Consider the following 508397-nt stretch of genomic DNA (forward strand, 5'->3'; position numbering starts at 1 on the left):
CACGTGTGGTTTCAGGGCTAACATTGTGTTGCTGGAACCCTTTGAAGTACGCTGTTAGTTCACTGTTTCCCCACTGGAGGGCAAACTTTTCCAGTTTTATTTACTTTTCTGATTTCTTCAGAATTACAAGAACCAGCGTAGAAGGGCCTGGGTTGTTTTCTATGTTTTCATTGTTTCAGGGAAATTAGATGGTTTCCATGCATGAGAAGTTGTGTAATATATACATTTCTAGTTCCATATATCCTGATAGCTGCCCTCTGTAGACCCTGCAAATTCCAGATGCAGCCTTTGTTACGTGGAGAGCGCCTCCCGCCCCGTGGTTTGCAGGTGTGGTGGAGTTTTGTGCGGCAAGAGGGTCCTGGTCTGAGTGGAGGAACCCGCTCTCAGGCAGGCCCCACCCGCCCTTCTTCTTTGCAGTGAGGAGAGTTATCAAGGCGATGGGAACTGCATGGTTCAGTGTTCTCAAGCTGGACTCCCTCAGAGTCATGGATTGTGCCAGACCCATGTTGGTGACCTCACAGGCACCTCCCCTGGCCCAGAGGGAGTCCCCTGGAGCCCAGGGGAAGTTATGCTCGGCAGCCTTCTAATTAGAGGGTAGAAGTAGCCACGGTTCTGTGCACCATTTAGTGAACTTGGCCCTCTTCCTGGGCTCAAAAGTCTAGACAATGAGAGTTTTGAATGTGGGACAAAAGTGAACCAAGCCCTTTTCTTAAAAAAATATTTATTTACTTATTTATTTTAGAGAGAGCTGTGAGTGGGGGTGGGGAGCAGAGGGAGAGGGAGAATCCACAAGCAGACTGGTCCCGGGACCCTGAGATCATGACCTGAGCTGAAACCAAGAGTCAGCCGCTTAACCGATGGAGCCACCCAGGCGCCCAAAAGTGAACCAAGCCTTTTCGTGCACCCGTCCAACTTGTTCCACATATAAGATTAACATGTCAGCTTATATATGCAAATGTAGCTGCCTGCTGTCATGCACAGGATGATTCTAGGTTGCCCCCGTGCACCCACAGGTCTGCCTTTAAGCTTCACTGCAAAGCCTCTGTCTGCAGACTCGGAGGCATGTGTCACAGCATAGCTCCACGTGTTCTCCCGTGGTCCCCAGGGCATCGGAGAGTCCTGTGCACCGAACGCAGCCTCTTCCAAGCGACATGCCCATCAGCCGCTTTCACCAGGGGGATGGAGTCACTTGTATTCCCTGGGTTCTGAGACGCCCTCCTCTTGTCTTTGTCTGTCTTTGTGGTGGGAAAGAAGGTAAGTCAGCAGCACGGGGCACTAATCAGTGGAGGTTCTCAGCTCAGTTTGGGAGGGGCACCCGGGGTCAGAATACTTGAGAGCCTTGTAATAATCTCATCTATTTAATCCCACACTAAACAGAAGGAATCTCCGTCTTAATAACGGTCTTACCCATATAACATTAAATGGCAACCACTGATAACCAACAGAGAAAACAAGTGGGAGAACGGAGGATTGACTGTGACTTTCATGAATATTCATTTGTTACATATTCTTCTTTATTTCTTCTCACTTATGAGGACTTACACGTTCTCGGGCATCAAAGCTTTAGGACAATTTGTGACGGAGAAACTTGAAATGGAAAAAAACACCATTAGCTGCTTAATTTTCTCACCAATGGTCTGAGGCTGCCATTATTCCAACTTCGTGGCAAAACACTCGTATGGAGCTGAAGATGTGTCCAGACCACCGAGAAGCAGAGTTTGAGGACCACTAAGCTTTGAAGGCTCTGCTGCGGTGCCCCCACCTCGCTGAATGCTTCCCCGATTTATTCTGATGAAGTTCATCTACCCCCAATACACGTCGAGCCCCCTTACAGCACCTATCATGCCACATTTATCATGCTTTATATCTTGGTGGGGCCTTATTTGGACGCATGGCTCCTCACCACTACTGGACTGTAACTGAGCTGATCCCAGGGATGAGCGTCACTGTCTGGGTTCGAGTCCCGACTCTGCCACTCAGCAGCGGTATGATTTTTGGCAAGTTCGTTAACCTTTCTATGACTTCGTTTTCTCATCTATAAAATGGGTCAACAGCACCTTCTTCATAGGGCTGCAGTGAGGATGAAGCCCTATCAGTATGTGCTATTTAGACCACTATCTTTGTATCTCCCATGGCACCTTGCCAGGGCTTCCCACCAGGACCTGGGCTCCTGATGGATTTTGCAAAGTAAGATGGCTTTCCACCGTGCCTTGAGGAATTTATTTTTAGACAATAGGAACTTCTGACCAGTGCCTCACTCCTCCTGGGACCGCTGAGGCCTCCTGTGTTCTATTACCCTGAAGGAAACGGAATGCTACATTCAGGAGCTCCCCACCAGGCAGCCCATGGCCATCCTCTGGGGAACTTTAGAAATCCATCCAGGGCTCCTCACAGGGAGTCTTTTTTCTTAATTATCAGTGTATAATAATGGTCTAATATATCCCACAAGTCAACTCATGCAAACAGATTTACAAAGTATGGCAATTCTAACAATCCCCTACATTAAACTGTAGAGTGACCTTGTCTAAAAAACCACACTCAGAGATTCAGATTGACTGGCCTGGGCCGGAAGCTGGGAAATACTTCTTTTAAGAACCTGTGCATTCTGGGCAGAGAACTACCATGTTTGGCTCTGGGACAACCCTCGGCTGCTCATCACCAAGAGCTTATAAAACACACTTGGGACCCTCCCTCCAGATATTTCAATTCCATTGATTTGGGTAGGGCCTGAGCACTGGCACTTTTTAAAAGCTCCCTTTAGAAAAAAGCAACCTAATTTTGATGTTGAGTTCCTCTGCTTTGGACAATGGTGGGATAGGAGATGATCAGCCTGCTGGAGGGAAGTAGCAAGAGGATCTGGGGAGACCATTCGCTGCCTTATATGAGAGCAACATCTTCCTGGTTCTTCACAAACCCCTTCCTAGCACATGATCTGAGACTAGTGCATTGAGGAAAGGACCCAGCTTTTGGAGTAAGACAGGCATGGTGATACACCCAAAGATGGGTGACTTGGGGTAAGTCATTTGTCCACTGTATCTCATCAGTGCTGCGGTGGGGGCCTGATGTGATTGGAACTTGCCAGGCAGCACTCTACAAATGAGAGCTGTTATCTTTAGTCTAGTAAATGTTTGAGTCTCCTCTTTTTGTTTGTCTGCAAGGTGGCTTCTGAGTCCAAAGAGGCAATTGCTTCTTCAAAGCCCTTTGCATGTGAGGGAGGGTCGCAATCCTCCCATACCCACAAGTGCCAGGGTCAAGACTGTCCCTGATACAGTGACCGTGTGTCCTGAACCAAAGAGCCACACTAAACCTTATAAACTGTATTAGAAGTTGTGAAAGTTTATATGAAGAAGACTCTAAGAGGATAAAAATTCAACATCTTTAGGTAATATTTCGTATTTTTTAAATGCAAGTATGTACAGATTTCTGGTTTTTATACACTATGTGATTCTTTAAAATTGGAGCCAGTCTGGAAAATTCAAGTCGTGGGTTCTAACTTTGCATCCTTATTTTTCTCACAGCATCTGGGTGCTCAGAAAATGAAGAAAGAAATCAAATTCAGAGATGTATGGAGACAGGTAAAGATCTCAAGGCTCTCAGTTTCTGGTTTGTTGTTCTCTTATCCATGGTTACTGTTGTTTGAAATATAAATGTCTATTGCTAATAATTATTTTTTCACTTCCAATTTCCTCCTGGTCTTTAGAGTTGCCACTGACATGGCCCAAAGCATATTATGAAATACTCAAGACTAGCTTGTGAGGATCCTAATTAACAACGGGACCCATGACAAGTGCTGTTCTGAAGGTTATAGGCTGGCCTGAGGGCACGGTGCTTTTCTTCTCATCAATATCGCATGTGTGTGTGTGAGAGAGAGAGGAACAGATGTTGGGTTGTGTTTCTGGCTTGTCATCTCCAAGATGGACAGAACTTGGCTTACTCTTTTTCAGTACAGGGATGCCCTCCCACCAGCTATTTTTACTCTTGTGTAAAATGATCTGGTGACATAAAGGCCCATGAATCCCACTCCCAGGAATGTATCATGAATAACTAATCAGAAACAAAGAGAGCTGTTTAAACTTATTTTTGTAAAACTGAAAAAGAGAAGCAGTCTAAATATTGGTCAATAAGGAATTGGTAGGGTAACTGTGGTCAGAGCAGTGGAACATTATGCAGCCATTAAAAATGACAGGGACAATTATACCAATGAGAAAGGAGTTCCACCGCATATTGTTGAAGGAAATAAGCCACTTACGTAACAGCATAGATAACAATCCTCTTATATCATATTGTGTATATTTGGACACCTCTAAGTGTGTGCATGCACATGTCTATGTATGTTAGCACGGGGTCAGGTTGACTTTCTTTGTATTTTTCCAGATTGTTTTATTTACAGTGAACATGGATTATTATTATTATAAAATAGTTATTTTATAAAAACTGCATTCATAAAGATATTTACTATAACATTCTCAATAATAGAAAATATTTATAGAGCACTGTATTAGTCAGGGTTCCCCAGAGAGATAGAAATAATAGGATAGATAGATAGATAGATAGATAGATAGATAGATAGATAGACAGACAATCAGAGGATAGAAGAGGAGATTTATTCTAGGAACTGGCTCGCCCGGCTATGGAAGCTGAGCAATCCCCCAGAGCGCTGTCTGCACGCTGAACGAGGGAAGTCGGTGGTGTAATTCAGGGTGAGGCTGAAGGCCTGGGACCCCGAGGGCCGCTGGTGTCAGTCCTGGAGTTCAAAAGTCCAGGTGCCAGGAGCTCAGATGTCTGGGAGCAGGAGAAGACATATACCCCAGTTCAAGAAGAAAAGGAGAGAATTCCTCCCTCCTTTGCCTTTTTGTTCTAGTTGGGCCTTCAGTGGATTGGGAGATGCCCATCCACATTGGTGAGGGCAGATCTCTTCACTTAGACTACTGAATCAAATGTTAATCTCTTACCCAGAAATAAGCTACAATTTTAGCTGACACCTAAAATTAACTCTCACAAGGATTATATGCCAGGCACGATGCTAAATGTTTTTCATACATTATCTCTAGAATTAGCCAAAGCAACAACAAAACCAAACACCGAACCTGAAGACAATCTAAAATATTTGACAGTAGAAAAATTGTTTAAAAAGTAGAATTGTAGGCCCTCATTAAAATTCCAATTATGAAGGCTGTATTGAATCATTGGAACACACTTAGCATAATGTTCAAAAGGCAAAGATGCTGATTGCTGCCAGGTAAATTATGTCTACCTCAGGTTGAAGTCTGGAAGGTGTCAGCAGAAAGCAGTGGGATTATGATGGGTGTCTTTTTTTTTCCTTTAAAAAACCTGCCATGTTGTTATATCATCTTACCATTTAGAACATCAATTTATTCTTGCAAACTTATAAAACCCAAACAATTCAGCCTGATTTCCACATTCTTCCTGAACCTTCCACATTCTACCCCACCCCTCCCTGCTCCACTTTCTGGTTCTCTGCTCTAAGGTGTTACAGATAAAATGATCTCTTAACTCATTGCTTCGAACAGAGAATGTACTAGAGTAATCAGTTTATTAATTTTCTTTGGCTAAGAAGAGAGGATAAAGTTTTAAGGGTCTTCTGTTGAACAAAATAATTTGGACTTGAAATACTTTAGGAATAACAAATGACTCTTAAATACATTTTTAATACAATTTGGTATATCCACCTTCGTGGTAGTCAGGTAATTTAAAAATTATTGTGGAAATTTTCAGGGGTGCTTGGTTCAGGGTGCCTGGTTAAACATCTGACTCTTGGTTTCGGCTCAGGTCATGATCTCAGGGTCGTGAGATTGAGCCCTGCATGGGGCTCCCAGCTCAGCAGGGGGTCTGCTTGAAGATTCTCTCTCCCTCTGCCCATCCCCCCCACTCAGGCGTGTGCACACTCTCTTTCTCTCTCTAAAATAAACAAATCTTAATAAGATTATTATGGAAATTTTCAAATACACCCACAAGTAGAGAGAACAGGATAACAACTCTCATGTACCGATTGCCCAGCTTTGACTGAGAGAAAAGAATTAAGAAATGGGGTCCACATACATCGGACGTGGCACCAGCAGCTGTTGATCTGATTTTACCTGTTCCCGTATCTCCCCCGCGACCCCCCTTTTTTCCTGGAACGTGTAAAGGAAAGTCCAGACCTCCTGTCCTTTCACCTGGCTTTCTCCCCCTCTCTAAACACCATACCATGGCCACCCCGCATGTAATGTTTTGGGATTAAAGTTTACCCAGCACAGAAGAGAGCGGCAAACTTTAAAAGGCCACCCGCTGCCAAGGGGACTTGTCACAGGCAATCCTGTACGGATCCCTTCGTGGACAGGTGCGAGTGTACATTCTCAGGGAAGCCACTGCAGAAGGACAAGCTGGTAGGAGTTTTTCTCCTGAATATTTTCGGCCCCCAGATTTGTGTAGTCAGTTTTAAACGGCTCTGATTAGCATTTGTCTATTCCCTGTAGCTCCACCAACTGCTTCTCTGGTCTGTCAGTAGCTTTCTTAATTCACAAAGGCCAACCCGGACACCCTGTAGGCTGAGGGCTACGGTCAGGATTCCACCTGCCAACCGGAATCCGAAATGCAGGACCCGAAGGCAGACAAAGGAATTAACTGGTTTTGTTTTTGAAAGAAAACACCAAGTTTATAATGTTCTGCTTCCGTTCTGCCTTCTCCCTCCTCGTGCCCACCCTCCGTCCCTCCACGAACCTTGGTGCTCCAGCCGCCCCCCGCCGCCCCCCGCCGCCCCCCATCCCTCATCTGCTCCCTTTCCTCCATTAGCGCACCAGCCACTCTGTCTCCCTCCTTCCCCTGAACTCAGACCCGATGTCCCATCTTGGGGCGTCTCCTGTGCTGGTAGGATGGGCAGTTCGTCTCCCGACCTGGGCAGAGAGGTTCTCGCTTGGGGTTCCCGCATCCCCTCAGCATCTGGAGCCCGCAGTGCCTGGCTGTCTCAGAGGGGCTCAGCGGCGCTTCAGGGCATGAATCAGCTTGTGGCTTTTCAGAGGCTGGCTATTCTTCCTTGGGACTTCCCAGCCCCGCCTCCCCTCGCCACCTTAGGATGGTCGTTGCCTCTCATTTCTGCTGCCAGAGGCTGGGAAGAGGCAGAGAATGCAGCACACCCCAGCAGCCGCTACTGTCATTGGGGAAGTTGAACTTGGGCAAGTGTGTTTGGATTCTCCGTGCTGTTAGCTTTTTTCCCCCTGTCATTCATTAAACCGAATTCCCCGAATCTTACGATGACCTTGAGAGGGGGGTCGTCAGAGGTTGTGTCTTCAAGAATGGATTGGATTCAGACTCAGCTGGGAAAATTCACTCAGGCCAGTCTGCCAGAGCAGAAGTGACGCGACCCAAGGCAGGTCCGTGGGAGCGATCCCCACACTGTGGGCAATGGAGTCACCGAGTTTGGGGGTGGCTCCTCTTCCAGGGGATTCTAGCCACATTTTGGGACACACTGCTTGGGTACTGGGTTCTCTGTGTTTCTGGAAGTGGCAAGAATGCCAAGAGGGCGCTCACTTTTCTGTGTGCCTAGCCTGTGTTGGACTGCCTTCCACATACCATAGTATCGAATCCTCATACCAGCCCTTAGGAAGAGATTATCTACAGTTTAGCAACAGAGTATGACAGGCTGAGTAACTTGCTGAGATTCAGGAATAAGTGAGGAGCCTGGGCTCAAATCCCAGCTCTCTCCCCAACACACGTTCTTTCCATTCCTGTAGATGCTAGTGATACAGAGAAGCGCTTCCCACCGGGTGGGATCCAAGCTGGGGGGCCTCAGGAATATCCATTCACCTATTCATTCACAGGCAGGCCCTAATTCACCCCAAATCACTCAGTGAGACAAGTATTTCCTTTTAAAAAAAAAATACATTTTTTTTATTATGTTAGTCACCATACAGTACATCATTAGTTTTTTTTCCAGTTTGTTTCTCTTTTTTATTTTTTAATTTATTTTTTAAATTTAATTTTATTATGTTATGTTAGTCACCATACATTATACCATTAGTTTTTGATGTAGTGATCCACGCTTCATTGTTTTTGTATAACACCCAGTGCTCCATGCAGTACGTGCCCTCCTTAATACCCATCACCGGGCTAACCCATCCCCCCACCCCCCTCCCCTCTGACACCCTCAGTTTGTTTCTCAGAGTCCATAGTCTCTCATGGTTCATCTCCTCCTCCGATTTCTCCCTCTTCATTTTTCCCTTACTTCTCCTAATGTCCTCCATGCTATTCCTTATGTTCCACAAATAAGTGAAACCATATGATAATTGACTTTCTCTGCTTGACTTATTTCACTTAGCATAATCTCCTCCAGTCCTATCCATGTTGATGTAAAAGTTGGGTATTCATCCTCTCTGATGACTGAGTAATATTCCATTGTACATATGGACCACATCTTCTTTATCCATTCGTCCGTTGAAGGGCATCTTGACTCTTTCCACAGTTTGGCTATTGTGGACATTGCTGCTATGAACATTGGGGTGCATGTGGCCCTTCTTTTCACTACATCTGTGTCTTTGGGGTAAATACCCAGTGGTGCAATTGCTGGGTCATAGGGTAGCTCTATTTTTAATTTTTTGAGGCATCTCCACACTGTTTTCCAAAGTGGCTGTACCAACTTGCATTCCCACCCACAGTGTAAGAGGGTTCCCCTTTCTCCACAACCTCTCCAACATTTGTTGTTTCTTGCCTTGTCAATTTTTGCCATTCTAACTGGTGTTAAAAAATTTTTTTTAAAGATTTTATTTATCTATTTGAGAGAGAGAGCATGAGAGTGAGAGAGCACAAGCAGTGGGGAGGGGCCAGGGGAGAGAGAGAAGCAGACTCCCCACTAAACAGGGAATCCCACGAGGGGCTTGATCCCAGGACCCTGAGATCATGACCTGAGCTGAAAGCTTAATTGAATGAGCCACCAGATGCCCCAAGTGTTTCCTTTTTAATTCCTTTCATTAGTCTTTCTTACAGGGAATATCTCAGTTTGGCGTTAGAGTATCTCTACTACTTCCCTAACACTTGCTAACCACCCCCCCTTTTCATGAGAAAGGAGAGCTTCAGTAGTCATCTGGATCTCTAAAATTTTATAGGGTTTTCAAAATTTTTTATTATTTTTTTCTTAGTATTTTTGTACGTTTGTTTTCTGAGTATTTATACTTATGTTCTTCTCTTTTTATGACAAATTATAATTGCTTTTCACTTACAGTAGTGCTATAGCATGTTCTTTTAAAATAATTTGTTTACATAAAAAGATTAGTTGATTTAAGGCAAAATTAAGTAAATAAATGTGTAAGTTCAGCTTTGGGTTGACCAGACAGCCACATGCAAAAGAATGAAGTTGGATCTCTTCCTTACACCACATGCAAAAATTAAAATTAACTCAAAATGAGATACAGATATATGAGCTAAAACTATAAAACTCTTGGAAGAAAACATTAAAGTAGATTTGAGACCTTGAGTTAGGCAGTCGCTTCTTAGATATGAAGCCAAGAGAATAAGCAACAAAGGGGAAAATGAATAAATGGGATTTCATCAAAAGTAAAAACTTCTGTGCTACAAGTGATACCATCAAGAAAATGAAAAAATAACCCACAGAATGGGAAAACATATTTGCAAATTATCTATCAGATATAGGACCTGTGTTCTTTTTTTTTTTTTTAAAGATTTTATTTATTTATTTGACAGAGAGAGATAGCGAGAGCAGGAACACAAGCAGAGGGAGGGGGAGAGGGAGAAGCAGGCTTCCCGCTGAGCAGGGAGCCCGATGTGGGGCTTGATCCCAGGACCCCGGGATCATGACCCGAGCCGAAGGCAGACACTTAACGACTGAGCCACCCAGGCACCCTAGGACCTGTATTCTGAATCTATAAAGAACTCTTACAACTTAATAATAAAAAGAGGAATAAGCCGATTAACAAATGGGCAAAGAATCTGAATAGTTGTTTCTCCTAAGAAGATACGCAAAAGGCCAATCAATAAATATATGAAAAGAGACTTGATATCATCAGTCATGAGGGAAATGGAAATGAGATACCACTTCACACCTATTAGGATCGTTATAATAAAAAAGATAATAACAAGTATTAGCAAACTTATGGAGAAATTGGAACTCTCATACATTGCTGGTGGGGATGTAAAATGGTGCAACTATTTTGGGAAACAGTTTGTCAGTTCCTCAAAATGTTAAGCATGGAGTTGCCACTTAACCCGGCGATTTCATTGCTAGATAAATGAAAACATATGTCCACACAAACATTTGTACATGACAAAAAGTGGAAACAAAACAAACTTCCCATCACCTGGTGCATACATAAATAAAACGTGGTTACGATGGTTAATTTGATATATCAACATGGCTGGGATATGGTGCCCAGATATTTGGTCAAACATTATTATGGATGTTTCTGTGTAGGTTTTGGGAAGCGATTAACATTTATTTTTTATTTCTTTTTTTTTAATTTTAAAAGATTTTATTTATTTATTTATTTATTTATTTATTTATTTATTTATTTATTTTAGGGAGACAGAGAAAGCAAGGGGAGGATCAGAGGAAAGGGACAAGCAGACTCTGTGCTTAGCCTGGAGCTTGATGCAGGGCTTGATCCCGGGACCCCGAGATGACCTGAGCTGAAACCAAGAGTCAGGCACTCAACTGACTGAGCCGCCCAGGTGCCCCTGGATGCAATTAACATTTAAATTGGTGGGGACACCTGGGTGACTCAGTTGGTGGTTGCACGTCTGCCTTAGGCTCAGGTCATGATTCCAGGGTCCTAGGATCGAGTCCCGCGTGGGGCTCCTGCTTGCTCTCTCTCTCTCTCTCTGACAAATAAATAAATAAAATCTTAAAAAAAAATAAATTGGTGGATTCTGAGTAAAGCAGTTTACCCCCCAAAATGTAGGTGGGCCTCATCCAATCAGTTGAAAGCCTAAATAAGACAAATGATTGACTTACCCTGAGTAAGAAGGAATGCTGCCAGCAGACTGCCTTTGGATTCAAACTCCAACTCTTCCCTGGATCTCTAGACTGTCAGCCTACTCCATCAGATTTTGGACTCACCAAGCCTCCACGAACATGAGCCAATCCCTTAGAAATAAATCTTGCTCTCTCTCTCTCTCTCTCTATATATATATACGTATTCTGTCGGTTCTATTTCTCTGGGGAACTCTGACTAATACAGTGGTATATATATTTAATGAAATATTATTTGACCATAAAAAGGACTGAAGTACTAATTCATGCTACAGCATGGATGAACCTTGAAAACAGCCAGTCACAAATTTTATGATTTCATTTATATGAAAAGTCAGAATAGGCAAATCCATAGAGGCATAAAGTAGATTAATGGTTCTTTAGGGCTGGGGAGTAGGTGTGTGGGTTGACTGGGATGGGGTGACATTAGCTACTGCTAATGGATATGGGCTTTCTTCTGTGGGGAATGAAAATGTTCTAAAATTAGATTATGGTGATGGTTGCACAACTCTGTGCATATACTAAAAATATGGAATTGTACACTTTAAATAGGTGGATTATATCTCAATACAGTTTTTTTTTTTTTTTTAAGCGCAGGTAGTAAGTGGATATAACAAAATTCATGAAGAGAGTACAAAAATGTCTGAAATTCTGGGAAACACTGAAATGGAGCCCAATGTGCCTCAGAGAATCTTGTGAACCTCTCCGGAGACACACTGTCTGTACATGTTTCCTTTTTATCCCCTGTTGTGTTATTCATAGTCACAGCAAATCAATCCAATTTTGTCCTAGACTGGTAGCTGCATTACTCAACCTGATTAAAAATATAAGAGCAAAATATAGGTTGGCTTATGAAATAAGAGGTAGAGACGCTGACAGATGCTCAAGAAGGAATCTAAAATACACATTGGACCACTGCCTGGAAGAAGGATGGAAATTTATTACATGAGGGAGGTTTATGTGATACTTCATGTTCTGAGTGTTTCCCTCTGTGAACAAAGAGCTGACCTGCTTCTCAACCTAAGTGGAGACGGAGGTGGTGGGGGCTCGCTGCACATCCAGCGTTCTTGATTGTCTCTGACAATCAGTGTGCCTCAGAGATTTTTTTCAGAGGGTTGGTGCCAATATATTTCTGAGTGGCCGCAGTCCATTCCTTCAAAAAAAAAAAAAATTTTTTTTTTTTTTAAAGAATGGATTAAGCAGAAAAATCAGTTCACTAGGGTTCTATGTATAAAAAAACACTTTCATATTGAATAAAAACCTTCCTTAGGTAGTCAAACTTTTTTAACGTACCACCCGCTTCTCTGATTTCATTCATCAATAGATCACGTACTTCCCAACCCCTTGTGGCCCCTGCTGAGTGCACAGCAAGGGTTGTGACCCCACCTCACTGGCCACAGTGGATTCCACCAGGGGGAGATATCTGACCCACACGGGGCCATCAGACCCTCTTTCCTGGAAGTGTGGGATTTGGATATAGAGGTTAGTTCATATGCTTCCTAAAAGAATTTTAGAGTGACTTACGAAAGTTTTCATTGTACATGTATGGAATTGCAAAGGATGTTTTTTCCTGGGTTTTACAAATTCTTACAATTTAAAATAAAACAACCATATCACTCTTTACCCTTATCCAGTGAAATCTAAATTCAACCATTAGGGACACCTGGGTGGCTCAGTCAGTTAAGCATCTTTGCCTTTGGTTCGGGTCATGATCCCAGGGTCCTGGGATCGAGCCTCGCATTGGGCTCCCTGCTCAGCGGGGAGCCTGCTTCTCCCTCTGCCTGCCGCTCCCCCTGCTTGTGCTTGCTTTCTCTCTCTCTGACAAATGAATAAATAAAATCTTAAAAAAAATAAAATAAAAATATCTCTTTAAAACTAAATAAAAATAAATTCAACCATTAAGAAAAAAAAGAACAAGTACTTTATTAACAGCAGGACCTTATACATCATTCTTTTTTTTCTCTTTAAACCTATGTTTACATTGCAAATTCTCCATTTTGTGTTGATCACAATATCTTATTTTCCAGAACAAAAATACTTACATAAATTGAAGTTAGAAATTTAAAAATCTGCAGTGCCCATAAGGCTCTGTGTTAAAAACAAGTAAATATGCTACATATTTTCTTTTTTTTTTTTAAGATTTTTTATTTATTTGACAGAGAGAGACACAGCGAGAGAGGGAACACAAGCAGGGGGAGTGGGAGAGGGAGAAGCAGGCTCCCCGCAGAGCAGGGAGCCCGATGCAGGACTCGATCCCAGGACCCTGGGATCATGACCTGAGCTGAAGGCAGTCGCTTAACCAACTGAGCCACCCAGGCGCCCAATATGCTACATATTTTCAAAAGTATCCAATGTAAAGTAAAATATTATTGGCCTTTTAAATTCTTGGTTCATGTATTCGGTGATAAATACTTCATACTGATGACTATCCCATATTCCTACTTATCCCCATTTAAAAAATCATATCTTTAATTATATGTATCTTTAATTGATATATATAATGATTTTGTCCAAATAAATGTGCAAAGGAGACTGGAAGTAATTTGCATGCTAATGTGTCACTCCGTTCTTTGACATTCTTCTCAGCTTTCTGCCGCAAATCCCTTAGTGATCTTCCATCAAATATTATTTTAATGATCTATCAGTGGACAACTCTAGTAGCTCCTTCTTCAGTCGTGATACAAGCAATAAAGTGGAAACTTCCTGACTTGCCTAGTGGCAGATACTATCAATGCCCCACCCACTCCTGGGAGGCACTAGCATTTTGGGCAAGTTGGTGTCCTATTACAGATATATATGACTGTCTCCAAGAGCTTTCCCTTTGCCTGAGTGTGAGGGAGACAAGTGTCAGGGAGTTAATGTCCCTGGGGACAGCCTTCAGTCAATGACAGGAGATTCTGAGCATCTCTGCTTTGGAGGTGGGATAGTGCTGAGGTGTGTTCTATGCCATCGCCCCAAGGTTCCCTATGGAAGTGAGTGCTACTAGTTTCCCAGGAGTAACTTGCAAATAGGGCATTCTATATTGGCTTCCTTCTCTTCCCTGTCACTTCCCACTCTCCTGTTGGTGCTTCCTGGGGTCACTTCCCTCATATTGCATTTGCTTCTGGGGTAACCCAGCTGCAGTGGGTTGAATTGTGACCCCCAGAAAGGTATGGCCACGTCCCAACCCCCAGAACCTGTGAATATGACCTATTTGGAGAAAGAGTCTGTGCAAAAGTAATTAAGTTAAAAATCTCAAAATGAGATCATCCTGGATTACCCACAGAAGGGTCTCTAAATCCAAAGACCAATGTCCTTATCAGAGAAACAAAAGAAGGCCCAGAGTCAGAGAAGGTCGTGGGAAGACAGAGGCAGAGATAGGAACGATAAAGCCAGGAGCCTGTGAATGCCTGGGGCCACCAAAAGCTGGATAGAGGCAAGGAAGGATTTTCCCCTACAGTCTTTGGAGGGAGCATGTCCTGCTGACACCTTGATTTTGGACTCCTGGCCCCTAGAACTGTGAGCAAATAAATTTCTGTGGCTTGGAAGCCACCAGATTTGTGGTAATATTTGTTATGGGGGTCACGGGAAACCAAGTTCTGGGGATGGAGGGTTGCGCAGCAACGTGAATGTACTTAAAGCCACTGGACTGGATGCTTGAAAATGGCTAAGCTGGTAAATTTCATGTTATGTGTATCTTACTGCCCCCCCCACCACAACAAAAAAAGAAATAAAGACAAAATAATGGAAGCTAGAGATTAATAACAGTATTAGATTTAGTTAGTGCTCAAGGGATCCCATGGATTGGGAGGGAGCACAGGAGACCTTCTGTCATGTGATATGGGGTGGGGGTTGGGGTCCAGAGGGGTTGGATTTTTTGTCTTATCTCACATTCCCCAGCTGTATCCCTCAGTGGACTTGGAAGAACAAACCAGAAGGCATCCTCCCATACAAAAACCAACCAAACAAACAAACATGGCATGACTTTATCTGGAATATAGCAAGCTTTTGCATCCTCTAGATGTGGAAAGCTCTAGCAGAGCTCTTTCTCGCCTGACTCCATGTCTCCAGATGTGATGACTGCTATCAGTGAAACTAGGCTGAGATTGCTAGGCACAGCCTTTACACCAGTGAGGGTTCTTGAATATTCTTGGTTTGGGATTCCTTTGAGCATCTTTGATACTCAAAGCAATACTTTGATGACAGGTATGAACTTTTTCACCTGAAAAATCTGCATATACCCATCCTCTCATGGATCCTCCTAGGAGTTTGTGGATGTAGGGTTACATGCACCTGTTCTAGAGGCCGAGCACTTTCATGTAGGCATTGTGCATGCTATGTGAGCAGGGTCAACGTTGGTATCAATTAGGCCTTACTCATAGTTGCTCCTAGAAGCTCCCAATCTCACAGAGGACACATACAGGACACACACAAAATCAAGGTGTTAGCTGGGACTTGCCCAGGCTTAAGTGATAAGTAAACTCATCTAACAAGCTTAAGTTAAAAGTCAATACATTTGGTTCTTTTAATTGGGAATTTCAGGGATGCAGGTTTCAGGCACCTCTGGATTCAGACTTCAAGTGTATCATCAGGATTGAGTTTTTTCATCCCACAGCTCTGCTCTCCAATGGGTTCTTGGATTCTCCTATGGAACCAAAGTTCTAGGTGTCTGTGGTATTAGTACTAGTAATTTGAGGGGGAGAGACAAATTCTTTCTCTTCCAGGGTCCAAATCAAGCCTCCAAAGAGAGCCCTGCTTGGGTCACAGATCTACCCTGGCTGCGTGGTCAGCTTCATCTGGTGCCTCGCCTGTGTGTGGGAGAGGTGGGGGTCGTGTAATTGACAGCCCTAAAAAGTGGAGAAAGGAGTTTTTGAGAAGAAAAGATCCAGGCCAGAACAAAGGTAACAGATGTCTGCTGCAAGTCAGCATGAGGGATACGCTAAAGGAAACACGACAAGGTCCGTTGGGGACATCGAAGGGGTTATCAACTCCACTGGATGTGTTCCAGGTAACGCCAAATAAAGCCTCATCGACGATACCAGGCATGATGCATTTTTAAAAAATTGAAATAGAAATATATTGATTATATTCAACACTGTTTCTCTACAGCTCCATGGCTATTGTCTTCCTTGTTCATTTTTTATTCCTGGATCCAAGCACAGTCCTTGCATATTTTAGCGACTCAACAAATATTTGTTGAATTGGAGTTCTAGAACAGCAGTAAGATAACCTCCTGTTGAGAGGAAAATTTAAAGAAGTTGAAGCACAAAAAGATCATGCTGAAATTTACATCCCACTTTTTGGGACTCTTCTAGTTAACTTTTATCCAGAGACTCCTCAGAAGTCAGTTTTATCTTTCATGTTATTTTTTGTCACAAACATCTGACAGCCTTGATTTTGTAAGTTCTCAGGCTTCTTGCCCCATGATCAAATGAAGCATTATATGAGAACACTATGCAGACTGTAAAATCATGGGAAAACGTAAGCCGCTTTTATGATTTAAAGTTTGGAAACTCTATCTTTAACATATTCTTGTGATCTAGTGGCAGTCCATAAAGAATCTGGAGTGTTCTTAGTCAGCTTGCTTCTCTTTCTATCCAGCCCCTCCTTAGAGAAATGATTTATAGATTTTTTTTTTCACTCTGATCCAAACAGGCCCGAAAACACATAGAATTAAGGCAGACTGCGTATTTATTAACTAGCAGCTAATCAGGATCCGGTGAAAAAGTTACTAGGGTGAGGAATTTTGATTTATTCATACCTGTTACTTATCCTCAATAGCTTTTGATCTTTGTTTTTAAGCACTGTCACTTCACACCTTAGGCCAGCTCATTTCGCAAAGGGTCTGTACGAATTTTCTCCCCCAACTGTATTTTCAATGGATCTCAGGCATTGAACTCATGCCCTTGGTTTACCTCCCACTCATCTCTGGTCCATGTGTGGCTCTCTTTTATTTTATCTACTTGGATGTTTATTTTTTATTTATTTTTTTAATTTTTTTTATTCTTATGTTAATCCCCATACATTACATCATTAGTTTTAGATGAAGTGTTCCATGATTCATTGTTTGTGCATAACACCCAGTGCTCCATGCAGAATGTGCCCTCCTCAATACCCACCACCAGGCTAACCCATCCTCCCACCCCCCTCCCCTCTAGAACCCTCAGTTTGTTTTTCAGAGTCCATCATCTCTCATGGTTCGTCTACCCTCCGATCTCCCCCGCTTCATTCTTCCCCTCCCGCTACCTTCTTCTTCTTCTTTTTTTTTCTTAACATATATTGCGTTATTTGTTTCAGAGGTACAGATCTGAGATTCTGGATGTTTATTTGTTAATATCGGAGGATATCGGAGGGGTAGACAAACCATGAGAGACGATGGACTCTGAAAAACAAACAGGGTTCTAGAGGGGAGGGGGTGGGGGGATGGGTTAGCCTGGTGATGGGTATTGAGGAGGGCACATTCTGCATGGAGCACTGGGTGTTATGCACAAACAATGAATCATGGAACACTTCATCTAAAACTAATGATGTAATGTATGGGGATTAACATAAGAATAAAAAAAATAATAATATAATGAACACCCATGAACTCACTATCTAATTAAAGAAGGAACACACTGACCATAATCTTCCAACTTCCAAGTGCTCCTGCCCTCACCCAATTACCACTCCCACTCCCAGGACGCCTCCCACTAGATGTAACCACAATTCAAAATTTTGTATTTTTATTCATTCTTTTTTTTTTTTTTAAGATTTTATTTATTTATTTATTTGAGACAGAATGAGAGAGAGAGAGAGAGAGTGAGCACATGAGAGGGGGGAGCGTCAGAGGAAGAAGCAAGCTCGCTGCCGAGCAGGGAGCCCGATGCGGGACTCGATCCAGGGACTCCAGGATCATGACCTGAGCCGAAGGCAGTCGCTTAACCAACTGAGCCCCCAAGCGCCCCTTTTTATTCATTCTTGATCTAAATTTTTTTTTTTATCACACATACATGCGTGCAACCATATAATGATTAGTTTTAATTGCTTATGACTTTTTTGGAGAAGATATTATGCCCTATATAATCTTCTGGGACACCGTTCTCATTTAGTTTTCTATTACCAAGATCATTACCAATCATTCATATTGTTGTAGCTGCTCTGAGTCATTCATCTTCGCTGCTATGTAGTATTTCATTGGGTGAACACACCAGCATTTATTTATCTGGCCTCCTGGACACTGGAGTTTAGGCTTTCACATTTCTTGCTGTGATAAAGAGAGCTGCAGTGGAGATTTTCACACATGGTTCTCTCTCCTGGTGCATACCTGGAGCTGTCTTCGGTTTATACCCAGGAATGGAATGTGGGTTGGTGGTAGGGTGTGGGAATGTTCAACGTTGCAAGACAATGCCAGACTATTCTCCAAAGCAGTTGTAACAACTTATGCTCTCACCAGCAACATGTTAAGGCATGGTATTGATCTGTCCTCTTCAGAACTTGGTGTCACCAGATGTCTTAATTTTTGCCCATCGAATGGATGTAAATTGGTATCTTTTGATGGTCTTCATTTGCACTTCCTAGATTATTTATGAGGGATTCAATAAATGGGACAGGAAAAAATGATTATCCATATGAAAAGTAAATCAGGTTCCTATCTCACATCAGACATGCAAATCAACTCCAGATGGATTAAGGATTCAAATGTCAAAAGCAAAACTTAAAAATTTTTAGAAGAAAACATGGGAAAATATATTTAGGTCCTGAGGGTAGGGGAGGATTTCTTAAACATTAGACACAAAAAAGCTCACTATAAAATGGAAATTGATGAATTTGACTATAATGAAATTAAAAACCTGTATTCATCAAAAGACATGTTAAAGAAGATGGAAAGATGAGCTGCAAACCAAGAGAAGATGTGTCACATACAATGAAGAATCTGTATCAAAAATATTTTAAGAATTCCTACAAATCAGGGAGGCCTGGGTGGCTCAGTCGTTAAGCGTCTGCCTTCGGCGCAGGTCATGATCCTGGGATCGAGCCCCATATCAGGCTCGCTGCTCCGCGGGAAGCCTGCTTCTCCCTCTCCCACTCCCCTTGCTTGTGTTCCCTCTCTCGCTGTCTCTCTCTCTGTCAAATAAATAAATAAAATCTTAAAAAAAAAAGAATTCCTACAAATTAGTAAGGAAAGGACAACAACTCAATAGAAAAACAGGCAAAAGAGGAAACGTATGAAGCTGATATGCATAAGGCAAACTCAATTTCCTTAATTTTGAGAAGCATCTTTTGACTAAAAACAGGAGAGTTTAAAAGCTACTATGGTCTTCGTCCAGGCTAAGAAAAAAATAAACATCTAGAAAAACACAATGTGCAAAGGGTCTGTACGACTAAACATTCCTCAAATAGTCCAGGAAAAGCAATTAAAACTAAAGGAAAGTAGAATATTTACTAATGTATTCTAAGTTTACTCTGATTTTGTTATTCCTGTTGCCTTACACATTGTTGGCACTCAACAATGGTTAATTAATTGATTGATTCACTGTGCCTGATTCTGTGTAAGCCTAACTTTGATTTCTTTCAGACTTGGAACAGATGGGCACATAGTTTTAAGACATTAATAAACATTATAAAACATGATCTTCTTTCTCTGAACTCTGTGCCTTGTTCGCTATAAGAATAAAGTATCCACTTGAAGGAAGAAATCAGATTTAATCTAAAAGGCATGGTATAGCTGTGCAAAGCCCAGACCCTGTGGTTGAAAACAAAGTGCTTAGTCGGCATTGCTAGGGAGAATCAGAGCACAAAAGAAGAGAATACCCCCAGGCCCCCTGCACAGCCGGACCTTGAAATCAAACAAATGTGCTTTTATAAAACAGGCACATTGTAAGGTGCCGTCAGAGAGCACTAGTTTGATAAAGGTGACATTTCCAGAAAGTAGGTACTTCTTTTGTATCAGATTGTTAACATGTGAGCTCATCATATTTTATTTACAATTTTTTATTTAGGAAAACAGCTCAGAATGGTCACACTTCTGAAGACTGGTCAGTAGGAGAGTATCTAAAGAAAATTGATTGATTTGCTAATACTGCCTGGTATTTTCTGCAGAAGCTATGCCCTAATTAGTATAATCTTTGTGTTGGTTGGTTGGTTAGAAATTACATACTAAAAGACTTAGAATTTTATATTTTCTTTGACCCAGCAATTTATGAATTTATTCTAAGGAAACAATCATGAATAAGCCTAAATATATAGTTACTAAAATATTGATCAAAGTATCATCTCTAAAAGTGAAAAAATGAAAACAATCTAAATGTGGAAAGTGGGGAATTGATTAAATTGTAATCTATGCACATAGCCATTAAAGTGATGACAAACAATATTCAAAGATATGGAAATTGATCTTATGGTCACAGGTTATCGAGCTGTATATAAGGTATGATCCTATTTAAAGCATATACACCAATGTGTGCCTAAAGAAAACAGACTAGAGAAATACACACCAAGCAGAAGAAGAGAAAAGGCAGCACAAATGAATAGAGGGCCACAGGACAGCCACAGAGCACAGACAGATTGGCAGAGATAGAAAGATTAGGAGTGAAAACACAAACACAGAAACAAACAAAAAAACTTAGGAAAATATTGGTTTGAAGGAATTAAAAAAAAAACATATGCTTGAATCAACTCTTAAGATAAGAAAACCAGTGAAGCTTGTGCGTAGTTGGTGCTATAACAGATTACCACAAACTTAACTGCTTAAGACCACAGAAATTTATTCTCTGACAGGTTTGTGTGTTAGAAGTCCAATAAGTGGGGGCGCCTGGGTGGCTCAGTCGTTAAGCGTCTGCCTTCGGCTCAGGTCATGATCTCAGGGTCCTGGGATCGAGCCCCGCATCAGGCTCCCTGCTCCGAGGGAAGCCTGCTTCTCCCTCTCCCACTCCCTCTGCTTGTGTTCCCTCTCTCACTATGTCTCTGTCTGTCAAATAAATAAATAAAATCCTTAAAAAAAAAAAAAAAAAAAAAGAAGTCCAATAAGTGTTCTCAGCAGGTCAAAGTCAAGGTCAAGTTGGCAGAGCTGTGTTCCTTCATGGAGTCTCTAGGGAAGAGTCTCTTTCCTTGCCTTTTTCAGCCTCTAACGACCACCCATGTTCCTTGGCTTGTTGTCCCTTCCTCCATCTTCAAAGTCAGCAATGCTCTATCATCAACCATTCATCCTTTGTCACATCTCCCTCTGACCACAGCCAGGAAAGCTTCCCTGCTATTAAGGACTTGAGTGATTCCGAGTTATCTCCCCATCTCAAGGTCTTCAACCTTCATCACATAATGGTCATTTGGCCACGTGATTATGGGGATTTGGACCTGGATATATTTGAGGGGCTGTTATTCTGCCAACTGCAGGACCCTTGTAAGCATAATATTTCTAAGATTCCTCCATGTTGTTGTGTGTGTCAGTAGTTTGTTCTTTCTATTGCTGAGCAGTATTCTGTTGTATGAACACATCACAGTTGTACATCTATTCTGTTGATGGATGTTTGGGTTATTACCAATGTTTGGCTACTATGAATAAAAATGCATTTTTAGGTTGTTTTCTATTTCTCTTGGGTAAAGATGTAAGAGAACTGCTAGAATGCAGGGTAATCCCATGTTTGACTTTTCACGTGTTAATCAGTCATTCATAGATCTTTTGTCAGGTGTGTGTTCAAGTATTTTGCCCATGTTTTGCTTTTACTAGGCTGCTTGCCTTTTTATTATTAGTTTGTGGATGGTTTTTCTATGTTCTAAAAACAAATCCTTTGTCAGATACATGTATTGCAATATTGTCTTTCAGTCTGTGGCTTGTCTTTTTCTTTTTGTAATGGTGTCTCTGATGAACAAAAGTTTTAAATTTTGATGAAGTCTGATTTCTCAAAAGAAGGTCAAGGAGAGACCTGGAGGTCAGAGTTTAATTTCACAGAGGAGGATTCCACAGGACTCTGAGGAGAAATGGTGAGGTGGTTAGGTGGATATTCAGGACAAGTTGTAAGGAGAGAGTGGTCAATGGTGTGAATGCGGAAGAGATGCCAATTAAGACAAAGAACTAGTGTTAAAAATGTAAGAAGTTGTCCTGTTTCAAAATCATAAGCTGCCTCAAGTCTTTTTCTGGAAGGAGACCTGTGGGACCAAATGACCTTTTGGAACCAGAAATGTGTGTAAATCCCAGCGTGAGGCTGTATGGTTAATTTAGGTTCAGGGCTGGTGAAATACAAGGCTCCCCACCCCTCCTCAGGAAGGAACAAGGTCACACTTGAACTGTGAGGTCACTTATCATCTTTGTCAGTATGGCCATATGGCCGGGACCATAGGAGCCCCTGGAGTAGGAAACGGAACAAGTCAAAAGGCTCAATGGACTACAGGTTTAACCTTTGCCTTTTGTCTGGTTCTACAGCAGGAGGAACACAGCAGTGGACTCATGTAAGCAATACGAGATAGGTAGGAGCATGTTAACTGAAGCATTGTCTGCGACAGAGAAAGACTGGAAACAAGCCAAATGTCCATCAACTGGAGAGTGGATAAATAAACCCTTCTGTAGTCACTTAGTGGAATTCGATTTGGCAGATTCAGTGAATAAACTCGATCTGTGTGTATCAACATATGTAAAGACAATGTTGAGTGAAAACAAAGCATGTTGCAGCACTAAAGTAGTTATGTAAATTTTAAAACCACATAAAGCATTACTATACATTTTTTTACATAAACATATAAACATAATTTCAGTACAAAAACATAGACTAGGAGGGTACTTACCAAATTCCTGGTACTGGTTGTCTCTGGGGAAGGAGGGGGCGAGGGCTGGAAAGGACAACCAAGGGGATATTGACCTTGTCTGTATTGTTCTATTTCTCTTATTAAAAGAAGCACAGGAAAAGGTGGTCAATTTAATTACTTATTAGGAAAATGTAAATGAAAGCCACAGGAAGAAGAAGGAGGAGAAGGAGAGGGAGGAGGAGGGAGTGGGGAAGGAGAGGGGTAAAGAGAAGAAGAATTGCAGTCAGGTACCAGACACAGTCACCAGAATGGCTAAAATTAACAAGTCTAACAATATCATATGTTGACACAAATACGGAGCAACTGGAATGCTCATACATTGCTGGGAGTGTAGATTCATTCGACCACTGTTGGTTTGAAAACCGTTTGTCAGTATCTTTGAAAGCTAAGCATATGCCTATCCCGTGATTCTGAAATGCCACTCCTAGGTATAAACCCAAGAGAAGTATGTGCCCCAAAAGAGATATACAAGGCTGTTCATGCAGCTTTGTTTATATTGGCCAATGACTAGAGATAATCAAACCAATTTGCTTATACTACTTCTAGATACATATCCTAGAGACTCTTTATCATGTCCACCAGGGGACAGGCCCAAGAATACTCATTGCAGAGCCACTTACAGTAGTGACAGCAACAACACCAAAATAACAATGCAGGTGTCCACCAGCAGGAGGATGGCTTAATACTGCAACAGTATAGATGAATCTCGAAGACATTATGTTAACCAAAGAAAGCCAGATATAAAAGAACACATACAGTGTGATTTTGTTTAAGGGTTTTCAAATGAGAAAACCAATACCTGGTAACAGAATTCAGAATAGGGGTTACCATAAGGGTTACTAATGGGGTGTTATTGACTAGAAAATGGCATAGGGATCCTTCTGGGGTGCTGACAAAACACTGCATCTTGATCTGGTTGGTAATCACGCAGGTGTATACATAGGTAAAAATTTATCAAACTGTACTCTCAAGATCTGTGTACTTCACTGTATGCCATTTTTGTATCAAAAAATATCCAAGGCAAAAATGACAATGTTAACATGTGTTAATTCTCAGTGTGGATACAGAGTACCATTACCTAATCCTCTATATTTTCCTGTATATTAAAATTTGTGATTAGGAAAGAGAGAGAGCAGTAGTCCTCCACAGCCAAAGTGACACCCATCCTGGAGGGGCCTTTTGCCCAGCCATGTCCCCCACGCTTGGGTGAGTTCCCTTACAAAGGAGTACAGATGACAACAACCAACCAACCTCTCCTAGTAGAGACAAGGCTATCTTCATTGTCACTCGCTCAGGAAATTGACACGGCTCCTAAAAAGTGGGGCTGTTTTGTAGGCTCTTCCGAAGGTCAGCCTGGCTGATTCTTCAGCTGACAGGGACTCGGAGCCATCCTGCATGACCTGGGCTGGGGTGTCCACCACCCTGCATCCCAGCCCTGGATAAGAAGGCAGAACTGCGTTTGGAAAGCAGCTCCCTGGCCTCAGTTTCCAGATTGGTTGCTGCTCTGTTAGCCCGGACATCACCATTGGGTGCCATGCAAGTTAAAGAGCATGAGGAAGGAAAGGAGAGAAAAAAAAAAGAATTTAAAAGGGAGGTGGGAAAGGTGCCTGGGTGGCTCAGTCGGTTGCCTTCATGATCCCAGGGTTCTGGGATCGAGCCCTGCTTAGGGTGCAGCCTGCTTCTCTCTCTCCCTCGGCCTGCCACTCCCCCTGCTTGTGCTCTCTCTCTCTAATAAATAAATAAAATCTTAAAAAAAAAAAAAGGAGGTGGGGAAAATAAGAAAAAGAGATAAAATGAAAGATGCTTTGCCTTGTCCCTTCAAGAACCTGGGTGATCTGCTTTCCTACTTGGAGCCTTACAGTTCTTCACCTTACAGGTGGAGGAAGGGAGGGTGTGGTGAAGCCCAAAGTGGCTCTGAAACCAAACAGACCTGCCTTTCCATCACTGGAACTGGACTGGCAACCTACTTAATCTCTGGTGCCTCAGTTTCCTCACCTGTGAAACTGGCAGTAATTCCACCTGTCAGGATCGCTGTATGGGCTGGAAATGGTGCATGCCAGAACCTGACCCAGGAGGCTCTTGATAACCAGGGTAAGGTGCCTCTCTTCCCTCCCAGGCCAGTTTTGTGGGTCAGAGACCCTGGCAGCCTTGTCCAATAGAACTTTCTGCGATGGTGGTCGTTGAGGGCTTAATATGTGTCTGGTGAGCCTGAGGGACTTGAGGTTTTCATTATCTTCTATTTTAGTTGCCTTACATTTGCATAGCCACCTGTGGCTAGTGGCTGCCTCCTGGGACAGTGCAAGGAGAGTCATTCGGACCATGACTGGGTCCCTCGCGAGACGGCTGGGCAGGGTTGCCCATTGGTGCGGACACTGAAAGGCGCTGGGTATGCACCGCATCTACGCCGTAATTTCTTTCCCTGACAAAAACCCCTCCGGAATAAAGTGACGCAAGACCCCCTGGCAAGAAAGCCCAGGACAGAGTCAAATTCCGGGCTCTCGGATGGGAACAGTTAAGGCTTGTAACCGCGTGGACTCCACGAGTTCTGTCCCTCTCATCCTCTACCCTCTCCACTCCGTCTGCCACAATCCGTAAGTCCCCTGGGGAAATGCGGTGGGGACGCGGGAGCCTCCCTCTGCGTGTGTGACACCCGTCTGGGCCTCCCAGGGCTACTTTAGGCTTCGCAGCAAACCCCAGAGGCTCAGCTCGTCCACGTCACAGATGCGGAAACTAAGGCTGGAGGAGTAAAGGGCACGCGGCAGGAAGCGCGGGGGAGCTCCGGCCCAATCGTAAACTCTTCGGGGCTCTGCTGGCGACAGAGACACTTCAGCGAGTCGGGTTGTCAGGGCGCGCGGGCGAAGCGGCGAGTAAATATTTGGGGCTGTAACCCGGGCTCCGGCAACGCACAGTCACTGCGGTCCCGCGGCGGGCGCGTGGCGGGGGCGGCGCCTGAGGGACAGGGGCGTCCCCGGCGCCTCGGCTGGCGCACGCCCGCCGGCCCCGCCCCGGCCCGCCTCCGCCCGCGGCTATAAGACGGCGGGGCTGGAGGGTGGCGGCGGCGCGAGACGGGGCGGCGTGCGCTCCGTGCGGGAGGCGACGCGGCGCGAGCGCGGCCCGGCGAGCGAGACCCGCAGGCCGGGAGCGCGGGCGGCAGAGCGGGCGCCGCGCAGCTGCGGCCTCGGCGCGAGCGGCTGCACCGTCCCCGGGCTCAGCACCCCGCCGGACCCTCCGCCGTGCGCGCGGGGCCGAGCCCGCCCATGAAGCCGCCCGCCGCGCAGAGCAGCCCCGCGGCCGCCGCGGCGGCAGGTGAGTGCGGGGCCCTTAAAGCCCTGGCCCTTCAGAAGAAAGGGGGTCCCGGGGCGTCCCCTTACCCGCCGGACCCTGCCCCTGGCGGGTTCGGGCGTCCTCCCCGCGCCGGGCTGGGGTCCTTACCGGGCGCGTCCCGACCCAGTCTTCCCACCGCCACGCGTTCGCACGCGCCCCCGGGGGGACGAGCGTGGGGACGAGTCCCCGAGGGCGCGTGGGAAAGTGTTCCGCTGCGTCGATTAGCTGGGTGACCTTTGGTCGGCACCCTCACACGGCGGAGGCTCGGTTTCCGTGTCTCTGAAATGGGCCGGATAATAGAACCGCTGCGGGGGCTGGTTGAGAGCATGCAAAGAGAAGTAACGGGCCGCGACAGCGGGGCCGTCACTCGGCACGCGCGCCGTGAATGTTAGCTATCCTCGGGGATGGTGGCGGCCCCCTCCTGGCCCCGGGGCGCGATGGCCGCGCCGCCCCGGCACCTGAGCCCGCCATCCCTGTCCCCAGCCCCGGCCCTGGACTCGGCGGCCGCCGGGGACCTGACGGATGCGCTGTGCGAGTTTGACGCGGTGCTGGCCGACTTCGCGTCGCCCTTCCACGAGCGCCACTTCCACTACGAGGAGCACCTGGAGCGCATGAAGCGGCGGAGCAGCGCTAGCGTGAGCGACAGCAGCGGCTTCAGCGACTCGGAGAGTAAGTGTGGCCCCAACGGGGAAAGTGCCGGAGCCCGGGGAACTCCCAGTAAGGAGCACTGGGGACTCGGGTCTCAGTGTGCTGATCTGTAAACCGAGGGGTGGGGCCCAGCGAAGCGAGCCCAAGGCACCGAGCCGTCCTAGGACGCCCGCGGCGGGGACAAGACCCCCGGGGCTGTGGCTCAGAGGCTCTTGGAGGGCCAGCTGGTCTACCTGCCGCCTGCAGGTCTCCAGAAGGCAGGGGGGTTTCAGCAGCTTGCCTTGACCCAGCCAGACGGGACTCCTGGGACCTAAGCCAGGCTTTCCCACAGTTACCTCTCCTGCCGTCCCCTGCCCTTTTCTCTCTCTCTGCAGTCATTTTTTCAGAGTGTGTGGGGCAAGTGCCACAGGAAGGGGGGTGGAGGGAGACATGGGAGGGCACAATGCTGAAAAATTTGTGACACCAGGAAAGGTTTCATAAGCTGCTGTTCTTGGGATTTTTGAAATAACTTCTTGCATTATTTTCTTCTGGCTCTGAGCTCCCAGACTTTCTGCTGCACGGCGTGCAGTTTTCAAAGACTCTGGCGCAGTGGAGTTCCAGTGTTTTAGAAAGGGCCCCTGTTTCTTCAGGCAGGTCCCACCACCGGGACTGCTGGCTTCCACACCGCCCCCCACCCCCGCTCGGGCTGGAGAGGGAGCCAGAGAGCAGATGGAAATAGAGGTGCCTCCTGGCCGCTTTTCTCATAACGGAGACTGACTACCCCTGGGTCTCTTTGTCTTAAACAACCTTGCAAGGAGTGAGGCAGTTTTTTTTGAGGATCAAATGGTCTGTAAGGATTATAGACATCTGTTTAGGTGTCAAACAGCAAATTTGGTGACTTATTATGTGATTGTTGGTTTTCAAATTCTGGATGACTTACTATTTTTCAAAGTGAACTTTTCTGAGTTATTCTTGAGACTTCATTGCCTGGATGGGTTACCAGCATGAATGTCACTCCCTTTGCTGCCCTTGACTCTGGAAGTGAAAGCAATGACACAATGACCTCTTCTTGTGACTCTCTTCTTTTGAAATCTGAAGCTCTTCTTTGTTTCTGGGAAAAGACGCAGTCCCAGACCTCAACATGAGCTGTCCTCCTGAAAATGAATAAAGGCACTCGTCACCCTGTCCAGGGTTTGAGTCAGAAACCTGGGGTCCCTCTTGACTTTCCTTGGCAGCCCTGCCCAAGGGTTAGATTTAATTGCAGCTTTTGAGGTGGACAGGAATGGAATAGTGTGCTGTTAATTTTCTGTTTTGTATTTTTGGACTTTATGGGTAATGACTGGACCGCTTATTTGCAATTTCAAAGGGAAATATAAAAACTTTTTAGATTTGTCTCAATATCTGTGGCCAAGCTTAACTATGTCTCCTTCTGCTGGGGCATGGAGCAAGTTATTTATCAAGTACCAGTTCTCTCCCCCACCGGAAAGAAAGCTGGGACAGTCTGTCCAGTGCCGCGCTATTGCAAAGAACAACTCCTTTCTAAACCACAGCCGCAGTTGGCTAGACTATGGTCTGAGCTGGCCCATCATATGGGTGATTGCAGTTCCCTCGGGGTAGGATTTCAGATTGGAGATCTGTTTTCAGGGGCCTCAACGAGAAGGCACTCAGAAACACATTATTAATGATTTGGGGGGAGATATTTGGAATATTCTATAGTTTCTCTTGGGGGGGTGGTGGCGTGTGTGTGTGTGTGTGTGTGTGTGTGTTTTGCTTTCTGCTTTTGTTGTTAATTGTTACGTGGACCCTTAGTTTGGTGGCTAGAGGAGTAATGGGGATGGTATAAAGAAAACTCAGATGACAGCAGTCTTCCTTATAAATGTGTAGTTTGTTCCCCATAAGACTGGTTAGAAATAGTGTTGGCAGAAGCAGCGTGTATCCAAATAGTAATTTCTTGAGGAAGCATAGTGTGCTTAACTGCCACCAAGAACTGAGCACAAACATTTATTAGACATATTTGTCTGTTCAGTGCTTTTCTGAGGCAGAGAATGTTTGAAAGAGGTGGATCCTACTGAGATTTAGGCCACCAAAAGGGAGACCTACCAGGATAATGATAACAAGAGCAGCTCACTTTTACCAAGCCCTTACTAGGATTATTGTTATTATTTATTAGCTCTTACTAGTAGTGATCTCTTCGCTGTGCTTTAAATGTGTTATCTCATAGGACCTCTACCACAGTCCTATAAGATAGGCACTATTATCTCCATTTTTCTGATAAGAGAGCAGAACCACGGGGGCCCTCTCTTAAGACCTTGCTCTTGTCACCATGGATGGTTAGCAGGAATGGGAACTAGGTCCTCAGGAATAGACTTGAAGTCCTGTTGGACCCGAATCACAATCAATAGTGGTTGTGTCTGAGGGTGTCTCTTCAAGGCAGTGGTCATCTGGCCGGGTCAGTGGGGTCCAGACTGAGTTCTGTCAGAGTCCTGGGCAATAGCTGGGCCTCAGTTTCTCTAGCTGTGAAATTGAAAGGATGCTATTTAGTAGTGCTAGTCAAAACAGCCATAAGCTCATGGTTAGGAAGAAAAAATTTGCTCTGTTTCATGCTTTCAAGAAAACATTAAAATGCATACGCCAGGCTCTATTACATAGATCAGATACATTTGAGCCGGTGTCTTGCATGGAAATGTTACATATGAGCTATGTACCTTAATTCTCACTCTGCCTTCCACCTACTGCTCTTTCACTCAGAAAATGTACAGCCACCTTACAAGATTACTCAAAGCAGCAATTCTGTTTTTTGAAGAACCCTTCCTTGGGGGCGCCTGGGTGGCTCAGTCTGTTAAGCGTCGGACTCGATTTTAGCTCAGGTCATGATCTCAGGGTCGTGAGATTGGGCTCCGTGTGTGGGGCTCTGTGCCGAGCATGGAGCCTGCTTAAGATCCTTTCTCTCCCTCTCCCTCTGCCCCTACCCCTTCCCACTAAAATAAAAAAATTAGGGTTGCTTGCATCCAAAGAAGAAACATAAACATCCCTTCCATCCAAAGAAGCAAATTACTTAGATAGAAGAATGTGCATTTAAAAAGAAATACTCCCTGTTCCCACTTACAGGGGGTCCTCCAGAGATGTGAAGAGAACCAAAATGAAAATTGCAAGATAACGCCACATGATGGGTGGAATTCAGATGGGGGCTGATCAAAACAGGCTTGTTCCTTCCCCTAAGACTTGGGTCCAACATGTCATCTCAGACACTTTGGTGGGAGCTGTTTTAACGTCGGCAGTAAAAGGGCAGTGTAATTAGGAGCCAGGGCAGTGTTGTTCAACCTTGATCCTTAGAGGTGCTCCAGAGGTTGTAAACTTCTTTGGTTTGAACTTAATTAAAAATATATATATACTGTTTTTCAGTATTTTCAAAACTGTAAATGCACACCATGATTCCTCAAATACGCTTAATGAAATTTTAACTCATGATTACAAAGTTTTAACCAACGTGTTGTTTCCACCGAATGATTTTATGCAAAGTTTATAATATTAACTTGAACTTTAAAAAAGGTGGTAGGAACTTCTCTCTTGGCTGTGTTGGGGTTTCGCACACCTTTTTCCTTTGAAGTGGGCGGATGGGGGGTGCGAGTGTTTTGCTACTTAACGGGAAGGATCCGAAGGCTCCTGTGTATGCGAGGGATGTTGTGATATTGTAGAGCCGTTTCAGGGAAAGAGGAACTGGCTTCTTTAGCATGTGCAAGACCAGAAAATTTGTCTGTCTTTGCCTAGAGTCTTCCAGCTTGTGCACCTGCTGGACCTGGGTGCCAGCATGACAGGTAGCGTATTGGCTGATCTGGCATAGGAACTCCAGAGACTGGAATCCGAACTTGTTCAAGCCAGGAGAGAATGCCAAGTTCAGAGCCCCCAGGGTGCCCTGGCATGGTGGTAGGGGTTCCAGGTGGGGGGCGGGGCTCACTCTGACGGAGACCTGGAGAGGTGTCGAGGGCGGCCGAGCAGTGCCAGAAGGGAAGCTGGGGTGATAGTCTTGAAAGGAGATTCACGCCCCGCCCCCGCACGCCCCCCCCATTCCCTGTGGCAAAAGGGAAACAGGTCCAAGGCTTTCTTTTTCCCAGTTAATTACTATAGTTTGCTTGTCTTCAACGTGTGGGATTGTTCTATATTTACAGGAGCTCTGGGCAAGGCTTACCGTCTGTGGCTTTCCTTCCCTCTGGAGTAGCACATGTCGGCGCTAACCCTAAATTACCTTTCTCCCCACCCCCAAGCTCAAAAAGCACAACTACCTTTCAAACAAGCTTCTATTTTTACAGCTGAGTTTCTCAAGCTGTGTGGGTGAGCACTAAAGTTGGATGTTTGTATATTGAATATGCTGACATTTCTTGAGCTGGTGTCTTTAACTTGGTCCCTGAGCTTGAGGTTCCTGGCTTCGGCTGGCCAAGTTGACTTGCCAAGGACATTTCTGATGGGGCTTTGAGATGCTCATGAGATGGGGCTTTAGAGCTGATTGAAGTAGATGCTGTGGAGCCCTGAAATATCTAGTCTTATCACCTGCCAAGGTTCCCCAAATCATCCCCGTATGTGCCCCTGGAACCCCTGTTAATAACAGCACCTGATATTGGGGCGGGGCGGTCATACATTAAAACGCTATCAGCCAGCAACACGTTGCTGTCATTTTATCAGACTGACTGGCCGTTGTTTTGCAAGGGATAGAGTTCCAGAGGAGTGAAAAGAACAGGAAGTCAAACTTTCCTTACCTTCTCATCTACCACAATGCCTTCCATGAGATCTTCACGGAGGGTACTTAATAAAAGTCCGTGGAGTGAAATCTTATTGGATAAAAGGAAGCGAGGTCTAGAGCTTGGGCTCCTCCTGTGTTGGTGGCTTGTTTTAGGGAGGTTTCCTCTCAGGTGCCTCTGAAGATAAGCTTCTCTTAATTAAGAGTTTTGCTACTCTCTGAGGGAGTGGAGGAAGCCTGGCCCCAGAATCTTGATGGTTACTATTCTCTGTGGCGACCTCTCCTCTCCTGGACATGTCATCCTCCATTTCGCCAGGAACTTTAGAATAAAATCATGAAAACCATAGGAATCATACATGGAGTGCCTCATTACTATTCCCCTTCTGCTGCAGAGGAAACTGAGGCTCAGAGATGAAGTGATTTTCACAGGGTCACACAGCTGTCACGGCCTCCCATCCTGAACGTCTCTACCGTGGCAGCTTCTGCTGGGCTTCCTAGTAGCTTTGGGCTTCTGGAAGTTGCTTTCTTCATGAATGACGTGTGTACAGTATCACCACAGGGTGGAACTAAACTGGGGACAGGTTTGGCTCAAGGATGCTGGGGGTTCATTTCCTGTTGATGGTTGAATATCTTGGAGCCTGGAGTCAGGTCTGGCTCAGATTGTGCGCTGAAACTCATGGAGAGAGAGAGGAATCGAGGTGTGGCAATGTGCCGGTGTGACGTGTGTGTGTGTGTGTGTGTGTGTGGTTGGGGAGGTGTAAGGGGAGAGGGGAAATGGGGAAGGGAGCACTTGCTATGTTGACATGCCTGTGTGCGTGTGTTTATATATAGATACTGTAACCTAGTATTTTTTTCTCTCCCTCCCTCATTGGGGGAGTAGCATGAGTTCATTAGCCGTAAGAGAAACTTCTGATTATTTTAAGTTTGGTTTGCAGCCAAATTTATTAGGCAAGTAACAGCCGGTTTGTCTATATATTTTCTAAGTTTGAGGAAAATACTTGGATCAAAAAGGCATTTTCACACCAGGTTTTAAAGGCCAAGAGGTCCACTGTGGCAATGTCCTGGTCCTATGACTCATTCTCTACAGAGTTTCAAAACCACCTGAGTGACCCGGAGTTTTTCCTGAGTCCTCATTTTGCAATAGCCTTTTCCATGTTGACATTTCTTCCCTGAAAACTCAATGACATTAGTCTACTTGTCTGTGAGGAAAAACAAATTGTGTGTGCGTGTCTCCCCCACCCCCACCCCCGCCTCCTCCAAAGGATGAGTATATGTGGCTGGGAAATTGTTGAGTTGGAGCAGAAGAGAGATGAAGTCCAAAGTCAAGGCTAGGGCTGGTAGTGCAGGGCAGGGTGGAGTGAGGTGTGATGGCAAAACTGGATCTCAAGGACTGACTGCTTTGGGGAGATAGAGACCAGAGGTGTGGCCACTGAAGTCTGGGCCAGCAAGTCTCTGGGCTGGGCACTCTGGGCCAGGGATGCGGGCGATGCTCTCTAGTGTCCTTCAGAACCAAGATTATGTGCCAAATGCCTCATATCCCTTCCTTCTGGCTCAGGGGTCTGGGCACGAGGTCGGCCTCCCCGGGGGCCCTCTCTGGTTTCCCTGCCTCTAAGTCTTACCTCATCTTTTCCCTACAAGTTTCTCAGGTTCTATTTGTGGCAGTTCTCCTCCCTATTATGGGGTGACACACAGTAATGCTCTGCTGTAGGTCTGCAGCAGATGTGACCACTTTCTTGTATGTAAGGGAAAGGCTTTCCCTTGAGAAAATCCAGACTGCTCTAGAGGTAGGCTCAGCTGACAAAGGCAGAAAGGCTTCCCCAGCTGAGTTCCATGGAGTGCAAGTGTCCTGAGAAATATTAACTTGCTGCCATGAAAATTGTGTCCCATAGTTAAATTTGAGAAATAAGGCCAAGCTGGTTTATCATAAGACTTCTCAGGGACCTTAAAGTGGGAGGACACAGGAGGAATCTTGAGGGGTGCTCAGTGTTTCTCAAACTTAGTTGATTACATGGTTCTTCTTTCCAAAGGACCAGTGTTCTGAGGAATATATTTTTGGGGAAGTACAAGAATGAGGTTTGGTATTTTGGATCTTAGTAGGTGTTCATCATCAAAGCCCTGAAAAGTGACTGTGGTCCTTTTAGGTGACTTGGGCTGGACCTCTGAAGGGAGAAAAAATCGGGAAGGTTGGGCATGTTTGGAAGAGTGGACAAGATGAGTGTGTAGGTCAGGAAGACGAGATGGCGCTGGGGCCACCTGGTCAGAGGAGGGTGGGAGGAAAGGAAGCTGGGTGTCGTGCCTGAGAACCTGAAGCAGCCTTTTTAGGGATGAAGCTGAATTCTTTTGGGATGAGAAACCTCTGGTTGTGAAAACCCTTTTTCTTCTGAGTATATCTATATTCTGAGTATACCTGCAACTTAATTCAGGTTCACTTTAAGTTATGGAGACCAAAGAAAGATGTTTTTGCCTCCTCCTGAGTTGGACGTCCCTGGATTGAAGTGGTGAATCCCAAAGAAGAGTAGAGTCCTGGCCAGGCCCTCTTGATTCAGCTGCCCTCTCTCACCTGAAGAGCCTTTCCAGAGCTCATCTCTGCCACAACCATGGCTGGTTTTGTGTTTTGCTTTAACCAGGAAAGCTGTTACTTTGTGACCTCACAGGCCACATCCTGCTTCGGCTGGCTGCTCTGCCTTTGAGCCCTTTGAGTGGGTGCAGCTCAGCCACCAGCTCCCTTCTTGTGTCACGGCCACATGGCTGGGCTGGCCGTGGGTTGGTTTCCTCCTTCTTGGCAGGGTCTAGAGAAGTAGACTCTCAGAACTTAAGAGCTGGAAGGGACTTGAAGGATTATGAAGCCTTCCCATTTTATTGGTGGCTAAGCTGAGGCTCACAGATACTGTCTTGCTCAAGGGCGCCTGAGTCCCTAAGTAGCTGAGCTGGTTCCCTTGACTCCCAGTGCAGCCCTGCTCCTGGGACCTTGCCTTGCTCTTGCCCTGGTCTTTGGGGGTATGACAATAGAGGGAGCCACAAAATCACTCAAAGTGTCTGTAATTGACAACCTCTAGAAGAAGTATTTATCTCTGACCCTCTAGCTTATCCCTAGAGTGAGTGTAGGTTCTCAGGAGAACCATGACAAAGACTCTCTTGAGCAGCCAGGAAGGATTATTATTATTCTTTTTTAAACATTTCTTCAAAAGATGTATTTATTTTAGAGAGAGAAAAAAAGAGGGGTGGAGGGGTGGAGGGAGAGAGAGAATCTCAAGTGGACTCCCCGCTGAGCATGGAGCCCGGCACAGGGGCTCGATCTCACAACCCTGAGATCAAGACCTGAGCTGAAATCAAGAGTCAGTTGCTTAACCGACTGAGCCACCCAGGCACTCCCAGGAGGGAGGATTATTAACTAATGGGAACAAACCTTGTATTTGTATTTTAGGGAATTCAGAGGGCAGAAGGGACATTTTTTAGGAAAGAGGATTCTTTAGGTCTAAAATCCCAAACACCCCGAGTCAGCCAAGTATTGGCTTGGTTGTCAGTTAGACACCTGGACAGTGGGCTCCTCTGTGTTGCAAAGGAAGCTGATCTGGTCATGAGCATCCTATCTCACTCTCCATTTGTTAGAGAAGCAAGGCCCCTGGTGTGCATGACACACACACACACACACACACACACACACGCACATTCCCCTGCCTCAAGTCATTTCGGGGGCATAAATATAAAATCTGGAAATCAACCTGTTTTCTTTACAACTTTGCTCCTTTTAGAGAGGAGCTGTTGGTTATCAATAGATGTGGCCTGAAAACCACCTTGAATGAGTTACTTTTTCTTTCCTGAAAGGTGCAGATTCACTCTACAGGAACAGCTTCAGCTTCAGTGATGAGAAACTGAATTCTCCAACAGATTCCGCTCCGGCTCTGCTCTCGCCGGCTGGCACTCCTCGGAAAGGTAGGCTCATTAGCTGGCGTGGGAGCTTTTTGGCTTCCTTACGGCCTTCCCCTCTCTGCCTTTCCTCTCCTCCCCCTTATCCCTGACCAATCTTCCCCAAACGTGTGAAACAAATAGAACTAACATCCTCACACGGGACAATGTGAAGTGCAATTTGTTCTTTCTCAAGATTCTGATCAGTGTGAAAATGAATCAGATAAATGGGGGGTGGGGAAAAGAATCCAAATTCGCAGGGAGAGAGAAAACCTATATTTCCAGCCTCTGTTTTCTCTCACATGGTGTAATCAAGACTGCCAAATGACAGTGCTCTCTCCCGGACTGGTTGGTTCTAGAATTGAAAACTCAGCAGCAGTTAGGCTTTGCAGAAAGTGGGATTCTTTCCTTTTTTTTTTTTTTTTTTTTTTAAAGATTTTATTTATTTATTTGACAGAGAAAGAGACAGCGAGAGAGGGAACACAAGCAGGGGGAGTGGGAGAGGGAGAAGCAGGCCTCCCGCTGAGCAGGGAGCCCGATGCGGGGCTCGATCCCAGGACCCGGGGATCATGACCTGAGCCGAAGGCAGACGCTTAACGACTAAGCCACCCAGGCGCCCAAGTGGGATTTTTTTCTTAACTAGTTGACCAACACTTTCAGATTACCAATTTAACAATTAAATGGGGTCATCCTCATGAGACAAGCAATGATCTAACATGATTTAAAATAGCAGCCCCAGCCTGGCTCTACTGTGGTATTAATAGACCTAAAAAAAGTTTTTAAAGATGCATGAGCAGTTTCTTATTTTTTGGAACTTGTCAAGTGTCTCTAGCTAGAGAGCTGAATGTTCTGTTGTATTGGACAAGTGCCCTTTTGAAAACAAAAGGAGTTTTTTTCCTCAAGAAACATTATACTGCTGAAAATAGTTGCAGAATGCAATAAAAATGGAACACAGTTAAGAAAGACATAGGAAGATTCTATTACTTTTCTCACTCCTGGCATTAAGGAGGAATTTCCCTCTTTTTCAAAAGAGTGATTTTTAAATTCTCCTCTCAACTGAGCAGTGTTAGCACCAGCCAGTGGGATCTCTGCCATTGTCCAGCTCCTTGTGGGTAGAACGGAGCTATTGAATTCAGAGAGAGAGAGCAGTCTAGGAAGTGACTTCAAACGTGCCCAGATTTGCTACCTGATCCTCCAGAGATAGGAATTAAAGACAGAGAAAAAGCTCTAGTGGCAAATTAACTCTAAAAGCTAAGAACAGGGGCGCCTGGGTGGCTCAGTTGTTAAGCGTCTGCCTTCGGCTCAGGTCATGATCCCAGGGTCCTGGGATCGAGCCCTGCATCGGGCTCCCTGCTCCGCGGGAACCCTGCCTCTCCCTCTCCCACTCCCCCTGCTTGTGTTCCCTCTCTCGCTGTGTCTCTCTCTGTCAAATAAATAAATAAAATCTTAAAAAAAAAAAAAAATAAAAGCTAAGAACAAGGAGCTATTTGTAGCCAGCAAGGGTTAATTAATAAAACTATCCAGGAATGCATTTCAGAGAAGGCATGAATGATGAGCTCTACAGGGAAACGTGTATATCTCAGGATACAGAGGGAACAAAAGCAAGATAAGGACCTGTTGCCTTGTGCGGCCACCTGGATGGGATGGGGCTGTCCCGGACCCGGAAGCCTCACGTTGCCTTCCCCGTACCATTTTGACAAAGCACGGTGGCTCTTCGTTAACATTTCATCCTGGAGGGACTCAGAGCGGCAGTGTTGCCCTGGGGTGATAGCACAAACAAGAACGGGTCAGAGGTGAGGCAGAGCGGGCAATTGACTCTGGGTGTCCGCTCTGCACAGTGCCATGCTTACCGAATATTTTTTGATAGATAATTCATATCCTACATAATCAAAAAATCAAAACTTTATTTTTTAGAAAACTTTTTTTTTAAAGATTAAAAAAAAATTTATTTATTTTAGGGAGAGTGAGCCAGAGAGAGAGAGAGAGAGAGACAGCACAAGTGGGTGGGAGAGGCAGAGGGAGAGGGAGAAGCACACTCCCCACTGAGCAATGAGCCCGATGTGGGACTCGATCCCAGGACCCTGGGATCATGACCTGAGCTGAAGGCAGATGCTTAACCGACTGAGCCACCCTGGCGCCCCCAAATCAAAACTTTTATCTTCTCCCCTAGCCCCTCACTCCCCCTGCCCTTTTAAGGTAGTGAAGGGAGATTCTCCTTCCAGGTTGTTGGGGTGGGGGTGGCTGGAGGGCTGATGAACTGAAAAAACAAGAAGGAGACTTTTAGGTGAATCTTCAGAATCAGTGTCTGAATTGACTATAAGAAACACCAGAGCAGACACTGAGGGTTGGTATAGGACACTTGAAAATAATGTCTCTGTAGATGCAGGGATGCGAAATGGGGTCACATAATCCTGGGAACCAAGGGCGGCATGAGCTGTCGTTGATATGGAAACTGAAGGTCGATTCTTGTTTTTCAGCCAAACTAGGAGACACGAAAGAGCTAGAAGACTTTATTGCTGATCTTGACAGAACATTAGCAAGTGAGTACATGCCTGGTATTTAAAAAAAAAAAAAAAAAAAATCAAACAGAAAACCAACCAACACTGCTGGTAAAGTGCCATAATATTTACTACCTTGCTTAGGGGCAGGAAGTTACATCATCAGGCTTCTTTGGGTTCCAAAACAGAACCCTAGTGGCTCGGAAAGAAATTCTGAGGATAATCTTGCGTTCATGTAGATCGTGTGTCTTTCCAAAGGGTGAGAACGGGCCACCAGCAAACAATGACATTTTGTTTGAGAAATGCAGAGCAGTTGTTAGAGCAAGATGGGAATTTTACCACCACGATGGCCCGGCAGGCTTTTCAGAGGAGAAATGAGCCAACTGACCACAAAAGCAACATGCTAACAAGCCAGGCGGTTCCATCCCATGGGCCAGGGAAGTCCTCCCAGGTTAGATCCAGGGGCTTGGGGAGGTCTGACTTCTAGAGGGTCCCAAAAGAAAGAATTGGCCTGGGGAGACCCTGTAACCAAAGGCCCACGCCAATCAGTGAAAGACCTGGGTTAAGTACACACTACCTTGTTTACCATTTGGCATTTGCACTAATGGTACCCCTTTTGTGTGACCGAAAATGTGGGGAACTGAAGATATCAGACCATAACTACAGCGTCGGGAGGGGAGGGGCCTCCAGAAGATGGGGCCCTGAGATTCAGTCTACCCCCTGTGTTTCAAAAGGAAAGGACTGCAAGAGCCAGAAGGATCAGCTAGAGCTTCCGGGGTAAAAGTTTCAGCAACTCTACTCTTGGCAATCACAGAGCAGAAGAATTTTGTCCTAGCCCCTTAATTTTTCAACCAAAGAGTTGATTTTCCCTAAGAAATATTTTATGCTATACTCTGCTAAACAGCCAGGTCAAACCTGAAAAATGAGATCCAAAGCTGGTTATTTAAAAATGACTCTGTTCCCAACACTGAGACCTAACTATCAGGTGGAAAGTCCTTGTGTATTTTCTATTTATTGGAGAATTTTATGGCCCATTCTCTTCCATGCGGTACCATCCCACATCAGAAGACCAAGGCCTGTTTTGACAGAGATTATGGTAATTACAGCACAATTTGTATGAGACCCATCCATGGAACAAGCCTGCCTACTTCATGGAAATTGCAGCTGGCTGCCCAGTTGTACCAGTTAATCAGACATAGATTACGTGGGAAGCCTGCCGTTACGTTTGGTGCTTTCATGCCTGTGATGGTGTCATCTGGTTAAGCAGAGGCGCTGGAAACTTCTGTGAGTGGATAACCTTATTTATCTCTTCTTTACAGGCATGTGAAACAAGGAGAAGCTCTGGGTCCTTTCATCATAAGGGAGAAGCTTCGGAAAGCTCCAAGGACCTGGTAAAATGAGAGCAGACAGAGATGAGCGCTCACCTGCCACCAGGCCATTCTCAGGCTTGTCCTAACACCAGCCTTTGAGATCATCTCTGGGCAATTTAGACAGTGACACTGACTTGGTTTACCAGCTTACAGCTTATTAGAACAGATGATCCACGCTAATATTCTATTTTCTCTCAAAACCTAGCTTTCCTGTAATTTAAAGTGCTTTTGTGAACATATTTGTAATTAATTATATATAGTTGGAAACAGTAATATGCTTTTCCCAGTATAATATATTTTTGTATGCAAATAAAATTTGAACTAGAGTCTGTATTTTTGTTAACTTCTTTTTTTTCCCCTTTATTTCTTTCAGTGTATTCCCAGTCAAATAATATTCTGGTGGGAATAACACACCTCTTGACATCTAACAAGGGCCTTGGGTGCCGCCACGTTGCTCTAGACAGTAGGCTGGTGAATTTAAGGGTCACTTTGAAGATGCTTCAGTACTCCAGAGGCGAAATGTTGGCATATGATTCGTGGGAAATTTTAATTTGAGGATTGTAGAGTTTTTTAGTGAGGTATAGTTGACATACAATATTATATTAGTTCCAGGTGTACAACATAGTGATCTATGCATTACCAGGCGCTCACTGCATTAAATGTATCTGTCACCATAGAAAGTATTACAGCGTTATTGACTATATTCCCTATGTTGTACTTTTCATCCCTGTGACTGAGGGTTGTAGTTTTGGTGGAAGTTGGGTTTCTCTTCCATCTCTATTCTCCTCATATCTTACCACCTTTTCAGGTGCCATGGGCTCTTCCCTTCAATTAAGGGAAACACTCTTTGCACTCAAAATCCAGGACTGAAATATGAAGGAACGTTGGGGCAGCTGAAGGACTTGAAAATGATGGTGCTCTTACCAGATCTGTGTGCGAAGGAAGATTTGATGGTGTTGGCCTTGATGCTTGTGTTCAGGTGGCTTCCGTGGAGCTGGAGGGTTCAGATGCAAAGTCTTCCACAGAGGTGGGCTTTGCATGTGGAAGCCAAAGACCACCTCCACTCCCTGCCACCTGCCTTTTGGGGAGGATGGAGAGGGCACAAAACCAAGAAAGTCCATAATTTTCTTATCTGTGCTTTTCTTATCTTTAAAACCTCTAAAGTAGGGGCGCCTGGTTGGCTCAGTTGGTTGGGCGACTGACTCTTGGTTTCGGCTCAGCTTATGATCTCAGGGTTGTGAGATTGAGCCCCGCGTCAGGCTCTATGCTCAGCGGGGAGTCTGCTTAAGATTCTCTCTCCCCCTCTCCCTGTGTATCCTCCCTCCTTCTTAAGTGTGCATGTGCACTCGCCTCTCTCTCTCAAAAATAATAATAATAAAAGCTCTAAAATAACCAGACATTACTTTGATAATTGGAATCAAGCTATTTATAAACTCCAATCCTTATGTTTCTATAGGATACAAGTCCAAAACATAAGTACTCAGTTTTTATTTATATCTTCAGAGGCTAATTACCATATTTGACCTGTGTTTTAGGCAATCAGGAAACAACATGACCTTTTCTTTAACCTTTGCCTTTTCCTCAGTTTCTGGGAAAGCTTTTGGGTTGAGCCCAGATATTTTCTTCACTTCTTTATTGAGATAAAATTCACATGCCTTAACATGCATCCTTTTTTTTTTTAAAGATTTTATTTATTTATTTGTCAGAGAGAGAGACAGAACACAAGCAGGGGGAGAGGCAGGCAGAGGGAGAAGCAGGCTCCCCACTGAGCAAGGACCCCGATGCGGGACTCGATCCCAGGACCCCGGGATCATGACCCGAGCCGAAGGCAGCCGCTCAACCAACTGAGCCACCCAGGCGTCCCAACATGCATCCTTTTAAGTGTACAATTCAGCGGTTTTTAGCATATTCACAGAGTGTGCATCTTTGCCAGTACTTGATTCTCTGTCTCTCTGGGTTTGTCTATTCTGGATGTTTTGAATACATAGAATCATATTGTATGTGACTCTTCATGTCTGGCTTCTTGCCCTTAGCATACTATTTTCAAAGTTCATCCATATTGTGCATGAATCAGTCCTTCATTCCTTTTTATGACTGAATAATCCACTGTATGGATATGCCACATTTTTTTATCCATTTATTAGTTGAGGGACATTTGGGTTGTTTCTACTTTTTTGGCTAATGAATAATGCCATTATGAATATTCATGTACAAGTTTTCGTGTGGACGGATTTTAAAACTTCTCTTGGGTATATAACCTAGAGTGGAATTGTGAAGTCATCTGATAATCCTATGTTGAACTTTTTGAGGAATTGCCAAATTTTTCCATAGCAGCTGTGCCATTTTACATTCCCATGAGCAATACACGTGGACTCTCCTTTCTCCACATCCTCACCAACACTTGTTATTGTCTGAATTTTTGAATAAAGCCATCCTATTGGTTATGAAGTGGTAACTTACTGTGGTTTTGATTTTCACATCCCTGATGACTAAAGATGTCGAACAGCTACTCATGTACTTATTGGCTATTTGTATATCTTCTTTAGAGAAATGTCGATTCAAATCTTTTGCTCATTTTTAAATTACGTTGTCTCCATTATTATTATTATTTTTTTAAAAGATTTTATTTATTTATTTGAGAGAGAGAGAATGAGAGAGAGCACATGAGAGTGGGGAGGGTCAGAGGGAGAAGCAGACTCCCCGCCGAGCAGGGAGCCCGATGCGGGACTCGATCCCGGGACTCCAGGATCATGACCTGAGCCGAAGGCAGTCGCTTAACCAACTGAGCCACCCAGGCGCCCTGTCTCCATTATTATTGAGCTGTAGGAGTTTTCTATGTATTCTGTATATAAGTCCCTTATCAGACATATGATTTGCAAGTATTTTTTCCTATTTTGTAAGTTGTCTTTTCACCTTTTTGTTAGTATCCTTTGAAGCTCCAAAGTTCTAAATTTTGATGATGTCTACTTTATCTATTTTTTCTTTTGTCACTTATGCTTTTGGTGTCATAGCTAAGAAATTGTTGCCTAATCCAAGGTCACAAAGAGATACTCATGGTTTTTGTTTTTGGGTTTTTTTTTAGGAGTTGCATAATTTTTGACAACTCTTACATTATATGAATCTTACTTTTAGGTCTTTGATGTACTTTGAACTAATTTTTGCATATGATGTGAGCTGGGGTCCAACTCCATTCTTTTACATATAAATATCCAGTTGTCATTGCACTATTTGTTGAAGAGACTATTTTTTCCTCGTTGAATTATGTTGGCACCCTTGTTGAAAATCAGTATGGGTTTATCGATGGACTCTCAGTTCTGTTCCAGTGATCTGTATGTCTATCCTTATTCCAGGGCCACACAGTTTAGGTTACTATAGCTTTGCAGTAAATTTTGAAATCAGAAAGTATGTTTCCTCCAAGTTTGTTCTTCTGCAAGATTATAATGGCTGTTCTGGGTTCCTGGCATTTTTCTGTAAATTTCAGGATCACCTTGTCAATTTCTACAAAAACGGTAGCTGGGATTTTCACAGAGATTGCATGGAATTTCTAGATCAGTTTGGGTTGCCATTTTCACAACATTATGTCTTCCTTCTAATTCATGAACGTGAAATATCTTTCAATTTATTTAGGTCTTCTTAATTTCTTCCAGCCATGCTTTGTAGTTTTCAGGGCATGAATCTTGCACCTTTTTTGTCAAATTTATTCCTAAGTATTTTATTCTTTTTAATACTATTGTAAATGGAATTGTTTTATTCCATAATTTTATTTTCAGGGTTTTTTTTTTTTTTTTTTTTTTGGTAGTGTAGAGAATATACTTGACTTTGCATATTGATTTTGTATCCTGCAGTCTTGCTGTACCTGTTTATTCTAATAGTTTTTTGTGTGTGAATTTTGTATGAATTTTGTTTGTACAAAATCATACCTTTTCCAAATAGAAGTAGTTTTACTTTTTCCTTTTCGGTCTAAATGTATCTTCCATTCTTTCTGCTGCCTCACTGCCCTGGCTAGAACTCCCAGTACAACGTTGAAAACAAGTGGTGAGAAGGCACACCTATTCTTCTTGATCTTGGAGGAGAAGCTTTCGGTCTTTCGCCATTAAGTGTGATAGTAGTTGTGGGAATATTTTCTTTTTTAATCCAACAAGCCCTTGACTTGTTTTCTAAGTACAACTTTTTCATTATGTGGAACTGTTTCTTGTTCATGCTTGGGAACTTTATTTGCTTTGGATAAATCTTTTTTCATCAGAATACCAGTGGCTGTTCATTGTCACTGTCACTTTTATTACTAGCTTTTTCCAGAATTGAGGATCTACCTGCATTTGGCAGCCCTTTTTTTCTGGTCTCCTGGAGCTGGGACTCCCAAAGTGCAGGGTATGTGGCTTTGTGGGCTGTTGTGAGGATAAGGTCAGTGGTTTGGGGAAAAGAAGTGCATTCCTTTAGGGCATTGTTGGGCTGAGGGTATTTTGTATTTTATAAACTTCTGTTAGATGAATAACTGGGGACAAGCAGGCTGTGGGCCATGTCACAGCTTGGGGTTGTGGGTGTGTTAAAGAGTGTTTTCCGTATTTCCCAAGATACATTTTAAGGAGCACATCCCTAATCTGTTTTGAAAAATAGGTATTAAGATCATATGTACTTGAAAAACGCTACATGATATGTATTCCACTTTGAGATTTATTATGCACATTAGTACATAAAATACTTAGGGTTCAGTCTAAGTTGATGGATCAGAGAACCCAAATAGAGTGGCTTAAACAGTATGGAAGTTTCTTTCTCACTAACAAGTGAGCGGTACAGGGCTGAGTGCCTCACTGGTGCAAAGTGGCTGCTGCTGCTCCTGTCATCACATTTATATTCCATCCAGCACAGAAGAGAAAAAGCAAGGCAAGCACAGGCTTATTGCTTATTTCTTTCAATGACATGACTAAAGGGGGCACAGATTCCTAATGCTCATATCTCCTTGTCCAGATCTTAATCACATGATCATTCCCAGTTATAAGGGTGGGGCTGGAAAAAAAAATCTCTTGCTGGGCTAAAATCTGAGAGCTCTATATTTATTTATTATTATTTTTTTAAAGATTTTATTTTTCATTTGAGACACAGAGATACAGAGAGAGAGCATGAGCAGGGGGAGAGGCAGAGGGAGAGGGAGAAGCAGGCTCCCCGCTGAGCAGGGAACCCGATGCGGGGCTTGATCCCAGGACCCTGGGATCATGACCTGAGCCGAAGGCAGACGCTTAACCATCTGAGCCACCCAGGCTCCCTAAGAGCTCTATATTTAAATAAAGACGAAGAGGATGGGTACTAGAGGACAACTAGTCATCTCTGCCACAGAATGTCGAAGGCTTTGAGAAATCCTACAGCCAAAAGACTTTTTTTTTTTTAAAGCTACCAATAATCCATAGATATAAGGGAAATGCTGTTGTAGATAATCTCACTCCAGTGGGGTCTACTGCACTCCACCTCCTCCAAGACCAGAAAGTCAACAGCGTGGCCCTTGCAAGCTGCTGAATTGTTAGGTGGAGAGTGTCAGCCAATGGGCTTTTCTGGAACAGAACAAGATCAGATATTGAGCATGCAGAGCTGGTAGGATGTGAATAGTCTATTTTTGAGCTTGGGGAATTTGTGTTCTAACTTCTGGGAGGAATAGCTAAAGCAAAACAAAACAAAAAATGTGACACACACCCAAAGTAAGAGCATCGAGTGCCAGCCCAAATACTCATACACCAGCCAGCCTCTGGGATGGGACAGAGGAACCAATAGACACCTCCTCTTGTGGAATTACGATGGAGGCTGGCCACCGAGTACATCTGCCCCAAGTGTGAGAAGGCATATCTGAGCCAGGAGACGGGGAGCCGTAGATGGTGATGGGTGGCCTCCTGGCAATCAGTCAAGATGGGGACACTGAGGAGATGTCTCCACAGAAATATCCTTCTGGGTATGGGATGGGGAAAAATCAGAAAGTATGGGCTTTCAAACTAGACCAGGTTAAAATCTCATGGAGCCACCCTGCATCTGGGCAATCTTGGGCCAGTGTATCCTCCTTTCAGAGGCTCTGTTTCCTTATTTATAAAATGGCGGTGTGAGTCGTGTTTCCCAGGGTTGTTGTGAAGAACAGATATAGAAGGTGTAAAGCCTCTAGCACTCTTCCTCCCCCTCCTCCCTATCGGGAGGATATCACAAGGACGTTGGGCTCCTGTACCGAGGGCAAAATTAAGCTCCACCTCCAGTGGTCGCAGAGGGCAATTCCAACCCCACTGTTCCTCATCTGATAGAAGAAAGCCCGCAGCTCTGGTCTCACGGGGCGGACGGAGTGAGGCAGGGAGAGAACACAGGACCGGGGGCAGGGAGAGAGGCTTCAAGCCCCTGCCTTGCCATGGACTGCATTCGGGCCCCTCTCTGTGCCCTAGTTCCCCCCAGGTGCAGCCCCTACAGTCGAGTGGGCTCTGGCCCTACCTCAGACTTGCAGCTCTTCTCTGGGAGGCAGATGGGGTATTTTTCTTGGTTTTTCAGTATGTGTTTCTTCCACACCCTTCTCCAAAATGTTTTCCTTTGCTAATTTATTTGGCTAAGAAGGTTTGTGGTGACAGACCCTGAACAGGAAATGGCTGTCAGAGCTGCTGTCTGCAACTCTGTTTTTTTTTAAGGCTTTCTCCTGCATAGCTCACCTTCTCTGCATTGCTTGGTATTGATTTAAGTGCAGGGCTAAGTGGAAGGGGAAAGGGAAAGGGAAACGTATTTTTAGAAAGGAACATTTTCTTTCAAGTTCAAAGTTTATTAAAGGTAAAGGATTATGCACAATGGCAGTGTTAGGTGGCTCCTTTCCACCACCGGGCCTTTGCACATACAGTTCCCTCTGCCTAGGAGGCTCACTCTTCTCTGTTTTTCTAGTTAATTTTACTTCTTTAGGATTAGCTCGAGCATCACATCCTCAGAAAGCCTTCCTGCCTGCCCTCCCCTCCCGCAGTCTAGGTTGGTTCCTTGGTGCTATTCTGATAGAGCCCTCTTTAAGTGCACTCACCCTGGTTTCAATGAAATGGTCATTAGTGTGATTTGGGGGGTTACTTGCCTCCTGCAAGTGGACCATAAGCTCCACGAAGGCAGGGACCATCTCTCGTCTGGTTTGCCGTCGTATCTGCAGTGCTTGACATGGCTCCTGGTACACAGTCAGTGCTCAGTCTGTATGTGTTGAAGGAATGAGTGCAACTTACCTATTCCACAGCCCAGGCAGGTTGGGCATGAGACGGTGTCTGTGGGGTGCTTGTTTGTCTCGTCTGTGCTGTCCCCCGCTCCCCTTGCAGGTTTTTTTCTGCTTTCCCTTCCCCAGGGTCTTGCTCCCACCCTACCAAAGCATCTGAAGAATTGATCCAGACCAAGATTGCTTCTGGAGGGCCCATAACAGGTCTTTCCCAGCTACTTCTCAAGTGTGGGGCAAGAAGGGGTCGATGAAGACAGAGAGACCTTTGAGGCCCAAAGGAACAAATCTGTACTGGTGGAATTTCAGACACCCTAACTGGTAGTAGGGGGAAAAGAGGTGGACTTCCTAGTCACTCCAGGGAGATGTCTGATGTTAGGTGGACGCTGGTCCTGACACAGTATTTTTTTTTTTAAAGATTTTATTTATCTATCTGAGAGAAAGAGAGAGAGAGCATGAGCAGGGGGAAGGGTAGAGGCAGAGAGAGAAGCAGACTCCCCACTGAGCAGAGAGCCCGAGGCGGGGGCTTGATCCTAGGACCCTGGAATCATGACCTGAGCTGAAGGCAGATGCTTAGCTGACTGAGCCACTCAGGGGCCCCTGACACAATACCTTCTCCTGGAACTCAAAAATTAACATGTGGACCGAATATGATGAACATGCTGAGTGTATGGGAATGTAGGCATGCATGCATATATGTGTTCGTGTGTGCTTGTGTGTACTTGCTTGGGTGTGCATGTGTGTGCATGTGTGTGTTACGGATTGGTTAGAAGGAAGGACACGAAGACGCGGGCTCTGGTTTGGAAGACCCACGGGAGAAAGCAGGGCCGTGAGAGAGTCTGGTGTTCAGCTGTTCCCTAGACAGTTCTGCTCCCTAGAGCGCGCCTGGCCCTCCCTCTGATGGGCTTGTCCTTGCTTATCAACATTGCAAAATAGGATTACTTTTGTAATTGAGTTTTCATGCCTCACGTGGGAAGGGCCCATTCCCTTGTGCTCCTGGGAGACGTGTGACCTGTTGGCCTAGGCCTGGGGCCAAAGCTGTTCTGGAACCAGAAGAGTAAAGGCTTGGTTGTAGATTCTAAGCCAGAGGAAGCCCCTACCCAGCCAAGAACAGGTCTGGGAGGGGCAGGACAAGAGGGTGACCACTCACTGGTCAAGGGTATCTGGAGGGCAAGGCCTCGAGCTGCAGGAAGGAGGGGGTGGGGTGGGGAGCAGCAGAGTCATTAAGGAAGGGATTCTGAGTGAGAAGCCTGCCCCTGCTTAGGAAAGAAAGAGTGTGGAGTAAGTTCCTGGGGTAACTCGGGTAGACATGGAGTTCAGGATCATTCTGGAAGATGGGTCGGCCGCACACTTTTCAAACCGAACAAGGGCTGCCATCTGATCCCTTGTCCCAGCCCTGCCCACGACCGGCTGTGTCGCCTTGGGCTGATACACAAACAGCTCATCTAGTCAAGCTGTCTCATTCTAAGCACCAGAAAACGGACGCCGGGCCAAATGGTTAAGTGACCCTTAGACAAAAGTCTCAGACAAAAAAGGTTCAGGAAGGGGAAATCAGAGACATAAATGCACCAGGGGGAAAATGAGCTCCCCAAACCTGAATTATAATTAACCATCACTATCTCAAGATCTGGGCCTGATAGAGAGATTAGCAGGGCCCAGAAGGACATTCGTTTACCAATTGCTCGAGCACAGATAAGAGAAGTTGCGTAAGGCCGGCTGGCTAGGGAGCCAGGGAGCACGCAGACCAGGAAAACACTTGGGGAGGGAGGTCACCTTGATCTGAGGAAGCCCATTGTGCTAAGATTAGAGCCTGCCCTCCAGAGAGGCTCTGACACTGGCGAGGGCCGTGGCCCATGGGGCCCAGGGCACGTGGGAAAATTAGATCTTGATCCTTCTCTGATTTTTATTTTATTTTATTTTATTTATTTTATTTTTTTAAGATTTTATTTATTTATTTGACAGAGAGAGACACAGCGAAAGAGGGAACACAAGCAGGGGGAGTGGGAGAGGGAGAAGCAGGCTTCCCGCTGAGCAGGGAGCCCGATGCGGGGCTCGATCCCAGGACCCTGAGATCATGACCTGAGCCGAAGGCAGACGCTTAACGACTGAGCCACCCAGGTGCCCCCTATTTTATTTTTTAAATAACAAAATTTTATTATTATTATTAACATATAATGTATTATTTGTTTCAGGGGTATAGGTCTGTGATTCATCAGTCTTACAAAATACACAGCGCTCACCACAACACATACCCTCCCCAATGTCCATCACCCAGCCTCCCCAGCCCCCTACCACCGTCCCCTCCAGCAGCCCTCAGTTTGTTTCCTGAGATTAAGACTCTCTTATGGGGGCGCTGGGGTGGCTCAGTCGTTAGGCGTCTGCCTTTGGCTCGGGTCCTGGGATTGAAACCCGTGTCCGGCTCCCTGCTCAGTGGGAGGCCTGCTTCTCCCTCTCCCACTCCCCCTGCTTGTGTTCCCTCTCTCGCTGTCTCTCTCTCTCTCTGTCAAAATAAATAAATAAAATCTTTAAAAAGAAGAGTCCCTTATGGTTTCTCTCCTTCTCTGGTTTTATCTTGTTTCATTTTTTTCCTCTCTTCCTCTATGATCCTCTGCCTTGTTTCTTAAATTCCACATATGAGTGAGATCATATGATAACTGTCTTTCTCTGATTGACTTGTTTCGCTTAGCATAATACCCTCTAGTTCATCCACGTCATTGCAAATGGCAAGATTTCATTTTTGACGGCTGCATAATAGTCCTGTGTGTGTGTGTGTGTGTGTGTGTATGTGTATACATACCACATTTCTGATTTTTTAATCTTGACTGAGACAGTGAAGACTGCTTCTCCTGGGCAGGCTGCTGAATGGTGTTTTTCAGACTGCACACACTGTTTCTAATTTGTGATCTGAGATACCAAAGTAGAAAATTTTTCCTTGTGTGAATCCTGCCTTCTCAATCCCGCCACATCCTGGGGTTCAGAATCCTGTTTATGTGGTATTTAGTCCTGTTTTTGAAGGCAAAATGGTTTCCTCGTTGGAAATAAAAAAAAGATTCAGATGCGCTATCATTATCTGAAAGGTCGGACTAACATTTTCTCCTGATAATTAAGACTCTGTGCAGAGAATCACTACTTTATTTCTCTTAAGATGACAAACACCTGATTTGTGTTTCATGGCCCGAGCTTAGATACTTGTTTTCTGAGCATCACATTGGCCACACGGTCCAAGAGAGATGCAGGGAAACGAGATGATCTGAGGGGAGGTATGAGGTGTCAGGACATAAAACCTCTCATTTCAAAGGGCTGGGCTTACATTGTCCCACTTTCCTGAATGACTGGCAATTTAATGCCACTTAGGAGAGGTTACCTGCTTTCCATATCACCAAAGATGGACAAGGGATATCAGGCCATGTTGGACACACTAATCTGGTGGTGAGTGTGTAGGAGGGAGGGGTTTGCTTTCTCCTGAGGCTTTATCATTTTTAAAGGATAGATTTTCATTTGTCGGAAAGGATGTAGGGAAGAACCCTTCTGAGGGGAGAGGGGTGTCCCTGACCATCAGGGTTTTCCGGCCCCATGGTTGTTCCTTCCATGTCTCCAGTCCTCACTGCGGGCCTCTTGAGCTGTTTCTACTTTAAAGCGCGGAATTCCACTTTGATGCTTGAACCGTGCATGAACGGGCGCCTCCGTGCACACAGCCTACGGTGTCGGCTGAAAATGAGAACCTGATGTAGGCCCCACCTACTGTCACAATTTCAGCTACGTCTCATTTGGCCATGGGATGAGGGGACTGTCACGCGAAGTGCGCCCTTTCCAGGGTAGCTCAACAGCCTCAGAGGTCACACTGCGGTTTCCAAAGGCAAGGACATCCTGTTCTGGGTTTTAAATAGATAAGTGTGGCATTTAAGGAGTGTGAAGTAATCCTCAAAAATGGCCACTTAAGGAGGGATGTTTATGAAAAGGCAATGCTGGGTGAACCCCCTCCAGGGCTTTTAAAGGGAAGCTCTGTGAGCTCTCGTGGCCGGAATTCAGTGCCAATTACAACAGTACCATGTGTGGGGCCTTTGGCAGAGGTGGTCTCCTCCCATTCCCAGGGCAGCCTGATGAGGCAGGCCTTATCATCCCCAGTCCACAGATAAGGAAACTGAGGCTTGGGTCACAGCGGTGGAGAGCTGAAGAGCAGGACCACAGCTGGGCCCATCCGGGTTAAGCGCCTGCTTTTTTTTTTTTTTTTTTTTTTTTTTATCATACCAGCCAGCCCTCAAGGAAAGTTCTGGCTTAATCGGTCTCATGCCACTCAGGGCTCAGAGGTTGGCATCCTTGGGACTTTGGTCAGGCAGAACTTTCGGAGACTTTGCCCCTTGTCGATGAAACTTAGTGTTTCACTCATCTTCCAGCCAATGGCTGACACTTTCAGAACCAAGGTCAGTGTGGCCATGGTTAACAGCTGACTTCCAGAGAAGGAGCTGATGAGTGAAGCCTCTGGGGCCTGCTTCCCAGGCTAGGCCCGGGGCAAACGTGGACAAGCAGAAACAAAGAAATTACCTGGAGAGTGCAGAGAACCAGCTTCTTCAGGAGCCAAGCAATGCAGATAGCTGATGTGGCAGCCAGCCAGCTTGGTACTCAGGGTGGCCAGAGTGACTGGGATGAGATTCATGCCAACTGCAAACCACGGCGGCCTCCTTAGCCTCACGACCCCCTTTGTGTCCCTAGCACGGCACCTGTTTCACACTCTGCTTCAGCCATGACCAGGCTTGTACAACCTGTCTCTTCCATGACCCCATGAGCTGTTTGCAGGTGTGAGTAGTCGCCCCCCACTGGGATTCCCTGGGAGCTGGTTTGTGCCTGGCACATGGTAGATCGAGGCTTGGCTGAACTGAGAAAAAAATTCACATCAGAAGCAGCCAAGAGATGCTTCTTGGCCCTTCTTGGCACAAACAGCAGTGAGAAGATGAAATTAATAGCTCCCCCTTTTTAGACTAGCTTGGACTAATGAGAATATGGCTAAACCACGAGCTAGGAGAACTGATTCGAATCTGGGCTCTGCTACTCTTTCTAGTTGGATGACTCTGGGCAAGTTATTTGATCCATTTGAGTTTGAGTTTCTGGCATAAAAAACATGTCCTGGGGCGCCTGGGTGGCTCAGTTGATTAAGAGTCTGCCTTCAGTTCAGGTCATGATCCCAGGGTCCTGGGATCGAGTCCCATGTCAGGCTCCCTGCTCAGCAGGAAGTCTGCTTCTCCCTCTCCCTCTGCCTGCCGCTCCCCCTGCTTGTGCTCTCTCTCTCTGTCAAATAAATAAATAAAATCTTTAAAAAAAATGAAAAAATAAAAAATAAAACACGTTTCCTAATCAATCTGAGGCTTAAGAGAAATGCATGAGCTCACACAGATGAAAACACTTGTAAATGGGAAGTACAAGGTGGACAATTTTTGTGCTATTGAAAAAAAAGTAATGAATAAGTCCAGTTATTGTAGCAGGGTTTTGCTGTGTTTTGTTCTCTCTCTATTACTCTTCTGCAATCACCACTCACTTCCCCACTCTTATGGAGCTCAGGTCAGAGTGGGGGAAAAAGGCAAGAGAAAACATAACGATGTATTAACATGCGTACACACCGGGAGCTGGCGATTTACCAAACACTTATGCTTCTCTCTGTGCAGTGTAGAATTCTGGTCCCAACAGGAACGAGGATTACACTTTCCTGCCTTCCCTCTATCCCAGAGGGGCCATGGGATTAATTCTTGCCAGTGGAGTGTGAGTAGAAGTGAGGCATGTTGCTTCTGGGAGGCGCTTTTAAGAAGTGGGTGGGTTTAGGGGCGCCTGGGTGGCTCAGTCGTTAAGTGTCTGCCTTCGGCTCAGGTCATGGTCCCAGGGTCCTGGAATCAAGCCCCGCATCGGGCTCCCTGCTCAATGGGGAGCCTGCTTCTCCCTCTGCCTCTGCCAACTTGTACTCTCTCTCTGTCAAATAAAGAAATAAATAAAATCTTAAAAAAAAAAAAAAGAAGTGGGTGGGTTTTCTCCATACTCTCTCTCTCCCTCTGCGGTTTGAGCGTCAGGGACTTTGAGGCCATAAAGGGTGGCAGGTCCACGAGATGGAAGGAGCTTGGGTGCCAGAACGCCATGTGGAAGGAAGCCATATCCTGACCAGGAACATCCTTCTGGGCTGATACAGGAGTGAGAAATCAACTTCTTTTGTCTTAGGCCACTAAAATGGCCTCATTTTCCTTACACGAAGCATTAGTATTTTCCCTTTGACCCCCTTCCTCCTAGTCACACAAATAATCTTGCTCTGGATCCACCCTCTTTAAACAAAGTAGAGCAGGGGTTATAGATACCCATAAAGTTGTTTATCATAGCAAGAACTAAAAAAATGCCTGTTTTCTTCTTTCTGCCTTTTAAACACCCACAATATCTGCCAGAGCATAAGCACCCCCCACACCTTTATTGCGTTGAATCAGGGTGCTAGGAAGTACACTGAGTTGACTAAAAGAAGGCACAATTTATTTCGAAAGTGGAGCTGTGATGACTAGTATCTTAACCAGGCACATGAAAAGGGTTGTTGACCCACCCAGTGATGCAGGAGGAAAGGGCTGCTTCATGCCCACGTGGTGGCAGCTGACAGATACCAACAGGTGTTCCTGGCTTCTCGCCACCTCATGGCTCTTTCACATCTAAGTTCACCGGCCACGGACACCTGCGTTTTTGCATGTTGTTGCTCAGACCACAAAAGTACCCTGAGGGGTTAAGCAATTTGCCTAAGGTCACATGGTAGGTGAGAGGAGGAGACGGGTTTCCTTGCGGGTCTGTCTGACCCCAAAGTCCACTGCTTTCCACTAGCATGTTTCACAGCAGAAGGTGCAACTCCTGACTTGTGTGAGTGACCCAAGTATGACGCTGGGATACGGATCATTCCCAGAGCACACCCCAGAGCCCCAGGCGGTGTGGTTGGACTGGTTCAGGGCCTTTGCTGGGGGTTCAGGTCAGCTTGGAAGTGGGCTTGGAAAGAAGGAGAAGGAGAAGAAGATGGAAAGGGCTGGTTTGTGCCACTCCTTGTGCAAGGAGAAAGAGTGGTGAGGGAGGTGGGGAAAGACAATTTCAGGCTGCACTAAGCATATCCTGATGCTATTAATGCACGTTCTTTTTGTGTGTTTCCATTGAATGGCGGTCCCCATATGATGACAGAATCCCAAACCAAATCTCCCATTGAGGGAACCTGGTGGCAGGTAGCTCAGGCTCTAGCCTCCAGCCTCTACGAAATATTAGAGTGGGGCTTTGCAATGCAGGGTGGACTGGATGGCGTTGAGGCTGGCTTGGACGGCTCAGAGAGGCTTCCGCCCCTGGTATACCCAGGAGAGAGAGAAAAGACATGATTTTTAAAATTTTATTTTATTATGTTATGTTAGTCACCATGTATTACATCATTAGTTTTTGATGTAGTGTTCCATGATTCATTGTTTGCGTGTAACAGTGCTCCATTCAATACATGTCCTCTTTAATACCCATCACCAGGCTAACCCATCCCCCCACCCCCTCCCCTCTAGAACCCTCAGTTTGTTTGTCAGCGTCCACAGTTTCTCATGGTTCGTCTCCCCCTCCGATTTCCCCCCTTCATTCTTCCCCTCCTGCTATCTTCTTCTTCTTCTTTTTTTTTTTTTTAACATATAATGTATTATTTGTTTCAGAGGTACAGGTCTGTGATTCAACAGTCTTACACAATTCACAGCGATCACCACAGCACATACCCTCCCCAGTGTCCATCACCCAGCCACCCCATCCCTCCCACCCCCGCCACTTCAGTAACCCTCAGTTTGTTTCCTGAGATTGAGACTCTTATGGTTTGTCTCCCTCTCTGGTTTCATCTTGTTTCATTTTTTCCTCCCTTCCCCTATGATCCTTTGTCTTGTTTCTCAAATTCCTCATATCAGTGAGATCATATGATACTTATCTTTCTCTGATTGACTTATTTTGCTTAGCATAATACCCTCTAGTTCCATCCACGTTGTTGCAAATGGCAAGATTTAGGGTTTTTTGATGGCTGCGTAATATTCCATTGTGTATATACACCACATCTTCTTTATCCATTCATCTGTTGATGGACATCTTGGCTCTTTGCATAGTTTGGAGAAAAGCCATGATTTCTTTTTCTTCCCTAGGCTGATGTCCATTAACCTGCTGACCCATCTAGGCTGGTTCTCTGGCTCAAGTCTCTCCTCTGGAGGAGAGGGGTATGAGAAATGCTGCTCAAGGACTGAATGAGGGGCTGGGGGGTGGGTGGGGTGGGGCTTTGGGGGTGGAGTTTCAACAGGGATATTGAGAAAGTACCTAGGAATAGGAGCTGTCCACAATTAGATTTTGATTAAGATATTTACTCTTCGTAAATTAATTTCTACCTTCCACATTTGCATTTTTAAATTTTTCCTTCTCTACTGGTAATGGTAGATAGATTTATTAGCTCAGATTCTTCACCTCTCCTAGGTATTCATTCACATCCCTTCCCATGCGATTCTGCAGGTCCTTCCACTAGGGAGTTTATTTGTTCTTGTCATATGACTTGTTTTGGCCAATGGATTGTTAACAGACACACAAGCAGGGACTTGACATATATTTGCGTGGTTGGGCTTATTTTTTCATGCATTTGCCTACATCATGAGAACATGCCAAGCTAGCGCACTGGTCTAAGGAGGATAAGAGACACGTAGAGCAGATCTGGTCCCAGTTTGCAGCACGAGTCGGACGCTCAGTGGGCTGTGCCACTCAGACGCCCCAGCAGCTGAGTTTTTTAACCAGAAGCAAGAGACACATCATCTGAGCATTGAAATTGAAGTAAATTTTAAGTTAACAGCTCAACAAGTAGTACGCAAAGGCTCGTTCCGTGCCGGGCTCTGTGCTTGGTGCTGGAGACCGCAACTAGGATAAGATGACCGTGGTCCCTCTCAGAGGTTCAGACAGGGAGTCAGGTGATGCTGTGTGAGCAGGGATCTAAGCAGGAGGCACAGGAAGGGAATTCCGGCTTCTATCAGGAGAGCTTCCTGGAGGAAGTGGACGTACACAGAGATTTGAAGACAGAGACCAAGAGTGGACACAGCCAGGAGAAGGACAGAAGAAAGAGTGTTCCGCCTGAAGGGGATCAGAGGATCCCCCCTCACTTGCAATAGCAGCTTTAGTATACGGTTTATTTTGAGCTGAAGGCACTTGAGAAACAGCAAATGCAGGGAGAGCTTCCTGACTTCTCCTTTTCTACCTAAAAGCAGGTGATAAAATTTCCCCTGAGAGCGATGCCCTCCCTGCACCAGGAAGAGAACATTCTTAGCAGAGGAGACTGGGAGTTGATGCTGGAAAGGCTCTTTACAAACCCACCCACTGAAATCACTCTGATCTGTCATTGGTGTCCCTCATGGATTTCCTAGTCACTGCCACACAATTTATTGCCCCAGGTCCAAGGTACCTTGTCTTGCCACATCCCCACCATTGGTCATTCTTCGTTTAAAACGGTGACTAAGCTTTGGGGCCCAATGGCTTCTTCAGGTTTTTTTTTTTTTTTTTTTAAGATTTTATTTATTTATTTGACAGAGAGAGACACAGCAAGAGAGGGAACACAAGCAGGGGGAGGGGGAGAAGGAGAAGCAGGCCTCCTGAGGAGCAGGGAACCTGATGCGGGGTTCGATCCCAGGACCCCGGGATCATGACCTGAGCCAAAGGCGAGACGCTTAACGACTGAGCCACCCAGGCACCCCGGCTTCTTCAGGTCTTATTTTCCTTTTGAAGACTTGAGCAGACATGTACAAATATCAGATAAAATATGTATCCTTTCCTCCTGTTGATCTGTCTTATGTCAGTTTAAATCTTTGCTCCACCCTCAGAGGGCTGAAGGAAATTATTCCTTCCTACAACCTCTGAGGGTGCATCACGAGGGCGGTACCAGGACCTGACATGCTAATCATCCCTGAGCCTTAGGAGAGTTGATAGATGTTGCAACCTGCCCTCAGCTGTCTTGAGGGGAATGGGGCGCCCTGTGCCTGCACTTGGGCCCTCCCCTTTGAGCCCATGGGTGATGACTGTGGTTATTATGGAGAGGTCCCCAAAGGGCAGGAGTTCTGGAGGACATGAGGCTAGGCCTTCCAGTCGAGTCTACTCACAATGAGCTTTTACCCCTCTGCCAACTTGGGATGATCCAGGGGCTATTTTGTCAAGGCACATAGCAGCTTTGCTTAAATACTTAGATGCAGTTTGGATGATCAGTTGTTTCAGTCCCCAGGAACGGGAGGGAGACTATTCTGTGGAGCTGGAAGCTCGTTCTGGAGCATGACTCCTGGTTCCAGGGGGCACTCCTGGTGGCAGGGGCCCTCAGAGGCTGGGAAAGCCGAAGGACATCAGGGACCTCCAGCAAAGGGGGCTGACAATGAGGAGAGAGCAGACCGGCAACGTGGGAGTGAGGCTGGGGTTTAGAGACCGTTTGGCCCGGGGCTAGCCCTGATGACATAATTATAACTAACGCTTATGAAGTGTTTATGTGCTAGAATCCTCCTGGAGTGCTTCACGGAAGGGGGTGGATCCATTATTACACGCCCATGGTTCCCCGGGGAAACCGAGGCACGCGAGAGTCAAGTAACTCGCTTAGCACGCAGCTCATTAGCAGCAGAGCCTGGATTTGAACTCGAGCTACCTGGCTATCCCAGCCTGTCCGTGATGCCGGGAGATAATGACGATGACGTGCATGTGCACACGCACACGGTCCGTATCTTGCTCTGGTATTGGTCTGGGTTCTGGAGGGTCAGTGCTGAACTGCCCCAAAACAAAGCCCCTGCTCTATGGGGCTTACATTCTAGTCAGACAGAAAAACAACAACAACCACCACCCCACAGCCGATAGAGAACAATGCCCAATGCCCTGGAAAGCGACCAGTGCTACGGGAAGTCCGGGCAGGAGGCTGTGACAGAGGAGGATGCGACAGGAGTGCAGGAAAGGCTCACCGAAGGGATGACTGTGATGAGCAGGGCAGCAGGTACCTCATGAACGAAGACGACCCTAAGCTAAGCCCCTGCCCCTCACGGTCTGCAGCCTGAGGTCTCCCCCGGCCCCCCCGGATGCCAGGAGGGGAGCTCGCCCGATACAGGGATGTTTCTTCAACAATCTTTTCCCCATTTGTCCAGGGATGTCAGACTTTTAGTGCGGGTATTCATTATGCATGCTATTCTAACATTAAACGTTACTACTTCTGCTTGACAAGAGAGCCCTTGGGAACTAAGAATCGTAACTTTTGAATTATAATATTCCCTCTGCTAAGCATCCCAAAGCAAATGACCTTTCTCGAGAGATGGGTCATTCTGGGTCTTTCTGGGATGGGTTGAGAATGGAAAGGGAAAATATCCCAATTTTCATGCAATTCAAAGTAAATACCAGAGGAAGGTCAGTGCCTTTGCGTAGTACCTCCCTCTGCAAAGGAAACATATGGAGCATAAAAGCTTTTCAAGAGTTCTATGGGAACAGGGCCACTGGCTCACAGACTGTGGAGTGTCACACCAGCCCCGCACCCACCAGTCCCCTGAGCTTTAAAACCTGCAAGACAGGGTCCTGTCACATCTCCTGGTCAACAGCTGGGTCGCTTGAAGGAGAGCAGCAAATAAGGAAGGGTCTGTGCCCGGTGCAGTGACCAGAGCGGGCAGGTCAGTGCCCTGAAGGCTGGGTTCTCAGCAGCCCTTCACTGTCCACCCCCCGCCCCAGGCCATTACAGGCGCCTGGCTGTGAGGCTCCCTGTGTTCTGTGCCTTCCCCCTCCCTTCTGTTCCCTGCCTCGCTCTGTCATTGCCTGGTTCGGGGAAAGGCAGGGTAACTGCAGCGCCCCCCGCCCATGGGTGGAGCTGGGACTCTCGGGTCAGCATATCTCGCCCCAGGTGTGCGAGCAGGAAGGACAAGGCAGGGAGTAACTGGCAGTGGGCAAGACCACAAAGTCACAGCAAGTCCCGGCCGGGGTGGGGAGAGCAGGATGGCAGTGGGGAGTCAGGTGACAGGTACACGCACTCTGCAGGGGCTTCCACTGGGAGTGGGTGTCAGAGGAGAGTGACAGGTAGGTAAGGCCGAGCAGGGAGCCCGATGTGGGGCTCGATCCCAGGACTCTGGGACCATGACCTGAGCCGAAGGCAGCTGCTCAACCAACCGAGCCACCCAGGTGTCCCTGCCTTTTCAGTTTTAAAATTCTCTAAATTCCTGCTTCCTCCAGAGAGCATTGGTCTTAGGCTTGGGGCTGGGACAGAGGGCTTGGAAGCAGCCTAGCTACGAGGAAACGCTGTAGGAGCATGGCGTAGGAACGTGGCAGGGCCTGACACTATTTTGTTTCTCTTTTTAAGAAAGATTATTTTGGGGGCGCCTGGGTGGCTCAGTCGTTAAGCGTCTGCCTTTGGCTCTGGTCGTGGTCCCAGAGTCCTGGGATCGAGCCCCACATCGGGCTCCCTGCTCAGCAGGAAGCCTGCTTCTCCCTCTCCCACTCCCCCTGCTTGTGTTCCTGCTCTCGCTGTCTCTCTCTGTGTCTCTCTCTGTCAAATAAATAAATAAAAAATCTTTAAAAAAAAAAAGAAAGATTATTTTGGATTAACTGTAGATTTATAGGAAAGTTGCAGAGACGGTACAGAGAGTTCCCATTTTCCCTTCACCCAGTGTCCCCTAATGTTAACATCGTCCATAGACACCGCAGTACCTTTGTCAGAGCTAGGAGATGAACGCTGGGCCAGGACACTTCACCATCTACACACTTCATTCGGTTTGCATCAGTGTTCCCACCCTGTCCTCTTTCTGCTCCAGGACCCAATCCCAAGCACCACATTACACTGAGCTCAGTGTCCTTCTTCCTTCCTTCTCTCTCTTACTCTCTCACCCCCAGTTCGTGTGTGTGTGTGTGCCTCCTATTGTCCCCCCTCGTGGTAGGTGAGGGGGACAGCGAAGAGAGTGCAGGAGTCCTCTCTACTGGGGACAGGTCACTGTGATGCCTTTTGTGAGGTGAGCAGTGCTGTGGGGAAGAGAAGCCCACAATGTGGCCAGATGGGGGCCGTGGGGACCTGATCGCCCGTCATGAGCAGGCAGAGGAAGCCGGAGCCCAGCAGGCTGAGAGAGCAACTGTCCGCATCTGGGGAGGAATAAGACGGGACGGGGAACCCATGAAGCTTAGGGAGCTGCTTTCTGAGGACAGTAGCCCCCACGACTCCCATCTCCGCTGTGGCCGCAGGCGGAGTGTGCAGAACAGAGCAGCCCCGTTTGCCGAGACCCAGCTGGTTTGATCAGGCTCCACACCGTCTGTCAGTCAAGGCAACTGGCCAGGTGAAGGAGAGCTGGAGCACCAAGGTGTCTTGGCAGGACTGGCGCTCAGAGAGCATGCTCCAAGGTGACTGAAACAAGCCGACCAACCTTTCCCTGCGTAGTTGAAGGATAAATGCTAGGCGAACACAGAACAGGCTGTGTGAGCTCCGGAGCCGTGTGGGGGAACGCGGAGAGACTCCTCTGGGTTTCTGCGAAGCCCACCCCATACACCAGTGGAGCAGACACTTCTGGATGCCTGCCCAACGTGGACTTACTCCCTTCCTCCTTGCTGGTTTAGTTGAGGTCTCTACTCCCTGTCTAAAAGTCTAAAGGGCAAATGCTTCAGGGAGGCTGGCTTCTGGGAGTAGGTCCCAACTGGTCTAAACCCATCAAAGTGCTCCCATACTGCTGGCCAGGGATTGGTTTAAGCGGGGGCATGTGGTACAATTCTGGCCAACAAGGTAGATGTGCGAGAAAGTCCTCCAAAGTAGGGGTGTGGGTGTTCAGAAAGAGCTTTCCTCACTCCGAAAGAGCCTCAAAGGTGAGATGGCTTTCTTTCCTGAGTCTTGGCCGTGGTGTACCTCGGAGGCAACATCTAGAGCTTCGGCAGCTGTCTTGTGACTGAGAGCAGCGAGCCTACAAGAACTGACTGAGGGACGGGCTCAGTTGGCATCAGCATGCAACTCTTGATCTCAGGGTCTTGACTTTGAGCCCCGTGTTGGGTGTAGAGCTTACTCTCAAACAAACAAGCAAGCAAGCAAGCAAGCAAACAACAGGCTGATAGGATGAACCACGTTTCTCCATAATATCACTGAGTCACCAAACCAACCCAGCTTGGTTGGGGCCACCTGCCTTTGGACTTCCACTTGTGTGTAAGCCGGGTGAGTTGGGTTTTTATATTACTTGCTGTCACTGAATCACCCATACTAGGTGATCTGTGACCTGGTGGGTCTCTCCCTCCTGCTCCTATGAATCCTTATCCTAGATCTCTGTATTTGTTTCCTATTGCTGCCCCAAAATATAATGGCTTAAACCAAAACAAATGTATTTTCTTACCTTTCCAGAGGTCAGAAGTTTAAAATCAAGGTTTTGCCAGGGCTGTGTTCCTTCTGGAATTTCTGGAGAATTGGGATCCTTGCCCTTTTCAGCTACGAGAGGCCCCCTGCATCCCTTCACTTGTGGCCCTGTCCTCCCATCATTCTGACCTCTGTCTCCCTCTTGTAAGGTCCTTTGTCATTGAGTTGGGCCCACAGATAATCCAGGATAGTGTCCCCAGCCCAAGATCCTTAACTTAATCACATGTGCAGGGTCTCTTTTGCCATGTAAGGTGGCATGTTCTCAGGTTCTGCGGATTAGGCCATAGATATCTTTGGGAGGGGGTTTTTCAGCCTAACACCCTCGCTCACCAAAGGTGATCCATGCGTCCTCTCCTGGTTCCACAGATGATAGTGGTTCCTGTGGTGTCCCCTTCAGGGTATGACTTGCACAGACCCCAGCCTGACATGGCTTACCTGGTATTTCTCACCACCAACTAGGGAGACTCTACTTAAGTCTAGTGTCTGCTCTTGGTGGGAGAGGAGAGTCTGGGTCAGAGAGAGACAGGGATTGTGGAAACAGAATGAACTTTAGCTACTTCAAAGTGGAGAGAAATAGGGGCCTTGTGTGTTCTCAAGCTAAAAAAGATGTTGTTAGAGGTCTACCAGATGGCTTAAATGAGGCTCAGATTTTCCTTACAAACTCACTGCTTTTGAGGACCCTCATAGACATCAGAGCCCCAGAAATGCTGAGATCAGGGTGTTTGGGCATCTCTCAGGGAGTATGAACATCATAGTTGGACTCTAACACCAACAGGCCACTGATCTGTTTCTCATCCATTTTGGACACTTGGGTAGGTTTGTGGTGGGGAGAATTCAGAAGAACTGCAGGGTCAGCTTTGGGGAGCTTTCCAGCCATTTTTCTCCTTTCTGCCACATGCTGGGCTATTGGCCAGGCCAAGGAGCACCATGTATGAGTCCCGAGTGTACTGTCCACGTTGCAGCCCAGAACAGGCCTTTGCCTTCTGCCTTTGCAACACGTCTGGAGCAAAGGTCACCTTGACTGTAAAACGACAGGTTGGGAACAATCTCAAAGATGAACAGCTTTCAAATGCCATGGCTTGTGGTTGGGAAAGGGACATGGAAGAGAAATTTCTGGAGCCAGAAACAATGAGGCCAGAGCATTTTCAGGCCTCTTATCCTTAGCTCAACCCCACAAAAGGATGTGGAGGGAGGATGGGTGAAGTTAGCCTTGGGCAACATCTCTCACAGCTTGGGGTAGGTGGTATTTTCTAGGCTCATGGGTGACTCTACTTCCCCACCTCTACCCTCTGACTAGCCTCCTTTAGAGCAGCTCCGTGGGTGGGAAGATGCACCAGCTTTGGTGTAGACCAATCCCACCAGGAGAAGCAGACCAATGACCCAGGAGCTGACGAACCAATTTCGTTTGGAGAAAAGCCACTTCTTAAAGGGCAAAGCTACAACATCCTTTTGTTGGTGTAGATCCTAGTGATCATACCTTTGCGTTGGTGAATCTCCAGAGAACTATGCACTTCCAAAAAATGCTTTATTTACTGGCTGAAAGAGAAAGAACAGAAGGGAGGAAATGGGAGCCTTTATCCACTAAAAGATGAGCCCAGTGAATGATATCATCAACAGCTGATGTGGACGGATCCCCAGAATTGGCAGCAGTAGCCCTCAGTTGGCCCGGTTCTGCTAGGCTGGAAGTCCTTCTTGCCTTTTCCAGGTCTCACTCTTCCCAGCTGGGTTACAAAATCTCTGCCCTTTACCACTCCAGAGCATGTTGTGGTACATCAGTGGATAAGGCATGTGATAAAAGAGCTCTTTGGAAAAGAGGATGTTGACCTGGCAATCTTGTGCTCATGGGAGCAGGATACGCACAGCATCTCTTGCTGTCTATGCTGAGTGCTTCCAAGCCCCACAGTCAGTGTGAAATTCCCTCAGAGACCACACATGTAATCAGTGTGGGGAGGCTTCTGGGAAGGCGTCAGACTTTCAAACACAGTCATATGTGAGGGAAAAGTCCCACAATGTGGACACTCAGTGGACTGAGGAGGTGGCTCTCATGAATGGTTTTGGCATTTGTCTGTGTCATGGTTGGAAATCATGGGTTCTGTGCCAAGTGTGGTTGGGGAGACCCCTGAGGGTTCCCTAGATCTGCAGGGTCTGATTCATCTGACTCCAGACCAGGGTGATGACAGACATAGTCTGATTTCAGGCAGAGAATGGCAAACCAGTGTTAATAAAAGACAAACCTACTAGATGCTTCTGGAAGCATTTCAGCTTTGTGCTCTTCCCTTATCTCCTTTCCCACACTCAGCAGCAAAACAGCTAGAAAACCACAGGCTCCGAAGAGTCTCTGGAGAAGGGGTGGTGGTGGTGGTTAGAGCTTGTTTTCTAGAAAACCAAGATAAAGTGAGGGAGCAGGCACACACATCCACATGGAGACATTTTGCTTCAATAATGGTTAGAAAGGTGGCCAGCGTCTCGACATCAGGGGAGATGGAGATGGAGGTATCAGGTATAGGGTTGAGGGATATCCTCAAGGGTGTGACCACTGGGAGGCCATTCTGTCCACACTGTCCATTGGCTAAGGACGCTGGATACTTGACATACCCTTGAGAGGCAGAATTTGGGAAGATGGCATAAGGGAATTCCCTCTTTAGCCAAGAAAAGGCAAGGTCCTTTTTCAGTCAGGGCTCATAGCTGCAAGGAAAAGCAGCTGATCCTGGCTGATTAAGCAGGGAGAGAATTTATCAGCAAGACATTGAGCAACTCACAGCATCTCCGGGAGCTCTGGGCATCTGGTTTGGAAGCTGCACCCCGGGTAGAGCACCGCAACTTCTGCCATAGGACCTGGAGGGTGAAGAAACACTTGCTCTGCTGTGGGGCCCACGGCCAACACCCCAACACTGGGCACTGGGTGCCGGCTGGAAACAGAGACCCTGCTGCCTCTAGAAACTGGAGGCCCTGCCCCCCCGTGACCACCACTGCCCACTGCCAGAATACATTCTGAGCTCTTCCAGCTGCTTCTTGTAGGTGACAGAGCCCAGGCCACTTCCCTGCCTACCTGTCAGGGAACCGGAGAAGCCAGTGTCTGGCCCCTTAGGTTTTTATAGTGAGAAGTGGGCTCTGCCTCACAAGGTGGGGGGTCACACAAGCACAGAAGAAGGTACGATCCTTAGTGACCAAAGAGATGACAGTTGTCCCCCATAAGGCACGAAGTGATAGTTGCTGACTGCAGGCGTTTCTGGTGCTGCTGTACTTCTTCGCCTTGTATTGATTCTGGGAACCACTATATTCTGGCTTCTTTCACCGATACTGTTCTTGTGAAGGTCTCCCATGATCGCCATCTTGCTAAAGTCCGTGGTCATATCTCCATCCACATCTTGGGCAACCTCTTAGCAACATTTGCCGGTTAGTAACTCCTTCTGGAAACACTGTCGTCTCTTGGTTTCCATGACACCTCAGCCCACTGATTCCCCTCCACCCACCTCCTCCTCTGTCATCTTGGCTGGCTCTGCTGACTCTGCCTGATGTCTGAACATCAGTGTTCCCCAGATGCGGTCCTGGCCCCTTCTCTTCATCTTTCATGTCTCCTCCGTTAGCACCTAAAACACCTGTATTCTCTTTACCCACATTCACCTCATGTGGACATTTACACCATTTGTATGTATGTACCTGTGTGGGACACACATATACACACACACACACTTTTTTTCCTCAACCATTTGGGGGAAAGTTCCATACATCATGGCCTTTTACTTCAAAAACATTTCAGTGTTTAGGGGTGAAGTGTATTCTCTCATTCTCTCACATAACTCAGAATATTATCAACCTCAGTAAATTTAACATTGCTACGGTACTTTGATCTCATCTACCATCCCCATTTCAATTTTGTCAGTTAACCCCAACATATTTTCTATGGTGTTTTTTTTCACCTTCTGTATAGGATTTGGTCTAGGGTCAGACCTTGCATTTGACTGTCATACCCCTTTGGCCTCCTTTTACTGGAATATTTCCACAGTCTCTTCTTTCCTCATTTTGGGTTTGTCTGATGTTTTCTCATGATTAGGGCCAGGTTACTTATACTCTGCTGGAGTATTACGTGGGCTAGGCTGTGTATTTGTCAGCATGTCACATCTGGAAGCACAGTGGCCCTCACTGGTGATGTTAATTTTGGTCACCTTGTCAAGGTGCTTCTGATTTCTCCACTGTGCAATTGCTCTTTTTTTTTTTTTTCCTCATAACTATCACATGGTCTGTTGTGGGGAGACCTTAAAACTATGCAAACATCCTGTTGCTCATCAAAATTTACCTCTAGATTTAGCATCCATTGCTGATTCTTGTCTGATCCATCTGTTACTGGGATGGTTGGAAAATGATGCTTTTCTAATGCTAAGACTACCTACACATTGACCTGTCAACCCTTGACATGCTGCTATAAATAAGAGCCCTCTCTCTCCCCCATCCGTCCCTTCCTTCCTCCCTTCCCTCCTTTCTTTTTAAAAATTTTTAAGTTTATTTATTTATTTAAGTAATCTCTACACCCAACGTGGGGCTCGAACTCACGACCCCAAGATCAAGGGTCACATGCTCTTATGACTGAGTGCACTCAGTGCCCCTGCTTCCCTCTCTCTTTCCTTATCAATTTATTATCAGAATGGACTCATGAATTTTTCAAAGGTTTGTCATTCATTAGTGCCCTTAATTATTTAGGTGCTCAGATCATATTTTTGACATCTTCACTTGGCTGTCTCACAGAAAGTTCAAACTCAACATGTCCAAAATGGAACTCTTAATTTCCCACCACAAATGGACGAACCCCCCATGTCATCTTAGTCTTCTCTTCCTAGGAAATGTCACCATCATCTCCCCAGTTGCTCAAGCCAGAAACCTAGATGTCATCCTCAATTCTTCTCTGTTCCTCAGCCTCTACACCTAATTCATATGCAAGTCCTGTTGGGTCTAGCCCCAAGAATACATCTTGAGCCCCCCTCCTGGCTCTATTTCCACCCCATAGCTAGCATCCCTGCCACCCTCATCGCTCACCCGAAGAGGGGCAGTATCTCTCCCTGCTCTACCACTGCTCTGAAGCCCCCTCCAAGGCCTTTCCCCTCACTAGTCAGCGTGACTGTTTAAAAAAAAATTTGTAATCAGATCATGTGTTTCCCCTGCTTCAAACCCTCCAACGGCTTCTCATTGCATCTAGAATAAGCTACAGCCATTGGCACAGCCTCCGGAAGTCTGCAGCCTTTTTGAGTGCATCTCCACTACTCCCCCCTCCCTGTCCCTGTCCCTGTCTCCCCCCCCCCCCCCCCGCCCAGGCCCTGCTGGTGCTGCAGGCGGACATGCAGACACCTCCATCCCAGGTACATGACTGACTTCCCCGGCCAGCCTCGCCACACGACCTTCCCCAGAGCGCTTGCTCAAGAGGACCCCAGATTCTGGGATGAGTTTTCCCCTGGATCTTCTCCCTATTGAGCAGCCGCTGCTGTTGGAGGGGTCATCCTCCCAGCCCTTGGATTCGAAAGTGGTTTGTGGACATGACTCACCTGTGGCTTCATGTTCAAGAAAGCCATGGTTTATGGTTTGGTTTTGTTTGTCAAGGAAAGCGGGAGATTATGAGAAATAGGCAAAAGTTCTCCCCGAAGTCCATGAAGGACAGTGGGCCCAGGCCCCTCTCTGAACCTCTTCTTTTTTAAAGATTTTATTTATTTATTTGAGAGAGAGAATGAGATAGAGAATGAGAGCACAAGGGGGGGCAGCAGGAGAGGGAGAAGCAGACTCCCCGCTGAGCAGGGGAGCCCGACGCGGGACTTGATCCCAGGACTCCAGGATCATGACCTGAGCTGAAGGCAGTCGCTTAACCAACTGAGCCACCCAGGCGCCCTCTCTGAACCTCTTCTTAACTCAGAGGAGGGGCTCCCCCAGTGGCCGCAAGTCCACCCAGGGCCTCTCGGCTCTCCCCGGGCGCCCGGGAAGGGGCTGGGGGCTAGCGACGGTACCGCACCCCACGCCTTTTCTGGTCCCCGCAGACTTCCGCTTTTATAGCTCTGGACCTTGGTTGGTATGCTGGACTTTGGTGTTTGGTTCTGTCCCTGGACTGTTGCTTTTTTGGAGATGCTGGGTCACTCTCTCCTAATCTCACTTGTCTAACAGACAAAACCAAATGGAGACCTTCTCCTCTGGGTTCAAATGGGACTTCTGGTCAACTCTCACTCCACCCTGTGCTACCCAGTCCTGCCTATCTCCCGCCCTCCAGCCTCCCTGCCTGTGTAACACCCCAGGAACCTTGGCCCCCCCCCCCCCCAATGTGACTCCCTGCCCAAGTGCCCGAGTTCTTAAGCCAAGACCTGGGGTGCTGGCCATGAACACGCTGGCAGCCCCACCTAATCACTTCTCCAAGCACCCGGTTGGGAGCCGTCCTTCCCGGCAAGCAGACCCTGGCTCTCTGGACCCTTGGGGCCCTGCCTTGGCAAGATGGGGTCCCCATACTACTTGGGCAGCGGGAGGGCAGAAATCTAGTCCGCGGTGTTTGCCTCTCCCTAAGCCTCGCTTAAACTCATAGGAGGACTGGCCTTAGCTCCTGCAGAACAGGCCAAGGCTGTGCGAACAGCCTGACCCCCGGAGGGGGCTCCCGGGGCTCCACCAGGGGCTTCTGCATCCCGTGCATTTCTGCTTTGCGGCTTTTGAGTATCAGCCACAGCTGACTGGCTCCGCTGGGCTTCTGAAAGCGGAGGGCTGTCTTTGGGAGAGGAGTCTGGGCATTTCTGAGGCTGTCACCTGAGCTGTGCCACTTACCACCTGTGTGGCCTTGGCCAAGTTACTTCGCCCTTTCTGTACTGTAGGTAGGGATGGTATGAGTCCTCTGACCCTGGAGTCGGGAGGGCAAGTGAGCCCAGCACACCATGAGTTCTTTTTTTTTTTTTAAAGATTTTATTTATTTATTTGACAGAGAGAGACACAGCGAGAGAGGGAACACAAGCCGGGGGAGTGGGAGAGGGAGAAGCAGGCTTCCCGCTGAGCGGGGAGCCCGACATGGGGCTCGATCCCAGGACCCTGGGATCATGACCTGGGCCGAAGGCAGACGCTTAACCATCTGAGCCACCCAGGTGCCCCTTCTTCCTTTAGTTTTTGTCAGTCTTTTTTTTTTTTTTTAAAGATTTTATTTATTTATTCATGAGAGACAGAGAGAGAGAGAGAGAAGCAGAGGGAGAAGCAGGCTCCCAAGGAGCAGGGAGCCCGATGCGGGACTCGATCCCAGGACCCTGGGACCATGACCTGAGCCGAAGGCAGATGCTTAACGACTGAGCCACCCAGGCACCCACACCATGAGTTCTTAATAGTGGTTATCACTGTTGGTGCGACCACTTACTCATCTCGTTTGTAATTATTTGTTCACTTTGTGTCTTCCCCAGTAGCTCCTTGCTCCGCATCTGCCGCATCCTCCTCTCTGACCCCAGAGCCTGTCATACATATTGTTTGATGAATGAATGAGTGAATGGATGAATGAATGAATTTGTCCTGACAATTAAATGAGGTGCTGTGAAAGCTCCAGGCGCAGAGAGGCTCTTCATCTGGGGCAAGGAAGTGGACGGGCCATCAGCAGCTCGCCTGGGGCAGGCCGGGTGGGCAGAGGCCCGGGTCTGAGCGTCGGGCACACAGAGGGGGAGCCCAGGTGCTGCTGTGGGAAGGTCTCCTCACTTCCGGCCCCCTCTCTCCCCGTGGCCTCCCGGGTCTCCTCAGAGGAGGACAGGAAGCGGCTGCGCCATCTTGCCGGCACCTCCGATCTCAGGGGCCTGGGTCTGAGCCGTGGGGGACGGCTGTAGCCAGTCCCCAGGGGAAAAGCCATCTCTTTCCGGGCAGCTGACTCTCACATTTACATTGTTGCCAAGCTGGAAAAAAACAGTAACATAAACTCCCCTCCCCTGTGAGCCCCTGAAGAGAGAGGAGAAAAAAGCCCACCCCCGTCCAGGAAACAAAGTCCCCTCTGTTGGAAGACACGGGCTTCTGTTCAAGTCCCCAGAGCCCCTGTGGCGGCAATGGCTTGAGCTGGGCCCAGCAAGTGGGGTTTACTGTGTGGGCTGGGGCGGCCCCCCACGGCCTGGCCTTGTTTCTCACCATGGGAGAGGGGCAGCTCCCCCTGGCTGGGGCACCCGTCAAGGGGCTGATTCCTCCAGCCCTGTGGGATCCGGGGGCCTGAATGCCTCTCCTGTCCCTGGGGGTCAGTGCCTCCCAACCCCGGCCCTGGGAGCCCTGGTCAAGGGCACGGCAAGTCCCTCGCCAAACTGAAGCCCAGCGTGCATCCAGAGTCCCTCTCCTTCAGAACAGTCTTCCTTTTCACTGCCCTGCTCAGGAAGCAGAAAAGGTTAAAGTTTCCATCTTCCGCCTTAATTCCTGCTGCGACTCAGTCTCTGACAGGAGTCTTTTTTTCTTTTTCCACCTTCTGGGGCAGAGTCTGAGCTGGAGACTCAAAGCAGAGTGGTTGACAACATGGAGCATCTTGGATGTGCCACTGGAGAAGGCCATTTTGCCACCTCTACCCCCGTGTGGCCATGGGGGCAGGCAGCCCTAGGCCCAGGGCCCGAGAGAGGCTTGCTCTCCTGCAGATTTGAGAGGCAGGCGAACCTGAAAGCATCCCCCTCCTGGCCTCCCCGCCTCCCCCCCAAGAGCCACACTCACCTTCCCTTGCTCTATTTCTGCATCAGCCCTGCCTGTTCTCAGCTCATTACCTCATGGCTCTGCTCTCTGTTTTCTCAAGTGACAGCTCATTTATAAAAAGAAACCCTTGCCCTGTAGAGCTGGGGGCTTGTGGAGATGCCACACCTTAACTTTGAAGGCTCTACGGCCCCCAGGGCATTGACGAGGCTGACCCCCAGGAGCCCCAGCATCCCGGGTCCTGTGCTTTCTCACTCACTCTGACTTCTTGGGAAATAAGGACTTTTTCCCCAGCAGCATCCTCTGGTCAGTTTTCCCTTACTTTAATTTTTCACACTAAGATGCTTCTCACAGGGCCTCTGTGGCATCTGGGCCTTTGTTTTGGACAGGGGCCCGGGGTTCTGGAATAGCTGCCCGCAGTTGGGTACGACCCTGAAATGGCTGAGCAGGGCCTCATGGCCACGAGGCCCTCAAGGTTTGGGGAAACGTGTGCGCTGAGCTGACTGCGAAGTATCTGGGGCGCCATGGTGAGCGTTTCTGTGGTGACTCAAAGCCAGCCTGCCTTTGGCCTGGAGATCTGTTAACCCGGGGACCTTCTCTGGTGCATTTTAACTTTCCGATGGTAGAGTAGGGAGTGAAATCATAATCAGCTGGAGTCACCGGTGGAAGCGAGACAAACGTCTGACCAGTGGCTCCAGGAAGTGCTAAATTTTCAGCCGGATGTAAATTGTTCCACAGCTATTATAGTTTTCGCTGCAATGGGGACATCCTGAAGGGTGTTTTGCCACATTCAAGAATGCAAAAAAAGAAAAATAAAATAAGAAGGTGTTTGGAACCTCTAGTCGAGGCTTATAAAATCGAGACCTAGGTTCTCAGAGTACCCAGGAAAAATGTCAGGATATGTCGACTTATTCCTATCCCTAACCTCAGAGACAGTTTCTTGTTGTTTATTTATTTATTATATTATTTATTTATTTATTTGGGAGAGACAGAAATAGGAGAGAGAGCACAAGCAGGAAGAGGGAGAGGGAGAAGCAGACTCCCCGCTGAGCAGGGAGCCCGATGTGGGGCTTGATCCCAGGACCTTGAGATCATGACCTGAGCCGAAGGCAGACGCTTAACCAACTGAGCCACCCAGGCACCCCTCTTGTTGTTTTTTTAATTGTAAAACTAAATATTGGAAAAACAAACAAAAAATTTACACAGAATCCCGTCACTTAACATACCACAGTTATTTGCTTTGATGGCTTGGTTTTAATTTATTTGAGCCGCTTCTGGTTTAAATACAATTTACATATTTGAAATCTAAATAACAATTATGATTGCCAGACAACTGGCAAATTTGATCAAAACCCTCACAACAGACAAACTGGAGGCTTCTCAAGAGAAATTTCCCCAGTCATTCACTCATCTCTAATTTATCTAACACAGTAAATTAACGTCTCTTTCAGAAGGGATTTAAGACGAATTAGAGGAATAAAGATACAAATAAACAAGTTAACTACTCACTATTGTGTAGATCAGAGGCTCTCAACTTCAGGGCAGTTTGTTTTTTTTTAAGATTTTATTTATTTATTTGACAGAGAGAGAGAGAAAACACAAGCAGGGGGAGTGGGAGAGGGAGAGAGAAGCAGACTCCCCACTGAGCAGGGAGCTTGACATGCGGCTCGATCTCAGGACCCCAGGATCATGACCTGAACCAAAGGCAGATGCTTCGCCGGCCGAGCCACCCAGGCGCCCCTCGAGGGCAGTTTTGTTTCCCAGGGAACATCTGGCATGTCTGCAGACGGTTTTGGTTGTCCCACCGAGGAGAACGGCTGCAACCAGCACTCGGAGGGTAGAGGCTCAGCGTGCTCCAGTGCTCAGGCTACTCTCCCCGGAGCCCCCACAATAAAGAATTACCTGCTTTAAAATTCAATAGTGCTGAGGTTGAGCAACTGTGGTACAGAAACTATGAGAGATATTAAGAAGCATAAGGCACAATTACTATTTTTTAGGAATTCACAAGCTAAATCATTTTTTGTGTAAATGCTGCATGATGGAAACCGACTTCCGCCTTCCACATGTCTTTCCTTGCTCTGGCCCGTGTTTCGGATTTATGCAAAAGACAGGAGTCCTGCCACGCTCCTGAGCCAGGCATTGTGGGGAGGGCCGAAGCGGCAGAGCCAGGGGCTGAGGTGACGGGTGTGACTTGCCATGGCTGGCTAGTCCCTGGACTCTGCACTCTCCTCAGGGTGCCCGTGAACGACTAGACCCATTTGTCCCTTCAGAGGGTCCACGGCTCTGAGCCCACCCAAGAACTCCAGGGCCGTGAGCTGCATTCTGATGGAGGAAGATGAGGAGAGGGCGTGTGGCTACAGAGGCTGCTTCCAAGTCCAGTCGGCTTTGGGGAGTCTCCTGCCTCTTTGTCTGTGGTTCTCTCGCTGTCCTCAGGCTCCCAGGTCCCCTGGGTTCCATCTAGCACCCAGAACTGGAGCTAACACCCTGGGGCCAGCCCGGCGCTCTCATCTCTCTGCCACGTTCCACAGGTGGGCCTTACCGGCGGGGGGGCCTTCCTGGGTGGGGCCTGGCCCAGATTAGACTGCTCAAACCTAGGTACTGTGTATGGCATTGTGGCTGGAAAGGGTAGTCCTTGCTTCTAGAGATGCATGCTGAGTATTTAGAGATGGATGAAACGATATGATGTCTGTGATTTGTATGAGAATAATCTGCAGGGTGGGTGGGCACTGGGGAGAGCTGGTGAGGTGACAGAAAACAAGATTTGCTGTGAGCCTTGGGTGATGGTCCATGGGGGTTTACTGTGCATATCTCTCAGCTTTTGTGTATGTTTGGAATTTTCCATAAAATATCTCTAAGCCACGCTTGACCCTCAAAGCCGGGCAGGGCATCAGGTAAGTGCCAAGTCTGTGAAGGGACTGAATGAAGGGACCTTCCAGTTCTCTCTCAGAGAATGTTATTTGATTTCATTTCTGACTGCAGGCCTGGGTTTGGAGTGAGAGTTTTTAATATCATCCTGTTTATGTGGAAGATTAGGACTCCTGTCAGGTGGGTGGGTCTGGGGGGCAGTGCTGGTGGAGTGGGAGAGAAGGGGGGTGGAGGAAGTGTCTGTCAGGACGCGATGATGGGGCTGGAGTCCAACCCTTGGAGCTGCTCTGGAGGCGGGAGGGTCTGGAGGAACGGAGGCGGCCGCGTTGGCCTTCGGGGTTATGAGGACTGGATCTAGAAGTGCCCCCTGGGCAGAGAGAGTGAGCAGATGGTGACTCAGAGGATCAGGATCACAGGTGACTCCTGTGTTTTAAACCTGCCTACAGTAACTAAGAAACAGGCAGCCCAGGTCTCAGTACTTGATGTCCATCCCATCCCCTGGGGTCCTTTGCACTTATGCTTTGTGTGGAAAGGTTGGGGGATTTGATTGTAGGGCCTTTCTCTCTCTCTCTCTCTCTCTTTTTTAAGATTTTATTTATGTATTTGAGAGCGAGAGAGCATGAGAGTGCATGAACAGGGGGGAGGGGCAGAGGGAGAGAGAGAAGCAGACTCCCTGCTGAGCAGGGAGCCGGACGTTGGACTTGATCCCATTGATCCCAGGACCCTGAGATCATGACCTGAGCTGAAGGCAGACGTTTAACCGACTGAGCCACCCAGGGGCCCCATGGGCCTGTCTCTTAGATGGGGGAAGCAGGAAGTTACTTAAGAACAGCCCCAGGGGTGCGGGTTGCCTGGGTGGCACAGTCCGTTAAGCATCTGACTCTTGGTTTCTGCTCAGGTCATGATCTCAGGGTCCTGCGATTAAGCCCCGCATCGGCCTCTGCGCTCCGCGTGGAGTCTGCTTGAGGTTCTCTTTATCTCTCCCTCTCCCTCTGCCCCTCCTGCTCTTGCCATCTCGCTCCCTAAAAATAAATAAAATCTTAAAAAAAAAAAAAAAAAGAACAGCACTGGGGACTTTTTCAGTTATCTATGGCTCTGTAACAAATCTCCTCCAGACTTAATGACTTAAAATAGTGAGCATCTTACCACTTCCCAGGCTCAGCGGGGCAGTTCTTGGGCTGGTCTCCCATGTGGTTGCAGTCAGGTGACGCTGGGGCTGCAGCCACCTGGAGTCTCCTCGGGTCTGAGAACAGTTGGTCTCTTCATGTCACCTCAAGGCATCTGCTTCCCATATGGCCTCTGCAGGACGTCTCCATGTGGACTTTCTGGCAGAGGAACTGGGCTTTCTACCCGGAGGTTCAGGTCTTCCCAATGTGCCACCGCAGAAGCCTTTTCAGGGCTTAGCAGGGGATTGGCCCAGCATCACTTCTACCGCCTTCTGATGCTTAAGCATTCGTGGGCCGACTCAGGCTCGAGCGAAGGAAAATAAATTCCAGCTCTTGATGAGAAAATGACAAAGAATTGGGGCCATCTTTAATCCACGGCAGGGATTCTGCTTGGAAGCCTGCGTGGAGTCTGCTTGGAAGAAGAAGAGAGCTACATTCATATTAAATAGTACCACCTTGTTGATGGGGGTGATCCCAGCACTGCTGTCCCTTGCTCCTTCCCCATTTTGTCTCTGACTTGGGCAGGCACAGGGATGGTGCTTCTCCAGACCTCATGTCATCATCTGTGAAATGGTGTCACAGTGATCTGTCTCTGGGGCCAGTCCTGGGCCAACCACCTCACTGTGCACGGTTCTTGAAAGCCATTCACCCAACATGATTCTGAAGTCAGACCTGTCCCTCCACGCTGGGGGCCTCCTCCATGAGGTCAGGCTTTGGCCACATCCTGGCTTCTCTTAGTCTGTTTGGGCTGTTATACCAAAAACACCAGCGACTGGGTGGCTAGGACGAAAATCATGTATGTCCCTCAGTTCTGGAGGCAGGCAAGTTCAAGTTCAAGGTGCCAGCAGAGCCAGTGTCTGGCACGAGGTCCTGCCTCCCAGTTCACTGATGGCTGTCTTCTTGCCGTGTCCTCACATGGCAGGAGTGGAAGAGGTCTTTGGGATCTCTTTCTAAGGGCACTAATCATCCAATCACCTCCCAAAAGTCCTACCTCCAAATGCCATCACACTGGGGATACGATTTCAACAGAGGAATTTTGGGGGAACAAAAACATTCAGCCCATAGCCTGGTCCTTTCATTCTCCGCCTTCTGGACCCACAGAAAGGAGGTCTTTGGGGAGGGATGTGGGAATGCGACCCTGACTCAGCTTGAAGTGAGTCTGTCAAATAATGGGTCCGGTGGGCAGCCGAGGGGAGCCGGTATAACAGAACACCTTCACATGTTAGCATCTGCTTAATCTTCCCGCGAGCCCGAAGCTCAGAGATTAATATTGACCTTAAGGCTCTGCAAGCAGTCGTGGAGTCAAGGGTCAAGGCGAGGTCGGCCTGACCACCGCACCCAACCTTTCCCCACAGCGCCGAGTCACGGTCCCCACGGCCTCCCTTCGGTGGGCGGGGAGGGAGGTGGGTGTAGAGGGAGTCAGCCCTGCTCTCATGCCCAGACTCCTTGGGGATTCCTTTTCCTTAGTTCCAAAGAGCCTTCCCTTTGGTTTGATACCCGGGACAGATGTTCTCAATTTTCAAGGAGCAAAACGTTTCTCGTTTCATCTTACCTTAATCAAATTACTTGGGTTCTGTCCACAAAGTGTCTGGGGAGCTGGATAAATGGCAGGGGGTCCCAGCCACCCGCAGACCTGGAGGGGAGAGTCTGTGCAGTGAATGGTTCCTCCGTCTGCTGGCTGCGGACCAGCTGACCCCGGCACGTTGCCGCAGAGGGGAGCGGAGGGGAGCAGGTCGCTCTGGCTCCGGGTCTGTAATTGCGAGTTGACCTGTTTCCAAGTCCATATGCCTCGAAGGAATCCTTCATTCTCTCCCTCTCCTCTGCTTCCTGGCCACCACCCCGTCGGTCCCAGGGCCCAGGTGGGATCTGAACACTCCAACACCGTGGGCTCAGCCGCAGGCTCTCTCCCTTCTCTGCCACATCCCACACACGGGTGGGCTCTGCTGGGAGACATTCCGGGGCAGAGCGTGGCTGGATAGCATTTTTAAAAGTCTTTGAAATACACTCGTATTCAAAGCAGGGCTGGAGGTGGAGGAGTGGAGTGAGATCATGTAGACTGGCAATGCGTTCTTGGAGAGACTGATTTGGTTTCAGTTCTGAGCAGAAGAATGCTCTGCAGCCCTTGGGGGGGTCCCCTTACTTTACAAGGACAGGGGTGTTTCCGTGCCCCCCTCCCCCACTTAGCCCCTTGCTAAGCACAGCTGGATTCAGCAAACACCGGGAGGCACCAAAAAGAGCTCTTGTTGATTCAGGGTCGTGGCTCCCAACCTTGGCTGAATGTTAGAATCTTCTGGGAAACGGAAGAACACGGATGCCAGGCTCCCACCTGTAGATGTTCTGATGAACTGAGGAGAACTCCCCACGTGATGCCAACGTGCAGACATGGTGGCAAGCTCCCACTCTGACGTCCTTTCCTTCTCCTCTGCCAGCCCTGCTTGAGCCTGTCCATGCCTCGGCTTGGGAGGGGCTCATGTGGGGGTCCATGGCGCTGCCTCTTGTCAGCCACTGGGACCTGGTCAAACTCTGCTGGTTCCCAGTGTATTCACACAGTGTGACCCGCAGGAACAGGGTCTCAGCTGGAGATGTCCAAAGTGCCTTCAGTCCACAACTGTGGGCAGTCAAAGGATACAACTTCCCGGTGTCTGTAGACGGCTCTGGAAGCACTGCAGAAGGCATGTCATGCCACAGCTGCTCTTTGTGCTATCAGTGGAGGAGGCTTTGGAGGTGGAAGGTGCGGGGCAAGCTTCACCCCTTCTCCTTTATCTACTTGGCTTCCCTGTCTCAGTAAATGGCAGCTTTATGCTTTCGGTTTCACAGGCCAAATGCCTTGGAGTCATCTTCGATTCCTGGCCTTCTCTCACATTTCACATCTAATCCATCAGCAAATCCCACTGGCACCACCTTCAGAATATCTTCAGATTCTGACCACTTCTCACCGCCTCTACTGCTCACCCAGGTCCCTGCACCATCTATGGTGCAGCGAACTCCTTACCTGATCTGTCTGGGTTCATCCTGGGCCCTCCGTGGTCTATTCTCAATATGGCAACCCAAGTGTTCCTTTCAAAATGCAGTTCAGAGTACGTCACTATTGTGCTCAGAACCCTCCATTGGCTTCCAGACTTACATCCTGTAAAATCCAAAGCTCTTCCCATGATCTGTAAGGCCCAACATAGTGTGGAGTCCCATCTCTCTTTGGCCTCATTGTCTGACACTCTCCCCTTGTTCACTCCAACCCAGACATACCCATCTCCTTGCTGTTCTTTGAGCTTGTGAAATCTGCTTCCACCTCAGGGCCTTTGTACATGCTATTCTCTCTGGCTAGAATGCTCTATATCTTTGATATTTGGGCAGCCCAGGACCTTACTTCCTTCAGGTTTTTGCTCAATTGTTGTCTTATCAGACTTAGGCTTCCCTGAGTACCTTATTTAAAATAGTGCCCCCTGAGGCGCCTGGGCGACTCAGTTGATTAAGCATCTGCCTTTGGCTCAGGTCATGATCCTGGAGTCCCAGGACTGAGTCCTGTATCGGGCTCCCTGCTCAGCCAGGAGTCTGCTTCTCTCTCTGACCTCCCCCCCCCGCTCATGCTCTCTCTCAAATAAATAAATAAATAATCTTAAAAAAAAAAAAACAGTGCGCCCCCACCCAACCTTAACTCTCTTTTATTTGTATTCTCAGAGCTCATTACTACCTGCATATTTTCTGTTTATTTTTGGCCTTACCACTAGATTGTAAGTTCCACAGAGCAAGTTCATTGTTGTAGCCCAGCCCAGGGTAGCGCCTGAAACAGCAGATGCTCAGCAAATATTTGTTGAATGGGTGAATAAATTGATGAGGCGAAGCAGTAGCAAAGAAGATTCTTGGGAAATCCTTCTCTCAGAAGGTCCTGTGGCTAGGCTTTGAAGGACGGAGGGGTGGGCAGATGAGTGATGGAGTGGGAGGGCATTTCCAGCAAATGGGAGGACACACACGGTCGGTCCCAAGCTGTGGCCGACTTCGGTGCTGGGCATGGGTGGAGCGTTGGGAGAGGAGGCTGGAGGAACACTGGGTCCTCCCGGGGCTTGGTGCCTTGCTACTTAACTACCCTGCAGGGCTGCCGTGAGGCCGGGATGACGGCAGTGTGCCCCGCTAGCATGTTCAGCCAGGTAAAGGCACTGCACAGAGTCAAGGTTTACTGCCATTACTTAGTTGCTATTCCTGGTTGATACCACAGACCACATAACCTCCGAGTTTGGTCTTCTTAGAATCATTCATGTACTAGGAAAGTCTCCCTCGCCAGGGCTGGCCTGAAGTGAAGGTGAATGGAGCTGGGGTGGTTGGAGAGGAGCAGGGTTTTTCTGCCTCCCCCAAGTTGCTGTGGCCTGAGCCGGCTGTGGCTGCGATCAGGCTTGGGACCCGTGAGCAGAACCGGGTTAGACTCTCAGCTCCCTGGAGAGGTGGAAGGATAATAATACAGTTGAGGAAATGGAGGTATGAGAAACTTCTAGAGAGGGGGTAATGTGAGTGAAAATGGTGGGGTCAGGACCTGAAAATCCTCCCTTACATAAAAGCAATGAGAACACTGGCAAAAAAAAAAAAAAGGTCAGAATCAACTGTTTCAAAATTCGGCAAATTAACCAAAGACTTGTAACAATCGAGAGCATATATTTAAGAAAAGTGGCTGAATTTTAGTAAGAACGGTGAGCTTCATGGTGTTTTGGCTTGCCCTATCACAGCTAGTAAACAAGTTTGGCGAGATGGTAAGATGCAAGCTCGATATACAAAACTCAGTTGTATTTCTTTTCTTTCTTTTTTTAAAAGAGTTTTTATTTATTTATTTGACAGACAGAGATCACAAGCAGGGGAAGCAGCAGGCAGAGGGAGAGGGAGAAGCGGACTCCCCACTGAGCAGGGAGCCGGATGCGGGGCTCGATCCCAGGACCCTGGGATCATGACGTGAGCCAAAGGCAGACGCTTAACCCACTGAGCCACCCAGGCGCAGTTGTGTTTCTGTACTCGAGCAATGAACAATCTGAAAATGAAATTAAGAAAATAATCTCACGTACAAAAGCATCAAAAAAAAAATAAAATACTTAGGAATAAATACACACACATCCATACTTAAGAATAAAAATGAAAGAAGCGCTAGCATTGTACAACTGAAAACTATAAAATATTGTTGAATGAAATTAAAGAGCTCATCTTGTGTTCATGGATTGGACAATTTAGTATTGTTAGACGACAATATTCCCCAAAGTGATCAGCAGATTCAATGAAATCCCTATTAAAATCCTGGCTTTTTTTTTTTTAATGACAAGCTGATTCTAAAATTCATATGGAAATGTAAAGGACCCAGAACAGCAAAAATAATCTTGAAAAAGAATAAAGTTTTAGGATTCACATTTTTCAAATTCAAAACTTACCACAAAACTCTACTAGACAAGACTTTGTGGTAGTAACATAGGGATAGTCATATAGACCATCAGAATAGAATTAATAGTCTGGAAATAAATCCATACATCTATGGTCACTTACTTTTTTTTTTTAAATATATTTTTTAAAGATTTTATTTATTTATTTGAAGAGAGAGACACAGCGAGAGAGGGAACACAAGCAGGGGGAGTGGGAGAGGGAGAAGCAGGCTTCCCGAGGAGCAGGGAGCCTGATGTGGGGCTCGATCCCAGGACCCTGGGATCATGATCTGAGCCGAAGGCAGATGCTCAACGACTGAGCCACCCATGTGCCCCTATGGTCACTTACTTTTTGACAAGGATGCCAAGACGATTCAGTTGGGAAAGAACTGTCTTTCTAACAAGTAGTGCTGGGAAAACTGGATATCCACATGTAAAAGAGAAGTTATACCCTTATCTCACACAAAAATTAGCTCAAAAAGGATCAAAGGTGAGAGCTTAAACTATTAAACTCTTAGAAGAAGATGTAAGCATAAATCTTCATGACTTTGGATTAGGCAATGTTCTCTCTCTCTTTTTTTAAGATTTTTAAATTTTTATTTTTAAATAATCTCTATACCCTACATGGGGCTTGAATTTACAACCTCAAGATCAAGAGTCGCATGCTGTACCGACTGAGACAGCCAGGCACCTCAGCAATGTTTTCTTAGATGTAACACCCAAGGCATAAGCAACCAAAGAAAAAGTGGACATATTGGACTTCATTAAAATTAAAAACTCTTCTGCATTGAAGGGCATTTATTGAGAAAAGGAAGGCAACCCACAGAATGGAGGAAATAATTGCAAATCATATTATCTGATAATGGTCTAATATCCAGAATATATGAAGAATTCCTACAATCCACAATACATAGACAAATAGCCAATTTAAAAAAAAAATGAGCAAAAGATTTGAATAGACATTTCTCCAAAGAAGGTATGCAAATGGCTAATAAGCACATGAAAAGATGTTCAGTATCATTAGTCATTAGGAAAATGCAAATCCAAACCACAATGAGATACCATTTCACATCTGCTAACATGGCTATAATCAAAAAGATGGAAAATAGCAAGTGTTGGAAAGGATGTAGAGAAGTTGGAAGCCTCATATAACTGGTGAGAATTTAATGGTGCAGCCATTTTGGAAAATAGTTGGCCAACTCCTCGAAAAGGTAAACAGAGAGTTACCATATGACCAGCAATTCCACTCCTAGAGAACTGAAAACATATGTCCACACAAAAGCTTGTATGTGAATGCTCATAGCAGCATTATTCATATCAGCCAAAAAGTGGAAACAGCCAAAATATCCATTAGCTTGTAAATGGGAAAACAAAATGTAGTATATTGATACAACTGAATATTATTTGGCCATAAAAAAGAGTGAAGTAGTGACCCATGGTACCACAAAGATGAATCCTGGAAACTTGGTAAATGAAAGAAGCAAAAAAAGGTCCCATGTTAAATGAATCCATTTATATGAAATATCCAGTGAAGGCAAATCCATTGAAAGTAGGTTAAAGTTGACAGGGGGTCTGGAGGAGCAATGGGAAATGACTACTAATGAGTATGACATTTCCTTCTGGGGTGATGAGAATATTCTGGAATTAGATGGTGATGATGTTTGCACAACTTTCTGAACATACTTCAAACCACTCAACTGTGTGCTTTAAAAGGGTGAATTTTATGGTATGTGAGTTATATCTCAATAAAAAAATGTTTAGAAGACTTCTCTAGGACAGAAAACTAATTAGTATGGTAGTCATGATTTGAATCCAATGCCCAATGAGCTTAAGGATATTTGTTGCCAAGTCCTCTGTGCCTTGCTAAGCAGCACATGGTCCCTTGGAGCTGATTCACTTACCCATAGAAAAATGGTTTCTGTTGGGTGTCACTGTGTGTCCTGGGCACAGCTGCCTGGATGTCCTCTTGTTGCCAGGGGCTGACCTGGACACAAATTTACGTTCAATACCATGCAGCATCCTTGCCCCTCCCACTACTGAGATTTTGTTATAGGGTCAAGCTTGGGTGTCTGACTTGCTCTTCTCTTGGGATGACATTCTCTCCTTGTGGCTCCTCATCTCTCATGTAAATGGATTAGGGGGGAGTCCTATGCTGTCACTCTAGCCGATGTGACAGAATTCCTGCTTAGGCTAAAGCTGAGTCTCTACCTCTGCTACACTATTATTACTAACAGTGGTACTAATCTCCTTTCCTTGAGGTATTTTAAATAGGATAACATTTCTCCTCTTCAACCCATACACACACCCATCCACCACCCCATCCATCCATCCATCCATCCATCCATCCATCCATCCATCCATCCATCCAATTTGACCAATCCATGTTGTGCTAGGCTCTTTGCAAAGCTACTTGCTAAAGCGCAGTTTTGCCTGGGTTTGGGAACATGGGCCAACTGATTTTTTCTAAGTCTTCTAGAGATTTAGAAGTCTAGGGAGGCAGGGGTACTTTCTGGGTTGTGTGTAGGGTTGAAAGGCTTGGCAGCCATGATGATCAGCCAGGGGTCCCAGGCAGCCTCACAAAGGTGGAAATGATTCTGAGTCTCCCTGCTAATTTTTCTTTTCTTCTTTTCTTCTTTCCTTCCTTCCTTCCCTTCCTCCCTCCTTCCTTCCTTTTCTTTTCTTTTTCCTTCCTTCCTTTTTCCTTCCTTCCTTCTTCCTTCCTTTCTTCCTTCCTTCTTCCTTCCTTTCTTCCTTCCTTCCTTCCTTCCTTCCTTCCTTCCTTCCTTTCTTTCTTTCTTTCTTTCTTTCTTTCTTTCTTTCCTTTCTTTCTCCTTTCTTTCTCTTCCACAGAGCAAGCCATTTTCAACAAAAGGGCTTGCAAATGTACAAGCTCCTCCCCAAGGACTCCTTCTGCATGGCACAGACCTTTCATCACCAACGCAACTTGTAATCTTGGGTAAAAGAAGGTTCTCCACTCATTTTCAAAGAGAAAAAAAAATGCAAAGCAAAACAAAACAGCCACATCATGAAGTCGCTCCATGTAATGAGGCTTGCTCTGTGGAGCTGTCATTACTCTGGGCTCCAGGAGGGCCTGGACTGCCCACTGGCCTCCCCCTCCCCCTGGCCAGTCAGGGCTGGAGTTAGCAGCTGGAGAGCCCAGAAGGCCACCCTGGAGGCTCTGAGGAGAGGCTGTTTTTCGGGCCTCACTTAGAAATTCCTGGCTGGTCAGTGGCAGCCAAGTGGGGGAGAACAGTCCTATCAGGCCTGCCACTTCAGCTACCCCTCGGAACATTCCAAATTCAGGCTTTCGCTCAAACCACTCTTACCCCTACCTTCCCCCAGGACTCCCTGACCAGTGCTCTTGGCTCACAGAATCTTGCTTATCCTCAAGAGCCAGTGTAAGTCCTGCCTCCCAGGACCAGGGAGACTCTGCATCCCACAACTATTCATTCAACAACAGTTTATCGAGCACCTTCTCAGGGCCAGGCTAAAGACAAGCAAGCCTGGATCCCTGCCCTTCCATAAGGAGGGTAGATGTGGAAACAATTACGGGACAGCTTGCTGAGCACCCATAGCTAGTCCCACTGATTTTCAGGGTGCCATAGGCACTTCTCTCTCCCTCAGTCAGCCAGTTGGCCTCTTCTTTTCTCTTTTAGGGTAGACTGTGGTCTATGCCTTTGAAATAAAATGGGAATAAGAAGAGTACCCATTTATGAAGTTGTTGTAAGGATTCAATGAATTTGTTTATGCAAAGTGCTTAGGAAGTGCCTGGCACGTGGGAGGTCCTAGATAACAGCTATTATTATTTTGTGTAATAGTAATAACAATTTTTATTGTTCTCCCTGCATATGACAGAACATGGCATCTCAGGCTTAGCCTTCCAAGACTCCTCAGTCACCGTCCCAGAAGGGACCCATTAAAGGGACCGATTCTTTCAAGGGCTATCTGAATACTTCGCGGAGTCAGGAATTCTCCCCTGATTTGAGGAAGGGGTTCAGGCCAGGGAGACATCCAGATGGACTCTGCTATAGTCTTGACTTTGACAACAGTTCTGGTGCTAACAGCCTCCAGCAGGGAAAGCCGTGGGTGCAGGCCACATGGCTTGGGGCCACTCCTAACAAAGGCCATTGTCCCTCACCCGAGACAGGCCATGGTGAAGCCTGAGAAGAAAGGTTCTGACCAGGGGACAAAGTCTTGACTGCAGCCATGTCTGTAAATAGAGAGCCTGGGCTCTGTCTGTCCTGGAGGGACGGAAAGCCCTGGAGGCTGAGTGGCCTCCCATCGCCTGCCCCTGCACCCCAACCACTCGGCCGGTATCTTCCTTTCTTTGGTCCCCACTTCATTCACCCTGGTGGAGAGGCTGCCCTGGGTTCCGCAGCCATTCTGAGGTGTTTGACCAGGCCAAAGGATGTCCTGGCCGCCAATCATAATTGGTCCAAGTCCCTCACCTCCCAAGGGACCCCTTCTCTCTTGGGGAAACGCCTGAACTGGCTGCCCCTTTCTGCTTATGAGGTGCCTTGCTTATTTTATTTCAATCTTCATAAACCCTGAGATATCCGATTATTATCCTCATCTTAAAGGTGAGAAGACAGAGCTCAGAGAGACCAGGAGATGCGTCTGAAGTCATGGGGCTTGCTTGCAGGGGCAGCCAGGATCCCGCCCCAATGCCCTTGACTCCGCATCCGGCACCACGCAGAGGGGAGTTTGGAAGTTCTTGGGTTCCAGGGCCGGGCAGGGATGCATCTGACTACAGACACGAGGGTGAGGCTTCTCTCTGTCTTCTGTGCTCATCCCTTGGCTCATCTGACTTACGTACTATTTGCAGGGTTCCAGCCGTGTGGCTTTTCAATCAGACCTTGTTGGGATAGTCTGATTTAATGATGCTCAAATGACAGGACCAATGAGATGGTCACGTGGAGGAACTGATGTGGTTTTAAGAGAGAAGCTGATGTCATGGTTTTTATAAGCCTTTGGGGAATGACAAGTAATGAGGGGAGGGGGTCATCAGCAGGCTCAGGAAATGCAAAGCTGGTTCTCTTTATATGTGCGATGACAGATGGGAACTGGCCGTATTGTGGTGACCATTTCACAATATCTACCTACATTGAATCATTCATTATGTCGTACACCTGAAACTCATATAATGTTGTATGTCAATTATACCTTAATTAAAAAAAAAAACACTGGTTCTCTTTGGAAGGGGAAAAAAGAGAACTGTCTCAAAGAGAAACAAAGGAGCTTTTTTTAAGAAGCCACACTCACTTTTCAAAGGTCCTTGATTTTTTTAATGCTAATAATATGTAAATGTTTTTAGAAACTGTTACACATACAGCTACTTCCTAAGGTCTGAATTACAGACGCTTCTACAGACTTCTACAGAAACTTCCTAGAAGTATACTCAATATTCCCATTGTATAGGAGGAACATTCTGGGTTTGAGGCTCCTGCTGATCTCATTCCAGTCCTCACCAGGATGGAACTCAGGAATTCCACGGCTCCTTCCTCAGGAACCTCCCCATGGCTTGCGGTGCCTGCGTCCCACGGGTGTGGCCCAGCCCTGCTTCTGCAGGGGAGGCAAGTGTCTTCCAAGAAGGGTGTGGCCTCTCAGGGTTGTAAATTCTCTTTGGAAAAGCGCATAGTGCGGGGTAAAAGTTCTCTTGGCAAACTGAAAAAAAAAATGATTGGTTGGCTTCACCAGAGACATGGCCCAAGTGTTGTGGGGCAGGTGCCCAATGTTCAAGCGCCTTGCCCTTGCTAGGGAATCAACTCCCTGATGTGCGCCCTGCGCCTGACTTTGCAAGCCAGATGCCAGAAAGGTGGAGCTTCCCTAAGCAGGACGGCAAAATGCAAGTGGAAATCTGGGTGTCTCTAAAAAAGCAGGGCTGCAGAGAAGCAAGCCACCGCCCATCCACACCTGACAAAGCCTGCACCGTGTGCTCTCGAGAGGATGGAGAGACCACATATGCAGCCCCAGGAAGACTGTCACCCCCAGTGAGCCCTCGTCTCGTGCCCGCACGCTCTGTCCCCGGCCCGGTCCCCGGCTTGGGTGACGCTCCAAGCTGCAAGCACCCCCACCCCCTTCTACTTCCTCACTGGAACCTTCATCTCAGCTGGGGCCTGGAGGAAAGCGTGTGAATGAAGGAATTCAAACCAAGATGAGCGTGATGGATAGCCTGTCAGGGCTATTTGTATTTTAAAAGAGAAGCCCCTCTCTCCGGGAAATGCCACTCTAAAGACAGACCTCAGATGTTAGGGGCGAGGAGCCAGGCCAGCTGTGTGGAGCTGTATTCCAGCCAAGTGACTGTCTGCGCTCAGGCCTCAGGCCGTCTTGTGGAACTGCCACAAACTCCCACCTCTGCAGAGAGTGTTCCCATTTCTTCCAGGCTCCACCGAGATGTCAGAGAGGGAAAGAGATTCTTTGGTTTGGGCACTGTATATTGAATAGCAGATCTCTGTTCTTGAGCCGGCAATGTATGGACATGCATATTCTATCAGCGTTGGAAATAGTCATTCAAAAACATCCGAGGCCCCAAAGCACACTTTTCAGGTAAAAATCCCTTCTTTGTCAACTGCAAAATAAACAGGTATATTTCCTAGACCATGTGTTGGTTAACTAAGCCCGGAACCTTCCCGGGTTTCCCGTGTCATCTGCCCTCTTTATTTTTTGTGTGTATCTGAGCATCCTGACATGTTGCAGAAACCCTCGGGTTCCTCACCAGCCCTGGGCTCTGTGGGACGCTCCCTCAGCCGCCCCTCCCCTCCCCCCCGGCCTCAGGAGCCAAGGCCAAGGCTGGTCAACAGGCTGCTTCCCCAGGGCTGCCATTTGCTTTCCACAGGGCCTGCACATACTCTGTTCTGGGCCAGTGTTTTCAGGGCTGAATTTTATATGGGTCAGAAAATATCTGGTAGAAGGAAATGGACCCATTAGCTTTGTTAAGACTCACTCTATTCCTGGAGCCCCAGTGATAAAACAAACAAACAAACAAACAAAAACCACGTCTTAATTAGTGTTGAAATGAAGAAATGCTCAGTCTCGTTAAATTAGCATCAGTATTTATTAATATAAATATATTGCACTTAAAAACCCAACCTTAATGTCCTGTCTGAGTAAACATACTTATTTTTCTTCATTTCAACTAATAAGGCTTCATGTATGGCATCATGAGACCAATTACCCAGAGTACTCTTGACAGGCTCATTATTTGCTTGCCCCAGTCTGGCCAGCATAAAGAGACAAACCTGCTGCGGGATGTTCAGACTGACAGTTCCCCCTTCCCTTTCCAGGTCAAACTCTCGCTACTGTTTCTAAGGCTTCAGAGTTGCACGGAATTTTAAGAAATCCTGATACTCTGAAACTCCTCTGGGCTCACACCCACCATCTCTGGAGTCAGAGTTGATTGGCCAACACGGATTGCTTTTTCAGGGAAAGAGAAAGCACTTTCACAAAGCCTCCGAGAAGAGAGGAGCCCCAAGGTGAGTCTGGCGCCTGCCTGGGGGAGAGGACCGTGCGTGGGGCCGATGTTCCTTAGAGCTCACGTGTCCCCTGATGAGATTTCTTCGAGCTGAACAGGACGTTCTCGCCACACTCTGGATCCAAACCACCTTAGAAGAGTGTTATCCTTTGCTCCGAGTGGCCAAATACCACAAGCGCCACTCGATTTTGAGATTATGTGACTTCGGCATTCCAAAGCCGCGAGCACAGACACCGCCTCTGTTGGAAGGTGCAAGCCCCAGACGGCGCTCGGAGTCAAAAAAGAGTGTCAGATCATTTTCAACTGGGGAGGACTGCTTGGCAAGCATTTTTTCTCCTCTGGAGGAGATTTTTGTTTACAGGATTTAACAATGAACCCCCCCCCACCAACACACAATTGCGCATTGTTCGGCTTGCGGCACTAAGGGCAGCTCCGGGCACCCAGTAGTTTTCCAATTCCTGGTCTTTTTGATCCCACTGTGCAGATCAGCAGATAGGGAGTTCTATTTTAAGGCAGCAAAATGCAAAGTAAGAGACAATGGGCAGAAATCTTGTGAATGACTGTCCAACAGAAGTATCTGTCCAGCTGATGGGGGAAAACCCTGCTTGTCCAAATCTAATGATGTTTTTGTAGCTTTTAGAATTGCATATTCTGTCAGTAACACTATATTGTCGGGGTAATGGGTTTAGGTGCCCAAATCCTCTGTTTAGTAGGGGCTGTTTGTGGGGTTCTGGAGGCAAAAACACACTGAGATGATGTGGTTCTCCTAAGATGTGTGAGGCAGAGAGTCAATTGGCTTTATGAGATCTAGAAACAGGAAGTGTAGTGTTAGAGATAATTTGGTTCAACTTTTTAAATTTAAATTAATTTTAAATAGATGAAGCAACTGAGACCCAGAAGTGACGAGCCCAAGTTCACACATCACAGCAGCATCTAGAACTTTCTTTCTACTGAGTAATTCTACTTAGAGTTTATAAATTCTCCCACCACAAGATCGAACACTGGAATTCCTTTCCATTACCTGTAGTACTTTCGTTGCAGCAAATCTAAGAAAGGTAAAGGAAAGGCAATGGTCAGAACTTTATGATAATACTCTGGCCAGAAAGTGGGAGCAAATTAGACTCTTCATCAAAGTATTTTAAAAAGCCAGATATGTTACCATTGGAATAATTTTTTTGAAAGTGGACATTTTATTTCCTAAGCTGAAAAAGTAAGGTACAATTTGCTAAATACCAACGGACAGGTGACTATTCTTTGATGCGATTCCAGAAAAAAAGTTGTCCAGGCTGGAGATATTGGCTTAGAACTTGTGGAATCTCTCTCATAACTGCGACTGTTGGGCCGTAATGGAAAGAGGACACACAGGCGGCCACCCTCCTGTTGCCCCAGCCCCACACCTCTCTGCTCCTTTCGCGGAGGAATTTAGTTCTGGCTGAGCAGACAGGCACGGGAAGGAGCCAGGTGGAGGGAGGGTCGAAGCCTCTGGAGCTGGCCGTTCAGGAACACTGATGATGCCGTCCATGGAGAGCTACTTCTAAATGGCTTTCAAAGCCCTCGAGTTCGTTCAGAGAAAATCCTGCTGGCATTGATGGATTTCTCCTCCTCTGACAGTTCACAGGAAAGAATGAAATGATTCATTCCAAACACGTGACAGGCTCGAGTAGTCCCGCTCAGATCCACACCTCGTGGCTGGGCTCGCTGGAGGGGCCCCATGTGTGATGAGGTCATCTTGCTGGGGCACACAAAAGACTCCCGGGGGGTATACACAACACATAGATGGCGGCCATTCATAGGCTTCATTCCTCCCCGTGCTCATGGGTCACAATGAACCTTCTCAGCACTACACGGGCTCACTACGGGAAGAGCTGGTTTAGAGGCCTTTCAGTGGAACCCCCCCCTGAGGCAAACAATGCATTTATTATAATGTCTTGGCCCTGGGGGGCCTGGGAACAGTTTGGAGTGGCCTATAATTAAGTACATTTAATAATAAAGGCACAAACTTCTTAGGTATTCCAAGAAGTGAAAATAACCTCAGCTCCCCTCTCTCCGCTCCTCTCCCCCATCATCTTTCCCTTTTACAAATAAGTCAGGAGTTACATGTTTTTGTGTGTGTGTGTGTTTTTTAAATAACAATTGCAAGGATGTCTGGCCAGTGGGGAAAGGGAAATTGAATTAATGAGAACATTCTTCCCATGTTAAAAAAAAATGGCTTCTGCTCACTCAGGTAGTCAGGGCACAGGCAGGATTTGTTAGAAGGCCATTCTGTTACTGACTCTTGGATTCTGGGCGAAGCATTTGGGGGCTTTGACCCTCCCGCAGAGGGGGCACGCCAGGGGTTAAGCTGTCGCTGAGCCCACGAAGGCCCGTGAGAGGTGTCCCTCCCGCAGTGGCTCCTGTCCTGGGTCCCCACACGCTCCTCTGAGTGCCCGGGTGTGTGCAGGGAGAGGTCCCAGGGAGAGGAAGAAGGCTCCCCAAACCGTGGTCAGGCTGCAAGAAGACAAAGGAGCCAAGACGGCAAGAGCTCGCCTTCCGTAAGAATAATCCATGAAGGGGGCCAGCGTAGCCCCGCTCGGCCCCCACCTGACTGTGAGTGTGGCCTGTTTTCTTGAACTTTCCTACGCCTCAATTTCCTTATTTGTCAAGGAGGATGTTAAAAGGACAATGGTCAATTTTCCAGTTTTCAGAAAGTGACTTATCTGTAAAATGAGGCAAGAGATACCTGTTTTACATGCATCGTTGTGAGGGTGGAATGGAACGATGCCTGAAGTCACGTCGCATACCTGGGATGTTGTAAGTACTCAGTAAATGCTAGTGGTTGTTGCTGTTATTATTATTACTGTTGCTAATTCGGATACAGTTTTGAAGGTACTTATTGGATTGAAACTGCATCACTGGCTGATTCAATACGCAGAGCGCAGAGCAAGCATCTGGCTGGAGAAACGAGACGAGCCATGTGAACTCATTGGACAGGACAGCACTGGGAATCGGATTGCTTTATTTCTTTGACAGTTGATAGGGAGTTGGGGTGGAGGAACAAATGGCTGTTTTCTTTCCTATAATGGATTAAAATGAAATGAATCAGTACAATTTCAGGCTCTATGGGCAAGTAAGGTAATATTATTAACAAGACTAATTCCTCCAACTCGTGACAAGAAAGTACACATCCACTGGTGCTCCCCGCAATTTTGACTTTGCATCACTGGTGGAGAGGAGCTTCTTACGTGGTTGAACGCAGCCTGACTCTGGCTGTGGCATTTGATTTTAAACAAAGTGACACCGGACCTGTTGATAAATAAAGGTCAGCCTAAGGGTAGGTGGGAATAAGGTGCACTTTGAAAGAAAAAAGAATGCATCTTGAAAAAAAGAGTTGTGTTTTTTTTTTTTAACAGCTAAAGAAATCTCCAGTTCCCATTCAATTCAAACATACTGCCTTGTTTTTACTTTGCTTTAAGTAAAACCATAAGTGTTTGTTATTTCAAGCATTACACTTCGGACACCGAAATATGTGAAACTTGTGAGAAGTACTGGAGGAACAAGACGACACAGGAAGTTCAAGGCAAGACAGCCTTTATCCTTCCACGTTGGCAGCATGGAAATAGGACGTTTGCTCCTCATTATTTAAAGAGTCTTTTAAAAAGTCAAATGGGAAAGGAAGCGATGCAGGGATCTTCTGATTCCTTTTGGCTTTGGCCAAGAAAATGGAATTATTGAAAAAAAATCTAACCTTTTATAAAATACTGCTGTTAGGAGGCTTTGTAGTGGGTTAAATACTATAAAAATCATTGTTTGCCAGGCGATCAAGGGTGGAGGAGAAAATAAAAATAATTACTGGGCAGGAGCAGGTTGGGTGAGCTTACACGGGCTTGTATCTCAATGACAGAACATGGCATCAGAATCACTTCTGTTACCTCAGGTGACCAGACGTTGCGTTAAGGCAAAAGCAAGGAATTCTTTCTTCCTCAGGTTTCTGGATACAAACCAAGCACCATAGTTCTCAAACCGCCTTCCTTGACCCCTGACCTTTCATAAAACGCAGGTCAGCTCGCTTCCCTGCGAACCCATCACTGGTGGTAGATTTCCACGTGCAAGCTCCCTCCGGCTGCTTTCCTGAATTCTGATCCCTGAGTGAGCCCAGGAAGCGCCAGGAATGCCAGAATCCTTCAGTCACTGCGCAGGTTCACTTTATAGATGTCGTCTTTTCTTTGGGGGACTCTTTATGCCTATCTTATTTCACGTCCCAGGGTCAGCAGGGTGAAGAAGGGCCCGTCCTATACAGTGGACAGCATGGTGGAGGTGAAGATCTGTTGTAAAATCTGGGGGATGTCCTTGGTATCCATGGCAACGAAGGACCGGCCAGCTGGTAAAGTTCTCTGAAGCCTGCCCGGATGGAAAGAGAAAGAAAATTACCATTGCAAATGGGAGCTACCTCCTGCCCCCGAAAACCACAGCATCCAAAGGAAGTGTTTACTTTCTAATACCTTGCCCCTGCCTGCAAGGGAATGGGCTGTCAGCAGGCAATGAAAGGCTTGGACGGGCCACAGAACAGAGAGAGGCACACTGAGAGCAGTGAACCAAAAGTAAGGTCTTTTCAGTGAGAAAATCAGTTAATTTGAAAAGAAGAAATTTCCTTCCTTTTATTACTGTCATTTCCCGGTATTCCCTTGGCAGAACAGAGCCCTAGGGACAAATCTGGGATTAGCTCACCTGGATCCAGCAAATGTGTTGGCCTCACCCTGTGCTTCTAAGTGCTTTCCCTGCCTTAGAACACAGGCCCCGAAAAATGTTGCCCGGCCAAACCGCAGGTGGTTCTTTCTTTCTTTCCCTTTCTCTCTCTCTCATTTTTTTCCCCTCACGTCATACAACGTGAAGGGCAATCTGACTTACCCAGTTGCAACTTTGATGACACCAAGCTTATATAGACTTAGGATAATTTTTTTAAAATGGCCATTTATCATCTGGAACAAAGGGCCATTTTGAAAGCAATGAAAGTACAAGACACAGTTCTATCCAAAAGAACGCCTCCTTTCACTGTGCCAACAAAGTTTGGTTTTGGAATGACATTTAATAAAAGTCAACCATCCTGTGTAGTATCATACATTTGGCATGCCTGGTAGACCAGCTAATTCTGCAACATATCTTTTGCCAGTGGATGTTGGACCATTTCCCTAGGAAACCACAAGGGTATTATTGTACTTTCTTAAGTATTCAAACAGGATCTGTTCACTAGAAAGACAAAATAGCTATTTCAGCTCAACCAGTATTTGTTGAACTTGCTGTCTGCTTAACATTGGGCTGGTCCTGAAGGAAATCTGGGTAGAAAAAAGCATGGTTTGCATTTGAGGACATGGAAGTTCTAGAAGAGGCAAAAATATAAAACTGAGAAAAATGCAGTCAGTTGTAATGAAGTGACTGTAACGACATGATACTAAAGGCAGTTTTGTTTCTTTTTTTAAGATTTTATTTATTTATTTGACAGAGAGAGACAGCTAGAGAGGAAACACAAGCAGGGGGAGTGGGAGAGGGAGAAGCAGGCTTCCCGCTGAGCAGGGAGCCCGATGCGGGGCTCGATCCCAGGACCCTGGGATCATGACCTGAGCCAAAGGCAGACGCTTAACTGACTGAGCCAGCCAGGCACCCCCTAAGGCAGTTCTTAACCTTACTCTGCAATCCTGCAGCAAGGCGAAGGGAATAGAAAAAGATGCCAGCTCTCTGGAGGCTAAAACATTTCCTAGTCTATACAGGACTCTGTATTTCAGAGTGTGACAGACAAGTAAAAGACAGGAATGGCAAAAAGGTATGTGTTCTGGGCAGGAATGTTATTTTTCGGGGGTAGGGGAGATATACTTTCATTTGTGTTTTCTGCTTCATACAAATATTTCAAGCAGAGAAAAATCCCAAGTTCTTTCTGTTTATAACTCAAAAAGATAAATGTTAGTGTGTTTGAGAAATCAAATCCAGATCTCTCCTTTTAGTTCATCCACAATGGTATTTGTTATCTTACCATAAACTTCTCTACTGATTATTCAACATGTTCAGTGTAGCATCTTACTGTATATTCTGTCTTACATTGTCTCCCAATGTTTCACCTGCCTGTCTCCCCAGTGAGAAGGGATATATACACATATAAGGGGGGATATCTAAGATAGATAGATAGATATCCATATATTATCCCTGTGTGCCATGTCTCTCTCTGTCTGTATACAGATATACACTATACATACATATACACATTTTATATATTATTTATATACACATTTTATAGACACACACATACATATACACAATCTCTTATACTAGGAAAAGTTTGCTACTTTGATGTTTGCTACTTTGAATACGATTTGAACATGAAATCGTATTCAAAGTAATTGAACTGATTAGAACTGAGCTTGAGACCTTGATCTTAAGTGCAAAATATATAAAATACTGCCCAATTTATTAGTGGACAAATCAATTTGTTAATTATTCTATTGTTGGATTAAATATAAGATGAAAAATAATTAATTTAAAACTATTATTGCTCATCCAAACATAAACTAGGGGATTATATCCTCTCAACCAGACTATCATACCAGCTCCTTGAGGGTGGCAGATCTGCTGGCTACTCTTCTTTCTTCTCCCCACTGCCCCTCAGGAGCCAGTCCCATGAAATGGCATGTGTTAGGCAGGCACTCAAGCATCTCTATAGTTGTCCTTTGCTGTATCCTGAGGTGACACTTACCTGGTTGCTTGATCACCTAAAGATCCAATGAAAATGGCAAAAGCATTTACTTGAGGGTTACTTGTCAGGATTTGGGCAAACTTGGCAGGATGTATTCCATATCGTGACAGGTTTGCATCACTTAAGACGATGACAAAGTACTCGTCAGCTTCTTCTTTGACAATCTCCTTGATGGCGTGTTCCGTCCCCTCTAACGTGTGGTCCCCACTCATGCAGAACTGAGCATGGGCATGCATTGTCTGGGAAGCAGAGATGTTGCACAGAAGCCGCGGGTGAGAAACGTTGTAAACAAACATCATGATATTTCTACTGACCATGAGAATGCACAAATACCAATTCTTACACTTGAACAGGAAATCTGTACGTGAGTTCTATTTAATTTGCACCTTAGAGTGACAACAGTACACAGTGATATTTGTATGTGGTTAAGACTTTTGTTAGAAACAGGAAATGTTCCCAAACTCTCCCAGCCGCACTGACTTTTGAAACTCGAGCTGCCATTTAAAGTGAGAAAATCTAAGAAAACATAAAACTTGGCATCTCACACACACACACACACACACACACAGAGTAGTAGGCAGAATTCCAAGGTGGTCTCTAAGATTCCTGCCCCCTGGTATACACAGACTGCATAATCCTTTCCCCTTAAATGTGGGCAAGACCTGTGAATATACACACACAGGAGAAAAGTAAGGAATGGGTTGAATTTCTAATAAAGTTGTAACACTAAACACTGTACTTACAACAACAGCTATGGAGGAAATTTACTTTAAGCTCATGGTGTGTGTGTGTTTCTACTGTAGATCTAAGTATGTGAAATTGAATTTATCATTAGAAAATACTAAGGACATAAAATTGGGGTTGGAGAGTACTCTAAAAGGGGTAATTCTTTTTCTTTTACTGAAATGTGTAGGGGCTAAGAAGAACTGTATAGGATACAGGAGGGGACCCAGGCTGTAGAATCCAGATATAATCCTGAGTACTCTGAAAATATGTAGGGAACAAAGTTTAAAATTTGTAGAGTAGAGGGCGCCTGGGTGGCTCAGTCGTTAAGCGTCTGCCTTCGGCTCAGGTCATGATCCCAGGGTCCTGGGATCGAGCCCCCGCATCGGGCTCCCTGCTCGGCGGAGAGCCTGCTTCTCCCTCTCCCACCCCCCCCGCTTGTGTTCCCTCTCTCGCTGTCTCTCTCTCTGTCAAAATATAAATAAATAAATAAAAAATCTTTAAAATTTGTAGAGTGGGGAAAAGGATTTTAGGCATGATGAGTAAAACGTTTTCCCAGTTTAATGCTTGAATGCCTGTAAAACAGAGTCTTTTTCTTTCCTGTAACTCCTGCTGCTTCAGTGAATCTTTTCAGTGATCGGAAGATACTTCACATCATCTGGTTGAAGTTTTCACAATAGAGAGGTGATTTATTGTATTTACCTTCAGAATTTCTAGTCTTTGCTTATTGTCCTTGGGGATTTTGTTAAGTGGAACTAGACCAATGCTGTAGCCATCTCCAGAGTGTCCAACGATGTCATACTACAGACGAGAGAATCAGAGAGTTAGAAGCCTCTGTCCACTAAAGAACTGTCATCAAACCTATAAGCCTCCAACTTTTTGGGCTGCTACTATGCAGACGTACTCAGCGGAATGCCATGGAGAAGAACAGAAAGACAGATGTGTGTTTATCAACAAAGGCAAACTCCAGGTTCCATCACTTCTGGTCCATCCTCTTATGTGATTTCTGCCCCAGCAGGAGGTAGAAAGGACTTCGGGGGGCTACTAAGAATTTCATTCTTAACTCTCAGGGGAGAGTTCAAATAAATCACACACACACACACACACACACACACACACAAACAGTGGTAGTCAGAATTCCAAAGTGGCCCCCAAGATTCCTGCCCCCCGGTATACACAGCTTGCATAAGCCTCTCCCCTTAAGTGTGGGCAGGACCTGTGAATATGATAGGATGTTGCTTGTGATTATTTAAGTTATGTGGCAAAGGGGGTTTTGCAGATGTAATTTAGGCTGCTAATCAATCGACTTTGAGTTCATCAAAAAGGGAGATTATCTGGGTGGGCCTAATTTAATTATATAAGCCCTAAAAAGCAGAGTTTTTCCGGCTGGTAGCAGAAGGGAAAGACAGAGAGACTTGAAGTATGGGGGGATGTGACATGTGAGAATTATCTGTGGCTGAGATGGGGGGCGATGATGGGGTGAGGCTCTGAGAGTGGCATCCAGGAATGACCCTGGCTGATAGCCAGCAAGGAAACAGGGACCTCAATCCTACAATACCAAGGAACTGAACTCTGCCAACATCCAAATGGGCTTGACAGCAGAGCCTCTAAGTAGGAAGCCCAGTCTGACTGACATTCTGATTCCAGCCTTATGAGATCCTGAGCAGAGAACCCAGCTGAGCCTTCCCAGACTCCCAAACTCCAGATCCAGGACCTAATAAATGGGTATTGCTTTCAGATGCTATGTTTGCAATAATGTGCCACACAGCAATAGAAAACACATAGACTTTTTTTCCTGAACGCAAAAGTGAAATCTATTCACCATAGAAATGACAGAAAGGCACAAAAAAGAAAGTAAAAATTATTCATGATCCCATTATTCAAAGATAACATCTGTTAATATTTTGTTGTATAAGTTTTGAGGCTTTTATTTCCTTTCAGTGTGTGTCTAAGAGGTTGTACATTCACACACACACACACACACACACACACACACCCCTACATCAACAGAACTTTCAACTGAAATGGATAACGTTCACCATGTGGGTTTTATAATCTGCTTTTATACTTTAGTGTATGACATATATTTTTTGAATTTAGGAAATACCTTTTCAATTCTCTGTCTCAATGCACATGAGAAAAGGCTAGAGCTGAGAGTGGGGTGCAGCATTTTTATGGAATCTGGAAAGAAGTTTGGGACCTCGAAGCAAGTATAACTGGAGCAAGGTGGTTCTTAACTGTTGGGTTTGCTCCCAAATTCCCTTCTGCCCTCCCATCTCCCTCTAAGAATTTTCATGATGCTGATGTGAAAGTTAGAATAGACTTCAGGGTATCTGGGCCACTGGGGCATCTGCAAAGAAAACTGAGTGTGGGCAACAGATTTTCGGGAGTATTGGGAATACCACTGAGGGACAAAATGCTTAAGATTTACTGCTTTCTATTCACCAACTGACCGCCCATCAACAGCTGTCTTTTGAACACCTACCATGTGCAAAACATGACTCTAGGTGCTGTAGGGGAATGCAGTAATTTCTTTTCATGTCTATTCCTTTTTAAGTTCCTTCTTGAGTTCTCTGAGGCCATATCTTATTCATCTTTGAATTTTAGTATCTGTGAGTGTGCCTGGTGTGTTTATTGCACAGATGCAATCATGCTGGGGCAGTAAGAAGCTTGCCTTTCCCATGTGGGCTACATTCTTTTACAAATAAGCTGTTTGGAAGCTGGAATGCATTTTTCCCCACCATGTGATAAATGGTGGTTAGCCCAAGCTAGCTGACAAAAAACCCCATACTGTAACTGAAACCATTGTACTTAAAATGAAAAGAAGTAGAAAAATTCCCGTTGAAATAATTTTTATGCAAAAAAGAGGGAGTCAGAAGGCAAGTTGGGTTCATTGTGGAACATGCTGAAATTGTGCATTTGGGGAGGCATCAGAGTGGAAATTTATTTCATGGAGTCAGAGATGTGGCTGTCCTCCCCAGGAGGGAAACATGTCTGCCAAGGGCAAATGCATAGAGAAGAGCAGAGGACCCCTTCGGCTGAAACCTGGGGAGTATCCTCCTCAGAGGGTGGAAGAAGGACACACAGCTGAGTGGAGAAGACAGGAGAGACAGCACTTGGCGAAGCTGGGTAAGGGGACAGCTGTGGGGAATCTGTGTGTAGGGTCTCAGGGGGTGGTTTGCAACTGTGCTGAATTACACTAACCACAGCCATCCCAGAGAATGGTGTCTAGTGACCTCTGGGCCTCAGAATCAACAGCGACCTCTATGGCGACAAGATTAGTGAAAAGTTTGTGGGATAAGAAAGAAAAATGGAACAGCATCTAGAGGGGGCTTTGGGGGAGAGGTGTCTCTGCATTTTGCAGGCGGCAGAGAGGATGCAGCGGGGAAGGAGATCAGGGTCACAGTCAGAGGCTCTAGTTTGGAGAAGGAGGGAGGACACTCCTTTTTCTGAGACTAAAAAAGGCAGAAAAAATGGGAATGGACAGAGATAAGTGTATAATTGGAAGGGACAAGTGTACAAATGAAGGCCCATGTAAGATGTCTAAATATTTAAAATCTATAAATCAGTCTACAAATTGTTAAATAAGATCGATTCTATTCTCCTTCTTTGATCAATAAATATAGATTATAATGACCTGGAGAGAAAGGAGGCCTTCAGTTCTGTGTCAGGACAGGGTGGTGGGGGCTGCACTGGCCCCTGGCTTGCAGCCCAGGCCCTTCTCTTTCTGTGGTTGGCCCTGTCCCGTTCCCTGCGGTGCCTCCTCTGCACGTGTGTGCGAACCCAGCTCTCTTGCAGCTGCACGCCATCATAGCCCTCCACACGGTTGCCCCGCAGCCATACCTCAGACCTGGGTGTTCACACCATTGGCCAGTCTGCCCGAAGAAGACGGACCTACGAAAGGGGCCCACGTAGGCCCTGGAAGCAGCCTTGGCCTCATCTGAGGTTTCTTGGGGTATTCCAGAAACCAGGAGCATGACTGAAAAATTGGCTCTAACTGGGCCTACCCCCTTGGCCCCATAGACTCTTCACTTCATGGGAGGGGTACGGTCAGAGGAGGGCCAGAGTGGGGTCTTGGGCAGAGGCTGGGACATTATTCCAGACTTGGTTTTAAGATTTTTTTTTTTTTATTAATACCAAAATGATACAAAAGAATTGTGAGGGAAATTGACCAATACATTAGAAATGCTTGATAACAAATGCTTTCTAAGGATGCAATTAATTCCATATGTGAAAAAAATATCTCCTTAGGATAGTTTGCTATCAATCTAGTGAAAAGGTAACAATTTGAACCCTAAAAGCTCTACAGCTCTTGACAATGGCTAACTGCAGTGCTGGCTTCAGCAGATGCCAAGGTCGCCCTTCAGCGCCGGCATTGGCCCAGACATGGAGAAAGCCTGCCTGATTCCTCCATGGAAGCATACTCGAGGCTCTGTCAAGTCTGACTGGACAATGGTCACGGCAGGAACTGTTTCAAGCCAAGAATAAAGCTGTCCTGAGAAGGTGCCAGGCAGGCTGCTTTTGTTAGGAGCCTGGTGAGGTAATCTGTTAAACAGGATCTTACACAGGAGGGGATAAGATCAGTTCCTTGAAACAGAAGTAGGTTTCTCTTATTTGGCTGAGGCAAGAGGGCTATAAATGTATTAGACTTTTTCCTCCCTATTAACTGAAGGTTAAAATTCTTCGTAATCAGATGACCGTGGATGAGACTATATGGATATGTATTTGACCATGTGGTCTGCTCACAGGGTTGACGTAACTGGTTACTACAAGGAAAAGAGTTGATTATTAAACAAAGAGCAGCCAAATGAGCTGCTGGATGGTCTTTATCAAAAACAGATATTGGCTGATTAAATATTTCAGAAACATTTTAGTAACTATCCATCTATCATTTGCTTGACCAATCTACCAACCTACCTACCTACCATTTAACTTTTTGCCCAGGAGAAGAAAGCATACTATCCTTTTTCACACAGTTGAGGTAAAGATAGGTGAATTGCCGATCTCCCTTTCTTCCTCCCTCTCTTCTTCCCTTTCTTTCTTCTCCGCCCCGCCCCCCCCCCCTTCCTTTCTTTATTTGTGGTAAGGAAAGTGCTATTTGCAGAAGGATCCGCCTTTGTCTGTGCTGGGTTAGTACTGCAAAGACTGAGAAGACACACCTAAAGGACAGGATGGGGTTTATAAAATGGTTTGCAGGCTCTGGTTCTCATTTTCCAGACAGGCTTGGGGATTGTTCTGCGCACAAAGTAAATAAAATGGTTGAGAGGAATCCAAAGTACGTCCAAATGTGGAGCATTCCCTGGTGTTACTGTAGATCATTTTAAGCTTCCATTAAAACCAATACTTCTATGTCATAATTATTTAGTATCTGCTATCCAAGGACCCCAACACGTTTTACAGACAGAAATTTGCTAATCCTCAAAACTGTCTGGGCTAAAGGAAAAAAGTACATAAACTCATTCATTTCCATTCTCTAACACCTGATCTTGCCATTCACCCAGTCTGGTTCCTGCTGTGATCACTGTCAAATCAGACTCGACAGGGTCTTAAGCATGCTTCTGCATGTGGAGGATCAGAGAGTCATTAAATAACAACCTCACTGTCATTATCAACTCCCCTAACATTTAGATCGTAACTTTTTTTTGAGCAGCTCAAAATTTATATCATCATGATTTCTCCACTTCTCATGGTCTCCCGAGTCCTTGTAGAGTCTTGCTTTTAGCACACACATAAATAATAAACTACAGTAGTAAGGAACAGCCTCAATGAGAGAAGGCCAATTTTAATACTTCTTTGCTTTAGAAGCTTGCTTTAAATGCCCTTTTGCTATATTTTCTTTTGAAAATCTCATTCATCTAGAGAAAGGCATAACAAATGAAAACAAATGCTGAGTTTCAGTCCAAGACACATTTATCAGCAAATAAGAAGGCTGATTTGTGATACTGAGACTGCAAAGAAATCTCAGCTTAGAATAAAGAACTATTAATGGTTTTTTAAAAGATTTTATTTATTTATTTGAGAGAGAGTGCACAAGAGGGGGGAGGGTCAAAGGGAAAAGCAGACTCCCTGCTGAGCAGGGAGCCTGATGCCCTGCTCCGTCCTGGTACTCCGGGGAACGGGATCGGATCGGGATCTCGACCTGAGCTGAAAGCAGACGCTTAACTGACTGAGCCACCCAGGCATCCCTAGCATTTTTTTTTTTTTTTAAACGAGTAAGATTGATTTATGTTTAGATTTCTATGGGGAAGGATAATCTTCTGCTAACTTTAGGACAGGCTTTGCTTTATTACACATCCACATTATAACTAGGTATGAGACAATCATCTGAGGCTATTTCTGAAGACCAACGATGTGTGAAATTCTAATCTCCTTCTAGAAATCCAAGTATACCATTCTAAAATGGCACCATTGACAGTGGGCAGCAAAGGCTTAGAAGATGAATATGTGATTTAAAAAGTCAAGAGAAGTGCCAACAGAATCCTAAAGTGCTAGTTAGCCCGTAAGCTACAGTAGCTAGCTAGCTTACCTTTCTTCAGATCACAGATGTCTGTGCCGAAAGGATGATCTGAAGGCCAAGGAAGGATTCTAGACTTAGCTCTGATATTACCAAGCTTTTTGACCTAGGGCAAGTCACTTAACTTTTCTAAATCTTGTTTCTACCTTATAAATATCACTGGTGTAGATGACCTCTAACATAATACGCTTATACGTCACTTAACCTCTCTGACAAACAGGAATAATCTCTGTTTTATCTAACCTCACAGGGTCACTGAAAGTATAGGACAATACATTTAATGAGTAGAATGTCAATGTTTGTATAGTTCTTCATAGTTTATAAACTGCTTCTATATATCTCATCTCATCTTGATTCTCTTCACAAACTTTGGGGTGGGTATTCTTTTTTTTTTTTTTTAAGATTTTATTTATTTATTTGAGAGAGAGAGAACGAGAGACAGAGAGCAGGAGAGGGAGGAGGGTCAGAGGGAGGAGAAGCAGACTCCCCGCCGAGCAGGGAGCCCGATGCGGGACTCGATCCCGGGACTCCAGGATCATGACCTGAGCCGAAGGCAGACGCTTAACCATCTGAGCCACCCAGGCGCCCCTGGGGTGGGTATTCTTAACCTCATTTCACAAATGAAGAAATGAATGCCTGGAGAGATGAACAGCCTTTCTTAAGGTCAGAAATCGAGTGTTGGCAGAGGTGGAAGCCGAACCCAGGTGCCCCGACTCTAAATCCAATGTCTTTACCATAGAGAAATAATCATTCCCTAACTGTTCCCCTCCCTATCCTCCCCCGCCCAACCTCTTTGGTCAATACTTCTACAGCAACAATCGAGTCCATTCTGAATTCTTTCATTTTGAGTGGACCCAGAGAACTCTGTACACCCTTCTTTGGTTTTATCTCCATGTTGCAATAAGAATTTATTCAAAGCCTAAGCCTGATAAGATGATCGGTTTCCATTTCTAAATGTGTGAAATGTTCCTGAGTCATTGGGAAAAGGTTCATTATGGACACTGAGCTAAGTTGTTGATAGAAGGAATTTTCCCAGCAGGTGCTAGTTTGTGAGTCATACCTTTCCACATCCTTCTGAGAATTAACCCAGCCTTTCTGACCAAGATAGCTTTGAGAAAAGTCATGCCTATTATACTTCACTTGGATGATGAAGTGCTAAGGGGAGGAAAAGATAGTCTTTTATGTAAATGGTACATTTGCTCCTGAATCCCAGCTTTGTCAAAATACTGATTGGGCAGAAATAAAATGGCTGCAAAAAAACCAGGGCTAAAACATCAAGAAAGGGCCCTGAAATAGGAGTCAGAAGTCCTGACTTTTTACCATGTAGCTGTGTGACCTTGAGCAAAGGACTTAACCTCTCTGGATCTTGATTTTCTCATTTGTAAAACAAAGAGGTTAGTGAAAATGATTGCCAAGATCCTTCCTGTTCCCAAGGTTCTATGAAGAGTCAATGGTTCAGTCTAGAAACAGAATGAAAAAAGTCTGCTTCACTTAGTCGTAGGAAAATCAGTGTCTTGCTTTCTCTTGTCAAAGGAATGAGTCACCTAAATGTACCTGAGGATTGATGAAGTATTTTCTAAAAAGAAAGCCCTCAGACTCTACAAGAAATAATCCAATTTTGTCTCTAGAAGAGCAGTTTTCTAACTTTTTAAAATATTTTTAAACAGTGGAAATGGAAGTCTTTCTCCAAATGAAATATTGCACAAAAGCCCAGATTATGAAACATCATGCAAAATCAATATAAGTGGAATTGTTTTGGTTTAATTGGGGATGGAAGGGGAAGGGGAAAAGTCCCATCCGTTCACCATCACTCCCCAACAGCCTTCGAGGGTTCCTTGTCGCACTGTTAGGAAACCATGGCCTTAGAGTATGATTTATTCTCCACAAAAACAATAAATTTGAATACAAAGTGCAACTTCTCAATAACTAAATAAATCTGTTTTCCGGTGTCACTACTTGAGCGCTCAGAGGAGAAACAGTTACCTCACTTTTGATGAGATGGAGTACTTTGAAGGAAAAAAAACAAAGGCATTAAGGGCTTTTGAAAGGGAGGTCTACTTTAAGGTTCCGGTGAAAACATTCTCAGGGGCTTGCAGAAATCACAAGAAACAAACTGGAATGAAGATAAAGGTTTGAAAAAATGCTTCTGGACTTAAATAAAAATGGTTCACACAACCGTTACCGTTCCTCTGTTCACTCCAGTGTTTCAGTGCTCTGTGAGCAGTAACAATTTTGCTGGTTATAAGATTAGAGGAGTTTATGATGATTATTAGCAAATAATGCTATTCCTGTCTGAAGAGACTGACTGTAAATGCTGTCCCTGAGAATAACTGAATGCAGTTGGCAGACCGATTATGAGAAACTGTAAAAGCTCCAGATGGCTTTGAAATGTGTCCTGCCACTGCATTACCTTTTCTTCTCAGTAATTCTTACTCGAGGGTCCCTGTGGTTTGGCATGGATCATGCTAAGATGGAATAGAAAGTGGAGGTGGACTCTAAATGAGCCTCCTAGACCTGGACTGTAATGACCCAGGGCTGGGGAGCAAGCCCAAACCAAACAAGACACACAGCAGATGCCAAGAGAGAGGTTTCAGGGAAGGGTCCAGATCACCGGGCCAGGCCGGTGGCTTCTGAAGGTTTCCGCAAAGACAGACTGAACCCCTTAACGAAGGAGGGATAAGTGCAGGAGGACCACATTCAGAGTCATCTGGATCTGGGGAGTGGGGAGTCTCAGAGCACACTGCTAATTCTTAAAGATGCCACGTGCGATGCCCTCCGGGGCTATGGAATATAAACTTTTCACTAGGAACTCCTAAAGCTGTCATTTGTGCATCATTTTGTATTTGCTGGGAAAGTTACATACTTCCATTAGTTATTCCTAGGCCGCACCCTTCTCTGGCAAAGGAGAACGTGAGCACGCAGATGAAGGGAGCTGAATGTGATCATGCAGTGCACACAGACCTGAGGGAATGGGACACGCCTGATGTACACGCATCAAACAGCCCTGAGAAGACACCACAAAAAAGTCCACTAACAGTGGTCGCCACCGGAGGGGGAAGTGGGGGTGGGGGCAGAGGCTTACACAGAGGCCTCTCTCCCCCTTCCTGTACCTTCTACGCATGTCTAATTACATGTTTAATTACAAAAAAACGCTCTCACAGAATGTCAGTAGCTCCATCCCACCTCTTTCCCACACTCGACAAAGGATGCTGGGGAGCCCCAGCAGAGACTGGGTGGCCAGTGGCCACTCACACCGTAGACATGTTGGGGGGGTGGTGAGAAGATTATGTGAAGTCTCCAGGGCACCCAGTGTTGGGGGGGTGGGGCAGGGAAGCCTGTCAGAAGTTCTGGAAATTTGGGACAAGGTAAATGGCACTGTGAGGAAATAGCCAGACGAATCCAGGATAAAGGACATGCTGCAAAACAACTGATCTGAACTCTCAAGAGAGCCCCCACCCCAAAAAGCAAAGAGGGTAGTGGCAGGGGAGGTGGCCGCTCCAGATTAAAAGAGGCTAACAAGACATTGCAACCAAAAAACAAGTGTGGGCTTTCACTGGATCCTGGATTGTGTGTGTGTGGGGGGGGTGGGGGCGGGTACCAACTAGACAAAACTCTTTTGGGAAAGATTTATCATGGGAGCATGGAGTGATGTATGGAACTGTTGAATCATTATGCTGTACAGCTGGGACTAATATAATCCTGCATGTTTATTATACTTCCATAAAAAAGAAGATACCTCTGCGATAGCTGGGAAAAGAGAATGTGGACTGGACATTAGAAGATATTACGAAATTACTGGTAATTTTCTTAGGTGTGATAATGGTACTGAGGTTGTGTTAGAGAACGTCCTCACTGTTAGGAGAAGCATAATAAAATATTTGGAGGTAAAGCATTATGGCGTTTATAATTTCCTTTCAAATGAGTCAGAAGAAAGAAAATTATATATTTAGAGAGAAAACATAAAGCAAATGAGGGAAAATATCAACAGCTGGTGAATCTAAGTGAAGGCTCGTGGGTGTTCATATTACTGTTTTTCAACTTTTCTGTAGGTTCACATTTTTTCAAAATAAAAAAGTTGGGAATTAAGGGAAATTTTAAAAACAAAACAAAAAGTACCAGAAAGGGAAAACAAACAGAAGGGGAGTCCTGGCCCCATCCTACTCTGTCTCCAACTAGCCTTCTGACTTTGGGAAAAGTCCTTCATGTTCTGGGTCTCGATTTCCTATGTGAAGAATGAGGTAACTGAGTAAATGACCTAGGAAAGCGAGCCTGTTCTGAAGTCCATGGACACGGTGAGGAATTTGCAGGAAGGGGACTCCTGTGCCCTCCCCGTCCCGCCTCTCCCCCAGCCCTTGACGTCCTTGCCCAAGGACCGCTTTTCCTCAAAGAGCTTATTTTGTGAAGTCTTAAATGTCTTTTCTTTTTGTTGGAAAGATTTTAATGCACTGGAGACTTTCTGTGCTCTTAAAAAAGTTCTAAAGGAACTGCAGTGAATGTAAGGAATATATTTATGAGAAAACCCCAAACAATTAAAGTGCTGTCTATTAAGGATCTAATAGCATAAAAAAACCCAATAAACATACTTCAAACTTTGAAGGAAGTTTTGTCTTATCTTGGTGTCTTGCTATAATTTCTTGCTCTAAATAGTGACTGGATTTGGTAATAATTGGTATTACCATAGTAACATATGGTTATCTTCTCAATGTATCTGTGGTTTTACTGATAAAGACCGAGGAAAGGTTTGTGCTGTTGTGGGAATCAAAGACTATCAGCAAAATACTACTTTCAGGGTTATGGCCCAGAGTGGGGGGAGATGTCTGGAGAGGAGTGCGCTCTGTTCGTGCCTCTGTTACCACACGTCTCTCGTCGAATCTTCCATTAGAATTAGTAGTCTTTATGTGTCACCCTCACTAGGCTCTCAGCTCACGGATGGCAGGAAACTCTGCACCTGGCAGAGTACTCTGCTCTTAGCAAGTACACAATTTAGATTTGTCATTTTATGGAAATCCAGTACATCACATGGCAACAACTGGGTTGTAACTGTCAATTAGAAACAAAGCAAAACAACATCCCGGGACATGTTCATTTCCTTGATATTGGTGTTTTTTTTTTTTTTTTTTTTTTTGGTGCGATATGTCCAGTCTCATTAGTAGTTGTTCCAAACAACAGACTTTTCACAGAGAGAACTGGACAAATCTCAATCTCTCTGCACACTCTGCTGTGTGAGATGGAATGAAATATTCAGCACACTCCATGATAATCATACCATCTCCCTGCAGGCTGTGGAAATGGCTCTCTGAACCCCTATTACCTTTGCCACCTTCCACCTTCTGTCTAATTCTTTACCCTTCCCGAGGAGCTGTGTCAACCGATTTCTTGGTGAACTCCTAAAAAATCTTTCTAAAAACTTAGAAGAAGTAGTTTCACCTGTTAGAGCAGTTCCGTTCTCAAAGGCACAAAAAGCTTCTAACTGGAAATTTTATTCTCACTAATATGAATATGTATGCCAATTTTAATAGTGGTATGTTTGCTATGATCTATAATGGATCAACATCTCCATATAACTCAAAGGAAGCTGAGGAACACTGACCTTCAGGATTCACACAAGAGGCAGATGGGCTGATCCAAATATTAGCAGAACCCAAGGGTTTTAAAGCATTAAGTGAGATTTATGCAGATGTGGTGGATGAATGTTTAATTACCCTCTGGTTGTCTGTGGTCCAAGAAATTTAGGAATTATACTCACTCCTACGAGAAAGGATCTAAAATATTTTAAAATATTTTCTAGAAAACCATAAAACATAAAAAAGTAAAAAATCAAAATCAAGAAAAACTTACATCTGAAGGGACGGAGGGTCAAGGGAAGGAAAAGGCTGAATACCAGGGCACAACCTACAGGCCATAAAGCTGGTCTTTGAGTTTGGCTCTGAGTTTCTGGCAACTAAAACCACGAGGGAATCTTGAACAGTTCCGTGGTTTTCACGAATCACAGGGGGACATGCAATCCCATTCTTCAAAGGAAACAAAGCTGCTCCCTACATGGAAAGTCCACATCCTATTTGTATTTGCATCCTGCACTTGTACAGAGCCTGGTAACCCCAGCACTCCCTGACCAAAGCCACCTTTTCCTACCACTTCATTCTAAGAGGAATCTCTCACGTACAGCTTTTTTTTTTTTTTTTTAAAGATTTTATTTATTTATTTGAGAGAGAGAGAATGAGAGAGAGAGAAAGCACATGAGAGGGGGGAGGGTCAGAGGGAGAAGCAGACTCCCTGACAAGCAGGGAGCCTGATGCGGGACTCCATCCAGGGACTCCAAGATCATGACCTGAGCCGAAGGCAGTTGCTTAACCAACTGAGCCACCCAGGCGCCCTCACGTACAGCTTCTTATAAGGGACCCTGGGAGGCCTGGAGCTCTAAAACAGGCTTAAAGTAACCCACGTGATGAGTTCCATCGATCTGTTTCCATCATAACACACAGGCATGTCTAAGGACAGTGATCCTATAAGTGGGATGTCGAGCTAAATAATGATCTAAGACTGCCTATTTCTGCAGGACATGTGTGATGCTGAATATGATCTAGAATACTGATGGGTAGATGGTGCACCCGCTACACACGTCTGCACAGACACCATTTCTCTCCACTGCACTTTTGATTAGAACCACACAGCACGTGCCGTGGTATCGGTTCTGGTAAGGGCAGAGTGCAGGTGCTCTTGTGGCTGATTAAGAGCAGACTGCTGGACTCACCCTGGGCGGTCACCTGGCTATGGGGGAACCCTTCTCCACACTCTGACCTCTGAAGGAGGATGCAGAGCAAATTGAGCAACCGCAGAAGGGACGTAGTTTCAATGGGAGACTGCATTTCTCCCAGGGTTGCCGTCTGCATTGTCGGGGGGTCATCAATTACTGTGTGATCCTCCCTCACGTGGAAAGGCAAAGCAAGGCTGAGAATAGCGCTCTTTGCGGGTGTCCTCAAATCTCGGGAGGCTGTCTGCTTGGCCATGGGGCTGGAATGGGGTGTGGCGGGAATGGGGATGAGGAGGAAGGCTCTCAGAAATTTGGGGAAGAGATTTGTGGTGCGTCCAAATGCCTGTTTTCTTCCCCCTAACATTATGACTAACATCACACACTTCTAAAGGGCAGTGCTTTCTTCGGTAGTAATTGGTCCTTTAAATCATTCTCTGATGATTAAGGCAGATAAAACAAAGGCTTCTCTTTCTCTATGCTGACAAGTGAGCTGATGAGGAGATGATTTTTGTCCACTCAGGTGAAGCCTGCACCCGATGAGGAGATGATTTTTGTCCACTCAGGTGAAGCCTGCACCCACCTATCCATCATCATGCCCTAACTCGGGGTGACTTTTGGGCAGATGTGGTCAGTGACGCCTCTCATCATTCTTAGTTCATGCCATACCTTGAACTTCTCCTCATAGTTCTCGAAGGCTTCCATGACCATACACACGGCCTCCATCGAGCGCTCCAGCCGGCCGTCGACCCCGTTAAAGCGGTACATGCTGCCAGATACATCGACCACCAGGCGCAGGCGCTTGGGTTTCTGTTGGGGGCTGCCCAGCTGAGGGGGGGAACACAGAAAAGCCTTGTGAACCAGAAAGCCATCCCTAGTTGCTGTTGTGAGGGTCTCCAGAGGCCCCAGAGTGCCAGCCGCGGGGTGGGTCGATCAGTAGCCTTGGCCTTGCACAAGGCGGTCCTGGCAGGTGGCAAGGTTTGTATTTCAGTAAATGGAATTTCAGACTTGGGCTGGTAGTTGGGGCCATATGGGAAAGATTTTCCTTTCGAATATGGTCCTTACAAAGCCCAACCTCAACTAGTAAAACCTTACTGAGGCTATTATTCTTAAAAATAATAATCTGGAAAGATATAAACCCCAACATGTCATTTTCATGTCATGCCTTGGAGTCAGTTACACTAGCAAGACTGAGTTATTTTGGAAGGCCACATCCGTTTTATTCCTACCTGTTATGTAGTGACCTGCCAATCATTTCCCACAAAGCCTGCCAGAAATGTCAGATTCCTAAAACAAGGTTATGTGAGACGGGGTCTGGTGAAGAACTGAGGGAATATGTTTCCTCAGTGTCTCCTGTTATTAGTAAGCTTTCAGGTTTCTCTTCCTTCCAGTCCCTGCATTACTACTTCTCGGTACTTTTCTCGGCAGTTACAGCATGAAAGTAGCATCTAACTGCACTTGAGTGACAAGTGTCGATCAAAATGTGAAACTCCTGCGAGTTTCAGTTTGATTTTGGACTCATGCCTGCCAGTTTGCAGAATTAAAAACAAAAGTATGTTTGTCAGTTTTACTTACAGGAAAAAAGGAAGATGAAAAATTCCAGAGTATTCTGTCATTATTCACTCGCTGACATGCATGAAAGCTAATGAGCGAGGTTAGTAATTTCCAAAACATAGTGTGGGTATTGGAGGGCAATGATTTCAGACAAAATTCAGTATATTTCTTAAAAACTTGCTGAGTCTGCTTAGATGAAGAACAGCGCCACATATGCTTCCATGACCACTCGCAATTCAGATACATCTGAACACATTTGTTGACCGTGATGAGTCAGTAAGGAACGTAGTTGTTGACTCATGCCAATGACACAGAAGTGAGTACTGCCCAAATTTCCAAAAGATCCTCTCTGAATAAACATCAAAATGGAGTAAGTGACTACCCTTCCCCACCAGTCACTGCACCCCCAGCTCTCAGTGGTTGCTCAGCAATTCTGGTTATTCTGGGACACAGGAGATCACAGAACGCTCCGAGAGGAGAGACGCAGTATTTCACCTACTGCCATTTTATGTTTGCCACTCTGTTGCAGGTATTTTAATATTAGGGCTGTCTAAAGCTTTACATATTATGGTTGGAATTAGTCAAGGGAGAGTTTCTTATTTTCTAAAATTTTCTTCAGGTATAGGATGGGAAGAGACCTTTGAAGTCACAGGACAGTAGAAGACCACCAAGATTGCTCTAGGGCTTTAACCAGCACAACCCTCCAGGATTCATGGATACCGACTGTCTTCCATTTCCCCTCCAGGGGCACCCTGCTCTGTGTCCTAGGAGCTGATCTGCATGGACAGCATCAGACTCTCCCTCAGCTGCTAGCTCCTGGTGGATTCTGCGGGTGGGAGGCCCTGGCAGGAGATCGGGTTGCCATATTCAGGGTTTTTGGTGTTTTGACAGAGATGGCAACTCAAGAAAGCGTTTGTCTGTAAAGAGGGCTGCATTCCACAGACTGGAGGCTACTCGTTCACCATTACTTACTTGTGGCTCCAGATCACCCCGGCGTTTGTAGATGGCTTTTTCTCCAGTCAGCCCATCAATGATCTTGGCATCATCTAGCTCCCCTGTGGCTTGGTGTCTTAGCCACTGTCTTTCTTTACCTTTAGCCTACAATGACACACACACACATCCTTATTTTAATGACTTCTGGAGGGTACCCGACATACTTTCTGCATGAAAAACAGGAAACACACCCAGGATCTTTTCAAATAAGTGATGTTTCTGCATGAACACAGTTTCATCAATGGACTGCTTTCTGCTCTGCTGACAAAGAATGCCCTTTAGGTAGATTTTGTCAGTTTTAATCGTTTTAACACATGGGATGATAAAATGAACTCACTTAAAGCACACACAAATGGGAAAGAGGTATGCAAATGAGCCCTTGGAGAAATGTGAGCAGTCCAGAAATGCAGTGGTGATACATTTCTTATGTATCTTCTGTCACGGTACTTCTGGCGAATTTCTTAGGTAACCAAATAATCAGCTTGAACTTGTTAACACTGACCACAGGCGCAGAGAAAACATGATCTTCAGAATTCTTCCTTTTGGAAAAAGAATTTGTTATTCGAATCCCCTGTGACTTATGGTGCAGGTGGAAACAGCTGAAAGTAATAGTTCATGAACATGTTGCATCCCCCATGTCAGAGAAATCTTCTGAATTACTTTCCCAAAGGTATGGCCTCATAATACTTTCCCACAATGACTTATAACTATGCCAGGTGGACCAAGATGGTAGTTAGGTGATGAAGAATGACAATATCCCAAATCAAGGCATGGGTTTGTTACAGCCAACGACTATATTTACATTAAGAAGTGGGAAGAATAGCTAAAATATTTGTATGCGTGCAAATGAGAGTAGTAGTTAAGATCATGTGAGTGCAAATGAGAGTGGTATAGTTAAGATCAGAGAGCCTGGTCTCCATCCTCCCTTCATGATCAGATATCTGACCTCAAGCAAGTTACTTAACCTGTCTGCATTTCAGTGTCCTCAACTGTAAAATAAAGATAACACTAGTTCCTACTTTGAGTTTTTATGAAGAGTAAATGAGATACTACATGGGATTGGCTGAGGAAGAGCCTGGAAGTCTATGTCAGAGGATATCATCATCATCATCACCAAGTGAGACACATTTCGGACAACTAAGCCCAGATTAATTTAAGCACACTTCCATCACTGTTTCATTGGAGGCGGCTGCAGGACAGTATGGTCATTGAAAATAGAAAGCCAAGCTTTAGGCAGCCGGTGTCTCCTTTAGGGGCAGACCAACCACTGCACAAAGAAGCTCCAGACACTATAACTCTAGGCAGGACTACCTATGTTAATTTCTTATTCCTGATACCCTTGCTGCAAACTGTGCAAAATTCCCTCATTTGAATACAAATATATTCATGTGAACATGAAAAGAGATACTCCTAAACCACCAGCATACAGAAATTACATTTGGTGGGCAGTTAATTCCAGGAATTATCTTACGTGCACCCCTTTGGAACTATGTTCTTCCCTAATGTGTGTTCTTCGTAAGAACACCATGACCTTATAGGAAAATTGGATTCATTGGAGCATAGCTCAATGAGCTCATGAAACTCTATGAGATAGATATTCAGCTGCAGCTGGTAGGAGGAAGGGGTGAGCAGAGTCTTCTAGAATCCTTTCCCACTGGGCTATGTATCAAGACAGACAAGCTTGACCACACAGTGCTGGCCTTCTCAGGCTCCCTCCCCTGCAACAGTGATTGGGACCTGGTTCCTATTTCCCTTCCCCATCATGCCTGATGTTTGGAGTGGATCATTCCTCAGGTTTCCAGGATGCTTTATGCAGGGAGATGCAATTGGGGGTGAACACTGAGGTACCTTTCGATCCTGAGGTTCTCTGATTCTTGGAGATACCAAACTGCAGAGCACTGTATGAGGACAGACCCTCACAGACCAGTCTAGACTGGGAAAATAAGTACTGCAGAAAAGTATAAGAGAATGTGGTAGCAGTAATTAGCTGTCATCAAAGCAGCACCCAGGGCTGGGTTTAAGAGGAAGACGGGATTACAACAGAAACAAGATTACGTGACATGTCACGTAACAGCTGTGCTACTGTTACTATTAAGCCTTGATTTTCCAAATTTCATCAATGCGTTGACAAGGCAATGATGTTGAAGAAGTTCAAGTGAAGCTGTTCAGTTTCTAGTGATATGTAATTCAACTAAATAAAATATGGAACTCTCAGTTTAACCAAATAGTAAATGGAGAGCACATCACAGTTTCTGATAAGGCTACAAAATACATGTCAATCCTAAAGGAATGGAAGAGGTCCAAGATCATGAGCATGGGTTATTAAAAAAGAAAAAAAAAGCACTGTGCCACTTTGTAGCTCATCCCTGTTTTACTTTCTTTATACTTATCACTGTTTACAAATGTATTATTTACCTCTTTGTCTCTATTATCTGTCTGCTCCAGTAGAAAGTCAGGCTTATGGGATAAGAGCCCTTACATAACTGCAGCATCTAGAACAGTGCTTGATATGTAGTTGGTGTTCAATAAAAATTTACTGAAAGTTGATTGCTACTGGTAAAATGTTACATGATAATCATATAAAAGCATGTCCATACAGTATTATCTCAATGTATATTTATGTACATTATATACATGCAAGGAAAAATATGTGGGAGAAAACAAAAATATTAAGTCATAGTTATTTTGGGGTTGTGAAATTATGGGTGATATTGTTTTCTTCCCTTAATTTCTTTATTTTCCAATCTCCTTCCTTCCTTCCTTCCTTCCTTCCTTCCTTCCTTCCTTCCTTCCTTCCTTCCTTCCTTCCTTCCTTCCTTCCTTCCTTCCTTCTGAGTGAGAGAGCACATGCATGTGCACAAGCTGGGGATGGGGAGGGGGCGAGAGAGAGAGAACCTCAAGCAGACTCTCATGCTGAGTGTGGATCCCAACATGGGGCTCAATCCCACGACCCTGAGATGATCATGACTTGAGCTGAAATCAAGAGTTGGATGCTTAACCGACTGAGCCACCCAGGCGCCCTCCAGTTTTCATATAATGAACTCATGACTTTTATAATCTGAAACAAAAATAAGTTCTTTTTTCTCAAAAGGATTTAAAAATATCCTTTTATATTTTTATGAAATACATCTTTGAGACTAGCTTGCAAGTTATGGAGTGTAAGACTTCTCAAACTTTAATGTGCATACAAATAACTTAGGGATCTTGATAAAATGCAGTTTTTGATTCAGTAGGTTTGTTAACAACTGGTCCAATAGCACTGTGGAATTCTGCTAATGATTAGTAAAAATGATAAAAGGGGGTCCTTTTTAGGGGACCTATTATTGCCCACGGTTGGAAGGCTGCAGAATTATAAAATGCTTACTTTTCCCTTAAAATAGTATATTTGTTGGGGTGCCTGGGTGGCTCAGTCATTAAGTGTCTGCCTTTGGCTCCGGTCGTGGTCCCAGAGTCCTGGGATCGAGTCCCACATCGGGCTCCTTGCTCCACAGGAAGCCTGCTTCTCCCTCTCCCACTCCCCCTGCTTGTGTTCCCTCTCTCGCTGTGTCTCTCTCTGTCAAATAAATAAGTAACATCTTAACAACAACAATAAAAGAATAGTGTATTTGCTGTCTCTGGATTCACCATTATGGAAGAAGCTCGGGATTTTAGGTCTTGATTTTCTTATGCCAATGTTGTTTCTTTTCCTAGATATGATTATCATCCCTCAAGGTGCTCTCTAGGTTGAAGACTATTTCCATTGTGTGTGATAGAAGAAGAGAACTTAGTAAAATTTGGGGTAAGAGTGAGGGAAGGAATCTGTTTTTTCCAATAAATCTGCTACCCCTTTTTTCCTTTTTGGGGGGTCAACTTTTACAATTGAAGTACAGCGTACTTGTAAGTAAAGTGCATAACATCTTAAGTGCAGAGCTCAATGAACTTTGCAAGTGAACACTCCATGTAGCCACCTGTACCTCCACAGCCCCCCAGGGCTCCTTCTGGAATTTCCCTCCCCCTGCCAAAGGTAACTTCCTATCCTGACTTCCACCAGCATGGCTTAGGTTTGCGTGGCTTTGGACCTCGTAAAAATGGAGTCCCACAGTATGTGCTCTTTTGTGTCTGGCTTCTCTGGTTGCGCATGACTACTGTCAGGTTACCTATGCCGCTGAGTGCGGCGCCTCTTTATTCTCGCTCGCTGTTGTGATAGCCAATCCTATGATTCGGTCGCAATTTATCCACTCTGCAATGGCGCTGTTTCCGCTCTGGGGCTATCACGAATAATGTCGCCAGCAGTGGTCCTGAGCATGTCTCTTGGAGCAGATGTGTGGGTACTTCTGTTGGGCAGGAACCCTGGATACGTTCAGCTTTAGGAGATACTGCTAAACAGCTTTCCAAAGTGTTTTTTCCAACTTATATTCCCATGAGCAGTATAAAGGTTTCATCTGCTCATATCCTCACCAACACTTGATATTGATGGCTTAAGAAAAAAAATGGTTAGCCATTCTGGTGGGGGTACAGCATATGCCCTTCCCTTTTATTTTTATCTGTGGAAAAATGAATTTTGATTCCGCTGGTCATTGGTATTTTTGGGAACATGAGCCAGTAGGTTTTTTTGAGAAGTGGAAGTATGTACTGGCTTTTTGATCCAGAGCTACTGGGCACAAAGACATTTTTATAATAGTAGCACTATTCATTAGTTTTCAAGTCTAGAACGTGCAGATAAATACGGCCAGATAATTTATCGTCTGCCATCTAGCCAGTCCACCAATTTTTGAAAACTCAAAACAGGAAGAGGCCTGTCAGAATGGATACTCTTGGAGGCAAGGGGCTGAAGCGGGGGAGCGCTTTAAAAATTTACTGTGGGCTGGAACAGAAATATTTATTATTATGGACTGTGTATTTTATGGGACTCACTGAGATACCTCCTTAACTAGTAAGTTCCTACTGCATTTAAAGATATGCTTTTATGTATAACAAAGGTCCAAAAATGAGCTTTATAGTATATTCCTATTGCATGAAGTAAAGTGTTCTTATAAATATGTCCATCTGTTTTGGATTATACAATAAGTTCATACTAATGAGAATTTATTATACATAAAGCTAGGTTTCACTAGTAAAAATCTACATTACAGCCTTTCTAGAAAAGAAATACGGTTTTATTATGCTCATGTAAAGAACACCTAGACTAATTGAAATGCTCAGAGGATGACGTATTCTGGTTAATTTATTTTCTGGGAAATAACTGGTTAACCAGAAAGTACATCCACACTCATCTGCGGCAGTGAGGACATTGGGAGGAAGACACTTGATAAAAACCAATTATCTTGTGGTTTGTGACACTTGATCTTGTGTTTGCCGCACTGAAAGTATTCTGATTAATCTTAAGTCTTTGCTTATCTGGGTTGTGGTTAATTAGGACTTCCTTTACCTGTAAACTCTACAAGTAAGCTGATTTTCTATTATTCCTTCAGAATTTATTTAATGAGGAGATTAGAAAGATTTAAGTAGCAATTTTTGTAGAAAGCACATACAGTCTACAGAATAAAGCATATAGATGATCATCACTAAATACTTCCTGTGTGAATGAATAAATATAAGCAGATGTCTGAGGATACCTGGGAGCAGTGATTCTTTCATTAAACATTAGCTCCTGTTATTTGTAACATTTCTCCATGTTCAACCAACATATACTTATTATGCTATTAATCTGCACCTTTAAAAAAATAAGATGCTGGATTAAGGTAAACTTTTGCACAGTATTTAGAAAATAAATTATAAATCAGTGGAAACAATATAACATTTTCTTAATGGTTCTCAGTATTTTGACATAGCAAAAAATATTTTTCTAGACACCTGTTAGGTTTGCTAGCTGCTCTAAATGCTGAAACAGGGCTGCCCAGGGAAGAGAAGATACAGACCTTCCTATTTTAAGGGATTCCCTGTTTCTTGAAGTGACATCTCGCCGCAAGGTTAAATACAGATTCATGTACTTAACAAAGACCACCCTCGTTACAAGAGTTTGTTCTCCTGCTTGCTGATGTGAAACTAAACTACGACTTTGAGTCACAACGTACTGTCATTTTATAATTCATTTTTATGAATAAAAGCAATTTTATGCCTGTTCTTCAAGAATTCAGTATTTTTTACCTCCAAGGAGCCGGGAACCACACGTAGCAGTGTGGATGTATAGCAGGTACCGCAAACTGACCAGTTCGAACGGAGCCCTAGATCCACCCGGTCCTGCATTCCCCCAAGTCATCCTCATCTCAGTAAGAGCAGCTGGACAGCCCCATTCTTTGGGCTGGTCAGGCCACAGGCCTACAGGCGTCTTCACCTCCTCTTTCTCCCACAGCTCATGTCTAGTGCCCGGCAAATCCCCTCAGCTTCTTCGTACCCACCATCTCTTCCCATTTCCATCCCATCCCCAGCACAAGCACCTTCTCTCTCGCCTGGGCCACTGCCATGGTCTCCTGCCTGGCCTCCCTGCTTCTCCCCTTGCCCCCGTGGGCCCCTCTCCACATAGGAAGCACAAGAGTCTTTATGAAAACACATAGTAATTTGCAGCAAATGCATTAAAAAATACCGGCATGATTAAATTTTTAAAAGGCCTGATTGAACATCTTTCTTCTTTTTTTTTATAGATTTTATTTATTTATTCATGAGAGATAGAGATAGAGAGGCAGAGGCAGAGGGAGAAGCAGGCTCCCCGCGGAGCAGGGAGCCCGATGCGGGACTCGATCCCAGGACCCTGGGATCATGACCTGAGCTGAAGGCAGACGCTTAACCGACTGAGCCACCCAGGCGTCCCTGAACATCTCTTTCTCTAGTTATTTTCAGGAATGAAATATAGTATTTGTCTCTCTCGCATGTAATATGAATTATCACACTTTCTGCTTCCTCCTATCCCTCCTATCGACTTCTTGATTTTTGCTTAATTTGTGAAATACTATGAGAATTCAGGCCCCTCTTGTTATTATTAAGTTCACTTTTTTCATAGCCTTATTCTTGATATTTGAGTTTTCTTTAAAACATATTGATCATAATTATTTAGAGCTGAGTCTGGGTTTAACTGATTCTGATGCTCATTGCGAGTCCTTTTATACCATGAATTTCCCATTCTTAAAGAATTCTAATTCCCTTCTTCATTGGCTGGAATATTTAAACCTATGTGCTTATTTTATATATGTATATGTGTGTGCACATGTGTGTATACATATTTCCTTCACAATTATTTTCAAAAAGAGTACTTAAGTGACGTATATTTTAAGTCTCTGAATATCTGAAAGGGTCTTCTGTCTCCTTGTACTTTGGTAAGTAGAGAATTCTCGGCTCACAACTCCCCCGTCCCCCCCAAATTCTGCAGATGTTCTGTCACCATCTTCGGGCATTCAATGTTTCAGAGACAACTAACGTAAGATTAATTTTTATCTAACAATAGCTTGTTTTTTGTCTGCTGGGATGCTTTTAGGATATTTTCTTTGTTTTGGAAATGTTAGTGTTCTGTGAGGTTGTGGTGAGGTGCTCATCTCTTTTGATGACTTTTGCCTGGTCCTCCGTGAAGTGTTTTTCACCCATAGACATACGACTGTCTTCAGCTCAGTACAGTTTTTTTTTTTGTTGTTATTGTTGTTGTTATTACTCTGATTATTGTTTATGTGTTCTTTTAGGTTCTCTTTGGGAATATCACTGGCTCATTCAGCATGTATTTTCTAAACACTCACCATGTGCCAAGGTCCTACTTAACAGTAGGGCTCATGGCTCAGTGTGTTAACTCTCTGCTCTGTTTTTATTGATCAGCTTTCTTTTGGTTTTTATCTCCTTAGTTCCCCTACAGTCTGGAATAACAATTCAAGTTTCCACTTACATTAGTACTTCAACTTAAGACTGGATTGAGTCTGTTCCTTCTACTTTTAATGTAGGTTTCAGTTTGGCACAGCATTTTTAGTTTTTTTAAATAATCTTTCCTTATTGCATTCAACTCCCTTATTATTCCTGCTTGCTTCTTGGCCAGACTTTCTTTAAATCCATGTCTTATTTCACATACTTCAAGTTTCTTTGAATTGTGAGAACGCAAAGCAGATGTTTTCTAGAACTCTGGTGCTTTAGGAAGAAAATACTCTAGCCCAGCAGCATCATCTTCCTCTACAACTTGGATGCATGTTACTCTACCTCACTGTAGAATCATCTCTTAGATCCCGTGTTATTTCGTTCTTGGGTGTCCCTACTCTTGAATGATGAGACGGCTATACAAAATTGTTTAGGAACAGATTGGGAACAGACTCTCCTTGCTTGCACTGACTCGCCACTTTGTTATTATCAGAGTTCTCCTTGAAGATTTCAAACAGATGCTCTTAGCTGAATTAGATCTACACTACTTAGCTCAGGAACTCAGTAGGGAAGGAGCTGGAACTGTGGACAGTCCCAGTGTGAGAACTTCATCTCCACATCATTTCTTACTTTGTTTGGAAAAGCCATTGCAAGGGGGCCACTTAGCATTTGTTTGATCTCATCTTCAGGCCAAGTGTAAGTTAAGGCTGGTCTGGCCCCTTTCCCGGTGTTATTTCTTCTCCTGCTTTCTGGTTGTTGTATCCACGGCCTAAAATCTAGGCCTCTCCACCCCCACTGCTCTCGGTGTTGCTTCCAACTGCTGTTTGGCAGTGACAATGTGGAGGTCAAGTGATCTGCTACTCACCAGCTTGAGGTTTCTGGCTTCCATTCGCCACCTCTCCATGCAAGGGAGGCCAATCTGACTCTACTGGGTTTCATGTACTTCCTGGCTGGTAATGCTATTTCCTAGGGAGGTTTTTGAGTTGTCACTAATACTGTCATTCATAGGGTCTCATCACACTCCACTTAGCACAAATTCTTCAAAGCTTCTTGCATGTCACTCGCACTCTTCCCTAATTTCTCCTGTCATATGGTTTTTCACTGTTAGCAGCATTTTGTTATTTTAACATGTTCATGGTCGTCCAGTGAAGACTGAGTTAGAGGCCCGTGCTCAAGCAGCCTGGAAGTCAGGACTGTATTTCTAGGCTGCACTTGGTTGAAGTTGTCCCTCATGGCCACTAAGGCCATGTGCTGAGTGATGAGCCATTCAGGTGCTAAAAAGAGTAACTAGTCAGAATGGCTAAAATCAACAAGTCAGGAAATGACAGATGTTGGCGAGGATGCGGAGAAAGGGGAATCCTCTTACGCTGTTGGTGGGACTGCAAGCTGGTGCAGCCACTCTGGAAAACAGTATGGAGGTTCCCCAAAAAGTTGAAAATAGAGCTACCCTACAACCCAGCAACTGCACTACTGGGTATTTACCCCGAAGATACAAATGTAGGGATCTGAAGGGGTACGTGCACCCCGATGTTTATAGCAGCAATATCCACAATAGCCAAACTGTGGAAAGAGCCAAGATGTCCATCGACAGATGAATGGATAAAGAAGATGTGGTACATATACACAATGGAATATTATGCAGCCATCAAAAGGAATGAGATCTTGCCATTTGCAACGACGTGGATGGAACTGGAGGGTATTAGGCTGAGCGAAATAAGTCAATCAGAGAAAGACATGTATCATATGACCTCACTGATAGGAGGAATTCTTAATCTCAGGAAACAAACTGAGGGTTCCTGGAGTGGTGGGGGGTGGGAGGGATGGGGTGTCTGGGTGATAGACACTGGGAGGGTATGTGCTATGGTGAGCGCTGTGAAGTGTGTAAGACTGGTGAATCACAGACCTGTAACTCTGAAACAAATAATACATTATATGTTTAAAAAAAGAAGAAGAAGAAGATAGCAAGAAGGGAAAAATGAAGGAGGGGAAATTTGAGGGGGAGACGAACCATGAGAGACTATGGACTCTGAGAAACAAACTGAGGGTTCTAGAGGGGAGGGGGTGGGGGGATGGGTTAGCCTGGTGATGGGTATTAAAGAGGGCACGTACTGCATGGAACACTGTGTGTTATACGCAAACAATGAATCATGGAACACTACATCAAAAACTAATGATGTAATGTATGGTGATTAACATAACATAATTAAAAAAAAAAAAAGAGTAACTGGCATTTTACTGTTCTCCCCAAAATGCAGACGTTCCTTGATGTGGCTGTTTCCACCTTTCCTTTCCCTTTGCTCTGTACCCTCACCTTAGTCAACACACCTTTTCTCTTGGCTTGGGCAGTTGCTCTACACAGATGACCTTAAGAACGCAGACACAGGTATGTCTACAGATATGCAACCTATCCAGTCCTAACCTTGCCCCCGAACTCCAGAGCCACCTCTTAAAATCTTCAAATATCATGCTTGACATTTTTATGTAGGTGTCCCAGGAGTGACAAAACATGGTAACATCCAAACCAAACATTTGCTTTCTTCACAAGCCTCTCCTCCTCCTGGCTTCCCTATTGCTGTTCTCTAGGGCTTGAATACCTCACCATTCCCCTCACTTGACATTCAATCAGTCACTGTCTTCCCGTCCTACCTCCAAACTGTCTCATCCTTTCCATTTTCACTTCCATTACCCTGGCTCGGGTTCTTATCACTTCTTACCTGGATACCGAAAGTAATTTTAATGATTTGATTTCCGGGTTTCCCCACCTCTCTCTTATCTGATACTTTCTCTCTCCATGGTTATGAAGCCTCCTAAAGAAAATACAACTATACGACTCCCTTTCTCAGTCACGTTCACACTCCTCACTGATTATGGAATACAGTTAGCATGGTGTTCAAGGCCCCTCTTTTTTTCTCCTACTACCCACTGCCCCCGGCTTCATCCCCAAACTCTGAACTCTTGTCCTTCTGGACTGTTTGTTGTTCTCCAAACATCCTTGTATTCAAGGCTTCTTCCTCTGCTCATAGGTTCCTTCTGTCTAGACCAGAGCTATGCAAACTGCCTTTGGTGAGTAAACACCTGCTACTGGTCCAGGGTGAAATAAGTTACAGAAGTGAACAGTAAGCATTTAAAAACTGGTATGGCAATATGACAAAGTGCTTTTTGTTTTCTGAATCGAATATTAAATAATACGGGTTTGTATCTTGTATGTTCATTTTTATATCTTTTTTTCAGTAATTCATTTCTATTTTATTTTATAAAAGCATTAGCTCATGGTCAATGAAAAAAACCTGGCTTCTCTCCACAGGCTGCAGAAGCTCTGGTCAAGACAATCCTTCCATCCCCATCCTTAGCAAGAGTTACCAATTGAAACCATGCTCATCCTTCATGGTCCAGCTCAAATGGCACTTCCTCTGAGTTTTCCCTAACTGCACAGCCTAGAAACTGCTCACACATTTGTCTACATAACACGGTACTTGATTTAAAATACCACTGTGGCATTTACCATATTGTGTCTTCTACTACAACTACACATGTATCTTCTTTCCTAAGTTAGTCTTTGAAGGAAAGAAATCTTAGGCAAAAGAGATACTCAACAAATGTCTACTGGATGAAATACAGTTATTATAAATTAAATAAAAGGAATGGGGAAATGCTTTCCGTTCTTTACATATGAATAAAGTGGGTGCTCAGAATAAAGTCTCAATTCCTTGCTGGGCACCTATCTGCCTCTTAGCCCCAAGTCCTTGTGTGCATTTTACGCTGAGTGGAATCCTGCTCACACTGGAGATCAGCCCTCAGCTCACCCCTGAGACCGCACAGTGTCATGCCTTTGTCTATGCCATGTTCTCTGCTGGGGCATTGGTTTCACTTTCCTTTAACTGGTGAATACTCGTGTATCCTTCAAGAGCCAGCTCATGTATATCCTTTCCTGAAAAATCTATCCTAGAATCCCTTTCCTCTGGCTTCCACCGCATTCTATGCATCTGTCTTCCTAGACACCTACCATACTCAACTGAAATGATCTGTTTGGGTGCCCGTCTTTCCCACTCCTCAAATGTATAGCCTTCTTGAGGACAGGGACAGTATCCCATGAATCTCTGTGCCCTCAGTGCCCAAGCACGTCACACATCAATGTTCAAAAACACTGTTTATCTCAGCCTAAGCTCATTGCAAATTACTCAAGGGAAAAAAAAAAGAACATAATTATTGGTTCATGGAGATATCATGCTAGCCAAAGCAATCAGAGAAAGGCTAATTTAGTTTAGCCTGAGAATGAAATTACTGATTGTAGATCAGCAAAATGCTGGAGAGAAGATATGATTACAATCAGTGGCTTTTTGTGGAACGGATATTTTCTTTTGTCAGGGAATGGAGGAATCATTCAGATTCTGAACCAAGTATAATTGAAGTTATGACACTCTATTCTAATAAGAAAATTTTTGCTATTGATTCATAAAAGGTCCAATAACCAGGACCCTACGATATCCCATATAGAATCCAGTCAAGAAGCAAAGGGAGGTCACTGGTGATGGTTATCTTAACTGGGAAGGCCAGGAGTTGCAACGGACGCATGTGTCGAAGCAGATATTAACAGGAGTGACAACAACATTCCCTTTCTTCACATCTCAGCCCTACCGCCTGGAGTCAGTGCGTGGGTTTGAAGCTGTACTTTGAGAAGTCATCTCAAATGATGATTTGCTAGTTCCTGGCCAGACGTTCTGCTGTTCACCAAGGAAACACCCATGGTTACTGGGATTACACAGCAACCTCAACACAGCTGGGAGCTATTAGTCAATCAGAGCCACGCAGGACTGGCAGACGGTGGCGAAAGGGGGACCAAACAAAGCCTTCTTGTTTTGGTTACAATCTAAAGACTCATATTCCACTGGAGGCCCTGTCTATCCTTGGCCAGTAGCTGTTTTTAACTAGCACTATCTGTCTACGTGGAGGACTAGAAGGCCCACCTGAGAATAACACTTCTGCGGATTTGAGGGAAACACTTGAAAATGCTATGTTGGCATCTGGATAATGATGCAAAATGCTTTACGAGTATATGTGAGAATGATTCTTCTTATAGAATTGTAGAGCTGGCAGCGGATAACAGACGCCTAATAGATAACAGGGACCCGAGCTTCAGGCTCAGATGCCCACTTCACTAGCCACATGACCCAGGCCAAGTCACATCATCTTTCTACTCTTCAGTTCCCTCAGTACAAAGCGGGAACAAAATAGCTACATTTCAGAAGACTGTGAGGATGGGTTACATGCCTCGGCTTCCTTATCTATCAAATGTAGAAAATAGTTCTTACTGGTTATCATAAGGGATTCACCAGCACAATGAATGAATGTAAAGTATGTGACTGGGTGTCTGGCTTGCAGTCCAGGCTGACGAATATTAGCAAAAACTAGGGAAGTAATGATGAAACAAATTCTTCCGCAGGGGCGCCTGGGTGGCTCAGTCATTGAGAGTCTGCCTTTGGCTCAGGTCATGATCCCAGGGTCTTGGGATCGAGCCGCACATCGGGCTCCCTGCTTGGCAGGGGGCCTGCTTCTCCGTCTCCCACTCCCCCTGCTTGTGTTCCCTCTCTCGCTGTGTCTCTCTCTGTCAAATAAATAAAATATTAAAAAAAAAAATTCTTCCGCAGAGAATGCTACGTGCTAGGCATTGTTTAAACGGTTTGCATGTATCATCTGAGTCAATCTGCATAACTGCCCTATTATCTGTCATTGCATTTTACAGAACCCCGGGCTGTCTGGCTCCAGAGCTGGTGCTATTAGTCACTAAACGATGCTGATGACAATGATGATGATGGAAGAGATCATGATAATGGTGCTGATAACGTAAGGCATCTAGTAGAATGTCTGGCACATGGCAATTGCTCAGTAAATGCTTGCTATTATTAAAATGCTTGCATATTTGGAGAGATGGAAGCTCTATATCCGTTTTAGGTTCTCCTCCAAGGATTACATCATTTTTATTCCCTTTCTTATATCTTAAAACTCTTTCTTGCTATTATTTAAGCCTAGTTTCTCTTTTTCAGATTTCCAGGGAGGAAGAGAAAACGTCCTTGAAATAATTAGTTACTCTATTTGAGGATATCTAGAAAGTTATTAACCCCGATCCCCTTATGGTTTTTATATAGGTGCCAATTTCTTGTTTTCCATCGTGTTTGTTTCTTTTCTTTGAGCCCTTCACAGTTTTCTTTCACATCTCTCTTTGAGGATGGAAAGCAAAACTGGACACTGTTTCTGGTACTGGTCTCATCACTGTGGGCTTTAGCAGAAGTCATTCCTTAATGGTAACCTTAACTCTAACCCAGGCTTAATGGGTGTCCTACTTGAAGAAGTCACAGTAGTAGGTCTACCTTTTCTTCCTTTGGCTGATCTGGTGAACACAGTATCATTTATCTTAAAGGGCTGATGTGAGGATTAAATGTGGTGATGTTTATAAAAGTAACTAAAGCCTGGTGCCCAATGAACACCAATCAAGGCATGAACTAATACCAGATGAGGATTCTCATTCCTTCAATTAAAAATGTGTTCTCACATTCCTCTCTGGTATTGCCAATAATCTAATGGCCTATTTGTACACAGGGTAACACTCAATGTTGTCTGCATGTAATCATGGAAACCAGGGCCAGATTGTGATCTGGTCTCTGTGATTTTTTTTAAAAAGATTTATTTATTATTTATTTGAGAGAGAGAGAGAAGAGAGAGGGAGAATCTCAAGCAGATGCCCCATTGAGTGTGGAGCCCGGTATGGGACTGGATCTCAAGACCCTGAGATCATGACCTGAGCCGAAATCAAGAGCCGGACGCTCAACTGACTGAGCCACCCAGGCACCCCAAGGTCTCTGTGGTTTTGATGGTCTTCTCCTTTGCCACCATCCCCTACCACACACAGGCTCTTCTCAGTCCCACTGAACAACCTGCACTTGTACATCTTGTGTCCTATGTCTGGAACGCCCTGACTCCTCAACCATCTGGAAAGTCCTCAGCATCTTTCAAGTGTGAACTCAAGCATTACATTCTCCACGAAGCCCTTCTTCATTCATTCCATAGCATTGTGCACATACTTCTCTATAGAATCTAAGAAGTCATCTGCCTATTTGTCTTTGAGTTCCTTCTTTGAGGGCAGGGGCTGCATTTTATTTTTCTATCCCTAATGTCTGGAGTGCATCAAGAACTTAAGAAATGAATGACTGACTAAAGCACTCATTCTTCAGTCTTTGCATGAGCACTGCCTCTCATCACCCTCATCTCCTGTGAACCACTTTGGCTCTTTTTCACCTTTTGCCTTGCCCTGGAGATCACCCAGAAGTTGTCCTCAATGCCCAGGGTGATAAGCACTGGTAAAGTGAGTGTCTTTACTGGAAAAAAGTAAAGTGAGTGTCTTTACTGGAAAAAAATCCAATCATTCCATGTTACTTTGTTCACACAATTTGCCTATGGATTTTTTTTTTTTTTAAGCAAATTCTCCAAATAGCAGATCTTTGTTTGGGAAATACCGAAGCATCTTAATCCACATTTTAAGGGGCAAGAGAAGTATTAACTGCTTCTGAGACAACCACGGTCTAAAACTGAAAAATGGCAGGCAAAGCAGGGGCAGGGGGTACATAGGAGGAGACGCCAGGAGACCCAGAGAATGCACAGTTTGGATGACCCAAAATGCTCTTCTGTCTCTATAGTCCATGACAGTAAAATGATTTGTAGGAAGAGAATTCTATCTGTGAATTTCTAGTTAAGGTGGGATGCTCATAGATCTTATATGAGGGAAATCAGGAAATCTAGTGTCTTCTAGGGTTACTGGTCAAATTATTGCTTCCTGGACAGGATAGGTGGGGTCAAATATTCTTCCTTGGGGAATTCACCTGAGAAGGCCATGGAGTGATCCACAGTCTTACTCAAACATTTTGGCATTAATATTTTCTGACTGGCTTAATAGGGTTTGGATAACTTTCTCTAATAGTTCTGGGATGGGTCCAACTTTGGGCCCAGATTATTTTCTTAGTCCACTGTTGGAGGATTACCTGTAAATTATCCAGGATGACTCGGAGTGAGTGCACCTGCCGTCGAACAGCACCTGAGAACCTTTCATACGTGGCGGCATCATACTCACTCATTTGGATCTCTTTTAACCTGAAGCCAGAAGGGGTAGAAAAGATAATAGCTGAAATCCTGTACATGTGGTCTTTTACTTCCATTCATCTGCTGCTAGAACTCTAGCAAGGTCCTTGGTAACTGAGGTTGCCTGGGAGGAGAAAAGGCAAGAAGTAATGTCTCCAGCTAGGAGTTTCAAAGGAAGAAGATGTCCAGCGGTGGGCTGGTACATGGTGAACAAGGAGCCTTCTAGAACAAACAAAACAAACTGAACCAATCAAACAAAAAGCCCTGATGTATAGTATTTGCTGATTTCTACAGTGTAAATAGTCCCCTCGTGATCAATTCCAAGCTACTAACAGTAAGATCACCGAGCACTGACTTGGAAAGAAAGGTGCACAGTTGGCCCTCATGAACCCGTGAGTCAGCTCTAGAGCAAACTGCTGCCATATCCCAAAGACCTGTCATGATGTTGGCAGCTGGTCAGTTCATGGGGCAGGTTCCTAGAAGAGTTCTGTGGGCTGCTTTCAGAGACCAAGGGCAGGTATTTGGTTGACTAAGATTAACAGCTCAGGCCCAAAGAATGTAATTTAATGTGTTGCTTTGTAGGATACAAGAGTTTTCTGAAGTTGCTGTGTGCTTTTAATAGGATGATTGTGTTTTCATATGATTGTGGCTTCGAAGTCCTTTCCTGCTAGTGCAGTGCTCCTTTCGATCGTTCTTCCTCATTAGCTTCCACTGCAGCCCCACCAGGGTACTTAGAGACCCCTGAACACGGCACAACCCCACCTCTCGGAGCTCCTGCCTGGGCTGCTCCCCCTCCAGGAACTTCCTTTCTCTGCCTCTTTGCCTGTAACTCCCACTTTCTCTTCAAGAGTCAAATCAATGAGGACCACCTCGAGGAAGCCTACACTGATCCCAGGTCTGTCTTCTTTGCTCTCAGAGCACGTTGTGCTTCTCACTATCAGAGCATTTCCTCCCCCTGCTATGCCCATCGGCTGCCTGTCTCCCCAACTAGGCTCCTTTATGAGAAGGATTGAGTCTCATTGTTATGTGTACAGTGCCCAGCATGGTACCCGGCACTTAATAGATGCTCAAAATGGAATGAAATGAATGACTGAAATAAAAATAAGACTCAGGATTATTTAAAATGCAGCATCTTAAACCAGTCATAAGGAGAAGGTTCATTCACTGAGTGAGGCTCTCTTGGGTTTTACAGGGTTGTATCCATAATATACTAACTTGATCAAGTGTTTCTGTAAGTTTCGATAAATGTAAAGGCGCTCATCCTCAGATAGGCACTAATGAATGTACATCAGCAGAGCTTAGCAATAATAGCACAGTCTTCTAAATTGCTGTGCGCGCACACGCATGCATGTATGGGTGTGTGCAGTATTGGGAGGTATGGATCCCAGATCCATAGCTGAAACTCTTATCTCAAATACAGATTTATCTTCTTGGGAACAGAAACCCCAAATGCTGAATGACAGTGAATGGTCTCTATTCCTCCATGTCAGGCCAAGCGCCGGGGAGAATCCAGCCAACACAGGGCAGAATGTTGGAGGCTTGTCAGAATCACATAACGTTAGGCCCACACTGCCAGGGGCAGATCTGCAATTCCTGCCCTGCCACCTGCAGGGGTTGGCTAATACCAACTCAGCTGTCAAGATTCCGCTTGAAGTCTTGCTTGATCCCTCCAGTAAAACTGATCATTCCCATTCATGAATCTTCTGTAGATATCTACTATGAAACCTCTGCACATTATGGCTTTCGCTAGAAATGTCTATTTCCCTCTATCACAGTGCTTTTCAAACTTTATTTTCCACACAAGGCGATATGCTTTACACTGAGATCCAGTACACAAAACACATATGCACGTGTGTTTGTATAAATTAAACCAAAAATTCAATGAAACATACATTTACTACATATGATTTACTACATGGATATTTTCTCTTCTATTCCTCTGGGAGAAGAAATAGTCTTATTTTTTCTTTGAATCTCCAGTACCTACCACAATGCCTGGCACATGGTAGCACTCAATAAACACTGTTAGATAACACTTTGAAAACACTGACTATCAAAAGGTAAATAATAGCTGAATGGTGTTTCCCAGGGTGACATGCCAAGGGGCCCTTCTAAATCTGATTTACTCTCTGTTCTGAAGAACAGCTAGGAATACGTGCACAGGACTTGACCTCCCAACAATACCTCGTATGTTTGGTTTTGGCAATCTCCTAAACCTCTCTATAAATTTTCATTAGATTAAGTTATGTCTCAAGTATCAAGGCTGACAGAAGCTGAGCACCATGAATATTGCAGGATATGCTACTTCCTCCCTTCATACACAGGAAGCTAATATGCTCTTTTCCAAAGAAGGGGGATTAGTACTTTTCCAAAGGGAGGTTAGAAAAAAAAATGTGGATACAGCTTGTCCTTAGCAGGAGGAAAAATACATACACGCATGGGCACACACACGCATCAAGAAAGGAATCAGGCAGTTGGTAGGTCACCTTGGGCAGACTGGTCTTTGTAGTGAGATCAGAATCAGCTCCATTTATAAGGCTACTTCTGGCACGATCGTGTTGCACCCAAAAACACACCACATGCTGTTTTAATTATGAAGAAATCTGGAAATCATATTCCAGGTTGTGTCAGCTTTCAGAAAGATCACCTACAAGGTGTTCAAAGCTGATAAATTCTGAAAGATGAAGACTGACGCAGGGAATGGGGAAAGAAAATAGGAAATTTTAGCCTTTGGATCAGATAAGCTTCCTGGTGCTAATACTCTCAAAGCCCACAAGACTAGCTGGAAATATGTCTTTTTGCTGCTTTAACCCTGATCAAAACTGCAGGGCACAGCTGCTTCACATCCTAGTAATCTATGTGGACTAACTGCATTTTGTTGGCACAGTATACTTTTAAAGGGTGTATTTATTGTTATGTAAGAGTCTGGGAATTTGGGTTCTCATTTTACTTTTCTTATAGGTCAGACTTAAATATTATAATTTTGGACCAGTTATGAGGAAAACAAACCTAAGCTGAGATCTACTGTGTAAGACTGATTCGTTTTACAAATGCTAGTAGGTATACCTTCCATTAGCTGACGCCTGCCTCGAACGCCCTTTTATTTATTTATTTATTTTTAAAGATTTTATTTATTTGACACAGAGAGAGCAAGAGCGAGCGAGCGAGAGAGCAAGCACAAGCAGGGGGAATGGCAGGCAGGGGAGAAGCAGCTCCCCACTGAGCAAGGAGCCCAATGCGGGGCTCAATCCCAGAACCCTGGGATCATGACCTGAGCTAAAGGCATCAGATTAACCGACTGAGCCACCGAGGCGCCCCTCGAACACCCTTTTAGGCATGGAAAATACCTCACCATCAATCTCATTCATGTTTTATTGGTTTAATGTTTCTGTCCTGCTTTCTGCATGTCTTATGCTTGTCTACCTCTGTTAGTCTTCCCGAATCAATCCTTTTTTCAAAGTTTTAATTTAAATTCCAGTTAATTAATATACAGTGTAATATTAGTTTCAGGTGTAAAGTATCAACCAATTCTTGATATATAGAAAGAGGTACAGAACTGGAATTCAGATACAAATGAATGCTAACTAGAGGCTATTTTGATGATGACAAGAGCCAATCAGTAGTATTAGGCTCTTTAAGGCAATACGGGGGACCTCCAGGCTGATGGATGGGTCTGCCTGTCACTCTGGTTTCAGCCAGTTTCTTTTTTTTGTTTAAGTTTTTATTTTAATTCCAGTTAGTTAACATACAGTGTTATATTAGTTCTGGGTATACAATATATATTGATTTAACACTTCCATACATCACCTGGTGCTCATCACAGCAAGTGCCCTCCTTAATCCACATCACTCATTTCACCCATCCCCCCACCCAGTCTGGTTTAGCCAGTTTCTGAACTAAGTATCAGCCAGACTCTGAATAAAGCATTGGTATTCATGTGTGCATTATTCATTCCACACGTGTGTATGAGTGTTTGCCATGCACTGGGTTCTGGGATAGGTGCTGGGATGTACTAGAGAACAAAATCCCCTCCCCTCAAGGGACTAAAAGTCAGTGGAGAAGCAATCAACTCTTCATACAAATAATAATACAGTGGGAAAGAGTGATAAAAAGTGTGGAGAAAAGGTAGAGGACACTATAAAGCATAAATGGAGGGACTTGACCTCATTCTACATATGCTGAGAGTTGCAAAATAGCTTTAAAACAAACTATTTGATGATAGTGAAGAATTATTACTTTTTAAAGATACGATAGTTGAATTGTATGTTTTTTAATTTTTTAAAGGGTTTTTATCTTTCAGAGATATACTCTGAAATATTTACAGTGAAAAGATAGGACATCTTGGATTAGTTTCAAAACAACGTAGGGATGGAGACTGGGAGTGGAGCCAAATTTTTCTTCTTGAAGCTGGGAGAACAGGTCCATAGGGTTCTCTCTCTGCTTCTCCCTCTTTTTATTTATGTTTGAAAAATTTCATAATAGGGCGCCTGGGTGGCTCAATTAAGCATCTGCCTCCGGCTCACGTCATGATCTCAGGGTCCTGGGATCAAGCCCCGCATTGGGCTCCCTGCTCAGCGGGGAGTCTGCTTCTCCCTCTCTACTGCTCCCCCTGCTTGCTCTCTCTCTCTTATAAATAAATAAACTCTTTAAAAAAAAAGTTTCATAATAAAAAGTTAAAGAGAATCTTCAGCAGTACTAAATTGGATACTCACCAAATAGGAGTTATTTACTACATGAAAGTAGAAAGCACCCTCTTTGCTGTGTTTTGCTATGCCCTGATTTTCTTAGGATTTCCATGTGTTTTTATTTCTTCCCCTCTTTTTTCATACTCTTGCTCACTTCCTGTCTTTCAACCACCTTATGGTCTTCTCTTTTACTTGGACTAGATTCTTCTCTGCAGTAATTAGCAGAGGTGTATGGTTTTCTTACTCCCTTCCCCATTTCTTCCCTTTCCTCTCCCACAGACACTAAATTTAGTTGCCTTATTATCACATATGCTCCTTGACTTCTTTCCCCTGCACGGTGGTGGTGAACAGAACCAGGTCTCTTACCCCTATTATGGAAATCAGAGAAGGGGTTGCATACTCGTACCCAAGCACTTCTGAAAGGTCTTTCCACCTCCCCACGAACTATGTGTGTCAAAGCACGCTATTTGTCCACTTGTGCAAAAACTGAGACCACTCTGAGCATGGCAACCTAGGAACTCAGTAGTCGGGGAGGGGAGAATGAGGCGTATCTCATGTTTGGGTTCTTTTCCTAAGTGGATGTTTCGTTGTTTATATGGAAGGTTGAGCAGTCTTTGAATCCTAACAAGATCTTTCATATAGCATTCCTCCCACCTTTTTTGGAGAAGGTGAAACTGCTTTCATTTCTAACATAGTTATCTGTCCCCTAACTTCTTTGAGAGGAGGAAGAGAGGCAAGTCACCTATCTCCATGCAAGCCAATTCGGTCACAGTGAGGATAAATACATTGTTCCAGGGCTCCTGGGAAGTCAGCAGAATGGCTAGGAGGGACACTTTTGCCTTATTTACCTGCTGGGGACATGAAGCTCCTACTGCTCACAGGCTTTCCTGAGGGTGTGGCAGGAGGGGCCTGCATTCTTGTCCCTATTGTTCTGTGCTGTTTACTTGCAGGATGTGTAAGCACAGCGTGTAATGTAATACCAGATGTTCTACGTGGGAGGAACTTCATAACTCACACACACACACACACACACACACACAAGCGTGCTTTTTTCTAACGGCACCCAGCCCCTTCCATTGAGCACAACAATGTAAAGCTGCCTCCCAAATCACTACCAATTCCCTCACTCCTAAAGGAGGTACTGCCGGTCCTTTGGTATTTTTGGCTTTTAGCTAAAGAACACATGTGGATGTCTAGTGAAAGCATCATGTGGATTCTCATTTTTTAGATGGTTCCAATCAAAGTGGCCCACATGGGTTCCGGATCATCTAAAAGCCACAGGCTCGCTGGCCTGGATTTCAAGGCCTCCACGCACTGGCAGGGACTCCACATTCAACCTCCCTCCCCACCCACCCAGCTGGTACCCTTTCTCCTGGATGGGCAAGCGGGCTCTCTCCGCCACAGACACTGTGCTCATCCTGCTCATTTAGGTTTCCCCTCCTGGAAGATCCAAACCCTGGCTGAGCTCAGGCCCTACCTCACTGACTTATCTTTGTCTACACCAGCAGGAGGCATGGCTTCCGTACCATGACTGCAGCACTTAAGGAGTGTGTGTGAGTGTGTGAGTCTGAGTGTGCATATGCGTGTTTACGGGTCCTGTCCCCACACCCATCTACGAGATTCCTGAGGGCAGGAAGGGAACACTGCCTAGAGTTTGCTAAATTCCCTCTGGGGCCTAGGAATGGATGTGGACGGAGTGATTTGAACTTTAACTTCTCTTAAGAGCGGTCTCTTTGGTTTTCGTTTCTAATGGGCTCAGTTCCTTTTTCTACTCAGCCACGTGTGATCAATGCATTGAACTGACCACATCAAGCAGAGAACGAGGCCTTATGTTCCCTGGGCTGTCTCTGCCGGGGAGGTAGGCGCTATGGGTCTCAGTTTGTGCTGTGCCAGGTGAGGGGTGACCCACTCACCGTTGCTGAAAGGCCTTCTGGCCCATCTCTCTGGCAGCTCTCTTCACCTCCTCGGGAACCGCGTCCTTCTCAGCCTCCGACACCTGGTACACGGTATGGCCTGCGTCCAGCCGGTATGGACCTCCTTTGCCACCCAGACCTGCGGTGTCTCTTCCTCCTGGAAGGAAACCGTGAAACTCCAGGTGGTAAGTCTGATCCAGGCCACAAGACAAAAGTCAGATCATGGCTTGAAAGCCATCCCGTGAAGCATGTTAACTGTACCTAATTAGTAATTAAATATTCAAATGACCTTCTTCTGGAAACAAAGGGTACCCCCCTGTTTAGATGCCTTTTCTCTTCTCCATCCGCCAAAGTTTACCCATATTCCAAGGGTCAGTCCAAATCCCAGGACACCTCATCTGGTAACTCTACCTCATAGGGATCACTCCTGGCCACTATTTACTACCCTTTAATATTTATTTTTTTCTTTTCTCACCAACCATATGATGGGTGGGATTATATCTTATATACTTTTATACCTTTGTACCTATAAGAGTGGCTTGAACTCCATGGATAACTTGGTACATATTTGTTAATTAAATGAGCAACACTCCTCGTCCCTCACATGTTACCTTATTTTTCCCTAAAATAAGAGAAAGACAGGGAGGATAGAGGATACAGTCAGCTTTGGGTACTGTCCGTTTCAGAACAGTTTTTCCAATATAAACCCAAGTCTGCATGCTTATAAGTGTACACTGTTTATGTTGTAAATATAAATTAAATGCCTGGAAGAGCAGGTGAGGACCTTGGCTAGCTAGAGAAAGCTTGCCTTATCTCAATACATTCAAATTATTTTAAAATACTGTGTTGACCCCCAAAATACATATATTGGCTAGATTTGGCCCCTGGGCTACCAGTTTATTACCTCTTCTTTATAATGATTAAAATACTAGCAATCAGTTTCTTTCATTCGTGCACACATAACTTGGGCACTTAGAAGAGAACTCAACATCGGAGAGAAAGTATCGTATCGTATCCTATCGTATACTAGTGTTATATAGCAGAGCATCGTACAGTTAAACTGGACCGCGTGAGTTTGCATCCTGCCCCCATACACTATGTGGGTGTCCTTGAAGGAAGTTCCTGAACTTCTGTGTGTCTCAGTCTCCTCAGCTGTAAAATGGAGATACTAATATGATTTACTTCTTGGCACTGTCATGAGGCTACGATGCTTAGAACAGTACCTGGTGCAAAATAAGAACTACCATGATTATTTAGACAACTTCCGGTCACAGAATGAGAATGAGGTCATTTCTAAGTTGCACAAAGTGGAAATTTTGAAAGCTTTTAGGTTTTGGTTAAATGATGTTACATTTATCTTTTCTCCCTTGGAGCCTTAATTGGTGTAATAAACTAAAAGTAAAACTCAGTATGCACTGCTTCCCTTACCAGGGTCCAGGCAGGTCACTTCCTTTTGGGAAATACCACGAGAACAACCTATTAATGATCGTATGTTTACCCTTCGATTTGAGCACATCTGATTTCACTCTTATTTAGAAATTGGGGGTGGAAAACTCCTTCTTAGACGTGTGTGATTCCTGGCTCTCACTCAGGGACAGCCTGGAGGCAAAGAGGACCAGGAACTGGACAATGACAATGAGCTCCAGAGGCAGAAAAGCTGTTTCTGTGACCCGATTCCCTTCCTATAGGAAGTTCTTCTTAGGCATGGGTGGGTCACAGATTCGAGTGGAACACTTCCTGGGTGCTGAGGTAACATCAGTCTTGGTGAAGAGGAAAGTACCCACAACTGTTCAGAGGCTGGTATGAGCGAGGCTCAGCATGAGTCACAGGAACCCTCGGGAAGGTTGCACCAGGGTGAAGAGGGCATGAGCGGGGAGCTCTTCATGACCTCTGCTTCTGAGAGCCTTTAATTTGTACTACTTAGGGCGCCTGGGTGGCTCAGATGGTTAAGCATCTGCCTTTGGCTCAGGTCATGATCCCAGAGTCCTGGGATCGAGCCCCACATCCGGCTGCTGACTCAGCTGGGAGCCTGCTTCTCCCTCTCCCTCTCCCCCTGCTCGTGCTCTCTCTCTCTCTCTCTCCCTCCCTCTCTCTCTCTGTCTCAATGAATAAATAAAAAAAAAATCTTAATTTGTACTACTTAAATGAAAATGCTGGTCAGAGGTTCTAGACTTCAGGGCATAATCTTGAAGCTAATCCTGGACACCCTAAATCAGCTCCGAAAATATGGGAGAACACGCAAGGGAGGTGCTCTGATGATGAAAGAGGGATCAAGTGACTTGGGTCAGACTAAGTTCCACATAGAAAATTCTGAGGGAGAATGACAGACATAAAAAGAATTTGAAGTAAAAAAGATTCGATAGAAAAATAAAGGCCGAGGGAAACAAAAACATCGTCTTCAGTCTGGACAGAGGTGAGCTAGGAGATTCAAATGGAATAAAAAGCGAGAATCTCCGCTCCAGAGTAGTCCACCGCTGGGAAAAACCTACATCTGGCCAACTCGTTCCACAATGCATTCCATATGGATTAAATCTTGCTGGCTTGACACTAATTTCAAGATCAAAGGACATTTCTAAAAATATGCTTTCTTTAAAGCTGATGCTTGATGAATAAACAGAATAGGCAAGAAGTCTCCAGGCCTATTTGATAGCAATTGTCTCAGCACAGAAACCCATTTCCTCCCGAGGCTGTCAAGGCCAAGAGGCACACAGCGTCCTCGGGGAAGGTGAAGCACGGAGCTCGTACCAGAGCGGCTCATGGCCGAGATACGATCAGACAGTGCCCACACAGTCTGGCCCTATTCCTGCAGCCCAGCAGATGTGTGTGCCCCAGCGGCCGCAGGAAAGAGGAAGACAGCAGTCATGGGAACAATGCTCCTGTCAGGCAGCCAAGAGGAAGGAATGGACCAGAGCCATCAGTTCAAACTGCAGCCCACTCTCTTATCTCAAAACCCTGCATCCTCAACATACTCAGATGGGGAAGGCAAAGCCCATTTCTTTTCCAAGTCGGCTGGCCAAGAAAGAATTTACGATAGATTCCTGGCGTGATCCCAATTTAAAAGAAGGGCTTAACTTTTTTAACGAACACATTCTTCAGACCAGGTCGTGTGCTCAGCACTTTATAATCACAAGTTCATGTAATCCACACCACAACCTTGTCAGGCAGCTAATATTTTCCCCTTTCCCTGATGTGGCAATGCTGGGAGTGTCAGAACTGTCTTTGGTCCCAGGGTGGCAGAGTCTGTGGGACTCCAAATGCCAGTTTTTCCATGTCTTGACGTCATGCCGGGACGCAGGGCAAAAGTACAGAACAGCTGACTAACGGGGGAGGCAGAGAAGGCAAGTGGTCCCTGAGCCTTCTCAGGGGTGTGTGTGGTTTCCGCAGGCTCGGGAAGTCTCGGGACGCTCGACCCAGGAGGATGCCCGTGCTACCAACCTGTTCCGCCAGCCCACGTATTGCCGCCCACATGGGGCATGTTGTTTGGGTCCTCCTTTCCGTGTTTGGGGGAGCTCACGTCTTCACCGCTGTCTCTGTTGATTGTAATCTACAAATGAAGATTTGAGACATTATCACTCTCTCATGACCAACACCAGAAACTGCAGGATGGAAAGAAGAATTCTTTCCTCCTAAATCCTTAAGGTATCTTATAACCTCAGGCCACAGGACACAACAGATGCTGTTAGTGTCTGGCAAAGAATTTTATCAGAGTTAACATCCATTTGGTTGGGAAGGAGACATTTAATTTTTTAAAAAATTCCTTAAAAAGAAAAGAAACTAGACTGAGTTACAGTTTCAGAATTTTCCTGGTGCAGATCCTGCCTCAAGCGTTTACACAAGGAACACCACCTACCAGAAGCAGGGAGAGTGGATCTCACCAGAGACCGACACTCTCTAAACAGTTTAAAAGGATCACTGCCCGGCTGTTCCAGCTGAGTAACAGCAGATATACATCTACCTATTTAATTTTTGAAGAAATACCAGTCTTCTGAGAAATACTTTGTATAAAATATATGTAAAAGAAAAATAGAAAATGTATCTATGTATGCTTCAGTGACAAAGTTATACACACAGACACGAAAGACTGCTTATTTATTTTCCGGACCCTCTCTAATTTTATTATGGTATTTTGTAGCTTTCCTATTTCAGCTTTATTTTAATACTGGAGTTACCGTTCCTGCAATGGCAAACAGAATAAGCTGCATTTTAGCCCTCCTCTGTGAAAGCCTGTGGCTCACTGGTCCCTAATTTCATTCAGCACAGATTCACCAAAATGACTGGTAATCACCCAAGAATTCCAATCCTACTAAGTTAGTTCAGTAGATATCATTCCACAATAAAAGAACTCAAAGCAGTCCCACTTCATGAATCCTATGAGCCGGCTGTCAAATGTAATGATTTTCAGGGCAGACCAGATCAAATATTCATTTATTTGTCCAGTAAGACTTATAGATGATGTACTGGGAGGACATCATACGAAGTACCACGGGGCCTACGAAAGCCATAGAGGATTGGTCACTGCTCTCTAACTGCTGAGGGTAGAGCAGGGCGCTTGCAGATGGACCAGAAGCCAGATGCCAGATCAGTTTTTAGAGCTGACCCACTCCTTGTTAGTGCCTGGACTTCATTCTGGATGTTGGATTAATGAAGGTAGGCAAGTAATTTGCAGTCTTTGCAAATAAAATGGATATTAAGAATGAATTCAACAATAAAAAAAAGAAATAAAAAATAAAAAATAAAAAACATTTTTATTTTTCAAAAAAAAAAAAAAAAGAATGAATTCAACATACAAACCAATATCCCTGATGAACATGGATGCAAAAATTCTCACCAAAATACTAGCCAATAGGATCCAACAGTACATTAAAAGGATTATTCACCATGACCAAGTGGGATTTATCCCTGGGCTGCAAAGTTGGTTCAACATCCGCAAATCAATCAACGTGATACAATACATTAACAAAAGAAAGAACAAGAATCATATGATCCTCTCAATAGATGCAGAAAAAGCTTTTGACAAAGTACAGAATTCTTTCTTGATCAAAACTCTTCAGAGTATTGGCATAGAGGGTACATACCTCAATATCATAAAAGCTATCTATGAAAAACCTACAGCAAATATCATTCTCAATGGGGAAAAACTGAGAGCTTTCCCCCTAACGTCAGGAACGCGGCAGGGATGTCCACTATCACCACTGCTATTCAACATAGTATTAGAAGTCCTAGCCACAGCAATCAGACAACAAAAAGAAATAAAAGGCACCCAAATCGGCAAAGAAGAAGTCAAACTCTCACTCTTTGTAGATGATATGATACTTTATGTGGAAAACCCCAAAGACTCCACCCCAAAACTGCTAGAACTCATACAGGAATTCAGTAAAGTGGCAGGATATAAAATCAATGCACAGAAGTCAGTGGCATTCCTATACACCAACAAGAAGACAGAAGAAAGAGAAATTAAGGAGTCGATCCCATTTACAATTGCACCCCAAACCATAAGATACCTAGGAATAAATCTAACCAAAGAGGTAAAGGATCTATGCTCAGAAAACTATAAAATACTCATGAAAGAAATTGAGGAAGACACAAAGCAATGGAAAAACGTTCCATGCTCATGGATTGGAAGAACAAATATTGTGAAGATGTCAATGCTATCTAGAGCAATCTACACATTCAATGCAATCCCCATCAAAATACCATCCACTTTTTTCAAAGAAATGGAACAAATAATCTTAAAATTTGTATGGAACCAGAAAAGACCCCAAATAGCCAGAGGAATGTTGAAAAAGAAAAGCAAAGCTGGCGGCATCACAATTCCGGACTTCCAGCTCTATTACAAAGCTGTCATCATCAAGACAGTATGGTATTGGCACAAAAACAGACACATAGATCAATGGAACAGAATAGAGAGCCCAGAAATGGACCCTCAACTCTATGGTCAACTAATCTTTGACAAAGCAGGAAAGAATGTCCAATGGAACAAAGACAGTCTCTTCAACAAATGGTGTTGGGAAAATTGGATAGCCACATGCAGAAGAATGAAACTGGACCATTTCCTTACACCACACACAAAAATAGACTCCAAATGGTTGAAAGACCTCAATGTGAGACAGGAGTCCATCAAAATCCTAAAGGAGAACACAGGCAGCAACCTCTTCGACCTCAGCCGCAGCAACTTCTTCCTAGAAACATCGCCAAAGGCAAGGGAAGCAAGGGCAAAAATGAACTATTGGGAGTTCATCAAGATAAAAAGCTTTTGCAAAGCAAAGGAAACAGTCAACAAAACCAAAAGACAACTGGCAGAATGGGAGAAGATATTTGCAAATGACATATCAGATAAAGGGCTAGTATCCAAAATCTATAAAGAACTTATCAAACTCAACACCCAAAGAACAAAGAATCCAATCAAGAAATGGGCAGAAGACATGAATAGACATTTTTCCAAAAAAGACATCCAAATGGCCAACAGACACATGAAAAAGTGCTCAGTATCGCTCGGCATCAGGGAAATCCAAATCAAAACCTCAGTGAGATACCACCTCACAGCAGTCAGAATGGTTAAAATCAACAAGTCAGGAAATGACAGATGTTGGCGGGGATGCGGAGAAAGGGGAACCCTCCTCCACTGTTGGTGGGAATGCAAGCTGGTGCAGCCACTCTGGAAAACAGTACGCAGGTTCCTCAAAAAGTTGAAAATAGAGGTACCATACGATCCAGCAATTGCACTACTGGGTATTTACCCCAAAGACACAAAAGTAGGGATCCAAAAGGGTACGTGCACCCCGATGTTTATAGCAGCAATGTCCACAATAGCCAAACTATGCAAAGAGCCAAGATGTCCATCAACAGATGAATGGATAAAGAAGATGTGGTATATATGTACAATGGAATATTATGCAGCCATCAAAAGGAATGAGATCTTGTGGTTTGCAACGACGTGGATGGAACTGGAGGGTATTATGTTGAGTGAAATAAGTCAAACAGAGAAAGACATGTATCATATGACCTCACTGATATGAGGAATTCTTAATCTCAGGAAACAAACTGAGGGTTGCTGGAGTGGGGGGTGGGGTGGGAGGGATGGGGTGACTGGGTGATAGATACTGGGGAGGGTATGTGCTCTGGTAAGCGCTGTGAATTGTGCAAGACTGTTGAATCTCAGATCTGTACCTCTGAAACAAATAATGCAATATATGTTAAGGAAAAAAAAGAAAAAGAAGAAGATAGCAGGAGGGGAAGAATGAAGGGGGGAAGTCGGAGGGGTAGACAAACCATGAGAGATGATGGACTCTAAAAAACAAACTGAGGGTTCTAGAGGGGAGGGGGGTTGGGAGGATGGGTTAGCCTGGTGATGGGTATTGAGGAGGGCACGTTCTGCATGGAGCACTGGGTGTTATGCACAAACAATGAATCATGGAACACTACATCTAAAACTAATGATGTAATGTATGGGGATTAACATAACAATAAAAAAAGGGGAATGAATTCAACATAACTTCCCTTGTCTTTGTCCAGACTAGTTAATTTCAAATGTTGCAACATCATAAAGAGATTTCTGCCAATAGCTTTGGCAACATTAACATAGTTTTGGCCACAATTTTAGCATACTTTAAGAAAATTTAGCAACCAGGACATGACAATTGATATGAATTCCACACACATAATCATGCTCTAAAAATGGGTCAAAATAAATATTTGCTTTTTAAAATTAAGCTATGCAGAATAGCTAGAAACATTTAGAGAACAAATAAACATTTAAAAAAACTTTCCCAGAACTTGTCACCACTTTCTAACTTGTCCAGAGGTAATATAAGAGATAAGCAGTAAATTAAAATATGTATATTGGCTGTAAGAATTCTAGACCAGCACTAACCAATAAAACTTTCTGTGCTGATGGAAATGTTTGCATCTGTGGTGTCTAATATGGTAGCTATTTGTCCAATGTGGCTACTGAGTACCTGAGGACCTGAATTTTAAATTTTATTTAATTAAAATTAAAATTTAAATAACCACACGTGGGTAGTGGCTATTTCAGTGGACAGCCCAGCACAAGGACAAGCTTGCCTCAGCCCAGCAGATACTGTTTGGAGCTCTCTGTAGCATCTCATAGATGTTCTCCATGAGAAATGAGAAAAACAAGGAACAATTAAGAACTGGGATAGGGTTTTATTCTGTTGCTAATTTAAGAAATTTATATAAAAGTTGTAACTACAGTCTATTTTTTTTTTAACAAATATAATGGAACTTACATATGGAGATACATTTACTATAATAAGAATATAAGCTTTCTAGGGGCGCCTGGGTGGCTCAGTCATTAAGTGTCTGCCTTCAGCTCAGGTCATGATCCCGGGGTCCTGGGATCGAGCCCCACATCAGGCTCCCTGCTCAGCGGGAAGCCTGCTTCTCCCTCTCACACTCCCCCTGCTTGTGTTCCCTCTCTTGCTGTGTCTCTGTCAAATAAATAAATAAAAGCTTTAAAAAACATATATAAGCTTTTTAAAAGATGCATTTATTACAATACTGTCACTGCTCAAAACACTTCTGGACTGCTTCTGGAAGGATCTACAGAGTCTGTGACAGATTCTTTATATTTTTAATGGTGGCAACTATGTGTTAAAACAAAAGTTGATTTTTAATAAACAGCCAAAGGATAGAGTTGATTTCTGGTGTAAACTGTTTGCTAACTTGTTATGTACTCTTTAGCAAGTCAATTAACTTTTCTAGCCCTCAACTTTCTCATCAGGAACTAAGGGGGGTTGAACTAAATGATTTCTACTATTCCACCTAGTGTTGGGATACTCTGATTCCAAATCTGGTAAATAGGGTGATTAAGCTGGGGTTTTAGTCAAAACCAGGTACACTTATATAATAATGAGACTAGTTTGCTTATAAGAGCTGTGACTCTTCTTTAGGCTAATTCTAAAAGATGAAGTTCCAAAAATGGTCTGAGCAATGACAGCATTATTGGAATAACTGTTCTGAGCATCATTCCTCACCTTGGGGTGCACGTGGGCGTGTGTGCGTGTGTGTGTGTGTATTCAGGAACGTTGTAAATAAAATAAAAGAAGTTCAGAAGAGAAATAGAAAGCGAATTCTTATGTGTCTAGTCACTTTATTTTAATCGAAAATTAGTTATCTTCTTTAGACATTTCCTACAATCCAGATATTCTGGCATAAGAGAAGAGCCTTTTAAGAACAAATACTAAAAATGATGGCATAAGACAAAAGAAAAAGCCCCTCAAATTGCCCCTCTCAGTGACTTCTGAAATCATGCTCTTGGAGTTGCAAAGACAGCTATAATGGGCCAAGAGGGAGGCAGAAAATTGGCTATGAAACTTCTGGGCAGAAAGGAACTGGCATGTTCTCTGCCGCCTGTGTCTTCCCGGGCCATCTGCTGGGAAATGGCACTGCTCACATTGCCAACAACAAGGCAGGCTTACACCAATCCCAAATGGGAGTCTAGAGGTGTTTCAAAATTGACAAATTCTTGACAAAAACAATCACCAGCCCAAACCTGATTTATTCCAGAGAAATATATACCACAAAATTCCAGGACACTTAAAAAAAAAAGGCATTTTGGGAAGTTTATCTAATTTTTTGTCATTTGATGAATGCCATTGTACTCACAGGAATATATTTCTCTAGCGCATCTGCCAAAGGGTTTTCAAAGGCATTTTTAGGGCATCTCCTACATGAACTGACAATGATTCATAAAAAGTACAAGGCAGGAAGTCTAAGACAGTGCAAGCCAGGACAAAAACTGAAACAGATACTAGGGCAGGCCTATCATTTGAGGAAGCTTGTTTCCTGGGGACAGACAGACATGAGCCACTGGTCATTCTGAAAGCTGATAAACCGCTGAATATTTTGAAGTATGTGTTGAGGATTTGGAATGCATTTCCTTTGAGGGCTGGTTTCACCTAGAAAGAACTTAAGTAAATCATTCCAATTCCTGAAATGGACACTACTATATTCACTTAAATGGATCAAAAATTTCCCTAAGCCACAAATATCATGCACCCTTACAAAAATTGTTTAAGATTTATTTATTTATTTTAGGGAGGCAGGAGTAGAGGGAAAGAGAGTCTTAAGCCGATTCTGGGCTGTGTGAAGCCTGATAAGGGGCTCGATCCCACGACCCTGAGATCACCACCTGGGCTGAAACCAAGAGCTGGACACATAACCAACTGTACCACTCCAGATCCTTACAACTTTTGGTGCAAACTGATGCGTGTGCTGAGACTTTTGATGTGTTTCTGATGGCTGACACAATCTACTTCCTTTTATGTAAGTGTGCCGTAATCCTAGAAACCGTAGTCCCAGAAATCCTCTTACATATGAATTAAAATGGAAAAAACACGGAACTTGTAAAATATAACTCATAAAAATGTTCCGGAGTAAAGCAACCCAAAGTCAGAGCAGGGAAAGGACATGACTCACTAAAACCTTGTAATTCTGGGCAAGGCTCATATATTTTAGGCTCCTCCTCAAGTTCAGGATTTTTAAAAACCATCAGTAAAATGATATAAATAGCCAGAATATAATCCTGGAAGAAAAGTTAGCTCTTGGAGGTATGACTGGACAAGAGAGCTGATTCTCATTTTTCAGCTGGAGACTAGGTGTGGTACAGCAGATATTTCTAGTTGCCTACCCAACATCCATGCCCTCCTCCTCCTCCTTCTTCTTTTTAACGATTTTATTTATTTGAGAGAGAGAGGGAGAGAGAGAGAGCACAAGCAGGGGGAGCAGCAGAGGGAGAGGGAGAAGCATACTTACCACTAAGTAGGGAGCCCAATGAGGGACTCGATCCCAGGACCCTGGGATCATGACCTGAGCTGAAGGCAGACATTTCACCGACTGAGCCACCCACGCACCCCTGCCTCTTTCCTCTTTCTTCTTTTTAAACAGAAGTCAGATGAATCATTGTTGAGTGGAATTAAGCACAGCAATCCACTGCCCTCTGCCAGTGACTGGTATAGGGAAAGGGATGTGAGCTGAGATGGAACAGAAGGTCCACGAGGAGGTTTCTGGGAAACGTCTTCCTCCCAGGTAAGAGAAGAGCTTGCTTGCTGCTCTGGATGCACGGCCCTGCTCTCCCCTGCAACACATGCGCACTTGTTGCCTTGGGAAGCACGAGGCTGTGATGCACAGAGAGGCAACCTACATCTGATAACCACGTGGCAACGAGACGAAGGTGGCGGAGGGAAGGATGGAGGAACTTATGTCCCCGATGGCACTGTGGAGCTGCTAAACCAGCCCTGGAGTCACTTAACTCTGATCTTCCACATAAGCAAATAATAAATGTCTGTATATTTGGAGCCAATTGCATGCAAATTAACAAATTCATGTGTTGAAGGATGAATGACAGGCAGCAGGGCAGAAGCTATTGTCTTGACCTTTTGGAGGATGTCCTATTTCTAACAAGAAGACATTCTTTAAATTTTTTGACATCAAAATTGTCATAAGAATAACAGCACAGAAATCCTATTTATTATGGTTGCCTACAATTTTCTTGATTGATTAGCAGCCAAATGAATGAATTTATTCGTTCTCTTATTCAAACATTTCTGTGTATGGTTATGGTACATCTGCTACTCACTGGGACACACAGACACATGGAACAGGATCTTTGCTTCTAGAAGGATACCATATAAAGGGGAACAAAGTCACAGTGTAGGGTGATAGAGGCCATAATAAGGTACTGAGCATACCTGCCTAAAACATATTACTCTCTGAGGTTACTCTTACAGATTAGAAATTTCTTTCACAAATACAATGGAAGTCACATTAATATGTCCCTAGGGATGATGGTCTTTCATATGAAGACAGCTGGTTAAAAAAAAAAAAAGCTGACTCTCACCCAGTTTTCATAAATAACATGTAGCTTCTATAATGAAATGCGTGACAAAAATACCTTTGTCCTTAGGTACCTTCTACGTGTTCCAATTTCAATTTCTGGCAAACCATCAAGTATGCAACTCATCTTCAGGTCTTCCCTGGCAGATGGCAACATCTGCTTTCAAATACTCAATGGCCTCCTGCCCTCTTTAATCCCTCTTCATTTTTACAAAGCAGGGAAGGATCTGATTTTTGATCACTAATATTAAAAAGTTACACTGTAGCTGATATTCATTCATGTTAAATCATCAACCCCAAAGGGCATTCACATTGTGTCTTTAACACTAACGGAGCAATCAGGTCTTTCCTTTGTTTGAAAGTCTAGGAATAAGCAAGCAGGCAGAGGTGGCAGCAGGAGCGGATGGGGTAGGGGATGGGGGGAGGGGGCCAGGTCTGTTCCCTGGTCCTGAAGACAAATGCCTGTTGGGGCGATTATCATATTACACGTAAGAAGCAGGTGGTCTATGGTAGCAGCTCTTGCTGTGATGGAGTGGATGGACTCTTCTGGCATCAAAAAGGGTTCCTGTCCTTTCTCGTGGGCTTCTTCACATCAACCAGCAGCCCTTCTCTCCTGATTTGGGCTGGACTCCTTTGCCCACCTCCCCAAACACAACCAAACTCTGTCCTACCCTCTTCTTTTCTGCTTCAATACTCCTAGTATGTGTATGTTGCTTCCTGGCACAAGCAATGTGCTTGGTAAGTATTTTTAAACATTTGAAATGGTAATCTAAAACACCTCCCTTCCTCTATCTGATACGCTGTTCTGGAACACATATCTATATACATCCTCTGTTACTTCTCCGAGTTTACAGTTTCTGACAAAGAACTTTCTCACTGAAATGACCCTCTTTATAAGTCTACTATTACGCAACAAAAATACCCCGCTTGATTAAAATGAAGGACACTTTGAAGATTTCACCGACTTGGGCTAAAAAGGGGGGCAAAGTATCAGTTTATTATTTTACTTTGCATTTTGTTATCTGATAGCAGTAGTTGGCACAGTGGTTTATACATATACCCTTAAACATCATCGATGCTTAATAAATATGTTAAATAAATGTGTGGGAGACTGCTCGCAACAGAATCTGAGTTTAATCCTCTGTGTACAAACTTATCCACAACAGGGGTGCCTGGGTGGCTCAGTCGTTAAGCGTCTGCCTTCGGCTCAGGTCATGATCCCAGGGTCCTGGGATTGAGCCCCGCATCGGGCTCCCTACTCCGCGGGAGGCCTGCTTCTCCCTCTCCCTCTCCCCCTGCTCGTGTTCCCTCTCTCACTGTGTCTGTCAAATAAATAAATAAAATCTTAAAAAAAAAAAAAAAAACTTATCCACAACAAGCGGTCAGCTGGGTGTCTGCTAGGACTCTTCCTTGGCTCTTTCCTGTCAGCCCCTAATGGGCAACCAGCACAGCAGGGCCCAGTCGCTGGGCAGCAGATAGCCGGCTCCTAACAGAGGCAGGGAACACATGGCCCTCGTGGCTCTGGGTGCTCTGGGTGTTCTTCCATCCTGACCCTGCTCCTCCCTCTGCTTGACTCTGATCCCTGCAAGGCCTCAGCTCCATTTCTGGCTGCACCTTTCAACTGGGCCTGGGAGAACTCCCTCCCGTGGCCTCCGAGTCTGTGGGCAGGGGCCTCCTTGCTCTCCGACCCAGCTAGAGCTCTTTGAATGGCTGTCCAAAATCAAATTACAAGGCTGCAGAATCCGTCCAGAACAACCTCTTACTTTCCTTAGAGTATTTATTCTTCTCTTTCTTCTACTTCGATTCAAACAGAAACAAAAGGCGAAGGAGACTTTTGGAAAACGTGAGACTATGGAAGAGAGAGGACGGGCTCAAGAGGATGTTTCATGGGATAAGAGGCTAAAATTACAAACAAATCTTTAAGGGAAACCGAATGTTATCATCGTGTGTAGGTGAGTGTCAAAAACACATCAAGAAACCACAAATAATTGGCATGGCGACAGTTGACTGGCATGGAAACACTCCCCTCCTGCTGCCACTTGTGAGCACATTCTACGGCGTTCCCCCAGAAACAGCTGCTAATTAAATTCAGACCGTGGAGGGGGGGCAAACCAGCAGGTCTTGATATATTCTACCCTTTCTATTTTTGCCTCTTTAATTTTCAGGAGCCCTCAAAAGGTTCACATTCAACAACACTAGTGGTCAATTGAAGCCTGGCCATCCGGCTTCCATAGTCAAGGAAAAGATCAGCAATGCATGATTACCTCAACTATAGCAAAGCGTGTGCAGATGCTTCGGTTTTGGCCTGTATGAGGTGGCCCTGGCGAGAGATAGCTCCTGCCATGTACTTTGATCATTATTGCCGCTAAACGATCTCTTGTGACGTTTCCTGGCCAGGTGATTTCAGTCGTAGACTCAACTTTTGTGTTCTAAGACATAAAACCTATTTGGCAATTTTTAAAGCTGTCGTGCTTTCCGTGTCAACAGAATTCTCTGAGGTGTTGTGAGGCTAAGGAAAAGGAAGGATGGGTAGAAAGGCCATCTGTACCACGAGAGTGGGCAGAAGCAACAGAGGCTTTTTTTTTTTTTTTTAAGATTTTATTTATTTATTTGAGAGAGAGAGTGAGAGAGAGAAAGAGCACAAGAGGGGGGAGCGGGAGAGGGAGAAGCAGACTCCCCGCCAAGCAGGGAGCCCGATGCGGGACTCGATCCCGGGACTCCAGGATCATGACCTGAGCCGAAGGCAGTCGCTTAACCAACTGAGCCACCCAGGCGCCCAACAGAGGCTTTTAATATGACCCAGGTTCTAAAAGTTCTTGGAAGCACTGATCGCAACCCCACGCAAATGCACTTAACATAGGAATTCTCTGAAAATAGGAACGCTAAGTGCATCAGTGCTGGACAGGTCCTTACGGCATACTTCCTACGGCAACTGGTTCCCCATTTTCTGTTTTCACTGACGTCACATTCCGCCGCTGGCTATCCTTTCTTCCAGTTATCCTTCATACAATGGTTGGTTCATCATCTCAGGCCATAATCATGTTCATAACGTATTGCCTACTGATGTTTGAGCTGTGCTTCCTTAACCATTTCCCCAGGCACATGGAGTTCTTGTAGAACTTGTGTTGTAACATCCAGCAGCACGGTCCTCCTGAACAGGACCAGCGTTCTCACACACTTCTGACAGCCACTGTGGGTCGGAGAATGCATGGTAAGGGCATAAAGAGAGGCCAGAGAGAAATAAGCTAGATGCACTGCATACACACACACCTGAGGATAGAGCGGTGCGTTGCTCATTAGCTGAGCACTTCTGGTTTGGTGCTCCCAGGCTCACGGTGTGAGGGAGTGCTCCCGGCTGCTGCACTGGCTTGGCTGGGCTGAGAGTATACGTGGGCACAATATGCATGTTAAGTGACTGTGATGTACACTTTTATTATAGTACCTTTACATATGTGTATACACATACACACACGTTTAAAAGAAAATGTTTCTTTAAGTGATAAATAGCATTGCAGTGAATCCGTGAACCCCTACAGGGGACATGCTGGAATATGTGGCCAGATAGGCACACTGGTATGGATTCTATGCTGCGAACATCCAGAGGGCAGGGCTAGGTCATAGCATCTTTGTGTCACCTTCGGCACCTGGCACAGCCTCTATGGTCATTTCAAAGCTGCAGGATGGCTCCACAAGATATTCTTGTGGTATACATGCCACACGAATATCTAAAAACCTGATAATCGCTCTCCTGGGACTTAAGGAGGCAGGTTGCAAAGCAGGAACTTTGGGGTAGGAGAAAAGAATACTACTGGATCTTGCTTTTTGTGAAACATTCTTCTAACTTTACTTGTGCCTACTATGTGAGCAACGGATTAAGACCACTAAACACCAATGGGTAAAACTTTCTAATGAAATTTGGGCATAGTTATATGATGCAAATTATGTTATGTATCATAGATACTGAGCTACATAGTAATTAGATACAAACAAATGATTCCTAGTAATGACTATAATTAATTAGGGGCTTATATAATCAAACACAAGTGAGTTTGTCATCTTCTCCTTTGTGTTAGTCTTCCAGTTTTTTTCAACCGTTTCCATTTACACCCCGAAACTCATACTCCCCCAAAGACAAAAGGATGCCATCCCAGCAAGTTCCCTCTGTGCTTGCCTCCTGAGGTTCCCTCTCTCCCTGCACCTTGCTCTGTGGCCTGGATCTGAGGATTCTCCCAGCAGCTCCAATTCTTGTGAAGCCTGGAGGTCAAGGGCAGGAGGCAGCACGGACTCGGGGCATGAAGTTGTGTGTTTCTAGGAGTGCCGCGACAGGGTCATGGGCAATAAAGGGGATCGCCCAGGAGGGAGAGGAGAGAGCACACTCCAAAGAGACTCTAACCCAGGGCCTCGGGGCTGACCTGGGGTGAGTGGGGGGGCAGCCAATCCTTCCTCTGTGCCCTCCCGGGGCTGGTACTGTCTTCTGTTCATGACAGTAATTCTTCATGATACTTAGGAATGTTTTCTTGTCGGTCTCCTTCATCATTGTATTCCCGGTCCCCATGCAGCGTGCCGTTCTATGTGCGGTTATGCGAGGTCGCTTAACAGAACCCTGGCTTTAAGAAGTGTATTTATACCCTGCTTTTGACTTACTTTAACAGGGTTTAATGTCATTTTCCGGGGATGAGTCCGTTGAATGTAGAGAGTAAGTTTAATGTTGAGGCATGTGTAAGAGAGATGTGATATGAAGGAAGGGGCCTGCAAGGAGGTGAGCGGTGTCTGAGGGGATGGGGGTACACCGCCGAGGGAGCGTGGGCTCGGAGCTGAACTGGGATTTCAGCCCCGTGGGGCTCTAAACTCACTCTGTGACACTCGGCAAGTCATTTTAACCTTTTGGGCCTTAGTCTTCTTGTCTTCAAAATGAACAACCAGATGAAATTCTTTCTAGCTCTATGTTCTTTACTTGGGCCCTCATCTACATTTATCTCGGTTCTAGTTTATGAGAAATATAAGCTGTCACCAGGGATCAATTTGACTAAAACCAGAGTTAAGTGTAAAGAATATTTTGATAGAGTCACATAAACACTTGGCTTTTCTTCAGATGGGTTCACTAAGATTTTTAAATTAAAAAAAAAATGTTTTTTGAGAGGCAGCTTGATGTCATGGAAAAACCATTTTACTGGGAATTAGAAGGCTGGCTTTTGACCCTGGTTCTGGCACTAAATGGCAAAATGGTCCTGGCTAAAGTTACTTATTTTCTCTTAGCTTTCTTCACCCAGAAAATGAGGAGGTGACTGGCAGAAATGTAATTCAAGTGCATTACGTGGTTATTCTGGTTGATAACATTTTACAGAGTATAATGTGGAACCTGAATGCTGGTCTAACCAGAATCCCAGCACAAATTTGTGGCGGGGGGTGGGGGATGGGGGAAGGGGTGTGCATCACACACCAGGGATAGGGAGGTACAGACTGTGCCTCATGCAGTAGGGATGGGAGAGTGTAAGGGTGCCACACTTGAACTCCCATGGTTGAAGGGAAGAAATAATACTTAAAATGGAAAATCAAGAAGAAACAGAAACATGTAGTTGAGAGATAATGGGGGCAAAAAAATAAATCAGCAAAAGGAGTTGAAAGTGTTTGTCTCTGAACTATTTTTCATAACAAGTCTTTTGAAAAATTTTTAAAAAGATTTATTTATTTGAGAGAGAGTGAGCGAGTGAGCAAGGGATGGGGGGGGGGCGGGCAGAGGGAGAGGGAGAGACAGTCCCAGGCAGACTCCGTGTTGAGTGTGGAGCCGGACACAGGGCTTGATCTCACGACCCTAAGATCACCACCTAAGCCAAACCAAGAGTCGGACACTTAACTGACTGCACCACCGTGGTGCCCCACGAGTCTTTTGAATTTAATTTTAAAACCATATATAACTTAGATGTACCTTCAATTGCCTCCCTTTCATCCTTTCCTGTCAGACTGCCTCCCTGCCTGTAGTAGTTTTCAGCAAGCACAGACCATCAGTGGGCCCTCCTCTAGATGCTAAGGATACAAAGACTCCTGACTCAGTCCTGTACCCTGGGGAGTTTTCACCGGCGTGTAGGAGGAGGTGGGTCTGTTCTTATTAATCAGTGCAGAGAGTGGGTGGAGTGCCATGCCAGGGGTAGTAAGCACAGTGTGTCAGTGGAATATACTGAAAGGGCTCCTGAGGATGGGGGTCAGGACAACTATTGGGGAAAGTTTCCTGGAAGAGGTAATGCCCACGAAGAATCTTGAGGGAAGCGTAAGAGTTGTTCAGTACAGGAGGCTGGAAGCTGGAGATTTCAGGCAGAAAGAACAGCAGTTGGGGTGCTGAATTGAAAAGAAGGGGGTTAAGTGATAGTTGGCATGGGGAGCCCTTTGTCTGTGCTCACACAGCTCTTGCTACAGCACCCAGGAAAATCTACCCGCATAATACATATTCACTGCGGCTTGTGATGATGAAACACCTCATCCTAGAGCCCACCCATGCTGCCAAATCTAAGTAGAATAAACTAATCACTGGCCCATCTGGAAGAGCTACATTCTGGTAGCTTCCATTTTATTTTGGAAGCACAGGACTAGAATATTGTCTGAGAATACGGGAGAGAGTAGCTTGAAGTTTGAGGAAAGTAGAGGCTGTATGAAAGTCACTCTGGAGATAGGCTGAAAAGACTTTTTTTTTTTAATCTCAAAAGAATTTAAAAATTTCCAAACATGTTCCTTTAAATGGAAGTTTTGTGGAGTATAACCATCTGTTTGGAGATTAAGTATTAGATATGTTGGTTGTGGAAAAAAAGATAAGGAGGCTGGATTAGTGAAATCTACAGCTTTAATTTGGACAAACTGCAAGCATCTGGCCAGGAAGACAGCCATCCTGCAAATGCTACCTTCTAGAAGTTGTTCCTGAATTTCCCCAACAAAGGATGCTTTTATTCCTCCGGGCTCCCGCAGTACTCCTTCTCCACACTGTCCTCTGTGCCCTAACAGTCTGACAACCCATGTATGCCTGTCCACCTGCTGACCTCTTTGGGCACCGTATGGGCAAAAGGCCACAGCCCATAGCTTAACTGTACAGTGTGTCTTCCAATACATGTTTGCAACCTCTGAAATGGTTATGTAATCAAGAGGAAATGTTATCTGAGTTCTACAAATTGGCCTGATGTTGAGGCAGACTCTCATGGCATAACGTGAGGTATCTCTGTAAGAACAAAGGATTTCCAGAAACAGCAACATAACAAATGGGCGGGCCACGGCTTGGAAGCGATGTGCTCCTTACGTGGGTCATGTCGCCGCTCTATTTTACAATTTCAAGAGTCCGAGGTAGTCTAGCAAAGAAAATTCAAGGAAATGAAACAACTCCCTCCCCCTACTCCTATTCTTCTAAGATACAAAAGACAGATAATTATCTAAATTGTTTCTCAATATGAACAAAATGGAGACGTGACCTTTGAGTCTGTGACAAAGTCTATTCACGTCAGTGTTTTTAGCAGAAGCAAAGCCATGTCCAGGCTTAGAGAATGCGCACAGGAGCCAACTTTTGCTCTCCCTCATGTTACACAGACCATAAATAAATAGGCACAGTTTAACGGGCGGCCAGACCCACATGGCTTATACTCACCTTTGGGGAGTGATACAATTCTCCTGCCGGTAGACTTACATAAACTAAGATGCAGTGCATTTTTTAAGGATACTCCCTTTGCTCAATAAACCTGAATGTTTTAAACTTGAAAGATGGCTTGACTACGAGGGAAAAATAAATCAATCTGGCAAGAAAAAGCAATCATTCAAAGTGTTGGTAGAATAACTGAAACATAGAAGAGATCAAATTCAGTGATTTAAAAATCATATGCTTGCTAGCTAAAATCTCCATTTCTAGTTTTCTGCCTATTTTAAAACACACTAGAGGAGCTTTAGCTAGTTATCTGGCTACTTCATGCTAAAACTGGACCTTCTGTCTTGTTTATATTCAAAACAGAAGGTAGAGTGAATTTCAGGGTCTGACGCTTCTTACAGATTTATCTATTGGTTGGTGGCACTTATTATCAGATCATAAGTTAGTTAATATAGTTGATCATTCTGATGATGATGACAATCTTGGATTTTTGGGGAAAGTGACATTTCTAATTTATTGAAGCAAAGTATCCAAATAGTTAATTGCTTTATTCTGTTTAAAAAGAAAAAGACATAAGTTGACTATACTGGAATTAAAATAAAAAACTTGATAACAAAACAAGACAAAAACACGAGAAAACCACAAAAACAAAAAGGACAAGATAAACAAGAACAGTTTGGAGGAAGCAGTAGGGGAATGGGTCTGAGAAGCCCTCCTATCCAGTCCCGATCTCTGATAACCACTGGGTTTATCAGCAATTTGCTAATACTGAATAGCACGTACATGCTCTGTTCTCAAGAACCCTCATTCTTTCCTCCGAGTTATATGTGCATATTTTAAAAGACTTTCAAACACCAGCTTGAATGAAGACAAAGGATAAGAAGGAATAGCAGGGGAGTTATGTTGTTTGTGGACAAGATAAGGATAGAAGGTGAGGGGCACTTTCTGGGGGAAAGTACACACAGAGTGTACAAGTAGAGTAAGAATTATAGTCCTTTCAGAAAAAACATAATCTTAAATATTTGTAAAACAAAACCAATTCAAACTAAAATATTAATTCTATGATGAACAATTAGGTTTCAAAGCATTTAGAAATTACAGGTTTTTGAGAGAATTACAATGCCAAAGTCAGGTAGATTATTTCACTTTGCAATCTCTTTAGAAATTTACTGTTTGGGGGACCTGGTTAGGGTCATGCATAGAAGGTCAAGTTTGTCTGGAATTCTGAATCCCTTTATGTGCACTGGCTCAGCTTTTGTGAAAAGAGTTATTATAACATCTATTTACTAGCGAGGGGCCGGTAATGCTGTTGTGCTGATTCTTAGTTTTAAGATGCTGTTACGCTCTCTTAGTACTAAAAGAAAGCAATTTCCATCAATCTTGGGAGATTCTGACCATGGGAATGATGTCCTCCCTGGCAACTCCAGGATCTTAGGTCGTATTCATACTGTGTGGTGTTCTAGAATGCATTATAGGTTTATAATGCCAAGAAGACTTTTATTTAAAAACTCCATAAGTGGGAGGAGTGGGCAAAATCTTTTCTTGGTATGCAAATATGTTTCATATGATCATATGTTCTGGGTTTATATTTCCAAAATACCAGAGGAATCCTACAAAACTGCATTCTAAATAAAATAAAACAAATGGAAATAGAATGCCTAATAACCAGTTTATCATATGTCCTGCTGTGCTGGGACAGTCCCCAATTAACGCCTGTTGCCCCAGGGTAATTATTAATGGCACCATTTCCGTCTCGTAAGTGGAATTATACAATCATCCTATAATAACTGAGCATTGTACATGTAACCGAGCCCCTTGGAGGAGTTCATTACTCCACCTGGGTATTGAATTAAACTCTGTTTCTGGGCAGCAATTGCCAAGGGCAATACTGGGTTACACCCACCTTGCCATCTGATAGAAGAATGCGTACAAGTTTGTCTATATTTGTCTATAAAAATCTGTTTATTCCATGTCCATATTAATAGCAATTTTGTTGAATGCAGAAGTTCTTGAATTTTGAAATAAAAAATTTGAAGTTTTGAAATTGTCTTCAAAATTCAGGTAAGTTTTCGTGTATGTTTCTTCCAGTGCCTCTTTATGAAAAGTTAACAGACGAATTTCAGCCTTTTGAGGTAATTCTATAGGCTCTGGACTAAGGTGGTCTGACAGCTCTGGCCACTTAGCCCCAGATGCCACTCAGCCTCAGGTCAGTCCTGCTGTGGGTCCCCTCTCTTTTTGCACTTTACATCTTAACTGACCTTCTGACTTTTCCCTTGGGAACAAGCCCCTACCCTGAATCCCTTTTCTTGTAACCAGGTCCCAATTCGGTTTCCTACTGCAAGATTCTATGCTTTAGTTCCCTGCTGTGTCCTTTCTCTGGAGTTTTAGGGATCTCTTCGCTTGATCCTGAACCTTTCCTCCCTGGGCTCCCTGCCGTTGTCAGGCATCACACTCTCGATTCTCTCCTTCGCCTGTGTTCCTGACAATAAGGCTAAGACATTCAGGACTTCTCGTCTTTGAATAGCTGGCACCTGGTACAGGGCCTGGAGCATAGGAGATTCTCCACAAACAGCTGTTAAGTGAATGAGGGATGAGTGAACCCTGCAGCTTTCTTCTCATTGACTGGAGCTGGGTTTCCTTCCAAGTACCACTTCCACCCTGGCTCTTCTCACTGCTGACAGGGCTCAGGGAGCGAATGTTGTGTGCATATATTACTGTTGGGTGAGACAAGACAGGCATGGAGTTTAAAGAATGCTGGGGCTTCCGTAGTTGGCGTGTCCCTTACTGGGCAGCTGCTGTCTCGGCTGAGGGAGTGTGAGTGGGGCTGGAGTTCACACGACCCGGCTCGTGTTGCTAGCACCAGGCACGGGAGGGCAGGCTAGAGAAAGAGGCTCCCCCCTCCCCAACTGGTTTGTCCAGAGAGGGCCCCTTGGCAATCCACTGTCCCCGGGGGAGAGCCTTTTCTCCACTTGTGTCCGGTGGCCCGGTGTGCTCGAAGAGGCACTGGTAGGACCATCACTCCCAGGGAGAAAGGTTTTATGTGAGTTTCAGCAAGTGCAGCTCTTAAGGAACAAGCACCTGTGAAGGAGTCAATCTACTATCTCCTTTTGCTTCTTATTGTAGGTAAAATCCAATCACTTTGCTAGAAAGTTCATATAGATAGATTTCATCAGAATTTAAAGACAAGAATTTCAGTATGGTAGCTGACTAATTCAGATGTTTTTATTGTGCCATTATATTAAAGTGTATTTTCCCCAGGAAAGTGACCCTTAGCCTTGGGAGAACCCTTGGAGGGCTCTTTGGTAGGATCGCCTCATAGCAGCCTCCAATCCACACATGAAACCTAGGCACGTTGCACGTGAAGAAAAGCAGAGTGTAGAGAGAGGTGGCTTGCCTTGCCAATAGGTACTTTTCTAGGATGGTCAAAGAGAAATGAATCTTAAGAGAGATATGTATTACCGCTACTAAAAATGGCTTCTAATGTAGTGGTTAAGAGCAAAGACATGAACCAGATCGCTTGGATTCAAACCCTGGCTCTTGACACTTACTAGCTGGGTAAGGTACCTCATCTGTATGAGGATAACCACAATATCTACCTCATAGGGTCACTGTGGGGGTTAAAAAAAAAACCTAATCACTTAGAACAGAGCCTGGCCACAGTGTTACATAGGTTAGTTATAATAACCATTGCTTTGTTTTCTGAGAGTGAAAAAGGTATTGCTTAGTATAAAATATTCATTTTTCAGTAGAGATGTGCCAGATATATATCAAGTTAATATCAGCATTGGGAAAAAGTAACTCAGGATTTTAATCCAGGGTATTTTCTAAATTTAAGTTGAATGAGAATTCAATACTCTGTCCAATTCTTATACTAACACCCATGATCTGCAGTTCATTCATGACCTCATACAGGAAGTTCATTGTTGCTCCAAGTATTACAAATACCAAGCTGATGTTTCCTAGGGCAGTGCTTTGCCCAGAATGCAGCAGGCCTCTTTTGCAGCTCTGGCAGCTGGAATGAAAACTTGATTACTTCTGAGCTCCTGAAAACATGTTTACTCTCAGCTGCAAAAGATGTGACATGAAGGGGACTCAAAACATTTTCAGCCATGTAGCTACTCCAAGCAAGACTTGAGAGAAATGGATACCTTAAAAAATGAGAATAAAATGGGGGCGGGGTGCCAAGGATAAGGCCATTCTTTGCCTACAAACTCCAAGTTAGGATTTGCACTTTATTATTATTATTATTTTTTTAAGTAGGCTCCATGCCCAGTGTAGAGCCCAATGTGGGACTTGAACTCACAACCCTGAACAAGATCTGAGCTGAGATCAAGAGTCAGATGCTCAACCAACTGAGCCATCCAGGCGCCCCAGGATTTGTACTTTAATGCACTTTACTTGTTTACTTGTTAGATTAAAATTTTTTTTTTAAATCAGGTAATATTAAATGTGAGTTTCGCATTTACCTCATATTTTTCTGGTTGCATTTGTAAGAGCGAAAGGCATTTCCAACAATGCAAAGATGAAAATGTGTACCATTTTTCTTCCTGCTAAAACTTCTTATAGAATTTTCCTGATTTATATGTGTGAAATTGAACAAGGGTACCTACCTAATCTGGTTGCTGAAGAGAATTCATGCATTCACTCACTCATTCACTCAGTAGATACCGGTGATGAGTGCCTCATGTGCCTGTCCATGCACTAGGAAGCTAATGTGGACGACATGTCCATGATCCTTGCCCTCATGCTGTTCACAATCTAGGTACTTTACACATATTAGGTCTAATATTCACAATTCTCCATGTGAGGCACTGTTATTTCTACTTTGCAGGCCAGCAAGCTACGGCCAGGAGATGTTAAACAACTTATTGTCACACAGCTTGCAGGTGGTGGAGCGAGGATTCAAGTCCCAGTCCATCTCATTCCAAAAGCTTAGGTTTGTTAGATTCTTTTTACTATATCACACTGGCTTTAAATCATAAATGTGTTCTTGAAAGTCACAGAATTCAATGTTTTATAAAGCATATCATAGTTTAAGAAAGCAAAGAATATTTCTGAAAAGCAATTGCTTTGTCCTTTTTACTATACATCAGATTTATAGAAAACAATGAATATCAGTAAATGGAACACTGGATCAAAGGGCCGGTATAGTTTTCAGAAGGTGGGTAAAATATAGTACTTATATATGATATATGGTCTGGACCAGTTTTATCCCAGACAATCTTGAACAGACCTGGCAAACTCAATGCCTGCTTTGGTGGCACAAATCTGACAGTGTCCCTTACTGGCCACAGGACACTGGGTGTATTACATAATGAGCTGCTGTTTCTTCATCTGTAAAAATCACCACCTATCTCATGGAGAACTACAAAGAGTGAGTGGAGGAAAGTATATAAAGTGCTTAACAGCGGGGGGCAAGCCCCAGACTCTCCTCCTCCCCCCACATACAACGCCCCAGCTTCTCTAACAATGGTAGTAAAGCATACCTCTGTTTAGCATTGACAAAAACCCCTCCAGTGGAAATGTACCAGAGCATGAAGATCACTGACTCTGATGCTCTGCTTATGGTAAAACGTATAAGACATAAATGAGGAGTAGAACCTTTTGGGATAAATTTCTAGATGACTCAGGTTTAGGGTGACTGAAGAAGGGTTTGAATAGCTAATCCCTAACCCACAAGTAATCTCCCACTTATGCAAATAAGGTAAGGACAGAGAAACACACAGAGTATACCCACACACCAGTTAAGATTTAAAAACAAACAAACACATGTTCATGTAAAAGACTTAATTTGAAATTGTTATCCTGGAAGGGTATGTACTTATTTCATTCATTCATCTAACAAATGTTGACAGGGTGTCCAGTAAGCTCAGGTCACTGTATTAGCACTGGGTATATGGGGATGAATAAAACAGCAATGTTTTGTCCCTTCAAAATCAGTTCACAGGGGCGCCTGGGTGGCTCAGTTGGTTAGGCGACTGCCTTTGGCTCGGGTCATGATCCTGAGGTCCTGGGATCGAGTCCTGCATCAGGCTCCCTGCTCGGCGGGGAGCCTGCTTTTCCCTCTCCCTCTGCCTGCCGCTCCCCCTGCTTGTGCTCTCTCTCTCTGTCAAATAAATAAATAAAATCTTGAAAAAAAATCAGTTCACATAGGGAGTCAGTCACAGTATTTATTGTTGAATAAATAATGCTAGAGAATTCAGATCAGAGTGGTCTAAGCCTAAATTTATCATAAAACTAGTTCTGGATCCCGCCAACTAGGAGAAAACATTAAACCACACATATCTTAGAGCATTCATGCACTTAGCGGAGCAGCTCTTTCCCAACGCAATAGAAAAGTGCTTTTGGACTAAGTCTGTAGCCCCGAGAGAGTGGTCTCCTATTTCCTGAGCCTGATCACTGTTAATTATGATGATAAAAAAAGATTCCCTTTTTTTAGCCTTGGAAAAAATCCTATCCAAATAACTTTTTTGAAGCTTGAGATGACGTTATTTATCTCTTTCAGGTTTTAAAAATGTTTCTGATTTTTTCTGCCAATAACCAAGCCCTCTTTCCTCACAGAGAACAATCTTGATTCCTGAAGCAGCTCTTCCCTTGACATTACTTGGGAGATGGGCATTATTTCCCCTGAAAAGCAAACAAGGGAATAAAAACAAGGTGACTCAAAGGATGAGGAAGTATGTTTTTCTAGAGAACAAAAGATCCTTTCACAGTATGTCAAAGACTTAACTGTGAACTTTCCTGAATGTAAACACTGTTCAAATGGCAAAAGGAATTTCATCTATGTCTATAAAAGGTCCTGCACAATAGTTCTTGCTGGAAGCTACATTTGGCAGGCAAGGAAAATAATCGTTTCTTCAGATACTTTGCATACAGACCTACAAAAACTTTTTTTTATCGTCTCAGGAATGATACAACTATAATTACCTCCACAGTAGCAGTAATAACATATAGATCAGAGTACCGCTGAAGGCAAGTAATGCTGTAAGTTACAAGTAGTACCATCTATGCTTAGACTCTTCAGGAATAAAGAAATGCTTTAGGAGAAAGTTTAAAATAATAGGCTGATGCTTTCCATTTAGCATAAGAGTTTAAAACTTACAGGGCACTAGATCTTTAAAACAGATTTTGTTATGATCATAGAAGAGGACTATTAATATTTTAAACTGACAGGAATTACAAGATATCAGTTAGCTAAAATAAATATTCAACTTTTCCCACATTAAAGTTTTATTCTTCACAAACCTCCTTGTTCTAATAAATTTAAAATTGATCCTGGTAATTATGTTTATAACATTTAACAGAGCTATATGCTATGCCCAAATTGTGTAATTATTACGGAAAGGTCAGAGATCTGTCCTTACCCATCTGTAGATTTTAACTTTTAAAATTATTTAAACTAAATGGTTATTATTATTATCAATCCAAACCCTACTGTAGCCTACTGCTGAGGTTCTATCTCCTACCATTAGAGAAGGATTGCTCAAGTTCTAGTCAATGATCTATAAGGGGTAAATGAGGATGTTGAGATTTTATTTCTGGTTCTCTATTTTCAAACAAGGAGTATAAAATTACAGTAAGATGTTCTCCAGGACCCTCTGGTGGGGGGTGAGAGAGTGAGGGCAGTGGCAGGGTTACTGTGCCTCAGAGATCAGCCTCTGGGTGACATTCCCTCTATACCTCCACTTCCATGGGTCTCTGCAGGGTCAGTTCTTAGCAGGATCGTGGAAGGAATGTGTCGTTTGGTCAAATCCTTGAGAAAGGAGCTTGGTGCTTCCTCAGAGTCCCTGGGAGAGAAGGGGGCACTGAAGAGCTCCTGAATGATTTATTCCATGTGGAAGAAAGAGGATATAATGTCTAGAGAGGGTGATGACATCTCCTGGAAGTCACCCCTGGCCGGAGTGGGTCCGGCACTTCTGGAGGGCGGGAGGAGCATGTGATTTCAGCTTCCTGGAATGGACTCAGGTGGGCAGAGGAATCATGAAGTTCATGTTCTAAAAACAGTAAGAAAGAACGATCCCTCCAATTCCCTCTTCCTCAATTCCCTTTTCTGAAGGAAAGGAAGAGTCCTAAAGATACAGAACTGTCTTTTCAACTTCTGCCATGAAATAAATGTATCATTTCAGGTAAGTCACTTAATCTTTCTGGGACTCAGTTTACTCATCAGGAGTGCCTGTGATCGCTGAGATTCCTAAAGTTAATAACAATAGCAAACATTTACTAAGCACTAATATTTGCCTTATGATGAAATATACTCTATGCACGGATTATCTCATGTCTTCATAGCTCCTCTTTCAAATACTGTCATTCCCATTTAATATGGAGAAACCGAGGCTTAGAGAAGTATCGTTAAATTGCTCATAGTCACACAGCTAGTCTGGAGTGGAGCCCAAAGACTAGTCTGTCTGATTCCAGAGCTGGTCCTTTTCGGAGTTATGCCAGATTGCCCCATTCCATGATTTTCACAATAATGAACCGGTGTGAGTCATTTGTTATAAAAAAGGAACCATTAGTTTTCTACAGGAAGAATAAACTAGACATCATCTACAGCTTTGCTCCTTTTAAGAGCAAAGCTTCCCTCAGCTTTTGTCTGCCATATCTCCCTTCTTATCATCTGGCAGGGAAGAACTGCCAATCTGACTTGTCAAAGACCAGGACATCTATTGGGTTAGATTTTTTTTTTTTTTTTTGAGGGTGCAGAGCCATTGGGCATTCAATGTGTAATAGGCTCCCTGGTAGTTCCTACTTTGATGAAGTGAGCTGACTGGCATATGACTTCTCTCCGTTATGGGGATCCAGCCAATCTTTTTCTTTCTGTTCTGCCTCTTCCATGCTTGTACCCGAGAGGGGAGGTCAGGCTGGGGCTTCAGAAGATCTAGTTTAAAGTTTAGGGGAAGAAGCAGTAAGACCCTCCTCAGCTTCCAGACTCAAGTTTTGCTTTCTTTGTTTTTAACTACTCCTGCATTAGTTATTAGTTATTAGTTATAACACCTGTTCATGATTGTGAAAATCATGGAATGGGGCAATCTGGCATAACTCCGAAAAGGACCAGCTCTGGAATCAGACAGACTAGCCTTTGGGCTCCACTCCATACTAGCTGTGTGACTATGAGCAACTTAACGATACTTCTCTAAGCCTCGGTTTCTCCATATTAAATGGGAATGACAGGATAGTTGGGTATTGGTCCATTTACTAATAAATGAGTACATATGCATTGGTACTTTGTGTCCCATTTGGCTTATTTTCTTGAATTTCTAGCTCCTTTAGTTTAGAACCCTGAAGAGAAAAAGTGTAAGCAATAGGTAAGGCATTCCTAAGTCCTAGCCCAATATCTAATACCTTCAAGATCTCAGGTTGCCTATAAGAAGTATAGAGATTGAATTAGTGACTTAAAAAGTTCCCACAAAGGACAGTCCAGGCCCAGATTGTTCACTATTAAATTTTAACAAGCATTTAAAGAATTATAATAACAATTCTTCACAAATTCCTTGAAGAGGAAGGAACATTTTTCATCTGATTCTATGAGGCCAGTATTACTCTGATACCAAAACCAGAAAAAAGACATTATGAGAACACCATAGATCAATACCTTTTATGAATATAGATGTAAAAATCCTCAACAAAGTAATAGCAAACCTGAATCTAGCAATATATTATAAAAGGATTATACACTATGGCCAAGTAGGCTTTATCCCAGGATTGCAAGGTTAGTATCACATGAAAAATGATTCATTAATAGAATGAAGGAAAAAAAAAACACATGATCATCTCAGTAGATGCATAAAAAGCATTTGACAAAATTCAGCACTCCTTCATGATAAGAACACTCACAAACTAGGAACGGAAGGAACTTACTCAACCTGATAAAGGGCATCTACAAAAACGCCACAGCTAATATCATACTTAATGGTGAAAGACTGAGTGTTTTCCTTCTTGATGAGATACAAGACAAGGATGTCTGTGCCACATGTATTTAACAATGTACTGGAGAATCTTGTCAGGGCAATTAGGTAAGAAACTGAAATAAACATCCAGATTGGAAAGGAAGAAATAAAACATCTCTATTTGCACAATGAGGTCTGTCCATTTCAGATCTACTAGGATGACTACAACAAAGACAGACAACAAGGGTTGGCAAAGATATGGATAAACTGGAATCCTCATACGTTGCTGATGGGAATACAAAATGGTGTCGCTCCTTTGGAAAATAGTCTGGCAGTTCCCCAAAAGGTTAAACATAAAGTTGCCATAGGACCTGGCCATTCCACTCCTAGATATGTACTCAAGACAACTGACAACATCTGTCTACACAAAAATTTGTATACAAATGTTTATAACAGAAATATAATAGCTAAAAAGTGGAAACAACCTATATGTCCATGAATGGATAAATAAAAAAAATATGGTATATATACAAAATGTAAACTATTCAACAATATAGGAAATTAAGTACAGATACATGTTACAACATGGATGAACCCTGAAAATCGGCTAAGTCAAAGAAGCCAGTCAAAAAGGACCACATATTGTATGATTCCATGTCTATGAAATGTCCAGAATACGCAAACCCAAGAGACAGAAAGCAGATTAATGGTTGCCTAGGCCTGGGGGAGAAGAGGAAATGGGCAGCAACTACCTAATGGTTATGGAGTTTCATTTTGGAATCAGTTAAAACCATTAATACCAATCATCACTGGACATTAAGTGGTTTAATTTTGAAAATTATTGATTTGTGAAGTATAATACATACCAGGATCTAGAAAAAATAAAAACACAATCCCTGGCTTCAGATACTTTAAAACCATACAAAGGAGAATAATGCAATTTCATAAGCAATTCAAGGCAGGTTGTGATAAGTACCATATGAAAGGTATAAACCTAGTAGGTGGGGTGGGTGGGGGGAGGTAGCATTTGGGATGGATCTGTGAGACTGGATGGCTGTGACCCACAGAACAGGAAAGAAAGAGTGGTAGAAGGGAACGTGCCACTGATGGAAAGTAGCACGAGACCGAGTGCAGAAGGGGCAAGGATGGGCTGTGTTGGGAAACAGCCACTAGTTTAGCTTATGGTGTAAACTGGGTGCTTCCAGGCTGGAGCATACTGTGAATGCCGGCAAGCATGGCTTGTATTTTGGGTTGACAGTGGCTCAATTTCTGAAGGTTTCTGACCTAGAGTGACATGTTTAGAGCTATTATTTATGAAGATTTAATTCAGCAGTTTATGTAGAATGGATTCGAGTAGGAAGACTCTGGACCTCAAGCAAACTTCCATTTTTAGGTAAGGATTAGATATTGCAATGTCATTCTTCAGTTACTGAAGAATACTAAAATAGAATGCTAGGGAATACAGAGGCATACTTGTATCAGATGAACAATCTATGAGTTCTAGTCTGGCAGAAAATCATATTATCTGTATTTCTGGTGCGATACTTTTACTTTGTGTTTTTTGATGAATAATTTTAAGTAGAGCAGTTTTTTGTTGTTGTTAATATTTTGAGTATTGTTACTTTTTTTAGTATTGTTAGTATTTAATTACAAGGTTATTATTTTTTTCCATATTTTGTCAAAACGGACTTCCAACTTTATAATGTTTCTTAGTGTCAAAACAGAACTCACTTCCAGTAAAAAGACATATCAAAGCACAGAATTTTAGAGCTCAAGAAGCTATACCAGAATGTTCTATGTATATACTCAGCCTCATATCTCAGAAGGAAGACATTCTACCACCAGTGGTTCTTTTATTATCATACAATAATACAATTAATTATATATTCATTTACCGATTCACTGATTCATCAAGAATTTATTGAGCTCTGGCCCTGTGTTAAGCTCTCAAGCAGATGGCTCAATGGGACATGAATTCTGCTTTTGAAGAGCTTGCCGTTCTGACACCAGCAGTTAGAGATCACATGTGGCCAGGGCACATGGACACCAAGGAAGGAGGGATGAATTCAGCCAGGGGTGCTCAGCCTTGAAGAGTGAGACACAGAAATAGGTGATGGTCATTCCAGCAGAGAGGACGATGTGAGGGAAGGCACAGGACATGAAGATGCGCGTGGAAGAGCTGTGTGGGGAGTGTTCTAGCCTCACCCTTCTCATTCTTGTTATTAGCAGAGAATTTTGCTTTGTCATTCATAAAATGCATTAAACAAAACCACTCTGGAACCAATTAGATTCCTCTCCTTACAATTAAGAGCTACATTGTTTCTCATTATAACTTAAACAGCATACAAACTAAAAAAAAAAAAAAATACACTTGATATACTATGGCTTTTCTTAGAGGATATACATGTAACTTTGGAAGAAGAAACTTACTTTTTATCTCTTTATGCCTGGATAATATTTTGAGATATTTATGTTTATTTTTCTCCCTTTATTTTCCCCCTTTCCTTTCCTCTGATTTAGGTAGATTCCATTTTTTAATCTCAGGGTAGGAATATAACAGGGCAGAAAGCAGAAGTAGATTGTCCATCTTTTTGGCTTTTGTATTCTAAACCAGGGGTTGGCAAATGTTTTCTGTAAAGAGCCAGGTAATAAATATTTTAGGCTTTGCAGGCTATGATCTATGTTGCAACTACTCAATTCTGCTCTTGTAGTACAAAGCAGCCATAGACAATGAATGAATGTAGTCATGTTCTAATAAAACTTTATTTAAGGACACTGAAATTTCAATTTCATATTATTTGTACATGTCACTAGATATTGTTCTTTGATTTTTTCAGCCATTAAAGATCTAAAAACCATTCTTAGCTTGTGGCCATACAAAAACAGGTGGTGTAATTTGCCAATTTTGCTTAACTCCATTAGGAGAACGTAAAAATTTTGTAGAGCAAGTAAGGGAATTTACCAACATAGGTAAGTTCCTTGAAAAAGCTTGTAAGGGCATGGGGCTTCATTTCTTGACACAGCTCCTCCCTGGTGAGAAGAGAGACAGATCTGTGGGTCCCAGAGTATCCTGTCATCCCTCCACCCACAAAAAATTCTGAATTTGTTGCCAAATTTTCAAATTAATGAGATTTCATTTAAAAATCTGGATTTTGGTCTTCTCTTGAAAATGTCCAAATTGAGCCTACATTCTCACAACAGCTAAGTAGAGGCTTCTTTCTTAGTTGGGGGCATGACTTCCTCTTTGCCTCAGATGTTCCTGGCCTGTGTCCTCCATCCAGCACCTGTTAAGCACTTGATCTCCAGAGCAGAGAAGGAATGATTTTCTCCTCTAAGGGTACACTCTCCATTGAAACTAGTCTTTTGGCTCTAGGGAAGCCATGTGATGAAGAGGAATAAAAACATGGCCTACTGAGTTGGAGAGATCTAGGCTGAAATCTCAGTTTCGTTCATTGCTTAGGAGAGTGACCTTGGGCAAATTACTTCACCCAACCTCAGAATAAAACAATAAAATGGCGGTTGTAATGATTATCTGAGAGAATGTACTTATAGTGACTAGCATATCCTAAGCAGTCAATAAAAAAGAATCACTAGTATGGAGAAGTTCTTTGATGTTTATCTTATTTTTAGGTCTTATCTTCATTATTGCCTTTTGTAGAAGGGCCCAAAGGATCAGCTTACAATCTATCTCATTTTGTGGATCAAGAAATTAAGGCCCAGAGGGATGGTGTGACTGCCTAAAGCCACACATGAGGTGGAACCAGGAAGACGATCTAGATCTCTTAATTTTTGACCTGAGAAAATTCTTCTGTGCACACAACTTCACTGAAAGTTCTGAATTCTCATAAAAGCCTTTCGTTTAGGGGCGCCTGGGTGGCTCAGTCGTTGGGCATCTGCCTTCGGCTCAGGTCATGATCTCAGGGTCCTGGGATCGAGCCCCGCATCGGGCTCCCTGCTCTGCGGGAAGCCTGCTTCTCTCTCTCCCACTCCCTCTGCTTGTGTTCCCTCTCTCGCCGTGTCTCTCTCTGTCAAGTAAATAAATAAAATCTTTAAAAAAAAGCCTTTCATTTAATAGTCAAAAGATCTTCAAATGGAGAGAACATTGACTCAAGTGTTCTGGTTACCCTGACTACGCTTTTAAATTACAACTTCCAAATATAGAGAAATGACAACAGTTATTAGTTATTGAAGTTCTATTAGTTGTTGAAATTATCTGAAATATTCCTGTTCTAAGCTCACAGACACCCTCATGTGGTCAGTAGAAATACTAATTCCAGCCAAATGAACAAGAAAAATCTGAAGCTACTTAATGATCAAGTATAGCAAGATGGATAGATAAGGGTCAAATAACAATAATCAAGAGTCACTATAATAATATTATTTTAGGTCCTGGCCAATGGCCAGAGGAAAATTTATCTCTCTCTGACCAAATCTTTAACCAGACTGAAAGATTATAATGGATGATTTCTTAGGCCTTGTTCACAATACAACTCTGTTATAATGAAAAAAATATTCAATCTAAATGCTGGCTATATTAACACATCTTTATAGATTTTCCTCCATTATATATGACTATGAATGACAGAGCACTCTGGGACTCTCTGAGTGTAACTAGATAGTTCAACCTGAAGGTTCTGCTAAGCTGTCTCCCGTCAAACTTAAGTACAACTCAACTAGTAGGAGTAGAAGGGCTAGGGCATATTAGAGAGAAGCTGATGAGCTGCAAATGTTCAAGCTGTTCTGGACATCCATTCAAGAGGGTAGGTTAATTTGGTGAGTTGATTAAATGGAAGAAGTTTAGAATGCTTCTTTTCTATAAACAGGTTGATCTAAGTCAACAGGCAGGATCCAAAGAAACTGCCCAAAGAAACAGTATTTCTACCAGGACAGAAAATCAGAGACAAAAGTAATTGGATCTATTTTTTTGTGCCAAAAATTAAAGAAGTACTAAAAAAATGACTGAGGCATGTCAAAAGGACAAAGGAGCTGGCTTGAAGGGGTTCCCACTGGCTAAATCTGGAACAATTTGAACATCAAAATAAATAAGAATGGCAATAGACTATAACCTGTTAAATTAGATAGAAATCCATGAGGTAATACTAATAAAAAGCAAAGGGATAAGAAGGGGAGGGGGGTCCTTTCTTAGCTTAGAATGCCAACTGATAAATGTAGGAGGACTGATGAAACTGGAAAAAATCACTGTTTGGCAACCATTGTAGTAATGATTAATTCAAATAAGAATCACTGATGGATGGTGAAATTAATGAAAGAAAGCTTGAGGAGAAATAAGAGATTTACATAGTCTCTAAACATAGGCCCACAAAAGACATATATTAATTATAAAAGGAAAAAATATTAGCTTCACGGTGGAGAAACACAGTGGAGATAACACCGTAACCAGATGTTCGAAGTTAACATCACCAGTAATGGGACAAACCAACACTGTGCCAACTAATAGGACACATTGAGAAAAACATGGCATCATTTCTGTGATATTCCTGCCACAGATGCATAAACTGAATCTAAAATGAGAAAACAGTAGCTACACCCAAATTGAGGAATGTTTTTACACAGGAATTAGACTATGCTCTTCAAAAATGTCAAGGTCAAGAAAGCTAAGGAAAGGTGAGAAACTGTTCTGGATTGAAAGAGAACACATGGGACGCCTGGGTGGCTCAGTCATTAAGCGTCTGCCTTTGGCTTAGGTCATGATCCCAGGGTCCTGGGATGAAGCCCCGCATCGGGCTCCCTGCTCAGCGCGAAGCCTGCTTCTCCCTCTGCCCCTCCCCCTGCTTGTGTTCCCTCCCTCGCTGTGTCTCTCTCTGTCAAATAAATAAATAAAACCTTAAAAAAAAAAAAAGAAAGAGAACATGTGATCCTGGACTGCCTCTTTGTGCTAAAAAGGATGCTATTGGGACATGTGAAATTTGAATAAATTCTAAATAAAGTCGGTGACCAGACATTGATGATGTCTGGTTGCCGACTTCCTGATTTTGAGGTTTGTATTGTGGTTATGTAGAAGAGTGCTTTTGTTTTGAGGAAATACTGAAGTGTTTAGAGGTAACGGGGTATCATGTCTATGGCTTACTTTCAAGTGGTTCGTGAAAAAAATATATATGGAGAGAAAGATAAACAAAAAGTTTTAAAACATGTAATTAGATTTGGTGAGGAAAAATAAAAAATTAAATTATTTGTTTATACCTGAAGACAGAAATTACAAATAGGCTTGGATTTAAGGCTCTGAGGGGGAATGCTTTTCCTTTCTATTGTTTTTATCAGCAGTTGCCCTTAGTGAACAATATGCTCCTTTCAAACTCACCAAAGTTTAGAAGAGACAGTAAAAAACTCAGAGTGGAAGAGTCACATATATTTATAAACATAAAAATAAGTAAATATAAATATTCTTTCTTTCTATTTATCTATCTACCTACCAACCTATCTATCTAACTATTTCTTAAGCTGGGCTTGAGTGAGAAGGAGAATTATATTCAGAATTTTGAAGCCTGTTTAATCTTGAGAGCAGTTAGAAGCTTATCCTTATCGTCAAACCAGAGAGATGTGCAGCTAATTTTTTTAAAAGATTTTATTTATTTATTTGAGAGAGAGAGAGAGAGAAAAAATGCACAAGCGGGGGGGGGGGAGGGGCAAAGGGAGAGGGAGAAGCAGACTTCCCACTGAGCAGGGAGCTCAATATGGGGCTCGATCCCAGGACCCTGGGATCATGACCTGAGCCGAAGGCAGACCCTTAACCGACTGAGCCACCTAGGCACTTCTAAGTAATTATGGGCTGTAAGTTAGGAAAAAACATTGTACTTTAGTATTAAGAGAGCCATAGTAACAATAATAGCTTCTATTTATTGCTGTGAGACAGTCCTTACATATTTGTTGGGAGTTCTACGGGTTAACTCAGACCAGATTTAGAACACATGAATTTGTTTCTGATATATGCCAGGGTTTCCCCTTTCTGGGCAATGACTTATATATGTAAATATGATGGCAGAGTGGTTGAGGTAATGACTCAGTCAAATGTGGCACTTTCCCTTTTGGTTAGCACAAAACCTAGTTAACATTTTAGACTTCCCTACCGGGGCTCTAGAGATGTCACTGGTCTTTATGGAAAGGATTATTCAACCCATACCAGCATTGTGAACTGTAGGGCCTTTAACAGCATTGTGTTCAGTTCTTAAAACAGAAATATCTAAAGAAAAAAATGATGAAAATGATCCAATATTAAGTTCTTTTCTCTGGGAGAAAAACCCATGGTAATACCATCAGAGCACTGTCAGAAATGACTGAATGACTTGACCATTTCATTCAGAACCCTCAAAACTGGGAAGTCTCCAGACAATTGTAACTAGAGTATTTATTTCTGCCCTACATGTGCTTAGAAAACCAAACATATACTTCTGGTACTCGCTCTAGGAATTAAATGGAAGGTGAAATTAATGAATACTATAGAACAATCATTGGCCTAATCTTCATATTGCATTTGCTAAGACTCATGTTTCATGAATGTCATGCTGAGTGCAAAACAAAATAAATCTGACAATAGTTCTAGCCTTCAGGAAGCCCTAGCCTAGAAAGGTCATTAGTTGTCACTTGCAAGGGGGTGGCTTTAGCTGTCAAAACTACAAAAAAAACCCCCAAAAAACCACATGGTCATGTTTTTTGCTTATTCAGTATTTCTTTTGGGGTATTTCCCTTATTCTTAATTCCTAATTTTGTGTTTCGCATGGGACCGATAGGGTCCTCACTCATCCCAAACTCTAGGAGTGAAGACTTGACCTAGGTCTGACCAATTAAGAATATCTCACCCTTTTGGTCACAGTGATTGGTTCGGGATGGGCAAGTGACCTCACAGGCCTATTGGAGTACCCCTTAAGACTTCTGCTGAAATTACTGGCAGAGACGTGCCCCTTTTGCTGGGATTGTTATCTATGAGAACCATTTATTTCCTAGCGCTACCAGGGCTATCTTTGCCACCAGATGGAGAAAGGCTTTGTAAGAATGAAGCCACTCCAGAAAAAAAGCAGAGCCAAAGTGGAGAGAGACTAGGTCACATGAGCCAATAAATGCCCTTTTGTAGTTTATGTTAATGTAAGCTGAATTTTTGTCACTTTTAATGCTCTATGTAAGCATCATTTTCATAATTTTTTCCATACTAAATCTGAAATCACATGAAATATTAGGTCCTCTCTTCAAAGATACAGGGATAAATTATTCTTTTAACTGTCAACCCTAGCATTCCAGATTTATTCTCTGAAGTCATAAATGCCATACAATGTGGCTGTATCCTGACCTATTCAGGTCCAGAATTAGCATGAAGGTCTTGTCCTAAGAGATCTACTACACAAAGTCCATGGTGAACTGGAGTGAAGAAAACCAGGAATATAAAGACTGTCAATCAGGGCGCCTGGGTGGCTTAGTCAGTTAAGCGTCCAACTCTTGATTTTGGCTCAGGTCATTATCTTGCGGTCACGGGATTGGGCCCTGCATTGGGCTTGGCTCAGTGCTCAGTGTGGAGTCTGCTTTGCTTGTCCCTCTCCCTCTGTTCCTCCACTCCCTCTCCACTCGCGTGTGTGCTCTCATATAAATAAATAAATAAATAAATAAATAAATAAATAAATAAATAAATAAATAAAATCTTTAAAGACTGGCAACTTGCTGAAATAATCAAAAGAATCTGAATAGATTTGTGGACTACTGAGCTAAACAAATTAAAGAGGTTTCTTTACTGGTACTTCTCAAAGCCAGATATTTCCTAATTGTAATTTCATCTCTAAGAGGCTGCTAAATTATACAGTGTCTTCCAACAGCTTGAACGTGGATTCCTTATTAAAGAGGGTTCTGAGAATATCCTTTTGGAAATATCGGTAGGTTTTTCTAAAAACAAAGCTCAGTTGTTCTGATCATTCCCTCTATTCTCCTTAGCATCTAACCATTTTCATGGTTTCAAATAAAATCTGACTGATAAAGATCGTTACAACTCTCGCTACCTTGAATCTCTAGTCCAGTGATGTATTTCTAATTACCAACTGTACACTGTCCGTGAAGTATCTCACCATTACCTCAGACTCAGCATACTCAAAATGCCTGAATTCTATCACCTCTCCAACTCTCCTGGTTCCTACAATGATCTGCCATTTTGCCAGATCTCCAAACTAGAAACATCCATAATGTCTGCCTCCATGTCACGTACTCAGCCTTTCTCCACCAACTCATACCCATGCTCACAGTCGCCCTAGTTCATTTGGGGTTCTTTCCCAGACTGCACATCACTACCAAGTCCATCTTCCTCATGCAGTCTTCAGGGTGGCAGAGACATTTTAACAATGTTATTCTTCCGATCCATGAGCATGGAATGTTTTTCCATTTTTTTGTGTCTTCTTCAATTTCTTTCATGAGTGTTCTGTAGTTCCTAGAGTATAGATCCTTTACCTCTTTGGTTAGGGTTATTCTGAGGAATCTTATGGTTTTTGGTGCAATTGTAAATGGAATCGATTCTCTAATTTCTCTTCCTACAGTTGCATTGTTAGTGCCTAAGAAAGCAACTGATGTCTGTGCATTGATTTTGTATCCTGCCACATTACTGAATTGTTGTATGAGTTCTAGTAATTTGGGGGTGGAGTCTTTTGGATTTTCCACATAAAGTATCATGGCATCTACGAAGAGAGAGAGTTTGGCTTCTTCTTTGCCAATCTGAATACCTTTCACTATTCTATTTTTCCTAGTCAATGACCTTCAGCAGCTCCTAGGCACAGGGAACCTAGAAGCCTCATTGGACCTTCATGCAGCCTAGTTTCTACTATTCAGGTGACTCCTGATTGCACTACTCCCCAAAAGATACCCCTTGCTTTTAGTTAAGTTTGTCTTACAACTTGCTACAGATATGCCTAAACAGACTAACATCCTTTCAACTGCTTTTAAAAATGTCCTGTGCCAGTAAGACTGTGCTGAAACTAAATCACACCCTGTCTTCTGAAATCCCCCAGCCTGTGCATTTCTGGTGGTTGCAGACCCAGCTCTTACTCCCACCCCTGCTCTGGTATACCCTCCACTGTCTCTTTGGTTTAGTTGGTGTTCAACCTGGATTTGCCCTCTGGGCTTTGAGCTTGCATCACACTGGCTGTGATGTTTGCCTACCATTCCCCTGGTATCTGCACCAGGTCTCTCCTGGATTTGTTCTGATCCAAGCCTATGGCACAATTCATCCTCTTATTAAGAAAACACACGGTGCTCATTTGTATCTGTGCCTGTGGTCATGATTTTTGGAACGCCTGGAATGCTCTGACCTCTCCTTTTGAACTATATAAAGACAAATAAAATAAAATAATGTTCAACCCAAGCCCCATTTTCTTCACTTATAAATTTTGTCTGCATACATATTTCTCTTCAGAACTATTATGGCACAGGGCCCAAACTCCCCAGTCTACACTGAACGACACATGGTTTTGTACTACTTGCCGCTGTTTCATGGCTATCAGCCTTATCTCCCCAATCACATAGTATAAACTCCCTGAGGGTAAAAACCAAGCTTTGTGTTTCAGTATTTCCACATCTCCCCACAGGTCTTACATTGGTGGGGACAGAGCAAGTGTTACACAAGAACATTCTGGATGACTGGTCCCCAAGGGACTCAACTATCTATTGTTTGTCCATAATTTCCATAATTCAACAGATGACCACCAGCCCATCCCACAAAGAAACTCTACAGCTAGGATTGCCACCATCTTCCTAGGAGATAATGGTTTGTTGACTTTCCTGAAGCCAGGCCTAGAGTATATACACTGTTATATGAAAATCAACTAGAACTATGGGGTGGGATTGGGGGGAACCAACAGAGTTTTTAAGGAACTGAGATTCAACTAATAGAACCATTAGATTATAGATATAATGGCACAATAGGAAAACTTCTTTCTCACCAAAAAAAGTATTATGGTGGCAAATATGTAATTATATTTGGATCTATAGGTGTCAATTGTGGCTTGAAATTTGTTGCTGGAGGGCCATTCGTTAATACATGTTGAGATTATATTTAAAAGTTTTCAGTATATTTATATGCAATTACTGATAAATCAATTAATTTAAAAAACGCAGGGACAGTTTTGTTTTTGTTTTTTTGTGGGTACACAAACGTGGCTGAAATAAGATTGATACTTGACTGGTTAATTAAATAAAATCATGAGAACACAGCAGTTTGGAAAAGAAGAACAACTTCTAAGTGAAGAAAATGCCAGCCTCCTCTGAGACAGACCAGCTCGTCTGGTTCCTCTGGCTTTTGGGTCCCAGCCAGTTTTCTGCTCTGCCCTGTAGCTTGTAAGCTTCACACTCCCACTCCAGAAATAGTGCACGTTTCTCTAGGGGATCCAATGCTTTTAGCAGTTTTCTGATGGAAGCAGAGAATACTGATAGTCCTGTCATTCGGCTATAGGTCATGGGGTAAATACACAGGCTGTGCTCTGCCTGGAAAGTGAGCAGAAGTCCATGGGAGAAGACTCATTTTCCTACCTCTGTCTTCCTACAGAGGTTCACGTGAAACTGGTTGTAGAAAATCATTTTAACCCCCTACTGGGCCTTGTGTTTTTTAATTTTTAAACTTTTAAATGTGTTATAGAATTAGGAGAAAACTAGCAAATGAATGTCCAACCTCTTCTATAGAATTTATTCTTGCTACCACTTTTTCTCCCTCCATATAGCATTTGTTTGTTTGGTTGGTTGGTTTGTTATTTAATTCAGTATAGTTAATATGTAATGTTATATTAGTTTCAGGTATACAATATAGTTCAACACTTCTATACATGACTCAGTGCTCAACTTCCACGACATCTTTCCTGTTCATTGAAAGTTCCTATGTTAAAATAGCATCACGTTTTTGTTTTATGATTATCGTATTTTCTCTTCTCTGAGAGTATCAATTGTTACTTTGTGAAATGTTCTTCTTTCTGCATCATCTCTATTTTCTCTGTTCATTTGTTTTGATTTCCATTTTTTTTTGTATAAGAGGCTATCCATTAATATTTAAGAATAAGGGGGCTGAAAACTTTTTTGCATAAAGGTAGGTCTTGACAATAAGTGGGTCTTCTTGTAAGGTTATTAGGGAGAAACTTCCAAATATTAGCATCAGAAAGGCTTTTCTCTTGGACATGTCAGTTTCCAGAAAGGATTTTTCTACTCTTCTGCTCAAAGTGTATAAATGTGGATGACAGCTTCATGGGATCTAAATAAGAAAAGCAGACTTTCACTTTATCTTCTTGATTTCTATATGATCTTACTCTTGTCCTAGATTGTATAAATCTCCACTACAGCTCCTGTTTTTGATCGGCCTAGAGAACGGGCAATGGCCCAGGTGCATAAGATGGAGGAGAACATCTGGATATCTAAATGGTTGCTATACAGACTTTCAATTAATCTTCCAACTTTTGGTGCCACCCTGTGCTCTCCAACCTTCAGAGGTACATGGTGTCTTCAAGTCCTGATGTCCTAATGCTTCACAGGCTTTTACGGAGTACAGCATCTTGCGTCTTATTTGCTCCCCACCGCTGCCATGACCCCCCCCCCCGCCCCCCACCCCGCCACTGGAGGAATGGGTTTAACTCTTTCCAGTTGATAACTCATTACCACCCACCCATTTATTTTCCATCCTCCAAAGTGTTGTTGAATCTCTAGTTCTCTTTGTCTGTGTGGGGTTTGTACTTTTCTTTGATCCTTTATTGTTCTTTTACTGGGATTTTGGCAAGAGACAAAACCAATCACATGCATTTGATTTATCAGGACTCCCTTCCCCCTTCCTGAAAAACTGGGTTCAGGGATTATTTCATCTTGGAATTTCTTCCAAAGATAGAGTCAAGTTTTTCTGTGCTGTCTTCTGAGCCTTTGATCATGCTCCTATCAGTTTATTTACCACATTGCACTACAATTTATTTGGTTATAGCTCTATGTGACTGTAAGTTCCCTGGGTCAGTACCTGGATCCTATTTCTTTCTTTCTCCTAGCAATTCTGGGTGCTTAGCATATGTTAATTAAATAAATGGAAGAATGCTTGGAATTATTCAAAGAAGAGCGGTTAGAGATGGTGCCTGTGGCCTGACCTTGTGAGGAAATAGAAAATAAAAAGAGAGACATTTTTAGAATGTTGTAAGGAGAGACAAAAGAGTACTGCAAATGGAAAAACTAAGAAAGACAAATCCAAATTTGACTTGCTCTTTTTACTGTTCTCAGGACTCAGGCTAAAGATGATGTATATTTTGCTGTGTGTTTTTTGGTCCTGTTCTAATCTGTCTTTTGAATAAGGCTAAACACTATAATCTGCTGCTGACAATTGTTCTATCATTGATTTCCTGCTTTTCTTCAAGCTGACAGGTTTCGGCACAGACCATTTTTTAAATTCCTTTTTTGGGCCTGACAAAACTTTTCCTAAACAGGATTATAAACAAACCTCACATCTTATAACACTAAGGTAGATGATGAATTATCTAACTCATTGGGTCATGATTTAATATTAGGTGTTTGGGGAACACAAAAACCTCTTTTTAATTTGGTTTTGTTTCCATATAAGCATTAATGAATTCTATGGCCCAATATTACCTAAATTCTAAGTTTCTAGTTTTTATTTGTTTACTGAGTACCTCTGTGCCAGGTATGAATGCATTTCATTCTTAAAACAACTTTGTAAGGTACAGTGGTTTTGTCTTTATATTATAACTGGAAAGTAGAGTCAATAGGCTATACTGCTTATGAATAAAATTACAGCTTTATATATAAATGTAACAGCAAGGTTTTATTTCTATAGTCATTGTGTTGTGATTATACAGAACTACATACATAATGAGTTCAAAATCATGAAAATTCTAGAGCTATTGCTTGTCAACATTTCACTGCATTTGACATCTCAATTTATAACTAATATATTACAGAATTAATTTATTTTCCTTACATACTTTAAATATTGCTAAGATTACTTCTTTACTTGCTGATCATATTGTTAAATAATATGCACTGAGGATATAGTAACATACAGAATAATGATCTCAAGGGCCGTCATGAAAGAAAGGAACTAAAATACTTCTGTTGCTGATGATTTGAAAAGCAATTTCCTAAGGTTAGGTCTTTTCTACAATGAGAAAGCGAGATGATATTTCTGTTTTTAATGTTAGTTTAAGACACTGTAATGCCCACAGTTATTGTAATTTATAGGATTATTATTTTTGTTGGATATGCACCAAAGCTTAATGAAAACTCATGGCCTCCCTGAAAGTCATAAGCTTGTTGATTTGCTCGTCTTAGGGAGGTGGTTGCTCATTTAATTTTCATTGTATTTAGCAATTACCCACAAAGCTGTGATCTAATGGAAGCACTGCTTCTGGAGGAATGTAAAAATCAGCTGGTAATTTCCTTCTGAAATGGTGTATATAAGAAAGGAGGCTTGTACTCATGAACCCATGAGTGTCATCCTACTTGAGTGCAGACTTCTTTCCAATTCTTTCCTCAGACTGAATTCCTGGTTCAGAAAGAGCATTGCCAATCTATAACTGGGACAACTGCAGGCCTCAACATTTCCCAGGAATAACATGATACCATCTTACCTGTGTTCTTCGTACTTTCCTTTTTCTGCTGCCTTTCCCTCTCACCCACATTTCTGTTGCCTGATTTCTGAAAGACCTTGCAGATAGGTAACTGTGATAATTCTCCTCGGGGAGTTAAAGGTTTAATCAGGCCAGTGGCATGCTGGAGGCTGACTGTACCACTTTGTGAGAGATGGCTGCTAAATATTCAGAAATTTAGCAAGTAGACTGTTAACCTTCGGCAGCTTGAAATCTGCCATGGAGGGAGTATTTATACCATGGAAATTGGCAAACATTATAAACGGCCCCACCCTCCCTCCCCAAAGAGCTGGTCTATCAGCACGCCACGGGGTATTCCTCCCCTGCCATCTTGCATTTTCATTAGAAACCTTATTCAAATCTGAAAGTCTTATTCAAAATCTAGATTTAAAATGAATTTCTATGGCTGGGAATGTCTCTAACAGGAACAAACATGGGAAAATCATTAGAGGCATTGCTCAAATGTTACCGCATAGGCAAACGGCTAGACCACCTTGCTGAAAACCAGCTCTACTCACATACAGCTAGGAGATACGGTGGGAAATTATAAAAATTAAAAAAAAAAAGCATTAGCTTTTTGAGCCAAGGAAGATTTCCAAAGATATATGTACATATAATAATCCTATAAAATATGGACTGTTCTATAATAATTGAATTATTATATGAATTAGAATTATATTGAATTAGACTGTTAAGTATTTTCAGAATTACTGGCCAAAGCGAAGAATGAAGTACAAGAGTAAACTATGAACTATCCTTCTTAAAAAGGACAAAGAATTTCAAACCCCCTCAGAGCATGTGGAGAGTACAGTCTGCATACTGCAAAACTAAATGTACTATTAGAGGTCCAATGAAACGATCTAGTGGTTTCCAAAACCGGAAGCAGGACTTCCATCTTACTGAGATTTTAAAAAAACAAACAAACCTGTTGAGCTACTGGTTTAAGACCAGGATTACTTCCCAAAGTACAGCAATCCACCTTTACTCATATTCCTAGAATATCTTCTTTAAAAGTGGGAAAGGATTAATGGTGCTTAATATAAATTAGTTATCTTTTCTATGTATTTGTTTCATGCCTCTACTATGTATCTACTGTGTACCGGGCACTATCTTCACTGCAGAATGAGTAAGTTCCAGTCCCACAATGTGTTTCAAAGATTCTATCCATTTTTTAAAAGTATATTAGGTAAGGAAGTACTGTTCAAAGGCCTCAAAGAGATTCTACCAGTAATATATAGAGGATTTTCTTTCTAATTAGTTTACTGTAATTAGATAATAACATTTGACAGCTATAACCTTTTAGCTTTTGTGCTCCCACAAGAATAGTCACCAGGAGCTTTTTAGAGAAGATGATCTGGTTTCTGAAGAAAAATGGGGTGTAGCTTTGCCTTCTTGGGATGAATCCAAATGTAACTAAATAAAAATGTGAAAAATATACTTTATAGAGAACACTATGAAGCATGGTCAGAAAAATTTTGACTTATAATTAACACATGCTTCTGAAAATATGGAGTCTAAAAGTATAAATAGGAATTCTTTCTTTAAAAAACATTTATTTGTTTATTTGAGAGAGAGAGAGAGCATGAGTGGGAGGAGGGGCAGAGGGAGAGGGATAAGCAGACTCCCCACTGAGCAGGGAGCCCGACACAGGCTCGATTCCAGGACCCTGAGATCATGACCTGAGCCAAAGGCAGATGCTTAACCAACTGAGCCACCCAGGCACCCCATAAGTATGAATTCTTAATTATGGGCTTTTAGAACGATAGTTACGCTGACACTGAGTTTGTTGTTATAGTTGTTTGCTGTAAGAAAAACACATGTTCCTATCAAAGCATGTAAAATTAATGAACACATTTTCTATGCAGAGCTCAATACTCTTTTGTAAACTGTACTCATGAAAGAAAACTATCAATGAATTCATTAGGTAAAAATAAAAATTCAAAGAACAATGGCTACAGAACTAATAACTCTAGAAGGCTGAAATGTAGCAAGATATAAAGGACAGTGATAAAGCGTGTAACTGATGTTTATGTAAATATCAACAGTTCTTTTGTTACCATGCAGAAGAATCAGGGAAAAAAATGGGTAGGTAAGTGGGGCATGGCTTGGCAGGTTGTTTGCCTGCCTTCACTGCTGACCTGAAGGAGCATCTCGTGACCAACAGGAACCGCACAAGCCAGGCGTGTGTATACCTCCCATGCCAGCAGGCCTGGGCTGCCTTAAACGACTAAAGTGCAAAGCAGGCCTTTTAAATTTCCGTGATGTAAAGTAAGTCCATCTCGCCACTAGATGGAGATCAGGTTACTCTGCCAGGAGCAGGGAAAGCGGCTGGCATTTAGCCAGCGATAAGGATGGCACTGAGAACACACTCTCTTTTCTCAATATTTCTAAGAAAGGCATTTTTCAAGCTCCAAAACCAGGAGTAGACATCTGCTGAATAAAGGGCCCATAAATGAGGAACAGCTTGAGGGATCACACAGTACGGGAACTGCTTAAAAGACACATTTTTGCTTGTTATTACCATTGCTCCATAATGATTCCTATTTGGATTTTGTTGTGTAAACTACTCGTAAATAATAACATGAACTGGTCTAAATAAGAGCAATTAAATATACTGTCTTTTTTATTTTTTTCCAAGATTTTATTTATTTATTTGACAGAGAGAGACACAGCGAGAGAGGGAACACAAGCAGGGGGAGCGGGAGAGGGAGAAGCAGGCTTCCCGCTGAGCAGGGAGCCCGATGCGGGGCTCGAATCCCAGGACCCTGGGATCATGACCTGAAACCAAGGCAGACGCTTAACGACTGAGCCACCCAGGTGCCCCTATACTGTCTTATTATTTACCAAACAAGGAGGGGAGGAGAGATACGACCAAAAACTAAAATAATGGTAGACCATTTGGACAATTAATCCTGTCTGTTTACACATAAAGATGCATGCTCACAGTTTGTTTCTGGGTTTGAATATGTATATAAATATATATTTCAATATCAACCAAAATGGATCCAGGAACATCAGAAATGGAAGGAGAAGGTTGGATAACATCTAAGTTTCTAAATGAAACTAACATTCAATTCTCAAATGTGTAACTTTATTTCTGAGTAAGTTTTATTTCTGCTACAGCTGAACTTTGAACTGGAGACATAAAGTTATACATTTCCTGGAAAATGTTTGGTCTGGGAAGGATCAGATGTTGCCTTGCAAACAGTAGCCAAGTATTTTGATTATTTTGGGGATGTTAGAGAATATATTTCTGTTCATTTCTAACTTATTAACTATAAATACTCATTTAATAAATACTTATTCGGTTACATTAAAAACAAATGAATAATTCCTGACAGTTTAAAAGAACAATTCCATTTCTTATCAAATAGCTTCAATGGCCAGTGCAATTTAGTATATGTGAGTGTGAGCATATACAAACATATTAATTCCCTCTGTGTAACAGTCATTATGCTAGGAGCTGGGAATAGGAAGATGAACAACAGAGTTGGGGAAGTCATGGGGATGAAGAACATACGGCTAAAACACAAATAGGGGTTAACTTTTCTAGCCGTCAAGACCAGTTATGAAAATCATGAGTAAAATTCCTTTTTAAAGTTCTATTGTGGAAGAAACTTAATTTAGGCCACAGTCTTGACCATAGGAAACATATGACCTTTCATCTCTATGACATATGAGAAATTGAAATAAAATGCAAGAAATGCAAAAACAATAGTATTTACTCTTAGGCCTCAATCACCGTAATGAAAAGAGGAGCTTAATTCACAAGGAGACACTAATGCTTAGAATAATAAGAGAATCAGAACCACAGTTAATTAATTTTCCAATTATTGTTATGGGTAGTGACCAACAAGCAGTCTGTTGCTATAACAGATTCACTGCACTTAATGACATGTTTATTTTAGAGCAATACATTTGTTTTAGCTTAATTAAATTAATATATTCATACCCTTTCAAAAGAAGTTGAGGTTGTTTGCCTATGTTGGTTTGTGATCTTCACAATGTTCCTATAAACTTTTAAGAATCTAAGAGAAATATGTATTATTCATTTGCAAATCTAAATAGTTCTCCTTTAAGGGAAATCACAAAAATAACCACATAAAAGAGTAATTATTAATCAGGTATCAATGGGATAGTTTGTGGAAATTTTTTTATCTTGCTAATTGGCTCTTTACAGAACCACACAGCTGACAGGAACCTACTTTTCTTTCTTACCTTGCTGGATAAAAATGAAATGTAGACACTGAAGTTTTCTTCTGAAGATTAAAATATATCAATTACAAATAAATCCTTTGATGATATGCTTCAGTACTTAAGGGTACACAGCTTTCCTCATTGTTCACGGGAGTTCCAGACAGCAACCAGATTAGCTGGTGACTGAGTCATTTCTGGAGTTTCCTCTCACCTTGGTGCCCTATTTCCATGTTTCTTTCCAGTGCAGGGTTGGGTCTACTTCTCCCCACTGCTAAGTCTGCATGATTGGGACATAAGGAAGTTTGGAAAGATGCATCTCTACTGGATGCGTCATTTACTTATCTTCTCCAGGCTCTAGGCTTTGGCCCTAGGGTAATGGGCTGCATTTTATAGCAGTATCTCTGCTTCCTTGGTAGCATGTAGAGATGCTGAAAATGATGGCAGTGAAAGTCAGAACATGTGAAGGCAGTGCTGGAAACTGATTAATGCTGGAGGTTAGACAACAAATGTTGATTGTATTCTCATGTTGTGATGTGAGGGACCTGCATATTTAAGAACTGACCAAAAAATGGGCACATTTTAACTTTTTCACTCACTAGAGGGATAGATTTGTCTTTTTCTATTACGAGAAATTATTATAGCTATTTAAGCAATGATATTCAAGTTTGGGGGCCAAAAGTTTCCACAACTGTGGCAACTGGAACTAAATTATATACCTGAATATGCACCTTTAAGAGAGAAGGTCAATTCAAGTGGTACCTGCATATGTCGGTCACCTTCTTGTCCAATCATGTTTCTCCATTCCGTGAGTGATCGCTGCAGATGTTCAAGTCCAGTTTCCCAGAGTCTGATGCGACCTCCCATATCAACAGTAACAACACCACCTTTGCCCCACTCAGCTAGCAGAGCATCTGTGTCTGAAATAGTAGATAGCCATGTGGTATATGGCGAGAGAGATTCTGATCTGATAAGGAAATTATAGTAGTTAGTCAATTGGTAGTGATGAAGCTAGTTTACCTAATTTTGGTTCATTAAACTGGCTATAAAGAATTCTAGGGGCGCCTGGGTGGCTCAGTTGGTTAAGCGACTGCCTTCGGCTCAGGTCATGATCCTGGAGTCCCGGGATTGAGTCCCGCATCGGGCTCCCTGCTCTGCAGGGAGTCTGCTTCTCCCTCCGACCCTCCCCCCTCTCATGTGCTCTCTCTCATTCTCTCTCTCTCAAATAAATAAATAAAATTAAAAAAAAAATTAAAAAAAAAAGAATTCTAATAGTAAGCACATTAAAAGATACCAAGAGATTCATCTGTAAGAAAAAAAATAACACAGTTTTCTATTGGTTATTTACACTTTTCTGTATTTGTGGACTCCCGATGATACTAGCATTCACTGTCAGAAGGAAAAGAACTCTAAACCATCTCATATCTCATTCACCTGCAATGCTGGACTCACTATTTAGGGCTCTAAGTTTCAGTCTAAGTGCTGAAACTGATGTCTTGTTTATGGGCTTTAACTGCATTTGTATTTAATATTTTGCATTTTCTAACTTAGGAAGTTAAGGAATTTATAACAAGGAATTTATGTATTTCTCATATTACATATATCATACATATACATACTTCCTTTGTTATATATTCATTTCTAGGAATGCAGCTTTTGCCTATAAGTCAACTGCACACTTCCTTTTTCTGAATATAGCTCTCACTAAACAAAAGAAACAGATTAGAAATTCTAATTGATCTTTAAATACATCTGATACTTTCTATATGAAGTAAATGGTCTAAAGGGATAGTCTGATCAGATAATAAAAACACAATAAGCCATCAGTGTAGATCTGGGAAAAACCACAAAACCACTATATGTTGGGTAAAATCTTATAATATCCTAAAGAATAAACCAGGACTACTTTGACCTTTCTTTCCAGTCTGCCTTAGTAGATACTCAACACAGAGTGACAGAGCTAGCCTCTCTGGGACACAAAAGTTTTAGAAAATGTTAATATGAAGAAGATGATAACAGTAGGATGGGTCCCCAGGTTTCAGAACTACTTTACAGTTCTAGAAGGACTCACAGAAGGTAACATTTGATATAATACAGGGTTTATCTCATGGTGCCCTCCCAAAAACATGTGCCTTAGTAAAAAATTAATAGGTACAGATGGTGAAGTAAAGGGCTATTCCAGAACAATGAAATTTATCTATGTGAAACAATAATGTCTGAGATTCTTCCAAGAGCACTCAAGATGTAAGACTGTGGAATACTCTATTTACTGGCTAAATGTTTAACTCTTCATACCATGAAACTTGAAATTTCTACGGGCAATTTCTTCAATATGTCAAAAAAAAGTGCTGAAAAAAATCACATATTTACTACAATTTGCTCCCCAGCTCTAGAATCTCTTCTTCACCTTGTTTTAAATGCATCTTCCCCTTACTACATAATAGCAACGTCATTAAAGAATACACAGAGTTACAGTAGAGTGAGGCCCAGATTTCCATACACCCACAGATGAGAGCTAGGCAGTATCATTTCACAGATGTAAATAATACAAAAATTTGAGGAAAAATACTCAAGTTTTACTGGGGGCAAAAGTGATGTATTCATTTTGGCCCTGTAGTTATATACAGTGTTACTGTATTTTCTGTTATTTGAAGTTAGCCATCAGATGGAAAATTCCAGCTATCTAGCAGAATGCTAAATTTAAGCAACTAGCAGGAAAACTGAAATCCAGATGGGTTGTTCTCTTGGATTGCATATATGCCAAAAATGGCAATAGCTAATCTCAAGAGAAATTCAGGATATACTGATAATGAACAGACTCCAAATCACATGGCACTTGAAATATGGCAAGTCCAAACTGAGATGTTCCAAAAGTGTAAAATACATACTGATTTCAAAGACTTAGAAGAAAAAAGGAATATAAAATATCTCATTAAAATTTTTATATTGAATATGTGTCAAAATGGTAACATTTTATGCTTTTAAAATTTATTAAAAATATTTTACTTATTTATTTTAAGGAGAGAGTGTGCATGAGAAGATAATAGTGTTTTAAATACATCGGGTCAATAAAATGTGATTAAAGTTAATTTCACCTATTTATTTTTCCTTTTTAAAAATATAGCTAATAAGGACTAGACAATGAGTGACATTATCTGGCTTGCATTCTATCTCCGGCGGGCGGTGTGGCTCTGAAGGAGCAGCCGCTCTGCCAGGTGTTCCTCCCTGGCAGGCATCACACACGGTTCACACAGAAGGTTAAAAGAGAAGAACAATGAAATAATTTCTAAGAGAAATACTGGAAAAAAGTTATTAATCCTTTTGGAAATGTAAAAAAACCAGAAGTTGTTCTTTGCTTTTGTTGCCTGAACTAATAGTATATTTTAATAAGCATATACTTCATATGGAATAAGGAATTTCCCCAAATGACTAAAAGCCATTTTCCATTAAACTGACACATAAAGATGCTCTAAGAAGGCATACTTATATATGTTGGAACAAGTAAATCTATTTTTTTTTTTTAAAGATTTTATTTATTTATTTATTTATTTATTTGAGAGAAAGAAAGGAGACAGAGAAACAGCACGAGAGGGGAGAGGGTCAAAGGGAGAAGCAGACCCCCTGCTGAGCAGGGAGCCCGATGCGGGACTCGATCCCAGGACTCCGGGATCATGACCTGAGCCGAAGGCAGTTGCTTAACCAACTGAGCCACCCAGGTGCCCTCTATTTTTTTTTTTTTTTTTTAGTAATGCTTTGATTATTCGTATTTATTGAACCTGATTAAGGGTCCTAAGAAATGAAACTGTGTTTCTCAGTTACTGTGACCTGTCAGGCTGGGCTAGTCTCTTCTAGGGGTTGGAGGAGCGGCTAGAAAGCAGCCTGGTGATGCTGGGGGTGAGTGACAGGTCTCCGAGTAGCCGGCCTTTCTCTCATGCTGGAAGGCTCTGCAGGCTTCTCTGTTAGAGAGTTCCGGTGAGGTTTTCATCCCTGTGTTGTGAGGACTTAGTCGCCCGTCAGGGAGTGTATGTTATGAGGGGATGTAGTGTCAAACTGGGCCAAAGCAGAGGAAAAGATTGGAAGAAGGAGGTGCTGGCTGGGGGTGGGGGTGGGTTGGGTGGGGGAGGGGAGCAAAGTAAGGAAGAATGAGGAAGTCCCAGAGCAGTTCTGCTGAGAGAGGGAGATCAGGCATGGATGCATCCAGAAAGGGACAGGCTACTGGTGAGGATACTGTGGTTCTCAAGGGTAGAAACCAAGCACGTAGTTTTCCTTCTGTAGCCTCGGTCTAGTTGGTTTAGATACTTTGCTTCCATCACTGGACAATAACAGAAGCAGTGAATGGTCATGAGTTCCATTCAAAATCTCTGGAAGCCTTTAGCCACTGTATAGCCTTCACAACATTTTTTAAAAAATCATTTTTAAAAATGCTATTTAAATTCCTTTGACATTTTTTAACACATTTACCTCTGAAAACTACTATATAAAGTTAATAAATAAGATGGATGGAGTTCGAGAGTTATTATGCTAAGCAAAATAAGTCAGTCAGAGAAGACAAATACCGTATGATTTCACTCACATGTGGAGTTTAAGAAACAAAACAAACAAGCAAAGGGAAAAAAAAGAGAGAGAGAGAGAGAGAAACCAAGAAAGAGACTCTTAACTGTAGAGAACAAACTGATGGTTACCAGAGGGAGGTGGGCAGGGGGATGGGCGACATAGGTGATGGGGATTAAGGAGTGCACTTGTCGTGATGAGCACTGAGCAATGTATGGAAGTGTTGAATCACTATATTGTGTACCTGAAACTAATATTACACTGTGTGTTAACTAATGGAAATTCAAATAAAAACTTAGAAAAAAAGAAAAATAAAGATGAAAATTTTTTGCAATACTGAAAACGCTGTTTTAGATAAATTAAATTAATCACTGGGATAAATCAATGAACAGATCAATGACAGAGAAATGAAGCCTTGAAGGTTGTTAGACTTATACCTATATAACGTTTGAACATTTGTCCCAAATGAAAATAAAAATAGCAGTAAAGCACGCAGAACAGTAGCAAGATACAAGCCAACTGCAACTGGGGTGGGGCGGGGGGAGAAGAGCCTGCTATTTCAGGAGGCAAAAGCACACATTTATTCGGAGTGCTCGGTAAGACTTGACTTGCTTTGATCTGACATATGAACTGGGAACAAAGGTGAACGTGCATTACCTGGGAATAGGGATATATCGGAGTTTCTTGGATTGAAGATCAGTGATTTCTATATAACCAGCTGTTTGCGGAGGGGTCACATCTGCAGACAAGTCATGACATGAGCTGAGTATTAAATTACTGCATGATACCAAAATAAGACCAGAAGAAAGCATGAATGTTGCTAAAAGTGCAATGAAGTTACCAGTAGCCTAGGGCAGAGCTCTGAGACCCACCTGACAAGGTCCTGGGTCAAGTCTAGTCTCTCGGGTTATGTTTTTGTCAACAAAACACAAAGATTGTCAAATACATACATATTAGGCCATGATTCTTCACTGTCAGAAACTGACCTAAGTCCTTTTCATTGTCTTTGCTAGCTCTCCAAGACGAGACGTTATAGCACTTAGAGTTTATTTGAAAAGATTTCATCACATGAATTCTGTTTTTCCTTCCTAGGAAGTCACAATGACAGTACAAAGTAGGGGATGCAGCACCCACTTTGTAATCGGACTGGCCACTGGCTCTGACATTTCTGAACTGTGTTTTATGCTGGTCAAGTTATCTTGCTTCTTTTGTCATTTGTAAAATGGGGATAACAACAGCATCTGAGCATCATAGACATTATTTTGAGGATTAGATGCATTTAATGACTGGAAAGCATTTAATTAGTAGCTGCTCAGCACATGGTACCTGTAATTATTAGGGCCCCCCAAGACAGGAGAGGGTGTGGTGAGGATGGGCCCGTGGGATGAGGACTCTGGATCATGGATGAAAGGGTGGGGGAAGGAGAGGGTATGACATATAGGGGCCAGAGCCCCCACCTCTAATTCTGGAGTTGTTTCCCAGCCAATTCCAGGGGTCTGCTGACTTCTCTTCCAAAACCCTGAATACCACTACTCATCATCACTAGCTGCCACTACTGTGTGCCAGAAACTCTGCTTAGTCTTTATAGGCAGGGTGTTTAATCCTGACCACAAAGACTCATGATTCCTGCTGGAATGAGGAGGAAGCTGAAGCTAATAGAGGTGCGATGATAATGTGACCTGCTTGAGGCGACACAGCTAGAGAGTGATGGAGATGGCTTTCAAACCCAGGACTTCCTGGCTTTGAAATCTCTGCTCTGTCCACTACTCCACACAGCTCCCCCTAAGCTGACCCTAGGGCAACAATTTTTAAAATGGCCTCATTTTAGAAGATATTGGCCATTAATGTCTCTTAAAAAAAAATCTCCCCTACACAGAACCCATACTTTTTTTTTTTTTTTTTAAGATTTTATTTATTTTTTGACACAGAGAGAGACAGCGAGAGAGGGAACACAAGCAGGGGGAATGGGAGAGGGAGAAGCAGGCTCCCTGCGGAGCAGGGAGCCTGATGTGGGGCTCAATTCCAGGACCCTGAGATCGTGACCTGAGCCGAAGGCAGACACTTAATGACTGAGCCACCCAGGCGCCCCCAGAATCCATACTTTAAATTTAAAGATTTTTGTCTGTTGTCTGTCCTTATTACAACTTCATGTTAGAATGAGATATTCAGGATGTTCACACTGAATTTATCCAATGTAGTTTACAAAAAAATAAGAAACTTGGCATTTTTATTTCATGTTTGCAGCCGGAAGTTTTTGAGTAGACCCTCCAAAAAATTCAAAACTCAAAATATGTCTTATTTATTCAACAAACAGGGTTAGGTTTACTTTGCACCAGACACTATACAAAGCACTGAGGAGAGAGAAGGAGATGTGATTCCTGTTTCATCTGAGGAGTCCACAGCAGAAAGAGGAAAGTTCCTTAAAAAAAACAAAAACAAAAAAACATAAAAAACCCCCACACAACAAAACAAAACCCATCGTGGGCCTTTGGGGACCCACAGGCCTGGGGGCTAGGTATGAGCCGCAGAGCAAGGCAAGGAGGAGTGCCAGAGGTCAGAGGGTTAGGAGGAAAGGAAGGTAATGTCCAGGGATAGCAGAGGGTAAGAAAAGAGAGTTACTATGGTAACCTGACCACCAGCTGAATTGGCTGTCCCTAGATGGCCATTTATATAAAACAAGCATGCTTATCATCAGTCACACACAGCCTGCACTGCAAATGCTGCCTGGGATAGAAGGTCAGCCTTGGATAAAGTTTTGCACCATATATCACTTTTGACAGTTCCTGCTGCTAAGACCTATCCGAAGTAGGTTGAATTATTTATAGACCCAGGTTCTTTGCCAAAAATGACCAGTTACTGAAGCAGTTGGGATGACTAGAGCTGTCTCGTTAACCGACTTACATTTTGGCTTGTCACTCATGGGCACTTTTTTTTTTTTCATAAGTAGTAGTATTAAGCTGAGCTATGGCCACCAGTACTTTCAGACGGCCCATGAAAGCAAAGCACAGTAAGCCAACTTATTTTAAAATATCTTTTCTTTCACTGTGCAAATTAATTCCGTGGCATAAAGAGGGTGAGAAAATGCAGTAATGGCTGTGTCTATTTCAAGAAGAGGAAAGCAAGAATTTTACTCCTGGTGCTAAAAAATATTTTCACATATCAGAAAAGGCACTTTGTGGCTATAAAGCACTTTTCAAAGCAGTATTAAGGGAGTGGTGGTGGTGGTGGTGATGGTGAGCACTTGAAAAATAATCAGCATTGACGTTTACTGATTTGAAAACGAATCAGCTCGGAATACATGACTGAATTAAGGAAGTGAACACCGCAGCCAGATTTCCCTCCAAACTTGGCCAAATCCTTGTCTATCCATTTTAAACGTTTCAATGCTGTAGAGAGGACAGAGGCTCAGTAAATTTCCATTACATTTATAATCAGGTGGATTTCAAGGATAGGTGTAAGCTAAGCGTGAAGATGAGTTCACTAATGATGAAAGGGAAGTCAACGGCTGTGTGTTTACTGCATAGTTCCCGGGAACAGTGGGGACAGCTTCTGTGCACAGCACCAAGGTTAGGAGGAGGTATAAGAGTTGTCAGACAAAACAACTGAGAACACATTTGGAGGGAAGATGAAATTATATTAAAAAATTCACTCCTTTTAGCAATGTAATTTGATGTACATCTGTTAACTACCAAGTTTAATGCACTTCTGCGCTCACAGATTAAGAGTGATGAGCGTCCTGCAATAGCGCCAATGCCAAATCTTTTAAAACACAGAGTATCACTTTTAATCCAGAGTTGTTACTTTGTGTTTGAAGAGCTGAGGTCTGTGATTAAAGAAAAAAAGAAAAGAAAAGAAAAAGCAACTAACAACTAGGGGAAAAAAAAAAAAAGACTGGAAGAAAGCAGTAAATCTCTCCCTGGCTGCATTAAACAAAAGTTATGCCATCTTTATGAAAGCCAGCAGAATAGCCTTTATAGTTTCTATTGATTTCTTTAATAAAAGGCTGATATGCATTAGTTCCAGACTAATCAGATGGTTGGATTCTATTTACTTAAAAAAAAAGCCAAACTATTTTTTATACCAGTGTCAGCTCAAAGATTGCTTCTTAACCAGAGCAAAGAGTTCTTAAGCCATAATCTTTCCTCTACTACTTTGGAAGTTATATACTCTATTCCTAACTTACTGACATACAAACTTAATCAATATCGCATCCTTCCTCCTGAACAATGTAAGGCACTTAGAAAACTTTAACATTAGTCATTCCTCTCCTAACTTGTAGATTCTAATTGTCTCATAGTTTCGATATATGCTTCTTAAAATTTCACAAACTTTTATTATTTTTGTTCCTTATAATTAATGCTTGTTAGCCATATATTTACTACTTTCTCGTGTATTCTCATCTGAACTGGTTGATCCCTAGGCCTGTGCACAGCTATCCTCCTGGGATCTCCCTTCGTCATTCTCCTAGGAATTTTTTTTTTTTAATAGCCCACATTTATAAAATTCTTCCTATGTGCCAGACACCATCCTAAGCACTTTATGTATATTTGAAATATTTAAGGAATACTACTTAAACAAATGAGGGGAAATAAAACTCCTAGCAACAAAGAGAAAAATGGTCAAAGATATAAACAGGCAATTCTCAGAAGAGTAAATCACAGCATATGAAAAGATTCTCAAAGTTCTTAAAAATTAGGGAAAGATAAACCGAAACCACAATAGAAGGTCTGATCCCTACAAGAGTAGATAAGGATGGGGAGTGTCAGGACCTCTTTTATGAGGCTGAAACAACATTGAGAAACAATTTGGTAATTCTACTCTTAGATATATCCCCTATGATTTCTTAGCATGTACACAAGGAGAGGGGTACAAGGATATTCATTGCCCATTATCTGTAATAGCAAAAATTGGAAAGAACCTAAGTGTACATCAACAGAGACCCGATGAATAAACTACAGTGTTCAGCAGTGAAAGTAAATGAAGGAGCTATCAATGTGGATGATGACAAAAGATCATCTCCTTTGACCAAACTCTAGTCAGGCTCTTCTGGATCCTCTTCCCAAACAGGCCCCAACTTTTAGGCTTCTGTATTCATCTCTGTACTGTTCACTTTTATCAAGAGTCCTGCTAAGTCAGTTTAACTAGAATCCCCCACCCTCCACATGTGATCAGGTTCCTCATCCTCCACCATCCCCGAGGTAAGGTCTAATCACCCTGGCCTGCCTTCAGCAAGAATCCTCCAGGGTCAATTTAGCTAGAAGTGTTCCTTTTCCTTGATTTCCTTTTAGTAGTTTTCTATCCACTGATCCCTACCAAAAGTTAGAAGATCTATACTACCTGATTTTGACACTCACTATAAAGCAGTGTCAAAGCTAGAAAGTAATCGAGTGTGCTATTAGTGAAGCGATAGACACAGAGATCAATGGAACACAAAAGAAAATACAAAAATAGACCCCAACATGTGTGGTCAGTTGATTTTGAGCAGAAGTCCAACTGCTGAAATTCAATGGAGAAAGGACAGATCTTCCAGCAAATGGTGCTGGAACAAGTGAATATCCGCATACAAAACAATGAGTCTCAGTCCACACCTTGCACCATATAAAAACAATTATCTCAAAATGGAACCTTAAATGTAAAATCTAAAACTACAAAATTTCTAGAAGGGAAAATTTCCCTTCATCAAAATGGGAGAAAACATTTGAAAAGAATATTTGATAGTGGACTTGTACCCAGAATATATAAGGAACACACAAAACTCTTTAAAAAAGTCACCCAAATGGGGTGCCTGGGTGGCTCAGTTGGTTAAGCCACTGCCTTCGGCTCAGGTCATGATCCTGGAGTCCCTGGATCGAGTCCCGCATCGGGCTCCCTGCTCGGCGGGGAGTCTGCTTCTCCCTCTGACCCTCCTCCCTCTCATGCTCTCTGACTTTCATTCTCTCTCTCTCAAATAAATAAAATCTAAAAAAAAAAAAAAAAAAAAAAAAAGTCACCCAAATAACCCAAGGGCAAAAAATCTGAGACATTTCACTAAGGAAGGTACACATGACAAGATGCTCAACATCATTAGGCACTGGGAAAATGCAAATTAAAATCATAATGAGATACTGCTGCACAACTACTAGAATGGTGAAAGACTGGTTATACCAAGTACTGGCAAGGAGGCAGCAGAACTAGAACTTTCCTTCATTGCTAATAGGAAGGCAAAAGGTATTGTCACTTTGTAAAACAGTTTGGCAGTTCTATCATATAACGTAAAAATGCCATTCCAATGTATTTACCCCAGTGAAGCAGAGACTTATGTTCACTTAAAGATTTGTGCACAAGAGTTCACAATAGCCTTATTCATTATTGTCAAAAAGTGGAAATGATTCAACTGTCCATCAACTTGTGAATGAACAGACGAAGTGTGCACAATCACACAAGAGACGACTACTTGGCAATAAAATGAACTACTGGCACAGACAACAATATTAATGATTCTCAAAGACACGATATTAGGTGAAAGAAACCACTTGGAAGAACATATACTGTATGATGCCATTTATATGAACATTCTGGAAAAGGCAGATCCGTAAGGCCAGAAATCAGTTCGGTCAGGGGACAGGGAGTAGGTGGAAAGGCTGACCACAAAGTAGCATGGGGAGATGGAACTGTTCTCTGTCAGTTATGGTGATGGTTACACAACTGTATGTGTTTGTCAAACTCACTGAACTATATACAAACTGAACTATATATAAACTGAACCTTAATAAGAACAAAGGCATACTTTAAAAATATCACTCTGTCTGATGCATGGAGAATGGGTAGGATGGGGAAAGAGTGGAAGAGGAAACGTCAGGAGGCTGTTGCAATATTCTAGTGCAATATGGCGGTGATTTGGATGTTGGTAATAGAACTCTAGTCAAGTGGGTAGAATCAAAATATATTGGTGAGGTTGTATCAAAAGGACACGGTAATTTATGATGGGATTAGATAGAGAGGATGAGGGAGAAGAAGTATCAAGGTAGACTCCTGGGTGCACTGAATTCTAGTACAGAATTTCTTGTATTTCCTGGGATGGTGTCATGCCCCTGTACCTTTCACACAGGGTTCCCCCTTCCTGAAACAATTCCTTCATTTGATTCACTCCCATTCATCTTTTCAAGGGTCAGCTCATAATCACCAGTCTGGACTGTAAGCTTCTCCTTTTGTAGACACCGTGTGAATATTCCTGTCATAGCACTGTACTGAGACTGTCACTTTATTCACCTGCTTCTTCTACCTTAAGAAACATTTTGAGGAAATGGTGATTTCTTTGGAAGGAACTAATTCTAAATATCATCATATAACCAGGACTTGTCAACCCAGTAATAGAGTATAATACATTTAGCATTATATTTATTAAGTCCACAGTGATAATGACGAATGTAAACACAAGACAACATTTACTACCACTATGATGCAAATAACAAACAGTGGCTCAACGAGCAAACATTTTCATAATTATCCATTATGGTGAAAGCCCATGTGGTTCAGCAAGAATAGCCCTAGGCTTGGGATTGGAAGACCTGGTGCACATCTGGGCTCTGCTGGCCACTGGTGGGGTGGCCCTTGGCATGCCATCTTACCTCCCTTTGTCAGCCTCCCTGCATACAAGTTCAAGAGTACACTGATGACAGAATGGGGATTTGAATATTAAATAAAGGTATACAAGGAAAAGTGATCGGCACAGGCCCTGGCCTATGTTTTGCAGTAATAAATATAAGATGACCCTGAGAGCACTGCTGAGGGGATCAGTCTGCATGAGTCTCTGGCCTTTCATCATAGCTGGCCCCATTTTCTGTGCCTGATGGTCTAATAATTTTTAAAAGTCTATTTGAAAACATCTTCTAAGTAAAGTTACTGTGTAGATTGTAAGGCAAAGGAAGAAGAGTTTTAACAGCAGTGCCTTCCACCACACACTGCGAGAAACTGAGTGAAAACTTTCTGAGCACACACAGAGGTCTTTTTAGCTACTAGACCCTGGTAGAATTATTCACATTTATACATATGGAATGATAACGATAAATTAAATATCCTTACCCAAAGCAAACTACTTTTACTACCTCAGCAAATTAGGAATTGGTAAATTTCTTACCTTTTGGGTAGACATCTTTTAGAGGGACTTCTCCCGGGGGCAGAATCCTGACTATCTGATTAGTATCTAAAAGAGTCACACAATTGCTCTGTTTTGGAGTTTCACTTTTCTTCTTTCCTCCATAGAATGTTCTGTCAGTGACACTTGGTTTATGCAAGGATGATGGCCTTCTCCAAGAATAGACTTCACTGGGTGACTGAAAGAAAGAAAAGATTAAAGTACTGAATATAGGGGTGCCTGGCTCAGTCAGTAAAGCATCTGACACTTGATCTCAGCTCAGGTCTTGATCTCAGGGTTGTGAGATCAAGCCCCATGCTGGGCTCCATGCTTGGCATGGAGCCTACTTAAAAAAAAAAAAAAAAGTACTGAAATATAGTTGACCCTTGAACAACATGGGTTTGAACCGTGCAGGTCCACTTATATGCGGATTTTTTACAGTTCAGTAAGTGTGTTTTCTCTTCCTTATGATTTTAATGACATTTTCTTTTCTCCAGCTTACTTTATTGTACATATATAATGTTTATAACATGCAAAATGTGTGGTAATAGACTGTTTATGTTACCAGTAAGGCTGCCAGTCAACTGTAGGCTATTAGTAGTTAAGTTTTGGGGAGTCAAAAGTTATTCATGGAGTTTTGACTGTGTGAAGGGGGTCAGTGTCCCTAACCCCCATGTTGTTCAAGAGCCAACTGTACTATAAACTACATTCACCACACCCGGTACAATGCAGCCCTTTAAGCGGATACCAGTGGTAAACTTGTATTTCCAAGTATAAGAAAATCAAATTACTTCTTAACCTTTTTGAATTTGGTATAGGAAATAGCTGCTTCACCAACAATCATATTTTTCAGGCAAATGTGAAATATACAACATATTTTTTACGTTGAAATGAATTGTAACTAAAGAGAGGGAATATAACAATATAGTCAGTTTAAAAATAAAATAAATCTCTACTACATCTACTCTGTGGCATTACCAGCATTCTGAAGTACCTGAGTGTGCCTTTCCATTCATATTTCCTTCTGTCTGCCCTAGATGTTTAGAACTCTTCTGGAATTTTGTATATTTTTTCCCTCTTGCTTTACTTAAAATTTTTATCATATATGCATTTATCCTTCCCTACCCCAAGATCATAAATATTCTCCTATATATTCTCTAAACGTTTTAAAGTTTTGTCTTTCACATTTAAGTCCTTAACCCATTTGGGATTTATTTTTGTGAATGGCATGAGGCAGAGATTCATATTCATCCTTTTTCACATGGATAGCTAATTGTCCAAATACCGTCAAATACCAAACAGCACTATCAACATTGCTATTATAAAATACAGTTCTGAATATGCATGCATCTGTTGCTGGGCACTTCATTCCACTCTCTTATTTATTTTTCTACTCCTACGTGCATACCATTGTCTTAGTTACTGAAGCTTTATAATAAGCCTTGAAATTTAGTAGGGCAAGTTATCTCTGCCTCTATTTGGTTCTTCTTCAGGAACATCTTGATTATTGTTTGTCTTTGCTCTTTCATAAAATTGTATGAGAGTTGGATTTGCTCTGCACCCTTGTCAGTATTTGATATTGTCAGTATTTTTTAATGTTAGCCATGTAGTAGTGTCTTATCGTGATTTTAATTTGCATTTCCCAAATGACTAATGATGTTGAACATCTTTTCATGTACTTAATCTCTGTATCCTCTTAAATCATCTGTTCAAGTCTTTTGCCTTTTTTTTCACATTTACCTCATTATTTCTGTATCTATCTAAATATATTGAAAACTGTGAGTTCACACAAATAGATTCAATTCCAATGCAATGACTATAGGATTCATTCTAGTGTTCCTTTCTCTATCTGTAACTCCCTTCTCCAACAGTGAGAAACTAGACTTCATTATCTTTAATATATTTACTTTCTTGCTCAGTTCCACTGAATGTGATTCATATCCCATCCCACTACTAACTTTCCCTCGCAAGCAAATGCCTTCCTTACTCTGCTTGGTCCTAATAGTCCACGCTGGGCTACGCTCATGAATGGACGCCCTCCTCACCTTACTTGGGCTCCTAAATCCTACACCAGGCTACCTCTACCTCCTCAGGGGCACCTCCAGGCATTGTGCCTGGAGTTCGTTACTATCACTGGTGATTACACCCTTCCCCATCTGGGATGTCCTCACCTGCTCAGCCTCTGACCTCTGACACCTCACACTGAGCCACTGTTTGCCCATTTTCTATATTGGATGATTTGTTTTCTTGCTCTTGAGTTTTAAGAAATCTTTGTATGTTCTAGATACAAGTCCTTTGTTGGAAATATGATTTGCCAATATTTTTTCCCAGCCATATCTTTTCATTCTCTTAACAGTGTCTTTTATAGAGCTGAAGTTTTAAATTTTGATGAAATTCAATTTATCAAAAATTTTGTTATGGATCATATCTGAGATGCTCAGTAGAGTGTTTAATAGAAGTGATGATGGTGAGTATCTTGTCTTATTCTTGATATTAAAAGGAATGCTTTTAATGTTTCACTACTGAGGATGATATTTGCTCTAGGTTTTTATGGCTATTTGGCATTAGGTTAAGGAAGTGATAATAAGTTAATAATAATTTAGGTGCCTCGGATAATGCTATAAAAAGTTGATAGGTGACATATCCCTTTATTGATAGCTTTATGAAGAGTCAAAAGAAATTCACACAAAAGCAGAAAGGCACTGTGGTACACGGGAAAGGATACAGGTTTGAGGGTAAGTCATCCTTGACCTCAAATCCCAGCTCCTTTACTCATAATTTTTGTGGCCTAGGGGATACATCTTTCTCCGTTTCTGTTTCTTCATCTATAAAACCTTATAAAATTGTTTTAAAAATTGTCATGTATGAAAGGGTTTAGAATAGTGCAATGCCTGATTTTTGTATTAGGGTCTAAAAAATACAATTTTATCATAGAATGTTGAAAGGCTGCCTAACTGACCCTAGTCTTTCATTTAACAAATATTCACTAACACCTCCTATGTGTTGGTTACCATACTAAGTAGGGGGATAGAACTTTTTTTTTTTTAAGATTTTATTTATTTATTTGACAGAGAGAGAGACAGCGAGAGAGGGAACACAAGCAGGGGGAGTGGGAGAGGGAGAAGCAGGCTCCCCACCGAGCAGGGAGCCCAATGTGGGGCTTGATTTTAGGACCCTGGGATCATGACCTGAGCCGAAGGCAGACGCTTAATGACTGAGCCACCCAGGCGCCCCAGGGGGATAGAACTTTTAATTTAACAAGGTCACTAGTCCTACCAGCTATGAAGGATTTCTATAGGGTTAATACAAAGTGTCTTATACTCAGTGCCAAATACTTTTACTTTCTAACCCTTTTTTACAGTAACATTATATTTCTATACTAATTTCTTCAATCAGAAGATCAGTATTTTAAATGATTCCACCTTCAGAAATATAGCTCTAGTATTTTCCCTACTGATGGCAGCAATTATTGAGAAAGCATATTAAACACAACTCTCATTTAGTCAAGGCTGCTGTAGATACTGTATTCCAACAACATGTTTCATTTTCAGTTATATAATACCATAGCAAATGCTTTTTACTTGATAATTAGGAAGACATATGGCAAAATCCTAAGCCACATATTATACACTGGGTTTTGGATTTCAGATGTCTTATACCCTGAAATAGTCACCATTCATTAATTACATTAAAAATCTGAGATTATGTGAGATTGGCATACCATCAAGCAGAGCCCATATTTTTATCTTTAAATGATTCTATTAAAAAATAAAAGCTACAAAGGAAATTATGAAAATTAAATGTTAAATCAAAACACATGGAGCTACATCTAAGGTTATTAGATGGCATCTTAGACTTAAATAACCTTTATATTTAATTTTCCCCCCTTTCCATTAGGAGAAGATGGTGCCTCATTTCACCCGAATTCAATTACAAATAGCCTCCTCTTTACAGATAACAGTACACAACAGCAGAAGGGATCACTTAAGAGCAAATTAAGTTGAAACTATCACCATAATCTGGATGCTGCAAAGATATGATAAATCAGAGCAAAACTCAATGGAAAGTGAATTGATGTTCATGAGTGTTGAAAACATTTAATCTACAGGAATGAGACCCCCCCTTCTAGAACTTTAAAAAATTCTAGAAGACGTGTTATTTTGTTAGTCTCAAACGTTTCTCTTGACAGATTACATAAGCACACATTAAGACATGATGTAAAATTACAGTCAGTAGGTTAAACATTTCACTGTGTCACAGGGACTCATACGGGAAAATACTGGTTTCCCCTTATTAAATTACATAATTACATTACCCTTTATTTTATTTTTTATTTTTATTTTTTTTCATTACCCTTTAAATGTTAGTTTTAAAAAAGCAATGAAACTCTATAGGTAGAATGCATTTTCTTTTTTTAAAAAATATTTTATTTATTTATTTGACAGAGAGAGACACAGTGAGAGAGGGAAAACAAGCAGGGGGAGTGGGAGAGGGAGAAGCAGGCTTCCTGCGGAGCAGGGAGCCTGATGCGAGGCTCTATCCCAGGGCCCCGGGCTCATGACCTGAGCCGAAGGCAGACGCTTCACGACTGAGCCACCCAGGCGCCCCTAGAATGCATTTTCTAATGACTGATTTGGAATATAGACTTGATCTGAAATGTTTACCAGAATATCATTACATTTTTAACTAACCCTCAAATAGCCTTACAGATTATAGGCTAAACTGGAAGAAGAAATATTTATTCAATAATTGAGAAAAACTGGTGCTTACCACGAGATCTGGGAAGCCAATAACAACTGTAGCATAACTATTCTCATCTGAGAGAATTCGGTTAGGAGAGGCAATCTTTTGTCCGACAGCTGAACTTAGATTTTCAGATGATAGTTGATCACTTGAAATTGTATGAGGTATGCTGAGATCTGCTTCTGAGGTGTCAGAGAAACATTAGATACCATATGCCCCTAAAATGCTCCAGGAATTAATTTTTGCAAGATTTCATTCTTGCCAACTCAAACAGAAAAGCACAAGTTAAAAAAGAGAAAACACTTTAAATTATATTCATGGCCTTTTGTTTGAGAAAAGTCAGTGTTTACAATCAAGGCATCTTCTCTAAGTGAATGCAAGTATTTACTGAATTCAAAATTTGATTAGCAATACCTATTATCATTAATAGCACCCTGCAGGAAAGACATGAAACTGATCCAACCCAGTGCTGGTAATGGTATGTTTTAGTTTTTTTTCTAAGTACTATTCACTCCCCCCAAAATGGTGATGAATTAAGTAGAAATCCTGAGGGGCTGTGTAAAAAAAAGAAAAGATGCTACCCTAAAAGACTAATGGACTTGGAACCTAAATGTATAGAAAAATTCTGATTTCTCAGTTCAAAAAATTCAAAGACAGAACTGAAAAGATTGTACATTCTTATTTACTAATTCTAATGTAGTTACTAAGTTCTCTCTTTTGGTATAAATTTAACATATGTTGATGTTATTGTTCTTAAATGATTCTAGAGGACTGTAAGCACATACCATACAGCCATAAGCACAAAGAACAGGGAATTTACCTTGTGTAACTCCAAATCCTGTGCTAGGGGGCTCCTCTTTCAACATGTACAACTGGCAAACCCCACTATCCTCAGATGCAATGTGTGCAGGCTTACTTAAAAGATATCTCCTGTAAACAAACAAAACATCTATGTGAAAAGCTTTTCTTCTTTAATAATTGTGAGTCCAGACTATGAAAAATCAGAATTCCACCCCCCCCACACACTCCAAAGCCTTGTTTTTATATTCTGAGTATAATTTGCAATTTCAGAGTTACATCATGAATTAACAAATAACTTCTCAACACTGTCTAGAGGGAGTAATGCAAAATAACAATGCAGTAATAAATAGGAACTAAAATCCAACACTTCCTGTATGAGGACGGGCTGGGGGAAAAAAAAAGCAACCCTAATGCGACACACCCCCATTATCATGGAACCTGCTACTGATATGACTGTTTGATCAGCCAGCAAGTTAAGTGGGAATCTGGCCTCTTATTTGTGACTAGCTGAGGGACAGAAGCCCTCACCACTGTAATCCCCTTGATCTACCTATTTTTAAGATTTCTAAAATAGGCATGTATAAATAGCCAGAAATCTTTTGCAGAAGGATACTTCTGCTTGTCACCCTAGGGGCAGAAAGAGTCTGTATTTAGCCAGTGGAGGTAATGTGTGAGGGAGGGGACTCAAAATTTAGTGTGCACCCTATTTATGCCAAGTGCATATAATGTCCCTTTCATCAAGAAGTATACAATCCAATGGGGGGAGCTACACAAACATGAACATGACTAAGTAAGAGCAACCAAGATAAAACGAAGAAGAAACTCCTAAGGGGTGAATTCTGTGAAGCTCCAAAAAGGCAACAGCTCTAGGACAGAGACCCTCTGAAGAGAGGATAAATCAAAAATCTATTTTGAAGTGTCTCTAGTTGGCAAGAATACTGTGAATTCTCAATATACTAATAGGAAAAAAAAATCCAAAGAAATATGGATCATACGTAAAAGTCATTATGTTTTTACTGTTAATTTCAATGTCATTCTCTGAAACACTTTCATAATTACTCTGCGAAGCAATATTTAATTTATTTTAGTTTTCCCCCTCCCTTTCTTCTTTCACCTACAGAGATGCCAAATTCAGAAACTGTTAAAAGACGGACGTTGGAAGTCAGAACAGTAAGGATGCTGGATAACTGATAAACATGGTTGAGCTATGGTATACTCCGTGAGATGCTATGTAGATCTACCCACTGGTTTGTTTTGTCCTCCACCAGAAGCCACTTGTCCTCTGCTACAAGAAAAACTGTCTTGAGGTTGATGGGAAGTGAGATGGTGTGAGTTCGCCCTTCTAGAACATCCAGCACAGTCAGGCTGTTCCTGAAAGAGGAGAAGAAAACTATCTGAAAGGAAATGGTGAGGATAATGGTTGAGTAATGACGGCACAGTCATTTCATGATCTATCATGCAATGCTAAGAAGAAGGTGTTCAAGACTAAATAATAACAAAGAAAAATGGCAATTGAGACAACGGGGATGGGGAGGCAGAGGGAGAGCGAGTATCTTAAGCACCCAGCACAGAGCAGGACACGGGGCTCATCTCATGACCCAGAGTTCATGACCTGAGCCGAAATCAAGAGTTGGAAGTTTAAGCCACCCAGGCACCCCAAGTTCTATCTGTTCTTAGGTCTGTTTTTAAATGTTCTACAATGTGGGAAGAGTTACTTTTATAATAAAACATTTGCAATTTGGTTACACTGGTTTTAAAATAAGAAAAATATAATTAAACGAGGAAAGAGTGGACAAAATAAGGATCCCAGTTTAAATCTTCTATAACAAAGAGCTCACCCATTTTCTTTGTAGAATACTAGCCAGTTTTTGTGCGAAAATTCTTTACACATTTTATAAGTTTCCTAAAGACAAAACAAAACAAAATATTCACATTAAATGTGTGAGATGCAGTCATGTCTCTTCGGCTCCTTTCCCTTAAATAAAGTTCTTTGACATATAAAACATGTAATTCTCTGAGAAGCGACCTCTTTACTTAAGACTCTTATGGTAATGTGGATCAAAATATATTTCAAAATTTATTTCATCTTTAGGATAAAAATTTTAAAAATAATGCCAAATACTGGTTAGAAATAAACCTGCTATCTGGTGATTAACTGTGGAATTTATATTATGACATAAACATACAGGAAACACTGTTTTTTGTAGATTTGGATACATTTATGGCATTTAAATTATCTGTTTTTTTTTTTTTTCATGGTCTTTTAAGACTTAAGTATGCTCTTCTGCAGGGCAAAAAGTCTTGCTTTTTCTGAATGGCAGAATAAATTCTCTTGGATTGGCCTAGAACTTATTTACTAGTTTAATTTAGTTAATGTATTCAAATGTTTATTTATCTAGTAGGTGCAATCAGGTGTCAAGCTCATCAGTTTATTACATAAATCCAAAACGTAAACACATAACTTGAAAACAGTTCAGTGACTACATGGTCAGGAACTTGTCATGACTATCATGCTCAAAAAGCTCATGATGTTCTATTATTATTATAGTTCAGTCCTGACAAGTCTTCATGTGAGTATGATGTCTACAAACAAAAAGTTACTGGTTACTTAATTATAAGTGTACCTATGTCTATTTGTATGACATGAACATCTACAAGTGCACAATAAGAGAATTCTCTTGTGCAGTGTAGTAGTAAACCAAAGGCATGGAGAGGGATGGGCATGCATGCATCTTTAAGGTAGAAAGCTCCAGAAATCAGAAATCCTTGGCAATTTGCTGGACACGTTGGGTGTTCCTTACTGTTTCCTCCTTGTTCCACCAGGAAGGTTTCTTAGATGGACCCTCTTCTGAAGGGAGGATGAGACGTCGAAGGGCTTGGCCAGTGGTATCTAACAATAGGATGACATTACTCTGGAAATAAAGAGAAGAGTAAAAAGCTCAAGATTTGTTTTTTTTTCCTTTTTTCTTTCTTTCTTTCTTTTTTTTTTTTAAGCAGCAGCCTCTTGGCAACCTGGGAATAAAGGATACAGTGGTAAACCAAAGGGAAGATGACAATATTGAAAGACTTAAGAGACAGCATAAAGACACTAAATGGTTATCCTTAATATAGAATATAAAGTACTAGATGGTTATAGGAAGATATTTCCAATTATGTAATGCAGAATGTATTCTCTTTGAAGACTTTATCTTAAAACCATCTCCTTCTAAATACAGGCTACTTTAACCATGATTCTGTTTTATTATGTACTTGAGGAAATTAAGAGGATCAATATTTTTTAAAGTCCAGTTACTTTTATTAAAACTACACTTATAAAGAATATTTTGTTGAAAACTGTCTTACGTTGTGCATATTAAATCTCACCTATGTTTTTCACAAATCCAGGTTTACTTCAGAAGATATGTACATGATAAAAAGACGGGTTAGCAAGAAAAGATCAAGGATCCTAAGAACCTAGTTCTAGAATGAATGTTTCTTCATTTTAAAATTCACTAACCTTGAAGATCTCACAGTTGGTGCTGCAAAAATGTTCAAACGAGAGGTTTCTCCAGCAGTATTAATCACAGTTTTGCAAATGAAGTAATAATCTCTCAGTAATTAGCATTTTTTTAAGAAAAAAATTTTTAAATAAACCTTAAGCATTAAAATCAATGAACAGAGACAAATGAATAAGAACTTAAAATTGAGAAAGCCAGAAAAGGTGAAATATTTTATTTTATTATTTATTATCATTTTTTAAAGATTTTATTTTATTTATTTGAGACAGAGAGAACATGAAGGGGGGCAGAAGGGGAACCAGACTCCCCTCTGAGTAGGGAGCCCAACATGGGGCTGGATCCCAGGACCCTGGGATCATGACCTGAGCCGAAGGCAGACGCTTAACCAAAAGGTGCCCTATAAGATGAAATACTTTAAAGAGATGCAATGAACTTGGCTTTCTATGTTTGAAGATTAGACAAAAAGGTGTGCAAAAAGGGCACCTATAAGTTGTCAGGCCTCATTGTTATGCAATTGTCTTCTTGTTTTTGTTTTAAATTTGAGGCTCCTCCAGTTATCCTAACCCCTATGAACTTTTCATTTCAAAAACTTTCTTTGGGGAAAATGAAGTCATAAGGCACCCAAAGAAGTAATATATAGTTTGCAAAATATAGGAAACAAATAAGAAATGTCTGTTTGCTTGTCTTTAATATTTACTGAGCAGCTTATGTTTAAAGCACAAAGGAGAACACAATGATGAATTAACCATGACCCTTGCCCTGTCTTACGTAGTCCAGTTGGAAATAAAAAGAAATGCAAAAAAAGACTGATGATTCATCTGCAAATCTGGGACCTCATCGTGTGGTTTCACGTTTATTTGACTAGCTAATTGTATTGAAGTGCTCAAGCATCAAAGTCATATTTGTACCACATAGATTCCTTCTCTCCAAATCTCGGCTGTATTAAAAAATCCTACTAAGCATGTCGACAGAGCCTAAACTTCTCTGCAAACACCACTCTTCAAGTGCATCATTGGTATAATATGCAATTCTCCTTTCAGAATGTGTGTTAAGGATATTCTTTATAAAATCATCATTTCCTATGAGAAGTATTATTTCTAGCCTCTGAAAGTTTGAAAATGATGGCAATATCTTAAAAGTTTTACTTAAGAACATGTATTAAGTTAAAAATTTACAGTCTCCATCTAGAGTAAATCTTTTCTAGCAAGTATTTTTTAAAGGAGAAAATCTTTCTCGTATGATAAGTCTGAACATTAACACGAATTCTTAGCACTTTAGCAATTTGGGATAATATTAACTCTTCTAAGCAAAACAAAGTCCTAAAAATAATGTTTGATTCCAAAACATGATTAAGCAGAAGAATAAGCAGATGATTAAACAGATACGATTAAGCAGAAAAAATAAGTTAGTACGGTTTTGCATTTTTCTTCCTTTTTAGGGTCTGATACTTATATGTTCATTATTTGGCATAAGTGGACTGAAAAACTGTATCTTTCTAAGTAAGTGACAGAAAACATATATATTTCCAGCCATGGTTGTATTTAGACTGTTTTAGAAGCAATTGGCAACATGAAGGAGTTCTGTTTCTCCATCCTTTTAGATGCTAATGGTTTCCTTCTGTAAATGACTAATAATATATTCTGTCTGAGTTTAAAAATAGAATTTTGCATCACATCTGAGTACATGTAACTGTGGCTTTGGGGCTCCTTTAAGGGGGCAGGGAGAAGAAGCAAGTGAGCAATTTTATTATGTTTGTATCTGACTGGGAGAAAAGTAACCTCTGGATGACCTCAATGTCCTAAAGTCTGAAATTCTAAACTTTGTACAGATGAAATAAGTAATCTCATGGCAGGGGAGGGGGAGGGGAGGAGGGTCTTTATTTTTAGGCATGGCAAAGTTTCCCTTTCCTCACTTAAGATTTTATTTTAGCAAGGAAGTTGAGCAACTTTTTTAGCCAGGGAAATGCATCCATAGCAAAGCTTTATAAAGACAAGGCCCAGAGGAATTAATGGGAGTACTTCTCTACGATATTTTAGCTCTGCTTTCAGGGAGGGCAGAATGGGGAAAAAGGAATTGAGGACAGTGCACTCATTTGCTAGTTGATTAAAATTATTTACCATTTGTTAAATTTTACAGACGCATGCTGTTCATTTAGAATCAAAGAGGTCTTAGCCTCCTAACAGGGCCATAATATAAAATAGGCAGCTAAGATACTATCTCTGGGAAAAGAAGAGGCAATTCAGAGTCCAGTGCAAGTACTCCTATAAGCTGTGCATGCTTGCTCAGGGGTGCTGAGATAGTTTTCTAGAAAACGGTTCAGACTGTGGTCAAAGGGCCAAGTCAGGTGGTAGAATGCAAGAATGCCAGGAGGCCAAGGGCTGCTATGGAAGTTAGGTACCTCTTTGCACTCAACAGAGTATTAATCAGCGATGTTGCCAAATAATTGGATCTTTTGAGAAAATATAATACTTGCTAGGAACCTAAAAATCTAGTACTTTCAAAGAATTGGTATATGTAGATTTGACAGTTAATTTGACAGCTGGAAATTGGGCAGGACTGTTTGAATAAATACTCCAAATTTAGATTTTTATTGAAATGCGACTGGCTTACTGAATTAAAAATCACCAAGATATCATGTGCTTTTTATGACAGACTCTTCTCCTTGTGGAATTCAATTCAATGGCATTGATATTTTATTAGAAACCTATAAAGTAAAACCCTTATTCCATGTGAAAATTTAAAAAAAAGTGAAAATCAGAAAAAAATTTAACTCAGAATTTATGATAATTTATGCAAGGCCTAAAGTTAAAGTTGACTTACTGACTCAGTGAAACACTGACATGTTATTTATGCAATATTTCCTCTTGATTAGACATGGTCTAAAAATATTGTTTCTTGGTAACTCTTTGCTTTCCTGGTGACTTTAAATACTTATAAATAACAACACTGCATTTCTTTAATATCTTCCTATTGTGAATACTTTTTAATTATTCAGATTATTCTTTTCTCCAAGTAGCTGCTGTGAGTGAAATGGTGGATGAAGATTAATTCTGGTGTGGCCAATCCAATTTGGTTTGAATCTCAGTTTTACCATGTATCTACTGGGCAGGTTATCTAAACTCTCTGAGCCTCCATTTCTCCCATTTAAATAAGGTTAAGGGCAGCCTCAATGTGCTACTGGAAGAATAACATGAAACAATGTATGTCATCTTTTATTTGGCACATTGCCAGCATTTAATAATTGATCCTTCTCCTTGAGAGGCTCATCACTTGCTTTCTGGGATACCACACTCCCTGGTCTGTCCACCTACTTCGCTGGCCACTCATCTTTAGTCCCCTTGGCTGATTTTCCCTGTATCTCCTTGATTTCTTAATATTTCATTGCCCCAGAGCTTGGACTTCTCTACCCACACTCACTCCCTTGGTGACCTCTTTCAGTCTCATGGTTTTCAATAACATTTTTCTGCCAAGTACCCCCAAATTTATATTTCCTGTTCTGATCTCTCCACTGAACTCTAGGCTCATCTACTTGGATGTCTAACAGGCATCTCAGATTTAATCAGATGTCTAATCCCTCACAAATCAGTTCCTCATCTCAGCCGATGGCGACTCTATCCCTTCAGTTGCTCAGGCCCTAAACCTTGAAGTTGCCCTTATTAACTATACCCTCTTTCACCCCATGCATTTGATCTGTCAGGAAATCCTGTTGGTTCTACCTTCAATATATATCCAGAATCCATCATTATTGACAATCTTCATTCTCTAAACTGCAATGATCTCTTGCTGGATCACTGCAAACATTTCTTAACTAGTCTCCTTCTTTCTGCCTCAGCACCTACAGACTATTCACTGCGGAGGAGCCAGAGAAATTCTTAAAAATATAAGTCAGGTCATGCTACTCTTCTGCTTAAAACACTCTTAACACTTTCTTCTTCCACCCATAGGCAGGGCCCAGGACATTACAATGGTCAATGAGGCTCTGCACAATCTGCTTCTCCATCCCTTGCACCATGCCCCTTCCCCAACCAGCTGAGCAACCTCTGTGACCTCCACCCTCCCTATACTTTCCCCCTCACTCAATCTTCCCCACCACACTTCTTTAAAGATGGAACAAAAGCATGCTCCAGCCTCTGGGCCTTTGAACTTACAATTCCCTTTGCCTAGAACTCTCTTATTTTAGATATCTTTTCTCCCCCTCACTTCCCTAAAGTCTTTGCTTAAGTATCCCCTCCTCATTTAGGCAATCCCTGCCTATCCACCCTATTTTAAATGGCAATCTTCCGCCAGCCTTCTCTTTTACTCTCCCTTGCTTCTCATCTTCTAACTTGAGATATAATTTAATGATTTCTTTTGCTTATTGTCTACCTCCCTGCACCAGAATGTAAGCTTTTCAGGACAAAGATTTTTGTGTTTTGTTTGCTGCAGCATCTCCAGGAATAGGCACATGATATGTATTTGCAGAATGAATAATATGCTCAGTATTGTGGATACTAGGTGGATAATAAATATGCAAAAACATTACACTTCCTTCTATTGGTATAGTACAGAGTAACTTAGACCTTTAGAATTCTCACTAATTGCAACACAGCCTGCTTTTTGATCTCTACCTTCTGTTTGGAATTATTTTAAGCTTGACTCTAAGCATCTGTACGACCTTGAGCATCATTACATACCAAAGGATCTCAGTGTAGTCTTGCAGTGAACTGAAGGTTTACGTCCTCCCAAATATCGTATGTTGAAATCCTAAGCCCTGATGTAGTAGGAGGTGGGGCCTATGGGAGGTGAGGAGGTCAGGAGGGTGGAGTCTTCATGCATGAGGTTAGTGCCCTCATCCATGAGACACCGAGGAGATGCCCTGCTCTTTCTGCCAAGTGAGGTTATGAAGACACAGCGGTTTAGGAAGTGGATTCTCACCAGACACCAGATCCAGATCTGCTGGTCCTTGATCTTGTTCTTCCCAGCCTCCAGACGGTGAGGAATACATTTCTGTGGTTTGTAAGCTACCTAGTCTATGCTCTTTGTCTGACAGTAGCCCGAACAGACCAAGACAAGTCCATTCACTATATTTATATGGCTATCTCTACATGAAGAAGGTCATTCAGGTTTCAGATAAAATGTCATCATCCAAGAGGAGCACTCTTTAATACTGTTCACTCTTCCACCTCCTCCTACCCCATCCCTATCACTCCCTAGGACATTACCTTGTTTCGACACAGCACTTAATCACTACCCGAGATGGGTGCATTTATTTGTTGGCTTCCTTTGTTGTTTATCTCCCCAAAGAGAATGGAAGCTTCACAACAAAGAATTATCTGGCCTCAAATGTCATTAGTGCTGAGGTTGAGAAACCCTAACTTACAGGCTTCCAGAATCACAGGTCATGTTGAAGTCTCTGCAGAGAGGAAGATATTAGCCTACCTTTGTGGTACTGACAAAACACAACTCTGATCCCTCCTCCATCTTTACGAAAGCAGTATTTTTACTTACAGGTTGCAAGTCACTCTTGCCTTTTCCTTCACATAGCTCATTGTTGGCATAACTAAGCAGCCTGGGATGCCTTACCTGCTGCTCATGGAGAATCACTTGACCCTTGAGGGGATTTCCCAGTGATGCCACTGTCACAAATGGGTGCCAAACTCTACTGGCCATTCTTGGGAAGACGTCAGAAAAGTCCGCCAAGTAGCCACTTTTCCCAGTCATGTTCATAAAGTATAAGGTGATGGGATTGCATGCAACTACATAGAGGGTATTTTCCTCATTTTCTGTAATGACAAAAAGGTGTTAATTTTGTGGTCTGCATGAGATTTTCTGACTGGTCAAGAGGTCCGGTGAAATCTGAATCAGGAGACAGAGTGCACAGTTGGAACTCAGCGGATGACTTGTAGATGGACTGATTAGGAGATAGACATATATAGAAATTAACTGATTCTAAGCTTTTCTCTCACAAACACAGAAGAGGTAAAAAAGCAAAGAAAAAACAACAAAAACTCTAGTCTGCATATGCGGACAATACTGAAAGAGAGAGTTAAATGATAGGAAGGGCAGCATCTGGGTTTTGTTTTTAAGGGCTAATTCTGACTGACAGCAGCTGCCTGGAAGGTTGTTTTGAAACGGCAAAGGCCAGGACAAGGTTTCACCAGAAAAGCGTCCTGATTAGCCAAGCCTCTCGTAGGCGTGGGCCGAGGATCACGCATACTTATTTCCTATCCTGAAAGATGCCACAAGGGCCAAAGTTCAAACTTTATCCGCAAAATCCATATTTATTCTCTACTAGTGAATGTAAAACACCTTCACAAGAGCACCAGTCTGTTACCAAAAAGCTCTGTATATTTTAAAGCACATACTTTTATTCAACAAAGCTGATTTTAGAAATAAACAATATTCATAGAAGTTATATGAGCAAAAAACTTGCTTCTGTCTTTTCGCCTCAACGATCCCCATCTTAGGGAAGTGACTTTCTCCCTTTCCTCTGTCATCACCTCTGTTTAACAGGATCTTAGTAACTGCCATCAATTGAAAACTTCTGCCAAAACGTACCCAAGGGCACAATGCATGAATCAGTATATAATGGCAACAGTCCAGAAATGTAGATGCCAAAAATTCACATCCTTTATTTGCCATTCTTTACAATAAGTTTAATGATTGCAAATTACTCCAGCCCTGCTTTCGTAGTTCATGTAATCATCAAACTGGAATCCCAGCCCCCAAATCCAATGTTTCTCTTTTTCTTTTCCCCTTCTATTTTTAGCATACACCTGGGTGTGTTTAACTTTGTGCTACAACTGTAATGAGAAACAGACATATGCATACAAACTTAGCAGGGCCTATGTGGATTCCACAAAAGTATTTTGTTAGGTTGTTATAGGAAATTAGTTCTAAATTACATACAATTACTATCCAATCCAAAAATGACACAGTTACTGAGTCTATCATAGACTTCTTGATGTTTAGAGGTTCTTTTAATCCCTCTTTTTAAAAAAAAATCAGTGCAGGAATGAAAAATCAAAAGAATAAATTGACATACCGTGTGATGTAGCAATGTCACAGATTAAGTTAATTTCATCCAATGGTAACTTCCAGGAGGCACATTCTTCAGTAAAGGTTTGGGATCTTTCTTCATATCTTTCTATTGGATACTCCTGTATGTTTATAAGGGCTGGACCCTATAATAAAGTAGTTATCTGGGTTAAGGAATTTAGGTAGTTACCAAAATGTAGGAAGGCTAAAGTTCTTTGAAAATATAGAGTGTAAATTTAAATACGCAACATCATGAATTACCTCGTCTAATTTTATTGACTGACATGGTACCTATAACAATAATACCACACACTTGCATTTATAAATGCTTTCATTTGTGCTATCTTATTTAATTTCTCACTTTCTTTTCTGTTTACTCACAAAATATACCAGATGTAAAATCCCATAGGTTTCTCATTACTTCATTCCTTCCTAAGCCAAGAGCAAGTTTTGAACTGCAAGTATTAGGACCCAGGGCTGTCCAAACCAGGAGAATAATCAGTAAATGTATGAATCAGGGCCTGATACAGTTCCATTGTAAAGAATGATTATTATATCATTATATAGAAAGTATGGCCTGAACCTGGGTCTTTGAAATAAAATATATATAAAAAAAGTGACATTTGAAATAAAAAAAAAATAACCACTGATAACCACTACCATTATTTACAAAAGGCGGACTATAACATAGGTAGTGAATATTACTCAATATAAACAGAAGGAGAGGAATTAATTTAATAATGTTATTGATATTAGGGCTGGGTCCTTCGAGATGCGAACTATATAGAACTATATAGATGTAACCACACTTTCAATATCCGCATGCCGTACAGTCCTTAATTAATTAAAAATGTCTGGGTTAGACAGTGACTCTTGTAGCATCCCTGCCACCCTCGACCCCGCCCCTTTCTATCTGGTCCCTATCTCAGGAGCCGGAAGTCTAAAAACTACGTTCCTCATACTCCCATGCAGTAAGGGTTCCGGACATGATTTAGGTTCTGCCAATGAAATGCACTTGCATGGTCCACAGGTTAAACCTGACCCACTGCCTGCTTTTGTAAATAACATTTTATGAGAACACAGCCACGCTTCCCTGCTAACATACTGTCTACAGCTTCTTTTGTGCGACCCCAGCAAATGGAATAGCAGCAGCAGAATCTGCATGGCCGAAAACAGTTACTATCTGGCTCTTTACAGAAAAAGTTTGCTGATCCTGCTTGGCTATGTAGCTGCCAGCAACAGGGGTGGTGGTAGAAGCAGAAGCACTGATCTTGAGACTGAAAATCCAGTGGTGGCCCTTTGACTTCTGTTTCTTCTGTCCTTTCTGGTGATTTTATAAGCATCCAATTCCCCACAGTAAGTCCCTTTCTGCTTGAAATACCTAAAGGAGTTTCTGTTGCAACTAATGATTGATACTCTTTCCCTTTGCCTTTTTACACGGAAACAAGTATCGTGGAGTCAGTGTCCTAGGATAACACACAACATACCTGACTCTAACTCAGGTTAGCTCTTAGGAATTCTATTAGCCACTAGCAATGATCTACATTGAGTTTCTCAGAGGCCAGACTGGCTTGAGAGCTGGAGCAGAAGCTAAATCTAAAATAACCTCAGAACAAGTCATTTCTGGGATTGTATGGGCTTTTCCCAGGGAAGATATAGAAAAATCTGTAACATTCAACATTTTAACGAAGAAATAATGATACCAACCTTTACGTCTATATGATGAGTTTCTGCTGGACACAACAGTTTTTGTATTCCATTTCTTGACTGACCAATCGTCCAGTAGCCCATGAACGTCGGCTCTGGCAGAGGCAACCTGGCAAGGATGATTTGAAAAGTAAACATTTCTTCTTGTTTCTAAGTCATAGAAAAAAAATTACGAGCCGTCTATTATCAACCACATGAATAAATTTGAAGAACGCTTCACTTAGAAGTGAGTTATATTTTATTTTATTAAAAGTCTATAGTATGACATTTAGAATATACTTTAAGAAGAAGATTACACTCCTGCCATTTGCAACGACATGGATGGAGCTAGAGTATAATGCTAATCGAAGTAAGACACAGAAAGGCAAATACCATATGATTTCACTCATATGTGGAATTTAAGAAACAAAACAAGAAAGGGGGAAAAAAGAGAGAGGGAGAAATCAAGAAACAGACTCTTAACTATAGATAACCAAAGTGATGGTTACCAGAAGGGAGGGGGTGGGGGGGATGAGGGAAATAGGTGATGGGGATTAAGGAGTGCGCTTGTTCTGATGAGCACTGGGTGATGTATGGAAGTGTTGAATCACTATATTGTACAAGTGAAATTAATATCACACTGTATGTTAACTAACTGGAATTAAAATAAAAACTTAAAAAAAAGAAGACTTCACATTTCTGAAACTCAGAAGGTAAGGTCCTATTCTGTTTTTACCTTGATGACAAATATAATTAAGGTTTACTCCTTAATTTCTCCTTGACTTGGTAAAATACTTAGCAATTTAACACCTCAATTCCTAGTGAAGTACAGGAAGGATTTAGAGAAAAAAATGAAATAATCCATCTATTTTTTTATTCTTTTAAATTTGGAATCAAATAATAAATAGTACACAATACTACAAGTCACATATTTCTAAGTTGTACAGGGCAAGTTTCATAGAGTGTATTTTAGTACTTTAACCTTTCCTCCTCCTCCTTCTCCTCCTCCCCTCCACTCCTCCTCCTCCTCCTCCTCTTCTTTTTTTTACTTTGAAGTGTAATATACATACAGAAATGTTCACACCAATGTATCACTTAGCCCTGAATGCACCGCTGTATCCAGGTCCTCATCTCCACTAAGGGAGCTACTATCCTGACTTTGAATGGAATGATTCTGTGTGTATTTATTTATTTATTTATTTATTTAAAAGATTTTATTTATTTATTTATTTATTTATTTGACATGACCATTATTGTGTTTTCTCTTTTAAATGTAATAAAAACACATTTCAGTGTCAAAAGGGCAGATCTTGAAAACATGTTGCCAACTAGAATCTCTCCTTGTTTAGGGAATGAACAGCATTTTTCACTTGTTTTCAGCAGTTTACTAAAGGAGAATTAGATCTCCAAATAGAGGAGAATATAAAGGAAGGACACACCTAATTTCCCTCTAGCCTGGAAGACTTAGTGAAACAAAATGCAGGAGGCCTGTGTTCTAGTTCTTCTATTAACTAGCTCTGCAAATGTGGGAAGAGAAAAGTCAGCTAATTTCTCCGAGTGTTAATTTCTTCCTTTGTGAAATGAAAGGGATGATCGGCAAGGTTCCTTATAGACTGAGGAGTCTCTGATGATCTATCGCGGGAGTGAGTAGAGGGAAGTGTCAGTGCTAGACTCAAGAGCCTTGCAGTACCTTCGTGCTCTGAAGTGAAAATACTCAGAATGAAAATACCTATACCCACCAACAGAATCAGTGCCCCTGACAGATAAGTATGCTTCATTAAAGCTTATAAAACAGGCTCTAAATACATCTCAAATTGGCTCTTCGAAGACAACAGAAACAGTTACACATCTTGAAATCTAATTAGAAGTGGACAATTGCTTTAAAAAATGATCCTAGGTTGACAGGTTGATATCTACCCTAAAAAATGGATCTAAAATAGCCTCTAGTAATCTCACAAAAATATACAGATGCTTAAAAAAAATTCATCCACTTGAGAAAAAGTAACTTTATTCAACTTCCAGTTTTTATGGACAATTTCTGGGATGCTCATGAAATCTGGTTTGAACTTGCAAACTCATTCTAAATAACACTCATGGAAGATCAGGCTGCCTGGTTCCATCTAAAAATAGCACTAGCTGTTTGGTTGGCAGCATGTGGGAAGAACCCTCAGGTACCCCATATGGAAACTATCTGGAACCACATAACAAGATTGCTATTGGCAATAACAGCTAAAACCAAAAGACACACGTTGGGTATTCTGGAGTCATACAACAAACTGACTCCACCTTGCTTCTTGGTAACACGAAGTGTTGTCCTAAGACTTTTCCTGTGGGCTGGATCCAGACTGGCCAACTGAGGTAAACCAAAGCCCCTCATTTATTTTTCACTACTAAGTCCTCCCGATAAGCTGTGGAAAAATGTATTACTAACTCTTTCCCCTTCAATAAGTCAGTAGTCAGGGGAAAGGGGAAGCACTGTATTTGGGTGCATGAGTAAGCTTTGGAATTGGAAACATAATCAACACTAATTTGGGGCTAACTCTAAACGAATAACCAGTTAGCAAAAGACCCTATATTCCATTACTGAAATCTGTCATCCAACTTTAATCACACTTAAATTGTTACACCTGATTTCATGGAAATGACTGGTATTTTCCATGATTTTTAGATCTTGACACTTGTATTGTTTAACTCTATTAAAGTCTTAGCTGGAATGATGTCTGGATTTGATTTTAAGGGGGAGGAAGGTAAACTTAAGGCCTATAAATAGCACTACTTTTTATCTTCAATGTCATTCATGAATTTATGTTTTTTAAAACAATGTTTCAATTCATATGTTGTGATGTTTCTTAATCCCTGGTGGAAGTATTAATAAAGATCTGGAAATAAAAGTTGTTTTTTTTTTTAAGATTTTATTTATTTGACAGAGAGAGATAGCGAGAGCAGAAACACAAGCAAGGGAGTGGGAGAGGGAGAAGCAGGCTTCCCGCTGAGCAGGGAGCCTGATGCGGGGCTCGATGCTAGGACCCCGGGATCATGACCTGAGCCGAAGGCAGACACTTAACAAGTGAGCCACCCAGGCGCCCCTGGAAGTAAAAGTTTTCACGAAAAGTGGGGCGCCTGGGTGGCTCACTTGTTAAGTGTCTGCCTTCGGCTCAGGTCATGATCCCGGGGTCCTAGCATCGAGCCCCGCATCGGGCTCCCTGCTCAGCGGGAAGCCTGCTTCTCCCTCTCCCACTCCCTTGCTTGTGTTTCTGCTCTCGCTATCTCTCTGTCAAATAAATAAATAAAATCTTAAAAAAAAAGTTTTAACTAAAAGGTAAATACCAAAATTATAACTCAGATCAAATTATACAGAAAGCAAAAAAAGAGTTTTTTCCTAAGCATGCCCACAATTCATAACATGATGCATATGGACACCAAAGCTGAGTAACAGAGTCTGAATGACATGCAAGAGATTTGTCTAAGATTGTTTCCATAAAGAGGTGATCTGGGGTTTTAGAGTATGTTCTGGCAAATTTCTGCCTTCTCTGAACATTTGCCAATACTATTTCTGGAGTCTGAAAGAAACACAGAAAAAGATTTGGATCTTTCTAGGGGCATTATGCAATTGGAAGTTGTTGACGTACTTATTAGCAACAATTCCTAAAACATCTCCTTACCACAAGAACTACTAATTTTCACGGGAATAGTGGAACCCCTCAGGGTAGTTCCATCAACTCTCAAAACCTCATCAGTTACTACCATCTTGGAGAAGAAAAAGAACAACTTTGATTTTAGCAGTCCTCACTCACTCCTAATGTTTTAGATCTAACCTCTCGTAAAAATTAGGTTGGACTGTCCACCTGAGTTTACTAGAGCCTTTCATAGAATAACCCTGACAAATATGTCCACTTTTGGCTCTTATGACTTCCTCTTACTCTCTAGCCAATTTAGGCCTTAGCCACCTTGAACTGCTACTTGCTCTTCCTGAACAAGCTATGCATTTTCATGCTTCCATGAGGCTATTACCTCTTCCCAGAATTCCTCTCTGCTATTGCTTCTTCGGTGAAATCCTTCTCAGTCTTAAGGCCCAATTCAAATGTCACTTCCCCTTGCATCTCCTGCCCATATTTCTTTCTGAGCAGAATGAATCTCTTGCTCTTCTGGGTTTCCATGGAAATTTGCACATTTGGAACTCTTAGAAACTCTTAGGATACAGTTCTGTAGAATTTGTAATTTTCAAATTCAAGGTCTGAGAGAATAAAGTTTTTGAGATCAAGGTCAGAAGTGAATCCCTTGCAAATATTTATATTTATTAAAATAAAAAGTCAGCATACTTAAAAAGAGAAAATAGAAAAGCCCCTTAAAACACTTTAAATAATAATGGATATTACTATTTCTCAGTTACCCTCGTTTGCTAGAAACTTCTGAGTCTCCCTGCCCTATAATCTCATATGTCGCTGGCAAGTTAATTTTGCTTTGCTGCAGATGATGTGCACACAATGAGTATATGTAGGTGTGTTTCCTGTCTTTGCCTAGCTCTGCATTAGACATGATGGCTTTCGCTTTCTAACTTAGACTTGTGTTCCTCTGCCACTTAGGTCCTGCTGACGTCACAGAAATGAAGAGTAATTTGGATGCATGAGATGGAAAAAGATTTGGGGAAACTTGCTATTCTTGGCTGACCATTCTCAAATATGCGCTCCAACATCCAGAATGACTCTGTGTGGTCTTAGTGCCGATGCCTTGCGTCACTCTGTGCCACAGCAGACATCGTCGGCTTGCTCCGCACATCTCTGGCTTTCTTCCTCCTCGAAGAAGGTGCCGAAGTACGGTTCTGGGGCCTGGGATTCCTTTCTCTCCTCTTTCTTCAAGTTTTACTGCAAAAACTTCTCTTTTTCTGCCATCTGCTTTACCAACCACATCTTAGTATTTTCTAATCTTAAGTTCTTCCATTTTCTAATTATCCACATCAAGAATGACAGGGATTGGATCTTTCCCAGTTGGAAATTCCCCACACTTCCAACCCCCCACAGAAAACCTCTGTTATTTCCCACAAGAAGGACTCATGGGATGAGATAACCCTACTGTGAATATAGCACTTTGAATATAACATTGCATAGCAAGGTTGGTCGTTTACATATTTTCCCAGTAAGATGAATTCATCAAGGGTAAGGCTTACATCTTACTTGAATTCTTGACTCTCTGGTACTCAGAATCCATCCATTCTGCCACTGAAATCTCTCTTGCTCTTGGGCCTCCTTTCCTCTCCACTGCCACAGGCCGGCCCCCACTGATCATGACCCGGATGACGGCATGGACTGCTTCCAGACAGGTCTTCCTGCTGTCAGCTTCACTGCCTTTCGGTTTTTTTTTTTTTTTTTTTAAAGAAAAAAACCCAAAGGAATCTTTCTAAATTACGCATTTGACCATGCTACTTTTTGGTGTCAAATTATTCCAGGATTCCCTCTGACTCTTCTCTCCCTTTTAGCCCCATCACAAGGCATGCCCTCACTCCACCCTTTGAGTCACCAAACTACTAGCAGTTTCCAAAATGCACCGTGGCCTCTTAAAACTGTCTCTGCTTCAAGTGTTTTCTTCTTTATTTGCCTGGAGAAGGAGGCCTAGTAATCCCTTAAGCATTCAGCCTGGTTAATCCTCCCTCTCCCCCAGGGCAGAAGGCAGCAATCCTACCTCTCTGATTCTCTCTAGTGTGACTCTAACAGAACACAAGTCACTCTTTACTTGAGTGCTTCCCCAATTAACTATGACCTCCTTGAAGGCAGATATGAAGCCTTCATCACCTTTATATTTCTGACTCCCTACCTAGTGTGTATTGATATGAGAATCAAAGGCAAAAGAAAAAATTAAATTTCCTTACTGCCTACAGCCCATTGACAAGTCTTTGAAACAGGCAGAGTGACCTTCCTCTGGGAGCTCAGCTGCCTGGACTTTGACACTTTGCTAAGGGCAAAAGGCAATCTTAGCCTGACCCCCCAGGATCCTCTAGGTCTTCTTTAACATATAAAAATTTCTTTGGAAACGTCCTTTATCTCTATCCCCCAAGATACATGTTAGCAACCATCCTCTAAACATATGGCCCACTGATAGACATCTGAAGGGTCTCCTGACTGAGGGTTTACTAAACAGTAATCAATGACCTTTTCCTAACAGCAGCCACCCCCCTCAGGATCCTGGAAACCTTCCAAAACAGGCTGGAGGCTTGTGCTGTCCCTAAGCCCCTCCCGACTTGAAAGTATGTAACGGGCCACTCCTCATGACCCCAGTGCAGCTCTTCCTGCCCACGGGTCCTGTCCCTGTGCTTTAATAAAACCACCTTTTGCACCAAAGACGTCTCAAGAATTCTTTCTTGGTCATGGGCTCTGAACCCCACCACTTTAAACCGCATCATTTATCACATAAATGCTCAATAGTGTTTCTTTTTCTTTTTTAAAGATTTTATTTATTTATATGACAGAAAGAGAGAGAGCACAAGCAGGGGGAGGAGCAGAGGGAGAGGAAGAAGCAGGCTTCCTGCTGAGCAGGGAGCCTGATGCGGGGCTCAATCCCAGGACCCTGAGATCGTGGCCTGAGCCAAAGGCAGACGATTAACCAACTGAGCCACCCAGGTGCCCAATAGTGTTTCTTAAATAAATGAATGCTTGGCTACATCAGAACGGCCAACATCTTTACCTACTTGTTTCTCATCTCAATGGCAAGTTGTAAACCACTATAGCATTCTTCCCCCATTGCGTCCTGACTACATGACTCTCAATAAATGATGCAATCTACTTTGCAGGTGTATTTGGAAGAGTTATAGGTGGAGATGGGGGATTTCTATGCAGGCAGGTGACAGGTATCACCTGCAAATGCTCAAGGAATCCAAGGATAACTCTGGGAGAATTTAAGATGAGTATGAAAGAAGATTCATAGACCTTAATGATTTCTATGTAGATTGGTTATATTTAAAATTTTTTCTGCACCTTCATAAAGGAGTTGAAAGCAAATGAAATGGCCGTGAAGCTACTTTATAATATACCAAGAGAATATGGGGCAAGGCTTTGAAACTATAAAACCCAATACCACCCTTCTGCTCATAACAGTTCTGGGATGTCATTATGTAAATCTCATTACTTTTGAAAACTAAGAGCTCTTTTATGAAATGAAAGTAAATCATCATGCAGAGTGGAATTGTACACCTTAGAACTCCATGATCAGCACCGTGAACTCATTTGTAAAAACCAAGAGTATAAAAAGAAAATGATAGCATATAATAATTTGGAAAATGGAAGGAGAAGCACAAAACTTTAAGAAGAGATTCTTAATTTAATGAGATAAACAGTAAACCGATAATTATTCCTATTTTCAAAAACAAAACCTAATGAAATTACTCCAAAGAGAGGCTCCGGTTGGAATGCTCTCTTTGATGCCTCTGCTACCCTGAAGTTGGTTTTGATCAGAGAAGCAGCTGCTGTTGATGTTCCAATTAAACAGGGTAAGTCTTTAGCATAGAAAACCAATTCTAGACAGATACCCTTTCAAAGACATTCATTATAGATGAAACTGTTCTGTCTGCAAATATGTACAACTATTTTTATTTTTGCTGCTTTAAAAGTGTTTTCTTCCCTCACTTGATATGTTTAGGCTGATGTCTACCAATGCATAAATTTACCTATATTGTGTTGAAATGCAATAGAACTGCCTGGTTAATGTGATTTCTCCTGAGCCAACGTTCCACCCTTAGAGTAGGCATTGCAGTGCGGGGCACCAGAGGCAAAGATGCCCAAATTAGCAATCTCAGAATAGACCTTTATTTCATCATTTTTATTTTATTTAAATAAGAAAACAAAATGAATAATTCCAGTGCCTAGATAGTTGGTGGACATTTAAAAAATACAATATAGAAAATAATATGCATGTTAGGATATTAAAATAGTACAGAAAGTGAGCCTTCCTTTCTCTACTCCAGGGCCTCTCTCTAAGGCAACTACTCTCAACAGCTACAACTGTATTTTTATTTATTTATTTTTTAAAGATTTTATTTATTTATTTGACAGAAAGAGAGAGACAACGAGAGAGGGAACACAAGCGGGAGAGTTGGAGAGGGAGAAGCAGGTTTCCCGTGGAGCAGTGAGCCTGATATGGGGCTCGATCCCAGGGCCCCGGGATCATGACCTGAGCCGAAGGCAGACACTTAACGACTGAGCCACCCAGGCGCCCTACCACTGTACTTTTAAATTGCTTAAAATGTGAACCTATTTAAGAAGTTTAATAAAAATATTGGCTGGGGTGCCAGTCAGTTAAGCATCTGGCTCTTGATCTCAGCTCAGGTCTTGATCTCAGGGTTGTGAGTTCAAGCCCTGTGCTGGGTTCAATGTTGGGTGTGGAGCCTACTTAAAAAAAAAAAAAGTTAAAAAAAAATTGGCTAATATGGACCAGAACTTATTAATTCAAAGTTACCTTATTTTGCCTGAAAAATGAAATTAAAAAAAAATTTAAGAAAGCATTTGAAAGCAGAGAGAGAATACAGATGTCAACAGGACATTGGAAGAGTAATTACAAGACTCCAATTGGGCTTCTTCGTTAGCTATGGGACACTTTTTATTTTTATTTATTTAGTTTTTTAAAGATTTTATTTATTTATTTGACAGAGAAAGACACAGCGAGAGAGGGAACACAAGCAGGGGGAGTGGGAGAGGGAGAAGCAGGCTTCCCGCTGAGCAGAGAGCCCGATGCGGGGCTTGATCCCAGGACCGTGGGATCATGACCTGAGCTGAAGGCAGACGCTTAACGACTGAGCCACCCAGGCGCCCCATGGGACACTTTTTAAATGCAGTCACACATAACAGTCATTTTTAGATGGGCAGTCTGTCTGGCAACAGCATTTTTATATGTCTGAAAGTGATAATCATATTTAAACAAATGTATAAAAACACAAAGTATTGATATCAGTGTCTGTATTCTCTATGAGAACACTTTATATGCATTATAAATCTGTTCATTAAGCTTAGAATAAATAAGCTAGCCCCAAATCTCAAGGAACAAAAAGAATGGAGAAAGAATGCAGAAAATGAGGGGTTGGGGAAGGAGTGTTATATATGCTCAAATCTAGTTCATTACAGATATGCAGTTGCCCCTTGAAGAACACGGGTTTGAAATGTCCAACTTACATGCAGATTTTTTTTAAAATAAGTACAGTAAGTACAGTGCTGTAATAACATTTTCTTTCTCTGGCTTCCTTTATTGTAAGAATACAGCAATAATACATATAACATACAAAATACGTGTTAATCAACTGTTTATGTTACTGGTCAACAGTAGGCTATTAGTGGTTAAGTTCTGGGGGAGTCAAAAATTATATGAGGATTTCTGATTGCATGAGGGGTTGGTGCCACTAATCCCCATATTGTTCAAGGGTCAACTGTATTTCTTTTCAATAAACTTGGGAAGAAATTCTTTTAAAAAGAACCCCCTTTCAGAGAAATGTCTCCTTTTTTAAGAAAAAAACTCGGAAAAAAACTGGAAAGAAAAAATTCTCAGTGCATGAAATAACACATAGAATCACAGGAAAAGATCCATAGGAATTAACAATGGTTATCTCCAAATAGTGAGATCATAAGTGTTTTAATTTTCTTTTTGCTAATTTACTTTAAAAATAAATGGGACATCATTCTTCATTTAGTAAATATGCATCATAAGGAAATACATATAAAACCTTTTTAATTTCCTCAAATTTTTATTCCCCTTGGCTAATACAAATAAATGGTTGGTAGATAATAGGTAGTTTGCCAGTGACAAATAGGCAATCAATGCTTTGGAAAAAAAGAAACTAGCTTAAGGAGCACCTGGGTGGCTCAGTTGGTTAAGCATCCAACTCTTGATTTTGGCTCAGGTCATGATCTCAGGATTGTGAGATCCAGCCCCGCATAGGGCTCTGCTCTGGGCGTGGAGCCTGCTTAAGCATCTTTCTCTCTACCTCTGCAACCCCTATATTGGTGCTCTTTCTCTCAAAACAATAGCAACAACAAACAAAAAACAAAATGCCACAAAACAAACAAACCAACACAAGAAAAGAAACTAGCTTAAGAATAAAATGTGGAATTTGAGAAACAAGGCAGAGGATCATAGGGGAAGAGAGGAAAAAATGAAACAAGATGAAACCAGAGAGGGAGACAAACCATAAGAGACTCTTAATCTCAGGAAACAAACTGAGGGTTGCTGGAGTAGTGGGGGGGTGGGAGGGATGGGGTGGCTGGGTGATGGACACTGGGGAGGGTATGTACTATGGTGAACGCTGTGAATTGTGTAAGAATTGAATGAATCACAGACCTGTACCCCTGAAACAAATAACATATGTTAATTAAATAAAAGAATAAAGTAAGCAGCATTAAAAAAGAAATCAACAGAGTTGAGGACAAAGAATTTAGAGTAAGAAAGATGTCATTTAAATATTTTATAGACATGTATGTCTCTTAGGGAAGACGGAGAGAAAAACACATAATGATAACTTCAGAGGGTAGAGATAATTTCTCTGAATGTTTGATTTATTTAAAAATGATCATAACCTTTTCCCCCCTCATTTTATTTATTTATTATTTTTTAAATTAACATATAATGTATTATTTGTTTCAGAGGGGTACAGGTCTGTGATTCATCAGTCTTACACAATTCACAGCGTTCACTACAGCACACAACCCCCCCCAATGTCCACCACCCAGCCCCACCATCCCTCCCACCCCCCTCCACTCCAGTGACCCTCAGTTTGTTTCCTGAGATTAAGAGTCTCTTATGATTTGTCTCCCTCTCTGGTTTCTTTTTTTTTTTTTTTTTTAAGATTTTATTTATTCATTTGAGACACAGAGATACAGAGAGAGAGAGAGAGAGAGCATGAGCAGGGAGAGAGGCAGAGGGAGAGGGACAAGCAGGCTCCCAAGGAGCAGGGAGCCCGATGTGGGACTCAATCCCAGGACCCTGGGATCATGACCCGAGCCGAAGGCAGACGCTTAACCATCTGAGCCACCCACGTGCCCCTCCCTCTCTGGTTTCATAAAATGACCATAACCTTTAAGAAGACTCCATAAATTAGTTTTGTGTTCCAAATCAGGAAGGAATAATGGCCAGTAAGTTTTGTATATATAGCAGCCAAATAAAGTTTTACCTTGTGTTTTACTTCATGATCATGCAAAAAAAAAAAAAAAGGGAAAACTTAACTGGGAATGAAGAGGTCTCTCAAATGATCTTTGTTGTGCCAAAAGTCTATGTTGATCCACTTTTTGACTTACTTTTCATTGTGAAAGATCACTGGGGGCTACCCCCCCCAAATCTGCATCTATCATAACTCTGTGAAGAGTTACACACGTATGACATCACAGTCAGCGATGTTTCTAAGTTGCTTACCTAACATCTCAGGGCCCTTTTAAACCAATTTCAGTAATTTTCAGTACCCAAAGAGTAACTCTGAATTGTAATTTGCATATCAATCTGCCTTCATTTGTCTTTAGTATTGGAATTAAAATTATGTATATGTATAGTATTTGCCCCCATTAGCCTTCTAACCTTAAGCAATTGACATAACTTCTCTGTGTCTCAAATTCCTCATCTACAAAATGCAATAATAATAATATTGTATGTGTGTGTGTATATATATATATACAGATATATATATATATAACATTATATATGATAGGTTTGTTATGAGGATTATCTAAATTCATGTAAGAGAGTGCCTGGAAATATGCTGGGCACATAGTTATCTGTAAGTTGTTTACATTACCATCATCATTATTGTTATTAATTAATATGTTTAGAGATAGAGTATTCATATTCCACTGTAAATCTATGAAATGATAATTCTCTCATCTTAAGAAACGTGAAGTTGAGAGTGGCATATAAATTTAAGATAAAATATTGTATAAGTCACTTAAAATTATGTTCCAAAAAACAAGATTTTTTTTCCTTTAAAATAAATGCTTCCCCGCAGCGTGTTAGAGATCATAAATTACTCTGAAACACACTTTTAAATTTAGAAGAACCAATGTGCTAATAGTATCTTTATTCCTAAATAAAAGAAACTTCAAAAAATAAAAGCTCATTTTAAGGAAAAACAAGAAAACTTTGCTTTGAAATTTATTACTATCTCTACCATAGTAGATCATTGATACGCTTCTGGTTAGATCTTTAGACCTAATTGTATGTGTGCACTCATTTTCCCCTCCAACAATGACATCTGAAACTCTGTAACTCAGATTATTATTATTATTTTAAATGTTCTATTTATTTATTTGTCAGAGAGAGAGCAAAAGCAGAGAGAGCTGCAGGCAGAGGCAGAGGGAGAAGCAGGCTCCCCGCTGGGCAGGGAGCCCGATGTGGGGCTCGATCCCAGGACCCTGGGATCATGACGTGAGCCGAAGGCAGACGCTCAACCAACTGAGCCACCCAGGCGCCCCTCAGATTATTTTTTTAATAGCTCAGATTTTAACCCAAATCCTCCTATCTCTGCCTAAATTTCTCCTAGTGTGCCTCCTTATTTGGCTATGTCTGCCATCTCTTTGGTCTATCCTATCTCATATATTAGAAACTGAAAAGGGAACAATAAAAAAACAAACAAATGAACAAAAAACCTCAGGAAGTACTAGTGGGAAAAGGCCAATGTAACGTGGGGGTCTAGGTGGCCAATTCTGATCTCAGTACTAAGAATTGGGAATATATTATAGATCAGGAATAAGAGCTGTGTTACACATGACAGGCATGGTAAAATAACCATCCAATAAGACTCAGCCTAAAAGTATCCGGTTTAGCAAAAGTTTAGTAAAGAACATCAGTCATATTCACTTTATAATAGGACACTGGGCCTTTTAAAAACGCACACAGACCGGGCGCCTGGGTGGCTCAGTCGTTGGGTGTCTGCCTTCGGCTCAGGTCATGATCCCGGGGTCCTGGGATCGAGCCCCGCATCGGGCTCCCTGCTTGGTGGGGAGCCTGCTTCTCCCTCTCCCTCTCCCCCAGCTTGTGTTCCGAACCTCTCTCGCTGTCTCTGTCAAATAAATAAATAAAATCTTGAAAAAAAAACAAAAAACACACACAGACCTATGAAATAGGTACCATCCTGCACTCTTCAGGAGAACAAAAGGGGAAGTGCCAGCATCTCTTCTGGGAATTCACCAAAGAGCAGGAATGGGACATAGCCAGACAGCCAAAATATGTTCTGATTGCAGCTGAGGAAGAGGGTGCTACAGAAGACAGTACCAACAGTGCTCTAGCTTCATCCGTGTCCACGTGAAAACTGCCTTCTTCTACAAGGTCTGCCTTACAGCCCTTCTTAGTTATATACATTAGGTGGCCAATTACTTTTCCATCCCCATCTTGAGCGTGAATGTGAACACCTTATTCTGGAGTCAGTGTAATTTTGCTCCCATCCAATAAACACTATGGTTGGATTAGAGAACAAGATTAAGAGGCTGTAGCAAGGATTTTTCATTTAGGGCAAAATGATATTATCAATAATTAAAACATTTTGTCTTTCTTTTTTAGGAACAGAAGCCCAGTGAAGACCTTCTTCACTGACATAGTATATGCAGAGATGGGTAGGAGCCAGCCTGGAAGAACTGGTTCAGCAAAAGGTCTAGAAAAGTCAAAGCAAATTATAAGACCACATGGGGACAACTTTAAAACTTCAGAGGTCTATGTGATTACTATTAACAGTGTGCTACTCTAGGGAGAAAAAAGAAAACATTAGTATCACTCTTTTCTTATTTGTTTTTGTTTTTGCAAGGCGAGAAAATTAAGATTACATTAAAATGCAAAGGATGTTAAAATAGGAAGCAATCTTATCAATAAAGTTAACCTTATTAACTTTATGAAAATGACCCTATATTCTGGCCTCACTAAGACAGTCTTATTTTACACCTCTTTTTACAGTTATTATTAAATGCACCCCCTTCCACTGTTAAACATGTACTAATTAGATGCTGTCTAATATAAGTATGCTATCTAAAATGCCCTCATTTTACCAACAGGCTAAGATGTGTTTCTCCATCACTGACCAGACACACAGGTTGAATATGTGACTAATTGCTGAATTCCCAGGCTATTACTTTGTCACTTACCGTGCAATCCTATCCAAAGTACAGGACTGATTGTTCAACAGAAATAGACATATGGAACTTGTGGATTTCACTTAGAGGGCAAGAAAATGATATCACTACTCTTGAGCTGCCCTAGTCATTGCAATTTACTGGCGTGGAAAAAATGCTGTGAATGTGCGAACTGTAGTCTACTATTATCTCCAATCCAAGGGAAAATTCACTCCTCTATGAGTCCATTTTTAGCTGTATGCAGTGGGTGGACAACTAGTTGTTTCCATCCCCATCTTAGGCATGAGTGTGACCATCTTGTTTCTCGGCTCAATGTTTCCACTCACAAGTACTAGAATTAACTTGCCACGGCAAGAATTTTTCAGTTTAGAACTGAAGACTGGAATGAATAAGTTAAACCATTTTATCTATCTTCCTTAGAAACTTAAAATGCCAACCATTTTCTTTTGATTTATCTTACCAACTGATATGTATTTTAATTTTTATTTCAATTGTTCAAGCATCCAAAAAAAGTCATTTTTAAATCGTAAGTCTGGTTTCCATGAAGTCAAGACTCTATAGAAATTTGTTAATGATAATAAAATTAAATAAAAATAATAATAAAAAATAAATAAAAACCATCTTATTTCCAATTGAAAATAAAGATATAGTTCATAAAAAAAGAAGTAAAAAACATGAGCACTTATAGAAGTTTGTATATTAAAGATAATTTCTTGAACTCTCTAATATAGAAGGTATGCTATTAAATTAGGAAACTAGTTTCAAAATGCCTACAAACACTGCTAATCAATCAGTAAAACAGTATTCTAGAGAAAATTGTAGGTATTAACAACTGACACCAAATGACTGTTTTCAAAAAAATTTACTCATTCATTAATAATATAAACCAATTCACTGATGATTTCAAACATAACTCTGTCTTGTGCTTTTACCACAAAAGGGAAATATTTGTTTCTCTTTAAGAATCCTTGAAGAAACTGTTAAAGCTTTAAGAATTTATTTTTATTTGTATATATTCTGATGAGTTTTTATAATAACTTCAAAGAATAAATAAATTGGATGATATATCCACTTAGGATATATATGTGTATATATGTATGTGTGTGTGTGCCTAGCAGGACTAATCATTAATTTATACTTAACAACTTTTTTCCAAGGAAGGTAGAGTGCCTCCTATATGACACTAAATTTAAATAATAATTTAAAAGTAATTATTGTCCCTTGAGAATCATGGTAATGACTATTTTTTATAGAAAAGATAGCATTAGATGCATTATCAGTTGACTGACACACATCTAAAACTGTTTTCTAGTGAATTTGCACTGACTTAATTACAAACTATATCAGCTATCTTTCTGGTAAACAACGTATTTGCAAGATTCTTTACTAAGGTTAAGTACGTAGCCTATGATTACAAAATAAAAAGCAGGCAATTGGCCTACGTGAAACAAACCCACTTGTTTTCACTACCTCTCTCATCTGTTGAGCTGAAAGAACTAACCAACATTCTAAGTTAATATGATTATAAATTTAGAAAATGATCATAACAGAAAAACATATGGTGACATAAATAAGATCACCTTCATGAAATACATATTATCCCTTTATGTAGTTTTCATGTTTGTATCATGATTTTGCACTAGATTAGGAAATAATGAGAGTCATAGTAATTCAACAAAAGGACAGAGACTGTTAAAGAAACAAATATTTCCCTTTATTTGATTACATCTACTCACGGGACACTCAAAATAATTAAAATTCTCAATTTATAGGCCTATAAAAAATGCATTTTGACTGAAATCCAGCCAGCAAACAGCCACACACATGTGAAAAACTTACTCATGGAATTTCCACCCGTCAGTTTAGCAGCATGTAATAGTAGTTCAGAATTATCACCATGTAAGAATCAGAACGGTAACCCCCAAGCGTATTTGATCAATAATGAGTTTGCCTTACTCCTTCGCCAGCTGTACACTGGTTGGTTTTGTTCCGATAGGTATCCCGTACTTGTGCAAAGTGTTAATCAAAATCTCCCTCATGTCGTTGTTGTAGGAATCGAAGTCAAACACATTCCTAACCACACTGGAGAGACCTTCAGTGGGAAATCTCTGTATTAAAAAAAAAAATTCCCTCATGACACATGTGATTATTTATAAAACTGATAGAACAATAATGATCGAATCAACTGTAGCAGATATTTACAAGCCTTGGCAGGTAACAAGATAGGAGGAATATATACATTTTCCTTTTAATGTTTGCTCTGATAACTTAATATTTTCCTTTTCAAATAAATATTAGAATTTGAGGGGAAATAGTTCCTTCTCTCAAATGCTAAATCAGTGATCAGATGCTGTTCAGTGACTTCCACTGCCTTTAAAATGAGTAGTAGATTGACTAAATAAAAAAAATACTATTTATATAGAGCAGTGTTGAATATCTATACAGAAGTAGAGAAGTCACAGGTCTGTGAATAAATGAAAGGAAAGATAAAGGAGCAAGAAAAGAAGAGAAGAAGAACATAGAAAGTACAGTGAACAGACAAACAGGGAATAGAAGAGGGAAGAAAAATACTACTAACAGTGAGATTTACACTGGCTGGGTACTCTGGGTCCTCTATTGGCTCTGTCCTGATTTTCTTTAGGCTCTGGGGTCTGAGCTGAGCTTCTCATCGTTTAATATACAGAATGAAGTTTTTCCTTAGAAAAGCTTCCTTAGATTTTCCTTAGAGAGTTGGGGATAGATCAGAGGTCAAGAGTCATTAGGTTGTGACTTTTTGCTCAGAGACCATTATTTATTATAAAAGTAGAACTTGGCTACAAAGAACTGCATTTTCCTGTCCATTTATTCTATCTTATAGAACTTTCTTGCAGTCTTTATAGGCATATCATAAATACTGTTAGTTCCTACTGAGTTTTCTATCTCCACGTCTTTTGTTTTCAAAATGGAAATATTTTGGGGTGCCTGGGTGGCTCAGTCGTTAAGCGTCTGCCTTCAGCTCAGGTCATGACCCCAGCATCCTGGGATGGAGCCCCACATCATGCTCCCTGCTCAGCGGAAAGCCTTCTTCTCCCTCTCCCACTCCCCCTGCTTGTGTTCCTGCTCTCGCTGTGTCTGTCAAAAAAAAAGGAAATATTTCTCACTCAGATACCACATGCTTGTGGTATGAAGTCGGAGAGTGGTAAAGTTTCCCTGCTGTCTCACTCTCTAGTCTTCCCTCACCCCCCAAAAACCCCCACTGAATTTCCTAGCTCCTTGGTAATGGCCATGGCATAGAACCTTGCCTAAGTCAATTCAAACACTAAATGTAAACTGCTCGTCAGTCTTCCAGATTTAAAATTTAGATTACAAACACTTCATATTATATCATCTGAATCAGTATTATATCTTAGAAACTGAAAGACTTGGTATACATTAAGCAGTCTAAAAAAAACCAAGATTGATGGTTTCTTTCAAACCTTTATGCACAGGCATATGCCATACCTGTAAATGTTTCACTATGTTGACAACTTCTCTGGTAGAATAAGGATAGTTAATAATCCCCTGGTCAGCTAAACTCCTCAGCTCTCCAAAGGCAGCCACAAGCTTCTGAAGGATGGGTTCAGGCACATTTGGTCCATATTGCCTGAGCATTTCGAGCTCTGAATGGGGTTTGGGATTATCAACTGCATGGCAGCTAAAAATATCACCTATAGGAGAAAAGAGATTCACATTCAGCATGCAAGTAATCCATTATAATGCCATAGGAAATACAGAATGACCATTTAAAGAGTCATTGGTTGTTCACCAAAGCACTTCTACTTTTATATGTGTGAAACTGCACAAAAAGCCTGCCCAACAATAGGATCATATAGAGAAGAAAGCAAATGACTGAAGCAAAAGAAAAGGAAACTGAGTGATGTGTGGTTTATTCTTCGCAGATTTATTTCTGTTAAAAAATTATGAAATAGGGGCACCTGGGTGGCTCAGTTGTTAAGCGTCTGCCTTTGGCTCAGGTCATGATCCCAGGGTCCTGGGATCGAGCCCTGCATCTGGCTCCCTGCTCCGCGGGAAGCCTGCTTCTCCCTCTCCCACTCCCCCTGCTTGTGTTCCCTCTCTCACTGTGTCTCTCTCTGTCAAATAAATAAATAAAATGTTTTTAAAAAAATTATGAAATATTTGAATACAATCCCACTGGGAGATACTCAAATAAAAAAGCCAAAAAAGAGAAGTCTGCCCATGTCTCTGCCAATTCCACTCCCTCCCCCATTGGCACCCAGGATTAACAGTTCAGTGTATTTATTCAACTATTATGGCTACTTGTTTCACTAAATATATCTTGAGGATTGTTTTTGGTTTTTTTAATTCAGCATAGGTAAACTTACCCCATTTTTCTTAACTGCTAGATAGTATTCTATTGTCTGGATATAATAGAATTTCTTTATCTAGTCCCGTTTGGATGGACATTTGGGTTGTTTCCATTGTTTGGCTACTGTAAACAATGCTATATTGCCTATCTTTGTACTTAAATCATTGCACGGGTAATTCTCTTGAATAAATTCGCTGATATGGAATTGCTAGATCAAGAATCCCACTAGGAGACTGAGCCTGCTCCATATTGAGTATGAGAATTAATGGTATCCAGAATTACCTTCTTGCTATAGAGAAGTCCTTCTAAAAGGCTCCTGATGATGAAGCTTGTCTCAGGGCCTCTCTGATCCATGAGAATCAGTCTCCTCAGAGCTGGTCGAAACCCTCATAGTTACGGGGATGTGACAAAAACCAAACACTACAAACCATTCCTTATTTTGTGTTTTATTCTAAGAGGCCCTAAACAACAAAGTATAGTATAATTGTTTGAGAAAATAGGCTCTGGAATCAGAGAGACTTCAACATGAAGTCAAGCTCTAATACTCGTACCTAAGTGACTCCCAAAAAAAAGGATCCCTCTGAATATCCGATATTCTCCTTCTCGAAAGTGGGGATAACAAATACTCTCACGGTTGTGAGGTGGTTGTGATGATGACATAGTACACAGTAGCATGCAGTGATAGCCACTTCAGCATTGCTACTAAGACAATATTATTATTGTTATTGCTATTATTTTTGTTATTCTCTCCATTATTGTTTTTACCTAAAGTACCGAAGAAATCATTGCCTAAGAAAGGAAATCCAGGTCTGTTGGCCAAGACAATCATTCTAAAATCAGGATGAATCACAATAACGTTTTCTCTTCCATTAACATTAGCAGAATCTGAAAAACAGAATTTCTCTTTAGTCTTTATTGATATTTAATAATTCTTAAGAATATCAAGTTATAGCCTTTAAAATAATATAAGCAGTCATGCTGTTCAATCATGAAAAACTCTAAAAATCTGGTTGTCACAATTTGGTTACAGGAAAAAAACTTTCTTGAGAAAGTTTGCTTAAGAACAGATCCTGGAGTCCCAGGATCGAGTCCCGCGTTGGGCTCCTTGCTCAGCGGGGAGTCTGCTTCTCTCTCTGATCCTCTCCCCTCTCATGCTCTCTCTCACTCTCTCTCTCTCAAATAAATAAATAAAATCTTAAAAAAAAAAGAGAGAATACTGATAAAGCATATACTGAATTTTACAGGGACTTGTATTTTTATGTAAATTCAATGTACATCTAAAAAGCAAACTTGTCCAAATATTGTCTTGCAGTATTGAAACTTGGCTTGAGATGTTATTATTCCTTTAAAAAAAAAAAGATAAAGAGTCCATAATGAAGGATAATCCAAAGGATACTCAAAGGATAATCCAAACATCCTTCAGATTTCATGAGATCAGTAGTTGCATCACTTTGCCTACTGTTATGCTGCCAAGGAGTGATTCCTGTTTTAGATTTCCTACTCTGAAGCTTAAGATAGAATAAAGGCCTTTGAGCACCTAGTCAGCTCATTAGTGTAATGCCGATTTATTTCCAATTAAAGAATTCTACCTTGGTTCTTAAAATAAGTAATTGCAAGTTGACGGAAGCTTCCTTTGTGCAAATGTTTAAGGTAGTAAAGAAACTGAATATTACATTCTACTGGCTGATGTACATTTCAGATAGAACTGCTAGTCTAGACAATAATTCAGTTGGCAAAAACTTTATTGTGTGTTTTTTTGTTGTTGCTGTTTTTCTTTTTTCTTTCTTTCTTTCTTTTTTTTTTTTTAAGAAGGAACACTTGTCATCTGGGTTTATTTAAATTCCAGCCTTAGGCTGTCCATCTTTTAAAAAAGATAGCTGTGAGGCACCTGAAATTTTATTTGAGATGTGTCTGTAAGAACCTACACTTATCCTTTTTAATATAATCTTTCAAACATGTCATATATTCATGTGCTAAATACAGTAAATAGTCTTAATGTATGATCCCTGTTAATTTTAGTCGTGGTAAATAAAAGGGTATGCCTCATAGGCAAAATTTAATTAGTTAATTAAAATAACAATAAAAAATGAAAACTTAAAAAGGAAAGAAAATGGAAAACACGGCCCTAGAAGTGATACTTTAAGAAACCATGTTTAGAAGAGCCTCAGGGGCTCTTCTGTTCAAAATGTGGTGTACAATTAAATTGGAGTTTAAAAATTAGAATGACTCCTTTTCTTTTAGATTACTCTTCAAAAATGTATTAGAAAATGTAGACAGTCACCAAGAGATAATCACTCTTTAACTACAATTTTGTTTCAGCAATTCTTTCTTGTTTTCCATTCACTGTCCTCAAAATGTATCTAAAAAGGGCAGGCAGAATTCTAATCCTGAGAGTCTGAATGATCTTTCTAGTATTCGGACTGTCTAACTCAAATTCTCATTTTTCCCATAAATTCATTGTGAAGTCGACATGTTGGAATATTTTATTATTTATATTTATATTATTTATATTTTATGCTAGTTTCCTAGGCTTGGAAATGGCCATCTTCCAATGATAATGTCTAAGAAGAACCTCTCTGGTGATGCACCTGTACATTTTTAATGGGGTTTGCTTTACATATTCTCTTTGAATATTGAAGATTTTAGTTATTAGTCTCAATTTGTTTGGTTATCCTGCTATTGGCTATATATATTTTCAATAGCTAGTTACAGATGTTCATCACCCAAAAAAATTAAATTAGAAACTAGAAAATATTCTCATGTTACATCAGACAATTTGTCTTTAGGTAAAACAGACTGATGAGACTCATCAATCTACAGTTTTCCTAACAACAAGAAGAAAAATTTTAAATAAATAAATAAAAAGAAGAAGAGAGTCCAAAACAAGGATAGGGGTCTGTGTGTGTGTGTGTATGTGTGTGTGTAAATATATATATAAAATCCCTGGCAATTTTTTCTAATTATTGAGTAATAATAAATTAATTTTAATATTATAAGTCATAGAAACACGCTAGAGCTTTTAAAAAATCCAGTTAACAACAAAAGAAAATAAATTGCATAAAATAATGGAGAAATGAGTATAATGAGGATTATATAGTTGGTATTCTCAGAGTAGAAAAATATAAAGCTGATTTGTCTTAAAACTACTATGGAGATTTTCAAAGGTGTTCTCTGGCGATAAAAATGTGAAACAGACAAAGACAGATTCAGATGTATTGACTTTTATAAATGACTGTCAATACAGACAACTTCAGTTATAGTGAACTTATGCTTGTTACTTGCAGATAAGTAGTCAGCTAAGTGTGAGATTTGATACCAAAGATGTGAAATTTGCATATAATGAAAGCTTTTTTATACTCACTTGCAACAATGCGTCTTCCATCTGCTAGAATCATTTCTCCATTTTCTACTAGAGTTTTTAAAATACAGGTGACATTTGTTGGGGCTTTGTCTGCCTCATCTACCACCAGAACATGACCCAACTTTACTGCTTTAACCTTTAAAGACAGAATATTTATCATAAACAAACAAAATGAATGCAAATGTTTTAAAATTTTTATCACTCATTGCTTTGGGTTTATAATAGTAGCTAGTTTTATTTAAGTTATGGATATACTATCACAAAAAAAGTGTATAGCAGAGTTGGAAACAAAATTTACAAATCTCCACCAAACGCTTCACATTGTTACTAAACTGTTAACTCTGCAGTAATCACTTTATTTCCCTTTAGCATCATAATTTTTTTTTTTTTTTTTTTTTTTTTGCCGACTCCCCACTGAGCAGGGAGCCCAATGAGGGACTCAATCCTGGGACTCCAGGATCATGACCTGAGCTGAAGGCAGTCACTTAACCAACTGAGCCACCCAGGCGCCCTAGCATCATAATTATTCCTATGTTGGTGATGTCCGCATTTCACACCCCAGAGTAGGGGAGATTTAAAACAAGTGTAACAAATACAGAAATTAAAGTGCCATGGGAGTTAAGAAGATTGAGACATCACAATCAAAAGTGGATATTAGACCACTGCATTTGTTATGGCTCTAAAAGAATGTAGGATTTTAATAGATCAGAATGGATGGTGAGGTGTATTCAAGATAAAGGGAATCAATGGTCAAACTCAAGAAATCCTGGGGCATACTGAGGAAGGAGTGAGTATAAGTAGTCTACCTTCGCTGAAGCAGAGATTAAATGTAAGAAAAGAGAGAACAGGGTCTGAAAGGGTAGATCAGGTCTCTGCTACTAAAAACTTGATTGCCAGACTGAGAAATATGTACTTTATCTCATTAAATAATAAATTCATAAAGATTTATGAGTTCAGGCATGATCGGAATGAAGCTTGGAGCTGCACTTTAGGATGTTCTATCTGGCAGCAATACGCAAATGGACTAAAAGGGAATTACTCTAATAATTTGGTAAAAAAGTGGGTTGGGGGACCTGATTTTAGAGGAGACACGGAAAAGTGGAAATAAAAGGCATTAAACTGATCTGAAGAGTTTTTTGGAGGTATAATCTATAGTCTTGGCAACTGGTTAGATGGGAAGTAGGGAAAGGAAAAATACGAAAGAGCCCTAGGTCTTAGGTGTCTGAGTAAATGGTGACATTATGAAGAGAAACGTAAAACCTAGACTCTTAAAAACATTTTAAGAGGGTAGATAGGGGGAATGTTCAATGAATTTAAATGTAAACCCAAAGCTTAATTTTTTAATAGTAAGAAATTTCTCGTAACATAAAATAAACCATATAATAAAATTTTCTCTTTATATAGTTTTGGCAAATAATTTTAAGGAAATACAGATTGAAAAATAGATGACTCCCTCTACCACAAATATTTTATTCATATTCTAAAAAAAAGGCTGGTTAAGGGTTTTTCTTTTTAATTTTAGGGTAAAAATAAAAAGAGGGAGAAAATATATAGCTTTCTAACAATAATCCAACTTCAGCCTTCACATCTATGTTCAGGGAAAGTCAGGTCCAACCTGGGAGAATTCAGGAAGGGGATTCTAAAGACTTCAATCACTTCGAAAATCTCCGGACCACAGAGGTTCTCATGTTGGCCTGTTTGTGCCATTGATACAAAGGAACTATCCACACAGAGGGACATGCCAGCATTTCTTTGGGTCTTATGTGAGAAGGTGAAGAAGGGGTCTTTCCAGCTACCCAAAACCCGGGACTAATATTTTATTCATTAAAATCATCTAAAAAAATTCCAGAAGCATTATCTAATTTTAAACTGTACATATTTTTCAAACAGCAAATTTTTTTAAAAAAATTCTGGAATGATAAAGAAATCATTAGAGGATTTCTATCATTCCCTAAATCACTCCAAAGAGAGAACAGAATAAGAAAACATTTTCTCAATTATTTGTATTTAAATGTGCACTCCCCAAATGACATATGAATGTTTTCCAGTTAAGACTGAAATCAATCAGAATCTATGGGAGATTTACAAATCCCCCCTCAAAGGCTGAAATACAACTATCATTCAGAAAAATACAGTCGAGAATATTCATATAGTTGGATTACTAACCAAAGGTGAGTCTTCATACACAATTAGTCCATCTTGAACAGAAGGCTGAAGAGTAAGGGTTTGTACTGTGGTGTCCCTAAAGTGAAACCAAAACACTTTATAGTAAGTAAGAAAATACAATGACATGAATAAAAATATAGCACAGGAGGACTTCTTTTTAAGTTTTTGTTCACCATCCCGCTTTTCTCCAAAATGAATAATAACAAATGAAATTCCATTCAGTGACAGTATTTTGTAGGTGCAAATATAAATTACAAGGGTTTGGGAATTCATCCAGGTTTACAGATTATTCATGTTCTTTACTTCTCTTTTTCCTTCTAGGAATTTCCCTTGTGACCACTTCACTCCTCAAAATCACCTTCTGAGGATGAAGAGGAGAGATTAAAAATATATATTTGCATTGAAGAAATAATATTTATATTATTTGGAAAGAATTTTGATGGCGAGTTTGGTGATGACTGATGTGCTCATGTGGCCAATTAAGGCAATTCTGTGAATTACACATTGTGGCCCAAACTGCCATCAGTGTGTGCAAAAGCCAGACTGTCTCACCTCCCTTCCAGAACCATAGATTTTTGAACATTTCTGTTAGGATTAAGGCAATCCTTTTCGTTTTCTTAAATCTCTTTGTTAGTATGTGCCAGACCTTCCTTTAGATCAGGATATATGAATTATTAATAGTGAGCTATGACTTCCTTACATGATGAGATATGAAGTTCATATCACCTAAGAATATTTTTGCCAAAAATGTGTACAGAAGCTGCAGGTGATAAGTCTCAGGTCTAGACATGTTCAAGGGGACCAATTTTATATTTTCATCTCTACATACACTCCATCTTTAAAATAAAAAATCCTATGGCCATCTTGATGATGTCACACAGTGAATTAAATTACTTTAAAAATGTGAGTAGCATCGTTCTTTCTAAGAATTTGAAGTTGTCTTTTCAAACTACCCTATCACTTATTCAAGTAATAAGTAGAGTTATAGTTGTGTTCTTTTGAGTACCTACAATGTGTGAAACTTGGAATGTGAACCTCAGACCTTAGTGCTATAATATGCTTCTGAAACTTCTCCCTAAATGCTAACATTTATCACAACCTATTAAAGTTGTAAAATGTATATCTCTTAAAAAAAAAAAACAAATATCATATGACAATCACAAATAAAGCAAACTTGAGACATCATTCAAGTGAGTTTTTGCTTTAGCAAAACAAATTTAATCAAAATCAGTCAACTGCCTTGAGAGACAGTGGTGGGGTAGTGGAAAGAAGATTTTGTAGTCCGACCAATCAGGACTGAAATTCTAGTTCTTGTCACTTATTAGCCATCTGATCTTGGGTAAGTAATAAAACTCCCCAGGAGGCTTGGAACACCAGGAAAGTAGCTGGCACAGCGTATGGTGGAGAGAAAGAGTGTAAGTACACGTCAGCTTTGGCTATTTGATGATCTCATTCTTGCTTTTGTTGTGACTAAAAGTTCTTGCCTGTCTAATTTCCACTTGATCTTCAGGTTTTTAGTATAGTTGGTGCTTCCTAGCAATCCCCTCCTTGAAAGATCAGGTTAGGTGACCCTATTGTGTGTTCCCTTTGAGCCCTGGATCTCCCCTATTCCACCCCTAACACACTGTATTGTAATTACTTTTTATATCTTTTAATATCTTTCTACACAAGACTATAAGATTTAAGACTGTGGACCACATCTATCTGTCCCTCCTCCTGTTCCCAGCATCTAATGGATGTCTGGCTCAGAGGATGTATTTAGTAAATATTCATTGAATAAATGAATGCATGAACAAAATGACAAAAATGCTAAAAGTTAAAAATCAACACTGTAGCTTGTAGCATAACATACAGTATGTGGATTTCCAAATTTATTAGATCATGGACCAACCCCCCCTCCTTTGGTAACAGAGAATCTGGAATATAGAACCTGCTTTAGTAAATGTTGTGTTAGATTAAGGCTGACTCTCCTAGATGTAAGGAATCTTTTTTTATTAATTTATAAGTGTGTATTAGAAAGTACAGTCATGTCGAGAAGTACACTTGGGGTTGACTAGTCAAGGGACTGCCAAAGATATGGTTTATGTCCATCATGGACTCCAACTGAGTTGAATTTAGACTTACTGTTATGAGTAACTCCTCCATCAGAGTCCTCATTTACCAGGGCTTGAGCAGGTATACTGCAATACAATTATCGACATTTACAATTTCTAGACTACCCAACTTCTTTGCACCTAGCTTGAAAGGTTTCTCCCTCTAATTTGACTAAATGGCAACTGACTTCTTCAGTGAATTCCCTGGAGGTCTGGCCTATTGCTCTTCTTGACCTCTATTCCAAGCTCCCACTCTCAAGATTCTGGCCCTTATGGGTCTGATGTCTGTCCTGTGATCTACTGCTTCCTATAACCCAAGCACTATACTTTACAAAGAATTCCATATTATGCTTTCATATTGGCTAAAATTCAAATTAACGTGTGTTTGAAATAAAGCCTTGAAGATGTTAAGAAAAGTGAAAACATATTGTGACACTTCATTGGTACTTGTCACCTTTTAGTAGGTATAGAATGTTTCTTTTGCAATGTAATGATATCTAGTCATATACCCATTTTCCATATTCCTGGGTCTTATAAGTGTCCTGTAGGACACTTATGCTATCTTTTACCAAAAAGTTAATTTTTAGAGTTTTAAACAAATAAGAACAGTTTAACCAATTTCACTTCAATTCGCTATTAATATTCTAGCAATACAGAAGCGGGGGGTGGGTGAGGAAGAGAAAGAGATGTGTTCACACAGATTTTTATAGCAATATAGTGAATTTCTCACCTCATCTGTCACATATTTAATGGGCAAAAACATGACACCTTCCAGCACCAAAATGGAAAAAGGAACTCATATATCATTGTCAGTGGGAAGGAAATTCAAGCTGAATTCAAATTTTAAAAAGGCAAATATAATTGTTCTATAACACTTGAATTCAGATAGGATACAACATGCCAAATTAGATTTATCAAAAGACTTTTGTGCTAGAAATAAAAACCATAGTTTGATGGAATATGCACAAATCAGATGATTTCCAAAAAGGACTGCAAATGAGAATGAATACAAATGGAAAGCATGCCTTTCCGTGGAATAGTCTGTGAGAAAGAGGAATTTATAGGAAAAAAGTGGTTTTGTTCTGTTCTTTTTATTGATCCTCCATCCTGTACATCAAAGGAAAAGCAAAGGTTAGTAAAATATGTAAAATAATATGCAACTAGAAAAACTGTTTGGCTTATATGACAGTAAGTTTCACTGGTTATGTAAGAGGGGAAAATAACCTACTGTCTTCTGCATAGTACTTAATACAACAAGAAAAAAGCTTGTTTTTCAAGGTAACTTACAATATTATAAACTTCAACTTAGTTAAGTGATGAGGTAATCATTATTGTCACAAGTAGCATATGAACTTTTTTTTTTTCCCAAGATTTTATTTATTTATTTGACAGAGAGAGACACAGCAAGAGAGGGAACACAAGCAGGGAGAGTGGGAGAGGGAGAAGCAGGTTTCCCGCCAAGGAGGGAGCCTGATGCGGGGCTCGATCCCAGGACGCTGGGACCATGACTTGAGCCAAAGGCAGACGCTTAACGACTGAGCCACCCAGGTGCCCCTGAACTTACTCTTAAAGTCAATATAATGATTCCTTTTCAGAAAAATTGATTAAAATCATTGCTCTGTATTTAGGAGCATCTTGGATCAAAAGATATTAGTTCTCCACACAAATAGGCAATAACCCTAAAAGAATTATTTGCTACAATTTTAATTCTATTATGATTTGTTCCTCTCAAGAACAGCTTTGAAATATAAGCTCATAAAAGTTTAAATAGAGTCAATAATTTCAACAATATTGGGGAGAAGGAAATTTAAAACACACCCAAATCATATTTCCTTAGCCTAAGTTTAATAAAAAGATGGCTTTCCAGTATATAACTGTTATCCATAATGTTTGAATTAATTAGAATTTTCAGCTAATTGCTGACATAAATGTTCTCACCTCTCACTATCTTGCAGACTAAAGTTGTCTATCAATTAACACCTGTGTAGATAAAGGGGTTACTCAAAGAAATACGGTGCTAAACTCTATTCTTCTTTTAACTTTTTTTTAAAGTTTTTTCTTTTTAAATTGGAGTTATTAATGTTTTGATAGTAATTTAAAATCATTCCAGATGCAATAAAAGTAATTAGGCTGTATAAAGACCAGGTTTTTGACAAAATAAGGAAAAAGAAAATTGTCCTCTGGAAAGCAAGCCCAATCTGTTCTTGAAATGTTGCTTGTAAAGGTATATTAAGCTAGTATTTGCTAATTTACTGAGGAGCAAATGATCTCAAAATAATGATGTTTATTTTGAAAATGATATTTTAGTACGTTATGTTTAAATTGGTTATGGTTAGCTTTCTTTTAGGAAAACAATAGTAGTTAAACGTAAGAGTGAAGGAAGAAAGAAGACACCTAAGAGTTTCAAATAGCTAACAAAAATCATCTCTAACTTCACAGTTCATTAATAAAATTGGCTACAGGAAGAGACTACTTGTTAATATAAGCCAAACGTGAGAAAGGAAAGAGAGAATATGGTACATAGGAGGCACTTAACAAATATTTGCCAAATATTTTTAAAAGAGGGATGATCATGAAAATAGAAATAAAGAGTAATTTTTGCCAATAAGAGATAAGCATAACATCACTGATTGAAAAGTAAATGATGCTGAAAGATATTTTCAAGTGAAAAAGAGTTCATGGCATCATCAAGAATATCATTTCCACAGGCTTATTTTATTTTATTTTTTTAAGATTTTATTTATTTATTTGATAGAGAGAGACAGCGAGAGGGAACACAAGCAGGGGGAGTGGGAGAGGGAGAAGCAGGCTTCCTGCAGAGCAGAGATGGGGCTCCATCCCAGGACCCTGGGATCATGACCTGAGCTGAAGGCAGATGCTTGATGACTGAGCCACCCAGGTGCCCCTCCACAGGCTTATGTTAAATAATCAATGAAGGGATGCCTGGGTGGCTCAGTTGGTTAAGCGGCTGCCTTCGGCTCAGGTCATGATCCCAGAGTCCTGAGATCGAGACCCATGTCAGGCTCTCTGCTCAGTGGGAAGCCTGCTTCTCCCTCTCCCACTCCTCCTACTTGTGTTCCCTCTCTCGCTGTCTCTCTCTGTCAAATAAATAAATAAAATATTTTTAAAAAATCAATAAAATAAAGTAAGGGACACTAATAATAATTTTCACCAATAAAACAGAGAGTGGTACTTAGACATAGCTAAGGGCAACAAATTTAAGATTTAAACAATGTTTACAAATATTCTGGGCTCTCTTAATAGCATTGAACACCATTTTCCTAACCTTGTCTATAAAAGGCAAACATATTTCGCCATGTTGAGAGAGAAACTTCCCAAGGCCCTCAAACAGAAACAGCCACTAATATAGCAGTCCTGCCATACAATACAAAAAAAGGAAGACACAGATAACTGTGATTACTGCAGTGTTTGTTAAAAGCCAGCACTGGGGGGCCCCTGGGTGGCTCTGTCAGCTAAGCGTCTGCCTTTGGCTCAGGTCATGATCCTAGGGTCCTGGGATTGGAGCCCTGCTTTGGGCTCCCTGCTCTGAGGGGAGCCTGCTTCTCCCTCTCCCTCTGCCTGCCGCTCCCCCTGTTTCTGCTCCCTCTCTTTCTCCTCTCAAATACATAAATAAAAAAAATCTTAAAAAAAAAACACACCAAAAAACCTATCACTGGCCTAAATCTGAGTCCTCCAACATTGGTCAATCACTTAGTTTCTCAAAGCCCAGGATTACTCATTTCTAAAGAGGGAATTAAAATAGACTATATGAGGAACACAGTAGAGTAAAAAGCAAGGAAGCTCAAAGTGGAGAGAGAAATAGTATTATTATATGTGCTTTGAAGGAAAAGTCCTTTTAATAAGATAAGCAAAATATTATTTCTGCCAAAGGGACTGAAAAGACTCCAGCTCTTAAAATAGCTGTTTGGGAGGACAAACAGTTTATTTAGCAGTCAATCACTCATCACTAATGTGTCCAGATGCAAAAAATCCTAACAAACCATAAAAGAAAGGAAGACATTAGGGGGATAATATTTATGTAAGGAAGTCTACTGTGATGCAACACTTCGCCCTTCAGGGGTAGGTTCTCACTGGGAACAGCAGGTAGAAAACAGCGACAGCAAAGCAGTCATCCAATGGAAGCTAAACATTTCAAAATATGCTTCATTTTCAAAATCTACTTCCCTCCTCCCATCTCCTAGCACTATATTAACACTTCTTTAAAAAGAAATTCCTCCAATATGCAAAGCCATGCTGATAATCAAATCTTTTAACAAAATCTGAAAGTTTTGAGCTGTCCAGCCTTTAAAAATAAATCTACTAAAATGATATACTTAAAGATTGGATCTTTTGTCTTTACTCTGAAAATTGGCTTTCTGGCTTGGTAAATTTTAGAAACTCAACATGATGTAATTTCTTTGTGGGAACTTCGTTTCCCCTTTTCCAGCCAAAAAAGAAAAACAGCTTCTGGTCTCTTATTTCCCTTTTCCCCTGACATTAAACAATGCCTTTTCTGATCAGTTTTTTAAAAGGAATAGAAGAACAAAATGCAGATTCAGATGCAAAACTGAGTGAGTGGGCAAAGATACACACACAGATGAAAGTAGATTGTAAGGCTGGGGAACACAGTGTCCACTCGATAAATCTTTATCAGAAAATATAGTAACAAGTAATTTATATTTCTTAAAAGCCTCAGTAATTGGATAATAACATAAAAGTGTAATAGAGTCCAAAATTAGTAAGTGAATACCTTTCCATATCAGGAAACCTAATCTTTCACTCAATAAGTATGTATTGAACATTTACTAATGGGCATCATTTCAGATGTTGGACAAGTATCTGTGAACAAAACAGGTAGAAATTCCTTCCCCTGATGAACTTAAACTCATAATATATTTAAGTGAACTTAACTCACCATACTAATAATGTACCATCTTTGGTATAGTATGAACTAGACCTTGCAAGAGATTAAATATCGAAAGATATTTTACCAGAGGCAATTCAGAATAAAATTGAAATACCTATTTTTGATCTCTAAGACAAATGAGAAATAGCCTGCTGTTATTGAAGTTCTTCAGAAGACTTAAGTCCACCAGCCCTCCATGACGCTGGCTTGGCACATGTCTTCTGGTTAATAACCCGAAATACATTTTCTGTGTAATACTTGTTGCCTAAAACTCACTATGTAAGTTGCATTTTGTATATATCATATTATCCAGTATACTATAATCTTGAGTTATTTTATCCTCATTTCTGACTGTTCATCAAATTGAAAAAATCACAATGCTCAGTGTTAAATTCATCACACTTCAAATACTCAGGGTCAAGTAGAAAATAGTATGTAAATAAGCACTGTATTTGGAGAACTCTTAAAGGAAACCCGTGTTTAAGTTTTCTGTAATATACCTACTTTATTAAGTTTTTATGATAGATTTTTCTTAAGGGAAGACACTACTGCATCATAAGAAAAAAAGATATATCGTATTTATTTATTTATAAGTTACTTGCTTTTATTTTTTTTATTATGTTCAATTAGCCAACATATAATACCTCATTAGTTTTTGATGTAGTGTGTGGACTGGGTGTTATAAGCTATATTGCTTTTAGAAGTAAAAGTTAAAGAGTTCATTTCAGTCTCAGCCATTTTCCAGTGTCATTTTACTTTATTTTATTTACTTATTTTTTATTATTATGTTCAATTAGTCAACATATAGCACTTACTTTATTTTTTAAAAGATTTTATTTATTTGAGAGAGAGAGAGAGGGCACACACGTACAAATGGGAAGAGGGGCAGAGGGAGAAGCAGACTCCCCAGTGAGCATGGAGCCTGATGCAGGGCTTGATCCCAGGACCCTGGGATCAGGACCTGAGCCAAAGGCAGATGCTTAACCAACTAAGCCACCCAGGCACCTCCATTTTATTATTTTTTAAAGATTTACTTATTTATTATTTTAGAGAGAGAGAGAGAGAGAGAGCACAAACAGAAAGGGGAGAGGGAGAATCTCAAGCAGATTCTACGCTGAGCGTGGAGCCCAATGTGGGCCTCTATCTCACAACCTGAGATCTTGACCTGAGCCAAAACCAAGAGTCGGATGGTCAACAAACTGCACCACCCAGGATCCCCTCTAGTGTCATTTTAATGGCTGAGAAGAAACAAATACGTCCAACGACTTAGAGGTCAGAGGATAGGAGCAGAGCTCTAAGCACATTTCTTTGTCATCTTATGTTTTATCTTAAAATTTGATGGGGATTTTGAATGCTATTCCATAACATACCCAGTTGTTTCAATACAAAAATGGTCACCATCAGAGAAACAGCAACAAGGAGCTGAGCCAGTACCTGCAGGAATCTAGGCTGAGCTAAAGACAGCTAACACTGCAGAGTCAGTTCAGCCTCTGGCCACTTCTGCTCTTCTGGTATCTATCTTATTTCTTGAGTCCAAATTTAAATAAATGAGCGGTTATAAATGGCCATCATGTTTCCACTGCTTTATGAACTCTGTCAGGCTAATCACTGTGGAGGGCCTCCAGAATGATGCCACAAAGCCTGTCACAGCACTTTCTGACTCGTGCCGGTGGGCATTCCACCAGCTTATGTCACGTTGGGACTTGAAAAGCTCTTTCACCTGCTGGACAATCTCTTCTACTCTTACAGGATGAATAGGAGGCTGTCGTTCATTTGTCCTGTTCTCTCATTTGAGTTTAGGGGTTATTGCTGTTTATTTAAGGTTAGTCAGGAGATCTCTAAAACCACACCAAAAAAGGAAAAAAGTACTGATCATAGATGAAACTTACAAAACTAAAAGGCCTGTTTGTAAGAGGCAAAAGATAAGAAACAGGCTACTGTCCATCGGTGGTACTCAAATGTCAGCTTCTCAGTGAGGCCTTCCCTGGTCAGCCTATTAACAACTGTAAGCCCTAGTCCAGCTCCCTCCTCTGCTTTATTTTTCCCCATGGCACTTACTACCTGATGTATCACGCATTTTAATTATCTTGTTCTCACTCTGTCTGTGTCTCTCTCGCACCAGCAACTAGAATATAAACATAAAGGCTGGGGTTTTTAACTCTTTTGTTCCTGATGTAATCACTCAAGCTAGAGGAGTGACCAGCATACAACAGAGGTTCCATAACGTTTGTTGAAATGGATGCATTCCACTCAATGATTTCAGTCACACCCTCTAAGGCTGTAATGAATTATTGGTAGTTTCTTAAGCACTGTGCAAATTGTGTCTATTTTTTCTGAAAAGTTTTTCTTCCCTTCTCCTCACTTTGCCTGGCAAACTATTCAGGCCATCCCTTAAAGGCTCAGCTCAAATGTTGCCTCTGCTTTGAAGCATTACTTGTTTCTCACTTCTCTCCTCCCGGTTGAACTAATTGTTTGATAGAAAGTACTTTACACTTAAGAACTTTTTAGTCGCTCATACAACTGTCCTTGACTGTGAGGACAAGGCACACCATCTACACACAAGGGAGGATCATCTGTATATCTAGTGCCTATCACCGTGCCTTAGACCTTCTAGGTATGCAATAAATGTTTGCTCAAAGAATGAATGAATGCATGAGTGTATTAAGTATGACACACTTCCAACATGGAAGGCAGATTATTAGCTATGATACATTATAAAAGATCAGAGATTCTGTTCTCAAGAAGCTCACATGATAGATATAAAACAAATATAATTCATGTCAGACAGTGAGAAGGGCAATAATAGAAATTAAGACAAAGTTCAGGGGGAACACAGAGAAGGCAATTAATTCTGACTAAAGAGAACAGAGTCTTGATGATTAAATATTATTTTAACTGGCAGGTATGGGTAGAAAACGCTTCCAAGCAGAGGAACAGACAAACATGTAGAAGTTCGGAGATACAAGAGAAATTTGGGGGAACACTGAGCATGTCTAGAATATAGTTGCATGGAGGGGAGTAGAGCTGGCCAGGTGAGGTGAGCCAGAGTGTTCAGTTTTCTTAAATGTCATGCTCAAGAGTCTGATTTTCATTTCATGGAAATGAAGGAACAATCACCTGTTCATTTCAGAGAGAGGACTCTAACTGGATGTCTCAAAGATGGATGGGAAGGAGGAGACATTGCACTTATTCATTTAACAAATATTTATCAAACATCCACCACGTTCCAGACATCATGTTGGAAGGAGGCAGTTCAAAGACATGTCCTTGCCCTTAGGGAGACCTCACTGATCAGCAGGGGAGACAGAGGTGGGAACATTTAATTGTGATAATGAATGACGTGCACAATAGCAGAGACTGTTCTAGGTCAGTGGCTCTAAAGATACTATCAATAAAAGTTTTTTCTGAAAAGGTACACTCTAAAATATACAAAAATAGTAACAAAAACTGAGCTAAGATGAAAAACAGTATCTTAAAAATGCTTTTAGGTTTTTTTATTTGTTAAGAATACAAAAAGCCTTTGTTCTCATTAAAAATTAAAGAAGGATATTTTCGGGAGAACAATGTGATTGATACACTTTAGTATCTGTGTGATGTAAAGGTCTAGTCCTAAATTCAGTTTATTTTGAGAGCTGTTAATGGCTATTATAGCCGAAAAAGCACTCACAAAGACATGGAGATCCAGACAGAAGGGCAACCCTGACTGCACCTCTATAGCACAACGTGCATCTTTCATTCTCATTTATCAGACATACAAAGGATTTTGTTACAATCAGACTTGGGACTTTCCATCTCTCCTGACATCTATCAATGGCTCTGCAAACTAATCAATGCCACATTTTATATTTTGAACAAATGGGTTCAAAACTCACGGCAACTCTTCATTTATAAGATTTTTAAACATGTTAGGAAATTGTATTTCAAACTGTTTTAGTGTGTAGGTGAGACACTTCAGGAATATATGATCTCTTTCTACATTTCAGCACTTCTGACACCACATGTGTGGGTTTTCCATACCCAACAATTCTCTAATTCTCTGCAGACACCAACTGGGTGTCTACAAGGTAATTCAATTCAGCCATTAACTATGGGATGGAGCTGGCACAGACCCCACTGGTCAAGGGCTCAGTTTTATGAGACTGCCCCCACACTTCAGACACCAATTGCAAGTCCCAGGCCTTCTATACTTCTGACAGAACAGCTATAAGTCAGGGGTTGCCAGAAACCCCTCCTTGGGTTCCATAATTTGCTAGAACAGCTCACAGAACCCAGGAAGGCACTGTACTTACTACTCCTGATTTATTAGAAAGGATACAATTTAGGAATAGCCAGATGGTAGAGATACATAAGGCAAGTTATGGGGGAAAAGGCGAATGTGCATAGAGGTTCCATGCCCTCTCTAGGCACACCACCCTCCCAGCACGGTCAGTGCGTTCACTAACATTGCTAATGCGAGTGCCCCCAGGCCTTCCACACAAGCCAAAGTGGCTCCTGCCCATGATAATTAAAAAGATGGCTCTCCTTTCCTTAGACAGACTGGCTAAGTGTCAGGAGTAGAGGTAGGGACGTACTGTTAACTCCAATGAGTTGAGTCTACAGTAGTAGTCAACTACTCCAATGAGTTGAGTCCATTAAAAAGCCTAATGGATGCATTAGGCTTTTTAGAAACTCAATGAGATTTTCAGCAATAGGCAATCACCTTCTTGCACCTGAAAGTTCCAACCCTCTAATCAACAGGGTTGGTTCCTCGGGCAACCAGCCCCCAGGAGCTATTCAGGAGCCCTAGAGTTACCTTATTTGCATACAGGAAGAGGCATCTCACTCCTGAGATTACAAGGGTCTTAAAACTGGAGAGGAAGATCAATGTTTTAACAGAAAGATACCCCTATTACTCAGGACAAGGGTTTTTTGTTTTGTTTTTTTTAAGATTTTATTTATTTATTTGACAGAGACAGACACAGCAAGAGAGGGAACACAAGCAGGGAGAGTGGGAGAGGGAGAAGCAGGCTTCCCTCGGAGCAGGGAGCCTCACACGGGGCTTGATCCCAGGATCCTGGGATCACGACCCGAGCCAAAGGCAGACACTCAACGACTGAGCCACCCAGGCGCCCCTCAGGACAAGGGTTTTAGAAGCTCCTGCCAGGAATGGGAATGAAGACCAAACACATATTTCTTATTCTATCACAATATCACAGGGTGAAATATTACTTTCAGCAACAAAAAAGTCTAACCATTCAAACAGTTATAAACACCCAATTTAAAAATGCTCTCAGGCGCCTGGGTGGCTCAGTTGGTTAAGCGACTGCCTTCAGCTCAGGTCATGATCCCAGGGTCCTGGGATCGAGTCCCACATTGGGCTCCCGGCTCAGTGGGGAGCCTGCTTCTCCCTCTGACCCTCTCCCCTCTCATGCTGTTTCTCTCCTGCTCACTCTCTAATAAATAAATAAATAATCTTAAAAAAAAAATGCTCTCTGCAGAGAAGTTTGTTTGTTTGTTTGTTTGTTTGTTTGTTTTTTGGTTTTGTTTTGTTTTGAGAGAGAGAGAAAGCAGGGGAAGGAGAGGCAGAGAGAGAATCCCAAGCAGGCTCCACACTTAGCCCACAGCCCGAACTGGGGCTCCATCTCATGACCCTGGGAACATGACCTGAGCTGAAATCAAGAGTCAGACATTTAACCGACTAAGCCACCCAGATGCCCCAAAGATTATTTTTTTAAGTAGTTATTTTCTACTTTACTGCTAAAGCATGACTTTTACCTTGAAGGATCAAATTAAATGTTTTAATTTTTAAAATATTTGTTATGGGGCATCTCTCTGACAATCACTGAACACACATCAACGAATTGTGACCTCCTGACTTTGTAAAAGACAAATGTGTAGGTTTGACAGATCTTTTAAATTCTTTACAATAAGATTACAAGTGCAATTGTACTGTAAAAGATTTTCATGGTTAGTTCCTATCTTGTTACAAAATACTGAAATAATTCTGGCTTTATTTTAAAAGTCTTGATTATCAAATGGTGACATATATGATTATCAAACTGGTGACATCCTGTAGCACTTTGTGCAAGTCTACTTTCAACTTCTTTGTAGCAATGCTTTGTTCTGAATCGTTATGAAGAGAATACTATTCATGTGCGGTGTCCTCTGTAACCTTACTCCAGAGACTTCTCTCTTTTCAATCAAATCAGATGCACCATCTGATGGTTTTACTTACATAATTTTCTGCCAGTTTTATTTATATTTATATTAATACTATTTTCAAACCTGAGTTATTTTTCAAGAATCTTTTAAACCACTGTCCATTCTGCGAGGGCCAGCTTAGTTAAAAACGAGGTAAGTAAGACTTTTCCAGGCAGAGTTGATGAGAAAGGGCATTCCAGACTGTAAGAGTGGTATGTGGCAAGTTATGGAGTCATGAATACGCATGTGCTACTTGGGAATCATAAGCAGTTCATTTGGCTTAAGCATAAGTATGTAAGAGAGAAAGGGTGGAAGTTACGACCAGTGAAGCAGATGGGGCTCAAACTAAGGAGTATGGACTGGATGCTGTTGGCAGTGGGAGTCATCAGAGGGTTCTGAGCAAGACAGTAAGTGATCAAATTTATTGATTGGAACAACAATGAAGCATGAGAAAGATAGACTGGAGGCTGAGTTCTTAGCCAGGGTACTACCGCAATAATCTAGGCAAGAAAAGATGAGGAATGGAATTATGGCCCAGAGGAGGAGGGAGGGAGATACTACATCTATTATAAGGGTGGAATTGAAAGGACTTGATTACAACTCTGGAAAAGAAACTAATGCAATAGTCCAGTCACTGCCAGTGACCATGGGAAAGGAAAAGAGGAAGATGTTTAGGAGACCTTAAAAAAATGAAGACATGATTTCATAATGATCAGCTGTCAAGATGAAGGACAGGGAAAGATAAAAGGTACACAGTTTACAGGCCAGGTGACTGGATACAGGATTCCATAAGTGCAGAGAGGAAGCATCTTCCCTTTACCAATCATGTATTTAACACTGCTTTACTGATACCTGCCATGAACCAGGTAGAAAGGGAGCTGGAGGACATTGACAAAAGAAAAGTTGGTATGAAGAGATGTCTATTTTGGATTTGAAATGCCCCAGAGATACCTATGTGGGTATTTTTAAAAGAAAAATGCAGATCTAAAGCCAAGAAAAGAAGGGGCAGAAGATGCGGCACTCACCTATATATGGATAGAAGATAATACAGACTTATATAGAGAGAGGGGATTTAATTTTAACTGGCTCCCTACCACATACCAGGCGCTGTCCTAGTTACATGTGACATATGTCATTTAATCCTTATAATAACTCTCTGATACAATTTGGGCTCAAAGGTTACCCAAACTCATGCTTTCTTTTAAAAATTTGAGACTTCCAGGGCACTTGGGTGGTGCAGTCAGTTGAGCATCTGACTCTTAGCTTTGGCTCAGGTCGTAATCTCATGGTCATGAGATCGAGCCCCGCGTTGGGCTCCATGGTCAGCGTGGAGTCTGCTTGAGATTTTCTCTCTCTCTCTCCATCTGTCCCTCCCACTCGTGTTCTCTCTCTCTCAAATAAATGTTTTTTAAAAATGTGAGGCTTCCATTTCCTTTTAGCTCAGTTTTATAATAAATGGTTTATGATTTTTATTTTTGACACAGGGTGTTCCTGAAAACCGTATCTTAAAACATATTAATAGGGTTGACTGTAGCATTACTGATCTAACCAGTGATGACCAGAAACCAGTAAAAAGTATTAGTAACACTGTTCAACTAATACACAAGAAGAATTGGAGTCCTTGGTGGGAAATGATATTCAATTATATACAACTGCCACTGAGAGCTGGTTAAAAAACCCTTACATTCAGAACATGTGTGTGTATATAATATAAAAGACACCTTTGTTGGTAGGGTGTACAAAACTCATAGTCCTATCCCTTGCTTTATTCAGTTTCACTTGGCTGCAGGCTCACCCTACTCTGTTCCTGATTTCCTATTCTAATCAGGGAATACATGACTCACTGGTCTTGCTTAAAGAGGTTGTAAATCTCATATTTGGGGATTCATAACAAGTCACATATACTTCTGCCTCTGTGCCCTCCATTTTCTGATTATCACACCAATATTCCCCCACAGTACCCTAATTCCCTCTAATCCTATTCCCCTGGCTCTGACCCTAGCTAGGCCCTGTGCCTTAGGCTGTTGGCTAGAGTCTTATTCCAACTTATCACTAGCCTAAGTTCTCACCGCCCTCTCTCTAGTCACTGTCACCTGTAATCTTTTATGGATGCATCTTGCATTGGGTCAATTCATCCACCGAGTCTCCAGAACGCACAAAGCTACTGAAATGCTAGGATGTCTTGCTGCAAATCCCACCACAATTACGAAGAGGGTCATTGCTGCCAAACTTACCCATTTTCTTATCACATTAGCCTTTAAAACACTATCACATAATTTCCATTATAGCATTGATACTTCCCTGTTTACTGTATTATTTATTTATTGAATATTTCCTCATCACCACCAGAAACAAAGCTTCATGACAGCAATGACCTTGTCTGTCTTGTTCACTGCTGTATTTTTCAAGGCCTAGAACAATGCTAGAGACCGCACTGTCCTTCAGTAAAGGTTTCCCATAGTATATGCTGTTGGTGCCCTACACAGATCTCCTTTACCACCAAATGCACCTAGCCCCCAGCTACTGCAGCAATGATTTCTGAAAGCTCATAGCTATACCCTTCTCCAAAGAACTGCCCTCCACCGGTGGGGAGCTACTCTGCCCAGAAATGCCTGGGAGGTCACAGGTTCCCCCTTATCCTCTCCTAGGGGGCAGCCCATAACCAATGACTTACTGATAGGGGGCAAAAAAGGCTGGCCCTCTTGCTTCCAAATCGGCTAACTGGGTAGTGTCATTCATACTCCAGAGCTCTCTGTGAGGAGGCTGAGTCGAGACTTCAACTAAAACCATCTCTTTCCACCGCTGCATCCTAACTCCTTGGCTTCCCTGCAAGTTTTACCTCAAAGCACTCCCTCTAATATTACTTATACAAACATTTCCGTCTCGGGCTTTGTTTCTAGAATCCCCATCGTAGACATTTGTTGACTGTTTGAATGAATGAATGATGTAAGAAGGTAGAAACAATTCTTAGATTTTCTAGCATTGTCCTGAATTCTTCCTGTTACAAAATACTACAGTTATATCGCAGTTAACAGAAAGTACTTAATGGAGTTGTGAACTGAGCAAATCCTATTAAGATGCAAATGTACTTACTTAATCTAAGCACCTCATGCCACCCTTGTCTGTCGTCACTGCTGCCATTGTCTGAAGAGTCTGGCTTAACAGCAATATCTGCCTCACTTATAAGGAGAAGCACTTTATGAAGCATTTTCGATTTTAATAAATACAAAGACTGCTGAGAAGTAGAGGGCACTGGCCCAAGATACTTCTTCACTCTCTCTGCTCACCTAAGGGCGCTTTGAGCAACGGACCACCCATGCTCACTAGAGAGGCTGAGAGAGAGAGGAGAGCAGATATAAGTGGTTAGGATATGATGTTAAGCCTGTTCAGATAATCTGATATGGAAACCACTGTAAACTTGAGTTTATTTTTATTTTTGTGATAACTAAGGACTGAAACCTTTTTTAATCCTTCCCCCATCAGAGTAACCCTAATTTTATAATGGAAGTCAGTGAGAGAAAATAATTCTCTTAACAGAAATATGTCTTACAAGTTAAAAAAGAAAAACCCTACAAAGGATTAGAAGGTTATAAATTAAATTGGCATTAGTGACTAACTTGAAGAAGGAGAGATGAGACTGGGGTGGTGATTGAAGGGGACTTGAGCTATAATTACAGGATTTTATTTCTGTAAAAGGAAGAGTAGAATCAAATTTGAGAAAAATATTAACAGTTGTTAAATCTCAGTGATAAATTTGGGTATGTGTTATATAGTTCTATTTACATTTTTTGGATTTTTAAAGTTTTTCACAATCTAAAAAAAGTACATAACACTTGAAAGCAATGTGGCTGTTCTCTAATGGCAAGGAATATAGCAAACTAAGACAAAATGCACAGGGCATCAGTGGTTCTCAAGCTTGTTTAGCTTGTGACATCTTCCTTGTTTCCAGTCTTCTCTTCCAAAACAGCCCACAGCATGCTGGTGGCTGGTACTTGTAGATTCAGGGGTCTGTGTGAGCTCTGACTCAGCGACCTCTATAACCCTCAACCTGTGGCTGGAGCACGGAGACAGCTGAAGTGGCCTCAGTCTGGAAGGGACATCACATAAAAAGGCCACAAGAACATAAACATTTAGTTTATGTTCTTATGAATTCTCTGGGTGACAGTTGATGATATACCTCAGGGGAGGCAAAGTAAGTTTAATAATCAGGAAAAATGGTCAAGAAAACAGAAAACGAAATTTTATAAGATTAACTTACTACTGAAAAAATGGAAAAATATGAAAAGACCTTCGGGTCAAGCTGAGCAAGGATTAGAATTATGATGCTAGAATTTAAAAAATTAAGATATTATACAGGGACTGAAGTCTAGAAAGTAAGACTTGTTTAACTGACAGTCTTACCATATGGCTGGTACTTTGGTGAGGAATTGACTAAAGTTCTTTTTTTTTTAATATTTATTTGAGAGAGAGAGAGAGAAAGTGCAGGGGCAGAGGGAGAGGGAGGGAGAGGCTCAAACAGACTCTGCACCAAGTGCAGAGCCTGATGCAGGGCTCGATCTCACAACCCTGAGATCATGACCTGCGCAGAAACCAAGAGTCGGACCCTTAACTGACTGAGCCACCCAGGTGCCCCACGAATTGACTAAAGTTCTATCATCATGAAAATACAATTCAGTCAACACAACAAAGTCAAGAAGCAACACGGTACAGTGCCTAGAGCACAGGGCTGACGCCAGGTTGTAAGAAGCCTGCTCTGTAACCTCAGCCAAGTTATTTAACTTTTCTGTGCCTCAGTGTCCTCACCTGCACAACAGAGAGGGGAGCAGTACTGATCTGAGAGAGCTGTAGTGAGCAGTAATGAGTTGCAATTTGAAAACAGCTTAGAAAAGTTCAGAGTAGCTGCAGTGTACATGCTTGTTAAAGAAACAAAAATAATACGGACATTTAAATGGATTTGAAGACCATCCGGAAAGGAGTAAAAAAAATTACTACAAACCTGAAGATCTATGTGGAAAGGTTGGAGGGACTGGCAGCAGAAGGCATTCTTAGTGGGAAAACTGCTGTCCAATGGCTTGAAAGAACATCCTGTGGCCTTTTTATGTGATGTCCCTTCCAGACTGAGGCCGCTTCAGCTCTCTCGGTGCTCCAGCCACAGGTTGAGGGTTACAGAGGTCGCTCAGTCAGAGCTCACACAGACCCCTGAATCTACAAGCACCAGCTATTTTAAAAAAGCTTTTTCAAATTCCTCGTGGGTAAGAGGAGACAGGAGTATCTCAGAGGTTTTGTGTAGCAGCTGCGTGTGGTGTGTCTCCAGCCCTCTAATGCTCTTATCAGTGCTAAGGATGTCCTGATGGCTCAATACGAACTTTTTCTATGAGACTTAGAGAAGCTTTCAGTTTTTCTATTTTCTGTCAATACATCTTTTTTCCCTCTGGGACTTTGTGAATTTCTAAATTTAGACGTCACATTCAGTGTTCGTCAGCCTGAGGAAAGCCTTGTATGTTGAATTGTGCTGTGCCCGTATCTTCCTCTTGGCAACAACCCTTGCCTCTATGCACATACAGCCCACGTTATACCAAGCTGCCTCTCACTTCCTGGTTTTCAGATCGTATGTTTCCAGTAACCATAATGCCCTGTTCTCTGCTCCATACTTAGAAAACTGCTGCCGATTCCCGCACACGCCGTTTGAGTGCCACCTTCTCCAGACACCTTCACCATATTACCTGCGGATACTCAGAGAGTTGGGCACCTCTCCCCAGCGTTCCCACAGAACCTGCACATGCTTCTTTCAGAGCTCAGATACGGCACTGTATTGTACATGTTGTAGCCTCACCCACTAATAAGCAAGCAAGCTCCTCTAGGTCAAGATCGGTATCATCATCTATAAGTCATCATGTCTTAAAAGCCACTGACAAACAACAGGAATCTAATAAATACAAATTAGATAAATGAACTAATACATAATGAATAAACCAGACCCTTGCCTTCAAAAAGTTCCCTATTTAGATGAGGAGGCATAACTGGGGAAAGTGGAGGGGATGCAAATGAAATGTAGAAATTAAATATAATGCAAATCAGAGTGAGATAAGAAAGTGGGGTATGTGGTAAGAAACTAATATTTATTAGTCTGCCTAAGTATTTAAGTGCCTAAAATATGTCAGACACTGATTGGTCCTTTCCACACATTCTCTCATTTAATTTTCACAACCATCCTGCCAGGTATTATTATTTCAATTTGATAAGTAAGGAAATTAGGACTCAAGAAATTCAAAGCTGCCAAAAAGTTAATGGCAAAGACAGGACTTGATCTCTAAAACCCATATTCTTTCTTTCTTTCTTTCTTTTTTTTTAAAGATTATTTATTTATTTATTTGACAGAGAGAGAGACAGCGAGAGAGGGAACACAAGCCGGGGGAGTGGGAGAGGGAGAAGCAGGCTTCCCGAGGAGCAGGGAGCCTGATGTGGGGCTCGATCCCAGGACCCTAGGAACATGACCTGAGCCGAAGACAGACACTTAATGACTGAGCCACCCAGGCGCCCCTAAAACCCATATTCTTTCTTTTGCAATGGTACAAATTTAGTCTTATGCCGTTTCAGAGGAGGGAAAAGTTACACTCAGAATGACAAATCAGAAAAGGTTCCATGTAGAGGTAAAAATGCACCAAATCTTGAAGGATTAGAAGAGAAACAGTGCATTTTAGATGGAGGAATAAAGACAGGCATGGATATAAACTCAAAACTTGTGAGTAGGACATAGAATGGTCTAGTCTGGAATAAGCTGAACAGACATGAGGAAAATCCCACTAAAGAGAAAGTATGGACTATATAGGGAACCTGGGAACTCTATATTCACAATGGGCATCACTATTAGAAAAATAATCAACCAAGAGCATATGGGTCATGCTAATGATTGGATCTGTGCTGTCATCTTCATATATGAAGGGGAGCAAATGAAGAAAAAAAAAAAACCTGGTAAATTTAAGTATTTCAAAGCCCTACGATAATTCTTAATATAGAAATGTACTTTTATCCACAGAGGAAATACAGCTACAGAAGGTGACATATCAAGTGTCCTCTTTAACATCAAAGTAACATAACATTGTAGAAAACCAAATAAATAGATGTACTTCACAAATATGAGGCATGTAGTCTCTTCTGTTTGTAATACATACCATAAAAGTAATTATATCCATTAATCTTTTAAATTACCTAAATCATACAAAGGACAACATTTTGATTTTAACTAAAAAACAAATTAAATTGCCCAGCTTGCTCATTTTTATGAGATCTGATCATTAAAATATAAGATGGTAACACTTAAAAAATATACTGGTTGTATGTTTTATTCATGTATGTTTGGTGATGGTTTTACTTATCAAGAGAATGTGTTGAGTGGCCCATAACTAATTTTGTTGGAATGACATCTATAAACTAAACTGAATGTGACTGATTATTTAGATGGTGACATCATAAATCCACGAAAGGGAATCTAAAATAAACAAAGTAAAGACGTTAAGTAGGTCACCCATAGATCAGAGAAGTCTGGAACATTTTTTTGGACTGCTGCTTTTAGGTCTTTTAAAACATGTTTTTCTTAAAACAATTTTATGACCTTAAATTTTATGGCAAATATAGCTCTAAAGTTGTATATAATGAAAAAACTCCCCACATTGAAATAAAGTTTAATTAATGAAGATTCTTTAATATTATATATTTTAAATAGAAACAGAGTTTTTACTTCCAACTTCATATAATCAAATATTGCCAAATAGAGATACCTGGGTCCGTGTTAAAATGAGTAGATATTTTATTTGTAATATATCATCAATCAATAATGTAGCAATGGGTGCTATAAACAAAAATAATACAAATATTAGGCTTTGAAACTTATTACATTTTGAATTTAGAAAGTTTTTTCATAGATAACACATCTATATACTTATGTGGTCAATGTCAAAATTACCACAGAACATAAATAAGCAGCACATAATTCTTTACTATTTATGGATCTTTTGTTACCTTAAGACAAAAGGTTGGTATAAAAGACACTGTAGGCAGAAAGTAAGGCGTGGTATCTCTCTCTAATCTTCTAAACTTTCTAAAGCACCTTGAATACCATCTTCTTCTTGCCTATTTAAAGATACTAGAATACAGAGCTAAAAGATACTAGAAATGACCTTGTCTACCTTTCTTAATCAGAGATGAAAGAACTGAGACCCAAAGAAAAACCCAAAGACAAACAGTCTTAAACACATATATAAATTAAAGATTGAAAATCAATTATTTAAGCATTCATATAAAAAAGTTTAAAAAAGAAAAGCACATTAAACCTAAAGAAAATAAAAGGAAGGGTATAATAAAGACAAAATCAGAAATTAGTGAATAGAAAAGAAATACACAAAAGCCAAAAGTTGGTTGCTTGAACAGACCAATAACGTTGATAACCTCCTGGCAAAAATTATCATGAATAAAAGAGAGAGAAGGCAAATAACCAATACCAGGAATAAAAATGAAGATATCATGACTGAGACTAAGGTCAGTAAAATATCATATGATATTATAAACTCTATACCAGTAATTACAAGGAATAATTCCTAGAAAAATAAGACTTACCAAAACTTCCTATATCAATGAATTATAAGCAAAAGGCCTGTTTACAATCAGTGTGACAGTGACATACACCCAGAAATAATTACTAAGTACCTGTTTTATTTCTTTGCCTTTTTTTCTGATTGTGCTAAGTAACTTCCATAATTTACAATCAGAATTGATTGATGCAATTCAGCCTAATACATCCTTCTTTAAAAATATTTTGGTGTTCCATATATACAAATGGAAAAACTGCCCCATCATACAAAGGGACTCTCACATAAAGTACTTCATTTTTTCTGGGGCATAAATTTGTAAGCTAATTTCAATCTCTGATGTCATCTTTAAGAGAAATTGGGTTTTTGCTTGACGATTTTAAAAGCTAAAATTTAAATTCATTTGTTTTTGCTCTAAATTGACATTACACGCTTAAGTGACATCAGAATATACACTAATTAAAAGTTTCAAGTAATTACATATTTTTAAGGTCACCACTATATGGTAGAAACTAAATACAATGCAGCCAAAATAAAATAGCTCAAATTCTCCTAAGAATGAACAACTGCAATGCTCACTGTATCATACTTAAAATGTCAAAAATGAGTCTTTCCATGTGCCTTGTGGTTCAAAAACTAGAACTGTGATGTTATAAACAAAAGTTATTCAGGTGAGAACTAGCAAACTAGTCAATGAGTTTGATTCTTTCATTATTTTCCTCAAACTTTGTCCATTAGGTAGAAAAACTGGTTTTAAAGCTTAAAGGTGAAGGGGAAAAGTAGTCAGCTTTTCAGAGTCAGGGGAACATAAAATATTGAAATAATTATAAACAAGAACAGTATTATAGCTCCTTAAAGACAGAAATTATGTTTCTTATTTCTTTCTGTATCTTCTAAAACACCTAGTCCTATAATCTTGACATAGTAAATTCCTAAAAAAAAAAAAGGGAGGGGGGAGGGGGGGGAGTTGAAATATTTAGGTTTACATAAGGCATCATTCATACAAAGAAGAATCATGAGAAGTTGAGGAAATAGACTAGAAATTCTCTGAAAATGTAAGTGACCTATACAAGTTATGGAGTTGGGTGGGCCTTGCTATGCTCTATTAAAATTAGCAAATTAAAATTTGCACATATTTTGTTAAATTTATTCCTAAGTATTTCATATTTTTATGCTATTGTAAATAATATTTAAAAATTATTTTTTATTTAAATTCAATTAGCCAAGGTATAGTACATCATTAGTTTTTGATATAATGTTCAATGATTCATTAGTTGAATATAACACCCAGTGCTCATCATGTGCCCTTTTTAACTAAATACAAAACTAAAAAAAAAAAATTATTTTCCCACTGCCTATTGCTACTATATAAATATACAACTGATGCTGTACATTGACCTTGTATCCTGTGACCTTTCTCAATTCACTTATTCTGATGGCTTTTTTTTTCCGTAGATTTCCCAGAATTTTCTATATATACAATCATGTCATCTTTAAATAAAGACAATTTTACTTCTTCCATTTAAACATGCATTTTAGTTTTAGTTTTTTCTTGTCTTATTGCACTGGTAGGGCCTCCAGCATAATGCTGAATAGTGAATATCCTTGCCTTTTCCTCATCATAGAAAGAAAGCAGCTTTTCACCATTAAATATAAGTTAGCTACAGGTTTTTCATAAATACTTCTTATCAAGGGGTGCCTGGGTGGCACAGTTGCTTAAGTGCCTGTCTTTGGCTCAGGTCATGATCTCAGGGTCCTGGGATCGAGCCCCTCATTGGGTTCCCTGCTCAGTGGGGAGCCTGCTTCTCCCTCTCCCCTCCCCCTGCTTCTGCTCTGTGTGTCTGCCTTTCTCTGTCAAATAAATAAATAAAATCTTTAAAAAAAATGCCTCTTTTCAAGTTGAGGAAGTTTCCTTCTATTTTTAATTTGCTGTAGTGTTTATTATGAATGGGTATTAAATCTTTCCAAATGCTTTTTTTGCAATGATTGAGATGATCACATGGTTTTTCCTTTATGCTGTAAATTAAATGGATTACATTATTTGATTAATTAAGTCAACCTTATATTCCTGGGATAAAACCCACTTGGTTATGATGTATTATCCTTTTTATAGATTTTTGAATGTGATTTGTTAATACTTGTTAAGGGTTTTTTGTATCCATGTTCATGGAAAATGCTGAACTGTAATTTATTTCTACAATGCAGGTCTGCTGGTGAAAAAATATTCTCAGCTTTTGTTTTTCTGAAAATGTCTTTATTTTTAAAGAATTTTTTGCCAAATACATTATTCTACACTCACTTTTTTTCTTCTTTTGGCACTTTCAAAACAATTATTTCACTGAATTGTGGTATTTATTTCACATGAAAAATCAGCAGCCGTTTTTATCATTTTCCCCTGTATATAATATGTCTTTTTTTCCTCTGGCAGTTTTAAAGCTTTTGTTTTTCAATTTACAATAATTTGAGTATAATGTACTTTGTTGTGGTTTCCTGTTTATCCTGCTTGAGATTCACTGAGTTTCCTGGATTGGTGATCTTATACTTTCAATCAAATTTGGGAATTTTTCCACCATTCTATCTTCAAATATTGTTCTGCCCCATTCTTTCTCCTTTCTTTGGAGACTCCAATTGCTCAGATGTGAAACTGTTTTTTTAGGGTTGCCATTCCCATATTGAGAAGTCCTAATTATTGCCTCATTATGCTTATTTTCTCCTTTTAAATACCTAAATATATTTATGGTAACTGTTTTATAGTCCCTGTCTGCTAATTCCACCATCTGTCATTTTTGGGTTTATTTATTTTTTTTTTTTTTAAGATTTTATTTGTTTGCGAGAGAGAGAATGAGAGACAGCATGAGAGGGAGGAGGGTCAGAGGGAGAAGCAGACTCCCCGCTGAGCAGGGAGCCCGATGCGGGACTTGATCCCGGGACTCCAGGATCATGATCTGAGCCGAAGGCAGTCGCTTAACCAACTGAGCCATCTAGGCGCCCCTTTGGGTTTATTTCTATTGACCAATTTTCCTGCTTCTTTGTATGTCTAGTAATTTTCTATTGAATGCTTGACATTTTGAATGCTATGTGTTGTTCAATGGATTTTGCAGTCTTCTTTCATTTCATGTTAAGTTTGTTTGGTTAAGAAGTTAATGTACTTTTGAATAAGATTGATCTTTTAAAGACATTTCCCCCTAACATCCATCCCCTTAGTTTTTAAAGTCATTCTGTATGAGAAAAATTTCTAAAATACTACCAAATAGCAAGAATCCTTGTTTTCTCAAGAGTTATGTTTTAACTTATTAAGGATGGGCATAGAGTAGCTTTTATTCTAGGAGTAGATTGGTTCTACCTCTAATGCACAGACTTTATAGAATATCTTCTGAATATCAGGAGTGTTTAAGGAAGGCTCCTAACCACCTGGGAGCTCTGGTAGTTGTTCAGCTCACAGATCCCTGGTAGTTTTAAGTTTCCTAGTGTTTGTTAGTCTTGTACAGTTTTATAATTCTTTACTATGGTAGGACTAATCAGGTACCACTTACTCCATAACAGTCAGAGGTGTAAATCCCAAGAGGGAGCTTCTGACCATCTCCCAGCTTTACATTGTTTCTCTTCTCTTTCTCCTATGACTCATTAGTTCTGCCTTCTTTTCTCCTACATTTTTCTCTTAAGAACATATCATTATTTAATGAAAGGACCCAAATGAGAAATTAATTCTTGCAAATCAACCCAACATTTTTTTGCACTACACAGTATTTTTTACCTCCTGGGATTAAAATAATAATTCAATCTAGTTTTAAGTTGCTTATTACTTGGTATATTCTTTGATTTCTCTATTTCTTTCTCTTTCTCCCTCTCCCCATCTCTCTCTGTCTATCTGTCTCTCTCTCTATTTTGGCGGATGTGCTACTTACTTTTATTTTAGAAAGATTTAGAACAGGCTGACTGAGAAAACTAAAACAATTCATGTCAAGAGTATCTATATGATTAAAAGCTCTCCCTGGGGGCACCGGGGTGGCTCAGTCGTTAATAAGCATCTGCCTTCGGCTCAGGTCATGATCCCAGGACGCTGGGATCGAGCCCCACATCGGACTCCCTGCTCCGTGGGAAGCCTGCTTCTCCCTCTCCCATTCCCCCTGCTTGTGTTCCCTATCTCGCTGTGTCTCTCTCTGTTAAATAAATAAATAATAATAAAATCTTAAAACTAACTAACTAAATAAATAAAAGCTGTCCTTGAACCAGCATTCCGACCACACAAAACTAAATAATCCACAAAGTGTTTATAAGGAAGGCAAGGAGACTAATAACTTACTTCTTCTACATTTTTGGTTCCTCACCTCATACCTGAGATCATATAGTTTATTGGTTCTCCTTGTGAGCTATTTTAGCTTCCTGTTAGTGAATGGGCTTAGTCTCTACATATTTTTATTCTAATTTAAGAGCCTTTATGTTGGTGAAATCTGCTCCTAGAATGTAATGTTCAACACTCTCTGTCCACAAAATATCTATTAATTCATGTTTATAAAGCATTAGTCACTAAAAAAATAAATTTTCCAACGTTTTATTGCCTTTTAAGGAAAAGAGAGATAAGGACAGGAGGAACAAAAATGAAACTGGTTTATAAAATGGGTTTTAAGAAAGTATTTTTAAATTGTGCTGGGAGAAAAATAAATGATTAAACTAGATCTCAAGAGGTTATGGGTCTTATACTCTTACCTGTGCAGCTGGATGTATTCTCGGGGTCTGTTGAGCAGGTGAAGGAATCTGTCAACAACCTTGTTTTTTCCTACACCCTGTAATTACACAGCGAACATTAAGTAAAAAGAGACTTTTGTGGAAGTAAAACAAACCAGAATAATCTGTTGCCAAAACCTACTTTCTCAAAGTTTGTACTTTTTCAGCTCATAATGAAAATATACACATATACATACATACACACATATATGTTTACATATAGCAAACAAATATAGTTTCTCTGACATAAAGGCTTTTTAAAAAATTTACTTCTAAATACACTAGCTTCATTTACATCAAATACACTAAACATGCTCTTCTTATTTAAAAGGAACTTCATAATTATTTTTAGCCCTCTACAGCTAGTTTTATCTTTTTTTTTTTTTTTAAGATTTTATTTATTTATTTGACAGAGAGAGACACAGCGAGAGAGGGAACACAAGCAGGGGGATTGGGAGAGGGAGAAGCAGGCCTCCCGCCAAGCAGGGAGCCCGATGCGGGGCTCGATCCCAGGACCCTGGGATCATGACCTGAGCCGAAGGCAGGCGCTTAACGACTGAGCCACCCAGGCGCCCCTACAGCTAGTTTTTTCTGCTTCATAATTTTACACTGAAGTTTAGACATTACAATACAATATTAACAATTTCAGATTTGAAAAATGGCATCAAAGGCAATAAAGTAAGTATAAAAACAATGATTTTTTCTTATCAATTCTTTGGAAGTATGGTTTCCAGTTACAGGCAGATAAATATAATACTATACTTCTGTTTTAATAAAACGCTCATTCTTCTCTCCTTCTATCCTACTTTCTAATCCTTCAAAACCATGGAAACCTAAATTATAACCAGGGTTTATTAGTAACTCTCAACTATATCTGCTCTTGTCAGCAATGTCCTCATTTCCTTGCCACTTATTGATGCTGAGAGTTGCTGTCCTTTGGTGGAAGACAGACTGTTAAAAATGGAAACCACTCCCATGCCAGCTCCCCATTTTAAAGTTTTCACTTAGAGGTGGAATACTGTATTAATGGGATGTGACTCTTTTAACAAGTGGGTTGTGTGGGAACAGTAGAAGTGGTTAAAAAGCTAAATTCCATATATCATATGTTCTAGCAATAAATAACTTATTAATTTCTTATATCCTGCCAGACTCTATCCTAAGTATATCATGTGTTATTTCATTTAATCCTAACAGTTCTACGAGGTAGGTAGTATGATTACTCCAACCTCACAAATCAAGACACCAAGACTCAGAAAAGCTAAGCAACATGTTCATGGTCACACAGCTAATCACAGGGGAACCAGGATTCAAATCCAGGTCTGTCTGATTCTGATGCTAATGCTTTTTTTAGTCCCAACATTATGGATTATACTTCTTTCAGTCTGAAACTGATTTAGGTAAACTGGGCCTTGAATTTTCTCTTTCCCCACTTCTAGGAATCCATTTCTAAAGAAATAATTAGGCAGATCAGGGAAATGCATGGCGCTGAGCAGTAAGAGCAGAAGAAGCCCAATAGAAGGAAGCAGGCATTATTATTGATTTTTCTGCTACATCCTCAAATGTCTTGTAAAGAAATCAGTCTATAAGCACGAAGGATAGAAATTCAAATCAATCAAATGAGTATTTATTGAGCATCATCATAGTCCTAGAACTGTGACAGTTCCTCTAAGATAAACAAATTCTCAAAGAAATTATGAGAATTTGTCCTTCACAATTCTCAAAAGAAGGCAAGACACATACATACATGTGGAGCACAGAAGACAAGCCACCAGTGTAGCTAAACAGTTGTTAATTTATATGATATAGGTTCTTTTTTTTTTTTTTTTTTCAAGTAGGTTCTGTACCCAACTGAACTCACAACCTTGAGATCAAGAGTCACATGCTCTATCAACTGAGCCAGCTAGGAGCCCCTTTGATATACGTTCTAATAGCCTTAGAATCTTTCTCTTCTCTTTGGTCCACTAAATATGTCATAAGATCATAGATGCAAGAGAGACTAAGGGGACTGGACTGATTACCAACTACTTAATAAGACAGAGGTATGAAGCACACATAGACAGTAGCAAGCAATTAAGATCCATTGTACATCCTCGACTCAGAGAGAAACACAATGAAATCAATGTTTAAAGAAGGTCAATATAACAATACTATGCAAAATATACTGATTGACAAAAGGAGAAACTGGTATCTAGGAGATTTATTGTTTACTCATTCAACATAGAAACAAACATTTATTGAGTGCTGGCACGTGTCAGGAGAGATAGCAGTGAACAAGACAGATAAAGTTTCTGCTCTTATGGAGCTTCCATTTCAGGAGTGTGGAGACAGATAGATTGGAACGTAGATTAGAAAAGTAGGTAGAAAGGCAGCAAGATGTAATTAGACAACCAAATAAATAAGAAAGGTATCAAATAGTGATATTCTCTACACACAATTAAGATAGGGTGAGGCAATACTGACTGGGTGGTTATTAATATTGATTCAGAAGTGAAGACTTTTCCTTAGGTAACTTTAAGCTCAGATCTAAATGACAAGGAGCCAAGTGCTATAACGATCACAAAAGGGGCATTCCAGGAGAAGAGTTGCTATAGCTGATCCTCTAAAGTGGAAATAAGCTCAGGATATTTGAGGAACAGCCAGTGTGTTCAAGTGTTGTGGGCCAGAAAAGAATATATAAGATAAAGAAATAAAAGTAAGTAGGGCTGTGGGGCGCCTGGGTGGCTCAGTCCTACTCTTGATTTCGGCTCAGGTCATAATCTCAGGGTGGTCAGATCGAGCCCTGGGTCAGGCTCTGTACTCAGCAGAAGTCTGTTGGGGATTCTCTCTCCCTCTGCCCCTCCCCACTGCTCTGTTTTTCTCTCTCTAAAATAAATAAATAAATCTTAAAAAAAAAAAAAAGGTAAGTAGGGTCTAATCAAATAAGTTTTACAAGCCAAGTTGAAGAAGTGGGATTTTATTCTATGAGATGGGGAGCCACTGGAAGATTTTTTTAGCAGAGAAGTGGCATGAACTAATACAGATCATAAAAAAAATCACTTTGGTTAGGTATGGAGAGTGAATTATAAGGGAGGGAGTAAGGATGGAAACCAGGAAGCCAGTTGGAATGCTACTCCAAGAGCCCAGGTGAGAGATGGTGATGGCTTAGATTAGGGAGGTATAAATGGAGAAGAATGGATTCCAGCTGTTTTGCAAGAAAGTTGACAAAACTGGCTGATGGACTGGATACGGGAGGATAAAGGAAAAGAAAGATCAAAGATTACTTCTAGGGCGCCTGGGTGGCTCAGTTGGTTAAGCGACTGCCTTCGGCTCAGGTCATGATCCTGGAGTCCCGGGATCGAGTCCCGCATCGGGCTTCCTGCTCGGCAGGGAGTCTGCTTCTCCCTCTGATCCTCCATCTCATGCTCTCTCTCTCTGTCTCATTCTCTCTCTCAAATAAATAAATAAAATATTTAAAAAAAAAAAAAAAGATTACTTCTAGATAGTTCCTTGAGCAAAAAGATGGGAAAGGCTGGGGGGGGGGGGGGGGGGAGTCTTTTTTTCCCAGAGGAAAATCAAGAGCTAACTCTTTCTCCAAAGCACTTATTATCATTTAACATTCTAACAATTGATTTACTTGTGTGTTATCCTTCTCCCAGACTGGAAATAGCTCACTGAGAAGCTGGTTTTGTTCACTACTGTATTGCTAGTGTCTAGAACAGTGCTGGCACAAAGTAGGCACTCAAGTATGGGTCATATGAATTAATGATGTCTCCATCTCTGGCAGAAACCCCAGTCATCCTCAGTACTTCTCACTCCACCTCCCAATTCATAACTAATTCCTCTCATTTCTACCTCCAAAATATATCTTAAGTTTGCCAAATTTCTCTGGAATCATTTAAAACCAAAGGAATGTCATGTCTTGTCTAGAACAGTGCTTCTCGTGCTTTGATTAGCAAATGAGTCAGCTTTGAGATCTTATTAAAATGCAGACTGATTCAGGAGGTCTGGGGTGGGGTCTGAGACTATGTATTTCTAAGACATTTCCAGGTTGGCACCAATGCTGCTGGTCTGCAGACTGTACTTTGTACAGCAAGATACATATCTGCAGTAGTCTCATAACTGAGTTCCCTACATTCATTCATGCTATTTTGAATGTATTTTCCATACTGTAGCTGGAGTAATCTTCTTAACAGATAAATTAGATCATGTCATTCTCCTGCTCAACCCCATCTGATAGCTTCTCACTGCATTTAGAGTAAATTTGAAAATCCTTCCTGTGGCCTGCAAGGTCCTACCCATCCCTCCAGCCCTCCTGTGTGTCACTCTTTTCCTCCCAAACACTGTTCTAGTCACACTCAACTTCCTTCAGTAAAAGATTCCAAGCTCTTCCTACCTCAGGGCTTTGCACAAGCATATCCTTCTCCTCAGGGAGAGCTTTTCTCTCACTCGCTATCCTAGCCATTCTCATTCATTATCTTAATCCCCTCCTCAAAAAGGCCTTTACTACCTTCCGATATAAGTCAGGTCCTTCCTCATCTCCCACACTCACCTGTATTTTTTCCTTCTTAAGCATAAATAGATTTATATGAGTGACAACTTGTTTAAAGTCTCTCTTATTCACTATTCTATGAACTGAAAGTGCCATGGGGGGCAGGTCCAGGCCTATTTACTGCTATATCCCCAGAGCCCTGCACAGAGACTGACAGAAAAAGGTACTCAATAAATATGTGTCCAGTGAATGAATGAATGCAGAGAATTTGGAAAGTACCGGAAAAGGGTATAAATCCCAGTAAGATATATACTGTGACCATCTTAAAAAAGATCATGAATACTTGAAACTGTGCTGAGTTACAGACTTCTAAAAACCGGACAAGATTTGCAAATGATCCAATTTATACATTTCGCCTGTGAAAGATTCAGTTATCAGAGCTGACTGTCAAAATGACAAACACATGAAAGTAAGAACAATGGATCATTTCATCCTCTAGGAAACTGATATCTAACTGGATTTCTCCCCAAAATAGTTATAAGCCTAACACGGAAACAAAGAGAAGGAAAATATTTTCACATTTGCATGTACACTACAAAGCTTTAAGCTTTAAATGGCATGCTACAACAAACATAAAATTTAAAATCTATACATTCAGATGAGTAAAATGTATTTGTTAATATGTCACATCTGTTAACTTCAATGAATCTAGAGAAAAGCAAGCATCATAAGTGCATTGTAATGTTAGAAATATAGAGGATTTCCTGAAAGAAACAATCATGAAAAGCTACGATTGGGAGTTCCTGTTCCCTCCCCACTTCCCAAGTTACTGAATCAGCCATGGTTTCTCAGACTGCTCCTGAGCAACACGCTATTTTAGGGGCTTACAAGTCCCATAAATGTAGGATGGGACGTGACTTCCCCAGCTGCCACTAGGGAGTTCTTTTGCTGTTTTCTTTATATTAGGGTCTTCAGAACGTCAACCTCAGCTGTCTTCTTGCTCCATATACTCTCTCTGGGCAATCTCATTCACTCCCATAACTGGAGTTATCACACATGGCTCACACTTCTTTCCTAAGCTCCAGCTGAGATTCCCTATCCCTAACTGTCGATTGAACTTCTGCACCAGATGTTCATACTGGACTCATTATGCTGCCACCGAAACCTACTCCTTTTTCTTTTTAATCCCAGTATATAAGAGTATTGCCATGCACCCAGCTGCTCAATGAATGAATCTTGGAATGTTTCTGAATACTCTGTTTTTTTCCCATGACCTCCTTCAAAATGTCACTAGAACCTGTGTGGTCTCTACCTGCAAAATGTTTTTATTCTTTCTTCTCACTCCTTTCTCTTTCTTTCCTTCCTATCTTCCCTCCCTCCCTTTTCTAATTCATCAACTATTTTAACACACAATGTTATAGGCACTGTACTAGCTGAGCAAGATATGAAGGTAAATAGAACAGCCACAACCCATGGCCGCACTTACAGCTTACAATCTAGTGGGAAACACAGACAAGTGAGCAAATACAATAGATACACCCGTAACAAGTGCTGTGATATGGGACATCCAAGATGCCTGAAGATTTTAGCAAAGGGCTCAGCAAGGCCCACCACACACTGTGATGTTTACTGGGGGATATCAAGGACTTAAGGAGGTAAAGGGGAAGAGGAGGAAGAGGAGTGTTCCAGATGGAGAGAACAGTATGTGTAAAGACTTGAGGGTAATCGTGAGCTGGAGTGCTGGGCAGGTCTGAGAGAAGTCAAAGGCCAGAGCAGGAATGAGGGGAGGGAATGGCAAGAAACAAAACAAAGATGGCAGGCAGGGTCTAGCCCTGGCAAAGCCCTGGAAACCACTTAGAAGAGTCTGGACTGTTTCCGAAAAGCAGTAGAGGAGTCAGAGGATCAGATGTTGATTTTTGGAAAACCGCTCTGCTATTATAATGACCTGGCAGAGAGAAAGAATGAAAGCACAGGAAAGCAGCTGGGAAACTCCTTCAACCAAGAGGAGATGATGGTGGCTTCAACGAAGGAGCAGAAGAAATGGAGGGATTTAAGAGATATTAGGGAAAAGAACTAACAGGATCTGGTGACGGGCTGGATGTGGGGATGGAGAGACAGAGAAGTCAAAGCTTCTATCTTGGGCAACAGGGGGAAGGTGGTGCCATTTACTGACAAATGAAACAGGGGAGAAGTGCATTTGCCGGGTAGGGGAGGGAAATCTAGTTTTAAAAACAGGCAGTTTAATTTTGGATTGTTTACTCTGAAGTGCCTGCTTCCCATATCTGCTCCTTCTTCTCCAATGCACTGTCACTACTCAAGGGAGGCCCATCGCCTTGCTCCAAATCTTAGAAAAGATCCTACTTGGTGTCCCTCCTCCACACTCACAACAGGCCAGCCCACAAGTTGTTTAGTTATTTTTCTAAAACAGATCTCATCAGGTCATTTTTGACTTCATTTTAAAAGCTCTGACAGTTCCTTTGAGGAAATGCTAAAAGCATAACCTCAGAAGGAATTTCTGTAAATATCCTGAGCAAAAAGGAACAATTACAATGATCTGCTCTTTCCAATCGTAGTTTTCGCCTAGAACAGAAAATCCTGAGGATTACTTTAATTAAATAAATACATAAATAGTATCTTACTTTTCCACCATAAAAGTTACACATACTCATTTTCCTTACTGGGAAATATAAAAAACAAAACATTACCCAATGTGCAACTGCTAAAACAAATCTGCTACCATTTTCATTTTGTTCCTGTGAATATTTATCTTTACTTGTCATTATTCTGTATGTAAAATGTGTATTCTTTAATAGAAACTAGGATGAAATAAATAGCTTTTACATCATTATTAACTCTTTTTTTTAATTTATTTTTTTTATTTTTTATTTTTTATTTATTTGAGAGAGAGAGAATGAGAGACAGAGAGCATGAGAGGGAGGAGGGTCAGAGGGAGAAGCAGACTCCCTGCTGAGCAGGGAGCCCGATGCGGGACTCGATCCCGGGACTCCAGGATCATGACCTGAGCCGAAGGCAGTCGCTCAACCAACTGAGCCACCCAGGCGCCCCCATCATTATTAACTCTTAATGAGGATAATATTTAGTGAGTGAAAATTTAAAAAGGGAAAAGGAAGCTGTGGAATGAGAGATCCGAAAAAATACAAACTGCCTTGGGACGCCTAGGTGGCTCAGTTGGTTAAGCGTCTGCCTTAGGCTCAGGTCATGATCCCAGGGTCCTGGGATCGAGTCCCGCATCAGGCTCGTAGCTCCACGGGAAGCCTGCTTCTCCCTCTGCCTGCAGCTCCCCCTGCTTGTGCTCTCTCTCTCTGTCAAATAAATAAATAAAATCTTTAAAAAAAAATACAAATTGTCTCATGAGAATGGTGCTTTCTTTTACATTACTGTTCTGTCTCATTGTGTTCTTTCTGACAATCTACTGGAGAGAAGGACTTCTGAAGAGGTAGAAGTCAGATGGCCCTTTAACTACAGGATTAAGAGAAGTAGGGAATATATTATGTCCCACAGACAGGGATCAAACAGATAGGAAGTAAACATGCTTTCAGTTTCTGTAAGAGAAAAGATCAGGGACCAGGACTTTAAGGACTTTGAAAGATTCTGGGATTCTTTCAAATTCCTCAGGTTTATTATTTTAGTTATCCTGTTTCCTCAGAGAGATTAGCAGTAAAATACTTTAAAGAAAAAGGCTGTAGACTTGTCTTCCAAGAATATCCATAACTTGGAAACACCATCTGTATCTCATCAAGGGGAAGGAGGAGAAGGGAGTAGAGCAGGAGAGAGGACCTAAAGAGGAATGGAAAGCAGGCAAGAAAAGATGAGTCTAGGGATGGGGTTTGGGCTAAGAGTAAATGTCCTGGAACTTAGATGTTGAAGGATCCCTGCTGTAGCAGGTAAACTTGCAAACTGCTGTGTCAGCCCTCTGTAAGTCTCACTCAAACAGGTACTTTTTTTTTTTATTTTTAAAGATTTTATTTATTTATTTGAGAGAGAGAGCATGAGCAGGGGGAGGGGCAGAGGGAGAAGGAGAAGCAGACTCCCCGCTGAGCAGGGAGCCCGATTCGGGGCTCAATTCCAGGAACCTCAGCTGAAGGCAGACGCTTAATAGACTGAGCCCCCCAGGCACCCCCTCATTCAAACATGTTCTTCATCAACCAACAGCCTCCAGAACCTTTGTGCTTCCACATCTTTGCTTATGTTTTTTGTTCTGACTAGAACAGCCCATCCTTCCCCCATCCAGCCATCTTCTTCCACTCACTCCTTAGTGTTCTGATGAAATGTCTCACTTCCCAGAAGCTTTGCCTGACTTTCCCATTCTTTTTTCTCCTGCTCTGAGCACCAGAATGGTTTCCCCCTTTGGGTTCCTAAACCAGTCTGACAGCACTCACCACACTGTACTCTAGTAACGTGTCAGGTGCATCGGCAAGAGGACTGGCTCCATGGGGCCAGGATCAGCCCCCAGTTCATGGGCCTCTCACTGGCGCCTCACATATAACCCGCGGGGAATAACTACTAAAATTTGAGAAAAGAAAGTTAAGAAAGGAAAGGGAAGTCATGCGACGTGCTCCTGCTAAAGGAGGGAGAAAGCTGTTCCAGGAAGCTTCTGCTCCCTTTGAGCAAACAAAGAGGAGGAAGCTAACATTTATGGAGCCCTCTGCTGTATGCATACACACCCCTTCAGTGCTTAATCACTTGAATCCTCACGCCAGCCCATGTGAGTTGGAGGTAATGTACCTGTTTTGGAGAGAAGCAAAGTTAAATTCTAAGTAGTTAAGAACCTTGCACACAGTGGGATTTGAAGGCACATCCATTCTGATTGAACAGATTGGGCTGTTTTCTGTTTCGCCATACTGCAAAGAAAATGTCAAGACGTTGCCTCCCTGAACTGATGTACATGGGAGTTTAAATCCTGATGTCACAGAGTCAAGATCAGTGACTCCAAGGTTATAATAGCCTAAAACATGTGTCCAGGAACTCCCTGTATAGAATCCAAGGTTCAAGAGGGAGAACACTAAGAAAGTCAAATGGGATCTTTCCTTCTGCAGTAATTTTTAAAATGGACTCCAAGGAGTGTTTACCACTGCTAGTATTCGCTTTCCCTCACGTGTTTCTCTGAACTTAGGGCATTCCTTCCAGTTCCCCCTAATTCTTTAATAACGTTCATGGAGTTAGATCAGTCTGTTTAGTATTTATAGATGATTTCTGCCTAGTGTCCTCATTTCATTTTTTAAAAAGCCACTATATGATGGTCATTAACAACTGCCAACGGCAGTAAAAAATACCAAACTAAAGAGACTAATGTTACAGTAAAATCAGGAGAAATAAATGACAGCTGCTTTTTTTAACCTTAAAATGTCCATCAAATGTTGAACTTTCTAATTCTTTGCTTCTACCTGAAAACCTTAATATAAGAGCAGTTAAGAGACCTGGATTATGCTCTCTGCTTCATCTGTCCCCAGATGGAGGTCTCTACCACCATCTGAGCCTAGATTTGCTCATTTGAATATAGAGGGCCTAGACAAGCTGGTCTCTAAACACTATTTTTATTCTAATATTCTGTAATCCCATAATAAAATGTGAAATTACTGCTCTATGAATCTTTGGAAATTTCTTATTTTCTGAATTCTCTCAGCAAACATACATTACTTAGGTAATCAAAAAAAATTTTATTAAAACTGAATAGTAAACAATCCTAAACATTTGCACAATGTCTTCCCTGTCACAGAGCCAAGGAACAGCACCCAAAAGTCAGATGAGAAGACATACATTTCAACTGCACTACAGGTTTGCTTGGCTCAAAAATACACTGACTTATAAAGCTTTCTGTCTAAGTCATAACCTCTTTTTCAAACAGGAATAATAAAAGCCACATCCCTGCAATATCTCTTTGAAATACCGTGTTGCTATAAATGGCAAAGGTATACTCTTAGGTAGTTTGGTCATTAGGTATGACCAAAGAAGCTATGACAAATACTGTGGGGGGAAAAAGAATCAATGTATGTGCAAGAACAAAATACAGATTGAGAATAACTGCAGGAAAAAAATTCACTAAGAAACACTGGATCAACAGACTAAATATGAGAGACAAGGTGGTAGAATGGTAAAGAATTTCCAGATTGCAATTCAAGCAACTTCACTAAGCAAGGGGTTGGAGAAGCGACACAACACAATGTAACATAAAATAAAGATGAATGTCACTGTATTTGATAAACCCAAGTATTTCATAGGCTTGGGGCTCCCAGGCTGCTGGGGCTACTGGAAGCACAACATACTTAGTTATCAAATTCTCTGCTGCCACTACCAGCTGGGTACTACAGGCAAGAAGATTTTGGGACAAAGTGTTCAGTCCCTTCACAGGTACTAGACAATTACGCTGGCATGGCAACATGGTATTTTTCTGATGTTGCATGGTAGTAACCTGCCAGGGCTCAGTTCAAATGATTAATTAGCAAAATTCTCACATTCTTTAATTTGGCAATAAAATATTCACAGTCTCTCAATACTAAATAATTCAACAAACATGACTTTATCAGGAGAAAAACAGTCCATGATCACAGTAAGCCTATGATTAATAGGTGGAATGAGATACAAAGAATTATATAGAATTATATAGTAATAATGCACATAGAGTTCTGCTTAGTTGGCACTAAATATATGTTTACTGATTTTCATCATGTATAAATATCTCAAAGTCAAAGGCTACGAAGATCAGAAAAGAAAGCAGTTATTTCTAGCCTGGAAAAAAAATGGATATGGTTTGATGTCATTGTACAAATTAATCAGGGACTTAAACTGGCTTAACAAAATATACTCTATACAGTATTTCCTCAGAAGTTTATCAATATTGGTATAATTCTGAATAAAATGTTTATATTCATGAACATTTGTTAGCACCTCTCAGGATAAAGAGAACAGGAAGGTATATCTTTCCTTTTTCAAAGAGACTATATATTTCCTTTTTCAGCTAAATACACAGCCTTTGTTTAAATGCTGACTGAAATGAACCAACTGTAAAATGACACTTTTGGAAATAACTGAGGAAAACTGAAAAGAGAGTATCATAGTATATTCAGGGATTATTATCAATTTGCTCAGTGTAATAATGAATTGTGGGTGTATTAGAAATAAATACTGAGATAGCTATGAGAAAAATGCATTATGTAAAAGAATAATGTATGAAAAGACAACATAAAAAAGTGTAGAGGAAATAGATAAAACAAGTTGGATAAAATGTTAATTTTTGAGGCTAAGTAACTAGCACAAAGGGGTTCATTATATACTCTAGTTTTTGTAGAAAGTTAGAAAATGCCCTGTACTCCATATATGAAGCATTGTCCTGGCCTACTATAAGCACTCAACCAAAGTTAGCAATTACACAGTATTACTGTTGTTGCTGTTGTTACTATTGTTACTAGTGTAAGTATTAGAGTGCTGTGTTGGAAAAATAAGTTTGAGCTTGGGAGGTCTGAGCCTTAACTCTGCCATAACTAGCTAATATGATCTTGAGCAAATATTTTAACCTTTTTGAGTTTTAGAAGGCTGATTTGTAAAATGTATTTACCTCAAAAGGCTGTTGTGGAACTAAATGACATGATTTTAAAAAAAGGAAATTGGAAATTATAAAATGTACAAATATTACCATTTTTAACCCTTACTCATAAGAAACTTGTAATTCAATTGTAGATGAAATCAAATACATATCACAACAACTTTTAAAAGAGTGAAAAAATACTATAAAATTTCAGGAAAAACCAAGATTATTTCAGTTTGGGAAAGACTAAGAAAGGCTTCACTGAAGAAGAAACATCAAACATGCTTTTGAAAACTGGCAGGACTTTCCTTGGTAAAGACAAGGGGAAGCACCGTATGAAGCAAACAATATGAAAAAAGGTGTGGGAGGGGGTGCCCGCAAAAGGGCCTGGTTTACTCTGGGAGGGTAAGAAACTCGAATTTGGAAGAATTAAAATTATAAAAGGAGTTTGGAGCCAGGTCACAATTTGTTTTGAGTGTGCCTATGAAAGAGATTTTATCTGATAGGCAAACAGGAGCCACTTATAACTTTGAGCAGGAAAATAAAATTAAGAGTTATTTTCTAATGATGGAACTGAAAAGAATACCTAAAGAATCAGTACTGTAAAAACATGAAGCACATGAAAGTCAGGGACAGAGGAGACATCCTATATGAAAATCAGCCAGAGCTGACTTTTTATTTGGTAAAGACATACACAATAGAAATTTGATAAGGGCAAACAATATGAACTGTGGAATCCAAGGAGAGCTTAAGTATGAAAATTTCACCACACCACTATTTTGGTAAAATGATACAAAGGGCTGGCTCAAAAATGAAGAAAGAAAGAAACCAAAAAAAAAAAAAAAAAAAGGAAGGAAGGAAGGAAGGAAGGAAGGATGGGAGGAAGGAAGGAGACAAATCTGGCAAATTACTAGATTATATTCATTTAGAAGTCATTTTGAATCATTAACTATGTCTCATTAATATAAATTAAAATTTGATGATTTGCTTTGCAATTTTATCTAAATTTTTATCCCCTAAAATAAAATACTACATATTAGAAAAATAACTCTTATGTAAGGGGATACCTGAGCATTTTAAAAATACTGTATGGCTGGAATAATTCTTCCTTCAAATATGTGATAAAATGCAACTGTCTCTCAAAATTCAAGCGTCCTTACATAAAATCGTAAGTTTATTCTTACGGAGTTTTTAAACAACAAAAATTATGCACCTACAGGTTGATTCTATAACTCCAAACATTCACAATCAATATTTTGTGTATCAAACAGAATACAGCTCTATAAATCAAAGGAAAAGAAAATATGGGAAGAAAAGAGGCTTATTCTCCAGTAGAGTTGGGACAGAAGAAGCATCACTAACTCAAAAATAAATAGGCATTTCTTTTTCTTCCCTCTCAGTAAAGCTAAAATAAATAGAAACTCATGCTGTGATTTAAAAAAAAAAAAAAAGGCAGCATGAGGACTCCTAATTGCACCAAAAGCACATGTGATGTTATAATTAAAGTAGTGGAAAATAATGCATGTAGAGGCATATGAAAGTCGTTCTACAATATGCAGCTTATGTACAAGGGACCATCAGACGTGTGTAATTTCAGGCACCTATCCCTTTTGGCTGACAGGCAGCAATTCTGCCTCTCTTGCTGGGAAGTTGCCACACTGTGCCATGAAATCTGACACAGAAAATTGAAAGGATAAAAAAAAAAAAATCAATTTTACTTCACCAAAATAAAATGTGGCCTACTTAATTTTGCTATGGTAAGTGATGTTTATGGAACTCTTCTCAGCTTCCCAACAGTTATAAAATCTTGTCTAATATCAGGTTCTTCGAAAAGAGAGTATTATATGGAAAGAAAAGGTGGGATTGGGCTTATAAAGATGATAAACCTTGAGATACGTCAAGATTACCACTTACTCTTGAATTTGCTCATTGTAAAAGCTGCTCCTGATAATAGAGCAATCCTTTGAGACATCTCTAAATGTGTAACTTCAACTATGAGAAAGTTTCTTTCATGGACTTCGGCCAGTTTCTAGTTTGCAAACAGAAGGCCAGGTAGACTGTATGTATCTATAGACAGTTTGTATTAAGAGCGTTCATCCCACTTTATTGTGTAATTACACCAACCCACTGCTGGCTTCTTTGCCAATGCTCAATCCCCAAAGCTATACTTCTGATTTCTTTCTTTTCTTTTTTGAGTAGTCATCACATAACGTTTTAGAAAGAGAAATAAAGGAGCCTGATCAACTGCTAAAAATAGTTTACTTAGGTTCAAAATAAACCACGTGGGGGTACCTGGATGGTTCAGTCGGTTAAGCGGCTGCTCAGGCCATATCCCATGGTCCTGGGATGGAGCCCCGCGTGAGCTCCCTGCGCAGTGCAGAGTTGGCTTCTCCCTCTCCTTCTGCCCCTCCCCCTGCTTGTGCGCTCGCTCTCTTGCTTACTCTCGCTCTCAAATAAATAAAATCTTTAAGAAAATTTAAAAAAACAAAATAAATCATGTGATTAAAATAGGCATTTTCTCACTTGTCACTGTGCATTTGAGTGAAGACACCAGTGACATCGTCCCATGAGAGTCAGCAGTCCTCAACCTACCAGCTCTACCTCTATTTGCCTGTCTTTTTTTCCTTTATTTGTTATTTTGTTTCACAAGATAGAAATAAGGGCACAGTTGAGAAGGTGCATAGAATATTGAGAGGTGCTGAAATGCCACTGATCAATGAAGCAAGGCATTTTCAAAGCTACTGATGAGTTACTATGGCTGCAAAAGCACACATTCCTGAATGAGAAATCTAGATCAGAACTCTGAGGCAAGCGCAGGGAAGGAGAACACGAAACTCCATTCCAGCCTTAGCAAAACACACCTCTGTGGGGTTCTTGCCCTGCCTTTGCCAACAAATACTGCAGGCGGCTTCACACTGCCTTGTACGTACCAAATGGAAGCAGTCAAGAGTCTAACTCTAATGAACCTTGAGGGCACTGTGAGACGTGAACTAAGCCAGAGAGGGAAAGACAAATACTGTGTGGTGTCACTTATATGTGGAATTAAAAAAAAAAAAAAAGAAGTTGAACCCAGAAACAGAGTAGAGAAGTGGCTGGGGGCTGGGGGTGGGGTAACAAGGAGAGGTGGGTAAATGGGTACCAAATTTCATCTATAAGATGAACGGGCTCCGATTTATTCAGCAAACATTTGTTGAATGTCTACTGCATGCTAGTCAAAAATAACTAAAGCTTTTCTCAAGGGGTTCTCTCTCTGTTTAGTAGAGAGATGGCAGGTAGATACATAAGTCTAAGGCAAGCCAAAAGAAATCAGTAACTGAGCTGCTATAACAGCTCAGGGAATGGGGCCAAAGCTTCAGGCCTGTGTTCAGGAAAACTTTATTAAAGAAGCATATTATAGAATATTAGAGCCAGAGGGACCTTACAAAATACCAATTCCAATCCCACCATTTTACAGATAAGGGAAAAAAGAGAGAGAGAAGAATAAAGAAAAAGCCCATTACTCTCTTATTCTCTTAAGTAGGCACTCCCTGGATTCTATCTAATTTATTTGTTTCCTTCACTGACAGTTGCAAATTTACAAAATAAGGAATTCAGTCAGTGAGAGTATATTGCCACTCTGGAGTTGGAAGAATTTCAAAAGGCAAAGATGAGGGAAAGAAGAGAGCTTGCTGGTAAGGTCAAAGACTGGGATAAGACATTGGTAAGAAGATAGGTTTGGAAAATAGTGTTAAATGTATCTGACAACAAGAGTTTGAGGGAAGGAATGAGACAGGCTGTATGCAGTGGGATTAGACAATGGAGGACATCAAATGGCAGGAGGACATCAAACAGCCTAAAAGAGTTAGTCTTGTTCACGAGATAATTCAATGGACACAGGAGCAGAATTTACTTAGTAAATCTGTAAGTTCCTCCAACATTGGTACTATTATATGACACTGATGGTCTTAGAGGTTTCTAATGAATGAACAAAAGACCCTTCTGATATGAAAAAGGCCAGTTAAACGTAGCAAATTTACACTGAATACAATCTCCCTCTGTAAATTATTCTTTCTCCAAAGCGGAGGGTGACAGAACAAGGACAAAAGAAGGGAAGACACTGTGATCTGCTGATGAAAGGTGCAGTTTGTGACCCGGTGATTGAGAGATGCCTGTGATAACCATGCCCCCAGCCTTGCTCCTTCTGAGAAAACTCAACTTGCCAGCTCTCCCCAGTGGTTGCCGAGCCAACCTGAGGCAAGCCTGAAAATCAATGGATCTCCTATCCGCACCAAGTGCTGGGGTCCAGGCATGGACCCACAGAGCTGTAGCGGCTTTTCGCTCTGCCCTACTGCCCAGCCCTACTATCTTGTTCTCTTCTTTGGGACTGGATTTCCCACCAACATCTGTATAGTGCTCTAGAATAATTTCAAAGCACACTGCCCCTTTTTCATTTATCATAAAGTAGAAGCAAACCTCTGTTCTACCCCACCCTCATCCTGCATAGCTCTCCTCAGTCCCCAGAGTCACATGGCTCTTACCTGAGTGCATGCTATTTTTATGTTCAGGTTTGCTATCAGGGAACCGAGCCTTGTAAGATAAGCAATTTGCCCACAGTCACAGCCATCCAGGAAAGGGTTCCTACTACACCTCTAGCCAGCTAACTTCCAAACCTGTGCACTCAATCAGTAAGACATTCAACTGGCCCATTTTTATTTAAAAAAAAAAAAAAAAAATCAACACTTTAAATTATAAGTTTGAGGACTAAATATATAAAGAATATGTATTGTTTTTAAAAGTTAAAAAAAAGAAAAAATAAAGACCAAACTCTTCTGAAAGTTTATTGTTAATTTAAGACCAATTTAAAAAACCAAAGTTGCTGTTCACTAATGAATCTGATAATTCAACTGGGGAACGTTATCAGAACATTCTAAGTAGAAAATGTCCATCCATTGCCTCCATAAACACATGCTGAATATCTACTATGTAGCAGACACTGTTCTAGGAACTGAGGATACAGAGATAAGCAAGAGAACTATGGTCCCTGCCCTTGAGGATCACAAAGATAAGTTGGAAAGACAATCATTCTATATGTAAACAGAGTAATATGACCAGTGTGGTGACAGGGAAATAGAAAGGTGTAAAAGTAGGGGAAACCTAACTCAGCTAGGGACAAGGGAAGACCCCTCAGGAGTTAGGAGAAGGGGGTGGAGAAGGGGACTGGGAGTGCTCCATGTAGAGAAGAGCATGCACTGAGGATCAGGGCAGAGATGATAAAACTGAAGGAAGTTCAGAGTGGCTCAACCTACTACCGAGTGAGACAAAGGAAGGAGACAAGGCTTAGGACTAGAAAGGCGGGCAGAGGCCAGATCCTGCATGACACCGCTAGCCATATTGAAGACTATACCTAAGAGCAATGGGAAGCCAATTTAAGCAAAAAAGAGAGACTGAGTCAGATTTTAGTTCGACAAGTATCAATCTGGCTGCAGAGTGAAGAGTAGATCAGAGTGGAAGGAAGGTTGAGGTAGAGCTATATTAGCAAAGGACTGCTGCAGTCCAGGTGATAGGTGATGATGAGCTGGGCTAGGCTGACAGATGTGGGAAGGAAGAATCGATGTTTATGAGTCAGAACAGACAGAACTTGATGGGAGATTGAATGGTGATTTCAGCTCTGAGGTAATTCTGAATTTTAGAAGGTGGAAGACCGTTTGTGCTTAATTAAAGTTGGAAAAAAGAATCTCACAAAAAAAAATGTGCTCATTTAGTTGGAAAAAAAGAATCACCTCTAAAAACATATTCCAACAAGGAGAAAAAACTTACCACTTTTAAGCTGTTATTATCATGTATTCATTAGTAATTGAGTTCCAGCCACACATAACTCACCTGGTTACCAACCAATAATAGGTGTTCTCCGAGAAGAAAGTCCTTCAGCATGTCTTCCATCACTATCATGTGCTAGAGAATAAAGAACTAGAAGTTAATTGTGTTTTGTATAATCAAGATGAAATAATAAAGTTAACAATAAAGATATCGTCATGCTAAGGAAAGCATCTAGAGTTCCAGTTCAAGATGGCAGTGTAGGAAGATCCTGAAGTCACCTCCTTCCATGGACATGCAGATTGTATAGCAACATATGAAATAATTTCCTCTTAGAAAAATCTAAAAGCTAGCTGACTGATGACTATGCAAATGAGAAGAAAACCATCAGAGCAAGTAGGAGAGGCTGGGATACAGTCTCCCCATAAACCTCACCCCTAGTGCAGTATCCTATAACTGGGAACTCAAAACCTGGAGCTTCCCCCTGAGGAATGTTCGAACCCCACACTGAGCATCCCAACTTCTAAGACATACACTTTGAGATATGAGCCCTCAAAACATCTAATTATTTTTTAAAGATTTTATTTATTTATTTGACAGAGACACAGCGAGAGAGGGAACACAAGCAGGGGGAGTGGGAGAGGGAGAAGCAGGCTTCCCCCGGAGCAGGGAGCCCAATGCAGGACTCGATCCCAGGACTCTGGGATCATGACCTGAGCCGAAGACAGCAGCTTAACGACTGAGCCACCCAGGTGCCCCCAAAACATCTAATTTTGAAAACCAACAGGGCTCACATCCTGAGACCCACAAGACTCTAGTGATCTGAGAAACTGACCTGCCCCAGGGCCCAGCTCAGAGGCAGCTGACTGTGCCCAGACTTAAAGTGAAGGAGGCTCACCTGCTTCCATTAAAGCACTGGCCTGAGGGACAGACATCTAATTTAACACACACGTAGAAGCCTGCTGGAACACTCTCTGGGGATGGAGACTGGCAGGTGCTATCTTTGTGCTCTCCCTTTGCTGGGATTCAGTGCACCAGAATCTCCAGTTAAAGACCTTTTATGTGTGTCTGGTGCCTCAATTTCTCTGGCTGCCACCTAGGAGTCACCTCTTGATCACCTGGATCTGGAGGCCAGGGGAGCTTACACTCCTGGTCTCATACGACTATGATAATCGGTGTCACCCAGAAAGGAGCTCATACTTCTGTCTGGCACCCTGAGTTCTGGGACTGCTGCCAGAAGATACCACCACATCGCCTGGCTCTGGTGGCCAGTGGGGCTTACACTTGTGGGTCCCACAGGACTGTAACCAAAGGACAAAGAGTTCTTAAACAGCTACTACCCCCAGGGCACAGCAACAGGCAACAAACCGAGGGGCTCAGTCTTTCAATGAAGGAGGGCTATAAGCTAATCATCATGACTGAGGCCTGAGGGGCAGTATTTAATTAAACAGGCATCTTGGGGCTGGCTGTAATCCTTTCTGGAGACTTGTGCTCACCCTCTAACATACTCCAAAGCACTAGTGTATCCTGGAGGGGAGATTTACACACATCTGGTGCCCTGGTTTCTGCAGCTGTCACCCCGTAGATACTCCTTAATCACATGGTGGCTCGGGGTGCTTGGATTTCTGGGTCCCATGGGACTGTGGCAATTGTAAAGATGGTTCTTGGCAGGTTATCAACCCAGGACACTGCATAGACAGTGGACTGAGGCACAGTCTTCAGTCTTCTATGAAGGAGGCCCCTTTGCTTGTCCTGGAGATTCAGCCTGAGGAGCAAGCTTCAGGTCTGGCATACATGTAGAGGCCTATGGCGCACTCTCAAGGAACATAGGCTGTGGGTGCCATCTTGGCTCTCTCTCTTGGCCTTGCTCCAGTTCATCAGTATCACCCAGGAAAGGGCTTATACACTTGTCTGGAGCCCCAATCTCTGTGGGTGTCACCCAATAGACACCTCCAGATCACCTAGTTTTTGCGGTCGGTGGGGCTTCCACTTGTGATGCACAGCACTGTATATATTTGCATACTTTTAAAAGCTGACACCTGAGGATGTGGTTTCCAGTCAGCTTGAACCTAAGCGTTGAGATCCCCCCATTTGGGACACAGAGATCTTGGCACATCCTCACTTACTGGGAACTATTAAGAATATAATGGGCAGCTTGCAGAAGCACAAAGATTTAAGAGACAATCAAGAGCTAACACAGGGTTGAATGACAAGGTTCATCTGCATGAGGTCACTCCTTTGAAAGACTGGGAGAAGCAGTCATCTCACATACTGTATAGAAATCAAGAGAGTCAAGCAAAATGAAGTAACAGAGGATATGTTCCAAATGGAAGAACAAGATAAAACCTCAGAATTAAAAACTTTAATAAAATAAGTAATTTACCTGATAAAGAGTTCAAAATAATGGTCATAAAGATGCTCACCAAACTGAGAAGAATGGATGGATGCAGTAAGAATTTCAAATAAGAGATGGAAAATATTTAAAAAAAAGTGTCAAACAGAAGTCACAATGTTGAAGAATAGAATAACTGAACTGAAAAGGTTCAAGAGCAGACCAGATGACAACTCAAAGACAAGGCAGTGGAGCTAACCCAATCAAAGCATCAAAAACAAAAAAAGAATTACAAAAAGTAAAGATACTTTAAGGGACTTAAGGGGCAACATCAAATGGACTAGCATTTGTACCACAGGGCCCCAGGAAGGAGAAGAGAGAGATAGAGGCAGAAATTTTATTTGAAAATATAATGGCTGAAAACTTCTCTAACCCAGGGAAGGAAACAGACATCTAGATGCAGGAATCCCAGCAAGTTCCAAATAAGAGGAACCTAAAGAGACCTACACCATGACACGTTATAATTAAAATGTCAAAAGTAAAAGATGAGAAGGGAACATTAAAAGCAGTAAGAGAAAAACAACTTGCTACATACAAGGGAACACCCATAAGGCAATCAGCAGATTTTTCAGCAGTAACATTGCACGTCAGAAGGGAGTGGCATGATATATTCCAAGGACTGAAAAAAACCTTGCTAACCAAGAATACTCTACCTGGCAAAGTTATCACTCAGAAGTGAAAAACAGATAAAGAGTTTTCCAGATAAGCTAAAGCTAAATGAGTCATCACCACTAACCCAGCCTTACAAGAAATGTTAAAAGGACTTTAAGCTGAAAAGAAAGGGTGCTAATTAGTACTAAGAACACATATGAAAATAAATCTCACTGGAAAGGTAAATACATAGTAAAGATAGTGGATTAATCACTTATAAAGACAGTATGAAGGTTAAAAGCCAAAAGTAGTAAAAACAGCTATAATTATGATAATTAAGGGATATGTAAGATAAAAAATATAAAATGTGGGGCGCCTGGGTGGCTCAGTCGTTAAGCGTCTGCCTTCGGCTCCGGTCATGATCCCAGAGTCCTGGGATCGAGCCCCGTATCAGGCTCCCTGCTCAGCGGGAGGCCTGCTTCTCCCTCTCCCACTCCCCCTGCTTGTGCTCCCTCTCTCGCTGTCTCTCTATCAAATAAATAAATAAAATCTTTAAAAAAATATATAAAATGTGACAGCAAAAACAAAACATGAGGGGGAAGAGCAAGAATGTTGAGATTTACAATGGGATTAAACTTAAGTTGTTATCAACTTAAAATAGGCTGTTGCAGATATATTATATGTAAGCCTCATGGTAACTACAAAGAAATAACCTATAGTAAATTCACAAAAAATAAAAAGAGAATATAAACATAACACAAGAGAAGAACCACAAAAATAGCCACAAAACAATTAACAAAATGACAATAAACACATACCTATTAATAATTACTCTGAATGTAAATGGACTAAATTCTCCAATCAAAAGACATAGAGTGGCTAAATGGATAAAATACCAAGACTCATCTATAAGCTGTCTACAAGAGATTCATTTTAGATGTAAAAATACACACAGACTCAAAGTGAAGAGATGAGAAAAGATATTCCATGCAAGTGGAAACCAAAAGAAAGTGCAAGTAGCTGTACTCATATAAAGCATTTTGCTAGTAAGGAAACTGAATCTTTAATCAAAAAGCTCTCGACAAATGGAAGTCCAGACCAGATGGCTCTACTAGTGAATTCCACCAAACATTCAAAGAAGAATTAATACCAATCCTTCTCAAAGTATTCCAAAAAAATAAAAGGGAATGCTTCAAAACCAGCGTTACCCTGATACCAAAACCAGACAAGGAAGAAAAATTACAAGTCAATATCCTTAATGAACATAGATGGAAAAATCCTCAATGAAATATTAGCAAGCCATAATTTAACAATACATTTAAAAAATCACACAATATGATCAAGTGGGAATTACTGCAGGGATGCAAGGATGGTTAAACATCTGCAAATCAGTCAATGTGGTACACCACATTAACAAAGTGAAGGATAAAAATCATGATCTTTGCAACAGATGCACAAAAAGCATCTGACAAAATTCAACACCCTTTTATGATTAAAAAAAAAACCCTCTCAACAAAGCAGTATAGAGGGAATATATCTCAACATAATAAAGGTCATGTATGATAAGCCCACAGATAACAACATACTCAATGGTAAAAAGCTCAAAGCTTTTCTTCTAAGATCAGGAACAAGACAAGAATGCCCACTCTTGCCACTTTTATTCAACACAATACCAAAGAAATTAGGCAATTAAAAAAAAAAGGAAATAGGAAAGGAAGAAGTAAACGTGTCACTATTTGCAGACGGTGGTATTAATATATAGAAAACCCTAAAGACACTATGAGAAAGCTGTTAGAACTAATAAACAAATTCAGCAAAGTTGAAAGATACAAAATCAATACAAAAAAATTTGTTGTTTTCCTATACACTAATAATGAACCATCAGAAAAAGAAATTAAGAAAACAATCCCACTGACAACTGCATCAACAAGATTAAAATACCTACGAATAAACTTAACCAAGGAGGTGAAAGACCTGTATACTGAAAACTACAAGACATTAAAGAAATAGAAGACACAAATAAATGGAAAGATATTCCATGTTCATGGATTAGAATTAATGTTGTTAAAATGTCATACTATATCTATATATTCGATGTAATCCCTATCAAAATTTCAATGGCATTGTTCACAGAAACAGAACAATCCTAAAATTTATATGGAATCATAAAAGATCCTAAGTAGTCGAAAAGTCATGAGAAAGAAGAACAATGTTGAAAGTATCACACTTTTTGATTTCAAACTATATTACAAAGCTATAGTAATAAAAAGGCTACAGTAGTCAATTAAAAAAGCTACACTAATAAAAAAAAGCTATAGTAATCAATCAAATTATAATATTGGCAGAAAAAGACATATAAATCAATGGAACATAATAGAGAGCCTAGAAATAAACCCATATGCATCAACGGTCAATTAATTTATGACAAAGGAGTCAAGAATGAAGAAAACAATGGAGAAAGGACAGTCTCTTCAATAAATGATGTTGGGAAAATGGACAGTCACATGCAAAAGAATGAAACTGGATCACTATCTTCCACAAGATTCACATTCACAAATATTAAAAACTTGAACGTTAGGCTCTGAAACCATAAAACTTCTAGAAGAAAACATAGATGGTAAGCTCTGTGACATAGATCTTAGTGATAATTTTGGAATCTATCACCAAAAGCACAAGCAATGAAAGCAAAATTAAACAAGTGGGACTCCATCCAACTAAGCAGCTTCTGCCCAGTGAAGGAAACTATCAACAGAATGAAAAGGCAACCTAGAGAATGAGAGAAAATATTTGCAAATCATGTATCTGATAGGGGCTAATATCAAAATATGTAAAGAACTCATATACCACAACAGGAAAAAAAACAAACAGTCCAAGTAAAAAATGGGCATATGGAAAAATGCTCTACATCACAGTCATCAGAGAAATATAAATCAAAACCATAACGAGACTGTCACCTCCTATCTGTTAGAATGGCTATTATCAAAAAGACTAGAAATAACAAGTATTGGTGACGATGTGAAGATAAGGGAAACTTTGTGGTATTGCTGGTAGAATGTAAATTGATGTGGCCACTATGAAAATCAGTATAGAAGTTCCTCAAAAAATTAAAAACAGAACTACCATATGACCCAGCAATTCCACTTCTGGATATTTTTTTGAAGAAAATGAAAACACTAATTTGAAAAGATATTTGCACCCCCATATTCACTGCACCATTATTTATAATAGCCAAGGTATGGAAACAACCTATGTGTCTACTGATGGATGAATGGATAAAGAAGATGTGGCATATATATACACAATGGAATATTATTCAGCCATAAAAAGAATGAAATCTTGCCATTTGTAACAACATGGATGGTCCTTGAGGGCATTAGGCTAAGTGAAAAAAGTTAGAGAAAGACAAATACTGTATGATCTCTTATATATGGAATCTAAAAATATATGTGTACATTTTTAATATGTCAACAACATATATATAACATATATATATTAAAAAAAATAAAATATCCAAGCTCATAGATATAGAAAACATATTGGTGGTTACTAGAGGCTGGAGGTAGGGCTAGGAGAAATGGGTAAATTGTTTTTGTTTTCTTTAGTTTAAATACATTGAATAAAAAAGAAAGGAAAGCATCTATTGTAATAGACAATACTCCATTTGATTTTTTTTTTTTTTAAAGATTTTTTATTTATTTATTTGACAGAGAGAGACATAGCGAGAGCAGGAACACAAGCAGGGGCAGTGGGAGAGGGAGAAGCAGGCTTCCCGCGGAGCAGGGAGCCCGATGTGGGACTCGATCCCAGGACCCTGGGATCATGACCTGAGCCGAAGGCAGACGCTTAACGACTGAGCCACCCAGGCGCCCTCCATTTGATTTTTTAAAAAAACAAAAATTAATGCTGTGGTTATAATTTATGTAACTAGTTAGATCACTGGTACTTAAAACGTGAAGTAGTCCACTTAAGCAAGACTAAGCCACTCACCAAAGAGTTTTTATAATTTAACTCAAATATATTTTAACTATTGCTCTATGTAGGGTTGGCTTATAATTTAATATAATATTTAATATAATATTTAAATTACTACTTGCTAATAATGTAAATATACATAGGCTTTCCAAAATAACTGGAGATTTCTATGGAACATTTTACACTAACTTGGTCTTAACCATTACCTTCAAAGGATGTATAATTTTAGAATTAGAAATATAGTATTTAGCGTCCACATTTTTATTTGAATTAGGACACAATATAATAAAAGAACAAGATTAAGGTTGTTCACAACAGCCACAAAGGAAATTACATTGCTCTTTTATATCTGGAAAAATAGGACAACCACAAGTAGGTCATGAAGGCTCATTGGTGGGGGGAGGTTGGGAGAAGAAATATATCCCAGAACAATTAATATCCCTATTTCTTTCTCTATCAAAACAGTAACAGCCACCTAAGGACTGAAGTTATTGAAGCTCCCTATTTGTGGAAAAGGCAAATTAAATGTTTGCAGATATTTTCCTAGCTTGTTACCTGCTTTTCTTTTTTTAACTTGTTTTATGGATTTTTTTTTTTTTTTTTTTTTTTTTACATCTCAAGCATTTCCCGTTTAACTTGTCCAATTAAGCTGTACTTCCTTTCAGAGTTTCTTTCCTAGAAAAACAGAAAGTTTTTTCTTTCCTTCAAAAACAGATGGGTATTTCCTAATGTTTATCTTTGTAGTTTTTATTTTTTTGAAATGTTTTCAGATACACCACTGAGCTAGAGTTTTAACAAAGCTGAAAGTAGGATGGGCTTGTCAATTTATTGTCCACTCCGGAACATTTTTAAGACTCAAAGAGACCTCGTTAATAATAATGGACAACAAATGTAAACAGGAACTATTTTAGGGACTATCTTAAGCAAGCCAACGTGTGTGGTTACCCTACTTAAAAGGGAGTCTTAGAACACCCCTTTATTCTGGGTTCTAGTGATGATGTGGTCTGGAGATCTCTTCCTTCCAGCTAAGATGAAAAGTCAGTGCCAATTTAAGTCTTCTAGTAACAAAGGGGCTAATCTGCATGAGGAAAAGACAGAAAAGTTGGAATGAGCACCTGCATAGCCAGATAAAAAAGCAATGTAAATACTGAAAAACAATTCAAAGTATAGTTGTATTCTTCTATACTGTACTCATGTTCTCCTACTTCACACCCTCCTTCCATCTAACTAGATCATTCAAGTCAACAAACATTAGCTAAGGCTAAGGTCACTGCCTACGTAATTCTTCTCTTAATCTCTTAGCCCACTTAAGTACCACAGACAATTTCAAGATTTTATTTATTTATTTGAGAGAATGAAAGAGAGAGAGAGAGGGAGAGAAAGCAAGGGAGAGGGAGAAGGAGCAGGGGAGGGGCAGAGGGAGAAGCAGACTCCCCACTGAGCAGGGAGGGTGGGGGAGGGGGGCACTCCATCCCAGGATTCTGGGATCATGACCTGACCTGAAGGCAGATGCTTGACCAACTGAGCTACCCAGCGCCCCAACCACAATTTTTTTTTAATTTTTTTTTTTTTAAAGATTTATTTATTTATTTGACAGAGAGAGAGAGAGAACAGGCAGGCAGAGAGGCAGGCAGAGGGAGAGGGAGAGGCAGGCTCCCCGCCGAGCAGGGAGCCCGATGCGGGGCTCGATCCCGGGGACCCTGGGATCATGACCTGAGCCGAAGGCAGCCGCTTAACTGACTTAGCCACCCAGGCGCCCCGACAATTTTTTTTTAATTTTCTTTTAAAAAAAATTTTTTTTATTAACATATAATATATTATTTGTTTCAGGGGTACAGGTCTGTGATTCATCAGTCTTACACAATTCACAGCACTCACCATAGTACATACTCTCCCCAATGTCCATCACCCAGCCACCCCATCCCTCCCACCCCCCACCACTCCAGCAACCCTCAGTTTGTTTCCTGAGATTAAGAGTCTCTTATGGTTTGTCTCCCTCTCTGGTTTCGTCTTGTTTCATTTTTCCCTCTCTTCCCCTATGATCCTCTGTCTTGTTTCTCAAATTCCTCATATCAGTGAGGTCATATGATACTTGTCTTTCTCTGATTGACTTACTTCGCTTAGCATAATACCCTCTAGTTCCATCCACATCGTTGCAAATGGCAAGATGTTATTTTTTTTAATGGCTGTGTAATATTCCATTGTATATATATACCCCCATCTTCTTTATCCATTCATCTGCTGATGGACATCTAGGCTCTTTCCATAGTTTGGCTATTGTGGACATTGCTGCTATAAACATTGGGGTGCATGTGTCCCTTTGGATCCCTACATTTGTATCTTTGGGGTAAATACCCAGTAGTGCAATTGCTGGGTTGTAGGGTAGCTCTATTTTCAACTTTTTGAGGAACCTCCATACTGTTTTCCAGAATGGCTGCACCAACTTGCATTCCCACCAACAGTGGAGGAGGGTTCCCCTTTCTCTGCATCCTCACCAACATCTGTCATTTCCTGACTTGTTAATTTTAGCCCTTCTGACTGGTGTGAGGTGGTATCTCACTGAGGTTTTGATTTGTATTTCCCTGATGCCGAGTAATGTTGAGCACTTTCTCATGCGTCTGTTGGTCATCTGGATGTCTTCTTTGCAAAAATGTCTGTTCATGTCTTCTGCCCATTTCTTGATTGGATTATTTGTTCTCTGGGTGTTGAGTTTCATAAATTCTTTATAGATTTTGGATACTAGCCCTTTATCTGATATGTCATTTGCAAATATCTTCTCCCATTCTGTCGGTTGTCTTTTGTTTTTGTTGACTGTTTCCTTTGCTATGCAAAAGTTTTTTATCTTGAAGTCCCAATAGTTCATTTTTGCCCTTGCTTCCCTTGCCTTTGGCAATGTTTCTAGGAAGAAGTTGCTGTGGCTGAGCTCGAAGAGGTTGCTGCCTGTGTTCTCCTCAAGGATTTTGATGGATTCCTATCTCACATTTAGGTCTTTCATCCATTTTGAGTCCATTTTTGTGTGTGGTGTAAGGAAATGGTCCAGTTTCATTCTTCTGCATGTGGCTATCCAATTTTCCCAACACCATTTGTTGAAGAGACTGTCTTTTTTCCACTGGACATTCTTTCCTGCTTTGTCGAAGATTAGTTGACCATAGAGTTGAGGGTCCATTTCTGGGCTCTCTCTTCTGTTCCATTGATCTATGTGTCTGTTTTTGTGCCAGTACCATACTGTCTTGATGATTACAGCTTTGTAATAGAGCTAGAAATCCGGAATTGTGATGCCACCAACTTTGCTTTTCTTTTTCAACATTCCTCTGGCTATTCGGGGTCTTTTCTGGTTCCATACAAATTTTAGGATTATTTGTTCCATTTCTTTGAAAAAAGTATGGTATTTTGATAGGGATTGCATTAAATGTGTAGATTGCTCTAGGTAGCACAGACATTTTCACAATATTTGTTCTTCTAATCTATGCACATGGAATGTTTTTCCATTTCTCTGTGTCTTCCTCAATTTCTTTCATGAGTATTTTATAGTTTTCTGAGTACAGATTCTTTGCCTCTTTGGTTAGATTTAGTCCTAGGTATCTTTTGGTTTTGGGTGCAATTGTAAATGGGATCAACTCCTTAATTTCTCTTTCTTCTGTCTCGTTGTTGGTGTATAGAAATTCAACTGATTTCTGTGCACTGATTTTATATCCTGCCACTTTACTGAATTCCTGTATGAGTTCTAGCAGTTTTGGGGTGGAGTCTTTTGGGCTTTCCACATAAAGTATCATATCATCTGCAAAGAGTGGGAGTTTGACTTCTTCGCCGATTCAGATGCCTTTTATTTCTTTTTGTCGTCTGATTGCTGAGGCACAGACAATTTCTTAAAAGTTTCCTCTTCCAGTTAATTGTCCATCTCTCCTGAATCCCTCCTACTTCTCTAACAATTTCTCTCTGTAACCTTTTAGATTGGATCTTCTTGTTGTAACAATTCCTTAGATAACTGATTTCCCCCATGTTCCTTCATTTGCTCTCTCTCAGTACCTTTTTACATGCTCTCCTCAGGGGTCAAGGTTCAGGGCAGAGTAGCTTGTGCCTGCTTGTACATGGGCACTCACCCAAGGGTGAGGGAGGGCTGTATAAGACTTGGGTATCCATAAGTCTGTGCTTGAAGAGCTACTTCAGACTACTCTCCCTAAATCCTCGCATCCATTCCATTGCTTTAGCTACCAATGCTATGCTGATCTTCAATAGTAAAACTCTCCTCTTCAACTCCAGCCTCATATTCTGAGCACCTATCAAACTATGTACTTGGTTATTTCCCAGTTTCTTCAACCTCAACGTATCCAAAACTTGTCTCATTGTTTTCTTCTCAACTTCATTCTTTATCCGGTATCTTTTATCCCCATGAATAGCATCATTTCCTACCACCTGACCAAACCTCTACCATCATCTTCCTGCACACTTCACTCTTCCCTTACCAGGAGCCAGTGAGACACCAAGTCTAAGCCATTCAGCCACCCCAAAGTCAACGGTATCTATCCCTTCCTTTCTATCCCCAGTTTTCATTTAGGATTTTACATCTCTGGCCTAGATTTTTATCAGCCAATTTGGCTTCTCTAACTTCAGTCTCTGCTTGAGGCAATGTGTTCTTTAAATAACTGACAGTTACTTCTTTGTTCAAAATCATGTCACTTCTTTTTTCAAAATTCCTTAAATGACTCTTAATACCTTTGAAACAAAGGTTCATCCTTCCTTCCTTTTTTTTTTGGTTTTTTTTTTTGCTAAAGGATATTTATTTATTGAGGTATAATTGACATTATAATGTTAAATTAGTTTCAGGTTGTGCAATATGATTCAACATTTATATACAGTGTGAAATGATCACCACCATCTGCCACCTTGCAAAGTTGATATAATATTATTGATTATATTCCCCATGCTGTACACTACATCCCCATGACTACTTTAATTTATAACTGGAAGTCTATACTTCTCAACTCCCTTCACCAATTTAGCCTCTCCCCAGGACTCCCCTCCCCTTCTTATCTTCCTAATTTAGTCTTGGCCTCATTTCCTGTCACTCTTCTCCAACATTATATTCAGTCAAAAATTTAGAATAATCTTCTCTTTTCTCTTCTGTTTACTTTTCCATCAGACTATGTGCTCCCTGAGGATGAATCTTGGCTTTCATCTTACACATAGTTCCACTGACTCTACCCACCGCCTAAACAGCCCTGCTACGTGTCCTCTCCACTCTATCCCCACTGTCACCCCTTTTGTTCAGATCCTTCATAACTTGTACTTAGACTACTGCAACAACCCCCTAACAAGTCTCTCTTTGCCTTGGTTCCAACTCATAGACAACATTAAAGAGTGAATGCAAAGTTAGCAAGTGGAAATGTGCTTAACATCTTTCAATGGCTTCCTCACTTCTTCTGAATAGCATCCAGATTCCTTAATTAGCAAGGTCAAGATGTTCTGACCCTTTCCTAACCCACTGGCCTCATCGCTTGTCACTCTTGCATTTGCAACCTCAGCTCTGTGTCAGTGATAATTAATTATATGTAGCTTCCTAAATGAACTAGTCTGTCACATAGCCAAGTCTCTGCAAATGCTAGTCTCTCTGCCTGAGAGAGTCAACTTTGCCTGGTTAGCTCATTTTCCATGATTATTCCAATCTGGGACAATCATCTCATCAGTGCTACCATAGTAACCTGTGTGTACTTCCACCACACTGTACAGTAATCATGTGTACTTTCTTGTCTTTCTCCCTTGACAGAGCCCTGGAGCTACACAACCACATGTGTGCATGTGTGCATATTTTAATCCCTTTATCCAAATACCTTAGAACAAGGCTTGATACATAGTAGATATTTTAAACATTTTTTCAGAACTAAAATTCCTTGGGGTTAAAGAGGCTACTGCTTTCTCTTTCTTCCAATTTCTCCTTACTACTATATAACATTCTTTAATGACAGATTTAATAAAACAATAGCCTCATTATAAACATTCAAAATCTTACTCCTTCTTTATTAATCCACTCACCACATACTTGCTCAGCATTCACTATCTGCCAAGCACATGCTATTTGCTGAAGACTCAAAATAAAGAAAAACAGACTTTACTTTAGTGGTGTGGAAAACACATTTAAAAAATCGATTTCAATACCATGTGGCAAGGGGACCACAGGACATAGAAGAGATGGTAGAGAAGCCCCTAAATATTCAAGAGACACCAAAGACTACTGCTTCAAAAGGAAGTACAGACTAAAAGGAAATCATAACATATGCAACAAAAGCAAATGTAATCCAAAGCCATGGTTCCTTGAATTGGTACAGCTAAAATTTTTCATTAGTGGTTAATTCATAATGCTTTATGAAGCAAGGGTACATCTGGAGACAGGCGACAGCAAGTCCCTCAGGGCCACTATGTAAAGTTCACAGCAGCCCTGCGGTCCTCACTGTCCATGTCACAAACACCATGGCAACAGACACTGTGTTCAAGGGCACAATGGCTCTCGCTGCTACTGAATTTCCTACGTTCTCAAATGCTGGGAGGTCTTTTCAACCTTTGCTACCATGGGGTTTTTCAAATTGTCTCTTCTAACAAAGTTTCCTGGTTCTTTTTTCTTTATTCCTTTCCACTACATGGGCAGAACACAATACCATCAGTGCTTGGAAATAGTCTATTTTCCTTACAATCGTGTTTTTGTCTTTCTTTGATAGGCAAGATTGTTTTCCTTCTTTGTGTCTTAAAAGTAACTTTATTGTCTGCTCATTTGTCCACTGCTTGTGTAAGAGCATTAATGCTCTGGAAGAGAAGTAAAACTTACATTAGTTAATGGGCTATAGAACGGATACAAAACAAATCCAGGTTATGTCTTTGCCTATTTCATAGGTAATAATTACAGTTTTGACAGATTTCAAAATATTGGATCAAGATTTTTATTGAGAAAGAACAATTTGCCCAGATACCTTCTATACTGCTAATATAATGTAGGGATATAAATTATGGTACTCACTGAACAACAAATATGATTGGGAAATGGCAGATAAAAAGCTTAATTTTTCTAACTCCTTAATATAGTAAAAATAGTAAGAAGTGGGGCACCTGGGTGGTACAGTCAGTTAAGTGTCCAACTCTTGGTTTCAGCTCAGGTTATGCTCTCAGGGTCGTGAGATTGAGCCCCAGGTGGGGCTGCGCACTCAGCGAGGAGTCTGCTTGGGATTCTCTCCCTCTCCCTCTGCCCCCTCCGCTCATGTGTTCTCTCTCTCTCTCAAAGTAAATAATCTTTAAAAAAAATAGTGAGTAGAGTTCTTCCAACATTATTAATATAAGGTTATTATTTACATTCAGATTAGGGACCAAATATTAGAGAAAAATTTTAGTATGTTTCTTTTTATAAAATAAATATATAACCACTTAACATAAAATCTGGAAAAGAAAAAACTCCTACATTATGGGTAATTTTCTTCGGAAAACATTCTTATTAAAGTGAACATCTATAGAAAAGCTTTCTGGATATACACTTATTTCTGTGTCTTAGTGGAAGGTCCATAATTATTGGTTAGTTTACAAGTGAGAAATTATCTACTTTCCTCCTTAAAAAGGAAAAGTGAACAAGAGAAAAATATTAGGAATTTTCAGGAAAAGGAAAGGAATATGTAGAAAAGAATGCACAGGATACATCCTCTTTGAACTACTGAAATAATTTAACAGGAAAGCAAAAGAGAGGATGAGTATTAGTTCATTTTGTTTTTCGTTTAGTGATATATTCATTTTATTTACCTGGAGTCTAGAGCATGTGCACATATAAAATATATTACCCTAATCACAGTAGTAGCTCTTCCAATTTTCAAGTGTCTTGGGAAAGAATTTAAAAGTTTACAATGCCTTAATAAAAGATGTGTCAACACTTCATTTGGCATCATCTGAATTGAACTTAGCAAATTACAAAAATAATTGAACATCAGTTTCATTGTGGAGTTAATTACCACAATGTAAGAGGAGATTTATTCATAAATGCAAAGCAATGATCTTACCTGAATGTTGTCATAGAACAGAACATCAGGCACTTTCATTTTCTCATGGGCATTATAGATCAGTGCACTAACAGCCCCAATCCTCAGGGATCCAGATGCTGTTTCACCTAAACATTTCACACAGGACGAAGAATTACTCATAGCACTGTGCTCAGAGAAGCCAAGTCCAATGTGAACATAACGCAACATAGCATCTTTAATATCTTATGGGCTCATTAAGGAATTTCAATTTAATATCTAAAAGAAGTAAGTTTGAAGGTGGTAATAAAACATAATAGCTCTACATAAAATGCCTAAAATGTTCTAAAAGATAACTAATTTTATATAAAATAATGCATGTCAGCAAACAACAGAGATACAATTAGAGAAGAACCCCAGAACTCCGTTAAGCCACCTCCATGAGCTTGTTTTGTCCGAGACTATAACACATAAAACAAACCAAATATACATTCAAAAGCTCTGAAGTACTCTGAATATCATTTTGGGGGACCCACCCATTGAAAAACTCCAAGTGAGAACCCCCTGGAATTCTAGTAAAAAATACTGATTAATCAACTACCCCAGACCTCGGAAATTATGATTTCCAGGGATGGTCTAGGAGATCTGTATTTTCAAATAAGCACCCCAGGTGTTACACAGCTATTCTGTGATGATTACTATTGTGTCATCTCCTATTTGCTTTAAACAGTTGGTCTAGAATAGAATATGAGCTCCTGACAGCCAGCAAACCCAATAATAAATCTGAAGTCAAGGAACACATCTCATATACATTCTCTCCATGGTTAATAATCATAACATTAATGGTAGTAGTTTTTATAATAGTACTGATGATCACAATAGAAACTATCATTTATTGAGGCCCTTCTATGGGCCAGATCTCAAATCAGAAGCTTCATTGTTTTCTCATATAATTTCATGTAATTCTCAACAATGAGACAAGAACTATGAGGAAGCTAAGGACATAAATTAAGTAATTTGCTTACAACCACCCAGCTAACATGGACAGAGCTAAAAATAGAACTTAGTATAGTCTAATATTCTTTCTGCCAAGTAGGGTATGTTTAATCCTTTGACTCCAAATAATACTCCATCCTGTGGAAATACCCGAGCAAGCAGACAGATTATCATGATGCCTTAAACAACTGACCCATCTACCACCTTCCCACCCTGCCACCCTTCAAATAAGAAAACTGCCCTTTTGTGCTAAAGCATTTTGAAAGACAAGTGGAGAAGAGCAACATTTGCGTTCTGCAGTACCACGAATGATTTTGAGCTAAAAATAATTAAACTGTCACCCTGTTTAATCAGTGTTCAGTGCTACACTTTTGCCAAAGCACAGGAGACCTCTCCCTCCAATAGATCCTTGCCATTTCCCTTTTATTAACAAGTTCCACAGGGAAGAAAACCTATAAGCTGTCATGCTGAGAATCTACTGTTTATTTACTACCAGCAGGGTCTCTGAAACAGACCCAATACAAAACTGTGCAGACAAAGACCAGGATTGTGGCAGGAATTTTACTATATGCTTGTATGTTAAGATGACAAACAAAATTTCAGATTCAAGTAGCATCTGATACCATCTATGGTTTAGTTTATGGAACACATCTGTTCAGTAGATTTAGGGCTTCAGGACAATTTAATTCACTCATCTAATGTTTATTGTTAAAATCTCAAGCTTGAAAAGGGAAATGCACTCAGAGGATGGTGATGCTTGTACTTCCCTGGGGGAAACCCGCTAGCTGTCTGCTAAGAAATCTCATAGGATGGCAGTATTTTAGTCCATTCATCAAGGTTCTTAGTCTGGTATACTCAAAACCTAATTTTGTTATGTCAACTGACCACAAACCTGACTCTCAGGAGAATATTAAAGACATATATTCTGATCTATATATAAATTCTGATATATAAAACAAGACTTGAAAATATTACAGTGTAATGAAAGCTGCGCCTTTCATATGGACCCTATGATACACTGGTTGCCATGCCAGCATATTATCTGGAGGGAGAACTACACAGAAAGCTAAATCCTCATCAGGTTATTTGGTGAACCTTGTCCTCTGAACAAGGAGAGTACATTAAATGAATTCTCCTCAAGAGATAAAGGGAACCAGATGAGTCAACAGTCTCTTGGGTTCCTTATCCCCTACGCCAGGCTTAGATGGGAACTGCTGACACTGGCCCATTACCAAGACTGAAAAATCTATTGTCAGAACAACTCAGTTCGTCTTTGGATATGTTAAGAGATTCAGTCAAGTAACATTACAAGTTTGACTTGTAATGTTCTGTCTCTTTGAACTGGCTCCAGAGTTGTTCTGTCTCTTTGACTTGGCTCTGCATATCTGGACCCAGATCCATCAGTAGGTAGAATTTTTAATTTTACTCTTAAAAAAGTCATCTCAGGGACACCTGGGTGGCTCACTTGGTTAAGCGGCTGCCTTTGGCTTGGGTCATGATCCCAGGGCCCTGGGATCGAGCCCCACGTCTGGCTCCCTGCTCGGCGGGGAGCCTGCTTCTCCCTCTGCCTGCTGCTATGCCTACTTGTGCTCTCTGTCTCTCTGTCAAATAAATAAATAAAATCTTTAAAAAAAGTCATGTCATTTAACACCAAATTCTTGTCTCAGTAGCCCCAACTATTAAAAACACCTACCACAAAGAGAGCTACAATAAGTGCTCATTAGAGAGGGGGTCCCACATTGGATTTTTGATAGAATAGGATTTTTGATAGAATAGGTACTTATCTCAAAAAGTAGAGAAACTTTCGTTGTGCTCTAATTGAAGAATAAGGAACTTCTATAGGAAGAGCTAAACCATCCCAAAGTTCAAAATACGTATGGTTATCCAGAAGAAAAGTACCACAAAAGACAATATGAATAGAAATGGAAGGAGTAAGAAGGCATGAAATGGTACTTTGAATATTATTTTATTTTACATCAACCTAGAACAGTTTCCTGAACATATCCCACAGAACTAGTGGTCCTCAAAATGTAAATGTTTTGCAAAGAAAGCAGAATTCTAGATTCTATGGTGACATATATTTGGGAAAAAAAAAAAGGTAAAACCAAATCATTCAAGTTTCTTTAGAGCAGGAATTCTCAGAGCCTTGAATATGTTTGTGTCAATTGTGACTCTTTGGAGGAGGACCTGTATCTGGTATGCACTGAAATAAAGGAAATATTCTTTTTTTTTTTTTAAGATTTGAGAGAGAGTGTGCGCGCACATGCACGAGCATGGGGGAGGGGTAGTGGGAGAGGGGAAGCAGACTCCCCGCTAAGTAGGGATGATCCCAGGACCCCGAGATCATGATCTGAGCTGAAGGCAGATGCTTAGCCAACTGAGTCACCCAGGCAAATAAAGGAAATATTCTAAGATTTAATTTGTAAGTGGGTTTCAATTTAAAAATTAATAAATAAAAGATTGATTTCTTCAACCCAATACATAAAATAAAGTAGATGGAAAACAAAACCACTTTTTATTGATATTAAAATAATCATACAAATGTTTGATAATAATTATTTCACTAAAAAAAGAAACAAGTCAAATACTTACATTTGTAATCCTCCAGTTTTGGTTCCTGATGATTATCAGTACTTACTTCTATTGCAGCATCTGCCAGGTTTTTTTCTAATGCTGACCTTGCAAGGTTTGGTAAGAACCTGATAGGACCGGGAGGACAGAATGATAAAGTCAAAGCTTTCTGTGATTTCTAAATATCTTTTGGCACGTACACACACAAACTCTCTCTCTCTTTCTCTCCTTCTTCCTCTCTTTCTATCTCAAGACAACCAATTAAGGAAGCTCAGTCTTGAGCTGTGAAATCCAAATAATAAAAAATTTTGAAATAAATATAAACTTCAAGTACCTGTGAAGATGAATATCTGTTTATCTCCTTTAATAAAACTTACATGTAATTAGCAGTATTCACGTATATACAACATTTTACAGGACAAGACTTAAAATGATTTACTTTTTAAAATGGATTTAGTATACTTAACAAATCTTGTTTAATTGTTTAACTGGATTATCAAATTTTCTTAAATAGATAAAATAACACCTTAACTGGCTCCAACTTGGCAATTAGAAATTCAAATTAGTGGAAGTGGATTAATGATGTTTGCTTTCTAACACAAATTATTCAATTTAGGATTATACAGCTTGGCCTTTCCTTCCATTTAAAAAATATACCTGCCTGTCTTCTATACATATGCTGCCAAAGCAACAATCTGGTGAGTGACAGAGGCATTCTTCATTTACAAATAGATGGTATGAACATCATGGGCTTAATGAAAATGGAGTTTCCTACCCACACAAATAAAATTGTATCTGGAATTTACGATCCCAAGTGAGCCCACAGAAATGATTTTTAACCTATTACCTGTGCTATACTACTATAAACTAACCACTACGTGCCACGATAAACATACTAAGAACATCACACTTCTAACTTGGGTTTTCCATAGCTCTAAATCCTTTGTGGTGGATTAGAATCAGCCTTGAGTATAAGCTCTAATAAAAGAGATGCTGGTGTAAGCAAAAAGGCAAATGAATGAGCGTGTGAGGAACTGATGGATTTCCTCTCTGTAATAGAATTTACGTAGCTGACCCTATCTCCCAACTACCTCCTCATTTTGGTTCCAGGCTATGATGGGGGGATTTATATCACTCTGGGTCAGGAGCTCAACAGTTAAGCATCAAGTAAGACTTACTGTTGTTCATCTCTGACCTTTCATCATAGTTCTTAGATTGTTGCCTTGTTTAAAACCAAGGCCTCACTTTATGTCTCAGACCCAATAACTGGACTTTTAGCTTGTTTCCTGAGCCCTTGTCTTGGCACCATGCCCGCCCGACCTGCCTCTCTCCACTATACCATAAACTAGAGTCTGGCCTGGTGACAGCAGGCTCTGCAGCTGCATCTCCATTACTTCCTGTCAGACTACCTTGATTGACAATAACCACGTTCAAGCTTAGGCTGTGTGCTATTCCCAGAAACCCCTTACATCTATATAGTCTGCTCTCAACACATCCTCATTTGCCCCCATATTGGAACATTTCTAGATTGTCCTCCAAAGCCTATAGAGAACTGCAAAAAAGGCATGTATGCTTCCCTTCCAATGTCAGTGACAGACACTGCTTGCCAATGTGATACTCTTTTCTACTGAGATTGAACATGTTTCAGAATTATTTTCAACCTCACACCCAGACAGCACTACCAAATAATCAGAAGTAGTATGGAAGTTGAAATATATTTACCTCTAGAATTTATATTTTAAAAGATACTGACTCACCCCACAAATGACAAGAAAGTATGTCAGGTAGTATGAGGTCAACCTTAATTTTTTCTAGGTTTCAATTTTTTCTAGTTAATGGCTTCTTTTTCCATTGCTCACTGATATTTTCTACTTGCTTTTTCCTCTCCTTCTGTGGCCTTTTGTAAAATAAGTGAGTAAATGAATGAAATATCGCTCTATCTATCCTACTTTCCTAGAACACAAACAAATACATATCCTACTGTAAAGTTTTCAAGGGTATTTATCATCATGAGCATCATAGTGCCTTTTAAAAATCATTATCATCATTATATTCATTTACTACCAGCAAAAATAGAATTGGAAAGTCTCCAGTCTCTATGGTCTTGGTTGTAACAAAAAACTAAAGAAAGATTTAACCATATTATGGGAAACACAGAAACAGAAGTAGTTACCCTAAGCCAACTCAAATAACTGTGTCATTGTCACAGAAGTGAGATACGATCTTTGGATTAAAGAATAAGATAGGATTTCTCAAGATGGTAGCATGAGAAGCTAGAGTAAGGATAGGAGATGCTCCCAAATTACCAGTGCTGGGAAGATGGGTGTTGCTATTAGTAGTAAGAGTGGGAGAAAAGACTGTGGGTCTCAGGGATTATCGGACAGCCTTTGACTTCTATTTAGAGTGTATAATTACTTAATTAATTGATTGATACCTGTGATTTTAAGTCTTAAGTTTATAAACAGCACTGGAATATTTAAGACAACTTATGGCTCATCCTATTTATAAAGTTTATTATATTTGTGAGTAATTTACTTTTCCGGGAAGGTTTTATTTGTTAATTCAGACATGTGAAGTACTTAAAAGGAAATAGGGCATATAAAATTTTTTAACAAATTTCAGAAGATGCTTAATGTAACCAAGATATCTGGAAGATAAATGGAACCAAACATTTTTCAAAGCCCCATTAAAATAATTCAGATCTGCCAGACTTATAAAGTAAGCTGAATAACAGAAAAACCTAAAGAAGATCTAGGTTTCTTAAATTATAGCCTTAAAACACTGAACAGTAATGTTTTTTTTAAAGTAGATGTCATTAATTTTATGTCACAAGGGAATTCTTGAAAAATATTGTATTTTGGTGAATGGGAAAACGTCTCCATTACCTCAATGTCAGAGACAGTTAATCTTCATTTCTAATTCTTAATACCTCTGCCTCAAATTTCTATGCTAAAGGATCGTCACTCCAAGATTTTCTGTAAGTAAATACTGTAATGGAATGCAAAATACTTGAGCGGAATAGAACTCATTCCAGGAACTTCTAGTTAATGCTTCTATAATAAAAGAACTTTTGGAACATAAAATATCTGATAACTTCCTCATCTTGTAAAATCTTTCTTCCCTTTGGTTTCTTAGGTTTTCAACTATCCAGAAAATGAATTATACATCTAGCTCCAAGACTTGGTGTACATATTTTGGATATGAGGATGAGGTACTAGGGAACCATTCCCTCAGATGAAGAAATGTTCCAGTCTGAACTTAACTGGCATAAACAAATAAATGAAAAGTATTTTAAAATTAAATTAATAAGACTTTTAAAAGCCAAGCTAATATTCAATAAATTTAATGTTTAACAAACTAACACTAGAGAATTTCTTTTGATTTTGTTTGCTAAAGAATAGACGTCATGAATATAAACTATTCATTTAAAAAAACTTTTGTGAAATTCAATTTTCTTTTCACTGCTTCAATATGGAATGAGGTCATTAAAAAAAGAAAAAAAAACTTTATGCAGCAATAGATTTTTTTTCCTTTCTGTGATTGTGCTATCATGAATAGAAGGTTAGTAAAAAAGGTTTTTGAGTTTGTAGGCTTGCTAAAGTCAACAGATAATGCATAAACAAGATAGCTGTTTCACTTTTTGCGAAGTGTAATAGGGTGGTAACAAAACAGGGTTTAATGTGGTCAGTTGATAACACTGGAAAAGTTAGCTATTTAATTCAGTGAAATATTTATGAGTATGAAAAGGAAGTAATTTTAAGTTTTTAAATTTTTTTAAACTATGAAATATTTCAAGCACATAGAAAATTATAGAGACTATTAAGCATTCTATTAATCTCTCTCCATTCCTGGGTAATTCTCACCCTAAACTGGTGTGTATTTCTCCTGTCCATATTTTTATTCTGCTATACATGTATGAATTAAAAATATATTGCATTGGGGCACCTGGGTGACTCAGTCGTTTAAGCATCTGCCTTTGGCTCAGGTCATGATCCCAGAGTCCTGGGATCGAGTCCCGCATTGTGCTACCCGCTCAATGGGGAGTCTGTTTCTCCCTCTCCTTTGCCCCTCCCCCTCCACTTGTGCTCTGTTTCTCACTTTCTCTCTCTCAAATAAATAAAATCTTTAAAAAATATATATATATATATATTGCATTTTTGTTGTATTTAACATTTTCATAAATGGCAATAATACCAAATCTCCTCTTGCAAATTGTTTTTCTACTTGATATTAAACTGTCATGATTGATACACACAGATCTACTTCATTTTAATGACTGTTTAGTATCACATTATATAAATATGTCAATGTATAGTCATTCCCTACTGTTTCCAATTTTTCATTGTTACAAACAATGATGCCATGAACATTCTTACACATGCCTCCTTATCCATTCATTTAAGTCTTTCTCTGAGGTGATATCAAGAAACAGAATTGTCAAATCAAAGAGTATTAATATACTTAGGCATAAAGATACTGTGAGATAACCACAAAGTGATGAGACTTCCATTCCAACAGCAGTAATATAATTCCATTTTCTTTTATTCACAAAAAATGTTAATTTTTACAGGTAAAAATTATAAAAGTATGAAATGATAGCTGATTATTGTTTTAAATCTCATTTTCCTGATTAATAATGAAATTGAGCATCTTTTCAAATGTTTGTTGGTCATCTGAATTAACTTGTATGCATGCCTATTCATCCTTTGCCCATTTAGTGTTGATTCTTTCATTTCAATAATTTGTATACTTTACAGTCCCTGAATACTAATCCTTTTGTGATTACAAGTCTTATCAAACATTTCTTAGTTTGTGGCTTGTAACTTGTAGAGTAGCTTATAGTGTTTCTGTCATCTATCTGGATTTTACTTTTTTTGTATGGGATAAAATGGATATTTTTTATTTTTAATCATTTATTGACAAGTCCTTCCATTCCCATACTGATTTATAATGCTACTTTTGATATATACTAACTCCCTACAGATGTGTGGGGTCTGTTTCTGGTCTTTGTAGTCTATTCTAATAGACTATTTGTCTTTTCTTGCACCAATATCGTACTGTAACAATGAGTACAGCTTTATGATAGATCCTGATTATCTGATAGAAAAAGTACAACTCCTTAATCTTCTTCAAAATTTCCTTTGCTATTTTTTCCATGCCAATTTTGAGATCAGCTTGTCAAATTCTGTATAACCTTAGTAGTATTTGATTAGATCATATCTATAGAGAATTTGGAGTAGAACAGCTTTACAATACTGAAGCTTCCCTTCCATGAACATGGTATAGCTTTCCTTTTATTTAAGTCCTTTACAACTTTCAATAAAGATTTATGCTTTTCTCCATAAAAGTGTTATATGTCATTAGATTTACTCTTAGGTGCTCAAAGCTTCCTACTATTATTCTGAATGGGATTATTTTTAAAAATAATTAGACTTCCTCAATTGACTTTTAGTAGTATATAGGAATGTCACTGATTTGGATTTATAAGTAATCTCACTAAACTCTATTTTTCTAAATGACTTATATATAATTTCTATTGAATTTTTTACATAGTCAATCAGATAACTTTGAGCAAATGCACTGGCTGAAAGTACAAAAAGGTGACATTCTTGTTCTGTTCCTAACTCTAAAGGAAATATGAGTATTTAACATAAAGATGTTTGCTCTAAATTTTTGGTATATACCCCTTATCAGATTGAAGAATATTCCTTCTCTCCATGGTTTACTATGAATATTCCTGGTTTTCTAAGAATTTGGTTTGTTTTTAGGTTTGGTTGCTGGGTTTTATCAAATCCTTTTTATTCATTCAAAAAAATTTTTTTTCTAATATGTTAATATAGTGAACTAAAAAATAGAATATTAAACTTTCTTCACATTCTTTTTTTTTTTTTTTAAAGATTTTATTTATTTATTTGACAGAGAGAGACAGCAAGAGAGGGAACACAAGCAGGGGGAGTGGGAGAGGGAGAAGCAGGCTTCCCACGGAGCAGGGAGCCCGATGCGGGGCTCGATCCCAGGACCCTGGGATCATGACCTGAGCCAAAGGCAGACGCTTAACAACTGAGCCACCCAGGCGCCCCTTTCTTCACATTCTTGAGATAATTCAAAATTGCTCATGATTTTAAAAAGATATATATATATATAGTTAGATTATTTCATGATTTGTAATTTTCCTTTCATACATTATTCTTGTTGGGTTCAGGTATCAAAATTATACTAGACACAAAGTGGATTGCAGTTTTCACTGTCTGTCTACTCTTTGGAACAGTTTATAGAATGCTTTGAGTATGACTATTTCATTCTAATATTCAAAATATTATTTCCCCTTAGGCTCCAAAACTGTTTACATTGCTTAGTATTAACTATTTATTTCTATTAACACATATCTATACCCAAGTTCTGACTAAGAAAATACTGGGTAGGTAATGAATCTCTCTCTCTGTCTATATTTTTTTCAGTTCATGACCCTGAAAAATAAGCAATTGAAGCATTTTCTTTTCTAATTTTCATTTGGAAGCCCAATATTTTTCTACTTAAAAGAAAAGAAGGGCGCCTGGGTGGTTCAGTTGGTTAAGCGACTGCCTTCGGCTCAGGTCATGATCCTGGAGTCCCTGGATCGAGTCCCGCATCGGGCTCTCTGCTCAGCAGGGAGTCTGCTTCTCCCTCTGACCCTCCCCCCTCTCATGTGCTCTCTCTCATTCTCTTTCTCTCAAATAAATAAATAAAATCTTAAAAAAAAAAAGAAAAGAAGAACCAATTTCATTATTTCTCATAATTATCAGTTTTTTAAGGGGCGCCTGGGTGGCTCAGTTCGTTGGGCGGCTGCCTTCGGCTTGGGTCATGATCCCGGAGTCCCGGGATCGAGTCCCGCATCAGGCTCTCTGCTCGGTGGGGAGTCTGCTTCTCCCTCTGACCCTACCCCCTCTTGTGCTCTCTCTTTCACTCTCTCTCTCTCTCAAAAAAAATAAAATTAAAAAAAAAATTATCAGTTTTTTAAAAAATTATTCTAAAGACACTGGAAAGGAGCCTCATTTTAGCTGGATACACCATAAGGAGAACAAATTTAAGTTGCAACACAGGAAGCTTACTTTCACTGTAAGAAAAATTGTCATCTAAACTGGAGATTGATAGAGGGCAATTACAGATTCTCCTAAGCTGAAAACAGGTTCTTTTAATTCCTTTTTTATATCAAGGAATGAATGGGACAATAGTCATAACCACCACAAAAATAATTGCCAGATCATATGAAAAGAGTCTAAAAGAAATCTCTGGGCTTCTTGGGTATTGTTACTAATCCCTATTATTCTTTATTTTTAAAAAGATTTTTTATTTATTCATTTGAGAGAGAGAGAGTGAGATCACAAGCACGAGCAGTGGGGAGGGTCAGAGGTAGAGGGAGAAGTAGACACCCCACTAAGCAAGGAGCCCGACGCGGGGCTCCATCCCAGGACCCTGGGATCATGACCTGAGCTGAAGGCAGATGCTTAACTGACTGAGCCACCCAGGCACCCCCCCTTTTTATTACTCTTTTTTTTTTTTTTTAATATTTTTATTTATTTATTTGAGAGAGCGAATGAGAGACAGAGAACATGAGAGGGGGGAGGGTCAGAGGGAGAAGCAGACTCCCTGCCGAGCAGGGAGCCCGATGCGGGACTCGATCCTGGGACTCCAGGATCATGACCTGAGCCGAAGGCAGTCGCTTAACCAACTGAGCCACCCAGGCGTCCCACTTTTTATTACTCTTAAAATAGTTTCATGCAAGTGTGATTTTGTAAGAAAATTCTATAAGCCAGTATTTTATAATAATTTCCAAACAAGTATAAAAAATATTAGTTTTGTTAAATTTAGGCAACAGAACAGTACTATCAAGCATGGAAAGTTCCAAGGCCAATTTGGGAAGTGCTTAGTGTAATGGTGAAGAGCACTAGCTGAGAAGACACATACACCAGCGTTCAAATCCCAAACCCACTTTTACTTATTTACTACTCTCTGACTTAGGCAAGTGACTTAAACAGTTTTCTCACCCACAAAATAGCCCTTAAAATTGTTGTTATGCCTAAGTAGGATAAAATGGGTTCTAAGTGAACATGAGGTTGAAATAGCTACATATTCAGGCAATACTTTCTCCAGACCTTGGGTACTATTAATTAAACATCTGTTACTGTTTTAGCAAAGACCCAGAAACTTGAATTCAGTGAGAAAGGCGAACGTGGTTACCTGGAAAGGCAGGCTTTCATAACTGCACTGTGAAGATTTTCATTAGGGTACTGTGACAGCCGACGAGAAATCCGCAACAGCTGTCTGGTAGAAAGTGATGCGGCCAGTGACTGTGCCTATCAAAAGGCAAAGACAGCCTGTTAAGAGCTTTGTTTCCACTTGCTGAGAGTCCCTTTAGATGGGATCAGAGCAGAATTCATTATTCCTGAAGGACAAGGCCAAACTTCAAATACATAAGTACTGTTAATGAATTACAAATAAAAATAAAGGAAAACCAATTTACACTTAAGGCATCCTTAAAGATAGTTTTTTAAAAGAATCTATAAAAAGTGTTTATCAGTTAAATTCAATAAAAGCGTTTTTACTGTGCTAAGTGCTGTGCATACATGTTTTTTGGGTGGAGGGGAGAAGAGGTTGGATGGAGGAAAGATGTTACATAATACAGGCCACACCTGACTTACAAATAGCTTTTATGTACAAGTAACTATTTGTTCTTTTTTTTCCCCTGCCTACACAAAGCTGAACTGTTCAGATAGCCCGAAAATGCTTAGAGCTTTAGGTAAATCTATGGCTTCTGAAATGGAGAAAAGGAATTGTGGATAATTTAGGTTGCTGACCACAGAGGTGTCAACCAGTTTGTCCCTTGGGTGGCAGCTTGCAGTTTGAAATCCTTCGCTTATAATGCCAGAAGAATTTCACTTTGTTTTCTTATTCTTCAAAAAAAATAAGAAATCCCATTAATAGAGCTGCTAGTACAGAACTGGGATATGTGAGTACCAGTAAATATTTGTTAACGTGATTTTGAAATTATCTTAGTGGGCAGCGTAATGCAATGACTGATAAAGTTTATCAGCTTTGGAATCAGACAAATCAGGCTCTCATGTATTAGCCTGGTGGATTATTCAACATCTTCAAGCCTTGGTTTTCTCATCTTGAAGTTGGTGACAATAATGCCTTCACATTTAAGGTTGTTATGAGGGTTAGTATCCACTATCTATAAAGAACTTACCAAACTCAACACCTAAAATAAAAATAATCCAGTTAAAAAATGGGCAGATGACATGAATAGACATTTTTCCAAAGACATCCAGATGGCTAACAGACACATGAAAAAATGTTCAACATCACTCATCATCAGGGAAATACAAATCAAAAGCATGATGAGATAGCACCTCACACCTGTCAGAACAGCTAAAATTAACAATACAGAAAACAATAATTGTTGGCGGGTATGCAGGGAGGGGGGAACCCTCTTATACTATTGGTGGGAATGCAAACTGGTGCAGACACTGGAAAACAGTATGAAGGTTCCTCAAAAAGTTAAAAATAGAACTACTCTCCAATCCAGCAATTGCACTACTAGGTATTTACCCAAAGGACACAAAAATCCTGATTCAAAGGGATACATGCACCCTGATGTTTATAGTACAGTGTCATTATCAACAACAGCCAAATTATGAAAAGAACCCCAATGTTCATTGACTGATGAATGGATAAAGAAGATATGGTATATACATACAACAGAATATTACTCAGCCATAACAAAGAATTAAATTTTGCCATTTGCAGTAACATGGATGGAGCTACAGAATATTATGCAAAATAAGTCAGTCAGAGAAAGACAAATACCATATGATTTCACTCATATGTGGAATGTAAGAAACAAAACAGGTGAACATAGTGGGGAAAAAAGAGAGGCAAACCAGAAAAGAGACTTTATAACTATAGAGAACAAACTGAGAGGTGCTGGAGGGGAAGTGGATGGAGGGTGGATAAATAGGTGATGAGGATTAAGGAGTGCACTTGTGAGGAGCACTGGGCATTGTATGTACGTGATGGATCACTTAAATTCTACATCTGAAACTAATATTACACTGTATGTTAACTGACTGGAATTAAAAACTTGAAACTAGAAAAGAAGAGAGAGAAAAGAAAATTGTTCTAAAGCACTTAGCAGAGGTCAGACACATGGGTGCTCAACAAATGTCAGCAATTATTGTTAAAAGTCAGCCTCTTCAAAATGAAAAAAAAATCTAACACAGGAAGGGCATGCGACCTGCACTTCAGTATGAATTTAATGCATCAGATTATTATTGGATTAATTTCTAATTTAGATCAGCAGCACTAGGAGACAGCAGTTTTCATTGAAAACCAGGTGAGAGAAGAACTTTTGGAGCAACTAGCCCTTTGCAGGGGTGGGCAGAAGAGGCCAGGAGGAAATGTCACAGGGGTAATGGGGGCAATACAGTGGTCCTGAGCCCCTAAGGGAACACAGAGGAGGACTCCATGAAGTTAGCAGAGGGTTCAGGATGGATGGTGGGAGGGTGCCAGGATGCCAGAGACACACTGCCTATTGGCTTGTTTCAGCATTTCACTTAAGCTGATCTTGGTAGGTCCCAAGGAAGAACAAAGGGCAGGGATTTCTCCTCCTGTGTGTATTTTGCGTCTCCATGAGATGCTGGTGTGCTGTGCTATTATATCTCAGCTACAACATAGGTTAAATGGTCCTTTGGGGACTAGATTGGGAGCATGATCACCATTTATGATGTATCCCTTTTTCTATTAAAAAACACATTCTATGTCTCAAAGAACTCATAAGCAAACATTTGGTTCATCCTTGTTTTCAACAAATTTGCATTCTAGACATGGAGACAATATTTAAATATAAGAAAGTATAAACTGCAATTCAAAATAGCATATAATTTAATGCCAAAATAAGTGAAGCACTTGACAACTGTTAGAGGGGCTAAAATGAAAATATTCAAGTGGGCACAAGAAATGCTATGAACAAAGGCATGAGAGCAAAAGGAACAGAAATAGATGCAGAAATGTGAGGAAATCAGCCCAGCTTTACTAGAGGATCTTGCTGGAAAACTTGCTCCTAAGTAACAAAGACCTGGGACTAACACTTGGAGGAGTCTGGCCTTACTCCTAAAGGCAATGGGACTTTGTTATGTGCAAAGTGGTAATACGATTTTAGAAAGATTAATCTGGTGGTAGCATGCAAAGTAGCTGAAGGACAGAGAGAACTGAGACAGGAAACAGAAAGCTACTGCAATGATCTGTCTATAAAACGATAAGGTACAGTAAGATTACTGGCAAAAAAGGCAAAAAAGAGTGGAGAGAAGGAATCAACAAATATTTCAGAGAACTTGGCCCCTGATGGATATGAGAAAGAAGGCAGAATTGAGGATAAGATTAAGGTTATTTGAGCCAGTATAATTTAAAGTATCAGATGCTAAATATGACTCAGCAATTCCCATTCTGAATATGTGGGCCCACGAAAAATTCCTATTTTAATCATGGAAAATGTTTGACAAATGATTCCAACCTGAAGATTCTCATCCTAATAAGCCATACCGTAACTTCCTCATGTACAATATTCTAATCTCATCCAAGAATGACACTGAATTCAGGCTTTACATTTCATTCCAGTTATCAGTAAGGACGTCTTGCGAATTTGACAATATCAGCTTTCTCAGTTGCTAACATCAAAATGCTTTACAATAACATCCAGTGTTAAAAAAAATCAGAACAAAGCTTTACATTGAGCCATTTAAATGTTGAATAAAGGGTTTGCTTATTTCTGCTCTTGCGTTATCAATTAAAAATTCAGAATGCACTTTACTTAAATTCCTAATGTGTTTAACGTTTATAACATTAAATTTCTAACTGCACTTTTATCTTGCAAAAAAGAGTATGAGGATATGAGCACATTCCCTTAGTTACCATGGTTATGGAGTTTAAGCGCCCACCTCAAGGGGTTTCTTGTATTGGCATTATTAGTAGTAGTAATTCAGCTTAAAAATATGAAGGATCTGATCAGAAATTTTTTTCAATAAACCTTCTCTTTTTCCTCTTAACACATTATTTCTTTTATGAAAACATACTGTTTTCAGGGAGAGAAAACGCTAGGGACAATGTGTTAATAAATTAGTACTTAATTAATCAATCACTTTATTCATTCATCCACCAAACATTTGTTAAGTGTCTCTTATGGGCCCGGCACCAGGCTGGAAAAACGAGAAAGAAGAATAAACCACACTATTCAAGGAGTTCAAATACTAATTGAGGAGATGAAAATAAACCTGTGATACAGCGACCACAGGTCCATAACAGAATCGTAAGTCAAGTGTCATGAGAGCAGGTTGGAGATAGAGGTTACTTCTGTCTGAGGGGCTGAGAGAGATCTGACAGGGGACAGGGAGAAAGCACATTCTGGCGGTGTCATAGGAAGCTGGGGCATCTGGGTATGTGCCGGGCTTAGCAAGCAGGAAGAAGAGAAGTGCGGGAGGGCTGAGGGTGCTTCAGGAGAAGCCGTAAGAAAGTGAGGCTAGAAAGGCAACGTACAGTCAGACAGAACTGGGCAGGCATGCTTATTTAGCAGGCTGTCCTTCAGTCCGTAAGCAGAGATTTCATCCCTTAACAGTTTAATGATGGGGAGAACTTAGGAGCTGGATTTGGGAAAGGCCACTCCAGAGATACTATGGATGAGTCATTCATTCATTTACTTAACAGACATTTGTTGACCGTCTACTACATAGCAGGCAAAATTCCAGATGCTGCGGATACAGCGGGGACCCAAGCAAAAACCCCTGCTATCCTGGAACTTAAACTTGAGTGAGGGAAAATAAGCAATTAAAAAAAGTGAATAAAACATATATTATGTCAAAGGGTAATAAGCCTTATGAAGAACTTTAAAGCAGAAAGAGAGGAATGAAATGGGGGCTAAATGTGATTCTAAATGGAGTGCTTCAGGTAGGCCTTGTTGAAAAGGTGACATCCGAGCAAATCCAAATGGGGGAGTTTGAATTGCAGTTATCCGGGGTAGAAAATCTAAGTGGAGGAAACACTGAGTGCCAAGGGCCCTGAGGCAGACATGAGTGGGTTTAAGGAAAAAGAAAGAGAATGGTGTAGCTGAGAAGAACAAGTAAGGGACAAATTGGAGATGAAGTTATTAATCCCTGGGGTTTAGGGAGTCTGTGACAACTGGAAAATGGTCCCCTCCCCAAAGATATCCACATCCTAATCCCTGGAACCTATGAGTTTTACCTCATATGACAAAGTTAACTTTGCAGACCACGTTAAAGATTTTGAAAAGAAGAGAGCATTCTGGATTATTTGTGTGGCCCCTAAATGCAAGCGCACATATCCTTGTAAAAGGGAGGCAGAGAGAGGTCTGAACAGACACATGGAAGAGAAGGTGATGTGAAGATGGAGGCAGAGATTAAGATAATGAGGCCACAAGTCAAGGAATGCTGGCAGCCACTGGAACCTGGAAAAGGCGAGGGACAGATTCTTCCCTTTAGCCCTTGAGGGAGTGCTGCGGATACCTCGACTTGGATGCAGTAATATGCACTCCAAACTTCTGGCATCCAGAAAGGTGAGAAAATAAACTTCTGTTGTTATAAACCAGCAGTTTATGGTAATTTGTTACAACAGGCCCAGGAAAGTAATCCAGGGCCACATGAGGAATGAACTGTTGCTGGTGAGGGCAGTCAAAAGGAAAGGGCAATATTCCAGGAGAAAGATTATGAAACCAAATACCAGGACAATTACTGGCAATAGGTAAGAGAATGGATGAGACATCATGATGCTAAATTGATGAGATTTGCTTTCGGGTTAAGTGGAGATCATGGGAAGGCAAGGAGACAGATTATTAACACAGCCAGAAAATTAAATAAGAAATACGAATAGATTTAAAGGGGAAAGACAGTTTAGTGGTACAAGATATGTTGTATTTATAGTGATCCCAGAGTATCCAATTGGGAAGTGAAGGAAACTACCATTTATTAAGCAGCTACTAAGGAAGAGATTCTTCACACACATTTTCATGTTTAATCATCACAACCTCCTTATGAAGTAGATAGCACTTGCATTTTAGAGATGAGAACACTGAGATTCACAGTTGGTGACAGCCCTTGATCCTTTCAACAGATGCAGTGGCTTCCAACTTTTTAAACATCAAGTCCCTCTTTTTTATTCCCCATGTGCCCTGTGTTTTAAAAGACTTCGCTTACCAAACTGCATGTATTAAAGAAGAGTTAGTTCTTTATGTTTTGCTATCCAAATGCATGTATGTATAATCACCAATCATGTTTCAGATTGGCATGATACAACCAGGCTTTGGTATTAAAATTCCAGCTCAAAGCAAGTAACATTTTTGTTAGTCCTTTCATCCCTTTGTGCACAAATACATAATTTGCCTTGGTCTATTTGAAATATTAATTATTGCTTGAAAACCTCAGATTAAAAACTAACCTTTTTATTTCACCCCTAATAGAGCATGAATTATATTGAGTATATTGGACTTTGACAGCAGGGGGAACTTTTTGTTATAGTGCAAAAGTGTTTTCAACTGTGAATGCTAAAATAAAAGTTATGCAAGAAATTTTAAAAAGGGCAGGGGGGCAGGATATGCCACCCCAAAACATGCCATTTTGACATATTTATTACTTTGAATTAAAGTTACATAAGAAACAGCCAGTACAAGGAGGACATTCTGACCCTCCTTTGTCCCCCGAAAGCAGGAAATAAATCTCCCCTATGAAAGGCATCCTTTCTGTCCCAGGAGGGTAGAAGGCTTCCTTAGCACCAGCAATAGGGAACATGGGGCCAAGATGGCAATATAAACAAACTTTGTTATCTCATCACTAATTTGCTACCTCAAGCCCAAACTTCTTTGTCTTGTCAATTCTTTACAAATTTATTGTTTGTCTAAAAGGTATAAAAGCTGTCTGCTTTGATCACTGCTTTAAGTATAATATTTTTATGGGGCCCGTGTATATATGGAATTAAATTGGGTTTTCTCCTGTTAAGTCTGTCTTGTGTGAATTTAATCGTTAGGCCAGCCAAAGAACCTAGAAGGAGGGAAGGGAAAAGTTTTCTGCCCCTACACCATCCCAGGATGGAAATACAATTAGAAACAGAGAATCAATGAGAAAAGAGAAGTTAGAAGCTGAAGAGAAAGAGGTCAGCGTTAATAGAAGAGGTCACACTTGGACTAGATGAGATTGCTCAGCACAGGAGATTGGGGGCCAGAATTGAACCCCCAGGATCACCAAGCTCGAAAGCTAGTTTTCTTTCTTCTATGAGACCAGCCATGAATAGCTGGAGTCAATGTTCAAATCACTGAAAGAGTAAAATATATATGCACAGGGCAAAGCACAGCATAAGAGATAAAAATACCAGCTTGAAAAATAGATTTTAAAGCATTAAACTCTGAGAACTTAAAGCAGCAGCATGTCAACAACAAAAAATCCTACGGGAAAAAGCCCAGACTTACCGTGGGATCCTGTGTCTCTCTGAGTTGGTGTGTAAATGATAACAATCTGTCCAAAGCTTCCTGAGGTATATTTGGGACCTATGTTATGAGAGAATTGAGAAAAGACAGAAAGAATAAATGGGGATATCTGATCAATCAACCAGAAATTCTGGCTACTCGGCAAACAATATTAGAATTATATTTTTAGAAAGTACCTGGTGATAGGTAACATGTTGAACTCCTTGATAAATTTGCTTATTCATTTTCTCAGGAAACATTTCTGCCTCGGCTTTCTCTTTAACAATCAGGTAGTTAAAACCAAGCCACTCTTCATTTATAATTCCACCACCAGGATAAAACTGAAAGGAGCCTCTAACTCAATTAAAAACTGGCATAAAGTGTACCCATAAAAAATTTTTCATAATTATTTCCCTGTTTGTTAGCTTCGACATGATTTTTTAAACTCTAATTTAGGCATTTTTCTTACTAAAACCAAACTCCTTCACTTAGTAATCTTATTATCTACCAAGTGAAATGGGTATCCTGCAACAAAGAATGGATGCCCACGCTGTTCATTTTTTCAAGGACTTTTAAACCACATACCTAAGGGGAGTAATCAGTTTATCAATGAATTCTGAAGAACAGTTGCCTAAATAACACATGCTGATTTCTTGAGCAGTAATAATCTTAATCTAATTAAATATTTAACTGAATTAAATTATGAGAAATTAAACTAAAACAATGACATTTTATAATTTTGATTTAAAAAGATCAGAGAGATATTAGAACAATGACTAGTATAATGTAACCACTTCAGAAGTAAACTGCTCAGGGTTTCTTTGTCATTTAAGTGACTGGCACTTGAAAATTCTACATTCTTTTCAGTACCTATTTTATCTCATTCATTCTTTAAATTAAATCCTGTGATATAAGAAGCAGTATTATCCCCAACTTCAGATGAAGAAACTATGGTTGAGTAATTTACCCAAGATCTGGAGGCTGATGAAGAGTGGATTTGGCATTTATTTTTTTTTTAAGGATTTTATTTATTTATTTGACAGAGAAGAGAGAGAGGGAACACAAGCAGGGGGAGTGGGAGAGGGAGACGCAGGCTTCCCACTGAGCAGGGAGCCCGATGTGGGGCTCCATCCCAGGACCCTAGGATCATGACCTGAGCTGAAGGCAGACGCTTAATGACTGAGTCACCCAGGCCCCCGGATTTGGCATTTAAAAGTAAGCTGTTTGACTTGAAAGCCTATGCCCTTATCCACCTCCATGCTCACAAGACCTAAAATTAATCAGCTAGTTCTGGTATTTCAAAGGGGATGAGTGCATTTATGTAAAAAGTTACTTATCTGTGATCGAGAACAACACCACCCAGTAGAACTTTCTGTGATGACGGAAACGTTCTTTACCTATGCTATCTAACATGGTAGCCAAAACCCTCCAGGTGTTTATTGACCCCTTGAAATATGACTGAGAAACTGCACTTCTAAAATTTATTGAATGTGGCTGGGGTGCTACATTGAACAATGCAGTTCTAAAACTCCAAAAGTGTGAAGCACTTTAGTTAAGGCAGACATTGAAATAACGCATTACGTATACTGCAAGCCACTGGATAACTAATCAGGTAAGCACAGATACATTACAGTACTGAGGGGAACAGGACGACTTTGTATTTTCTAAAATCTAAGGAACTAAAATATATTTGGCCTCCCTTTATAGTAGGAACTTAAAATAGTCATCTCTGGCTGATAATAGAGGGAAAACGAATCCTAAAACTGCCTCCACATGCGGAAAGTGGAAAGACAACTTACATCCATGGTTCTCAAAGTGTGATCCCAGATCAGCAGCATGGGCATCACCTAAGAACTTTAGAAATGTAAATTCTCATGTACCGCCCTAGACCTAGGGACTCAGCAATCTGCATTTTATCAGGCCCTCCAGATGATTCTGAAAAATGCTAAAGTGTGAGAACCATTATATCAGGAAATTTGGGAGTAAATGGGAAGAAGCCAGAAATGTCCAATTCTGCTCCGACAGGTGTCAGAGTACTTTGAAAGAGAACAGCTGAAGGCAACAGGCTAGAGCTCGCCTTACTCTTACCATTTCCTTAATCACTTGAATTTCTTCACTTTTGACAAGTGGTTTCATATAATGGAAAAAGAACATGGTTAAGAATTCTGGTCCCAGCCACTGCTGTGTTGTGCTTCCGATAACAGGGGGCTCTGCCAAGGCGATGATTCTGAAGGAGGGGTGGACAGGAAAAATGGATCTAAAAGGGGAAAAACAAACAAACAAACAAACATAAACTTTCATATTAGAAATTAGGTCATGGTAGCTAAAGCCTAGGCAACGATAAGCCTACTGCTATTAATATAGTCAAAGCTATTATCCAAAGAACAAGCCTTGAAAAAAATCAGGACGTCTTAAGAACTTATTATTAAAACAGAAAAAGAGGGGTGCCTGGGTGGCTCAGTCAGTTAAGGGTTCGACTTTTGATTTCAGCTCAGGTCATGATCTCAGTGTCATGAGATCGAGTCCACATTGGGCTCTGTGCTGAGTATGGAACCTGCTTGAGAGCCTCTCTCTCTCCTTCTCCCTCTGCACCTCCTCTGCCCGTAGGAGGCACCGTAGCCCACTGCTAGTAGCTGTTAATTATGAGACCCTATGGTATCAGACTCACTGCATTCTCTCTCTCTCTCTCAAATGAATAAATAAATCTTTAAAAAAAAGAAAAAAGAATCATCTACTGCTAAAACATCATGTACTGTTTCCACTGATGATCTCCATCCCTGCACAAACCACTGTTCTGGATATCCTCTTATGCCTCCAATAAATTTTTTCCATAGTCCCTTGAAACAAAATTCCATCCAGTTCATATTCATTACATAGGTTCCTTTTCTTTATTCAAAATCCCCTCAAAATCTCCTGTCTTGCAAGGAACCCACTCTATGTCAATCATAGAAAGACCAAGGAGTATGATCCAGGATGTTCACTTCACAACACAGAAGATTTAAGCAGCATAAGGGGCTGGGTTAAATTTAAAATCTGGATTAACAAAAAGAATACTTAGGTCTTCAAAAGATAGAGAAAATTAAATGTTTATATAATTTACTCTTTTGTCATTTTATAGGAAATATTGTGATTTTTAAAGTGATCTCTTTTATAGATCTCTGCTAGGGAATCTAGGGATGTAAGTATTCTAGGACACATAGAAGAATAAGGTAAGACTGCCCACCATTTGTGAAATGACTTGAGTATGTTTTGGAGAACAGACTAGACACCCCTTAGAATCTATTCATGTGTGTGATAGTGTCAGTTCTTATTAATTGCACTCTAAACCGCAGTGGAAATATAACTTTAAAGGGTAATATCACCCTTGCTGTAAGAAAGAAAAGATAAAATGCAAACACTTGCCAAGATCTTCACAAAAATAAAAATTTAGGTACATAACTGGCATTTCTCCAGAAATAGACTATTCATTGCCATTAACTATTATAATAGAACCCAACAGTTAAGTGATTAGGCAGCTAGAATATTAGGAGGTAGGATATGTGTGGAGAGGATTAGTTAGGTACTTGGAAGATTTAAGATAAGAAAATGCCCTCCCAATACAACAGGTAAGGCCACTGAGTCCCTGACTACATGATCTGTAATTTTAGAGGCCACACCATAATTTGCAAACCAGGGAAAAGCAGTTTTTAGAAATGGTCATATGAAAGGTCTAGAAGTATTCATAAAAGCTACCAGATATTGTTTCATTGTGCTAGGTAGGAAAAAAAATCCTTATTTACAGATATTCAAGCAGGGCATGGGAATGATCTATCCAAAGGAGTTGTTCTGGGAAAACAGGAAAGAATAACATGAGCAGAGTCAGAAAGTCCTGAGGATAGCATGATCACTGAGGACTGCCAGCAATTAGATAGTCCCACAAGAGAATCTAGACACAAAAATTCTGTGATCTAAAAGCTAAAAGAGAAGGTTTTTCCATTTTCCACTTCTGCCAAGTGGTTTGCCATATTCCAGAAAACTCAGCTCCATGGCCCAACAACAGATGTTGGATTCATCCTTGATCCTCCTCTTTCCTAGCTGGGACAAAAGAAGGTGGGAGAGACAGAGCTGCTTTTTTGTGATTTGACTGCACAAAATTAAATCTGCAGATGTAGTTTCTTATTCAAGATAATAAGGGATACTAAATCAGGGAAAAAACAAAGCCAAAATCCAACACGTAAGCCAAAAGAGGAAGTCCAATTTATATCCTTAAACCAAAAGATCAGGAAGCAGGTACCACAGCTGAACTGTGAATTTAGGACTAGAAGAGCAATTAACATGAGAGCAAGCCATAGGAGAGCAAGCTAGGTGGCTTGAATTTAAATATGTGATGATCATTGCTTAAAACATCACTGTCTGTGGCTTGCTTTTTGGTATTGACTCTAGCAGGGTACCCGAGTAAGCGGGCCCAATTTAAAGAGGGCAGTTTCTGAGACAGCTGATGTGTCAGGGAGAGAAGTGTACACTGACTATAAAAACAGCCAGCAAACTACTAAATAACAGGATAAGGACCGTTGTGTTGCTAGGTCTCCCCCAAAGGCTTCCTTACATATAAATAGGTCATATGGAAAGTCATTTCCTGATGATGATAGGATCTCCACGTCTGAAAGTTGGAGAGCAGAGTACTCCTGCGGATCTGCCACGTACTTTCAGGTGATTTAACATACTGGCGTGTAATACAAAGGTTGGATAAGTGGTAAACAGTTGAGAATTAGGAAACAAGAACAGTTAAAAGTTAAAACCAAGGTTAACTTTAATTTTACTAGAATTTAACAACATCGAATAACAAATGAAACTAAAGATATAGCTTAACTTCAGATAAGTAAATATTTCATAAAGATTAAAGATTAAAAACGCAAAATGCTCTTTTTAAAAAAGATTTCAAAAATAAAAGTACTGAGGTCAGTATGTTTGTTTGGGGGCACTGAATATAAGTTTTAGAGAGTAAAGCACTTTCCACTGCTTCTCAGCAATAAAAAGGAATGAATTATTGATATACATAACATGAAAGATCTCAAAGTAATTATGCTGAGTGAAAGAAGCCAGATCAAAAAAAGTATATACTGTGTAATCCCACATACATAAAGTTCTAGAAAATATAAAATGTATCAACTAACTGGAAGCAGATTCCTAGGGGTTGGAGAGGAGGGTGACAAGGGTCAAGAGAGAGGGACTCCCCAGGGGTCTGAGTGCACTTTGGGGGGATGTCATAGATGTATTCATTATCTTGACTGTGGTGATAGTTTCATAAGTATAAATGAATATCAAAAATTATGAAACTGTGCACTTTAAATATTCACAGTTTATTATACATCATTATACCTCAAAAAAGCTATTAGTAAAAGAAGAAAGACTTCAATAAAATCGAATCTTTTGAAGGAAATTAGAGGGTAATTTTTGTCAAATGTGTCTATTAAGGAATTTGAAAGAATAACACAGAAGGTTTTTATGAAGACATTAATCATAAGCCGAAGAGGATTTTATAACTGGCCTTCTATACTATTACTAGCGTTCCCATTCTGAACCTACAGGCTGTGCAGCCTGTATTTCACCTTTATTTCCTGTGCAATGTAGCAAACCGCATGGACACATTCCTTACTCACCCTTATACCACACAAGGTCTAGGGTGATACCTGGAAGAGAACAGATGCTAACTAACTAAATAAATGTATTGCTATGGTTAAGAGCCATCACTGCAAGAAACTTTTTGAAGACCTTTGATGGCAAGGACAAAAGAAAGGTAACTGATAAGAACTGGGAATAATGGTTTTTCACCCAAAAGCAGAGCAGTTAATATAATCTGGTCTTGCACGAGTACGTTAGAGAAGGTTCATCCTCTATCAAAAAGACAAAACCAAAACACACAATAATAATTAGACTCTTCATGGAGTTTGGAAAAAATGGTTCTTTTTCAAAATCAAAATTTCCTTAAGCCTCTTTGTTTTGAGAATCAAACACAAAGACTCAGGCATAAAATCTTGGATCTATCTTGAATTTTGTTAAAAACTTACATGGCCTAATTTCCTAGCATAAAGATGCTGAGGTTTCTGGGGAATGCAAGAGAGAATGCTCAGATCCTACTGTCTTCAAGCATAGGAGGAAGAATAAAAGGGTCCAGAGAAGCTAATCAATCAAGGATTATACCCGATGTCCAGTTATGGTTCACTACTGATCAAGAAAAACTGGGAGATTATAAACTGTTTTCAATATTCAATCACAATCAATACAAATAAAATATACAATAAAAATGTAAAAACATTAGAACATATATAATTATAACTGAGACTAGGCCACTAATCTCTATTGCTTCCCTGAGATAACCATAAGCTCTTTCTTGGCAAAATAAACAATTAGTAATGCACAGACTCTTGGCCCCCTCATCTATGCTCTGACCAACGGCCGGAAGGAACACATTTAGCAGCCTATAGTATTTGAACTCCCCTTTTCCCCAAAGAAGTTTTTCTCATCAAAGGAAGCAGTTCTATTTTGGTCGTTATTTCCTGTGAGAAATGCAGGCATGGTGTCTGGTGTGCATGGCCATCATACTATTTCTAACCACCATGTCTGCTGGATTCTTGGAGTCTTGCAACAAAAGAAAGAGAGTCACTAACATTTCTGACACCATATCTAAGGGCACATGAGCCATGTAATTACCTGCAAAGAATGCCTGCAGAGGGTTCTGATCAAGATAAAGGATCTTGGTGAAGAATTAAAATATAATGAAGGTCAGCAAAGGAGTCAAAAACAATTGTTTAGAAATTGGGTTTCACACTATGAAGCTGAAAGGCACCGTAGCCCACTTCTGGTAGCTGTTAATTATGAGACCCTATGGTATCAGACTGGTCATAAAAGGAGAACTATTCTTGTTACTAGGTTTATAAAAGTAAGCACTACTAGTTCAGAAGGTCATCTAAAACCAGATTAATAGATTACCTTTACCTTGGGTTTCCTAGAATTTATACAAGTTAAGATTTATTCACTGTTCAAACACACTAAGTAGTCTACTACATGTCAGGTATTGTGACATTCGAGACAAAGAGATGAAGTACAGAGCAACAATGTCCTGTAAATAGAGCAACAATGTCCTGCAACATTAAAGTCTTAAGTTCTGGGGGTGCCTGGGTGGCTCAGTTGTTAAGCGTCTGCCTTCGGCTCAGGTCATGGTCCCAGGGTCCTGGGATCGAGCCCCTCATCGAGCTCTTTGCTCAGCGGGAAGCCTGCTTCTCCCCCTGCCACTTCTCCCCCCCCCCCCGCTTCTCCTTCCCCCACTCCCCCTCCTTGTGCTCCCTCTCTCGCTGTCTCTCTCTCCTCTGTGTCAATTAAATAAATTTTTTAAAAAATTAAAAAAAAATAAAGTCTTAAGTTCCAGTCATTTCCTGACACCCAACTGCATCCTTGCCTCTCCTCTGACCATGTGAAATACCCTTAAGTTCCTTTTGCAACAATTTAACGTTTTTTTGGTTACTTGTAACTAAAGGAGTCCTGCTAGACATAAATATGGTAACTGGTCCTATCTGAAAACAAGCAGGTATCAAAATTTACCAAACTGGGTCTAGAGACAAGGACGCTCTTAAATCTGCTTTCCCTTCTTTCTAACTTTGACTTTTTCCTCTATCTCAAAATTCCCCAAGGAAACAAAGCATTAATAGCTGAGTTTGTTTAAAGACTATCAGAAATAATCATTTTGCTGAACTTCAATTCTGTGCTTAGGTGACTCAGATGATGAGTTTCTAATTTATAGTTCAAATGCTAATGCCAAGAGTGGCATATTAGACATGCACAGCATATAGGATCAACCCATGTTAGATAATGGGTCATATTACTTATAAGAACAAGTCATGAAAAATTAACTTCCTCAATGAGTACAAATTTCCCACTTTATGCTATGCTATGTCCTTCTGGTCAGCCTGTCAGCTCTCTACCTAATAAACACAGCCCTGAAAGAAATACTGTCAACTGGCATAAATTTACTATATTCCACCCTATTATAACCTATTATAACCCTAAAAGAGAACATATTTATTCTCGGAAAGTCAAAAATGGGCCACAAAATTAAATCAAGTTTAGCCAGGAAAAGATAAATTTACTAAGAATCCATCTCATCAGAGTGAAGTAGAGTCTGTAACATGACTGTTTAGCAATGAAATAGAGAAAAACTGTTTACAATCCTAAGAAAATAGTGTGTTTCTCAGGCAAAAGGAAGAGGAATACTGATAAAGGAATTTGACTTTCAACTGGCAGAAATATTTCAGACGGAGGAGAATCAACTGTTGGACATCTTGCCTCTGGGAAGCCAGCGAAGACCTGACAAACGGACAGATCGTAAGAAAGAACAGAAAATTAGAAGGCCAGCCCAGGAGGTTCAACATCTAACTGACGGAAGTTGCAGAGAGACCGGAGGAAATGGGAAAGTGGGAGTGGACAGAGATCTATCATGACATGTGAGCTACAAGTATGAAGGGCAGCAGGTCCAGATCAGGGCTGTCGGAATGCACTATGGGACAAAGATGAAACTGATAAAAGCCTCATGTGCCTCAACATGCTGAGAGGAGATTTATACAAGAGGGGAAGCGTCTGGGATGGAAAAGTGATAAATACATAGAAAACAGGGTCACTTTGTCTTCTGTGTTCCCACAGCATTATTGCAGAGATCTCTGTTCTAACATTTAAAAGCTGCATTGTAATTATTTATCTCTGTATCTGGCTCTCTTCATATATATGCATTCATTAACTTTAGGAAAAACAAAATGTATGCAAGAAAGGAAAAACAACTGTAGTTTACCAAATGACTCAGCTGTTGTACAGTCCTTATGCTGTGATAATCATGCAGATGTTGAGTGAGGTTCCAAAGAAAATTATTCCATAACTACTTAGGAAGAATGAGAGATGGGAAGGATGTATATGTAGTGGGAAGAGAAGTGGTAAAAAGAGCTAAACCTTACCTTTCCATAGGAAGAAATCAATCAATAATGCCTAACACTGAAAAATAAATCAAGAAATACCAATGAAAGCATATTATGATATTGCAGTAGTGATGTACGGGGACAGGGTAGCTACACTTGTGGTGAGCATAGCATAATGTATAAACTTGTTGAATCACTATGTTGGACACCTGAAATTAATGTAGCATTGTATGTCAACTATTCTTAAAAAAAAAAAAAAGTATATTATTTAGTGATACGGAGGTAAGTACCTGGGGAAAAAAAAAACAACAGCTCAAAGTTGAAAGGAGTAGTCTCTGGGCTTTGGGAAATGGGAAAGTGTCTGAGGACAGATGACAGTGGACTGGTATTTTTCATAAAAAGTCTTGAAAAAGCTATCTTGCTCAAGTTTCATGAATGTTTAACAATGATATAAAATTTAAAAAAATTAAAAATAAGTGAAGGAAACCAAGCAATGCTCTTATGACTTGTTTCTATCTCCTCAGAGTGACCTCTAGAAATAGAACTGAGCCTGGTTTGTATTCATGCGAGTGATGAAAATCAACAGTGATGAAGATGGGACACTTTGAGAAGGAAGTACTACTAACCAGTGTGAGCCAAAACCTCAACACAATGTTCAGGGCCACTATGTTCCTGAAATTGTTTTCATTTGTAAAACCTCTTGTGACCATTAGGGAGAACTTGGGTACTTCTCAGGGAAGAGGGCTGTCATTTCCTGGACACTGGACTACAAATACAATGCTCCTGAGGTCCTAAAGGAGCCTGACAAGCAGACTTGCTCAGAGCTACTGCCCAACTGCTTTGATTCGTCTCCCTGAAAATATAAACTGTTCTCTGATGTGTGGTTCACACTCAAATAATGTACAAAAGCTGATTGTTATAAACTAAAGGTATGAAATGAGAGGGATCTTGATAACTTCCCTCCCTAGATACTCAACCAAACTATTTACTGGGCTAGATGAATTTGATGATGTGGATCCCAGCTGTGTATAATCAAGTGAATTTTTTAAATAACTTATACAGAGGTAGTAAGGAATTTAATATTTCCTCTCTATAAAAAAATTCCAAGGAAATTTTTAAACTCTCCTTAAAACAGAAACACAGTAAGAAATACACTTAAATATCATTTGTAAAATTTTAATGTGTTAAATATGTCAGCAAGCCAGTGCGGGGAGGGGAAGCTTCAATTAAATAAGATTCAATTAAGTGACTAGGTACTTGCCAAGGTAACAATCTCTAGTTATGTCAAAATATCCATGGAAATGTAAGGAGACAGAAAACTTACATTTGCCAAACGTCCTCTAAAGGAAAGTAGTATTTAGCTAGAAGAAATCTTTTGCAATTTTTCAAACACATCGAAAATTTGAAGGAGTAGAATATGAACACCTGTTATCTCCTTCACCTAGATTTCGCCAACTATTAAGATTTTACCACCTTGGGGGCGCCTGGGTGGCTCAGTTGTTAAGCGTCTGCCTTCGGCTCAGGTCATGATCCCAGGACCCTGGGATCGGGCTCCCTGCTCTGCGGGAAGCCTGCTTCTCCCTCTCCCACTCCCCCTGCTGTGTTCCCTCTCTTGCTGTCTCTCTGTCAAATAAATAAATAAAATCTTAAAAAAAAAAAAAAAAGATTTTACCACCTTGTGTTCTCATTCCCACTTGCTCTTCCTCTGTGTGCGTACATATACACACACGTACGTGTCCTTTTTTTCCCCTGAAACATCTGGAAGGGAGTCGTTGACCTCTTTTTACATTATCCCTTAAATATCTCAGTGTGCATTTCCTATGAACAGGAATATTCTCCTTCAAAACCAGAATACCATTATGATACCTAAGAATATTAACTCAATATCATGTAGTATATATATTCCACATTTAAACTTTCCCAACTATCCCAAAGTATCTTTTCTAGCTGTTTCCATTTGATTTCCCGATCCAGGATCCAAGCATTTGGTTCGGACATTTCTGGGAGGAATATGTAAGTAAGCCACAAAGGGTAATCCTGCATCAGGTGGCTTACCTCCATAATAACTGACTGCTTCCTAGGATGGAGGGCCCAGTAAATTATGAGGCTTCCCCCCCTCCGAAGGGATACAAAGTATGGGGCCAAAACTGGGTTGCTATGACAACCGGGGGGATTACCTTATCAGAGCTAATGTTCTTATGAAGTTGTTATTGAAACATGTATGTGAAAGTAAGGCTGAGAGTGCAGAGCACATCTTGGATAGCAAGCTCAAGTTGTAGGAAATGCCAGATTATGAGTATGCTCAGGACACCAAATTATTAAGGGATTCAAAGTTAGCTTGGCTTGACCCTAGGTTCAGAAGAAGACTAACAAGAGGGCACAAGTGACCACAAGAATGAGAGCAGGGCGCCCAACATTACCTCTGCTGTAGCTGCTCATCAGACAGTTGCAACTCTTCCTTTAAGCGTATATACCTGTCTTCTTTCAGCAGCCTAGAGCCGTCGTAGAGGCTTAGCTCCCGGTCGTGGATCAACCTAAGGGACAGGGGAAAGTCAGGGAACAACTTCATCGGTTTTGAATGTTTAAGTCACTGGAGGTGGAATCGGTTAACATTTTAATCCTGTCTATTATTCTGGGCAATTGAGTCTAACAATTTTGTTAGATGGACCTTTTGCAATTTCAAGTTGGCTAGTGCTATTATACTTGGCAAAACTATTGGTTTCTGTACTGGAGAGCAGTAGTCATGGTTACTAGATGCGGACAGCGGGGAGGAGAAGGATGAGGAGGAGGGGCTGGAAAGGGAACGGAGGAAGGAGATGAAAAGCAGCAGCTGAATGGGTGACTGAGGATAACCATGAGGTGCATATTAATGAACAAGGCAGGTGGTACATACTCAGAGTCTAAGGTAACTCTTTAAGGGATAGTATTATCCATGTATTTCTGTCTTTGGAATTACAGGATTTAAAACATCAAAAATCTGTAGAATGAAATAACTGGTGCTATTTCATATACTAACTCTGATGGTGACCTAACAGTCCACAGCACAAACAGCATCATCTTCCGGATGCTGCAGGGGTTGAAAAGCACTACTGCTAGATTTTACACCAACCGCTCAAGTCTCCGGATGCCCACACCACAGTTGCCCCACATGACCTCCACTCGGCAAGCACTGAGGTGAGGGGAAGCTGCATAATGCAAGGGTTAGGAGCATGCGCAGTGGAGAAGTCAGATCTGTGTTCAAATCCAGCTCTGTACCTTATCAGCTGAATGACTGGGGCAGGGGGAGCACTACTCCTCCATCTCTCTAAACTTTTCTCTGTTATAAAATCAGGGCACTCATACCAACCTCATAGGACTGCTGTGAAAATTAAACATCTAATACAAGGCAGATGCTTACTGTAGTTGTTCTCAATCTTGGCAGCACATTAGAACCTTCTGGGAAGGGTTTAAAAAGGCTGGTGTTCAGGCCTCACCCTGGATCACTTATATCTGAATTTGGGGATGCAGAACTCAGGCATCAGTAATTGTTAAGCTCTACCCACACAAGATGATGCCAGGGCTGAGAGCCTGAGAAGCACTGGCCAGGCACAATGCCCCGAGGAGAGTAAGGACTCAGTTAATGACAGCTGCCCCTTTTCCCAAGTGCCTGGCCGAGCAGGCAAGAGGTAACCAAGAAAAGGGGAGCAGTAAGGATGATTTCTGGTTGTGTCTGTATTTATCTGTTTAGAAGAAAAAACTACCCTAAATCTATGGAATATTTATGGCAAATCGCTAAAAATTTGTGGTTATTATTTTCAAATGCTCCCAAGTCTAATCAGGATTAACACAATGTTTTTGAAATTTTTAATTATACTCAGTATCTGCATCTTGTCAAGGACAAGAAACTCTGAATAGCTGGTTGGGAAAATGGATTATTCCATAGTTAGAAATCAAACGTCTAGAAGTGACAGAATCAAGACAGAACAAATAAAAAATTGGTATCATTAATCTTCCAAAATGACACAGGATGGAAATACTTTCCATGAAAGTTACACATGAAATTTTCTCTTAACATTACATTCTAGAGAAATTAATTAGGAATGTTTTCCCCACCCAAACTGAAATAAGGAAACAACAGTTACAAAATGTTCGAGGTTGTAAACACAACGTGAGTTTAGTCTATATAAAATATCATCAAACATCCATTACACATTCCATTTTTTTAAAGATTTTATTTATTTATTAGATAGAGAGAGGGAGCATGAGTGGAGGGGAAGGGACTGAGAGAGAGGGAGAAGCAGGTTCTTCACTGCGCAGGGAGCCTGACGTGGGGCTCGATCCCAGGACCCTGGGATCATGACCTGACCCGAAGGCAGACGCTTAAATGACTGAGCCACCCAGGCACCCCTCTATTACACATTTTATATAAGGAACCATAATTTCTCTCTCAAAAAAATCCAACAGAATTAACCAATAATTTAGATCTATGATTCATAAGGTGTTTATGTAAACAGTGATGCTGTGACTAACAGATCATAAGAAACGTGAGCTGCATGACTTACTGTATGTATCAATAAGCATATATGAAGTCTTTCAAAATTTTTACCTAAAAGTTTTCTTTTTTCAACTCTTACCCAGAGAATTTTGCCATGGCATTGTTTTTTTCCCAAAATGTTCAGTATTGGAAGTTTTACTGTCCTGTGTTTACAAAGATAAAAATCTCTGTTCTGGCTGGATACAGAAGTAAGTTTCTCACGATCTACAGGACCCAGTTTAAAAAAGACGACGATAGAGTTCCACGTCTACTGTTTACATGGAGTGTTTCTGTGTGTGTGTGTGACTCATACAAACCTTTGCAATACAGCAAGCGTGCCCACATTGACGCGGTGGATGCCATCCAAGAGGACGAGCTTTCCTTCCAGAGCAGCGTTCACAAGGGGTGAGGACCGCCACGCAGTGTCTCCGTTGGGAAGAGTGTATCTCTGTTGTAGCAGGTCACGTGCAGTCATATCCTGAAACCAAGCCCCACCACCCAACACAGAAAATGCAGGATTAATTTTTAAGAGATGGATGGAAGCTTATTTAGCTTTATAGTTACCACTCTGAACATAACATTCCATATAATAACTGGGAAGTCATCTTCTCCAATCCACTAAAAAGAAAAACATTCAAAAGCTTTTCTTGGTCATTTGAAGTTTTTCATGTTACTCATCCACACACTACAGTAAGAGTGAGGGCTTTTCTCCCCACCTTTTTTATTTAGCATTTTCCCCCTCCCTTAAAATGTTCATTTGATATCTATACAGATGATGGCAGTCATTGCCACTTGACTGTAATGAAATTTAATTCAATCAGCTTTATTTTTGTGGGGACCAAAATGTGTGGATTCCTTTTTAAGAATTAGAGGCCATACAAACTCAATGGGAAGAGATGCTTTTCAATCCTGAGCCATTTTCTTGCAGCTGAGTTCTCCTGAAAGGCCATGCTAGGGACCCATCACAGTGACTCAGTCTATTTAAAGAGGTTTGAAAACGGAGGAAACTGAGGAGGACAGTCATCAGATGAGGTACAGGAATTGACAAACAATAGCATGGCAGTTATAAGCAATTTTTAAAAAAGATTTATTTATTTGACAGAGAGAGAGAGAGAACACAAGCAGGGGAAGTGGGAGAGGGAGCCCACCGTGGGACTCGATCCCAGGTCCCTAGGATTGTGACCTGAGCAAAGGCAGACACTTAATCGACTGAGGCATCCAGAAGCCCTATAAGCAATTTTTTAAAGCACAAACACAATGCGCTAGCACTAAGACAGTGTGACAGATTTAAGCAAACTATTAATAGCAGTGGCATAAAATGTCCATTTTTTAAAATTTGGGGTGCCATATAATATCAACAACTTTTTCTTACATGTATTAATGATGAAGACAATAGTTTGTTTTCTGTTATCAGCTTCAGATAACTTTTGTGCAACTTATATCAAACAAAATTTCAACTTCTACAATCAATTTTATTCAAAACTTTAGTCTTTTGTAAATTCTTTGATATCCAACTGCAGTTTTAAGAAGACAGAAAACTAAAAAATTTGCTTATATTCACAATGGCAACAGATCTACACTGAAACCAAGATTAAAATATAGGTCTTAATTATTTCAATTTTCTCACTATCAAAAAAGTACTGACTTAGGAAGTATGAATAGGCTTATACTGAATCATAAAGACACTTGAGAATAGTAACATTCAAACTCACCAGATCCCCATAGCCCTAAAAGTCTGGCTTTGACACATTATCAAAATTTGGCTTAACTCATTAATTTTAATTTTTAAACTATGAACTTTAAATTCTATGCAAACTATATGAGCATGGCATTCTAAGCTGCCAATGATAGTTGCAATACTAAATCGAGCACCATCATCAGTGTTTACTGAGATGGTTTATGGTGAGAATGAGCTCATTCCTATTCATGGGTATGCAATATAAGAACAGGAAAAGAGGGGCACCTGGGTGGCTCAGTTGGTTAAGCCTCTGCCTTCGGCTTAGGTCATGATCCTGGGGTCCTGGGATCAAGCCCCACCTTGGGCTCCCTGGTCAGTGGGGAGTCTACTTCTCCCTCGCCTTGTGCCGCTCCCCCTGTTCCTACTCTCTCTCTCAAATAAATAAATAAAATCTTAAAAAAAAAAAAAAAAAAGGAAAGGAATCCCTGTGCAAGAAAAATAGGACAAATCAAAATAAATGTTTGTGGGTCATTTTCATAATTAAATTATGAAAAAAAAACTAATACACACACACAAACCTTTTTTAAATTAATATAAAAACAGGTAAATTTAAAGAAAACTCTTGGTAGTAATTATTTCAGAAAAATATTCACTATAGAGTTACATCATATATTGTTCTAGAGAATAAAGCAAACAGAAAACATGCTTTAACACAGCAGTTCTAAATCAAAGATATATACCGGAAATAGCTGGGGGAACTTTTGGAAAATACATTAGCATAGGCCCCATCACCCCAAGATCTGGATTCAATAGACCCAAGATGGGGCTTACCACCTGGATTTTATTAGACATTAATTACATAGATGATAAATTAAATATCCCTTAGATGGGAAACACTACTTTAAAAAAGAAACGTTAACTCAATGTGAAATTTGGTCTCATCCTATTTGTTTATACCCCTCTCTTATTCTAGTAGGAATTATGAGATTACATGAGGATATATGAGATGTATAACAAAACAGTATAAATTAAAAGGTGAAAAAAATGGAAGAAAGAAGACGGAAGAGTAAGCCTTGTTTCCTTCAAGTATTCCTATTGGTATTCAGAGAGGAGGTAACATGAAGAAAATATCCCATTGATACTGTATTTTTAAAGAAATGAATGGGTGTTGATTTTGAAAATGCCAGCTTGACACTGAAAATATATGGTATCCTGACCCACTTTAGCTCTGGAGTCCTTTGCGTGGGCCCAGGAAAAGAAGATGAGGAATGTGACTCTGGCATGAGAGGTTCAGACTCACAAGGAGCTGAGGCTAGCAACTGGTAACATTTCAAAAAAAATTTCAACAGAGAAAATTCCTTACTCTCATACCAAGACATCCTGAATCACCGTTCTAACGCACGCTATGAGAAAGCACTACTTCACTGGGTGATGATTCCAAAATTCTTTCATATCTTGTTAATGCACACACTGTCCACAATAGTTGCCTCATCCAAATGAGTAAATATTTACCAGGAAAGATGATGAGAAAGACAACCAGGACACAGGACGACTCTTCTACAACCTAGCAGTTAGAGATTCCCTTATTCTGACTGAAGTAAAGCATGATTATTTGTTGCCACACAACAATGACTAACAGATCAACAGAGCTCAGAGCTGCTAACAACTACAACTACAGAGCAGGAATTCTCCCCCTTTCTTCAATCCTCACAGGAATAAAAAATGGAAAACACCTGGCATTTCTTATAAGACTAGTTCAGTCCAGTTTTACCACCTAAACTCTTTCGTACTCTCATGGTAAAAAAGAGTCATTCTTCACTGCTAGTATGAGTTCACATTAAAATAAAAACCCTCCTTAGAGAAAGAAAAAAGCATTCCTTTTAATACAAGCTGCTAGTTTTCATAATTAAATTCCTATATGGGAAGAAAAGATGAAGATTCCAGCTTTTCCTTAAGGAGATAATTGCCCCCACTTTCCATAATATTAATTAAAATCAGAAATTATTTTTGATTGTGTGAGTGAAGAACACCAAAATAAAACTGAACTTCTGTGCAACTGAACCTAATCAAACCTAATTATTGACAGAATTTTTTCAGCATAGTCTGAAAGAGTCAGTGATATGAATTAATTTCAATAATAAGTTAATCTTTAAAATAGAGTAACAGCATCTCCATCTATAGAATACTTGGATTTTAGTACTGTGAAACTGTTGTAATATCGGTATTTATTTTAACATACACTGTATCATGAAATTGTTAAAAACATATCATTTCTTTATTCTTCCTGCCTACACATGCATCCCTAAAGCAAGTGGAGGGGCAAAATTAAAAAAAAAGAGTGTGCTTACTCCATATGATTATTTTGAAAGTACACTAATAAAAATAAAAAACGATGAATATCCCAATTTTTGCATATATTTTTCTTATCCATGAAACTTCTGAACTTAAGAGAATAAAAATAGTACTAATGATATCATAGAACCTGAACCATTTCCTCTTTCTGTATTTCCTTAAAAATTTTAAAACAACAGGACATGAAACCAAGTTCCTTTAGCACTACCATTGTCTAACCTTGAACACCTCACCTTCTCATTCAGATCCCTGGAAAACACTTAAGATTCACTTAAGATCTCTTAAGATTCAGTGACATTTGGAATTTTGCTCTTTTATTTTCTTTATTTTTATTTTTTGTAATTTTGCTCTTTTGATTTGCAATGGAGAAACCCTACTGAAAAAAAAAGTCCTATTAAAGTGAGAAGCATGGCTGCATGAAATGTATCAGAAAACATAGATCTGAGCCTAAAGTAATTATACATCTTACAGGTTTTTAGTACCTTTGAATGACATGCTAATTTTTCTGACATTTCCTTGAGAAACCTGGATGTTAAGTCATTAGTTTGATGAGATAAGTTCAATAAGCATCTTGTGTGTCAAGGGGCTAGAATAAGGCTAGAATTAGTTTTCCAAAGCATAATATCATTCAGAAAGATAAGTGAAAATATTATAGTGAGTTTTTAGCATATAAAGAAATTTGAGCTACGTCTCTTTAAATATGAATATTGATAAGACAGTAAAATTTTTCAGCATAAAGCATATATAATTTTTCTTGTGGACAATTTATATTACTATAGTAAATGGAGGATATCAAAATCTATTAAGAATATGACCTTAATTAGATTAAACATACACTTTTCCACTACATATATGAACCCAGAAGAATTTCAGGAAGTATTTGAGTTGGCTTGCAAAAATATGTATAGTATAACATTATAAAATTTGAAATAAGTGGATAAAGACAACTAAACAAGGGAAGATGAAATGAAGAAAGGTAAAGATAATACATAAAATATGTATTATAAGAAGAATTTAAAATGTGAATCTGATCTTTTTACTAACACACAAAAAAGAGTGACATAAAACAAGTTATGTAAGTCACAATAAGCACAGCATTGACACCAAAAAAAGAAGCAGCACCTTAATTTTTAATGACGAGATAGAGAAAAATTTGTTCCATGGGTCAGGTCATCATATAAAGTACAGTGTGTTAAGGAGTTAAAAACAGAAGTAACAATAATTACAGCCACTAATACTTAATGGAGAGTTTACTAGGTGCCAAGTACTCTATATAAATTAATTCATGTAATCCTTATAACCTTAAGAGACGAGTACAATTACTGCCTTCATCCTACAGATGAGATAACCGAGGTATGAAGGGGTTAACTTACCCAAAGAAGGACACACAGCTAATAAGCAGAGGATCTGGGTTGTCCTCAAAAATATTATTACAATAAATACAGCACCAAATTTCAGTAAAAGAAATTCCACAGTGAAGGAACTAGCTTGGATGAATCAGGACATGGATACACTGGAGAGTTAATATAGGAATGTACCAATGGCACACCTCTCAGGCTGCCCTCCACAAATGCTGTTTCTCAATCAAGTTCTTTGAGAAGAGTGAGAAAGTAGTGACTACGGTGTTACCACTCTCCAAACTGCCCCCAAACAAGCTAGTCTCCATTGTTGTTTAAAAAGATCTTTGTATACATGTGTAAAAGATTAAAATAAAGATGCTTTAGCTAACAGTAATTATATCTCTAGGTGGATATGATTCTTCACTTTCTTATTTCTAAATCAAAAATATACACTGTGGGCACTCAAATTTTTTTTGATTGGGCTAAGTATTATTAATGATTTTTTTTCTCCCAATAGAAACTAGCTGTAATTCTATGGGCTTTCCAGGTCGATCTCAAGTAAGTTCCGCTCAAATAAGCAAAAATATCCTGCCAAAAAATATCCTGCCAGTAGAGTATAAATATTAAGAAAATCTCAGACTTAAGTGAAACAAAGAATACATCAAGGCTAGCTGATGTAAGCCATCGATTTTGCAATAAGGGATTAATTATGTCCATACCTATTAGTGGCAGAATACTGCATAAATATTGTAGAAACACATAATGTTAGTAATTTTTAGGTCCCCAAATAGAAATGAAGCCATTATTTACAGTCTAAGCATGCTCAGTGAACAAAATGGAAGGCATGCTGCCAACGTTCCTCAGTGTCATTTATGTTTGATCTTAAAGAAGCCTCTCATTTTACATATTGTAAAATTATCTATAAACTTTTCCATGCTTCTCCTGCAAGTTCTTCTCTTAAAGACCTATTTTTAACTTGTCACATGTATAATAAATGCTTTTTTTATGTATACAATGATGTATACATAAGCCTACTATGATTGTTTTAAATGACTCTTCTATGGATGGGAAGAAGCTGATTTTGAATCATCTATAGCTCTCTTCATTATAACCAGTGGGATCTCTTCAAGATGATCTGCTCTGCTTAAACACTTATTCTATGAACACAGAACAAAATTCTTCTGACCAAAGCTAACCAGAAGTCAAACCCCCTGTCTTACTAACAACTGATCCAACAAAAGAACATCTTAATATTAAGTTGCAAAATAAAACATAAGTCAAGGTCAGTATATGTACAAAAAATGTCATATGTATTCAATGAAGATACCTAATCAAATACCCTTGTAATCTTCCTGTACTACAGAGGCTAAAAAATGAGAAACATTGTTTCTTAGATGCTTTGCAACTAAAGTTCTGTAGGTGACCCAGGTTCTACTAGCATTCTCACATATACACAACTGGGAACTGAAAAAAGTGGCGGCAAGCAATGAGAGGAAGGTGGCAACCAGCTCCAGGGGACCTGTTCTCCTAGAAAGCCATGGCTGAAGCTCTCCTGCTCTGTCATTCCTTACTGGGTAAAATCTAAACACTGTTCCTTGTCTCTCCCAGAAATTCTGTAAGCTACCTAATACCCAGTGGTAAGTCCCTCTCAGTATTAGATAGCCAGGATGGATTCTATTGCCCACAACAAAAAAACCACAACCTAAGGATAATAATACTTTAAAAATAAGCCAACTTATTAAAGCTTGTGCAGAAATGTTCATGGACAATGAAGTCTACGGAAGAGGGTGAAAAGACTTTCCAAAAGTAAGGTCAAAGGCAGAGACATTACTGAGCAGAACCCCAACAACACACAAACTGAAGAACCACATTTTACTCAAATGGTACGGCAAACTCTGCTGCATTTTATCACAAGTGTGTGACTCTGTTAGAACACGTGGGAAAGCTGCAATCAATTCTAACTTAAATATTTGGAATGATATTTGCCTTACATTAAAATTAGTTTTTTAAAAGCAAGAAACAAGATATAAAATCAAGGTTGTTATAAGTACTATGGTATTCAGTAAAGACACCTGAAACAGATATGGCATTTGGCCTCATTTAGCCCCACTCAAACCCCTTCTGGTCAGCCAATGTGGAAGCAGCAGGTACAGTATGAGGAAAGCAGAGTTTCGATTCCAAATCTGCCACTTCCTTATAATGCGATAAATGGATGATGTGAGGAAAACAACTTTAGAATTAAATGAGATGTCTGGCACCTAGTGGGTATTTGATAAATAACAGCTGAATCAGAACCAAATGAAGAAAAAAATACAAATACATTAAAATTTAAATTTAACAATAAAAGTTCAAGACATTAATAGAAGTCATGTGACAATGCTATATGACAGAAGAAATTCTTGTTTTAGGATTTATTTTTTTTAAAGATATTATATATTTATTTGACAGAGAGAGACACAGCAAGAGAGGGAACACAAGCAAGGGGAGTGGGAGAGGGAGAAGCAGGCTCCCCACCGAGGGGCTCGATCCCAGGACCCTGGGATCATGACCTGAGCTGAAGGCAGAGGCTTAACTACTGAGCCACCCAGGGTGCCCCTTGTTTTAGGATTTAAAGATAATACAGAAACAAGTAGGGATTAGTAAAGAAAAGCTGACAAAGGTCAGATATGAGCCAGTCCTTTAAAAATAATGTATATTTTTCAAAATTATTTATCCACTCCTTCATATATTGACTGCTTATTACTTGCAAGTCACCGTTCCAGGAGCTGAGGGTACAGCAGTGGAACAGATAAACATGGTCCTTACATTCCAGGGGGGAAGAGAACAAAAATAGACATAGGAAAGGGGACAGAGGACGAGAAGGAAGGAAGGGAGGGAGGAGACACGAGTAAGAAAAAAGATCACATAGGGGGTCAGTGCTCTACAGAAAATATCGGGTAATGTGATAGCAAATGACTTGGTGGGTCAAGGATGCTTTCTCTAAGTATATTTAAGTTGCAATTTGACAGACGAAAGGCCATGTGAAGATCAGGGGTGAGAGTATTTGAGGCTGAGGCAACAGCCTGTGCAAAAGCCCTGAAGGAGAAGCAGCTAGACGGGTTTAAGGGACTGAAAGTAGCCAGTGAGGCTGAAGCATAATTAGCAGAGGGTCCAGCAGGGAAAGAGAAGCCTGGAGAGGCAGGCATGGACAGTGGTTCTCAACCCTGGCTGCCTGTTAGAACTACCAAGTAACTTTTGGAAAAATACTGAAGTCTGGGTTTCACTCTGACCAACTACTTCAGACCGCCTGGTGATAGGGCCTCAACACTGGAAGTTTTTCAGAGTTCCCTGGGTAATTCTAGTAGGCAACCAAGGTTGAAAAGCATTGATGGAGGGCTCATAAGCCAGGCTAAGGCGTTCTTAACCATATTCTATGTATGATAGGAAACTATTGACAGATTCTAAACAGGGAAATGACATGATCTGATTTATTTCCACCATTCTTTTTTTTAGATTTTTATTTATTTGACAGAGAGACACAGCAAGAGAGGGAACACAAGCAGGGGGAGTGGGAGAGGGAGAAGCAGGCTCCCCGCGGAGCACGGAGCCCGATGCGGGGCTCGATCCCAGGACCCTGGGATCATGACCTGAGCTCAAGGCAGACGCTTAACGACTGAGCCACCCAGGCGCCCCTACTTCCACCATTCTTTAGAGAATAGATTATGGGATACAACATCTTCTAATTAAGTATCTACACTTGTTTCATATCTACCAGTTAAATATCTACAAAAGAGTAGATATTTAATATTTTCACCAAGAGATAAATTTTAAAATAAATAAACTGAAAACTGTAAGATATTAATGAAAGGAAGTGAAGAAGACACAATTAAATGGAAAGATAGTCCGTGCTCATGAGCTGAAAGAATTAGTATTATTAAAAAGTTCCAAAGCCTAAAGCAATCTACAGATTCAATGTAATCCCTATCAAAATTCCAATGGCATTTTTCACAGAAATGGAGCAAACAATCCTAAAACTTATATGGAACCACAAAAGGCACTGAATAGCCAAAAGGTCTTGAGAAAGAACAAAGTTGGAGGCATCGCATTACCTGATTTCAAACTGTATCACAAAACTGTAGTAATAAAAACTGTATGATATTGGCATAAAAACACACACATAGATCAATGGAATAGAACAGGGAGCCCAGAAATAAACCCACACATACATGGTTAACAAATTTATGACAAAGGAGTCAAGAACATACATTGGGGAAGGGATATTCTCTTCAATAAATGGTATGAGGAAAACTGTAGAGCCATATGCAAAAACTGGACCTCTATCTTACACCAGACACAAAAAATCAACTCAAAATGGATTGAAGACTTGAATGTTAAGACCAGAAACCACAAAACTCCTAGAAGAAAATATAGACAGTAAGCTCCTTGACATTGTCCTTGGATTTTTTGAGTGTGACCAAAAGCAAAGGCAACACACCCAAAAATAAACAAGTGGGACTACATCAAAAGAAAAAGAAAAAGCTTCTGCACAGCAAAGAAAACCAACAAAATAAAAAGGCAACTTACTGAATGAGAAAAAATATTTGTAAATCATATCTGATAAGGGTTAATATCCAAAATATATAAAAAACTCATACAACTCCATAGGAAAAAAACAATCTGATTTAAAAATGGGGACCTGAATAGACATTTTTCTAAATGGCCAGCAGGTTACAAGAAAAGGTGCTCAGCATCACTAATCTGGAAATGCAAATCAAACCTCAATGAGATCACCTCACACCTGCTATTATCAGAAAGACAAGAGATAACAAATGTTGGTAAGTATGAGGAGAAAAGAGAACACTTGTGCACTGTTGGTGGGAATATAAACTGGTATTGCCACAATGGAAACAGTATGAAGGTTCCTCAAAATATTCAAAATATAACTACCATATGGTCCAGCAATCCCACTTCTAGGTATATATCCAAATAAAATGAAAACAGGATATTAAAGAGAAATCTGTACTCCTGTGTTCATTGCAACACTATTAACAAAAGCCAAGATAAAGGAAACAACCTATGAGGTTGTCCTATAGGAAACAACCTATGAGGTGTCCATCCATGGATTAATGGATAAAGAAAATGTTTTTTATACATATAATGGAATATTATTCAGCCATGAGAAAGCAGGAAGTCCTGCCATTTGTGACAACATGGATGGGCCCCGAGGGTACTATGCTAAGTGAAATAAGCCAAACAAAGAAAAATAAATACTCTATGGTATCACATGTGGAATCTAAAAAAAAAAAAAGAAGAAGTCAAACTCTTAGAAACAGAGTAGAAAAGTGGTTTGGTTGTCAGGGGCTGGGAGGTGAGGGAAATATGGTAAAATGGTACAAACTTTCAGGTATAAGATGAGTTAAGACCGGGCACCTGAGTGGCTCAGTCGGTTAAGCGTCTGCCTTCAGCTCAAGTCATGATCTCAGGGTCCTAAGATCAAGCCCCATGCTGGGCTCCCTGAAAAAGTCTGCTTCTTCCTCTCCCTCTGCCCCTCCCCCCACCCTGCTGGTGCTCTCTCTCTCAAATAAATAAAATCTTGGGGAAAAAAAGATCTGAAGATACAATGTAAAATGTGATGACTATAGTATTATATAATTGATATTTGTTAAGAGAGAATTTCAATGTTCTTACCAAAACAAAAGAGAGAGAGACTGAGAGAGAAAGAAGTATCTACAAATATTCAACCAACATAACTGATGTGTTCTTAAAAATCCTAAGTAAAGTTCCATATGCCAAATACATTTTCCACCAAATTGTCAACAATAGGTCTAGAGATAGTGGGTTAGAGCTACTGGAGATGTTCATAGCTATAGTAGATCCTACAAAAAGCAAATGATGCTAGACTACTAACTGGCTGTGGGGGTTAGGGTAGATGGGGAGAAGGCTAAGAAGTGTGTCATGGTTGTATTGCTTAACAACTCTTTTGATCAACTTAATGTGTCCCCTTTGGCACTTTTCTAACAAAACTAAAGCTGCTCTCTCTGAATTAATCCCCATTGGCAGACACTGTGCAGCAGGGAGCTGAACACTTCTCATTAGGTGGGAGATACGGAAGAGCTGATGGATTCAAGGAGGGTCATTAAGGATAAATGTGGAGTCTCCTGCCTGAAGCAGCACAGAAAGAGGCCTGCTAAGGTTCAAGAAATAGGCTGGTGAAGGTAGCAACCTCACCTTGCTCACCTTCCCACCTATGTGAGGGCATAATGGACATCACTCCGCTCCTGGGCACAGGCTGTCTGCCCACACCTACCTAATCCCGGAAGAGTTTAAAGGAACCAAAGGAAGCATCACAGGAGCTGGGAATGGCCAAAGATCCTCTTCAGATTGTTAATCTCTTAACAGTAGTCCATAGAGTATAAAATCAGGAATGTGGCAGCTTCTACATTCTTTTTTTTTTTTTTTTTTTAAGATTTTATTTATTTGACAGAGAGACACAGCGAGAGAGGGAACACAAGCAGGGAGAGTGGGAGAGGGAGAAGCAGGCTTCCCGCTGGGCAGGGAGCCTGATGCGGGGCTCGATCCCAGGACCCTGGGATCATGACCTGAGCCGAAGGCAGACACTTAATCGACTGAGCCACCCAGGTGCCCCAGCTTCTACATTCTTAAGGTCCAAGCTACTTCAGCTCTGAGTCCCCAGAAGCACTAAATGAACTCTGTTAAAGAATACCTTTCCCTTTGCTGTCCTTTTTTCTTTTTTAAGATTTTATTTATTTATTTTTGAGAGAGAGAGCAGTGTGCACAAGTGGGGAAAAGGGGCAGAGGGAGAAGCAGGCTTCCCGCTGAGCAGGGAGCCCAATGCGGGACTTCATCCCAGAACCCTGGGATCATGACCTCTGTCAAAGGCAGATGTTTAACCAACTGAGCCACCCAGATGCCCTGCTGTCCTTTTTGACTGTCTCTATGGTTTTGTCAAATGGCCTTCATTTCAAATACCTCAGAAAGCCCTGTTTCTACTATGAGACTGGCTTATAAATCACCAATAAAAGTTCTACACATTCAGAAAGGGTTTGGATCCTGAGTAGTTGCATTTTTTTAACAGGGAAAAATAGAAAAACAAAGCATTTCAGAATCACCAAATGCAACTAGACAATAAAGCTGAGAGGATGTATTTACTTTTTATTTCCAAGAATAAAATATGTTTGCAAAATACACTGTACATACAAAAATTGTGAATTCCAAATCAAATCAAAATTATATCCTTCTTTCTTTTCTTTTTTGACTTTGACATATTCCTCATAAAAGAATATAAATATATAACATCATCACTAATCTCATTAACCTCTAGCAAACTCCTCATTCTTGCCATGATCTTTGATGACTATAAAATCCTGAGGACTCTTAAAAGACTGCCCTAAGGACTTAAAGGTGGAAAATAAGTGGCCATAATTAATTTTCATATGAAAATTATGAATAAAAAGATATAAAGTGTAACAGCACATACATGAAACATGGAGGAAGGAATAAAAAAAGGGGTTTTTTTTAGAATGTATTTGAGCTTAAATGACCATCAACTTAACATAGACTGCTATATATTTAGGATGTTATAAATGAACCTATGGTAACCACAAATCCAAAACTATAATATATACCAAAAAAAAAAAAAAACCACAAAGAGAAAGAAATCCAAACACCACACTACAGAAATTCATCACAAAGAAAGAGTGCAAAGAACAGAGAACTATAAAAATGACCAGAAAACAATGAACAAAATGGCAATAGGTATATACCTATCAATAATTAAACATAAATGGCCTAAATGCTCCAATCAAAAGACACAGGGTAGCACAACAGATTAAAAAAAAAAAAAAAGACCTATATACTGCCTATAGGAAACTCACCTCAGACATGAAGAGACATGAAGACACATACAAAATGAAAGTGAAGGGATAGAAAAACATTTACCATGCAAATGGACATTAAAAAAAAAAAAAAAAAAGGCCAGGGTAGCAATACTTGTAACAGACTAAACAGATTTTAAAACAAAGACTGTAACAAGAGATAAAGAAGGGCATTACAAAATGATAAAGGGATCACTCCAACAAAAAGATATAACAATTGTAAATATCTCTGCACCCAACACTGAAGCACCTGAATACATCAAACAAATATTACTGAATACAAAGGGAGAAATTAATGGCAATACAATAATAGTAGGGGACTTTAACACCCAATCTACATCATTGGATGTAAGGAAAATCAATAAGGAAACAGTGTCTTTGAATGACACATTAGAGCAAATGAACTTAACAGATATATACAGAACATTCCATCCAAAACCAACAGATGACACATTCCTTTCAAGTAAACATGTGACATTCTCCAGAACAGATCACATGTTAGGCCATAAAACAAGTCTCAATAAATGTAAGAAGACGAAATCACACCATGCATCTTTGCTGACAACAGCGGTATGAAACAAGAAATCAATCACAAGAAAAAAACTGGACAAAACACAAACATGTGGAGGCTAAACAATAGTAAACAACCAATGGTCAGCGAAGAAATCAAAGAAGAAATAAAAAAATACAGGGAGACAAATGACCTACATACAAATGGTCCAAAATTGTGAAAACAGTTCTAAGAGGGAAATATACAGCAATATGGACTTACTTCAAGAAGCAAGAAAAAGCTCAAATAAACAATCTAACTTTACACACCTAAATGAACCAGAAAAAGAATAAACCAACCCATGGTGAGTAGAAGGAAAGAGAAAATAAAGATCAGATCAGAAATAAATGACACAGAGGGTGCCTGGGTGGCTCAGTTGGTTGGGCGACTGCCTTCGGCTCAGGTCGTGGTCCTGGAGTCTCAGGATCGAGTCCCGCGTTGAGCTCCCTGCTCAGCGGGTAGTCTGCTTCTCCCTCTGACCTCCTCCCTCTCATGCTCTCTGTCTCTCATGCTCTCCGTCTCTCTCAAATAAATAAATAAAATCTTAAAAAAAAAAAAAAAAAAAAGAAAGAAGTGACACAGAGACCAAAAATAAATAACCAAAAATAGAAAAAAAAAAAAAAAATGAAAGCCGGCGCCCGGAGAAGCAGGAGGAGAGGTCGGAGCCATCTCCAGGAGCCTTAGAGACCGAGTCCTTGGCAGCGGTGGCGGTGGCAGGGGAGCGCACCGGCAGATTCATTCCACCACTTACTTACAAGCTGAAAACGGTAGGCCACGGGAAGTCTTACTGGTTTCAGGTAGAAACAACAGTTGAAGATGTCCAGCAAAACGGCAAGCACCAACAACATCGCCCAGGCCAGAAGGACGGTGCAACAGTTGAGGATGGAAGCCTCCATCGAGAGAATAAAGGTTTCAGAGGCGTCAGCAAACCTCATGTCCTACTGTGAGGAGCACGGCAGAAGAGACCCTTTGCTGATAGGGATACTGACCTCAGAAAACCCTTTCAAGGATAAAGAAACTTGCATCATCTTACAGAGGAACAGTGAAATGGCTCCTCGCCTCTTCTCAACAAAGCAAATTATGAGCAGCAACTTGGAAGAAATTTACCTTCAGCTTATTTGGTAACCACTGCTAATAACTAAAATACTCTAACTTGGGGGGAAAAAAAAAAAAGAAAAAAAAAATGAAACCAAGAGCTGGTTCTTTGAAAAGATAAACAAAATTGATAAACCCTTAGCCAGACTCATCAAAAAAAAAAAAAAAGAGAGAGAGAGAGAGAGAGAGAAAGGACCCAAATAAATAGAGAAGGAACAACTGACACCACAGAAATACAAAGGTTTATAGAATACTATGAAAAATTATATGCCAACAAATTGGACAACCTAGAAGAAATGAATAAATTCCTAGAAACATACAATCTTCCAAAACTAAATCAGGAAGAAATAGAAAATCTGAACAAACCAATTACTAGTAACAAAATTGAATTGGTAATCAAAGAACTACCAAAAATTAATAATCCAGGACCAGATGTATTCATAGGTGAATTCTACCAAACATTTAAAGAAAGAGTTAGTACCCATTCTTCTCAAACTATTCCAAAAAATGGAAGAGGAAGGAAAGCTTCTAAATACATTCTATGACACTAAAATTACCCTGATACCAAAACCAGACAAAGACACCATAAAAGGGAAAACTACAGGGCAATATCCAACAATACATTCAATGGATCACTCACCGTGATCAAGTGGAATTTATTCCAGGGATGCAAGGATAATTTAATATTTGCAAATCAATCCACACGATACAACCCATTAACAAAATGAAGGATAAAAATCATGATCATCTCAATAGATGCAGAAAAAGCATTTGACAAAATTCAACATTTGTTCATGATAAAGACTCTCAAAATAATAGGTTTAGAGGGAATATACCTCAACATAATAAAGACCACATATGAAAAACACAGCAAACATCATACTCAATGGTGAAAAACTGAGAGCTTTCCCTCTAAGATCAGGAACAAGACAAGGATGCCCACCTCTCACCACTTTTATTCAACACAGTACTGGAAGCTGAAGCCATAGCACTCAAACAAGAAAAAGAAGTAAGAGGCATCCATATTGATAAAGAAGAAGTTAAACTGCCATTATCTGCAGATGAAATGATATTACACGTAGAAAACGCTAAAGATTCCACCAAAAAGAACTATTAGAAGTGATAAATGAATTCAGTAAAGTTGCAGGATACAAAATGAATACCCAGAAATTAATAGTAGCATAGGGAATATAGTCAATGATATTATAGCATTGTTGGGTGACAGATGGTAGCTACATTTGGGGTGAACATAGCATAACACAAAGAGAAGTTGAATCACTATGTTGTACACCTGAAACTATATAACATTGTGTCAACTATACTCAAGTAAAAAAATTAAAAAGAAAAAAAATTGCCCCAAGACCCCTAATCAGAATTACTGCAAAGTACATTTAAAACAAAGGTACTGACTAACAGAGATGATCATGTATAACAATGTGTTCTTACCAATAGTACCAGACTTCGTTACATAGTGTCCTTAAATTTGGAGCTATTCCACAGAGAATCCCCAAATTTGCAAATCCTTCCCTCTTCAAGCTTACAGATCCCATGTTTTTAGATCACCAAGGATGGTAAATGAAATACCTCTCAGGCTAGAGTTCCTTATTTGGTAGGATTCCTTGGTCACTTGTTTTCTTCCCTGGGCTAATGGATTTGGTTTTATCGTAATGTTTATTTTTATACACATGCCCAAAGGCCTCCTACTTTTTAGAAACCTAATAAATACTTCATGATAACTAAATTTGTTAAGATAACACAAAAGATTTTGTCTATTACTTAAGAAGTACATGGTTTCAATTAAATAAGCAGTCCAGTGCATAGTTCAAAAAAATTATAAAAGATTTGAATATCAAATTTGGATACTTTTTTGTAAAAAGCAAATATAAAGCCTATGGCCTTTTAAATGGCAGGTTTGTGCAACATAAGCCTGTTCTTCTAAATGAACCTCTGTAATTGCACAGTTAAACTTCAAGGTGCACTTTGCATTTTTTACAATATATAAGTTGAAAAGATTATCGAGTTAAACCAGCCCGTATCTTGCCTTTTCAATACATAACTTTGTGCTATGTCCTGTCCTATACACACTCCAAGTAGTTCTAGTCATGAGCTTAATGTAAATACTGCAAGTGTCATTACACTGAACTTCTGACTACATCTCTGTCAAAATGAGCACCTAAGATGTATTTTACAAAGTTTCAGTTATAAAAATAACACACTCTTTTTTTTTTTTTTTTTTTTTGCGAGAACGAGAATGAGAGAGAGCACGAGAGGGAGGAGGGTCAGAGGGAGAAGCAGACTCCCTGCCGAGCAGGGAGCCCGATGCGGGACTCGATCCCGGGACTCCAGGACCATGACCTGAGCCGAAGGCGGTCGCTCAACCAACTGAGCCACCCAGGCGCCCTAAAAATAACACACTCTTGAGATGGATTTCTATCAGTTGAAGGCAACCTTTAATTTTTTGAAATCCCTCCATTCCATTATATTGTTTTTGAAAAGCCAGCAAGTAGAAAAACAGACCAATCCTGAAGAACAAACTGATGAGCCAACACTAGCATGCTAAAGCAAATCAAGCTAATGTGAAGGAAAGCATTCCAAATAAAAACAGATGGTAGTGTAGGGCCTCAACCCAGTTCCCTCTTATCTCAGAGTGAGCCTCATTGTCTGCTCCTTATTGTTTTTAAAGATGTACAATCTAGCAGGCAAAAAAAAAAAAAAAAAAAGGCTTGAAAATTAATAAGCTAGAGACTACTGTACAAGCTTTGGCTAATTTGAGGTATAAACTCTGGCACTTAACCTTTCTCATCCTTAATTTTGAAAGTCAGGAAATTCCACTTTACTGGCATATTTTAGAGAAACTAGTCAGTTAACTTTTGGTAAATCACTTTGATCACTTCAAAGAGGCTATAGAAAGAGATTACTAAATCATCATGAAACTTTATTTTGGAAAAACATAGAAATACATAGAAAATTGTAATTCTAGAACTGAAATGAGTTTGTCTCAAAATAGAGTCTCCTGCTTTATCCTATAAGAACTTGTTCTCAGAAATCAGGAGTTGATCTAAATAATTCTCTCGCTTTTTCTACATTACAGAACGCTATAAATAGAAAAGCTCTTAAATGTTTTTATGGGGAGAATGAGAACAATGTCTGAATAATCACACCTATCCCTGACATACATTAAAAATAAAAGTCATTCCACTTAAAATATTTTTAGATTTCCCAAGCCTCTAAGATGGTGCACATTTCCTTGAATATCGTCTTCATGCCAAGCACTGTGCTGTGGTCTAGCCCACTGGTTCTCAATTCTGTTGGGCCTAATACCCCTATTTTATAAACAATACCTTCAAACATTTGCTTTATAAGCTTGAAAAAATCCACAGGTAATAAATTGCACCTACACACGTAATTTCAAATAAAAATAGAGGATAATGCCTAAACTTTAGTACAAGGAAAATAACTTGTTATAAAATACTACATAACTTCAACAAATATATGGTCACAACTACACCAAAAAATATAATGATGAAGTCAAGTGCTTGCAGTTACAGAGAGAATCACTATGGATATGAAAACTGTATCAGCTGATGCAAGTGTGCTATATTTGTAACTCAAATACCATGAACGGCAATACTTTTAGTGATGTGATCTTCTAAAATGGTCAGGGGAGTAGGCAGAATAATACCCCTACACAAAGATGTCAGAGAGTCTGTGAATATGTTACTCTGCATGACAAAAGAAACTTTGCAGATGTAACTAAACGAAGGACCTTAAGAAGTGGAGATTAAGGGCGCCTGGGTGGCTCAGTTGGTTAAGCGACTGCCTTTGGCTCAGGTCATGATCCTGGAGTCCCGGGATCAAGTCCCGCATCGGGCTCCCTGCTCGGCGGGGAATCTGCTTCTCCCTCTGACCCTCCCCCTCTCATGCTCTCTCTCTATCTCATTCTCTCTCTCAAATAAATAAAATCTTTAAAAAAAAAAAAAAAAAAGAAGTGGAGATTATTCTGCATTACCTATGTGGGCCCAATCTTACGACATGAGTCTGTAAAGCTGCAGGACGTTTCCCAGCTGTGGTCAGAGAGAGAGAGGGCAGCACGAGAAGGACTCAGTGCTCTGTTGCTGGCTCTGAAACAGAAGGCATAGCGCCTTCATGTGCGAGGACTGGAGAGAGTCCAATCTAGAAGCTGAAAAAGGCATGGGTGAATTCCTTCATAACCTGGATGTAAGGACTCAAAACCTAGATATAATAGAACAAAATATTAATAAATCTAACTATAAAAAAACTTTCTTTAATTCTATGAGGCAAAAAAAAATTTATGCCTAGGGCGCCTGGGTGGCTCAGTTGGTTAAGCGACTGCCTTCGGCTCAGGTCATGATCCTGGAGTCCTGGGATCGAGTCCCACATTGGGCTCCCTGCTTGGCAGGGAGTCTGCCTCTCTCTCTGACCCTCCCCCCTCTCATGCTCTCTATCTCATTCTCTCTCTCAAATAAATAAATAAAATCTTTAAAAAAAAAAAAATTTAAGCCTAGATAAAGCCAAAGGACAACAGACACTGATAGAAAATACATGCAGCATATATCACAGACAAAAAGCAAAATGGCTAATACATTAAGAACTCAAAAACAGAAGGGAAAAAGGCCAAACATTCAATAGAAAAATGGGCCAAAAAAAACCAAAACAAAACAGGTAACTTAGTAAGAAAAGACATGATATAATGTCCCTTAAAATTAGAAATGATTTTCACAAACGTCTGGGTGGCTCAGTTGGTTAAGCATCTGCCTTTGGCTCAGGTCATGATCCCAGGTCCTGGGATTGAGTTCCACATCAGGCTCCCTGCTCAGGGGGGAGCCTGCTTCTCCCTCTGCCTGCTGCTCCCCCTGCTCTCTCTCTCTCTCTGATAAATAAATAAAATCTTTAAAAAAAATAGAAAGAAATGATTTTCAATTCCCTCCTAATATAAGAAATACAAATTAAAATTACTCCTTAGATACCATTTCGAAGTATCAAACTGGCAACCATAAAAAGCTTGGTAGCCCTGTCTGTCAGCATTGTTGATGGGAAAGCAAAATGGTATCATGATTACAGAGGAAAATTGGGCAATTCCTGACAAAACTACCCATGCATTTATCTATCAACCTCACAATCCCACTTCTAGGAATTAATCCTGAAGATACACTTCTAACAATATAAAAACACATATGTACAAGGTTATTCACTGCAACTTCATGTGTAATTATAAAATATTGAGAATAAAGCCAATTATCCATATATAGGAGACTGGTTAGATAAACTCTGGTCTGTCCATATGAGAGAATAACATGCAAAGACAATGAGGAAGAATGAGAAAGATCGTTATGAAAAGGTAACTGCCCTTAGTTTACACTTTCTATTAAAAAATTCACAGAGGATATAGAATTTGCAAGTTTTACTTTTTCATCTTGACATCTACTATGTGCCCATGAAGGGAATAGATTGTTGAACAGCACATTGTCCTTGCCTCCAAGAAGTTTGCAAACGATGAGACAGACAAATAGCTAAATTCCATCAATTCCAAGATACACACTTTTTACATTTTAATATCCCTGGAATCAGGACACACCTTCAATGGACAGAATCTTACAACAGCTGCTGGCCAGCTAATTATTCTCTGCCCATGTCTGAACTTAGTTTTGTACATCTGTCTGTGGCAAAAAGGGGCAACTATAATCCATTCATGTTTTGGTCAACAAATTAAAGACCACTTGGGAAAAGAATATGAGTCATAGCTATTGCCTTAAAACATTTCAGTCAACCCCTTCTGTTAAAATTAAGTATCAAAACCCAAATGGCTATCAGTAGCTTGGAAGAATATCCTGGAAATAATGGAAGCGCACTCTGTTCTTGACAAAGCACAGAGGATGCAGAGGATATTATGTGAAACAACATAAACATCTACACCTGAACCAAAAAGTTCTTTAGAAGAGTCAGACTGAAGGTGAAGAAGTTTTAAAAATGTTTCCACCATTTATCGCATTTATATTTTCTTTTTTCTGCATACACAAGAGATATATGATCTAAATTAAGTTTAAAAGAGTTCTTTCATTAAGAATAAAATAAAGGGGCGCCTGGGTGGCTCAGTCAATTAAGCGGCTGCCTTCGGCTCAGGTCATGATCCCAGAGTCCTGGGATCGAGCCCCACGTCGGGCTCCTTCCTCAGTGGGGAGCCTGCCTCTTCCTCTCCCTCTGCCTGCCACTCCCCCTGCTTGTGCTCTCCCTCTATCTCTATCAAATAAATAAATAAAATCTTTAAAAAATAAAATAAAATAAAATAAAAATGCTAAGTGATAAAGTCATGTCCTAATTTTATTTGCTGCACGACTTTCTTAGTGGAACACAAAATAATGGTGTGTCTTACAATTGATGGCAGATTGGCCTGAATGAAATATAGTATTATTCCAGTACAGAATCACAATTTTTCTAAAAAGAATTTATTTATTTATTTGACAGAGGGAGACACAGTGAGAGAGGAAACACAAGCAGGGGGAGTGGGAGAGGGAGAAGCAGGCTCCCCGCGGAGCAGGGAGCCGGATGTGGGGCTCGATCCCAGGATCCTGAGATCATGACCTGAGCCGAAGGCAGACGCTTAACGACTGAGCCACCCCGGCGCCCCTGGAACCATAGATTTAAGAGCTGGTGAAACACACAGGGAGTACATATAAATCGAACTGGGGACCAATCAGAAAACGCAGAGATAGCAGTTGTGGGGCTAAATTGTGAAGAGTAAGCAAACTGGTCCACAGGAGAAGGAGGTTCATACAGCATGAGCAAGGCAAGAAAGTATGGCTGCCTCACACAACAAGTCATGCTGAGGAGACCACAAACCATTCTTTATGGCTGGAGTAAAAGGTGAATGTTAGCTGCATGAGTTAAAGCCTCAAACCTGGCTAAGGGAGGTTTGGAGGGGCCAAAAAAAAAAAAAGCAGTGTGCTAAGCAACAGAATTTGAAATTATCTTCCAAACTATTAGAAGTGATTCAAAGGCTTAAAGCAGGGGGAAAATTAGAAAGAACAAATTTCAGTGTTGGAAGTATGGATTAGGAAAACTCCAGGCTGGAAACAGGTGGAAAGCCTAGAAAGTTAGTGTTGATAACCGAGGTGAGAAGGGCTGAGCCCCAAAAGTAAAGCTACTGTAGCAGGAACACACACAAGTACCGACACAAACACCAATAAAAATGTGAGAAGGTTCTCAGCAATTAAAAAGAACTACTGAAACATGCAACAGTGTGGATGAATCTCAAATGCATTATGTTAGTGAAAGAAACCAGACTCAAAAGGCTGTTCAAATCCATTTTTATGCCATTCTAGAAAAGGCAAAATAGGGAGAGAAAACAGATCAGTGGTTACCCGTGTCAGGGAGGGGGTGAGTACAAAGAGGCACAAGGGAATTTTTTAAGCTGATGGAAATGTCCCATTATCTCAATTGTGATAGTGGTTATACAACCAAATTTGTTTGTCAAAATGGACGGATTTTACTATATGTGAATTGCACCTCAATTAAAAAAAAAAAAAAAAACCTTAATTAAGAAAAAACAAAAAACAAAAAAACCAAAGGGGCACCTGGGTGGCTCAGTAGTAAGCATCCACCTTCGGCTCAGGTCATGATCTCAGGGTCCCAGATCGTGCCCTGTGTCTGGCTCCCTGCTCGGCGGGAAGTCTGCTTGTCTCTCTTCCCCTCCCCCTACTCATGCTTGCTCTCTCTCTCAAATAAATAAATAAAAATTTAATTTAATTAAAAAAAAACAAAAAACACCAAAACTGTGATAAGGTGGAGCACAGACACATTCATTCACAGATATCGCCCATGGCTGTTTTTCTACTGCAAGAGCAGAGTTGAGTTGTTTCAATGGGGTCCACCTGGTCCATAAAGACCAAGACATTTATGATCCAGCCCTTTTAAGAGTTTATCAACCCCATTATAGAGTAATATCACCCATTTGTTTGGTTCTCCTTTAAAAAAGCCCTTAATTGCCCATAAAAGGAATAGGAAGACAGTAACAGAATGTGCATAAACACTCTGTTCAGCCCAACTAGAGGATAGAAATGAGTTGTTTTCTAAATACATCCTGAATTAAATCTCTAAAAGACGAGAGTATATATTCAGTTCTAAATAACAGCCACAGATTGTTTTTAGAACATTTCTAAAAACCCTCCCATTATCTTCTGATTCAACCTATTGTTTAAATTATATGTTTGATGGTTATTTTTTCTTGTTAAAGTGGCAAGAGACCAGCTTTTTATTGAAGTAATTACTAGCACTCTAAAACCGCTTCTTTACATAACTTCTACATGAAACAACCAGCTTTCCCGTGTATTTGAGGTATGAAGTGTGCATTCAAATAATTAGAGACGTGATCACTTCTCTGAAGCTGCAAAATATAGATAATAAAGCTTGTGGCATTTTTACATAAAATAAAGCATAAGCACTATGTGAAAATCTTAAAAATGTGGTAAGGAAAAAAATTATACCAGTTGCCTAAAAACAATTTTGATATAATATGAGTTGTTTTCATTATTCATTTTTAAAATGAAGAAGTGTGATAAAATGTTAATATGCATAGGCAATAATCACAATGGTGGCTTTAAAATTAGTTGAGCATAAACTTGAGTCGCCTTTTCCAATAATGGTGATATATTACAGAGAGTCATCTATACTCTGTTGTTTCCAATAAAGTATATTTGTGAAGCAACTTGTTAGAGTAAAGTTGTAGTTTGTGGCTTTACAATTTGATTTGTAAAATTCCCTGCGTGTGTGATTGCCACCTGCTTATTAGTATCCTGATGAAATTTACTGAGGTAACTATTCCATACAATGTATAATATTTATAATTTTGTAATTATAAATAACATAATGCACTATAACTTATCTATGAAATTATGACAAACAACATTATAGTTATTGGTCCTCGTAGCATGACTCTGACATTATAAGCAAGAAATATGGAATCATATTGAATAAAAACATCCCTTCAAACTGAAGGGAAATTTTTTTCTGCTAATCTTTAAATGTTTATATGCATTAAATTTTATACTTTGATGGACTGCAATAATTTTTAAAGCACATTCTGTACAAAGGAGGCAGGACACAAAGCAACGTCATTAACAAGGAGAATCTGAAAAAGACATGAGATAGGAGCCTTAGTAATCCTGGGAGTTGAAAAGGATTGTTCAAGTCAACCATTTTAAAGTTCTCATGTGATGTTGACATACACTGTTCTTTAAAAATAAGTTTTATAATAGAAGAAATTTGAAGGAGCTGAGGTAAGTAAATTCTTCGATACCCTCATGAAGGTTAGTCTCTGTGGGAAAAGAAAAAATACAAAGAAGACAGGAAGGATGACAGATGGTAGCAAAATAAGAAATCAAGAAAACAAGATGAGCTACAAAGAATCATGTAGAAAGTCAGCCTCCAAGGTTGAATATTAACCATTTAAGTGAATATAGCTATCTTAAAATCTTGAGAGAAAAGTATAAAGTCAAGGCAAAGATAAGAAGTGAGTAAATAAATCCAAGACACAGAGCAGTAAAAACAAAGGAGAGAATGAAAGAAGGATACTTTCCACTGTATTTGGATAAACAGGAAGAAGTAGATTGTAGATTAGATGGAAGACAGAAAAAAGGATTTGGTTTGAGTTCAGCTATAGGAGAAAAACTTAGTTAAAAATTAAAAATGACTCTAAGATTTCAAAATGTTTTAGATAGTGATTATTTTCATTAAAAGTCCCATGAACTTATCTGTTCTTAAAATTCTTATTGGAGTTGACTTGGCTTTTATCCAACTAGTACTTTAACAAAAGAAAGATATCTCAGATCTGGTGCTGTTTATGATCGTGCGGAAAGAAATCTGGAAACATGCCCTTATCTGGTTGTGAAGGAAAAGAATAATAACTTGGATTTCTTCAATACTATGAAATCACTGGCTTCAACACTAAAAAAAGAATAACCAGTTAAAAGAATCTGACCTAACACTTGAGCCAAGTGATTTAAGATTTTTACAACCTATTAAACTTACTTTATGTACTACCACAAATTTGTGTTAAGGCTCTGTTTTTCTTTTTCTTCATATGAAATCCAGTTCTAAAAATAGTCAAGTCTAAAAATAAAGCAAAACCCACAGATTAAGTGTAGCTTTATACATGTACAAATAACAGGGAAATCTCCACATCTTCTAGGAAAACAGATGTTGGGTTACTTATTCCCACTAAATTCTCTATGTCAGCTCAAACTTCCAGAAATTTTTCATTAATATGGACTATATTATTATAAAATCCAAACCCATCTTTAATTCTATTAAATTCGTTCCTCTGTCCCATTGAGATCAAAGAGCTCTACTAATAAATAAGAAAATGTGAACAAAAAGTCTTATACTATCATGAAAACCAACTGATTAATAGTTTACAAAACTGCAAATGACAATACAGTCCCTAATTAATGCTTTGATCCAGTTCATGGAAAGAAGCTATATGGAGAGAGATGGAAACAAACCTCACCTACATTTTTATATTTCTTTAACCTTTTCTGAAGTCTATGCTTTCAGAAACCACTTTTCTTCTAGATATTTCTGTGAAGACTAATGAGCAGAAAGGCAAAATTGGAAAAGGGGTTTCCAGAATATACGATTAATTTGCATAATTGTCTCTGTCCCAGTTTTCCCAATCCTTAATGGTAGAATTCTCCTACCTTTGTTTATCCATCAATCAACAAACTGAACAAGAAAGTAAAAAAAAAAACCATTAAAATAGTATTTTTATTAGCTTGCTGTCACTCTCCAAAAATATATAAGAAATCTGTTCTTAAACTACTTCTTCCATATATAAAGAAAACATTCTCAATGGCAGGATACTTTGGGTAAGTTTTCAGCAGAGTTGAGATCTGAACTGATGAATACATACATACTCTCTTGCTTGGTTTTTCTTTTAATGAAAAACAGAATGAGGTGACCATAATTTTCACAGCTCACGTATATAATCTTAGGATAATTAACCACTACCAAATCACCATAAACTGGCTACAGAAACCTAATACAGAAACAGTATTATCTGGAAAAATTTATAAGGCTAAATTATTTTCAGCTTTCATTAGAATGGGAGCTTTTATTTTAATGTGAAGAAAATAATCATGTGTCTAATTTTAGAAATAATATTACTAATAAATTAGGTTAGAGTCAGGGGAGCCTGGGTGGCTCAGTTGTTGAGCGTCTGCCTTCGGCTCAGGTCATGATCCCAGGGTCCTGGAATTGAGGGTCCTGGGATAGGGCCCTGCATCAGGCTCCCTGCTCAGCAGGAGGCCTGCTTCTCCCTCTCCCACTCCCCCTGCTTGTGTTCCCTCTCTCGCTGTCTCTCTCTGTCAAATAAATAAATAAAATCTTTAAAAAAAATTAAATTAGGTTGGGGTCAGAGAGAAAAGAAATGTTATCCTCTAAAGGTCTTCTCCATATGATTTCAAAGCAATGGCACCTGGGAAATAAATTATGCTTGTATTTATCCTTGACCTATAAGTGGGATATAAAATATTAGAGTAAAATTTAACTAATTTGACAAATATATTAATGATTTGGGCCCAACCCCCCAATTATTTGGTAGAAAAGTATTTGCATTGGAAATTAGAAAGGTGATAGTTAACTGGTTGGTGAGATGATAAAATGCCATCCTCAGATCACTTCTAACATGAGGTATGTAAGGGTAGAGACACATGAACTAGCATACTGAGCTAACCATCTGCCTTCTGATCTCTGCAAAGACATCAAGAGGAGTGATTTCATAAGATGTCAGGGTATTCCTCATGGCATCTTCCATATATTAAAGTTTAAGATAACCCCTTCTCCCAATTTCCTTAATTCTCTTTAAAAAGCCAGTAGGTCTACAATCAATTTATAAAAACTCATTTCAAAATATATTTTCAGTGGGTTCCAAGACTTGCCACTTCCTGTACAGTGTAGAAATTTATTCTCTTTTCTCTACATGTTTATATCTAAAGACCAAGGATGTCACTACTATTTTAATCTTGTCACCTTTATTTTCTTCGTGATTTCATAAACTTGGATCATATGCTTCTTCCTAGATTTTATTTAAACTCTGGCCAATTCAATCAATAGGCACAAAGTAACCTAGAGCAGCACTGAAAGGAATCTTCTCAATACTCTGAAGTATGAGCTGCCAACATTTTCTATAACCCAAAGTCACAATAAGTAACTGGTTTAAATGTCATTTTTCAAAAATAATAGGATTCTTAATGTTAAATTTATTTAGTGTCAGTAACAATAAGAAAATTTAACTAAAGAATAAACTAAAAATGCAAAATTCAACCTAAAATATAAGTAAGTAGTATCATATCCACTTCAAAAATTGTTCAAAGGATCTGCTATGAGTAAAAAGATATCATAACCACCCAAAGACTAACATACAGAATCAATAAATTAGCAGGATAAAAATGTCTTAGGAGGTATCATTACAAACAAATACATGAGAGAAAATTTTACTCTGTAAAATTACCAGCTATAAGTTTGCTTTTTTTCATACTATATACAACATGTACATTCATAAAAATTATCTATTCAAAAATATTTAGGAATAAATTTAACCAAGAAGATAAAAGACTCGTAGACTGAAAACTATAAAACATTGCTGAAAGAAATTAAAGAAGACAAATATCTGAGAAGACATTCATGTTCACAGATAGAAAGACTCAATATTAAGTTGACAATATTATCCAAAGCGACCTATAGATTCACTGCAATCTCTATCAAAATCTCAACAGCATTTTTTTTCATAAATAGAAAAACTTATCCTAAGATTCAAATGAAAACTCAAGGGACCCTGAATATCCAAAACAATCCTGGAAAAGAAAATAAAGTTGGAGGTCTCACACTGCCTGACTTTAAAACTTACCACAAAGCTATAACAATCAAAACAGGGTGGTATTGACATAAGGACAGACAGAAAGACCAAGGGAATAAAAGAGAGAGCCCAGAAACAAACTCTCGCCTATATGGTCAACTGATCTTTGACAGGGATGCCAAGACTACTCCCATGAGGAAAAGACTGTCTTTTCAACAAATCGTGCTGGGAAAGCTGGACATTCACATGCAAATGACCTGAAGTTTGACCCTTACTTTTCACTGTATACAAAAATCAATTCAAAATGGATCAAGGAGTCAAAGACCTAAATGTGAGACCTAAAACTATAACATTCTTAGAAGAAAACATAGGGAAGATTCATGATGTTGGATTTGGCAATGATTTATTGTATGTAACACCAAAAACACAGGCAACAATAACAAAAAGATAAATTAGTCTTTGTCAAAATTAAAAACTTCTGTGCATCAATGGATAGTATGAAGAGAGTGAAAAGACACCTACAGAATGGGAGAAAATATTTGCAAATCATGACTGAAAATGGGTTATTATCCAGAATATATAAAGAACTCCTACCAACTCAGCAACAAAAAGACAACCCAATTGAAACCCAGGCAAGGAACTTGAACAGGCATTTCTCCAAATAAGACATACAAATGGCCAATAAGCACATAAAAAGATGCCTAATCTCATTAGTCATTAGGGAAATGCAAATCAAAACTACAAGGAGTTATAACTTCACACACTGCTGGTGGGAATGTAAAATTAGGTGCTGCTGCTATGGAAAACAGTTTAATAGCACCTCAAAAAGTTGAACATAGAATTACAATATGGTTCAAGCAATGTCACTTCTAGGTATATACCTAAAAGAACTAAAAGTAGGGACTCAAATAGGTACTTACACACCAATGTTTATAGTAGCATTATTCACAATAATCAAAAGGGGGAAACAACCAGAGCATTCATCAACATTTGAATAAACAAAAAGTAGTATATCCATACAACAGAATATTATTAAGCCATAAAAAGAAATGAAATTCTGATTTATGCTATAACATGAATGAACCTTGAAAACATACTAAGTAAAATAGAGACAAAATGACAAAAAAAGTGTATGATTCTATTTAAAAGAGGTACCTAGAATAGGCAAATTCATAGGGACTGAAAGTAATATAGAGGTTACCAGAGTCTGGGGTTGGGGGGGATGGGAAGTTATTGTTTAATGAATATAGAGTTTCTCCTCGGAATAAAAAATTTCTGGAAATAAGTCAGACAGAGAAAGACAAATACCATATGATTTCACTTACATGTGGAATCTAAAAAACAAAATGAATAAACAAACAAAAAGCAGAAACAGACCTGTAAATACAAATAACAAACTGGTGGTTGCCAGAGGAGAGGGGATGGGGGGGGGTGGACAAAATGGGTGAAAGGGAGAGGGAGATACAGGAAAGAAAAAAAAAATTCTGAAAATAGACAGTGGTGATGGTTACACAACACCTAATTCCAGGGAACTGTATATTTAAAAATGATTAAAATGGTAAATTTTACGTATATTTTTCCACAATAAAAAAATAGTCTATTCAATGAATACCTAATTATCTCCCACTGCTGCTGAAACCCATTTGGTTTAGATTTCCAAATTACTACTAAATGTGTTCTGTGTATGTGTGCACATGCAGGTAAATTGGATCTCTCTTGAAAAGCAGACCCCAATATGTTGAGCACATGAGGTATCCTAGAATGCACTTTCAAAAGTTCCAAATAATTATCACTGTACTCCAATTTGATTGTTGTTATTTACGTACATCAAAATTAACAGGTCATAACTCAAGGAAGAATATTCATAAATTCTACTGATGGTACAAATACATATGCTTATAGTCCGAGTACTAAAACCGAATGTCATACCTGATAGAGCATGATGGGTTCTATGTTGTATCCTAAGTTATCTGCAAAGTTCTTAACAATGACTGTTTTTCCACAACCCTACAAATGGAAACACAATCATTCAAGGGAGAAGTCGAAATAACCAAAAGCCAGGAAACAGAAATCTGCAGTGAAACTGCAATTCTTACTTTTCCTCCAATTAAACATATGTCCTTAACCATGTGAGACTGCATCATCTCAGCCAGTAGTTGTTTATGGCTTAAAGTTTGTATAAAATGGTCTGATGCACAAGGTTGATTTATTGGCCTGGTCCCAGATGGCACCTATAATTAAAGAGAAGTAAATATAATATGCATATGTTTTTCTCAAAACATCAGTAAAAGGAAGCACATAACTGCCATTTAGAAGCCCCTAATAATTCCTTGCTCAATTCAATTCTATCCTGTTTTTGATATTTCAATAGAGCAACAACTATTTTCTCATTCACAGATCTGATCATTACCATCAGCCCTCCAAATCAATCATCCCTCTAAAATGAAAGCTCGGTGCTGTCAGACATTTTCATAAGAATCATGTCATTTTCAGGCTATTTTTAACTTAAAATAACAATGTCACTACTTGAGAATGAAGGTTTTTATCCAAATTCCAGTGCTAAGTACAGAATTTAGAGTCAGTCTACTAGGACTCTCCAAAGTCAGCAATGACCTCTTGATTTCTAAAATCCACATGTCTACAAATCCTTTTCCGCTCTTAGTTTACCACTCAGAAGCATCTGTTCTTAAAATCTTTCTTCCCATCCCTCACACCTACTTCTTTTATTTCCTATCTCCTCCTTATTAGTCTCCTGGGGACCCTACTAGGAGAAGATTTCTACATTCTGCTGAGGACTCAGTACTTAATCATACTGTACACAACATGAACCCTGCAGAATTATAAGTTTGGAAATGACAAGATCAGATTTGAGTTTAGGAAAGATCATCCTCGTGGTAACATAGAAGGCTGACTGGAAGGGACTGGAGGCAATAAGGTCAGAAAGCCATTACCAAAGGGAAGCAAATAAGGAAAGCTTGTTCACACCTCATGCCTCTGGACATACTGTTTAAACTGCCTAAAGTATCCTATTACCTTTCCATTCCTGAGCCACTAGAAAACTCCTGTGTCATCCTATAAGACTTAGGTCACTCTATATCCCCACAGCCTTCCAATGCAGTCCTTACTCATCTGTCTCTATTTAGACCATCAGCCTAGTGAGGTTATTCATCTGAAGGAGACAGAAGAATGTAATGAAAAGTGACCCTGTCTAGAAGTCTCATCTGTGACATTTCTTAGCTGGTGACCATGGGTGAATCGATTACCCTCTTTACATCTCAACTTTCGAATCTATAAAATGGACCTAATAAAACTTGCCTCCAGGGTTATTGGGGGATTTAGTGGCATAATATATGCAAAGAGACAAATACAGTGACTAATACAGAGTGGGCACTAATAATTCTTAATACAGAGCCTGGCTTATAGTAGACATAATGAATGAATAATACAGCAACATTAATAAGTATTAATAATACCACATTAAAGCACATAAAAAGCTTCTAATTAAAGTGTGCTCTGGCACATAAGAAGGCAACCGTTTTTCTTTCCCACATTCACTTACAATTCATTTAAGTCTCTGCTTTTCAAGCTGTGTTTGCTAGGGACAGTTTCTCATCACCTCTTGGGGCTCTCAGGGCCCTCAAAGGGTTACAAGAAAGGGAGGCAGAGCGAGCAGATGGAGCTCTGTGACCACATATCCTTCCCTTCTTCTTTTTCTTTTTTTTTTTTCAAGATTTTATTTATTTGACAGAGAGAGACACAGCGAGGGAGGGAACACAAGCAGAGGGAGTGGGAGAGGGAGAAGCAGGTTTCCCGCCAAGCAGGGAACCCGATGCGGGGCTTGATCCCAGGACCCTGGGATCATGACCTGAGCCAAAGGCAGACGCTTAACGACTGAGCCACCCAGGCACCCCCTTCCCTTCTTCTAAACACTGTGCAACTACAACAGCTCCTCTTTTAAATAGTGCATCTAGCTAAGAATGATTTTATTTGAAAAGAGTGTTCCTTAGCTGTTAAAATATGTTTGAAAACACTATTTCTTACCAAGGACTCGGAATACACAATGCTTTATTCAGTACTTGATTTTCCCAGAGGTCAATTTTGGTTTTTGATGAAAGGCTATCCCCATGTTTCTCCTGAACTTTTCTAATTTACAAACATACATTACCGTGGAGACAAAGATAAATACAGATACAGATACAGATATATAGATGGGACCCTACAGAACCAGAGATTTATAAGGAGATCATAAACCCAATTTAGGTCATAAAAATGGGCAGGACAAAGCATATCTCAGAAAGCATAAAGCTTGATCCGTTACCTGAATGGTCACCTCTTTTTCTGCTATCCGGATAGTCACGTTAGCTTGTGGGGCAGTGCTCTCCGCAAGCCTCTCCACTCTCACCACCTCTTTAGGAAGCACAGAGCTTTCTGAATCTTGGAGTTCAAAGCGCTACAAAATTACAAGAAAATCATGTAATTTACTTTTTATGTTAGTATTAGTGTTGCGTATCCGGAAGGTTCCATCTTAATTAGAACTGAAACTCACTCTATGTTATAAAAGTAGAGATAAAAAATTAATGAGTATTTTTTACCGTTTTTACAAATGTCATTCTCCTTAAGCCAATTACTAAAGGTGATATGCAAATAGTTCCTAAAATTTACTAAATGACAGGAAAGGGAGTCACTGAATTCCAGTTAACAGTTTGCAGCCTATACTTCCTGTTAATCAAAGGTTCCAGTTTCCTGGAAAGGACGATGAGACTCTTGACAACATGTTAAAGTAAAATAAAACTTATTTTGGTTGATTTCTTAAATCAACTGGCATTAATGTTGCCTGAAATTCATGAAACCAGAACTTCCTGGACACCATTCTGCTGTTTGCTTCTGTGGTTAGCCTAACTGATTACAATAAATTATAACAGTCTTCCACAGTATCTGGCACAGTGCCTTCTATGGTGTATGTTCTCAGTATTTGTCAAATTGGATGTAAAAGACCAAGACCACTGATTCTTTCTCCACGTAGACCAATTATCAATGCTCTAACTCTTGGTTACAGCCCTCATACCAGCTAGTTATATAAAGAATGCACACAAAGAACACAAACAAGTATATGGAAAATGAGAATACTAATTGAAAATTAATTAAATCCTATGCCCTAGAATAACAGCATGTTCATTATGAAAAGCTTAACTCATTTTTAGTATTAAGCAGGCAGAAATTATCCACCCCCACCCCACCAAAATCCTACCTTAGTTTTAGAACATTATCACTATAGTGAAAGAACTGAACCTCAATGCAAGAACAGATCACTGCTTACTAAGCAGAATGACCCAACTCCAGAAAATAGATTTTGGGGAAGAAAATTATTTTCAACCTCAATGTTCTAAGCCAAACAACCCAATTAAAGTCTTTTTGATGTCAGAAGTACTTAAGACAATCACTTACTCCTTTACCCAAACCTAAGAAAAATTGTCTATTTGTGTTACCATTAAAAAATGTAAGTCTTATATAGTATGCATTTTATACATATAAATTCCCAGAGTATCACGTAATTTGGTAGGAGTTGCTTTCATGTTGTAGACAAATAACAATTACTGACACTTTAATTTCATGCAAAAAAAACCCCAAAAACGTTACGCTGTATTTTAAGGGAGGTTCAACAGGAAAGGAGTAAGGCCTTAGTCAAGTAATTAAAGTCATTAGAATTTAGAACCTAGAACTGTAAAATTCTAAGAAAACAAATATATTAGCTAAAGCTATGTTTTTAACCCCACCTATAATAACGTCAGCCTAACTTGATATAGGACTGATTGCAGAGCACTTGTATTCCAGAAATGAACACTAATGCCTTGAACCACTTGCTATAACTGGTTATGTCCTTATAAATAATTCAAGCGAAAATATTTCAGTAGAATCAAAATAGTAGGCTAGAATACCCTAAGATAGTAAAAGAACTCAAGTTGCAAGATGAATTACCATCTGCTGCCATAGGAAATTTAAAGGACTGTTAATCAAAAAGGTATCTAAGGAGTAAAATATATAATTCTCACAGACTACATGTTAGCAAGAAGTAGAAAATCAAATAAACCAAAGTGCATTTACTTTACCATTTTACATTAATGAGTAGCTCCTATTAATTCTGGAATGTCAATTAAACAAACAATACTAATGTATTTTTTGATACACTTTCTTTGGAATTACATTATTTGAACTGTGAAATATAATTTAATAAAAGCAAATGTTAATTACATGTTGATCTGCAAGGCCTCCAAACTCACCCTCACAGTTCTCAATCCTGTCCCTCCAAAGTATTAATTTTCTTTATACCTTTTTCTAGGCTGTGGAGCACTAAAAAAGAAATTCTCCATATCCTATTTCCTGGCTACCAAAAAAGTATGTAGCCCTTAGTCTCTGCTAGGCTCCTTTCCAAAGCCAATTAGCAACTAATACAAACCAACACTACTCTCCCTTAGGAGTCATCTGAACCGATTCATTCCTGTGTCAGGTCATCTAGCTGCCTCCTCCAACCACAACAGAGCCTTCAGGTACATACCCCTCCGTTCTTTGCTAGAATATAAACTCCACTGACAAAATTAAAAATGTATCTATTTGGTTCAGTCCAAATCTCCAGAACCTAGAATCATACATGGGGCATAGTCAGTAGTCAATAAAGTCTTCTTATATGAACAAATGAAATTCTTTCCCTTTAATTCTCAAAATCATCTATATTTTCATCAATCCTCACTTCTTTTCCCACCATCTCTGTAGAAAGGACTTCCGCTTTAATTATGAGTGAATGGAAAGCCAGTGAAAGTCTGCTTTTTCCATCTCAGTTGATGATAACTCCATCATTCTAGATGCTGGGTACAAAAATATGTTCTTCCATCATTCCAAACCAAGGCACAATGGTGCTCTGGAAATGTCCTTTCCCGCCTCTCCCAGATCATATTTCCACAAATATTTTCCATGTATTCCACAGATTACATCCCTTCCTCCTATGAAGATGTTTGTCTTCCCTTTTCAAGAAACAAACAAAAAGTCATTTCTTGATTCTACATAATCCTTGAGTGACCCACCATCTTGTTGCTTTTCACCATCAAACTTATTTTACAAGTATATAATCACTGTTTCCGCTTCCTCATCTCTGATTTACTATTCGGCCCACTGATTTTTTTGGCTGGTGTTCCCACCACTTCACTAGCATTGTTCCTGTTAAGTTCACCAGTTAATACCCTATTTGCCAAACTAAATGACTAAATAAGTTTTCCTCCTATTTTACTGCTCCTTCCTTCTCAGTCCTTCCAGCAGGGTCTTCTTCATTTACCTGACCAGTGCACATCAGCATACTTCAGGAGTGGACCTTTTACATTTTCTATGTTCACTTTTTAAAATAATCTCATCCAGTTTCAGACTACAAACCATCTGTATGCTCTGACTATTCTTCCTCTGCCTTATTTGACGGTTCTTGGCACACTGTCCAATCCTTAAATGTTGGCTCTTCCAGCGTTCAGTCTTCAGGCAGTATTTCTTCTCACCATATATGCTCCTCTTTGGTTCTTTCATCCGTGTGATCAATTCAACTAACACCCATATATTACTGACTCCCAAGTGCTTATCTTTAATATCAAAATATCTCCAGATCCATGCCCATGTTTTCAAGTCCACTAGACAGACCCACTTGGTCCTACCTAAGAAGGACCGAGAGCCAAGACACGGTACTAGAAGAGCAAATGTACTTGTTACTACACTGTAACAAAAGTATACCACTCTCAAAGTATAGCAGATTCAGAGACAGAGTATTTTAAGATATCCTTAACTAAAAGTGAGGAGGGATTTTATGACTACAGAAACATGTTTTTAGAGTATCAACATCATACAACGAGCACCATCTGAGGAATGAAAGACCATTTTTATAGCTTGTTTGGGGGGAAAAAAAAGGTGTTCCAAATTTTAGCTGACTGTACTTTCAGTGAGTAATAATTTTTCCTTAAAAATTGTCTAAGTGATTACACTAAAATCCAAATGGATATCTAATTCATATTCAACTATCCATTAATTTCTATGACAATGTAGGTCAGAAAATGATTATCAAAGAAAATCATATAATACGTTCTTGGTTTGCTATTATAATAGATATTTCTAATTCTTAATTCAATTATATTTTCCAATTCAAAAATATTGCCTTAATTTTCACCTCTCTTAATTCAAAATTATTTGAGGATATATAAAATTTTGTTCATCTGTGAACATTAGCTTGAGAAAATAGAGAAACTTAGAATAACAAATGGGGCACATGGACTGTCCCAGGACAGATCACAAAAATTATACCAATCACTAGACTGCTACCATTTTTTTTTTAAAGATTTTATTTATTTATTTGACAGAGAGAGAGTTGGCGAGAGCAGGAACACAAACAGGGGGAGTGGGAGAGGAAGAAGCAGGCTTCCCGCCAAGCAGGGAGCCCGATGTGGGGCTTGATCCCAGAACCCTGGGATCATGACCTGAGCCGAAGGCAGACGCTTAAGGAGAGTAATTTAACACTCTGATCTGGTTGTATCTATCAGTGTGTAATGATCTCACAAAAAGAAACTTCTTCTTTAGGTTCAGACAAATGGATTTAAGCTCTCCACTCATCCTTATTTATCTACTAAGGAGTTGGAAAAAGAAGTACTGTTCCTTAACTAGCTATATACACTATTAAGGCAAGAAAAGATAACCACTTTTTCTAATCTTATCTAAAAAATATCATGCCCTTTTCATTTTTTTAGACTCTAAAATGAAATTTAAATTATTTTCTGTTTGTAATATAGACCTTCAGTCATTTTTCTCTGTTCCCCTTAATTATAAAGGTCAAAGGCCAAACAAAATGAAGCAATACTAGCTACGTTCTTTAGAAAACTCAACTCCTTATAGGTATTCTATAACTTTAACTCATTTGTATGACTAGCTGGTTGTTGTTTTTTTTTTAATTCCAGTAGAGTTAACATAATGTGTTATATTAGTTTCAGGTGTATAATATAGTGATTCAACACTTTTATACATTACTCAGTGCTCATCATGATAAGTGTACCCTTAATCCCCTTCACCTATTTCACCCATCCCCCTCTGGTAATCATCAGTTTGTGCTCTATACTTAAGAGTCAGTTTTTTGGTTATTACTCTTTTTTTTCCTTTGTCCATTTGTTTTGTTTCTTATATTGCACATGTAAGTGAAATCATATGGTATCTGTCTCTGACTGACTTATTTCTCTTATCATTACATTATACCCTCCAGCTTCAGCCATAGCAAGATTTCATTCTCTTCTATGGCCGAGTAATAAATATTCCATTGTATATATAACTGCCCCAGTTTGCATTCCCACCAACACTGTACAAGTGTTCCTTTTTCTCCACATCCTCGCCAACACTTGTTGTTCTTTGTGTATTTGATTTTAGCCATGTTCACAGGTCTGAGGTGGTATCTCACTGCGGTTCTGATTTGCATTTCTCCGATGATGAATGATGCTGCACATCTTTTCATGGTCTGTTGGCCATCTGTATATCTTCTTTGCAGAAATGTCTGTTCATGTCTTCTCATTTTTTAATTGGATTGTTTGGGGTTTTTTGGTGTTGAGTTGTATAAACTGTTTATATATCTTGGATACTAACCCTTTATTGAATATGTCATTTGCAAATATCTTATCCCATTAAGTAGTTTGTTTTCTTGACTGTTTCCTTTGCTTTGCAGAAGCTTTTTATTTTGATGTGGTCCCAATAGTTTATTTTTGCTTTTGTTCCCCTTGCCTCAGGAGACATATCTAGAAAAATGCTGTTATGGCTGATGTCAAAGAAATTACTGCCTGTGATCTCTTCCAAGATTTTTATGATTTCAGAGCTCACATTTAGGTCCTTAATCCACTTTGAATTTATTTTTATATATGATGTAAGAAAGTGATCCAGTTTCATTCTTTTGCATGTAGCTGTCCAGTTTTCCCAAAACCATTTGTTGAAGAGACTGTCTTTCTCCCATTGCCTATTGCCTCCTTTGTTGAAGATTAATTGATCATATAATTGTGGGTTTATTTCTGGGCTATTTTATCCTATTGATCTATGTGTCTATTTCTGTGCCAGTACCATACTGCTTTGAATACTATGGCTTTGCAGTATATCTTGAAATCTGGGATTGTGATCCCAGTTTTGTTCTTGTTTTCAAGATTGCTTTGGCTATTTGGGGTCTTCTGTGATTCCATACAAACTTTAGGATTGTTTTTTCTAAATCTGTGAAAAATGCTGTTGGTATTTTGATAAGAATTGCATTAAATCCGTAGATTACTTTGAGTAGTATGAACATTTTAACAATATTTGTTCTCCTAATCCATAAATATGGAATATGTTTTCCATTTGTGTCATCTTCAATTTCTTTCATTAATGTTTTATAATTTTCAGAGTATAGGGTTTTTTTTTTGCCTCCTTGGTTAAGTTTATTCCTAGGTATTTTACGATTTGGGGGCAATTGTAAATGGGATTTTCTTAATTTCTATTTCTGCTTCTTTATTCTTAGTGTATAGATATGCAAAGGATATCTGTATATTGATTTTGTATCCTGTGAGTTTAATGAATTTATTAATCATTTCTAGTAGTTTTTTGGTGCGGTCTTTAGGGTGTTCTCTATATATCATGTCCTCTGCAAACAGTGAAAGTTTTACTTCTTCCTTACTAATATGAATGCCTTTTACTTCTTTTTGTTGTCTGATCTATAGCTAGGACTTCCAGTACTATCCTGGATAAAAGTTGCAAGAGTGGACATCCTTGTCGTGTTCCTCATCTTAGGGGAAAATCTTGTCATTTTTCACCACTGAATATGATGTTAGCTGTGGGTTTTTCACATATGGCCTTTATTATGTTCAGGTATGTTCCCTCTACACCTACTTTGTTAAGGGTTTTTATCATGAACAGATTTGTACTTTGTCAAATGCTTTTTCCATATCTATTGAAATGATCATATGTTTTTTATACTTTCTCTTATTGATGTGATGTATCACATTGATTGGCTGGTGAATACTGAATCACCCTTGTCTCCCAGGAATAAATCCCACTTGATTGCGGTGGGGGAATGATTTTTTTTTAATGTATTGTTGGGGGCTCTCTGTGCCTCCTGGAGCTGGATTTCTGTTTTCTTCCCAGATTCAAAAAGTTTTCAGCTATTATTTCTGAAAATAAATTTTCTGCCCCCTTTTCTCTCTTCTCTTTCTTGGATTCCTATGATGCAAATGTTATTATGTTTGATGGTGCTGCTGAGTTCCCTAAGTCTATTTTCATTTTCTGTTGTTTTTTTCTCTCTCCTGTTCAACTTGATTGCCTTCCATTACTCTGTCCTCCAGGCCGTTGATCCATTCTTCCGCTTCCCCTAATCTACTATTTATTCCACCTAATGTATTTTTAATTTCAGTTACTGAATTCTTCATCTCTGATTGGTTCTTTTTTTTATTTTCCTATCTCTTTGTTAGAGGTCTCGCTGAGGTCCTCCGCTCTTTTCTCAAATCCAGTGAGTAGCTTTATGACCATTATTATAAATTCTCTATCAAGCATATTACTTATTTTCATTTCCTTTTCCTCTTTTGCTGTGAATCTGTCCTATTTTTACATTTGGGAAATATTCCTCGGTCTCATTTTGTCTAACTCTTTGTTTCCATGTGTCAGGAAAGTCAGCTACATCTCCAGCTCTTAAAAGTAGTGGCCTTATATGAAGAAGAGGTCCTGTAGTGCTCTGCTGTGTAAAGTCCCCTGTTATCGGAACCTGGCACTCCAGGGGTATCTCCTACCCGTGTGGTGTGCACCACCCTACGATTGTGGCTGAGCCACTTTTGCCTTCAACCCAGTCATCTGCAATGGCTCTCCTTCCCTGTTGTGTGCAGGGTTTGATCCCTGTGTTGTTAGTGGACCAGTCTGGGGCCACCTTGGGCCAATCTGGGGCAAGAGTGACTTTGTTGTGCTGCTCACACCTGTTGGATATGTTTGCACACTGCAAGGCCTGTGGCACTACTTTGGGTGTGCTCTGGCCAAGATGTACTGGAGGGGGTGCGTCCACAGAATGTAGGGCAGGGTGCACTATTAACAAGTTAAGTAGGGTGTGCTGGTGCTCGAAGGTGTCCATGTGCCTAGGCTGGGGGGTGGGGGAAAGAAACGGTACCTGCCAGCATTTTTGTTCTTGGAGAGGTCTCCCAAGCATCCCTATTTCTCTAGCACATGCCCTGAAATTAGTAAACAAATCTCCCTCCCATATACTCCAGTATTTTTCAAACTGCTGTTTCTATGCTGTATCTCGGTGGGGCTATTTGGTATGCTGTCTCTTTAAGGGTGGGGACTCAGATTCCTGTCACCCTCTCAGAGCTGAGCCCACAGATTTTCCAAGTTCCAGGTGTTAAGCCCTGCTAATTGTAAGAACTCACAAAATCAGCCCCTCTGGTTTTCAAAGCCAAATGTTACGGAGATTTGTCTTCCCTGTGCAAGTCTCCAGTGCCTGGCGTACCTGGTGTGAGGGCCTGTTCTTTTCCTCTCTCTGAGCCCAAGGTGTCCCTCCCTGCCACAAAGAGTCCCCCAGGTCCATTTAGCTCCTGACCACATCTCCCCCCCTTCCTACCCACTTCAATGTGACTAGAGAGTGGATTCTGCCAGTCTTCAGGTTGTTTTCTGGGTGATTTACACTGATGTGGGTGTTCGCCAGCTGTATCCAGGGGACAAAGTAAGCTTAGGATCTTCCTACTCCGCCATCTTCACTGGAAGTCTAATTTGTATGACTAGTTTTGAAATTAGAGATCAGAAACACATCAAAGAGGCTTCTTTATAAAAATAAATACCTTTGTTCATAACTGACTCTTGCAGGCACTGAATATCTTCTTTCAGTTGTGTCACAAAAAAGTTTACATTGCTTCATTTTATCAGACCTTCCCATGACATGTTCTTCATCCCTGACTATTTACCCTTGTTCTGTAGGAGTTGGGCACTGTGCTGATAGGCATCGAGGGAGCACATCTGGAATCACAGCCTTTTTCTTAAACACTGTGTGCTCTATTTCAATGACCGATGATGCCAACTTAGTTCAGATGTTGATCAAATCAAAGATGAATTCTAATTCTTTTTTTCAGTGCCAAGAATAAAACTTAAAGTGAACTATATAGTTATATTTTCCCTTTGCTTCTTTATGCTTTTCATTTAGAATCTGTCCCCAACTATACTTCTCAGCATCTATGAGGAACAGCTTTTTATTAGTTTTATTTTTTTATTACTATTATTATTATTATTATTGACACCACCAATCAATGAAAATAATGTTTCTTTGGCTAGCTGATATGTGGGGAAAAAAAAACATGCTAGCGTACCTAGAATCTACTTCTGAGTTCTCACTATTACTACCTACATAAAGAATACAGTGTTACACACAAACAATGAATCATGGAACACTACATCAAAAACTAATGATGTAATGTATGGTGATTAACATAACATAATAAAACAAAACAAAACAAAAAAAGAATACTTCTTTCTGTACTCCCTTTGTAGATTTTGGGATAGGAAAGAAACAAATACCACTCCATTTGCCTAAGGTGGTAAAATCCTGGTCTCCAGAAAATGAAGGGCCTATACATATAGAAACAACTTAAGTGTTCACATTCTACCTACTCCTTAGAAATCTGCTCCTTAAGCCAACTGTAAAAGAAAAAGAAAAATTGTCTTTCAGAAAAAGGAATTAATTTGGTAAGTCAATAAATCTCTACCAAGAGTCAACATGTTCAAATATGTAGTTATAAGATAACATATATTGTGACTGGCCCTTTAGAAAACACTACCGTTAAACTATACAATGAGGAAATTATGCCATGCATGCTTTGAAAGAAAATCAGGTTCCATGTATTATGAACCACTTAAGATAAAAATAAGAACTTAATTAGTTTAAATGACAGGTCTATAGCAATTTCCATAGTTTTATATAAAGTGCTTACTTTTCAAGTTAATAATTTAAGTTATAGGCAGATAAATTTTACCTTAGTGCTATATTAGTTATATTTATTTTTAAAATTTTTTTATTTTGAAACACTTTATAGTGGATATTCACTTTTTAAAATGTTTTATCTTAAAATAATTTCAAACTTACAGGAAAGTTGCAGGACTCAGCTGTACGAAGAGCTTCTGTTTTGCCTTCACTCAGATTTCCCAATGATTACCACTGTAGCACATTTATTCCCTTCCTCCTACCCCCAGCAGCAACCCCACACCAGACCATTATCACTGGTCTTTTATTGAACCACTGAGGAGCAAGCTGCAGATATGATGCCTCATCATTCCTAAACATTCTAGTTCCTATTTCCTAAAATAAGAACTCTGGCCAATGTAATCACTACATAAGCTTCCAAATCAGGAAATCATTTAATAGAACACTGCTATCTAATCCAAGGTTAACTGTGTCAACACTGTCACTTTCTCCTATCTGGCCCAGGATCCAACATAGGAGCACATGTTGGGTTTAGCTATCATATCTCTTTAGTCCCTTTTAATCTGAAGTAGTTTCCTCAGTTTCTTCTCTCTTATGGACTGGACAATTCTCAAGAATACAGGCCTTTCGTTATGTAAGATGGCCCTCAACCTAGGTCTATACCATACTTTCTCACGGCCAAACACACACCGTGAGTCCTTATCCAGAATATCCCTGAAATGAGGCTGAGCTCTTCTCAGCTTAACACTTGGGAGGGACGCTATGTCAATTTGTCCCAACTGGTCAAGTTGGCCTTTACCATAAAAGTATCATTTTCTTGTTTTGTAGTCAACTGCGTATTTTGGTAGGAGATATTCTTAGGTTACATCAATATCCTATCTTTTTTTTTTTTTTTTGAAGATTTTATTTATTTATTTGAGAGAGAGAGAGCGAGAGAGCGAGCGTACGCACACATGGTGGGGGGTGGGAATCTCAAGCAGACTCCTGCTGAGCATGGAGCCCAACGTGGGGCTCAATCTCACAACCCTGAGATCATGGCCTGAGCCAAAATCAAGAGTCAGATGTTTAACTGACTAAGCCATCCAGGCACCCCAATATTCTATTCTTCATAGAACCTCCACCCACTAGCTTTAAAACCTTTGATGACTCCTGCCTAAATCAACTGCCACACTGATGGTTGCCAAATGGTGATTTTTCTGTTTATATAATTCCTTCTGCATTTATTCAAGAGATTTTTCTTCTCCCCCTTGTATTTATTTATTCATTTGTATCAATATGAACTTAGAGATTCCTATTTTGTTCAATGGTTTATAATCAATTGTTATTCTTGTTTATTTTGATGCTAAAATTGTCCCACATTTTAGCCAACGGGAGCCACTTCAAGCTGGCTCCTCTGTTACTTTTGGCACGTCAACATCATTTGTTAGACATTTCCTTGCTTTCTGGCACAATAAGATGATCCCGGTTCATTTCATCACGTAGTTCCCCTGTGTTGATCCTTGAACCAGCCCTATTTCCTAGGAGTCCTGATTCCTTTTAGCAAGTGTGGTATTTAGAAACCAATGTCTCGGCACTTGGCATGATCATTGCCACTGGAGTGTCAGTTTTTAGGCCTTCTTAGAGGACAGAGCTAGAAAATACGTGTCTGCATTCACATATACACACACTATCTATACCTATTACTCTGTTTACATATATTGAAAAAAACATGAGTTCATTCTGATTTCTCCAATTCCAATCTAACACCTCAGGAGTCTCTTTCCTTCTCCCTTTCTATGTTTATAAATTCTTTTTCCAACAGTAAGTAACACAGCTCTCATAATCCTCAATATATTCACTCATTTGCTCAACTGATTTACTTATTTGTTCAATGTAGTCCATGTCCCAACCACACCAGCCACCTCAGTCCTTGCTTCCCTATCACTGGCATGCCAGTGCCTCTATGCCTGGAAAAAAAGAGAAAAGCAAGGGAAGGCAAGGGAAAGGAAGAAAGACGGGACGTGAAGAGACAATGGAAAAAGAAAGGAAAGTGAAGCAGACACTTATTTTTTTTAATTTAAATTCAAGTTAGTTAACATATAAGATACTTACTTTTTTTTTTTTTTAAGATTTTATTTGTCAGAGAGAAAGAGCACAAGCACGGGGAGCTGCAGGCAGAGGCAGAGGAAGAAGCAGGCTCCCTGCTGACCAGGGAGCCTGATGCGGAACTCGATCCCAGGACCCTGGGATCATGACCTGAGCTGAAGGCAGATACTTAACCAACGGAGCCACCACCCAGGTGTCCCAAGATACTTACTTTTAAAACACCTTCCACAGCCATCTTCCCTTCGTGTCCTAGTAAAATAGTGTATGGGTAAAGCCACTGGATTGCATGTTTGATTGACATCATAGGAAAGGAATCCTATTTAGGGGCAAAAATACATAGGAATGAGGAACATCTAAAATAATCACAGAAAATTTATCTGAAATGCATATGACATTGAAATTGCCTTATAAACAATAACTAATAGGTTTCTCATATTTTCCAGAAGTCTACAAAAGTAAATATTCATTGCTTCCTCTTCTCTTCTTATTTCACACCCTTTCCCTGGATAAGCTCACCCACTCCCATCTTGCAGTTGATATCTATCTGTTAATGGCTCCCCTGTCTCTGTCTCTGATCCTGACCTCTTTCCTGAGCTCTAGACTTGAACTCCTAATTGCCCAGATGTGACTCTAGATATCCCATTGACCCCTGTTCAGCATGTCTGAGACTAGATGTCTGAACACATTTCCCTACCCTACTGATCCCAAAGTATCTTCTCCTTCACTCTTATTCCTAATCTGAGTTAATCTCATACACACATGTACTTAGCCTCACAGTTATAAACTACAAGTTAGAAAGTATTTATTATTCTCAAAACCTTCCCCCAAATCAAACTGCATTCCCAATTCTGTTCACTCTACTTTCAGAAGTCTACTAACAGGGACAACTAGAGAAATTTCGATATAGGTTGACTATTAGATGATATTATAGAATTCTTGTTAACATGCTGAGGGGTATGATTAATGGTTCTGGTTATGGGGAACGTCCTACTTCTTACAAATTGCACACTGACGTATATAAGAATACTGACCATGGGTTACTTTCAGATGGTTCAGAAAAAAAGAGAGAGAGCAATCAAATGTGGCAATATGCTAAAAATTGGTGATTCTAGTTGAGGGATTGTGGTATTCATTTTACTACTTGCGAACTTTTTTTTTTTAGATTTGAGAACTGTCAAAGTAAAAAGTTCCAAGCAAAAACAAAAAGAACGAAAAGTAGGAGCTATGATAAATAGGAGGAGAAAAGCTGTTCTAAATATATAGAACAGTGTAAACAATACCTGTGAAACCTAACTCAGTCTCAGGAGACATAAACGAATCACAACTATAGTTTAAAAATAAATCTCCTGTCTAGGCAGGATCCCTACTACCTGGGATTATGCTCTCCTTAGCAGAATCTCTCACCGATGGTTACAACTGTTTCCTATTTGCTCCTTATGCCACCATGCTCTCCCCATCCCTCCTCCCTGCCAGCAGAGGTATCTTCCTCCAACATATACCTGATTATACTATACACCCCACCTACTTCATAATATCTAATAGGCCCCTTCTTCCCCACCATAAAATCCAGACAACTTCACCCACCATGCAAAGCACTTCACACAAAAATTCTCACCTTTCTCTTCACCATACATGCTTGCTCTAGCAATACAACTCAGCATTCCTCAAACGTACCAAGCCCTTTTGTGATTCAACACCTTTGTCTGAGCTGTTCCCCCTGCCTGGAGGGCATTTCGACCACTTCTGACACTACTGTCGTGACCTCTGCGAAACTGTGGTGGACAATGTCTACGCTCCAGCAAACCCCTCAGATCTGTTCTTACCCTTTCTGAGCCTCTCACCTTTCCCTTTCAACAGCCAGCGGGTGTTTAAAAGCCAGGGCTTTTAAAGAAGACTGCTCTTGAACTCCTGAAGCCAGCTTGCTACAGGCCAAGAGAGCAGCTAGCGCCTGGGAATCGGTGTCCCTCGCGATGAGCACTGGGCAATGACTACTGGTGCCCAAGTGTGAAAGCCCCAGCTCCCGGCCTCAGGCTGCGGCAGGTGTGAGGCACAGCCTGCTTGCAATACGCCTCTCCCAGCTCTTCATGCCTCTGCAGGCTGAGTCCTCCCTCCCTCTGTGGGACTTTTACCTGAGCTGCATGTCTGCTTCCCCCCCCCACAACACAAAGCTGGAAGCTCTTTAAGAGCTCAGAACACGTGGCTGGTCTCTGTACAGTTTACGGCGCTGGAGCCAATTAATCTCAGGTCTTGTAACATTTAAAGAAGAATAGGACAAGGCAAACTGAAGTGATTAATCCCCAAGGATTAACTTTTAAATGTTCTTTCCCACATAGTCATTAATTTATTTTATACATACCAGGATTTGAACTGCAGCTGGTAAACTATCTAAAGGAAAATCTGGAAGTCCAAGAGTAGAAGATTCTTGGGAACAGAGAGTGGTGGCAAAGGACAGGAGCTGAGAAATTCTAGGGGAAAAAAAACGAAGTGATGTTAAATGTTATTCTAATAGTTTTAATATATAAAATGTATTCATTTTTTAAATATAAAACAGCTGAGCCAATTTAATTAATCTAAAAGATGACATTTGCTATTAAATTCTCAAGAAACAACAGCTTCATATTATAATATTCCATTTGAAACTCAGAAGCTGGGGCACCTGGTGGCTCAGCCAGCTGAGTGTCTGCTTTTAGCTTGGGTCATGGTCCCAGGGTCCTGGGATCGAGCCCCATGTGTGGCTCCCTGCTCAGCGGGGAGTCTGCTTCTCCCTCTCCCTCTGCTGCTCTCTCTCTCTCAAATAAATAAATAAAATCTTTTAAAAATAAATAAATAAAACTCAGAAGCTGATTAAATACACAGATATATTTCTTTTTTTAAAGATTTTTTAAAAATTGATTTATTTGAGAGAGCGAGCGAGCACAAGTTGGGGGGAGGCAGAGGCAGAGGGAGAAGCAGGCTCCCCACTGAGCAGAGAGCCCAACACGGGACTCAATCGCAAGACCCAGGGATCATGACCTGAGCTGAAGGCAGACGCTTAACTGGCTGAGCCACCCAGGCGTCCCCAGATATGTTTCTAAAATATGACAATATGTGAGGTTTTTCACAACCTGGCCCACATTTATCCTGCCAGTCCCCCCTCTGACCTTTCTCAATCCAAACCTGAATTCCAGCCACCAGGAACTTTTTATAGCCTCAAGAACAAGGTGTACACTCTCATATCCCATGTTTTAAAAATAACTTCTTCCAATTCCTTACTTCCATTCTTTATCTGGCAAAAGCGTACTCATTCTTCAGGACCCACCTCAAATGCTGATGCCTTTTTAAAATTACGACCCTGGGACACCCGGGTGGCTCAGTCGGTTAAGCGTCTGCCTTCAGCTCAGGTCATGATCCCAGGGTCCTGGGATCGAGTCCCGCATCGGGCTCCCTGCTCCGCAGGGAGCCTGCTTCTCCCTCTGCCTCTGCCTCTCTCTCTCTCTCTCTATCTCTCATGAATAAATAAATAAAATCTTAAAAAAAAATAAAAAAATAAAAATAAAATAAATAAAATTATGACCCTTACTATACAATATTAAACTAATGTACTCCCATATCTTTAAACTCTACCAGATCTTGAGTTTCTTGCCTCCAAGGATCATGTCTTATTAAGTTTATCATCAGCATTTACCAAAGCTACTGAAAAATTCTTCAAAGAATAGTTGTTGAATGGACGAATTAATCAATCAATCAATGGGCAAAACAAATAAACAAATTCAATGTTAAGTGTCCAAATATTTATATAAATGTCTCCGTGTGTGTGTGTGTGTGTGTGTCTGTGTATGTGTGTATATGTAGCTGAAATACTTACTTCTCAGCAGGAACACTGGCTCCAGCTGAATATAACAGTTTAAGTTGGTCCTAAAATAACAGAAACATATCAAATCATAGTAACGTTTTTATAGTAACCAAATATAAGTAGAAAAACTGTTTAAAAATAAATTATCCTTGTTCATACTTACCTTAAAGGGTAGATAATAAATATCTCTGGCCTGAAATCGAGAACGGAGAGGGGGGTCTAATGGATTCCCAGAGTACTTAGGCACTGGCAAGCCCAACGCAATGACTCGGAAGTTTTCACTAACCCTAACAATCTTCCAAGCATCCAACTCTGTTCTGGTATGAGCCTGAAAGAAAGAGATCAAAACTTAGAGCATAAATGATGCAGATTACAACAGCAAGAGCTGCCAGGCTAAGAAATTTAGGCCCTGATTGCTGAGTAAATTGTATTTGAGAACCACCTCAAAACCAAACTGTCAAGGAAGGAAGCAAAGTGAAATCAGGATCAGGGCGCCGGGGAAGGCTCCCAACATGAGGACTGGTGTTGAACGGAGAAGCAGCTAACACATCAAGGAACAAAGGCAATGTGGGTCAGATCTCTAAGCTGTAGTCATTAACTCAGAGAAACTGAGTGAGGACGGTAAGGAAAATATACTGATTCAGACCAGGGAACGTAAAAAGGTAGTCCTAGAGGTAGAGCAGAGACTGCCCATGGACCTCAAATTGACATTTATGTTTATGAGTCTATTTCTGCCAAGGTGTATTAATAGTAACAACTAACATGTATTGAAAACTCGCTACATGGTAAGTACTTTCGATGAATTTTGCTCATTTAACTTTTACCAGAATGCAAATAAACATTTATTTCCTTTTTAGGAATGAACAAACTTATGTTCAAAGGAATTATATAACTTGCCCATGGTCCTGCAACTAGCACCTGGTGGAGTTGAGACTGCCAAACAGTACAGGGCTTGGCGTTATAAACCCTGGCTCCAGCACTGGGCGTAAACTCTAATGAAGTGACCAAGAGCATGTTATTATACCCTCTGACCCTCGGCTTTGTCATCGATAAAATGGGGCCAGTATCACCAACATTCCTGTGCCAATTAGGAAAACTAAACATGACAGTGTGTGTGAAAGCAACTGGTCCACAGTAGGCACCTGTTAGCTGTCATTCCTTCTCTCTTTGCCTGACCCTATCAATGGCTCTTCACTGTCCTCAGACGTATAGCTTACAAAGCTCCTGTGAACGTGCATGTCCTCAGCTTTCAGCACATCTTCAGGGGATGCGACCCACAGAACAGTGTAGAAGCTCTTCACGTGACATTCAAGGACCTACCTGGCTTGATTCATGTCCCATTCTCCCAGGCTCAGCAAGCACTGCACTCCCACCCCTCAGCCCGCCTTCCCTGACCCTGTGCTCCAGCCCCATCTCACAACTGTGGCCCTCCAGACACGTCCTGCTGCTTCACCAACGCTGCTCCACTTGCCTGAAACACCCTTTCCACTTTGCACAGCATACGCACAGATATCATTTCAAGCCTAGCACTAACAACATCATCACTTTCTAATCCCTCCCTCCATTGGAACCAGTTTTGTACCCCTCCACTGTATCCTATGCAAGCTGTTATCATTAAACATGTGTGCAGTGACTTCTGTTCATTACCACCTCATGCTGAATCCAAGCTCCCGAGAGGACTTATTTCTTAAATATAATAGGACAAATGTCTGTTGATTGTCTGAAATCATTTAAAAACATAATGAACAATTATTTTAAGCATAACCAAAATTATGACTCTACTGTCTTTTTTTTTTTTTTTTTTTTTTTAAGATACAGAGAGAGAGCATGAGCAGGGGGACAGGCAGAGGGAGAGGGAGAAGCAGACAGCCCGCTGAGCCAGGAGCCCGACGTGGGGCTCGATCCCAGGACCCTGGGATCATGACCTGAGCCGAAGGCAGACGCTTAACCGTCTGAGCCAGCCAGGTGCCCCGACCCCACTTTCATTAACAGAACTAACAGTGATGCTATGTCACCATGGAAAACAAGAGTCAGGATCTAGCCCTGCCTGAGACACCAACAGCAAAATCTTCAGAGAGCTGAATATTTTTCTTTTCCACTTACCAAAAAATGCTCATCAGGATATAAATAAAATTTATACAAACTGATTGTATCTGTTTCCCTAATAACAACATTCTACTAAAATCACCTCTATGAAACCATTAAAACTTTGAGGTATTCAAATTTAGCATATTGAATCTCGCTAGAAAAAGTGGGACTTAAATTATGGTGTTGAAATCCTTTTATCATAGAAATTGTCTTAAAGTAGTGGTGCTTTGTGAAGGGATCTTGCCTATATTCTCTGAGGGTCTTATGAGACAGATGCTATGAATATAGAAATGACATTTATCAAAGAAAATAAAGCATGTATACTGATACTTACATTGGGAAAAAAACAATGTAGTACGTCCTTCTCAATAACAAACACTCCTTGTATACTAAAACCCTCTTGACCCCATATCTCAAATTCTTATCCAAAGTAATATGGATCAATAACTTTGCATAAAATTCTAACACAAATAAAGAATATATCAAACTTCTTGTTGTGAAGTAACTACTATACTTAAAAATATATATATATCCCATATCTGAGTATTCTCTTCCAAATCATTTACTAAAAATAGCAAATAACTAAATAACTATATAGGAGCCAATAATAGTTCTTTTGTAATCAAAAAAGTATCTAAGGAGAAAATGTTCTGCATAACATTGACCTACTTTAAAAATAATAACTATAAATTACTATTCTTATATTTATTTAAATTCATATTATTTATAAAATATTAATTAAAATTTAAAATAAGTTTAAATAAATGAATAATAGACATGTCTTTCATCTCAGTAAATTAACTCTAACAATACAAATGAATGAATTTAACTTTTCTTACTGATTAAATCCTCAATTATCTTCTTCTAATTACATTAGTATGATGTCATCTTCAGATAGAGCCAAAACAAGACTATACCTCACAGTGAAAACACCATCTAGAGACTCCTATAAACAGTAAAGAAACAGACTGCTAAAAGGGTAGCAAGACAGGTTTCTGAGAAAACAGACTCACACAGCAGGAATCAGAAAGAGCTATTTCTGGTCCTGCCAGCCATGCAGCATCAGTTCAATCAGACCCTCTGGTGTCAACATCTATTATTTAGTGCCTAGTGTGTCCTGGGATTGCATCAGCTGTATCACTAAGAAAGGTAAGACACAGACTCTGCTCTTGAGCAATTTGTAACCAACTTGGGGCAGTAAAATTAGCATACATGTATCTCTGCCACACAAGCGTCAGAGAGACTCTGAATCCTACAATGCCGAGGCAGAGCCATCAATCCCCGGAACTCTGGGTTAGCCGGACAGCTCCAGTGTAGCACAGACGGCGCTGAATGAGCAAGGGCTGTCTTCTCGTCCTTTTGTGACATTACATGAACCCCTTCCCCAAAGCCTCTGAAGGGCCCCACACTCCTTATTGTGGTCCTCTTTCTATCAACTTGCATCACAGCATTTAAAGATTTTATTGCACTGATTCATTCATTCAACAAATAGTTACCAAGCAGCCACCAAGTGCCAGGCACTGCTCTAAGACCTTGAGATACCACTGGCGACAAAAATCCCTGCCCTAGTGAAAGTTGGAATCTAGAAGAGGGAGGCAGCCAATAAACTAAAAACAGAGCAAGGAAATAATTCCTGTAGGATGTTAGAAGACTAAGGAGAAAACAGAGCAGAGTCAGGGAGCATGAGGGCAGAGGGGACACTGCAATGTCAAATAGGAGGGTGAAAACATAACATTGGAGCAAAGACTTGAAGGAGTATGGAAGCCTGGCAGGTATCTGGGAGAAAACCATTCTGGAAGAGCAAAGGGACTTGCAAAGCACTAAGAGAACGCCCACCCAGTGGGTTTAAGGTATAGTAAAGAGAATACTATCAGCTGGAGCGGAATAAAAAAGGACAGCAGGCGATAAGGCCAAAGAGACAGGAAGAGGCCAGATAGACAAGACCTATTTTCCACTGGAAGGCCTTTGGGTTTAGAACAGAGGTCTGATCTACTCCACCCCATGTTTTAAAGTGATCATAGACAGCTGCTGGGTAGCCAGAATGGATTCAGGGATTTTTAGGAGGCTCTTTAAACAACTCAGGCATCAGATCCAGGCAGCTTGGGCCATCTGGGTATCTTTTAAATATCTTATTCATTTCTGTCAATATCTACTGGATTTTGAGCTTCTGAAGGCCAAGAACTACACTCTGTTCAGCTTTGTTTTCCCTGCACCGTCTAGAAGCCATTAGACTTTCAGTACATGGTTGTTGGGAGATAGAGAAGGAAGATAGGAAAGGAGGGAGAAAGAGAAGAGAGAATTAAAAGGAGGGAAAAAAAGAGAAACAAATAGTTCTTACATTGGCAAGAAAAAAAAAAAGGAAAAATCCGAGAGGTCTTCTAACAGGATCTGCAAACTGAAGAATTTGTAAAACTGCAAGCTCATGACTGAAGTGCAGCAATCTGCAGATACGAGCCACCTGAACGCTGTCCTCATTCCCATACAATCATGTCTCACCAAAAGTAGCACCACCCACAGCTCAGGAGCCAAGACAAAGGAGCTGGATTTTTCTTTTCTTACTTGGAGAAGTTTGTCATAACGCTCTGAAGACATTAGGAAGCGTCCATCCTCAAGCTGCATTTCCCTGTTTTCCAGCAAGTTGTTCAAAACGGGCAGAACATTCCTCTCCACCTTTTCCAAGCCTTCCAAAATGAGGGTTCTGCCTTCTGTGGCTGCACGGACCGCACACTATTTCCAAGAAACAAAAGCAATATGAGACTATGGAAGATGCCAGAGCATGGCCTAATTTTGCTTGTAACGCAAGCAGGTGAAGAAGAGGTCAATGCGTAATGCAACCGCTGATGATTAGTAACTTCACAGTCTAGTTTTATTAGGCATTAGAATTTGTTGTGTGCCTATTTAGAAAGAGAATGCTTGCAACATACATAACAAAGACCAAATAAATATGCTTAATATAAAAAGAATTTTTCAGATTAAGAAAATAAATAATATCACTATGAAATGCAAATGAGCATAATAAAATATTTTCCATTTCACTGGTTAACAAAGAGTTGCACGGTAAAACAAGATATTTTTAGAACTTTAAATTGGCAAAGATTAAAAAAGAATGATAATACCTAGTGTTGGTAAGGTTAAGAGGAAACGCATTTTCATTCATGGTTGGTCTATGTGCAAAATGACAACCTTATGGAGAATAATTTGGCAAGGTATATTTTTTTAAAGATTTATTTATTTGACAGAGAGAGTGAGAGAGCAAAAGCAGGGGAAACAGTAGAGGGAAAGGGAGAAGCAGGCTCTCCGCCAAGCCGGGAGCCTGATGCGGGGCTCGATCCCAGGACCCCGGGATCATGACCTGAGCCGAAGGCAGACGCATAACCATCTGAGCCACCCAGGCGCCCCTGGCAAGTTATTTTTAAAAATTTAAATGGCTATGTTCATTAATCCAGTAATTCTATCTCAAGGAATTTACCTTAAGGGAATAGTCAGGAAAATGTACAGTGATACATGAAAGGATTTATAATTACCAAAAAAACCCCAAAACCCCCAAATGCCAGTCTAGATGATTGGCAAAATATACCATAATAAATCAGTATGATGGACTACTATATAGCTATCAAAAATAATGATATAGCTCTACCTTTACTAGGACTATGCCATTTCTTACCTGATTACTAAACCCCAAGTAAATATGCTGCTTCTTTTAAGAACCTTGTTTAAGAACCTTGCTATAAAAAGTACTTAATTCATGAGTGATGGGATGGGCTGGGGAAGACAATGCTCTAGAGATGGGACATTTGCTCCTCCCATTAGCTCTATTACAAATCTGTGATAAAACGTGAGGAGAAGCCACTACAAATTTGCGCTGGTCAACTTCAGCTGAATCGTCACTACTATTTTTTTTTTTTAAGATTTTATTTATTCATTTGAGACACTGAGATACAGAGAGAGAGAGAGAGAGAGAGAGCATGAGCAGGGGGAGAGGCAGAGGGAGAGGGAGAAGCAGGCTCCCCACTGAGCCAGGAGTCTGATGTAGGGCTCAATCCCAGGACCCTGGGATCATGACCTGAGCCGAAGGCAGACGCTTAACCATCTGAGCCATCCAGGCGCCCCTTGTAACTACTATTTAGAAAATACTTTCTTCATTTCTTATAAAAGTTATTGCCAAGACAAGCTTCCAGTCTTTTTCATCTCTTTCTATGACCTTGTCCAATACTTTACCATGATAATTAAAGTGATGGAATTGCGATTCCATGATTTTTCTTCATTCCTTCACACAACCCCTCTGTGTCTTCCCTACTCTGATTTCTGTATTTGACAATCACTCTTCCTGTCCCTCCAAGGCCAGCCCTTTCTGTCTTGAGCTTAGTGGCAACCCCTCCAACCTCTTCCAAAATCTTCCATCAACTATACCACCTCTTAATTGCACTTTCAACTTCCTTCTCTTCTACAAACATGTCTGTACTTTAGGAAAACCTATAGTCTCCTGATACCTCTTAACATCCTCTCTTATCTTCAAGCCCCATGAGGAATAGTCCCATACACACTGCCTCTAATAAGCCTCCATCACCCTTATTTAACTGAAACTGCTCACTTGCAAGCACCAAAAATCAGAGCCAAATACCAGGTATTTTCTTGATCTTCATGTTCTCCTTTCCCTCCACCCTCTTCCCTTGATCCTCTCTTGTGCTTCATCTTCTATCTTAGATATTTACCAAGTAGGTTTTCCCTCTGACTTTCCCCAGCCCTTCCTCTGACTCTTGTCCTCTTAAAAAAAAAAAGAAAAAAAAAGCAAGAGCAAGCAATTCCTAAGGTTCTCCCCTTAACCTTTCCCCTCCTCTTCTCTCACTTGTTGTTTCATTGGCAAAGCTCTAACCTACTCCCATAAATCCTCACTTGGTTCATGGAGTAGCCATTATATGGCAGGTGCTATGTTATGTGCTACATTAAGTAAACAGCAACAATAACAATAGATAACATTTTTTTCACTTTATCTCATCTTTCTTGAGAAACATACTATGTGACCCTGACCCTCCTCCTGATCTCCATTCTCCCATTTCCAAATACCTTTTTAACATTTTCATAGAGGTGTTCAAACTCAACATGCTGAATTAAATGACTTCTTTCCAAACCAGGCCCTCTTCCTGATGGCGATTTCAATTAAAGTCTCATTGATTCTCCTGCCCCCAGAATTCAGTCCTTTTAATTCCTCAAACAATGCAAGTGTAACCTCTAAATAGTCCATGCACCCATCACCCTTTCAACCTCACCACCACCATCTCAACAGGAGCCTTCCTTCATCCCTGTTCATTTTACTGAAAGAGTCAATTGGAACAGGCACCATATCTCCGTATCTCTCCTTCTCAGTTGTGCTCCAGATCATCATATTTTACCTCCTGGAACTTAGAGACTGAATCATGCCATCTGAAAAGTCTATTTCAGTAATGAGATCTATGATTATGCAATTTACCTCAACATGATTAAGAATATTATTTTTTTTAATCCCCCTAAGCTTTTTTCTTATTAATTATTTATTTATACACCATTTGAGTGGCAATGACAGTGGATGCTTTATAGTGCAAATGGATCCAAAGTTAAGAATATAATAAGAGGAATATAAATTTATAAGAGTGGTATATTTTTTAGAAAAAAATAATGAAAAATAAAATCATGCAAAGGATCACCCAAGATTTTTAACTTTCTTCCTGACTTGCCCTTTGGATACAGAGTTACAGACCCAGTACATACATGTAAATTAAAAATTTTAAAGGCAGGCAAGAATACTGGCTAAAAGGAGAAAACCTTAAGAAGACACTTTTTAGTAACAAAATCTGAATCGCTGAATTTACAGAAATACTACTAGTTATTAATTCAGCATCATCTTGCTTCCTGATTGTTCCTAAAAATAGTCTATAAAAGTATGAAAGTACAAAGTATGAAAATACTTTAATCAGTACTGTCAAACTTTATTAATGCAATCTCATCACCTTTGTAAAGAAGAATGTTAAAAACAACTACATAGGGGCGCCTGGGTGGCTAAGATGGTTAAGCATCTGCCTTTGGCTCAGGTCATGATCCCGGGGTCCTGGGATCAAGCCCCACGTCTGGCTCCTGGCTCAGCGGGGAGCCTGCTTCTCCCTCTGCCTCTCCACCTGCTTGTGCTCTCTCTCTCTCTATCTCTGTGTCTCGAATGAATAAATAAAATCTTTAAAAAAAACCCAAAAACTACATAGCAAATCCATTAAGTACTCAAATATATCAACAACATATTGTACCATGCGATAAGTCTCAGACCCAAACATCCTACCCTGCCTGCATTGATGCCCCCTTTGCCCTCTGTTTGCTCAGCCCGTAAGTGTGGAGCTACAATGCTCAAGTTCTCCTAGTTCTCCCATATGCCTGTTTCATCTCCCCAGCAAGATTCTCAGGTCCTCAAGGGGTGAGAACCCTGCCTTTTATGTCGTCCCAGTGCAAAACTGGCTCACAGAAGGCTTTTAGTGTTTATGGAATAAAAATGTAACCACTCAGTTAAAAGATGCTGTTATGTAAGTTTAGGAGAATTTTTATATGAAGGATGATAGTTATCTATGCCCACACCTGTTATGAGAAGAGAACAGAACAAGTTTAACTGTCAGCATGAATGATTTAGGCTACATAGTTAAAAAATTTTTTATACAGACTTTTAAATAAAGTAATGGTGGTATACTTTTTCTCTTGAAATCTTAAAGAAGGGAACAATGTATACATATTTTATGTGGAGTGAATACTTGTGATCATTACTCAAAGTAGAAATTACATCAACCATAAGGATCCTTTCCTGCCCTTCAAGCTATAGAACTTCCAGAGACCTCATTTTCTCAAACAGAAATCAGAAAAAAATGCAGCAAGATCCTTCTGGACAAACCATATCAGTTTGGTTTTTTTTTTTAAAGATTTTATTTATTTATTTGACAGAGAGATAGAGAGCACAAGTAGGCAGAGTGGCAGGCAGAGGGAGAGGGAGAAGCAGGCTCTCCGCTGAGCAGGGAGCCAGACATGTGGCTCGATCCCAGGACCCCAGAATCATAACCTGAGCCGAAGGCAGCCGCTTAACCAACTGAGCTACCCAGGTGCCCCAACTATATCAGTTTTAACAACCCAACACGAAGGCATGAAGGGTTTCAAGATAAAGGAGGCTGCATGACCTAAAAATCAAAAACTGTCTAAGCCCCTGTTCTAGATTTGCTTCTGATTTGATAAAAGACCTTAGGCAAACAATTAATCTAGAGGTCTGTGTCCTCATTTATTAAATGAGAATATCCCCAAGGGGTATTGTACAGTGTCACTATTCATGAAAAGAAAGCAGTACTGGAAATGAAATTTAAAGCTATCATACCTATTAAAATAGAAATTATTGTTGCTATAACCATGATTTAATGAATATAGATTCCAAATAGCTTCAAAAGACTCAGAATGGCTATAGTATAACAGTACTGAGGATGCCAAAGAAAAATGCAAAAAAATTAAATTTTAAGTTCTTTATTTTAAAATATCAGAATAGGATCAGACTAACTTTTCACTGCTCTGCCACTTACCTGCTATGGGTAATTGAGGCTAGTCACTTCACCTCTCTGAGCTTCCACTTCTTTCTAAAGCCACACTATTTACAGTGCTTATCTCCCAGATTATGGTGAAGATTACCCAAGATAACCTCTGGCTCATAATAAACCTTTACAAAATGATTAGCTATTACATTATCAATACTATCATCCTGTAGTCATGGTGGCCACAACCACCATCATCATCATCATCATCATCATCCATCATCGCTCTTTCAGGGAAACAGCATTATGATACAAAGAACCTAAACTTTGGAATTGGACAGATCCTGGTTCAAATTCCACCTCTCCTATTTATCAGTTGTATGACCATGGCCTTCTAAGACTCAGTTACTTTACCTATAAGATGGAGAAGTCATCTCCCTCCTAAGGTGTTTTGAGGATTAGATACAATCACATAAAGCACCTAGCACAACAGAGGTCTCAATAAAAGTTGTTCTTATGCCTTGATTTTTAAATTTATTTTAAATTCCAGTATAGTTAACCTATAGTGTTATATTTTCAAATGAATTATGTGAATCTGTCAAACAGTTAACATTTTATGAGTACACAAGAGTTGGCCTGAGCAAGATGGCAACATGGTAAGGAGCCAAGGCCTGAGTTCTGACTAACACAGGGGCCAGAATAAACAGAGAGACCTTCTCCAACTGTCCAAGTGACAATTAGAACGTATTATAACAATATAAACTGTAAAGGGTGTGGTGCAAGTAACAGAATTCAGCCACTCTCAACAGCCTTTTTTCTACAGGTGATGCTTTCCGAATTCCAAATACTTAATTTATCAATGGACTTCTGAAATACAGCTTTGTAATTTTAACAGTGGTTACATGTGGAAAGTAGCTTCAGCATCCACAAATAGGATTAAGTTTACAAGTAAATGTTTTTCCCTATTTGGTAAAATAAGTAAAATTCATTTTGACAAAATAGAAATCTTATTTTCTGATCAATAGCACTGTTATTCAATTTATTAGGAGTTGCTTTTGATGCCCTATAATATTTAAGCAGTGCATTAAAAACAGGTTAATCCTTATTTTTTTCTATTAATAAGAGAGAATCAAGAATAATCCCAAACAGGGGCTCCTGGGTGGCTCAGTGGATAAAGTGTCATTGGCTCAGGTCATCATCTCAGAGTCCTGGGAACCAGCCAGGTCTCAGGTTCCCTGCTCAGCAGGGAGTCTGCTTCTCCCTCTTCCTCTGCCTCCCTCCCTCTGCCCTTTCCTCCCTGCTTGTGTACACTCTTTCTCTCTCTCTCAAATAAATAAATAAAATCTAAAAAAAAAGGGAATAATCCCAAACAGAAGACATTAAAATACTATGTAATTGTTTAAAGTGCATTTTTATGCTTAACATTAAATATGTGTATCACAATTATGAAATTGCACAGTACTGTGTCAAACAAATGAATAATATTCTAATGTGAAAAGCTAAAGAAAATAATTTGAACTTCCCCATCCTGGCTTTCTACTCCCCAAATCATCTTCAGTGTCTCCTCTCAGTAAGACATTAAAGCTGAAATGTAATTTATTTGTGGCTTAGTTAATTTATATTGGCTCATACTTGAGTACTGCAAGCAATTTTCTATTGATTTAAAGTCTTCCACTCCAGCTCTTTGGAGTCACATGGCAATAAAACAGAATTAATAAAGAGAATGTCAACAAGTAAGGTAAGGGGGGGAAAGTACATTAATAGAATTTTAAAAGGTTAGAATAACAATGATTTAGATTTTTTTCAGGTTATTTTATCTTCTGAGGCAAATGAAAGGTAATATGGTAGCAAAATATCTTTTAGTCTCCTTAGGTCTCCATGGGTGTCAAAATACCAATCATATAAATTTTCTTATTTCTCTTCTTTAACCAATTCTTTTTTAAAAGCTTAATCTGTAATCCGCTTAGCAAGGTAACTGTATAAAAAATACTTAAATTACCTTTACATGAACAAGTGGGTAAGTTTTGGCAAATATTTACATATACAAGCATAGTATAAATTTCAGCATTTCTTAACAGGCTATAACTTACTTCATCAGTACCCTTCTCCTTTTCCTTATCCACTCAATTCATTGACATCTTATAGGAGCAATAGCCAATGAACATATTAAAAAGATTCAGCCTGCTTAGTAATTTTTTAATGCAAATTAAAACCTATTCCTTTGGCAAAGTACATACAAAGAAATAGCCAGTGCTGTCAAGAATCAATGAGGCAATCAGGCATAGGGCACTGATGAAAGTGTGAGTTAGAACACCCTTTCCGAAAAGCAATTTGACGATATATATTATTCTTGAATTATTTTTGAAAATGTCTAGACCTTTTGATGAATAATTATACTTCTAGCATTCAAGTGTACAAAATACTCAGAGATTATAAGATATAAGTACAGTGATATTCATCAAAGCCTTATCTATAATAGTGAAAACTTAGAAAGAACCTAAATTACCAACAACATGGGCATGTGGATAAAATGGGAATGTTAAATAAATAATAGCACATCTACTTGATACAATATTGCATGGACACTAAAAATTATATTTTTGAGGAATATCTAGTGTCATAGGAAGATGCTCCTGATAAAATATCAGGTTTTTAAAAAAGCAGACTATAAAATTTTATATACATGGTACACAGTTTTTGCAAAAATTATTGTACATGATTAGATATGCATATAGGCAGAATAGAAAATAATATAGGAAATATTTACACTGTCGATCTTGAAGGGGAAGATAAAAGTAATTTTTATATTCTTCCCAATGCCCTTTAGCATTTACTTTTTATACTATACTTTTTTACTATGGTTTTGTTTCCCCCATTAAAACATAAGCTCTATGGGGTGCCTGGATGGCTCAGTTAGTTAAGCAAAGGACTCCTGGTTTCAGCTCAAGTCATGATCTCAGGGTTGTGAGATTGAACGCCACGTCAGGCTCAGGCAAGGCTCCGTGCTGAGCAGGGAGCCTCCTGAAGATTCTTTCTCTCCCTCTTCCTCTGCTCCTCCTCCCACCACCCTGCACCCACTCGTGTGTGCTCTAAAAATTAATAAAAAAAATTTTAAAAAAACAGCTCTACGATGACAGGCATCTGTTTCTTTTGTTCACCGCACCTAGACAGTGCCTGACACATAGCAGTCATTTTGATAAATATTTAAGAAATTCTCTCTATATAGTATATATATATACATATACATACACACAATCTATAAAAAGCATTTATGATATTAATAAACATATATCTATAAAAAGCACTTATAATATTATTAATCAGAAAAAATAAACATTATTTTAAAAGAAAATACAAATTCCCTACTATAGAATTACTAACCTAATTCTAACCTTCAAGAGTAGCAGTTCAGTTTAACCTCTCACTTTATCATCAATCATCCTTAATCTTGCGTGAAAATAAGTGAAGAGGTTGATAGTCATGACCCCTCAACTCGGAATTGGGGGTTTTGCCAAGGTTTCCAGCTGAAAAGTCAATTAGTAATTACTTGAACGTCGGTCACATGCGCCTGCATCAGGCACACTGAACAATCTGAACTTTCTCTCCCAGCACCCACCAGATGGCCACAGGCCTTTTTTCACTTATGTTGGCCCACCTAGGTTAGAGCCATCACCTACTGGTAAATGAAGATACTGCCTCTCCCTTGATCCCAGACATCAAATTAAGAATATTACCCTTATTGTTCTGTTATTATGGTTAAGAATATTAAATAAATTTCCAAATAAAATAAAGACCTTTCAGTCTAACAAACATATGACCAACTGGTAATCAATTGGCAACTTCATCTATCTAGAATTCAGATGGGAATTACTCATTCTGATGACTCAAAATAGATGTCAAAAAGATAAATACCTTTTCCACTGGAGGGTCCCCTGAACCTATTTATTCTTAATTTACTTAAAATTTTAACAAGATTGATTATCCAAAGGAGAAATCTATCATCAAATATAAGTGCCAATCATCTTCCAGACAGTTTTTAGGTGCCAGAGATAAACAAGAAAGTTACATTCTGATAGGGAATGCAGACAATTAAACATGGAAACACAGAAATAATAAGGTAAATTCAGATAGTGATAGGTACTCTGAAGATCACATTGTATAATATAATAGCACTGTATATGTGGAAGGGGGGTGGGCATCGTCAGTGATTACTAAAATGTTCTGAGAATTTATAATCTGAATGATGAGGAGGCAGGACTATACAGATCTGGGAGAAGCTTGTACCAGGCAGAGGAAATACTAAATACAAAGGCTCTGAGGCTGGAAAGCATTAGATCTATTTTTAAGATAACAAGGCCATGTAGCAAGAGCCTAAAAAGCAAGGGAAAGAGAAAAAGGAGCTGAGGTAGACAAGATCAGGTCCTACAGAGTATTGTAGGCAATATTAAAGGGTTTGGATTTTATTCCGGGCATGATAGGATTGCATGGGTGTAAGCAAGGAACTGTTAGGATCTGATTATGAACAAATAATAAAGAATATTAAGAGACAGAAGAAAAAAATATGAAAATCAGATATAATCTCAAAAAATAGTCTGAAGTAACTTAGGAAAAGGACCAATGTTCCTATGCCACAATCACAGGCTCAGAAGGTGTCTGTGCATTACATTCCAAATAACGGATGTTCGTCGTAACAAGCAGGATTTGCCAAGAAAACATGAAATATAAGGTATTACCATACATTTATAATAGTACTTTAAATATTTTATAAACCGTAAAATAGGTATCATCCAGAAATATGCTTTTTAGAATGGCAGGCAGAGTATATTACACCGTGTTATCTAAATAATTTACTTTATGTTTCAAGAAATACAAAGTTTTAAGGTGCCTTTAAAATAATAAACATATAAAAGTCCACTTTCTCTTCTTCACTATTTGCATTGCAACTATCAATCCAGATATGATTCATTCAAAAAATTTGTTTTGAAATCCACACTCTACCAAACGGCCAGTTCTTTTGGCATCATTAAATCTGTTCCCATCTGGGCGCCTGGGTGGCTCAGTGTAGTTAAGCGTCTGTCCCGAGCTCAGATCATGATCCCAGGGTCCTGGGATCAAGTCCTGAATCAGGCTCTTTGCTCGGCAGGGAGCCTGCTTCTTCCTCTCCCCCTCCCCCTGCTTGTGCACTCTCGCTCTCTCCTATAATTGATTAAAATCTTTTAAATAAATGAATAAATGAATCAGTCAATCAATCAATCAATCGGTTCCCATCTCCTCTCCACTCCTTGGGCCGTAGTCTCAGTTTTCTACGCTCTCTCACCAACTCCTTACTCTTGGCCTCACTAGATAAAGAAAAGAAGCAGGTGTTGTAAAGGTACCTTTTTTTCCCATGTGTAATTAGAAATAATGTATAAAGTGAACCTTTGCATTATGTGAATAAGACAGATTTCTTTAAAATGTACTTCTGGGTTTCATCCACAAAGGATTACTTTGTAATTGGAAATGTGAACTCAGATTTTCTCACTACAAGGTGCTAAGTGTGATCACCATCCTTTAAGGTGGTGACTGCCAACTCTCCCCGTTTTAAGTACATTTTTGCTTTTGTAACTAATAAGTAATCTATAAGATAATGTGAATATCCTGGTCTCCAAATATTCTTTCACTCAGTGATTTTTTACACTTATAATAACTTGACCCTTGAATAACACGTTTGAACTGGATGGGTCCAATTATATGCAAATATTTTTTCAATATAGTACAGTACTATAGATGTGTTTTATTTGTGATGCTCCTAAGAACATGTTCTTTTTTCTAGCTTAGTTTAAGAATATAGTATATAATACATATAATATGCAAAATACAGTAATCGACTATTTGTCATTAGTAAGGCTTCCAGTCAACAGTAGGCTATTAGTAGTTAAGTTTTGGGGGAACCAAAATTTATATGCAGATTTTTGACTGCTCAGGGGTCAGCAACCCTAACCCACATTCAAGGGTTAAATGTATACTCTTTTAATTATAAAGTAATAGTGCGCTCATGAGGAAGCTTCAAATTTAAAGGACTATCAAAATTCTTTCCTCGCCCCACCCCAGATGCTGGGTCACACTTCCACAGAGGCAAGCTCTGTTAACTGATCCTTGTGTATCCTTCTGGAAATTTCCAACGTATACACAAACATTTACATATTTCTTTTTTTCTTTTTACCACAAATAGGATCATATTACATATGCAGTCTTGCAACGTCATTTTTATGCTTTATCCTGGACTTCTTTCCTATTACTACATTCTTTTTAATGGCTATAGAGAATTCTACTTACTGTTATTTATTTAACTAGTTTAACTAGTTTCCTAAGTTATTATTTTTTTTTTTAGAGAGGGAAAGAGAAACAGAAAGACAGAGCCAGAGACAGGGGGAGGGCCAAAGGCAGAGGGAGAGAGAGAGAATCTCAAGCAGACTGCAGCACGGACACCAACATGGGGCTTGATCTCACAATCCTGAGATCATGACCTGAGCCGAAATCAAGAGTCAGATGCTTAACCAACTGAGCCATGCAGGCACCCTTCCTAAAGAGGATTACAGTTTTCACTTATAGTTTTATATGATATCAAACAATGCTACAATAAATACTGTTGCATACATAACTTTGCTTGCTTTATATGAATAACATCTGGAAGAAAAATTGCCAGAAATATAACTGCTGAGTCCAAATATATTTAATTTTTCTTTTCATAGATATTGCCAAATTTTCTTTCAAAATTGCATTAACAGCAATGCTGTTTCCTCATCCCTTCTTCCCCATCAACAATGGACATTAACAGGGGCGCCTGGGTGGCTCAGTCGAAGGCTCTGCCTTCGGCTCAGGTCATGATTCCAGGGTCCTGGGATGGAGCCCCGCATCCGGCTCCCTGCTCTGCGGGAAGCCTGCTTCCCCCTCTCCCACTCCCCCTGCTTGTGTTCCCTCTCTCGCTGTGTCTCTCTCTGTCAAATAAATAAATAAAATCTTTAAAAAACAAAAAAACGAACAAACAAAAAAAAAGATTGGACATTAGCAGATTCTTTAGTTTTTGCTAATATGAGAGGTGAAAGAAAAGCAACAGCTCATTAATGTTTTAATTTTTATTTTTGTAAACGAGAAAGCAAAGCATCTTGTCATGAATTTCTTGGACATTTGAAATCTTCCCTCTATGAGTTGCTGATTTAAGATCTCTGTCCTTTCTCTATTAAGTATTCCTAATGAAGAACAATATTCAATATTTTAAGCTATATGTTTGTAAGAAATGTTCAACGAGCTTCATTATAATATTGATAAAATATAATGATAAAATATTATGTTAGTTGGTAATCTGCACCTCCCCCCACAAAAGCTGTAGTTTAGTATATATTTAATTTCACTATGTTTAATACACCTTTACCTGACTTTTAGATCAAGAATAATTTCTAAATATGCTAGAGAAGTTCCTGTATTAAAATCTCCTTAATTCCTTTTTAAAAATTCTTATTTCTATGTATAAGTACTAGGAAGCAATTAAAAATTAAGAAATCAGCATATTGATCTTTAGGTAACATTTCAGAACCACTAATTTCATCTACAGTTTTTTATTTAGTGCTAAACGAAGAAGGCATTTCCAAGAACAGGAAAACCAAAAATCTAAATTAAATCTGTCTAGAGAAAGCACAATGCATTATCTCTATCACATGAGCTATCTCTTTCTACTTTAAAAAACAATTTTGCATAGACCTGGACTAAACAGTCATGTGCTGGAGTGTGATCAGAACTTGCCTGATCAACGTAAAAAGCTGTGCCTCCTCGGATCTCTCGACGCTGTTTGAGATCGGTTTCAGTGGTGTCCCTTGACAGGGCAATGTATTCAACTTCCCTTTTGGTCAGCTCCTGTAAAGCAGAGAGTGAAATTGTTTCAATATTAAATCAAATTCCCAACATATGCTTTGGAGCCAGTTATCCAACAATGTCACTACCCTAGAAGAACATTTTAAATCTAATTCTGAATGAAAATCCTCTTGAGTCTTAGCTTTGAGAAAAATGCAAAACATTGAGAATTAATGAAAACATGCATGTACCTCTCTCTCCTCAGAGCTCTACGTTTGCTGCATCCAATAGTTTACTACTTAATAATCATTTACTTCTTAAGCAATAATAATCAGTCAGATCTTACAAATCTTAGTATCTTTTATAGAATTCTTTTCAAATATCACGAGTGATAACTTGCCAACTTAGTTTTTCCACAAATGATAGTCATTTCAGTAAGTAATGTTCACCTTTTTTTTAAAGGGCATCTAAATTAATTTAGTCCATTAACCGATGTTTACCAACCATTGTGATATGTTGGGTTCACAGGGTAAATACCAATAGGAAGGTCAACAGAAGAGGGAAGGAAAACAAACATAGCTATTCAGGAAGGACAAGAAGAAGGATGAAAGAAGGAGGGGAAGGAGAAGAGGGAAAAAAGAATTCTTTCACACAAAACAAACACTTTTGGTTTGAAGGGGAAACCATCCAGAATTCATTTCTTTTAGAATAATTTATCCATCCCTAATGTCATTTTGCCCTGCATGTGACAATTATGTACAAAAAGCTTTTAACATTATCCTTGGTTTTACAATATTGAATTAAAAACAATGATGCTCTCCAGTTGAATAAGGCATACAATATGTTGTTATTAAACAGGAAGAACAAATTAATTTACTGACGTATAAAGAAGAAAATTGAATGAGCATGCCATTCATGGTAAAAGAGGATAAGTCCATACAACAGGATTTTTTTTTCCTCTGCCTTATCTCCATGTGATGTTGATAAAAATACAGTATCATTTTCATTTTGTTTTTATAATATATGCCTGTTCCCGTGCACCCATAAATTTAAGTATGTATGGAAAGAAGAAAACATTTTAAGTAGAGAAAACACACATATGGTGGTGAAGATGTGGTGATACCAAACAATATTTTTCTAAATAAGAATGAACTGCCCGTGAAAGCACACTTTCAGACTAAAGCAGCAACTTCTCTTGTTAGTGAATACCTCCTTCTTGCTTTGGGAACACATTGCTGGTACCATCACGTCTGTTTCACTGATTGGTTGAATGTGATCACTGGAAAAACCCTGTCAAAACTGGTTGACAAAGTCATACATACTCTTATTGTTAAATTGTACCAGAGTAACACCCTGAACTGCCACACTGAGAATATTATCCTCAGTCTTGACAGCTTCCTGAGATTCTTCCTCAGCCCAGACAAGCACCAAAGTCTCCCCTGCTGCTCCTTCCAAGGGATGGTCTGAGCAAGTTCACCAACAGTACTGGGAGCAGCAGATGGAGGAGGCAGCGGGGGTCTGTTGAGTTTTTGGGGGCTATCTATAAAATTCCTTCTATATGAATTAAATATAAAAGAGACACAGCTATCAAATTATTTCTACTTCATTTCTCATTGGTTCAGCAGGCTTGCCCCAAAATCTCTGCCTGTAAAGACTTCATCTACTCTGGATATTACTAAGCATAGGATCTTTTATCTAATGGCAACAGTACCCATTTGCAGGGTTTGCAAGGAAGCTTAGGCTAGTAAGCCTTCTTACATGTATTTCCACATCCTAAAGCTGCCTCGGCTCTGTTTCATAATTTAAAGTTTGTGGGTTTTTTTTTTTTAAAGATACAGGTTTCACACTTACAGACTTATATTGCATTTCTGAACCAACAAGACTCCTGTAATCTCCCAGCCTTTCTCATTCCACATTCCTAACAAGCTTCACAGTCTTGCCAGAAACAAAATCAAAGTGAGATACTGTGGTCGTTGTAATGAACCAGGTAGAGTGGATTCTCAGTAGCTGACTTGGCATTCATAGAAAAGCCACTTTTGCCTTGTTTATTAGGAAAAAAAGGCTAATACTACAATGACCCATTATACCTCACAAGCCGGTTCTAGGAACAAATAAGATATGAAAGGTATGGGCTCAAAGGAGTTAAGTTCTGATTTGCCCGTTGTATTTTTATCATTCTCACCCTACATGATTTTAGAAGTACCAAAATAAATCTACCACTGAAATAAAAGAGTACACAAAGTATATTTCAATAGCACAGAAATCAATTCTTTAATATCAAGTAACACAAGGAAGCTGAAAACAAAGTTCTTCTCTTCATCCTAAAAAATATCTTCAGACAGAACAACTTCATCTGATAGCATTCTTCCTCCCTCAGTAAAACAATGCTTATTAATGCTGGCAAAGTAGAAAAAAAAGTCCTGTACAATTTTTTTAAATCTGTGTTGAGATTTTAATATTTCAATTCACTTCACAATTGTACTCAGAGAACTACAAACATTTAAGAGGATAACAGGTCAGAGAGAGGATCTGAAGTCTAGCTCCATCATTTACTAGCTGGATAAAGCTCAGTGAGCTATTTAATAAACTTGTTTTCTCATCTATTTAAAGGGGAAAAAGCGTGTAACACATAAGAGATATTTTACAAACCATGGCCTCCCTTTAAAGACCATATAACATCAAAAAGTCAAGAGAACTATTTGACTTTATAGAATGTGGATCTCAGATAAAAGAATATTCCCTGAATAATATAAAACTGAGTTTTGTTTTGTAATCTCAGAGTTTATGATCCTATCTGCCACTCATTGCCTGAATTTGTATTTCTTTTTTATCAGAAGTTGAGAACTTTCTAGTTGCAGCAAAAATTTCCTAAAGCTATGAAAGATAAATGTACATTTGCTTCCCAGAATACTTATTCCAAACTCTTTATTAAACAGATCATCTAAATGAAATTTTTTTCAAGGAATGAATAATCCTGATATTTTTGTAAATTCTTAATTTATTTTAGAACATAACTAATCCAAGTTCCCTTAGGAATCCCTAAGAATTAATCAATTCTCACCAGGTACTGCATAGCAATAGAGCGTCGAAGAGGCCCAGGAGGTCCTATTAGAAAGACATCTTGCCCCAGAAGATCCTTCTGCATTATCCATCTTAGATGCTGAATTACAGATTGAGCCACAGAGTCTGAAACTTCAAGTGGAAAAAAAGATAAAATGAAATGTAGATCAGTCTACTACTTATAAATCTCCAAGCAATCAGTGCATTTAGTATATTAGATTTTAAAAAGCATATCTATCTATGTGTATACACACACACACATACATTCATTTATACATTCACCTGGTCAATTCTCACACTGCTTTACAATAAACCATTGTTATCAATGTTAAAACAGGACAAAGTTTATGATCTCATAAAGAGTCACATAATCCCACATTTAAAGCCTTTAAGAACATTTGAATGATCACCTGTAAGTGTCGCTAAAGAAATAAAAGTGATTTTCTAGGGCGATATAAGGCACTAGAATCATTACTTTATTACAATTTTATAGTCCAATGCGTTTGTTCTAATAAGGGGACATGATCAAATCCTCCCAGACAATTAATGTTTCTCACAGTCTTAAAAATTGAAGAAAACTATAACTTAAGTTGGCAATAGGTTGTGAGATCTCCCAAACTTCACAGTGAGAAGATTAAATGACTTAACATCTTCAAGTCTATTCTTCTATACCAACTCAGGAATAGAAGACTACCTCATTCCAATGCCCTTCTAAGTCTACTATTAAATCACCCATCAATCTGCTTATCTTCTGCCTAAGCATTTTATAAATGTTTGAATTAATATAATTAATTTGTGTTTGCTCATTTGTAAATCACCCAGTGACCCAGGAAGTGCATTCCTAGGTATCTAAGAAACACTCTTGCCCTTGTACATCAGGAGACAGACAGAATACTCACAGAATGTTATTCAATATAAAACTAAATATAACAAAGAAAAAGAAAACTTACTCATTCTTAAAAAAATAAAAATACAACTGGAGACTGGAAATGGATAAAATGCACATAAATGAATACTACATAGCAACAAAAACAGAATGAACTACCACTACTTCCAATAATATGTTTAACTCTTAAAAGGTATTCAGTGAAAAAAATTAAGTCACAGAATAAATCTCATATGATACTATTTTGATAATGCTCAATAAACTAACAAATTGAATTCATTAGAAATCCATACATATGTAATAAAACAGTGCTTGAGAAGCAAAAAAGCAAGAGAATGATAAATTCAGGATAATGGATACCTGGGCAGGGAATCAGAGAGATTCTCATGGAGAGCTTCAATGGTTTTTGGTAATATTCTAGTTCCTAAATCGGATGTGGGTTATAGTGTTTCCTTTATTATTGTGTTTCATTTTACACATAAACACATACATATATCCTAAAAGTCCTTTATATGTACTAAATATATTCCATATTTTTTACACTTTGTTTAATCACCCAGCAAGGTCATAAAAGAATTCAAAGATCAAACTAAGAACACTTGCCAAGGCTAAAGCTGTGCTTCCCCCACCAAGCCCAACAGCACAACTTTACAAGTGTAGTCTACCTCCTACTCCGCCCACAAAGCTAACATTTAACCATTGGAAAAATAAAGATAAATTTCTGATTTCCTTTATCATGGAGAAATGATCAAGAACAAGGTTTGGGGGACAGCCTGGCTGGTTTGTCATGTCACTGGGACCACACTAAAGCATCTTATAATTTCCCCAAACCAAGTGCCTCTATGTCTGAAAATCAGGAGACTCATCACCTAAGTGGAGGTGCTTGACTTCACTCCTGTCCTCTATGAATCCTCTACAACATGCACAGGGAGCATATTACCCCCAAGGGGGCAAAAACTGGTCCTTGGAAGAGGGGTTGAAAAAAATTCTTAATTCTTATTACAATGGTCTGTTGCCCACTAAAGGGATACTGCACGTAAAAGATAGATAGTATATCTGCGGTATTAACATTTCATGAGATTGGAGAAAGACAATTGGGGGGTAAACGTCCTTAGACGAGCAATAATGAAAAACAGATTGAGAAACATTGCTCTAAGACCTAGACCTTTGAGAAACCAAGAAGTTTCAGGATGCTACAGAAGCAGTTCACCTGAGACTGGAGATTCAACTTCATCTACAACTATCAAATGTCCACTTAAACTATTTTCTTTCCTACTTCAGGCCTAAATCCATCTTTGTGATGTATAGTTTACTCTTTTTTATTTCAAGATGAGTCAGTCTGCTTGCTGTGTAAGGGTGACACAAGATAAGAATTAAGAAGCTCTAACTTCTCTATCATAAACTTACACAATGTTCCCTATCCCACAGATCTACTACCTCTTCTTACACCAGTATCAAATACATAATTAAAAACATAAACACTTTTGGGATTTTTTTTCCCTTATGTTTTTACAAATCTCAGCTTACTTTGGCCACAGGCTCTCTCTGCACTGTTCTTAACAGTTTGGTGTCACTCCTTTGTATTTAGCTTTGGCAATGTGCCTGACCTTCCATTACCTGGACTTGACTATTTAAAATATGACCATTTCCAAAGTTCTAGAAGGTAGAGCCAAGTAGGTCTCTTCAGCTTCCTCCCACTGTTTATTATTTATAACTATTTGTAACTGTTCATAATTACAGTCTCCATTTAGTTCTATTTAGTTCTAGTCCATTTTGAATGCCTTGACCTTGGAACTATATACATTTTTAAGACTTTTTTAAAGCTGAAGGCAGCAGTTCCTAATCAAATGTGAGGTCTGCCCCTCACAAGTTGTCAGTTAAAGTGCTGAGGCTTAAGAATTTTTTTTTTTTAGCAACTCATGAAGAATCAATTATACCTATAATTACAGAGCAGTTTTATACCATATACTTAAGTAGGAGAGAAAGGCATAGTTATTTAAAGTGGGAACTGAGTATAATCCTGAGTATGCTCATAGGAGCCCTTCCACTCAGCATGATCCTCATGTGTTGAGAACCACTGGCCTAAGGCACATCTGACAATTCTCAGCAATCCCTTCCTTTACTCTTGCACTCAACAGTGGTTCTCATCTAGGGGCAATACTGCCACCACTCTATGCCTGCCAGAAGGCATCTGGAAATGTCCGGGGGTACTTTTAGTTGTTGCAAAGCTTTGGGGGATGAGGGATAATTTGGTACACTACTCACATTTAGTGATGTTAAATACAATGTCCAAGATAGTCCCATCCGCCCATTATGTCAATGGCACCCTTGCTGAGAAACACAGTGTCTGACGTTTTTTTTTTTTTCCCAAGGTTTCTGTTGCTTGCATACCACTAATGGATTATTTCTAACTAGTCACAATTAAGCCCAGAGGAAGAGTTCCTCTTAGTTTCCCCTAGCTTCTGAAAGATGAAATTGTCAGGGAGGCAAGTCAGCAGTGAAGAAGTTCTACCTTTAGATTGATCTGCTAGATGTTATGATATCTAAGGCTCTCATCACCACATTTCAATTCTACCTAAGTTTCTTAATACATATAAGCAGCTTCTGAATCCTGTGGCTGGCTTTGTAGTCTATGCTATACTTTCAATAAGACTTCTTTTCCTTTATTTTTTCCTTTTCCAATAAACAGTCATAATAATAGCAATAATTTATTGCATCTTTTTCATGTGCCAGGTAAAAATACAAATGATTTTCCTTTTTCACAAAGGATCTCTTTTAGAACTCACAACAACCCTAGGAGGTAGCAGACTATACTGTATCAGGATACAGAATCAGGCCAAACTGTTCAAATCCCAACTCTGCTGCCTACTAGGTATGAAAACTTCATCAGTTATTTCAATTCTCTGTACTTAGTTTCTCCATCTGTATAACAGATATAACAAATGTACTTATTTATAAGGTTATTACGAGGATTAAATCAGGCACTTAGAACAGTGTCTGGTAATAGTAAGTGCCATATAAGCATTCTTTAAATATTCATTACATACATTTCACAAAAATCAAAGTTCTTCAGGTGCTAGCATTTGTCCACAGTTGCTATGTGCATGAACCAGACTTAGACCTAAGCTTTTGAGTTCAAAGCTTGCACTCTAGCCATTATGTCCTACTGCCCCTCCCAAATCTTTTTAACAGGCTCTTTCTTCAGATCCAAGATTTTCCCTACAAGTGTTGACCTCGTGGGGGCTCCACTGAATTTAATGGACTTGCTTTTCTGGCCATTAATTCTATTTCTTAGTTTTTGAGGATGCCAGTGATACCATGTTTTACTCCTTTTATTGAAATTCCCAACTCATTTTGTTGTTTACACTATGATATGAGAGGACCTGTTTCTCTAAAAAAAAAAAAAAAAAAAACTCCCATTTTTACTTATTCATATTTTAGTTTAGTCTCTTTTATCAAAGAAAATATTTAATTTGTCAGAAAACTATATTAAACTACTGAGAGAAAGCATCATGTACTGCTGTATGGTGTCTGTGTTGTATTTTACATTAATGCTCAAAACTAGCTGTATTTTTAGGATGGCCTCAAGAAAACATGAGTCATACTTAAAAGCATTCCAGAAATAGAAACAAGATGTAAGACTGTACATTACGAACATCTGCAAAACAAACTGCCAAACTGCCATGCATAACCTAATATAAACACAGCCCTGCGTGCACGAGAAAGCCCTGACTTCAATGTTTTCAGGCACAAGATGCTACCTTCCAGGAGTCCACATAATGATAAACTGATGTCAAAATAATACCAGAGAGCTTGATCCTATATTCTAACATTTTCTTCTCTATGTAAAAATAAAACATCTGGTTCATGTTGGGCTACATTCCTTACTCAATCCCTAGCCAATACTTGTTTCAAAAAAAAAAAATGTGTACTATTTTTGCCCAGGCATATTCAAGAGCTTTAAAATAAGTCTATTAAAGGAATCCAAATTATAATTTTCTCCCTCCACAGACTTAAATTTGTCATACATGTAAAGATTAAAATTAAAATTTCAGAAAATTACACATAGTTCTAGTTTCAGTATAGTAAGTCCTTTAAAACTAGTGATGTTTTGTAATCATCCCAAGGGGCAACATAATATAATGGAGAAAAAAAAAAAAAAGCCTTTGAAGCCAAACAGACCTAGTTGTGATTTCTCATCCTGTCCTTTATCAGTGTCCTTGGACAAAAATTCTGAATCTTCCGGGCTTAAGTTTTGTTATTTTCAAAAGAGCAGTAATAATACTTATCAAGTATGACTATTATGAGGATTACAGGTAAAGCTCCATGTCAAACCCCTCAGCCAGTGAGAACCACGAATGGAAGAATATTAAAACCTTATCCTCACCTGCAAAATCCTCTACCTGGTGTGCATCCTAGACAGCAGGCTGCACAGTGTGGACTCAGTGGTAATGAACGGGCTTCTGGGTTTATATTCAAATAACCTTCTGGACCTAGAGCCCACCCTGAAGAAATAAAGGAGAAAGGAACCCAACATTTACCACATCCCTGACTAGTAGAGCTTATGTTAGGTACTTCCTCCTGGCATTTCATTATTTTCACCACAGTCATCCTACAAAATAGTTCAGAAAGAATCTGAACCCAAGCCTGCCACACTGCCCTGCATTCACTCCTACCACATCACAATGAGAGATTTCAAAAGAATCACAACGAATCTCACTGCAAGTACATGTTCATTTACTGAAGTGTCACCTATCACATAACATTCGGTACTTCATATAATGGACGTCAAGGGAAAAAACATACAGTATGTTTAGAACTGAAGGCCACATCATTTACCACATGGGCTAACTGAACTAAGAAATCACTCACAGAGCTACGTTTGTTAAGGATCTACTATATAGGCTTAGCACCAGGAACACAAAAATGAATACAAAAAGGTCCTCTGAAGGTGTCAAAAGAAAACACTGCATATATATAAAGCCTCAGCTTATAAAAAGCCACTCATCTATAATGTAGACTGATGCGTCTGATCCAATAAAGCTATAATCCAAATTAAATGGGAAGTACAATATTGCCTAGCACAGTACTCAGAATAGAGAAGCCATTCAATTTTTTTAAAACTGGAAAAACACATCAATATGTTAAATAAATGGAAACATATCCATATACAATGATTAAGGGTCAAGCTGTTTATTTTTTGTGTAGAGATGTTAGAATAAGAGTGTATATATATGCATGCTTTTCTTGTATTTGCATAGAGAAATACAGAAAAAATACCCCTGAAACTAATAATATGGCAAATAATGTAAATGGAAACAGGGATGAAACTAAGATTTCTCAATGTGTACTTTTTTATATTGTTTTGGTTTCTGAACCACATAAATGTATTATTTCTAAAAAAAAAAAAAAACTAAGTTACTTTTTAAGTCAAGTTTTAGAACATCCTTGAGACAGGAAAATTTCTATAATATAATGCTTTGTGAAAATGGTCACAAAATAGTACATATAGAATGTTTTCTTGGGGCGCCTGGGTGGCTCAGTTGGTTGGGCGACTGCCTTCAGCTCAGGTCATGATCCTGGAGTCTCAGGATCGAGTCCCGCATCGGGCTCCCTGCTCAGCGGGGAGTCTGCTTCTCCCTCTGACCCTCCCCCTTCTCATGCTCTCTCTCTATCTCATTCTCTCTCAAATAAATAAATAAAATTAAAAAAAAAAAAAAGAATGTTTTCTTAAACGATGCATGTAAATACACTCATTTTTAAAAACACTGGGTACATTTATAAGATTCGACTCACACAAAGTATGTTCTCTGACCAAAATTAAATTAAATTGGAAATTAATAATAAAAAGATCTTTGGAAAATCTCCAAATATTTAGAAACTGAATAGCACACTTGTAAATACCACATGGGTCAAAGAAGAAATCAAAAGGGAAATTGCCAAGCACACTTAAACTAAATGAAAGTGAAAACACAATGTATCAGAATTTATGGCATGCCACTAAAGCAGTACTTAGGGGAAATTATATTGCACTTAAATGTCTATATGGAGAAAAAGGAAGGATTTCAAATTAATGGCCTCAGCTGCTGCCTTAAGATACTAGAAAAGGAAGAGCAAGTGAAACCCAAAGAAATGAAATTTATAGTGATCAGAGCTTAAATCAATGAAATAGAACACAAAATAATTTTTAAAAATTAATGAAACCAAAAGCTCATTCTTTGAAGAAATCAATAAAATTGACAAATCAGGAAAGACTGATCAGGAAAGAGAGAAGACACAAATTACCAAAGTCAGGAATATGAGCTAGGGGTTGACATGAAGTGCAGATACTTCAGATATTAAAAAGAGAATTAGTGAATATTGTAAAAATTTTTATGCCAATACATTCCACAACTTGGATAAAATGGACAAATTCCCTGAAAGACAAATTCCTTTAGAAAGGCAGCTGTTCTTGGGGCACCTGGGTGGCTCAGTCGGGTAAGCGTCCAACTCCTGGTTTCAGCTCAGGTCATGATCTTGCAGTCAAGGGATCCAGCCCCACCAAGCTCCGCACTGAGTGTGAAGACTGCTTAAGATTCTCTCTCCCTCTGCCCCTCCCCTCCCCCCACCCACTCACATTCACTCTCTCCAAAAAAAAAAAAAAAAGTCAGCTGTTCCTTATCTAATACAAGAAAAGGTAACTTCAATAACTATATCTAACAAAGATATTGAATTAATTAAAAACCTTCCCTCGAAGAAAACTCCAGGCCAAGATAGCTTCAAGGTGAAACCTACCAAACATTTAAGGAAAAATGCCAATTTTATAAAAATTCATTCAGAAACCTGGAGAGGTTGAAATACTTCCCAATTCATTCTATGAAACCAGCACTGCCTGAATACTAAAATCTGACAAAGACATCACAAGGAAGCTGTTATGGACTGAATGCGTTCCTCCAAAATTCACATGTTGAAATCCTAACTCCCAATATGATAGTATCAGGAGGTAGGGCCTTTGGGAGGTGATTAAGAGCCCTCATGAATGGGGCTTAGAACCCTTACAAGAGAAGACACAGGAGCTTGCTCTATCTCTCCATTCTTTTTGCCATGTGTGGATATAAGAAGTCAGCGGTTCACAACCCAGGAGAGGGCCTTGCCAGAACCCGACCATACTGGTGCCCTCATCCCAGACTTCCAGCCCTCAGAACTGTGGGGAATATATTTCAGGATTTTTATAAGCTACCCAAACTATGATGCTTTGTTATAGCACCTGGATCTAGGACGAAAAGAAAGTTCCAGATCAATATCCTTCATAAATACAGACACAAAAATTCCAAACAATTCTCTCAAACTGAAACCAGTAATAGGTAAAAACCAAACAACACATTATAACGAAGTAGGATTTATTCTAGAAATGCAAAGTTAGCTTAACATTTAAAAGCCAATCAATATAATTCACCGTGTTAACAAGCTAAGAAAGAAAAACCACATTATCACATCAAAGAACACAGAAAAAACACCTGACAAAATAGAATACCACTTCCTGATTAAAATCTCTTAGCAATCCACAAATGGGAGAAAACTTCCTCAACTTGATAAACAACGCATATGAAAAACCTATGCCTACCATACTTCAGGGTGAAGGGCAGAATGCTTTCCCCCAAGATCAGGAATAAGAATATTCTCTCCACTCACCACTTCTATTCAACATTTACTGGAGGTACTAGCAAAAACAGTAAGGCAAAAACAAACAAAAAGCACCACCCAATTAAAAAGCAGCAGCATTACCTTTATTTATATATAACATGACTGTTTATACAGAAGCTGTGATGAAATCTACAAAACAAGCTCTATAATTAATAAGTGAGTTTAGCAAGGTGCCAAGATACAAGATCAATATATAAAAATCAATTTTACTTCTATGTTGAAATTAAAAAACAATACCATTTATAATAACATCAAAAAATATGAAATACTTGGATGATGACTGACAAAATGTATGCAAGACCTGTACACTGAAAACAACAAAAGAGGTGCCTGTGCGGCTCAGTCATTTAAGCATCCAACTCTTGATTTCGGCTCAGGTCATGACCTCAGGGTCCTGGGATGGAGCCCTGAGTTGGGGTCTGTGCAGGGCGTGGAGCCTGCTTAAGATTCTCTCTTGCCCTCTTTCTGCTCCCCTTGCCCCCTCCCCGCTCTCTCAAAGAGAAAAAAAACAACAACAAAACACTGCTGAGAGAAATTAAAGATCTAAATGAATGGAGAGATTCACCTTGTTTACAGGTTGGAAAATTCAATATTATTAAGATATTGCATCTATAGATTCAATGCAACCCCAATCAAAATCTCAGCAGGCTTTTTTTTGTGGAAACTGACAAGCTGATTCTAAAATCATATAGATACAAAGGACCCAGAATAGTCAAAACATCTTTGTAAAAGAACAAAGATGGAAGACTAATTAACATTACCTGATTTCAAAATTTATTGTAATACTATAGTAATCACGATAGTGAGACTTTGGTGTCAAGACAGAGATCAAAGGAACAGTCTAGAAATAGACTCACTATATATATAGACAACTGACTTCTGACAAAGGTACAAAGGCAATTCAGTGGTGAAAAGATAGTCTTTTCAGCAAACGGTGCTGAAACAATTAGATATCCATATGCAAAACATGAACTTTGACCCATACCCTATATAAAATGACCTTTGACTCACACCATATACAAAAATTAACTTAACATAGACCTAAATATAAACTATGTATACAACTGTGAAGACATCTAGGAAAAAACAAGAAAAAAATCTTTGTGACCTTTGGTTAGACAAAGATTTCTTAGGTAGGACACCAAAACCACAATCCCTAAAAGTAAAAACTGATAAATCAGATTTCACTATGCCTGCTCTTCAAAAGACACAATTAAAAAAATTAAAAGACAAGTCACTGACTAAAAGAAAATATTTACAAATCTTATATCTGGTAAATTCCTTATAACCAGAATGTATGAAGAAATCTCAAAACTGGGGCACCTGGGTGGCTCAGTCAGTTAAGCATCTGCCTTCAGCTCAGGTCATGATCCCGGGGGTCCTGGGATCGAGCCCCACATCGGGCTCCCTGCTCAGTGGGGAGCCTGCTTCTCCCTCTCCTTCTGCAGCTTGTGCTTGCTTACACTCTCTGTCAAATAAATAGATAAAATCATAAAAAAAAAAAAATCTCAAAACTCAAAAGAACACAAACACCCCAATAAAAACGTGGGCAAAGGTTGTGAACAGATACTTCGTCAAAGATATACAGATGGCAAATAAGCACATAAACAAATGTTCAACATCACTAGTCACTAGGAAACACAAATTAAAATCACTATGAGATACTATACATACCCGTTAGAATGGTTGAAATTAAAAAGACTGACCATAACAAGAGCTGGCAAAAATGCAGAAGAACTGAAACTCTTATACACTGCTGGTAGAAATGGAAAATGACACAACTACTTTGGAAAACAGAATGGCAGTTCCCTGAAAAATTAAATATCTACTATGTGATATAGCCATTCCACTCCTAGGTATTTACACAAGAAAAAAGAAAGTTATTATGTCCATATAAAGACTTACACATGAATGTTCAGAGCAGCTTTATTTCAAGAGCCTCAAAATTGTAACAGTGATGTCCATCAACAGATGAACAAACAAACCGTAATTACTCAGCAATAAAAAGTAATGAACTATTGAGATATGCAACATGAAAGAATCTCAAAATAATTATGCTAAGTGATAGAAATCAGACAAAAATAGAGTATATATTATATGATTCCATTTATGTAAAATTCTAGAAAATCCAAATATATCTACAAAGCAGATCAGTGATTCCCAGAAAAATGGAGGAACCAGGGCACATTATAAAGGGGTACAAGTACACTTTTGGGGGTGATGAATTTATTTGATCAATATTTTGACTGGTGATATTTCATGGTTACATACAGATGTCAAAACTTACGAAACTGAAAAAAAAAAACTTACGAAACTATACATTGAAATATGTGAAATTTACTGTATGTAAATTATACTTAGTAACATTATGTTTAAAAGATTAGAATAACACATTAAAATGTTAAGTGTTTATAATTAGACTTATAAATGATTTCAGTTTTATCCTTTTGTTTTTCAGTATTGTAGTATCCCAAGTTTTTTGTATTCATCACGTTTTACTTTTGCAATAGGAACAAAAAGTTATAGCTCTTTTGAAAAACCACATTGCAAAGTAATAATAGCCATATTGGAAGTAGAGAATAACTGTGATACACAGGGAAAGTAGTAATATGATGGGTAACATCTATTAGAATATTTTGACAAATTGATCACAATTTAACATCCAAAATTCAATTTGCAACTCAGCTACTTATAAAGTTCTTAACATCCATAACATATTGTTACATTATGATAATTTACTGAAGATATCTTTATTGTCTTAGGGTAGCTAGTCATATTCATGACAAGACTACACCAACCAAAAACATAAAATGAAATAAAAGGAATGACCTTTAGTTATGAACACACCTCAGAAGAACCAGGAATTTTTAGGTCCTGTAAAATGAGTCCAAGTTCTTTAAACATAAAGCATGAACTTTTTATTTTTACGGCTCAGGTGACAAAAAAAGCAGTTATAATAGGTGTATTCTTTAGTAAGTTTCACTTTAAACATGAGGGTTTATTAGCTATTTTTTTTTTTAAGATTTTATTTATTCATTCGAGACACAGAGATAGAGAAAGAGAGCATGAGCAGGGGGAGAAGCAGAGGGAGAGGGAGAAGCAGGCTCCCCGCTGAGCCAGGAGCCTGATGTGGGGCTCGATCCCAGAACCCTGGGATTACGACCTCAGCCGAAGGCAGACGCTTAACCATCTGAGCCACCCAGGCGCCCCTTATTAGCTATTTTTAAAGTTATAATCTAATACATGCTTACTGTAACAAAGAAAAAAATCCAAAAAAGTAAAAAGAAAAATGATCTCTCTTGACCCCTTCCATTTGCAGCCTCATTCCTAACCCAATGCCCTCAAAAAAACTCAAAGTTAAAAATCTGGAGTGTAGCCTTCCATACTTTTCTCTGTATACAGAAAGACATATAACATACCTTGCGAAAGGTGTTCATACTGTTAAAAAAACACAACAGAAAGTATCAGACTTTATACACTACCCTGAAGTCTGCAACTTTTTTTTCAGTCGCAATTTTTGCTTACCAATATGGCATGTACACCCTCAAGGTCCACAGATATAAATCTAACATTCTTTTTTAGCAGTTGCAGAAGTCCATAACATGGGTAAACAATAATTTATTCAACCATTCCTCTACTGATACACTCATTGCTTCCCGTTTTTGTCACTATCAGTAACACCAAAATGCTGGAATACATATTGTGTACAAATATCCTTTATATACTGATTTTTTCCTTAATGAACATAACCTGACAAAGAAACTGCTACATCAAAAGGTATTACTTTATTTTATTTTTTTAAGATTTTATTTATTTATTTGAGAGGGTGAGCAAGTGCGCGCATGAGTAGGGGGAAGGGGCAGAGGGAGAAGGAGAAGCAGACTCCCCACTGAGCAGGGAGCCTGACACGGGGCTCAATCCCAGGACCCTGAGATCATGACCTAAGCTGAAGGCAGACAGTTAACAGACTAAGCCACCCAGGCGCCCCTATTTTTTTAATTTTAATAGCTACTACCATATTACTTTCCAAAAAAGCCATATCAACTCACACTTCTACCAGCAATGTATGACAACACCTTTTCCCTGCAATCATGTAGGTACTGGACATTATAATACTTTTTGTTTTTTTTAGATTTATTTATTTGAGAGAGAGCGAGAGAAAGAGTGCGCACATGCATGCGGGTGGAAGGGCAGAGGGAAGGGCAGAGGGAGAGAATCTTCAAGCAGACTTCCCTCTGAGTGTGGAGCTCCACACAGGGTTTGATCCCACAACCCATGAGATCATGATCCGAGCCAAAACCAAGAGTCCCACGCTCAACCAAGCCATCCAGGTGCCCCTATGATACTTCTTAATTTTGGCCCAGCTGATGCATGAAAATTGATATCTTATAGTATAATTTGTATCTCTCTAACTCTTAAGCAGGTTTAGAACATACCCATTTGGATTCCCTCTCCTGTGGCATGCCTATTTAAATCCTTTGCCTATTTTCTACCAGATGATATGGTGTTTCTCATCAATTTGTGAAATATATTTGTATATTAAGAGTATTAATCCCTTATCATATGTGTTAGATATCCATTAAAATGTGACTTTTAAGTTAAGGGTTTACTACTTGAATTCATTTTCTCTTTCAAACAATGTCATCAGTAGTTGTTAAATTACCACATAGATCCAAAGAAACCTATTTATACATTTCATAGTTCAAAAAGTGTACATCTGCAATGAAAGTTGCAGAAAGCAGCAACGGAAAATACAAAGCAACAAAATGCATCATGAAATGTTAAGTTGTCTTTAGTATGGTGCCTGGGAGAAAGAGGACTAAAGAAAATTTAGGCACTGAATAAAGATTGCTGTGGAAACTCTGGTGGAGACTTCAGGCCATGTCATAGGGCTTTAAAAGTTGATGTGACTCTTCCCTTTGAGGGCTCTTTTCTAGCTAAAGAAATCTCAAATGAAATCCTTTTCTCCAAGTAAATTCTCATGTAATGAGTAGCAATTAGTGCACTATTGAAAATGAGGCTAATCTTAAGATTGGAGGCTTTGCCCCTCAGATTGTTGTTCAAGCTCTGACTCGTGAATCTTACTTAGTTAACACCTTCCTGGAGGCCTTTCATGTAAGCTTTGCCACTCATTCATTAAAACTGACAAGTAGCTGCAATGATTGTTCAACATTATCCAGACACAAAAATGACAGTTTTTCCAGGCTATTCTGTTATTTACATGTTGATGAATTTCTCAAACCTCTTGAAATTTTTACAAGCATCCCCCCTCCCCAAAAAAATCTTTCACATGGTTGCCTTTATGCCAAAAATCACCACTTTTAAAGCACATGTAATTCTTACAGAAAACCTTTGTGCCCTAACTGCTTGGATATGAGTTCAGTGTGTCCAGTAAACCTTAAATGACTTCACATATAATTGGTCCATGGACTGCAACAAGATTATGTAAGGAAGCAGAAATATAACTCTGAAGTCAACTTTGAAGTCATCTATTGAAAACCTGCTACCCTGGAGCATCACCTCATAAGGCAAACACTGGAAGAAATACCAGCTTGATACAATACAGTTTAACTTCAAGAACAAAAACATGAAGGAACCCCTTTTCAACAGCTGACAATTTCATCTAAGCCTTGAGATGCGGTTTTCATACAAAAAGGCAAAAATCTTCAATTACCCACTTCAACACTTGCAGGGGAGAGACTAGGGACTAAGATGATAAGTGGGAGTTATAACGGTTAAGGCAGGAGGTGACAAGACCTAGATAATAAAAAAACTGAAGAACAGTTCAACTCCCCTGTCCCGGCACTGGGCTAAATGCTGTGTCCAACACTGTTCAAATGAAAAGCTGACAACCAACTATAAGACACAAGCATTCATTATCTCAGTCAAATGGTCAATGAATTAAGAAATTTTACTTTCATGAGATAATATTGCTTTCACGTGGTTTTAAATGGAATTTTAGACTTCCACTTGAGAATATTCCCAGACTATAGCATCTCTGTCAGCTAATAGGATTTATACCACTTCCATTAGATAGATATTAAATATGAATATGAGGGTTCATCTTTCAATACTGTGATTTTTATTTCTTCATTACTAAAAGACAGTAGTTGATTTTCAGTGCTCTGAATAACTTTGGAAAAGACAGAAATAAAATAGCACCACCATGCCTCAACTATTTCAATATTTTTCAGTATTTTCAATATTTTCCACACTCTTAAGTTCCAAAAGAGTTATCTAACATACCAGTCTTCTTTTCATTCCCAGACTTATTCTAAAGTAGCCAGAAATACTGTGATAGACTATAAAAGAAAAATCAAACTGCAAGTCAGGAAATCTGGGCTTTGCTACTAATTAATTAGTCTTCCAACCTCTTTCTTATGGTCCTACTTTCCTGGTTATGAAATGAGTTTCAGAGAGGATAGTAATTGCTGAAGTTCCTTTCCTTAACAAAAGTCTGTCATTTTATGTTTCATTTAAAAATGTTAAATATGCAAAAAGCAAAGAGCTAAATCGAAGCATAAATATGGGCAGGAAAGTAACAGGGTATCAAACTTCATTCAACAAAACAGCATTTTCAAAATATTTTAAAAAGTAACTCCAAGGGACGCCTGGGTGGCTCAGTCGTTAAGCATCTGCCTTCAGCTCAGGTCATGATCCCAGGGTCCTGGGGTCAAGCCCCACACTGGAGTCCTTGCTCTGCGGGAAGCCTGCTTCTCCCTCTCCCACTCCCCCTGCTTGTGTTCCCTCTCTCGCTGTGTCTCTCTTTGTCAAATAAATAAATAAATAAATCTTAAAAACAAAAACAAAAAAAGTAACTCCAAAAGAGGGGGGGAAAAAATTATCAAAGTTCTCATAACCAAAACCCATAATCTCCAATCAGTCATGTAATAGCAAGAGTGAAGCCAAACAACTATGACTTTCCCTGCTTGGAAATCGTCCCTGAGAGAGGGAGAAGTAGTTCAAAGAATACAATATTTGGACCTAATATAGTAAGTAGATGCCCAAAAACATGTTTTATTAATAAATATAACTACCCCAATCAATATGTAGCAACCATATAATGTTTATGTGGATATGTGAGATGTTGACTTACTAGTTCAGCCACTTTTCCTATTTCAAGTTAACCAAACTCCCAATAGTCTTTCCCTTACAAATGGGTGCTGTTGCTCATACAAAAGACTAGTAGAGACAATGTTAATAATTTGCTACTGGGTAAAACATGCTACCATCATTTTGATATACAAACAATAATGTATCTAGGGATACTTATATTATGAATATGGTGGGAACAATGATGAATGCATAGCAAGCCAGAAAATGCAAATTGAAGTCTATACACCATCCAACTGCTTTCAGTATAAACTATTTTCTGATAAATTTCAAAGGGTAAGCTACTAACAACTAAACACAAAAGAAGTGAAAAATTTTGATTGCATAAGAGATGTATGAAAACAGCAATAGAAATTCAAAGTATATTAAACCAGAAAATGTTGAGGGTTTTTCTTGGTTTGCTTTTCTGGGGTTTTTTGGTGACAATATATTTGAGTCTTGCTGTATTTAAAAACAGATACCTTTTACACATGGAACTTGATCTAAGCCAACTACTGCTATATTGCTCTCCAGTCATTTGCAAAATATGGAAATATATTCATTCAAAGCATATGTTTGTAAGTCTTAAAACTGATATTATTACTAGGCTCCCTTGAATCCTTAAAGCTGGTATACATTCTCTCACTTAATAAGATCCCCATCCCCCAAATGATTAAGCATCTGTGGCTACGGTAAAATATTTTAGCAGATCCTCAATAGGAGAGAGATGGTACCATCTTAGTTGTTAAAAGAAGGGAAGGATAGTGCTATCCCCTGCTGACAGCAGTCAGGCAATGACTATGCCTCCTATCTAGGTGAGGCTTGAAAGGCCAACATTCTTTCCACACTATAAACACGTGATGTTTTATCTTTGAAAAAAAAACTGAAGCTTTTTTGAAGAGGCTACCACCACCATGTGTGATCCTGGAAACAACCTAACTAAGAGCAAATTCAAAATCAAATCTAGAGAAGATGTATTCCAGATTCATTTTTTATTTATTTTATTTTTTAGAGAGAGAGAAAGTGGGGGAGAGGGAGGGGTAGAATCCCAAGCAGGCTCTACGCCCAACATGGAGCCCGATGCAGGGCTCAATCTCATGACCCTGAGATCATGACCTGAGCCGAAATCAAAAGTTGGATGCTTAACTGACTGAGCCACCCAGGCGCCCCTCCAGATTCATTTTTTAAAAGTTAGACTGAATGAAGACGAAAATGTTTTTAGCGTATCTCTTAAGCAGAGTCATAGCAGCCATTAGTATTAACCATATTCAACAGTGTTACAAGCATGGGATAATGGGAAGGAAGAAGGAACAGAATCAGGAGACTGAGGAAATGGTTGTGTCAGGGACTCAAATTTATTGAGCACTATGTGCCAGGCATTATCCTATTCATTTCACATAGGCTATCTGATTCAATCCTTACAATATATCATCCATAAGGTTGAAATGATTGTTCCCACACTGGCAAGGAAATCAGAGCAGTTAAATGACTATAGAAATTCACACATCTAAAAAGAAGAAGAAGGAGGAGGAGGAAACGAAGAAGACAAAGATAAAGATGAAGAAGAAGAAGAGGAAGAAAGAAAAAGAAATTCATATCTAGGAAATAGTACAGACAAAATCTTAAGCATAATCCTCCCCCTCAAAATAGATGTTTCCATATAGAACCCAAACTATATAACAGTTTTCCCACTGCTATTCCTCACTTCTGAAGTTCATTATAAAAGTTAGCTACATTCATAATAAAAAAAGATCCAGAAATCAGGGGGAAAAAATGAGTGTTTTCAATTATCATGTAAGGTGTTATAAATCTATTTTGTTAAGTTTTCTCTAGGTAAATATAAAAACTTGTTAAAGATTTAAGTCCCCAGTCTCACCCCCAGAAAAGATTACCTATCAATACAATAATACGATTAGGTATAACCATTAAATAATGAATACTACAAATAAATGTTCCTGACTCCCACTTCCAGTTAGGATGAAGAGAACTGAAGAGAATTTTACTTTCAACCTAACAACCAGAACTAGGCAGTTGATCTGTAAAAATCACAGTTTCTTAAAACCTACCACACAGCTAAGAATACAAAGAAACCTGAATGAACTAAATTCTAGAGAGTAATGAGCATTTTCAAAGAGAGAAGAGACCCACAGCTAACAAACATATCTGGCAGAATGGTAGGAGGAGGAAGAATCCGCCATAGGTGTATCAGGAGAAGCAAGGTGAACTTATAGCAAACTTACAATGGCCACACACAAGCTGACATGATGAACTAATCTACTGAAAAGTCTCAGTCACAGAGAGAATCTGCACCTACCCACTAATTCTTCCTCACTGGCCTTCACTGAGTGCAAAGGGATACACACTAAAAACCAGACACAGGGCAAGAACTGAGAGGTATTCTTCCTGAAGCATACTGGACCTTTTGTTAATACAAGGCAATAACCCACTGAAGGCTGGGGGTGGGACAGAAGAAGCAACAGAAATCCCTTCAATGCACTTCACAACTTTATGCCGTATAAGGCAGCAGTTCTCATGGACGGTGTTAGGGCAGAAGAGCTGAGATAAAAACCTCTTTGGCACTCTTGGCCTTCACTAATATGGCCTCTGGAGGCTGGAGGCAGGGCAACAGCATGAAGAGAGATCTGGGTTGGAGAAAGCAGAATACAGGACTAAATGGCAAAACTCCCCAGCAATCCAAAGATGGAGCCATAAAGCAGAGACTAGCCATGGTTTGTAGAGCTGGAAATTCAGCTATAAAGCATAAAGAAAGCTCTGGAATCTCACCAGAATTCACATGCTGAACATTACTAAAGAAAAAGTCCTGATCTCTTCCTCAATGCCTTTGAAGGTAGAGATAAGTGGAATCTAACTACTCTACAGAAAGCCCAGTCCCAGCTCAAGCACATATTAGTTTGACTCAGCATTCCTCCTTCGGTGCCCGCCCCCCCCCTCCACAAACACGGGACTTAGCAGATGAAGAGGCATGCCCTTTTCTGGGGTAAATATCATTTACTTCAGTCTCTACTGTTCTTTTATACACAATGTCTGGCACACAATAAAATATTATGACACAGAGAAGCAACAAAATATGATCCATGTTCAAAAATCAATAAAAGAAGTTCTAAAAATGGCCTAGATGCTAGAATTATTAGACCATGAAAAATATGTTAAAATATCTAGTGCAAAAGGAGGACAACATGAATGTATTCAAGCATGAGACTGAAAATATAAAGAAAAACTGAATGGATGTAGAAATGAAAAATGTATTAACAGAAATTAATGAATCATCAGATGAGATGAAACCAAGACTGTACAAAGCTGAAAAGAAAATCAATTAGCTTAATTATGGCCAAGAATTTTCCAAAATTGATTAAAGTTATTAACCCAGAGGGGCACCTTGGTGGCTCAATCGTTAAGCGTCTGCCTTCGGCTCAGGTCACGATCTCCGCGGGAAGCCTGCTTCTCCCTCTCCCACTCCCCCTGCTTGTGTTCCCTCTCTTACTGTGTCTCTCTCTGTCAAATAAATAAATAAAATCTTTAAAAAATAAATAAATAAATAAATAAAATAACGTTATTAACCCAGAGACTCAAGGACTGAGAGAAACACAAAGAAGATAAATTCAAAGAACACAACTATGTACATCAAAGCCAAACTTTTAGCTTAAAAAAGAGATAAAAAGAAAAATTTTAATGTAGGCAGAGAAAAAGGACAAGTAACAACTATGAGTACAACAAAAATGACAGCTGACTTTTTATTAGAAACAACAGAAAACAGAAGACAATAAAATGATGTCTTTACAGTACTAAACAAAACAAAACAAAACAGAATAAAAAACTGGCAGTCCATATCCAGTGAGGGGGGAAAGCAAAATAAAAACACATGTTAAGACAGACAACAGATGAGGGTCACCTGGCTGGCTCAGTCAGAAGAGCATGCAACTCTTGATCTCAGGGTTGTGAGTTTGAGCCCCACATTGAGTGTGGAGCTTACTTAAAAAAAAAAAAGAGGGGTGCCTGGGTGGCTCAGTTGGTTAAGCAACCAACTCTTGATTTCAGCTCGGGTTGTGATCTCACGGTGGTGAGATCTAGTCCAGTCCAGCTCTGTGCTAAGCGGGGAGTCTGCTGAGATTCTTTCTCTTTTCCTCTGCCCCGCCCCCTGCTCATGCTTACTCTCTTTTCTCAAAATAAATGAGTAAAATCTTTAAAAAAACAAAAAACCAGATGAGAGAATTCCTATCACAAGGCTATTTAAAAAAGGTGCTAAGATAGTAGGAAGGGAAAAATGAAGGGGGGAAATCGGAGGGGGAGACGAACCATGAGAGACTATGGACTCTGAGAAACAAACTGAGGGTTCTAGAGGGGAGGGGGGTGAGGGGATGGGTTAGCCTGGTGATGGGTATTAAAGAGGGCACATATTGAATGGAGCATTGGGTGTTATATGCAAACAATGAATCATGGAACACTACATCAAAAACTAATGATGTAATGAATGGTGATTAACATAACATAATAAAATAAAATAAATAAAAAAAATACAGGAGGAAAAGAGTGCTAAAAGAAACTCTTCTGGCTGAAGAGAAATGCTTTCAGATGGATGTCTGAATCTGCAGGAAGAAATGAAAAGCAGCACAAAACATTAAAATATGGGTAAATATTAAAAACTTTAAAAATCAGGGCGCCTGGGTGGCTCAGATGGTTAAGCGTCTGCCTTCGGCTCAGGTCGTGATCCCAGGGTCCTGGGATCAAGTCCCACGTCAGGCTCCCTGCTCGGCGGGAGCCTGCTTCTCCCTCTCCTCCTGGCTTATGCTCTCTCCCGCTAGCTCTGTCACTATCTGTCTCTCTCAAATAAATAAATAAAATCTAAAAAAAAAAAAAAAAAAACCTTTAAAAATCATCTCCATTTTATACATATGTATTTAATTTAAAATTCCATTAATTGCCTAAAGTAAAAAAATAACAAAATTGTGGCATTTTAGTATATACAGAATTAAAATATATGATAGCAAGACTAGCAAGGTTCTGAGAGGTAAATGAAAGAATAGTGTTGAAAAGTTATCACATTGTTCCTAAAATAGATCTATTATTTGAAAGTAGACTATGATGAGTTGAAGATGTATATTATAATCCCTAGAGCATCACTGTTCAATAGAGTACCCACCAGTCACATGTTGCTATTTAAATTTGAGTTTAAATTAACTTAAAATTAAATAAAATCTAAAATTATTTTCCTTATTGACTGCACTGGTCACACTTTGAATGGTTAATCACCACATGTGGCTAGTGCCTGCTATATTGGACAGCACAAATATAGGACATATCCATCACTTCAGAAAGTTCTATTGAACCAAACTACACTAGAAAAAGAGGCGTAACTAGAAAGCCAATGGAAGAGACAAAATGGAATATATTATCTCTGAAAAGAAGATGATAAAAGATGTATATAAAAATATAAAGAGGACAAAGAGCAAAAAAAAATCAAGATGGTCGACATAAACACATCTACATCAATAATTATATTAAACATAAAAGGGTTGAACATTCCAAATCAAAGAAAGAGCTTGTCAGAATGGATAAATAAGCTGTTCATAAGACACAATTAAAATATAAAGGCACAGACTAGATGAAAGTAAAAGAATGAAAAAGAGCATACCATACAAACACTTAGCACAAGAAAGATGGTATGGTTTACATTACTATCAGACAAAATAAACTTGAAGAAAAAAAACTGTTACCAGACAACGGAAGCATTGCGTAATAATAAAAGGGACTGTTCATAAAGAGGACATAACATTATAAATGTGTATATACCTATTAGAGAGGTTTGAGATACACAAAATAAAAATTAATAGCATAAAGGGCAAAAAAATCTACAATTTACAGTCATAATAGAGGTTTTAATACCACTTTATCAGCAGCTGATTGAAGAGGTAGATAAAATCAACAAAAACATAAAGGACTTGAACAATATTGTCAACACTGACCTAACTAATATTTATAGACTACAACACCCAATAGCAGCAGAACACTAATTCTTTTCAAAGTTTACATGAAACACTCACCAAGAGAGCCCTTATGCTGATTGTTAAGTCTCAATAATTTTAATTTCAAAGAACTGAAACTCTACAGAATATGTTCTCTGACCATAATAGTATTAAGTTAGAAATCAATAACTGTAAAATAAAGAAAAACCAAATACTGGAAATGAAGCAAACATACCTCTAAATAACCCCTGAGCAAAAACAAATCTGTGATTTTTAAAAATATCTTGAATGGACTAATAATGAAAACTTAACATATTAATATCTGTGAGGCAGGGCTAAAGCACAATTTAGATGGAAATTTACAGCTTTGGACAACTAAATCAGGAAAAAGGGGGCAAAAACAATAATCTGAACCTCTACCTTAAACAGACAAAGAATAGGAACCAAAGTAAATAAAAGTAAGGAAGTAGTAAAGAGTGGAAATCAGTGAAATAACAAATGGACAACAATAGAGAAAAATCAACAATTAAAAACTATTTTTTTAAAGTTAATATCATTGATAAACCCCTAGAGAAAGAAAAAAACCCACATTTCCAATATTAGGAATAAAAGAGGGAATAGCAATATAGACTCTACAGATATTTAAAGCATAATAAAGGCTACGTTATAAAAAAAAGTCAATAAATTTTAAAACTGAGATGAAATGGACCTATCCCTTTAAAATAAAACAGAACTATAAAGTTCTTAGAAAAAAATAGACTATCTTCACAACCTTGAGGTAGGCAAAGATTTCTAAGACATAATAAAGCACTAACCATAATAAAAGATAAACTGTATATAATCAAAACTTCTGCCAACTAAAAGATACCACTGAGAAAATGGTTAGGCAGGGGAGAGACTGAAAAAAATATTCATAATACATATATATGACAAAGGCCTTGTGTCTAGAGTATATGAAGAACTTTTACAAATCAACAATAAAAAGGCAAAATCCGCTTTTTTAAATAAGGAAAATATTTTAATAGATACAACACAAAAGATATACAAATATCCAATAAGCATAGGAAAATATCTTGAACATCATTACTCATCAGGGACATAAAAATTAAAACCACAATGAGAGGACTTGCACTACTGGAATAGCCGGGCAAGGACCTCTGAAAATCCACTCATCCATAAAAGCAATGGCAACCCTGGCAAAAATTATCAAAATTAAGTTTTTCAGAACTCTAGAAATTAATAAGAGACTTTCAACAATCTGACAAGCATTTTTCCAAGAAAAATGGGTGAACCTTAGTATGAACTATAAGTTTTGTGGTCTTTTAACTTGCCCTGTTCCCATCTCTTTCCCCAGCTCTGTGGTAATCTTGAATACCAACCTCCTACAACCACTGAAGGGGACGGAACAGGGTTACAGCTTCCTAACCGTCCCAGCCCTAGAAAACTACCCCTACTTGACTTCTCTAACAGCTCCCTGAAAAACTCCTTTTTTAGAATTTGACTTCATTTGACCCACTCAGAGCTCCCAGTGTGCAAACAACACTACCCCAGGGTGTGTGTCAAAAAATTAAAAAATAAAAAAAAATCAACAACTGTTTAACATCACAGCTGTGTGAGGCACCAAAACAAGTTGGAGCTAACGAAAGGATGACCAAAACACAAACAAACAAACAACTTAAAAGGAAAAACTGGGAATAAGATGTCCAAAGGAAGGCTTGAAAAACTACAGTGTATGTCTAGGAATCTAGAAGGCCATGCACATGTCTGGGAAAGTTCCGAGAAGGGCCTAATGGCTCACCTCTGGCTGACACTGAAGCTTTGCACAAGCAGTAAGACATACTTAAAAGCTGCCTCTGGAGCTTCACTGGAAATCATGTCCAACATGCACACACAGGCCCTGGTCAAAAACTAGAACAGATTTGTTTGAGGCATTTAAGAAATCTCTGTCCCATTACTGGCAGGCCAGTAAGCTAACTGAGCAGAAACTTCAGTGGCTGCACATGACAAAGAGCACAGATTTCAGAAAAACAGTCTACATACGTCATTAAACAAACAACTGGAGCCAAACTAAATCCTAGGCAAGGAGGGGAAGCTGATGTCCAGAGTAGTCACATTATACTATTTAATAAGTCTACTTTACAAAAAAAAAAAAAAAAAAGGTAAGTAACACAAAGAAACAGGGAAGTACAGCATACACAGAAGAAAAAAACAGTCAATAAAACTATCTCTGAGGAAGCCAGACACTGAACTTAGTAGAAAATACCTTAAATTAGCTTTTATAAATATGTTCAAGAACCCAAACAAACCATGTCTAAAAACTTAAAGTATGACAACAATATCTCACTAGAAAATATCAATAAAGAAAGAAATTATAAAAAAGATTCAAATAGAAATTCTAAAGTTAAAAACTACAATGAGTGAAATGAAAAAAATCACTAAAGGGCCTCAACAACAGACGTGAGTGGGCAGAATAATCAGCAAACTTGAATTTATTAGATTAGATTATCCAGTCTAAGAAACAGAAAGAAAAAAGAATGAAGAAAAATTAACAGGCCCTCAGAAACCTATGGTACACCATCTAGTATATTAACACACACATAGTGGGAGTCCCAGAAAGACAGAGAGGAGGGAAGAAATGATGTTTACAAAAGAACTCCCCCAAATTAATAGAAAACATTGATTTTGATATTGAGAGTAGGCAAATCTACAGAAGCAGAAAACATATTAGTGATTGCCAAAGGCTGGGGGTGGGGTGGGGTGTATACAGTTGTCGGAGGACGAAACAAGGAGTGACTGTTAATGGGTACGAGGTTTCTTTTTGGTATGATGAAAATGTTCTAAAGTTAGATGGGGCATGGTTGCACAACTCCATAAATATATTAAAAACCACTGAGTTGTACACTTTAAAAAGGTAAATTTTTTTAAGAAGATAAATTTTATGGTATACTAATTATATCTCAATAAAGCTGCTATAAAACAAAAACCATGACAAGTTACTATTTCACACATAGTAGAATGAGTAAAATCGAAAAGACTAGAAATTCCAATGTTGGCAAGAATACAGAACATCACTGTTGGTCAAAGGGTAAAATAGCACAACTACCTTGGAGAATTGTTTGACAGTGTCTTATAAAGTTAAACAGCCATCCATCCTATGACACATCAGTTCAACTCCTAGTTATTTATTCAAGAGAAGTGAAAAGTTATGACTACAAGACTTGTACAGGAATATTCATAGCACCTTATTCATAACAGTCTAAAAATGGAAACCCTCCAAATGTCTATCAACAGAACAGGTAAACAAATTGTGGTATATTTATACAATGTAATACTACTCAGCAATTAAAAACAAACTGATAAGTATGGGAACATGGATGAATTTCAAAATCATTATCTTGATAGAAAGAAGCCAAATACACACCAAGAAAAACTATACTATATGATCCTATTTATAGAAAGCTAAAGAACAGGCAAACCTAATCCATCATGATAGAAAAAAAAAGAACACTGGTTTCCAGGCTAGAGCAGAGGGGAAGGGGCACAGAAGAATATTCAGAGGTGATGAAAGTAATCTTGGTGGTTATACAAGTTTATAAAATTGTCAAAACTAATCCAAATGAATACTTAAGATCCGTGCATTTTATTATATGTATATTTTATCCCAATTTAAAAAAGAAAGAATAGTACATGAAAAAATAAATGTTTTACTGAAATATTCAAGGGTGAAGTGATAGGATGTCCGGGATAGGTTTTAAATACTCCAGAAGAAAAAATGGGTATCAGTTAAAAGAAGATTGACATACATTGATAAATGTTCAAGTTGACTGGTAAGTACCTCATGTTTATACTATTTTTTTCTGGTCTTGCATATGTTTGAAATCCCCATAATGAAAAGTTAAAAGTTATTCATTCATAAATAAACGACTATTTCTTACTGTAGTTCTGTGGCACAAGTTCTGGGCTCTTAGGAGTTTTCAACTTGTAGGATACATCTCCAATATTAACTGTATCGCCTAAAAAGAGAATAAGGAAATACACCATTACAAGAGGCAAAACCATGCACTATGCCTTTCCCAACGATGACTGTCCTGCCCTACAGAGAAGGACTTTATAGAAATGCACCCACATCTGCCTGTGTTTGGCCGCACAGACACACCTGTCTGTGTCAACCACTATGCTCTAAAACTTGTAACCAAAGTGTAAGTTATATAATGGAAAAGGGAAGCATTGGTGAAATTCATATTTTAAATGCTACATTAGCAAAAAAAAAAAAAAGTGAAGTACAATAGAATTTTATCAAATTATTTTCTCATTAATGACAATTTTCTCATTAATAGCAATACTAATAAAGTCAACAACAATACAGAAGGATGCATTTTGTTTAAGATCATCCAAAGCATCCATAAGGTGGCATCTTTACCACAAGTTACAACCTTTTTACATCCTTATAGGTTCTTATTTTTACTACATACAACTTCAAGTTCTCTAGCAACATAATCCAAAAATGCAGTATTTCTAGGAAAGCCCCAGCCTATATGCCAAAATTCCTACATGAAACAAGCAAAACAGGCAAAAGTTCCCACTTCTACATGATTCTAATTTTAAGTAACATTAATTTCTGGCTGATCTTCTAAAGTGCAGGACTAACCCAAACACTCTCTGCTTTGCTCTCTCCCACAGCAAAATAGACATACTGATCCCATCTGCACCTGGGACTTCATTTATAAAGGGCTCAACGACACTTAGGAAAAATAGCTGTGTAAAACACAACTTTCAGCATTGCCAGTTGTGAGCTACTTAGGTATCCCGGAGACTAAGGCTTTATATCATCATAATAATAACAAAAGCAGCCAACATTTGTTGAATGATTACGATCTTCTAAGTACTTTATACATTCCCAGAATAACCATGTGAGACAGAGGCTTTACAAGTGAGAAATCTGTAACTCTGTTAAAAAACATTAAAAAAAAGATTTTACAGATAAAGAAATGTATTACAGCTATGTGGCAAGTTGAGAGAAAACATCATGTAAAACACAGGTACACCTTCTAATACAGAAAACAAGTATTTTTAGAGTGTAAGTCAAAGGACTTTTCCTCTGAAGTAGTCTAGACATCAGCTAATACTTACTGAATCCTGGTTATTTGGCAAATATTGTTATAGACACGTTATTTATGTTACTTCATTTAATCTCGACTCTAAGTAACCTGTGGTTCCCACGAGTTATTTCATATAACTGCTCCAGCGGAAACCCCATCTCAAACTAGCTTAGTAAAAAGTCACCCGAGCTTCTGTGACAGCAGTACGTGAGGCAGCTCCCAGGAAGCGTGGGTTACTGGAAGAGACCTCGGCTCGGTAACTAGTCCACAGCATGGCACGAAGGCAATGGAGAAACACAGCAGTCACACAAACAAAAGTCACACCCCGGGAGAGGCTCACTGAGGTACCACCCCTGGCACCACGAGATCCACACCTGGGACACCACGACCAGAGGACAACTTTTTTCCCCATTTCATTTTGATATTTCTCAAACCTGTAGAAAAGTTGGGAAAACATTATTTGAAGTTACAGAAATCATGATTCTTTATCTTTAATCTAGTCTTCAGATGCATCTTCTAGTAAGGACCCTGCACAGGTAAACTGTGGTAAACTCTGCATAATTCCATCGTGACTCAAAGTCCTGGGCCGGGCACCTCGCTGGCCAAGCCTAGGTTACTACACACAGCCCAGCTGCCTGGACTTTCCAGGGTAGAGTCGGGGCCCTGCCTCCTTTCAAGACTTACACCATAGGCGATTCCACCTCTTTCTCCCTCTCCCTCCCTCTCCCAGGTCCCTCTCCTCCTCTGTTTCCTTCCTCCCTCACCATGACTCCAAGTCTTCCTTGCTTGCTCTTCCTCTTCTCCTCAACTTCTCTTTTTCTAGCCTCTTTTCTATTCCACCTACCACCTCTTCTTGATGAGCTCATCCAGTCTTACACCTTCCGGTGCAACTAACATATTCCTGGCTCTCAAATTTGTACCACTAGCCCAGACCACAGAACTCCAAAGATGGATACCAACAGATACTGAGATGCCTAACATATGTTAAGCCTAACATATTCAAAACTGAACCTCTGATCTTTCCACCAAAATGTGCTCTACCCATAGTATTCCCCAGTTCTGCTAATGGCAACTTAATCCCTCCAGGGGCTCAGACCAGAAATCTTGGAGCCCTTCTTAACTTTTCTCTCTCACTTCCTCAGAAAATCCCACAGACTCTGTCTTTTAAGATATATCTAGTATTGTCCACTTCTCACCACATTCTCTACCACCACAATGTTGACCCAAGCCATTGAGAGGTTTATTACTACTTAAACTCATTTTCTCATTTAAACAGTGTTAACTCTCACCTACTGACAGATCTCCGGTCTCAACTCTTGCACCCTGAAGCTTATTCTCAACAGAGTGGCCACAGTGATAGTAATAAAATAGGAGTCAAGTAATGCAAGTTCTCACTCAATCCTCATTGTTGCGATGGCCCCAAAGGCTATTCTGATCTGGCTCCCCCATTTCCTCTCTTACCTCATCTCCTGCTAGTGTCCTCCCAACTTATTCTACTCCAGCCACCTGGTCTCCTCACTTTTCCTTGAACACGTCAGACACATATTCATTTCAGGTTTTTGCACTGGATTTTCCGACTGACTGAAATGCTTTTCCTAAACATATCCGTTTATCAATCAGGGCCCCAGCAAAAACAGACGGTACATTCAAACTGAGTAACTGAGGAGAGTATAATAAAAGAACCATTTGTGAAGGTGGGGCAGAGTTTAAGAAAACCAGCAAGGATAGCGCAGTGTCCCGGGACTAGCAATAACAGAAAGCCATTGCCACCACTAGGCCTGAAGGAGCCTAGTGCAAGCAGAGAGAGTAAGTAGAAAGCTTCCTAAAAGGAACTGTGACCCTTTGTGGAGGAACACAGCAAATCAATGGTAGTCAGACCTGGCAAGGAGTAAGCTGGGGGATAAACATGAAACAAAAATTGACAGAACTAAAAGTAGAACGAGGGGCGCCTGGGTGGCTCAGTTGGTTAAGCGACCGCCTTTGGCTCAGGTCATGATCCTGGAGTCCCTGGATCCAGTCCCGCATCCGGCTCCCTGCTCAGCAGGGAGTCTGCTTCTCCCTCTGACCCTCCTCTCTCTCATATGCGCTCTCTCTCTCTCATTCTCGCTCCCTCAAATAAATAAATAAAATCTTTTTTAAAAGTTCTAAAAAAAGTAGAACGAGATAAATCCATCATCATATTTCGATATTTTAATATATATCTCAGTAACTGATGGAAGAGCGAGAAAAAGAAATAGGATAGGAAAGTTAAGAATCATTTCTCAGCCTTTGGCTAAGATCAACTGGAAAATAGGATAAGGAAGATCTGAAAATACTATTAACCACTCAACATAAATGACCTTTACTGAACACTATATCCAACAAGGACAGAATATTCTTTTTATTTTTATTTATTTATTTATTTTTAAAGATTTTATTTATTTATTTATTTGAGAGAGAGAGAATGAGAGACAGAGAGCACAAGAGGGAAGAGGATCAGAGGGAGAAGCAGACTCCCTGCCGAGCAGGGAGCCTGATGCGGGACTTGATCCCGGGACTCCAGGATCATGACCCGAGCCGAAGGCAGTCGCTTAACCAACTGAGCCACCCAGGCGCCCCAGAATATTCTTTTTAAATGCACATGAAACATTCACTAACTAGATCTTAGGCTGGACCACAAAGCAAATCTTAATAAATTTCAAAGGACTGAAATCATACAAAGTATGTTTTCTGATTAAAACGGAATTAAAAATCAGTAACAAAAAGATAACTGGAAAGTCTTTTGAACATTTGGGAATCAAGCAAAAGGCTTCTGAAGATCCAAAGCAATCACAATGGAAATTAGACTTGTTAAGAAATAGGGTAGTGATCAATTAGTCATGTCTGCTGCAGGCAAAGAGAAAAAAATGACATTTGTCCTTCCTGCCTCAACGGTGATATTCTTGGCCACCTTCTGTTACCATGCTATGCTTTTCCTGAATCATCTAATCCATGCCAATGTCCCAACTCTGACCTCTGTACAACTAAAGTCTTAAGTGTCTCCTTTGGCTAAGATCTCTCTCCTGAGTTCCATACCGATCAGTAAGCTACTGGACATGATACTTAACATATTCCAGAGATAACTTTAACATAAGAAAAATGGAACTCTAGATTTTCTGTTGTGTATTGTCCAACCATCTCCAACCAGCTCTACCTCTTATATTCCTATCTCAGTGACTGATGCTTTATTCCCTGGCCTGAAAGGCCTTCCACATCTTTCTCACATCCCTTTCACTTCAGACAACTACTCCTCAAATATCCTCATCTTCCCATTGAACTTTCCCTAACTTTTCCTTTTGCATGCTCTCCACCTCCACCAAGAATCCCATTCCTGTCTTTCTGCTAGCATAGTATCTGGTTCATGTTTCTCACACTGTATTACAATTATTGACTATTATACCTCTACAATAAATGTCTTTAAATTAGGGTACACACTTTTTTATTCTTATGTTAATCCCCATACATTACATCATTAGTTTTAGATGAAGTGTTCCATGATTCATTGTTTGTGCATAACACCCAGTGCTCCATGCAGAATGTGCCCTCCTCAATACCCATCACCAGGCTAACCCATCCTCCCACCCCCCTCCCCTCTAGAACCCTCAGTTTGTTTTTCAGAGTCCATCGTCTCTCATGGTTCGTCTACCCCTCCGATTTCCCCCGCTTCATTCTTCCCCTCCCACTACCTTCTTCTTCTTCTTTTTTTTTTCTTAACATATATTGCATTATTTGTTTCATAGGGTACACACTTTCTAAGGGTACAGAGCACGGCAATCTTAAGGAGATCAGTTTTTCAGATCCTCACTTCCATGTGTTCTTCCCTAACACTGATCTGACTGAGAACTGGCCCTGCAGGTTCTCCATTCCCACAGGCTCTTTCAGGAGCCCTCCCACTTATTTCTCTATGATGGATGCTGCATTGCTCCAGGGGACTAAACAAATGAGACATATTACATTATGGTTTAGGAGAAGCCTCTTTTAAAGTTTATTCAAATCAACATACACCTGCCTAGGAATAGTTTCTTCATGTCTTATAAATTCCTACTAAAAGCGAAGAGTAGCTTTAGAAATGGCTGGTCTATTTTGGCCTGTGTTGTCCTGTGTCGGATATAGTACAGAGCAGAGTAGGGAAGTGAGAGTTAATACTGTCAAATAATCCAAGGTGGGAGAGCTCTGTGTGCAAAGCAAAGAAAGCTTCAAAAACTGGCTTTTCACATACTTAAAGGTAAGCTGTTTTTTCAGCTTTTCTCAATACTTATCTTGAGAACATACTCTTCATATGAACACACACACACAAAGGCACCTCTGAACATCTAAAGCAGTACATATAATTGATGCTGATCCATTTTAAAGTAATTGAAATAGTTTTCAATACTACTAAAATTTTCACAATACATTGGATAAAAACCACAGAGAAAACTTTTAATGTTTCTTTCAGATCAGATGTTTATCTTTCAAAAATGTAGTTAAAAATTTCTCAAATGTCGTCATGAAATATTCATTCCAATTATAGTCATTCCTCATCTTATAAATGGCTGCTTTCTAACTCTTATTATGAAAATGTTCTATACTAGTTTCTCAATCAGTTAGTTTTCATTTCACTAAATAAAATGTCAAAAATTTGATCATGAGGTCTAAAACTGATGAATTTATTTCTGATTTTTATACATGACTTTAATTGTACTCTAAAGCCCATGAACAAAGTTCACTACACATTTAATAGAACAATACCATGCCTTCTACCATAGTCTTTATATAAATAACTTATTTTAACTGCTATTACATTACTTAGTATAAATTAAAGAACAAAATTGCATGACCATATATTATGAAATAGGTAATTTAAATATGTAACCACTAGATTCCTTTATTCTTGTCTTTATTGTATTTAGTAATTGAGCCTATAAAATGTGGCCAGTAATTCATCTTTCAGTGGCTTTTAAAACATTCCTTAAAATATACATCAACAGTCATTTGAATTGAAAGGAAAAATACTTTTTTCTGCCAGAAAGTCTAATTTAGCTGATTGAATTGATAGTTACAGATTATCCTTTTTAATTATGAAAATTAAAATTTGATAAAAAATGTACTTAAACATATGATAAAAGCATTTTCTCAAAAAAATACTGTATTGGCAAAGGTCTGATGAATGAAAGGTTAATTTTATCAACTCTTTCTGAGTACATTAAACTAAACAAGCAGCCTCTTTGTGAGGAAATAACCATAGCCATCTGATAAATTTTGGTAATGCCTTCTTAGCGAACCTTCCAGAAACGGAGGCAGGAGTGATTCTACTGGCTAGGTTAGCGACTCTACATGCAAGTCAAGTGCTTTCCAATTCTTTGCTTTGAACAAAACTGAAAAGGCTATAATCAAGTTGTCAGTTGATAGATCACTAAAAATAACATTTTTGATAATTAATCAACATATTATTTTTGGCTTGTAAGTAAAAAGTCTATGAAGAATTGAGTGATACTGGTATATCAAAATTGTTTACATTGCAGCAGTAATTAATATTCAATTAGGGACTATTAATTACACTAATTAATATTTAACTGGGGGAAAGCACCACTCATGTTATTAACAGGTATGTTTCCATAAAATTTTAGGTTTTTTAGAAATCTGAAACATATTGATATTCTTGTGAACAACTCTGCTTTAATAACTGTAATGACAGACATGTTTTAACATTAGACATTTTTTGTTGCAGAAAAATATGATAAAGACAAAACATTTCAAGAAAAAAATATTTAGATAAAATCATGAGGAGTAAATGTAATTGAAATTGGAATACAAATTCAAGGAGATAAAAAAATAATGTAAACTTTCTGACAGTTAAATAAGAGCTTTTTATCTATTTTTCAAAACAGAGATAGTGGCTAACAAATTACTAGGATATTCTGATTCCATTTAAAAGATACACTTTTTTTTTTTTTAAAGATTTTATGTATTTATTTGACAGAGAGAGAGAGACAGCAAAAGGGAACACAAGCAAGGGAAGTGGGAGAGGGAGAAGAAGGTCTGCACCGAGCAGGGAGCCCGATGTGGGGCTCGATCCCAGAACCTTGGGATCATGACCTGAGCAGAAGGCAGACGCTTGAAGACTGAACCACCCAGGCGCCCCAAAAGATACACTTTGACTGTTAGCAATTTTTGTTTTAAATGTCAATATTTACAACACACTGGAAACACCATACTCTGCAACTATTTATTCTTACTGGGAAAATTTCTAGGTATACGAAGGGATACATATTTGCAAAATCCTTTTAGGAGATAAGTGAGAAAAATGTTTGAAGATCACTGTTCAGTCTATAAGGCCATAGCATTTTGTGAGCAGGACCTAAGTTTTAATCACGTTTGTACTTATAGTGCCAAAAATAGTATCTTAAACCAAGCAGGTGTTCAATAAATGTTTGAAAAATGAATAGATGAATGATTATAACTTTTAATTAAATACTATTTTCTTAATTGAGTATTGTTTTAAGCCCCAGCTCTCCGATTTTCTGTATTCTTTGAGAACAGCCTACCTTTCAAAATGCTCAGAAATCAAGTCATTTGTAAAAAATTCATTTGAATGAAGTAGTATAATTATTAATCTAAAGGGAAATGAAGATACTTATCATAACACAATAGGTAACATAACTTAGGCAGAAGAAACTAATGTATACCATTCCTCAAATACACTATTTTAGTTAAGTGCAATCATTTTTTAAAAAAGATTTTAGTTAATAAGATAATGGAAATTATTAGAATAACTAAAAGGAATTAACAAGTACAGACTGTTATAGAATATGCTCTTGAGCGCCTGGGTGGCTCAGTTGGTTAAGCGACTGCCTTCAGCTCAGGTCATGATCCTGGAGTCCCTGGATCGAGTCCCGCATCGGGCTCCCTGCTCGGCAGGGAGTCTGCTTCTCCCTCTGACCTTCCCCCCTCTCATGTACTCGCTCTCTCTCATTCTCTCTCTCTCAAATAAATAAATAAAATCTTTAAAAAAAAAAAAAGAATATGCTCTTAACATTTAATTACATTTATTATTACAATTAATGCAAAAAAAAAAAAAACCCACACATAACTCAGATTAACCTAAATTCTGTATAGCACAAACTGTCACATAAATACTACTACCAATAAAATGATATATATTTTTTTCAGGCATGGAAAGTATGGACTTGAAAATTAAAAGCCCTGAAAAGAATCCAAAAGATAAAAGCTCCCAAAGGAAATTAAATTTAAGGCTCATTTAGAGTAATAAGGCTTGCTTTTATCACTTGCAATGATCCTAATTTAAAGGAATTTCCCAAAGGTTTGTAGGAAAATAATTTCTATATTCAAACAATAATTAATAATATCTTTTAAATAACACTTATTCTTCTACTAACTCCTTTGGATATTATGTACTTGATTTTTAGCAGACAGCTGTTTTGTTTTACCTGCTCAATATTCTTTCCCCTTTTGACAATAGAATCCCTCTCTCCAGTGGGGAAACCCATCCCATTTGGTTTGGGTAGGGTACCACTCATTCCACCCTTTACCCCTGCACCAAAACCTCCAGAAGTAAGTATCCTGCACAACCCCTGCCAGAACATTCCACCATCTGGCCACAGTGATTGGTTTAGGCACACGATCCAAGGTTGGCCAATAACTGTTCTCACCTGGATTTTTGCCGGAGCTCACAGGAAAAGATGTTCTCTCTTCTAACAGTGTGAATTATAAGGACGATCAAAATCTGGGGCTGTCAGCAAGGCTATCACTGCTACTACTTGAAGAAATCCTGGCAGATGCTGAAACCAATACGGCAAAAAGCAAATCCAACAAATGGAGAGTGGAAAGTGGGGGAACCATGGGGAAAGGCAGAGAGAACCCTAAAAATATTTGAACATCCTGTATCTAGCCTACAACCATTGGACCTCCCACCTATGCGAACCATGTTTTTCTATGCACATTTTCCTCCGAGGAAAGGAAATCACTCCTGGTTAAGAACCACTGATTTAGTGTCACCATTTTTTTTTTTTTAAGATTTTATTTATTTTTCAACAGAGAGAGAGGGAACACAAGCAGAGGGAGTGGGAGAGGGAGAAGCAGGCTTCCCGCGGAGCAGGGAGCCCTATGTGGGACTTATCCCAAGAGCCTGGGATCATGACCTGAGCTGAAGGCAGACGCTTAACGACTGAGCCACCCAGGCACCCACCATTTTTTTTTAATACAAAAATTAGACCCAAGAGAAAACCAAATATATCAGCAAATTCCAGGTTAGTCTGCATGTTCCTAACACAGGTCTTCCTAACGATTTATTAGGTAACAACTGTTTGGGGATCTTACTGCTAAATTATTTAATATACAAGGGTCACAATGTCCTCAGAGTCACAATAGCCTGCTGCAGGTTCAGGGTAGTTAATAATTTCCCCAAAGTTCAATACCCAGTAAATACAGATCTAAAACCATAGTGCAGTTTTTCCCTTTACACTATATTTCTCAGTTGAGCAAGAGTTCTCTATTTCCCCTCCCCAAAGTCATTAATTCTATTGTAGCCCAAGAATAAAATCTTAAAATCACAAAAAAAATGCATCATGGATGGATGTCTATTGCACTTTTTATATATTTAAAAATAGACGACCTGCAGCTCCTGGCTGGCTCAGTCGGTAGAGCATCCGACTCTTAATCTCGGGGTTGTGAGTTCAAGCCCCACATTGGGTGTAGAGATTACTTAAATAAATAAATAAATACATACATACATACAACCTGAATGTCTAAGAATGGGAAACTGGTAGAATAAATTATATGGATAAATACATGAACTTAATATATACTTAAAAGAATCATGTATAGCAATATTTATCATTTTGTTAATATGTTCACAATAATGGTTAAGTGAGAATAAATTATAAAACATACATGATCCCATTTTTTAGAAAAGAAATACATATTTATACAAATAGATATTATATGTATTTTTACAAAATTTGCTAATGTTAATACCAAAAAGTTGACAATTACGACTTTGCATGGGAGAATTAGGTCTTAAGGGATTTGTATTTCACTTTCCTACAATGAACATAAATTTCCTGCACAAAAAGTATTTTTAAATATTTCTTTAAACAAATGTATTTCATACACAAAGTCATAAAGACAGAACAGTGAATCCTTTTAATAACAATGGTGTTAAATGACAGCACTAAACATGTCATGGTAGATTTATACAGTTATGTTCCCAAGTTTATCATCTGATCTTGCTCTATGGTATATCTAAACCTGTTTAATGTCAGAGTCCTACTGAACCAATTCGTTTGGCTCCATCTGTGAAAACACCAATAATCTTTATTGAAAACTCTAGGATGGCCATCGGGTTTCCTTGCTCAGCGGGGAGCCTGCTTCTCCCTCTCCCTCTGCCTGCTGCTCCCCCTGCTTGTGCTCTCTCTCTCTGACAAATAAATAAATAAAATCTTTTAAAAAAAGAGAACTCTTTGCAGTTGCTAACCTCCTTGTAAATCTCTTTGTTCCTAAAACTAAGAGACAATACTATTTATTGAAGTATAAAGATATAAAGAACTTACAAATTATGGATACTTAAACTATCCAATAGCAAGAGATAAAAAGCAGTGGGTTTGGGGATTTTTTTTTTTTTTTAACATAAACGACCCTCTCCTCCTTCTGCTTACAAGGCTTTATGAAGCTCCTATCTTGAAAGCCAACAAGGCAATCCCAGCCTCTCCTGCTCCTTCTCTGTATGAATTTTAGCGTTATAAGCCACTGAGTGCTTATTATTAGGTACAAAATGTTGACAGGCACCAAAAGGAATATAAAGACAAATATAATAAGACATACATACAATCCAGGAGAGATAAGAACAGTATATGATGTCAATCTACTGCTTATGTACCTTGTTGCTCTGTTTCCAAACTACTAGCAAGCAAGGTCAGTTACATGCAGAGAGATGAGTTACTGGTCACGTGTGTATGCAGCTGGGAGAATCTTTCCAACCTAAACTGTAACTCACCGCAGCATAGTGCTATTTGTGGTTTTATTTTATCTGTGTATGACCTCTGGTTCAAACTGAGACACTCCAAACTTGATGGCCAACATTACGTCCCAGGGTAGCCAAGAGCTTGCCTCCTGTTTACTTAGCTCTCAATTGTTCTTTTCTTTTTTTTTAAAGATTTTATTTATTTATTTATTTATTTGAAAGAGAGAGACACAGCAAGAGAGGGAACATGAGCAGGGGGAGTGGGAGAGGGAGAAGCAGGCTTCCCACTGAGCAGGGAGTCCAATGTGGGGCTCAATCCCAGGACCCTGGGACCATGACCCGAGCCAAAGGCAGACGCCTAACAACTGAGCCACCCAGGTGCCCCTAGCTCTCAATTGTTCTTAATAGAATTCATATCTCTGGTGAGGTTCCAACTACATTCATCCACCATCCTCCTACCTTCAACCTTGCAGCAGCAAGGCAAGTAGGTTTAGCACAATTTATTCCTTGTGATATGATCCTGCTAGGGTCAGTGACTGAGTCTAAGAAGTTAATATGTTGTCTGTAATGTGTTCATGAGTCTCACATTTGAAGCAAACCCTGTACTTTGATTTGCAGGACATAATTTTGAGGACATTTTTAATGTTTTTATAATCAACATGTATTATTCTTGTACAAAGAACAATTTTTTTAAGTTCATATCAATTAACTTTTTTCCATATGCCTACCCAGCTAGTTCTGACAGTTCTAGACCTAAAATAACTGGTTTCAATTTCACCTAAAGCCAAGGAAACAGAAAAACCTTCGTATAGCTGAAAATACATATTCTAAGAATTATAAAGAAGTTAACTTTTATTGAACATTAATATGTGGCAGGAATTACATGAAATAAGTAAATCCTCAGAACAATCCTGTCAAGTGTACTCTCCTTATCCTCATTTTACAGTTAAGAAAACTGGGATACAACACCTGCCGTGTGATGAACACTGGGTGTTATATGCAACTAATGAATCATTGAACACTACATCAAAAACTAATGATGTACTATATGTTGGCTAACTGAACATAAAAAAAAAAAAAAAAGACACCTGGGACACAAAATTAAGTAACCCACCCTCAAGTCTCCATATCCAGACAATGCAAAAATGGACTCCAACCCATTTTTTTAACGCCAACCTGTTTGTTTCACTCCAAAGCCCAAGTTAAAGATTATGCTGCACTTCTACCCTTGTCCTCTCTGCTTTCTAGGACAAAGAAGCAACAAACAAACAAAAACCTCTAACAGGTAAACAAACACCATAGAAGTCACAATAACCGATAAAGGGGCAAAATTTGAAATCACAACTCTACACAGGAGAAAGAAAAAAAACATTTGTTGAATGAATGAATGAATGAATGGATGGATGGATGGAAGGTATGGGACCTAAACTTCCTGGCAAGGAAAATTATTGGGGCAGAGTTGCAAGAGGAACAATGAAACCTGCAACTTCATAGTAAAAACCTCCATTATTCTAAGCAACAGTGACACTGACAACATCTTGCTTAGAATCACTTTGCCATTCAAGAGCAGCAACAACATACATCCCTCCCCTTAACCAGCACAAATGCTCTAATTCCAACATACAACAACAACAACAATAAAAGATTCCTAAAACCAGCTCTGGTAGATCCAAACAAACAAGCAAAACAGAAACAAAGCAAAGCAAAACAAACAAACAAAAAACCAAAAACTGAGCTTAGGAATCAGAGCACGTGATTCTAAAGCAGTCACTAGTTAGCTATGTGATCTCCTTAAGTCACTTTTCCCTTCTGGGTCTCAATTATTCAATTGTACAGTCGTGAGTTTTAAACTTAAGTCGTGATTTTCAGCTCTAATAAGATGTGAGCACTGTGAGAAAGGAAAACCCCTGGAAAAGTTAGAAAGGCTTGTGTATACGTTTAAAACACTGTGACAATGGGATCCTTGGCGAGAATGCACTCTTCTAAGCCGCCACTAGCCCTGGCTGGAACAAAACACAACCCGGCTTCCAGGCCCTTGAGACTCGGAAGGCAAGGTCAAGTCCAGGTTTCAACAATTCCTGAGGGCTGCTGCGTGAACCCCAGCGAGTACTGTAATCCAAATCAGCATCGTGGGGGTAAAAGCAACAGTGAGGGAAGGGGAATGCACTATTCCGGGTCATCAGAAACCTTAGCGCCGCTCCCTCGGGACTACAGACTGAGGCCCAGAGAGGGCAAGCGCCTGGCCCCGCGTTACACAGCAGTGAGCCGCGAGACCGGGACGTGAACCTCTCTGTCTGGGCTTCCCGCGCAGCGCTCCTTCCCAAGCGGCGCAGCAGGGAGTGGGGCGCAGTGGGGTGCAGAGGAGCGCAGTCCCCCCTCCCCCCGCACAGACAGCAAGGGCGTCCCGGGGTTACCTGTGTCGGCCCCCGCCCCGGCATGCAGCAGTCTGACCTCCGACCACCTCCCGTCGCCGCCGGGCCTGCCCCGCACCACCTGTCGCAGGAGCAGCCGCACGCGCCGCGCCGCCGGGCCGCCGTGGCCGCCTGGCGCCCCGAGGAGCAGAAGCCGGGACTGCATGGCACCGGGGAGGGGGGCTGTCGCCGGGGAGCGGGTCCCGCGCGAGCCGCGTCCGGGACAGGGAGCGTGAGGCGGCGCGGCGAGAGGGACAGGAAGCGGCACCGCGCCGAGTCCGCCGGAAACTCCTTCCCCCGGCGCGGCCGGCTCCGCGCTGCCGGGCCGGCTGGGCCCAGGCGGGCGGAGGGATCCCGCGGAGCGCGAGCCGCGGGATCCCGCACCGGCCGCCGGGGGTCGACCGCCGAGCGGGCCGGCGGAGTGCTGAGCCCGGCCCGCCGCCCGGGTGCTCGTGCGGCGCAGCGGCGGGGCCTGGGCTGCATGGCTGGCCTCGCCCGCACCTGCGTCGGTTCGCCTGGATTCACCAGGCCGGCCTCCAGTCGGTACCGGGTGGTCCCGTAAACTCTGAGTTCAGGAAATGCCTCAGGGTTTTAGGATGCAACTCTTCAGATGCAAGTCTTCGTTTCGTGGTTAATGGCCCAGTCTTACTATACTGCGCTTTCCCTGTACGTTGCTTCAGATCCTTTTCAGAAATTGCGTACGTATTCTCGAGATTGCGGGAACTTTCACCTATTTCTTTTTTTTTTTTTTTAAGATTTTATTTATTTATTCATGAGAGATAGAGAGGGGGGGGGCAGAGGGAGAAGCAGGCTCCCCGCGGAGCAGGGAGCCCGATGCGGGACTCGATCCCAGGACCCTGGGATCATGACCTGAGCCGAAGGCAGACGCTTAACCGACTGAGCCACCCAGGCGTCCCTCACCTATTTCGATTCATTGTAACCATACCTGTGTTTCCATACAGTATTTGAAAGCCTTATCCTTTATCTTTTTTTTTTTTTTCTGTATGTGTATTACCATGTCTTATATTCTAAATGCAAAAGTCACATCTTAGTGATATACACAAATGGCCAAAATATCAGAAAGGACCCAAATCAAGCACTTGTTCATTCTGCAGTGGAAGAGTTATATAAATATAACTTATGTCTTTAGTAAGAGGAAAAAAGTAGGACACTGGCCAAAGGTGGAAGAGCACACATAAAGCAAACTAAGCATCTCCAAAATGTCAGGAGTGAGTTGACCAAGGCAAAGTGTTTAAATCAATACAAAGCAAACAGCAAACAAAAAGAATGCAGAAGGCTTCACTTGCAGCTAGAGGCCTTGGTAATTCTGGAGCTGTCACTCTCTTTAATGGTGCACCTACTATGTCATAACCCTGTGACAGGTGCTGAGAGGTGATAGGAGGCTGTGAAAGAAAAGCTGAGCTGGATAAGGCTTTGTGCATCTTGCTGAGGACCTAAGGGGTGAAGGCTGAAACGGGCTTTTAACCTAGTTAGGACACAGTGAAAATAAAGGTAAATGTTTGCATAGTGTATTACATCGTTTCACGTGTATGTTCTCATATCATCTTCACTAGAGCCCTATGTGACTGCTAGGGGGAAATGACAGAAATGCAAGATGTAACAGTGTATGAAATGTTTGTCCCACTTTGTGTTCATACTATGTGCCAGGCCTTGTGCTAAACACTTCAGTGCAATACTTCATTTCACACTTTGATTGAGGTGCTATTATTATCCTCTATTTTACAGGTGAAGACACTGAGGCTGGAAAAGTGAAGTCTTGATCAGGACATCTCTATGTAATCTTGCTGGAATCCGGCATACACTTGAGACAGTAGAAGAACAATGTGAGGAAACTGAGCAAAATGACTGATGTAAGCACTAAGAGCTCTTGGAGTTGAGACAATGGGGAAATCAATACAGGTTACAGCATTCAAGCATTCAGCAACATTTTTCAAGCAACTGTTGGATAAACAGTACCCTACTAGGTACTGTTTAGCAATGGGCCCACATCCAGTACAGAAAACAAACCTACAAATGAAGAATTGCAATACAATGAGATCCATGTTTAGGATATTTAGACTCAAGATACTCTGGGGTGATGTGCTTCACCAGGGAGTGGTCAGAGGTTTCACAGAGAGTTTAAAATGGGTCTTGAAGGATATTTGAGAGTTTTTCAAGGGGAGAAAAGGGTAAGTCATATCTGGCAGAGGGAAGAGCATGTACAAAGGTACGGAAAGCTGGACATAACATGACAAGACTGAGAATCAGAGAGTGATTCACTGTGTCTGGAGGTCAAGTACATAAAATTTGTAGAGATAAGACTGGAAAGAGAAATTGGGGCCGTGTTGTATATGAGGTGAAAGAGTTTACATATTATCCTCCAGGGAATGGGAAAATGAAGATATTTTAGAGTGACAAATCTGCAGTGTGAAGGAAAAATTTGAGCCAGAGAAAAGGTAACACCTGAGCTTTACTTTGAATGCCACTTTAGATTTGGATAAACAAAGAAGTGGATATTAGAGCATAAGCAGAGGCTTAGAGTCCTGACAAGCAAGTCCTGACAGGGACGATGAGACCAGCCAGGTGAGAAAGGCGTAATCTTAGAGAACAGGGGCGGGAAGAAAAGATTATACAATGAAGAATCTTGAATGGCTGTTTGAAGTTGGAAATTTGGACTTCATCGTATAGGCAGATTGCATAGCCACTGGATGTTTTGATCATGTTTTCGATGTGACATGAATTGTGAATTGAGTAAGGAACAAAGGAAGCATCAAATTCTAGCTATGTGGCAGTAAAAATAGTCTCTGCTTACAGTAATGAACCCCTGTTGGTGGCAATGAGTCTGAATCGGAAAAAGTAGACCTCAGCAATGTTTGAAAGATAAACCAGAGGTCTTCAGTTTTAAAAGATGCCTATCACAACCTCTGTGTAATTTCTCTCAAGTTCTCACTGAAATAACTAGTCATATACTTTTAAAAAACCATACTACCAAAAACTGGTATTGATTGTTAATCTTTTTTCCAGAGTCCAGAAGGAATATTTTTCCTACCATATTAATGTAACTGGATGGGAAATTAGACTAATAATCCATCCCTGTTATGCCCTGTTTTAAAAAGGTAGGTGCTTCATCCCTCTTTACTGTTCGCCCTCCTAAGAAATCATAGGTCCACACCAGTGGTTCCCAGATTTCAGTGTGCATCCCGATCATCTAGAGAATTGTTAAAATGTAGATTCTCAGGCTTCACTCCCCACCCCCACCCTGAGATTCTGACTCAGTAGGTCTGAAAAGCCCAAGAATATGCATTTTTAGCAATGATCTATAGGAGATCACCTGCATGCCACACATTTTAGTCACAAAACTAGATAACAGTTCTCTCCATTGTTCTGTTTTGCTGCTAAAGCTGTCTTCTAAAACAATTTGTAAGTACTCTCCCCTTATCTACAAACAATTAAAATAAAATAAAATAATAAAATAAAATAAAAACTGAACAAGGGATTGGAGAAAAGAGGAAAGAAGAGAAAAGATGATGGCCCCTTTATATCATGACATGTTTTTAGACAAGGACATGGCAGGAATAGCAGCCCTGAGAATACTTTGAACTAGGCTTTCTTGAAATCCCATCTATTCAGAGTATGGGAAGGAACCCAAAGGAACCACAAGAGCCAAAGCCTGCTAGATCTTAAGATCTGTGAAGGGAATTTGACCAGCACACAAGTGGACAGACAAGAGGGCCAAAGACAATTCGACCAGTCTGTCTGCTGGCAAAGACCAGGTAAGGATCAATGGAATATTCTATATCCAAAAATAAGTAAAAAGGAGAAAAAATGGAATCCATTTTAAAAATACTGTGAGACAAAGAAAATAAAAATAGCGTGTCAATTCAAAAGATAGGTAAATCACTGAAAATTTATTACAGTGATGAGGGGGTAAAATGCTGCTTGTCATGGTTAAGGATATAAGAATACATAGCCTTTATGAAATAAGAGTGAGCAAGAACATGAGAAGTTGAGAGAGATGAGTAAGGTAAGAAATATACACTGGAGGAACACCACTACCCACACAAAATACTCAATAACACTGGATAAAATATTTTAAAACAGCACTTAAAATGAATTAGTAAGCTTATAAGAAAGTAGGAAAAATTCCCTAAATTCAGGAATAAAGCTGGAGGAAGAGTCTGGGAGGTTGAGGAATCACGAAAGGTTGTGGATGCCCTGAAAACATCTACTCTCCCAGGTGCCTATAGCTGTAGGTGACACACAGGACAAAGAGTAGATTGAAGACCCCAGCATAAAGCCAGGGTGGGAAAAGGGCTACACAATTAGCTAAATGGTAGACTAGGAGAAGAAATTGCTGAGGTAGACAATAAGGCATCACACCTATCTGCTTGATTCTAGGTAGAACTTTTTTTTCTTTAATAACTTGTGGCTTCTATCTGAAACTCAGGTGGGTTTGATGCCTGAATATAGAGTATTTGCTTGTTATAAAGAAAATATCGCCAATAATTTTAATTTAGGTTGACTCAGTAAATATATAGGATATTTGCACAGCACCGTTAAGTTTTTTTTTTTTTTTTTTTTTTAAAGATTTTATTTATTTATTTGACAGAGAGAGACACAATGAGAGAGGGAACACAAGCAGGGGGAGTGGGAGAGGGAGAAGCAGGCTTCCCGCCGAGCAGGGAGCCCGATGTGGGGCTCGATCCCAGGACCCTGGGATCATGACCTGAGCCGAAGGCAGACGCTTAACGACTGAGCCACCCAGGTGCCCCTAACAAGTTTTATTTGATTAAAATACAGAAAAAATAGCAAGCTTAAATTGGAGAGTGCACATTATCTGCAAGAACAAATAGAACATTAGAAATGAGTTATGTTAAAGGCCATAAAGTAAGTTTCAACAAAAATCAAAGAACAGAGAACACAATTTTGGATCTTAATGCAATTAAGCAAGAAATCAATTTTATGACATTTTTTAAAAATAGATATGCTTCTGTATACTAATGGATCAAAGAAGAAAATAAAATTAGAAAACACTTGGAACTGAACATTAATGAAAATGTCTCCAATTAAATCCTGTGATGTGGATCTAAAGCTTTACTGTGCTTAGAGGCTAAAATTAATGGACTAATCTTTCAACTTAAGTATAAAAAAGAAAAACACATTAAATCCAAAGGAAGTTGAAAGAAAGAATACTAAAGACAAAAATTAAAGACTTGAAAAACAAAGATAAGAGAATCAACAAAAAAAAAAATTAGCTATGTGTAAAGACCAATTTTTGTAGCAGAAATAAAATGAACTCAAGAGAGGGGTTGGAAAATAAAGTTGCATTAGTCTCCCAGAAAAAGGAACAGAAATATTGAGAAAAGGAAAAGAAAACGTTTAAAAATTAAAGGATCCGTCCAGGAGTTCTAATGAATGAGTTCCAGAGTTCAAGAGTTCCTGAAGTAGAGAACACAATGAACAGGGAAGGAAATCATCAATATTGAAGAAAATTCCCCAGAAATGAAGGAAGCAAGTTTTCAGATTAAAAAGGCTTAGCCAAAGGAAGCTGTTTGTGAAATTTCAGTAAAGTGACAACAAAGAAAGACATTTGCTAGCTTTCAGGGAGAAAATCAAGCTTTACATCAAGAATTAAGAATCAGAATAGCATTGGACTTCCAAAGTCATAGCCAAAGGGAAAAGAGAGAGAAAGTATACCCCCAGGTGCCTGTTTACAAAACATAATAAAGATGCAAATAAGAAAACTTTTTTATTTTACTTTTGCACTGAGTTACAATATTTAAGTTTGTTGAATGTATAAATGGCGTATTTTTTATTTATGGGTACATTAGGGCAAGAAGTATATTCTCTATACATTATACTTGCCCCTGGGAGAAGTTTGTCTGCTATAACAATAGTGGACGCCAGAAGACAATGAAGCAATGCCTTCAAAATTCTGAAAGAAAATTATTTTCAAGAATTACATACCCAGCCAAACTATCAATTAAGAGTGAAGGTAAAAGAAACATTTTCAGACATGTAAAAATCTCAAAAACAATATATTTTGATGCACCTTTCCTCAGGAAGAGAGAGAGGAAGCCAAGAAAGAGGAAGACATTTGGTGTAGGGAGATAAAGATGTGACACAGGAGAAAGGAAAAGGAAATCCCTAATTGATGACACAGAGCCAAAGGAGACAGCTGTGCAGCAGGCCAAAAGGCTACCAGTCTCCATAGGATCTGATCAGAGGGTTCAAAGAGACTTCAAGAAAATCAAAGTCACTAGATATTGCCAAAAAAATGGAAAACAACACTAGTTAATGAGTTAATAATGAGCCCATGAGAAACTAAACAAACAAAAGATAACTATTAATTTCAAGGAAAACAGAATGTACAAGAAAAGGTAAAGTACAGTGTAGTATGCGGCTCGACTGTAACTGGCATTTATGTAGTCATAATCACATAAACATTGAATATTAAGCTAGCCAAATTATGATATAACTGAATTAGTAAGATAGGAGGATAGTAACTAGTGAGGACAGAGCTAAATTCCCCTCTTTCAAAGTCGAAAATCAATAGATAATGCCTACAACTGAAAACTCAAGAAAACACCTAAAATTGAAAACTCACAAAGTAGTGATATAAGCATGTTGTTAGAGATATTAAGAATTCAGATAATAAGAATCAGCTAAAGATTTGAAAACAGTTGTGGGAAATGGATTGATGGGGTGGGGGTCAGGGGATTGCTGTTTGCTCACAATAATCTTAAAAAGCTAGATTTGGGGAAATAAAGGGATTGTACTAGTATTTACTCTCACCGGTTTGTATGAAGGTCTCTGCTTCCCTGATCCCTTCCCTACACAATTAAAAGAAGAAAGAAAGGAAAGAGGGAGGGAGGGAGGGAGGGAGGAAAGGAAAAGAAAGAAAATCATTGTCTATTTGGTACCCCCAAACTGACATTGTTATTTTAATTTTTATGCCTTTGATCACCAGTGAGGATCAACACTTATTCATACGTTTAAAAGTTATTTGCACTTTTGTTACTAATCAGTCTAATACTTCATGTATTTTTTGAAATATTGTTCTGATTTTTTAAAATATTGTTCTGATTTTAAGAGCTCTCTCCATATCAAGAATATTAATGCTCTTGGGGCGCCTGGGTGGCTCAGTCGTTGAGCGTCTGCCTTTGGTTCAGGTCATGATCCCAGGGTCCTGGGATTGAGCCCTGCATTGGGCTCCCTGCTCAGTGGGGAGCCTGCTTCTCCCTCTCCCACCCCCCCACCACTTGTGTTCCCTCTTTCTCTCTCTCTCTCTGTGTCAAATGAATAAATAAAATCTTAAAAAAAAAAAAAGACTATTAACACTTTTTCAGTAGGTTGTCAATACACTTACATAGTTATTTCCCCCCAGTGCACTTATCTAGCTCAATCCTCAAGTCCTTGTGAACGAGTAAGTTGAACTAAGGAATAAACATGAAGTAGTAAAACTATAGGCTTTGGAACCAGGCAAATCTGGGCTCTAATCACACTTCATTTCTAGTTGTGTGACGTGGGGCAAATTACTTAGCCTGTCTGAACCTCAATATCCTCATCTGTAAAATATAAATAATACTTAACAGAGTATTGTGAGGATTCAACAATAAATGGAAAGTGTCAACAAGTCACACAGTAGGTATTCAGGAAATAACGATTTGAGTAAACAAGCTTTGGACATTAGGCAACTTGATAATTTAAAGGATTTTAAGTGGATGTTAAATGTAAATTCAGTGTGGGGGGTGTCTAGAAGTCTTGATTACTATGATAAGTAGCTTTTGTTATATTTAAAAAATGTATCTATATAAAAGAGTACAACAGTCTTCTATCCCTTCTCCTCCAAAAGAGCAATTTCCTGGTTTCTTTCTCTGCTAGATAGTCTCTTATATATATGCCTGCCAGAACTGCCCTTCCACTTTTTCTAATGGGAGTAACCATTTTTCCTTTGGGCACCTGCATCTCCCAGACCTGGTCCCACTTCACCAGGCAGAGGGTTGGGTTTATGACTCAGACTCACAGAGCTTGACCCAGCACCAGTCAGAGAATTTCATCAGGGATGGCTATGGGTGCAGGGACTCTTCCTTACTCAGATTACACGTGTTTACAGCCCCCATGTAATTCAAGAACTGCTGAGGCCATATTTGCTGTAATTCAGGGAGAGCCTGCCTGTGACAAGAGGAAAGCAAAACAAATGATTAAGACAAAGAGAAACAAGGTGTCCTGGCAATATACTTTGAACTCTGAATCAGCCAAATCTGAGCCACCCCCTTGGACATCGGCTAGCAAATACAGATTTATTTAATGTAAGTTTGACTTAGCTTTTGCTACGTGTAATTTCAAGAGTTCTGACTGATGCCAGTTTTTCCCCAGAAGCCTTACAGGAGTGGCTTGGCTGAGAGATGTGGCTGTCCTTGGTATCCATCACTTTGCAGGACCTCTCGATATACGTGAAAACATGATGAGCTGTAGATTATAAATGCAAGTCACATCAAGCTCCTAACTTATTAACAAAGGAAAAAGATCTTGGTGGAAGCAAGATGGCCACACATGTGTATTTCCCTTGGCCCCCAAAAATCCCTAGTGCAGGTACATCCTTCCAGCACAACTGCTCGCTCCAGGTAGGGTATGGCCAAGTGTGGAAAGCTCGGTTCTAGTAACAACATAATTTTCATTACATTCAAGGCCTATTCAGGAAAAATGTAATCAATCTATGTACTTCTAGCTAAGGAAATACTTATGTCAAGCTCTTTTGATCCCTGCATCTCAAAGGCCAGCAAGGGAGAGCAGAGTGAGCCCCAGTGTCTCAGTTCCACACTTCCCAGCATTCTGGAAACCCATTTTCCTAGCACCACCCTTTGACTCTGAGTTAATACCTGTTATGTCAATTGTTCTAATACTGGATTTGGTCTGAGAACCACAAACACAAATCCATTTCACCATATATGAGCTTATGAAGAAGCTAAATTAGAGACCAATTTTCACTACTTAAAAAGATTGTCAATAAATTTCCTTTAAAATTGTCAATGTCAATGACATGTCAATGTCATGTCAAAAATGTCAAGTGTATACAATTAACTGATAAAAAGCAACATGTGCCCATTTTTTCAAGAACTATTTATTTTAGAGATTTTTTCCTTAAAATATTTCTTCAAAAGCATCTAGTTATCACAGAATATTAGCCTCTTATTTTATAGCTGAAAACATCCTATCTCCTATGTCATTACTCTGTAACCTTGTGGAAATCCCATTCATTCAGCACCATTCAAGGTAAGCAACCATGTATAAGTACCACTTTCTTCAGTAGTTCAGGAATTATTGAGCTTTTACTCCCACTATTCCCTCGACCCAGAATTCTCTTCCATAGCTGGTTCTTTCTCAGAGAAGCTTAAAATGCTACTTCTCAGAGAAGCTTCCCGACTCCCTATCAAAGTAGGCCTCCTTCCCTATTTTCAATCTCATTGCCCTTATGACAACCTGTAAGGCTATTATACGCCTTTCATTGTCTCTCTCCTTCACTGGGCCCTAAGCTGAAGGGGGCTGTCTGGTTGAGCATCTACTCCCAAGTGCCTAGCACATGACCTGGCAGAGTAAGTGCTCATTAAGTATTTTTGAATAAATGAAAATGTTATTTTTTCTACATTCTTAACAAGTCTCAAAAAATTAGCAAAGGCTGGTAATAGCTGCCATTACTCCCACCAATACCAGATTCCATAACACAAACCATGGATAATGAGATTGGGAAATAACAGTCACACTGCTACATTGGGTTGTCATCACAGCTAACTTTGGTATGTTTAATAGTTAAGACTATTAGTTATGGGTTTTTTTTTTTAACATTTTAAAATTTTTTAAAACTGTGGCAAAATGCACATAACATAAAACTTACCATCTTAACCATGTTTAAATATGCAGTTCAGGGGCATTAAGTACATTCACATTGTTGTGCAACCATCACCACCATCCATCCCCAGAAGTCTTTTCACCTTGCACAGTCAGAAGTCTGTACCCATTAAACAATGACTCGCCATTCTTCCTGCTCCCAGCCTCTGCCCATCATGGGTTTACCTTCTGTCTCTAGGAATGTGACTACTAGAAGTCCCTCATATGTGTTTAGTCAGGGTTATCCAGAGAAACAGAACTAACAGGACATATAGATATATGTATAGACATAGATATAGATACAAAGAGATTTATTATAACGAATGGGCTGACAGCATTATGCAAGCCAAGAAGTCCCAAGATTTGCAGTCAGCAAGCTGAAGATCCAGGAGAGCTGACAGTGTGATTTCACTCTAAAAGCTGGGAGGCTTGCAACCCAAGACGAGCTGATGTTTCCACTGGAGTCCAAAGGCAGGAGAAGACCCACGTCCCAGCTCAAAGAATCAGCCGGTGGGAGTTCCCTCTTCCTTTTTATTCTATTTAGACCTTCAATGGAGTGGATGAAGGCTGCTCATATCAGGGAGGACAATTTGCTCTACTCAATCTGCCAATTCAAACATTAATCTCCTTTGAAAACACCATCACAGACACACCTACGTGCCCAGAATGTTTAAGCAAATAACTGGGCATCTCAGGACACAGTTACCAGTCTTATTCCTTATTACTTAGCGTAATGTCCTCAAGGTTCATCCATCTTGTAGCATATGTCAGAATTTCCTTCTCTAATTTTTTTTTTTTTTTGCAAAACAACAACAATACAGTTTCTTTTATATATATATATTTTTAAATTGAAGTATAGTTGACACACAATGTTCCATTAGTTTTAGGTGTACAATATAGGGATTGGACATCTCTATGTGTTACTTTCTGGTACTCTGTCTGATTTATTTCAGTTAGCGTAATACACTCCAGTCCATCCATATTGTTGCAAATGGCAAGATCTCATTCATTTTTTTGGCTGAGTAATATTCCATTGTGTATATATCGCTTCTTCCTTATCCTTTCATCTATTGATGGACACTTGTGTTGCAGAACTTCCTTCCTTTTTAAGTTTGAAAAAAAAATGCCTTTGTATGTATCCACCACATTTTGTTTATCCACATGTCTCGTGATGGACTCCTGTATTCCTTCTACCTTTTGGCTATTATGAGCAATGCTGCTATGAACATGTGTAATACAACTATCTCTTCCAGTCCCTGCTTTCAATTCTTTTGAGATATACCCAGGAGTGGAATTTCTGAATCGCATGGTAATTGTATTTTTAATTTTTTGAGGAGCCACCATACTGTTTTCCACAGTGGCTGCACCATGTTACATTCTCAACAACAGTGTACAACAGTGCACAAAGGTTCCAGTTTCTCCACATCCTCCCAACACTTGTTATTGTCTTTGTCTTGTTTTGTTTTAATATTTTATTTATTTATTTATTCATTTGAGGGAGAGAGAGAGAGAGCAGGGGGAGGAGCAGAGGGAGAGTGGGGAGCAGACTCCACCCTGAGCACAGAGCCTAACACGGGGCTGGATCCCACAACTCTGAGATCACAACCTGAGCAGAAATCAAGAGTCAGATGCTTGACCAACTGAGCCACCCAGGTTCCCCTCTTTGTTTTGTTTTTAATAGCAGTCTTCTTAATGGGTATGAAGTGTTTATTAGTTTTTTTATACTTAACTTTAGCCACTTTGTGTCTGTTTTTATCACTTTTACTAGATTCTTTGGCATTACCTTTTTAAGACTGAAGGCCCAGATGTCAGAGATGATGTCTGATAAAGTAGATGACTAATGAGTACTATTTAGTGGTGATTTTCAAAAGACAATATGGTAAACAGAGGCTAGAGAAGAAATAGAAGTGGTTAGGCTTGGACAAAACAGTCCATATAGATAGCAAAGAGGAAACAGGCATGCATGGGGGCAGTATGTTATGGAAAAATCATTTTCCTTAGAACCAAATCCATATAATAAGCAGTCATTTATATTTATAGTTTCAGTGCGAGGCAAGAATGGAAGAGAGAGCATAGTTCCTCATCATTTAGAATGACTCCATACCAAATACACTGACCATCCCTGGAATGATAGAAATATTAGCAGGTATATCTACTAATAAAATGTAAATTTTATAACAGCTTCAAAAACTATCTCTTAGAAATAAAAAGTGGTTTTGGAATATAGGTGAGGTTTGGTGGGGTGAGAGCCGATGACCAAGCCAGAATTCTTGAGACATCTTTGGTGCAAAATGGTGGTTTATTAAAGTATGGGGACAGAACCCCTGGGCAGAAAGAACTGCTGCACGGGGTCTTGAGGAGTGGTGATTATATACTCAGGAATTGGGGGAAGTAAGGAAAAGGGAGGTTTCAAAAGAACTTTCATATGCTAAAGAGGACCAACCTACAAGATATCTACAAGATCCGGGAGGCCTTGCCATTGTTAAGTTAAGATTGTTTTCCCCTCTAGCAAGGTATTAACATTAAGATAGTTGGGAGATCCCTGGAAAAATGTCACACATATCCCACCCATTGGTGAGGGGTGGGGGGAGGTTGCAGGGTGTCTGCTTATGCTTTGTCTTCAGCTAGCCTTCAGCTAGCCCCTAGCTCCTGGTGATGAGGGAAATAGGGAGAAATTGGTAAAAGGGTAAAACTTTCAGTTATAAGATGAATCAAGTCTGAGGATCTAACATATAACATGGTGACTATAGTTGATAATGCTGAATTGTGTAATTGAAATTTGCCAAGAGAATAGAACTTAAATGTTCTCACCAAAAAGAAATTTTTTCTCTCTCTCTCTCTATATGCATATATATACATATATATGTATGTATTAATGAATTAGATGAGAGGAATCCTTAAAAATGTATACACATATCAAATCATCATGCTGTACACTTTGAATATTGTACAATCTTATTTGTCAGTTATGCCTCACTAAAGCTGAAAAAGAAAAAGGAAAAACTATCTCTTAGAACACAGATGAAACTTGACCCTTTTTCTAAACTGTTCATCTCCACACAACCTAACCCTTTATTTTCTCAAAGATCCCCAAATTTAATTGTAGATGATTATCTAAAATTACCATTGTGCCTTATTTGTGTTATGACCAAATCATGTGTGGTATCAGTTTTCTTTTAAATTACAGCACCATTTGAAGTCAATCATTCTTTTAGGATCGTGTATTATGATTATTCATAAGGAAGGATTAATTTGTTTAACAAGCATTTATCATACCCTTAGAATATACAAATGCATCTAGCCTCTAGGAGCTTACATATTAGATACAGAGAAGGGAAAATACATTTTAGAGCTTGAAGTAGCTAGGAAAAAAAGTCACAGACAACATATGATTCAGTTTAAGGAAAGTGCTGTGCAACCTTACGAAGTGTTCACCATATGCTACTCACTGTGTAATTCACGAGAGGAATAGTAAATCAGTCAGCTCCCTGCCCTCATGGAATTTACATCTGTTTAGGCTATATTATATTTAAAAGCTTCAAGTTTGCTCTGTTGGTCAGTGGTTTTCAAATTTTGCTTTGGAGCCTGTCATACAATAAAGAATTTTGTCTTTGTTTCAGGTTCCTGGTAGGGATAGAAGTGTCTTTGTTACTCATGAGCCCCTTGGATCACATTTGAGTTATGCTAATGGGGAGACTCATGGTGGGCCCCTAGATAGCTTGATGGGGGACAGTCATGCTGGAAAGATCAATGACATGATTAGAGGGTTGGGGCTTTGAACCACATATCAGGCCACCTTCCTGACCTCTGGGGAGGGGAAGCAAGGGGAGGGGAAGCTAGAGATGGAGTTTAAGTATGGAATCAAAACTCCTATAAAAACTCTGGTCACCAAATCACATGGCCAAAACTCTGGACAGAGAGCTTCCTGGTTGGCGACTACATTGATGTGCTGAGAGGTTGATACATCCTGGTACCATAGGGAGAGGGCATGAAATCTGTTTGCTTGGGATCTTCCCAGACCTTGTCCTATGTGTCTCTTCATTTGGCTGTTCCTGATTTGTACCCTTTATAATAAAACTGTAGTCTGAAATATAGTGCTTTCCTGAGATCTGTGAGTCATTCCAGCAAATTATCAGACCTCAGAGGGGTCATGCAAACCCTCCAGATTTGTAGGCAGTTGGTCGGAAGTGAGGACAGTCATGCTGTGGACTGTGTCCTTTAACTCATGGGGTCTGGGCTAACTCCCAGTAGTTGGTGCCAGAATTGGATTGTAGTACCCTTCAGGGGCTGCAAAGGAAGGGGAGGAGAAGGAGGCTCCATCCTAGTTGTAAATCCTGTTTTCCTTATTGGCTTCCTGAGTAAGCTTTATTGAGCTCTGATTTCGTTTCAGCCATTGTTGTTTCTGTTTTAGGAATGGGAAAACGAAGGCTTAGAGGGGATAAATAACTTACCCACATACAAATGTAAAGTGTCTAGGGATTTGACTGTTAGGAAGAACATGTTAAATCCAAGAACCACTGTGGAAGAAAAATTACCAGGTGCCTAATTGTCTGTGAAAATCAAAAGAGAAGAGCCAAAGCTAACTTAAGATTGTTACCCAAAGGAAACCAGTGTTTGGGAATATCGGCAACCACAAAAGAAGAAGGATGTCACTTTGAGCAGAGGTGATTACTTTGCATAAAAGAGAAACAAAAACATTTAAAGTTCAAATGTGAGTGGAAAGGGGGAGTAAGGAGAGAAGGATCACACAGGCTGGCTACTTTACTCTTCATTAAAGCCTTTGCTTCCTCACAGATAAAATGGAGAGCTAGGGACCTGAGGATTCCAGGTTAGTTACCCAGCATCACCTTGGCATGTTGCAGCTTCTCAACAGACAAGAATCCCCTGTCCTTCTCCTTAGTGGGTGCACAGTTAGAGCAGGAGGGAAAAATGATCAGGGACCCAGAACCAAAACTCAACCCCATCAGTCTGTTCAATGTTTACCCTATTTAGTAAGACCCTTTTACAAACCCAGTGAGATGCTGTGATTTTAGAGCAGAAATACCACAGTGTGCTTCATATCCCCTAGCTAGTAGTTTAGGATTGTTGGAGAGGGGTCATGTTAAATCACAACCCATAATCACTGCATAATAAAATTCAGTGTATATTAAAACATTGCAAATAATCTTTGTTTTTGCATTGAATATTTCTCTAGGTATATAAACAGTAAAATGAAATTATAAAAATATTTATATTTAAAACATAGTTAGGTCCTAGGCTCAGATAGGTCTGTATAGGTTTCTGACATGAATGAGCAGAAGAACACTGGGTAATTATGGGGGACAGTTTTATAGTAAGATAGACCACCTAGCATCCCTAGTCCCTGACAACGGTGCCAGGAAGGGTTTCTTATCATTGCAACAACTTCAAAAACCACCTCCGCAAATTTCCAAACTGCACCCTGTAAGGTGCTACCAGGCCAGGTGAGAGTTATTGCCCAAAGCTTCTCAGACCAGAAAGACATCTAGGGCAAAGAACAAAGGTCTCTTTATTTACCCAGTACAATTATAATCCTCTCCTTGCTGCTTATCAGCGGTTCGAGCTCAACTGTGGTCATCACTGCCGTGTGGCCATTGTCCAAATGTGGGCACTTCAAGGGCTGTAGGCCCATCTTCTTCAGAGGCCCCTCTCTGCCACACAGTGTCCCAAGGAGACCATGCAGCTCTTGCCAGCTCAGCTCCTGCCCCTGTGGCACATTCCATAGCCTTTGTAGCTGGGGTTCCCCTCAGGGCTGGGGAGGCCATATGGCTCTCATTCAGCTGTGGGCAACAGTGTCCCTGACTCATAGGAAGCTCCAGCACCCTTGTCGAGTAGAGTCGTGAGGAAATGGCCATGCCGTTGCCAGCTTCAGTCACTGTCCTTCCTTCCCTTGGGCCCTTCCCTCTTCACTTGGCTCTGGGAGTGGGAGGAGTAGTATGTACAAGAACACTGCCTTTCTCTCCCCTTAAGGCCCTGGATGATGGCGAGGCTCTCATATCCTCTCGTCTCCTCTGCCCTCCTACATGCTAGGGAGTTAGGCCAGTGCCTGCTGGGAGTGCTAAGGCACCTTCTGCCTGCTCTGGGGAAGGTGTTTGGCTCCAAATGTTGCTAGGAGTCTATAGAATGTGGAGTCATGTTGCCTCTGTCCTTAGCTCTGGGCCGTGCTTGCCAATTCCAGGGAGAAAGGAAAAACCCTTCTTAATGTCCTGTTGTTATACACAGTTGTTGCCTCTGGGGAAGAAGACTGAGTGTCTGGGGTGGGAGGCAGACAAACATTTCACTGTATACATTTGCACTGTTTGAACTTTGTACCATGTGCCTTTATTACTTTATTAAGTTAAAAGCTATTTATTTTGGGGCCCCTGGGTGGCTCAGTCGTTGGGCGTCTGCCTTCGACTCAGGTCATGATCCCAAGGTCCTGGGATCGAGCCCTGCATCGGGCTCCCTGCTCCGCGGGAAGCCTGCTTCTCCCTCTCCCACTCCCCCTGCTTGTGTTCCCTCTCTCACTGTGTCTCTCTCTGTCAAATAAATAAATAAATAAAATAATAGCTATTTATTTTTAGAACCCACAAATGGACCCACAACTCTATGGTCAACTAATCTTCGACAAAGCAGGAGAGAATGTTCAATGGAAAAAAGACAGTCTGTTCAACAAATAGTGTTGGGAAAACGGGACAGCCACATGCAGAAGAATGACACTGGATCACTTTCTTACACCATACAGAAAAATAAATTCAGAATGGATGAAAGACCTAAATGTGAGACAGGAAACCATCAAAAAGCCTAGAGGATTTTGCCCAGTTAAGAAATGGGCAGAAGACATGAATAGACACTTTTCCAAAGAAGACATCCAGAGGGCTAACAGACACACACAAAATGCTCAACACCACTCAACATCAGAGAAATACAGATCAAAACCACAATGAGATACCACCTCACACCTTTAGAATGGCTAAAATTAACAAGTCAGGAAACAACAAATGTTGGTGAGGATGCTGAGAAAGGGGAACCCTCTTGTACTGTTGGTGGGAATGCAAACTGGTGCAGCCACTCTGGAGAACAGTTTGGAGGTTCCTCAAAAAGTTAAAAACAGAACTGCCCTACAACCCAGCAACTGCACTACTAGGTATTTAACCAAAGGATACAAAAACACCGATTCGAGGGGCACATTCACCCTGATGTTTATAGCAGCACTATCAACAATAGCCAAACTATGGAGAGAGCCCAAATGTTCACCAACTGATGAATTGATAAAGAAAATGTGGTGTATATATATATATATATAAGGGAATATTACTGAGCCATCAACAAAATGAAATCTTGCCATTTGCAACAACGTGGATAGAGCTGGAGTGTATTATGCCAAGTGAAAGAAGTCAGTCAGAGAAAGACAAATACCATATGATTTCACTCGTGTGGAATTTAAGAAAGAAAACAGATGAGCATATGGGAAGGGGGAAAAGAAAAAAAGCAGGGGGGAAACAGGACATAAGAGACTCTTAACAATATAGAACAAACTGAGGGTTGCTAGAGGGGACGTGGGTGGAGGATGGGTTAAATGAGTGATGGGGATTAAGGAATGCACTTGTGATGAGCCCTGGGTGTTGTATTTAAGTGATAAATCACTGAATTTTACTCCAGAAACCAATATTGCACTGTATGTTCACTAAAATTTAAATTAAAAAAGTAAAAGCTAGCTATTTTTAAAAGGGAGGAGGAATGAATTAGTCTATATGCATTGACTTGAAATGATATACGTAATGTATTGTTCAGTTAACAAAGCAAGCTGCAAAGAAATGGGCATAATAGTAATAATAGCAATAGGCATAATAGTAAAAGGAAGGAAAAGAAATGAACAGTCCCCCCATGCTCATGTTGGTGCATGTTTTTGTAAGTGCAGGGAGAGGTGTGGAGGGTCACATACCAGTCTGTTAACGTAATTACCTCAGAGGCATGGATGAAGGGATAAGAGAAAAACTTTTGCTATTTCCTTTGATATTATTTTAAATTACAAAAACAACACATGCTGTTGTAAAAAATGCAGCTTCAAACAAGCATGTGTTTTGTTTTGTTTTGTTTTTTGTAATTTGACAAAGGAAGGAAGGAAGGGAAGGGAGAGAAGGTGAAAGAGAAGAAGGAATATCTCACACCACCATGCCTAAAATCCCAAATCCAAAGAGCAAGTCAACAAAACAAACGAGAGCTCTCATCTACAGGCTTACCTGCCTCCAGGGAGGCAGACTTATTTACTCCCTCCGTTTGCTCTGACACTTGGTCAGACAGGTTTCAGGAATAGCTACTTAACATACAGGCATTGATCTCACTCTCTCAGGACCAGCTCAGTCTTTCAGGAACAGGGATCTTCTCTTAAACCCGCCCGGACTTATAGATGCTATCTACCATCCTTCTCTATGGTAGAAGAAACAGATCACTGTACTTGTAAGTAAAAAAAATAAAACCAAAATTTAAATACCCATCAATGGGAAGGCCTGGGTGGCTCAGTCGGTTAAGCGTCTGCCTTCGGCTCCGGTCATGATCCCGGGGTCCTGGCATTGAGTCCCTCAGCGGGAGCCTGCTTCTCCCTCTGCCTCCTGCTCCCCCAGTTTGTGTTCTCTCTCTCTCTCTCTCTTTTTCTCTCTCTCTGACAAATAAATAAAATCTTTTTAAAAATAAAAAATAAATACCCATCAATGGTTAAGAAATTTAGCCTTCCCCAACATCAATTAATTGCTTTTGAGAGCAAAAGTTGAAAGAGGAAAGAAGCATAAAGATGCTGGATGCCCCTAAGACAGGGGAGGTTGTAGGAGGAAACTGTGCATAAAGGAGATTGGGGGGATGCAAATTCACTGCGCATCCCTCCTCACGGTGACCTGACCTGGGCTCGGAGCAGCAGATGAGCCTGAATGCTTTTCCCTTCCCACTTTAACAATCGGTGTTGTACACCTTAGAAAACAATTAGTAACACAAATTTTATTGCCTAATTTAAGGTGGAAAAAAATGATTATGCACATCAGATAGGCAAAGATTTTTGTTAAAGCCTTGATAATAAAGGTGAGAGTGGGGTAAGAGATGCACCTTACACATCACTGATGGATGTGTAAAGTGGTACAGTTATTCTGGGATGCAAACTGACAACATGGATCAGGGACCTAGAAACATTTTATACCCCTCTAGGACTCTAGCTTGAGGAGATACGCAGGGATGTTATCAGAGATGTGGTCTAAGAATGTTTTGTGTAGCATTATTTATAATTCTGAAATAGGGAAAGCTAATTGTTCAATAGGAATGACTAACTATAGTATAGTTATAAAATCTTTGTAGCATAATGTTTATTTTTTTATTTTTATTTTTTTTAAAGATTTTATTTATTTGAGAGAGAGAGAATGAGAGACAGAGAGCATAAGAGGGAGGAGGGTCAGAGGGAGAAGCAGACTCCCCACCGAGCGGGGAGCCTGATGCGGGACTCGATCCCGGGACTCCAGGATCATGACCTGAGCCGAAGGCAGTCGCTTAACCGACTGAGCCACCCAGGCGCCCTGTAGTATAATGTTTAAAAAGCTAGCAAGTAGAACCATCTATTCGACATGATTCCAATTTTTAAAAAATGTGTAATAAGGATAGGGGTGCCTGGGTGGTTCAGTCGTTAAGCGTCTGCCTTCAGCTCAGGTCATGATCCCGGGGTTCCGGGATTGAGCCCCCCATTGGGCTCCCTGCACCGCGGGAAGCCTGCTTCTCCCTCTCTCACTCCCTCTGCTTGTGTTCCCTCTCTCACTGTGTCTCTCTCTGGCAAATAAATAAATAAAATCTTTTTAAAAAAATGTATAATAAGGATATAAAATCTGGAATATGTCTTGAGTGGTCAGATCATGAATAATTGTAAATTTTTTTTATCTTTTTTATGTTTTAAAACGTTTCTATAATAAATATACATTCATTGTATTACTGGAGAAGATAATAAAATGAAGGGAAAGAATCAGCTCTATTCCCACATAGAATGCATTCTCCTTGACACATTTAAACCCATGAATTTAGGCCAACCCTATTATCTGACCAGTATCAAGTGATTAAACAGTCTGTTTCTGAATTCATAGATTTCCCTAAGGTCCTAAAAAATCACCTATTTAACTACTAAGGAGCCATTACTCCCAGGAAGAAAGAAGACTCCAAAATTTAAAAAAATTTTTTTTTTCCTTTCTCATTTTTCTCTTTTTCTTGAGAGACACTTCTCTATACAGACAAAAATTTGACAACAGGTTGTGCCCCCTTATGCATTTTAAAGAACTGGCACCCTGAATGGGATTCTGAATAGAATTTGTGCAGATGGAATGTAAATATCATCCTGAACTGAACTGGGCCCTCATCTTTCCAGCCAATCTGGAAATGTCTAGTAAGCTGTTTATTGTGTGAGTCTAGAACTCAAGAGAAGGTGTGGGCTGAGATGCAAATGTGAGGACATTAGTTTGTGCAAGGCCGTGGAAACCCTGGGAACAACTTCCATCTAACCCAAGGATTCTCAACGGGGAGAGATTTTGTCCCCCAGGGAACACTTAGCAATGTCTGGAGACGTTTTTGGTTTTCAGGACTGGGGATCGGGGGTCCTGGCATCTAGTGGGTCTCAGGCTAGGGATGCTGCTAAATATCCTACAGCAAACGGGACAATGGCTAAAATGCCAGTGGTGCCTAAATTGAATAATCTTTTTTTTTTTTTAAGATTTTTATTTATTTATTTATTTGAGACAGAGAGAACGAGAGAGAGAGAGCACATGAGAGGGGGGAGGGTCAGAGGGAGAAGCAGACTCCCTGCCGAGCAGGGAGCCCGATGCGGGACTCGATCCAGGGACTCCAGGATCATGACCTGAGCCGAAGGCAGTCGCTTAACCGACTGAGCCACCCAGGCGCCCGTAAATTGAATAATCTTAATCTAAGGACCCACAGGTATGTTAGACTCAAAGCTGAACTCATCCTGTCTCCCTCAAAACTTGCTTCTTCTCCTGTGTCCCTATGCTAGTCAATAATAACCCATTTTAATCTTTTAACCAAATTAGGAGCTTTAGACCTTTTCATACCTTTACTTCTTACATCCAAATGATAAGCAAATCCTGCCGAATTTCTCTATCTCATAGCCATCTATCCTTCCCTCTTTTCAATCCCTCTGCCATTGCCCGGGTTCAGACCTTCATGCTAACTTTTCTGTTTGCTGCAGGAACCTCCTAAAGTTTTCCTCTTTCCAATCTTGTCACGCTCTCATCTCTTCTCTACATTCTTTCCAGTATGATCTTTCTAAAATGCAAATCGCATTGTGTCACTTTGTTGTATGGTATCTTTGACTGATTTCCTCACCCTCAGTGTGTGTGTGTCAAAATCCCCTCCCCATTGGAGCAAGGTGGGTGGGTGGTTGATGGGGAGCTGCAGGGACAGCTAAGAGTTGCTGCTCCATAATGGGGGGGGGTGGTCAGGGTAGGATATGTTTGGTGCTCAAGTAATCCATGCGAGCATCTCTTGGTTCTCAGTGCCCCATTTTATGAGACTGACGCGCTACCTACTGCGCTAACGAGGCACCTCAGTGCCCCATTTTAATAGTAAATCAACGAATACAGAAGCTACAGGGTCATGGTGAGAGTCTGGGTCACTTACTAGGCACGCCACTGAGGCCAGCATAGCTCCTGGCTGAGGTTAAGGGGAAGCTAGAATGGGCAAAGAAAGAGGTTGGTCTCAAGTATCCATACATTCTCCAGATCAACTGCAGAAGTAGGGGCTTTTGTTCTTCCCACTGACTTTTTTTTTTTTTTTAATTCTTCGGGAAATGAGACCAACCAGAATCCTGGGTGAGCTATTTCCAGACAAAGGAATTTACTATGAAAACACACGTGGCATAAAAAATGGACTGTAGTGGATACTGTAGTGTTCTGCTGAGAAACCTCTTTTGGGCCTAAACACCCCTACCTCAGACGCTGGGACTATCATCTGCTGATGTCTCACAGCTTCTACAACTCATAAGCAATGGTATGACTGATGCAGAAAACTTCCAGAAGAGATTTAAGTTGTCTAGAAAATAACTTTGTCAAGTAGGTTCAGCTCACTGTCAAAATGTGGATCATTTATGAAGCAGGTTTGCATTTGTAAGTATGTTAACAAGATCTTCATCTAGAAGGATCTGAACTATAAGGATAGGCATCATTTCCTCAACTCAATGTTTTTGAAAAAAAAAATGTAAGGTCTCAATAAGAACTCTTAGTTATAGTTCAAAAGAACTATTTAAACTCTTGAAAATTCATGTAAATAAAAATCATGCGGTGAAAATTTGCTTTGTTAAAATATGTTAATTTAAAACTACCTGATTTCCTGGAAGATTTTATTATTGGAAATTATAGTTGTATAAAAGAAATAGTGATGTAAATAAATATGTCCTCTTCAAAAAAAAAAAAAATGCTCTCCACCACAGGAAACTGTTCACTGTCCTGGAGAACAGCCCATGGCCAGTGACTAGCAACTGCAGATATACAAAGGCCCAGCTGGGCTTGCCTCAGTATGGAACAACACTGAAAGGCCCCCCCCCACCTTTCAGATTTGGCCATAGGATTAGCTAAATTCATGGCCTTTCCATCTGTTCTATCTGCCTTACTTACTTCTTTACAGATACGTCATCTGAGAGCACTCCCCGAAACACCTGCTGCACATAATTCTGCATCTCAAGTCTGCGTCCTGGAAACCCATCCTAAGTTAGGGAGGCTTGGAAGACAACACCCCTTGCCGTGGACTTCGACATTCTTGGTATGGCCAGCATAAATGGTGATACTAGGAATCTCCAAGTGGCTTTGCGACTAGAGGATGCAAAAAGACGTGAAACATCCCTCTAGATGCTCAGAAATACCTGAAGAATCTCTATTGAGGAGATAGAGGTCCCAAATGAATGATGGGGTTAAGGAAAGAAAAATTTTAATTGTTAAAGTTAATGAGACGTCATTTGCTGAAAGACAATGGTGAAGTACCAGGGAGATTTAGGTTATACTTCTAAGGAAACAGTCCAATTACTTCATGTGTGTCTCTTTTAGGTTATATCATGCTGTACTGTAATAACTTTATCTTTAGAAGAGAGATACTCAAAATGTGTTTTGTGAACCAACTGCATCAGACCACCTCGGGGCTTGTTAAAGATGCAGATTCTAGAGTCTCACCCCATACTTACCAGGTCAGAGTCTTGGGAACCTGTGAATCTGCATATTGAACAAGCTTCTAAAATACATATTTCCAGACTGCTTAATGGGTATGGGGTTTCTTTTGTGGGTGATGAAAATTTCCTGGAATTAGGCAGTGGTGCACAACATTGTGAATATACTAAAACCCACTGAATCATGCACTTTAAAATGGTTTCAGAGGCCAATTTTAAGTTATATGAATTTCATCTCAATTAAAAAAAACCCCAAAAACGTAGCATCAGAAATCCACATCACGTTGCCAGCGGCCACAGGTGGGGGAAGAGGATGGACTACAAAGGATCATGAGATTTTGGGAGGAATGATAGAAATTTTTCATGAGATTTTGGGAGGAATGATAGAAATTTTCCATATCTTGACTGTAGTGGTGGTTCCATACCACCTAGAACTATATGCCTAAATAGGTAAATTTTACTATATTCAAACTATTTCTCAATAAACTCACTAAATAAATGAATAAATAACCTCCAAAAGATTCTTAGACAGTCTAACGTGTGAGCACTCCTACTCTGAAGTAGTCAACTTGAAAGTGGGGACACATGTCTCCCTGGGTTTTGGAAGACAAACTAACGGGGTATAGGAGGAAAATAATAGAAACTCTTTATCTATATGTTTTTAAATCTACAGACAAGAAGAAAATTATACTTCCCTAACACTTTGAAGTTCACTTTAAAGGCTTTCCTAATATTTATATACAGAATAACATTGTTGTCCCCACTGGACCTGTGTCATGTCAGGTACACAGAATGTTCCAGGGAAGAGTGGAACATCTTGCGTAATGAGGAAGTTGACCTTTGTGATCTCATTCATTCACTTGCTTTCAGCAGACTGCCACAAACTGCTATTTACTTGGCTTTGTGGATTATAATATCTACCTTTATTCTCTTTTAATAATATCTACCTTCAAACAAATCCTCAAAAAATGTAAAAGTGGTTTTAAAAAATCACTGCAAAGAAGCTGCTGATTGAAGATGGTACTGATATTCTGAGCCCAGGGAACATGGAATGGCAGAGCTGACCTTTTTGGTAAGTGCCCTTTCATCAGCCACATTGGGAAGGGAAGCAATCATGGTCTAATCAGATATGAAAGAGTGAGCTGAAGAGTGAGAAATTAATTACTTTTCAAAAGAAACTTGTGTTATGGAGAGAGCATGTTGAAAACAGAAGTTTGGCAAAGTCTCCACCAGTAAGTGAATCTGTTGCCTCATCAATGGAAACATGACATCTACTAAAACTGTCATGTCTGCACATCTAAAGTATTTGGGCAAAAACTTGGAAATATAATTTTCTAACCAATTTAAACATTGGTCCAATGAAGAGTTTCAGCAAGCTTTCAGCCCACTGATTAAAAAATTTTAAATACACTTTCCAATTACTTTGCAAGAGCAACCAGTTGATATCAGGGAAAACGGAGATCGACCATCTGGATTTCAACAGAGACTTCTGCATAATTAATGTATAGGAGAGAAAAATGAGTATCATTATTTAGCAAGTGCTGCCAATGATGCACTTTTTCCCTTTGATTCTGTGTGTCTCTGTGAGATACTTTGCCATTAAAGCAAAGTATAGCTATCAATCAAATTAGAAATAGGCATTGAGATCAATGTATCACAAACTGTCAAACCCCAATGTTGCAAACTAATGCAGCATATTCAACCACATGGGTTTCACTGGAAAAACCTAACATAAGCGTTTAATGAAATCATTCTGTAGCATTCACCGTGGGTCTCTTCTTCCTTCACTTTCCACCTAGCACTTTCTTCCTTTTGCTTTTACACCATTAGTCTCTAAGGGGATGAACTCCCAATTTAAGTCCCTCGCTCTGAGTCTTGTCATTTCAACTCTTGAAATACAGCCTCCACCTGGTTCAGCAGCAGGTCCTTCAAACACAGTATGTCTGAGAGAGAGCTCAGTATTCCTCCTCACCCCTACGCCCTTCCCCTCTTGGTCTTCGTCATCTCAGTTAGTGGTACCACCTTCTTACTGACGTTTGAAACCTCTGCATCTTTCTCTTTTTACACCTCACATTCAATCGACCACCAAAACTTAATTCTTCTACCTATGTGGCTCTGCTTTTGTCTTTTAGCTTTCCGTTTGTATCTTGAGTTCCCTGTGCCTATCTGTCTCTCATCTTTTCCTCTCATTTTATTTCTGATTCTATTCCCTTCCCCATCTTTTCTATCCTCTGCCTGCCCTGTCACCGAAAGGAAGTACCAAAACATTTTTTTGTTTGCTGTATTTATTAAATATTTGTTGTACTAAAGCATGAAATGGAACACTTTCTATTTCTCTTTTTAAACCCTAGATTTATGTATGCCTTGATTTTTATTGTTGTTGCTGTGGGTCAGCAGGTTTGGATAGAGGAAAAAAAAAAAAGAATTTCCACTCCAGAATTAGTAAATTAGTGTTTTCCTTGTAGCCTGACATAGTTAATACATGGCCACTTCAACTCCTAAGGAAGAAAAATTCTTAGGCAAATGTTCGTGTTACCAGGAATCTGGGGCTACTTATGTAGCTCTGGTCAAAAGTGCTATTTTTAAAGACAAGATTTGCCTGGGAGGAAGAAGCTTTGTAGATTGAAGGAGGGCCTTCTAATGCAAAAAGGGATCTCAATTAATACTCCTTAATAATAATGTTTATTAAGCACTATTCAGCACAGTTTGTTTCAGAAGGTACATTACTTATGTATACATTATTGTGTACATTATTCAGAATATATATGATTTAGGAAAGTATCCTAGGAATTTTTTTTCACAAAAATTACTGCATTTCAGAGAATTTTTCAAACAAGATATATATTTAGCATTCGTTGTCAATGGGGCATTTGAGCTGTGATGCTGATTTTTGACATTTGCTTTTGTTGATGCTGTGATAGATTAAAACAAGAGCACAGGAATTTCCTGACTTACTGGTGCCCAATTTAGCACAAGTTCCTTGCCTGTGCTCTAGCTGCTGACTCTCTCTTACATCAGCTGCTGAGAGTTTCCCTCCTTCACTCGGATCCCTTTCCCTCCTGCTAAAGCAGACCCTCTGCAGCCCAGAATGACACGGGACTCCCATGTATGCTGCTCTTCCTTAAACCTCATCACTCCTGGTCACTCTCGTCTGTCCAGGGCCTCGCTCCACTTGTCCCTGTGCCCCAAACCGGTAGTAGAGTGGATCCAATTCTGTAACACTGCACTACTGACAAAAGGATTAGTGTCCACCCTCGAAGTGCTAACCATCTCCTAGCAGCAACAGAAGGATGCAACTACAAATGCTAAGTTAGAGGTATACCCCAAGGAAGGCTCAAGGGGGTCTGCCCAGCCCAGGCTGAGGGGGGTGGGGTGGGAAGGACTTGGTCAGACGTAATGGGTGGAGTTGTGGTAAGGAGATGAGGCGCGAGGGAAGGCAGGGGCCAGCTATGAGTTTAGATTTGATCCCCAAAGTATTAGGGTCCTTAAGGAAGAGAGCAACGCGATGAAATTTGTCTTATATCCAGGATGGAGAATGGATGGGATACATGAGGAGAGACAGGAGAACCATTCGTGTTGCCAGGGAGAAATGGTGAGAGCCCGATCCAGGCAATGGCCATGGATGCAAAAAGGAGATAAACTAGAGAGGAGTTTAAAGGTGGAAATGAGACAACATAAGGCATGATGGGGCATGTGGCTCAGGGAGTAAGAAGAAAGGAGAAGGCTTTTAAGAAAAGGGTCGAGAGAAGAGGGGAAAATGGAAGTGAGAGGTGGAATCCAGAGAAAGAGGGGAAGGGGGAGGAGTGAAAGGGAGACACTTCCCATCACAGTCCTCACACCACTCCCAGAAGCACAGGTTTGTGTTTGCAAGGTGAGGGAGGGGCTGGTGGACATAGGAAGTGGTAAAAGCTAAGACAAATTGAGATTGGCATGAAGGAGGGGGAAAATCCATCTAGTCTTCCTCCTCACGTCCACCCTCCAAAGCCTTGTCCCTTCCTCCTTTTTGAGTTTCTGTTCCCATTTTTTGAGTCTTCTTTACACTGTAAGTCGCCATGTTGAATTGTATTGTGAAGGAGGTGAATGATCTTTTAAAAAATGTTTTGATATGCATAATATCCCTAAGAATATATTATAACCAGGGTGCCTGGGTGGCTCAATCGGTTAAATGTCAGGCTCTTCATTTCGGCTCAGGTCATGATCTCGGGGTCGTGAGTTCAAGCCCGGGGTGGGCTCTGCACTGGGCATGGAGCCTGCTTAAGATTCTTTCTCTCCCTGTCCCTCTGCCCCTCCCCACCTCCTTCTAAAAAAAAAAAAAAAAAAGAATATTTTATAACCGCAGAAGAGGTAAATTCTTACAGTTCCAGGTACTCTGCCTTTTGTGGGTTCACCCAGGAAAGTAAATGCCATTTATGGCATTGTTTCGATGGAAAATATGTTCCGAGTTCCAAACAAAGGTCTTACAATTAACTTTTGAAAAAAATCTGTATTTGAGCTTGAGACTAACCATATTAAGTATATGCTATGAAGAGGAAAATCAGAAAATGCTTTAAACGCTCTCTTCTTAAACTTTGGCATGTTCCTGCTGATTACTCACTATTTGAAAGTACATGATAGCTATATTTAGAAGGAAAGTGAGAAATTCAGTCAAGAATGTTTTCATACATCCATAAATATTTGGCACTGTATAGATAATTTCTTGCATTTACACAGAAAATGAGTCTCAAAGCACTTTTCCATCTATTATTTTTTTAAATAAAGTGCCCCCGGATGCAACTAGATTCCAAGATTGTGGTACCCTTGAAGAGAAAAGACTGGTAAGGATCTTTACTGAGGCTGGCGGAGTGCCATTTGGATTAGCTGTTGAAATGCCAAATGTGGTACTTTTCAAGAGGGAATAGGCCATATTTGGGGAATATACTACTATTAGACATTTGTGTGATTGTCTTTTTTTTTCTAAAGACTTTATTTATTTGATAGAGAGAGAGAGAGACAGCAAGAGAGGGAACACAGCAGGGGGAGTGGGAGAGGGAGAAGCAGGCTTCCCGCAGAGCAGGGAGCCCGATGAGGGGCTGGATCCCAGGAACCCGGGATCATGACCTGAGCCGAAGGCAGACGCTTAACGACTGAGCCACCCAGGCGCCCTTGTGTCTTATTAAACCAGCCACACTATTGTGAATGGCAATAGTGTTTCTGAGTGGAATGGACTTTCCCATTGTCAGTCATGTGGGAGAGAAGTCTATGGGACATGGCGCAGGACATGAGGATACAGGAATTGACCTCAGACTTTCTCTCATTTCTGGGGTCAGTGATCAGTTTGGCTAGCCTGGGAGCCCAAGTGATGCAGTGGCATTTCTGATGATTTGGAGTGGATACCTAGAGGTGTTGAGCTGTGTGCAGACACAGGAATGTACAGTGCTCAGAGACCCCTTCAAGAAAGACTCCTTGCCCAGCTGGAAGTAGTATGGTTAGCTGACAGCCTCCAGCTGTTAACTCCTTCAAGCCCACCTCAGCAAAGACAGTTTTCGCGCTGGAGCTCCCATTGGACAAGAGAGGCTTTGTCAGATCTGCAGCTTGGTCTGATGGCTCTCCTACCCAATCCTAGTCCTTCCCTTTTCTTCCAGCAGGTCTTATTCCCCAGTAAACCTTTTGCACTGCCAACTCCAAGCCCACATCTGCTTTCCAAAGGATCTAACTGACACATGCCACAACAAGGAAGCAGTCAGCAGATAGTTGAGCGTGGTCGCTCTAGGCAGCCCTGGAATGGCTCTGGACCTGTGCAGAAGGTATTCTCTGTGTCATACTTTCTTTCTAATGTCCTTTAAATGTCAGAAAAATCTCATTAAAAGTCACATGCTGATATCCACCATGTTGTGGGGAAAGGGGGATGTGTCTACCCCTTGGGAAAGCAGAGAGAGAACAGCTCAGGAGAGCCTTGATCTCTGCAGCAGCAATATGGCAGCTTGACACAGAAGTTGGAACGGAGGAGCTCAGGGCTCAGATCCAGAGCTCACCTAGGCAAGCCCCTTGGGGCCCCTCAGAGATAGCTAGGATCACCCTGAGCGTCCTTGTTCCTCGTAATAAGTCCAGGACTGACTTACACCATTAATCCTGGGTGGCAGTCCACTAGATTTGCACCATGAGAACCCAAAAGATAGATAGATTTTATTATCCCCGTTTTACAGATGAAAAAATCAAGACACCATTCTAGAAGTTAATTAGGTATTCTTTTCACTATGTCATGACTGCCCACCCCTCACCTTTTCTTTTTTTTTTTTAAAGATTTTATTTATTTATTTGACAGAGAGAGACACAGCAAGAGAGAGAACACAAGCAGGGGGAGTGGGAGAGGGAGAAGCAGGCTTCCCGCTGAGCAGGAAGCCCGATGTGGGACTCGATTCCAGGACCCTGGGATCATGACCTGAGCCGAAGGCAGACGCTTCACTGACTGAGCCACCCAGGTGCCCCGCCCCCCACCTTTTCAACACAGTGTAGCTCTTGGGTCACCATTTCCTATGAAATAATTGAGTCTAATGTCAAAGGGCATCTTAGTGGTCTGAAACAATTCAGTGCTTTAGGTGTGGGAGTCAGTCTTCTAAAGAGCAGTGCCATAGTCCTTTCACCACTAGATGCCTTTAGTGTTACCAGGAAGCTCATTTGTTTGTTTAACCAAGACCAAAGTAAGTTTGATGGGGGGAAACGAGAGTCTGTGATAGTAAAGTTAAAAAAAAAAAAAGTACATTTGCCCCTGATTTTATTTCTTTTTTTTAAGATTTTTTTTTTTTTTTTTTGAGACAGAGAGAATGAGAGAGAGAGAGAGCACATGAGAGGGGGGAGGGTCGGAGGGAGAAGCAGGCTCCCCGCCGAGCAGGGAGCCCGATGCGGGACTCGATCCCGGGACTCCAGGATCATGACCTGAGCCGAAGGCAGTCGCTTAACCAACTGAGCCACCCAGGCGCCCGTGATCTCTGAATTATTTAAAAGAAATTTAAGGTTAAAATCCTTTTTCCTCCTAATTCTAAACTTTTGAGCCCAGTTGTGTGACCGCCTTTGATCCCTGTAACTCCTCCTGCTCTCTGGGCTTCCCCTCAGAATCAGTTACTTCCTACAACACATATTTCCTTACAGGTAAGGAATGCTGCTTGATCCTTTTCCCTTTCTGGTGAACTTGTTAGGAGTAATGCTGCCCTGGTCCCTGGGCTAGCTTTTCTTTACTGTCTCTGTTTTTGTTACTGTTGCTGCATTTTAACATTGGCGGCGGCTAAGCTCCTTTGTTTAAACCCTGGAAATGGTCTGCGCCTACCAGTTCCCACTCTGTTCTCTGGTTTTTTAAAGTTGTATCTTCTTTTCTTTCTTTGGGTCCTCTGGGGATTTTATTTTTTCTGCCCTCATATCTTTCTTACACAAAAATGAAAATAAGTGTAAAATATTTACCAATTTCTGATTTTGTTTCGGCTACTCAAGCCTTCCCATAAGAGTAAAGTAGTCGGAATTCTTTATTATGTCTTCATCTGGTATAAATTCTCAGCCGCCCTGGGCAAACAACTGAGTGGTTATTGCTAAGCCTGCTTTATAGGAGTAAAAATAATTATCCTTGGATTTCTTTTTCACGCTCAATTTTCTCCTGGACTTTATTTCTGGGCTTTGTATGTTTTCCAAGGAAAATGAACAATGATTTTACTGACCTTTATTATGCTTCAAGCTCTTTATCCTACTCTGCATCTAAAGGAATTTTACTTTTATTCTCCAGAGCGTGGGCCAGGAAGTATTTTAACCAATGTTTCTTGGAACTTTTATTTCCTGGTTGTTATGCTCTGTGGACAGTTTAGCAATTTCCTTCTACCTGTCATGACCACAGAAGCCAAATGGAGTAGCATTGCTCTATAAAGGCGATTTGACCTGACCTCTACAACCGAGAGGTGAAAAAAAAGAAGTTAAATGGGAAGGATTCATGTTTAATGTTGTCTGCGTGATTTAACACCTGACAGGAACTATTGTACTAGGAAATAATTCTTTATTAAGTATATAACACTATTTTCACTGGAATGCTGAACCCTGCAAACTTTTTAAGGGTTGAGTAGTATTTCTAGTATGGTTTCTACTGGATGACTTTTGGCGGGGGGGTGGGGGGGATGGATACTTCTTAAAATAACTTCAACATGACTATTCAAGATTCTCATACATCTTGACTGAGAAAAACTTTTATGTTGACCAATATTATCTTTTATAATTTGAAAATGTGTACTTTAAAAGAATCACAGAATTTAGACAAGAGGTCTAAACCAAGAGATTATCTAGTTTAACTTCCCACAGAATGTTCCAATTCTTTTTCCAATAGATCATTGAGATGTGCCCATTAAGTTCTTGCTTGGATGCCACCATTGCAGAGAATTCCTCTGAAAGCCCATTTTTATTGAACAAGTCTAAGATTTAAAATCTTTGAACCTGCATCTGCTCTAGTTCTTCCATCTTTGGCACCAGTTTTTCCTTGGGGAGTAACTTATGTCTGCTTGCTGTTTTTTATGACAGCTCTTTATATATTTAAAAATTGAGGTACATATCTCCTTACTTTCCTTCTTTCCAGTTCAGCACCGACACCTCCTTCAGCCATTCTTTATGGTTTGCAAGTCCTTCTCTACCTTATTTAATTCATGAATGATACTCTTAAATGTGATGTGCAAAGTTATACTCAATTCTTTTTTTGTTTCTGTTTTTTTATTATTATTTAATTTTTTATTGCAGTATAATTGACATAAAACATTATATTAGTTTCGGGTGTACAACATAATGATTCCATAAATGTATATATTGCAAAATGATCGCAGCGATATGTCTAGTTAACTCCCATTGCCACAAATAATTATAATTTTTTTCTTGCGATGAGAACTTTTAAGATCTATTCTCTTAGCAACGTTCAAATACACAATACAGTTATTAACTACAGTCACCACACTGTACATTACTTCCTCATGACTTATTTATTTTACAAATGGAAGTTTGTACCTTTTGACCACCTTTACCGATTTGCCCCCCACACCCCACCTACCTTCCCACCCACCCCCTACCCCAGCTGCTACCTATCTGTTCTCTGTGTCTTTGAGGTTTGTTTTGTTTTTAGATACCACATATAAGTGGGGTAATATAGTATTTGTCTTTCTCTGTCTGGCTTATTTCACTTAGCATAATGCCTTCAAAGTTCACCCATATTGTCACAAATGGCAAGATTTCCTTCTTTATTATGGCTGAATAATATTCCATTATATATGTATATACTATGTCTTCTTTATCCATTCACCTAGGTGGACACTTAGGTTGTTTCCATGACTTGGCTATTTTAAATAATGCTGCAATGGCCATTGGGATGCATATATCTTTTCAGCTTAGTGTTTTCATTTCCTTTGAATAAATACTTAGAAATGGAATTGCTGGATTATATGGTAGTTCTATTTTTATCTTTTAAAAGAAACCTACATATTGTTTTTCCATAGTGGCTACACCGATCTACATGCCCACCAACAGATCATAACAGTTCCCCTTTTTCATGTGGCGCTTGGGTAGTTCAGTCAGTTAAGTGTCTGACTCTTGATCTCAGCTCAGGTCTTGATTTCAGGGTTATGAGTTCAAGCCCCATGTTGGGCTCCATGCTGGGTGTGAAGCCTACTTAAAAAAAAAAAAGGAGTTCCCTTTTCTCTATATCCTTGCCAACATTTGTTATCTCTTGTCTTTTTGATAATAGCCATTCTAGCAGGTACAAGTGATATCTCATTGTGGTTTTGATTTGCATTTTCCAAATGATTAGTGATGTTGAGCACCTTTTTATGTACTGATTGGCCATTTCTATGTCTCCTTCGGAAAAATATCTATTTAATTTTTCTGCCCATTTTTAAATCAGATTGTTTTTTCTTATTAAGTTGTATGAGTTCTTTATATATTTTGGTGATCAATCCCTTATCAGATATATGATTTGCAAATATTTTCTTCCAACGAGTAAGTTGCCTTTTAATTTTGTTTATGGTTATACTCAATTTTAACTTTTAACTTTGTTGTTATACTCAATTCTTGCTTCAAAAGACACTTTCCAGAAAGTGAAAACACAGCCCACAAAGAAGGGAGAATATATTTGCAAACATATAACTGATAAGAGACTTGTATCCAGAATATTTGAAGAACTCTTACAATTTATCGATAAAAACCACACAAATAATCCAATTTAAAAACAGGCAAAGGATTTGAATATACATTTCTCCAAAAAAGATATTAAAAGTCCAATAAAGCCATGAAACCGTAGTCAACACGACATGCACAGACACTGTGCAACTGCAAAAAGACAACCAAACTTCCCATCCCCAGCTAACGTGAGTGACTACTGCTTCTGTGGCGACAACAGCCTCCTCCATTCCTCCTGCTCTCTGGATCAAAAGTATTAAGCTAATCACTGAATTGCCCCTGCTCCCTGACAGCACCAGAACAGACCCCTGTTTCCTTGAATCCTCCCCCAAATCACCTAACAGAAGCTCATATACCATAATAAGCCCTCTTTAACATCCACATCCTGAGTCTTCCCATGGTTCCCCATGGTGTGAGGTCTCCCTCAGCACAGCAGCTAATAACCCTTCATTGTTTGGTCATAACTGTCTGGGTAGTCTTTGACGGGCATCACCAGTATGAATAAATTCATATTTCAGAAAAAAAAAAGGATTGGGAGGATTTGAATATACATTTCTCCAAAAAAGATATTAAAAGTCCAATGAAGCAATGAAAACGTACTCAACATCGTTAGTCATTTAGGGAAATGCAAATCAAACCACCAAGAGATACCACTTCACACTATTAAGATGGCTGTAATAAAAAAGACAACCACAATAACTCATGGCAAGGATGTGGAGAAATTAAGACTCTCTTACATTGCATAAAGGAATGTAAAAAACTTTGGAAAACAGGTTGGCCATTCTGTAGAAGTTCAACAGAGCCACCCCCATGGACTGAGCCCCTCCCAGGACAATATTGGGAGAAATATGGCTCTTCTCAGTCTTTCCATTTGGCAAGTCAAGTGTGTCTTCCAAAAGATGGGGATCATATGTGAGTTCTAGAGATGTAAAACAGTTAAAGAAAAAAAGGAAAGCTATCATTTAGTGGACCAGAGAGAAATCCAAAGCCCAGATTTCATTTTATTTCTGGGAGGAAAAACAAAAAAACAGAGACTACTGAATTCATTTCCATTTCCTGGTTTGAGTTCTCATCAGCTCCAATTGCCTTCCTGCAGCAGAAAAAGGTTTTCGTGACCTACAGGTGTTTTCCAAGAAACTGAAATCCAGCAGAGTGGAGCTACCCACCTGGCAGGGCTGCTGTCTTAGCAGAGTTGGGAAACTGTCAAATGTGTGAGCATCCTATGTGTGTCGACAAATAGAATCCAAGGGAAGGAATGCACACACTCGGGAGGAGGGAGAAATGAAACAATTTCAATGTTGCCTCCCCATTCAGTTTCTGGGTATATAGTAATGAGTTTCTGCACTGAGATGAACCTCAGAGCTGTCTATTGCCTATTGCCTGTTTACAAGAAATGAAATACAGGGGGGCGCCTGGGTGGCTCAGTTGGTTAAGCGACTGCCTTCGGCTCAGGTCATGATCCTGGAGTCCCGGGATCGAGTCCTGCATCAGGCTCCCTGCTCCGCGGGGAGCCTGCTTCTCCCTCTGCCTCTGTCTCTCTCTCTCTCTCTCTGTCTCTCATGAATAAATAAATAAAATCTTAAAAAAAAAAAAAAAGAAATGAAATACAGGGAATTATTGCAACCTGAGCATACTCTCCTGGAGTTTCTTCCTTGCATCTTTGTCTGCCTATCCTGTTGAACTAGCTGGAGAAACACACCTGACACGCAGTGTATCCTCTTCTTGAGCCTATGGCTGGCTCTAAGCAGCCAACTTGCACATTCTACTCTGTTTGTCCTTACCTTGTTTCCTCTTAAAATTCCAGAATCAAAGAGACTGCCTAAGATGGCACAGATAGCCCATGCCTTATTCTGCAAGAGAGAAAGCATAGAGAAAGGGGAGAGAAATCCTGTCACTCCTCCTGTCGCTAAGTGCTGTAGCCTTCCACCCTGAGGAGACCCACCCTGAGGAGGCTGTAATGAAGGGGTGAATCTGTGTGTGCCTAATACTTCCACACATTCTGTAACATAAATTGCTTTGGGCTTCACCAGGCAATAGGTATAGATAAGGTTATGTTAATAGCATTTATCAAATTTCTTTGGGTAAATGGACTTTGGCCCCATCCAGCTTACCTATAAGTCCTTCTGCAAAGACTCCTCCAAATACTTCTGGGAGTCCCCAGACAATATTTTATATGCCTTTGCAAACAAATTTCCTCTCCCACCTGGCATCTGCCAACTTACTGGGGCATTAGCTCCTCCCCCAACAGTGGAAGATACACCAGAGCTTTCGAGATGTTAAGGCTTTGCGGTGTTGTGTTCCAAAGCAGGAGAGTGCCTCTCCCGGGTTACACTCTCAAAGCGGATGGAGAGCTAAGCTTGTGCTGTGAGGTTATCTCCTTGAGTTTTTCTTTTACAGATACCCTCCTCCTAAGAACCCACTTTAACTCCAGTGAGTTTTGGGTCAGGAAACAAATGTCATTATCAGTATTGAATATTTGAGATTGATACTTGAGTATCAGTGCTATTTCCATAACGTTCCCTCCTCCTCCAACAACAAAAGCTTTCTTACTGGAGTCAAGCTCTTACAATGTCTAGCATCTGCTTTCTGCAAGATGAGATTCCCCCAAGAAGCTTTTCAGGGCTCAGGAAACTGTGCTTCTGGAAGACTCATCCCACTGTTTTGTCAGCTATGCTCAGACACATCTGATTTTCAGCTTCTCTATGATGCAGATGTATTATTTCCACGGTAGCCCTCTCTCAGCCAAGACGGAGCACTGGTTTGATTAAGAAGGTGTTCCCAGTGCAGTTAACATGAAGCCCGACTAATAGTAGCTTAAACAAATAGGATTTCATTTGTGTCTCATTACAAAACATTCAGATACAGCAGCCCAGGGCCAGTGTAGTGGCTCAAGGAGACTGTCAGGGACCCTTGCTCGTTCTCTCTTCTCCCTGCCTTTGCCATCCTTAGCTCATCAGCTGTTCTTCTTCCGTCCTTCACGATCACTATATGGCTGCTGCATCTCCCAGCCACTGGTCAGCACTGTGTGCAGAGGAAGAAGGAGAAAAGGCACACCTTACACACTTACCCTTCTGTTCCTTCCACCCGAGCTCCCTGCAGCCAGTCACTGGTGTGGGGTGGAGAGGGGGCTCTCCATTTGGTCCGAGCTGTACATGCTGAACACAGATTCTCCATTAGGCATCACAAGGACGTCTACTGTGTGGAATCCTTAGGCATTCTCCTGGCCACACTGGACTGTTGTCCACTCACTTTGTGTCCCACCCTCAAAGTGGGCCACACATCTCCATGTCTCACCTGTCTTTGTGTAAATAATATGAAGCTAACTAATTAAGTGGACAATTTAGGACCTTAAGACTTTTTCTGAAGTTTTTCATTGTCTCCTAGAAAGCCACTAAAATGTTTTAGGACATTACTTCAACTAACTATGTACCATGCCAGACTATTCTCTAGGTCAAGAATTCATCTGATATTCCAGAATTTCTCAAAGTGTGTTTTATAGAACACCAGTCCTATCAGATGAAACAGGTACAAAGGCACGTTAGAAATGCTGCATGTTATAGCTGACTCTCAGAGCTGTAACTGCACATTGGCATTTTAAATGTTCCTTAAAGGCACACTGTAAATAAGCTTGTTTAACTTTGTTTAACCCACTGTTTCGCAAATTTTCTGGATAAAAGAACCTTCTGAGGGGCGCCTGGGTGGCTCAGTCAGTAAAGCGTCTGCCTTCGGCTCGGGTCATGATCTCAGGGTCCTGGGATCGAGCCCCACAACGGGCTCCTTGCTCAGTGAGGAGCCTGCTTCTCCCTTTCCATCTCTCTCTGTGCTCGCTTTCTTTCTCTCTCTCTCTCTCTCACTCTGTCTCAAATAAATAAAGTCTTTTAAAAAAAGAAAAATGTTTTAGTTTTACTATATACCAAAGTCTTAAAAATAAAAAAACAGCTTGATTTCTTTAAAAAGGGAAAAATAACTGCACATACTTAAGGAAAGAAAATGATATAAACAAAAAAAGTTAAACTTAGAAACATATAGAGATACTAAAGAGAAGAAGAATTTTTTCTTTAGGTATGCCACAATTAGGTAGGAAATAACCAGCTTATGATATTGTCAGTTACCAATGTGAACTCAAAAGAAATCAGTAGCTCAGGCATAGAGCCAAAAATAAGGTGGGGGGGGGAAGAAGTAAGAGAATAAGAAAAAAGAAACTATTGGATTGTAACCGCTGACAAATTTCCACAAAGGTAAATAATTGTGAGGAATCAAATGATTGAACAGAACCCAAGTTCAGATTATATGCTTCGTTAAAACGTTTGGTCAGTGAGCAGAACGTTCTCAAGCACCTTAAGCCCGTACAAATTTTATATCACGTACACATAGTCACATGCAGAGTCACGGTGATGAAGCACCAAGAGCAAGAGCCAAATACGGCCGGCCTCTTGATGGTGCTGGGCAAGCAGTGGAGCCTGTGGTCCCAAAAGCCACGGTGTGGATTTGTGGCCTGCCAACAGATCGGGCCCTAGAAGAGAATGCCTTCTGTCAGTGCCGTGATGCATGTTGCAATTAACCACAATGTCATATTTAACTCCTACACGGCAGTCTCTGACTTAAGGGTGGAGAATCAGTACCCTCTACAACAGAGCTCAGCAGAAGCCAAAATGATTAATCAGACAATACGTAACTCTAAATCCCTGCAACAGAAACAAACACGTATGGATGTCATCATTTCCAGAAACGATTTCACGTAAAATTTATACTGACTTTGAGTAGCTCTTTTACATCTCATTTCCCTAAGGAAGACTCAAATTTTACTTATTCTTCTGATCAGATCTGTTCATCAGCTGCAACAAAATACTGGTGCTGTTTTGTCACTCTTATAAAATAACAGAGGCTATTGTGGAAAACATGTAACCCAATAAGATGAGATTCTTTTTTTGTTTTTTAAGATTTTATTTATTTGACAGAGAGAGACACAGCGAGAGAGGAAACACAAGCAGGGGGGAGTGGGAGAGGGAGGAGCAGGCTTCCCGCAGAGCAAGGAGCCCGACACGGGACTCGATCCCAGGGCCCTGGGATCATGACCTGAGCCGAAGGCAGACGCTTAATGACTGAGCCACCCAGGTGCGCCATAAGATGAGATTCTTTGCTGAAAAAAATCTTCCTGAGTGTTGGGAAGATGAGCATGGGAAGCAGGGGAAAGGGAATTTTGGTATGTCTAATTATGTATTTGATGGCTTCTGAAAGAATGAAGCCTCAAATACTATGCCAGTGTCAACTTTAGTAATTGCTTTGGGGTAGAAATTTTAAAATCAAATATTATGTATGAAAATTTAAGGAAGAAGGGATTTATTTTTTAGAGGGGGGAGGGACACAGGGAGAGGGAGAGAGAGAATCTTAAGCAGGCTCCACGCCCAGCGCAGAGCCCAACACAGGGCTCGACCTTACAACCCTGAGATCATGACCTGAGCCGAAACTAAGGGTCCCTGCTTAACTGATCGTGCCACCCAGGCACCCCGGGATTTTTTTTAAAAAGGGATTAACATATAGTTTGTAAATAGACTGTAAAATAAGAGTTCTCTTGACAAAATGGTGATTGGCATTGCAGGTACAACAGCATTTGTTTCAAGGCAGGACTTGATCATGTTGGACATCTAGCTCTCTGGTTGTAATCAGAACAAGACATATTCAGCACCTAGACAAAAATACGGAGGTAGGTGGAATTTGGAACTCTAATATTTATTTATCTGGACATTTATTTCGGAGGAGGAAGAGGTCCTATTATACCTGACCCACCCTCACTCTGAAGACTTGCCTGTTGAAAGCAGGAAGTGTGTTGTGTTTCCTTTCTACACCACAGTGTCATGCTTGCTGACAATGCTATACCACACAAACAAAATGGAATAAACAAATTTGTTAAAATGTGTTAAAATTTGCTATGTTCAAAGAGCTATGCTCCAACACATGGCCAACCCAGGACTGAAGCTCTGGGTTCTTAAAATCATTAAATTGAGTGGGAAATTTTTTTCTGTCAAAGTGTTGTTCTATGAGAATACAGTAGAATCCCCAGGGAAAGAAGCTTGCTAAGGAACTCTTGTCACTCTTCCTTAATACGGTTTCCCTTAAAACATTTTTTAAATTGTAGTAAAATATACATAACCTAAAATTCACCATCTCAAACATGTAGAAGGGCACAGTTCAGTGGCAGTAAGCACATTCAGATGGTTGAGCAACCATCACCACCGTCCATCCCCAGAAGTCTTATCATCTTGCACAACTGAAACCCTACAGCCATTACAGCTGAACTCTATTTCCCCTCCCCTCGGCCCCTGTCAGTCACCATTCTGCTTTCTGTCTCTATGAATTTGACTGCTCTAGGTACTTCATGTAAGTGTAATCATACAGTATCTGTCCTTTTGTGTCAGGCTTATTTCACTTAGCCTCATGTCCTCAAGGTTCATCCATGCAGGAGGATGTGTCTACAATCTCCCATGTTGATGGCTGAGCAAAAAGAAGCAGCCCCAGACACTGAGTCTTTTTATATCCATATAATATTTCATATCCGTTTTCTTCAAAGGGATTTTTCGTAAGTTTGCCTGGAGTGCGATTTCTTTTTTTACCGTTTTATTCATTTATTTATTTATTTAAATTTTATTTTATTGTGTTATGTTAGTTACCATACATTACATCATTAGTTTTTGATGCAGTGTTCCATGGTTCATTGTTTGTGCATAACACCCAGTGCTCCATGCAGTACGTGCCCTCTTTAATATCCATCACCAGGCTAACTCATCTCCCCACCCCCTTCCCCTCTAAAACCCTCAGTTTGTTTCTCAGAGTCCATAGTCTCTCATGGTTCGTCCCCTGGGGTGTGACTTGAATCCCTTTTAAGAGAAACCCAATAGACTAGAGGAGTGTTAGTGGTGGGGGGGTGCGCTAAGCATAGGGAAAGGCACGAAAAGAAGAGGCCATTTCTACCCTAGGTTACAGTCATCGGCTCTGCTCTCAGAGATTCTGGAATCCACAGATTTGGGTAAGGTCTCATAATCAATATGTTTTGAGAGCCTTTTTGAAAAATACACAGAAGGCAGAGAATACAGATTCTTCTTTGTATTGCCCTGTGCTCATGCAACCTGTGTCTTCCACCCACCACCACTTGCTGCAGAGATAAAGCCCATCCATCCTCTGTGACAGCCTTTTAAATTTGACTTTGTCTTCTTCTTGAGGCAAAACACCTCAGTTTTGCTGAAGTAACAGACTTTATTTTATGTGGTTTTCTGGTCTTTTAACTTCCAGTGTGCTTTCTTTTAGATGTCTATCAGGCGGTCAATATCCACTCAAAATGAGGCATCCCAAACTGCTGCTTGTTCGGCAGCATTCCCGAAGATTCTACCCGTGGTAGGCAGAACTCTAAGACAGCAGATGGGATTAAGATTATTAATCACTTATTAGTAAGATAGGAAGATTGTCCAGGCTAGTCTAAATGAATCACAGGAGCCCTTTAAAAAGCAGAGAAATTTCTCCTCGTGGCAGAAGGAGAAGTCAGAGAGATTCAGAGTGAGAGGGATCCCCCGTGAAGCAGGATCTCCACTGCTGAAATGGAGGGGGCACAGGGCGAGGACCTGAGAATGAGTGGCCTCTAGGAGCTGACAGTGGTCCTCAGCCGAGAGACAGCAAGATAACCAGGACCTCTGTCCTGCGACTGCCAACAACTTGAAGGAGCTTGGAGACGGATCTTTCCCTAGTCAAGCCTCCAGGTTCAGCAGCCAGAACCTTGATTTCAGCCTCCAGAAACCCTAAAAAGAGGACCCAGCTGAAATGTGCCAGACTCCTGAATAACAGAAACTGAGCTAATAGGCAGGTATTGTTTGAAGCCACTGAGTTTGAAGTAGTCTGTAAGGCAGCGATAGATAACAAACACACCGCCCTTTATGTTCCAACAATCCTTCTCTACTTGCACTTCCTGAACAGAGCTTGCTGTCAGGCTTGCAGACTTTTGTTCATGAAATTTTCTGGCCCAGATATCCTCTCTTACCTGTTCAGATGGACAAACTTTACTCTTAGTGTGCAAGATACATCTCAGGCATTACTATCACCGGAAAATGCCACTGTCTTCCCCAGGTAGACTTACTGTGTATTAATCCCTTTGGACTGTAGGCATTGAAAAACCCTTGGAAAATCCCACTGGAAGAATTTCCAATTAGAAATTTTAAGATTTAAGATGAAGGCTGAAATTGTGAGAATAAGTTTACAAAAGTACTCACAGATGTTTTATATTCCTTAAAATAACACAAGTAGTTTACCAGATAAAGATAGTTAACAATGGGGGCGCCTGGGTGGCTTAGTCGTTAGGCGTCTGCCTTCGGCTCAGGTCATGATCCCAGGGTCCTGGGATCGAGCCCCGTGTTGGGCTCCCTGCTCCTTGGGAGGCCTGCTTCTCCCTCCCACTCCCCCTGCTGTGTTCCCTCTCTCGCTGTGTCTCTCACTGTCAAATAAATAAAATCTTTAAAAAAAAAAAGATATTTAACAATGATATATTCTACACATAATACTGGCAATGGTTAATGACTGGCTGTCTGCTTTCTGTATTTACCACCCTTTGCTAAACAGAAACTTTTAGGGACTTCCTTCCTCTGAAGTTTTAGTGAGATGCTTGTAAATTTCTCCCATTTTTGTTCCAGGGGGTTGTGCGTGTGTGTAGGTGTGTTTGTGTGTGTGTGTGGGGGGTCTCACCTAAATAGTCCATGATTTTTTATAACTTTTAACTCTGAGGTTTTGACTTTTCCTCCTGCCTCCTATTCTGCGGTGTGTGGCGCTTGGGTTCCCTTCACGGGGAACAGTGGGAGCAGAGTAGGTGTTTCTCAAACCACTCCCCAGTCCCAAGAGGTTACATAACCTTCCTGATCACTTCATACCAAACCACAGATCCTCGTATGCTCCCTCCCCACCAGCAGCTGAGTGAGCTCTGCCTTTCCCTTGACTGTAGTACTAAAACCCAAGAGATGAACACCATCAGTTTCATTTCTCTGGCCCCCAGGATTGCAAAAACAGACTCTACTTCCTTTTTGTATCCTAATTCTAAACTCATTTTTCTAATTACAGTATATCCTTTGAACTCACAAGCACTGTACCCTCTAATCTTTGATAATCCTCAGATTCGCAAGTACATCATGGCCTGTAACAAGCCCCTCGCGTGAGACAGGCCCCCTGAGGCTACAAAAGGATAATATGTAATTTTATGTTTTCAAGAAGTTCATTTGCTGATACAAACAATCCAATTCAGCAGATAAAGCAGTAGAAATCAAAGCAAAAAATGGTAGTCAATGTAAATGCCATCAGTGGGATACAACAGGTATCCCAATAGGCAGACAAAACATGGGGAAAAATGTAGGTATGGAAAATATTTCAAGATTCAAGTAGACATCAGAGAAGTCTGTTAGGAAGTGGCAAGATAGCAAGATGCCTAGAGGTTCAGATGCAGGATTTGAGTCTCTAGTAGGGAACTAACAAAAGCAGAGCGGGGTCTTGGTTCTTCAGGGATTAGAGTGCTGGTAAAAGAAAGGCAAGATTCCCAAGTGGTAAATCAAATCTGTGACCCAATTACCAGAAGTAGCCCACAAGGCAAGGGTTGGGTCTTGAATACAGTTTTAAAAACTGGAGCAAACCCCAAATTCCATGTCATTCTACAAATCTACTTGCAGAAGCATGCAAATATATACATGCAAGGCAGTTAGTTGCAGCCATTGGTAATAGTGAAAAACTTAGAAACAACTAAATGGGGGTGCCTGGGTGGCTTAGTCAGTTGGACATCTGACTCTTGATTTTGGCTCAGGTCGTGATTTCAGGGTCCTGAGATCAAGCCCTGCATCAGGCTCTGTGCTCAGCAGGGTGTCTGCTTGGGATTCTCTCTCTCTCTCTCCAAAATAAATAAATAAATTTTAAAAGAAAGAAAGAAAGAAAGAAAGAAAGAAAGAAAGAAAGAAAGAAAGAAAGAAAGGAAGAAAGAAAGAAAGGGGGCACCTGGGTGGTTCAGATGGTTAAGCGTCTGCCTTTGGCTCAGGTCATGATCCCAGGGTCGTGGGATCGAGCCCCACATCAGGCTCCTGGCTTGGCGGGGAGCCTGCTTCTCCCTCTCCGTCTACCTCTCCCCCTGCACATGCTCTCTCTTTCTGTCTGTATCTCTGTGTCTCAAATGAACAAATAAAATCTTAAAAAAAAAAAAAAGAAAAAGAAAGAAAGAACTGAATCCTCACCAGTAGGGTCCTGGTCATTTAAATGATGGTATATCCAACCAAGGGAATATTTTGCAGCTCTTAAAATCAATGAGGTAGCTAGCTCATGTGAGCTGATGTGGAAAGATTTCCAAATGCATTATTAATTGAACACATTGAAATACAAGACAATATGAACAGTTTGATATTACCACTACAAATAAAAGGATATGTCTTAACCACACACACACACAGGCACACATACTCACACTGTGTATGTATATTAGTCAGTGTCCTTTCATGAGGTTAAAAAAAAAAAAGAACATTTGAGGTATTCAAACTGAGGAGATTTAATACAGGGCATGTTAAAATTTGCACAGCCTAACTGGGAAGGTGAGTTTCCCCAAAACCAACTTTAGGAAACCGCTAACACCTGATGGAACAAAAGAAAAATATATTTAAACAAGAGTCCATAGTTGCTGTGGTATTAAGGCTGCTAGAGGATCTGTCTAGGATAAATTCTAAATACTGTGCATTCCAATCACAGTATCTCTTTCATGTGCTTTCTTTGGGTTCCCATTAGGCTGAGGGATGGCCTTACAATGGCAGTCTACTGGTATTCTTATTATACATTTAATGGGATTAGTAAATTGTGTTGAGGGGAGGGATCTTAATGTCAGTCCTTTGGTTGGTTGGTTTGTTTTTAGATACACTCTTTTTGTTTGGTAAATGTTGAATGTCAGCAAGAAAGACCTAACTTTTGCTTAACTTGGGGTCACCAAGGTTAGGGCAGTGGGGGTGAGGAGAACGGGGGAAGAGCCTGATATATTAAAGATAAGATAATTTATAATGATAATCTACCAATGGTTTTATTTTAACCTATCAGAAAAATCTATTTACAACTGCATGAGGAATGTGTTGGGTTTTTTAGATTTCCAAATAGAGATGTGTAGTATATCTTTAAGAGACGAGCGTGTTACCTCTTTATAATAGTTGAACCTATTTCATCATGAGGCTAGAAGATCTTTGCATCTGATGCTCCTTGGGCACTACTTCAGTTCTCTCGGCCTCACCTATCTCTTATTCCAGCCCCTAGTGTGTTGAACGACCAATTCTAGGCATGCTCATTTTCCTGCAAACGCAACCAGACAGGCACAGGCTCCCTACCCTAGGCCTCACTGTTGATATGAAGCAGGGACATAGTGGGAACCCACAACATGCAACAGCCTGCAAAGGCAGGGGCAAACCTTTGATGGATTGGAGCCTATCGATCAATGATTTTCCTGCCTTTTCCCCTGGCTGGGCAGCCCTGAGTTTCACAAGGCAAATCACCAGCCAGGAATGCATCTTTCTATTGGCTCTCCCCACTTGCCTGCTTTGCTCCCCTGTCCTTCACTCCTGCTTTCTAAATCACACTCCTAGGTGACTTTCTTGAACTTAAGTATTTGCTTGAGGCTTTGCTTTACGGGGAGCCCAGGCTAAGAGAGCCTCCAATATGCAATAACGTGGCTCTGATGATGGTCCAATTCAGTGACTGCTGGGAGAAAAATGCATGGAGGATCCTATTATAGCCAAATGAACAAGGCCACGACCTGAGTTGGAGGACAGTGTTATGATTTTCGTGGAATACAGCAAAGTGGCAAAATCCACAAGTAGGAGGAACAACTGAAACCAGAGACTCAGATGCTCTCAGGGCTCTCTCCGCATATCTCATCTGCTTTCTTTCTGTCTCTGTCTCTCTCAGACAGCGTCATCGGCTTCTCCGGTTCACCTGGAAAGGACATGCCCAGTGCTGAGGTTGGTGGCGGGAGGAGGGGGGCACTCCCACTCCTTTTCCTGCTTCCGTGGGAGGCTCTGCTAATAAGTAACACTCCCTGCCTTTCCCTGCAGCCTGAATCCCCAGTGTCTCCCCAGAAAATGTGGGATTTATTTGATTTGTAAGTTTGGGGAAAGGGAATGAATCTATGTGACTCAGCTGCATCCTTCCTCCTTTCTTTTTGCAATCAGTCAGCCTGTAGGGAGCTCCTCCAAGCAATACGTTTTAAAGGATTAGACACCCATGGAGGGAGCCAGCTCGCACGCAGCTGTGCCTGTGACTGGGAGGGTAATTCTCTTTAATTTAGGGGTCGAACATAAGCAGGCTTGTGTATCGTATACTCTGCTAAGATCTCCAGGCTGGCTTTGATCAGTAATAAATATGATATCTTGATCCCTAAGTGTCTGCATCCGCATCTATTTCCCAAATGGTTCTGAGCTTGGGGTGGATATGTTTTATATATTGCTTCTCTTGAAATCCCACAGCCACCAACATCCCTGAGGCTTTTATATTTTACGATATTTACACTCAGAGAGAGATGGTTTCAGACGGTTAAGTCAAATCTCCATCCCACCACAGCTGCACCGCCACAGTGGACATAGCCATGTAGACGCCATCAAGTGTCACCAAGGTTCTGGGCAGGACTGGCTAGCAGGGATGGTATACAGGTGTGCATGGGATTCATAGATGACGTTACCGCTCCATCATCTGAAAGATGCATCGCCCAGTGTGTGAGGGCAACAGCTTACCCTATCGGAGTCAGCACTGAACCTGATGCTGGATCCTGAATAGCTTCACCCATCGGCCTAAGAGGATGACCTGTGACTATTAAGGCAGTTAGGTTGTGTAGGGTAAAAACTGTAACATGGCTGATCCAATTGCAGCCGGAAAGATGGCATGGGAGATGAGATAGTTCTCAAAAGCAGAAGGGCTTTGAGGTCCCAGATTTAGAGATGTCTGCTCTTCCTCAACGAATTATCCCAAAGTTTTGTCTCTGTCCTGTCTCTCCACCGTATCTTCATGTTGCCCTTCTTTGCTCAGGACATCTTAATAGAAAGGACAGAGGCTGATGTGAATTACGAAAGTTTACTCTGCTTCCACACAACAAACATCTGCTTCTACCCATCCCTTACCTTCCTCCCTCCTGTCTCCCTCTGTCTACCATCCCTTACCTTCCTCCAGGCCATGCCATCTAGGTGGTGTGACAGTGTAATGTTGGGCTTGGGAATCAAAAGCCCTAGATGTCAATCTGGGCTCCACCATTTCCTAGCCTTATGACATTATCTTTCTGTGCCCCCCACACCTCATCTGTCAAACTCAGCCAAAAATAGTAGTAACAACTCAGAGGGTGGAGTTGAAGATTAAATGAAAGAATGGACACAGAGCACCTTCCCCGGAGCCTAGTGTGAAATAGGAATAGCAGTTTCTCACCACGTTATGACCGCCACCAACATCCCTGTCACTAATTCAAAGGCTACGTTTCACCTTTATCTTCCTTGACCTGCCTGAGGTGTCGGACGTTGTTGGCCTCTCTCTCTTTAACTGTCTCTCTTCTGTTGACGTCCACTTTACCACTTTCTCGTGGCTTTCATTCCATACCTCTAACCATAGGCTCTCAATCCGTCATAGAGTTCTCTCTCTATGCCGGCCATTTAAACATCAAGGCTCTGCCCGTGACCCTCTTCTCTCGCTACTTCACATACTATCCCTTCATGATCTTACTTATACCCCCATTCTTGGGTAACCCCTGAGGGTGAGTGTAGGTAAATCTGTATTTCTAACCCTCACCTCTCCCCTGAGCTCAGAGATCTTTAACGTATAGCCAGGGGTACCCAGCACTTAGACTCAAGAGTGCTTTTATAAATGCAATAAGGCAAGTAGCTAATGGACTCATATTTTTAAACATCCAGCTACCTGCCTGTATGTTCTACAGACACCTTAGACATTCCATGTACAAAGCAAATTTATCGTATTCCTCACCATACAAGTGGGTTCTCTATCCCTCCCCCTGTACCACCTACTTTGTCACCCTAACCAGAAACTTCTTTCTCCCTTTTACTTCAATTAAAACCCTATTTGTCCTTAACAAGTCTTGTCAGTCTACTGCCTAAAACTCATTGGAATTATCTCCTTCTTTTTTTTTTTTTAAGATTTATTTATTTATTTATTTATTTGACAGACAGAGAGAGAGAGAGCACAAGCAGGGGGAGTGGCAGGGGCAGGGAGAGAGAGAGAGGCAGATTCCCTGCTGAGCAGGGAGCCCGACAGAGGATTTGATCCCAGGACTCTGGGATCATGACCTGAGCCGAAGGCAGACGCTTAACCGACTGAGCCACCCAGGCGCCCCTTGGATTTATCTCTTTCTATTCCTTCACGTTATCCCAGCCAACCAAAACACTTGCACTTCTCCATGTGCTCTATCTCCCTCTTTAGTTCAAGCTCCTCTGTATATTAGAACACCCTTTTCTCTTTTGCTTGCTCCCACTCTTTCTTTGAGATTTAGCTGAGACCTCATTTCCACTAGGCAGCCTCCTATTCCTCCCCAAGATCAAATTAGGAGCCCCTTGATGCTCTTTGCGGCAGATAACCTGTGGCACATTGTGCCACATCCACTTGGCCTCCCTGGGGACGGCTCCATGGGCTGTGCCCGCTCCTCTCTGAAGTGTCTCTGCACTTCGCTGCCTTGGAGCTTTCTCTGAATCCACAGGAAACTGTTCAGCCTAGTTGCAGGAGCAACGTGGAAGTGTGGCAGAAGCTAATGCCCGCCGAGTCAGCTTCTCATTAATAGGGGACGGGAACCGGTAGATCCTCCAAGGGGTGATCCGAGGTCCTTTCTACATAGTTTTTCAGAGGGCCTCCAGTGGGACTGTAGCCCGAGTTGTCATAGCTCACTGCTGTTCTTTATTAGCTTTTCTCCTTCTTGCTCACTCTCCACACTTTCTCATCCCTGCTTCCTGGCAAGATCACCAAATAAATGACCTGTCCCAAATATTTCTCTTAGGCTCTGGTTTAGGAGGGTGGGGGTACCCAAATTCAGACGTGCTCTAAGAGTATCCAGTGTCTACCTCTGCCATCACATTTATTATATTGAATTATCATTGCTGCTTTACCTTAATCATCTTTGCATCTTTAATGCCAGTGCCCTGACATAGGGCCTGGATTAAAACAGACATTAAGTAAATATGTAAAAGCAGATGGGGTGGGGGATGCCTGGGTGGCACAGTCTGTTAAGTGTCTGCCTTCAGCTTAGGTCCCGATCCTAGGGGTCCTGGGATGGAGTCCTGCATCGCATCCAGCTTCCTGCTCAGCGGGGAGCCTGCTTCTCCCTCTGTCTGCCGCTCCCCCCACTTGTGCTCACGCTCTCTCTCTGACAAATAAATAAATAAAAATCTTAAAAAAAAAAAAAAGCAGATGGGATGGAGGGTGGAGGAGAGAGGGGAGAGAGAGAGAGACAGAGGAGAAAGAAATATGGAAGAAAGGGAGGAAGACAGACCTTTGGCCACCATTGCTTTTCTTGGTGCTGGCTTTTCCTACTGTTGCACATTTCATTTTGTGAAAGTACAACATTTGAAGAGCACATTGCAAATGTAGAATATTATTGAAAAATCATCTGCAAAGTAAGACACAGACCCAGGGTGGGCTTTTAGCTTGTTTTTTCCATTCATGTTGAGGTGATGAGACTAAGTCCCTCCTTGGCACTCTGATACACTGTCTCAGACTTGCTGTGAACAAAACAGAACAATGGTTCTTCGGGGGCTACGATTAGAATAAAGTACCTGTGACACACTGATGAAGATGGAATCCACAGAGGCGCCACCACCGAACGGTTTTCAACTTCCTCGGGACGTTTGTGAGCAAGATGGAGTATGGGTGACAGAAGCCGAAGTCGGCTGGGTTCAGGGGGTATTAACCGCACCCCCCCCCCCCCCCACCGTGAGTCCTCTCCTGGAATTTCACAGATGATTCTTCAAAACGACTTTAAAGAGAGCAAGCTTCGCTAGTGAATAATGTGATAACCTAGCATATAATTATTTATGAAGTTCTCACAGTGGCACCTAGACACTTCAGAGATATTGATGCATGGCCTGGATGCATCCAGAGCTTTATCAGGCTCAGGGTGCATTTACAAATGTAATAAAGGCAGATGTTTAATGGAGTCACATTTTTAAAAAAATAACTCACTGCCAAGGCACTTGCAAATGTTCAGTAGTTTTATACTACCCCAATACCAATCTCAGGAGAAATGATAGTAACAGAGCATAAGTAAGTGGGCTTTAAGTTCTTGGTCTCCGCAGGGGATTAGTGCCAGGAAACAAAATGGTAATTTAGGAGAAGTAAGAATTAGTCAAAGCACATGCTTATATTTCTCTTTTGATTTATTTCCTTTTGCCTTTTAATTTTTAATAATTTGTAACTTAATTTTCCTTTCTTCCGTTTTAATGTTTTTCATTCCGCTATTCTTTCTCCAGAAGTTCTTTTGTTTCTATTCAGAAAATCTAGATAGCCGGGGCTCTTTGGCACAAATCATTTCCTTTTAAACCGATCTATGAGGTTAACAGATACCCCTTTCCTAGCTGATTTCACCGAGGCAGACTATCTGTAGAGAAGGATTTTTGCACAAAATGAATGTTTTAAAAACTTAAAATACATCTGTATTCGGATCTGTGATCTATAAACAGCAGAAAACCTGCCATTTCCCCCCTGTTATCTCTGTTTTACAAAGCTTTGTGTGGCCCATCTTGGGAAGCTATCTCAATTCTTCCCCTTCAAGCAAATTTACCTTCACATAGTATGCAGCCTTTGGATTTTTCTGACTTTACCCACAGATGTCACCCCAGAAATGATGCATACCACTCAGCTCAATTTGCATCATTACACAAAAGGGACTCTCCTTGGAAACCTTTTATGTACTTCTAAAACATAATAGCATTTCAAAAGAATGTGTTCTTTTTAAGATAATAACTGCTGTTAACTCCCCCACTAGATCTTGCTGAAGTATTTGACAATTAACCCAGCTTACCACTGGCTTGAAATGATTTGACAGTGATTTAACTCTTTGTGGAAATGGTTCTCTTTCACTTACTACTAAGCATTTTTTTTTTTTTGCTTCGCTTTGCTTTTCAATGTATTTTAGTGCATTTAAATTTCATCTCTGTTCTTCTTCTACGCTTATCCTTTGTAGTACAAATCCATTTTTAGTTGTGTGTGTTTGTGGTTCTTAAAATCATACAGAATCGTGTTATGGGCTGAATTGTGTGACAGTTCCCCTGCCCCACCCCAACCCCCCACCACCGGCCCAGACAATTCATATGTCGAAGCTGTAACCTCCAGTACCTCAGAATGTGACTGTACTCAGAGGTAGGGTGTTTCAGGGGGTGATGAAGGTAATCTGAGGTCATACAGGTGGGCCCTAATCCAATCTGACTGGTGCCCTTACAAGAAGAGGAAATGCGGACACACACCGAGACATGAGGAATGCTCACACCCAGAGAAAATACCATGTGAGGACCCAGCAGGGAGGCAGCCTTCTCTCTGCAAGCCCAGTGGAGAGGCCTCAGAGGAAACCAAACCTGCCAATACTTGGATCATGGACTTCCAACCTCCATAACCTTGAGAAAATACATTTCTATTGTTTAAGCTGCGCAGGCCATGGTATTCTGTTATGGCGGCCCGAGCTGAGGAGCACGCATGGATTCCAAGTGGTCACTGTAGCTTTGGCTTGAAGCTCTTCAGTGTCAGGGAAGGTATCACTCTTCACTACTTATTCTATTTAGGGCAACCCTTGAGGAAAGTATTTCCTCCTCTTCTGAGTAATTATGATTTCCTGCAATAATTCTACTGCCTGAAACAACATCATGATGCACAAAGGGCTACCCCGAATCTCCACAGAAACCCAGTGCTTTCAAAATACAATTATAATAAATTGATTAAAAATGGCCTTAAGCGTTTGAATTGTCAGGGAATGCCTCTGAACTCCTCTAACTATCTACACAGACTTAGTTGGTGAACCCAGACTCCTCTGTCTCCACAGCATTAAGGCTGCTGGTCCCTCCCTAGTTCTCTCATTCTATGCTGCCTTGACCACCATCTTGCTGGTCTTCCTGCCTGTAGCTTTCAGTCATAACTGCAAGAGGTTATTTTGTGAACACTGAAGAGTAAAAAACTCTGTGAGCTGATCACCCACTTCCTACCCCCTTGACCATTTTTATTTGGTGAGATTAAATGATGATGAATAATGAAGCCTGCCTTAAAGAGAGAAATAAGACACCTAGAGACAGTTTAGGAGCACCAGATGGGGAAGACAAATGTTTTGCCTCACCCAGGATTTGTGTGTTCCCCTAGCCCCTAAAAGACTGTTTCTGCCCCTGCCACTGATGGTCCACTCAGATCATAGCAGCCTGGTGATGATTTTAAATTCTAATCATATTTGCACAGCCATCTCTCCCCACCTCACTCAGGGTGAAACCTGAGTCCGTGAAATGGCGCCCTCCTGCCTGGCTCCCCGTGAACTCTATGACCAGTGTAGCCTCCTGCTCTCTTCAGATGCCTCAGGCTCCCACTTTGTGGCTTTTGTTCTTGCTATTCCCTCAGCTTGGAATTCACTTCTCCCAGGTATCTGTCTGAATTTTGCTCAGATGATACATTTCATTTTTTCACCCTCCCCAGTCCCACCAGTAAGAAGAATATTGATGATAATAACAATAGTAATAGTAATAACAGCACAGTCTTTCCTGCCATTGTTGAAAGTTTTACAAATGGTATCTCCACTCAGCACCCTGGGAAGAGGCACAATTTAAACTATGTAAGTGCAGGACGCCTGAGTGGCTCAGTCAGTTGAGCGTCTGACTCATGATTTCGGCTCAGGTCATGATCTCAGGGTCGTGAGATTGAGCAACGGCTCAGCCTCCATGCTTAGTGGGGAGTCTGGTTGAGATTCTTCCTCCCTCCCCCTCTGCCCCTCCCCCCACCCTTACTCTCTCCCTCTCTCTCTCAAAAAAATAAATAAAATCTTTTGAACTATCAAAGGACATACATTCTCCATTCTCTCACATATACCACTCTGGGAAACTCACATGATGAAAACTATTTCAAGGATACAGATCAATTTGAGGGACACTTATTTGCAAAACTGGTTCCAATCACATATATTTTTTTAAGTTACATTTGGTGGACACCTGGGTGGCTCAGTCAGTTAAGCGTCTGCCTTCAGCTCAGGTCATGATCCCAGGGTTCTGGAATCGAGTCCCGCATTGGGTTCCCTGCTCAGTGGGAAGCCTGCTTCTCCCTCTGCCACTCTCCCTGCTTGTGATCTCTCTCTGATAAATAAATGAAATCCTTAAAAATTTTTTTTTAAAAATAAAGCTTCATTTGTGAAGAAAGTACTCTGTATGATACTATAACGATGGTATTATAGTGTGTATATATATATATATATGCTATATGTATATACACATATATATATACCATATATATATACCATATATATATGGTATAACAGGTATAACCTGTTATTATACAGTTGTCCAAACCCATAGGATATACAACAGCAAGAATAAAGCCTAGGCAAACTATGGACTTCGGGTGACAATGATGTTTCTCCATAGGTTCATCAGCTGTAACCAATTAACCACCCATGGGGGAGGCTGATCATGGGGGAGACTGCATGTGTAGGGGCAGTGGGTGTGTGGGAAATCTCTCCACCTTCCCCTCAAGTTTTTCCCCCTAACACTCACTCTAAAACATTCTTTAAAAAAGAGTTACATTTACAGGCTTTTGCATGGATCAATATAAAGGAATGAATGAACTGATAACACCTGGATTGTTCAAGTATTCTTTTCTTTTCTGCCTAGATTTAGGTCAAAAATGTAATTCTTCGTTCACCCTCTTCCCACAGACCAGGTCCTCAGGGAACACCTGAAATGGTCCTAACGGAGGCTGTTCTCAGTGGATGCTGCACCTACTACATGTCTTGGTGTCCTCAAAGATTCCTCTGAACCTTGCAGAGTTACCTCTAAGGAACATGTGTCCCATCTCATTTGTGTTTCTGTGGGCATTGGAATGGAGCATGTTTCATGCTTTACTGCAAGTATGTCTTTGTCTGCTTGACTTCATATGCTCTGAGCGCTTTAAGGATGGCGTCTTTAAGATTTATTATAAAGTTGGGCGCCTGAGTGGCTCAGTTGGTTAAGCGACTGCCTTCGGCTCAGGTCATGATCCTGGAGTCCCGGGATCGAGTCCCATGTCGGGCTCCTTGCTCAGCGGGGGGTCTGCTTCTCCCTCTGACCCTCCCCCCTCTCATGTGCTCTCTCTCTCTCATTCTCTCTCTCTCAAATAAATAAATAAAAATCTTTAAAAAAAAAAAAAAGATTTATTATAAAGTTAATACATGCTCAGAAACTCAAATGGTGCAGAATTGAAAAGTCCCTGATGTCCCCATCCCTTCATGTCTACTCCCCGGAGGTGTCCCCTGTTAAATTTCTGAAATACCTTCCTGAATTTATGAACAAGCAGATATTTATACTTAGCAGGCGTGATTGTTTTCAGGACACCACATTTAGGAGTGCAAAAATATAACTTTAAAAAAAAATCTTAAACAGGAACAATGACAACAACAAAAAATAACAACTTAATCTTTATTTTGAGTCCCAGTTCTGTCAAGTGGCAGAAAATATTTGTCGATGCAAGAGAAATGCAGGCATTTCAAGGTTTTCTCAGTCAAGTGAGGAGCTTCCTCTTTGCCTGTCTGCCCTGGATTGTTGTGCTAGATGCCAGGGGGATGGGACAGAGGCTTTGCCGAGGAGATGGCCAGCCATCCGTCAGCTGTGAACATGCAGGCATCTGTCATGGTGCCCACCACCACACCTGGCCCTGAGCTGCTACCGCCTGGCAGTCCTCCATATTGGCATCTGGCACAAGCCAGGTAGCTGAAGCTGCATCTGCTGATGGGGTTGTCTCTTGCTGGCCCAGAGGTCTCAACTGGCTGTTGATTCTTTACAGGAAACCAGAGGCTGCTCGCTGGGCACAGCCAGTGAGTGAAGCTGTCCCAGGCCCATCTGCTTGGCACACCTTATTCCTGTCTCTCCTCTATCCTGTGCCATCATGACAGCAAAGAAAATTCTGTTGGAGCCCTAGACAGGAAACTGGACCCCCACGCTCTGGGGCTCAGCCCCCAGGTGGGCAGCTTGCTGACGGACCCTCATCACTGTATGGTTCCCACCAGCTCTCCTCTCTGTTTCTCCTTTCTCTCTTGGAATATTTTATCCAGTTTCAAGCAGGAAAACTGGCTCTTATATCAACATTCATTTTTTCAAAGCTATTGTTTAACGTATTGTCTCTGCCAAGAGTTTCAGAAGGTCTATTTTGAAACTAAAAGCCGAGAATTGATTCTTTTGTTCTCTGTTCCATGTGACCTTGCTCCCCTGTGGCCTGGATTGCCCGGGTGCTGCGTGTCATGGGTGGAGGGGAATGGCCCTGGTGGGGATGGGGGGACAGGAGACGAATCAGAAATACTTTAAAGAATTATCCCACCACATCTATAGATATTCCTTTTTTGCCCACAAGTGCAATCCCTCCATTCTCACTGCTCTATAACTTGCTTTTTCCAGTCAGTGAAATTTCAGGGATATTTTTCCAAATCAGGATATGTATGTTTACCTCATACCTTTTCACATTTGCATAATATGTCATTGTCTCAATATTTGCTTTTGTTTATTTAATTAGTCCGCTGTTGATGGATATTTAAGTAGTTCCAAGTTTCAGCTTTTCAAACAAAGCAACAATGAGAATACTTATAGGTACATATTTGATTATTTATATGAGATACCCATAGTGTACTTTGCTAGAAATAGAATTACTATATCACAGAGCATATCCATTTTACAGTTTGGTTCTTATTGCCACACTGTCTCTAAAAATGTGTGCCAATTTACACTCCCACCAAAAGCATTTAAGAACATCAATTTCCTACAACATTCATCAGCACTAGGCATTTGTCAAGCTAGAACTTGGTTTCTTTTTGGATTCTTTTTTGTGTAAATTGCTCATTAATTTCCTGAGACTAATTTCTATTAAACATTCTTTTTTCGGGGCACCTGGGTGGCTCAGTCGTGAAGCGTCTGTCTTCAGCTCAGGTCATGATCCCAGGGTCCTGGGATCCAGCCCCACATCGGGCTCCCTACTCAGTGGGAGGCCTGCTTCTCCCTCTCCCACTCCCACTGCTTGTGTTCCCTCTCTCGCTGTGTCTCTCTCTGTCAAAAAAAAAAAAAAATCTTTGGGCGCCTGGGTGGCTCAGTTGGTTAAGCGACTGCCTTCGGCTCAGGTCATGATCCTGGAGTCCCTGGATCGAGTCCCGCATCGGGCTCCCTGCTTGGCAAGGAGTCTGCTTCGTCCTCTGACCCTATCCCCTCTCATGAGTTCTCTCTCTCTCATTCTCTCTCTCTCAAATAAATAAATAAATAAATCTTTAAAAAAAATCTTTAATTTAAAAAACCTCTTTTTTCTTATTTATTTGTACAAGATCTTTATATGTGAAAGAAATTAAGCCTTTGAATAGTTTTCTTGATTTGCTTTGTTTTTAACTCTGCTTATGTCTTTTTTTTTCTGTAAATAAGCTTATTATGTTTGTTAGAGTAAAATCTATGAAATCTCTCAAATCTGTATTTTTCTACCTTTCATGATATCAAGGAACAGCTTACTCCACTCTAATAATAAATGAATATTAATTTATATGTCACTATATTCCTTTTTTGTTTCTCTACTTTAGACTTTATTGGAATTTATTCAGGTGTAAGGTATAAGGTGGGGATATAATATGATCTTTTTTCAAATGTTTCAGTACCATTTATTGAATATCATATATCTTCTATTGTGTACTTTTCAGGAAGATGCACTAAATTTGGCTATATAATCTAGTCTTAATAATCTTTGGGCTATCTAAAATAATCCGGATCAGGGTCTTCTCTTCTTCCTCTTTCCCAATATTTCTGATTATAATTTCTTCCAGAGAATAGGTAGAAGTAGTATTTGCTTTTATGTGTGTCTGGCAAGGAGAGGAGCCCAAAACACATGACACCACTTGGCCTCACCTTCCTCCCAAAGGACCGGAGCTCCTGTGAATGGACACAGACAGATGCTCGCCAGAGAGGGAGGTCCTGCTTGCTAAGGGCTCACAATTTCTGTTAGCAGTGTCAGGCTTGTTGCTAAAGGTGTTCCTAGTAACTTAGCAGGCTGTTCTGTTGGAAGGTTGCAAGACTTCCACGGTGTTGCAATGCTGAGCAAGTTATAGCCAAAATGCTTGCTCTGAAAATGCAGAAAATCCGCCCCTTTGGAAGATTGGAGTCCTGAGTCTAACGCACCTACCTTCCTCCTTGGCTGACACTTTCTGAGCACAATAAGCAGGTGGTGATGCCCTCTCACCTTTCCCAAGAGTGGGACTGAGCCTCGAGCTCAGCTCCAAATTCCTGTACAGTGACGGTGAAACCCAAGAAATTAGCATGAATGTGAATGTTACATGGAATGTATGAAGATGACAAGTGCTATGGAAAAAAGCAAAGCAGAATCGGGTATGTGGGAGATCCCACGTGCCCGGGGAGGGAAGAGCAGGTTGCAATTCTAAATAGGGCAGTCAGAGTAGGCTTCCTTGAAAAGTGACATTTGAGCAAAAGTTTATAAGAGGCAAAGTTATGAGTCATGAAGGCTTTTGAGTAAAGAACATTCCAGATAGAGGGAGCAGCCCTCGTGAATGTCCTCAGGTGGGAAATGCCCGGGCATTGAAAGTATAGCAACGAAGAGTAGCATGAATGAGGGGAAGGCACAAGGAGAAAAGACCAGAGAGGTAAGGAGTGGGGGTGGATGAAGATCACGTGGGCCTTGAAGGTCTACTTTCAAATTAGGGAACCATCACAACTCATTTTTATTATTATTTTTTTCATAGTCCAAAAGACTATTAAAAACCCACCCATCTAGCACTAAAATAATTCAAGTAGTGTATGGAGAGTCAATTAAATTGGGAATTCATGTCGTCCAGTACAAAATAGGATGGGTATTTACAGTGAAAGAATCCAACGTTATACTATAAAATAAGTAAGTATACTATTGAATAAGCTAAACATGTTCAGATGAATAAGCGTGTTATAACCTCACTAAATTAAACCTATTTAAATGAAAACTACTGTTCAAAACTAAAAATATTATTAGGGGTGGAAGAGAAAAAGAAATGGGCAAGATAGAACTCTGCCTGTGGTATATGGCTTTTTCTTAACTTCTTTCTCACTGAACAAACAAACAAATAAGTAAATTAAAACAGAAAGAAGGAAATGACAAGAAAAAATATCTGACGGCATTTTGTCGCTTCCTTGGGAACTTTTATTTGCTTATTATTTGAAGAGGTACCATTGTCTGTGACCAGAGCTCAGAACTAGGAATCAGGCTTGTGTAAGTGCTGCTGGATCACTTGATAGATAGAAGTGCATGACTTCCCTTCTAGGCGTGGGTTTCCTCTCCAGCAAAGTAAAATAACTAACTAACTAAATAAATAAATAAATAACTCTCTAGGACACAGTGCTTAAACATTGATAGCCTAAAATTTTTTTGGTGAAAGATTTGAAAAAATTAAGAAAAAAGTTTATTTCTATCAAATTATAAATCTTTCTGATGATTAATGCTGATTTAATTTATTCAGCAAATAGTTATCAAGCGATAAGGTAGGTGGAAGTAGAAGATGTTGTGAAGAGCCTGAGAGTGGGGAGACAGGTAAGGGAACAGAGAAGTATCAGAGAAACAAAGCAAGAGGAGAGTTTCAGGAGGAAGCAGATGTCCAGCAGCTATTACAAAGAGATCAAGTATGTTAATGCTAGAAACTTCTGATGGATTGGCATTTAAGAGGTCATTGGTGAAAGAGTTCATTTATTAAGAATGGTTCTGTTGAGCGTGGTGTTTATAAACACTCTGCCATGGATTTTATCGTTCTACAGATCTTTGTCTGTTGAAATACCTAGAGTGATTTCTGTGTTCCTACCTGGCCTCTCGTGAATATGCAGGGCATGTCAGCTAGGTCTTGGCTGAAGTCTGAATTCACTGGGTAGGTGGAGATGGGTGGTACTTCCTATCCCTGCTCACCTCTCTGTGCATCACTGACTTGACTGGAAGCCAGGAGCCTCCTGGGGAGAAATGAAATCTTGCTGAGTTGTAGACACAGATGTTGACACGTGGAGAACTGACTTGTGAGTGAGTCACGAGGGTAGGGGCTGTGACAAGAGGTGATAAATGACTAGAAGAACATGGACCCTGGGGCAGAGAGCCCATCATAAAAGGAGTCAGGTGCCATGAGGAAGAGAGTTCGAGAGTCAAAAGAGAGTAGTGGCCACAACATGAATGAGTCTCAACCGAGCCAGAGAGTTTGTGCCCTGAAGGAAAAAAGCTGTATGTAAACCAAAAGAGGGACCTTAACAAACTCTGGAATGCCTCTACCCCCAGATAATTTACTGTATGATCCCTTTTCAGACCTCACTCAGGTGGAAGGGAGCTGCCATTCACTTAAATATGCCAATTTCTCCTAACACCATGAGCTTTGAGAAGATCTGCACCTTGGAAGGGCAAGGGCAATGTCATCCGCAGAGCCTGACAATAAGCAAAGGTGACAACAATTTGGACTGATCGCACCTGCCTGGAAGTACCTTCTGGGGACCCCCCAAAACTTTGGAGAGCCAAGCAGTATCTTGTAAGAAGCCAGAATCAATGTAATTTAGGTTACAAAGGGAAGACAATGTATCTCACTTCTAGGAAGGGAAAGATTTCTTTTTTTTTTAAGATTTTATTTATTTATCTGAGAGAGAGAGACTGAGAGAGAGAGAGAGCATGAGAGGGGGGAGGGTCGGGAGGGTCAGAGGGAGAAGCAGACTCCCTGCCGAGCAGGGAGCCCGATGCGGGACTCGATCCAGGGACTCCAGGATCATGACCTGAGCCGAAGGCAGTCGCTTAACCAACTGAGCCACCCAGGCGCCCAAGGGAAGGAAAGATTTTTGAGACCTCAAACAAGGGAAGAATTCTCTATTTTATATCATGGAAGTTATATATTTGGAATTTTCACTTAGATTTAAAAATTAGTGTACAAACTGCAGATGATAATCTCTAATCACTTTCACATTAGTTATTGTAGATCTTTCCTTATTTTAGATTTTTAAATTTGGTTTTTCTCTCATTTTGTCAAGTTATGCCCGTGGTTAAATAATTTGGTAACACAAAAAACCAGCTCTTGCTTCAGTTTATCAATAAAATTGCTTTCCGAAGTTCCCAAGATGTTTTGTCTTTATTTTTTCATAAAAATCAAGCTTTTCTCCCCCCACCTCTCTTTTGTTTCTCTGTGTTTTCCCAAATTCTTTTGATATAAGAAAAGAAGGAATTTAACATTTATTGAGTGCCCTATGTATGAAGTTTGAGTATATAGATCAAGATTATGTTTATCTTTTAGTATTATTTTCAAACTTTAAATTTGGTTCAGAAACAATTTTCACACTGTTCTCTTTTTGTGTCTTAGATTTTGTAACAATAATACTTAAGATAATTACTGTTCTCGTGATAGTCATCTAAATCACTCAAGTTTATTGTCCCTTCCTATAACCCCAATCTTTTGTAGTTTATTTTGTAGATGCAGACTGTGTTAAAATAGTCCTTCAGGCTCTATGTTTGCAAAAGATTTCTCCTGCCTTAAACAAAAACAAACAACAACCAAAAAGCCCAAACAAATCAACTAATATAAAAAAAAAAATAGCATGATGGCATCATGATGGGTTTGTAGTTGAGAATCAAGTGTTTTTAAGAGATCTATGGTAATTTTATTCTTAGGACTTGCTTGTGTTTTGGTTATATAAATTTAAACATCTTTTACTCAGAATCTTTGAATGATAGCTGTCTCCTCTTTATCTATTTCCATTAAATATCACATGTCTCTATAGTTCAAGAATTTGACAAGTAGATATTCAGGAATAATTCTCCAGATACTCAAGAGAGATTTCTTGTTCTTTCATAACTGAGGACAAGTTAGTTTCAGTGATTTCTTTCAGTATGATCCCTGTGATAATTATCTTCTCTTTTTCTTTGGCAACACTATTCACAGATTGAATAGGAGACATGTTCCTTTGGATCAATAGGTTTCTTTGAATTGCTTTAAATTTTAAATCAACTGTCTTAGGATTTGATTTTCTATTACTGCTGAACTTTTAAAGATACCTACTGCTCTCGGGGCGCCTGGGTGGCTCCGTCGTTAAGCGTCTGCCTTCGGCTCAGGTCATGGTCCCTGGGATGGAGCCCCGCATCGGGCTCCCTGCTCGGCGGGAAGCCTGCTTCTCCCTCTCCCACTCCCCCTGCTTGTGTTCCTGCTCTCGCTATGTCTCTCTCTGGTCAAATAAATAAATAAAATCTTAAAAAAAAAAAAAAAGATACCTACTGCTCTCTTAGCGGGCTTAGGCTGGAGGAAGCCTGTGTTGTTCATTTCTTCCTTGCAGGTTAATTCAGTGAAACTCCCAATGGCCAGGTGACAGTCTCAACTTCTGGTCCCATCAAAAAAAAAACATTGTAGGTTTTGAAGGAAATATTACTTCCTTGAGAACGATGACCTTAAGCCAACAGAGCCTTAAGTTGCAGGGATGGGAAGCGAACATTTGTGGGTTCCTACATGTACTGGTGAGAGGTTGGATCCCCAGCCCCACACCTTGGTTCCTGGACTGGGCATTCTGGCTATGGGAGAAACACCACTATATACTGGTCACTTTGATCATGGGTTCAAAGCCCGTACTTCATCCTGTAAGGCAGCTCTCCAACCTCGTACCATGTCAGCATTCCCTGGAGGCCTCTAGATGATGGGGACTTGGGAAGATCAGTGAATTCGTAGACATGAAGCCACTGCACCACTCTTTTTGCTATAAAATTAGTTCTTCAGTCAGAAGCAATTGCTAAATTGATTATTTTCATTCAACTCCCTAATCAATCTAAGTTCATTTTGGTGTATGTCATAAAGTACCATTCTAATCGCTCATTTATAGTTTATCAGAGAAAATGACCTCATTTATACTGTCTTTGTTTCCTCTTGGTCATCATGTCAAAAAACAAAACAAAAAAGACGACAAAGAAATGTGAAACGCTCTGATTGACTTCATTATTATGAGAGTATTGGTCCTTGTTCCAATTAGTAATTCAAAATCTACTTGTTTGCCTAAAATTTATTAAATTGGCTAAGTAATCCTCAAAGTATTTAAAAGAAGAAAGTTTAAAACAAAAAATTCTTAAAAGGAGCCCTAACTTTTTAGTATATTATGAAATGGATATTTGATAAATATAAAATTTTAGTTGGGTAAATTGAAATTGGTTATGTTGATTGATTACATGTGATATAACATATATGACTTTATATATAAATAGATTGGTTATATTAATTGGTTGTATTGATATTGATATTTAGAATTTTTTTCTTCAATTAATAAAATCCTACTAATAGTTACTGTGCAACCTTCCGAGCTCTTTTGTATGCATGTATATATGGACAAACATGTTTTTTTGGTTGTTTGTTTTAAATGTGGCATCATACTGCGTATATTGTCCCATAAGTTGCTTCTAAATGTATTAGAGACACCTTTGCATGTTAATGTCTATGGCTGGATGTACCCAAATGGTTTTAGGAATTGATTTTATAAATCAAATTAAGGAGATTAACATTATATATGTAACATTTATATAAATAATTTATGATAACATAAACATTTAAATATGCAATATTTAAGCCTTGCCATGGACGAACAAGATATAGTCATATCTTCTTAAATGCCCTTTAGCTAAACTTTATAGTTTTCTTCACATAAATCTTATACATTTCTATTCACCCTTGGTATTTTATATCTTTTGTTACCATTATGAACAGGATTTTTAAAGAGAACAACTGATTATTACTATTGATTTTTGGAAAAATAAAAGTCTGTAACAGTAATAGTGAACATTTTTGTCTTGCTCTCTTGGTTTTAATGGATAAATGTTAAGTGTGATGTTTGCCATTATTTCTGATTGATGCCCTTTTACAAGTCGAGAGAGCTTCCCTCTTTTCTTAGTTTATAGAGTGTTGCTGGGAATGGGTGTTGAATTTTATCAAATGGTTTTTAAGGGCATCTATTTTGGGATGATTTTTTGAATATTTCTCTCAGGAAATTTGATTGTGAAAAATCTAACACCCAATTCAATCATTAGCTTTTAGATCTTTATATTGGTGTGCAATTGCCAGTTGTAAAATTGTTATATTTATTGAAGACGACCTTTCAAATCATTTTGCCAAATCTTAAGATTAGCGCTAGTTACGTACTACTGACACCTGATTCATAACCTGTGCGTACTATTTGAATTAATTCTATTGAATTGATGGTGGAAGTCAACTGAGTCTTGTAGAAGTCACTATTTGAGGGCGCCTGGGTGGCTCAGTTGGTTAAGTGACTGCCTTCGGCTCAGGTCATGATCCCGGAGTCCTGGGATCGAGTCCCGCATCAGGCTCCCTGCTCAGCGAGGAGCCTGCTTCTCCCTCTGACCCTCCCCCCTCTCATGTACTCTCTCTCTCTCATTCTCACTCTCTCAAATAAATAAATCTTTAAAAAAAAAAAAGAAGAAGTCAATATTTGAATTAATTCTATTGAATTGATGGTGGAAGTCAACTGAGTCTTATAGAAGTCAAGCTTAGAATAGAAAGCATAGTAATATGGAATTAAGAGAGACTGGTTTTATGTTTCTTCCAACAAATGGTAAAGCCATTTATAAATTCATGCACAAACTAAGAACAGCCTTATGATCTTTACAGAGCATCTGCCAAAGTAAATTATAAATACCTCAGTTAAACTTTGAAATTATATCGGAAAATATCATAGTTATGCACTATGGCTGACGAAGATGAAAAAATCACTAAACATGTTTAAAACTTCTACACTAGATATGAATAAAGTACAAGCTCCTAACTCAACACCCAGGAAGAATGGAGCATGTGTAGAGAATAGTTAGGGGGACTGAACAAGGTGGTCTTCAAACACTTGTCCCATACTAATGCCAACCCATCCCCTTGTCTTCTGGCCCACAGCATCCCTCTGAGACAGATTTCTGACTCTCTGGGGCTTTGAGAAGCTTGAGCTGGGCAGCCCCAGGTGGAGAGTCTTCGGCAACGTTTTTCTTGCAGCCCTGGCCAGTGTGTCTGGTTTGATGTTCTGAGGACAAGACAGATGCAGCAGTGAAATCATGAGGGCAGTTGTTCCATAGCCTTTCTCAGTTCACCCAGAATATTTTTGGATCATGTGAGACTATGGCATCCATTTGATCGAAATCCTTTGGTAGACCTGTTAAAAACCACACTACTAAAACAAGGTGAACATTGAGCACTTCTTCCTTACTGCAGTGTCCAATAAAATGCCAAAGCCAACAAACTTGTATCAAAAAACAATTACATAAAATGTATATTTTAAATTAAGGTATGATTTTCCTACATTTGAAAACATTTTTCTGTTCTCAAAGGTTGTCTCTTTCTAAATATTTTTATATAAAAAGACCTTTCTGTTATGAAGTGATGATAGTAGATAGCATCTTTCTGCACAATTATTTATTAAAGTAATGATCAGTACGAAAATGAAGACATATAAGGTGCCATGTGAGCTTGTAAAGAGGATCAACCTGAGTTCAGGGGCCAGGGAAGGCAGTCTCAAGGAAATGGCATATCCACTAGCCTCATTCAGGTGGGATCTGTGAAATCAGTCTATTTACACCTAAATGATGGCTATTAGAATTAAGTATTTCAACCTAGTACCCTGTGAGCAGTATTTTTGGTAGTTTCCCTTCCCAGGTAGTGAACGGAGGGTCCAAGGCCCCCAGAAGCTGGAGGCAAACATGAAAATATAAGTTAGCTCTGCAAAGAGAAAGGAGAATTTGGTCTGGGATGTTCCCTAGACTTGAAATATGTTCTTTCCTTTTCTTTCTTGGTGTTTTTCTCTCCTTACCTCCTTAGTTCTATCTTCTCCTTATGATCTCTCTGCTTCTTTCTTCATTTTTCTTGTTCTACCTAAGACAAGGATCTTAGAGGAAAAAATATTAATGGGAAAGAAATGAATGAATTCAGAATCTTGTAATGATAAACTCCTGTAGCAGTTGAACAGATTGTGTAGACACTTGGTGGTGACAACTTTTCTTCATCGTGGAGATCTTTCCTTTGGGAGCTCAACTACAGAAGTCAGGCTGGGTATTGTTCAGAGGACCACAGTAAGGGAAAGATAGAGGAAGTGAGATGGCTGTGCTGTTTGCCTTTATTGAACCTGTCTAGAGGAACCTAATCTAGTTCTCTGGTGCCACATTCATTAACTCTCCTGGACTGATATGGAACCACATCTCACTTCAGTACATCCTCTAACTTACATATTTCTGAATAATAATTGCCATTTGGCCTTTTTATCCCTGGAGAAGAAAAGTCGTAAGCAGGCATGAATCTATGATGTCATCTGAATGGAAGGGAAATCAGTTTGTTCTTAAAATACTTTCATTTGCCAAACTAAAATAATAAGCAACCTCTTGGACAGGTCCTTGGTTGCAAGCAAAAATATCCACTCTAGCTAGTCTGGGTATAAAGGGATTTATTAAGTTATACAGATAGCTTGTCCTAAAGTCTAAAGTGATGAACTCTAGGTAGAACTCCCAGAACCACATTGCAGAACTGGCCTCCCAAATGAGCTGCTGCTTCTCTCAGGATCAGGGATCCAGTTAGAAGCCACCAGACAAGCTGCTAACATGGACCATACTGCCTATGGCTGGACCCACCCCTCGGCATGAGTTGGGATCAAAGTCTCCTGTGGGTCTGTCTTACTGGCACATCCTCAGTCCCAGGTCTGAAGCCTAGAGACCAGAGAGGGCTGGGAAATGGAACTTTATGGGCTTTGGGAAGGAAGGTATGCAATATGGAGAATTATCACACTGTGGGAAGGTTATTCAAAAGATTTGGGGGCAGCTATGAATGACTGCTCTTCACTTTAGCATCCTCCTCTTGGTCTCTCAACTAAAAATTTCTCTCTTTTAGGAAATTCTTTAGAGTCTGGGAACTCTAGTGAGCAAATAATAATCTAAAAAGGGGCCATGAGTGAAGCTCAGTTACTGAAGATCTTGGACACCACATGAAAGAGCTTGAACTTGATTTGGTAGGCGTTATTGTGTCACTGAAGGAGCAGAGGAACGTCACTGGAAAATATATGTATGCCTAGAACTCTTCCCTTTTGAGGATGTTATGTATTTCCCTGGACAAAATTAAATTAAAGTTCTGTCTTCTAGTCAGTTTTTTCCTTTATCTAATTTTGTCTGTCTTGCTTGCGTGTTACCTACTGTTGGTCATCTGCAATAGTAGTAAAATTCCATATGGTCACTGTTGGTCACCCTCAGGTAAACAGAGTTTTTGGTGTGTGAGAATTTTGACCTTTTGATTGTTATTCCAAATGCTTCTGGATTGGTTGCTCTGGGTCATGCTCCTTGTTATAAATACTTCTTACTGTTTTCCTATCTTTGCCAATATCTTAGGACCAATCCAGGATTGAGGAAGGAGCCAGGGTAGTATTCAACTATGGGAATGCCTGGGCCTTATCACTGGTCTCTCTGAACATATAAGCTCTCTGGGTGGTGCTAGTTTCAGACCTCTGCTCTCTGTAATTATGTGGGGAGACAGGCAGAGAAGTAAGCAACAAGGCCAGTCTTGGGTGTCCATGTGATTTGACATCAGGACTCATGAGGTCCCCCATAGATGTTAGATAAGCCTAGATTGCGGGTATGGATTTCAGGGTCCCAGGGTGATAAAAAGTGATCAGATGCAAAAGAATAGGCAGATACAAAAGAATAGATACAAAAGAATAGGCAGATACAAAAAAATAAAAAAAATTGGCAGATACAAAAGAATAGGCAGACTTGCCACATAGCAAAAGTAATTTCTTCTTGGGCAGAGGCAAGACTAAATTAGACCATGAAAAAATGAACCATCAACAGTATTACTAAAAAAACTCCTTGTATTTGAAAGTCTTGGCTATGGGAAGCCAGGTTGGTAAAGAAACAGTGAGCTGTCTTTGGCAGAGTGGCACCGGGTGTTACAAACACACAGAGAGCTGTTGCCCAGGAAACAGTCTTAGCTTTAGACACAACCACAGAACCTGATGAAGACAAAGATCTAGAGAGGTGATGACTCGAGATCTTAGTGGTCAGGCTGTCCCCGTGTGAAAGGGGGAAGGGTGCATATCTGGTTCTAACTGCTTTTCAAGATGAGACCTGGAAGAAGCAGGGGCATTTAACTGTTCTGCCGTCAGGGCTGGTGACCGGACTGAACAAGATTTATAGAGGCAGAGGGAAGATCTCAGAGAGTAAACTGGAATCCCTGCTGAAGAGGCATTTCTGGTCCTTCCAAGGATAAGAGGCACCCTCTGAGCACTGTGGCTAGAGAGTTATAGTAAGATCATGTGGGGACCTCGAGAATCTGAGTCCCCCCATTTCATGGATCCTGGGTGGATAACTCATGGGCAGCAGCTTCTTGAGGTTATAAAAAAGTTTCTTCTGCTGTTGTACTGATCTCCTCCCCTCTGACTTAATGAAAATCAGAGGAATGTTGGCCCTTGTTCTCCTTTTCCCCCATGTGTAGTGGGGGTGAATACCCATACCCATATACACTCTGCACATCGTATCGAAGCACAGAGTGATTAGAGCATTCCACTCTGACAAGAAAAGGCATAAAGTCCAAGCCCGGGGTGGCATGTTCTTTCTTTAACACAGCATTCAGCTCTTATTGCTTTCCCTTAGGATTCTCTCTCCATCAGGGATGTTAGGGTTGACAAGCCAGAGGGTCGTTTCCTGACCTGGAAATGCCACAGGTGAGCAACCTAAGCCAAGCAATGTCATATAGTATCGCCGAGTATGGACTGTGGAGCGAGGCTGCTTGGGTGAAATCCCAGCTCTGCTCCTTACTAGGTGTGTGACCTCTTGGTTCTGCATGTTCCTTACCTGGAAAGTACAGAAATCATAGTACCTAGCTCTAGGGTTCCTCTGGGGTGGAAATGAGGGCATATGTATAAAACTTTTATAACAGTCTCTGGCTCACAGCAGCTTTTACACAAGTGTTGGCTTGTAGACATTGGGATAAAGTATTCATTCAGTAATAATTCACTGAGCATCGACTATGTATCAGGCACTTTTATGCTGGGAATAAAGCAGTGAACAAGACCAGGTATGTGCTTATACAGTGCTTTCATTAGGGAGGCAGTTAGTAAACAAATGAACAAATAACATATTTGGCAGTGAAAAGTGCTATGAAAACTATAAAACAGGGGGAATGATTGAGAAACTACTTTAGTTTGAGTGGTAGGGATTGCCTCTTAGCAGAGATGACACTAAATGAAAAGAAACCAACCATGGGAAAATTGGGGAAAGAGCAACCCAAAAGGAATAGCTTGTGCCAAGTCTCCAATACATCCAATAGGGGGTTAATATCCAAAATATAAATATAATTTATGCAACTTAATATTTAAAAGAGCAACCCTAGTAAAAATGGGCAGAGGACTTGAATAGACATTTTTCCAAAGAAGACATACAAATGGTCATCAGGAACATGAAAAGATGCTCAACATCACTAATTATCAGGAAAATACAAATCAAAACCACAGTGAGATATCTACCTCATATCTGTCAGATTGGCTATTACTAAAAAGACAAAAAAAAAACCCAAAAAACCAAAACCAAAAAAACACACAGATGTGAGGAAAAGGAAACCCTTATGCACTGTTGGTGGGAATGTAAATTGATGTGGCCATTGTGGGTATGGAGTTTCCTCAAAAAAAAAAAAAAAGAACTACCATATGATCCAGCAATTCCACTTTTGGGTATTTATCCAAAGAAAACAAAAACATCAATTCAAAGAGGTATATATACCCTTATGTTCATTGCAGCATTATTTACAATAGCCAAGATATGGAAACATCCTAACTGTCCATTGATAGATGAATAGATAAAGAAGATGTGAGATATATATAATGGAGTATTACTCAGCCATAAAAAGAATGAAATCTTGCCATTTGCAACAATATGGGTGGACCTAGAGTATATTACACTAAGTGAAATAAGTCAGACAGAGAAAGACAAATACCATATGATTTCACTAAGTGAAATTTAAAAGATAAAACAAATGAACAAACAAAACACAAGCAGACTCATAGATACAGGAGACAAACTATCAGTTACCAGATCTGAGAGACGTTGGGGGATGGGTGAAATAGGTGAAGGGGATTGAGAGGTATAAACTTCCAGTCATAAAATAAATGAGTCATGGGGATGTAATGTACAGCAGAGGGAATATAGTCAATAATATTGTAATAACTTTGTGTGGTGACAGATGGTAACTAGACTTCTTGTGGGGACTTTCATAATGTATAAAAATATCAAATCCCTATGATATAAACCTGAAACTAAAAGGATATTTTATGTCAATTACACTTCAATAAAAAGTGACAAAAAGGTACACATTTGGGGAACAAAAAGGACAGAGAATCAACAGAGTGGTATGGCATGAGATCAGAGAGGTAGGCAGCAGACAGTAAAAGGACCTTGAGAATTTTAGAATTTCAAATATTTTCAGAGTAGTGTTCATAACCATTAGTAAATACTAAGCAGACAACTGACATGATTTGATCTATGCTTTTTAAAAAAATTTTACTTATTTACTTTAAGACAGGGTAACGGGGAGCAGGGGCAGAGGGAGAGAGAGAATCTCAAGCAGACTCCACATGAAGCATGAAACCTGGCATGGGGCTCAATTTCATGACCCTGAGATCACAACCTGAGCCAAAACCAAGAGTTAGAGGCTTAACTGACTTTGCCACCTAGGCGCCTCTGATTTATACTTTTACAAAACCATCTGTTTGTCTGCCACGTAGAACATGGATTGTACAGGAGGGGCGATAGTGGAAGCAGGGAGACCAGTTAGGAGACCAGTGTGATAATCGTAAGACATCATGGCAGCTCACACAAGGAGAAAGTAGGGAGAGCTAGAAATGGATAGGTTCATTTTGGAAGAAAAGTTGACAGAACTTGCTGATAGATTGGATATAGGAGTTGGGGGAGGGGGAAGGACTCATTTTAGATCTTTCCCTTGAGCTTCTGTGTGAATATTGTTATTTTTTTTATCGGTATGGGGAAACTGAGAGAGAAGCAGATTATAGGTGAAAGCTATTTTGGATATGTTATGTTTAATACACATATTAGATACCTAATTGGAGATGTCAAGTGTGCAGGTGGGTGTATGAGAATGGAGCTTGGGGGAGAGTCAGGGTTGGAAATATAAATATAGATGTTCCCTGCATATAACTGAAATGGAAAGGCATGAGGCCCAACAAGAGCACCTGGGAAGAAGGTGTAGATAGTGAAGAGAAAGGGCCCTAAAACTGAGCCTTGGGACTCATCAATATTCAGAGTTTGAGCCAAAAAGGAGGAGACAGCAAAGGAGATTGAGAAGGAGTGCCCGGTCAGTGGGAAGAAAACGAAATGAGTGTAATATCATGGTTCTTTGTAAACAGAGAAGTCAAGAGAAGGAAGTATTTCAAAAAATAGGGAGTAATCAAGTGCGTTGAAAGGTCAAGTATTGTTGAAAACCCAAGTTAGGGGAGGACTGAAAAGTACCGATTGGATTTGGCAACAAGGAGGATGCTGGTGAGCTTGACAAGAGTAGCTTCTGTGGTGGGGGAGGGACAGAGCTGGATTACAAATGAGTTAAGGAGAGGTTGGGAAATGGGGACTATTTTCTATGGACTGCTCTTTCCTCACCATGAGAGTAACAAGGAAAGAAGGCTTTTGACTCTTGACCTACCTTAGCCCACCTTAGCTCAGCAAGGGACTGCATCATGGTTTGGGATAAAGTTTCATAGTAATTTGGAGACACACTGTCCCTTTCCACACTTTATCTCTGAAGAACCTTTGGGGGGACTGGCCATGGTGGGGAGGGCAGGATAATTGGTCTGTTTTTCTCTCTATTCACTGAGAAACCCAACCTACGGTTATCTTTAATATTGACAAGAAAACATTAGAATATTAATTTCATTAATATGAAATTATTTTAGAGTCTATGTGTTTAATGCTAATGACCCTTTACCTTCAATCCCAGCTTTTGGAAAGCTTTTAATCTTGTTAATGATATGCTTAAACAAATTAAACAACATGACTAATTCTGTGGCCTAGTCACTGACTGATTCCAACAGGAAATTTCTCTTTAGGAAAGTTCATTCTGAAGGTACATTCATCTGATGTCTAGTCATAGATAAGGTGTTTTTCAGACTGTGAGGCAAGAATATCATATTCTAATAATAGGCCAGTTGAACCTGAGATTGTTTATTCACTTTGATTTCTTTATTCAAAGCTGTGCTTTAAAAAACCAAATTATAAGAATCTTGTGTTTGAAATAGGTTTCCAACCTCATCCTCCACCCACTCTCCGAAGGGTAAAACCTGTCCCAGCTTGTATTTCTTACTCCACCCTGGAGGTAACTGTTAATTTTTAGATCTTTCAAGATGCCAGACTGGTTAGTCAGATGATTTCTAAGCCTGTTCAACATGGCTCCTTCCCCCTTTAATCATCATTCCTGTGATTCTCGACTCCTTCAGCCTCTATTTAAAAAAAAATTTAGAGGGGCGCCTGGGTGGCTCAGTCGTTAAGCGTCTGCCTTCGGCTCAGGTCATGATCCCAGGGTCCTGGGATCGAGCCCCACGTCGGGCTCCCTGCTAAGCAGGAAGCCTGCTTCTCCCCCTCGCGCTCCCCCTGCTTGTGTTCCCTCTCGCTGTGTCTCTCTCTGTCAAATAAATAAATAAAAAATCTTAAAAAAAAAAATTTAGAAAAAAGTCGATATTTTAAAATGGTACCTGTGCTCTCTAGTTTTGAAGACATAATACCAGGGTATTCAAGATGGAAGATAGCAAGTTGTTAAAATCGAAACTCAGTTGCCTTCTAGGAGTTGTAAGGACTAATTAATCAATCAAATGATGTGCTCACTGCTTGCTGTTATTATTATGTTAAAGATGTGAACACAGAAAGTTTCTGCTGCTGTCCTAAGCCCTTCATAATCCATTATCTGTTCGCTTCTTCAGTCTCATCTCATATTCACTCCCTCACGCTGTAGTTAATAATATCACCATTCTTTTCAGAACTTGAAAGAACCAGTAGAACCCTTTTGTGCTTCTTGGCTTTTATAAAGAATCCATTTTTCCCCCTAGGACTGCTTTCCTTCCTCCCAGCCCCTCCCTACCCAACGTGGTCTAGCTAATTCCTGAGAGTTAAGTCTCGCTGTAGATGTCACTTCCTCCAGGAAGCCTCCCTGAATGACCCAAGATCCTTTGAGGCATCACTTCTACGTGCTCGGGTGATCCCTACATCTTGGCACTTACCAGACTCTTTTAAAAAGGTACAGATGCCTCCCTGGTGCCAAAACTTAGGGGTAGTAAGTGCTCAACACATATGGGTTGAGCAAATGAATGAACTGAATACTATGACTTTGTGAGTAATACATTTTAAAAATATTTCCCTTTAACACATTCAAAAACATTAAAATGATAAATACGGCATTAAACGAACTACTTTAACTTCAGCCTAACAGTTTGCAAAGTTCTAAAAGTTCCACATCTTGTGACCAGAGACACTGAGCTAATGAGAACTGCTTAACATGATTCCTGAACGAGCCAAGGTTAATGATTTGCACAGGATAGGCGTCCAAGAAACTCTTCCTGGCGGAGAAATTAAAATGTAAGGTATTGACGCGCTCTCTTGGTGGCACAAAAAGCAGAGGTATCATTCGATGATTTTCACATCGAAGTTAGTGGCCCTATGATATCCTCTCTGACTTGCTACAGGGCATCCTCCAACCCCCATGAAGACTAAATGCAAAAAGCCCCACTCCCCAAGTGCTTCCTCCCCCCCCCCGCCCACCATGCTCTTCGGCCACCATCCTTGTGATCCCCAGACTGCCACCAGCCTGACTAGGTGCACTCCCGTGAGTGTCCATAGGAGCGGGGATATGTAAGGGGGAGAAGCAGGACTGGACAGACAGAATGGCATGCACTTTGCTCTGGGTTTGGGTACAACTGGGACCCACTTGCAACAGGCGTGAGGTACGTCAGCTGGGTCAGGAAAGGCTCTTGAGGTGCCGTCCCGTCCTCTGCTTGTGATCCTCCAGGTCCCTATCTGGGCTAATAAAGCTGGAGTAGGAAAGGTAAAGGAGAGGAAGGGGTTCCTAGGTAGACTGGCCCAGGCCCCTGACTGGGTGGGAAGGTGGTGGAACTGGAAGCAGAGTCCAAGGAAAGCAAACAAAGGAAAGTGTCCAGGAAAGTGGGCATCATGTGCAAGAGTCTGGGAAAAGGGAGGACCAAGAGTGGCCCCAGACTGCGACATTTTTCCTAAGGGCGGTTGCTGTATCCTGGGGTAACAGGAAAGAAAACACACTTTAGACTTAGATGCCAGTCAGTTCATAACAACAGTTAACCTATAAGGTGTGTTTCTCTTCCTTGGCTCCTTTATTCTTGGCTCTGAAGAACCAGAGTTCTATAAGCCTTATTCCTCAACCTGTGCATCAGACCTCTCCCCAGGAATTAGTCCCTCTCTCTTTGGCATTCCGTCATGACCCCTCCACTAGTGCCTTCCCACTTGCCTAAACACACGTTTGCCTCCCTATGCTATGAAACAACACTAACTAATCCCCCCAACAAAAGTCTTGAAATGTATGTGGTCCGTTTTCCTTACTGGTCTCTCGATTTCCTGATTCTTCTTCCACCTCTCTGATGGGACTCTTATGTGGTGAGAACTCCCCATGCTGGCTGTCTTTCTATCTCTGACAAATTCTGTGACCGCAGGCAATCTGCTTAATCCCTGAACCTTAGTCTCCTCATCTGTAAAATGGGGATAATAATAATTATCTCATAGGGTTGTTGCGATGATTAAAACCAAAGTGTCACTTATCTAAAAAGGAGTTTTAAAACCTGTGGTGTTGAAGCTTTTAAAAAATGGACGATTTTCTAATTCTAGTAGCTGCTACCTTCAAAGACTATATGACATCCCCCACGAGGGGATGAGGGGTGGTATTCCTCGTCTAACATGTGGCACATAAAAGTCATAATCCCCTCATTTCTTTTCCTTTTCAGTGATATTTGTAAAAAACACCTATATTATGCCAGACATTTTTAGTACAGTATTTCACTTATCCCTCACACAGTACTGAGAATTAGTATCGTTACGCTCATTTTACAGTGAAGGAGGCGACTCACCCAAGGTCTCAAGGTGAATCAATAGAAGTGTGGAAGTTGGGGCACAGTTCTCTTTCCCAGCAAATCCCATGTGCTTTTCACTCAGTGTTAGTGTTCCTCAATGACAAGGTGCCAAACCTCACTCTTTTTGCCTTCATCTCTTCCTTGCATAGCTTTCCAAAAGAAAATACTCTTAACCCTCTCTGAGAAAACCACCGTAGAAACCTTAGTCCCTTAATCTGGGATAGTTTTATTCAAATTCACTGCCCTATCACCCAATGTTGAAGGCCACCACTGACCATTGGCCCCCGTTGCCCTCTAGCCTCTTGGCCCCTGCTCCCATCTCCCTGAGGACCACTGAACTGGGTGCTGGGCCACCCGGTCAGAGCTCCCTTCATGTCCCTTGTCCCAGTTTCCAGCATTTTGCTTTGGCTCGATTCCTGCCACTTGGCTCTTGACAGCCCTCTTCCTGGGATCTAGAACTCTGCCCTTGAATCTGAAGCTGGGCACCTGCCACCACCTAGATGAAGTCCACTGACTGTATTCTCAGGGATCACAAAAGCCCCATCCTTGGCTCTGCTCACTTGGGGGGAACCTCACAATTTGCCAGTTTGAATCACAATGAAATTTGTCACATTTTATTTTAACTCCAGACCCAATTCTTCACCCTCATCTGGCCTAGAAGACATAGCCCTAGCCCCGGTTATTTTCACTTTTCCTCTGCCTTATTCCCCAGTCCCTATATATATATATATATATATCTTTTTTATGCATTTAAGGATTCAAATTTCCCTAAATATGTTGATTTTTATTAATTTAGTTATGATCAATTACTCATAATTTTCTCTCAAAGCAATAAATACTTATTGTGGGAAGATAAGAAAATCAAAGAATATGCATAATCCTACCAGACATCAAACAAAACAAGAAAGGACAAATACATGAGATTATGGAACCCACCTGCCCACCAATAATCACTAATCACTTTGAGGTATATCCTGCCAAACTTCTTAATACATCGTTACATAATATTTACATGTTTTATATGTTGTGTTTTAAAACCTGCCTTTTCACTTCATTGTATTTTTTGTACCCTTATATTTTTAATATCCTTATATCCTTTAGTATTTTTAGTATCCTTTAGTATGCCTTTTCACTTAATTATATTTTTAGTATCCTTATATTTTATATCCTTATATTTAGTCAACAAATGTTTGATTTTTTTAAGTGTTTTTCTCTTGGTTGTGTGGGATGGGGACCGAAGAGTGAGAT

At 40.4% G+C, this 508397-nt stretch overlaps 3 protein-coding genes and 1 long non-coding RNA gene across 14 annotated transcripts; 3 read left to right on the forward strand and 1 right to left on the reverse strand.

Moving 5' to 3' along the window:
* The first annotated feature begins 25784 nt into the window (after window positions 1-25784).
* RGCC (regulator of cell cycle) lies at window positions 25785-39518 on the forward strand. Of its 2 annotated transcripts, XM_045869520.3 has the most exons (5): window positions 25785-26041; window positions 26543-26728; window positions 35244-35351; window positions 37802-37864; window positions 39142-39518. In XM_045869520.3, the coding sequence occupies exons 1-5, from the start codon at window positions 25993-25995 to the stop codon at window positions 39147-39149; spliced, it is 414 nt and encodes a 137-aa protein (XP_045725476.1). In that variant the 5' UTR covers window positions 25785-25992; the 3' UTR covers window positions 39150-39518. The 2 variants fall into 2 exon arrangements, with proteins under 2 accessions (XP_045725476.1, XP_064442118.1); XM_064586048.1 differs by lacking the exon at window positions 25785-26041 and having other exon boundaries at window positions 26048-26728.
* Window positions 39519-89249: 49731 nt separating this feature from the next.
* Window positions 89250-433844, reverse strand: VWA8 (von Willebrand factor A domain containing 8). 10 transcript variants are annotated; one of them, XM_064586049.1, is made up of 46 exons: window positions 433578-433844; window positions 420021-420098; window positions 394445-394575; window positions 391336-391446; window positions 378596-378763; window positions 374112-374276; window positions 373961-374010; window positions 372473-372581; window positions 370328-370432; window positions 358381-358512; window positions 356159-356293; window positions 355992-356069; window positions 326623-326783; window positions 324213-324326; window positions 314942-315110; window positions 313051-313194; window positions 312857-312934; window positions 305572-305687; window positions 297376-297482; window positions 293830-293936; window positions 278914-278985; window positions 261026-261102; window positions 234555-234630; window positions 232389-232524; window positions 229793-229912; window positions 228163-228368; window positions 226639-226790; window positions 210629-210737; window positions 208929-209067; window positions 207467-207666; window positions 201209-201319; window positions 200246-200310; window positions 199653-199778; window positions 198427-198536; window positions 197634-197785; window positions 192867-193062; window positions 185408-185489; window positions 180962-181166; window positions 135489-135597; window positions 132054-132210; window positions 125359-125467; window positions 109502-109627; window positions 107645-107803; window positions 94416-94514; window positions 92991-93229; window positions 89250-90649 (listed from the first exon to the last, which is right to left on the reverse strand). In XM_064586049.1, exons 1-46 carry the CDS (start codon window positions 433738-433740, stop codon window positions 90541-90543), a joined length of 5862 nt encoding a protein of 1953 aa, XP_064442119.1. In that variant the 5' UTR covers window positions 433741-433844; the 3' UTR covers window positions 89250-90540. The 10 variants fall into 10 exon arrangements, 9 of the variants coding, with proteins under 9 accessions (XP_064442119.1, XP_045725468.1, XP_064442121.1 ...); XM_045869512.3 differs by having other exon boundaries at window positions 197634-197788; window positions 433578-433843; XM_064586051.1 differs by lacking the exon at window positions 420021-420098 and having other exon boundaries at window positions 197634-197788; window positions 433578-433843.
* Window positions 340822-341250, forward strand: LOC123839767 (guanine nucleotide-binding protein G(I)/G(S)/G(O) subunit gamma-12-like). Its single transcript, XM_045869519.3, has one exon. The coding sequence runs from the start codon at window positions 340916-340918 to the stop codon at window positions 341222-341224; it is 309 nt and encodes a 102-aa protein (XP_045725475.1). The 5' UTR covers window positions 340822-340915; the 3' UTR covers window positions 341225-341250.
* Window positions 433845-433916: 72 nt separating the features above from the next.
* Window positions 433917-440455, forward strand: LOC123839768 (uncharacterized). Its single transcript, XR_006789736.3, has 2 exons — window positions 433917-434272; window positions 435321-440455. It is a non-coding gene; the product is annotated as an uncharacterized LOC123839768 (long non-coding RNA).
* The last annotated feature ends 67942 nt before the right edge of the window (window positions 440456-508397 follow it).

Source organism: Mirounga angustirostris, unplaced genomic scaffold, assembly GCF_029215605.1.
Source record: "Mirounga angustirostris isolate CCGP_5_RB_7025 unplaced genomic scaffold, mMirAng1.0.hap1 SCAF_3, whole genome shotgun sequence".
Classification (NCBI taxonomy): Eukaryota; Metazoa; Chordata; class Mammalia; order Carnivora; family Phocidae; genus Mirounga; species Mirounga angustirostris.

What these genes read in the sequence shown, in the direction of transcription:
- RGCC (XM_064586048.1), top strand. Translation starts at nt 26,464, where the DNA reads ATGGTGGCGGCCCCCTCCTGGCCCCGGGGCGCGATGGCCGCGCCGCCC. An exon ending in CGGCTTCAGCGACTCGGAGA is followed by an intron (nt 26,729 to 35,243) that starts GTAAGTGTGGCC and finishes CTTTCCTGAAAG; the next exon opens with GTGCAGATTCACTCTACAGG. An exon ending in GGCTGGCACTCCTCGGAAAG is followed by an intron (nt 35,352 to 37,801) that starts GTAGGCTCATTA and finishes CTTGTTTTTCAG; the next exon opens with CCAAACTAGGAGACACGAAA.
- LOC123839767 (XM_045869519.3), top strand. Translation starts at nt 340,916, where the DNA reads ATGTCCAGCAAAACGGCAAGCACCAACAACATCGCCCAGGCCAGAAGG.
- VWA8 (XM_045869512.3), bottom strand. Translation starts at nt 433,740, where the DNA reads ATGCAGTCCCGGCTTCTGCTCCTCGGGGCGCCAGGCGGCCACGGCGGC. An exon ending in TGATTCTCCATGAGCAGCAG is followed by an intron (nt 201,320 to 207,466) that starts GTAAGGCATCCC and finishes CTTTATTTCCAG; the next exon opens with AGTAATGTCATCCTATTGTT. An exon ending in GGTGGAACAAGGAGGAAACA is followed by an intron (nt 200,311 to 201,208) that starts GTAAGGAACACC and finishes TTTTGTCTTTAG; the next exon opens with GAAACTTATAAAATGTGTAA.